This window comes from Sinohyriopsis cumingii, chromosome 12 (genome assembly GCF_028554795.1).
Source record: "Sinohyriopsis cumingii isolate HCF-2022 chromosome 12, ASM2855479v2, whole genome shotgun sequence".
NCBI classification, from domain to species: domain Eukaryota; kingdom Metazoa; phylum Mollusca; class Bivalvia; order Unionida; family Unionidae; genus Sinohyriopsis; species Sinohyriopsis cumingii.
Window position 1 is genome coordinate 39,443,659 of NC_142972.1, and position 576,716 is coordinate 40,020,374.

The 576,716-nt window shown below is 35.8% G+C and overlaps 8 protein-coding genes across 14 annotated transcripts; 6 read left to right on the plus strand and 2 right to left on the minus strand.

The window, feature by feature from the left end:
• Nucleotides 1–67,675: 67,675 nt before the first annotated feature.
• Nucleotides 67,676–71,036, plus strand: LOC149786295 (BTB/POZ domain-containing protein 6-B-like). The gene is made up of 3 exons (XM_089975921.1): nucleotides 67,676–67,825; nucleotides 69,179–69,417; nucleotides 69,911–71,036. Exons 1-3 carry the CDS (start codon nucleotides 67,676–67,678, stop codon nucleotides 71,034–71,036), a joined length of 1,515 nt encoding a protein of 504 aa, XP_089832047.1.
• Nucleotides 71,037–100,861: 29,825 nt separating this feature from the next.
• Nucleotides 100,862–116,083, plus strand: LOC149786296 (BTB/POZ domain-containing protein 6-B-like). The gene is made up of 4 exons (XM_089978174.1): nucleotides 100,862–100,993; nucleotides 110,070–110,536; nucleotides 111,000–111,241; nucleotides 113,455–116,083. Exons 2-4 carry the CDS (start codon nucleotides 110,099–110,101, stop codon nucleotides 114,542–114,544), a joined length of 1,770 nt encoding a protein of 589 aa, XP_089834300.1. The 5' UTR covers nucleotides 100,862–100,993; nucleotides 110,070–110,098; the 3' UTR covers nucleotides 114,545–116,083.
• Nucleotides 116,084–135,137: 19,054 nt separating this feature from the next.
• Nucleotides 135,138–262,798, plus strand: LOC149786297 (WD repeat and coiled-coil-containing protein-like). The gene is made up of 16 exons (XM_089976681.1): nucleotides 135,138–135,296; nucleotides 163,559–163,676; nucleotides 188,865–189,028; nucleotides 195,365–195,482; nucleotides 202,462–202,534; nucleotides 207,870–207,937; nucleotides 219,547–219,659; nucleotides 222,988–223,112; nucleotides 228,526–228,645; nucleotides 231,564–231,659; nucleotides 238,066–238,240; nucleotides 241,186–242,012; nucleotides 246,564–246,610; nucleotides 249,875–249,933; nucleotides 254,514–254,645; nucleotides 262,512–262,798. The coding sequence occupies exons 1-16, from the start codon at nucleotides 135,242–135,244 to the stop codon at nucleotides 262,619–262,621; spliced, it is 2,400 nt and encodes a 799-aa protein (XP_089832807.1). The 5' UTR covers nucleotides 135,138–135,241; the 3' UTR covers nucleotides 262,622–262,798.
• An 18,565-nt stretch (nucleotides 262,799–281,363) lies between these two features.
• On the minus strand, nucleotides 281,364–282,811 carry LOC149786298 (uncharacterized). The gene has a single exon (XM_089978175.1). It carries the CDS (start codon nucleotides 282,555–282,557, stop codon nucleotides 281,556–281,558), a length of 1,002 nt encoding a protein of 333 aa, XP_089834301.1. The 5' UTR covers nucleotides 282,558–282,811; the 3' UTR covers nucleotides 281,364–281,555.
• A 23,064-nt stretch (nucleotides 282,812–305,875) lies between these two features.
• LOC149786299 (uncharacterized) lies at nucleotides 305,876–356,866 on the plus strand. The gene is made up of 9 exons (XM_089975923.1): nucleotides 305,876–305,983; nucleotides 313,365–313,534; nucleotides 320,845–320,952; nucleotides 326,345–326,409; nucleotides 330,341–330,433; nucleotides 331,741–331,950; nucleotides 339,848–339,934; nucleotides 342,374–342,450; nucleotides 348,529–356,866. Exons 1-9 carry the CDS (start codon nucleotides 305,967–305,969, stop codon nucleotides 350,948–350,950), a joined length of 3,249 nt encoding a protein of 1,082 aa, XP_089832049.1. The 5' UTR covers nucleotides 305,876–305,966; the 3' UTR covers nucleotides 350,951–356,866.
• A 6,638-nt stretch (nucleotides 356,867–363,504) lies between these two features.
• LOC149786300 (DDB1- and CUL4-associated factor 6-like) lies at nucleotides 363,505–453,338 on the plus strand. 4 transcript variants are annotated; one of them, XM_089976684.1, is made up of 19 exons: nucleotides 363,505–363,784; nucleotides 368,318–368,379; nucleotides 369,321–369,413; nucleotides 376,281–376,358; nucleotides 379,945–380,049; nucleotides 384,915–385,028; nucleotides 387,049–387,184; nucleotides 391,711–391,871; nucleotides 398,977–399,033; nucleotides 401,061–401,235; nucleotides 405,125–405,601; nucleotides 412,491–413,690; nucleotides 414,502–414,691; nucleotides 425,745–425,898; nucleotides 427,028–427,184; nucleotides 432,355–432,443; nucleotides 434,471–434,576; nucleotides 437,961–438,023; nucleotides 441,886–453,338. In XM_089976684.1, exons 1-18 carry the CDS (start codon nucleotides 363,715–363,717, stop codon nucleotides 437,984–437,986), a joined length of 3,450 nt encoding a protein of 1,149 aa, XP_089832810.1. In that variant the 5' UTR covers nucleotides 363,505–363,714; the 3' UTR covers nucleotides 437,987–438,023; nucleotides 441,886–453,338. The 4 variants fall into 4 exon arrangements, with proteins under 4 accessions (XP_089832810.1, XP_089832809.1, XP_089832808.1 ...); XM_089976683.1 differs by lacking the exon at nucleotides 437,961–438,023 and having other exon boundaries at nucleotides 405,128–405,601; XM_089976682.1 differs by lacking the exon at nucleotides 437,961–438,023 and having other exon boundaries at nucleotides 363,506–363,784.
• Nucleotides 449,401–484,015, minus strand: LOC149786301 (PIH1 domain-containing protein 1-like). 3 transcript variants are annotated; one of them, XM_089976686.1, is made up of 11 exons: nucleotides 483,879–484,015; nucleotides 480,377–480,509; nucleotides 473,673–473,754; nucleotides 472,802–472,869; nucleotides 471,979–472,096; nucleotides 468,249–468,392; nucleotides 464,245–464,338; nucleotides 460,884–460,976; nucleotides 457,637–457,724; nucleotides 455,232–455,375; nucleotides 449,401–449,491 (listed from the first exon to the last, which is right to left on the minus strand). In XM_089976686.1, exons 2-11 carry the CDS (start codon nucleotides 480,443–480,445, stop codon nucleotides 449,453–449,455), a joined length of 939 nt encoding a protein of 312 aa, XP_089832812.1. In that variant the 5' UTR covers nucleotides 480,446–480,509; nucleotides 483,879–484,015; the 3' UTR covers nucleotides 449,401–449,452. The 3 variants fall into 3 exon arrangements, with proteins under 3 accessions (XP_089832812.1, XP_089832813.1, XP_089832814.1); XM_089976687.1 differs by having other exon boundaries at nucleotides 483,875–484,009; XM_089976688.1 differs by having other exon boundaries at nucleotides 483,863–484,009.
• A 17,194-nt stretch (nucleotides 484,016–501,209) lies between these two features.
• LOC149786302 (aldehyde dehydrogenase family 16 member A1-like) lies at nucleotides 501,210–555,774 on the plus strand. Of its 2 annotated transcripts, none has more exons than XM_089976691.1 (14): nucleotides 501,210–501,345; nucleotides 508,405–508,507; nucleotides 515,386–515,512; nucleotides 517,030–517,208; nucleotides 525,250–525,512; nucleotides 526,465–526,617; nucleotides 533,114–533,311; nucleotides 536,418–536,516; nucleotides 542,848–543,090; nucleotides 543,304–543,461; nucleotides 545,325–545,492; nucleotides 548,026–548,230; nucleotides 548,647–548,832; nucleotides 549,229–555,774. In XM_089976691.1, the coding sequence occupies exons 1-14, from the start codon at nucleotides 501,319–501,321 to the stop codon at nucleotides 549,526–549,528; spliced, it is 2,409 nt and encodes an 802-aa protein (XP_089832817.1). In that variant the 5' UTR covers nucleotides 501,210–501,318; the 3' UTR covers nucleotides 549,529–555,774. The 2 variants fall into 2 exon arrangements, with proteins under 2 accessions (XP_089832817.1, XP_089832815.1); XM_089976689.1 differs by having other exon boundaries at nucleotides 501,265–501,417.
• Nucleotides 555,775–576,716: the final 20,942 nt, after the last annotated feature.

Below are 576,716 nucleotides of genomic sequence, written 5' to 3' on the forward strand. Positions count from 1 at the left end.
TAAACTACTATCTGCGGCATCTAAATTGCCTATTGAAATTATGTTTGTTTAATACATCAGACGTGGCGCCAATAATACAAATTTATAAGAAACAGATGTCACTGTCTTCCATTCTTCTGATCAATGAACTTTCTTTTGGCCTTGCCAGAATACATAAATCAATACTTGAAATAATGTCATATTATGATGGCGACGATAGGTAGATGGATCACTCATGCGTAAAAGAAAATGAAAATGAAATAAAACCGGTCGCGATAAATTTGCAAATGTGAAAATGTACCATTTGCGTACATGGATAACTTACCATTTTTCATGTGGCCTGTTGAACATGTATGCAGAGTTTATGGACAAAAAGTGGTACAAGAATGAGATAATATGCAGAGTTTATGGACAAAAAGTGGTACGAGAATGAGATAATATGCAGAGTTTATGGACAAAAAGTGGTACAAGAATGAGATAATATGCAGAGTGTATGGACAAAAAGTGGTACAAGAATGAGATAATATGCAGAATTTATGGACAAAAAGTGGTACAAAAATGAGATAATATGCAGAGTTTATGGACAAAAAGTGGTACAAGAATGAGATAATATGCAGAGTTTATGGACAAAAAGTGGTACAAGAATGAGATAATATGCAAAGTTTATGGACAAAAAGTGGTACAAGAATGAGATAATATGCAGAGTTTATTGACAAAGTGGTACAAGAATGAGATAAATATACATTATTTAAAGCGAAAGTAGACCTTCGGTCGTCATAAAAAAAAGTGGACAACGTTATATCCGATGTGATGTTTTGAACATCCTAAGTCTTGAATTATATAAGAACATTCTCTAAATGTAGCGAGTGAGTAACATAAACCAATTATTAATTATATGATAAAAATGTTTTTCCAGTCAATTTAGAGAGTTAGAAACACGAATCTACTATTAATTATATGGTAACAGTGTCCGTCCATTCGATTTAGAGAGTTAGAAACACGAATCTACTATTAATTATATGGTAACAGTTTCCGTCCATTCGATTTAGAGAGTTAGTTTCATGAGCCAATAATTAATTATATGGTAAAAGTTTTCCTCCGGTCAAGGTATAAAGTGAGTAACATAAACTGATTAATTATTATGTTTAAAGTGGCCCTCCAGTCTATGTAGGGAGTTAGAAACACGAACCGATTATTAATAATGGTAACAACGTCCCTCCAGTCGACGTAGAGGGTCAGAAACACAAAGAAAATATCAATTATATGGTAAATATCTTCCTCCGGTCGTTAAAGAGAGTCAGTAACACAAATCAAGTATTAATTCTAAGATATATTTTATTTCATATGACAAGGTTTTTGTTTTCATTCAGCGAAAGTAATAGTAGCAATCAGGTGTTACTAGAATGAGTATATCCCAAAATCAATCTTTTCAAATTCATTTCACACATGCGCATTGCACCTATCCTAAAAATAGAATCTATAGCAGAGCACACCATTGCCGAAGAGCACGTTGGTTTCAGAGCAGGACGTAGCTATGTAGAAAAGATTTTCAACCTTAGAATCCGCTGTAAAAAATATATGCAGCACCAACAGGACGTCTATCATGACAAAATTGCCTTCAAGAAGGCTTTCGACAAGGTATTGCATGCAGCCTTGTGGACCACAATGCTGATATACAACATAAACGCAAAATGAATCAGCACCATAGAAAACCTGTATGACAAGGCGGCTAGTGCAGTTCTTGTAAATGGTAATATAGGAGAATGGTTCTGAACCATAGTCGGAGTCAGACAGGTCGCCTCCTATGTCAGCTATTGGGAATCTGCTTCTTGTTTTGGCAATGTTGTCAATAGACCGGAAGCGTTTCATCATACGTAGTTAATCTGGTTGTGGTGTTTTCTGTCTGGAGTGTGCAAAGTCCGCCTTTTTGACGGTTTGTCGTGGTCAGGTATGTTCGTTAGCACTATGTTATGGTAGGTGACCAAGTTCAGGAGCTTTAGTCCTCTGGTGAGTCTGTTCATTACAGTATGGATACAGACATTTAGTTATTCTGTCTGCGCGTCTTCTCCTACCTTGGCTTTCCAGTCTCCTTGAATAACTAAAATATCCTTCTTGGGTGTCTGGTCAATGAGAGTTTGAAGCTGATCGTACAACGCATCGACTTCTTCGTCACCATGGCTAGATGTTTGGGCATAAACTTATGTGATGATGATATTGAAAGGATATGCCATAAAGCGGATGGTATTCATCCTGTTAGACACTGGTCGACAATCCATGACTGCACTCACAATGTCCCTTTTTTACAATGAATCCGATTCCATCCTCATATTTATCCTCATGCCCACTGAGGACAAGCAATTATATATTAAATTTTTAATAGAGAACAATATTATTTCGTCTGCTTTATTTAATGTTTGGGGTCTTGTATGCATGTATGTATGTATGTATGTATGTATGTATGTATGTATGCATGCATGCATGCATGCATGCATGCATGCATGTATGTATGTATGTATGTATGGATGGATGGATGGATGGATGGATGGATGGATGGATGGGTGGATGGATGGATGGATGAATAGAAGGATGGATGGATGGATGGATGTAAGTATGGATGGATGGATGGATGTAAGTATGGATGGATGGATGGAAGGATGGATGGATGGATGGAAGCATGGATGGATGAATGGATGGATGGATGGATGTACAAGTGATCAGCTATATGGTGCAACGTAAGGGTAAGAGCAGACTAAGTGAATTTAATGTTTTTTCTTTTCCATTTTCCATTGTAAATTTAATGGTTTTTTTTCTTTTCCATTTTGTATCATTGTAAATTTAATGGTTTTTTTCTTTTCCATTTTGTATCATTGTAAATTTAATGTTTTTTTATTTTCCAGTTTGTATCATTACTCAAACACTCTTCAGTACACAATCGGGACACTGAATGTTAAAATTATCTCCATATTCTCGACCATCTTTTTTGAAAGATGACATGTGTCTAAACATCAGTTTGATTTAATACTGAATGTTTCAGCGTAAACCTAACTTCATAAAGTGAACAAAATTCAACTTTTTTCTCTTGTAAAGTATCAACAGTGCACCGTTTAGAATTCGGTCCTAATTTCGCGTCCCGAAATGCGATAGAAGACATCATTTAATGCGAGTCAGAGCTAAAATAGAAAATTGAACCCGAAATTCATAAATGTGCCTCAAAATTGAGGCTTATGGATAGGGATATTCCACCCTTGAGATAAGGATTTTGCGTCATATACTTGGCAAAACTTTGGTTAGAATTGTCTTTTCCTACATCAGTATAATTGAATGATTATATTAAAGATGTCCACATGAACACAAAAATCTAGAGATACCGAGAAAGGATATATGGTGCAAGCAATAATCGTTCCAAAATAATTGCCTTTGCGAACGCTTTCCCTTTATTAATTTCTATTGCAAAGTTTATTTTGTTTACGATGCTGTGAAACACGTCACCTCTTTATTTATCTGTGATGGAATAGAGCAATGGACATCACATATATTTCATATTAGTTTTTTAAATTATATTTATTTATTTTGTTGTGCAACCTAGATTGTGAGCTATTGAATTGGCATAACACATTTTGTTTAAAATGCTGAATGTATTTGAAAAATCATAAAATAAACAGCTTGTAGAGTAGCCAGAAATGGATTTGTTATATTGAGTCAATACTGTTAAATAACTAAAATGCGGCAATAAATATAATAAATTGGATATAACTCCACAGCATGGGCCATAATTCGTTTTATACATTGTTTGTTAACAATAGGCTCTCAAAGCAATCAGCCCATATGCAAATACTTTGGATCGATTTGTAACGACAAAGCGAAATAGTCACGCATTACAACAATGCGCAACATCACCAATCATTCGTGTGTATTGCTAGAGGATACATAAATAAAGCACGTGTAGGAAAATATATTTTCTGAAATATGAAACGAAGCTAATCATATCATTTTACATCTTAAGACAAGTGTATGCTGATGATAATCTAAACTGAAACTTTTAATGGAATAAGTTCACTCTCCTCAAGGTCAACCAGCTCTTTATGAATCTCTGCAGCTCAATTACATTAGAGGCACCCCTCTACTCTGCAAATATATAAACAACCATAGCAGATGATATTAATTATCAGAATCCCCTTTTCGCGTAGAACGGGGTGACCCTGAAAAGGGCCGATGTGTCGCTGTGAGAAGAGCTTTTGCTTAATGATAATGGTAGCTTCATCTCGTCCATCGCACTCCACAAGACTAGTAACATGTTTCAGTTGTCTGTATTTCGGAACGATTCGGCCACAGCTTCCTAATCCTCCTCCTCTGGTGCAACTTGATCGTGGTGGTGATGATTTTCCACTTCATGTTATTGTTGATGCTATTGCGTTTGGAGTTCTTCGTATTCTTTCCTCATCTTCTTTTCTTATTCATCGTTGTTTTTCAAACAATTCTCTACATCTTTGCGGCCATTCTCGAATGGTTGCTTCAGTCTCCTCTGATCATCGTCTATTTTCTTCTTCTCTCTAACCCCGCTCATTTACCTGCTTCCAGCATGTTTGTGATAATTTTATTGACAATACTAAAATGAACTCTCTTGTCTGAATCATACTCATTATTTCTGGTACCAAGTTCTCCACCTGATGCAGTGGAGGAGCGTTCTACCCTCTTCAAATGTATTAAAGGTGCGTAAAGTATGTCACTATCACTCGCGTCTGGTGGCTTGAGCTCCAACCCTCCAAAATGTGGACCCTCATTGAAGGTATCTTATCTGTACCTTGCTCTCTTAATTATCATGATCCGATGACAGAGTAGATTGACTGTTCACTTCAGAGGATTGATCCGAATATGGCATGTAGTCCCCGTCCTTTCCCACGTGCTGAATCTCCATGTAGGAGTCGGGTGATTTTAAGTTGATCGTACAAATCCTTGAAGCCTTAGACAGTTTCCTCCCCTGTCATCTACACGGGCTAGGCTCCAAGATGTTCACTATCCAGTGGATGGTGGCAGACTGTGTGAATGTGATCAAAACTTACTGATTGACTGATTTTGGATATTGGTTGTATTCGGATATTCCGATCTGTGAAACTCGTATTATCTTTGCTCTGTGTATCTTCGCCTGCTGTTATTATCGTATTGGTACTGTTTCTTACTGAATTGTATGTACATTATATTCAGTAAATTACCTCTAGCTGTTGATTATATGATTCTTTCATTCGGTGGGCACAGCTACTTGCATTTACTTCTATTTCTGTTTGTTGCCAAACGGTTTATCATTTGAATACAATCTGTTCTTTTGGAATACGCTACATGTTGCCAAGCGCGGATCATTCGGCTTCGGGCGGTATGGTTTCCACGTGTTTAACATTGCGCATAGTGAGTGTTCCTTCAGTTATGTCCTTGGTCGTCTATCCTTGAACGTCAAAATACCATAGAATCCGCCAAATGTGAATAGATTTACCAGTTGTCTTACTATCTACTTTGTACATTATGAGAGAGTCACAGAGCCAATATTAACGGTACGAACGTTTGCAAATTAGGGGAGGTAAACTCAGTGACATCTATGGTTACACTGAAGTTCTAGTGTTTTCCCTTTCAGATGGAGGTTTTAAATTGACCGAAATAATTATATTGACTTTTATAATAAAATGAGTCGCCATATTATTCCCTCTTTGTATTAGGTTTCAAGCACGATGCTATTAATGGTGTATTGCTTGTGCTACTGTCCAATGTGTTTCTATCGGACTATCCGTTTACCTATCTTTACAAATTACATTGTTATTTTAAGAACCTTGACAAGTGCAATCATGCATGAATTAACTTATTAGCTATTAACTAATTAATAAAGTTTTTATTTGTTACCTAGGCTCCAATTTAAAATTAATTATATATTCATCATTCTTTACCAGTCTGAGTTCACGTATAGTAACATTTGATACTCTACAGTCCACGGAGCGGCCCCGAGTGGCCTAGTGGTCTAAAGCGCTCACCGTTCCGGATCACTGCCATCTCACCTCTGTCTGCGTGGGTTCGAATCCAAGGCTCGGCTAGCGTGGGTACGTGGGAAAGCCTGCCAGTAGCTTCTTATGGATCGGATGTTCTTTCCTGGGTATTCCAGGGTTCTTCTTCAACCAGTTATACTGGCCGCCATGTATAGCCTATCTTGTGCTGAAAAATGGCGTTAAACCCTAGAACAACAACAACAATCCACGGACATTTGCACATTCTGCTTTTATCATTCTTATGCTTTTCCTTCATTTTACTCTCTCGGTCAAAACCTTGTCTACACTTAATACTATTCAAAAGTTGACATTGAAATTAGAATTGGAACTATCAGTTTAGATGTGGTGTTATTGTATCAACCTAAGCATCTCGATCATTCTTTCAATAAAGTAACTTAATAGGAAATAATTATACTTTAACCACGTTACAAACTTAGCGGCTACGGCGGAAAGTATAATTTTTTAATCAAGAACCCAATGCGAAGCAAACCAAGACCAAGCTGAAACAGCTGCTTTCCAAAGATATTCCAGTACTAGACAATTTAATGATGGCAAAGTCTAAGATAGAGTTTCCACACAGGACACAATTCCTAAACTTCTCCCAAAATATTATAGAAGGTTCTCTAAGTGGAGCGGATGTTCTAAGCATAAAGAACAAACGCAGAAAACCCCATAATGAAACACATGGAACTGCGGTAACACGGACTGTGCCGGTTTATTAATTATGTCTATGCAAATGAGAGAATTATGGCGGCAGGTGAACTGCTTACAGGATAAAGAACACAAGCTTTAGGAGGAAATCGAAGCAAAGGATCGACTCAAAACAATAGGGAGGGGATATCTCTAAGCAGGATAAATATGGGGTAGGGGCAACAATATGTACATGACCATCAGTGCATTTTAGAGATGGCGATACAGACTAGAAGCTGGTATTGAGATAGTCCGACTACTGAATCGGGATTTCATTGACAGTAGGATTCTGGCTTTACCAGGCGGAGCGTGACACATCAAAGAGAACGACATCCTACCAGACCATGGAAACAGCCCACAACATATGATGCTTTGAAAGATATGAATAACTGCTTGGCACATTTTGACGTGATATCCAAAATAAATCAATAGGATGAAAAGGTACAAGCCGTGGAATTAGCCACACACCCGTGATAGACATCATAGGGATACTGTGTAATTTGAGATTGAAACCGCGTCGGAGCTATCCTCATGTTGTATCATATCAACAGCTAGGTTTGAACGCAGAACTGTATAAAGCCCTGATGAAGAATTGAGTACGACAAAAGTATGATCCATTTTCTGAATTAACTCAAGATAGTAGAAAGCTGGTCGGCATGGCCTATATAACAGCGCATACAGATGATCTGGAACAAATATCTAACTAGTGTTGTGATTCCTCCAGTGCCTAGAGGACTAAAATTGCAAAATGGAGAAAAAGAAGTTTACTTAACCAGCAGAAGTGCCATGAATGTAAATTAAATGATATTATACTACGCCTGTTCAAGCTTGAAGATAATGAGTAAAACAAGAACGAATAAAAGTTGCCGAAAAGAAAGGAAGTTGATAAAGATATATATATATATATATATATATATATATATATATATATATATATATATATATATATATATATATATATATATATATATAACCATTAAATTCAGTACAAAAATCTGGACCAGAACTGAAAAATCTAAAGATGATATCAGACATTTTGGTCTATAGATAAAATGTTTTAGTTTAGTAGTGAGAAAGTAAATCAGTTCTAAATATTGCAGTAAAACTATCCTTCAACCAATGTTCCAGTTCAATCTATAAATAATTTAGGTTTTATATTTCAGTAACAAATTACAATTGATTATTTTTCAAAGTCACGAAATCTAAATTAATTATTTGTAGTTATATGAGGCGACTGAGGCCTGAATCGGAATCAACAATACGCGGTAAGTTTACCTATGGCTGCGGTATAAGCCTACACTTGAAATCCTATATACAAATTCACTATTGTAGGGGTCGGCAACCTACAGCACGCGTGCCACAAGATGGGACGTCAAGAGGTTTTGTGTGGCACGTGAAGGGCTGTCAAAAGTCTGGATTTTAACAGTATTACTCTCACAGGTGGTACGCGTTCGTTCGTTTTGTAATTAATCCGGAAAAAGTGGCACGCTATGTAAAATAGGTTGCTCTATAGCTTTAAGATAGTGGAGACACCATAAGCCTCTGCGTGAGTTAACATTTTGGGTACTTTATAACATTGTTAGAAGTAGTAGACCTTGAATGGTGATACAGTGTTACATTGATAAAGTTGACATCAAATTAACCACTATGAATATTTACGGGAAATCCTGTCGTACAATTTTTCATCGCTTTAACATCTGGGAGCCACTATGGGTACGTACGGAAAATGTAATGCTGTCTTAGGGATTGTTAAAGGCCATTTCCATGTTGAAGATTTGTTGTTTTAATCGCATTGCAATTGCAGTATTATTGGACCAGGACTTAAAGCTGTCTAGTAATTTCATTGTCAAAACCGCATCTCAGACATTGTAAAGCAGATTACAAGAAGATGACGCCTATACAATGAAATATCTCTGTTAAATAATTTGCAAAAAATTAGCTGATTCAGTCACTCACTGCAAATTACCCTCTGCAAACAGAATGCCTTATTTCAGTTAAAATTCGTTATAGGTGCTTCTTCAACCGATTCGTCAGACACATGCTGATGTTAACATATTTTCAATATTATTTTACACCATCAACCCTCAATTACCAGTTCCAAGTCGACTCTCATTCTGTTTAGGATTTGTATCATTTGCCATATTCAATGGACAGTTTTAAAAATGCAAAACTGTGTGGTGGCTTGCACCTAGGACATAAAGAATCAGATTCTTCAGACTAAATATCAGATTTCAAGAGTATGGCAAATCTAATAAGTACATACTGGTTTCTGCACATGTACATTCGTTCAAAAAAAAAAAGTCAAAGGTCGAAGTCATTGTACAGCGCCTGCATACATTTTTAAGCATAGAGAAAGCGAATGTTGTGCCGTTTTCGGAACTCTTGTTTAAATGTATGAAGTACTCTTCATACACATAAACTTGTACAATAGCAGTACTCTACTCACAGTCGTATCAAAGAAAACTCAGGTAAATGATTGACACAATAGTCGTCACGATTATCTAGTTTTCTCCAGTGGATATAAGACATTTACAGACCAAACTCATATAAGACATTTACAGACCAATCTCATATAAGACATTTACAGACCAAACTCATATAAGACAGTTACAGACCAAATTCATATAAGACATTTACAGACCAAACTCATATAAGACATTTACAGACCAAATTCATATAAGACATTTACAGACCAAACTCATATAAGACATTTACAGACCAAATTCATATAAGTCATTTACATACCAAACTGATATAAAACATTTACAGACCAAACTCGTATAAGACATTTACAGACCAAACTCATATAAGACATTCACAAACCAAACTCATAAGACATTTACAGCGAAACTGATATAAGATAATTACAGACCAAACTCATATAAGACATTTACAGACCAAATTCATATAAGACATTTACAGACCAAACTCATATAAGACATTTACAGACCAAATTCATATAAGTCATTTACATACCAAACTGATATAAAACATTTACAGACCAAACTCGTATAAGACATTTACAGACCAAACTCATATAAGACATTCACAAACCAAACTCATAAGACATTTACAGCGAAACTGATATAAGATAATTACAGACCAAACTCATATAAGACATTTACAGACCAAACTCATATAAAACATTTACAGACCAAACTCATATAAGACATTTACAAACCAAACTCATATAAGACATTTACAGACCAAACTCATATAAAACATTTACAGACCAAACTCATATAAAACATTTACAGACCGAACTCATATAAGACATTTACAGACCACACTCATATAAGACATTTACAGACCAAACTCATATAAGACATTTACAGACCAAACTCATATAAGACATTTACAGACCAAATTCATATAAGACATTTACAGACCAAACTCATATAAGACATTTACAGACCAAATTCATATAAGACATTTGCAGACCAAACTCATATAAAACATTTACAGACCAAACTCATATAAGACATTTACAAACCAAACTCATATAAGACATTTACAGACCAAACTCATATAAAACATTTACAGACCAAACTCATATAAAACATTTACAGACCAAACTCATATAAGACATTTACAGACCAAACTCATATAGGACATTTACAAACCAAACTCATATAAGACATTTACAGACCAAACTCATGTAAGACATTTACAGACCACACTCATATAAGACATTTACAGACCAAACTCATATAAATCATTTACAGACCAAACTCATATAAAACATTTACAGACCAAACTCATATAAGACATTTACATACCAAACTCATATAAGATATTTACAGACCAAACTGATATAAAACATTTACAGACCAAACTCGTATAAGACATTTACAGACCAAACTCATTTAAGACATTCACAAACCAAACTCATAAGACATTTACAGCGAAACTGATATAAGATAATTACAGACCAAACTCATATAAGACATTTACAGACCAAACTCATATAAGACATTTACAGACCACACTCATATAAGACATTTACAGACCAAACTCATATAAGTCATTTACAGACCAAACTCATATAAGACATTTACAGACCAAACTCATATAAGACATTTACATACCAAACTCATATAAGACATTTACAGACCAAACTGATAAAAAGCATTTACAGACCAAACTCGTATAAGACATTTACAGACCAAACTCATATAAGACATTCACAAACCAAACTCATAAGACATTTACAGCGAAACTGATATAAGATAATTACAGACCAAACTCATATAAGACATTTACAGACCAAACTCATATAAGACATTTACAGACCAAACTCATATAAAACATTTACAGACCAAATTCATATAAGACATTCACAAACCAAACTCATAAGACGTTTACAGACCAAACTCATATAAAACATTTACAAACCAAACTCATATAAGACATTTACAGACCAAACTCATATAAAACATTTACAGACCAAACTCATATAAAACATTTACAGACCAAACTCATATAAGACATTCACAAACCAAACTCATAAGACGTTTACAGACCAAACTCATATAAGACATTTACAAACCAAACTCATATAAGACATTTACAGACTGAACTCATATAAGACATTTACAGACCACACTCATATAAGACATTTACAGACCAAACTCATATAAATCATTTACAGACCAAACTCATATAAAACATTTACAGACCAAACTCATATAAGACATTTACACACCAAACTCATAAGACATTTACAGCCCAAACTGATATAAGATAATTACAGACCAAACTCATATAAGACATTTACAGACAAAACTCAAATTTCTCAAACTACTCTCCTGACAACAGCTGACTTAAATGCAAAACTTAATGCAAATTACTGAAACTTAAAATATATACCTTTGGTGCCCGATTCTGTGGAAAGGTATAGCTTTTCTCAAGATACATCTGTATTTCCAGCTAGATGATGTTGGTGACACTGCCAGAGGAACTAAGCCAAAACATACGTTCCGTAACGTGTTGACAACAGATAAATGCACGAACAAATACCATCGCTCAAGATAACACTCCGTAAGGAAACAAAAACAGCATTCATGTCATATCTGCTACAGGACCACTGTATGAGTACAATACTAGAACGTTCACACAACATGTGAAGTATTCATAGAAAGACAAGTTATAATTTAGTTAAATTCTTTTATTATATTTCCATATGAAATATCAACGTGATTTACATAATGATCCTAAATTATATAGAGCGCCAATACAATTTTGCGTTCTATTAACAGCCTTGAAAAATTGGTTATGTCATACTTCCAGGACATATTCGAAACGATTTGTGCATTGGAAACCACACTTCACGAAGTTGTCAACTCATGTATTAACTAGCATTGTTTCCGTTCCGGTCATTGCGCAAGATTTTATATTTTTCAACCCCTCCTAACACAAATTTACTCTGGAAAGACGATAATATTTAACATTTTGACCAGAATGACTCTATCTCTGTAAACTTATTTTGGCATTTTTAAACTGGATAATCTTTCTTTGATATGTTCGCACTTATTTTTCTCAGACTGACATTTCATTATGACCCTTTATTTTTCTGTTTTTATCTCCGATTCAGCTTGTGTTAGGTTTGTGTCTTGAATCAAAATCTGCATTTCGCAACAAACCGAGTCTTTAGTATATATTGGCATCATTACATGTTACGTAAACATTTGACTTGAGTAGATACCTTATTTCACACCTTTACTTTGATTTTAAGTATTGCATTCAGTACCCGAATCCAATTTGCCCTCAGTCACTATTTGTCGTCTGACGAACCCCACATCTCTCTCTCTCTCTCTCTCTCTCTCTCTCTCAATCAGAGAATTATACTAAATGTGGCACCACTTTCTACCACGGAATAATACCGATAGGACGACGATTACAATAATGGAACTTTCTCCGGCTGCGTCAAAAGTTTCGTAAAACTGAAACAAGTTAGCCATTTGGAACACGTGACAAAAATAATGAAGGACGACCAAAGTCATGTTAAATTGTTTGTGGGGAAACAAAATTGGCGCAATGACCATCTAACCCACGACGGAATACTTGCTAGATCCAAGTTGTTACTTGGACGACAAAAATTTTATGAAACACGTGTGGGAGTCATCCGTGAAATTTTGATCTTGGAGAATTTCGAACAAGTGACAGAGTTTGCAAACACACCCTCCAAGATGAGTTTGGAATTGTCGTCATTGCGCTGTCCGTGACAACCAATGCCTGTTTAAAGGAAAGTGTTGCTTTTAGGATATCAGGTCATTAACTTTGACACTAACAGTCGCATGTACATATATCGCCCTCTTAGCAATCACCCATACATTAAACATGGCCGTTTAGGTTGCGTGGACTGACGAACAACCAGAAGACATATTGTGAGTTTTTCCTGTGTTATCAAATATTACAGATACCAATACAGTGAGCTGTATAGACAACTGAATACCAAGTGCAAAATCACACAAATGACCCCGAGCTATATAGTTCGATTCAAGTAGGCGGTTTTGACGTCTTAAGAGAAACTTTATAGTGTGGAAAAGAGTAAAGACTTTTGCGTGAAAGCATTGCAACTGCACACAATTGTACGTTTGCAAAATCACCAAATTGACAGTCGACATTTATACAAATATGTTTATCAAATCGTCTACCAGAAAAGAATGCGGTTTCTAGACCACAACATTTTGCTTAGGGTCACGCTGATCTCCACTGTAAGAAAAGTGCAAAAGTTCCATAAAAAAACACTCCATCGAGAATACAGGCGCTTACCCAGAAAGATGGATAATTAAATACACCAACAAAGTGAAGGACACACTTTGAAATTAAATTCATTTTTGAGGTCAGCACACTTTCACTGATAATGACGAATTCCATATAGCAACCGAGTGAGTAATCTACTGTAAAGTCCAAGTTCATCGAACTCGAGTGCTATGCTGTACATTGCAAACAGAGTAATACCGTACCCTGCGAATCAAAGACGCACCTCGCCCTTTCCGTTCTCAATACCCCAACCACAGGTGTTGTTTTAGTAGTTCTTGGTGAGAGAAACTCTGAGAAGGAAAGTTAGCTGCTGTGTCTAATAATATAGTAGCGGCGTCTTTTTACAGTCGATGACCTATAAAGCGGCAGTCAAAGAATCAAAACTGGGTGAATATCCTTTCCAATGCAATCGGGCTTCTTGAAATCGACATCTTCCAACTTTACGTGTTCCTCGAGCAAGAATGTATTCGATATCGTACAAGTCTTCGGTTTGGGTCACACATTGTAATTCGTGCAAGCAGAAGTTTCCTTGTAACACTTCTTCGTTCATGTTTTCCAAATTAATGGCTTGAGCATCACGGCCAGGTACATGTACACTGGCACGAAACAACTCTGTCGTCCAGTTAGGTAAATAACCTTTATCAACAGAGAGCTTGGTTTTTCCAATGCGTACCTGATCTCCGATATTCAACACTTCTTTCTTTTCTGTGGTGGGTGACTTTCAGAACATTCGATCAAAAACCATCACTTTATTTTCAGGGGTCACTTCTTCGGCTCTACATCAGATGCTTCAATGGTATGGTATTTTTCACCATTGACTAACACGTAGATGTATTTGAGAGTGTTTGATGTGTAAAATGTCTCGACGTGTATTCTTTCGAATTTCTTAAAAAATGTTCCATGATATTCGCTTTCGTTGAAGGATTTTCAGAGGTGAAAAAAGGAATGCCTTGTTTCAATGTATTTTTAAACGTTTAATTCAGAAATTCGGTGTCTTTGCCTGTTTACCATCACCGCTTTGTTTCAGAATCAATTTTATAGCTCTCACTAATAAACAGAATAACTACCCAAGTTGATTTTGAAAACGCGTTGGTGACGCCAAACAAATATTTTTAACCAAGATTGTACAATGCCAAATGAGAGACGTCGATTTTTTGGGACATCATGGAAATTATCGTCGACTGGGTTTGTGTAACGTGTGCGTCGATTGTTTTTGTAACAATTGTCGTACATCTCGCAGACATAGACTGTTTTTAGTTTTATCAGCACGAAACAAATTTTAAACTAGTCCATAACCAGCATTATCAGTATGATTTTAGTAAATGCTTGCTAAAAGTGTCTGCATCAGGGGATTTGCTTTTTGTTGTTTCACTGCTACCGAATAAATCACCCACTTTTCGATACTGATACTACATTCATGTTCGTATACTGTTTTGGGACTGCGATAAAGCTTGACGTATCAGACGAGCAATAGATGTAAAAGTCGTCAGCAGTTGTTGGATGGTGACTTTTTCTTGATTTCGTTTTTCACTTCTCTCCTTTCCGGGCAAATGTGTCAATATTATCTTCTTGACCCAAGCTTTCATATTTTTACGACTGCGTGTAGGGATTGTTATCAACAAAGAGGCTGCTATCTCACTAGAGTATTCGGACTAGTAAATGTTCATCCACTAATTTTACAAAACTTTTCAAGAAAAAAGACGGGTGTGAACTAATGACTTCATTACCGATGAAACAAATTTATATCTGGGAACTGCACTACCTTCCGTCTCGAGGTTCTCACACAGCTTGCTGATATACAGAGATGTGTGCTAAAGATGAACTTGCACATTGTAAATCAAAGATGTTCTATCATATATCATCAACACCGACGAATATCATCGTCCATGAACCCACTGGGATATCGTCTACTTTCCTAACGATCGCATTATTGAATATTTTGTTTTCTATTCATTATCTCCTCTGGAAGACATCATTAACATTGACATTATGAGAAGAAAAGCAGTATCTACTCAATTCAGTAATATGAGATCACGATTCCTTGGTGTGTGAACAATATTGTTTGATTTCTTTTCATAAACATAGTCTAGGATTTCCCTTAAAACACTATGTAATATGGTTCGATCGTAAATACTCTAGAAATAATGATAACATAGATTGATGGTTTTGTCAACCTTATGGCTATCTCTTTTTATTCCAGAAATGAAATGCGCATTGATGAAAAAATTAAACTATCTTAGACAATTGTAAGTCAATTCTGACTTCACAACGTTGTTAAGTTTGTACATACGTAGATTTTTAAACATTTGTCAGTTTGTATTCCTGTTTGATTTAGAGAAGCTTATTCCTATTATTAAATATGTTGATTGGATTAATACAAATGCTTTCTCTTCTATATTAGTTGAAAGCAAACTGTATTGACATATCCTTTCATGTTCTGTCTATCGGTTTTGCTCGAGTTTTTTCATGTCCGTGTACCAAATCTGAGGAATCTTTTCCTTCATGTCAGTGCTTTTCTCATATAAAGCTCTGCGTTCATCAGTCTTGTCAGCCATCATTGAATGGTCAACTAATTTCATGTCATCGAAGATTGCAAGAATGAGTGATGCACATGCACAGGGTCAAACAACTTTTAATCGCAAATGAAATGAACAAGAAGACCCTATACATTTATCTCAAAATAACACAATATCTTATTAAAGCGATCATCAGGGAGAAAGACAAATGGGATGAGAAGAAGATATACAGAGAGACCTATCAACACCTTCTAAGATTGAAGCAGTACCAACAACAGTAGCAGCAACAACAACAGGGTGGAATGGATGTGGAAGAAAGAAAGATAGAGATCAAGGACCTCTCGTTCTCCTTCACAACTAGGCATCCCTGTGTCATAGTGAGGTCCTAGCAAGAGGGAGTAGTCCATTAAATCTAACACCATCAACAATATAAAAGGGCTCTTTCAGGGCTTCACAGATCTCTTGAAAACAGAATCTATTCAACCTTTGCCAATTTTGTATGACTGTATGTGTCTGTATTCCCGCAAATATTAAAAATTTACAAAAATTCCTTTACAGACTGCATTTTGTGGGTATAGAGTGTTTATGAGTATAGATGGAATGTATTAATACTCCCTTACCCTTATGTCATATTTAACCAAGGTGAAGAAAAAGAACAATGGTTTCTTTATTGATCCACGAGATTTATATTCCATAGGTATCCAGGGGGAAGGATATATTATGTGTACCGGACGTTTTCCTTCACGTCAATGAATAAAGAATATGAAGCGGTGCGTTCACCAGTTATGCCATTCATTGTTGATTCTGTGTAAAGAAGAAGTATAGCTAGCGAAAACTACAAGTGGGCAGGATGATGGATGCCATCAGCTTCACAGACGTCATTGATGAAGAAGTTATGATGATCAAAGCGGCGTGGTCGGAGGAGAAAAGGGTACATGAACCGAAGTGGAATGAAATGGAGAGCCGGACGAGGTGGAGGAAATTCCCGCTCCTCAATGACAACTGGATTAAGATCCAGGACAAATTCATAAGATTGGGTTATACAGACTAGATGCCGAAGAAGGACGAGAAGAAAGAACAATGAGCAAAGGAGGCCATCGAGCTTAGTTTTTGTCCCTTGGCTTCCATCACAACAGCATGGAGTAAATGGGGCCATAAATGTGTGAGGTGCCAGTTCCCGTTTGGCTCTAAAAACCTTGGCTCCCAGACTACCGTCGCCATGTAAAACCAATGGACAATCTAGTCATATAATTTCCCGTTTGGCTCTCAGCTGGCCCAAAACATAAACCACTGGGCTAATGTTAATTCCAATAAGGTTCTCAAGTAGATCATACAACCACTGGTATAATATAAAGGGTTATTAATAGTGACAATAGCATAAATATTCCTCCTCTAATCAACTAACAACCACATATTCATGGGACTTTAATTTCACTCTTTTATGGTATTTCTTGCTTTAAATTTGTATCATTTATAAGTAAGTACGCGTTTCTAAGTCGTATATAGGTATTTTATGCCATGTATTTAAAGATGTGACCCAAACCTCTTATACACATAATTATTGCTCTGTCAATTTCCTAAACACTTAAATACGCAAATATCCCGAGAAAACTAATGTTAAGTAATTAGGGATCGTCCATTTTACAAAACCGTTCCATGCTATTATAAAGTCTCATGAATCTTATATTATGTCAGTTACTAGTAAAGGGCTAATGATACATTTTTGGGAAATATCTTGCCAACACTGACTCCCTATGATCAAACAAATAATCACTAAAATACTTTTTCGGTTTGTTACTATATTGTTACCATTTTTCAAATACGTTGCATAGATGACAAGTACTCTCTAGAATCTATAAAAATATAGCTTAGAAAATCATATATTGAGGCCAAGGGCTATCGCATATCTATCAGAGACGAACCACTTTACAAGTTTGTCAAAATACTAGATTCGAAAAATAATGCAACTGAAGGTTTTGGTAGAAAACTAATAGCCTCAGAGCCAAAATGCCAAGAAAATGAAAACGTATTATTTTCGCTGGTTGAATGGGTGTCGCACAACAGCTGCTTGACAATTCCCCATCTCACTTTTTCATACAATGTTACGCTAGCGATTGAAACCACACACTGTATGATACAGATCATACCTGGGGTCTCTCCAACAGAGAGATGAAATTGACAGGGCATACGTATGTTTTCATTAGCTGGTAATAAGAATCATAATATACTTACATTTTTGCGCTTTGAATTTCCTAAAATGTAATTTTTAGTTCTACAAATCCGAATGGCATGTCCTGCAAACCTGATACACGCCGAAACGGAACAGGAATTACTAGTACATCCAGCTGAAATCCATTTTCCTTGCTGCACTGAATTAACCAAATATTCTAGTCCACCATAATTAGAAAAGCAGAATTGAGTTGGTTCAGCAGGAAAACAAAATCTATCTATTCCAGACCAAATAAAAACGGCTGCACTGCGGATTCATTCACAATATGACTCTAAATTTTAATTTTAAGTAGCCCAATCGAAATTCTTTTCGAAACTACTGTCGAGCGCGCGACGAAGTTCAAAGTTTGCTATGTGAGCATTAATATTGTTTTTGTGCATTGATGAATCTACGGTTGTGTGTTGATTTTGGGATACTACCTAAATTCAGGTACTTTGTTTCTTGTAGTGTATTTTTTTAATAATTAATCATTAGGTAGAATAAGAAAATGTTTATATAATTAAACGGTTACTGCATTTGTACGGGAAAATATGATGTCGTTTTCTCGTATGGATACCTCACTTCCACTCGTTCATTTTTCCCCAAACAACTGCAGCAACCTATAAATATTACGGTAACCGCTCCGGTGGCCTAGTGGTTGGAGCGTCCGCCTCGGATGCGGGAGGTCGTGGGTTCGATTCCAGGTCGAGTCAAAAGACTTACAAAAATGGTACTAACAGCTGCCTCGCTTGGCGCTCAGCATCAAGAGGTTAGTGTTAGGACTGGTAGGCCTGGTGTCAGGATAATGTGACTGGGTGGTACATCATGCTACATGTCTGCGGCATGATGCCTCAGTGCTAGACATCACTATAAACTGCCACACTGCAGACATCGTAGCGATATGACTGAAAAATTATTAAAGCTACGTTAAAAATCCAAATAACACACACATAATGAAAGCATTTTACCTTCTACTGATCATCTGACACCTACTGTGATGTCATAATTAGGTAGGAAGAACCTTATGGGTCCTGCGTGTGCGTAACAATATTCAGTGAGTGCTTTAGGGCGCCTAATAAACAGAAAATTGGCTGAGTCGTCGCAAGCAATAAATTTGCATTTCGTGTGATAAGATCTGTGATAAGAGCAAGGTATAGTAATTATCATTTATAGTATTTGTATTGCTGGATATTGTGGGTGAGATTGAACTACAAGGAGGCTAGACCACATTATTCAAAAGTACAAACGCTATAAATAATGTATTATTTGCCCCAATGAGTAAAATAATACAATACACTGAAATTAATGTTTCCACCATTAAAATCAATACCCATATTACTGAAAACATACTTTGCCTTAATTGTTTTTCAATAAATAAATGGCCCATAAATCCGTGGTATGACTTCACATGGCTTAGTTTGTAGACGAACAACTGAGCCGGCCCTTGGAGGAATAAATACATGAGAAACAAAAATAAAATAAATCATGATACAGTTTTAACTCTACTTCCCATTTATGAAATCAAGTCCTATTCGACTTTGTCTCTTCTTCCAGGCTTATAATTGGATATAAATTGCGTGGTCTGTGCAAAGAATGAACAAAACAACAAATTCTTCTTTTGAATGATATATCTAGCCTACTTATATCAATCCTACTTCGCATGCGCAGGTTATAATCCAAAACCTTGTTATAATTTTGCAATAAACGTAGGTCATCACAGCCGCAGTTTACTTTTTATGGTGTTAGCATGAGTGATAGATGCAAATGCACACATGAAATTACATAATCATTTGTGCAACAGTGACCCGGATGCTGGGCGATAAAGAATGTCTGACAAACTTAACCAAAACAGTAATAATCGTTTGACATATCCTACTACTATCTGTGTGTCTGTATGTCTGTCTGTGTGTGAGAGAGAGATAGAGAGAGAGAACATGTATCATAACCTTTCACTCCATAACACACTGAGATGACGCCAACGATTCCAATAAACAACAAATGATATGCTTTTATCAATTGCTCTAAAGCAGTGAATCAAAACTGCTTTACTTCTAGGAGAATGCATTATTGTATATTATAACCAGTTTATTCCACTGGCGACAGCACCAAAATAAATATTTTATTACCATTGAAATTAATGTAAAATCCCTGCTTGCTGTTTGCCTTCACTTGAATAAATTGTTTTGTTTAGCTTATTTTTAAACGAAAAATCCTACGTACATCTCAGTATAACCTTCTCTAAATGCGACTTTCGGGCTTTTTACAACGTACACAATCTTAATTTTTAGATTTATTGACATTTTAAATCAAACAGAAAAAGCCTAAGGCAAATTTATATTTAAGAAACTTTACAAAGCACGGCTCCTTGCAATGTTGCATTAATTTCTCCTGCTCGCATTAATTTCCACACATCATGGTATGGTATATTATTAAGAGCTGCAATAGATAGTCCAACATGAAAGTATTCTTCTTCTCCAATAAATAAAAGCGCGGTAAATGACTCTATGTACATAAATAATCGAATAAAGATGTCACTCTAACGTCCTCTACAAAAACACTAATATTTCTGGAATGGTCTCAGCGAGAACGATATATGTATATTTAAGACGTGAAGTGATTTTGCATAAAGGATTTTGCTTGAGTGCACGTGTCACATTGATAATTATGAAAAGAGTCAGATACAAAGCTATATTACAAATTTATATCTTTTGCGAAACTTGTTTCATAAATATTATTTTATTTGAGTAATAAGGTACGATGCTTTTTATCACATAAAGAAAACAACATTGGCCTAATTTTAAGGAATTCTTCGATTTTTGTGATTACTTGTTTGATTATTGGAACTCGGTCCAGTGGAAATATTCCATTGCCCGAAATACATGTAATTAGTCAATTACTAGGAGCAAATGTCACTGAGTGAAATGTTAGTGAGTTTTCATGATGACATGTTTTACTTTTGGTGAATTCAGGTCAGACCCTCATGAGTGACCCTGTCGTTTCATAGTCCCTATTAAAATCTAGTGGTATATATTGGTTGTGTGAATCCAGATGCAGTATTTATGATTGGAGACTAGTAAATTACTCACTGGAATAAACAAGAAGGGACTGTTCCGTCGTTGGCAGATACCGTTTATGTCGCCATAGTGGCAGATGTGATGTAATTTTACAGGCGAAATGCGGTTCGAAACCATGAATTGAGTGGCCTAAGGTGGCTTAGTAAAAACAGTTCCCTGTGTTTTACGGCGTGAATTGCTGCCGGTACGGAAAATTGATGAAGAGAAACCATGCAGATGTGCGGTTGATAGACAATTGGAACGTTGTGAGATCTATGGTCTTATATTGATTAGAGTAAAATTATTTATAGAATGGACACGTTGAGCTTTCTAATTTACAACAGAAATTGTATAGAAGTCTTCGGATTGGGTTAAACTTATGACTTCTAGCAGGAATCGCGCCTGGGTTAGACACCGCTCGGACAAAGCAAATACCCTTGATTTGTACCAATATGATACTGAAATAACTTTGCAATGCTTTCGAATGATTCGTTCGTTTATGTCTTTCCTTTGCATGACGCTGTGGAATTAGTTGTGACGTTATCGTGTTACTACACGTGTTACATATCCTTTTGTGATTAATTAATATTTAATTTTTAAAACGAATACTGTTCAGCTTTTGTTAGCCTTGGTGAGCAAAGCTGGACATCATTCAAGGAATCATTACCCATTTGACATTCTGAATTCTAATTCAAAGAACAACTGTCCTTCCAGATCAATAGAACAGTTAGACACAGACAGCATCATCAGATACCAAGGAAATTCCTCTGTAATGTCACATTGTTTGTTGACTCGGTTTAAAGCGCATGTCAATGTGGTACTCATCTTAAATTAAATATTAATTATTGCTCTAAATTTTAACAATATGTTTGTTTAGCCAAAGTCTATTAACTCCTGATTACTGAATTATCTACATCTTAACACTCATCCTGACAAAAATTATTAATTGCCACGTGCTTCTACAGTGGTGACCAGGTGCTAAATCAGGTCGAGAAAAGAGCACGTCGAGTCTAATTGTCACAATATGGGGTAATGAACATTTTATTTTCAGAATGCATATCTTTCATTTTGACATTCAATCCTTTGAGCAACATACAGTCCTTTTTGACGCATATGTTTCTCTGCGCGTGCAAATAATGAAATTCCAAAGAAATATGGATGTATGGGGATCCAAATAAACTTAATACCTGCCATTTAAAGGTATGTGAAATCAAATTTTAAAATACGACACCCATTTCTGAAAGAATAAGTACTGAACGCATATATAACCTGTATGACGTTTACTTTTGTCAACCAATAGACCTCGATTTCGATGAGGATGTTTACAATGTTTCCGCCTAAAATGTGTCAGTTCCACCACTAAGCATTCTACTTGTTGAACATTCATGCGAAGGCGTTATTACTGGATGCAGACATTCCAGATTTACTGCGATGCATTTGTGACCGGATATTTGCATTATTTACTTTGGAACAATACAGTGTTTCAGTGCTGTCCAACCGGCGGCCCACTGTCCGGTTTTAAATGGCCCGCCAGAGCTCGAGCAGCTATATAGTCGTTGCTTTTCAGTTTTCTGTTGCGGCCCTCGGCTTCAAGAAAAACATTTTTCAGTGGCCCATGATGTCAAAAAGGTTGGAATTGCATCACATAATAAGAAACATTAGCTCGTTGGAGCTATCTTAATGGTGTAGTTGGATAAGATTCTATCATTTGGGAGACTTGCATATGTCAACATTCTTTTCAAAACAGAAGTGAGTTTATTTACTCCTTTCAGGTATTATTAAAACCAGGCTTTTCGTAGATTGGGGTTCATGTGACAGGTCGCCCAAGTCCTCAATCTATTCACCGATACCCTTAGTTTAATTTTTAACGAATTCTGACATTTCTTGAAGCCATTTCAGAAGTAGACTCGAAAAGTGGTCGCCAAAATATTGATAGCAATAGCAACATATAAAGGTCTATAAGGCAGAGTTCAGTTGCATCCAATCAGTAAAGAGATTACCGCGCAGGAATTTCATTACCTTATTTGGACGATTGAAAATCACAGAAAGTGATATGTTGACATGTCGTCATATCAAAAATATTAGACTGCACATACTGTATATAAAGTGTACCTACTATGTGATAAACGATATGATTGTATTACCGTAAATACTACAGTAACCTTGTGATAAATAATGTTGCATCATGACAGACTTTCTTGTGAATTATATTCTACAGCAACAAACCTACTGGCCCCTGTGTGTGCTTCACAGTTCACAGCAAGTGCTTTATGGCACTCAGTAGGCAAATTCTCTACTGGCTTATCACTTTAGCGCTGTCACGATTATGATCCTCGCATATATATTTTAACCATTCGCAACAGCTATATTTGCCATATATGATGAATGTTATTTGACTTGTATTTTGCCATAATATTAAATACTAAATAATTAACATGCTGGGCTTTTGAAATGGCTGAATGCCTCTCACTCTATTAGAGTTTAAAGTATCGATTGTGATGGTAGTTTGATGGAGACCTGAGACCAATAGAAAGCTGACGATATAGACATGAAATGTTACAAGTAACAAAGGGTCATCCGTCCATAAAATATGCCCATGTATATAATCTTTTCCAAGGTTTTTTTTCTTCAATATATTCCGAATGTTTTGATTGTAAAGAAAATTACAGAAGCTTAAAGTAAGCACTATCAAAGATAGAAGCTGTGACAGGCACTATCAAAGATAGAGGTTGTGACAGGGTAGCCTTAGCCTGAAGATCGATGAGATTCTGTGGCTTTCTAGGATCTCACAAAGCTGAATCATCTCGTACCGGTTTGCATGCAATAAAACATCTCCAGTTTGCATGCAATAAAACATAGTGTATTAGTGATACAACGCTCCAAAGTAGTTATAAAATGGTATACCGTAGACATAAAACCACTGAGAGTAAACGACTCACACATGATCTAGGTAGCTGAACCTTTTCAATATTTTACAGTCATTGATTTAAATCAACGATATGATTGCTCTGTTTATTATTTTGCGTGTAGCTCTGTGTGTGTGTGTGTGTGTGTGTGTGTGTGTGTGTGTGTTATTTTCATTACGAATTCATTTTCTGGTGAGTGTGCTGTGTTTCAACTGATGCATAATCACTCACTTTCTAGCCATGAAGGTTAATCTATGTTTACTAAGAAAAACTTTGGCATGTAGATGTGTGTGTACGTTACAAGGTGGTATTTTGTGTACTAATCTCAAAGATAGTTAGAATAATTAGCTTATGACATCAACGGCATCCACTGATGGAGGATCATTGCGTAATGATAATATCAATAATAATGAGGACTTTGTATAGCGCCTAATCTTTAGAAGCTCTAAGCGCTTTACAACATTAGACAACACCTATAACATAAAAAACATGTATAATGATACGATTACAAAAAAACAAACACCATGAAATTAGAAAACATAAAAAATCATGCTGAAAATATTTAAGGTAGGAAACATTATTAGGTCTTTAAGTTTGTTCCTGCAGTCGAAATAAGTGAGTTTTAAGAGCACTCTTGAATGGATCACAGTGTCTTTGTGTCTGAGTTCAATAGGCAATTCATCCGACGTTGCTGGGCCTTGGCATGCAAAAGAACGTTGTCCATATGACTTCGTTTTCATAGTGGGAATAATGATGTGTGCTGAATTGTGTTTGATGACATTTATTTGCGCTGGAAGTTTTGCCATTTTACAAAAGATAAACGTTAGTAAACCGTCGCGCAGACATAACGTTTTGCTAAAGTATTTAGCAATGTTTAATTGATTTTGCATTTGGCTAGCTACAAGTCAATGTGTCATCATGCAGTCGACTGAGACCTGAATAAGTAAAAATGGAACGATTATCATTACACCAGCAGTCTCTTTTGTTCATGGTGGACCAATCATAATCTTCAGTACCTCTTATAAAAGCATGATGTATGTAACTGCCAGGGCAGATTTTAAGCGCAGGGTGGTAAATGGAATTAGTTGTTGTTTTCCTTGACATATTGTTAGTTATTACCTAAAGAAGTTAGTCAACACGAGCGCAGACTACATGTTCTGCTAGATAATTTCTGGTTTTGGCGTGTACGTAGACAAAGCCTTATCGCCCGCAGTGGAGAAGTTTCCACTAGTTTGATTTTTTTATTGTTAATTTCAACTTCTTTTATATTAAGATACTGAAAATTCTGTTCTGGAAACCTTTTTGCGTGATCACATGAACAAAACCCCTCCAGCAGTTAAACCACCACCTATCAATTTATATATTTTGCTTTTTATACTATGCTTTATTTCTTTCACTTAGTACAATTTCAACATCTTGTGATGTTCTTTGCACAGTCTTTAATACTCAAGTTGCCTCCTGTTTTTCTATAAACGATCGCACGTTAGTCAGATTGTCTGCGTACTATTTCAAGTTGTCTTCCAAGTTTTCCTCGACTTAGATTTTATTAGTTTAGTGAAGTTAACTTTTCAGGTTCTTTGGTAATCACGATTTCATCTTGTAATTGTCTCTTTGACTTTCCATGTAAGGCATGAAAAAAAATTCAGATACATGAACCTAATTGTAGTCTTTTTTATAGGTTTGATTCCAAACTTACTTTCAATATCACTTACGAGTATTACTAGCATTGGAAGATAACCTGAAATGTAATTTGGTATACAAAAGAATTATTCCTTGACACGTTAAAAATGATGAGAAAGGAAAGCCATGACTAAGTTTTACAGAAATAGCAGCATTGCGAGTTTTGTAATAAGGCGTACAAAAAGATGTAGTATAATGAAAATAAAAGATGGTTAAAAAATGGAGAGTCAAAAACAGACAGAACTATAAAGAACACATGAAATAACGATACCAAAATGGAACAGGAAATACAAGATATCGCAATTAGCTAGAGGTTCAATTTTGTCAGAGTTAAGCGATGACATGAAACCGGCCACTATATTAAAAATAATAGGTTTGTCATTAAATAATTATCTTAGTATTCTATGCAACACTAAAACTGAACGTGTTTTTCCATGTTCTTCTTTGAGTTGTCTGATCCAGAATATCAGAAAATAAACTAAACTGAACAAACACCAGATATACGGTAGACAAAAATAAACTCTAAATATTAGAAAATCTCGTCAAGAAAAGTGATATCAGGTCATAAGAAAAAGCTGAATCAATCAACATGTCTAACTTCATCCTGAAGAAATGTCGTTTGATACCATGAGGTCATCGTTCAGTTCAATTTGTAAACTGTGCAAGTTGTCTATCGGAAGTTAATTTGCACATTTTTTACATGACAGTATATATGACGACATATGAAAATATGGAAATCTTGCCTGCTCTAGCATCTAGAAAGATTTCTTGCGTTAAAGTGATTTGTTTCTTTTCCATTTTTTATTACAATATTACAGGTCATATTGTTGTATGCTCCATTTGCAACGGCTATGTTCAGTTCCTATTGTACTCTTCCAATCCTGGATAAATTCAGTTACTTTTGGTTTATATAATTCTAGTTGTTTTTTGCTTATTTTTGTCATTTTCTAAATGAAACGAAAAAGCAAGTGGTTTACAGTTTCAAATGAAAAAAACATGAAAACGATGCTTACGATGATGCTTACGATGATAACGATGAGGCAGATACATGTTAGTGGCTTTTGGAAGCAAAGTAGAGTCATTCAATAATGAACAAAGCCAATAACATGAACACAAATTAAATTAGAGGAACTATTCAAAAAGTGTGGTTACAAAGTATGCTTTGACTTTGTAATAAAGTATGCAAAAAATGTTATGCATACAGGTATGCCGTTCAAACCATACAAAGATACGATGATATGGTTTATTCCACAATCACCAAACAAGGATGTAAAAGAATGTATCACCGGAACAGTTAGAGAGATACCCGAGAGGATCGTATTTATTTCCAAGTATTAAATACTGAAGATTCACCAAACCAGCGGATCCTACGTCGACCTAACATTTTAGATTAATAAGCTTAAAAACACAGAAGAAACACAGCTTAAACTGCATAGCATCACTGAACATAAACATACATTTCGAATTTCTGGCGCACAAAGGCAACCATAACAATTATTTGATGAATTAGAGAATTCGTCCTACAAATCCACAGCATGCAGATGAAGTAGCATAACTGCAACTGCAAAATAATATTAATATTCGGCACGTTATTTTTCTATTTTTATGTCTTTAAATATGAATTTTATTATTAAAACTCAATAAACAATTGTAGAACTGACGTTTCTTGTGCCAATACATTGAACCTTGGTTGACTGTTTTTCAACATTTTCAATTTGCATTTGTCATATTTTACATCTAATGTTGCTCTTTTGTTAGATCTCTCCTGAGAGATGATCGGGCCATTTATTTCAGAATACCGGTAAAAATCTTGAATGTAAGCAAACATCAGTTGACCGGTATTTATAAACGTTTTAGCGCTTTAAAAGATGACGGTTCATCGCTTAAATTTACCAATTAACTGATATGTTGCAGTTTCCCCAAAATAAGAGACTTAGCACTTCTTAGGTATTATGTTTCTCTTCTGCAGAAGGTCCTACACATATAGATTCAGATTACTAGTCAGTGATATGAAATGACACAGAAATATTTAATGGTTACTGCGTTTGTACGGGAAAATATGAACCAGTTTTCGGATGGATATACTGCATGACCTTGGGTGTACAGCATATCCATCTGACAAAACGAGTTCATATTTTCCCATACAAATGCAGTAACTTTTTTATTATATGCTCGTTTTCTTAATCTACCTAAGGCTTAATTATATAAACAAAAATACACTACAAGAAACAAAGTAACTGAATTTATACTCTGTATTCCAAATTAAATACACAAGCGCAGATAAATCAATACACCACAACAACATTATAAATGCGCACATAACTCCGCCAAAATAAATTTGAGTTTATTCGCGCGCTAGACATCACTTTCGAAAGAAAATGGCGTTTTGGTCTACTTAAAATTGAAATTTAGTCATATTGTCAATCAATGCGCATTGCAACAACTTTTCCATTTTGTCTGGAACGAATAGATTTGGGTATTTTTGTCAATTCTGCTAAATTTCCTGATAATGACTGGATTTATCTGTGTCAGTTCTACACGAAGTACATCTGATTTCAGCAGAGGGACCAGCGTTTTGATATCGGCAAGCGTGTTTCTGTTTTGTCATTATTGCATGTTTGGGATCATAATGTGGGGAAAATATGAAGCCTTTCAATTGTAATTATCAAAAAGACGGTATGGAATATAATGATTTGTTTCATTTTGAGTGCAGTAGGGAGGATGTAATTGCACTTGGAATAGAATCGTAATTACAGTACAATTTCTAAATGTGTAATCATGCTTTAGAACCCATGACAAGGCTCATGTAATTCGAATTTGCAGAACTACGAAAGTACATTTTGAGGAAATTAAGGACGTAAAACTGTAAGGGTAATTTTTGCCATTCTTATTACCAGCTAAAGAAAACATGTCTATGCATTTTCACTTGTATGTTATTTGTAGGGAACCAGCAATTGTATGATCTGTCTGGCGTTCATCGCCCGCCTAAATTCGGAACATTGTATCAAAAAAGTTAACGCGGAATATTGCAAAGCAGCTGGTATGTGGAAGTCCACGAAACATCTGCTTTAGTTCATTCAGAAACAAATTTAATCAACCAAACCAAAAAGCGTCTACTACATCATAAGTGTACATAATCTGTTTACAAAGTAGTTCCTAATACACTATTGGGCACATGTGATGTGCACATGAGTGCAATATGAAGGTGTGCACTATTGTAAAATATTGCACGACTCTGACAATGTAAAGTTAACGTAAACAAGAGTGAGCATACAATAAACATTGATTCGGTTTACACTATTGAACTGCATCGATACATAGTGTCAAAATCGGTTTTTCTAGTAGCATATAAAAGAGGAATCTCAATCTATTTAAAGAGTTTTCAACAATCTACAATTCTGAAACGTTATTATGTGTACTTAATGTGTATGCATTATACCCGAACTAAAATGTCCTATGGTTCTGTCACCGCGTACAACATTATCCGAGAGTGGTTTATTTACGTCTTAGGTATTTCAAAATACTGAGGCCGAGTCACCCGATGTTACAGCAAGAAAATCTATTCTAGCTGTGGATTGCACCATAAACAGGGTACTTGTAGAGTCTATTCAGACTGATATGTTCCAACACAACAGAAGCTTTGTCAGGAAGCTGTCTACTTTACGGGAGCAATCTTCAGCTGTAGAGCTGTGTGATTTTCGGATGTGGAGATGCATTTGGATGTAGAAGTGATATATTGGATGTGAAATTGTAGGATGTTTTGGTGTTTCGAATAACATACGTGCTGCAGTCGATAATGACGTTGGCTCGAAGGAAGATAGTGGTTGGGTTTTCTTGTGGCGAGGGACCATAATTTCGGGACCAACGAGTCTACAGCGCATAAAGGGTCTCTTGAGGGGTCCTTCGGCTGACCTTGAGGGCCGAGTCATGCGTGGAGGATCTTTGACTATTTGATAACAGCGGTGGAGCCATATATATTTCGTGATCGTAAACTGGACGCCAATGGTTACATGTTCCGTATTTACATAATTATTCCGTATCACTGTATGAGTGAAAATCAAATCAATACATTCCCTATAACTATATGAATGAAAATCAAATTAATATATTCCGTATCAAAATAAGAGTAAAAATCAAATTATGGATGAAACTGTACCTAATTCATAATTATGTAAATCCATCTACTTTGATACCCTTGGTGATAGAGTAAACATTGTTCATGTTGGTGTTTAAATTCTAAACATTGATCATGCATGATGACAGATTCTTAAATCAATCTTATTTGTTTATTCGTTCCATACGTTGATTCTTGCTTGTGTTACATGTACTGACTGGTTCCAGGTAGGAACGATATCATTTCCTTATATCCGTTACTTAGCTCAGTACACATCATTTCGTTCAATCAGCAGTTATTAAAATATGGAAAATTAGTTTTGCCAGACTAGATAGTACCCGTTTCTGAAAGTGCAATGAATGATTTACAAAATATACAAAATGTAAAAAATAAAAAAATAAAAAACCTTATCGGCTCTTTTATACAGTTCACCTCTCAAGGCCAGGTAGTGAAAATGACCAAGGGGAAATGGCAGGTTTTTTGTAGATGCACATCTGAAGCAAGGCCGATCGGTATACTCTATAACCCAAAATACACCAATCAATCATGCACCAAAATAAACGGAATTAAAAGTTCGTATGACAATACTTAAGATATACAATGTCATTTTTAAATAGTATAACCAGCGAGTAAAACCTGGGAAATTCTTTTTCTTAAAAATTTAACCCTTTGCAAATGCAAAACTGAAAAGCGCCACCTAAGCAAGAACATTTTTCATTGGTGATGTCTTAATGTTCACCAAAAGTGATTGATATTTTAAAGGAATTAAATTAAATTACTATATTCAAATTCCTTTCTTACAAGATTAAAATGATACAAATTTACGTTATTTCCCATTTATGATTCCAAATGAAATATCTTGTTCTACTTTCACTGTGATAATTGCACGCAGATTTGAAGGTTTATGCTAAGAATGAATCAACCAGAGAAAGGTCTATTAAACCCGCGTCTGACTTCTGAAAGATGTTCGTGGAGCAAAAACCCAAAACAAAAAGTATTGATTTAACAGAAGCACAATATCTTAAGTTTCCTTTTTCAAACATGCATTTTGCGTTGCAACTGCGGCTATTTGACTTCCGACCATACCCTGTCCTGCCATTGTGCGCGCAGATAAGCCGATGATAAACACAATATCATTACTGGTTTGTGTCGTGTACACTAGGTTTGGGTTTTACATCACCAATCTATTTTCATCACAGTGCCGGGTACATCATTTTGCTATTGTCATAAACTTTCCCTGCTGAGTTAGGAAAGACAGTCCAGACAGTACTCTTTTACTTCGAGAAATAAAATAACCCCAAAACACCGGAATGTAAGAAAAGATATTACATAACGAAGCTTATGCGTAGCGTCCTCTAAGAAACAATATGGACGAAAAACCGTAAAAATCGTATTCCGTCTGCGAGAACGAGATTAACTGAATCTATGCAGGGGTTTGGACAGAGACAAGGAAATCTCAGTCAAAGGGTTATATTAGTTATCTCTTCACGAAGCATAGCCTCGTGAGCAGACAAATAATTATGTGATTCCGCGACTGGGATTTCCTCGTTTAGGTACAAACTCCGACATAGATTATTTTTCTCACGCAATTTTAAAAACAAATAAATTAAAATATCCCTGCACCCTTGCAATTTAGTTAGAGCTTCAAAACACAGTATTCATATGGTACTAGTATTACTTCTCACTCTATGTAAATGTCATCAGGTTGTGTACCAAATATTGAAATACTTTTCTAAGTGGAGTACAACTATATATGCCGCTCTTAGAAAAGGGGGAAAAATCACGAAAAACGTTCTAATTGTTATGTGTTTGAACTATTGCGCAATTAGCGACTCGTGCCACGTGCTTTTGTTTATACTGTGCATTAAGACGAATATGTTAATGAGGGAAATGGGGTGACCTGTTAACCCTAAGTGCGCAAGGTCTACGTACGAGAAAATAGAAACATAAAATCATTTGACATCACATTTAATCGATGGATGTAATATGAAATTGACAATAAATAATTAATATATTTTATACGGTTAAGTTTTAACTTTCATAAATTCTAATCTGGAAAACGTTCTATGGTAGGCAACGGTACGATACTGTGCAGTACAATATACCAACTGGATACAGTTCTAACGAAGTGTGTAGCGACATCATGGAATTTATAATTCTCGTCTTTCTTGGAAATTGATATTTTATGCCCAGGAAATATGGCAAGTGTTGCTCTAGCTGATGCAATGATACGCTTCATGGAATTTTTTTGTTGTGGAACAGCACATGGACTGATGAATGAACCACTCTGGTTCGTAAGTGCAGGAATTTCATTCTATATTATATTTGATTCAAGTGGGGAATTTGTTCAACAAAGTTAGAATAAACCAGCTTGACGTAACACATTTCTGTTTTTAGCCGGTTTTGCAGTAGCACTTGAGAGCAGGCCCTAGGATGTGGGGCCCAAGGCATCATGCAGGGTCCAAGGCAGCAAGCGATGAGCGCGGGGCCCCAAGCAAAATACTTACATTACGGAGTTGATTTCCAGAAAGCTCGGGGCCCAAGGCGGTTGCCTTATTCGCCTTGCCCTAGAGTTGGACCTGCTTGAAGAGTTTGGTTTTGTGTAGCAAGTTATGTATGGCCCTATGCGTCTGGAGCTCTATCAAATAGCTCGACGTGTGTGGGGGTTGTGGGTTGGTGGGTGGTGGGTTCGGGTGGGTGCGTATCAAAATGTTTTGTTTTATATCATCAAAACTGGGGAATCCTTATGTTGCTTTATGACTGAATTTCTTTTGTTATGCATATGTTGTTTTTTTTGTCGTTGTTTCTGGATTTTATAACTCCGTCAGGCACAGCAGAAGACATCAAGGGTTTCTTCTTAAAAGTGCTTCCTAGCGCGTGGACACCATGACGGAGACGACAGGTCTGCTATAACCAGACTGATATAGAAAAAGTTAGGTTAACAAAACAGGTAGATTTCTCTGTCGCATGGATTAGAAATGTATATTCTTGACGTGACGTAATTTTACAAAAAGGATCTTACACAAGCGTATATTTCAAATGAATCTTATGAAATGAGTAGAATAATTGTCATGTTCTGCAAGCCTTGGCGAGAAAAAGATTGAAATTACTCCACGAGTTTTCTAAATTTCATCTGAATTGAGCACAATAGTATTATTCTGTAAAGTGAATACTTCGTAAGAATTTCATGAGTTTACTTGGGTCAATCAAAATCACAAAGTGATTTGTTAACATGTTTAATATATTCTTAAAAAAATGTTAAACTGCACACGCTTTACGTAAAATGTACAGACTATGTGATAAATAAAACTTATGATGCGGTTATATTGACATAAATAAAACAGTAGTCATGCGATAAATACTGCTACTTCATGTTAGACTTGCTTTGACGTCTTGGTATACAGTAACATACTATACGGGTCATTTGTGTATCTATCGGCACTTAATAATTGCCTGATTAATCCCAGTATGTGGAAACTTTACTGAATCATCCGATGCGATGCATTGACATAGGGATGTAAGAATTGGGTATGTCATAATAGTAGCTTTCATGCGCAGTTCAACGCCAGAGTTGTTACGATTGCTCACGTATTGATTTTAATAATTCTCACCTTGTATTTTGAAAAATATCCTGATACTAAATAATTCCTCTACTATGTTTTTTGTACTGCCTGAATGCATATAATTCTGTTAGAGTTAGAAGAAAAAAACGATAATGTCATATCTTCTTCCAGTATCTATAAAAATTTAATTAGGATGGCTTTTGTTTGTGTGTTTATGTTGTCATATATCACTTGGTTATTTTCCCTTGGTACGAGTAAAAGTTGATACAGGAATGAAATGTTGCGATTGGTTACCTAGGGACAACCGTCATTCTGTCCATAGTATGTGCCCATGTGTGAAACCTCTTCCATAATTTCGATGTATTCATAGTACCGTGACTTTATAGGAAATTCTAAAAGCCTTATATACGCAAGGGTACAGGTTGTGATAGGGTAACCATTTGTTTGATAATGAGGCACGGGTACGGGTTGTGACAGGGTAACCTTTTGTTTGATAATGAGGCACTCTAGGTCTCATAGATATGGAGATCATACTGGTTTGCAAGACATAAAATATATCCGGTCTGCTTACCATAAAACATCATCAGTTTGCATGCCATAAAATATATCCGGTCTTGATGCCATAAAACATCCTCGGTTTTCCAAAAGATATATCCGGTTTGCACGCCATAAATTATATCCAGCTGAATGCCGAACAAATATCACCGTTTTGCATGCCATAAAAGCTAGTACTAAACAATTTTACGAAGTAGCATAAAACTATTCAAGAATAAACGATTCACACCCGATAAGATGCCAGTTTATCGCAGGTTCACCTCACTGTCGAAACTGCAACTAAATCGTAACAGTGTCGCCTAGAGTAATCGAGGTAAACTTCACAGCCCAAACGGCGATAACCGTTTCAAGCCCTTTCTATGCTGACCTTAGAAACTTTATTGCTTTATTGATGTTATAGTGGGGGAGTATTAAAAAAAAGTGGTAACTCTTCGTTTTTGTTTCCGACATTATTGTGTGGCTTTGCGGCATGAAACATTTCTCTCCAAAGGTGGCTGATTAGATATTACAATCGGGGAGAAATCCGCATATGTTAATCTTTGTAATATTTTACTTATTTTGTGAACACAATTTATACATTTTAAGTTAAGAATTGTGATATCGTCTGCGTTCCCTTGAATATGGATAATGGTTGTTATGATCCTGGTGTGTAAAACGTGTGAAAAAAAGGAATTATTACATAAGCCAACTATAGGAGATATAGAACGAAAATGCCAGCACAAGACACACACAAAAATAAATGACTAAAAAATATATGTTACAAAGTGATACTGCTATCAATAAGAATCTATTAGAGAAAGAGACTCGTTGATCGACTGGCCTGTTTTCAAAATGAAGACAAGTATTGAAGAACATCATGTGCATTTTATACCTCCTTTTGGTTTGTTCCATTATAGGTGTTTACAAGTCCAATTAAAAGTCCAGTCAATAATATCTTAACGCGGGGATGAGAGATAATGATATATTGCATTTGACCTTTACACAAAAGTTATGAAGAATTTGATAACACATGGCTACTATCTAGGGCATCCATTTGTAACCCAGAAGTCGCATCTAGAGTTTATGAGAGGCCTAAAAGTGACTGATATAAATCCACAACGATTGGCAGTGATAAACAAGTTGATATGTAGTTAATCATAAAGAGCGAGATGCGAGTTGCTGAAAAACCTGGCTTCAGGTAATGAAAATTTTCTCATACTCAAACTCATTCATCTCCAACATCTAACTGGTTGGCTAACATGCACGTGCACTGACCAATCAAACGTCAGCATTTTGCGTTGAATAAGAGCATGAGAATGAGGACGCTGTTATAACTTCATTGCCAAGCCTACGTTGTTACAAAACGTCCAAACTGCAATCCAGCATTAAGTATGTCAACAGACTGAACATTAAACTATAGATAATTATATTTTTGCACAAGAATATGTCAAAGTACACTTTGCTTTTGATAATGGGACTGGGACATTTTCACGAAATTAATGGAATCTAATATTGAATTAACATGTTTTGAACTATATGGGTGACTTTAATTCTTGTTCAAGACAAAGTTAAGACGTCACTGATCTGAGATATGAAAAATCTGAAGTTAAACTCAACCAATCATAAATGACTTTTTCAATGTAATGTTTTATTTTATTGGCTTTCACGTGATTTCAAAATCAAATTCTCGTTTCGTTAGCTCAGTGTCACATTTCGAGTAAGACCACTCGGGTTGTAAAAGAGGGCAACACTATGTTCATTTGTCAACACACTCGTGGTACCGACCACGACTAGAGTTTCATAATTACACTAAAATGCGTGTATGTGAATGCCTTCTGGACGATTTTTGTTTTGTACATACGGTAGCTAATGTCCTCTCCAGTTACGGATAAAGAGTCACTGGGGACACGAAATAAACACAGCATAAAGCAGTACTGCTGATTCATTTATTACTGTTCTCTCAAATTCAACGAATCTCATAGACCGCTAGACGGAAAGACAGTCAATAACAAACCTGTAGACGGAAAACAATCTGTTCATGCTGGAGAAAAGCTTTTGTCAAGTAAGATTTTTTCTTCAACAATTTCTTTGATGTCAACAGTTTTGTTTATTTATTTTAAACTCAACATCGTTGGTCAATCATTTGATAAATCTTAGAAATGCATTGTTTCAAATACGAACACGATATAAAATAGTGTGAGCCTATTTATAAAGCAGATCCTGACACGAGATGGGATTTGACCTTGTGTTTACAAAAAGGACACGAGATGGGAATGGACCTTTGTTTACAAATTCGTTTCTGCCTTGTGTCTACCAGAGCTGCTCGGTAAATAAATCGATGAGTTCAGTTATATAGAGTGACTATATACATAATGACTCATCTTTTTTATTTACAAGGTGTCTTAACCTGTTTCGTGTACATATTGTAATAAATTATGAGTATGTGCATTCGGTTATAGTGCTCCGTTTTAAGGAATTCTTAGATTTTTGTGATTACTTTTCTGATTATTGGAATTCGGTGCAATAGAAATATTCCTTTGCCCGAAATAATTAGCCAATTACTAGAAGCAAATGTCACGGAGTAAAGTGTTAGTGAGTTTCCGTGATGCCATGATTCACTGTTAGTGAATTCAGGTCAAAACCGAATGAATGTGCCTGACTAGCATAGTCCCTATTAAAACTTAGCGGTGTACATTGGTGGTGTGACTGCAGTGGCAGTATTTACGGAAGGAAACCGGTAAATTACACAATGGAATCAATAAGAAGGGACTCGGCAGATGCCGTTTGTGTCGCCATGATGGCAAATGTAGTGCAGCTATACTGGCGAAATGTGCCTGCAAACCGTGGATTGACTGGCCATGGATGGCATATTTAAAATAGTTCCCTATGTTAAGGGACAGTTGCATAGTTTCTACGGCGAAAATTGCTGGCGGTACGGAAACTTAACGAAGAGAAACCATGCAGATGCACAGTTGATAGATATTTGGCAGGTTGTGAGATCTGTGGTATTGCATTGATTAGAGTAAAATTGATGCATTAGAATGGACACGTCGGGTTTTTAGTTTACAACTGGAGTTGTATGGAAGTCTTTGGAAATTTGGGGTAAACTTAACGACATCTAGCGGGAATTGCGCCAGGGTTTGACACCGCTTGGTCAAGTAAAGACCCCTGGCTTGTAACAATAGTATCTAACTATATCGTATGTACAACATACCGTCTATTGTACATATTATCTCATCCTATTTTATCTACATAGTGTCTCATTTTGTCTAATGTTCATTGTGCCATATCCTGGCTGATGTATATTGTGTCTCATCATGTCTCATGTACATAGTATTCATCATATCTTATGTGAAAAGTGTCTCGTGTGCATATTGTCCCTGTCTTATGCGCATAATCTCATACCATTGCTACCACTCAATGGTTTTTAACAAAAAAGAGCGAAAACCAACACGTTTATAATAATTCAATAACTAATTTATTTCACTACATTACAAAGTGAAAAATTAATTTTTATAAAGAACTTACATTATTGTGAATTAAATCCCAATCAGTCCAAAATATTGTATCAAAAATCCAAAAATATAGTGTTTTGAATGAATTCGAGCGGTTTTCGGAATGAATTCCAGTCTTGAATGTGCTGATGTACAAATAGACATGAATAATTTGATGTGCTAATATTCTTGATCAATCACAGTGATATAATATAGAATATCCTTGAATGAATTCACAATAATCCCCAAATAGTGATTTAGTCAACAAGTATCAGTGAACACTTTGTTAATTCCAATAAATAATTTAAATAAATCAATAATCTCAAATTATAATTGAACACAACTAAAACACTGATTCAACTACAGATGTTAATACAGGATTGAAGAAGTCAGATGTAAACAGTTCTAATATGAAAACCTAAACCACAACAACAGGACTGCTATGAGGCTCAAAAGTTCACTTACAGAACATTTAAGTTGTAAATAAGGTCAAGTCTTTTATCATGTTAGCAAATACATGACAAACACAAGGTAGACCAGGAATTTCCAAGGGGACAATCAATATTCTGAACTCAGATCCAAATAAACATGATTACCTACAATTAATAAGTATCTTAAAATATAATATACAATCATTAGCTATGTAATGTTTACAAAATTGCCCCTACAATCTATGATCATGAACAAAAACCAAATACACAATATATATTTATGCATCACACCATCTTATTTACATTATTGATCATTATATCTTATGCTTGGTGTTTCAGGTTGATGGCGTCTTGTCTTATCTAATTTACGTAGTTTCTCATCCTATGTTAGATAAATAGTTTCGTGACCTTGCATGTATACATAGAATCTCGTGTATATTGTCTCATCCAATCGAATCCAAGATTCTGATTCTCGCCTAATTTCAACAGTTTCGCATACTGCCATCTGCCAATCCTACAATCTGGGCATAACTGTATTTTTCTACACTGACTTCATTTTCATACCAGCTTGGTTCAGTCAAGCATTAGAATCTTCCTTGAATGTCTAAACATGCCTTTCAAACAGCAATTTGTTTCATGTATTAAGATTTTAGGGTTTCACCTCGATTCTGAAAAGACATTTGACATACAGAAATCACCAAATATCCCCTGCAAAAGTTAGATTTCATGATAAGAGGATTGAGTGTGTTTGGAATCATTAACAGTTTTGTTTTGAGACTTAGATGTCAGAAATCATAATCAAGAAATTGCCTTTCACAAAATGAAGTCTTGAATCACACAAAAAAATTACTTTTTAAATTTGCAATCACGTGACAAGTGTTTCTGTAAGGGCTTGAAATCTATATGTCCTAATCTCAATTAAACCAATTGACTGACACAGGATATAAGCTGTTATATTTCGCAAGTAAAATGATTGAATAAAACTTATTTTAATTGATTAAATCTTGTATTTTCTTACTAATAGTAGCAGTATTTAACTACCTTCTTATTTATACATTATTGTCCTTCGTCATTGAAGAGGTCAGAACCCTCGACACCGTCATCTTCGTTAAAAGACCAGTTTTGTTTATAGAGGAATGTTGGCGTTATAATGATTGCAAAACTCCATATGTTTCATCCTGTCTGATGTACATGATGCCTCACCCGGTCTTATGAACAGAGTGATTCGTTCTGTCTCGTCCTGTCTTATATACAGGGTACCTCATCATGTCTCGTGGACATAGTGTTTCGTCCAGTCTTGTGCATATGGTGCCTCAAAATGGAACATAACTTGTGACATCCAGTTGACGACCACAAAGTATATTCAAGACACCCGCTCTGTAGAAAGGTCAAGGAGCCACCACGCATGACCCGCCCCTTGCAGCCTGGATCTCTCAAAAGCCCTTGTTCTCTGCAGACCCGTTAGTCCTGAAACTTTTGTTCCTAAACACGACATAACCACTATCTTCCTTCGAACCAGCATCATTATCGACAGCAGTACACAAGTTGTACAACAATTTACCGCGCACCATGACTATGCATCCAAGCTTTAGTTCTACAGCTAAAATCACATCTCCAAAGTCAACCTCTAAATGCCATACATATCGAAACGGTCAAACAGCTCTACACCTGCCAAAGAGACACCCAAACAGCTATACAACTGCAAAGATATATTCTCTCCAAATTGCCAAACAGCTGCCAAACAGCCAAACATAGCCAAAGAGACCGGATAGATACAGATATCGAAACAGCCCAACAGCTACTAAACAACCTGACATAGGCAAATAGACCGGATACATCCAGTCATCGAAACAGCTGCCAAAATATAATGCATAACGTCATTTAATACATGCGACACGGTCATGTACAAATGCAATAATGCATGTTACGCATGCACGCATGTGGAGTTGATCATGACATAATAAATCATTTCGGAGATATTATTACGATTAATATCATAATAACCAGATTCGTATGCGAATCTGTATCTGACTGGAAGAATCTCACGAAACTTTAAGAACTAAATCTTTACTCATTCTTTAAATACATGTAATATTTAAATGAGTTAACTTCGACCTTCCAGTTATAAAATGGCTAACTTAAAAACAAGTTATAGTGCATCTAATAATATCGCGTTAAATGACATACGTCTGACTATTAGTCAAATTAAGAATAAATACTGGAATATCAAATATATCTAACACATAGTACGGTTAGCGAAAAGAATATAATTTTATCTTTCACATACCTCTACAGCTGAAGATTTTACTCTCATAAAGTCGACAGCTTCCTGACAAAACCATTCTTATTGTGACGCTACTGTCTAGATCGAGTCAATTAGTACACTAGCTAAGGTACAGTCGACGGCAAGAGAGCAAACGTTTATTGGTTTTCTCATTGCAAATACTTTGCTCCTGCAACATGGGGTGAATCGAACTCAGTTTTTTGTTGTGTTTTTGTTTGTTTTTGTTTGTTTTTTTTTTTGGGGGGGGGTTGGTTGGTTTACTTAAGACATAAATAAACTACTCTCCGCAAACGATGTACGCGGAAACGAAACCCGAGTACATTATAGTTAAGACACAATGCATAAATATTAGGTGTACACGATTCCGTGACTTATATAGTCCCCTATCAAATTAAGAAATTGGGTCACAACAAATGTTTCAGTACAGCAACTACTAAAATACTTAAAATGCACACACCCCAAGCAGCACATGCGACCTCTATTACTATATGATGCGTATGTATGTATGTATGTATGTATGTATGTATGTATGTATGTGAGTGTGTATGTATTTATGTATGTATGTATGTATGCATGCATGCAAATATATATATATATATATATATATATATATATATATATATATATATATATATATATATATATATATATATATATATATATATATATATATATATAAAAGCATAATGAAGGATATCATGGAATACACAATAGACGGAGTACAACTCAGAAGAGTTTACTATAACCAATGATGTAGTCGTGTGCTATTAGTGCGATACAGAGCCGCTGTTACAATACGCATCATGATGCATATCTTGTAATCATTTTATTTCAACAACGTTTGATGTGTTTGTCATCGTCAAGCACTTTAATAAAAACTGCAAGATATTTCTTTGTCATTGCTAGCTAGTAAAATGCAAAATCACGACAAAAATTTATTATAATTCTGAAGAAGAAAAAATTCAGTTACCATTAAACAAGAATCAATCCGTCTGCAAATCCAATAGCTTGTCCACTTGCAAACACCAATAGTGTTGTTAAAAAAGCACACAGCTAAATACATAAATAACTTCTATATTGTATATCGTGCGTATCGTGAAAGGGAGATAAAGTGTATGTGTGTTTGTGTTTGTGTGTGCGTGCGTGCGCGCGCGTGTGTGTGTGTGTGTGTGTGTGTGTGTGTGTGTGTGTGTGTGTTATAAATAATATCACAAGACCATACCCATTTTAAATAGTGATCTACACTATATTGATCTGCATTGATTCCATGACGGAACTAAAACAAACACGGGTAACATATTGCCATTGATTTTTCGATACACCCATCCAATATAATTGACTGCTTATGAAGCGCAAACGATTAGTTAAAACATGAGCAGATTGTTTGCATTTTAAACCTAGAAAGAAAAAAAAATATTTCTTGACTATTAATACAATACAAAATTTATACGATATACAACAATATATAATGACTCAATTAGTCAACGTACCTTAATTTCTTTTATTAGTTTCTATTTTTATGTTTTTATTGCCTTTTCTGCTAATTCATTTTAGAATCTTTATAATGATGTACCTCAAGAGAACATCGTGCACTTTTGAAGAGAATATTGTTATTGATACCTTTTTACCTTTATTATTTGATGTACCTTATTCAGAATGTTATATATTCACATTGCATCTTTATTTGTAATATTTACGTTTATTTGGAAGGATTTATCGATTTATTTGTACAACTATTTATCTTTACATTGTATCTGTAATTGTAATGTGCACCTTTCTTTAGAAGGATTTATGGTTCTATTTGTATAATTCTTTATCTTTACATTGTTTAACTTAAATTTTGCATACATACATACATACACACTCACATACATACATACATACATACATACATACATACATATATACATACATACATACATACATGCAGGCATACATACATACATATGTACATAAATATTTACATACATACATACATACATACATACTCACATACATACATACATACATACATGCATGCATGCATGCATACATACATATGTACATAAATATTTACATACATACATACATACATACATATATACATACATATACATACATACATACATATGTACATACATATATATTTACATTCATAAATAATACATACATACACACACACTCATATACATACATACATACATACATACATACATACATACATACATACATGCACACATGCATGAATCCATCCATCCATCCATACATACATACATATATACATACATCTGTACATACATATAATATGTAGTTATATTAATACATACTGCATATATATATATATATATATATATATATATATATATATATATATATATATATATATATATATGTATGTATGTACTTACAGTCATGAATAATACAGTTATACATAATACTTGAATATGGACAACCTAAGCTTATTGTATTATACATATCTTGCATGTTCTTGTAGGTGAATTTTAGTTAAGGTTTTTGTCTCCCTTAGTGGATGCATTATTGAAAGAAAACAAAATGCATGAAAGTCTAAAATAGTTAGATCGGAAATATTTAATATTGTGCATTTGATTTCAAGACTTTGAGAGATGACTGATAACTTGTATTCGAGACGAACGGAGGTAGACGCCAGTGGAAAGAAAAGAGACCGGCGCAGAGAAAATAACGACAGAACAGACCGGCATCGCGATGATAAAATTTCGACGTACAAGCCGGAACGAAAAAAGACTGACATATGGTCTGAATCAAAACGCCGTTTTGAGGACACAAGAGAGATGCGAAATGGGGATATAAATACAGTCCGTAATGGAGATAACGGTGACGATGATAGAAAGGACAGATTCCGACCAAACACGTCAGAACTCAGAGATTTGCTGAAGGAAGTGGAACAGGCGTCAACAAAATCCGAGCTCGATCCAGAGGAACAGTATGACCAGACCAAAGCACACGATGGACAATTGGTAATACATTTCGTCAATCAGTATAAATTATCTTAAGTTATAAGAAATAAACTATTATTAGAGGGATGGAAAAACAATTAATGTGTTAAAATGATATTCCTCAGAAAAACTAAAAGAACAATATATACACTGAATGTAATAAATGCACGTTTATGAATGGTGATGGAACAAAAACATAAGTCACACGGCACAGACAAAATATTATTGGAAAAAATGGCATGAACAAACTGTTATGTTCACTTTTCACATCGCTAAAGCAACTTCCCATCACTGTCGTCTGTGTTTTGTAAACATATATTCCTTATGGACAAGCTTTCTTGTACCTTTTCATGAGAACACAAATCCACGGATTTTTATTTTTAAAATGAGGTTGCTCAATTGTTCCTTTATATGCTTTTACATGCAAATAGGATCATTAGATGTAGATGTTTCTACGTACAAACAACGTCATTAGATGTAGATGCTTCTACATACAAATAACGTCATTAGATGTAGATGCTTCTAAAAACAAACAACGTCAGTAGATGTAGATGCCTCTACATACAAACAACGTCAGTAGATGTAGATGCTTCTACATACAGACAACGTCATTATATATAGACGCTTCTGCATACAAAAAACTTCATTAGATGCATATGCTTCTATATACAAACAACGTCAGTAGATTTTGAGGCTTCTACATACAAACAACGTCATTAGACGTAGATGCTTCTACATACAAACAACGTCATTAGATGTAGATGCTTCTACATATAAACAACGTCAGCATATGTTGAGGCTTCTACATGCAAACAACGTCATTAGATGTAGATGCTTCTACATACAAACAACGTCATTAGATGTAGATGCTTCTACATACAAACAACGTCAGCATATGTTGAGGCTTCTACATACAAACAACGTCATTAGATGTAGATGCTTCTACATACAAACAACGTCATCAGATGTAGACGCTTCTACATACAAACAACGTCATCAGATGTAGATGCTTCTAAATACAAACAACGTTATTAGATGTAGATGCTTCTACATACAAACAGCGTCATTAGATGTAGATGCTTCTACATACAGACAACGTCATTAGATGTAGATGCTTCTACATACAAACAACGTCATTAGATGTAGATGCTTCTATATACAAACAACGTCATTAGATGTAGATGCTTCTACATACAAACAACGTCATTATATGTAGACGCTTCTACATACAAACAACTTCATTAGATGCATATGCTTCTACATACAAACAACGTCATTATATGTAGACGCTTCTACATACAAACAACTTCATTAGATGTATATGCTTCTACATGCAAACAACGTCAGTAGATGTTGATGCTTCTACATACAAACAACGTCGTTAGATGTAGACTAGTAGATAACTACTTTTATTACTATTAGAAACAATTCTAACAATGACAAGAAAGCAGTCCAAACAGAATAAATTCGTGATCAAGCCAAATATTCTAAAATTGATAAAAACAATATAGATGAACCCTATTCATGCTCAAGCCCGGTTATAAGTTAGTTATAAGTGAAAATAAAACAATTTAAATCAAACCAATTCCTGCAATAGCATATTGCTAAAGATCACGAAAGTCTAGATGAAAACCAATAGTACATGATGAAGAAATCTGATTTTTTCTTATTTATATATATATATATATATATATATATATATATATATATATATATATATATATATATATATATATATATATATATACGACAACATGATACAGAAAATAGCCATACGATTTTGACTATACTTGTTTCTCCACACCAATTCAACCGTACCTTATTGTCCTCTGCCATTTTGACCGGCCTCCGCATAAACATGAGTCCGAACACTACAATGAATGTAAAGTTTAAAGATGCCGGAAATCGAAATCGTTTGCATAAGTATATAAGTATGTATGTAGATTACTTATGTTATCAGTAACTGAGATCAAAATTTAAAGAAAGCAACGTTTTTGGCATTCTGTTTACAAGCACAAAAGATCTTATACTTGTATACCATTAATAGAAAAGTTACAGTGTGTGAATCTATAATACATTAAATACAAGTATAAAAATATGTACACTTGTCTAACAATTTGCACAAGTATTGTTGACTAGACCGTTTTAACTCTGAAATATAGCTGTTAATTTTAAAATACCCACACAATATAAATACCAGGCGATTTTTACATTTTGATTAATTGATAAAATGTTTCGTCTTAACAGTGAGAATCTATATACCAATTGGACGATCAGTTCCAAGTATTTGTTTAATCAAATTTCTTATTTACATAAAAATTATAATTCAATCTATGTTTGAACTCAAGGTAGACATGATTTACTTTATACGTTCCAATAACAAATGTACAATTGATTCCTTATCCAGTTCATAAAAACTGCATTTATAGCAATATGGCTTTGTATATAAATCAATTTGTATGGAAAATTTGGTGCAATATTTACAATTGAAAATGTATAAATTTTAAATCATCAATTTAAGCAAGTAAATAAATATAATGAAACATGTTATCTGAATTTATATTTCAACTCTTTATTCCATTTCTGGCGGTGACTCAAATTCATGCTGCTTAGCAATGGCACCTTATACAATTACGCACCATTTCTTATCCCTCCATATGTAGGATAAATAAAAATTATGACATACCACAAACATGTTTTATTTTAATTCTTGAATTGCCCCCTTTTTAATTTCAGTTCGATCTTTCACATTTTCAGGAATTTCTTTATTGCTGACATATAATCGAGACATGCTCACTTCAATCCAAAAATATCGATTTATTCATCAAACAAACAAAAGGAACTATTTCGTATAACTATTTTTAATATCATTATGGATGGGGTTTTTTTCCGGTGAATCTTTTTTCTTTATAAAAAAAAGATGTGACCTTAAAACATTTGAATCATACATCTTATAGAGAATATAAAATTTACATTTTTCTAAAACTTGTTTTAAAGATTTTTAGAAATAACTGACAATATGTAATCCAGAGGTTTACATTTATTTAACAGCCTCACTAACGCTTATCATTATGTACAATCTTCGGACCTCCATGTTAATAATCTTAAAAGATCGTATGTTGTTAACACGAATGACTATGAATATTAAGTTTGTAAAGAAAATTTTTTTTTAAAGTTTCAGTGAGAAAATATGTGTGAATATAAATCAAGCAAGGGATTTAATTATGATCAGTTCTCTTTGCAGAGTAATTTTCTCCTCGTTGAATTTATTTTCCATATTATTAATTGTACTACTTTTCTCAGCTTTGTTGTCTCATACTTTTTCTAATAACTCTAGCACACAAAATAAATATTTATGGTAAACTTGAAACTTCAAAACCTACCACCACATTAAATATTAATGCAATCTGGCCTATATCCATTTTCATTATGCACGAAGTAGCTCCCTCATAAAATAATTGATTTTTTTTATTTGGTATCGATTCATCTAGAAGTTTCATTGATAACGTTCCAGGATAATGTATCCAGGATATGGTATCCAGGATATGGTATTTAATTGATAACGTTCCAGGATATGGTATCCATGATATGGTATTTAATTGATAACGTTCTAGGATATGGTATCATATACCTTCTCAAAATCCATGGACAAATTTGAACCACACATGTCTTGCTTTCTAGTTTCGAAGAAACTCTCATGTATTATTCTAATATTTTTTAACCAAAATTAAACATCCACAAAGAAATCTTTCATCGTTCTCGTGTACTAAATCATCGCAAACACGTTTACATTTTTATTTAAGAACGCTATTAGTCCCAATTCTTCTTATAGGATCTATTTATATGTGGATTTTGGTTTGCAGATTATAGTACTTTGCTTTTAAGAACCTGATAATGATGATAATATATATTCATGAATTACTGAACTTAGGATAAATATTCCCAAATCCCCTCCCTCCAATCTTCTGACGTAAACCCATCTAAACCTGAACGTTTATCATTGTACATATATCTTTACGTTTATCATTGTACATAAATTCACGTTTATCATTGTAAATATTGTTGGCTACCTTGATAATTCTTCATATGTATTTTCACTGTCCAAACTAAATTACGTACTATTAGAAAGTCTAGATTCATTTTAACCTAATTAATCTTCAAGATCCTAACGCTAATTACATCCTGTAATATTTTATTATTGTTCTGAAATATGTTCTTTTAATGTATTCATTTCCAAAGCATCTATCACTTATAGCATATTTTATATTAGCATAAGTCCTATTTTTAAATAATAGAAATATCTGATTGTTTTTACACATGTATATTGCTTTAAATTTAAACATCAGACCTTGAATTGTGCTATTTCTTATTGATTGCAATTGTACTATTTTATTCTATATGTCTTGTATTTCTTTACTAGTAATCTTATTGTAATATTTTGATATTTCATTTTTCAAATGATCAGTATCTTGTTCAAACTGTCTTCGTTCAGAACATTCCTTTATTTTCTTATACGATCCATGTTTTATAGTGTTTCTTCTAATTATAAACAATAGACTCTCCAAACAGTATAAATCCAAAATATTAAAAGTAGATTTTTAGATTAACTTTTTATTACATCAATCTCGCCTGTTTAAATGACATATATTGTCTTTACTTCGTGTAATATTTTAATATACTTTTTTCCATTATTAATGAGTTATTCATCTTCCAACAGAAATTACTTCTAACATTAATTTTTGATTCGGTTTCTAAAATTATTCCTGAATGAGATGACCTATTGTTATTCCATCAATCCGCCCCCCACCCCCACCCCACCCCACCCCACCCACTGATATGGGAACCCAAATCCTCCAACCGTGAGTGAAACCAGATCCAATATAATCCTTGTACAGCGAGCTAAACGATGCGGTCCCTTACCCGCACCTCGAACATTGTATACAAGTATAAGAAAAAAATTCCTACGCCGAGTCCTTTCATTGGCTTCAGAGCGTGAGAACTAGTTAGTTTTAAGTGCAGTCGCCCGTTTGTTTGTTATTGTTTATGTGTCAAGCAAAGGGCGACAATGCATCCAGCCTTAACGATTGTTTGGTTGTAGTGGTTGTTGTGAGTGAGCGGAGGATACAAAAAATGTGAGCAATGGTCGGTAATTAAATAATTACTATATCAATAAGATTATGAGTGATTCTGCACTGACTATGGAATTTCGTACAGCAAAATTAGGTCGACAACGAATAGATGCCGTTAGTAAATATCTCCCTGTCCGTGATTCTGTTAAACAAAACCTACAACAGCGTCATGAATTTGCAGAAGATACACCAGAATTATTCAAATCAATTGTCGAACCTACTAAAATGATTGCTAAGGCGACAACGGCATCACAGCAGGTTATCGGAGCATTGCCAACACAACTTCAAGACATTAAAGACATTGTCAAGGATCTATCTAAACCAATACTAAAAACTAGATATTTTCCTCCACACGGGCTATACACATGTGATAAACCATCATCATGCAGTTGCTGCGGTGGAATATCATATCAGCTGCGGCTTCAGCTTCTAAAACCAGAATTTTATAACACTCCAGAAAGAGATTGGAATGATATTGTATTTCGTGAGCATAGCAAGAATATTGCAAAAATCAGTAACAAATAATATACGAAAGGATATAAGATTTTGTTGGAAAAGTTTATGAAATGCGAGGCATTGATGAAATGCCAATCTCACCCCCCTCCCATGCAACAGCAATCTGGATGAAGAAGACAACAATCACCACCATCACCACCACCCTCCACGCAGCAGAAATCTGGACGAAGGAGACAACAACCACCATCACCACCACGCAGCGGCGATCTGGACGAGGGAGACAAACAATTACCACCATCACCACCATCACCCACATGCAGTGGCGATCTGGACGAGGGAGACAACATTTACCACCATCACCACCACCACCATCGGCAGAATTCGGGTATGATACAGATATTGATTCTAGTGCCACGATGTTTTTCGTGATGAAGGTAGTTGTACTGGGGGTGTTGTTGATAAAAAGCATTTTCTGCGATCAAGGAATGACTCTCACGATTAATACGCAGATGAAAACCACAGCCAGTTACACTTCCAAGCACTGAAGTGATGCCCGCACACGTCAGTAAAATAATAAATCATGCTGCAAATGAACGTTGAAATAATTAGCTGCTGCACCCGTACCACTATCAGAATCGGATAGAGAGAAAAATATAGCTACAAGTCTAGTAGCAGGAAGTGGTCTTCGTGTTAGACGATAATGAATTAATGTGTTGTGATGTGATTTGGATTTCTAACGTAGCTTTAACAATTTTTCAGTCATATCGCTACGATGTCTGCAATGTGGCAGTTTATAGTGATGTCTAGCACTGGGGCATCATGCCGCAGACATGTAGTATGATGTCTAACCCAGTCACATTATCCTGACACCAGGACGACCAGTCCTAACACTAACCTCTTAATGCTGAGCGCCAAGCGAGGCAGCTGTTAGTACCGTTTTTGTAAGTCTTTGGTATGACTCGGCCGGGGATCGAACCCACGACCTTCCGCATCTGAGAGGGACGCTCTAACCACTGGGCCACAGGAGCGGTCAATGAATTAATCATACAATGTATCTGATCCCGCATTCGACATGGATGCCCCACTCCTTAAAGATGAATCAGTACGCGATTATCAATAGTATTCGTATGATGCACGTGTACCAAACAAACGTGGACGAATTGAGCTACAAGTTTATATTACAAGCAGATATTTTCTGCCCGCTGAAGCATTTATTGAAGTAGAAGGCAACATTCTGACAGCCGCTGATCCACCTGTGATGATGCTGTTAGGGTTGAGTTTTTTAATAATGGCATCATGGAGTTGTTTGACAGTGCCATATACAATATCGACGGAAGAAACATTGAATCGTGTATCGATAACGATATTGGGTCTAACAAGATATTCCAATTATTAATTATTTTCAAGGTCGGCCGGCCCATCCGTGATGTTCATCAAGGACACCAGTGATTATCCCGATAGTAGGCAGCATTTTTTCGTACAATTAACACAGGCTAGTTCGGCTGATGTACCACCTGCAGTTGCATTCTCGACGGTACAGAGCATCAACAACAATTTCATCTTATGATTTTATGTACGACTATCAATGTTAAAAGGTCCCCCAGAAGGTTCCTCAGGAGATTACAGCAGAAGATTTTAATGTGCAATCCCACTGTCACATATCTGTGGATTTTGCAGAAGTGTCAGAAAGGTTATTTTCGGAGCTAAGCATACAGTTGTGCTTGTAAGAAAAGGTGTCGGCAAACGTGCGATCTGGCACCCTGCTATTCTTGATGATGGTCAAATAATACTCACAAAACTTTCACTGTGGATGTAAACAATGACACCGTCGCTGACCGACGAGCAACGATTGTTGTTGTTTATGGACCAAGGTGGTAAGTCAACATTGTCGTGGTTGACAATGACCAAACATTTTTCTGAGTACAACTAATGGTTGATTTACATGGAAATAGCATCACAGCAAGGCGTCTTTGTCCCGCGACATATATTTATTGCTTTCCAAAATACTGCACGAGTAAATAATCAATTAAGTTGTACAATGATATTTGACCCACTTGGTGTTATCGAAGTTTCATTAAGGATAAACGGACATCAAAAACCATCCGAGGACATATTGAATTTTGCGGATAATCATGTTGCACGTGCCTATCATCGGTTGATGACATTCATGTGACATGATCAAAATGTGGCTTCTGGTCGACAAATATCACACCTGGAGTTTACAGGATTATATCCGATTTGTTATTTCTCACTGGTACATTTAGATTTATTTAGGCATCCTGTTGTTGATATACACTTTCGAGCTCTTGTAGCGCGAGACGCTGCTGTTATCCCTAATTAAAGAGCCATACTGTTATACTGTCAGACAAAACATTGCTGCTTGAAGTGGTGGGTGGACGAATGAGAGTGATTGATGCACCAATGGAAAATATGTAAGTGTTTTCCCATTCAGTAATTAAATCGTCGTTGATGATATCTATTATAATGTCATATCATCCCAAGAATGTTACTCTGACCCATGGTCAGATTAAAAAGCTACTATCGGTATCGAAAAAGAATTCCGGAATAATAATCACGTTCAAATCATCGGCCTTACACGGCCCAAATAAACTGTTACTGACCGAACGTCAACTCAGACACTTTAATGACGCCAAACGACCAGAGACTGGTTTACTACTCGATCTTTCTGCAGCTGCTATTAAGGACACCGCAAAGATGGGAGGTATATTTCCATTTCTTGCAGCTATACCAGGATTAATAGCCGATGAGGCCCCTGCTATTGCAAAAGCTGCTGCACTTGGTAGAATAGCATTAAAGAAAGCTACAAGACAGTTATTAAAAACTTCTTCCTCCAAAACGAGGCGATGTCTACGAACTTCTTGCAGCTATACTATGGTTAATGGCCGCTGAAGCTCCTGCTACTGACAAAGCCATTCTCGAAATGTTATTAAGGAGAGCTACAGGGCGCGGATTAAAGCTTCCTATGTCCAATTTTGATTTACTCGAAGCTGCTCGTCGATTAAACATTAAAAACTTTCAAGGCATTTCTATGCGCGATCAATTACCTGACAAACCAAATCGTGTGGAAACTGGAATCATTAATCTGGACTCGCAGTCCGGTCCGGGCACTCACTGCTGTTAACCCACGTGGTATTGTTTATTTTGATTCGTATGGACTCGCCCCGCCGTTAAAATATTTAAGCTATAGTAGTAGAATGCAGAGCGTCTCACCGGTCTGGTATTCCATGTTGCCAACACAAACAATAATAGATCCGCCTGTATGTGGTCTAGAAATACTTTCTGTACTTCACGCTGTATTAAAATCTCCCCATCTACCCGCCCCCCCCCCCATAAAGCTGTCCACAAGTATGCAAGCAGACGTTTTAAACAGGTTAAACGTTTATAACATGGTAAATATTTATAGGAGATCTTCTAGCGATAGAAGGGGGGGGGGTAAAAAAATCTAAGTCTCGGTGGCGCTCATTTTGTCAAAATATGCCACTAAAGATGAGCTCTCTGGTATTACGAGTCTTGCTGGGGTTGATCGAGATGAAATGGTTATTATTCAGGACCAGCACGGCAGGCTAATGACATCCAGTGTGAAACTCGCTGATATTATCCGACGACTTCTCGGGGCCACATCTGATAATATTCCAGTATTTACTGATGATGGAAAAATCCGAAACTCTAGTGTATCAATCGCAGCTATCAGAAATCAGATTATGAAAAATGTTGCCAAGTGTGTACCATCGGCCGTGACACGATGACGGCGAACTCAACATAAATAGAAATAAAATTGTTAATGTGAGAGAACCAGACTCTAGCGACGACGCTGCAACAAAAGTATACGTCGACAACAGCGACAAGGCGATATGAACTACGTTGATGGCCCTTAATGAAGGACTATCTGATTTTAGCTCAGATTATACTGGCCATGTGACCGCGTTTACAACTTTTCGCAGAAACATAAACAGAGCCGCCGTTGAGTTGTTTGGAAATCTAATGGTGGCCAACATTAAACTTGCATCAATCGAAGAAAAAGCAAAAGCGATTAGTGTTCTGAATACGACCCCGCCTATCAATATTGTATATACAGTAGCATCAGGACTCATAACATGGTGACAGGATAATAACTCCCTCAAACATACCGCTGAGGTTACTGGGGTGTACAGGCTGTCCGTGTTTAGTGCTGCAAAATTTAGGATATTTACCACATACCTATGGCGCCATTCAACCGATGAATATCTGGAACTGTGTCAGCCGTATTAAGTCAAGGCACCGAAGAAACATCTTTACTGGACCCAGCTGATAAAACATTGGGCACAATCACTTACTGGTGTCTGGAATTTGTAGCATCAGTGCTTCCGTTGGTCACTTAGTTGATTACTTAAAGTATTAATTACTTAGTGTGCATTCCATAAAATCCCTACCCCTCATCGCCCTATTCAATGAATTACGATTCCACTGACAGATTCGATCTAGCCCGTGATTGGTGATTTCATCAACACGTATACAGCAAAACAAAAACAAAAAATACCGTAGACGTTTCGTGGTTACCGAAGTTATTGTCTACGCTGCATCAGTCATAGTTGCTGGAACGATGACGTTAATCGGTACATTATACGCCACGTACGTGATAGCCCTAGTGGTGGGAAACGGAATGGCTGTTATAACAGGGATTGCTAGCATCGCTAATATCATAGCCAAGAAATTATCGACACGCGCGACTGATAAATTACCCGAGTATATAGAGTTGCTATCCACGGTAACACATGCGTACGCCAGATTATCATCGCTGATATCGTCGGCGTTGAATGACGGTATCATTACTGACTGAGAACTGTATACGATGACTAAAATTTACTATGACTAAATCTGAGGGACCCCCAGTGCCTCCACCATTACTAGCCGCGAGAAGACATCAATTAGAATCAAGGGTATCATAAAGTAATTAAATAACAGACAATGAAATTCGAGAACTACTCGAACAAATAGCTGCTAATACCGCACCATCAACCACTACAATGATATCCGCTGCTTCAATGCAACCAGATTTTGATATTAGTTTTCCAACACCGATTCGAGCAGCGAATGGTACGTCTCTTCAAATAGCACTGGCACATTTGCGAGTGTACAGAAGTTGGCCTAATATTATATCAAAATCGTTTGTAGATGACCAGCCAATAATTCACTAGTATTTGCGTATAAAAATAAATCGAATGGGACCCCTGACTGGCAAAACCGTCGGCATCCCAACAGACAGTTATCAAATCGAACAAATCAATGATGAAGTTCAAGGTTCTGCAGACAATTATTTCTTGGATTCGAATGAATATGATCCCGCACGAACCCATCGGCAATCACGCCATTATAACATTCATAAAAAAAACGATGACAGAGATGTTTTCTTGTCTGCACTGACCATGAGATAGCCAGTATTAATAGCAAACCCACTGTTTTTATTCGACAATTTAGAATCGCACCTTCGCGCTATGCTTCATAATTGCTGATTACAGGATGAGCGTGGAATCCTCGCATTCCTAACGGATAAGCTCCAACTTAATCATCGTTGTTTCTTTGCTCCATTTGTATAGTAAATATTACTTGTCTAAATTATAATCGGTTACATGAAGAAAAAATATTGTGGCACTGGATCACTTACTTTACTCAGGGTCGTTTGATACTAGTATCAACTATATCCACATCAACGAGTATCAGTGCTGGTCGTAGTCGATCAATCAGCCGGGGATGATCCAGAAAATCTAGCGCGATAGTCGCTAGAATGCTTGACGCCAGCATCCACGATTAGAGTGTTTTTGCTGGGGTCATCAGTTTTCTTATCATAACACCATTTTAGCACTCTATATTTTCTGCCTCCACACTCCGCGTACAACAGCCTCGCCCATCCCCCAACCCCCTTGTTACATTTCAAACACGGATTTGGTTCTAGACTCTCCCTTCGCATACTTTGCATGCGATAGGCACAATAGGTATCGTAACACACTTTTGAACACGGGGTGGTGGATCCAATAGGCAACCATCTGAAATTATTCTTTGCTCTAGACATTTGTATATGAATTAAATTGAAGTTTAATATATATATATATATATATATATATATATATATATATATATATATATATATATATATATATATATATATATATATATATATATATATTCCTTAATTTTATAATATATGAATTTACAAGATTATCTGCGATTGGGCCCGGGGCCTTTGGTCCTCAGAGCGGGCGATTCGATCTTGTCGGATTGACCAAAACACCCCATTAGCGGGTCCAAAAAACGTGGGCCGCCGCGTGCTAGCAGCTGGGGGCCGTTTCAAATTACTTGATTGTATCCGCAGGGCCAAGAGCAAGTTTAGACATGATGGGGCAAATTCACGTGTGGTCAACATTGAGAGCCAGACCCTTGTCACCAAGTTGATGCTACTATGAATTACTAACAAGCAAGGAAAATCGTGAATTATTTACAAGGCAAAAAAAAAGGCATTTTTACAGGATAAAATATATCGTTGCCGTGGTCGACGACAACGGCGATGTAATTTGGATTATCCGTGATAAACTTGATCCTGTTCGTGTTTCACTAAACCACGCTTGTGCTAACACCAGAGATGGGGAGTGACTGTTTAAGATAGAAATTCTAGACCAGGAATGTTGACTGGGATTGACAGACCCTATTACGAGAAGGCATATCCGATGACTACAGTGGTGTATGCGATTTATCCGTTAAATGAACCTGATGTTAACGCGCTTGCACAAATACGACGTGGGGACATTTTAAATTGTTTCGCAAGAGAATCACAGAGCACTTTAAGAACGCATTACGAAGGAACGGTCTGACAGCGTTACGACGTGATAAAATAGATCAGTGAGAGACTAGAGTACGATCGGGTTGGGCCAAACTTAACGATATTGCTGAGTCAGGAAAGACCTTAAGGTTTACCATAACGGTTCAAACATTAACCGGCATCGTTTTGTACAGCGTTAAGTACTTGCAAAATGGAGGTCTGATTACACAAATCGACCATAATGTGCACGCTTGGACATCAAGTATAACAATATTACCACGAGATAAACGAGTTATAAATGCTCCCCTTATCTCCGACAAGACTTGCAGCGACACTGGGGGTGTGGTATATTCGAATATATTCATGAGATCAGTAAACCCAATCCAGTGTATGTGAGGTTGTTTCACAGTGATGATGAGCAACGACGATTTGATCAGTTTGTGCGACCGTGCGGTGATCTCTATCGTGCTGGATCTCATCATACAAAGATTACTGAAGTTGCATGAAAATATACCGACGACAACGAAGAGATAGAATGAGTACTGAGTAATTGTTTTACTGTTCCGTCTGTGGTCGCTCATTTTTCCCAGATGAAAAAAATTTATGGAGACCAATGTCAAAAGAATTTCCCTAAGATATTCAGCGATCGCGTGTCGAATATGGCCATGGAGGGTTGTGGAATACCAAATATGATTTCAACGAAGTTATCTCCGTTGATATTGTTGCATGCTACCCTGGAAGTTTTCTTGAGATGGGTGAGTGTGCACCCTATTTTAAGTGATTTGGGCATCCTACACATGAGATTACTAGGGTATCAATAAACAGACCCCTACCCGACTTCGACTTGACAGGCTTTGCAGGCGTTGAGTCATTTGCATTTAGTAAGGGGATTCATCCCGTTATTGTGACTTGGTCTAGCCGACATTTTAATAAAGCTAATCAGGCGATAAATTTCAACGATTACTGTGCGAAAAATGAACGTGGCTGGGCTCAACTAGTATTATTGCGGTATGTGATTGATGCTGCGATATTGTTATCGCTGACAGTGAGGGAGCCAATAATTTCGTATCGACCACAAAAACAAGTTTGGATGCCAGAACCCGAAAGTGACAGCGGCGCCGAGATTTCATTTCACTTGCAAAGGATTTTAGCAGAAAAATCATTGGTAAATTTACACAAGGAGCCTCATCGCATCTTTGACGATGATGTACACGATTAATTATCGACGATGCTGAAATTAATTTTATAATTAAAGACACAAAATGTAAAGGCACGCTTGTGTACACAAAGAGTGTATTCTGAACGATGGAACTAAGATGGGTACTATTGTGTGTTAGTATGATGGGAATTCACCGCAGTATACTCATTTAAAATCTTCGATGTTAGCGTATGTTTCCATAAATCTGATATCAGTGATAAACAGGTTCCCTGATACAGCGGTCAGAGTCGCCACAGATTCATTTTATATAGATAAAACAAATATTCAGTTGTTAGATGAATATGATAAAGGGCATAAGATGCTCCTGAGAACGCTAACGTTCCGTGGAGCAGTTGGCGATTCAAGAATGAGATGATACTTGAATATTCGGAATCTCCAGATTATAAGCTGCTACCTGAATAATACAGGAGTTCAGAGTTGTCACAACTGTCCTCAGCGCCACCAGTACACGACCTGTTGCAAGGCATAAAACTGTTCATCTTAATAGACCAGACGGTTCCGGGAAAACGACACGCGCAATAAATCTGTTCCTGAACAATGATATGGTGGTGTTGACTGCGACTCACCGGCTTGCCAGAGAGATGAAACAACGAGGGGTTAAGTCACATACTTATCAGTTTCTTTCGATGGAAAACCAGAACGGATGGACGAGAAATATATCCCTAAGATTATTATCTGGGATGGACGTGTTAAAAATGTTTCGTCAATGGTTTTTGACCAAAAATACTGCCATGGTTATATGCGGAGATCAAGGTCAAACACCACCTTCCCTTTTTTCGGCGAATCTCCACACTGCTGGTTAACAGAATATATCGATTATTATAAGGAAATGCTCGAGAACAGCAGAGCAATCGATGAGTCGTTGAAAGAATTTGAAACGTTAATACAACTACAGCCGGATTGTGTCCAGTGCTCGAGAATGCGTAAAGTAATTCCAGAAACAACAAACGATGATTTCTGGAAGTTATGGCATCCTAATGACCTGATAGTTGCATAAAGGAAATGTGTTCGTGATTCACTGCAGCACCGATTATTTCTGCTTCATCGAGAGAAATATCCAGGTATACATGTCCCATTGTGTTCTCCTGTAACAAATGAGAAACAAAGACTTGTATTGAATGATATTAATGTCGTCGATGTGGATGTGGTTGAGGAAGCACTGGCGGCTGCAGCATCGTGCTGGTCCCTATGATATTATAGCTATTCATTCATCACAGGGATTAACTATTTCGAATACTGTGATTTGGATTATCGATGAACGTATCGAATGGTCAAATTTAGTTTATTTAGCCGTATCAACAGTGACGAAAAGGTCTCAACTACGGAGGATTATCCCTGAATTTATGGTTATGGATAACTGCACCATTGTGGACAAGGATAAAACTCAGGGCAATGGCGATAATATAAGGAAAAAATTAGCTGGGTATCAACATAGTAAAAAAAAAAGGAAACGCTAGTTTGATCTTGATGTGTCGATGATTATGGCGTTACGACAACAACAAAATAATCACTGTGCGAGCTGTAATGCATTAATGTTGTGGCAACAGGATTCGAATAAAAGTCCAAGACAACATACCGTGGATAGAATGAATAGTAGTCGTGGCCATACACGTGAAAATGTGATGCTGACCTGTCTGGAGTGTAATCAACGAAAGAGAGCTAGTTCCTTGGGGGGGGGGGGGGGGGGAGGGCTAATGAACCTTCATTTTAGGGAAGGCGGTGGTAACTTGAGGAATTACCCGTAACTGTTCACGCACAAATCCACGTTGAGGAGCAGTTGAATCTAATCTGTATATTGCAGGTCTACCCGTGGATCTTACCACGCCTGAAATTTTATGCGCGGTTACACTCCAGACTGGGTCAGCCGCTCTTTTTTGCCCCCTCCATCAAGCTTCCCAGGCTCATATAAATATCTGACAGTCACATTACCTAGTAACGCGGCTATCACACTTGGTAGACTTGTAACCCATTCACGAGATTTTGTAATTGTGGAAATTTCGTGAACGTATTGATATCCAAATAATCGCTCAGCAAGAGTTCGATTAAATCATTCAACGATTGCCTGATCACGATGTAATGCAGTGTGTCCTCGTCTGATTTTGACGTTATGTTGTTTCAGCATTGATGTTACTACACCAAGAAATTCTTTACCAGAATTATCATGTAGTAACTGTGGTCATTGCAAGGACCCTCGTCTATAAATTCGTTCAAACGCAGATGCAACGTCGGTGTCTGTTTTAGCGGGTAACGGTTCTGCTTCTTTGTATCTACTTGCAACGTCAACAACAGTTAATGCATATTTGTATGTGCGTGATGCGTTAGCTGATCGATGACGTCGACGTGTTTAAATAGTGTCATAGGATAAAAACAAAATATCGGCCTGGTGAACTTCGTTGGGAGTAATGACATCAAAATGACAATATTGAATTTGTTTGTGAGGGTAGATATATTTGCCATATTGCCTGTCGTTCTAACCAATCTGTAGCTGCAGTAAGTGTGACCTTTTCAGCGTCAGCAAGTTTACTAAGAACAGCCCAACGCCTCCATTACCCCTTTGGGCTATAGTAAATGGACTCCATTATTATAATAATAACTATCGGCCGATTAATTACTCAGCCCATAACACTACTTTACCTTTCACTGCAGATCTTACCAGCCAATTAGCTTGTGATTCCCGCAGAATTTTATTTTTTACTGACATTAGCGTGTGCATCAACTTCACGACTGCGAAATGTCGTTGTTGTAAATCTGGACTTTTATACGCGACATCATGAACATGACAGGCCTGATCAATCGCATTCACTGGAGACTCTCCTGGTTTGTACTGATAACGCCCATCAAGTCGAATATCAAGTCGGGTTCCAGTACCACAAATAATTATACCTAGGAAGATATTTTTCACAGGATACTTAGCCCAAGGAGGCCCTCGATATTTTCCAAGTGAAGCAGTGATATCACCGCTGAACGTCTCACGAGACAAAATGAACTTGTATTTTTTGGTGCCACATTTCACACACTTCCCTGCAAGTGGATACGTTTTATTCTTAATCGTTATTGTTGCTAATTCAATGGTACCACAGTATAAATTCATAGTATTCGTTATAGTTGCACTAATATGGATGTCAATCACTTCTCAGCGACATGAGAAATGGAACCCGTCAAGCACCATCCAGCATTGCCAAACTCTATTCGAGCAATTATTATAGGGCCATGTTGGTCTGGAAAGACTCAGTTATTACTCAACATGATAATGAGATGGCTTAAATGGGATATGTTATATTTAGTGGCACCATCTGTAGATGATCAACAATGCTACAGTGTGTTGAGTGATTTTAATAAGAATGCATAAGGAGGTTGCAAGCGATAAATTGGCCGGGGGTGATATTATTGACTTTATTACAGATATCGATGAGATTCATTCGGTAGATGATATTGATGGGGATATCAACAATCTCGTAGTATACAATGATGTGATATTAGACAAACAAACAAATCCAGCTTGAATATTTTCTCGAGGCAGACATAAAAACACCGATATTATATATGTTACTCAGTTATATACTCAAATACCTCAAGTCATCAGAGATAACTGCAACCTTTTGTCGGTATTTAACGTGGGTGATACACACACGCTGCAAAATATTCATCGAACCTGGTACATAGGTAACGTGGATATAAACAAATTTAAAAACTTTTTCTCAAACGCACAGGCGACCCCACACGGATTTGTCAAGATAAATTTACATGACCCCAGATCAAGGTTTCACACTGGACTCGATAAAATATTTGGTTGAGACAGCAACCCGCATTCTTTTTTATCCTCCGCTCACTCAATCGCTACAACAACCAAAACAACAATCAAAAAAGCTATTTGATGCCGGAGGAATTGTCGCGCCTTGCTTGATATACATAAACACTGCACTCATAACTCACTAGTTCTCACGCTTGGCAGTCAATGGACGTACTCGGCTTGGGAAAGTTATGCAACGTATGCAATATCGCAGTAATGCAAGGGACCTCCGCGTTTTTAGCTTGCTCGCTGTACACAGCATTTCAATGTTACGGACGGTTGGAGAATTTGGAATCCCATAACAGCGGGGGGGGGGGGGGGTACGTGTGTGTCATTTGGTTTTTTTTAACGTAGCTTTAACAATGTTTCAGTCACATCGCTACAATGTCTACATTGTGACAGTTTATAGTGACGTCTAGCACTGGGGCATCATGCCGCAGACATGTAGCATGATGTCCCACCCAGTCACATTATCCTGACACCAGGACGACAAGTCCTAACACTAACCTCTTAATGCTGAGCGCCAAGCGAGGCAGGTGTTAATACCATTTTTGTAAGTCTTTGGTATGACTCGACCGGGGATCGAACCCACGACCTTCCGCATCGGAGGCAGACGCTCTAACCACTAGACCACCGGAGTGGTTTGCAGCGGGGGTGGGGGGTGACGGAATAACTGTCTCGAGTTCCATAAACAAACAGTCTATAGAAATGCATATACCCAGTAGCGCAGAATAAAATAGCTGACAAATGCGCGTAGAAGCAGCGATTTACAAAACAAATACCAAAACTAGGCCATAAGGTACCCCCCCCCCCCCCGCCGCTGCTTCATTTCATAACTATTCAAAGCCAATGAAGCAAACACGATCTCCCTTTTTCTGTAATGGAATATACATGTTTCAATCTTTAATAAACTTAAGAATGAAAATTAGCTCCATTTTACATCTTCCTGCCTATCCGTATCATAATGTATAGGACTAGGTATATAATGCAGTCTACAAAAATACCGACTGTGTTTTATCTATGCATTCTGTCAACAAATTATTACTTAAAATATGTTCAGCAAAATAACGACATAAACAATATATGATAACAAACTCTTGACTTAAAGTGTTATCATTTTTAGGACAATTTTAAGGTGGTGAATATGTTTTCTTGTTTTCTTCATACACGGTGAAATAATGAAGCCTATACTTAAGGTTCTCAAGATGTCTGAAGGACTGAAGCTGACTCTTTTGTGCCTGGATAATGTTAAGACTCGAGTTGCTATTCTTATCTGATGCAATATTAATTTTGTATTGTAGAAAGGATTTGCAATGCAGTGTTTTTAATACATATAAACACGAGAAAAGTCGATATATTTCACTAAAGGTCTATTTGCCAGCTTTCCCTTATATGTGATTTATTCAAGTTCTTGTTACTGTCGTCAAATTATGATTTTTATTATTTCTTTAAATTGGGTAAACGTTTGAGGAGATTTCGTAAAAATATCGTTTCACTATTTATGTAAGTACATTCGTGCAGCTGTATATGTGAGAAAGCATGCCAGTAGCTTCTCGTGGGTCGGTGGTTCTTTCCGGGGTTTTCCCGGGTTCTTCCTCCACCATTAATACTGGCCGCCATATATGGCCTATCGTGTGCTGAAAAATGGCGTTAAACCCCACAACAACAACAACAACAACAATCGTGCAGCTGTAGTTTGAAGTTAACCATGAGCCTAAATATAGACAATCGGAAGTCTGCAAGTTTGTCCTGTATATGAATTCATTTTTAATGAGTGAGTGTGTTGAGTTTACGGGATATAACTCTAGACACATTATTTGGCTTCCGTTTGCGGGATTAATAGTTTGTTTGAGTTACTTACCCTTACAGGTAAATTGGAATGCTCCTAAAAAACATGCCCTATATGATATGGAACTAGCATCTTCAGGACATAGACCAGCAAGTTGTTCTCCACCTTTTTTTTTTGTTTGACTGGCGGCGGAGACTAACGTTGTTCTGCACAAGTCGTGCTGAGACGTCCGAGCTATGTCACCTCGGATGATCGAACAGCGCGCTATTAATTAATAAATTTATTTAGACTAACCTTTGTATCCAGACGGTAAGTATAATCCCTCTTCTAATGATCCACAGCGTTAAATCCTTTAGAACACACACCTTTTTTTAGTATAAATCCCTGTCAGAACAGAACACCTGTGTATTCATCGGCTGTTGACCTCAGATTTGAATTACCCACACATGCGTGTAAAGCAGCATCACCACAAGGTAAGAGTAACGCGTGAAAACCGTCTAGCGAGGCGTAGATCACTAGGAATTTACTGATGCTTGGGTGAGAACTGTGTCGTTAAGGCAGAAATTTAGGAGATAGACAGAGAGACTTCATGTCAGAAATGTGAGATAGAGTGAATGATAAATAAATTGTAAAACGACCACAAACTGTATTCAGATGTGAAAATATGCTACACAATAATAATAATAATAATAATAATAATAATAGTTTATTATTATTACTAGTGGTAGTATCTTCAATCACATTTAATAAAATTTACAATGGTATAAATGGATTTTATGACATACATACATATCTACATATTAATACTTTACATTGCTTATAAGAAGAACATGATTATTATGATAAATATTAATAATAACATTTGCAATGGTATTTATGAATACATACATACATACATACATACATTATTTAACATTACTTATAACATGATTAGCATGATGAACTTTATTAATAACATTTACAATGGTATTTATGAATACAAACATACATGCATACATACATATATATGTCTGTTATAATTTTACACCATAACTTATAACATATGGATAATGTTATATTTTAATCAAAAACAATAGTTTCTTCTTCCCTTCTGACCACTGGTCTTCAAAATTCCTTAATAATTCTGTCCTATGTCTCTTGATCCGTGGAGGAATGATACTTTTCAATCAAACGTGTCTTTGCTGATTTTTCGCCTCCGTATACTTGGTCTCCCATTTCTTCAACCAACCATGACCAAACATTAAATACAGCACTGTATGTTCTGAAATAAAATAATAATAATAATAATAATAACGATCCTTTTCATATGAAATATTCCCCCGCACTGCTGGTATCAGACCATGTACATCCGACTCACTTCCCCATTTCCTGTTTTGACTGCACATATAAACTTTCTCCTTCATACTTTAATCCCTCGTGCAACAAATCGTTACTTATAACATGATTAGTATGATGAACTTTATACATACATACATACATACATACATAGATACATACATTATAAATTGACATGTGAGTTAGCGATAATTTTGTTTCTTTTGTCAAATTTGCGTGATAATTTGTTTATGTGCGAGATGTATATGCCTGGGTTCTTTATTCTTGCTAATGAGCGGAAATTCTGATAAGCTCTGTGATATCTTCCAGGGATTTCTCTTAAGAGTTCCTCATCCTTCAGTACTCTGACAAAAGTCTCAATTTCCTTTCTTCGTGAAAACTTTGATTTTCCTGTCTGGAAACTTTCCAATTCGGAGACTGTTGTAGAGTATATTTTATCTAGAGCATGGCCAACCCCACCAGCCAACTTGCTATGCCTGTCCAAAGTGGCGTCACTCAACTGATGACTGGCCGATCGTAAGCTTTCTATAAAGATAATAAAAAGTCAGCATTAATATTTTAACCTCCAAAATAAATATTGTGTGGTAGTTTTCAAATTAATGAACACATAATATATTAGACACCAAGAAATCATGTTAAAGTCGTATTTCCACGAATTACAAAATACTGCATATACTAAGACTTCATATATTTATAAAACAAAATTCTTCCAATTTAAAACGATTAATTATAATTCCGTTATCAAATAATTTACCTTTTAACTCCTTGTTCAAATATTCATTGACTAGGTCAACCTCATCATTGTTTCTGGCACCTCCTCGAAGATTAACTGTTCTGTTCCTCATCATGTCTTGCTGCATTCTCTCTGATACGCACCCAGATAAGTCTGCAAGAATTTAAATTGCTTTGTTACTTAGGACTGTTTTCTCATTGTTTAACTGATTCTTATACAAATTTATTGTTACTGACCCACAAATGAAATAAAGATGTTATATACTACCGCAGAATGATCACACTAAATTAAAAATATTTTCTTCAGAATATTTGATATATGCATCTGATGATTCTGATATAGTCCTAATCAGGGCCGGCGCTACCATATAGGCAAACTAGGCAGCCGCCTAGGGCGCTGATTTCAGGGGGCGCATTTTTTTTTTTTTTTTATAATTGTTTATAAATGTTGAAATTGATATTTTCGGGGGGGAGGGCAGCGCCAGAATCTAACCTTGCCTAGGGCGCCAGATAGTCTGGTTGGGTTTGGCGCCCGCCCTGGTCCTAATGGGTATTCAGCTGTCACTTCCTTGATGTTCCAAAATTATATTAAATATAGGTGACTTGTTTTTAAATAAATGAACCGATAGAATCTTTACTGTGGAACTTTTGTAACATCCAATTAAACACTTGTCATAACTTTCATAATTTATTTTCACATGACATTTTAATATTTTTTGTACAGTAACCCTAAAGCAAACACTAAGTACGGCAAAAAAGGACCCCAAAAAAATATAAAGCAGGAATTTTTTAAAATTACTGTATGAACAAGTAAGCATTTAGTGGATTTTTCTTGTATGTGTTTTATCATGGATAACCATTTTGTTCTTTATAGTCGCTGGGATAATGAACTAATATAGAATAATTACAGTAATAAAAGTCTTCAATATAGGTTGTTCCTTCATAGATGTTAGATGGAGTTAGCTTGACCTAATTAACATATAAATACATTAATGTTCTGAAACAAATATGACATGGCTTACTTGTAATTAGATTGTGCCCCAGGATAAAGTATCTTCTGTGGTTATTGTTGTGAAATTTGACCATGTCTTGCTTCCAAAAGGACACCATCGATGGGCCATCATTTTCTCTGACAGCATCTCATCTTACTTTATCTTCCATCCCTCGGATGAGAATCGTCTTTGTATACTCGAATTTACGGTCAACAGCCTTTTCACTTACAGAGTCTTTCTTGCTCTACCTTTTCTTAGATTCCTTCTTGATATCTTTTTGCAATTTTCAGAGCAAAACCATTCTTCGTCTGGAAATGAAAACACATGTATGTTACATAAAAATGAGAATGTGAAAAAAAATTCTAAGTACCTCAATATGACCATTATTATAAAGTAACAGTTGGGGTATGATTTTAGATAATACCATATCCTTTCTTTTGATAAAGTTCCATGAGATGAACAATAATGAAGAGATACATTATGTTATTACCACTGTCTGGAAGCTCTTTAATCCCTTTGCATGAAACATAAAACCACTGATGGTCACATTGCTGATTGGAACATTCGACCATAGGTTCTTCTTTGACCGACTGGCACACACAATAAATCTTATCATCTACAGTTTTCCTGCATGTGTCACCGCACACCCACTCATCTGGCAGATTGTCTTCCTCTAGGCTAAAACAACATAGATGGAAAAAGGAGCCTCTAGGGCAGGATCTATTCAGGCATTGTATCATCTGTTCATCTTCTCCCAGATCTGGAAATAATTTGAGTTTGTCAGGAGATATCTTTGTATTCGATAAGACCAAAACTGTTATTAGTTTAACAATGATGTACATTGATACTGATTTTGACTAAGTGAAGCACATTGGTACTGATGTTTATCACTTGTGCAAAAAAAAATACGAATAATTTTGAAACAATAGAATTTCCATCATAAAGCTGTACAAAACAAGCTATAGATGTGTATTATTTTACCTCAAGCAGTAGTATTCTTTTGTGAAATTCTCCAGGTGATGGCACCAAGCCCTCCAATCTTTGTACAGGATTCCCAGCATTGGATCTTGCATTTTGAGCATCTATGTGTCTTTCACAAAACAGGCCATCCCCCCAGCACACTATGGGATACACATGATTATCATCTCTTCTTGGAACATAATCATGCAGCCGCTCCAGTATCCAAATAACACCTGCGGTTGTTGAAGGATTTTCTGGGATCACACCAATATTAAACTGTGAAATGGAACACAGTTTAATTACTGTACTTATACCAAGCCTTTATAACAGAGTATGCAGTTAAAGCATTTGACACAAAAAATAATTTTCTTCACTTGCTATTGTTGTATTTTTGTCACAAAATAAATTCTCTTACTTTCAACCTATTAGAGTAAGAAAAGAAAAACAATTGCAAATCTAAAACTAAGTGTACACATATCGCCTCAGATCGTAAATGTACATTTGTTTAAACTGCTTCATGTAAACTTTTAATCCAAAACACGGGCAAATCTTAGGCACTACCATAACAATGTTGAACATACATCAATACAAAAACGAACAGTACATCGTTTGAATGAGATTATTGTTATTATCGTGATAGTAGAATGGCATTTAGTATAAATATCAGGCAAGTACATACTACTTCACTTTTCCGCCTTGATTTGGACCAATGTTTGTGATCAATATGATGACAAACAAGGTCCGCCATTGGATGGAGGCATGGGAAATTTTCAGTCAGGATTCGAGACACCACAGCTTCCATTCTATCCCTGGTCGCTTGTATCTCCTCTCGAGAAGGAAAATAAGTGGACATTGGTAGATCTACAGCTCTTCTCACATCAGAGGCCTCCTTGTACATTATGTTGTTTATTCTGTTCTTTGCTATATATGCTAAGGCCCAAATCATGTACTTGTTGCCATGGTTCCTAGTATGATGCTTTGCCTTTAATTGTCGACCAACATTGTTCCAGCAAATAGTATAGCCTATTTATGGTGTGAAATTTAAGAAACTAATTAAATGCTGTGTTTAATATATGTCCGTGATTCACTGTACTATGATTTATAGTCAGTATTGAAATGTATCATTCTTCCACGGATAAGGAGACACGGGACAGAATTATCAAGGGATTTCGAAGACCCGAAAGCATAATTCGCTGTCTTGTTGCTACGGTAGCATTCGGAATGGGATCCAAATCAGCAATGTAGATATCGTTATTCTTTGGGGATGCCCAAAGAGCATTCTGAGCTATTGGCAAGAGATGGGAGATGTGCCACAGATGGGAGAAAAGGTTATGCTTGTCTCCTACCTTACATGACAAGCATGATGAAGACAACAACAGATGAAAACATGATAGAAGTTGCGAAAAATCGTCAAGTCTGTTTAAGAAGAAAAATTATTGAGGCATTGTGGATCCCCGAAATGGATAAACTTCCCGCTGGCCTAAAAGAATGTTCCGCGGGAAGTTGCAATATATGCTCTTGCGGCAAATGTAACTGTTGTGTAAATTGTTGCAACACTTGTCAATGCAGTGGTCAGAAGGGAAGAAGAAACTATTGTTTTTGATTAAAATATAACATTATCCATATGTTATAAGTTATGGTGTAAAATTATAACAGACGTATATATGTATGTATGCATGTATGTTTGTATTCATAAATACCATTGTAAATGTTATTAATAAAGTTCATCATACTAATCATGTTATAAGTAATGTATGTATGTATGTATGTATGTATGTATGTATGTATGTATGCATGTATGTATTCATTAATACCATTGTAAATGTTATTAATAAAGTTCATCATGCTAATCATGTTATAAGTAATGTTAAGTAATGTATGTATTCATAAATAACATTGCAAATGATATTAATAATATTCATCATAATAATCATGTTCTTCTTATAAGTAATGTAAAGTATTAATATGTAGATATGTATGTAGTATGTCATAAAATCCATTTATACCATTGTAAATGTTATTAAATATGATTGAAGATACTACCTCTAGTAATAATAATACATTATTATTATTATTATTATTGTGTAGCATATTTTCACATCTGAATACAGTCTGTGGTCGTTTTATAATTTATTTATCATTCACTCTATCTCACATTTCTGACATGAAGTCTCTCTGTCTATCGCCTAAATTTCTGCCGTAACGACACAGTTCCCACCCAAGCATCAGTAAATTCCTAGTGATCTACGCCTCGCTAGACGGTTTTCACGCGTTACTCTTACCTTGTGGTGATGCTGCTTTACACGCATGCGTGGGTAATTCAAATCTGAGGTCAACAGCCGATGAATACACAGGTGTTCTGTTCTGACAGGGATTTATACTAAAAAAGTGTGTGTTCTAAAGGATTTAACGCTGTGGATCATTAGAAGAGGGATTATACTTACCGTCTGGATACAAAGGTTAGTCTAAATAAATTTATTAATTAATAGCGCGCTGTTCGATCATCCGAGGTGACATAGCTCGGACGTCTCAGCACGACTGGTGCAGAACAACGTTAGTCTCCGCCGCCAGTCAAACAAAAAAAAAAAAGGTGGAGAACAACTTGCTGGTCTACTTCAGGACAGTGTGATATTAATACAAGCACTAAAATATTTTCATGATGAACAGCTTGGTAACCAAAACATTACTTTTTCGACCAACCACACCATTGGTACGGAACTTCTGCCTTTCGCAAATGGAAATACTAGTATATTTTTTTTCTCTGCAGCACACCTGGCAGGAGGGTCAATCTCTAGCGCATACTAATATGTACATGCTGACATACGAAATCGCATGTGACGTTGTCATTATAGTTGGAGAACCTAAAACTGCGATACGTGCGCATAAATACATGCTGATGAGCCGCAGTTCCGAATTTTACAAAATGCTGAGCAATCGTCTGAATGACCATCCCGCCGTCCTCTATTTTCCAGATGTTGATCCTAAAGACATGCGGGAAATTTTAAGGTAATATTGAATCCTAAATTATTCATCTGGAACGTATTTACTAAACATTTCCGTAAATGGTGGCTACATACTTTATTTATTAAATCCAGCTATTACATTCGTAACTTTGTACACTAAGTTAGCAAAACCCAACAATTGTTTGTAATCAAACATAGGAAAAGTGGCAATAATCCCTGCTACATTTCAGTGACTCACAGACATCTAGCTAGTCAGAAATATTTTTTCTTATTCTAAAGGATCTCAGCACAAGTTTCTAATTGATAAAGATGGGACTCTTTGACACTTGTATGTACCACATCATGATGATCTTCTGGATGTAGAAACAAACGTTTAAGCCTACTGTGTCCAATTCATTGTTATTGTATGTTGACGCAACTTCACTTTGCAATATAGCAATTTGATCTGTATCATTTGCATATCAAATTAGATTCTTTCAGGACATATAATTATCTTCTCAAAACGGTTCTTATGCTGTCCTTCACATCTATTCCAGTTACTTATACGGCGAAAGGATTAACATAGACACAAACAAAGCGTACTCTGTCCTGTATGCTGCCAAGAAGTTCAACCTTAGAAGCGTCTTACATGAGGCTTTGTCGTACTTGCAAGGCGAGATGTACTCAGAAAACGTCTGCCGCATACTCGAAACTGCTCATGAATATGAAGAAGACGCTGTTTATGATAGATGCTTGAAGTTCATACATGTAAATGCTGTAGATGTTTTGATAAGCAGAGGATTCACTAATCTTTGCAGCAAATGTGTAGAAAATGTGATGAAACCAGACAACCTGAGAGCCGACGAGATTTTAGTATTTGAGACATTGCTGAGATGGGCTGACGCTGAATGTGCTCGGCAGAAAATACAACCAGATGACAAAAACAGACGAATGGTTCTTGGAGACCTTATCTTTGTCATACGCTTTCCTGTAATGAATATTAAGTATGTTACCGAAAGGCTGTCCACCGGCAAACTTCTGACGGATGATGAAAAGATAGCCCTGTTTCAGTATTACCATGGAAAGTATAACCCCGTACCACTGAAGCATTTCAATACGAATTCTCGCATATCAGACCAACATATACCAGTATCAGAAGCGGCTCAAAAAGAAAAGACATTTATGAAACCAAATCGCATGGCTGTAGCCAATAATGCATTCTCTGGAGTCTTTTCCATTCAAAGAGTACACCGTTTTGACGATACCTCCGGTGAGTGGAGAAATATAGGTACAGACGCCATTTCTTTCAAATGCTCCACATCTATATATCTCCACGGTGCAATTATATTCGGTCCAGCACGAGCAGAGGATACGTACAAAGTAACTTTGTCTATCACTGATGACATGAAAAGAATACTTGGGAAGAATCAGTTGACGATTTCCACTAATGTCCACCAGAAGATTTACGACGTCACTTTGCTCTCTGCCATCAGGGTTCCAAGTAACACGGTAGTCACAGTCGAGATTCTCATAAGTGGTGGAGCCTCATACAGAGGTGTGAAAGGGAAGGATACTGTCGAAGTGAACGGAATAAAATTTGTCTTCATCAACAGCAATCGTAGCTCCAGTGGCACAGATATTACAATGGGGCAAATTCCAGGTCTTCTCTATAGTCTAGTGTAATGATTTCACTCGAAAGCCGCCAGACGTGCTCGATCCTTTATCTATTACTATTCAATCAAATAAGGACTGTAATCACACATTCTGCTTTAGTGACAGCTGCACGTATTTTAATCGCATTATATTCTCACTATATTTGGACCAGATTTAAAAGGTGTTCCTTAATTTCATCGGGTTGATTGGTTTTCAGTGTCACGGTGAATATGTCACAAATGCAAAGATTTTGAATATTATTCTACACCATGGTCCTTCAATTATCAGTTCTCAGTGAATCTGGATCATATGAACTGGCCCTTCTTCTCATTTCTGTGTTGCAGTTGTGTCATTTTTATGTCTTAGTACCATTTTTAACGGGCAACATTTAAAATTGCATGCAACAATTGTCCATGGCAGATTGATTGCAGATGACTTAAAGACAACCGCGGGATTGAGGAGTGAGAAGGTCCTGTTTTTAATGTCCAGGCTCGTTTAATTTTAGTCATATTTGGATGAATACAAGATGAATGTGTTTGTTTTTAATGGTTTGCAAATGTAAATTGCAAAGAAGCAGTTAACATTTTCCTTTATTATCTACCGCAAAGTCCTAGCAAATAAAATCAAGTTGTCCTCTTTGATAACAATTACCCCCTTTGTGAATAAGTCTCAGTTTCATTAACAGCAAAAAAGAAAATAGACACAACGATATTGTTAGAAGATTTATTATCACTTGTCAGTATTGTTCCGGAACTGTGGTAGAATGCTACGCATTATATGCAAATGAAATTGTAGAAAAGGTGGTCTATTTTCAGCCTTAGCTATTTAAAATAATGAGTTCTTTTTACCTATTGATGCATGCGCAAAGTTCGTACAGTAAGAAACCCGATTATCTTGAGTTCTCTGGTTGTGGATTTTCACCACAATCAAGGTACGTAGAAAATAAATTTTCCATGTATAATCACAATATAAAGAGTTTTGTCACGAAGCTGTCCACTTTACGGAATCAATCTTCAACTGTAAGTATATGTGAAATATAAAATAGTATTCTTTCTTGCTATCCTTTTTATTAGATAACAATGTTTTATATATTTTAAAATTTGAGAATCTATTCTAAACTTAACGGAGAGTCAAATTTATGTTGCATAATGCCATGTTATTATGTGCTCATTTTTTCTCTGTTAACTTTTCATTGTCAGAATCGTTCAATATTTTACGATACTGAACTCGCGCGCAACTTCATATTGCACTCATAAAGGAACTACTTTCTATTGTAAACAATAAACGCAGACGCTAGCACTTTTGATTTGTAAACAAATCATGTACACTCGTGTAGTAGGCGCATTACGTTTTGGTTGATTAAATTTGTTTCTGAATGAAGTAAAACAGATATTTCGTGGACTGTTACATACCTGCTGATTTGGTACATTCCGCGTTAACCTTTTTGATACAATGTTTCTGATTTAGACTAGCTATACAGTAGACGCCAGAAAGGGTCCTTCCAAATAATATGCAAGTGACAAGGCATACACTGTCTTCTTTAGCTGGTAATAAGAATGGCAATAAAATATATTTACAGTTTTACATCCTGAATGTTCTCAAAATGTACTTTCTTAGTTCTGCAAATCCGAATTACATGAGCCATGTCATAGGTTCTCAATCTTGACAACACATTTCGAAATTGTACTGTAATTTCGAATATAGGTGCAATTACATCCTCCTTACTGCACTCAAAATGAAATAAGCATTAAATTCCATAGCGTCTTTTTGATAACTGCAATTGAAAGACTTCATATTTTTCCCACATTATGATTTCAAACATTCAGTTACAGAAACAGAAACACATTTGCAGATGTCAACACTCTTCTCGCTCGCTTCTTCAATCCGATGTATTTCATGTGGAATTGTCACATATATATATATATATATATATATATATATATATATATATATATATATATATATATATATATATATATATATATATATATATATATATATTCATTCCAGATCAGATGGAAAAGTTGTTGCAATGCGCATTCATTCACAATATGACTCTAAATTTCAATTTTAACTAGACACGCCATTTTCTTTCGAAAGTCATGTCTAGCGCGCGACTATGTTCAAATTTATCTGGGCGGAGTTATGTGCGCATTTATAATGTTGTTGTTGTGTAATGATGAATCTGGAATTGTGTATTTAGTTTGGAATACAGCATACATTCAGTTACTTTGTTTCTTGTGGTGTATTTTGTTAATATAATTAAGCATTAGGTAGAATAAGAAAATGAGCATATACTCGTTTTGTTGGATGGATATACTGCACTCCCAAGGTCGTGCAGTATTCCATCCGAAAAACTCGTTCATATTTTCCCATAGTAACCTATAATTATCAGATAGACTATAGTCTACTTCAAGTTAGCCATTATTATAACTGAACAATCTGAATGCAGTTGTACGTTGCCTGCATGAAATGACGAGTAATGTCTAAGTTCTTATAGTCCAAACTATTCTTGTTGGATAGATTCATATACGAAAGTGGTTATTGTAGTTATAATAATCTCGTACAATAGTTCCGATCAAATACATGTGTGTAATGAAGCCAATTTATATGCGTGCGAAATAAATATTATGGTTTTCGCACTGATCAGTGTCCCGTGTACTACACGATTCAGTTATTGCATCATTTTAGCAGTTTGATAAGGAGTCGTGAAATTGTGTGGGGTTTCCTATAACCTGGATGTTGGGGTCGATGATGACGTTGACTCAGAGTGGGGTATTGAATTACTCACCGTGAGGGACGAAAGCTTTGGGAACAACGGTTCATTAGACTTGCAGTGGCGGACCTTGCATGATGGTTCTTCGACCATTTGACGAGAGATTTGAAACTGGAAATACATCTTGTTTGTCAAAGGCCACCACGAGATACACATGTTCCATTTTGAATCAATATTATTCAAAATCACGTAATTAAATTAATAATTCGATATCTCTATACTAATGAAAATTAATAATACATATATCTTACTTGTGAATAACACATGTATTATTTGTATTTTGTACAAATTCTATACATTGAGAGAGAATCATACAGAGGTTTTGGTTTATTACTCGTTGAAGTTACATGGTGAAATTAGTTCCATTTAGGAACAACACAATTTTCGTTTATAAGCGCGCATCATCCTGTTAAATTCATTTTTGGACTTTATGTGTAGGAGTAGGAGTCGTATTCTATCGACGGTCAATTACAGTGTAAAAAAAAAAGGTCTCCTTCACGGAATATTTTTCCAATCCCAGCCCTGCTTCATCCTTTTACAAGTTGTCGCTCTTCGGGGAAAATATATAATAAAATGTATTATTTGCTCTTCTAACAATAAACGGATACATTTACTTCGCAACAAGTTTATTTTCATACCGGACATTTCATACCTGTTTCATTCCTCTACCAAATATACCGACCGCTGCTATGCTTAATAACCATGACAGATAAAATCCATCAATATCTAAAGATGCTGTCAGACCACATTGCAGATGTTGTCGCAAATTATGTAGGGTACATTGATTAATTTTGTTTGCAAACAGTGACGCGACAACTATTTCTAGAACATTAACGAAATTAGGGACTGAGCGAATTTAGGACACTTGCATCGCAGATACACTGATGGCGGATCATCTCATCGAGGTGTCAGTATTCATATCAGTGTTCACGTAGATCAAATATAACGTTTCTCTCAAGACCAGCAATTACTATACCAACAAAATAGATTGGAAAAAGTTATATGTATTTCCTTGCGTGGGTTGACACTTTTCAACCAAGTCACATTAGGCTTACATCCATTGTGGAATAATTGCAATGCCAGTAGCGTGTAAAGGAAAGTAACTTTTCCATTGGTCAGGATGTTACCACGTGATCAAAATGAATTGCGTTTATTTCTGTATGAACTGTAAGGAGAACTACTTTTCTAAGAATACCCACTTCTATAAATAGAGTCACGTGTACAGCATAATACAAACACTGCCAGTGAAGGCAGACACGAAGTAAGCATTAAAGGATAAAAACATTCTAACATTTTTTTTTACAAATAATTGAATAAATTTGGTTTTCATTGGTTGAAGGACAGGTATCATGATGACTTTATTACGACAAAGCAGGACTATCCTAAGTGCTATAAATAGCTACGTAACAGAAAACCCCAAACATGTATTAATACGCTCAGTAAAGATTTCTGTTTTTTAACTAACATAATGAATAAATGAAATTTCAATTATAAGAGTTTAGCGTTGTTTTCTCGGGCGTTATTTGCTGTGTGAGTCGGCAACTGACAGCTTATACCACGATAAACTCAGAAAAAACAACGTTAAATTCTTAATTAATTACTTTGGCATTGCTTGCCATTTTTTTTCTTGCTGATATCCTATGGATAATTGTATTTGGGGCTTGACCTTGTCCACAATCAAATTCATTGTCTACCTGACCTGAATCATTGTTTATTTTTTATTCTGTAAACAACTAATATATAACAAATATTTTCTTTATTGGTATGTGTCGAATATTAAGATTATTATTAATAGGAGTAAACATATTCCTCTTGGTCTGAGTCAAAGACATTGTGTTTATCATGGTTTATTATCATTTTAGTAAGAGACTTTCTAATTATAACTAAGATTTTATCTTGTAAACATTTGGAACCTTCAAAAAAAACATTTGCTATTGGGTAATAGTATTTTTTTTAATGTTAATTGTGACCTTAGGTCAAGTACAGGACTATATAATCTTTTTTTTTTTCCTATAAATTATTTATTCGTGCTATAAGATCTTGATGCAGAATAATTGTTGTGTCCAATAATTCATTTTGGACTGGAATTTATTTATTTAAATTATTCATTCACTGCAACTACAAAGTGTTCCATAATTAAGCTCGTGGAAAGAGACATTAACTGAGATTTAGACTGAGATTTCAAATAAATAGGTATTCTTGGACTGATTATTGTGATTCAACGAAAGACTCATGGCATAACACCACATCACGGGCCACGACAGGCAAATCAACACTTCCAGCGTTGGATTATTTATTTTGGAATATCGCTAAAATTTATTCAGAATTTTAAATATTTTTTTTACTTAAGTTAGGAATTTTATGATTCTTTGGGATTTAATTCACAATACTGTAAGTTCCTTTCTGAAAATTTTTACCTTGTATTATTGACAAATAAATTATTTGTTGAATTTTACAAAGCTTGTTGCGTCTCACTCTTTTCTATTAATTATTTTAATAAGTGTATATATATATATATATATATATATATATATATATATATATATATATATATATATATATATATATATATATATATATATATATATCATGTATCAAGGTAAATAACTTAGCCTGATTTATGTTAAAACTCTGTCCAAATTAAGATTTTTCACATTCTGTGTGATAGCTTTTTTGCTTGTTATCTAATAGAAAAACTCCAATTGCAAAATTTGTTTACTCTAATAGTCTGTTGTCTTATATAGCCATTCTGCGTTACAAACTGAGAGACAGCTAATACTTAGTCCGTTATCTGGCCACTACAAATATACCATGACACCATTAACATAGGAAGACGCGAAAAAAGTTAATGCTAGTTATTTTATAGATATTGAATACTGTTAACTGTTAAAATAATTTGGCAAACGGCGACAATTCGATAAACAACCTATAAATTATCAATGTTTATTTCCTATTTTCAGAGATAATGATTTAAGCATACGAAAAGAACAACAAACTTAATGCATTGCTGATATACAAATAACAGAGAGGATTCTCGTATGCGAGCACTGAATTTATTTTATAAAGTAAGGCTCACTCCTGTGCAACCCTATGATTCTTAATTATTGTGCACGTCATTATTACTGTTGTACAATAAAATGATTTTCTGCCTTTAATACAACCCTGATCTACTTTTGTCAAACATTTGGTATTGGAGCTAACATGAATTCAAACATGTTTGGTTTCATTTAAAATAGGTATTGAACAATTGCCTATTTTTCAGTTAAACTGTTGTTTGTATATTCTGATTAGAAACTAATACACAGCTTTTACTAATATTGAAGGTTAAGTTTTATTTTGGAGAGTACCTGTTACATTTTGCAAATAGATTGGTGCGTTTGCTAGCATAGTCTTATCAATATGCTAGTGCTGGATTTGGACATCGAGTAGACCCAACATTCTAATTCGGACTCTTGTAATTCTTGTAAATATTATTAATGTAAACAAGATATCGTAATGTTGATAAAACACCATTCTGTTTTATTGGAAAAGATTCGGATTTTGATCCATTAATTAAAACATTGCTTTGAGTATGATTCCTTTATTACACGTAAAATCTTTCCTTGAATGGCGTCTTTTCTGAGTTTTAGGAAAGGTCCGGCGTAATTCACATTGTCAAAGGCCTTTCGAATACCTGACATTCTTGATCCTAGTTCTAAAGTGGAAAAAATAGCTTCGTGTAAATTGAAAGATGTTATGCTACTCAAAATCCTTATGAAACCACTGCTATAGCCCACCTGGAGGGGGGTGTAATTGAAGGCTTGTACCTTCCTACAAGATGTCCGCTTTATTCGGATATAGTTATCTAGTAGATGATCGCCCTCGGTGTTATAGCCCGGATCGAGTAAATGGTAATATAAAGTGTGAAACGTATAGATGGAATACATAGAGATCTGAGCAGATATATAGAACAGAATGACACGAGCCCCGGTATATGAAAACAACAATTTAATCAATTACATAAACAATTGTGATAACACATTACATTAGAAAGATACACTTCTTTTTTAAATAAATCTTTCACCGAATTTCAAACACAAATATATTTATATAAATAGCCGATCTGTTTTAAATGATAGAATTAGTTCATCATATAATCGAGTGAGCGATCGAAGTTATTGCCTTGTACAACTTCAAAACCTTTTCATTCCAGTTCACTCCAACGTCACGGTAGTTGTTCCTCTCGGTCCCTCCGCTCTTTTGTTTTTCTCCTCTAACCTCCCTACTGTTTCGACTCTTTCAGGCCCTCAAACTCTATGTGGGTAGGTGGATACTCAAGCATGTAGATACGTAGATTGTATCAGTAGGTACGTGGATATGTCAGTGGATACGTCACTGTATACGTCAGTGGAGCTATTTCCCTTACTAAAATAAACAGAGAAGCAACCTAAATTTTCTATCGGTTATTCTACTGGGAATCAATCATTACTCCCCTCTCGTTATGGTCAGATATCGTTCTATCGGAATTCAGACAGATACCAAGGCTATCTGGTCAGCTAAACATGGCAGACCATAAACAAATCTAGTTTCATAAGATTAATGTACTTCCTAATGGCTATTCGATCCTGACTCACATTAACAGCACACGAGACATAACAGTTCCATTCTCGTCTCAATCACACAAATGAATGAATACAATTCACCAGATGGCTTAACTACGCTATTTTCAAGTCTTTATCATACGTGAAATCATATAAGATCGGTGAATACAAACGGATTATCGTAACTCATATCAACTAAAGTAATGCATGAAATCTTAGAGGGGGCCCCGAGTGGCCGAGTGGTCTAAAGCGCTCTTCGTTACGGATCACTGCCATCTCACCTCTGTCTGCGGCGGTTCGAGTCTAGGATTCAGCCAATGTGGATATGTGAGAAAGCTTGCCAGTATCTTCTCGTGGGTCGGTGGTTCTTTCCGGTGTTTTCCCGGGTTCTTCCTCCACCATTAATACTGGCCGCCATGTATAGCCTATCGTGTGCTGAAAAATGGCGTTAAACCCCACAACAACAACAACAACAACAAAAGAAATCTTAGAATACCCAATTCCTATTTAAACAAGATGACAACGTCAACCTATTCGTCAAACTTACATAAAGAAGATTATTGTATGAATTCAGATGAACCCAAACACAGTTATACTCATATAAAGACAGTTGATCTACGAATTTAATCAAATAAATTCATGCAAATATAGGCAAATAAATTTATGCAAGTCATAATATTGGTATCAACAAATTGTATGAAATTGACGCAAATACTTCGTGCTTTAAGCTTTGTTCGCTTATACCGCCAGAATTGTGTCCGTTGACTTTCCGGATATCCAGCCCCTTTTGATAAATGTTTTGCGAGAGAATTTCTTCCAAATTTACTCTCGGAGTCTCTTATAGTTTCATTCTTGCAGGAAAAATGCAGACTGATTAGATTTTTCGATGGGGTGAATATTTAAAACCCAAGGCATTTCGTGTAGGAAACACGCCCCTTATTTAGCGTAACCAATCAGGGTGAAATACATTTACCGCCTTTTATAACTAGACGCCAAAATAGGGGTCAGCCTGACCTCTACTTTCCCTAATAACTGTTCTGGAGAATTTCAATTCTGACAGTTCCGATATGAAATCGAAGTTAAACGTCCCCATTCTAGTCGTCTAATGGCTAAGTAAATGAAGGCTTAATTATGAATCACTTCCTCTCCCGACACAGACATTAGAAATGATTGCAGTATAACGATTTAACAGGCGCCTGTCCCCATAAATTTAATTAATTAATTTAATTAATTGTTCTCTGGCCAAAAGTAATGTGCTCTTCAGAGATCGACATAAATTGGCATCCTCACAATATATATATATATATTGTGAGGATACCGATTTATGTCGATATATATATATATATATATATGATAATTACACCATCTAGGCCATCTATCGAATAAGCACTTTGCAATAAGTTTGTAAATGTTCATTTAAATACCGTCATTGCCCGGGGCTTGTCAGAGTTTTAGCTGTTTTATAACAGAAGCTATTTTTTGACTAGTTTAACCAACAATTTAGAAAAGTATTTAGCAAACAGTTGAATTATCTCGTCAGAGCAGACTCTAATTCGCCGTTATATATTGATTCAAAACATTTTGGAATAATTACCCTTGTTACTTTGAGTGTTGTACAGCTTCAAAAAAAGGTGTAACGTCTAATTCGGCTGCTTCATCAAAGTCTCTGAAGATTGTTTCTTCAAGGGCCTGCATCGCAGACTTTGGAGTATTCCTTTTAAGCTCCCTTTTTGCAGTTTTATATTGCTTGTAAAATTCTAAGTCAAGCCCTCGCGGTCTTTCATTTTCTATCCACTTTTTTCTGAAAGTATCGAGCTTTATTGTTAGATACACGTTCATGCGACCAATCTTTAAAGGCTAGCATCTCTCATTACAGAAATTACTTTACTACGAATGTTTTCTATTTGTTTGGGCTCTTTGGGAATTGATTCACAAATCTGATTTTAATAGTCGATCTACATCAAGTTGACTGCTAGTTTCCACATTCAGACAAACGTGCAGATGGAATTGTGGGAAAACGAAGATTACAATACTTTGCAGTCGCAAAGGTAAATGTGTTGCAGATAACGTGGTGATCTGAGCCTATGCACGTATCGTGATTTATAAATACTTCACAATCAAAGATTCAATCTAGCATTCTTCTGTTGTCAATTTTATAGTCAAGAGTTGATCTGCATGGCTCAAATGTGCAACTCTGCCCTTTATTTAAATATTTAATGTATGAGATTAGAACAGTAACAAAAATTGTATCACTCTTCTAGGTGTAGCAACTGACAACCTATTTACCGATTGGACACAAGATAACATTAAAGAGAAATATTTTAAACTTCAAATCAATAATTATTTGCACGATATTGAAAGATAACAACATATAAACGGTTTACAAAAAATATAAGTATGAACTGTTACAAAACATAGTTATAAAAATAAGAGACACGGTTGGAAATGATACCATTCTTTGCGACAACAAAATATTGTGCCAGTCAAACTAATTTTAAGAAAACATTATTTATAAGGAAATACATTACATTATTCGATTACAATTTCCCATAGTCGACAAATAGTATAAACGGACAGTATTAGCACGTACAACCATCTGGGAAACATACAAATATTCAGACATCCAGCAACAGAACGTATATTCCCTGCATTCATCTTGTGTTATATTTTTAGATTAAAATGGATACAAAGGCCCGTATACCAGTAGGGGATGATTTTATAGATCTGGCTTGCTTTAAACTACAGTATTCTGAAAACAATACATGCTATATACGTAAATTATTCGAAACAACAATTTTAGAATATAAAAAAGTAAAATCTAATAGTATTGTCGAAAGAGTTAATAATAATTTAGCACAAGATAAAACAAATTGTAAACTAGCTTGTCATAAATGTGATACTTTATTACAATGTACTAAGAGTTAACTGATGTATTACAATGTACTAAGTGTGAACTGATGTATTACAATGTACTAATGCACTGATGTATTACAATGTACTAATGCACTGATGTATTACAATGTACTAAGTGTTAACTGATGTATTACAATGTACTAATACACTGATGTATTACAATGTACTAAGTGTTAACTGATGCATTATAATGTACTAATGCACTGATGTATTGCAATGTACTAATGCACTGATGTATTGCAATGTAATAAGGCACTGATGTAATACAATGTACTAAGTGTTAGCTGATGTATTATAATGTACTAATGCACTGATGTATTACAGTGTACTAATGCACTGATGTATAAAAATGTACCAAGTGTTAACTGATGTATTATAATGTACTAATGCACTGATGTATTGCAATGTACTAAGTGTGAACTGATGTATTACAATGTACTAATGCACTGATGTATTACAATGTACTAATGCACTGATGTATTACAATGTATTAAGTATTAACTGATGTATTATAATGTACTAATGCACTGCTGTATTGCAATGTAATAAGGCACTGATGTAATACAATGTACTAAGTGTTAGCTGATATATTATAATGTACTAATGCACTGATGTATTACAGTGTACTAATGCACTGATGTATTACAATGTACCAAGTGTTAACCGATGTATTATAATGTACTAATGCACTGATGTATTACAGTGTACTAAGTGTTAACTGATGTATTACAATGTACTAATACACTGATGTATTGCAGTGTACTAAGTGTGAACTGATGTATTACAATGTACTAATGCACTGATGTATTACAATGTACTAATGCACTGATGTATTACAATGTACTAAGTGTTAACTGATGTATTACAATGTACTAATGCACTGATGTATTACAGTGTATTAATGCACTGATATATAACAATGTACCAAGTGTTAACTGATGTATTATAATGTACTAATGCGCTGATGTATTACAATGTACTAAGTGTTAACTGATGTATTGCAATGTACTAATGCACTGATGTATTCCAGTGTACTAATGCACTGATGTATTACAATGTACCAAGTGTTAGCTGATGTATTATAATGTACTAATGCACTGATGTAATACAATGTACTAAGTGTTAACTGATGTATTACAATGTACAAATGCACTGATGTATTACAATGTACTAATGTACTGATGTATCACAATGTACTAATGCACCGGTGTATTACAATGTACTAATGCACTGATGTATTACAATGTACTAATGCCCCAGTGCTTTTCATCACTATAAACTACCAAGTCGGTCTGATCAAACTCTGAAGTTCAATTAACTGAGGAGGTAGAAATTTCGAATTTTAAGAAAGGTATTATTTGGACGAACATTGCAAGTAAGTGATCAATATATGAACTCCAGCTGAAGTATTGATCAATGTAGATACTAAGAGGTGTTTGATATTTCAAACTAGACACGTTTAAGTCATTTTGAGTGAGCGGTAAAACCATGATACCTGTTGATAGGCGTTACGAGATTTTTGTAACAATCATTTTCAAATAACTGCCTTCCGTACCCCTTTTAATGCAATTTATCTTAATTTCAATATTATTTTTTAAAAGAAATGCTGCTCCTCTGATGTTACTTGGATAGGAACTGAAAATTACTTTTTGTCCTCACTGTGTCCGTTCATAGGATTCTGTAGGAACTGAAAATTACTTTTTGTCCTCACTGTGTCCGTTCATAGGATTCTGTAGGAACTGAAAATTACTTTTTGTCCTCACTGTGTCCGTTCATAAGGTTATGTAGGAACTGAAAATTACTTTTTGTCCTCACTGTGTCCGTTCATAGGATTCTGTAGGAACTGAAAATTACTTTTTGTCCTCACTGTGTCCGTTCATAGGATTCTGTAGGAACTGGAAATGACCGTTTATCCCCATTCTGCCGATGCATAAGATTCTGTAGGAACTGGAAAGGATCGTTTGTCACCATTCTGCCCTTACTTAAGATTCTAAATCTAAACTGACATGTATATCATGTAAACAAATAATATTACATTGTTTTTCTTTCCAAAAAAAGTAGAATACATCCTACCTCTTTTTGTATTTTGAGAATTTCATGTTAGGCGCTAAACATTCCGAATTACCGTTATTAATGATTTGCCAGCTTCCTTAAGCAACTGTGTTCTTTTGAAGTGATGTAGTGCCAATATTGTCAAATATAACATTATTTTATCTTAACATCATTTTATATTGTCACCTTCTTAGATAAAAGTATTTTAATGATTGACACCAACTGAGATTATTATGAAAATAGTTTTGAATGATTTCAAAGTCGAATTGAAATGTGTTTGGATAAATATTGTACTTTATGACAAAATAATGTATTTTAACATAATTTAATTATGTATGTTAACATCATTTCATTATGTATTTGACATTATTTCATTGTTTATTTTAACATCATTTCATTACATATTTTGACATTATTTCATCGTGTAAAATATACTTCAAAGTTCGATGCCATCAAAGAGTACTATGAAAGGCCGCTTTACGCAAGTTTAGTTCACAATTTAGTGTCAGTGTTACCTAATTAAATGGTCAAACATCTCGTCAATATTCATTTTATCTTTACAGTATCATAACTCCTATTTCCATCTAAATATACCCCCGAATGGTAAATGTAGATTTAGTTAAACCTCTAAAAATATTATAAACAGTGTGTTTTCTTGTACACAGGAGGCAAAAAGTAAAATTCAATTCCATTAACTCATTGTATTGCGAACTGAATACTTAGGCGATCAAATTTAAACTCAAATGAGTTGTCTCTCCTGTTATTGTTATCGATCTAACTGGTCCAACTTTCAGGTGCTCGTTTGTTTTCTTCTTTTTTTTTTTTCTTTTTTCTTTATTTAATGCGATTGGGTATGATTTATAGTGATGGGTTACACCTGTTATAAATCCGGCATCGTTCAGTTGAAACTGAACTGTTCATTTTTTTCAGAGCAGATAAATAAAGTATTTTTCAATTTCTTTTTGCAGTCATTTTTAAGTTTCACGACCACTTTGCAGTTTTTAAACAAGCATTCATTTTCAATAAGTCATAATGCAGCTTTTGAAACATTTTTCCTCATCAGTATACAGGCTCCTTTCAACAGTTTCCTTTTTTGTACAACTTTCATTTTTTACAACAAATTCAAGTTTTGTTTTCTTCAGTCATATCTTCCAGTACGGTGGGCAATGCCCATATCCCAAGCTTCTAAGTTGATTCACACTGATAACACTGTATCACTTCCTCCAAGCTCTCTCAAAAGGTTTCAACCTTCTTTGAAATATCAATACCATATATCTTTATATTGTCCGTACATCTGTATTCCTCCACTTCGTTAAGTCGCTATTTCCAAGTGGATAGTAGATGTAAAAAATAAATTAAGATTGCTTTTTAACCAACCGTTAAAAGCGGGATGGCGCCAACCCATCCTATCCCAACCCACTTGGAGGGGGGGGGGGCGGCTGAGAAAGCTAATATTATTAGGAAACAACTATTTTCCTAATTCCCGTTCAGACCACCAAACAGGAGCAATGAAAGTGTTACGTGGTGGGATTTTCAAAAACAGTTGATGAGTTTTATGACGTACATGTGGCAGAGTTTGGAATAGGCTTTAGAGTTTATCAATGTTCAGAGACCGCTCCGGTTTCCTTGTGGTTCGAGCGCGCGCCTCGGATGCGGGAGGTCGCGGGCTCGAACCCTGGCCAAGTCATACCAAAGACATAAAAATGGTACAAACAGCTACCTCACTAGACGCACATCATTAAGAGGTTAGTTTTAGTACTGGTCGTCCTGATGTCAGGATAATGTGACCGGGTGGGACATGGTGCTACATGTCTGCGGCATGGTGCTCCAGTGCTTGATATCACTATAAACTGTCACACTGCAGACATCGTAGCGATATAACTGAAAAAGTGTTAAAGCTACGTTAAAATTCCAAATCACACACACACACACACACACACACACACACACACACACACTCACACACACACATTATCCATTTTGAAAGAGTGTTGATTAACCATGGACTTGGTTACAGGCTGTGTGCAAGGTGTGGTGGTAACCATGCAACAAGAAACACAAGACGGAGAGAACAAGGGAAAGAGACATTTTATTAAAGTTATTTGTGAGCATCATTCTAGGCGAAATCTATATAAGTATTAGGGGATTATGTGTATAAAGCTGCATATAAACACATGGAAATAACATCTATTTAGATTGTGGGATTATATGTATAACGCTTAATGCGAGCACAACAAAATCAAGTCCATTTAGGTAATAGTGACTATACGTATAAAGTTTCACGCCATAGCAATAAAATAAAATGCATCAAATAATAGAGTGCATTGGTATAACGATTAACGTGAGCAACAAACTTGGGAGATTGAGGTCGATATGTATGACTCCTGTCATATCGTAGCAATATGTCTGATATCACATGTCTGAGCGATCTCTTCCGGAGAATGTAGATAATCCAGAGCGAATATGACACGTTGATTGCGAACCAGGCTCCAACCCTCAGACAGCTTGTCAGGCGGGTGTCAAAACCTGAGCCATAAATTGACACACAGCAGATCGAACAACAGATGACGCCTTAAACAGAATTCTAGATGAGCATGCATTTACACATTCGCAGGGACCTATTCTAGCACCAGTCGGCATCGGTAGGCAATGGCACGACGTTGTAGAGCGGGATTATAGAGTCAACGCGATAGTGAAAGACAACCGGGTCTCCGTTCATTAAAATCATAAGTTCGTGGCAGATGTCTTAACATTTCTTAAAGCTTTTGCGCATACGGCACATGATAACTAGCTCAGGTGGCGCTCACCAGATAATATGTACTTTTGAGAGAGTGACGTATGTAAGGTGAAGTAGTTCGCATTTAAAACATGCACAGTGGAGAGAATGTTGGCATATCTCTATGCTACATTAATGTAATGTGGATGATATTTCTTTTGGATATTGTACTTTTGGAAATTTTACATGATTTAAGCACACTGCTAACTAAAATGACTGCTCCCTTGTGTTAAAAAATCAGTCTGAATTAGTCTAAAGTGCACTATACATAGCAGCTATTAAAATAGGGAAAATGAATTTTGCCAGACTAGACAATACCAGCTTCTGAAAGTACAATGAATGAATTACCAAATATATAAAATGTAAAAAAAGTTATCGGCTCTTTTTTTATACAATTGACCTCTGAAGTTCAGGAAGTGAAAATGACCAAGTAGAGCTAGCACTTTTTTGAAAGGTGCACATTTCAAGTAAGGCCAAGCTGTATACTCTATAACCCATAGTACACCCATCAATCATACACCAAAATAAAGGGAATTAAAGGTTCTTTGCATTATACCTAAGATATACAAGGTCTTTTTTAAATAGCCAGTATAACCAGTGAGGAAAGCCGGGGAAATTCTTTTTCTTTAAAATCCTAACCCTGTGCAAAATGCGAAACTGTATAGCGCCACCTCAGTAACCTTGATGACCTCAAGTTTAGCCTTGTTCTTAACGGCACAGCTGGAGACAACTATGCCTTGTTTAGAAAACATTTATGATAGAGAAAATCAGATGGCAAACACTAAAATGACGGCCTGATTTCGTAACGACGCCGTACTAGTACAGCCCAGCGTCGGCCAAGCTGTCACTCTGAAGAACGTTGAAAATTACATGCACGATGAATCTGGATGGGCATTTGCCCGCTGTGAATTGCTTGACATTATCTGACATATGTTTGTCACAGTACTGCCTACTTCGATTCAGGAGTTACTTTTCAAAACGAAAATGTTGATCATAGCAATTTGTTATTAATGTGGAAAACAAAGGAGCTATACATGATTCACTATCAAAACTATCAGCTGTACACAGAGAATGGAAAACCATGTGCAACCATGGATCAAAAAGACACTGAACTTTGACCAAAGTCTGTGAATGGATCCATAATTACAACCACAGTACTGATCTTAGGTCCAAGGCGACAATGGAGTTTTAAAAAAGATTTCTTAGAGCTGATGAAAGCTCGGAAAGACCACAGAGATCATGTGGAAGTGGACTCGGGAGGATCTTGTGAAACCTTACGATGAAAAAGACACGCTGCGTCGCCTGAAATATTTTGCGGCAGGCCGTTGCGGTTCACAGTGCGAATGCCAACCAGAAGTTAAACCGCTCAGTCTATACTGGGCAGACAATCCTCGACATCCGCAATATCTATTGTAAGACTTTTACTACGGCCGTATTAAGGTGTCCTACGGTGGAAAGGCAGTCCTGCTACACACAAACAACGACTAACTGCTGCTGAAGATTTAGAATGCCGAAGCCTATAGCGACATGACTGAGGATGCTAGCCTCCATAACACGGGCAAATACCCCTGTGAGCATACACTCTCCTCTCTTTTTACAAGAATTACCTAAAGCGTGGCAAGCTTACACTGCGTGACAGCCTTCGATTACATGAGTGAGTCTTCTTCACACCATCACGAGAAATTGCTAAGAAAGACTGTATTTGCATGACATTATTAGTAAATACGAGGATGTTCAAACTATAAACTCGTTACAAAAGGATGGCCACTTTTCTCATGTATTGATGTCTCATCATGCGGGTCAGGTTGGAGTGGGTAACAGTTTCGAATTTAAGCGAAATTTAGCTCATATAGTGTAATGTCACCATCAGCGATTCTGCTGTGAATCCCCCTGCCTTAGTCATTAAACGTCAGATCAAAGGTGCTGCGGTATGAAAGGCCGGACTGGTAAAATGGCATATGGTCAATTAGTATCTCGAAGTCGTGCAGCACAAAGAACCTACATCCAAACGTGGCTGCAATAGACACGTAAAGATGGGTTCCTACAACTGTCGCCAGGTAAAGCGGCAGTGTTTGCGTTCTGAATGTCATCGTCGAATACATGGGCTTTCTCTTTTTGTCATTAGTCTGAGATTGTTGTTGATGTTGTTGTTGTAGGGTTTGACGCCATTTTTCAGCACGCGATAGGCTATACATGGCGGCCAGTATTAATGGTGGAGGAAGAACCCGGGAAATCCCCGGAAAGAACCACCGACCCACGAGAAGCTACTGGCAAGCTTTCTCACATACCCACATTGGCCGAATCCGAGACTCGAATCCACGCAGACAGAGGTGAGATGACAGTGATCCGTAACAGAAAGCGCTTTAGATCACTCGGCCACTCGGAGCCCCTCATTAGTCTGAGATCATTTTATACACACCATATTTCTGCATCGTCAAAGCTGACCAATTAATTTCCTTAAAGTTTCATACTGATCTTTGCTAACGACAGTGCGACGAAGAATTTTTAAGATTGTGAGTTTGATGTTATCTGAGCTCCTGTGTCGCCACTCCAAGAAATTATGAATGCCGTGCTGGCATAATGACTATGTTTTCGTTGAGATTTGTAAATCTGACAAACAGATGCTCGTTTTTAATCAATGGAATTTATGTTCTTGGTCGTATGAATGCTGCTGAAGACTCCCTGTACATCAAGCACTCGGCGCAGGGAACGAAAACGGGAGTTTGTCGTCGTAAAGACAATCTACCCAACGCTACAGAAAGAGCTGAAAGCACGTTTACCGATGAAAACATTTAACAGAAGAAATACCAACAGAGACTCTTTCTAGGGCAGGAGAAAGAGAGCAGTCCATATACTTGAAAAAACGGAATCTGCAGCGGAGGCCGTACACAGCCGGCTCCAGTCTAGACACCAAATCTGAATCGGTCCGCGTGAAATACTGGATAAAAGAGCATCCAGGGTAGATGTTTGGTATGCTGAAAACGATAACAGAAAAGTGGCGGCAGCCTTACATGGAATTACTGGTGGCGAGCATTGACATTCTTGCCGATAGCCTCTGGCAATGTTATCAACTGTCTAGTTGAAACCCCTTGGTACTCATCTTCCGACGACACTTGCGCAAGCACTCCGCGGACATAAATGGCTTTAAGTCCCACTACCATGCTGTTCATAACTGGTGCCATTTGATTGTCTTCTTTGTCTTCTGCTTCTTCGATGCCTGTGTTTTTTTTTTTCTTCTTCGTTTTTATTTTAATGTGTTCGTTTTTACCGTTTTGCGGATGCGATTATGCTAATCGAATACCGTTCGGCCTCAGTTTATCGATGTAAGCGTCTGAGTCTTCTATATACAGACTGCCCAAAGATAGACACAAATGCTAGCGTTCAGACATACAGTGGATGGTTACCCCTTGCGACTTGTTCAGCATAAAATAAACAAAGTAATGTTTCATAGCTCCTTTCTTGTCCTATGAAAAGTACACGATGTACAATTTCCGCCCGCCTGCTCTCCCCAAATGTAATATTCTGTTTCATATAAAGTGGATGTAAAGGTCTTCCCAGATTTCGTAGCAAGATTTATGGGTTGACCATCAGGGGATGTAACTGATATGCATCACCCTTATGTCGTTCTTCATGCCACGATTTACCATCCTGTCGTTCCCACTTTTCACGAAACATTATTACAGATGACCCAACATTCGTTCACGTCAGTGCCGTTTTCGAACGAGTCTCACCCCGTTTCACCAGCAATTAGACACTTCATCTCACTGAGAGTCTTTTCTCACCTGGAATTAAACGTGTCAGCAGTAAAGCTTCGCGATAACGTTGGTAGGCCTCCGTTTGCAATCAGTTTGACTTGCAACAGTGGTTGCGCACCATACAGCAAATTTTGCTTGGTTTTTCCGTAACTTCATTTTATAGTCTGCATTCCCTCAGCTCGAATGACTATACATATAATTTGTCTCGATTTGGAATATCGTGTTCTTTTCAAACACGTCGAAACATTTGTCGTTTCTGAATGAGGCATTATCTCCCACATACAGGTTACGGCCGAGCACCAGTTCGCGATCTGTGTTCTCTCTGCATCGCTAATAAAGATGCTGCCGACTCTATAATGAGGAATATGAATCACTGGTGCCAGCTTTAGCGAACGATGATGTAGTATGAGAGGAACTCGCAAAACAAGCGCCTGACATCGACAGGGAGGTGGAGGGATAGCTGTACACACATATCGTTGACACATGCTAGTTCATAGACCGAGGATGCACAGCAGACGCTGAGGACTGGAATAACCCAGATCATGGTGAGCCGACTCGTGGTCAACCTTTGGTAATTGTGCTGTCTCTGCAACAGAACCAAAAACCAAAGGTACGAAGCACGATCGTGGTGGGTCGCGATTGCAACTACAATGCCAGCATGGTGTTTGGACAAGCGTCTTTGGCAATAACCTTTCCTTCTGGGTATGTTACATACTCTATCAGTCTACTCATCAACCAAAATAAGCGTTTGACCTTTGATTAAATAAGTGCATTATCTCATAACAGTTGCCGGTCATTATAACAAGCAACAAAGCGTTTTAGTGATGACCATATTATTTCCACATCTAATGATATTATGGAAACTTACATTTTCTAGAACATTATTGCCATCTTGCCAGCACACCTCGGCAATTGATTAGTGGTGCGATTCCGCAGAGGTGATATGAAAGATAAAGAATCAAATTATATATCAAGCTGTTCAACGGGTGTTATAATGTCGCTATACCCAAAACTCAATGATCAATAAGATTTTATCATAAATAGGGTCTGCCAACCTGAAGACAAACTGCAAACCGAAATTGAGGAACGGCATAGTACCAACAAAAGTACCCGGAATAGTGCCCACTAAAAGTATCAAGAAGCTGTTGACATTTTTGATAGAATATACCAAACCTAGCAGTCATAAATGTGGGTGTCTTAGGAAGCTGGATGGCTACCATTTTGATTGGCCTAGGAATTTTAGTCGCTATTAAACTCATTATCATCTGGAGTAATCTTTGATGTGAATGGACTTAGAGACGGTATTGTCAACATACCATTGACAAAGAGGTTAGAAAAGCACCATGGCATCCGCATCTCTTCAGAAAGGAAAACAAACCATTATCGCTGTCCTTACATCAAAGACGCTTAAAGAGTTCACAATATCGGAAAACAAATTCAAGTATATACTTGATGAGTACGAAAAGTACAGAAATGAAAAAGAGAAGATTCAGTCAAAAACAAAGATAGCTGCTTCGAAAACTTATGAACAAAATGAATTTAATATCCAAATGTAAAGCCAAAGTTTGAGTGGAGTTTATAAAACGTCTTGCGGAAAAATCCACCAGTCCGTTCTCTATATGGTGTCAGAGGATACACTGAAACGATGGACAGTTTGCTGGGCCGGCTAGTAAGCGGCTACCCCATGCCGACACCAAATGGTGTCGGCGAATTCCAACTTTTCGATAGGAAATGGACTCTGACCCTACACTCCAACATAAATGTCCAAATATTTAAAATGGTGTGACAAGGGTCAGAGGAAACTCGGACTATTGGAAAGAGAGAACAGCTGGAAGTATAACTTCCTTGCTCTTTTGCTTCGCTCTGTGCTCAAAAGTGTATGAGGCCTATCCCCATCACCATATGGTGTATTATGCCCACCTTAACGTGCCCCTCCAAGGCGTCAAAAAGAAAAGAAATATTACTTTTGGTATACACTATGGGGTTACCAGAAAAGTTTCTGGCACGCAGCAGCATGGCATCAAGCACTGATAAAGCCCCCGTCTTCTACGACATCGCACGCATTGCTAATCGTTCACTCGTAACCATGCGATCACCTCGACATGGAATGCTTATCTTGTCTCTGCTAACGGATGTTGCGCTTTTACTTCTGCATGCATTCTTCAGTACATTATCATCTGTGATAAACACTGCAGCTTCTTCAACATGTTTTCTTAGCCCCTCACTAAGAACAACGGCATCCTCACGTGTGATAACCATTCTACGGTACGGTTGGATCTGCAGCAGTGCGTTAACAGTGTCAACATTCAGCAGTAAAATCGCGTCAATAATAATGTAATCCATACACATTTCGCTTTGCTGATGTTATATAGCTGGCGCTTCTAAACTGGTGATAAGTGTGTGCCGCCTTCCCTACCTCTCTAGGGATCCTACTTTTCAAGTCGCAGTTAAAGCCAGCTTCTTCGTTCAGACCAGTGGCGTCGCTAGGCGGGTGCGGGGGGTGCGGACCACACCGGGTGACACCATCTCAGAGGGGTGACACCAAAATGAAAAATTGCAAGTTTTACAGAGCACACACTGCTCGGTCTAGTCGGATTTCATAAGCGGATAACCGATCATAGTTAAATACATGACTAGCAGGCACAGCAGTGGCGTCGCTAGGGGAATGCGGGGGGTGCGGACTGCACCGTGTGACACCATCAGAGGGGGTGACACCAAAATGACATTACTAAGGATTCTGTGTGGTCTGTTACGGAAGGAGGACCATGGGGTGACACCATGAGCTACCGCACTGGGTGACACCAACCCGAGTGACGCCACTGGTTCAGACCTGTTATTTCTCCGTGGGCAATCTTCACAAGACCCATCCACTGTGAACACATTATCGTAAAAATGATAGCAGAAGCAGGTATATGCACAACAACAGCGGCATTTATTGGCTTGTCATTAAACGATTAACTGTTACATTGGCTGGCTATTACATCGATCGGCGCTGGCAGTGTCGCTGACCGCTTCACAATGTTGTTGACTGCTTAACAATCAAACCTTGTTCTGTATCAATAAAACTTAGGCTACACTTACTGCATGCATGATTCCATTATTCACTCATGAGTAACAAATATTTAATGTAGTCTTAAAACGCGTTGTCAATGGTTTTATTATGTCAAACGTTAGGTCGATTTGTCACATACATGACCAGAACGTCGACGCATGATAACGATGGTCGGTATCTGAAGATAATTACCCCAAGGTAATTTGCTTATTTTCTTTTCTCATCAACTAAACACAAGTTTTCACTGGAAAAAAACAATTCCCACATTGTTACCACTGCTCCAATAGTTACAGCATTTTGAAATCGATTGACTAGGATCGATGGACTGTACAAGTGAGCACCATGAAGATCAAAACTGTTTCCATTACTAAATGTACATCACACTCAGTACCGGTCTTAGCAAACGCTGGGCCCGATTTGGATCATTTGGTAGCTCCCCACCCCCACCCCATCCCCCTCGGATTTACGCGCGGGGCCCGCTGTGAGCATCGCATTTTTGGAAATAAATTTTTAAACCAGTTCTATACGATATTGAACTTAACATACATACATACATACATATATATATATATATATATATATATATATATATATATATATATATATATATATATATATATATATATATATATATATATATATATATATATATATATATATATATATATATATATATATTACTTACGCGCGCGGGGCCCGATTGGGTCAATAGGTCTAATTGGCCTACGTACGGCCCTGATCACACTGCAAAATATTGGTAACTCGTGAGAACCTAAGAAAAAGTTTAAACGTTTTTCATTATTGTTAAAGCTCGTATTCAATTCAGTCCCTTAATAGATACGCTGTTTCACAAAGGAACTGGTATTTAATTGGTAATATACAGTCTTTACCGCAAACAAATGTATTGATTCACTCTGATACTATTAAAAGCTTCGCATTCATTTATTACTGGGCCATTATCAAGCATTAGTCACCTTAAATCTGACTCCACATGTCGAGGTAAATGACTGCTTTAAAGTTCCCTACGGATCTAGGTCCTCCCTAGTTAGGAGGGGGTGGGGGGATTTTTTGTTTGGTGAGTGGGTTAAAAACTCTGAAACTCTAATTTAAATCTACTGGGAATTTAATGCGTGTCTTATGTTACGTGTTTAGGCTCGAATAAACAGTAGCTCAAGAAAGAGTGAAAACAACAAGCTTTGAAAAATATAATAATTTATTTCCCTGAAAAAATACTGTAAAATTAAGGGGGAAAAATATGAACTTACAATTTTAAGAATTAAATAAAAAAATAATCCAAGAATAATCAACGAATAAAATTTTAGAAGTCATAATAAAATGTTCTAATAATTTCAAGTTCGAGTCCTGACGAAGAATCTAAGATGGAAGACGATGACGTATGTTGCAACCTGTAGTGTATTGAAGTCTACAGTTCCCTGCAGAAACAGTAAGTATCACTCCGGTTTTGGAAATCCGAATAAATTTTTATAAAAGCTGTCTTAGTTCAACGATTTCGTATGAGCACACGTATATCTCCAGAAAAAAAAGGAATTAATCCTTTTGAATCCAAGTAATATGAAATAACTCCAAACGACACAACACTTTCTAGTGTAAAAGCCCAGCTGAGAATATTTCTCCAAAACAAAGGTTATATCGTATTCTTAAGCGTAGTTTCGAAAATCCCCCAAGTTGCGAAATCGAAAGGGGGGTCACGTGATCGTGTTTATATCACGTACGCCTAACATGACCCTGATGAAAACCAATCATATTACTCTAAGAAACAAAATTAAAACAATTATTTACATCTTAAACCACGTAGTCCCATCATGACCTCGACCAGAACCATTCATTTTAAAATAAAAATAGAACTTGTTTACGTGGCTACTACTAACTTTGAATCAAGGTCAGGATCCAGGTGAACACCTGATGTTTACTAAAACGAACAGTTAAGGTTACATTATTTTCTTTAAAAATAAGTATAAGCTCGTAGCAAACAGAACTACATTGATTTGATAGATAATGACATTTTGTAAAATAAAAAATCTTAAAACTTACAAACAATTAAATCGGATATAATTAAATCAAATATACATAACACGTGTAAACCCTATTTTCTTGTTTAATTTCTATATTTTCTTTCTTCGTTCTGTCTGTTCTCTTTGCTAAGGTTTCGTTTTCCACTTTAACCTCATGGATTCGCATCTCAACGTTTCACACCGGACTCTAATCTCTACCAATGAAGCTATGGAAAGCCGCTATGGAAAAGCGCATGTACCCGGCGGTGATTAAAACGTTTTCGTCTATTTTTTATAAGGCAACAGTTAGCGGCTCTTAAAATGGCGGTGATTACAATATTTCCCTATATTTTGATATGGACTACGGTTAGCGGCTCCTACTACATTTATATGATACTGTGCCACCCTTGACTTATTCATAAACTTATCGATTTGTTTCATAACATCCCCGTCTGTACACGGGTTCTTAAATCAATAATTAATTTTGGAAGGATTCGCCATTCTCCTGTCAATACTGAAGTGTGTGATATTCGTGTCCCACGCATGAAAAATCACTCATATATTCAATTTATCACCATCCAAACTCAGTAAATTTCATTTTGTATTCCCAAAACCGTCCACATGTGAATGATTAATCTCTGTTAATTATTCAAAACCATTCCATCTATTTGAAGACGGTCCAAATTATACGCTTTTTCTTGCTGACTAACCACTTTTTATTACGAAAGATATTAATTCTTTGCAACTGAACTTTTCACACAAGAAAGAAAAGCAAGAAAAACAACATTTTTCAAATTTGCTTCAATAACATCATTAGGGATCGTTATTTGTGTTAAGAGTACATTTTTGGAGTAATAATCACGGAACATCGATTACCCTGTCACCTAACGTAGAGTAACCTTTTGCAACCAATATCACTCGTCTCACGGCTATCTCAGAAAAATGCTATGCCTAAATACCCTCCATGTTGATAATGATCCACCTCACCTATCCCACATTATTGACCCATCATATTTTCTGGACTTGTTTACTTGTATCCCTTTGAGAAGTTTTGATGTCTGTTTAAGTTTTAAGTCGATGATTAAAAGGGTTGATGGTAGGCATGCATTGCATCCGTGTTACTTGGCAATTAGGGGGGCCCCGAGTGGCCGAGTGGTCTAAAGCGCTCACCGTTAGGGATCACTGCCATCTCACCTCTGTCTGCGTGGGTTCGAGTCTAGGATTCGGCCATTGTGGGTATGTGAGAAAACTTGTCAGTAGCTTCTCGTGGGTCGGTGGTTCTTTCCGGGGTTTTCCCGGATTCTTCCTCCACCATTAATACTGGCCGCCATGCATAGCCTATCGTGTGCTGAATTAAACCCCACAACAACAACAACAACAAAAACGACAAAAACAAATTATTGTTCCACAAGAACCTTTTTTTTTATATCTCTCGTTGTAAAGACCTTTTCTTGGATTTAGTGTTTGGTGTTTGTTTTATGTATGTAAGCTATTTATTCACCCTGACGAAGAGCTACAAACATTTTTGCAATCAAACATTTCTCATGCATACTAATACAAGTATTAAGGCCGATTTTCACATAAACGATCAGAAGTATCACAGTCAAGAGAGAGATAGTGTGCGGATAAAGCTTTTGCAGAAGTTGGTAAAATCGAGGCCATATAAGTTTGCTTGAGCTAGTACGACCCCTGTCTATGTCAGCTAGATATTTTGTCAAGGGAAGGAAAGTAATCTTGCACGCATTATAAACCATACATCGTTAATTGCCAGTAGCTTCTCGTCGGTCGGTGGTTCTTCCTGGGGGTTTTCCGGGTTCTTCCTCCACCATTAATACTGGCGGCTATGTATAGCCTCTCCTGTGCTGAAAAATGGCGTTAAACCCTACAACAACAACAACAACAACAACAACTTGGCAATTATGTCGTATAGACAGGCATTCATTATGCCGTCATGTGACTTCTATTATCTTTGATAATGTTATGATCTCTACCACCACTCCCATCGTACTTTTTATGCACTTGGTATGTCCCTCGTGAGACTTATCCTAAAAACATTAATATAGTCCAAGCCACCAATCTTTAAGCAAAGACTTTGTACCAACGTACCAATCACACGTTTTCATGGTGTCAAACAAATATTTATATTTCTTTAAATTTTCGGATAGTTTTGGGTGATAAATGGCACCAACATGCTCGGAATGTCAGAATATCACCCAAGAACCAAAATCTAGCAATTACCTTTATTCACAGAAATATAGCCACTAACAATTTTTTTTGAAAATGATTGATTTAAGTGATAATGATAAATGCACCCTTTTTTAGGAGGGAATGGAACATAATAATTATTTATTCCGTCGTAGTTCAGTTACTGAACACTTTGGGAAATATATTTGTGGATTGAATATGAATTTATGAATTTCATAATTACACGAAAATACGTTTTGTACAGAAAAACGTGTCTGATTATCATATTAACTTCCTAATTTTACTTGCAGCAATATGTTGTGTACAGATCACGTTGTGCATCCTAAATCCCCAATCTCACTTATTATACAAATTCTGTTTTATCGTTCATATAAAACGACGCAAAAATATGTAACTGAAGTGAATATCAAAAATGATGAGATGGAAAAATATATAGCTCAAGTTAATAACAAAAGTGATCAGTTGGAGAAAAAGTGGATGATACTGTCATCTATATGTATGTATGTATGTATGTATGTATGTACGTACGTATGTACGTACGTACGTACGTACGTATGTATGTATGTATGTATGTGTGTGTGTGTGTGCGTGTGTACAAAGAAATGTTATATTTTAACAAATATAGGCAATTGATTAATACATTGGGATCTGTGTGCGAGTGTTTATCTGTGTACAACACTTGTGAATGGATATATATGTGCGTACATGTAGTATGAATGTCTGTGTTTGTGTCAAACATGTTTAAATAAGCAAATATATGTAAATGTCTGGATGCTATACAAAACAATTTAACGTAATACCCCATACACCGGTGGTGATGTAGAAGAAAATGTAAAGTACGCTTATGCTTTAAAAAAAAAGTAGCTATCCTTGTTTTCGACCTAAATTGGAACAAATAATTTGGTCTAATGGTCACATCAGTTCTATAGTAATAGCATAAACAACAGTCGAAATTATGTTGAAAATAAATAGAAAACTAAGGCTATAAAACTATGATGTCTTCTTTTATTATCAATAGGCAAAGTTATTTGCGTCCTCCTTAAAAAAAAAAACTGTACACAGAAAACAAAATAAATGAGGCATGTTCCAAACCCTTAAGGTGTTTCTAAACAGATTTAACTCATTTGTCAGGTAGTACAGTTTAAACACTATTTAAGTTACTTTACATTGTATCCATCATAATTACTAAAGATTTCATGAACGTATGCCGACCTATGATAGGCCGAGTGAAACACTGGCTCTTTTGAAGAAAAACTGTTTGACATTTGAGTTGGAAATTATGTTCAAGGTTAAAGTTGTTATAATCAATGTATGGATAAATGAAACTCCGTATGGGTAGCTGCTTAGTGATAAACAAAGTAATTAAGTAGAATGAACTCTGTATGGGCTTCTGCTTAGTAATTATCGACATACTTAACTCTCCACTAGTAGCCGCTTGGTAATTATCAAAGTACTTAAAAGGAATGAACTCTGCATGCGCAGGTACTTGGTAAATAAAAGAAATAAGTAAAAGTGTTACGACTCTGTGGTCTTAAACTTAGAAACAGAAAAGAGCAAAACCACAAAGTTCAGTAAAATTCAATAAATTTATTTCTCTAAAATACAGAGTGAAAATTTAAAACGAACTTGCGGTATTGTGAATTAAATTACAAATATTCCAAAACTTTATATCTCAAGTCCAAAAGCATAAAGTGTTAAACTCCGAATGAATTTATATTTTAATGTGCTAAAGTGACAATGGCCTGTAATGTGTCGATGCGCTGATGTATCACAATGATAAAATCCAGAATGTCTTTAATTGCCTTCGCAATAGTCTTAACAGAGTGATTTAGTCCGAAAAGTAAATGAGCACTTTGTAATTCCACTGAATAATTTAAATGAATAAATCCTATCAAATAAAAACTGATCACACCTAAAAGATTGATTCCACTACAAGTAGTAAGATAGGAATAAATAATTCTGATGTAAACAAATTTCTATAAAAACATAATAGGACTAATATGAGGGTCAAAAGTGCATTTCCATAACATTCCAAGTTGCAAACAAATTCAGGTCTTTTAAAGTACAGAACATGGCAAATATCAGGCAGACCAAGAATGTTCAAGGGGAAAACCAATATCCTGAAGTCAGATCCAAGTAAACATGTTTTCAAAATATTATCTTAAAGATGAGTCTACATTCACTGACAAAAGTTAGCTATGTAATATGTTTATTACAAAAAGAACCTTACAATCGATAATCATTGACAAAAAATGAACACAATATAGATATACATAACATGAGGGAACTCTGTAATTGCCATCTGTTTGAATAGTGTCAAAGTACTTTTGTTGAAGCACGATAATTTCCACGATTTCGATTGATATTCCGATGTCATTGGGTTTAAAAATGTAGATGTTTAATGATTTTTACTCACTGCTTGAAGGTGGGTGGGTATGAAAATTAATGGGGGAGTTAACCCACGTAAATGTTTGTCATTTTAGTTCACTTTCTCAGTTCTCTTACAAACAAATAATATAAATAAATTAATGACTGCATTATGGTGTATCGTATTGGGTAGATTTTCGTTGGAAACGGTGCATACACCCACGTGGATCTTGTCCACTGCTGTTTAAACTACCTTTGCGTAGCGTTCTCTTACTCACACTCGAGTCTATCTGAACATAAATGCTAAAACGGTGCTCGTTTTCGTCCATATGTTTTTAATGATATGCAAACACAGCAGGATTTCACAAAAATGAATATATTCTTGTATACTTCCCGTCCAAGGTTTCAAAGGACCCTAACTGATCAAACTAACTACGTTAAGAATCATTTCGTTTAATGTTGTTAATCATCCAGTGACTCTGAAAACGCCAGAAAGCTGAGCCAGTATTACATAATAGGATCATTTAGGACGGAACCCACGAAGGACAAACACGCTTACCTTACTAGTGTTCCTTTCGTTTCAATTTAAAGTCTCTATTCATTTATATATTTTTACATTTATTTATGTATGTCCGTATGTGTGTTTGCTCAATGATATGATCGACTTTTCGTTTCTTTTCGCAAATATTAGATTTATTTACTAAAATTCTGTGTCCTGGTTGCAAAATGAAAGCAAATCCATAAAGTATTTTTATTTCAATTACTTCTTTTTTTTAAATGGACCAATACGACAGACCTCGATCTTTTTATTTACACTGATAAAAGATGCGAGCACCTTTGTAGCTATATTGAACTCTCGCATAAAGTAACTCTTTTGGATGATGTGCATTTAACTGGACACAAACATTTTCACGTGTATTATTATCTTTTACGAGCCTGGTCGAATCAAAATGGCGTCCAAACTTTGCCACATTCATGTCATTTCTTTCCCGGCAAGCTATATCAGATTAAATGTCAATCGTCTTTAAGTTTATACAACACGTCGTTTCATCGTATTGGCACACAGTCTTATCCATACTGCCACAGCTAGCTTTATTTAATTTCAAAATAAATTTATCTTGAAGTACATCCCAGCTTCAAAGTTGTAATACTCTATCGATTCGAAGTTAAATCTGAGTTGATTCAAAGAAATAGCTTCCGTTTAAAACTTGGCAAATTGATTTGAACGTGCAAATACCCGTTCTACCACTGCCGTCAATAGTTCCTATTTACCAGTATCGATTTCTTTATGCCACCAGTGGTTTTCAAACCGGAAATTCATCGATTCCGGATAATTCATTATTGCAGCCTGATATGAAAATATAGCCAAATATCGAGCATTGTATGGCTGGTTTTGCGTGAATAGGTCGATGTTAAAATTGTCAGCATTAGTTGTGATGCTAAAACTCGATCTCCATAGACGAGAATAGGGTACATGTCTAATTTCATGTGACTATACGGTAGGTTCGACAACGCATATCTATCTATTTATCTATTTATCTATCTATCTAACCGTATATCTATATATATGTCAAGGCTATTTCTGTGTTTCATATATATATATATATATATATATATATATATATATATATATATATATATATATATATATATATATATATATATATATATGTATATATATTTAATTGAACAATAATGACAAAGAAAAGTGCAAACTTTCCTTTTTCATTTTATAATTAGCCTGAGCGCTTCGACTCTCATTAAGTCTTTGTCAAAGGCAATTACAAAACAGAAACAAACAATATTTAAAAAAATGTTGAATATGCAAAACTTTACGTGATTATGGATCTAATGAAAAGGGGCTTTTTTCAAATTTGTGGACACTGCGCCTTATTGGATTGAATGCTGATAATAGAATGGCAACCTAGTCATACTTGTGAGCTTATTACCCGATCAAGCATGGGGGGGTGGAGGCTTGTGATGCATGATAATTTTCGTCATGGTTTTTGGTTTTCATGGCTTATGCTAAATCTCAGATATTTAAGTTTGTCACAAGATGGTCATGTTACATCACTTTTTCCACTGATCCACAATCCTGCTTGAATTATTTTAAAAATTCGCAAAATTTTCGTACAAGATACTAATGTATTAAGAATAATGTTTATATTTGCAACATCGTTAAGAACCCAAATTTCAGTACTGTACCCAAACACCCAACCAGAGGTTATCACACTATCCAAGAATATGATTTGCTCATATAGTTGTTGAAAGATAGTCGATACCATTACCACATACATACATACATACGCAAGCACGCACGCACGCATACATACATACATACATACATACATGCATACATACTCGAACACCTATGTGCATTGGTCTTAATTAAACGTTTTTGGCGAAAGTATTCCAAATGCCCCTGAAGTAGACATGCATTCGTATGTCTCAGCTGATTGAAATTCTAATGAACACCAGGGCAATTGGATTCATTTACATAATATTTGCATATAACGGTATTTACACTTTAACAACAGCTACCCATACGATAGGGACATATGGTTTGATGTCACACCAGAATCATAAACAGAAAAGAAAGTGTTTCATACACACCGAGAAGATATGCCTGTAATTAAATATTTTGTGTTCATGCGACCATTGACTGCAGGTGTGATATTTCAGGCTTTCTACTAGTGGCGAACTTAGCAGTAAAATTCAAAACCGATCACGGTAATCATATTTGTGGCATGTCTGATTAACATAATTACTAAATAAATTATGGATTTACAACGAGGGTGCTTTGAAATTGCCTTATATACCAATATACTTTGAAGAAATCGCATGCAGGTAAATTGAAATGTCGATTTGCCCCATTATAAATTGAAATTTTGATTCGTCCAAATACATTGTACGAGGGGAATTATGCTTCCAGGGTAGACTGGGATTCGAGTGTGCCCCAAAGTGATGTAGCATACCGTCTGTACTCGTTTATAAGACGAGGTCAATGCATATTGCACAGAATCAGATCTGCATTATGCTCAGGCAAATCTGGACCTGTGTAGTATTTTAAAAGTAATCAATACAATAAAAGACACAGGTATTGATGTGCAGGTGCATTATGCTACGGCTGATCTGAATCTGTGTTGTTTGCAGTTTAATTCGTCTTATAAACGTGTGCATACGGTAGTCTTGTTTTCTGTTACACACCGTGGTTTCATCTTGGTCTCAACGTTCTATGGCAAGTATAGGTCCGTCATTTTCAAACTGCTGCCTGAATTAACGATGTATGGTTTATAATGCGTGCAAGATTACTTTCCTTCCCTTGACAAAATATCTAGCTGACATAGACAGGGGTCGTACTAGCTCCAGCAAACTTATATGGCCACGATTTTACCAACTTCTGCAAAAGCTTTATCCGCACACTATCACTCTCTTGACTGTGATACTTCTGATCGTTTATGTGAAAATCGGCCTTAATACTTGTATTAGTATGCATGAGAAATGTTTGATTGCAAAAATGTTTGTAGCTAAAGAAGCTCTTCGTTAGGGTGAATAAACAGCTTACATACATAAAACAAACACCAAACACTAAATCCAAGAAAAGGTCTTTACAACGAGAGATATAAAAAAAAGGTTCTTGTGGAACAATAATTTGTTTTTGTCGTTTTTGTTGTTGTTGTTGTTGTGGGATTTAATTCAGCACACGATAGGCTATGCATGGCGACCAGTATTAATGGTGGAGGAAGAACCCGTGTAAACCCTGGAAAGAACCACCGACCCACGAGAAGCTGCTGGCAAGCTTTCTCACATACCCACATTAGCCGAATCCTAGACTCGAACCCACGCAGACAGAGGTGAGTTGGCAGTGATCTGTAACGGAGAGCGCTTTAGACCACTCGGCCACTCGGGGCCCCTGTTTTGCACGTACCTTGGGCCACATCTATCTGACTTGATGATGAAGATGAAGTATATTATGTTCATCACGTATGTAGAAAGATTTGTCCCACGCTACCAACACCTTCTGACGTAGATTCTCAATGTGGTATTTGCCTGTATATTTTGTTTTAAATTGAACATGGGAGAATAACTTGCGTCATCAAAGGAACGAATAAAATATTCAAGTATAAAGACGAGGGTAAAGTCCCTCACTTATATTCTATCGGCATTTATCTATATATCTACCAGTCACTGCCACACTCGTACATGGAGAATTACTGGCAGGTTGTTGTACACTCTGCGGCGCGGGAGACAGTTGGACGCCACTTTTCTAACAAATTTTGCCACTTATCTAACAAATTTGGAATTTTAGTATTTATCACAGAAAGTTTGACATGGTCGTCTGCCTGTGAAAGTTGGACTTTGCCACTTCGTTATCCAAGTCGGACCTAGCCATTTTTTCAAAGAAACTTGGACTTTGTCATATTTCAAAGAACATTTCACCAGATTCTGACATTGATAGATGAGGTTGAACATTTCACCAGTTTTTTGACATTTTAGACACCCCACCCCCACCCCAAGACCAAGGTGAAAATCATGGAGAAGAACACGGAGATCGAAGTTTAGTATGTGAAAATTGAACCGATATGTTTTTATGTGATAATTGCCATCCAGCACTAGCGCTGAACAATAGATGGATAATTGAAATGGCTGTTCAGTTAGCCAACCACACCTTGTCTTTACAAAATGTGGTTGTTACGCCTCTCAAGCTCTATGGCGGTCACAGGTAACAACTGTTTTTCCACCGTAGGAATCATTTATCTGTACAGAATGTAACTCTCCACACAAAACTGACCGTCAATTGACGTCCCAAAAGGCACACTGTGTTGCATTTCACCAGACCATGTAGCTACTAGAATTGTTTCAAATTACAGCTTTTTGCCATCGCCGACATTCCAACCTGGTACATCTGCCGCCACCCCGTCACCCACATTCTTTAATTATGTGGTACTAATATGACATTTTTAAGATGTGCATTCGTTTTATATCGAGCCAAAGTAAACTGCTTATCATTTTGAAACGACAGGAGACATTATGATAAACTTTAATTTTTAAATTGGAGAGATTACAAGTAGAGTAGGTTGAAGATCGAGGGCATAAGTTACTACCTATGTTAAATAATAATAATAATAATAATAATAATAATAATAATGAGGACTTTGTATATCGCATAATGTTTAGAAGCTCTAAGCGCTTTACAACATTAGACAACACCTATAAGATAAAAAACATATAATGATATGATTACAAACACAAACACCATGAAATTAGAAAACATAGAAAAAAACATGCTGAAAATATTTCAGATAGGAAACAGTATTAGGTCTTTAAGTTTGTTCTTGCAGTCGAAATAAGTGAGTTTTGAGAGCACTCTTGAATGTGATCACTGTGTTTTTGTGTCTAAGTTCAGTGGGCAATTCATTCCACGTTGCTGGGTCCTGGTATGCAAAAGAATGCTGTCCATATGACTTTGTTTTCATAGTGGGAATAAATAGTATACGATTGTCAGAAGAGGAGCGTAAGTATCTTGCTGGTGTGTACACATGGGTGAGGTCGGATAGGTATGTTGGACTAGAGTCCGTCAGTGAAACGTAGCACAGAGAACAAATTTTGTGTTTTGATTCTGGATCGAATGGAGAGCCATTGTAGGGTACTGAGCAGCGGGGAGGTGTGCTCTAATCGTGGTACTCTAAGTATGATCCATGCAGCTGTGTTTTGAACTTTTTGAAGTTTTGGAGCAGATATTGAGATGAACTAGACAGAATTGAGTGACAATAATTCAGTCCTGAAAGTACTAATGAACACACAAGTGTTTTAGTGGCATCACCTGAAAGATATTTGCGAATGGAGCTGATGCGTCTCAGCTCAAGATATGCAGCCTTGCATATGTTCATGACATGTTGGTGCAATGTGAGAGTACTGTCCAGAGTAACACCTAGGTTTCGCACTGATTGTATGAATTTAATGTTGGTGTTGCTGATATTTATTGTTTGAGGTAAAGGATGTGAATGAGAAAGTCTTTGTGTTGTGATCAGAATGGCCTCAGTTTTATCATCATTCATCTGTAGCTTGTTACATGTCATCCATGATTTCACATCAGAAATGCACCTCTCTACACTTTGGATGTTAGCATCAACTTCAGTTGGATGGCTAGATTTGTATATTTGGGTGTCATCAGCGTACAATTGGAGAGACAGTGGATGTTGGTCTATGACAATTGAGAGCGGCTGAGTGTATAGAACGAAGAGAACAGGTCCAAAAACTGACCCCTGTGGAACACCACAACATAGATCAACTGGGCTGGAGTGTATTCCATTTGCAGACACAATTTGTGTCCTGTTGAACAAGTAGGACTTGAACCACAGTAAGGCTGTATCATGAATGCCAAATGTTGGAATTGGATCAAGTTCACGTGACTTTGGTGCACTCTTCATCAGGATTGTACGTACGAAATCCATAGAGACAGGTTCAAATGCTGCTAATGGTTGCCGCTCAAATTATGTATACCAACTGTATGGTGACGACGAGTCAATTGAAATTGTGGCGTCAAGCTTATCTCTAATGGTTTGTACTTTGTCACGGAAGAAATTTGCAAACGTATCCGGAATGTCGACTGGACAGAAGGGAGTTGGAAGTGGTGTAGATTTGTTCCTTGACATTAGCTTGTTAGTGATCTCGAAGAGCTATTTGCAGCTGGAATTTTCTATGATCTGCTGAAAAGGGCCTGCTGATTCTGGGGAATGAAGAGAAATCTGTCTGGCAGGAAATGCAACAGTGTTACATGTTGAGTCTGTCTGGCCGGAAATGCAACAGTGTAACATGATGTGTCTGTCTTGCAGGAAATGTAACAGTGTAACATGTTGAGTCTGTCTTGCAGGAAATGTAACAGTGTAACATGTTGAGTCTGTCTGGCAGGAAATGTAACAGTGTAACATGATGTGTCTGTCTTGCAGGAAATGCAACAGTGTAACATGTTGAGTCTGTCTGGCCGGAAATGTAACAGTGTAACATGATGTGTCTGTCTTGCAGGAAATGTAACAGTGTAACATGTTGTGTCTGTCTGACCAGAATGTAGCAGGATATGTTTATATGAACTATAATGTAAATTGAGACTATATGAAATGTATTATATATGTTACAGACAGTAAGATTACAGAAGGAATTTGGCTCGTTAATCCTGTTGTGTTTTGGCAAAAAATGCTATTCAGTGTCAGGTCATGTTTCATTGGTCAGTTTCTGAAGGCTAGTGTTATTTTGCTAAAATTGTCAAAAGTTGACATATGTTAACATTTCGTAAGTGAAAGTGTGGTTGCTTGGTCAGCGATATTTTTCACTGGTCAAATTTTGTTACAAATCAAATCAAATTCAAAGTCCAGTGGCTTCCCAGATTGTTTCCTTGATAAATATATTTACTGAAATAATATTGCAATGTTAATTATTTTTGGGGAAAAATAATTTCATCGGTACTCAGTGCATGAAGATGTAACTCTATCCTAAATGTAATTGAACACGGAGACGGTACTCAAACCTCAGTGTAATTTAGCTTCCTATCAGTAGTATTAGCTTACTGATACAATCGAAATACAAGCATATCCAACACTGACATTACTGTGGGAGATAGTTACACAATGGACGGCCAGTCAATATGTATTTTATACCTATGGATATTTTTAACATTACGTTTTCCTTGTTGAAAGAGAGAACCATAATGATAAATATATGGATTAAAGCGTTTTGTTAAATTCACGTTAGAGGCAATATCGACCCTCAGTTGATAACACACAAAAATTATTTAATATCGATAAGCGTCCCAAAAACAAAAGAATCAGGAATATTGTATGGATTGCATCTTTCTTGAGTTAATGCGCTCGAGAGACTGGAATTCACATGTCTAACTTTTCCGTGGCTGTTCGTACTTGCGACACGTACATTAAAAAACCTCTATTCCACCACTGTCAAAAATTTAGTGTGGTGATGCGAGAAGGATGTGGAAAGATATTTAGTGCTTCTCATACTCTTTCTGACTTTGCCGAGCAGATTTTAGCCCCGAGCGACCCAGCAAAATTAGAGGCATAGGTGGGTTTCATCGTCTTGCTACGAAATAAAGCGCATATTTAAAAATTAAAGAATTTTAATAATGTCACCATGCAATATAAAATGTTTTTGATCGTCCTAGCCTTGGAAAATTAAAGGGTAGCGTTTTCTTAAATTTAGAAGATGCTATTAGAATAATGAATAACATAAAAATATCATTGGTAAGAGATAAATCCTGTACTCCTAAGTCTCGAGATATTTTAAATTTATGTACAGATAAAGAAAAACAAACTTTTACTGTCGGTATTGGTAGAATGACGAAAGGTTGACATCAAAAAAAATTTAACGTTATATTATTAACCGAAATGAGGCATTGCTCTCAACTTATCCATATGGGGTGTTACGACTTTACGGTTTTAAACTATGTAACAGAAATGAGTGAAAACCATTAATAATGATTGTCATATTTAACCCACAATCATGGAGAAATATTTTGTTATGTATTATGTTGTTTACAAAATAAATATTACTGATCAGGTACAACATGAACTTGTTTTTGGAAAAGGTCAGGTACAAACTGCAGATGTATATAACATATAATTATTAAGAAAGTCCAACAAAACCACAGATTTAAATATACATAACAATATACACTCGCTCATATATTTACACGTGTATTATTTTGTAGTCTCGACAGAGTTGTTTCTCTTTAGACCTAACGTCAGTATTGATGAGAGATGAGTCCTCCTAATATGCGATCTACAGTTACATAGGGAATTTGTCTAATAAATGAATTGTGCAAAATATTTGCTTTTGTATTAATACACACGGTTGCATAGATGGACAGAAAGACCCATCCCCTTTCTCTCTCTCTCTCTCTCTCTCTCTCTCTGAGTTGGTACCACCAAATTATATCCAAATTCTAGATGCACGATTTCGATGTATATGTATTTTTATTATGGCATTCCGTTTCAAGCAATAACAGAGACAACCCCCACCCCGAATTTTTACAAAGAAGCAGGGGAAAAAATGTTTTTTTTTCCAGCAAACTGAGTACTGGAAAAAGAAATCTTGTAATGGCAGTAAAATTACAACACAAGTTTGTGCAATTATATTTATCAGGGAAATAAACTGGGAAGCCACTTGGCTTTGAACATATTTGGTAATAAAATCTGTTGCAAGTGAACTGGTAAAAACTGAAAATAACCATTTCCAAACAGCCACAATTTTACTCCTTATGAAATGTAAACATATGTCTGAATGTGCTAGATTTGGCATATTTGTAACATGGCTTCAAGAACACGTAATATTTTTAAGTTTCGCAATGAGTAAATAAAGGTAACAATCGGTAGGACCGGCAAATCTATAACGATTTTAAGAACCAAATTGTACACTCGCCAAATCGTAAGCCAAAGTCGTTTGAGGCTGACAGAACTGTAAGAAATTTAAGAACCAGCTTTGACACACTTCAACAAGTATATGTTCATTCGAAAATTTAGCAAAATAGCATCGGTCTTCAGAGTGAAAACAAAAAGCTTTTTAAAATTTAACAAATAATTTATTTTCCTGGAAAATTCTGTAAAAAAATGAAAAAAGGAGAACTTACGGTTTCAAGAATCAAATCCAAAATTGATCTAAGAATAATCCACGAATTAAATTGCAAAAGTCCTAGTAATAAATGTTCTAATAATTTCAAATTCGAATCCTGATGTAAAATCCAAGATGGATGACGATGACGTATGCTGTAGTCAGTACTGTGCTTATCTACAGTTTCTTGTAGGAATACAGATAATGACACTCCGGTGTTTGAAATCAAAATTGAATTTGTAAGCAATGTCTTTCCCTGTGTGAGCACTCTTCAGAATATTTCCAGACAAATAACAGAATTAATCCTTTTTGAGTCCAAGTAATTTGAAATAACTCCAAACAAGTAATTTGAAATAACTCTAAACAGCACAATATAACACTTCTACTAAAAATTATTTCTCTCAAACATTGAATTATATGGGCTTTCCTAAACATCAACAAGGGTCATGTGATCATGTTTATATCACATACACAGAATATGGCCTTGATTAGACCAATGATTTTATTCCCAGAATAAATATTTTTTAAAAAGTGTTTACTTCTTAACCCACGTAGTTTCATCACGACATTGATAACAACCAATCATTTTAAAATAAAATACAACTTTGTTTACTAATTCTGGACACAGGTCAGAATTTAGATCAACACCTGTTGTTTATAAACTAACAGTCAAGGTCAAACCACTTCCTGAAAAAAAGTGTCATCTATAGTGAATAAATTTACATTACAATAGCATATAATAGAATAAAAATGTTAAAACTGACAAATTAAATAAAATAAATATATTAAATCAGATATACGTATATATATATATATATATATATATATATATATATATATATATATATATATATATATATATATATATATATATATATATTGTGACACTTGTCAACCATTTGTGAAAATGGCTATTATTATTTTTATAAATAATTTAGTCATTTTTCTTTTTATTAGATGGTATAAACGGTAGATGGTATAAAGATATGGCAAACCATAATGAGGAACAACAAATGCGAACCACCCATCAGAGTCATGGCAGACGCTCAGTTAGTTATGATCAACCTCCAATTTCCAGAACTCCGAGTGATGACCGACAATTGTTGAGATCCCTCGTCGAGACTCCCGACGATCAGGATCCATACCCTGACAATGCGTATGAACAATCCCCCTATCCACAATCCAAACGAAATACACTACAGAACCAGTCAAAGAATGCAAGAATGTCCCATCAAGAAACACCGAATAGAAATACTAAACCAGTTGTACAGAACAGAACTTCATCTGGAGAGAATGTCACACCGGAATCCCAGTATGGGGACCAAAATGGATCACAGTTGTCCAGAGCAGGAAGTCAAGCATTACAAAAAAGTAGTCAGTCCATTTTCTCCGAGTCAAGAGTCGGGAGTTCACAAAATAGTGAGGTAACAATAAATGAAAATTGTCTGTTTTCTGGCTGCCCTGATTGTATTTAAAATCCATATATAAAGAACTATTTTGCTGGTTCACCGATTAAAAAGGAAAATATATCCAAGAGTAAGTGAGATCGTATACCTTATATATGTATTACATGTTCAAGATTATCGCTTCCTGTGCGTCAGTTTATAAATCTCTTTTCATAAAGATTTTAGCAAAAAATACAAATAATTCAGTGTGTAGGAGACTTTGTTTAAACAAAATGCAATAGAATATTTATTGGCTTTTCTTTACCTAGGTGTAGCCAGTCATAGAATTTGGAGAAGAAGAAAAAATCTTTTTTTTTCAAAGACTAAAAGACATCAGACTATTTTGCACTGCATGTGTACGTGCTTTCAAATACTTCATGTCGATTTGCACATATTTGTTTAAAATAACATAAATGTTTACTTTCGGATTGTCTTCCAACAGGATACATGGTGGCAGTCGGGTAAGAGCGTAACTGAGTGTAACCTGTACATGATGACGTTTCAGATAGAGTGTGACGTTACTTTTCTTGTTGGGGATGCTCAAGAACATATTAAAGCTCATAAATACGTCCTCATTAGCCGAAGTCCAGAGTACTTTCGAAAATTCACCAAACAAGAGCAGTCGCAAAATGCCTCCTTGAAGATTCCAGACATCCAACCAAAGATCTTCAGAGAAGTTTTAAAGTAATTATTTTGGGACGTTTGCTAGATATTACACATTAATACACAATTGTTTTGAATCATTTATTCACATTCTCACGACTGCATCCTATCATGAACATAAAAAAATTTGTACTTGGAATAAAAGCTCTGATGCAAAGGGATACTTATTTATTTACCTTTCTACTTATATTTTTATAATTATTTTTAATTTTCTTACCCTATTCTACGCGTTCAAATTAGCATAATTTATGGATAAAGATCGTGGACAAATGACAATGCTTACACATCATAACTGTATTTGTCACATAGTTAATACACCTTTTACATATAATGTATGCAGCTTAACATTTTTATATTACAGCATGTTGTTGTTGTTGTTGTTGTAGGGTTTAACGCCACTTTTCAGCACAAGATAGGCCATACATGGCGGCCAGTATTAATGGTGGAGGAAGAACCCGGAAAACCCCCGGAAAGAACCACCGACCCACGAGGAGCTACTGGCAAGCTTTCTCACATAACCACATTAGCCGAATCCGAGACTCGAACCGACGCGGACAGAGGTGAGATGGCAGTGATCCGTAACGGTGAGCGCTTTAGACCACTCGGCCACTCGGGGCCCCTATTACAGCATGTAAACATATCACTTTATGTGATTTTGATCGGTCCAATAAACCCGTGAAAATCTTGAGCAGTATTCTCCTTAGTGGTTGGTTGCGACCGTAGGAACGTTCCTTAATCCGCCCTCTGGAACTTTTCTTTTTTTACAAGAACTATCAACATTTGGGTGGCCATTTTCTCGAATCGATTGACCAAAGGGCATTGGGAAAGAGGTTACGTCTGTCGGGATTGTCCAATTTACCCCTACAGAGACCCGTTACAATTAAAACTATGGGTCTCGGTTAGTGAATAGAGGGCGGGGTGGTAACATGGACACAGCTCCTAGTACTGTGCTGTTACAAATCAAATAACGCAAATATCCGGTCATAAATAAACCACAGTAAATCTGGAATTTCTGCATTCAGTATTCATCCTTCGTGTGAATATTCATAAAACTAAAATGTTTCGTAGTGAAATTTTCATACTTTAGGTGGAAACATTGTAAACAATCTCATAAATGTTCATGGCTTGACTACAATAAATCGAGAAACCAACTATGTTATACCACACCGTAATTTACATGCTGACTGATGATGCGTTCTGTATCAAACGTGCTTGTGATTCGGAAGGATAAATGTTTTTGAAGAAGAAGAAAAACGAAATCTACTTGTAAATTTTACTGCACATAGAACTTCTCATTATTAATACAACTGACGTCTGTGACTAATAAAGGTTCATCGTCTGAGCAAGAATGTTAAACGAAAATATTTCTTCTAATTTCTGTCTAAACTATTTCCATTAAAAACAAAATATGTGATAAACAGAATTTGAAGCCTCGCAAAAGCTGGATATTATTCGATATTAAATCATCACCCCTCTAAGATCATCTACATGCATGGATATATTGTTACGATCCAAGTGCTATTTCATCAAAATTTACGTATATATTTGCACAGTTATTGTCATCACTATTTTTAGTACTGGGTTGACCATTAACTGATAATATTTGCATGCTTCACACACTTTCCCACCTCTGTCTGCGTGGGTTCGAGTCTAGGATTCGGCCAATGTGGGTATGTGAGAAAGCTTGCCAGTAGCTTCTCGCGTGTCGGTTGTTCTTCCCGGGGTTTTACCGGGTTCTTCCTCCACCATTAATACTGGCCGCCATGTATAGCCTATCGTGTGCTGAAAAATGACGTTAAACCCTACAACAACAACAACAACATACACTTTCTAATGTCATTTGACCTTTTGTTTTTAATTTATGGCTGCATAGAACTCGAAAGTTTGAATTTGCCTGTAAAGAAAATGCGAGATTGAAGATCATAATGTGTCATTGACCTTTAAAGGTCACAATGTGATGTTGACCTTCCGTCTGGTGTAAGCCGCTAAAGAAGGAGAATCATCAACATAATCAATATGTACAAACAATGTTTAATTAATTTCAATCACTGATGTCGAATGGCAAGATAACAAAATCGATGGAATACTAGCCACAGTTAAGTCATAAAATAATATTAGTATGGTCTAAGGTGCCGCCCCGGAGGTAGACAAGAAAATTTCGTAGAACCCAGAAACAGACAAAGTACAATTTTTATTTTGGTTTAAAATTTTCAATTTGTTTTTGTCCTTTGCAGATATCTCTATACCGATGAGATTGAAGTTACTGATGATAATATTACACCTATGTTGTATGCGTCAAAGAAGTTGGCATTAAAAGGTGTCGCTGCCAAGTGCTTCAAGTTTTTGGATTCAAAGATGTATTCAGAAAATGTGTGTACAATCATGGAGCAAGCACACGTGTACGAGGAAAATAATCTGTATGAAAAATGTTTAAGATTCATTTATGTTAATGGCTCAGAGGTCTTAAAATCCTCCTCATTTCCTGAATTGTGCTCAACTTGTGTTGAAAAAGTCATCGATTCTGATGCCTTACGTGCAGACGAGATAGAGGTTTTCGAGGCCATGATGACATGGGCTAGTCGAGAATGCGCGCGCAAAAATCTTCAACTAAACGATAAGAATCGCAGGGAGGCATTAGGAAATCTGTTGTTCCTCATTAGATTCCCAGTCATTAATGTAAATTATTTTACTCAAAACATATCCCTAGGAAGTCTTATGACCAAAGATGAATCGCTTTCAATTTTCCAGTACCACCATGGCGAAGAACAAAGGCTTCCGAATCGTTTTAAAAAGAGGCCTAGAGACAAGACTCTAAAACCTATCGCTGAAAATCTGGTCCCAGATATTCCGTCCAGCAACCAGTCTGCACCCACATCCAAAGCTATACGGTTCAGAGCAGTAGATGGCACGTGGAAATTAAAGGGAATACCGGATGCTATCTGCTTCACCGTCTCAAAGCCGATCATTCTTCATGGTGCCGAAATATATGGATCCACCGAAGGGCCAGAATCTTTCTTGGTCAATGTCAAAATTTTCGATGACACGAAGCAAGAAGCGAGCACCTGCGATGTCAATATCTACACAACACCCGGACAGCAGACGTATGACATCTTACTGTCTCGACCAATGCGAATTCCTCCATTTAGGGCATTTACCATTCAGATCATCATAAGAGGCGCAACATCATGGAGAGGAGTAGATGGAATGGTTGACGTTGTGTCAAACGGGGTTTCTTTCCAGTTCACCAACAGCAACAGAAGTTCCAATGGAACTGATATTACTGTCGGGCAAATTCCTGGAATATTGTTCAGTAATACCCAATAATTTGCATGCATTCTTTCCCTTCCACATGCCATAACATCAACGACAAAATAACTGAGTTAGTATATTCATTCTGCAGTAGATTCCAAAGATTTTTTTTTTCTTCAGGTACATTCTCGATAAACTGAACAGCATGCTTGACATGCAGTATCTTGCTTGGTAGTTTAAGTAAATAAAAAATATAGTTAAACACTACATTAAAATAAATTTAAGCCTGTAATAATAAAACAACTAGAAATCCGCCAAAAAGCATTTAATTTGATCACCAAAATAATGAAAATCTCTTTAAAAATTAAAAATTAAACCGAAGAATTAAACACCATCAATCTTCTCTCAAATCACAAAACAACACCCAAAAATCTCGTTGTGATGTGTGTATGGAGGTATAACAGAACAAACAAGTCCCAGTAATTGCTCTTTGTATTCTGGTTGGTAGTTCGGTTGTTTTCTGTGTCCTAACAACAGTGTTGTTAAAAGCAAAACAAAGTGTCAGGATATGTATTGCTTTGGAGCTTATTAATAACATCTACATGTAATTATTGCAGACTGACTTTCAACGGTGACATACGAGTTTTATTTGATATTTTATGGAAACCGGTTGCATGCATTTGATGTGAATCGCACCTGTTTTACTGTATATATTGTTTAAACCAATTCGTTTCTCTGTGATAATCCAAAAAAGGGGGTGGGGGATAACATTATATAATTTATACTTTCTGTGTGTATTTTCATTAGTCTGTCAATGTGATGCTGCATAATTGATCATATTTTCTCATTGCTAGTGTCGGGACAAACTGCTCTAGCGTTCCCACTTGTACTGAAATTAAATAGTAATAAGATACGATAGCATTTTGCAAGAATTTAAATTATAACTGCCCTCCCCTCAGTGGATCAAGCACCTAAGAATGCCTTTGAAATTTGATTTTCACGATGAATAGCTGTGTTGTTACTGCTTTGTAGTTAAAGGTATTGACAGCATCCCAAGGCAATATTACTGTGATCACGGGAGGTAAATCAACAATACAAACAAAAATCGATCAAGACCATAATAGTGAATATGTTGTAATTAACCGAATTAAGGGTGCTCTCATATATACCGAACGTGCAAGTAGTACTGCTGCCAAATAATTATCTACTAACTGAGGTTCAAGTAAATACGTTAACAAGTATTTACTGACTGAGGTGCAAGGACATATTTTAACAAGTATTCACTGACTGAAATGCAAAGACATATTTTAACAAGTGTTTACTGATTGTGGTGCAGGGCCATATTTTAACAAGTATTTACTACTGGCTGAGGTGCAATGACATATTTTAAAAAGTATTTACTGACTGTGGTGCAAGGACATATTTTTAACAAGTATTTACTGACTGAGGTGCAAGGACATATTTTAACAAGTATTCACTGACTGAGGTGCAAGGCCATACTTTAATTGCAAGTTCTTACTGAATGTGATGTGAATCGCACCTGTTTAACTGAATATATTGTTTAAACCAATTCGTTTCTCTATATTGTTTACTCCCATTGTAAAAATATTATGATATTCGACTCTTTAAAGTTTATAACAACCTGCTTATATTTACAATGATATTTACATCCACACGTTGCAATTTATGACAATTTACCGCTTCATATGGTATTCTCCCTTGTCCTGTGCCAAGAATATATACCACAGATACAAAATACAATTACATATTTGTTCATATTTTATTGCTCAGAAGAAACAACAGGAACTAATACTTTATTGGAAGCGCCAACTGCGCGTACTGACGAACAAATAAACATAAGACGTACTCTAATGAAAGCAAGATTTTTGTTATACAATTAGCTTGTTATTTTTGGAACAGTGTAGTCGTTCGTATTAATAATTGGATGTTACAGGTCTCTGGCCAAATGGATCAACAGCTGCGACATAACAAGACCCGTGTAAATAGTAACATTTGGTGTTGTGACGGAAATATTTCCATTGTTTCTAATTCTTATAAGGAACTCAAATCTTAAAAGTCACTTTAAACTCACGCAATTAAAAGTCGAATCATTTCTGTACACCTTTGTACTTTTTTAGCATTTGTGTTGGAACATGAATCTGCAGTGTTAAAATGTCCAAATTATCATGAAATCTGAGTCGCTTTTACCTATCACTCCCATCTCGCCTGTCCTGGTGGGCCTATGCGAGAATGCTTGACAGTAGCTTTCCGTTGGTCCTTGCTTCTTACTGGTGTTTTTCCGGGTTCTTCCTCCACCATTTATACTTGTCACCATGTATGGCTTATCGAGCGCTGAACAAAATTTGCTTAAAAAAGGCAATAGTATTTTAATGTCAGCTGAATATACCACTATAAGAAATTCGTCTGCTAATCCAGAAATATCGTTTATGGGAGACTACACAAAGAGAAGAGGGATCTTTGATACCTAATCCCCGGTGAGGGCATCTGAATCTTCTACATCTAAACCATTTCCTATGCATAATTGTAATCATCTAACTGTACAAAAAACTTTTCTAGGAAACGTTACGGTTCTTTCGCGCTTTTGTTGTGGGTGAGGTGGCGAGGACACTTTGCCACACATACTGTTATGTATATTTGATTTAACTTATATTTGAAATAATTGTTTGTAAGTTTTAAAATATTTTTATTTGTTTTTAATTTCATCATATATCCAAAAAAATGTATGTCTGTTTATTAGGAACTCGATATTTTCCAGAAAATAGTTTGACCTTGACTGTTCATTTTAGTAAACACATAAGGCTGACCTGGTTCCCGACTTTTCATTCAAAATTAGTAACAGCCACGTGCACGAGTTCTTTTTAATTTATTCTTATCGTGTGAATAATAAGGTTGAGATCGAGGCTGTGTTGGATACCTGACCCTCGACTTGTAAATAGTTTTTAGTGAAGTAAGCAACTTGTATTCTCGGAGTAAAATGATTGGTTCTTATCAAGTTTTAAACCATCGTTTTAGAAGAATAATCGTAGTCGAGCTTCTAAACACTGGGACGTAGAAGCGTTTCTTTTGTTGTGTCATTTTGGGAATTACATTTTAATGTTTATTCAGATAATTTGGATTCAAAAGGATTAATTTTTTTCTCTGGAAATAATTTGAGTGCTCATACAGAATTCTTCAACAAAGACATTTCTTAAAAATTGTATTCGGATTTCCAAAACCTGAGTGATATTTCTTGTTTCTACAAGGAACTGTAGACGTCAACACAGTACAGGATACAGCGGAAGTCATCGCCTTCCATCTTGGATTCTTCGTCGGGACTCAATTCATTAGAACATTTTAATAAAAGGACTTCTTAAATTTTATTCGTGGATTATTATTGGATAATTTTTGGACTTGATTCTTAAAACCGTAAGTTCTTTTTTTACAGTATTTTTTCCAGGGAAATAGATTATTTGTTAAATTTTTCCAAGTTTGTTGTTTTCACTCTTTCTTGTGTTACTGTTTATTCGAGCCTAAACGCATAACATAATTCCTGTACTACAGATACAACAGCAGCAAAATGGTTTACATAAACAATATAAACCGTTGACTAAATAACGAAATTTTAAGTCAGCTCAATGGTTTCGCTGTCATTGCAGTTATTCCTTATTATAATAGGCAAACAGCGAATAAATCACATCAGTACATTATCGTATCTGCTGCATATGCATTTGCAAGGGGATGAAGCCGGGTTAGTATTGGATTTAGAGAAGACATTGAAAGCAAATTATAGAATGAGATTTTTATTTATAATGTAACTGAAAGCTGAATGAATTTCTCACCATCCAACAAATATATAAAACAATTTATACAGAAATGATATCGCTTCTAATTTAAACTTATCTGAACTTCAGAAGAGTAATAAAACAAGAATCGACGCATGAATCTCATAAACAAATATGCTTGATATATGGATCTATCACCATGGATGATCAATGTATATAATTTATACATAAATATTATCAATTTTGATTCATTCACCAAAGGTGATCAAGGTACAGAATTTGTGCAAAAATATATGAATTATGTACGAATCATCCACAAGTAAAATCCGTGTATTATTGATATCTACTCATATAGTAATATGGAATTACTGATTTTATTCGGTAATATTGAATAATATCGATTCAAAATATGTGCAAGGAACATGTGCATTTTATGGCGTCCAGTTGACGATCACGATGTATTTCCGATTCGATAGCTCTCGTCGAATAGTCCAGGAGTCCCTACACATTACAGACAACACTCTTTCCCTAGAAGTAAAGTGGTATACGACATATGTCTAACTTTGCAAAATTTAGAATAAATTCTAAAACATCCACTATATAAAACAATTCCATCAAATGAATCGGATAGCAAGAAAGAATTCAGTTTTATGTTAAGCATACCTCTACAGCTGAAAAATGCTTTCGATAGGTTATTGGTGTATGTCTTTTCCAACACAAAACCAATACATGGTTTGGGTGGCGCGTTACAGTTTCAGTTTCCTATTTTGCATAGGGTTAGAATGTTAAAGAAAAAGAATTTCCCCGAGTTTTCTCACGTATTGTTCAAATAACCTTTAATTCCCTTTATCTTGGTGTATGGTTGATGGGTGTAATATGGGTTATAGGGTATACAGCTTGGCATTACTCTAGATGTGCACCTTTAGAAAAACTGCTAGCTCCACTTGGTGACATTTTCACTTCCTGGAATTCAGAGGTAAATTGTATAAAAAAGAGCCGATACATTTTTACATTTTATATATTTGGTAATTCATTCATTGCACATTCAGAAGCTGGTATTGTCTAGTTTGGCAAAATTCAATTTCTCTAATTTAAAACATATTAGGCTATAAATGAGGGTCAGTATATTTGGTGTAGTAAAAACGGCAAAGCCCCAGAAAAAGCATCGTCCCACAGGAAGCTACAGGCAAAATTTCTCACATTCCCACAGTAACCAAGCCCGATACTTGAACCAACGCGAGCAGAGTTGAGATGGCAGTGATCAGTTATGGCAAACGCCTTTGACCACTCCACCACTTGGAGCCCACGTTAAACGTGTCATGGCTTTACTTGTTTTGGACAGTTGTTAGTTGGGTGCCATTTTACAGATACAATGGCTGTTAGTCTAGTGTAGTATCTACAGCCATTGTCGCACGCTAGCTTATTGTGAAAGGAGAGCAGAGTACGTTAACCTATCTTGCCAGTACATAGCCTCTTCATAGTCAAGACCGCCTCATCTTTGCTAGACAAAGTTCCCATATAATAAACCCATCTATACCTTGGTGTATCTAGCATATATTTCTGTACCTCGGGTCTGTGAATTTCATTGGATGCGGCGGCAGGGCACCGCATCCAATCAAAATTAAGCTGTTCAAATTTGAACACTGTACCTACATGATCTAGACAATGGGAGCACACAATTTTAATGGACTGATAAATAAGCAATTTTCTCCTGCCGATCCGTGTTTGTACAAGAAAAAGAATTAGCCCGGTTCGGTCTGCCTTTTTCATCGGGTGAATGAGGCTTAGATTCTCTTTTCGACAAGCAGACAGAAAACGTGTACCCACCAAAACCAAAACCCAACATTTCAGGCTTGGACGATGGAGCGTCCTTACTGTGTGTCCAGGAGTGACAGATGAATAGGCTAAATCGTTTTTTTTAATGATTTCTTCTGCGCACATTTAACTATAAAGATGAACAGAACCAGTTCTAGGTGAGTTTTAATTTGATAATATTACTATAACCGTGGATGATATTTATAATGTCTTAAAAAGTGTAAGTCCATCCAAGGAATGTGGACCTGACTTACCGCATCCGAAATTACATTTAAAATTAGCGCAACGAATTAAGTATCCTCCGTATAATATATTTAAAATACCTTAAAATGTTTTGCTTTTTCTAGATAATATTAAATTAGCAAATGCAGAGGTTACGGATAGATAGATCCCAAACTTCTATGTCAACATTTTTCCCTACATATTTACACTCTTCTTTATGCCAAGTCTTAATTTTCATGCAGGGATTCGACATCAGATATATTTTACCAATCGTTTTCATTATGTGACAATATTTGGGAATAATTTTACGACGTAGGAGAATAACTATATAAAAATAAAGATTGTTTGAAGGTGAAGAATAACAGGTACAACCAAAGTGCAACCCTGCAAAACTGTCACAAGCATACATTGATTTAATTATTTACAATTAAGTTTAATTAAAATTTATCATAGATTAACTCCCGTATATAATCAAGATGTCTTTTGATTTGTAGGCATAGAGCATTAAATCTACTCCACTCATTCAGCGAACGTCATTTGACCTCCAGTTTGTACAACCATTTGTTTAGTAACAGTTTTTACCCTTTACGATTCAATACTGGAACTTGGACTAGTATTGAAACTGTTGGCTTGACTTCGTTTGCGAAGATTTAGGAAGAGGGGTGTCCACGTCTATTGCACGTGCGCTTGTGGCTGACGAACCCAATAAGTGACAGCCACGTCCGTTCACAGAGTCTGCAGGAGAATGTCTGAGTTGTGGTGGGTGCTGCCGATGGTTCCCGGTTTTTCTTTTTTCTTCAAAGCTGGCAAGTCTGTTTTGTTCAAAAATGGCAGTGGCCCGGTGAACTGTACGTCGCCAGCATTCGCGGTCAGCAGCATGTGATGCACATTGGCAGTGATCGATGCCACAGTGGTGAGGGTCTTTTACAAGGAGTCTTTATATTTCTTTCGAGGTGCACCTCTATCACGGTGGCCAGTGACAGCTCACCATACAGTGCGATCTTTGGCAGGAGATGATCCTCCATTCTAGAGACGTGCCCTGCCCAGCGTAGCTGTATCTTTATGAGCGTGACCTCAACGCTGGTGATCCCTGCCTTTTTAAAGAATTTCAGTATTGGTGACGAAGTCAGCGCTGATGGAAGCGTTCAAGGAAGCGGAGGTGGTGGCTGTAGGCGACCCAGGATTCGGCGCCATATAGGAGGGTGGTCAGTAAAACAACTCTGTAGACGCTGATCTTTGTATCTCTCTTGAGACTGGCGTTGTACCACACTCGTTTATAAAGTCTACCGAAGGCGCTGTTTGCCTTGGTCAGTCTGTTATCTATTTCTTTGTCGATCTTGACATCAGCGGGGATCACACAGCCCAGGTAAGGCGGCTTCGGTGTGGTCAACAAGGGCGGTGCCGTCTGCTAAGAGAAGTTCTCTAATCAGTTTTCCCAAGGTATTGGTGTGGGCTTAAAGTCGCCTTAAGTTGAAGAGGTTACCAAAATCGGATATAGAGGCCATCTTCGTCATCAAGGTCTTGAAAACAATGTGGGAGCTAAAATGCAGCCGTTTCACGCCATTTGCGATGTGGAAGGTCTGTGACCGGTCGTTATTGTTTCTGATCTGACCAAGCTGGTCTTCATGTAGCTGGATGACCATAGTAATGAACTTTGGAGGACAGCCGAGCTTTTCAAGGATTTCCACAGTCCAGTTCTGCTCACCGTGTTAATTGCCTTCGTCAGGTCCACAAATGTGATGTACAGTCATTGTTTTGTTCTCGGTATTTCTCCTGGATCTGACTCAGGACGAACACCATCATGTCAGCTGTGCCTCTATTTACTCTGAAGCCGCATTGACTCTCTGGAGCATGTTCTTCTGCAATGGTGTGCACCAGTCTGTTCAGCAACACTGTAGCAAGGATTTTGCCTACAATGGAGAGCAGAGATATCCCAGTCAGACTCTTCCCCCTTTTTTGTACAAGGTAATGATGACTGCAACTCGGAGGTCTTATGGAAGTTTCGCTCTCTCACAGCAGCAAACGAAGAACTCGTAGAGTTTGGTGCGCAATGCTGGGTCTCCTCTCTTCCATATCTCTGGTGGGATATCATCTTTTCCTGCAGCCTTTACAGTCTTCACCTGTTCTATGGCTTTTACAGTCTCTTGCAGTGTAGGCGCCTCATTGAGTTCCATCTTTGGTGGCTGTTGTGGGATGCTGTCAACAGCTACCTCCTGGACTGTGTGGCTAGTTTTGAAGAGGGTGCAGAAGTGCTCTGACCTGCGGTTCAGAATAGATTTTCTGTCAGTGAGTAGCTCTTGACCATCTGCACTCCGTAGGAGGCTCTGTATTTGGAAGGAAGGACCATACACTGCTTTCAGCGCTTCATAGAATACATTGTAGTCACCAATGTCAGCGTACAGCTGGGTTCTTTCTGCAAGCTTTGTCTACCATTCATTTTCATGTCTCGGAGCCTGCATCGGAGGAAGCTGCAGATAATTCGAAAAGCTGTTTTCTTCTTTTGGGCACGATGGTGGATCTAGGTGGGCTTGGTACGCTGATCTCTTTTTTTGCAAGCAGTTCTTGGATTTCTTGGTTGTTTCATCAAACCAGTCTTTATTTTTCTTAATGGTGAATCCAAGAATTTCTTCTGAGGTTTGCAGAATGACAGCCTTGATGTGATTCCACATCTCATCTGGAGGTAGATCTGGCGAAAATTAGATTCTTCTTGTCTAGATTGCAGGCTTTCTTGAAAATCTGTATTGAAGTCTGCAGACAACAGGTTTACGACCGGGATCTTCCTTCTCGGGGTGCCTCCTTGTTGTCTAGGCCTGTGCTTGAAGTGGAAGTCGAGCTTGTATCGGACAAGACGATGATCTGTGTGGAACTCTGCACTGGTCATCACCCTGGTATTAAGGACATCATTTTTAAGTCCCTCTGGCGTACTATGATGTAACCGATTAGGTGCCAGTGTTTTGATCATGGATGGATCCAGGTCATTTTTGGGCTATCTTTCTGCTGAAATATGATGTTTGTGATGGTGACCTGTAATTCTGCACAAAATTCAAGGCGGCCCATAATTATCATTGCAGGCATCTACGCCATGTTTCCCAAGAACTTCTTTTCAGGCTACTGAGTCTCGGCCCACTCTGGCATTGAAATCTCCGAGGTTGATTATTTTGTCGCTCTCTTGGACAGTAGTATAGTTGGATACCCTGGCGACAATGGAAATCCCAGTCAAAAAGGTCTTGGGAACGTTTGGGGACAAGAGGAATTTAACATAGGGAGCACAGAACTGGCACTTTGGGGACAATGGGAATTTAACATATGGAATTATAACATGGGTGGGACTATAGAGGGACAAAAGGTATTGGAACTGTATAGGGACAATATGAATGGAACAGATGAGGTGTCGTCACGGTACTGGATATTGGTAACAATGTAGCACGGGGCTGACCTCAATCGGACAAAACAGCGGGGAAAATGTCTAGAACGCTTGGCGGGACATATACATATATAACACATACAACATACAATATACAATTACAAACAACTATACACCGACTACAAAGAATTTTAATCCAGAAAGCAAATTTTTTTGAGACATATGAGTGGCCCTGAAAAGGGCCTTTGGGTTCTTCTATTTTCTCCAGTTCTTCCACCATTTCCTCACTTTCTCAATATTTTCTTTCGTCTTCTTTTTCTTCTCTGTCATCTATTCAGGCTGTCCCATACATCTAAATTTCTCTTAGACCTTCATCCAGTTTTCATTCAGGCTTTCAATTTCCTCCTTTTTCTTTATGTTGTCTTTTTCCTTTCTCTCCTTTGCCCAGTTATCTGTAATCTTTTTCACCTCCTCTTTCATTATCTTTCTCATCTTTTCTTCAGCTTTCTTTAGTTGGTATAGGCCCCACTTCACAAATGACCACCTTGTCAAATTCAATGATTCTTCTAAAAACCACATGACTTTGATGACATAAAGTGCCTCCTTCAAGGTTACCACTCTCACATATTTTGCTTGAATGAAGCCTCTTAACTTTTCTACTTCCTCCTCTATCATGCCTTTTACCATATTCCTGGCTACTTTCAGGCTGGTCACTTGACTTGTCACAAAGTCTTTGGTAACTGGATACCTCCATTCAAGTTCTAGCCTTTCCACCACATAGGCGGCATCCACCATCCAGTACAACTGTCTTTTAATTTGTTGAACAAATACATTTTGACTATTCAATGTTGAATGGCGCGAATGACTGACTGACTGAATAAAATTAACGTCGATTTTGCCCGTCAAGGCATATTCGACGATTTATTCCAGCAAAGCTGGATGTTTAATTATTCTTTGGGCAAGGAATTAGTGCCTCATCCCCCAGGCATTTATGTGTTCAAAGAACACTGATTAATTTGGACATCAGGTCGTGGGACTAATTAGTCCCTAACGAAATGAATGTAGGGCCGTCATGATTGGGAATGAACCCAACACGCACTCGTGATAAACGTTAGTATTCAGCTGCGATTGAACGCACCAGGTGTCAACCCAATCAGTATGTAACGTCCGCTACGATTGGTCGTCAGCAATGACGTCACATTAGGACACCTGGCTTTTTGGCGGGTGGAACTGATTCTACATCTCCATCAATACACGATGTCCGAGAGAGGCAAGGAAAACAAGGAACTCGGCAAGCCAGCCATGGATGTCGTGTACTCCCAAATACGCCAGCCCGTACTTATTTCAAATCGAGTCCAGTTTTGTAAATGGACAATGATATACCAATAATGTGTAAGCCACTTGTGCAATTGTTCAAATTTATTGAGTCAGAAATTTTGAAAAATGATTCATTCTAGAGTTGGAATTTAGTGCACAAAGTGTATATTCGATATATAATTAGATACCAATCAGTAAAGTCGAAATGATTTAAAAATAGTTTGTATCAAGCATAAGCAAAAATAAGAGAATAAAATTTTTGATGGTGGTACCAAAACAGGTCAAATTCGGATTTAAAATAAAGATTTTATCAAAAACAGTTTTCAGCCAAATGAAAACCATGTACATTAAGGCAATGGCACAAATATTTTAATCCCTTGGTCTTCTCAATGACTGATATGATGGTGCATGCGTATACCGGAAAATTGGTTAGCTGCTCCGGTATAAGAGGGCTTCCACGTCTTGTTTCTCCGGTGGCATCTCTGTTGTTACGTTTCCCTTTTTCAGAAGTCGACCTAGTAGTACGCCATACCGTTTAACTCCTGTGGTGCCACATCTTTCTTCGGTACAGTTAATATTGGTCTGCACCGGCTAGCAGACATGGTTCTGGTGGTGCGTCTTTCACTGGCTGCCCTCCATTTCTGTGGGCTGCCACGTGTAGATGCTTCCTCCCGCCTCTCTGTCAGTTTCGGAGAATTCTATATTAGCAGCATTTGGTGAAAGGTCGTACTCGAGCACAATTATAGTACTCTTCTGCTAATTAATTAGTGCTATGGACACATTCTTTGTTCTGTGTTTCTACTGCACGTTTTTCCTGCTTTTCCCGCCCAGTCACCGCTCCTGGTATGCCGGTCCTGCTTCTTGCCTGTCCACTGTCCGAATGTGGAATGAATGGAATTGGATCGAACGATAATGATGATGATGAGGTTTGATTAGCGTCGCTTACGCACATAGTGCATGCGCGACGATTTAAATTCCGCAATAGCGGACTAATCAATTGTTCGAGGGGGACGGAAAAAGAGCCTCATCCCCCAACGCTTTAATGCGCACAAAGTGTGCTACATAGTTGCGTCCGATTTCGGGATAATGTAATCCCACGGGACAAATGACGAGCGGGAATATGAGCATCCAAGCTCATCGTTTTTTGTCTGCATCAGTTTCCTCGCTTATTGGGGAATTACACCCAATTATAACGCTACCCCCAGTACCATGATGGCACGTTCATCGGGATAGTAGGTTTAATACGTGCTAGCATAGTATGACTGAATGTCTGGTTGAGAGTAGGAAGGTAGGGGAAAATAGGACGGGAGCTGTTTCTGACATCCAGAATTAATTTTGATCCCAATTTCCAGAGTAAATATCGTCTGGCTGAATGTTTTAAAGATTGTATATGTGCTGTTGGATATAGTGAAAAAAGAAGGAAAGGAGTAATAATATATGTTGTTTTGTTTGTTATTAAGTTATACTTATTTTCATAGGGTTTTTATTTGTATCATTTGATAGTTTATGGCTCTAAGTGGAGTGGAGTGAGGGGATGATCATAAAGGGTTAATTTTTTTCTTTTTTGCCAATTTCTTTCAGGAAAAATAGAATATTATTATATGTAGAATTGATGTTACGATTACTGGACAAGAGGCGTTAACGACGAACGCTTTGACTGTATATTTGGCAAGCACGGACGTGAAGCAAAACATCCATTACACTCCCTTCACATATTATCTTCTATCTACACACCGGAAGGAGAAAAAACAAACCCTCAGTATACTATCCACAAAACCAAAATATGCTATCCACACATGGGATGGAGAAAAACAAACCTTTAATATACTATCCACGTACGGGAAGGAGAGAAAAAAAAACAAACCTAATATCCACTATCCACACGATAAGGAGAAAAATCCACAATATCTACTGTCGACACAAACATACTCGAATTCATACAAACACAATATCTACCATCCACACAAACGTGCGTGCATTCATACACACACACACACACACACACACACACACACACACACTATCACATCAGTAAATGAGTGAGTGTTTATAGTCACACTACTCCACATTCATACAAAATTGGCAACTTGAAAAGTGTCTCTTTTCTAGAGATTTTATTAGCTCCGAAAACTTCAGATGCACCTCTTAATATCGGCACCTTCCAGGTCTAGCCCCACACACGCATCGTCTGCTCCAGTCCTGCTCCAATTGATGTTTGTGGTTGGGAGAGGAGAGGGAGATTGATTCGCTTCATTATCTCACTCCTCCGTTTTGGGGATAGTGAACACTTGTTGCTCCTCCTCCCTCTGTCTTCTGTGCCACACTCGGAGATCAACTGGCCTCCTCGCCTCCTGTGGACGCTGTTCTGGTTGTTGTGGCTGTGGCTCTGGTGCTGAACCTGGTTGAGGTGCTGATAATGGTTGTGGAGGCGTCCTCACCTCAGGCTTAACATCACACAAAGGTCTCGGTATGAGGTGAGGCAGGATCTTTTCCTTCATTTCTTCTTTCTTTTTCCTCTCCTCCTCCTCTTCTATTCTGTCACTTTCCGCTATGGCCTTCATAGCCAGCTCATATAAAAGGCGCCTGGCATATTCCATGTGCATCTGAAGTTCCAGAAGCTTGGTTACTCTGCTGCTCATTTTTTTCAGTTGATGGATCAACAAAGGGTAGCCAGACTGACGAGCGCTCCCTTTATATTTGTCAAGCGCGAACGTAAAGGAAACTATATAAAAAAAAAAACCTGATACCAAAGCTTTCAAGACCAGGTAGGTAGGTAAGTTGAATTAACGTCTATTGCGCCCGTTTAGGGCATGTTCGACCTTTATTCCAGCACAGCTGGATGTTTAATTACTCCTGGGGGAAGGAATTAGTGCCTCATCCCTCAGGCTTTTATGTGTTCAAAGAATACTGATTAATTTGGCCATCAGATCCTGGGACTAATTAGTCCCTGACGACCTGAATGTAGGGCCGTCATGAGTGGGAATGAACCCAACACGCACTCATGATTGAAAAGTTTGAATTCAGTTGCGATTGAACGCACCAGGTGTCAAACCAAGCAATATGTAACGTCCGCTACGATTGGTCGGCAGCGATGACGTCACATTAGGACACCTGGTTTTCTGACGGGTGGAAATGGTCCCACATTCCGTCAATGGTACGATGTCCGAGTGAGGTCAGGAAGAAGGGTCTCGGAAAGCCAGCCATGGATGTCGTGTACTCCCAAAAACGCCAGCCCGTACTTATTTCAAATCTAGTCCAGTTTTGCTAATGGACAATAAAAGACTACCAATAATGTGTGAGCCACCTGTGCAATTAGATCAAATCCAGCAAGTCTAAACAATTTGAAAAATGATTCATTCTAAGGTTGAATTGAGTGTACAAAGTGTATATGCAATATGCTAATTAAATACCAATCAGTAAAGTCGAAATGACTAATAAATATAAGATTAAACTTTTGATGGTGGCAAGAAACAAATCAAATTAGGTTTGTTGTTAAAATAGATATTATCAATTAGGTTCTCTAGCCAAAATGAGAACCAAGATTATTCGACCAGGCAACTTGAAAGTAACTCGGCAATACATCTCGAGTTAAGGAGTGTCGTATCTTGTCTGGATATGGTCTACACTGGTAATCGACAGGCATGTTCGTCGCTTGTGGGTATCACTAAATGGCCTCTTCAAACTAGGTCTGACATCTTTTCTCAGTCATGATAATTTTTCAGACGCAGCGTTAATACTGCGCTAATAACACCGTCCACCACATCAAGTTCCAGCTCTATTTGTCTGTGTAGACCCGACGAGGTAAGTCGACAGGTTTCCGCGAGCGACTTGCACATTTATATCTGCCACGCTCCCTTTTTTGCTATTGTAATGGTTCGTCGTGGCCCATGTGCAGCACGCTTTATCGGTCCCATCTCTTCCCCTATCGTATGGCAGTCGGTGCTCTGGTTATTTCTTTAGATATCTCCTAGGGTGTTCCTGCACTATTTCTGGCTGTCCCGGGCATACAAGTAGTCTATGTAAGGTTTGGTGGCTCATCATTGTCCCCTATCTTCGTAGTAAATCTCATAGCCGCCACGCGGACGGCAGGTTAGACTGCTTAACGATGTTGTCTGGTCGACGTCCACTTGATGACTCTCTTTTAAGACTTACTTACTTACTTACTCCGTTGAATTATAGTGATTTTCGCTCCAATGGAGCATGTATCACTGATTTCTGCACGCACTGCGTGCTATTTAATTGCTCCTGGGGGAAGGAAGGGGAGCCACATCCCCATGGCGTTTATGTACTCATAAAGCACTTTTTAATTGAGCCTTCAGGTTGTAGGACTAATTAGTCCTAAACAACCTGACTGAATGGCTATCTGACAGGGGTGGGCAAACTTTCCAGTGCAAGGGCCGCATACACAAATTTACACCTTGTCGCGGGCCGCATAGTTCATTAAGTAAAATAATTAATATTTGAAATAACAAAAACAAAAGGTTTTTCTAAATAACATCTAATTAATTTTCAGTTGTTAATATGTTGTTAATATTTGAAAACTTAAACTTAAACTTCAAAAGAAGCACATTTATTTGATAAACAGAGTAACATAAACAGAGTCAGTGCGAATGATGACTTGTTCCTAGGCCGCATGAAAACCCTTGGCAGGCTGCATGAAAGCCCTTGGCGGGCCGCATGCGGCCCGCGGGCCGTAGTTTGCCCACCCCTGCTCCTATCACATGAGAGGGAATGGACCCACACACACTCATATCGTAAGTGACTTGATTGCGATTGTACGCCCCAGGTTTCAACCAAGCAGTATGTGACACCCGCTACGATTGGTCGGCAGCGATGACGTCACATTAGGACACCTGGTCTTGTGGCGGGTGGAAACCGTTCCACATTCCGCCACGTGTACGATGTTCGAGCGAGGTAAAGTAGGAAAAGGTACTCGGCAAGTCAGCCATGGACGTTGTGCACTCCCCAAAACGCCATCCTGTACTTATTTCAAATCTTGTCCTCACTGCCATCTCACCTCTGTCTGCGGCGGTTCGAGTCTAAGATTCAGCCAATGTGGGTATGTGAGAAAGCTTGCCAGTAGCTTCTCGAGGGTCGGTGGTTCTTTCCGGGGTTTTCCCGGGTTCTTCCTCCACCATTAATACTGGCCGCCATGTATAGCCTATCGTGTGCTGAAAAATGGCGTTAAACCCCACAACAACAACAACAACAAATCTTGTCCAGTTTTGCTAAAGGACAAAATAATACCAATAATGTGTTAGCCACCTCTGCAATTAATCAAATCAACTAAGTTGATAAATTTTGAGGAAAAAAAAATTGAAAAATAAACAAGTTAGAATTTAGTGTACAAAGTATATATTGCATATACTAAATAAAAAGCCAATCAGTTAAGTGAAAATGACTTACAAAAGGTTGAAATCACGCATAAGTAAAAAATGAGTATGAAAATTTTAACGGCGGTACCAAAACAGGTCAAATTAGGTAAATTATGTAAATAGGTATTATCAAATAAGTTCTCGAGCCAAAATGAGAACCAAGATTAATGGAACAGGCGACTGAAAGTAACTCGGCCTTACATCTCTCGAGCTGAGAAATGTCGCAGCTTGTCCGGATGTGGTCTACTCTGGTATTCAGTATGTCCTTCACTTGTGGGTTGCAGGAAGCTTCAAGCAAAGTCCGCCATCTTTTCCCAGCCATGATATTCTTTTCAGACGCAGCCATAATACTGTGCTAATAACGCCATCTGTCCATATAAAGTCCCAGCTCTTTCGTCTGTTTAGACCCGACGAGGTAAGTAGGTAGGTTTCAGCGAGCGGATATGCACATGTAAATTTGCCACGCTTCCTTGCGTTTCTATTTTGATGGCTAGTCGTGGCCCATGTGTAACACGCTTTATCGCTCCTATCTCTTCCATTGTTTCGCATGGCAGACAGCGGTCCGGAAAATCTCTTTAACATCTCTTGGGGTGTTCTTGCTGTCATTCCCGGGCATACCATTAGTCCTTGTATGGCTGGTGGCTCATCATTATCACCTATCTTTATGGTTAATCTCCTAGCCGCCACGCGGACTGCAGTGTAGAGTGCTCCACGATGCTGCCTGTTCGACGTCCTCTTGCTGGAATGGGATCTTTTAAGATTTTGTTGTTGTTGAATTGGATTATAGAGGTGTTCGTCTGCAATAGACATGTACCTCTTGTTTATGGTGCCAAAGGCACCTTTTTGATTACTCCTGGGGGAAGGAATGGTGCCACATCCCCCAGGCATTTATGTACTCACAGAGTACTTCTTGATTATAGCCGTTAGGTTGTAGAAACATTTTGTTCTTAACAACCTAAATGAAAGGCTCTTACATGAGTGGGAACAGTGACAGCACGCACTCGTGTTAGTATTCAGTTTGCACTAAGTTCGCCTCAGGTGTCAACCCAAGCAGTATGTAACGTCCGCTGCCATTGGTCAGCAGCGATGACGTCACATTAGGACACCTGGTCGTGTGGCATGTGGAAATCGTTCCACATCTTGCCACGTGTACGAGATCCGAGCGTGGTAAAGGAGGAAAGGTGCTCGACAAGACAGCCATGGATGTTGTGTACTTCCCGAAACGCCAAATCAAGTCCAGTTGTACTAATGGACATTAAAATATACCAATACTGTGTTAGCCAATTTGTTCAAATCATACAAGTCTGTTATTTTCCTATCCCTACCTGTTCTATCTAATCTAGTACAAGGTGTACATAAACGAATTCCTTATTTTCCCTAATTAAAGTAATATGTCTAAGCGACATTTAAAAGTTTTGTCACTGTTAGGTTTTTGGTAGTTGTGAATTTTGAGCGGTGATCCAATGGTTCAAATTTGTAGGTTTTTGGTAAATTCGAGGAGGGAAACCAAGCCAATTTAGGTTTCCCTATTAGATAAGAGGCAATATTTGAGCCCTAAGAAGGGCTGTTGTTAGGAAAACGTCCCCCGTCTGTTTTCCGCCTCCCAGCACCGCTGCGCCGTCCTTTGTTCTTCTTGGCGAATTTTTGGGAAGGCATAGCCATGGACTGAGGCAATGTGTTGAGCCGCTGTTGAGAGCAGGTGAAGTGAGAATTCTGAAAAAGCTTTGGGGTAGAATTGGCTCAGAATTCAGTTACCGTAGTGCCATTGGGTTGTCATTGGTCGATCAGTATGTAGGGAGCGCCAGTTGACGTACGAGACTGCATTTATGTAGTGTCCCTCCTTTTTTTAAATCGTCTAAAGCTGCGCCCAGTCCCATTTTCCGGCATTCGGCGGTTTTATTTGCTCTCGTCACAGTTTCTTTTGTTGGAATGGTCTCAGTTACCTTTGGTGTACTTGTTGTTTTAGCCTCAGTTTCCTTTGTTGAACTTGTTGTTTTAGTGGGTTGGGCTGCCTTTGTTTCATCTTCGCTAGAGGAAGAGACCTCTAAGTCCGCAGCAAGCATGGAAGTGTTGTCTTCTGCGGGGTCATCTCCTGCGAGGGCTGCCTCAAATTGTCTGAATATCGTTAAAGTGATTTCTTCTCTTGCTTTTTCGATTAATTCAGTTAGATGTTGATAAGTGACCAACGGTTCTTGGTCCTTAGGTGTTATTTGTTGTTGCAGTACAGCTAAATCAATTTCCTGGGCCCTGTGTTCTTTCTCCACTCTCACTGGGGTGGTTTCTTTGTTAGGAGTTGACTGCTGTTGGCTGCATATTTTTTGTTGATTCGCTGTAGTGGGACTGCTAACTGTCTGGGTCTGCACAAGCACATACATATTAGTTTTTGACAAGTTACGGAAACTAAGTGCTTATAGACGCACTTCTATTTATTTTTGACATAAAACAAAGAAATAAAATGCTTATAAACGCACTTCTATTTTTTGACTTACTAACATACAATTGGCAATTTAATTAGCATCTCTTTTCTAGAGTATTGGGGTAGCCCTGAAAAAGGGCTGGGTTTTATGTGGACAATGAGTTATGGCCAACTTTTATCGTCTAAGATTGTGTCCCCGTCTAGCGGCAGGCTTTCCAACATTTACTTACTTAGTTGGATTAAAGTGACTTTCGCTCCAATGGGGGCATGTATCACTGTTTTATGCACACACAGCGTACTATTTAATTACTCCTGGGGGAAGGAATGTGAGCCCATCCCCCAGGCTTTTATGTGTTCATGGAACACTTATTAATTAGACCGTCAGATCGAGGTACTATTTAGTTCCTAGCGTTCTGGATGTATGGCCGAGGTGAGTGGGATTGGACCCAGCACGCACTCATTGCTTAGGTTACATTACTTTGTTGACTGAGACGAGTGGGATTGGAACCAACGCGCACTCGTGTATATTGCTATTGGGGCGTGCACTGCACGCGTGATGTTTTGATGTCCGGTCGTGTAGAGGAGGAAGAGGCTTATGGATCGGGAGGCGGTTCATGGCACATTTTTGGCGTTTCTAAGTTCCAGGGTATAGTTTCTAAAAGTGTCGTCCTGCATAATTTGGAGGATAACTCTGTGCTGTTTTTAGAGTAGGTTAAGGATAGATACCCAGGTTGACAGCCATGGGTTTTGATGTTGCCACCTTGTGTAGCGGGCCCTGGTGGTCTTGGGTATTTGAGACCACCTTGACTGGCATTGGTTTTTAGGGTCTTAGTATTCTAATTAGTGCTGTTTTTCGTTGCAGCTTTGTGCTGCTGGATCTGATGGTCTTTGGGTTTTAGACCACCTTATACGTGTTAATTTGGGGTTATACTTCCTTAAGCAGAGAGTTTATTATTTTGCAGCCTTGTGCTGCGGGATCGGATAGTCTTTGGAGTTTAGACCACCTTATATATTGATAATTTGGGGTCGTATTGTTCCTAATCTGTTTTAGTGAGGACGATCCTGATGGTCTGTGTTCAAGACCACCTTATATGATCTGATTTTGGGTCCTGTCGGTAATTCTAGGTATTTGTTGATTGATGGCTGTTACCTGGGTTTGAATGTGGTCGTAGAGGTGTTAATTTTCATGCCAAGAGACTATGAAATGGTTAAAGAGTAAGGTAGGAAGGAGGCATAGATAATAAGAAAATGTAATTTTTGTTATTTTTTTCCAACAATCACTCAATCAATTAAAGGATTTAAGTCGCCTGCGCAACTAGTGCTTTCGCGACTGGTTAAGTCTCGGTTTTTTTTCCAATAGGATATGGTCTGCTTTATAATGTGAAAGCGCGGACGCGATAGAAAACATCCCTACACTGTTTAGAGTCGAACGCTAGGATAGTTTGATATGAGGGTGAGGGATAGAGAAAAGTCAAAGAGCATGTATCATGATAACAAATTGGAAACAAATAACAGACAAATTTTTCAAGCACACTTTTATTCAGATCACTAACAACCAACAGATAACAATTTGTTTTTAAAAACAAAAAACATTTTTTTCAAACAAACAAAAAAACTAACATTTTTTTCAAATAACAAACTATTTTTTACAAGTGATGGAAGTCATTGAACCGTTGATACATACATACGTACATACATACATACATACATACATACATACATACATACATACATACATACTTTGTAACCACGTGTACCAATATTCATATTTATGCTCTTATATCATTCGTTACTGGGAAGGGGGCCGTGCTGTAATAAACATATGCTTTCTAATGAATCACCAAAACCCTATGTTTTTACTTGCATTTGATGAAGTTTCTGAAGAAAAAAAAATGGTTTAAAATAAATAAAGAGGCAGTGTAGTTTAGTAGCTTCTCTGGTCCACTCAATAAATCCAGCGTTATGATCTTCTTGGAAACCTTCTTGCATAACAATAGGGAATGGGTGATATTTTGGTGGAATATGTGTGAAGTTTGCAAACCCCCTATATTCTAGTCTAAGAATAAATAAAGACAGAAAAATAATAATCTATCACAAATAAAATATTAAGTATTGAAATGGTACCTAAGTTAATTGTGATTTATGAATATTAACAGCGTATATAAATATGCTATGAGAGACATAGCTGCTTTGTATGAATTGCTATATCTGCATTTAAAATTTGAACGCTTTTCCAGTTGCATAAGATTCCCAAGTTTTGTATTGCATTGACGCATTTTCCGTTTTTATTGCTGTGCATACCATGATATACACATTTCCATTTGTAACAGGTCATTCGGAATGTCTCTCGTTGATTCATTCACTGCGGAATGTTTACTCACCTGTCCATTGGACCAGAAGCGAGATGAATGATAGGCGCGCATTTTGCGTTTGAGTTGTCAAAATGTACAGGTAGCCTAAATTTACAAATTGAGATTTAAGATGGAGCTTGGACCAGCGGAGATCAGATTACAAAATGTTAATCTTCTGCACGAAGGTAAATCTTTTTTTTCTTATTTTTTTTTCCCCGCACGGAACCACCTGTTTATAGACTACTTTAAGTTAATATTATATGATGATACAGTGGGTCCGTTTCGGCATAAACACACCACTGGTGGGGTATCGTTTTTGCACTTCAGCCAGTAGAACGTAAGAATGGACTGTCTTCGTATGCACTACACAAATATAGAAATGGTTTTCACAAATATAGAATTGTTCAGTTTAACAATATTTACATGAAAACATCGATCGTTGTTTATAACATGTCTTCCGTAAATATTCAAAAATATTGATACTGTCCGACTGTTTGATGTTTTGTTATTGGTTTTTAATTGACCAATTAATACTATTAGTGGGTACACCTTCTGAGGAGATATCTGTGAGGGGTATCCAGTGTTATTTTCTCCCTTTAACTTGACAGCAGCTGAATACATCAGAGGCTGCACATTTCATTGGCATTATCACTGTAGCTGAAACATTATTTTCATTTTAACACATTTGAGTATCAAGATGACATCTTTTTACCAGTGATATTAGATAGAAATTTAAATAAGCATTCTGGATTTAAATTTATCTGATTGAATTTTGTGAGTTTTAATTCATCCATACAGTTTATATAGTTTAAACAGTTTTGTTTCAGTTATATTATTTTTCTTGAGAACAGGATTGAGATGTTTACTGTGAGGTATTAATAAACATTTATTAGTAGTCCTAGAAGTTTCAGGGGCAATATATATACACTTTATTTTTTTAAGTTTGTTATATCCACACTTTGTAAATGCGTAGGGGATGTTGTGATCCTCTCCATCTGTCCACTCATTTATCAGAACATTATCACTTATAATCCACTGGGTTGAATTTCATGAAACCTTGTAGCTATGTTATCAATCAGTAAAGGAGGTGTCATCCAAATTAACCTCCATCTAGAGGCTCTGGAAGAGATAAAAGGGCAAAAACACAACATGACATTTTCAAATATTATCATTAAACTTTATGTATATAATTATTGCATGCGGACACATGGATTCAGGGATAATTCTGCTATTAATCAGGGTCACCTAGCAGCCCTGTATATCATTAGTGGCTCCAGATATTTTAGTTTTAAATGTATGAATTTAAAGTTTGTTAATCTTGATTGCCAGGACTTTCCACTCATGCCATTCTTATATGTTACACGTTACTAGATGGTAACTAATTTTTCCATATCCAAATTCATCTTATAATACAGATGTTGATAAGAGCATTTAATAATTACAAGACAGGGTCCATGCTTCATCCTAATATTTAGATGAAGTGGCTAGAATGTACAATTTAGTTGGCTAAAATGGAGATGGAGATGTGGGTATAGAATGCTCACTTTAGACTAATGTTAGCAATGCCTAGGCTCTCATTCAAAGAGAGATATTAATAACGACAAGCTGTATAGTATGTAAGTTGTGTATCCAATTAAGTTTTCTATCTTTCCAATTAACGTTGCTACTAGAGAGCTCTGGTCAGATTGGATGATTTCTGTTATCAGTTCTTTTGTGCTCAGTTTGGTTAATTGCCTCAGTTTGGTTAATTGCCTTTATGGCAACTCTGTTGAAAATACTCTGCCACTTTAAGACATTTTTGTATCTCTGTTTTAATTCAGTACTCTGCCACTTTTTTTAGTTTTACCAATTTTGATAGCAGTTTCCTAGCTTCTTTATATAAAGTGATTGAATGGTAGGTAGGAGAAAATGATTGGCTTGTTGGTGTTCTGAAACCAGATTGTCCTGTTTTCTTTTTTTGCTGATGTTTGTTTCAAAGTATATGAGCTGGATAGAAATGCTAATGCACTCTGTGGATTTGGGATCTATCAGATAGGTACTTGCAGAGGGTCATAGAAAGTTAAAAATAGTCACTTTATACTAATGTTTTGCATATTTTATGTCAGATGAGATATTATTAAAGCTTATAAAAATATTATAACTTTTCTTATCATGCATAATGACAGTTGTATAACATAAAAGAGCTACCTTGAAATAGGTTACAGTAAATTTTTTTGTATAAAATTGTCTAAATAAGTTCCTTTTCATCTGTGTATATGATGAATTATTGGATAAAATGTACAATTAATAAGGGACCTGGATTTGGTCTGTAAGTTGTGATTTGCTTCAGCTTGGGCAAAAAAACCCATTCAATTTAAAACTGACTAGAGAAGAAAAGACTGAACTTTTAAACTTTCTGCTTTACTCTTTGAAAGGAAAACTAACACCAAAGTCAGTGTTTTACTTTTATTAATGCATTGTATTGAAAAATGGGGTCACAGTAATGTGATGAAATCAATGCAGGAAAAATTAACTTCACCATTGGGCCAATTTGGGTGAAATGAAAGACTCTTTGGTAACTATTTCACTTGATAAATCCTTAGCATAGACCCTGTAAGTGTTCAGATGCTCCAACAAACATGCATTTTTAGAGAGCTGACAAAATGGATGAGGGCTGTTCATTTTCATCATGTATTCCCTTCCATAATTAGAAATTTTTTGTTGATTAGCTGTTTGCATAATTGACAGTACATATTGATAATACTGCTCCGCTGGCCTAGTGGTTAGAGCGTCCGCCTTTGATGCGGGAGGTCGTGGGTTCGATCCCCGGCCGAGTCATACCAAAGACTTACAAAAATGGTACTAACAGCTGCCTCGCTTGGCGTTCAGCATTAAGAGGTTAGTGTTAGGACTGGTTGGCCCGGTGTCAGGATAATGTGACTGGGTGGGACATCATGCTACATGTCTGCGGCATGATGCCCCAGTGCTAGATATCACTATAAACTGCCACATTGCAGACATCGTAGCGATATGACTGAAAAATTGTTAAAGCTACGTTAAAAATCAAAATCACATCACATCACATCAGTTATTGATAACTGGTGATACACACAATATGCAAGAGCAAAAAATCAACAAGTAAAATTCTGCAAGAGCAAAAAACCAACAAGTAAAATTCTACAAATAATTTTTTTCTGTAGAATACAGATTGAAAAATGTAAAAAAATGTAAAAAGAACTTAAGATATAGCGAATTAAGTCCCAGATGGTCCAAGAATTTCAAATACAAGTCCCAATGGTTAAAGTTTTAAATAAACTTTAGTGGTATTCCAAAATAAATCTGATGCTGGAAGTGTTGTTATGTCTGCAATGGCCTGTATCATGATGTGTCAACATTCTTTTGTTGTTGTTGATGATGTAGGGTTTAACGCTATTTTTCAGCACATGATAGGCTATACATGGCGCCCAGTATTAATGGTGGAAGAACCCAGAAAGAACCACCGACCCACGAGAAGCTACTGGCAATCTCTCTCACATACCCACATTAGCTGAATCCGAGACTCGAACCCATGTAGACAGAGGTGAGATGGCAGTGATCCATAATGGAGAGCGCTTTAGACCACTCAGCCACTTGGGTCCCCTTCTTTTGCTGACTCACAATAATAAAATCCAAGAATATATCCTTATTTGGATTTCACTATAAATCCAAGTCCCTATTTCCAATAATGTTATTCTTGAGCACTTTGTACTTTCAGAGAAGAATAACTCAATTGAAATAATTTGAATAAATCAATTCCAGCCTAAAAGAAATACTGGACACAACAATAATGCAACTGATTATGATCAGATCTTACATGAATGAATAATTTCTAGATACACAAGATTATATAGCCCTCTGTTTGACCTCATTTTATTGCATGTTTTTTCTTCATGCGAATCAAAGGTTGAAATTTATAGTAGTTAATAAAATCCTATAAATGTGACTAATTTTGGTGATAAAGACACACCTGAGTAAAGACCAGTCCAATAAGCCATTCTGAGCCATTGTTGAAGAGAAGGGAGGATATTGGCCTTATGGACTTGAACAGCCTCAAAGTAGGTTTAAGACTTGATGATCCCTTAATGACAGCTCAAGTTGAAATGCCCATTTGTATTTGGTTTAGCAATTAAAAGACTGACATAAACATTTTTATAGTGCCATCAGTTAAAAAAAGTTCGTAAAGTTAATTAAATTATATGTATTTGCTTTGTATTGAGGGTATCAATAACACTCCAGGTTGACACCAAATGTTATTTGTTATAACATAAACAATTTTATAAAAGTAGACAATTCATGATAGTGTGATTGATTAATTTTGTCAGGAGCATATCTTAAAGAGAGCACTCTGCAGATACTATGAACTTCTGAGAGATTGACAGGTGTGAGGTGAAGCTGTTTGCATTTGCAACATGCACAATGAAGAGAATGTTGGCATAACTCTCTGTTACTTTGATGTAATGTGGCTGAATTTTCTTTGGATATTGTACTAATGTCATTTGGATATTGTACTAATGTCATTTGGATATTGTACTAATGTCACTTGTACATGATTTTTGCACATTGTTAACCAAAATGGCTGTCCCCATGTGCTTAAAAAATAAGCCTGAATTAGTCTAAAGTACACTATCTTTAGCAGTTATTTAAATAGGGAAAATGAATTTTGCCAAATTAGACAATACCAGCTTTCGAAAATGCAGTGAATTATATAATATATTTACAATGTGAAAACGAAGTCCAGGAAAAAGACCAATTTTGGAGCTAGCAGTTTTTTAAAGGTGCACATCTGATGCTTTTGGTAACCAAGTCACTGTCTCCCTTTCATATTATGTATCGTCTACACCTGGTAGGTGATCAAGCCACTGACAAGAAGATAACTGCTATGCACACAGCGATGCAATAAAGAAAATATCTCTGTTTTGAATATATACATTATTCCTGTTTGCTATTTATAGACCTCAAAACCAACATCGCCACATTTAAACTCTGAAAGATTGACTTAGATTGTCTATGAAAGTCCTAATGTTTGACATGTACTTTATGGGTCCAAAAGTTGTATTTTTACAATAACAAGCATTCTTTTTTAGTTTTCTGGAATTAGTGTATTTTTTCATATGATGCAGTAGTTCTATTTTAAAATGAGTCCCAAAATATGGATTTTTTCATTTGCCTTTTATATAGATAGCTGTGGATTTTATTGATTGATGGCAGATTTACATAAAAAATTGGTTATCCACTGGCATTGGCCATTTGGTTTCTGAGCCTTAATTTTAAGTTGACTACCAGGCAATGGATTTTTGTATGCTATATGTGTGTGTGTTTACATTGCACAAGTGTGTAATTTAGTTATAACTTCAGGTCTAAAAACTTTACAGTAGTCAAACAAGTTTATTTATTACAGCAGTTTGCATCATTGATTAATTTGTTATACTTGCATTAACTCGAATAGGTTGCACGATTTACAATGTACATAGGTGTGCACCCAGCTACAATATGATAAAGCTTACTACAGATGTAATGCATTAATAGAAAATAGCATGGTATAAAGTATTTGATGGCATTCTTAAGTAGAAGCTGGCATCCATGCTTGGTTGAATAGTCCCATTAATTAACAGATATGGGTGTCATTCTTGGTGTTGCCTATTAGAGGAGGAATTTTGGAGTCAGCAGTCACTTTACTACTAGTTTACATTATTTCAAGCATTATTAGTACTGTATTTACTCACTAATAAGTCAAGTTAAACTGCATATAACAAAGATTCTGATCTGCTGTGGAATAATATGCTAGAAATCAGGGTTTATGTTACTTGTTCTACTGGTTACTCCTATCAAACTGCACAGGCCCAGATCTGCTGGTGCATTATGCACCAGCAGATCTGGGTCTGTGCAGTTTGCAGTTGGACTTGTCTTATAAGTGAGTACATATATAGTTTTTCATTCATTGCCCGTTTAATTCAGTATGGTCCAGGGAGACTTTTAACACGTTTCGAGGTCACGGTATGAAGCCCTTCTGTTACTGCTTGCAGGCAGTAGCCAGTGTTGGCAGCACCGATGCTGTTCAGACTCATGAATTTGAGGGATGATATTACATGTATTTGTGTTTTTAATACTTATTCAGGTTTTGATATCAGAATAGAGACTGTTTTGTTGGAAATTAAACTGCTTCTAAATTACTGAAAATTTGAAGCTTTAATGGCTGAGAAATGAACAAAAAGTACTAAGAATTTGTGGAGTTCATTTATTTGCATTTAAATTTGCATGCTTCATCACTGACAGGAAAATATGAAAATAAGTTGTCATTAAAGCAATAACAAGGTGGATAATGGAGTTTTTTAAGCTTGGTTTGAATATGTTTTGATTGTTTGAAAATAAAATATCTGGTACATAACAGCAATTAATAGATTTTTGGATTCATTTGCTTAAATGTTATTTGAAATGGCGTATTCTGTTTTAGAGGGCAGTGTCATTATAAACCTTTCATTGTATTGACTTGTCACCATATTGGCATGTTACATGAAATGGCATATTCTGTTTTAGAGAGCAGTGTCATTATAAACCTTTCATTGTATTGACTTGTCACCTTATTGGCATGTTGGGTAGGGGCAGTTTTGTTGCACAGTTAGTGATTGTATGGCAACTTCGCTGAAAGGTATTTGATAAGCCATACTGCATTTTGTTTCACAGCTATATTAATACATTTAAAAAACACAGTTTAGATGAAATTATGATGCTTTTTCCCACTAACCGAGGGGATCACTATGATAAATTTGTTACTGATCCTGCCGAAGAGTATGAGCAAAACTTTTGACCTTTTAGAAACAAATTTTGGAGGTTACATTTGCCTGAACCATAATCATGATGCGTTTAGCAGCAAAATAGATATATGAATACGCTTGTACTTAAAAGTAAAACTGAGTTGTCCAAACCAATGAGGATTTTTAACCACTGGCATGCTTACTAGATTATTGTGCTTTTTGTGACAAAGTAAGCCATTGTTTGTTCTTTTCCATACAAGAACAGCTTCATTTCATGCATTAGATGATTTTGTCTTTTCCACTAGGTAGACCACAGTATTAAAATAAATTCAAGCAGCTATACTTAAAATATGATTTTAACATTCATACATGTAATGAATTATAGGAGAAACCCATATAAACCAAATAATTATTGCATACAAACTTGAATCATTTACCTCATGGGGTAGGATACCATCGTGGCTTAGTGGTTAGTGTGCAGGACATGTGACCTAATGGGTGCAGGTTATAGTCCTACCACTGGACCAGCCAGCGTAAGCTAGTAAGCTACTGTGGTGTGTCCTTGGGCAAGGCACTTTACTCCAGTTTGCTTAGCACTAAATAACCTACTTGTGTTGATATCCTGTAACTTGTAAGCACCAAAACAATGAGAACACCGAATGAATTAATTAATCAGAAATTATATTATTATACAATTTTAGCAGGATATTACAGCTATCACTAAATGTTCCCATGGTTATTTCTGAGCTATTTAATTAAATGTGATCCATCCCAAGTTTTTTAAGGGGGGGGGAGGAGTGGCTGAGTGGTCCAAGGCACTCACTTTTATAGATCATTGTAGGTTTGAGTCTTGTCTTTGCCAATTTGGGTATACAAGAAAGATTGTAAATAGCTTCCTTTGGGTCGGAAATTCTTGGGTTGTCATGGGTTCTTCCTTCATTAGAAATACTTGCCACCATTGCCAAAACAATGGCATTAACCCAAAAAAAGAAAGAAATCAAACCCAAGTTTTTGATGTTTTTAATGATATCTGAAATTATCACTTGAGCACATAACCTGATTAGTACTGAAAACAAGAACCTACACTTGATAATTTCATGAGGAGTTTTGACCGAAACCAACTGAAAGTTCACCTCATAATCTGAGGAATTGGATATAAAACTGTCCTATTCATTGAATTGACCAGTCTTGTGTGCATACAGTGGCATTGTTTCTTGTCTGTTTCAACATGGAGTCCTTGTCTTGATGGCATCTATCACCATGTTGATGTCACATACATTCCTACTTTGACATCTGCCAGGACATCCACTGGACATGCTGTAAAACCCTTAAAAATCCCACCTTTTTCTCTTTGCATCATATTGAAGGACTTTTTCTCTTTGCATCATATTGAAGGACTTTTTCTCTTTGCATCATATTGAAAAATGTGTGAAAATATGATAGAGTATATATAGACTTTGCTGGCCATAATCGGTTGATTAAACAAAAAAGAAAATTATAGTAAAAGGAATATTTTGAGAGCATATCCTGTGTGTAACTGACACAACTAGAGACGGTGTTTTATTTATGAAATTTGAGTCCTTTTACAGATTGGACTTTTGAACACTCATTTAGCACCTGATTGTTTAGGTATGAAATTGAAGACAGGATCCTGTTAGAAATTTAAAGTTTGTAGAATTCTTAATATGATGGTGTTTCAATGGCTTTACTATGACACCAAATTAATTGTGCAAGTCCCGAAGGTTCCAGCATGAGATATGTCACATTACTGATGGTGTTGTTGTTGGCATGGAGACACAGTTATAATAAGTGCATGCTGCAGGTTGGTAAGTCCAAAAAGTGTTAAGTAAAAGGGGTCTGAAGATTTTATTGGCTTTGCTTTTTGTTTTAGAAGGTTTAATTTTCACAGGCAATGGCCCTATTCATTTTCAGAGATTATAGTTAAAATCTCTTCCTTGAAAATTGATTTTTTCATGGTGGAAATGAATTTTCAGCATCAGATCCAGTGGCCTAGTGGTTAGAGTGTCCACTTGGATGCAGCAGGTCATGGGTTCGAAACCCTGGCCGAGTCATACTAAAGACTTGGAAAAATGGTACTAACAGCTGCCTCACTGGGTGCTCAGCATTAAGAGGTTAGTGTTAGGACTGGTCGGCCTGGTGTCAGGATAATGTGACTGGGTGGGACATATGTCTGTGGCATGATGATGCCCTGTGCTAGACATCACTATAAACTGCCATACTGTAGACATCATGGCGGTATGACTGAAAAATTGTTCAAACTACATTAAAAATTCAAATCACACACAAACTGTCCTTGCCATATGTGTGGGAGGATTCTTTTGTAGAAGCGCTGTTCATTATTACCCTGTATGTTGCTGGTGCCTGAGTTCCAACAATTGTCTGGGTCACCAGTGTCCAGTCTAGGTAGCCCATTGGGATTTTAATGTAGATAGCCTATTGGGATTCTTATCTAGGTACCCGTTACAGTTCTTCATGATGTATTAAATAAAAATGTTTTTAATAGAAATAAGTGATTCTTAAGCAGGAAAAGGGGAAGTCGTAAAGAAACAGTTCACTTTCAGATTGCATGTATTCAGGATATAATCTAAGTGTTTAAATGTTTGAGCTACAGTTAAGTTTCATTATTCAAGATATAATTTAAGTGTTTGAATACTTGAGCCACGGAATGTGATCTGAGCTACTAGGGTCTTTGTCCTGGTAAACATGTCAGGCTATCTGATTTTTAAATTATGACACCTTAAGTACATGTAATTATCAGAAGTATTATTTATAATTTTTCAAAGAATAGTAAAAATAAATTGTATTACATAAAAGCATTGTAGCATATTTGTCATGTATAGGATTCCAGCTGACAATATGTACACCCAGATTCTCTGTCATATAATGTGCCATCATGTCAGAGTGTATGCTATTATGGTATTCCCTCACTATTTTATTGTTCAGAGCCTTAAAATGGGCCACATTATAGGTAAGGTTGCATTATATTGAGGTATTTTATGCATAAAAGGTTTGATTAGTTTTGTGGTTTAGCACCATTTTGCAGCACATCATGGGCTATGTATGGTGGCCAGTGTATTTGGTGGAGGAAGAACAAGGGAAAACCTCCCAGAAGAACCACTGACCCACAGAAGCTACAGGCAAGCTTTCTCTCATACCCACAGTGGCTGAATGGAGGTGTGAAACCAATTGGACAGAGGTGAGATGTGAGAGTAATCAGTAAAGATGAGTGCCTTAGACCACTCATTCGCCGGGGAGGTGGGCTTTGTACTTTATAAAATGTAATGGCATCCTCAACCATACCAACCTAAAGATACTGTCTAATAATGAGGAACCTTATATTGAGGGAGTACTGTAGCTTAAATACATTGGTAGAAGGAAGGCATTGCTAAGGCAGGTAATCATTTGACTTATACATGTAGTATGTATGATTGTTCAAATTGGTGGAAAATTTTACTTTTATTAGAAGGTGCATATATTTATTTTAAAACCAAATCTTTAAAAACAGCAAAACTGGTAATACTTTTATTATCTGCAACACTACAGTTAGTATTCATCATTTGACAGTTGATTGCATTATATTTTCCCAGCTTTTTAGTTGTTTACCTGACTTAAAGCTATATACATGTAAAATTCACCCCCCTCATTCTAAAATACCCTGGAGTATGATGTAATCACCTGTGCTACCTTCAAGGCAATATCTCACCTTGAAGCAGCTTAACATTGACTTGGAACATTGCTACGTCTGTCTGTGTGGGTTCGAGTCTCAGATTCGGCTGATGTGGGTATGTGAGAAAGCTTGCCGGTAGCTTCTCGTGGGTCGGTGGTTCTTTCCCAGGTTCTTACTCCACCATTAATACTGGCTGCCATGTATAGCCTATCATGTGCTGAAAAATGGCATTAAACCTACAACAACAACAATAACAACTTATAACATTGCATAACATTTGTTGAATTTATGACTGGATCCGACATATTAAAGTCAGATATTGACCAGGAAGATAATCTTGGTAGCCCAGTGTATAAATTCAGTGGCCCACTCAGGAAAGGCTCTTGAATATGAGATTGTTATCTATAATATTCATTTTAAGTCACTCATAATTATTCTCCTTTTTGAAATTCTTGTATAGTTAATGTACTGGATAATATTTGAGTGAAGCCATGATATCATGTAGTAACACATTGGGCTACCTGGATTTAGCCTAAAGTAACCCACGCCCAGCATTATGGCAGCCCTAAGGCTGAAGATACATGATTGGTTGAACATTTTATATACAACCCATTGCATGTCAGATCATAGCCCACACCCTTTGATGTTGTTGTTGTTGGGTTTAATGCCATTTATTCAGCACAAGACAGGCTATACACGGTGGCCAGTATCAATGGTGGAGGAAGAACTCGGGAAAGTACCACCGACCCATCAGAGCTACTGGCAGGCTTTCTCACGTACCCACATTGGCTGAGCCGGAGGCTCAAACCCACACAGACAGAGGTGAGATGGCAGTGATTCGCAATGGTGAATGCTTTAGACCACTCAGCCACTCAGGGCCCCCACACCCTTTGTTGTGGTGCCACGTTATATGTTATCTTAAGTACAGGGACAGCTTCATTGGATGCAGTGAAGATCATGTCATTTGCAATAGTCAGATCACAACATGAAAACATATTCAATTCACTATACTTAAAACATGGTTTTAACGATTATACATGTAACTAATTATATGAGAAACCCATATTAACTGTTGCATTTTTGCATATTAACTATGGTAGATTATTTACATATGGAAGTTTTAAAAAATCTGAATGTGGTACAAAATTTCAAGCAGGATATTACATTTGTTACTAATTGTTGCCATAGTTAATACTTCATTAATTAGATCTTATTGTTATCATCCCAGGTGTTTGATGTTTTTAATTGACCTCATCTCCACCTTATTGTTTTTATGTTCCTATCTACAGCTAGTTCATATATTTAACATAAAGTACCAAGTAATTATCATTATGAATTGTACCCACTTTGATGAAAAAAGGATTTTTATTATTATTATTATTATTATTATTATCATTATTATCAAATAACACTTCAATAATATCTGAAATTATTACTTAAGTCTATAGCCTGTTAGTACTCAAAACAAGATCTTAGACTTGACGATTTCATGACAGATAAAGAGGAGTTTTGACCAAAGCCAACTGAAAGTTCACCTCATAGTATGAGGAACTGGATGTAAAAATGTCCTATTCATTGAATATACAGTCTTGTGTGTATGCTGTTGCATTGTTTCTTGTCTGTTTGAACATTGTCTCCTAGTATTGATTGACATCTATCACCATGTTGATGTCACATACATTCCTACTTTGACACCCAGCCAGACCATCCACTGGACATGTAAACACACATAAAAGACTGTACCTCTCCTCTGTATATCCTGTTGAAGGTTCCACTACCATTTTAGGGATGAACATTCCAAGATTGGCCTTCTGCCTTTGCACTGAGGATGCCTGAAAAGCCATCTCAAAATTGGAATTATTGGGTGTGAGTGTCTTTAAAAATATGGACAAGTTAATGAAAGTTTATTGGTGCAGCAATGTTTCGTGTCTTGGCTGTGAAGTGGGAGACATATGTATTATTTTTCTGATGGTGGTGGTGTTGGCATAGACAGAATTATTATATTTGCAAATTATGGCTTTATTTCAATGGCAAGATTAGTTGGATTCAGTTTTATGACATCTCACGCTACAGTAATTTCCGAATGGTTGGTAAGTCCAAAGAATGTAAAATAAAAAGGTCTAAATATGTGATTGGCTTTGCTATTTTAGAAGCTTCATGAACATCCAGTGTCTGATATTACTAGTTATGTCCACCAAGTTCTAACATATATTTTCTGGGTTACATTTGTTGAATCAAAAGTTTCCCATTCTAATAGTAGGTAGCCTACTAGCATTCTAACATAGATAGTCGATTGAAGTTCTAATGTAGGTCCATTGGGATTCTGATGTAGATAGTCTATTGGAGTTGTCATGTAAGTAGTCCATTGGGATTCTGATGTAGATAGTCTATTGGAGTTGTCATGTAAGTAGTCCGGTGGGATTCTAATGTAGGTAGTCCAATTGACTGGGGGTGGGTGGGTGGGTGGGTGTTTTAATATAGGTAGTTCATTGGGACTCTACATGATATGCTAAATATAACAAGTATTTAATGTAACAGTAACTGGCTGTTAACCAGGAAAAAAGTCCTTAAGGTAAAAGATAAGTTTCATATTCAAGATATAATTTAAGTTTTTAAATATTCAGGAGTTCTAAATCTAATCTGAGGTACGGTGTGTCTTTATCCTGGCAACCTTGTCAGGCTATCTGATTTTTGAAATTATTATATCTAAATCTAATCTGAGGTACGGTGGGTCTTTATCCTGATAACCTTGTCACGCTATCTGATTTTTGAAATTATTATATCTTAAGTGTAGTTTATTATCAGAAATATTATTTCTAATGTTTTAAGATTAATGAAAACAAATTGTCAATTTTTTAAAATTAGATTTCAGTTACATGAATGTAGTGTACCATATTTCCCATATATATCATGCGAACAAAGTAGATATAAATCTAATATCACATAATTTGCCTTCAGAGTGTATGTTGTTATAGTACCCTTTCACTGTTATGTTCTTCATTAGAGCTATTATAATGGATCACTTTGTTGGTAAGGTTGCATTATATTGAGGTATTCTGTGTATTGTATAACTGAGAATGTATAATGGAATCCTTGACTAATGCAACTTTATTGAGGATACTGCCTTATAGTAGGGCACCATATAGTGAGAGAGTAGTGAAGCTTAAAATCATAGGTAGAAAAAGACATTGCTAAGGCAAGTAATCATTTGACTTGTATATAATGTGAAGGATTTCTTAATCAAATTATTGAAAATGTTTAATTTTGCATGAATAAAGATGGAGGTCGCCGGTTTTAACCCAGGCCTAGTCAGCTGCCTTGCTAATTGGCACTCAGCATTAAGAGGTTAGAGTTAGGACTGGTCACCCTGGTGTCAGGACAATTTGACTGGGTGGATCATCATGCAGCGTGATGCACCTTAGCTAGTCATCACTATAAATTGCCACACTGCATAGCGATGTGACTGAAAAAAATATAAAACTACATTAAAAATCCAAATCACACATGCGTACACACACAGTGATCCACATCCTGATATTGAGTGAACATTGCCTAACACTTGCTGTATATATGACTGGATCCAGAAGATATTAAAATTATTTGTTGACTGGGAAAATAAACTTAATAGCCCTAGTTTTCAGTTCAGTGACTCACTGGGGAGATTGTAATCTACAAGATTACTTATTGAGCATTCATAATTATTCTTCTTTTGAAATACTTGTATAGTTAATGCACTGAATGGTATTTGAATAGACTTTTAGTAACTCAGTGGGCTACTTAGATTTAGACAAAAGTAGCCCACACCCAGCATTATGGTGGCCATAAGGTCTAGATGCAAGATAGGTTGAACACCATATAATATGCATGACCTATTGTGTGTCAGATCATAGCCCTGTGTTGTGGTGGCCACATTATGTGTAATCTTCTGTACAGAGATAGCTCATTTGATGCAGTGGATGGTTATATCATTGGCACTAGTCACACCACAATATGGAAACAAATTCAAGTCACTATACTTAAAATATGGTTTTAACAATTGTTCATATAATGAATCATAAGAGAAACCCATATAAATATAAACCGCTCTGGTGGCCTAATTGGTTAGAGCATCCACCTCAGATGGGGAGGTCACAGGTTCGAACCCCAGCCAAGTCATACCAAAGACTTATAAAAATGATACTAACAGCTGCCTTGTTTTGGCATTCAGCATTAAGAAGTTAGTATAAGGACTGGTTGGTCAGGTGTCAGGATAATGTGACTGGGTGGGACATGATGCTACATGCGTGCGGCGTAATGCCCCAGTGCTAGACATCACTATAAACTGCTAAACTGCAGATATTGTAGTGACCTGACTGAAAAAATTGTTAAAGCTACAGTAAAACTTGATATCACACACACAAAGACAGAAACCCATAAAAACTATTGCATAATTGCATAATAACTGGATGCATTTACCTGTTAAAGTAAAATAAAATCTGACAGTCTTTATCTAGAGCACAATATTACAGCTATCAGTAAATATACTTCATTAATTAAAAGGGCAAGTGTTTTATATTTTTTATTGGCCAGAACTCCACCTTATTGTTTTTATGTTCCTGTCTACAACTAGTTATATATGTATCATCAAGTACCTAGTAATTAAAAGAGTTGTAACTGCTCCGGTGGTCTAGTGGTTAGAGCGTCCGCCTCGGATGCGGGAGGTCATGGGTTCAATTCCCAGCCTAGTCATACCAGAGACTTACAAAAATGGTACTAACATCTGCCTTGCTTGGCATTCAGCATTAAGAGTTTTTGCCCCAGTGCTACATAGACATCACTAAACTGGCACATTGCAGACATAGTAGCGACATGACTGAAACATTGTTAAAGCTACGTTAAAAATCAAAATCACATCACAGAGTTGTACCCACTTTGAATAAATGTTTGTTATTATTATTATTAATATTATTATTGTTGTTATTAATCCTTCAATAATATCTGAAATTATTAACATTAGCCTAATTAGAACTCAAAAGAAGATCCTAAACTTGACGATTTCATGACAGATAAAAAGGAGTTTTGACTATAGCCAACTGAAAGTTCACCTAATAATACAAGGAATTGGATAAATGTCCTAGTCATTGAATAGACCAGTCTTGTGTGTATGCAGTTGCATTGTTTCTTGTCTGTTAACTTGTCTCCTAGTATTGATTGACATCTATTGCCATGTTGATGTCACATACATCCATACTTTTACACCCAGCCAGACTATCCACTGGACATGTTGTAAACACCCTCAAAAAAACTACCTCCTTTGTGTATCCTGTTGAAGGTTCCACTACAGTTTTTGGGATGATAATTCCAAAATGTACCCACTACTCATGCACTGAGGATGCATGGAAAGCCATCTCAAAATAGGAATTATTGGGGGTGGGAGTCTGTAAAAAACGTGGGCAAGTTGCATGAAAGTTTATTGGCACATCAATGTTTTATGTCTTGGCTGTGAAGTGGGAGATCTATGTATCACTTTTCTGATATTGGTGTTGTTGGCATAGACAAAAATGTAGTGAGTACAAATTATTGCTTTATTTCAATGGCAAGATTAACCTCATTCTGTTTTATGACAAACTGCAGTACTTTATTTAATGGTTGGGAAGTCCAGATAATGTATGTAAGCAAGTCTGCAAGAGTTATAAGCTTTGCTTCTTTTAGAATCTTCTTGCCCAGGTAATTGGCTTGTTCAGTTTTGGAAACAGTGCATAACACTGTCCAGGGCACACACAGTTTTACATAGCTGAAGTAATTTTTCAAAAGCTTCTTGTCCTAGGCCTGTGTGTTTTATTATCACTCTTTTTTATGACACTGCATCCAGTACCTGATAGTTATGTCCAAGTCCCGCAATATATTTTCTAGGTTACTTTTGTTGAATCTAAAGTATTCCATTCTAATGTAGGTAGCCCACTGGGATTCTAACATAATTAATTAATTGGGATTATAATATAATAAGGTCATCTGTTAGAATTCTAATGCAGGTTGTTTCTTGAGATTCAATGTAGGTCGTCTGTTGGGATTCTAATGTAGGTAGTCCGTTGAGATTCTAATTAAGGTTGTTGATTGGGATTTTGATGTAGGTGGTCCATTTGGAGGTTCCAATGTATGTTTAAGTCCATTGGAATTCAATTGTAGATCATCTGTTAGGATTCTAATGTATGTAGTCCATTGGGACTTTACATGATATGCCAACAGTACAAATATTTAATGTAATAGTAACTGGCTCTTAACCAGGAAAAAAGTCCTTAAGGTAACAGGTAAGTTTCATATTCAAGATATAATTTAAGTTTTTGAATAATTGAGCTACTCAGTCTAATTTGAGCTACAGGGGTCTTTTTCCTGGTAACCTTGTCAGGCTATCAGATTTTTTAAAATTTTAAAATTGCTTCAGTTTAAGTAGTTTATTATCAGAAATATTATTTCTCATATTTTAATTAATGAAAACAAATTATATCAGTTTTTTGTATAACTCTGTAACATGAAAGTAGTGTGCCATATCTCACATATATAACATGTAAATGAAGTACATCCAGATCTAATATCACTTAATTTGCCTTCAGAAAGTATGCTGTTATCATACTCCCTCACTGTTATGTTTTTCATGGGAGCCATAATAATATATGTTAGACTGCATTATATTGAGTTATTTTGTGTAAAATGTAAATGGAATCCTTGACAATATCAACATTGTCAAAAAGACTGCCTTATACTGAGGTATCTATCAGTGATGGAGTACTGTAGCTTAAAATCATGGGTATAAGAAAGCATTGCTAAGGCGGTGACTGACCTGTATTTAGGATTTCTTTCTCAAATTATTGAAAATTTATAAAGGTACATATATTTAGTATGAAAGTGAAATCTTACATAAATACAGTTACTTTTTCCACAGCACTACAGTTAGTGTTCATCTTCTGACTATAATTAACTCATGTTTTTCCAGATGTAATTGTGTAAGTGACTTAGAGCTGTGTACATGTAAAATTCATACCTTCAAGGTCACATCTCACCTCGAATCACAGCCTAACATTGACTTGAAACATTGCACAACCTTGTTGAATTTTATAACTGGATGAGTGAAGCCATGATATAATATAATAACACACTGAGCTACCTGGATTTTAAATAAAGTAGCCCACAGCTGTTATTGTGATGGCCCCAGTGCTACAGATATAACTGTTTGAACACTATACTGTGTATGACACACTGAACATCAGATGATATGCATCATGTGTAGTGACACACTGGGCTACCTGGATTTTAAATAAAGTAGCCCACAGCTGTTATTGTGATGGCCCCAGTGCTACAGATATAACTGTTTGAACACTATACTGTGTATGATACACTGAACATCAGATGATATGCATCATGTGTAGTGACACACTGGGCTACCTGTATTTTAAATAAAGTAGCCCACAGCTGTTATTGTGATGGCCCCAGTGCTACAGATATAACTGTTTGAACACTATACTGTGTATGACACACTGAACATCAGATGATATGCATCATGTGTAGTGACACACTGGGCTACCTGTATTTTAAATAAAGTAGCCCACAGCTGTTATTGTGATGGCCCCAGTGCTACAGATATAACTGTTTGAACACTATACTGTGTATGACACACTGAACATCAGATGATATGCATCATGTGTAGTGACACACTGGGCTACCTGGATTTTAAATAAAGTAGCCCACAGATGTTACTGTGGTGGCCCCAAGTGCTACAGATATAACTGTTTGAACACTATACTGTGTATGACACACTGAACATCAGATGATATGCATCATGTGTAGTGACACACTGGGCTACCTGTATTTTAAATAAAGTAGCCCACAGCTGTTACTGTGGTGGCCCCAAGTGCTACAGATATAACTGTTTGAACACTATACTGTGTATGACACACTAAACATCAGATGATATGCATCATGTGTAGTGACACACTTGGCTACCTGTATTTTAAATAAAGTAGCCCACAGCTGTTACTGTGGTGGCCCCAAGTGCTACAGATATAACTGTTTGAACACTACACTATGTATGGCGCACTGAACATCAGATGATATGCATCATGTGTAGTGACACACTGGGCTACCTGAATTCAACACAAAGTTGCCCACACACAGTCAGATCATACACACACTGTATAGAGGGCCCCGGTAGCCAAGTGGTCTGAAGCACTCACCTTTACCAGTAACTACCATCTCATGTCTGTCCTCATGGGTTCGAGTCTCTATCTCAGTCATTCTGGATATATGAGAAAATTTGCCATTTGTTTCCTGTGAGTTAATGCTTCGTACCAGGTTTGGGGGTGTCTTCCTCCATCAGTTACACCGGCTGCCATGTATAGACTATGGTGTGCAGAAAAATGGCATTAAACCCACAACAACAGCTGCAACATATTGTATAATAACACGCTGTGCTGTATGAATTCAACATAAAGTAGTCCATACCCAGCATTATGATGTATCCAGGGCTACAGATACAAATTTGGCTAACACTTGTATAAAATGTAAGCCGCATTGCATGTCAGATCATGCACATACTGTATAGTAAAGCAATGGGCTATCTGGATTCAAGATAAAGTAGCCCACACCAGACATGATGTCCCTAGGGTTCCTGGAGATGCAAGACTGGTTGAACACTATCATATGCATGACGCATTGCATATCAGGTTATATACATAATGTGTAGTAAGACATTGGGCTACCTGCATTGCAGATAAAGTAGCTTTTACCCAGCATTGTGACAGCCCAAGGCTCCAGAACCTAGCATTGTGACAGCCCAAGACTCCAGACAAAAGACTGACTGCTTCAGTGGCCTAAGTGGTTAGAGCATCTGCCTCGGATGTGGGAGGTTGCAGTTTTGAGTCATACAAAAAACTTTTTAAAAAATAGTACCAGCTGCTGCCTCACTTGGCGCTCAGCATTAAGAGGTTAGTGTTAGGACTGGTTGGCTTGGTGTCAGGATAACGTGACTGGGTGGAACATGATGCCACATGTATGCGGCAGTATGCCTTAGTGCTAGACATAACTATAAACTGCTACACTGCAGACATCGTATCAATATGACTTAAATATTGTTAAAGCTACGTTAAAATTCCAAATCACAAACATACACCAAACAAAAGATTTGTTAAACACTAAAATATGTATGACTCATTGCAATCCGGCATAAATTAGTCCACACCCAGGATTGTGATGGCCCCATGGCTGCAGATATTTCATTGGTTGAACACCATAAGATGTATGACACAATGCCTATCAGGACATACACATACTGGTCACAGTATGTCTGATATGCCATTAATTTTGTGTAAGAGTCTTTTAATTGTAAAGACAATATTCGTAACTATTTGCAGTATGCATGTAGTGGATGTTTCATGGATGATTTATCTCCAGATTTAAAATAACTGCTGTTTGGTCATGCATCATAAAACTGAATGAGTAACATTTTAAGTCATTAAAGTGAGTGGTTTGAGTCATAGATCAGATAAGGCACAGAAAATAATGCATCATGTTTCACAGGCATGATTGTATCCTAAATCAACTAAAAGTCAGTACTGACCACCCTGAAATTAGTGTAGTATTGACTTCTACCCTGATGCAAACTCACTTGGTTATGTACCATGAGAGACATTCCTATTGTTTCTAGCTTAATGCAGTTTTTTATAATAATATTTGAACCTATACTTTAAGAATTTTATATTTTTCTTTTTTTGTATAGATCAATCTTGAGACTGAGCCAACAAACATGTCACTTTATTCATCTAACATAAAGGAGCCCCAGGTTGGCTCAGTGGTCTAAAGTGCTCACCGCTGCAGATCACTGTTATCTCACCTCTCTGTCTGCATGGTTTCAAATCTTGCGCTTGGTCAGTGTGTGTGGGTGAGAAAGCTAGCTAGTAGGTTCCTGTGGATCAGTTGTTCTTACAAGGGGTCTTTCTCCACTAGCTATACTGGTCACTATGTATAGTCTTTTATGCGCTGAGAACTGGCGTTAAACCCGCAAAACAACATCTAACATATTAATATAAATTCAGGCTGCATTATAATAATTCTGTATTAACCCTTACAGATATTATTAGAATAAAAGTGCTCAATGATTATATGGCATCTTGAGTTTTGTATCTTATTTAAAGTTTTGTTCTGTTTATAAAGGACAGTATTTTGAAGCATATTTAGCAAGCAGACAAAATAGAATATTGAACACGATTAAAACTACATTCCTGTGTCAATAAGCATGGAATAGAATATTGAACACTATTAAAACTACATTCCTTTGTCAATAAGCATGGAATAGTATATTGAAGACAATTAAAACTACATTCCTTGTCAACAATAAGCATGAAATAGAATATTGAACACAATTAAAACTACATTCCCTCGTCAGCAAGAAACATGAAATAGAATACTGGTAAAACCCGTTGTAACACATTGCTTCGGGTCTAAAGCATCTTCAATAGCCAATGTTCCGATAACCCTATCTACATCTTGGCAGATCAAACAGCTGTATTGGTGCATTGTCCAGTGACATCTATTGGATTTCATGTACTGCCTCCCATACTATGTAATGCCAACTAACCAATAGCGTGGTGTATTGTAGATCCACTGAAAAAGGGTCGTTGCAGTTGACCTGAAAAGGATACTTTGGGAGTTTAACATCGAAAGTATGGCTGTGTTCCAGAGGGAAGCCATTGCAGGTGTATTTGAGTGAAAGGTATTTGTGCAAACACAGACACTGGAAAATTGCTTATTTATCAGCCTATTCAAGTTGTGTGCTCCCATTGTCTTTATCACATAGGAACAGTGTTTAAATTTGAACAACTTAATTTTGATTGGATGATGTTGCTTGCTGCTGCGTCCAATGAAATTCACAGACTTGAAGCTCAGAAATATCTACTCCATATGCCAAGGTGTAGATAGGGTTATAGGAACCTTAGCTAGTGAAGATGGGTCCAAAGAAAAAAATCACAATATAAGTGTGATCGTGTTAAAAAACATCCCCATAGAAAATATACATTGAAATTTCAATGTCATCAGTTTTAACTAACCTCTTGATCATATATCATTTGTTTTGTTCACCAGGTTTCATCAGGCATAAAGGGATACGAATGATCGGCTTTTCCAAGAGCATTTATTTAGGATGTTAAAAAGAGAGGTCATCGTAAATTAAAATATAGGAGCCATACTGCCATCCCATTATAAGCAGAATCGTGTTATAATGTATCACATTATAAGCAGAATTATGTTATAACAAATCGCATTGTAAAGGGTTTTACCTGTATTGAACACTATTAAAACTACATTCCCTTGTCAATAAGCATGGAATAGAAATTAAATACTATTAATATTATGTTCCCTTGCAATAAGAAGCATGAAATGGAATATTGAACATTATTAAAACTACATTCCTTTGTCGAAAAAAAGCAGAAATACAGTCATAAAAATCGAGATTCAGTTCATCTGTAGAAAATATAATCTAGCATTTCCAGTTTGACCTTTTGACCCCAAGCATACATAGGAAGAAAGTTCTCAGACCTTTTATTCAAAGCGCAAATTGTGTTTATTGGTCATTACCAGTATGTATTCTCAAATCTCCAAACAGCTATTTCCCAGTTTAAAAAAAAACTGATGTAATTGAGAAAGGAATACATATCTGTCAAAATGAAAATGGATGAGCTGTCTGCTTGCGTGTCAGCTTTTCAATGATGCACATACTTTGGAACTTTGGAGAATCTGAATAGTTTTTATTCATAAATGCGTGCAAGCAGGAATGACCATGTTTTTATAAGGATATTTTTTTTTAATTTTATGGGGCTTCCTGTTAAAATTAGGTCCACAAGGTGGCCCTCATTAATATAGTCAAATCATTTAAATAATTTTGAAAAATGGCTTGGATAAGTCATCAGATATATGTGAAGATACAAAAATAGAGAAACCTGGAAATAAATGTTTTCATGACTTATGCAGTCAGCAGCACTGGAAAAAATTTGAACAGAAAACATTCTCCAGATCCAGATTTACTGGCCCAGTAGTCTTGAAATTGGCTGTTAGGTAGATATCAGCCAGGTGAGCAATCTCAGACCCACTTGGGCCTATTTTTTTTGGATATCACAAAACCTGCTGTGAATTGATTGGCTACTTGTGAGTATACTTCCACCTTAAGTTGTGTTCAGTCGGATGTATGTACCATTGTGCTCCGACCAACAGCATCGACCCTGATTAGAACAATGCTCCACCAGTAGAGGACTGACAGCATAGACTCTTCTTGGTCGTGTTCAACCCAAATCTCTACCATCAGCATGGACCTTGATTGATCTTGTTCAGCCAAACATCTATGAATAGTATAGACTGATTGGTCTTTTTCAGCCAAGCCTCTGCTAGCAGAAATCAACCCTGATTTTTCTTGTTCAACCAAAACCTCTACCAACAGCATAGACCCGTATTGATCTTATTCAAACCTCAGCTGTAGCTCTGAAATTGGAATTTACTTCTGCCTTGATACATGTTTGCAAGGTGATGCTACATGATATCCTTTTAAGAAAGAGGAGAATTATTGTGTAATGAGTGCAGAAAGCTTGTTTGGATACAATTTAAAATAGAGAGAAATGCATTGCTTCTTCAAAGTTTGATCTGCCTTCTCTCTGTAAAAGTGATCAAGCATTTTACCAGACCCTTATGTGGTGGATACATAAGAGTCTGGTTGAGTGAGACTAAGACTTGGATCTGCCATCACATAATTTTTACTCTCTATATTAGGCTTTTCACAGTCAGCCAGGATGACGTCACAGCAAAATATATGGAAAATGTTACAGGCAGTTTTAAATGAATCAAAATAATTACAAAACTGCATATCATTTTTGTATATTTATTATCATTATATAAAATCTGAAGTTTAATCATAATTTTATCCATTAATTTATCAATTTAATTGGTTTTGATAAAAAAATAAGCCAGTATCTCCCATTCAGCAATAAAGATATGGTATTCTGCAATGAGGGTGACCAGGCCAATGACCAGTAAGATGATCGTATTGCATAGTGAATGAAAATGAATCCCGTCTTTGATATCTTTGATATCAAGTGAAAAGTGTATAGCCTGATCTACTCATGCATCATGCTGCTGAAGATCTGGGTGTGTCTTGAGGGCAGTTGGATTCATATTTTACAAAAGTACTGTAGTAAGACCTGCCCATTCAGATCAGTATTTGGACTGGATATAAATCTTAATCAGGTTGGTTTGTTGGCTTTAATGCACTGTGTTGGCTGTATCATGAAGAGGAAGTTCATTGGCAGCTAACCTTGGCTGACCAGGGTGGGTAATCAAATCCTCGACTCTTGGGTGTCTGATGCTCAATCAAGTAAGCTACCATGGTTTCCATCCTAACTGGGAAATGGTCTTAGTTTGGGCAGGGTTCCTGTGCCCTCCTGATTTTTTAAAGAGGTTCTGGAATCCAACTGAATTTGAATGCAACGAAAATATCTTGGAAACCGCCTTGAAAAATGTCCAGGAATGATATTAAAAAGCTGAGATAAAAATTGGTTAGAGAAAATACATCATTTTTTCACTGTAACTTTGCAGTGATTGATTCTACAACAATCATCATATTACATTGGCTGCCATGGTCGAGTCTGGTAACTAAGACTTTTGCACATGTGCCTAATTTGTATGCATGCACAGTCATCAATTTCCATTGCACTGGAAGACTACGGAATATCACAGTTAAAAGTTTCATGCTCGTAGTATTTGCAAGTGCATGATTCAGATACAGGGCACATTTGGAGCAGATGATATCAAAAGAGATAAAGGAAAAATTGAAATGGAACAGAAATGATGAATTTGCTAACTGGAATGTTGGAAAGCAAAGAAGATAAAACTAAAGTTAATAGTTATACAGGTCCAGTAGGTGCATAAACATTGAAATTGTTGTTTAAAAATGTAATACTAATTTGTTTATCCAAAGTCTATTCAATCCTGATGACTGAATGACCTGCATCTTAACTGCCATCAAGAAACTTCCAGATGAAAATTGTGATCACTATGGACCTTTACAAAGGTGGCCAGGTACTATACTGGGTCAAGAAAGAGTACATCAAGTCTAATCACAATATAGGGCAATTTGAATTTGTTTATTACCATGGAAAGCTTTCATTGTGACATCACAGTGCACAACATTCAATCTAGATTGTACTAGATCCACTTTTAGGTTGGTTTTGTTTAAAAATGTCCATGTCTTTTGATGATCATTTTGTTGTATGCACTTCTTGAACATGTTAATAATGAACTTCCAAAAGAATATTGATATATGAGGATCCAGATAAAGTGAATAATTGCCATATAAAAATATGAACAATCAAATTCTGAAAAAATGACACTCATTACTGAAATAAGTGTTGAACACATATATGGCCTATATGACTTTTACTATGAAAAAGGATGTACAATTACTTTATGATACTGCAGATAAGCTTGCAGAGAAAGCAGAGAACACTCAGTCTTATTTAATTGAAACACACTGAGGCTTAATTAAGTGACAGAAATAGATGGACTGTAGTTACCTTTCGTGCTGTGTAAAACTAAATAATTCTTGTAGTTTTTAAATGTTTGTTTGATTTATGGAATAATTTTATCAGTTTATCCTGGAATATATATATATATATATATATATATATATATATATATATATATATATATATATATATATATATATATATATATGTGTGTGTGTGTGTGTGTTTAAAAGAAAAATTACCTTCAACTGCAGTATTCTGTCCTTGATCAAAATATAAGACTGTCATTTTCACCCACTCAACCTTCAGCAATTTCTCATAATGAGACAAACAGTGTTTCTTTGTTCATCTTTTTAATCTAAATAGAAGCTTTATGTATTATTTTATTTTGACAGAATATTGAGATTGGGTAGCTTTTTATATTGACAGAATATTGAGATTGGGTAACATTTTGTTTTGACTGAATATTGAGATTGGGTAGCATTTTATTTTGACAGAATATTGAGATTGTGTAACATTTTGTTTTGACAGAATATTGAGATTGGGTAACATTTTATTTTGACAGAATATTGAGATTTGGTAACATTTTATTTTGACAGAATATTGAGATTGGGTAACATTTTATTTTGACAGGTAATATTGAGATTGGGTAGCTTTTTATATTGACAGAATATTGAGATTGGGTAACATTTTATTTTTACAGAATATTGAGATTGGGTAACATTTTATTTTGGCAGGTAATATTGAGATTGGGTAGCTTTTTATATTGACAGAATATTGAAATTGGGTAACATTTTATTTTGACAGAATATTGAGATTGGGTAACATTTTAATTTGACAGAATATTGAGATTGGGTAACATTTTATTTTGACAGGTAATATTGAGATTGGGTAGCTTTTTATATTGACAGAATATTGAGATTGGGTAACATTTTATTTTGACAGAATATTAAGATTGGGTAACATTTTATTTTGACAGAATATTGAGATTGGGTAGCTTTTTATATTGACAGAATATTGAGATTGGGTAACATTTTGTTTTGATGGAATATTGAGATTGGGTAACATTTTATTTTGACAGAATATTGAGATTGGGTAACATTTTATTTTGACAGAATATTGAGATTGGGTAACATTTTATTTTGACAGGTAATATTGAGATCGGGTAACATTTTATTTTGACAGAATATTGAGATTGGGTAACATTTTATTTTGACAGAATATTGAGATTGGGTAACATTTCATTTTGACAGGTAATATTGAGATTGGGTAGCTTTTTATATTGACAGAATATTGAGATTGGCTAACATTTTATTTTGACAGAATATTGAGATTGGGTAACATTTTATTTTGACAGAATATTGAGATTGGGTAACATTTTATTTTGACAGGTAATATTGAGATTGGGTAGCTTTTTATATTGACAGAATATTGAGATTGTGTAACATTTTATTTTGACAGAATATTGAGATTGTGTAACATTTTGTTTTGACTGAATATTGAGATTGGGTAACATTTTATTTCGACAGAATATTGAGATTGGGTAACATTTTAATTTGACAGGTAATATTGAGATTGGGTAGCTTTTTATATTGACAGAATATTGAAATTGGGTAACATTTTATTTTGACAGAATATTGAGATTGGGTAACATTATATTTTGACAGAATATTGAGATTGGGTAACATTTTGTTTTGACAGAATATTGAGATTGGGTAACATTTTGTTTTGACAGAATATTGAGATTGGGTAACATTTTATTTTGACAGAATATTGAGATTGGGTAACATTTTATTTTGACAGGTAATATTGAGATTGGGTAGCTTTTTATATTGACAATATTGAGTTTGGGTAACATTTTATTTTGACAGAGAATATTGAGATTGTGTAACATTTTATTTTTGCAGCATTAGAGATAAGGAATAAATTTATGGTATGCCTAATGTTTGCTGTTCTACATTTGTGTAATGTTCTTGAACTACTTGAACAGGGCTATAAACCTGCCATATTTGTCCTTTTTATATTGTTACTGTACTTACATGTACATACTGATGAATATTTTATTGAAAATGAAAGAATCCAAATGGTGGATTTCTGGCTCAGGCCCTATTGCACCTAAGGTGTTTATTTTTTTTAAATTTGGTTAAAATCAGTGAAGAAATACAATAAAACTAACTCAAAATGCTAGATCACTGGAATCGGGAAATGTGAAAGTGTCAGAAGTCTCCATCACTACACCATCATGATTAATGTGATTAAGGACTTAATGGAGCTATTTTATTAGGTAATGTAAGCATAGGTACTGTCCTGTCTTGGTGGTGTTTATTTTGTTCTGTGGTTACATGATGACATGTGATAGTGGATCCTGTCTTGGTGGTGTTTATCTTCTTCATTGGTTATATGCTGACATGAGATAGTGGATCATGCCTTTGTGGTGTTTATCTTTAGTGGTTACATTATGACATATGATAGTGGATCATGCCTTTGTGGTGTTTGTCCAGTTCAGTGGTTACATGATATGTCATAGTGGAACATTTTCAAAGGAATGCCATAAGTACCCTTCATAAATTAGTGGCCCCGAGTGGCAGAGTGGTCTACAGTGCTCACCGTTCCGGATCACTGCCATCTCACCTCTGTCTGCATGGGTTCGAGTCCAAGGCTCGGCTAGCATGGGTATGTGGGAAAGTCTGCCAGTAGCTTCTCGTGGGTCAGTGGATTTTTCCCTGAGTTTTCCAGGGTTCTTCCTCCACCAGTAATACTGGCCGCCATCTATAGCCTATCTTGTGCTGAAAAATGGCGCTAAACCCTACAACAACAACAACAACAACCCTTCATATATTGTGTGACTTAATCAAGTGTCACACACTAGGGGAAGGTGCATGACCTTATACTTCAAGGAAAATCAAGAGCAGTGATTTTTCTTGAGTGGGGTCACCAAAGGCTATGCTTGCCCAGGGTGCTATTTCATCCCTTGCAAACTTGCAACAGGTCTGTCTACCTGTACATCTCTAACCAGGTACTACAACTTTTACTTGACTCTGCTTCCGGAGTATATTCTATCAGGCTAGTTTGTGCAGAACCTTTAGATTTTTAAAGGAGATCATGGGTCATATATCATGTGTCTATTACCCAACAGTACAGAGTAGTTAGGCCTGACACCACCTGTAAGTCCTGAAGGTCTCATTTTGTGGTGGGGTGTTCCTCAGTGGATACTACACCAGCATGGGTGGAAAATGATCAGTACAGTTTGTGAATACAGTAATCACACAGAAAAATAAACAGAAAATAAAATCAACTGCATGGCATATCATGGCAAATCACCACACAGTCTTTATCACCAAGGCTGACAAAAAGTAGAAATCATTTAACTTGACTATCTGATTTCATATGAAATAATAAACCAGTTAATACTGTATACAACTGTTACTATTGATGTTATCAATTTTGTCTTGCAGCCATACATCCTGAGCATGGGTTGGTTTGGGCAGATGGTAGAGCAATATATTTGGTACCTCTTGGTCTTAATCAAGGGCAAGTGGAAAATAAAAGAGCAGTCAAACTAGGAGAATTTGTGTAAGTACCTTATTTTTATGCCCCAACTGATCACAGCTCTGGTGTCTAAGATTTGGTCCTTTGCATGTGTAGATGGCCTGATTAGATGTATTTTCACCATTAGAACAATTTTTTGTTGTTTTATTTAGTTTTGTTCTTTACTTTCTAGACTATTTGTTAACCTAATTTCAGAAAACATGTGACGTAGTTAACTTGAATTCATAAGGAGTATTTCTGTGCATGTGTATATGTATGTAGATTGTTGGTTACATTTTCATACCATTAAAGCAGTTTCTGCACATTTCTTTTTTTTTAAAATCTATTTTTGGGACTTGTGGTTTATGCCAAGTCAGCACAAATACACAAACTGTTTGACTGGGGCTGATGCTATTGGCACACATGCTTATGTGTTCAGCACCTGTAGATGACCTGATTATGCAAGCTTTTTCTAGTTTTATGGATGTTTAGATGCAGATGTTCTGTTTACACACACATTCAGCTTAATATTTAGTTGGTCCTGCATGAAAGTTTTGTCACTCAGACATCCAATATGGCCACAACAGCAACCATTTTGTAAATCTTATCACTACTCCTCCTGAACAAATGGTGATATCAACATGGGGTTTTCATTTGAAGACTCTTTATTATGTCTATTGTATTGGTTCAAAATTAAAAAAAAATTGCTGATCTGCCATGTTGAAAATCTTGTTTTTGCTACCCCTACTAAATGATCAGTTGTATCGGTACAAAGTTTTTCATTCTGGGCAATGTAAACCAGATGAGCATTGTCAAGCTTTCATGGTCTTCATGTTTATTGATGGTCAGGTACAGATATCATTAGAACCATAATATCTAATGGTGGATGTGGTTATTACTGGCCATGTTTTGGATTGCTGTGAAATCATACAAAAATTGGAAAACTTTTCCTAGCAGTTGGAATAAAATTCTGAGTGAGTAACATTTTTATCTTTTAGACTAGCATCTTTACCATGACAGTAATAAAGATGAAACGTATTTTTCAAATGCTGGAGTGGATTTATAATCCAAATAATTTTCTTCCATTAATGAATATCATATACAATAATGAACATCAACACCAGTTAAGATGATCCTATTCAATTGTCTTAGTATCCCCTGTTGTTATTTTTCTTCAGTCTTTGTATTTCCTGTTGTTATGTTTCATCTGTCTTAGTATCCCTATTGTTATTTTTCAACAGTCTTAGTATCCCCTGTTGTTATTTTTCATCAGTCTTAGTATCCCTATTGTTATTTTCCATCAGTCGTAGTATCACCTGTTGTTATTTTTCTTCAGTCTTAGTATCCTCTGTTGTTATTTTCCATCATATAGTCTTAGTATCCCCTGTTGTTATTTTTCATCAGTCTTAGTATCCTCTGTTGTTATTTTACAACAGTCTTAGTATCCCCTGTTGTTAATTTCCATCAGTCTTAGTACCCCCTGTTGTTATTTTCCATCAGTCTTAGCATTCCCTGTTGTTATTTTTCATCAGTCTTAGTATCCCCTGTTATTTTCCATCAGTCTTAGCATCCCCTGTTGTTATTTTCCATCAGTCTTGGTATCCCCTGTTGTTATTTTTCATCAGAAATTAGTCCCTCAGGATCTCTACTCTATATTCAGTAAATGTTTCTCCACGACTGATGAAAGCAATACAGTTAGAGTAATTTGTTTGAATTGTACAGGTCTTTTGTTTATTAATGTATTTTATGGACATAATAGGTACAGTGGGATTGGGCACAAGTTCTGATAACTTAAATTAGCCCTCTTCCTACCTGATACCTGTATTACATCATATTCTACAAGACATCATAATAATATCATGTTCTACATGACATCATAATAATATCATTCAGATAATTTGCTGGTTAATTTGGCACATGGCTGGGGAAGTGATGTAGTGGTTTTAAAGTTGAAACAAATACCTGATACAATGTTAAAGCTGTATACTAAATAAATTCAATAAACATCAGCTAAATATCGAGCTCTGCTTTGAGGTGAAGTCATAAATACCTTAAGACTGGACATCACATTGCATTCAGTGACTACAGTGGTAATGTAACTGTAGAGAAACACGTGTTTATACACATGCCTATACAATTTGCATTCAGGCACATACACATATATGCATTTGCATTCATGTACATACACATAAACATACAGATCTACTTGTATGTACATACACATAAACATACAGATCTACTTGTATGTACATGCACATAAACATGCAGATCTACTTGTATGTACATATACACATAAACATGCAGATCTACTTGTATGTACATACACATAAACATACAGATCTACTTGTATGTACATATACACATAAACATACAGATCTACTTGTATGTACATATACATAAACATACAGATCTACTTGTATGCACATGCACATAAACATGCAGATCTACTTGTATGTACATACACATAAACATGCAGATCTACTTGTATACATATACACATAAACATACAGATCTACTTGTATGTACATACACATAAACATACAGATCTACTTGTATGTACATACACATAAACATACAGATCTACTTGTATGTACATATACACATAAACATACAGATCTACTTGTATGTACATATACACATAAACATGCAGATCTACTTGTATGTACATACACATAAACATACAGATCTACTTGTATGTACATATACACATAAACATACAGATCTACTTGTATGTACATACACATAAACATACAGATCTACTTGTATGTACATATACACATAAACATGCAGATCTACTTGTATGTACATACACATAAACATACAGATCTACTTGTATGTACATATACACATAAACATACAGATCTACTTGTATGTACATACACATAAACATACAGATCTACTTGTATGTACATACACATAAACATACAGATCTACTTGTATGTACATATACACATAAACATACAGATCTACTTGTATGTACATATACACATAAACATACAGATCTACTTGTATACATATGCACATAAACATGCAGATCTACTTGTATGTACATACACATAAACATACAGATCTACTTGTATGTACATGCACATAAACATGCAGATCTACTTGTATGTACATATACACAAACATACAGATCTACTTGTATGTACATACACATAAACATACAGATCTACTTGTATGTACATATACACATAAACATGCAGATCTACTTGTATGTACATACACATAAACATACAGATCTACTTGTATGTACATATACACATAAACATACAGATCTACTTGTATGTACATACACATAAACATACAGATCTACTTGTATGTACATATACACATAAACATGCAGATCTACTTGTATGTACATACACATAAACATACAGATCTACTTGTATGTACATATACACATAAACATACAGATCTACTTGTATGTACATACACATAAACATACAGATCTACTTGTATGTACATACACATAAACATACAGATCTACTTGTATGTACATATACACATAAACATACAGATCTACTTGTATGTACATATACACATAAACATACAGATCTACTTGTATGTACATACACATAAACATACAGATCTACTTGTATGTACATGCACATAAACATGCAGATCTACTTGTATGTACATACACATAAACATACAGATCTACTTGTATGTACATGCACATAAACATGCAGATCTACTTGTATGTACATACACATAAACATACAGATCTACTTGTATGTACATATACACATAAACATGCAGATCTACTTGTATGTACATACACATAAACATGCAGATCTACTTGTATGTACATATACACATAAACATACAGATCTACTTGTATGTACATATACACATAAACATACAGATCTACTTGTATGTACATATACACATAAACATGCAGATCTACTTGTATGTACATACACATAAACATACAGATCTACTTGTATGTACATATACACATAAACATGCAGATCTACTTGTATGGACATACACATAAACATGCAGATCTACTTGTATGTACATATACACATAAACGTACAGATCTACTTGTATGTACATATACACATAAACATACAGATCTACTTGTATGTACATATACACATAAACATGCAGATCTACTTGTATGTACATACACATAAACATACAGATCTACTTGTATGTACATATACACATAAACATGCAGATCTACTTGTATGTACATACACATAAACATGCAGATCTACTTGTATGTACATATACACATAAACATACAGATCTACTTGTATGTACATATACACATAAACATACAGATCTACTTGTATGTACATATACACATAAACATGCAGATCTACTTGTATGTACATACACATAAACATACAGATCTACTTGTATGTACATATACACATAAACATGCAGATCTACTTGTATGTACATACACATAAACATACAGATCTACTTGTATGTACATATACACATAAACATACAGATCTACTTGTATGTACATATACATAAACATACAGATCTACTTGTATGTACATACACATAAACATACAGATCTACTTGTATGTACATGCACATAAACATGCAGATCTACTTGTATGTACATACACATAAACATACAGATCTACTTGTATGTACATATACACATAAACATGCAGATCTACTTGTATGTACATACACATAAACATACAGATCTACTTGTATGTACATGCACATAAACATGCAGATCTACTTGTATGTACATACACATAAACATACAGATCTACTTGTATGTACATACACATAAACATGCAGATCTACTTGTATGTACATACACATAAACATACAGATCTACTTGTATGTACATACACATAAACATACAGATCTACTTGTATGTACATATACACATAAACATACAGATCTACTTGTATGTACATACACATAAACATACAGATCTACTTGTATGTACATACACATAAACATACAGATCTACTTGTATGTACATATACACATAAACATACAGATCTACTTGTATGTACATATACACATAAACATGCAGATCTACTTGTATGTACATATACACATGAACATGCAGATCTACTTGTATGTACATATACACATAAACATACAGATCTACTTGTATGTACATACACATAAACATACAGATCTACTTGTATGTACATACACATAAACATACAGATCTACTTGTATGTACATATACACATAAACATACAGATCTACTTGTATGTACATACACATAAACATGCAGATCTACTTGTATGTACATGCACATAAACATACATATCTACTTGTATGTACATATACACATAAACATGCAGATCTACTTGTATGTACATATACACATAAACATACAGATCTACTTGTATGTACATATACATAAACATACAGATCTACTTGTATGTACATATACACATAAACATACAGATCTACTTGTATGTACATGCACATAAACATACAGATCTACTTGTATGTACATATACACATAAACATACAGATCTACTTGTATGTACATATACACAAATATACAGATCTACTTGTATGTACATACACATAAACATGCAGATCTACTTGTATGTACATATACACATAAACATACAGATCTACTTGTATGTACATATACACATAAACATACAGATCTACTTGTATGTACATATACACATAAACATACAGATCTACTTGTATGTACATACACATAAACATACAGATCTACTTGTATGTACATGCACATAAACATACAGATCTACTTGTATGTACATATACACAAATATACAGATCTACTTGTATGTACATATACACATAAACATGCAGATCTACTTGTATGTACATATACACATAAACATACAGATCTACTTGTATGTACATATACACATAAACATACAGATCTACTTGTATGTACATATACACATAAACATGCAGATCTACTTGTATGTACATATACACAAATATACAGATCTACTTGTATGTACATACACATAAACATACAGATCTACTTGTATGTACATACACATAAACATGCAGATCTACTTGTATGTACATACACATAAACATGCAGATCTACTTGTATGTACATATACACATAAACATACAGATCTACTTGTATACATATGCACATAAACATGCAGATCTACTTGTATGTACATATACACAAATATACAGATCTACTTGTATGTACATACACATAAACATACAGATCTACTTGTATGTACATGCACATAAACATACAGATCTACTTGTATGTACATATGCACAAATATACAGATCTACTTGTATGTACATATACACATAAACATGCAGATCTACTTGTATGTACATACACATAAACATACAGATCTACTTGTATGTACATATACACATAAACATACAGATCTACTTGTATGTACATATACACATAAACATACAGATCTACTTGTATGTACATATACACATAAACATGCAGATCTACTTGTATGTACATATACACAAATATGCAGATCTACTTGTATGTACATACACATAAACATACAGATCTACTTGTATGTACATACACATAAACATGCAGATCTACTTGTATGTACATACACATAAACATACAGATCTACTTGTATGTACATACACATAAACATGCAGATCTACTTGTATGTACATACACATAAACATACAGATCTACTTGTATGTACATACACATAAACATACAGATCTACTTGTATGTACATATACACATAAACATACAGATCTACTTGTATGTACATACACATAAACATACAGATCTACTTGTATGTACATATACACATAAACATACAGATCTACTTGTATGTACATATACACATAAACATACAGATCTACTTGTATGTACATATACATAAACATACAGATCTACTTGTATGTACATATACACATAAACATACAGATCTACTTGTATGTACATGCACATAAACATACAGATCTACTTGTATGCACATACACATAAACATGCAGATATACTTGTATGTACATATACACATAAACATATACTTGTTGCTCTTAAATATACATGTACATATAACAGTTATTGAGTTGCATGACAGGTCATTACATCTTTTGGACTACAAAAGGATTTTTTTTTACATTAATGAAGAGTGAAAAACTCAGTTTGCATGCGCACTTCATTTAAAAATACACATGTACAAGTATTTTGTTGGTGGTGGGCATGTACATGTATATGTATCATGTTTACATACTATGATTTCATGAAGGGCCATACAAGAAGAGTCACAAACAATCCTGCATTAAAACTTAGTAGATTGTGGAATCAGTTTGCAGACAACAGATACAGTCTTAGCTCTATAGTGTATTGGTATGGTAGATAATGTTACTGTTTTGTGTACAATGTGGTTTTCTGAACGACTTAGAACTTACCATACCTTTACATTGATATTCAATTATCACTGCAGTAGTATGCAGTTATTGTTGCAATGATATTCACATACTGTTGGAAAGATATTCAGATATCAGTATGACAGTATTTTCTTTTGTTGCATCTGTAATTATTGTTGCAATAATAGAATATACCATTTCAATGATTGACTGATTTTTGTAGCATTATATTTATTTTAATTCTACTGATCATGGATCAGATATTTTTTACCTAAATCCTGTTGTTCATCATCAGTTTGTCAGCGTTCATCATCAACACAAGTTTGTCATTGCTGCTCATTTTAAACTAATTGGACAATTGCCATGGAACTTTACACATATATTCATCCCAAGGTCTAATTAGTCCTTATTGAAAATGGTACTTCTGGGACATGCAGTATGGCTGCTACTGTGATGGCTAGCTTGAAAATCTTTTAATTGGTACTGTTCCTTAATGCTGTCGTCAGAAAACCAACATAACACCTTAGTGGCCATAGAAAAATATTGTTATCATCACCACTCTTGCATGAGCGATGGCACTGACTTAGAGTTTTGAAACACTTTTGTTATTTGCAGTTGCTTTTGAATGAAAATGGTACAGATCTAACAACCATCATACCTGCACTTTTGTAAAAGTGTCATGAAAACCAGACCTAAGTGATAATAGAATCAAGTCAAAGAGGTCATTAATTTTTTCACAAAATTGAGTTTATGAACACAGTGACTTTTACATATATGTATATAAGTGATTTTGGCTAGTCTTTGTATTTACCATATATATATTCATAAGTCTAGTCCAACTACAGACTGCACAGACCCAGATCTGCCATTGCATAATACATTGGCAGATCTGGGTCAGTGCAGCTTGATAAGAGTAATCAGTAGAACAACCTACATAGATGTTAAATTCAAGAGTGAGTAATTTCTCAAGTAAACAAGATTATATATATATATATATATATATATATATATATATATATATATATATATATATATATATATATATATATATATATATAACTAAGACACAAAAATAGAATCCTGATGAGGGTCAAATATTCATTTCTAGAAAATTATAAGTTGTCAACAAGATAAAATCTGTTACTAAAATTATAATAAAGTACGTGGTAAACAGATAGACCAGGTTATTCTGTGGGGTGGTGGATTTCAATATCCAAGCCTCAGATTAAAATAAACATGTTGCCATTAATAATAGCCTGAATACTTAATTCACAATCATAGGAAAGATATATTAGCTGTGTATTGTGTTGTCAAAAAAACAGATGTTACTGGTCAGGTTCAACATGAACTTGACTTCGGACAAGGTCAAGTCAAAAATACAGTTATATATAACATATTGTATATAACATAATCAAGAAGAAAAAAATCAGTACAAATTAAATATTCATACCATTAAACATGCCAGAAATAATTTTTGTTACCAAAATTAGTATATTGGAATTTCTAAATAATATCAGAGATAGTTTCAATACACAGCGATTCCTGGAAATTCTGTTCAGTTATAAGAGCAGCAATCCTTTTGAGTGGCTCGTGTTATTGTTGCAGCGCAGTAAAATGAACTTGGCATTTGTAGGTAGGTAGGTACTGTTAGGTATGATAGCACAATAATGTAGAGTGAGTTTAGGTATTCCAATAAATGCATACAGAACAAAGAAAAGGACAAGAAATGAAAAATTCCTTCAAATACCAAGTAATTTTTTTATATCACTCGTTTAAAAGGTCCAAGACCTCAGCATGAACAGTACCGTGTATCCCAGCGCAAAATGCTTGCCTTTAGTAATCGTAACTTATGAGTTGTAGGTGGCACATCAAATCTATACTATATCTCTGAGCCTACAGGGAAGAATTAACAATGCAGTGATGAATTGTAAATATATCTTTGTAACAACAAGAAAGACTTCTGCATTGGTATTTGAAGATTATTGCAAAGGTCATGTCAGTATTGCTGCCATGGTATTCATGATGTGAATACCACTGCAGTGACAGTAGTGTTAAAAAATGACATTGCAGCAGTGAATTTTATTATTGAAACAACATACCTTACCATTGCATTAACAAATTTTAGTACTGAAATTATATTTAGATATTATTACCATGATATTTAGGTACCATTACCATGATATCTATGTACCATTGCATTTAGATACCATTACCACGTTATTTAGATACCATTACCATGATATTTAAGTACCATTACATTTAGGTACTATTACCTTGATATTTAGATACCATTACCATGATATTTAGGTACCATTACCATTATATTTAGATACCATTACCATTATATTTAGATTCCATTACTATGATATTTAGATACAATTTCCATGATATTTAGATACAGTTACCATGATATTTAGATACCATTACAGTGATTTTTAGATACCATGATGTTTAGATACCATTAAAATGATATTTAGATTCTATTAGTGATATTTAGATACCATTACTGTGTTATTTAGATTCTATTACAGTGATATTTAGATACCATTAAAATGATACTTGTATACCATTACCCAGCATTGGTAGTTCTGACCCTCTTCAGCGCACCATACAAAATGTAACACTGAATTACATCCAAAAGCCATTATATTTTGTTTCAAATGTAAACAGCCAGAATGAATACAATTTTAGTTGACTGAAATAAGTAATTTCTTGGATTTTACTAATGAAAGTCCTTTTCTGTGTCTGGGCCCCGGATTGCATAGTGGTCTAAGACACTCACCATTACCGATGATCTGGTCACTCATACATCTCACCTCTGTAGGTTCAAGTCTTGGCTTAGACAACATGGGCATGTGGAAAACAACTTGCTAGTAGTTTCCTGTAGATTGGTGGTTCTTTCAGAGCCCCCCGCCTTTGTATTTCCTCATCAAATGTACTGACTAGTATGCCTATTGTACTGAAAAATGACAATAAACCCACAAAAAAAACAAATTCAGTTTCCAAGTGTTATTTTTGTGTGCTTGTTTTTGAAACCAAGTGCATGTACCCAGCTTTCTTTTTAGCTTTTGACACTGCCAGCTGAAACTGAAAAATAAAAGGCTGGATTACGGTTCAGCTGTTCAACAATTTTCAAACCAACAGAAAACGTGGATGCCTCAGCTGGAAAACATGGGAATTTAGGTGGTGGTCAGTAGTTTAAGAGAAAGCCATGTATCGTAAACTGGCATATTTAAAACTTCTGAAGACTATTTGGCTTTGAAAGATAAAGGTTAAATGAAAAGGGATCAGTTATTGCAACATAATGACCTATTTTGACCTTTACATTTTTGAACTTATGATACAGTATATACATATGTAAATTTTAACAAAATTAATTCAGTATTGAGAACTCATACAAAACACTTTTTTGATTTCTGTCTATTGCTGAGAATTTATTCAAAAGATGAAAAGACCCATTAATACAAAAATCAGTTTCAGAATTTACAAAGAAGATCTGAACCAGAAGTTGTATAATGGAACAGTTGCATTTATGAATAACTGCAGTGTTTTATGTTAATTATATAATGGAACAGTTGCATTTATGAATAACTGCAGTGTTTTGTGTTAATTGTATAATGGAGCAGTTGCATTTATGAACAACTGCAGTGTTTTATGTTAATTGTATAATGGAGCAGTTGCATTTATGAACAACGGCAGTGTTTTATGTTAATTATATAATGGAACAGTTGCATTTATGAATAACTGCAGCATTTTATGTTAATTGTATAATGGAACAGTTGCATTTATGAACAACTGCAGTGTTTTATGTTAATTATATAATGTAACAGTTGCATTTATGAATAACTGCAGTGTTTTATGTTAATTTGCAGGTTAAGTAGATGCTGTCACTTTTTATTCATATTTTTTATGGCCATTTCTTCTAGGACAACCACATCCAAAGCTTGGTAAATTTCAGTCTATAATATTCACCTACCCTACCATTTGTTTGTAACCCCGACTGACTTTACAAGAAAAAGCATTAAGGATGTAAAAATGCACAAAACTTTTTTAGCTCATTCACGAATTTATTTTATTTAACCTGTCACCAGGGGGTCCCTAACACTGCCATCTTGTTTGTATTTCAAACCAGATGGAAGCCTGCAGGGACAACAATGAACCTGCTTGCTGTCTTTTTCTGGTTCCTGGGCAATTCCATTTGATACATGGAAAGTAAAACCTGCCATCTACATCCAATATTTGCTGTGGCCTGCTTTGATATTTCACAAAAGATTGGAAAAATAAAAATTGCAAATGGTGTAACTCGTCTATACATAGGTTCAAAAGGATGTAATGCCAGATTGGCACTTATCGTAAATGATGCACAAAGGTATTCCTATTGCCTGAAAAAATAGACTCACCCATGCAAATATGGCAGCTGTATTAGTAAAGAAAGCCATGTTTGGTTAGAATTATGAAGATGATTCTGTTCAAGACCCCTTGGCAACAGTCAGGTTAGATGCTGGATACTTGATGCTTTTCATTTATAAATTTGTTGGGGGGTATAAACAAGCAGAAGGGTAAGTGAATACTATGATGTTGTGCACATGAAACTAACATTTTGTATTTTGGATGTATTTAACACCAAGTTTATCATTTCTAATTCTCACATATAAATAATATACACTGGAATATTTGCATTGTTACTGTTTTGTTGTTATAAATTAAGAAATTGTTAGCAGTGTGGAATATTTCATGAATATATGAGTAACTTGTCCAAGTAAACATAGTATGGTATATTGAAGATTATATGCAACTTGTACAAATAAACATTGTGTGGAATATTTCAAGAATATATGTAACTTGTACAAGTTAACATTGTGTGGAATATTTCAAGAATATATGTAACTTGTACAAGTTAACATCAAGATTCAGGTTTTAAAAACATGTTAGCTAATTTTTTTCTTCAGTTTAAGTTCACCTGTTGATTTTTGTGTTTATGGCACAAGTAGGTTATTTAGTGCTGAGGCAGTTCCAGGGATACACCATGGTAGCTGAACCTGTGGTAGGAATCAAAACCATACTCTTTTGGTTCAAATCTGGAATGCTACCCACTGAGTCATCATGGATTCTGCCTCCATTAGTCACCTCTTGTGACACAAAGGAGAGTGCATCTGGTCTATTCTGCATCTCTGAGCTGACACTGGGTTTAATCTAAGAGTAGATTTGGTTTTATTAGCTCTACTGCAGGTCATAGACCAAAAGAGATTATGGTATTGTCCATTGACCGTCGTCCATCATACTTCTGTCCATTGGCAAAAGTTTGATATTGCTACTCCTCCTTAACTACTTGGAGGATTGCCCTGAAACTTTACACATGTACCTCATGGTCAGGTTGGTTCTACATGAAAATGGTGCTGCTTGGACACCCAATATGGCCAATCATCACTAATCCTGCATCTGATAATTGACCTATGTGAAGACTTCAACCTACAGTACATTGCACAATACACATCTTTCTTTCTTCAGAACCAGGATATCAGCGTAAATCTCTATGACAGAGACAAAATTCATTTAAGTAGAAAAGGAACCTCTCAACTACTGAGAAATATTAACATGTATGCCCCCATTTTCAGGCACTATAATGAAGAGCACTGACTACTCTCTCTACTGTGGAGAAACTGGGCACATGACACAGGTATGCCATCATGGCAAACATTGAGTGCTTCAGATGCCATTAATCTGGACACACAAGAAACAACAAAGACTGTCAATCAGTGTATTATACATACTAGGAAGCTGGCAAAGAGGAGAATGCCAATGCTTTATTTACAATAAATCTAAATGTCCCTAGTGAAACTCTTGTCTCTAACTATTCAGTGGACATTATTGTAAATGCAAAAGTTAACTCATTTTCAGGGTCTGTATGTGACTTTGAAGACACTAATATATATGAAAATTTAAATATAGAAATAGGATGTCAGAATAATAAAAGTAGTATGGAGACAATCTCAGTGAGTACTCCATTGCATGATGACTTGCATATAATTGATATGAAACTAAATACAAAAGGTTTTAACATAGGTCACTTAAATATACAAGGTATAGTGGGAAAAATAGATAGATTAAATTAATGTTGTCTTCCAAGGAAATTAATATACATGTTTTAGGACTCACTGAAACCAAATTAAATGTTAACCACAATGAAAATCTGTTTCACTGTCAAGGCTACAATAAACCATTATGCAGGGATAGAGAGATGACGGGGGCAGAGTCTTGTATATATTAGGAAAGATTTAAATGCAGAATGGCGACTTGACTCGGAGTCACATGAAATTGAGAGTATCTAGGTGGAAATTTCTCAAACTAATGCAAAATCATTCCTAGTTGGTTTCATTTATAGGCCACCTTCCTCCAAAGCAATTTGGAATTATAACTTTTTGAAACAAATAGAAAATGTTCTTGCACAGGAGAAAGAAACATATATTCTTAGCAGTATAAAAAAGGTCCTTCTCAATACTCAAATAAGAGGAACAACTGGATGGAGTTGTTTTAATCATTAGGCCTAGTCCAGCTGGTATTAAATGAGCCCACAAGGGTAACAGAAAAATCAAGCACTCTTATTGATCACATTTATACCAACCTACCAGACAGTTATGTGTCTTGTGTTAAGGTACCGAATGTTGGTCTTAGAGACCACTATCCTAGCTTTTTATTTACAAGAAATGTTAAATGCAACAGAAATAAGAAAAATACACACAAAACTATCACTTACTGATCGTTCAAAAACTTAATAATAGCTTCTCAATGACCCTTATAAAGTTCCATGAAATATGATCCATAATTTGGATGACACAGATGAAGCTCTGAGGGTGTGGACTGACTTATTTATGGATGTAGTCTCTAAGCATGCACCACTGAAAGTACATCGAGTAAAGAATGAAATCCAACCTAATTGGCTTACTACTGAAATCCTAGATGCTAATGAAAACACGAGACCAGTTCAAGGCTGTGGGAAACCATGCACAATATAAAGTATGAAAAAATAAAATAAGTATGATTAAAAAAGCTATAAAAAAAAATTATCAATCATTGCTTGAAAACAAAAAGAGCAGCACAAACTCCATTTTAAAAGTCTTCAATGAACTCACTGGAGGAACACACAAAGATCAGACAAATAAAATTCACTCACTTCTGGTCTTATGACACCATAGTCACTAATGACACTGACATTGCAAATGTTTTCAGTGATTTTTCACCAACATTATCACAAACAAGAACCAGTGATAGAAAACAACTTTAATGAACTGAAAAAGTTCAGCAGCAAAATCTCTACGGAGATATGATTCTCTATCCCACCAGTATCAGAAAACTTTGTTAAAAAATGTCTCAGTGAACTTGATACCAAGAAAGCTACAGGACTTGATCAGATTGGTCCATGACTCATTAAATCTTCTGTCTCTGCTATTGTAGATAGCATAACATTCATAATCAATTTAAGTATTGTAACCTCATCTGTCCCCAAAATACGGAAAACTGCAAAAGTAACTCCTATTCACAAATCTGGTTCTAAGGATGATGCTGATAACTACCGACCAAACTCAATGCTATTAAACTTGTCAAAATTGATTGAAAAACTTGTCCATGACTCATTCATGTCATATTTAACCAAACACTTGCTGTTACACACTAATCAATCAGGCTTTAGACAGAAACATTCATGTGAGAATGCCTTGATCTCCCTAACTGATAAATGGCTTCAAGCACTTGACCAAGGTAGAATAATAGGATCCGTATTATTTGTAGATTTCAGGAAAGCTTTAGACATGCTGGATCATGAAATCCTTTTGAAGAAACTGAAAATCTATCAATATGATGAAAGAATAGTTGGATAGTTTACTTCATACTTAAGTTAGAAAACACAACATTTAGATATGGAGTACAACAGGGCTCAATTCTGGGTCCATTACTATTTATTTTATTTATAATGACCTACTGCTTTTACTAAGAGACTCAATATCATCTACAGATCTTTATGCAGATGACACAACATTGTCAGACATCCAAAACACAAAGCATAAACTCTAAATTTCTTTACAGAATGCCCTGAACAAACTGGAAAACTAGTGCACATGCAATGGCATGGTGGTAAACACTGGTAAAACTAAATTATTACTTATCTCAACACGGCAAAAAAGGACAAATCTTGATAGTGATGTCCAACATGGAAGGAAAAAAATTTGCAAATGGTCTGTCATAATAGACTACTTGGTGTTCTGGTAGATAATAACCTATCATGGACTGAACATATCAAACATATCAGTAAAAAAAAGTCAATTCAAGTTTATGGCTTCTCAGTAGGATAAGACATTTTCTTACTGAAAGGTATAGAAAACTAGTTTATAATAGTTACATGCAACCCTATTTAGACTACTGTAATACAGTATGGGGTAATTCAAATGATAAAAACATAGCAAAGCTGGCACATCTTCAAAAAAGAGCATTTGGGCTAATATCAATCCAGAAAGAAAGCAAGGAAATGTTAGCTGATAAGTTAAAAACATTTCCTATTAAAGACAGAATCTGTTTGAGAAAAGCCAAATTAATGTACAGGATATCCAATAATAGTGCTCCTGAATATTTACAGTCACTATTTCAGTATTGGCTACCTGATAATACCGAATCCCACCTGTGATCCATGTCTACCAAACAGTATAAAATTCCCACACCAAATAAGGACCGCTCCGGTGGCCTAGTGGTTAGAGCATCCACCTCGGATGCGGGAGGTCGTGGATTTGATCCCCAGCCAAGTCATACCAAAGACGTACAAAAATGGTACTAACAGCTACCTCACTTGGCACTCAGCATTAAGAAGTAATAGGACTGTTCGACCCGGTGTCAGGATAATGTGACTGGGTGCAGCATCATGCTACATGTCTGCAGCATGATATCCCAGTGCTAGACACCACTATAAACTGCCACATTCAGACATTGTAGCGATATGACTGAAAAATTGTTAAAGCTACCTTAAAAATCCAAATCACACACATACACACAAACCAAATAAGGAAATTATTTTTAAAAAGGTTTCCGATACTCTGGACCTTTGCTCAGTGGAATAGTATTCCAGTTGAGATTAGAAATGCTCACTCTATTTCCTTCTTCCAAACCCAATATATCCAGTGGCTTCAGAGACGCAGCTTAAAAATAATTAAATTCCTTTGTATGGGGGTCTCAAGGTAGATTAGTTCTTAGCAAATTGTGTTACCCTCTTTAAATAAGGTCATTATTATTATTATTAGTAGAGATGCTCATATCAACATGGCATTTTCACTGAAAGACTTTTAATATAGTTGGGCTTAAAATGAAAATGTCACCGATCTGATGTGCAGTATGGCCACCATGGCAGCCATATTAAAAACCTTGTTTTTGCTACTCATCCTGAGTGGATGGTCATATCATCATGAGGTTTTCACCAAAAAAAGACTTCAAATGATGTCTAGCTGGTCCTTATTGAAAATGATACCAATATAACATCCAGTATGGCCACCAGGGCAGTCATCTTGAATATCTTATCTTGTCTACTTGAACACAAAGTCATATTGATGTGGGGTTTTCACCACAAGACTTATTATGCTGTCCAGTTAGTTTTAAATAAAGATGATTAATGTCTGATGTCCAGGATTTGCTACCACAGCAACTGTCTTTAAGATCTTGTTATTGCTGCTTCTGAATGGAAAGTCGTATCTTGAAAATAGTGTTATCTCTACTCCTCTCCAAATGGATGGTTATAACAACATGAGGTTTTCACAAATAGGCTTCATATGAGACCTGGTTAGTTCTAAATGGAAATGGTGTCAGGCATACATCTAGTATGGCTGCCATGATGGTCATCTTAAAAATCTTATTGCCACTACTCCCCCTTAACAGATGGTCATTATGACATTGGGTTTTCACCAAAGGACTTTAAATGGTAACAACTTTGTTTTCTCTGGAAATGATGCCAGTCTGACATCCAGTATGTGTACCATAATTAAGCAGCTGATTTGAAAATCTTGTTATTTCTGAAGAATATCAGAGATGGTTTCAACACTCAACAGTTTAAAGGAAGACCTAGGAAGTACTCTTGTTTGATGTGTGCTTTTATTTACTATGTAAGGAGGCATGAAGGTAGTTATTAAAATTTGCCAGACAGTTAGCTTTGTAGATTTACACAATGTCGTACATATTAGCTCATTTTTTTCCCTGGATGATGTTGTCAATTTTTGTAGTGAATATAACCATCCATGATTTGATTGTTGCAGTAATGTCATTGTATAGACATACAAACTGGCTGCATTATAACCTAAAATTTATAACATGAGAACAATTATTTTAGCCATATTTGCCTTCTGTCACACAAGAACAGTTATTGCAGTTGTGTTTGCCATGTACAACATGAGAACAGTTATTGCAGTTGTGTTTGCCGTGTACAACATGAGAACAGTTATTGCAATTGTTTGCCATGTACAACATGAGAACAGTTATTGCAGTTGTATTTGCCATGTACAACATGAAAATAGTTATTGCAGTTGTGTTTGCCATGTACAACATGAGGACAGTTATTGCAGTTGTATTTGCCATGTACAACATGAAAACAGTTATTGCAATTGTTTGCCATGTACAACATGAGAACAGTTATTGCAGTTGTATTTGCCATGTACAACATGAAAATAGTTATTGCAGTTGTGTTTGCCATGTACAACATGAGGACAGTTATTGCAGTTGTATTTGCCATGTACAACATGAAAACAGTTATTGCAGTTGTGTTTGCCATGTATAACATGAGAACAGTTATTGCAGTTGTGTTTGCCATGTATAACATGAGAACAGTTATTGCAGTTGTGTTTACCATGTATAACATGAGAACAGTTATTGCAGTTGTGTTTGCCATGTATAACATGAGAACAGCTATTGCAGTTGTGTTTGCCATGTATAACATGAGAACAGTTATTGCAGTTGTGTTTGCCATGTATAACATGAGAACAGTTATTGCAGTTGTGTTTGCCATGTATAACATGAGAACAGTTATTGCAGTTGTGTTTGCCATGTATAACATGAGAACAGCTATTGCAGTTGTGTTTGCCATGTATAACATGAGAACAGTTATTGCAATTGTGTTTGCCATGTATAACATGAGAACATTTATTGCAGTTGTGTTTGCCATGTATAACATGAGAACAGTTATTGCAGTTGTGTTTGCCATGTATAACATGAGAACAGTTATTACAGTTGTATTTGCCATGTGTAACAGACTCTTTTCACACTTATGATTGTCAAACTATCTGAACTTAAGATTCCTTTTACAATCTTTGTAACAGAAATCACTATTGGGAAGGTATTGCAGAATAATATGAGTGCAGTAAATTTCATATTTGCAGAATGATTGACTACCAGAGATTTATGCCATAGAATGGTGTAATGGAATATAGTCTCAATGACTAGATACCCCCACTTTGTATGAATGTTTGTTTTCTGGTCCATTTATCTAAATTTTTGTAGTAGTCATAGGGAATGGAAAAAAAAATATTAAGGTGCATGTGCACATTCTTATAGACTTACTGTATAATGCATAATTTTGTTTTGCCCTCAGAGATTATACCTAAGTTAGTGTGAGTAGGTTGTGAATTTGTCACAGGCTGACACCTGTTTGGGAATTATCCTCATTGTTAACAAACTGGTAGTATACCTTATATCTAGTATGTCTTGATAAAAGAGATATAATTACACTATTTATCTCTTTCACACATTATCACAGACTAGTCAATGTTTGGAATTTTTTCTCACCTGTTGTACAATATCTGAACTGAAGTGTGATGCATTCCTTACACCTTGTTATTCATTTGAACAACCTAGTGCGTGCACACACACAATGAGCATCTTACAAAGTGTATCATGTATATACCTATTTGTAGGTACGTTATATGTTTAATAATATCATATGTTCAGACTGTGGGATACGCCTTCAAACATAATGCCCTAGCAGATGAAGATATTAGTGCCTGGAATAGTTTTCATTATTGTTGTCAAGATTTTTCAGACAAGTACATTACTCTTTCATTATAAGGCATGAGAGCCATAGAGTATACCACCTCATAGCATTATTGCATTGTAATGAGGCATGAGATATATGTATATATTGAAGGCATATAGTTACATCCATAATAGTGAGGGAGTGTGGTATATTTGTATACAATGCAAATTCTACAAGACCAGTGGTGAAAAAGATAGTACAGAAGAACCTGCCTTGAAAGACCACCCCTTCTGACAAAAAATAATGGTTTCTCAAGACAGGTCATAACACTATATAAGCAATAAATGTGTGCATAGATAATAATGTGGTCTCTCAAGACAGGTGGTCATTCATAGCAGTGGTATCTCAATACAGGTTTTACTGTATTGTAATTGACTTGTGTTACAGTTCATGTAATTTTAAGGTATAATTTTGGACAGAAAGAAACAGATACACAGCCCAAATTAGAGTGAAAAATCTTAAGACAAAAAATTTGATCCATAATTCTAAAGCATACATTTGTGTGAGGAATAGCTTTGGCAGGCTTCTCATTATTAACTTGCCACTATCTATTACTGTGTACTGTTACAGTTAAGCCATCCATTATTAAGTGGCCACTGGCTATTACTGTGTACTATTCTAGTTGAGCTGTCCAGTCAGCTTTCCTCTGGCTATGACTGTGTGCTTTAAAGATTCTGATCCGTCTGCTTGTAATAGACTAATATGTTATATTTTTGTGATGCATTTAATTCTCCAGAGGGAGGGGGCCTGGGTTTTATTTTGTTTCCTTTAACTCTATATTTTTTCTTCAACTAATATAAGGTATTTAATTAGTAGTAAATGACAAAGGGAGAAACAGTTATACCAATTATTGAAACAGATATGGTGCTTTATCATGCATTAGTTCAGAATGTAATAATATTACTTGCAACTGCAGTATTTCAGCATCATTTGATTGGAATGATTGTACCTGTATAAGAGCCACTTATTTTATAAACATTGTACATGCTAACATGGGCATAATTACAAACCACATGGAAGGCATGGAATGACTGTACCAACACCAGGGCCATTTATTTTATAAACATTGTACATGCTAATATGGGCATAATTACAAACCACATGGAAGGCCTGCAATGAGAGTACCTACACCAGGGCTGCTTATTTTATAAACATTGTACATGCTAATATGGGCATAATTACAAACTACGTGGAAGGCCTGGAATGATCATACCTACACCAGGGCCGCTTATTTTATAAACATTGTACATGCTAATATGGGCATAATTACAAACCACATGGAAGGCCTGCAATGAGAGTACCTACACCAGGGCTGCTTATTTTATAAACATTGTACATGCTAATATGGGCATAATTACAAACTACGTGGAAGGCCTGGAATGATCATACCTACACCAGGGCTGCTTATTTTATAAACATTGTACATGCTAATATGGGCATAATTACAAACCACATGGAAGGCCTGGAATGACAGTACCTACACCAGGGCCATTTATTTTATAAACATTGTACATGCTAATATGGGCAGAATTACAAACCACATGGGGGGCCCTGAGTGGCCGAGTGGTCTAAAGCGCTCTCCGTTACGGATTACTGCTGTCTCACCTCTGTCTGCGTAGGTTTGAATCTCGGATTCAATGTGGGTATGTGAGAAAGCTTGCCGGTAGCTTCTCGAGGGTCGGTGGTTCTTTCCAGGGATTTCCCAGTTTCTTCCTCCACAATTAATACTGGCTACCATGTATAGCCTATCATTGGCTGAAAAATGGCATTAAACCCTACAACAACAACAACAACAACAAACCACATGGAAGGCCTGGAATGACAGTACCAACACCAGGGCCACTTATTTTATAAACATTGTACATGCTAATATGGGCATAATTACGAACTACATGGAAGGCCTGGAATGACAGTACCAACACCAGGGCCACTTATTTTATAAACATTGTACATGCTAATATGGGCATAATTACGAACTACATGGAAGGCCTGGAATGACAGTACCAACACCAGGGCCACTTATTTTATAAACATTGTACATGCTAATATGAGCATAACTACAAACCACATGGAAAGCCAATTGTTATACAAATATTGTATATACTTAGTTGGAAGTATTTGCAAACCACGGAGAAGGCCCCTCTGATACTGACTAATTGCAAAATAAGAAATGTGAATAATTCTCCTATGCATGTATTAATGTAGAAACTAGTCATACCATGGAAAATAGTATACATAAATTTGTACATATGTGTATGAATAAGATAAAACAAAGATTTAATTAATAATAACACAGCATACAAGAGACAAATTAAGAAAAGATGAAAAACTTAAATATGTTTCTAAGGACAAAATTTTTTGGTATTCTAGTTGTCAGTAATTTACTTTGGTCTGTCTGATCAAATAAGTCTCATTACAAAGCAAACAAACTCCTATCTTTGGCTACTAAGAAAAATAAAGTATTTCATTCCAAAACAGTACCATGTCATGTTTTACAAGAGTTACATTCACTCTCATTTGACTATGGTAATATCATATGGGGAAATACCACAATGTTAATATTAAGTAACAAATTTCAGCTGCAAAAATGAGCCTATACAATAATGCTAAACAGGCAACCTGTAAATATTATATTATTAAAAATTATAAGACAATTATTACTTTAAACATCCTACCTTTTCAAGAATGACTTTGTGTACGTAATGCCAAAATAAAGTTTCTCTTCAGTCAGTCCTGTTTATTTAAGAAATAATTTTACATGCAGAGAAACCAGCAGCACTTCAAACCTTAGATCAATTATGGTCAGAATTCGAAAACCAAAGAACCTAAGTGTAAAAACAGTTTCCATTTCTCTGGGGCCATTAAATTAAATATTATCTGAAAAGAAATCAAAGAAATTTCTATCATATTAGCTTTTCACCATAGGTATACTGAATGGATGAAATCTAAATTTAATAGCCCATCGCTTATCCACCTCCTCCAGCTACATATTGTTATAAAAAGTATTGGTCAGTTATAATGTGTTATGCAGGAGTTTAACTTTGACTAGTGAACACTGTTAGTAACTTAATGTGTTAGTGTGTGTACAATTTACATGCATAGTTAACTAGTCTGGGTTTGTAATTTCTATGTACATGACTTATGTATGCAACATCTATGTGTGAGATCAGTAGTGATTGATTGCACCTGTATATATCCGTACATATATCTTAGAGGGCCTCAAGGTAGATTAGTTCTGTTTTGTAACTAATTGAGTTGCCCTCATTAAATAGTCTTTATTATTATTATTATTATTATTACATGTATTATTAGTGTTATTATTATAGTTCATTTTTCTTCAGTTCAAACACTTCACCAGTTTAAAGGTCTGTGATTGCATCCGAGACTGTGATTACAAGATTTTGTTAAAATACACTCAGATCATTTTAATTTGAATTTCAAGAAAAATCAGACTTTTTCTTTTTTTAAAGACAAATTGACTATTTAGGTTTTAAAACTAGTAACTGAAGGCCCATAGTAAAACTAGTAACTGAAGTATTAAAACTAGTAATTGAAGGCCCATAGTAAAACTAGTAACTGAAGGCGCATAGTCCAACTGCTGTGAAGTGAACAAAATCACTGCATTATTGTCACTAACAAATTTTACCTCAATAGTCATGTTAGTTATAGTCAAAGAAGGCTGCCATCCCAACAATTATAAAAAGTATATTTCAGACATGTCACTCGATGTTTTGAAAGGACCATTCCCATCATAACAGTTCTGAAATTTAGATTTCAGACATGTTATTCAATGTTTTAAAATGCTCATTCAAAATTTTTAAACGATTTCTATACATATCAGTTATTCTGAGCACAAAGTTTAACCCTTTCAAGCATGTTTAACATTTTTCCAGTTTTTATTATTGATTGTATCAATACATAACAATTTATGCATTTGTAACCTTAGTAATTTGAGTTGTCAAAGTTACTTTCATGGTGTTTGCATTCATTACTATATTTATATGTTATTGAAGTGGAAATACATATATTTGAAAATGATATTTGAGGTAAGTGATATGTGTGTTTGTTTTTCTTTAGAATAATATCAGTTTTTATAGTGATACATGTTTATGTTTCATTAGAACGATATCTGTTTTTATAGTGATATATGTTCATTTTTCATTAGAATGATATCTGTTCTTATAGTGGTATGTGTTCATTTTTCATTAGAATGATATTCATTCTTATAGTGATATGTTTTATTTTTCATTCAAATGATGTTTTTATTGTGATATATTCATTCATTTTTCATTAGAGATATCTGTTTTGAAAGTTTATTGCTATATGCTTCTGTAACATTACCACAGTTAACGAACTGTCCAATATTTACATCACAGTGCAAGAGAAGTTGCATTCCTTTTTTTTATTTTCTGTGAATGACAAGACAAATCTGAAGAAAAAAATCAAATCTGTTTATAATAAATAGATCTGATGGACACTGGCATGATGTCATATTCTGTTGCCCTTTGGATTGACCAATCAGATTACAGCTTTCGTATTCCTGAAAGTGAAAATCCATTATTCAGAACATTTAACTACCTGATGGGGTTTGACATCATGGATGAGTTGATAAATTGCATTATTTCCTTTGGTGATAATGTATGCAAATTGTAATTAAAGGACAATAGTAGAATTAACCATGAGCTACAGGAAATAAACTTTAAAATAATGGACATTATTTTGTCTTTCCATCCCTCAAATGAAGTAAAACAGATAGGCTGCTTGAAGCATGTATGCAGACTGTTTATTTTTCTACATTTGCCTAGGTGACTGCAATGCACATTCATTTTAAATTCAGCTCTTTAAAAAAATCACAAGGTAGCAGTTATATTTTTTTTAGAGGAAATCTGAAAGTATTTTTCAAATATGAAACATCTCTGTTTTTATTCGTTTGAGAAAATAATTTCTTTCCAGTTGAATATTGTTTGTATTTAAATGCTTGCCACTAATCTGACCCTGGACCGCTCCAGTGGCCTAGTGGATAGAGCATCTGCCTCAGATGTAGGAGGTTGTGGGTTTGAACCCTGGCCGAGTCATACCAGAAACTTATAAAAATGGTACTAACAGCTGCCTCGCTTGGCACTCAGCATTAAGAGTTAAGTGTCAGGACTGGTTGGCCTGGTATCAGGATAATGTGACTGGGTGGGATATCATGCTACATATCTGCGGCATGATGCCCCAGTGCTAGACATCACTATCAACTGTCACACTGCAGACATCGTAGCAATATGACTGAAAAATTGTTGAAGCTACATTAAAAACTAAATCACACATGCACATTAATCAGACTCGGAAATTGCAATACAAAATCATTTGTATTTGAACATGTAAAAGAAAGCGGAAAAGGAAATAAAAAGACTCTTGGATTGTTGTAGTGGAGGTGTCTTTGATACTTAAAGAAACTTTCCACATTAATTATTTTTGTTATAGTACCATGGAAATGAAAGCATTACTTAATTTGTTTGCCACACCATATAATATGATTATTGTTATTACCGTATATACTTGCTTATAAGAGCAATCCAACTGCAAAGTACACAGACCCAGATCTACCATCTCATAATCTGACAGCATATCTGGGTCTCTGCAGATTGTTATGAGTAATCTGTATAACAAACAAGATATACCCTGATCTGCAGATACATTATGCTAAGGCAGATCAGGATCTTTTTGTTTGCAGTTTGACTAAATTTTTATATGGGAGTATATATATTAGTATAAAAATTGAGAGTGTTGGACCAGTGTACTTTTAGTAGGAGAGTTTACATAAGCAGAGACTAAGGGAATATGTCATTTGTGGATTATCCTTGTTTGTTTTCTTTTAAAAGCCATGGTGTTCAAAGTGTCCACTGGAGCAAAACTGTGCCAGAGGGTCACTGTTTCCTGTGTGCAATTCACGAGAAAAACATTTCTATATGGAAGGTGGATGGAAGCCTGCCCAAACTCAATTTCAAACAAGTCAGGAAGGTCAACATTAAACCAATACCTCAAGGTGAGAGATAGACAACAGTTAGTCCGTCTTTTGAAGCAAGGGAGATTAGAAATTGGAAGATATTTTTGTCATACATTCATTTTTAGTACACATAGTTGTGACACCTTTTTTGTCTTCTGCAAGATGTTGGGATCAAAGTAGATGAGAGCTGTTGTACTAATTCACACAGATGAAAACATATTATGTACATACAGCCTCACTGAATCCCAATCATTTTCCTTCCTAGGTCACAGTTTGGAGTGGGTTTCATGGCACCCTCCCAGTGGGGAGGGGGCTGAGGTGGCAAACTTGCATATATACATGTATGTTTGTTGTGAAGTTTTTTTAATTGAGCTCATGGCTTTTGCACACTATATAAATACTGTTATATGTGAAATCATGAAACTTTGTGAGAGTATACATCTTCATGAGTATTGAATCCTTCTCACAAAAGTAGGACACTGTGACCCATATTTCACACTTCCCTGATTTAATAATAATAATAATAATAATGAAGACTGTATTTAAAGAAGGTAACTCAATTAGTTACAAAACTAATCTACCTTGAGGCATTCTAGCTGTTATCTACAACATATACAGTATATGTAACATGATGTGAAGAATCTGGCTTGACATTAAATCAAAATATGAAGCCTGGAACATGTGAACACATAAACATATATAAAATATAAAATATCATCCTACATTGAAAAATTCAACTGAGAAAATAATGCTAAAGTACAAAAAGCAGGTGATACTTGTATTACTAGAACTGTTCAATTGTCTTAAGATTTCATCCATTTAAGACACTGATTATGAAAAGAAGAAATGGTAGGAGCCTGCCTTATGTTACTGGGTATGTTGTTCCATACCAGTGAACCAGTATTTTGAGAACTACTTTTGAACATTTTCTTCTTTGGCCTTGGTATAGTGTAATTTTTACTTCTTATGGACCTTAAATTTGGAGTACCATCAGCATCTCTTTGGTGAAAGATATTGCTTAGATAGACAGGAATGGCTTTTCTGGATACTTTATACATCAGTTTGGCCTTTCTAAGAAATATTCTTTCATGTATTGTTAAAATCTTTATATTATTCATTGCATCCTGAAAATTGTCTATACACTGATCTAGAATTATATGGCATGCCGTCTTTTCAAGTCTTAAAAGTTCTGTTATGTTTGAATTAGAGATAATACCCCAAATTACATTACAGTAGTCCAGATATGGCTGAATGTAACTTTTATTATTGATGATCTTATACTGAAGAGGAATGTATGTTTTGATTTTCTTTAGTAGCCACAGCTAATAATTAACCATTTTTTGAAACATGCTTAATTGGAACAGACCAAGTAAGATTGTTATTCATGAATACACCAAGAACTTTACCCTGAGAGGTCATATTAAGGCTCACATTGTCAAATAGAAGCTGGAGTTTGTCGCTATCCAGCCATGCTTGTTTTTGTTGTGTTGTAACTAGTAGGGCTTTCGTTTTTTTCTGTATATATGATCATACTGTTTTCCTTGCACCATGCTTGAAGTCTGTTGAGAGCATCTTGTAAGTTCTTTTCAAGTACAGTTTTGGTTTTACCCATCTCAGACAGTATAGTATCATCTGCATAGAGGTCAGTGGAAGAAATTGAAGTTCCTATCTTAAGAGGTAAGTCGTTGATAAATAGAATGAATAACAGAGGTCCAAGGATAGAGCCCTGTGGTACTCCACAATTAATATTATACTTGTAGAAAGTTTACCATTTAAAGATAATTTTTGTACTCTGTCTCTTGTCAGAAAAAAAAAAGTGTTGAGAGTTTTCATTGCATTGATAGATTTTTAGTTTTTCAAGCAGTATTTCATGGTCTACAAGATCAAAAGCTTTACAAAAACCAACCATGTTGCCTTCCATTTCTTCTTTTATCTAATGTTTTCAGCCATTTATCAGTCAAAGATACTTAGTGCAGTTTCACATGACTGATTCTGTCAAAAGCCAGTCTGATTATCATGAATAAGATCATAAGTGTTCAAATAGTTGAGAAAAGAATCATGTACATGTTTTTCTAGTAATTTGGAGAAACAAGGAAGGATAGAGATGGGTCTGTAGTTATTTACATCATCTTTTGTTCCTGCTTTATGCAATGGTATAACCTTGGCAGTTTTCCATGTTTGTGGAAATTTATTAGACCTAATACTTTCATTGCAAATGAAAAGCTATGCTCTCTACAATTTCAGATGCAGCTACCTTTTAGTAGCCTTGGTCCAATCATATCAAGTCCTGTAGCTTTACAATCATCCATTTTTTACATTTATTTGAACAGAAGTTCAGGACAAGTTTCAGGAATTTCAAACTTTATATTCTTTGGTATTTTTTAGCACTAAAATTCTTGAGTTCCAGATAGATCAAGTTCTGTGCTCTTGAAGTTTTTCAGCAATGTGAACGAAATGTTATGAAAAATATTTGAGATGTCAGTTAGATTGTTTGTATAAATGCCCTCATGACTGAGGGATAAAATTACAGTTTTACATTTCCCTGCTTCAAGCTCTTTATAAACTCTCAAGATAGTTTTTGGGTTGTTTCTATTTTCATCCAGTACTTTTTTGTAGTGCATTTGTTTGGCTTGATGAATGATTTTAGAAACTTTATTCCTCCAAATTCTATATTCAGCTTGATTTCCCAGATATTTTAGTTGGTCTCTTTGCAGTATTGCATCTAAAAAATTTGGGGAGATCCAGCCTGGCTGGCGGTCTTTCTTTATCCTGTGTGTTTTTAAAGGGGTGTGACTGTTTACTGTTTTTATGAAAAGATCTGACCAGGTATCCAAAACATCATCAATATCTTCAAAGATTTGGATTGTATTCCATGGAATCTGTTTCAGGTCTTCCAGGAATTTAACATTCTCAAAGTTTTGAAAAGATCTATAAGTAATGGATTTATGGATATTATTTTTGTTGTTGTTGATTTGCCATTGACTTTATGTGTTAGAAAGATTAAAAGTGGTCACTTATACCAATCTTTGAAACCATTGGTAGAAATATGGTCTATAAGCGTTTTAGAGGTAGATGTTACTCTGGTGGATTCATTTACTAGTTGCTCCATAGTAATGAAGCAATAAAATCCATCCAGTTCACTTTTATCTAATCATTGAGAAGGTCTCTATTTATATTGCCCAAGTATGTAAAATTCTTTCTCTTCGCTTGCAATTTTATCTATTTGAAGTTCAAAGTATTCACACCAGTCATCATGTGATGATGGGGTCTGTATACAAAACTAACTTAGTAGGGATTAGCTTTTTCTGGAGTGAACTGTAGCCATATGGATTATATTTCCTGTATTTCTAGGTCTTCCCGTCTTTTAGTAACAGTACCAGTTTTAACATGCACAAGGAGCCCACCTCCTCCTGCTTTCCTATCCCTTCAATAAGGTTTGTCATGGCCATTGATATACAAGAAATTTTTACCCTGGTTTTCTGTCAGCACTGTTTCCAAGAGTCCAGATGTATATTATTTTGGAGAGGTTAGCAGTAACTTTACTTGATCCATCATTTCACGAATACCTTGAATATTTAAATGACCTATGTGTAAACCCTTACTAGAAACTCCTAAAAATTCATGAGATTTACATCATTGCTACTAGAGGCACTCAAGGAGACATTAACAGTGTAAAAACTATCTTCACAATGATCATTGCTACAATTATTATTAACACATTGGTTTTTCTGCAACAGCATCTTCTAAGTTTATAATCATTGTATAAATCTGAACTGAATATGTACAAGTAGCTAGTATATCTCCACATTCTGAACAGCGATCAGCAAGGGGATCAAATCAGTTTTGGCAAGGGAAGCCTGGTGTATATGACAGTCATTGATTACTTGACTGGAGTTCAGTCTTGAGCACTCATCATTCCAGAATAATCAAACCAGATGATTGTATGCATCTCTCTTTGTATCACATGATTTTAACAAAGGAAAGTCACTGTGAATTGCATTTCAGTTTACTGGTTTATGTTTAGTATTTGTTCTTGACATCATAGGTGTGTTTTTCTCCTGTGTCAGACTGTTATAACTTGAATCATGAAATTTGGTGAAGGTATGCATCTTGGTGAATACTCCATCCTTACCTTAAAAATAAGTTACTGTGACCCATATTCATTTGAATTATGAAACTAGATGACTGTATATGTCTCCTAGAACTACAGACACATAAAAAGTAAGTGACCTAAATTTCACATTTGACTGACTTAAGTTACTGCATTTAGGTGATGACCACATACATTTTTGGCATACTGTATGTGTTGTATTCTACCTAGGATCATGAATTTTAGTGAGTGTCTTGATAAGCTCCACATCTGAGTGCAAAAATAGTTCTTTGCAATCTACATATACATTTCATGCTGGAGGCATGGTGGCTTAGTGGTCGGCATACTGGAATAGCAACCAAATGGGTGTGGGTTCAGATCCTACCATCAGATCAGCCAGTTGCCATGGCACTAAATAATGTTGTGCTGTTATGCTATAAAACACCATACCACCATTCCATGCATCAGTGACTTTGTTGAAATTTTGTGTTTAAAGTTCATTTATTGAGTTTGATACACCTTGATAATTGTTAGTACTACAATTTTACCACTGAAGGTTACTGACCTATATTTGCTAACACAGGTTAAGTATTTGTGTTTATGATCTAACAGATTTTTCCAGGCTGTATATTATTTTTCTATGTTATGTATGTCCTAGCCTACTCAAGGCCTATTCTGACTACAGCATTTGGAAGTTGGAATAATTACATTTATTGTTGATAAACATTCCATATTAATGACTATATATATGATGATATGAGTGAGTAAAGGAATTGGATGAGTTGACTGTATTCTCCATGCTTATGTGACACCTCATCTGTAGTGGCTAAACAGAAGGTTTCTTCAACTGTGAACTTTGCCTCAATTCATTATATTGATAATCTAGTTAGTTACTAGACCAGTCTGTACTTGTAAAGAAAATGGTGCCACAGGTTACAGTATGTGTTGTGGATGTTATATGATGGACAGTGCTAGAGCTGATGGCTCTTTCAAACTTTAAAACATGTTTTATCAGAAAAAAGGACAAATCAACACTATAAACTTTAGAAGCATATGAGAGTAATGTAATAAAGTATACTGTGACCATGAGCAAGCTTATTGCAGAATTCCAGTTTGCAATCATTCAGCAGAAGTTACACATGTGGACTAGTTAAAGTGACTGCTGAAAACATATAACTTTTCAGTATATTTTTTGTTTGTATTCTGGTTCTAATCAATATGGCTTTTGCCCTTTTTAACGAGAATTTTGAGGGGCCCCGAGTGGCCTAGTGGTCTAAAGTACTCTATGTTATGGATCACTGCCATCTCACCTCTGTCTGCATGAGTTCAAGTCTTGGATTCGGCCAATGTGGGTTTACGAGAAAGCTTGCCAGTAGCTTCTCACGGGTTGGTGGTTCTTTCTGGGGTTTTCCCAGGTCCGTCCTCCACCACTAATACTGGCTGCCATGTATAGCCTATCATGTGCTGAAAAATGGCTATAAATCGCACAACAACAAAAATTTTGATCAGCTGCAGAAGTCCACTTTAGTAAAAAGAAATGTATCTTTCTTGTATGTTCTGTAATTCTGGCGTGTAATATATTGATTACACTTTTTACACCAAAATTACACTTTTTTTGCCACTGACAATTGCAGTAATTACACTTATACCTCTCAGGGTGTTGGTAATGCAGAAATAGTGTTCCTTAAACTTTCAGCATCATGTATTGCTTATCTTTATGTGCATGCACATATAAATCATTATGTTAAATAAATCAGTCTACTGTTTTACATACAAGAGGGGTCAGATGGATGTTTGTGTTGTTCAAGCATAGAGTTTCAGCAAAATGACAAAGATGAATTTGGCTAATATCTGTCATGCAGTGTTAATATTTTTAGAGTGAAGATTTTATTGAACACTGGATGTCAGTGTAGAGCTGTTGAGTACAGTGGGTATCGGTGTAGAATTGTTGAGTATAGTATCATTATAAAACTTTTGAGCACTCTGTGTCATTGTAGAACTAAATTTTTTACAATTTCAGGGTGTGTATGGAACCTTGATGCTAGAGATGTTTTAAGTATTTTTAGTGCTCAGCAGTGTAGAACTGCTGAGTACTGTGGGCATCAGTGTAGAACTGTTGAGTACTGTGGGTGTCAGTGTAGAACTATTTTTTAATACAATTTCAGGGTGTGTATGGAACCCTGGTGCTAGGGATATCTTGTGTATTCTTAGTGCCCTGCAGTGTAGAACTGTTGAGTACTGTGGGTGTCAGTGTAGAACTGTTTTTTTTTTTTTTACAATTTCAGGATGTGTATGGAACCCTGGTGCTAGAGATGTCTTGTGTATTCTTAGTGCCCAGCAGTGTAGTTTCTACCATCAGCACCTAACAGAGAAAACCAGCCACGTTCTACCTCAGCTTGAAAGGTTTGTTTTCTTATTAATTTGATGGACTATACTGATAACTAATTTCACAGTGTTGTCTGTATTTATCATTACCTTGAGAAAGAAAAGAAAAGCAAACTAGAAAAGCAAATGGAGAACTCTACCAATCCTGCCATCTTGTACTAAAACTGCCTATATTCTGTACTGTATATCCAGCAGCTGCACTTTGCTTATTTTCTATGGGAAGGCAACTCTGTTTTCCTGCCAGTCACATATCACATATTAGTATAAGTTGTCCAGAGGATATATATATGGCTTTCCATACTAGTATTGGCTGTCCAGAAGATATATCTGTTTGGGTTTCCATACAAGTATTTGTTGTCCATATGATATATCTTGATTGGGTTTCCATACTAATATAGCTTGTCTAGAGGATATATCTGGCTTGGGTTTCCATTTAAGTATAGCTTGTCTAGAGGATATATTTGATTTGGGTTTCCATGCTAGTACAGGTTGTTCAGAGAAAATATTTGATTTGGGTTTCCATACTGGTATTGCTTGTCTAGAGGATATATCTGATTTGGGTTTCCATACTAGTATTGGTTGTCTAGAGGATATATCTGGCTTGGGTTTCCATATTAGTATAGGTTGTCCAGAGGATATATCTGATTTGGGTTTCCATTCAAGTATAGCTTGTCTAGAGGATATATCTGGCTTGGGTTTCCATATTAGTATAGCTTGTCTAGAGGATATATCTGGTTTGGGTTTCCATACTAGTATGGCTTGTCGTAAGAATATATATGGTTTGGTTTTCCATCCCAGTATAGGTTTTCCAGTTCCAGAGGATATATCAGGTTTGGGTTTCCATTGCGTAGTAATGAAAGCCATAGAAGGCTGGGTGAACAAAGTAAGAAACATGCATAGTGCATATTGGTCTGTAGGCATCTTGTATATAAGCACCCACATTTGTCTTCTCTAATTCTGTGTGTCCCTGCTGCTAAAGAAGAGGTTGCAAGTTTGAAACTCGCTGCAGCATCTCTTAAATTTTTTAATACTCATTTTCTAATTTATTTTCAAACTTTCTTTTAAACTTACACCTTCCAGTTTTTGTAATCATTTTTTGTTACTATTTTTTATTCCCATCGGGGGACAGACAATTAATCTAGTTTGAAAATAAAATCCAGGACCAGATTTTTCCAAAGAGAGTTTAGGATATGACATTTCGAAAACAGAGTGCTGGCTTAAGTTTCATTCTTGCTTCCCTGAGTTGCCCTCAATATTTTTCCAACTTTAATTTTCAAATGGTTCTCAGGTTTTGTTCACAGACTTACAAACACAATAAAAATAGGAACCCTTCCTCTTCATCTGTTAGAGCTTCACCTTGCCTTTGTTGGGGGATGCCCACCAATCTGTAGTTCACCCAGCATTTCTTATGTATTGTCTTGTCCTTTCCACAGAATCATTCTACTCTCTATATCTGGTGCCCCATCCTTTTTGTTCATACTGCTTTCCTTGAGGGCTTCCTACCTTTACGTGGTTCAGCCAGTGTCCTCTGGGGTCTGCCCAGTCTTTAATCTCCAGATGTTTAATACACTGAATACATTAACGTTCTATATATACATTTTGGACATCAGATTTGCATCATTTACCCCTATTTTCACTTGTAGTGCAAATATCTTAAATATACGGGTGACTTCACCACGTGTTAAACAACCAGTCAACAAGCAAACTGTACTCATTAGTGGTCTGGGTACAACACTGTCACCATCACTCCCAAAGTTCTGTTTAATTTTATGTTAATAATTGTGTAAATAAAAAAGATGGCTTGTAAAGAAAATGCTATTTAATGAATAATTGTGCCTAAATTTGGTTTTGATTCTTCAGTTGCTGGCTTAAGTCAATTTCATATTACTTTTCAAAACCTTTTTAAAGATGATGATGACAATCTTTGATTTTTGCATTGTGTTAGTACCCTGACTAAGAAAAATGCAGCAGCCAAAATTAAACTAATTATACTTCATACCTTGAAATTATTTTATTACTGTTATGAGTCTATGCTCTTAAAATAAGTAACAGAAAAGAGTGAACGGCAACAAGCTTTGTCAAATTCAACAAATAATTTATTTCACTAGAAAACAAAATGAACTTACCATATTGTGAATTAAATCCCAAAACAATCCAAGATTTACAGACACAAGTCCTAATAATTTAAAGTCCTGAATAAAATTCAGTAGAAGTTCAGAATAAATCCAAAACCTGAAGTAGATGATGTGTTTGTGGTAGCTTGTAGAATGTTGCTGTGTCAACAGTCTCTTGTTGAATCACAATAATATAATTCCAGGTTTGAATTCACAATAAAATTTCAGTGAATATCTCTAACCAAGAATTTTATCAGAGCACTTTTGTATTTCCAGAGAAAATAATCACTTAAATTCAATAATTTGAAGAAATAAATTTTCCAGCCCAAAAATGAAATAGTGGACACAACATATAATACAACTTAAAGGTGCTAGGTCTTAAAGCACTACTGAAAAAATCCTCAGTTACAAAATCATATAGTTCTCTCTTTGACCTCATGTCACAATTAGCATTTTCTACTAAAAAAATTACCCAGTAGAAAATAACCTTCTAGAATGATCCTGATGTTTACAAAATAAAAACCATAACCCGGACCATGTAAAATTCACTTAGGAAATTCCAAAACCTAGACCAAGACCGAAATAAACATATTTACTTCTATTAATAATAATTCTGATTTTTATTCACATGGAGAATAATTTAGCTATGTATTAGTTGTTTAAATAAAATAAAATAAAAAATAAAAATTTGGGTCAAACAGAAATGGACTCAGCTTTGGACAAGGTCAAGTCCAACATGCAATGTTTCATTAAATAGTGTTACGTGTTTAGGCTCTTACTAAACGTAATAAAAAAGAGTATAAGCAACAAGCTTTGTAAAATTTAGCAAATAATTTATTTCCCTAGAAAAACAAACTAAAAATGAGAAAAAGAACTCACGGTTTTATGAATCAAATCCAGATTGTATGTGTGTGTGATTTAGATTTTTAACATAGCTTTAACAGTTTTTCAGTAATGTCGCTATGATGTCTGCAGTGTGACAGTTTATAGTGATGTCTAGCACTGGGGCAACATGCTGCAGCGATGTAGCATGATGTCCCACCCATTCACATTATCCTGACACCAGGCCGACCAGTCCTAACACTAACCTCTTAATGCTGAGTGCCATGCGAGGCAGCTGTTAGTACCATTTTTGTAAGTCTTTGGTATGACTCGGCTGGGGATCGAACCCATGACCTCCTGCATCCAAGGCGGATGCTCTAACCACTAGGCCACCGGAGAGGTTAAATCCAGAATTAATCCAAGAATTAAAAAATAGAAGTCTTATTATTAAAAAGTCCTAAATAAAACTGAGTTCAAATCCTGATGAAATCCAAAATGGAAGACAATGATGCCTGTTGTAACCTGTGAAGTGCTGCAGTGTCAACAGTCTCTTGTTGAATCACAGAAATATCATTACAGTTTTTGAATTCTGTATAAATTTTGATAAATGTCCTTGTCCAAGAATTAATTTAGAGCACTAGTTTTTCCAGGGAAAACAATTACATGAAATCCAAATAATTTGAAGAAAATAAAATAGTTAGCCCAAAACTGGTCACAACATAAACCAACTGGACATCTCAAGTGTTAAGACAAGAATCATAATTCTTTCTCAAAACATTAGTAATAAGTCTAACTACAATGCAAAACTGATGCCCAGATGAGGACCACATGGTCATCTTTCTAGAACAAAATAGAAGCTTTTTACATGCCTACCATCACATACTCCCAGTATGGCCTTAACTGAAATCAGTGGTTTTTACTCTGGGAAAGAATTTTAAAAAAACATTTTTAAAAAAAGGTTTGTTTGCCAGAACTGCCACTGTTTCTGAATCAAGGTCAGGAACTAGGTCAGCATTAGATACAATGTCTCTATAAAGTTGTTTACATCAACAACAACAAAAAATCAGTCAGAACTGATGTCTTTTCTGGACAATATCAAATCCAGTAAACAAAGTTACTTTACAGTAGCTTGTAATAGGATTGTCTTTTAAAAATTTAAACTAACAAACAAACAATTAAGTTAAATCAAATATAAATTAAATCAAATATACATAACACTTCCCTCCATAAAAGAAAAAGAAAGATTTATATAATAAAGCTTTCTTTTTACCATAGGTCAATTATACATGTGGTTTATATTTTTAAAAATACATAAGAAGTAATCTTATGAATGATACAAAGTATACATGAAATAATACATTTCTATACACGGTGAAGCACATCTGCTATTAAATTAACTTTTCCCTTGATGTGCCTGATGTCAATATTATATTCCTGCAATAACAAACACTACCTTAGTAACCTTTGATTTTTGTTCTTCATCTTTCCGATGAAAGGGGGTTGTGATCACTAAACGCAATAATTAAAGAAGGAGCTGAACTAATGTAAACTTCAAACTGTTGCAATGCCAATATTAAAGCCAAACATTCCTTCTTGATTGTTGAATAATTGCATTGGTGCTTATTTAATTTCTTAGAAAAACAGCACACTGGATGATCAACACCATTTTTATCATCTTGAATCAATACTGTTCCAACCCCAACATCACTTGCATCAACAGACAGTTTAAATGATTGACTGAAATTTGGAGCTGTTAGAAATGGTGCACTCTTAAAAGTATGGACTTTAACTTATCAAAAGCCTCCTGACATTTTTCAGTCCAATGAAACTTGATTTTCTTGCTTAATAAATTTGTCAGGGGTTCAGCAGTTGTGGAAAAATTGGAACAAAATTTCTGACAGTATCCAGCCATACCTAAAAATCATATCAGTTGCTTTTTACTAGCAGGCACACAGAATTCAGAGATAGCCTTGACCTTAGCATCTATAGCTTTAACTTGTCCATGTCCCACGATATGTCCTAGAAATGTTACACAAGCACGGCAGAAGTCACTTTTGGATAAATTCATTGTCAAACTTGCATCAGTGAGTCTGTCAAAGAATTTCCGAATTGTTGCTAAAAGTTCTTTCCAGGTGTCATTATAGATGATGACATCATCGATGTAAGCATCACAATTATTTAGACCAGAAGTAATCATATTCATTAAACATTGAAAAGTACTTGACAAACCCTTCATCCCAAATGGCATCACTTTATATTGATGAAGTCCAGCTGGAGTCACAGATGACAAAATTTCCTTTGCTCTTTCCATCAGTGGAATTTGCCAAGATCCTTTTAGAAGGTCAAATTTGGTGACATGCTTTGCATTTCTGATCTTATCAGTGCAGTCATCAATTCTTGGTAATAGAAATTAATCTGTTTTAGTCACACTGTTTACCTTCTTATAATCAGTGCACATACGGAAAGTTTACCTATCTGGTTTCATAACAAGTATACATAGTGAACTCCAGTCACTTTTACTGGGCTCTGTGAAATCATTCTCCAGCAAATACTGAATTTCTTTTTTCAAGTATTCCTGTTTGAGAGGGTTCATCCTGTATAGGTGTTGTTTCACAGGTGTGGAATTTACAATTTCAACGTCATGGAAAATTTTGTTTGTTCTTGTAGGAACATCTGGAAATAAGTGCTTATGTTCAAATAAAAACTGTTTAAGTTCGTTCCTTTCTTGTTGTTGCAAATGTGAAAGTTTCTGATCCAGATTATTCATAATTTCTGAATTCCAAAGATTTGACACTCCAAAATCAGCAGAGTCCGATTGCATTCCTTCACTTAAATCCTCACTGAGTGGGACAGGTACATCTAAATTAATTGCATGATTAACCTGGCAATCTCTCTCAACATACTCCTTTAACATATTTATGTTGCAAAGTTATTTTTGTTTTCACCTCCCGGGAGTAGTTATGATATAATTTAAATCATTTACTTTCCTTTCAACTGTGTAGGGACCATAATACTTGGCCTGAAGAGGATTTTGTGGTATGGGCAAGAGAGCCAGAACTCTATCACCAGGCTGAAAACTCCTTTCCCTTGCATTTTTATCACACCTTAATTTCATTTTTGACTGAGTAGAGTGCAGATTAGTTCTTGCTACCTCACAAGCCTTTGAGAACCTATACTTAAAAATTGGAAACATAATCAAGAAAATTGATTTCAGTATCTTCATTAGAAAGAAGTTTCTCTTTTAACAACTTCAATGGTCCATGCACCGTATGTCCAAAAACTAGTTCAAAGGGACTGAATCCTAAAGATTCTTGAACTGATTCCCTAACAGCAAACAAAAGTAAATGAATGCCTTCATCCCAATCTTTACCTGTTTCAAAACAATATGACTGAATCATATATTCCAAAGTTTGGTGAAATCTTTCAAAAGCCCCTTGGCTCTCAGGGTCATAGGCAGAAGATATGAACTGTTGAATGCCTAATTCATACATAACATGCTTTTAAATTCCAGACATAAAATTTGAACCTTGTTCAGATTGGACATATTCTGAACTCTATTCTGGACAATATCAAATCCAGTAAACAAAGTTACATTACAATAGTTTGTTATGGAGTTTTAAAAAATTAAAACAAACAAACAAACAATTGAATTAAATGAGATATACATAACAGTAGCATGTCATGAAATGAATTTTTAAAAAATTACCATGAAAATTAAATATACATAACATATACATAAGAAGCAAGTCAAGATAAGCTATACATGTTTCATGTATCTTGTCATGACCACCTGTAATAATTTTGAACCCATCACTTTTTACCAGATTGTCTTTAATATTTCACTCATTTTGTTTTTGTTTTGTATTTTTTCACTCATAAATTAAAGGGTTTCAGACATAATTAATGTTTTTCAGCTGATTCTCACATTTACTGAAATTTGAGGTGGATAATTTTTGTGTGGTCAAAACCAGAGTTGTATGCATTATATACATTTCCCATACTTCATATTATGTCACTAATCTTCTATCACCTTTTTCATGTGTTTTAATTTTGTATTTTAGTGGAAGAATTACCTGTGGAGATTGGTTGTCAGATGGCAGTAAGCTGGTGGTGTGTTGTGGAACATCTGTCATGGTATGAAGAAGTAGTTTAGAAGTCCAAAAACATCAAATTTGGAACTCAGAATTGCTTGACTTCAATGAAATTTGATAAATTAAACAGTACTGATTCAAATCCCATAGTCTGCTATACAGATATAAAAAATATTGTATATATTTGCATGTAAATTGGAATCAGCTGCATAGACGTAGACCTGCTCCCACATAATGCACATGTATACTAGCTTATAAGACAATTGCAAACTGCACAGACCCAGATCTGCCTTCTCATAATGTGCTGGCAGATCTGGGTCTGTGAAATTTGTTAGGAGTAATTAGATGATTGAGAAACAGAGACCCTGATCTGCAAGTACATCATGCTGTGGCAGATCAGGGTCTTTGTCTGCAGTTTGACCTGGCTAATAAGTGAGTGTATATAGTATGCTTTATACCTCATATACGGGGATTTTGTTTAAGGATAACAGAAATAAGGCATAGTCATCATTTCGGGAAAATGATAGATTGGGGGCAGAATGTTTGGATCCTGGAATACGTTGCTAAAATTGGAAACTCTGCATGATTAAAAAGATTGGAGGGGGATACGGACCCATTATTGGCCCTCTTGGGACCATTAAAAGCCCTGGTTCAGCTTCTGTTTCTAGTGTAGCATCTGCTGAGATGAAATTAGTATGCTCCATATTTATGTTTTAAATCATGAATGATGTCTGTCCAGAAGGTGCTTTCATCAGACATAGAAAATAGAGAAGTAACAAATTTGAACCACTCTTCATATTTCTCTTACGTTTTAGAGCCGATTTATTTCTTACATCTTTTAGAGGATATTATGCCCTTATAAAACAGGAAGAAATAAAAAGATAATCTTTAATAGCCAAATACTCAAGGCCCATGTTTATATTTGGAGGCTTGTTAGCTTCTCCTTGGCATACAATTACTCAAGGCCCATGTTTCTACTTGGGGGCATGGTATCTTTACCTTGGCATACAATTACTCAAGGCACATGTTTTCATTTGGGGGCATGTTAGTTTCACCTTGGCATACAATTACTCAAGGCCCATGTTTTCATTTGGGGGCCTCTTAGCTTCACCTTGGCATACAATTACTCAAGGCCCATGTTTTCATTTGGGGGCCTGGTAGTTTCACCTTGGCATACAATTACTCAATGCCCATGTTTTCATTTGGGGGCTTGGTAGCTTCACCTTGGCATACAATTACTCAAGGCCCATGTTTTCATTTGGGGGCCTGGTAGTTTCACCTTGGCATACAATTACTCAATGCCCATGTTTTCATTTGGGGGCTTGGTAGCTTCACCTTGGCATACAATTACTCAAGGCCCATGTTTTCATTTGGGGGCTTGGTAGCTTCACCTTGGCATACAGTTACTCAAGGCCCATGTTTTCATTTGGGGGCTTGGTAGCTTCACCTTGGCATACAATTACTCAAGGCCCATGTTTTCATTTGGGGGCCTGGTAGCTTCACCTTGGCATACAATTACTCAAGGCCCATGTTTTCATTTGGGGGCCTGGTAGCTTCACCTTGGCATACAATTACTCAAGGCCCATGTTTTCATTTGGGGGCCTGGTAGTTTCACCTTGGCATACAATTACTCAAGGCCCATGTTTTCATTTGGGGGCCTCTTAGCTTCACCTTGGCATACAATTACTCAAGGCCCATGTTTTCATTTGGGGGCCTGGTAGTTTCACCTTGGCATACAATTACTCAATGCCCATGTTTTCATTTGGGGGCTTGGTAGCTTCACCTTGGCATACAATTACTCAAGGCCCATGTTTTCATTTGGGGGCTTGGTAGTTTCACCTTGGCATACAATTACTCAATGCCCATGTTTTCATTTGGGGGCCTGGTAGTTTCACCTTGGCATACAATTACTCAAGGCCCATGTTTTCATTTGGGGGCTTGGTAGCTTCACCTTGGCATACAATTACTCAAGGCCCATGTTTTCATTTGGGGGCTTGGTAGCTTCACCTTGGCATACAGTTACTCAAGGCCCATGTTTTCATTTGTGGGCTTGGTAGCTTCTCCTTGGCATATTACATGATAGGTAAAAAAAAGTTCGCAATTTTGTACTTTGTTCCAAAATGGCAGTTGATAGGGGTATTTGCAGTCTCATGGCCAAAGGAAGTGTGATACATTGGTCAGCAAAATATATTTAGTGTTTGATATGGCTTAGTCTAGTTATTGAAGCTTCTCTAGATGTAACATTCTAATAGGAACAGCTATTAAAAGTCAGAATTGAACCTGGTTAATGTACATTTGCGGCATACATTTATTTTTCACATTTGTTGTCATACATTGGTAGATATACTTTTTTCAGTTTAGTTTTATTGTCAACACATTAGCAGAGCTGGTTTAATGGTTAAATTTGCAACAAACTAATTACCAAAATAGATCAGCAAATCTAAAATCATGGTTCAGTTATCCAAATAATTCGGATTTTTTTGGTCAAAATAAAGTAATTATGAATGTCACAAGATCATTAAGTGATTCGTGATGGCACATTATCATAACCATTCCCGATTTTATGTTATGGTATTTAATGCCAGAAATTTGTAAATTCCAACAATCAGAAAGTGTCTTGCAATCCCTGTAAGAAATGGATATGTCTGACTGTTGTTAAGGCCATGTTTTGTCCCTTGTGCATTGTGTTGTCATTTGTCAATTGTCTATCAACAACTGCTGTTTTCATCACCTTCAAAAACACCATCAAACCAATTTCAACCAAACGTGGCACATACTGTCTTGGTTTTAAGACTTTTCATGTTTTTACAAATTATTTCTGATTTGCCATCAAATATAGCAAGTGTTACTAAAATAGAAAAACCTTTAAACAACTTCTTTTCTGAAATTGAATTTAATAACATTTGACAGAAAACATCCATCCTTAACGACCTTTCAGGTTTATACAAAAGATCCCATTGCATCAGCAAATATGGCCACAGTTGCTAAAAATAGAACACTCTGTCCATTGTCTATCTCAAAAACTGTCTGACAAATTTCATCCAAACTTGGCATAGACTGTCTAAGTATGTGAAACTGAATTTGATCCGATTTGACAGAAATCATCCCGGCATAAAAATGTTTCAGATTTGTGATAAAAGTGGCATTCTGTTATGAAATGTGAATGCAGTTACAAAAAGATAAAGAAAAACTGAATGACTTCTTGTTAAAAGCTGCTAAATAAAGACTAATCAAATTTATTAAACTCAAAGAAATCTGTTATTAAATCTGGCCACCATTATATGAATATAAATACCTTTAAAGGATTCTTTAACTGTTTAGTAATATTCATATTAGACCAAGCAATAGAGAAAGCTACAACCTGCCACATATCTGGGACAATCTATTAATATCACTTACCATTCTGTCAAGCAATGGTAACAGTTATTAGTGATTAAATCAGTCTGCTGATGAAGTCCTTAGTGTGAGGATGAAAACTTAAGGATTAGCTTTCTCTATTGTTTGTGTATGTAGTTCAAAAGTTAAAAACATTGTCAAATACCTTTCAATGAAGGCTTCTCCAAAACTGCTAAATAGAATTTGACTAAACATGACAGAAAGCATCAGGCTTGTAAACCTTTAAAGTTGTAGAAATGGCTCCATCCACCATCTGTTATGGCCGTTGTTGCCACAAATAGAAAACTTCTGTAAATAACTTCTTCATCAAAACCACTATAAAATTGGACCAAATTTGACAGAAAGCGTCTTGGCATGAATACATTTCTAGTTTATACAAATGTTAATAAGTTACCATCACATATCATAGCTGGTGCTGACAGTAGATTAACCTTCAGTGACTGCTTGCAAATAACTGCTTAACAAAATTTGTCAAATATTTTCAGAAAGCATCCTAGCTTAAATTCCTTTCAGATATTTACAAATATGATGCCATCACTAAAATCTGAAAAACATTTGCCAGGGCTTGGGTTTTGAAGAGCATGATCACTCTCACACTTCTTAAATTGCTTCCAGGAGAACTATCCATACTTTCCCCAGTCTTATTGTTCAAAACAATGATATTCAGATGTTTTCTGTGCGAACTTCTCAATTATTGTCCCAGATTTTATGACAGTTGCTTTCACAAATACTGGTATGTTTGCAGGTTTCTCTTTTTTGATATATGACGTCATGTACCATAAAGGATGATGTTCTGGCATAAAAGTCTTTAAAACAATATATTAATTTAGTGATGAAACATATTATTCCTAACAATTAAGCTTATTTGGGTGATGTCATCATATCAAGCCAGTGTTTATTTTTTTAACGTGCAGTTTTACTTCGCTGACATTTATGTTAAAAGCTATCACTGTTTCTTTGTGCTTATGCCTATGAAAATATTATTTTCAAAAATGAAAAAATTCCATTCAGTTCATGTGGTAACATTTCAGTGATGGAATATTTCTGTCTTTGGATAAATTACTGATAGAATTGGCGGCAAAGAAATGGTGACAAAAATGTGGTGTAAAGTTTGTGCCAGGCATTTGCCAAAAATATGCAATGACATTCATATTTGTATTTGAGTAGAGTGAATAACTCTCCTCAATGCTACATGGAGAGCAGTTCACAGCTCTTCTGCAGTGTACAAAACACAAGGCCTGATTTGCATAACTTTAGCACAAACCCACTGAACAGAATTTGACCAATTTTGAAACAAAGCATCACACATAGGTGCCTTTTATTATCTGACAACTGATGCTGATATGATTAAATATGTTTGAAGGTACCTTGAAACATTTGTTTTCATAACTAGAGAAATTTCAATATAAAGCATCCTGCTGACCCAGATTTCTTTGCCAACTGGTCTTGCATTCGGGTCTGGTTATTAGGCAGATGTCAACCAGGTAAACAATTTCAGGCCCTATTGGGCCTCTTGTTATAGTCACAGGGTCATTGGCTAGAATGCTTGGTTCAGTCATTGGGTTGGGATTTTAATTCTGCCCAGACCAACCTGGGTTGGCTGCGATAGTACCTGTCTTAGCAGGACTTTTCTTCCATTGCCTTAGCTCCTTCCTGAAGATTCTGGCATTTTTTAATCTTTATATTTTCTCATCATTTTTCTTTGCCATATTTCTTGATAAACTTTTTACTTTTATTTGAAACAGTTTATCTTCCTCAGGTTTTTCAACAATGTTCCCAATTATTTTCTTCAGAACTAAATCTTTAATTGGTATTTCATAGTCAGGATTGCATTGATACATGCATACATAGTTACCTTCATTCCTACCTACCTATATGCATGCATACATTCTGTCTTTCATGTGCTGATTGATTTATCTTTCCTTAGTTTTTTGAATAATTTTAATTAGTTCACTCATAAAGGCAGTCCACTCTCTTTCCAGGTGTACAGTTGGCATGATATAGATAATTCCATATCCGATATGACGGCTTTGATTTGGACAATACCTGAGTAAGTTGTCTCTGGAGTTGTGATGTTATTATACAAAAACCTCTAGAAACCAAATATTGCATTTTGCTTGGTAGCAGTTTTTGACGTCTCAGTGAATATGCATGAAAAGCTTAATTATTCTGAAAGTAATTCACTATCATAAACATGGGTCTCAGTAGGAATTTTTCTGTTGTGGGAAGGACAGCAAATCCAAAATGAAAGGTGTTTAATCAATGTAGGATGAATCTTTCTTATGCCCCAGGCACATACGGCTGGGGAATTTAGTATTACTCAAGTCTTTCATCATGCCTTATGCATATATGCCAACCATTTTGCCTTTGGTGTAATCATTACCCATTTTTTCACCCAATTATGTCTACGCTTGCCTCTGTATGGATTACACTTTTCCGGTACATACAAATTATTATAAAATTAAAGCAATACATTTTTGTGTTTGTCATTTATACTAATATCTTTTTAATTCCACTCATCTTAAAAATATAAGAATATTCTAAAATGAAAGACTGCTGCATGAGAATAGCATAAGAGCTAATTTGTCGAGTATAGACCTACATGTAATTTCCTCATTTTCTATTTATGGCAACTGTAAACGACCCATGTCCAAGAAAACAGACAATTTTCTTTAATTTGAAACTGTGCCTTGCTGATTCATTATATTGATGTTCAGATTAGGTACTGAACCAGTCTTTACTTTTAAAGAAAATGGTGCCAGCTATTTAAGTGGACTGGCTTTTATGGTTTGACTTGTGGATGAAACTTCTTAAAGCAGATGCATCATTTTAAATGTTAAAATATATCCAATCATAAAATGCACAAATCGGCACTGCTACACAAATTTGTAAAAAAAAAAGAATATGGAAGTGATGCAATTCAGCACTCTAGTTGAGCTCTACGTTATGCAGAATTTGTGGACCTCACGATGATTCTGCAAAAGTTAGGTGTGTAGACTAGTTAAAATGAGTGTTGAATATAAATAATTTTAAGTATGTTTTGTGATGTGATATTCAGATTCCAATTGACCAGGAATTTGCCTATTTTTTCCATGTATTTTGACTTACAGATCCAAGTTAGTAGTAAAATTAAAAATGTACATTTTTAGCTACGATATCATGGCCTCAACAAAGTGAACATGTACAAAGATGGGGTTCTAATATTGGTACTAGTAATATATAGATTACACTTTTTGTGCTCAGATTATGCTTTTTTGCCACTTATAATAGAAAAATTACACTCAGACCTCTCTTGGGGTTGGCATGTATGCATATGAAGTTTTGTCAAAAATCTCTTATATACTCAGTTCCTTCATTGATTAAAACCATTTTTGGTATGTTTACTTAAATAATCCAGGATTGAATTTCACCATTTTCCAATAACTGTGCCTTTTGTTTACATTATATTTGTATGAGTATGTGTAATGTGGACACATTTTAGTTTTTGTCTCCAAGTTGCTCAACCTTCTTCAGTGCGATGACTCCATTGTAAATGTTGAGACTGTCCTTAGTGGTGACTAGTGCAAAAAGGTCACTTTTTGGTTTAAGACATTACCTGAATAAGCAGGAAAGTGTTATTCATTTTGCACTATATCTGTCAGTTTAGGGAATTAGCTTACTGGCAGGGTTGTTCAAAGTTTTTAGATGGTCTAAATATAAATTAAAAGGTCTAAATTGTGTTTCTTCGTGTTTTTTTCCTTCTATTTGCATTTTTCCAGCAAGGGGTTCTCCCAAGGGAGGTACATCCAAACACACATAAGTTAGGAAAGGGAAACAACTAAGTATGGTTGAATAAAAACAATGAAATTTAGATATATCCCTTTACCTATAACTCTTCATGAGAGACAGACTCGACCATCATACAGAGCTTATTCAGACCTGTCCATTAGTAATTGTCTCATGGTCATATACTCATGTTACTGTACCGTAAAGCACCTAACCAAAATAACTGCTCCCATGTACTTGAAAATTCAGCCTGAATTAGTCTTCCGTGCACTGTCATTAGCAATTATTGTTATTGTTGTTGTTTTAGGGTTTAACACCATTTTTCAGCACAAGATAGGCTATACATGGCGGCCAGTATAATTGGTGGAGGAAGAACCCTGGAAAACCCCTGGAAGAACCACCGACCCATGAGAAGGTACTGGTAGGCTTTCTCACTTACCCACGTTAGTTGAGCCTGAGACTCGAACTCACGCAGACAGAGTTGAGATGGCAGTGATCCGTAACGGTGAGCACTTTAGACCACTCGGCCACTCGGAACCCCTATTAGCAATTATTAAAATAGGAAGAATTAATTTTACCAGACTTGACATTACAAGCTTCAGAAAATGCAGTGAATGAATTACCAAATATATAAAATGGTAACAAAGTTAGGGGCTTTTTTTCTCACAATTTACCTCTGCAGACCAGGAAGTGAAAATGAACAAATGGAGGTAGCGATTTTTTTTTATTGGTACACTTCGAAAGTAAAGCCAAGTTGTATGCTCATAACCCATACTACACCAATCAATCATGTAATAAAGGGAATTAAAAGTTATTTTAAGAATACCTAAGATATACAAGGTCTTTTTTAAATAGCCAGTAAAACCAGTGAGATAAACCAGTGAAATTCTTTTTCTTGAAAAAACTAACCTTGTGCAAAAATTAAACTATAGAGCATCACCTAGACTGGTTTCCTGTAACTGTTGTTAGATAGTGGGAACCAATCAAGCTTCCTTCTGTGCAAAAGCTGATTCAGGTTATATAAATGGTACAGTTCTAAAAAAAATAATATCCAGTAACAGTTTGTATTTTTAGTCATAAACCTTACAATAATAGAAAAAAAACTTCATTGTCTACTGTACTAAACAAACATTGTGACACAAGTTTTCACTACAGCAGTAGATGCTGCAACAGCTACAAGCACTACTACTGTTACTGAAACAAGGCACAAATTTAACACTTGCATTCTCACAACACACAAGTTTGCTTTACACAGTACAAATCGAGGTTTAGTAAACTGAACATGTTCAGTAGTCAGTGTTGAATGGATGCTTTTATAAAGCATTGCAAGGTAAGCACCAGTTGACTATTACATTTTAGTGGTACTTCCCAGGTCAAATACTCCAAAAGTCCGAGGATATTTTTAAAAAATTAAAAATGAAATTTTTTGTTTAAATATAAGTTCTTATTTTTAACACATTATGCAGAGATGCTGCAAGTGCACACAAATACATGAATCACACAAAATTTGTATGAAGTCATGCACGAAGAGAACAGTGATAAATGAGAACTCCCAATATTAAAGTCATGCACATGAAAATATGCTCTATGCAGAAAACAATTTTTATTTAACTGTTGACCCTTAAAGTGTTTTTCATAAGTCACACTAGTAGAAATGTCATAGTGATTGTTACAACGTCCATCTTTTTTCAGGTAGGCAACTGTTCACACGTCTGGGTTTTTCAGCTTGCCATAATGATTCTTCAACTAAATTTGCAGGCACATTGGGCTCTGGAACAAGCATTTTGTTGTAGTTTGGACTTTGCATCAAGAAAGTTTGACCTAGAAAACCCCAAATGTCTGATTCCTAGCATGATTCATCTTCAGATGTTTTGTTCTGCAAATATTGGCTGATGGAAGTGATAATGACATTGATTTTTCAAGTTATGAAGTATATCAGATTATTGGAGCTGGGAAAATGTTAATAGATACACCAGTGAGTGATTTTGAGCTATAAAAAAAATGGTGTCAAATTTGAGGACAATGTACATGCATGTAGATGGCATGCTGGTCAGCCCCTTGATCAGAGGAATTTTAAAATTTAGAAAAGGCATAGTACCAAGCCAAAATAAAATACAATTTAAAAGTAAAGTGCAATTTAATTTCTTTTATCAAACAATTTAGCCTTGCTGGATGTTGTGCTACAGAACCATATATCCCTGTCAGGGTTAAGATAAACTGAATAACTAAGAATCTAAAAATGAAATTAGGAAGGAAAGATATTTATTTGAATACCTCTGTCTGAACAAACAGACTATGGCATTGACTTAGAACCTAATGCAGCAATTTGGAACAGATAAATATCTGGCACAGTAGACTGTAAAGCACTGATGTAAGAAACTGAAACTTTGGCAATGACAAATCATATTTGGAGCAGAAGTATTCAAAAGACTACCTGTGAGCTGTGTAAACTTAAATAACAACCGTAAAGAATTGTTTTTCAGATTATTCAAGCTGTCTAAGCTAGCTATACAGTTGCCCATTCAAACAGTAGACTGAAATGGGTTTGCAGCATAGAACATTATTTATACACATTTAAGTGGACAGATAAAACTCAGAAATAATCAAAAGATTAATGCTTATTCAACTAGAGGTGACATTTTGTGAAGATTTTATGTTCAGTAGAACTCAAGCAGAAAGAAAGAGAGATGGATATTAAAGTGTTAGATAAATATTGAACTATGGCCATTTCTTCCTCCCCTTCCTTTTTTTAACACTCCCCCATAGTGACAAGGGGTGAATGTCCCCCCACCCTTTCAAATAAAGTTCTGGCATCATCTCTTAGTATGGAGTTCTGCACTGATTCGTTTCAATAAATAAAATGAAGTGAATATTAGTATCATTGTTCATAAGAGTTGAAAGTGTTGTTAATGCATTACTATGGCCTATTACATTTCCTATGTTGTAGTTTAATCATACATATCGGAAAGAGACCTTGTTTCTGCTAAATGGTTAAACATCCTATTGATTAAAACTAATATTTGAAATTGAAACAAAATGTAATTTTTGTTTTCTTGAAAATGTCTTTACATTATAAGGGTAATCAGTTAAAAAATTCCAAGTAAAAGTTAAGTTTTGTGAGTAGGTGTTTTCTCAACTTAGAAACGAATGCAAGTAAAAGTTAAACTTGGACCGTTCTTAAATTATTATTATTATTTATTATTATTATTATTATTATTATTATTATTATCAAAACAACAGTAAATCACTTTGGTATCCTTATCATGGTTTATCATTTCTCTCTGTTCTGTCTGGAGAGAAAAGTGACTTCTTCATGTTTTAAGGACCTAGGAGGGCCTTTGAAATGTAATTGTTGATTCCATACCCTTAGTGCTGTGTGACACATGTTAATTTAATTCTGGAAAACAACATTACAAACAGGACATGAGTGTCTGCATTAGTACTCAGTATGTAATTATTATTTATTACAAATTTGTGTGAATAAAAGCGTGGTTTTATTTTTAAATTTGTAACAAAACTGAATGTAAAGTTGTTATAAAACCGAGTATCAGCAAGTGATCCATTTAATGTTTTGTTTTGCAATGGAGGCTGCCATACTGGATTATCTATCACTTCTTTTCTTCTTGGAAGATGTTACCCAATCACATCACCTTCTTGGAAGATGTTACCCAATCATAATACCTTCTTGGAAGATGTTACCCAATCACAGTACCTTCTTGGAAGATGTTACCCAATCATAATACCTTCTTGGAAGATGTTACCCAATCACAATACCTTCTTGGAAGATGTTACCCAATCACAGTACCTTCTTGGAAGATGTTACCCAATCATAATACCTTCTTGGAAGATGTTACCCAATCACAGTACCTTCTTGGAAGATGTTACCCAATCATAATACCTTCTTGGAAGATGTTACCCTATCACAATACCTTCTTGGAAGATGTTACCCAATCATAATACCTTCTTGGAAGATGTTACCCAATCACAGTACCTTCTTGGAAGATGTTACCCAATCATAATACCTTCTTGGAAGATGTTACCCAATCATAATACCCTCTTGGAATATGTTACCCAATCATAATACCTTTGGAGAAATACTACCTTGCAAATCCAGCCCTCCCAGGTAACACTTTTAGCTAAAAGAAAAGTTAAAAGTTATCTGCCCAGTGGTGGTCAGGGGGTTATTTTCCATTGGTACAGGGATTGGTGCAGAATCCCATGAATATCTTGCTTACTACTTTCACTCATACAAAAAAGCACACTTTCACCACGAGAGACCTTGCAAAAGCCAGAATCAACTTTGGAAGATATATCATTACACGTTGGAGAAGTCTTATTACTTCTAAGGAAAGTATACTCCATCTATATCTCCAACTTTTCTGTCTTCCTATGCTGAGAAAGTTCTGTCTTTACCATTTTTTACGTATGTGAGAAAGCTTGCTAGAAGCTTCTCGTGAGTCAGTGGTTCTTTCCAGGGTTTTCCCTGGTTCTTTCTCCACCATTTATACTGGCCACCATGTATAGCCTATCTTGTGCTGAAAATGGCATTAAACCCTATAACAACAACAACCATTTTCTAACAGTTTGTTGTCTTCTCACATTTAATTGCACTTAGTTACTTGATCAGGTAGCCTATGCAACTTCTCCAGTAGTTGGGGTTTTAATTATATTTTACATGTGTACATATAAGTCTTTATGCCTGTAGAAAACTCTTTATAAATGTATAATTCCATTACAACCAAGTACATACAGGTGAGTTCTCTATACTAAGGCATTCTTAGTGTCTGAGTGCCAAGCTTCATTGATTTATTAGATCAACTGCTATCACTAATTTCCAGGCAAGTTATTATATGATGGAGCTCAGCACCTACCCTGTGTTCAAAAGACAGACACTGAATTTTGATGTACAGGCCTTAAGTGAGCCTTCCTAAAGGTAGTATTGTGTTTTGATATGGATTCTTCACTGCCTTCATTAGACCTTCAGATAGCAATTGGGTGATGAAAACAACTGATTGGACACAAGGGCAGCGAGCTGGAGAGCAGCAACAAATATCAGTTACAGTCTCTCATATCAGAATTATGGATATGTGGATCAATCATCCCGTAACCTGTCCCATTCTTAGTAACTGAACAGTGTCATGCCAGCCAAAATGGCCATGTTCCTTCATGACCAGACGTGACCATATAACTCTGATCATAATGGGCCACAACCACAATTCAATCATACATCATCAGCCAAAAATGAACTTTTACATTTCCAAGACTTGCATAGTGCTGCCAAGCTTATCATGAATAGACACTTCCTGCGGATGATGCCCAGTCTGTTTTAGACTCTCATGTATCTGTCAACTGTATAGTGTTGCTAGGCACTTCGTGTTTAAGACATACTGTTTATGTGGACAACCTCATGGATTTATCGTACTGCAAACTCTTTCGTTGTATGATGTTGATTTAAGGCCTCAGTATTCAAGCAATTTTAGAAGTAATGGGCTCTGACTCATAAGTTCTGCAGGTGTAATGGGTTGTTATTATTGACATTTTGTCCAACTAATTTGCAGATAGTGTAAAAGACGTCGACTTCACTACCTTACTCATTAAATAATACTAGCATTCAAGTTCCCTCATCGTTACTAGTTCTTGGATGAGCAAAACTCCATCTTGCGGGATTGAACTAAAGTTTCCTGCCCAATCCCATTGGACTTCTGTCCTCTTTTCTCTACATCACCTGCTGGGTCTTCATTTCTGACATCAGGTGAAAATTGTCTATGGAAGATTCTGCTTTTCAATTGCTTCCACGATTGGAATCTTTATAGGTCACCACCACAGGACACATCATTGTTGGTGATTTTATAGACCTTTCCACTTCAGAGCTCAACTCTTATTTCCACTGCTGTACAGTGAGGGAAAGATGTAAGCAAACAGCTGAAGTGCCCTCTTGCACAGCAGATGCATGGACTTTGTGAATCAGACATCTCATAAGCCATTCCAAAAGCTTTCCCATGATATTGAATCAGATGCTGTTCTCCCAACACTAATGACCTACTTCCGTTCGACTGGATGAGACCATATACAAGGGATCATTGGGTCTTTGACCACAATATATCCATGTTTAAGTCACAGTATCAGTTCAAGGCACCCTTTGAATTCAGTCAACAGAATAAGCAGGGCAAATGGCCTTCTTCATATCAGAGACACAACATTTTATAACTGTAATAGCAGGTATGAACTTAAAACTGGTGGGACAAAGATGTAATGCTCTCTAACTCCATCACACAGACCAGTCATTGCCCAAGATACGCTCACAACCTTCACATCATCTATTCCCTCTTTAATGAACAGTTAGATGGAATTCGCAGCATACCACCATCCCCCTTGGTCTCAGAGAAGAAATTTACAAAGCAGCCAACAAGGCCGTGGGGATGTCAGAGTGCATGCTACTGGGAAACAATCCTACAACTAAGTGGAAGATTCAGAGGGAGGTCAATCATTTTCACCATTGTACCATGAGACCATCCTTATCTTAATGACATAAATACAGGCCCCCTCTTCCCACCCTTATCACATATCCCAATGGTGAGAAGGCTCCAATCTTTCATGGCTCAATGGGGGAAGATTTACTATGATGTCATGGGAATCCAACAGCAGTTCCTGGGGACTCAGTATCACATTCAGCACAAATACTAGGCTTTTTGCTGCAGCTCTTTCAGCTACAGTGAAGCACTTATTGGTTGATCTTCAGTTTTAAAACACAGTTAAACTATGTTACACTCTTGAATTTGTGATTGAACACAACAATGGGTCCTAACGCTGTCCATTGTGAAGACTGTGCAGTCCTTGTGGATTTGCAAGGGACATGATTTTTACAACCTACTCAGAGTTTTGTGATATACATACAGCAGACTACAAACAACAGTCTAGTTACATTTTAGAGCAAGACATGTTTTTATGTGTTACTCTCTTGTCAACAAGGACTTCTTAGGCCTCCTCATACCCTGATTTCAAGATTCGGTTGACTAGGTCTGGACTCTTGTGTTTAAGATTTGATTGACTAGGTCTGGACTCTGTGTTTAAATTTTATTGACTAGGTCTGCACTCTGTCTTTAAGATTTGGTTGACTAGGTCTGCACTCTGTCTTTAAGATTCGGTTGTCTAGGTCTGGACTCTGTGATCAAGATTTGGTTGACTAGGTCTGCACTCTATGTTTAAGATTTGGTTGACTAGGTCTGGACTCTGTGTTCAAATATGAAGAAAGTGTTTCCCAGGATAAAGATTTGAATTCAGTCAGTGGTAAGTTCTTTGCCTCTTTGGAACAATACATCTGCTAGAGTATTGACCGAGTTTTGATCATTACGGCAGTGGACACCTTTGTCATTGGTTGCTTTTTGGGCTATCATAACAATGGTTAAGTGGTCCAAGTGGAGACCAAACCTTGAGAATTTGAACAATTCTCAATCAGCAACCATTTGAGGTTGCATCATGAAGTCATTTTTAACTTGCATTGATGATACCACTGCAAACAACCTCTAGCAATCTCGATCGCTATGGGTGAAAAAAGAGGGCTAAGTGGAGCAAAACTCCTAACTCTTCAGATTGACAAAAATATCTGTATCTTCATCCTGATTACTCTATACAGGACCAACTGGGTTAATATATGAAGGCAGTGGAATATAATCTCAGTAGTTCACAACAGAGTACTTTATCCGAATGGTAACATTCATATCATAATAATTAACTTTCTAGGCTCTTTGATGAGAAACAATTAGCACCCATCACAGTCAACTTAATAATTCCACGATCACTAGAACAATATACTATTACAGAAGAGAAGATATTGCATGAATCAAAGACATGTCTGATCGTCAATTCATTTTCCATTTCACTTGGCCAAAGGCACTGGACCCAAGTGGAATTTTCATGGGAATTAACCTGGCTGATCAAGACACCAATTGAACTGCTCTCAAGAGTACTTAGCTCACCTATCATACAAATTTTGCCTCCTGATTACTTTGGGAGTTTGCAGGCAAAATCAGTAATTGCATTTCTTGATGTACCATCTACTTGCAGTTCCAACATGATTGAACAATATCACTAATGAAACCCTCCACTTGCAAGGGCATCTTTGACATACCTTTCATACAAGACCTGCTTCCTCATTTGCAACAATGCCATCAGGCAGAATTAGCAAAATATGTGCCTTATCTGTAGTTCTCACAGGATGGGTCAGTTTCACTCAGCATCTTACCCTTTTTCTTTGCCAAGAACAGGCTTCTGTCCATGTGGGTAACAAGACTTTGGTAATGAAATCACTGTCTACTCTGGACACTTCAGATCAAGACCACCTAAAAGATCCAGTATGAGCTTTGAAGTGGTATCTTAAAATGACAGAACCATTGCATTGAGGAGATCATGTTTACCTCTCAAACAGGAACAGGGAGATATCTCCTTTCATCCTGGATTAAGTGGGTTATTCTGCATATTGAGAAGTAACTCCAGCTCCAATGAATGTGTTATGCATTCTGGCTCACGAGGCTAGAGCAGTTGCCACAATCATAGCATTGAACCAAAACTGTTCTCTGACATTATCCAGAACATGGGATGGAGATTGGAGTCTACATACTCTGGTTTTTATCTAAGAGATCTTTCATCACAGAGGGCTTAACTTGATCCGGTAGGACCTATAGCCATGGTGCAATAGGTCACCTTTCCAGGTCATTCATCAGCTTCATAAGAGCTTCATGACTTATGCTGGTTTTGCCCCTTTCGGAGCTGCTCCCTAACAGATGTAATCTTCTCCAGTTGGTTTATCTAGAAGCTCTCTCTCATACCTTTGGGGACTGGAGATGGCATCTCTAGGCCGGGGTAAGGGGATGTATCTCTCTCCACCTCTTACCTTTCTCCAAAGATATTACGATTGGGTAAAGTATTCACAGAAGAAAACAATTTGTTCTAGTAAAATGTTTTTTCACGAATGCTTAATAATACACATACACATTTGCAGCCTCCCTAGTTACATCCATAGAGAGAGAGAATGCCTTCTGCTCATATTTATGGGATTTGGCACCAGTCCCTGTACCAAGGGGAGATCACTCTGCCCAACCGCCACCTATGTGAGCAGATAATTTTTAGCTTCTTTTTAGCAAAGATTGTTATCTGAGAAAGTTGGATTTGCAAGGTAATAATAGTTGTCCTAAAGTATGATTGGGTAAATATTATCTATATATAAAAAAATTACTACAAAAAATTAGTTTCTTCCCTTATAATTAATTCAAGCCAATTGTACTTGCTGTATAAGTTAATGTTAGTTATAATTGTGTTTAATTTTCTTTACATGTGGAAATATATGTGGTTGCCACATGCTTCATAAGTTTGTATATTATTGGGAATGTAGGTCAGTTTTACCACCAGAAAATCTGTTCCAAAAAACCTCATTTTGTGCTTTCAGTTATGTTTTCCTCAGCCAAAACTTATTTTGCCACAAGTGCTAGAAATATGTTTGTATAAATGTATGTCACAAATATAGACAAGGTTTTTCTGTGTGAATCAATATGTATATCTTTCCTTTTTGAAATTTCAAAACAAGAGGTTAAAAACATTTGAATGGTGTATTCTCTTCAGTAAATAAATAAATTCATGTAAAAAAAAGATAAACAATTTTCTTGCTCTCTGTTGCACCTTGATAAGTAGGAACTTTTTATATTTTAATATCTATTATTAATTTTTATAGCAACAATGGGAATTTTACAGCCTTGAATCAAAATTAATCGTCATTATCATCATCATCATCATCTTCAGTATTAACTCTATGATAATCACCACAAAGTGTTAATTAGCATTTTCCATCATAATGAAATTATGAATACCTTAGAGTGAAAGTTTTTTTTGTTTATATTGCAGATTGTCCGGAGTAATAAAATCAGTGGTTCCTGTCTCACCATTTTCTGCCCTTTGTGCTGCAGAGTTGCCTCTTGAGACACTGTGCAAGAACCAGGATACCTTTGACCTACCAGGTATAAGATTCTGATGATGTAATGCATGATTTAAGTAAACATTTTGTAAATACTGATGATGGAATCCCTGCTTTAAGTAAATAATATGTAAATGCTGATGATGGATTCCCTGATTTAATTGTTATGTAAATACTGATGATGGATTCCCTGATTTAAGTGTTATGTAAATACTGATGATGGATTCCCTGATTTAAGTGTTTTGTAAATACTGATGATGGATTCTCTGATTTAAGTGTTATGTAAATACTGAAGATGGAATCCCTGATTTAAGTGTTATGTAAATACTGAAGATGGAATCGCTGATTTAAGTGTTATGTAAATATTGATGATGGATTCCCTGATTTAAGTGTTATATAAATACTGATGATGGATTCCCTTCTTTAAGTACGTATTATGAAAATACTGATGATGGATTCCCTGATTTAAGTGTTATGTAAATACTGATGATGGATTCCCTGATTTAAGTGTTAAGTAAATACTGAAGATGGAATCCCTGATTTAAGTAAGTATTATGTAAATACTGAAGATGGAATCCCTGATTTAAGTGTTATGTAAATACTGATGATGGATTCCCTAATTGAAGTGTTATGTAAATACTGAAGATGGAATCCCTGATTTAAGTGTGATGTAAATACTGATGATGGATTCCCTGATTTAAGTGTTATGTAAATACTGATGATGGATTCTCTGATTTAAGTGTTATGTAAATACTGATAATGGATTCCCTGATTTAAGTGTTATGTAAATACTGAAGATGGAATCCCTGATTTAAGTGTTATGTAAATACTGAAGATGGAATCCCTGATTTAAGTGTGATGTAAATACTGATGATGGATTCCCTGATTTAAGTAAGTATTATGTAAATACTGAAGATGGAATCCCTGATTTAAGTGTTATGTAAATACTGATGATGGATTCCCTGATTGAAGTGTTATGTAAATACTGATGATGGATTCCCTGCCTTAAGTAAGTATTATGTAAATTTATTATGTTCAGAAAGGTAATATTAATAATACTTTCTGGCTACATTGCAATTGCAATTTTTTTTTATGTCTGTCAGCCTGTCCATTATTGCTAGTTTTTTGGCCAGATTGCAAAGTAATTTAAAAGGAAATCACTACAGTAATTCCTCATATAAATTCTGTCATGACATATAAAGAAACGAACATTTAGAAAAATATTCTAAAGATTATTTAAAGCTGGCTGTATTTGATTGTAAAAAAGACTGAGTAGCAAAAATATAGCTGGGGTTAATGTTCTTCTATTGTATTTGAATTAGAATTATTTCTCAAATCCATCAATGTTTAAAAACTTTCTTTTATAAAATATTGTAACAAATGCATATCCAGCACATAAATTGTTGAATTATGATCTTGTACTGTTATTATCAGTGTTGTTCACATTTGTTGTATTGATAGGTAATAAAGATTTTCTAAATGCCCGGATACAAATTTAAATTTGATAAGAAAATTTTAATTAGATATGCCCCATATAGTAGTTAGGTTGACCATGTGCAAAGTTGTGCTCTAAGAGTTTTTCTGTACTACTGTTCTAAGAAATTTGGACTGGAACAGGTTACCTACATTTCCAAAAATAACATTTTGCTTGTATAGAAATCAAGTGTACAATAATAGATTTGAAATAAATAGTTATTTATGTATATGTTTTTGCACAGTCTGTATGTTTAAAAACATCCCAATCATGGTTTTTCTCTTCCTGATTGAGCATATCATTGCTGAAACTACATCTACATTTTTATGAAAATTTGCTGTTGAATCTCTGCATAGATTTGAAAAATGAATTGGAGGTGGGGGTAAGATCAGATTTTACATTGATTACACAAGTGACCATTGCTGACCAGTTTGAAGCACCGCTTCTCACTCCAGTGCTCAAAAAATCTGATAGCCCTTCAAATTTCAGATCAGGCCCCTGCGGTATTCTAAGTGAAGTGCCCACCAGTCTTGTTGAATAAAAAAAGAAAAAATTGCCAGAGAAACTGTGATCCCTTTGATGAAATGCATTATTTTTTTTCTCAAGATGTTTTAAGACTAATAAATTATTACTGTTTATCCCCATGTATACCCCTTACTCTTATGAAGATCTCTACTTATTATACTTCTATCGAAAGGTCTAAAATTTGTGTACAAAGCGAAACATGTAACCTATGAATCGGGAACAGATTGCCTGGGTTACTATAACTAGTGTTCTAAAATACCATTTGGATATGTATATACCAGAAACCAGCCACAAAGTCTAGTGGGTACTGAAACTGTCCAATCAGTTGTTACAACCAGTTCAGTAATGCATGGCCACATAATGATATTTCTGGCTAGTGTGTGTAAATGACAAGCTGTTAATTGGTTCCTTTATTGTTGTAATCTGGAGAGTTTAGGCCAAATGCAGGATGTTTTTTGAGGTATTATATGTATTAAATGGATCAGATGTAGTCGTGTTGGTTATTTTTATTTTGATTATAAAACTTGACCGATCTTTGACATTGTTGAGATCAGCAAAAATGCTTGCGCTTGAGTATTTTTATTTTTTAATGTACTTGTTTAATTGCAGTTGTGTTGTTCCAGGTGTTTGAAGCTAAATGGATAATAATTCACTGTTCTGTGTACGCACTTACTCTTGTGTAATGAAATACTGGTAAAACAAATTAAACAACACCCATGAACAGTGTTAAAAATGTAAACAGAAACTGTATAAATCAAGAAGCACTTCCGATGCTAATGAACATAAACACTGTTGATCTACTAAGTAAGAAGGACATTGGAGCAATTAGACAATGACTGATCTCGGGACCTGAAGAAAAATATTGCATGAAATTTTTTATCCAAATAATCACACAAGTCAGTTTTTTAATACGATTTTATTTCTAATTTTGGGCATATGGAAAATGGGAGTTGGGCTTGTGGAGTTCAATTCGGGGCTTGTAGTATGTTTTAAGTCACCATCCCTGGGTCTGTGTAAAAGTTTTGTTCTTTGAGCTTTGCACTCCAAATTAGTTTAACTGCTATCCACTTGGATTTCTAAACTTTTCTGACCACAGTCCTTCATCTCCTTACAGTTGAAGACTATGTTGTCTTTTAATTTTCATTTTACAATAATTCTACTTAGATCTTTTGAATTTTTAAATAAATTTGATTTAACCTTGCAGAAATCAAACAAAGTGATCAACGTGTATTTAATAACCAAATTTGGTATACAAAGAGTGGGCACTTTCAAAAAGTTCAGTGTCATCATACTTGTAAAGCTGTTCAGAACATCAGAAACAAAATCATAATGGCAGTCAAAATGTTGATTAATGCATTTTTTTTCATTTTAGACCTACTGAATCTGAAGTCAAGTGAATATCTTGAGAAGGTGACTGAGGGTGATATAGTTAGGCCTAGGACTCATCAAGACTTCTCTTCTTTGGACACACTTTTGTCACTACCTAGGAATCCAAAGGTAGGGATAGAGAGCCCTCTGTTGAGAGGATGATTTAACTTAGATATTACATGTCATTTATACAATGTTTAAAGGTCGAATATGGAGAAATCTTCAAATAAATATTTTTTTTGCTTCTTAAAGAATAGTGTTTGCAAATGAAATTCCTGAAATAGACCGCTAAAATCAATGAAGGGTTAGAGTGTATAAAATTACAGACTGTATTTCCTCCTTTGTTTTTTTTTTATTTTGCGTAGGGGGCCTGTTATGTGTGATGTAATTCCAGAACAAGTTGACCATCCATTACTGATACATTTCAAATACAAATAAAAAATTTTGCATCATACAATCATAAGATGCAATCAGAAGCCATGAAAGAGCAGTTGTTTTCTTTTTTTAATTTTTACAAGGAAGAAAGCAAAATGAGATCTGCTGATTATGATGTGTCTCACCAGAAAGTATTATAAAGAGCTATGCAAGTACTGTGTTTTTCCAAGCACATTACAAGACATAAAGTACTGTGTGTTTTTCCAAGCAGATTACAAGTTATAAAGTACTGTGTTTTTTTCCAAGCATATTACAAGGCATAAAGTACTGTGTGTTTTTCCAAGCATATTACAAGGCATAAAGTATTGTGTTTTTCCAAGCACATTGCAAGGCATAAAGTACTGTGTGTTTTTCCAAGTACATTACAAGGCATAAAGTACTGTGTGTTTTTCCAAGCATATTACAAGGCATAAAGTACTGTGTGTTTTTCCAAGCACATTGCAAGGCATAAAGTACTGTGTGTTTTTCCAAGCATATTCCAAGTTATAAAGTTACCACAAATCCTTTTTAATGTAGGAAAAGGATCTAGACATATTTAGGCAATCATCTTGGGGGGAGAGAAAGAGAAATATATTGATACATATATCATCCAGAAATTTAAATTGCAAACACATCTTAAATGTTTAATCTTTGCTTCATTGTTTAATGAAGGAGATATAAGAATTGAATATAAAAACACAACATAGTGAAAGATTATGTGAGGAGTTAAGGGGGACATTTTTTTCTTCTATTTGTGAGATATAATGTTATGTTTTAAAAATTCACTCCTCTAGTAAAAGCCAATATCACCCAACTGCATTGAACTTGACAGAACTTTGTACTTTTATTTTTATACTTGCCCAGTATAGCTGTAAGCTGCTTTCAGCCTTGAACAGGACAGGCTTGATTCGATTACTAATGTAGCTTTTCCAGATGACTTTGACTTCCAAGACTTCCAAGACAATACAAGGCGATTGTTGCTCTCTTTGTACCCCATCCAGCTTCTAGATACTGATATCACCCATAACCCAGAGATGGCATCATTATCCCCAGCCATGCTTATCAGTACTTGACACATGACACCTGTGTGAAATGGCATGGGTGAGTTCATCACTGGTCCTGGCTCCACCATGACCTAGTTCCAGCTGCATTGACAGTCCTGTCCTGTATGCCAGGTGCCAGATTGAGATAATAGAAGATGTTTGTTTGAATACCTGGAGATAACTTTATCTCACGAGACAATTCCTCAACTGGTTCTGGCTCCACTATAGTTTGGTACCAGCTTCGGCAGCACCACAGTCCTGGACATCCAGTACCAGTTATAGATCTTAGGTGATGCACACAGCAAACACCTGGAAATAGCTGACTCCCACTATGGATGGACTCTCAGTCTTCACTTATCAACACAGTTTGTTTTGCCTGCACAGTCACTGCACCCATCACAGAAGATTCTCCTATCATCCGACTGTTCTGTTTGTGAAGGTACATGCTCACAAGTGCTATCTTCATTTTTTAATTCAACAATGTCCAGAGGAGACTTGACCTTCCATGCAGTGATGAATGTGGTTTCTTTCTTCTGCCTCCAGAGTTCTGTCTACAACTGTTGTATAAACAGCCTGTGACCTTTAAACCATTCCTGCATCCATTGATCTCTTAATCAAGAAAGACCCGCTATCTTTCAGGCAACTATCACAGTCTGGTCAAGTTGCTTACGTGATTCACTATGTTGAAAGACCCTTTAAGACACAGGTGTCAACAGGCCACTCTTTGTGCACCTGTGACTTCCTTCTAATTTTAACCCAGCTTACCATAAGACACACCAACATTTCACCCCGAGGTTCCAGCTGACAACAGAGATAGTGCATGCCTTGGACTGTCAAATATTCCTCTGATCTTATGGAACAGAAGCCCTTTCTCGACTTGCAAAAACAATTGTTTTGAAATATCAAAACAATAGCATCCATGTTCATCTTGGTTTCCATTTTCATTTTTCAGCAATCTGAACATAGTCTAAACCATTCATTGAGAACACTGCCGCCAGTCACACTCAGGGTTAATCTCTTGTATGGCTCATATGGTAACAGAGTTCAGTCAACACTCATTTTCAATGCCATTACTTTCTTCATTAATCTTCATCTCGCAGAAGCAACTCTTCTCTCCACATTCACTATCCGAAAAAACCATCGCCAGGTAATTGTTTGTTCACAAACCTCACACAGGTACAGTGACTTGTACCCTTTCACACATTTCCTAGGAGAGATCAGAGAAAAAGAAGGCCCCCCCCCCCGCAAGGCATGCCATACTAAGTCCACCCCATATTTCCCTTATCTCAATAAAGACAGTTTCCACAGGAATCCAATGACAAAACATGGGAAGATAAAGACCAGTCACATCCCAGCATCTCTCCCTGTCAGTCTCAGGAAATGAAGCCATGCTTTTCCTGGAGAGAGGAAATTTTCAACACTTTGCACACAATGGAAGGGATGCTGATCAGCTGACCTTTGCATGTTACAAGTTTGTTCTGGAGGGTCACTAAATGATGTTTAGTCACCCTCCCCTTTATCAACGGCTTTCTTTGCTATAGACCTGTTCAAGTGGATGTTTGGACTAAGAATCAACACTCTAATTGCAAAAAATCTAGTCAAAATGTTCACATTGTAAAGTCACCTGGATTTACTAAGTACCTTTTCCTGGATTGCAAAGCCAACAGCAAGATCTGTCCACTCATGGATCTGACTCTCTCATCTGCTTCATTATTGGTCTGAAACAAATTTTAGGAGGCTGTTGCAGCTGTCAGCCTAGACCTCTGAGATGCATGCTTTCCTTGACATCTTCCTGGAGTTCATGAGGTACACATACAAGGACAGTTCAAAGCACTCCCTTTACCTATGAATATTACTTTCCAGAGGCCTCTTTAGAATCATGAACAGAGTTGTGTTGCACTTATAAATCTCCACCATGTCCATGGCATTGAACTACCTGGTCAGTATTCTACAAAAGCACCAAGTCATTTTTGTGTCAGGGCATGGAAATCTTGTTTCACTGCTGATTTGCCTCAGATTCTGTAATGTTTGAGTGGCCTCACTCTCCCACTGGAATAAGCTGATTTAACTAATTGTCCATTCACCCCTCTGGTGTGTGTGTGATATGGATTTTTAACAGCTTTTTAAAAAAAGTCAGTTATATCGCTACAATGTCTGCAGTGTGGCAGTTTATTGTGATGTTTAGTTCTGGGGCATCATGCCACAGACATGTAGCATGAAGTCCCACCCAGTCATATTATCCTGACACCAGGCTGTCCCATCCTAACACTAACCTCTAAATGCTGAGTGCCTGGCGAGGAAGTTGTTAGTACCATTTGTTTTATAAGTCTTTGGTATGACTCAGCCAGGGTTTGAACCTGTGACCTCCTGCGTCCGAGGCAAACGCTATGTTCTAACCACTAGGTCACCAGACCGGTCACCCCTCTGGCTTTTGCAGAATCTGCACCTGCTGGGGTTAACCTCTGGTAGACTTGTTGCAGTGAGGTGGAAATGTGAAGTTCCCAACCACTGTGTCTAACCTCTGTGTCTGGTAGTTGTAATTGCTCCACCAAGTGGAAATAAATCATGTATCATTGATCTTTTAAATCAAGAGTTTGGAATTCACAGCAAGATCATCTCCTTTCCTCACCATCTAAAACAATTCTGAATGCATGCTGTTCCCATCCAAATCCAGAAAAGATGAACCTGCATGCATGGCTCAAATCTGGCAAGCCACAGAATAGATCTTTTCTCAGAATAAGAAATGGACAGGTTCACTTGCTCAGGAAGGTCTGGGTATATGGAGGCTAGTAGAAAATTTTGCCCAATGTTGTGAGCCAAACCACATCACCCCCTTAAAGCTTCAGTACCACAAATAACTTCTGTACCACAAATAGCTAACTTCAAATAGAGAAACTTAAATCACCTCCTGCAGAAGACCTGCCATAGTCACTGTGGTTACTGCTTAGGTAATAATCCTCCAGGATACTTTGAGTTATCCCCTCAGGGCAGTTACATTTAAACATACATGGTACCCAGGAAAGACAGTTTAAAAATAAAATATATGCCAGGGTACTTTGACTTTACAGAATTCATATTAAAATGATAAAAGAATTCTAAACTGCATCTGTGGGTGAGTACCCCACTTTAAAAGTGCCTTCCCTGGGTCCCATATATGTTTTAATAGAACAGCCCTCAGTTAATATCCTGGATATGTTTTGTTATCCCCTCGGGTATTATCATCCTGGATATGTTGGAGTATCCCCTCAGGTATTATCATCCTGGATATGTTGGAGTAACCCCTCAGGTATTATCATCCTGGATATGTTGGAGTATTCCCTCAGGTAATATCATCCTGGATATGTTGGAGTATCCCCTCGATTAATATCATCCTGGATATGTTGGAGTATCCCCTCAGGTATTATCATCCTGGATATGTTGGAGTATCCCCTCAGGTATTATCATCCTGGATATGTTGGAGTATCCCCTCAGGTATTATCATCCTGGATAATCCCCTCAGGTATTATCATCCTGGATATGTTGGAGTATCCCCTCAGGTATTATCATCCTGGATATGTTGGAGTATCCCCTCAGGTAATATCATCCTGGATATGTTGGAGTATCCCCTCAGGTATTATCATTCTTGATATGTTTGAGTATCCCCTCAGGTATTATCATCCTTGATATGTTGGAGTTTCCCCTCAGGTATTATCATCCTTGATATGTTGGAGTATCCCCTCAGGTATTATCATCATGGATATGTTGGAGTATCCCCTCAGGTATTATCATCATGGATATGTTGGAGTATCTCCTCAGGTATTATCATCCTTGATATGTTTGAGTATCTCCTCAGGTAATATCATCATGGATATGTTGGAGTACATGTTGGGTTATCCCCTCAGCATATAGTAAACTAACCTAAAACTGAGTGGATTTCTTGCACGTTTCAGCTTATGAGGTTAGGGTGTCATCACCAGCATAATCAAATGAACCTGTCTGATTACCGTCATCATCAACAGTGAAGAGGTTTGGAAAGTTTTAGTACATACATTGTGCAATATATGAAGTTCTGTACAACCTTATATCAGACTGGTTTTATATTTCAGACATTGATTGAGGATGCTTCCAAGCTGATGTATTTCAATATTGAGGAAAAAATCAGTCCTCAAACAGTTTGTTCTGTTCAGGTCCGAGGAATTATTACACCTGACATTCTGCATTACCAGGTAATGATTATTATTTATCGTCATATTACTTAAGTTTTATCTTGTGTTCTTTTTGGAATGAAATAGCAGTAAAGGAGCTGAAATTGCCATGGACCCCTCTATAGTACCTGTATCCCAGTTCAGTGAGGCTTTAATGGCTTTTCCTCATTCCCTATTCATTCATTCAATATTTGCCCAGGAACAGCTTTGCATAAACATTTTTGAAGGATAACCCCAAGCTAAGTTTGATGGTAATACATTTTGTTGAAATTTTCTATTCAGAAATACCATATTTTACTTATTCAGATTTTAAGAAATAATATCAGAAATAATTAGTACAAATTAAGATCAGCTGACTGTAAGACCATCTAAGCACAGGGTATGGCCCTGCATCAGACATGAGTTGCCTGCCATGTATCGTCACTTAAGGAAAAACCGGTTGATTTTTGGAGTCGAAAAGTCAATGGTGAAGGTCACTGGCTGAAAGAATTTTTTTCAAAATGGTTTCTGTTTAGTACATTAGTTCTTAATGACATTCCTCAGAAGACATTTGTGGATGGCTTGCACTTGGGGTAAGGAAGAAAGCTTTTGATTTTAGGTCAAGGATCAAGGTCACTTACTGAAAGAAGAAAAATGGTTTCAGTACAGTAATATTTTGTTCTACATCAAACATTATTGACTACTTGCACATAGAGTAGCAATATAGCCTGTCATCAGATATCAGGCCCAAACTTTATTGATTACTTGTACATAGGGTAGCAATAAAGCCTGTCATCACATATCAGGCCCAAACTTTGTTGATTACTTGTACATAGGGTAGCAGTAAAGCCTGTCATCACATATCAGGTCCAAACTTTGTTGATTACTTGCACATAGGGCAGCAATAAAGCCTGTCAATTTCAGCATCTAAAGGGTAGCAGTCAGGGTCACTAGCAGAAAAAGACAGTTTATGTGCAGATAATTGTTTTCTGCATATAGGACTGCTGAACATCAGGTATAATATAATATACCATTCATTGTACTGTTGTTATTTTATGTATACATTTTTATGTTTACATTGCAAAGTTTAATAGACTCATGGTTTCTCATTTATTGTATTCCTATATGTTTTCTATGAAAGAATGAGCAAAGAATTTTACCTTCAAATCAGAAAAGTAGGAAAATGATACTGTTGTTTTCTGATTCTGTACCACCATACTCTCAAATGAGGCTGGAACTACTTTTTCCTCTAGGTTACTTGGTTACAACTGGACAAGCATGAATATATATATGCCATAGTCTCAGTTGAAATACAAATGGAAATGACTACTGCATATACTCACGTATAAGCCCATTCATGTATAAGCTGACCCCAAACTGAACAGGTATAAACACTAAAAAGTGCATGACCCGCGCATAAGCCAGCCTACAACTCCAAGACATCTCAAGATGCCTGAGGTAAGTTTTAAATGCATTTATTTAGGCAAACTTATATTTTTAAAAATTACATGTATACTTATCTTGAGGTTGGCATGCATGATTATTAAAAAGAAATGGTATAAACTTGTTTGATAAGAAATTTATTTAATTTTCTTTTTCCCTATTGTTTCTGCCTAATTTAGATTTGTGTATAATTTGATTGAACGATGACAAGAATTTAGCAATCACGAGTTGCTGTAACACTACCTCTCCTTTTAACTTGATTATTGTTTGTTTATACATTATTGCATTGAACAGTTTATATTAGTGCAACAATACAGTTTGATGCTAATACCATAAAAGCTAATTTGATCCTGATTGCTAGATCATGCCTTGTTGTCAGCATCAGAACATCCGGAGCATGACTTGATGCTTCACATCTCATAAGGATCTGGATTTTCTTATGCTGACAACCACATGTGATCAAGCAATCAAGATCACGTTATTTTGATATATATATTTACACAATAGAGAGAGTCCATGACCATCAGTAATTGGATATAAAGTGCTTGGGACTCTCCATTTTGTCAGTAATGCTACATAAATAGTACAAGAACTCTTGCTTGGACTCAAGGCAGAAATTGTAATAACAAAACAACTGGAAATGGCCATATCATAATACTGTGGATAAAAGATGACCTGCTTTATTTAATTAATATTAATTTGTTAGATTTATTTCTGTTTCAGGCAGCCTTCAAGACAGTCATTAGATTTATTTCCATTTCAGGCAGCCTCCAAGGCAGTCATTAGATTTATTTCTGTTTCAGGCAGCCTCCAAGACAGTCATTAGATTTATTTCCATTTCAGACAGCCTCCAAGAAGGTCATTAGATTTATTTCTGTTTCAGGCAGCCTCCAAGAAGGTCATGAGATTTATTTCCATTTCTGGCAGCCTCCAAGACAGTCATTAGATTTATTTCCATTTCAGGCAGCCTCCAAGACGGTCATTAGATTTATTTCTGTTTCAGGCAGCCTCCAAGAAGGTCATTAGGTTTATTTCCATTTCAGGCAGCCTCCAAGACAGTCATTAGATTTATTTCTGTTTCAGGCAGCCTCCAAGAAGGTCATTAGGTTTATTTCCATTTCAGGCAGCCTCCAAGAAGGTCATTAGGTTTATTTCCATTTCAGGCAGCCTCCAAGACGGTCATTAGATTTATTTCTGTTTCAGGCAGCCTCCAAGAAGGTCATTAGGTTTATTTCCATTTCAGGCAGCCTCCAAGAAGGTCATTAGATTTATTTCCATTTCAGGCAGCCTCCAAGACGGTCATTAGATTTATTTCCATTTCTGGCAGCCTCCAAGACGGTCATTAGATTTATTTCAGGCAGCCTCCAAGACGGTCATTAGGTTTATTTCCATTTCAGGCAGCCTCCAAGACAGTCATTAGATTTATTTCTGTTTCAGGCAGCCTCCAAGACAGTCATTAGATTTATTTCTGTTTCAGGCAGCCTCCAAGACAGTCATTAGATTTATTTCCATTTCAGGCATCCTCCAAAATGGTCATTGTAGGCAGCAATAGTCAGAGTTTACTTCAAGTTTTTTACCTGGCAGACAAGAAACTTATAAAAGTTGCAGAAATTGTAAGTATCTCAGAATTTTGTTTCAAAATGCAACTTGACTAAAAAATTTATGTAAGATACATAAGTTTCACTTCACACTCGAATATACCAATTATTTTAGGTGTTACCCAAAAGAATTAAAAATATTGTACAAGATCCCTACTCAGAACTCTGCAATTGTTTTGATTACCAGTTTGTTGTTTAGTAACTTAACCCTGTTTTTGTCACATTTTCATTGGCAGATTGAAATGGGTACCACATTTATGTTGATGACTGTGCAGTATTTATTCTGGAACAGAAAATCTAGAGGGAAATTTACCCATCCAGTAAAAAAGATTTGGTGGAAAATAATTTGAACATGCGAGCAGTTAATTAAAAATTTAGGGTATGGCTTGAAAATATGGTGTGCACTGTTTTTGTGCATTTAGTTAGTTTCTGGTTCAGCTGTTGAGAAATTAGCAAGATTCCTGCATTCACATGTTCTGGAAGAGGTCCAGACCATGTTGTTGTCCATACTAAGATATTTTGTCCAAATTGTGTTAAGGATTTTGAAAGTCATATACTGTGACACAGACCATGCTGTACACAAAATATTGGTAAAAGTGCCTTCTCCCTCCTGTATAAATAAGGTGAGATGATGGGAAGATAGGGAGAAGTGAGCTTGTTGTCAAAAATTTTAATATAGGAGTTCATCAACGATGTTTTGCTAGCTCAGCAACTTAATTAAATATTAAATTCCTATAATAGTCATCATACTTTAGACTAATGTTTAAAACTTTATGATAATGTTAAAAATGATAATGTTAAAACATTTATCTTGATTCTGAAAATCTACTGTCAGAACTTTGTTGATAACATTATACAGTAACTTAAGAAATAGGTAAATTTTCAAAAAAAAATAGGAGGCTAATATTCACTGAAGGCAAATCAGGGCTGTTCAGTAAAACATACCTGGGACCCAGGGAAGGCACTTTTGATGTGGGGTATTCATCCATAGATGAAGTTTAGACTTTTCTTATCATTTGAATATGAACTCTTTGAAATCAAAGTACCCTGGTATATAGTTTTTTAAAAACTGCCTTCCCTGGTTACCATGTATGTTTAAATGTAACAGCCGTCTGCTCATCCCACCATGATGTCAGGTGAAATGTTGGACCAATTCATTAATCTCTTAAAAGGTTTTAGTCTCAACACTTCTTTGGCTTTTTTTTTTTTTTTTGTTTTTGTGGGTGTAGAAACAAAGATTGGGATTTCATTCAATTTTACTCACTTCTTAGTTTTACATTTGAATGGTAGATGGTAAGGTAATTTTGCACATTTTAGGTCACCGAAAAGTGCTAATTTAACCGCAAAATTTATTTTAAGACATGTTTTTGCAACCACACAAATTTCAGTATTTGACAGAATATCAGTGGGTTTACTTGGACAAGTGGTAGAAGGTAGGCACCAGTTTGTGGAAAGGCAAAGTAAGCTTAGCTTTCCTGGTACATTGAAGAGTGATTTTGCAGATGATGAAAACCATTTTGTCTGATCTCCAAGTGTGACCCCTGCCCATTACAATATGCTTTTCAGGCAAGGCATGGATTCCTTACTTTTTAACTTGTCAGTACAGCTGTTGTTTTCTGTCAAATTTATGTATCTTGTATGTGAAAATAAGTGCAGAGGATGAATCCATTTAAGACCACGACAATAAAATTATCCTTTTCATTCTGAGTTTACTTTAAGTCTTTATTGCCCTATTGGTCGGTGTGGACCAATGAAGACAGAAATAGAAACATCCCTCGGACAAAGCACGTGCTGACGTCATGGTGGTAGGTTCCAAGAAAGTCCTAATGTTCCAAACAGAATTTACCAGCTTCTTCTCGCAAACTAGCCATACTTGGATCATGACATATGCTCTCAGAAATTAAAAAATTTTTGTAAGTTTTGACAAAAGAGAGATGCATTTTTTATGTGAATTAATGCTCCACAATACTCCCTTGTGTCATAGTTCTGTACTATCTTGTATCATATGTCTATTCTATCTTGTATCATTGGTCTGTACTATTTTGTATCATGGGTCTGTACTACCTTGTGTCATAGGTCTATACTGTTTTGTATCATAGGTCTGTACTACCTTGTGTCATAGGTCTATAGTGTTTTGTATCATAGGTCTGGACTACCTTGTATCATAGGTCTATTCCATCTTGTATCATAGGTCTATACTATTTTGTATCATATGTCTATTCTGTCTTGTATCATAGGTCTATACTATTTTGTATCATAGGTCTGACTACCTTTTGTCATAGGTCTATACTGTTTTGTGTCATAGGTCTGTACTACCTTGTGTCATAGGTCTATTCTATCTTGTATCATAGGTCTATACTATTTTGTATCATATGTCTATTCTATCTTGTATCATAGGTCTATACTATTTTGTATCATAGGTCTGACTACCTTGTGTCATAGGTCTATACTGTTTTGTATCATAGGTCTGTACTACCTTGTGTCATAGGTCTATAGTTTTTTGTATCATAGGTCTGTACTACCTTGTATCATAGGTCTATTCTATCTTGTATCATAGGTCTATACTATTTTGTATCATATGTCTATTCTATCTTGTATAATAGGTCTATACTATTTTGTATCATAGGTCTGACTACCTTGTGTCATAGGTCTATACTGTTCTGTATCATAGGTCTGTACTACCTTGTGTCATAGGTCTATAGTGTTTTGTATCATAGGTCTGTACTACCTTGTATCATAGGTCTATACTATTTTGTATCATAGGTCTGTACTACCTTGTGTCATAGATCTATACTATTTTGTATCATGGGTCTGTACTACCTTGTGTCATAGGTCTATACTGTTTTGTATCATAGTTCTGTACTACCTTGTGTCATAGGTCTATAGTGTTTTGTATCATAGGTCTGTACTACCTTGTATCATAGGTCTATTCTATCTTGTATCATAGGTCTATACTATTTTGTATCATATGTCTGTTCTGTCTTGTATCATAGGTCTATACTGTTTTGTATCATAGGTCTGTACTACCTTGTGTCATAGATCTATACTGTTTTGTATCATAGGTCTGTACTACCTTGTGTCATAGGTCTATACTGTTTTGTATCATAGGTCTGTACTACCTTGTGTCATAGGTCTATACTGTTTTGTATCATAGGTCTGTAGACTGCTCCGGTAGACTAGTTTTTAGAGCATCCACCTCAGATGCAGGAGGTCATGGGTTCAAACCCCAGCTGAGTCATACCAAAGACAAAAATGATACTTACAGCTGCCTCAATAGGCACACAGCATTAAGAAGTTAGTGTTATGACTGGTTGGACTGGTGTCAGGGTAATGTGACTGAGTGGGACATCATGCTACATGTCTGCGTCATGATACCCCAGTGCTAGATACCACTATAAACTGCCACACTTCAAACTTGATAACGATATGACTGCAAAATTGTTAAAGCTACGTTAAAAATCCAAAACACACACACACACACATCATAGATCTGTACTATCTTTTGTCATAGGTCTATACTATGTTGTTTCAAATGTCTATACTACTTTGTATCATAGGTCTATACTATCTTTTATCATAGGTCTGTACTATCTTGTATTATAGGTCTGTACTATCTTGTATTATAGGTCTGTACTATCTTGTATCATAGATCTATTCTATCTTGTATCATAGGTCTATACTATCTTGTATCATAGGTCTATACTATCTTGTATCATAGATCTATACTATCTTGTATCATAGGTCTATACTATCTTGTATCATAGATCTATACTATCTTGTATCATAGGTCTATACTATCTTGTATCATAGGTTTATGCTACTGTAACTAGTGTCATAGTCTCTACTCCAAATTTAACGTTGCACTGTGCTGGCATATTTTGTATCATAGCCTGTACTGTAAATTAATGTACTATATTAGTGTATCTTATATCAAAGTCAATAATGTGAATTATGACATAGTCAGTACACTTTGCCTACAGTGTGTGCAGTTTCATATTTTAGATATTATACATGTGAACATATCACTTTATGTGATGTGATTCTGACTGGTCCAGATAAGCCCATGAAATTATTGTGCACTATTCTCTTTACTGATTGGCTGCGATTGTGGGAAAACTTTTTTAACCCTGACTTCTGGAATTTGTTGTTTTCATTAAACAATTTTGGCAGCCATTTTTTTATTTGACTCACGAAAGAGAATTGGAAAAAATGGTCTTGTCTGTTTCAATATTGCCAGTTTACCCCTACTGGGGTTTGTTATGTCATGACATATAACATAAAAAATGACAAAAACCCCAAGACAAGAACAATAACAACAAGTTAAACTATCAGTATTGCTTAGATGATAATGAGGGTGGGGATGGATGGGGGTTATGTTTGTAGCATAGAATCTACCATATATACACGCTTGGTTTAAATGTGAACTTACTGTTCGCAGAAGAATGTAGACATAAACCAGTCTTCCCAACTGACAGAACTTTATCCAACCACAGCATATTTACGTGGTAAATATGTGATGCAAATCTGACTCAGAAAGAGATTTGTTTATGACTTCTCTACAGTCTAATGATCCAAATCAAATACTGCAAATATCTGGTCACAAATACATTACAGTAAATATCTGTATTTCTGCATCCAGTAATCTTCTTTTCACAAAAATGTCACAGCAATGCAATGTTTAGTTGTGTTGTAGAATTTCAATGTAAACACTGTCACTGTTTTGTGTAGGCTAACTCAAACCGGTACTGTGCACCATATCAAACAATCTGACATCACACACATTGGACAATTTGTGTTGACAAATGTTTTGTCTTTTGTAAAATGTTCTTTTTATTTGGATGGATGCTTATTCTTTGATTTATAGTGATCAAAAATGTATAATATACATTTACTATTTCAACTTTGTTTGGGACTATTTTTTACGCACAACAAATGAAAGGTACAGTGTCTGTCAGAATGAATGAAATTATTAGTTCTTTTTATCTAAATAATTTCTACTGAAATAAAACTATGTGATGAAAAGAATCTCAAATGCATAATGATTTAATATTAAATTTATGAAACTCGTTAAATAATGTCCAGCCTTTGATTGCAAAGGCTTGCAAAAGCTGGACATTATTCAGCTTGTTTCATAACTTCAATATTAAATTGTTACCCATTTGAGATCCTCCATTTATGTTCCACCATAGTCTCGACTGGGAATTAATGTTCCATTATGCTGCAGTATCTTGTATCATAGATTCTACCCTAAATGAATATTTCACTATACTGCTACAGACCTGTGCACTCTCTTTATTCTTCTGTATTTTGTATGGAAAATAATGGAAATACAACATTCAAGAGCCAAAATCTGATTTTGTATAAGACAAAAATACAAAATGTTTGTGTTAGCAAGTTAGTACAAAACTAATGCAAAAGCAGCTCACCTTAGTTAGCTCTGTATTAAATAGAACAGTCATGTTTAAAACACTGTGTAGGATTTCTTTGCCTTCCATCTCTAGTGTAAACTTCATCATGGCTGAGCCAGTTTAGGAAAATGAATTAATACATTTGTACATTCATCATGTGGAAGAGAGTGGCTGAAGAAGAATCGACCTAAACCAGACATGAAGAGATGAGTGCGGCAGTTTATGACATCATGCAGCAAGACTTGGCGGTTCATGTCTGCTAGCAGAAACAGTGATAGTTATGCCTTCTGCAAAATGTGTGAAACTTATATTTCAGTTGGGAATGAAGATGGGAAAGACATCTCTAACCACATAAAATTGTAGAAGCATAAAGAGATTGACATGGCTAGAAAACTCAAACTTCATTGTTCTTTTTTAGTACAAAACGTTTGACCAACTGTGGCAAACACTTCCTGGTTGTGACTGTGCTGAAGTGACAAACTGATGATGTGTGAACTTGACATAATTTTTCTGTAACCTAAGTTCAACGCTGATGAGCATTAATACATTTTCAACTGTTGTTTCAAATTTTCTAAATATGAAATATTTTTTGCATCATTTTTGAAATATGCATCATTACTTAACTTTGATAATTTGTTTAGAAGATGGATAAAAGATGCATTGGTAACCTTTTATGTTACAGATGGTGTGCACTTGTCAAGAATACTGAAAGATGATACAAAATATTGAAAATGTACCTGAAAATACTGAAAAGCATTTTGAGGGGTGCACAGGTTTGCAGTGCTGTATCTTTTATCATTGTTCTCTACTGTAAATTAATGTTTCACTGTACTGTCTTGTACCATAGTTTCCTCTTCTGAAAATATTTTGATGAATCCAGTTTACTTGCTCAGTTTGTAAAACTGTTTGTGATCTTTACATTTTTAGGTACCTTACATCCTGCAAGAAATCCAAAGTTTTATATATTACTTCATTCTTTCACTAGCTATAAATTACACATAAATAATTTTTAGCAACTAGACAGGCAGGAAAGACCTAAAGGTATTGGAAGTCTGAGCAGTGGACTTAGCCAAGACATGCTGGGAGTTTTATTGGTCCTTGGGAAGACAAATGTAGACCCTGCGCTCCCATCATCCTCCAGTTCCAGTAACATGAGTCTTCTGCTTAAGTTTTGCTCCTTTTCTTTTGGTGAGTTGATTGGATTGTTATATGATCATCTGTATTGCAAACACTTGACTTCTATTATCAAATTACGAAAATATCCTTAAGTGTCTTTTGACATTAATGAAATAATGCAAATTTGTTGAGCAAATGAAAATCAGGCTAATTGTAAGATTTGTGAGCCAGAATTTGTCAAAGTCATGTTTCTACCAATAAATATGACCTCTAGCTGGGATTTTATAATAATTAATTATATTATTACTTTTATACAGATGAAAGGAAGAAGATTGATCATTAGATTTTTCATAGAAAGGAGCTAATTGGATGAATTTACTGGAATAGGGAATCACAAGCAACTTGGTACAGTTAAACTAGAAAGTTATTTGCCAAAGTATGTTGAATCTGAACATTAGCAATGTGGGTTATGTTTCATTTCTTTCTTTGGACTGATTTGATCAAAGTACCCATGTGGCTTTTCCTTAAGTTGAAATTATAAAATCAGAAACTTAAGTAAATTGCAGATTGCTAAAGTTTGTTGGTGATTCCTTTTTCCATTGAAATGGGAAATTCATCCAATTAGCTTTTTTGTACACATAATTGTTCCTTCAAATCTTCATTTGATTTGTATAAATGTAAGTGACAATTTAGATAATAATAGAATATTAAATGTTAGTTTCCTGGGTGTACAGCATGTATGACTGTCTTGAACCCCATACACCTGGAGTCAAAGATGAAGGGTGTATTAGGTTCAGGATGGTCATAATACCATACAAACTGGTAAACTAATATTTAATGAATTTATTATTTAATAAATCTTAGATAAATTTTTTTTGACCATAAGAATTTCTTAGCTGCTTTTGTTGGTTATGCAATTGTTTACAAACTAGAGCATTAGTTGCAGCAGTTACCTCCCTTGGGCCCCAAAATAAATCCTGCCTGACAGCTGCTTCAACAGTATTGTTTTAATTAAAGTCTTGCTATTTTGGGGGGAATAATTTCCACTGATCTGTTAACTAGACAGTAATTCAGTTCTGTATATAATAAATCATTTCATATATTTTGCATCATAAATTACCTATGTGCATTTTAACTTTCAAGCAGATATTGTCTGCCATTTTGTTTTACTAGATTGTGTCTTGCCAATGATAATGCAACTTACACCTCATTTATAATTCACATAATCTAGTTATGATCTTGCTGGAGTTTTTCACCCCACTAGAATAATTTTTAACAGGAATTTTGGATTTTATTTCTTTATAATTGATGAATCATCTTCCAAGAATGTTGTTTATTAGGTAATGGTCGATTATATGCACTCGTGTAGTTAAGGAAACACCAATTTATTGGTCAGAGTTGTAGATTTGAATGAGCCTTTGATAATCTCCTGCTAACAAATTCCAATCCCAGTGTGAGATTAAAAGAATGTTATATGTATTGATGTGGGTGAGGGAACTCCATCTGAGAGTTCATAATTTGTAAGCAGGAATTAGGCTTTGCCAAGTTCCTGTCCACAGTTTATAAGAAAAGGGTGTGATTTTCATATTCCACATCAATACAGAGGGTTGATTATTTTTAATTAAACATCCATTTGAAATAGTGTGTTAAATAAAATGATGCCTATTTGGTACAGGCAAACCTCTATCCATTTAAAATATTTGGGTCTTTAGATAAATTATGTCAGATATGGTTTACAATGAAGCATAAGATAGAACTTAATATATTATTAGATAGCTGAACTTCTTATATTAAACTGATAAAATGACAATGAACAACATTACATATGTTTGTCATGTATATGATGACATCATATAGTGGGCAGGAATTTGACTATACCTCCTTTCTACCCACAAGTTAAAATCCTTCAGCTTGTCAGTGATGTGCCAATCAAAACAATATTGTTACATTATGTGAGGTAGGATAATACTTGTTAGGATAACACTCACATACAAGGTAAAATAACACTGACATATGAGGTAGGATAATACTAACATGTGAGATGGAATAACACTGACATGTAAGGTATGATAACTCTCACATGTGAGGTAGAATAACACTAACATGTCAGGTAGGATAACACTTGTTAGGATAACACACATACAAGGCAGAATAACACTGACATGTAAGGTATGATAACTCTCACATGTGAGGTAGAATAACACTTAACATGTCAGGTAGGATAATACTTGTTAGGATAACACACATACAAGGCAGAATAACACTGACATATAAGGTAGGATAATACTCATATGTGAGATGGAATAACACTGACATGTAAGGTATGATAACTCAAACATGTGAGGTAGAATAACACTAACATGTAAGGTAGGATATCACATATAAGGTAGAATAACATTGACATGTAAGGTATGATAACTCTCACATGTGAGGTAGAATAACACTGACATGTAAGGTATGATAACTCTCACATGTGAAGTAGAATAACACTAAAAAGTAAGGTAGGATATCACATATAAGGTAGAATAACACTGACATGTCAGGTAGGATAACACTGACATGTATGGTAGTATCACAATTTTCTGCATGGTTATTCCAACTGAAAATATTTCTGTTGATACTAATGTGGGATGTGAGAATTCCCCATCCAATGCCAGTTCTCTGATGGATTATTTTTCTCATTTTTAAATAGAAATAAGAATTGAACATAGGATGTTGATGGATTTAGCCATGCAGATACAGTGCATTGGTCAAAATTTGTTTTTATTACAAGGATCATTTTAAATTAAAAAGAATTAATTGTAATCTAGAATTTGCTGCTTACATATCATAAAATCTTTCCTCATCAGTATTAAAATTGCCAGCAATATTGTGGAGTTTAGTGATGCCATAAGCGTGACCTCATATAGTATCATTTAGTTCACATGTAGGATAGATTTATTCCACATGGCTTTCTCACATGGACAAAGTATGTCACATGTACATAAATGCAAGGAAACTCTTTACATCTCTTTCAGATTCCAACACAGTTAGTATGAATAATCAGCACTCTTTAAAAACAGAGAATAGGACCTCAAGTAAAGACATAATGGAGGCTGAACTTCCAAAAATTCCTCTGAGAAAAAAGAAGTCAGAGAGACCTTTAAGCACAGAAATTCCAAGAACTTCATCGGGACATTTTTTAATGGACTACAGCTCTGATTCCCCAGAACTCTCTCCTAGGAATAGTGGAGCTGAGATTAGAACACGGGCTGTGATTGGTCAGTTTGAAAGTGATAGTTCAGATTCAAGGGAAAATACTCCAGAAGTATCAGATACCAAACTTGATCAAAATTCTGCCAATATTACCTCAGAAAAAGACTTAATTTTTCCCAAAAGAAATTCAAGACTTACTGGACAAGGGAATCTAGGTATAGATCCAGCAATACAGGGTTTACAACCATCACATTTGAATAGTGAAGCTAGAAGACCATTGTCCTCTGAAGTGTTTGGTCAATCCTCTCCCATGACACTTGATAGAAAGAAGATTGTAGAAATAGGGCCATCCAGCAGAAATGCAGAGCTTGAAACTGAAGTGGTTGAATTCTCTTCTCAAAAGCCATTGTTCAGTAATTCAGACTCGGGGTTCTTTATGAGTGAAGAAGAGGTTTCAGGGAATAAAAATGTTCAGGCTTATATTCGAAGAAGGTTTGAGGAGAGAATGAACAAGGATTTAGCAATGGAAGAGATTTTGACTGATGATAGGTCATCAGAGGCCAAGGGTGGATCTAGAAACCTAATGGACATGAAGGAAAGCAGAACAAAAGAGGAATTGGATGATATCGAATCAGAATTGAAAAAGCAGGTACTGGTACTCGTTCAGTAAAACGTTTATTTTGGAAACAGCCTGTGCTGCAGGCAGTGTTTATCCTTTTAGGTGACTGCTGTTCTATTTTTAAAGATTTAGCATTTTCTCTCTAAGAATTCAGTAACTTGGATTAATTTTGGTCCACTTTGATAGTCAATGATACAATTTTCTAGTGTTTTTTTACTTGTACATGTATGTGTAAAATTGTAAAATAAGGGTATCACTTTCTCATAGCAGCAGTTGCTAGCATCATGGTCAGTGTTAAAATTATATTAATTTTGCTCTTTATTAAAGTTTTTACACATTAGATACATAGGAGATACATTGTTGCATAGATTCACAGGTGAGATACATGATCTGTTGATAGTTTTGTTAACTTCAGATTAAAAGCTTGGGCCCATTGTACCAGTACTTACCAAGTTCTATCACACCTACTTTACCATCGATGAGACTTGGGTATCACTCTTTTGATGACAGTGACATCATTATTGGTTATTGGATTCGTTAAGGTTTTTTTTTGTATGGTCACAATTCCAGCACCCAGGGAAGGATAGCTGGCATAATTGGAATGTAGGATTTGGAAGTTTTGCCCTTTCATATCCATGCACAGCTCCCCTCTTCTGTTACCCTCAGACGAGGTCAGAGTTGAAAATCTATGCACCTTTATTCTCCCTATAATTCATGGAAAAGGTCAAGGTCATTTAAAAACCTCAGTTAAGTGTTTGAAGTTTTTAATATGGTTATAACTATCAAACCCTGGAAGCTATCATATTTGGACTGTAGAATTATGGAGTTTTGCCCCAATATTCACGCATCCTTTCTCTGCCCCCACCCCACCCCCAACAAGGTAAAAGTCATTTGGAAAATCTTGGATGGGTTTTTAGTGGTAGTTTTTCTGTCCCACACCCTTGATGTGATAGTTGTCATACTTGAACTGTAGAGTTAGAGAGCTTTACCAATTCATGCCAGTACACTTTAACCCTTGCCAAGACACTCAGGCAAGGTCAAGGTAATTTGAAATTCTTGGTTAGGTCTTTGACTAAAACAAAATGTAGATCCACCATATTATGTTATGATGTTCTCTATCCATCAGTCTGTTACCAGTTTTGTTTTTATACAGTGAGACAAATTCCTAACCATCTACATAAAATGGTGACTTGCACTTGGTAAGGAAGAATCCTTTTGATTTCAGGATAAAATGGTTAAAGTTTAAGGTCACAATGACTAAGAAGAACAATTGGTTTCCACAGAATAACATTTGTTGATAATTAAGTACTTTGACCAAACCATTGTGTATAGCTTGTTACTATGGGGAATGAAGAACCCTTTTGATTTTGGGGTCAAAGGTTAAGGTCACACAAGGTTTCCACAACATAACAGTTAATAATAACATGCTTTGACCAAATCTTTGTGTATAGCTTGCACTTAAGTTAAAGATGAATAACATAGATTTCAGAGTCAAACAGTCAATGAGTGGCCCCAAGTGGCCGAGTGGTCTAAAGTGCTCTCCGTTACAGATCACTGCCATCTCACCTCTGTCTGCGTGGGTTCGAGTCTCGGATTCAGCCAATATGTGTATGTGAGAAAGCTTGCCAGTAGCTCCTCAAGGGTTGATGGTTCTTTCCGGGGATTTCCTGGATTCTTCCTCCACCATTAATACTGGCCGCCATGTATAGCCTATCATGTGCTGAAAAATGGTGTTAAACCCTACAACAACAACAACAAACAGTCAGTGATCAAAGTCACAGTAGAATCTTGGTTCATGCACAGTAAAATCAGTTATACATTTCATACCTGAACTGAACCTTTTTGATGACATAAATTTGTTATAAAAGAAGAGGCCATTTGAATTTCGAGTCAAAAGGTCAGAGATCAAGAACATTTTTACTGAAAGAAGAAATTGGTTTCCACAAAATAATATTAGTTTTGCATCACATTCCTGGACCATTCTTTGTGGATTGTTAGCAAGTAAGGAAAGATCTTGGGGACAATCACACCAAGGGTGGGCATATTATGTGCCATTTACTGTACTTGTATGGTCACAAGTCTGGAACCTTTTGAGGGATGACAATTATTCTTGGAATACAGAATCATCGTGCTCTTCCATTGTATATTCATGCACTCCTATCCATCCTCTGACCCACACACATGGTCAGATTCATTTGGAAGTGAAAACACACAGTATCTGCATCAAGCAGAGGTGCAGACAAGATATATCATGCCTAAAAATGTCTTGTTTACTTTTCATCATTGCAGAAAAATTTTCAGAAATGGACACAGCATTTCTTCCTAATATTTGATGACGAACTGTTAACAAATACAGTGTGCTAATATTTGCCCTTATCAGTTCAGTAAATTTGTAAATTCTTATACATGGTAGAGCTACAGTATTATGATAACTATTCCGCTCATTTGTGTCTTTTATGATTTCACTGCATTAGCAGAGGTTTAAACATTGCTTCAAATAAAACCTGTCTTATTAGACACCTGACTATATAGGACTGCTGATCTTAAAGGACATTTATAGCCCTTGGTTAAAATTAGTCATGTTAACCTCTGCATAGTGGACACCTGTCCATGAATTACAGCATTGTATGGTATGTTAATTGCTCTTTATAGACAAGTTGAAATGGATCACATTTTGACAGCAATGGTACTGGTAGTTGTATTAGCCTAAAGATTTTGTGTGCAAGGCTTGTGTTATACATTTTTGACAATCATACAGTATGCATATGTATGTTTTTCACAGTCAAATTATAATGTGCCTGAAATAATAAAGCCTTGAGTTGTCAGTAAATGGCAATACATGAGTAACACTTTACCAACAATAACAGCTATGTACATGTATTTTCAGAGGCACAATTTAGTGTGCCTGGAATAATAAACCTTGTTGTCCCACCTGTAAATGGTGAAATTTAAGTATCACTTTACCAACAGTGACACCTGTATATATGACTCACAAGCAAGTTATAGTTTGCCTGAAATGATAAACCCTTGTTGTTACACCTGTAAATTTTGACATATAGGTGTCACATTTCCAGCAGTAACAGCTGTAGCAGTGGCAACATTAAGATTTTGTGTTACAGTTCCTTGAAAGTATTATATCCAGAAATGCTTCCAGGCTGGGGGATCATGGTTTTCTCACATAAAAATCAAGTCATGTAACTTTAAAACCCAGTGGGGGAAAGGTCACACAAATTACCTCAGATTGCCATGATTTTTTATTTTAATTCAAGCTAAGGTTGATCAGGTCATCATCTTTTGTCTTTTGTCCATGATCTCAATCGATCACATACTTATGGAGATAATTGTTTGAATACAAGCACCTTTATGATTGAAATCCCCTTTCATATAGCAGAAACTCTCATGTGTTTCCCATAGAAATGTTATATAGATGGGTATAGCAAATTGATCCATTGATCAGCTATTAGGGAAATGTGTAACACACACCATTAGTGAGTTATTTCGAAAGAAAGAAATCTGCTATTTTTAGAAAGTCATGTGGAGAGGGAATAATCATCTGCTATAGACAAAGCTAGTTAGATAGAATGGTCTGATGGTTTGATACCCACCAAATGTAGTGAACAAGGTGATGGTCACAAAAATAGCCGTCACTTCATCTTTTAGAATTTGCAAAAATGTGTGATCCTTGGATAGAAATGTCTTAGGAACAGCATTTGTGAATTGTGTAAAATTAGGTTTCCATATCCTGAAAACCATTTTCTGAATCTATTCACAATAGCAAAAATTGAATCGGTTCTGCCTATATGAAAGAGCTTCTTTTTGAGAAGACATTCAGTTACTGAAGCAGAATTTACACTACTCTGTGGAAAACACTAAAACCCACCTCAGCAAATAAATTGATGACTGTACTTAGGGGATACAATAAATGATTTTAAGTTGTCAAAGGCTTTGATGAAATCGTGTGATAAGAAATAGAGAACAATGTTTACCAGCTGAGATGCAATACAAAGTCATTAAATGTTTGTTGTAAATTAGGCATGCATATCCCTAGTAATATCTCTTGCTTATCAGCTGTCATTCACTATTGTCTCCCCTCCCCATACCCCTCCACTACCCGTTATTCCATCCATCTAGTGGTAGGTGTGGGGAACATCCCCCTCAATAGAACATTTCTTCCAGCATCTTGGTATATCTTCTACAATAGAAACTGTTAATAATATTTCTATATGACCAGTGCTAGAGTTTCTTGTCTCACCTGTGATGGCAACAATAGTGGAGTCAACATTAAGATTCTTTAATGAAATTTTTGACAGCCATTTACCTCTACATTTATTTATATGCCTAAAGTTTGTACCATAGTATACTTAGATTTTCTGTCTTGCTTGCTCACGACGCTATTCATAGGTGGAATGTCACATTCTTTTGAAGCCTTGTATTTTAGTTCTTAGTATTTATTCCATTAGCATTCCATTAGTGTCCAGCAAATAGAAGAGACTTGCAAATAACTATAACAAAAATGCTACCAGTTCTATGAATGTTTCTTTCTAGACTTCTGTATTTCAGTTTATTTGATTCTGATTTTAGGAGACAAATATCACACAGCTGAAAGTCAAAATGGAAATGATCAGTAGGTAAGTCAAGTACATGGGAGTTGATAGCATAATGGTAATGTTCATAGTTTGATCAGATCATTGTTACCATCATATGCTTAAGTCATCAGTCAACTTTCTTCAGTTGGTGTTTCTTTTATGCACCTACATCCAGTGATATCACTGGATAGAAATAAGAGTGAAAGTTGAATACATGAATTAATAGGCAGTACTGGTAACCTAAAATCTTGCAGAATGTTGTATAGTTAGGTGCACAGCAATGGTAAGCTTTCACAGGAAAAAAGCATAGCTTTTAACAATTCTTCAGTCATATCACTACGATGTCTGCAGTGTGGCAGTTTACAGTGATGTCTAGCACTGGGGCATCATGCTGCAGACATGTAGCATGATATCCCACCCAGTCACATTATCCTGATACCAGACCAACCAGTCCTAACACTAACCTCTTAATGCTGAGTGACAAGCGAGGCAGCTGTTAGTACCATTTTTGTAAGTTTTTGGTATGACTCGGCCAGGGTTTGAACCCGCTACCTCCTGCATCCGAGGCAGATGCTCTAACCACTAGGCCATCGGAGCGGTCACCACTGATGATATATATGTGTGTGTGTGTGTATATATATATATATATATATATATATATATATATATATATATATATATATATAATCTATCAAGGAGTTTCTTTGGATATTTCCTGCTGGTATTCAATTACAAGAAGATGTCCATTTCATGACAGTGGCCAATTTAACAGTAAAGTGCACTATTTTAAACCCAAAAGGGAAGGGAGTTGATGTGATCCACCAATTGATCCAATAATTGTTTCCATCCATCGTAATGTGAATCAACATATTTTGAAGGTACTAATTTGTTTGATCCTGAAAAAAATGACATTTTTGTTGGTGCTCAAATTTTGGACTGCAAAAGTGCTCCAGACGTTTCCACAGAGAAGATCATAGGTCTTTATTTGTAAGGTTAAAAGCACCAACAGAATCCATGGAAATTGATACCCAATGAAGAATAGTGAATTTGCAGTAGTTGTTTATTGTTCCCTACCTCACCACACTTACAACAAACAGCACAAGAGATTGCAGCATCTTTGTCAACTCGGTCATGATGCACTATGTTAAGCTTTTATGACCCAAGTTTTTCTGATGCTGCCAGAATTTGCTTTTACTTAAAGGCACCATCAAACATTTTGTTATCTGCTCTCACTAGTGTGTTTAAAACACAAAACACAAGACTTTCGCAATGACATCATCATTTGTCCAGCATCTATTTTAGGTTAAAGCTTCTAGCTTACTTTGTTATAAGACTACATTAGTTTATGTTATGTTCCATTGTTCTCCATGCGTCAACCCTTGTACTTAAGTATTCACAGTTGATATTCACAACTTCTCAAAACCTCATGCATGATTTTTCAGTGGACATTCTGGCAGCTTAGACTTTAAGAGTTGTTTTAAAGGATACCAATCCATTATCAGAAAACAGTATTGTGACAGAATAGCATGAAGGTTTTGAGGTTTTCACAAATTATTATGTTCCACTGTCATCACTGCAAATAAAATTTGTAAAGAAGTATTTGTGACAAATATTAAACAGAATTATACCACACTGGACAGAAAGACCTTTTAATATTGTGCAGATGATGTTAATCTGCCAATAAATATGGCTGAAGATAACAAATGAGGAGAAACCTTCAGACATTTTTATTTCATAACCTATTAACAGAATTTTAAGAATTTTTTACAGGAAGCATTTTGCTAACCTAGATTTCTTGGTCAACAGCTGTTGAATTTTGATTTTAAGTAGATGTCTTCTAATGATGATCTGGGGTCTACTTAGGCTTTTATTTTAATGGTAATATTTACTGATTACACCAGTGGAACATCATCAAACTATGCTTAAAACTGCATTGGTTTTTTGGCCTTTTATCTCAGATGAAAATGATGCTGCTTGGACATCAATATGGCTGCCACAGTGGCCATCTTGAAAATATTGTTATTGCTGCTACACCTGAATGGTTGGTTATATCAGCATGAGATTTTCCCGAAAAGACTTGTTATAATGTCTGGTTGGTCTGGAAAGAAAATGGGGTTGATCTGATGTCCAGTATGGCTGCCATAGTGGTCCCATTGAAAATCTTGTTATCACTACTCTTGAATGGAATGTCATATTTGAATGGGGCTTTCACCAGAATACTTCTTAATGATGTCTGATTGGACTTGAATAATGGTACCAATCTGATGTTCATTATGGCTGCCATTGCAGCCATCTTGGAAATCCTGTAATAGCATGGTCCTATCAATGTTGGGTTTTCACTTAAAAACTTCTTATGTGTCTGGTTGGAACTAAATGAAAATGATACTTGGATATCTAACATGGCTACCACAGTGGCCATCTTGAAAATGTTATCACAATTACTCATGAATGGAAGCTCATATCAACATCGGGTTTTCACTAAAAGACTTCTTATGATGTCTTGTTGTTTCTGAATCAAAATATTTCTAATCCCTTGGCCAAAATAGTTGCCACAGAGGCCAGCTTGAAAATCTTGTTATCCCCACTCCTGAACAAAAGTAATTGCCATTGGGTTTTCACTTCTTCTGATGGCTTATTGTTCATAAATGGAAATGGTGTCTGATGTCCATATCTTATTATTGCTAATCTTCTTGAATGAAAAGTAATATTATTGCCATGGGATTTTTACTTGAAGACCTTTTATGTTGTTTACTTAACCGAAATTAAAATGGTGCCAATCTAATGTCCAGTAATGCTGTCACCGTGGCTACCTTGAATGTCTTGTTATTGCTACTTCTCTTGAACGGATGGTTGTCATATTAACATGAGGTTTTTTCTTAAAGACTTCTTATGTAGTCTAGTTGGTCCTAATAGAAGATCGTACCAATATGATATCAAATATGACCACAAGAGTGGCCATCTTGAATTTCTTGTTATTGCTCAACATGGGGTTCCACGAGCTGATGTCTTAAGTTGCCTTGTTGGTCTTAAATGAAAATTATGCCAAGTTGACATCCATTATGTCTACCACAGCAGCTAATTTGAAAATCATGATATTGCTGAATAATATCAAAGTTGGTTTCAACACTCTGCAGTTAAAAGGAAGAAATGGTGTTATCAAGAATTTCTGGACATTCTTTATACCCTGTAGAGCATCAGTTTTCTGTCTGCAGATGAATGAAAAATTATCCTTTATTTTAACAAACCTTGTGTGAGTTATTTTAAATTTGCAAATTTTATTAATCTTTCATCATATTTGTTCTGCAGGAGTTTGGACAAATTATCGTGTGTTGACATGTCACGCTACCAGACTATGAATAAACCAGGTAAATTCAGTTAAAACATTATAATGCTTTATTGATTGAATAATAATTATGGAAGAAAAACAATATTATGACTTTTAAAATACAAATGATTCAAGATGAACAAAGTGCTTATAATTGCATGCCCTATGGCTAAGTGCTTGTCATTAAATAAAGTCAAATTTAAAATAATAAAGAAACATGATACAGCTATCCAGCATTTACCAGTGAATAAAATAAAAATTAAGCCCCCTTCCTACTGCCTGGCTATTTTAAGATCACAAAATATTAATGTCAAGTACTAAACCCCCTCCAGCTGCCTGACCACTCTGAAATCACAATAAACCCACTCCTACAGCCTACTTTTAAAATTGTAAATTGAAATGACAAGTAATAAACCCACTCCTACAGTCTACTTTTAAAATTGTAAAAAAAGAAACAACAAGTAATAACCCACTCTTACAGCCTAAAATCACTAAAGATTTTTAAAAAATACTAAACCACTACCTACTTTAAAAATCACACTGTGTACTAAACCCCCTCCCAATACCTATTTTAAAACCACAAAATCTAAACAACCGGTACTGTACCCCTCCCCCACATACACAGTATCTAACTACATTAAATCGCACTATATAAATGATAGGTACTAAACCCCCCTCCTAAATGATAGGTACTAAACCCCTCCCAGGGCCTAACTACTTTAAAGTCACACTATGTACTTAACCCCTTCCCACTGCCTAACTATTTTAAAATCACAAAACATAAATAGTTTAGTTTTAGTGAGGAAACAAGTCCTTGTTTTTGTGTTAAGATTATATCCTTTTTAATATTGTATTCATGTTAAGGCTATATCCTTGTTAATATTGTATTCATGTTATGGTTATATCCTTGTTATTATTGTTTTCATGTTAAGGTTATATCCTTGTTATTATTGTATTCATGTTAAGGTCATATCCTTGTTAATATTGTATTCATGTTATGGTTATATCCTTGTTAATATTGTATTCATGTTAAGGTTATATCCTTTTTAATATTGTATTCATGTTAAGGTCATATCCTTGTTAGGGGGCCCGAGTGGCCAAGTGGTCTAAAATGCTCACCGTTACGGATCACTGCCATCTCACCTCTGTCTGCATGGGTTCAAGTGTCGTGTTCGGCCATTGTGGGTATGTGAGAAAGCTTGCCAGTAGCTTCTCGTGTGTCAGTGGTTCTTTCCAGGGTTTTCCCGGGTTCTCCCTCCACCATTTATACTGGCTGCCATGTATAGCCTATCTTGTGCTGGAAAATGGCATTAAACCCTACAACAACAACATATCCTTGTTAATATTGTATACAGGTTAAGGTTATATCCTTGTTAATATTGTATTCATGTTAAGGCTATATCCTTGTTAATATTGTATTCATGTTATGGTTATATCCTTGTTAGTATTGTATTCATGTTACAGCTATATCCTTGGTAATATTGTATTCATGTTACAGTTATATCCGTGTTGATATTATATTCATGTTAAGATTATAGCCTTATTATTAATGTTTTCATGTTAAGGTTATATCCTTGTTAATATTGTATACATGTTAAGATTATGTGAAGAAAACATTACATTGCATATGAACAGCATTAACTGTACAAACATTTCTGGAACCTGGTTTACGTCATATTGGTCACCACTATATACATGCCATGTTATGGTAACGAGCCTGTAGATCAGTGGTTCCCACAACCAAGTCACTACCCAAATCAGGGTCACAAGGAGGGTCAACAAGAAAAAAAATTTGTGGGTGGCAAAATACTTATCAAGAAATGGAAATGGGGTCGTACGGCTAAGAAAAATATTTGTGGGGTCGCAGCCACAAAAGTTTGTAATCAAAACTGGATGGTTTAGATCTGTATTGTCAGCACTAAATAAGTGTCTTGTAACACTAACAGGTCTATAGATGTAAATAAATTTAAGATTCTTTTTATTGATATGACACTTGGTCATAAAATATGTAACATAAAGAAGTGAAAAGTAAAACTAATTAGCAGTTTATTTCTCACTGCAAAGTGAAATTTAAGAGACCTTACAGTTTTTGTGAATACAATTCCGAATGATCCTTATTGTCCCCTAACAAGTTAAAAATAAAGAATGCTCCAAATGAATTCCGGTACTCTTGAATGTCCTGATATAACAGTGATACAATCCAGAATGTCTTGAATGAATTTACAGTAATCCCAAAGTGAATAAGCATTTGAGTAATTCCAAAGAATATTTTTCATAAATAATTCCTCTCAAATAATATCTGAACACAACTGTAAATTATGATCAATGGATTCCCACCAATTGGTCTAAAAAGTGGAATGAATTGTTTATCAAATCCCTATTTATAAACATTTTCATTTGACTGGGATGTGAATCATTCCAGTGGAAAATACCAATCCAATTGTAAACAAGACTGGGCCTAGAATGTTCAAATTCAAATGCTAGATGAACATTCTATTTACAACTTACAGTCATGGACAAAAGTCAGCTATATACTAAATCTGTTTATATTATCTAAGCTACATTTTAAAATCATGGACAAAAGTTAAATGTACAATTAAATATATACAACATTATCATGACAAACAAATTATGATTTTATTCTGTACAACTGCAGTGTTTAATGATGCCAACCATTCAGAGTTTGGCAGAACCCCTATTTTAATATCAAATCGCATCCTTAACCCTTTACCTCATAGAGCATAGTGACAAAGAGCAACGCGCTATAAATAGAACACCTGTTACCTAGCCGACCACATACACATAGGCCTGCCCGTGAACTGTTAAGCAGTGTAGTGTATGTTACGTTTAACAGCAATTTTAACCATTTTACATTTTTGGTACACATCTATTATATGTGGAAAAATTTAAGAGTAAAGTCCAATTGTTATAGCTGTGTAATTATTTTTCACGGAAGAATTTTTTATGTGCTTTAAAATCTTAGAGAACTCGTTCACCGTCATGTCAGTGAGGCCGCGTGACCAACCATAGCTACCATTTCCCATACTCGAAATTTACATGTTTTTCATCTGCGTCTACATCACTAAGTCATCTGAATTTGATAATTTATAAAAACTAATTGCTGCCTACATCAGTATCAGAGCCTTTACCTAAGTTATTGAATCTTTCATAGTTGTGATTCTAATCGTGAAAACTTCATAAGTACTGAATGAAATCTGCGACCGCCATTTTGGAGAGTGGAGATTATGACCCAGTTACTTTAAATAGCAGATATCGACCAGTGCATAAACAGTGACCACGTGATCTGATGTAATTGTCATTCGCAGAAATGAATGAAGTATGTAATAGGGGGGTTTTCCCTGAAGGTGGCACTATGAAAACCAGCTCAAAATGGCTGATGTTTACAGCAGGCGTCAAAAGGTGCTTCCATGCGAATGGATTAGAGGCGTCAAAAGGCGCTTCCATGTGAATGGAGTAGAGGCGTCCAAAGACGCTTGCATGAGGTAAAGGGTTAAAATCACCTCTGGTCAGGTAAACTTTTTTCTAGGCAAGCAGCAACTTGAAGCACTTTTAATTTTTTTATTGCAATTATTATGTAGAAGCAGATCTAAGTACTTGTATGACAAATTCAATATAGTGGGAGCAATCTCTGCCTTTTCTGTAGATGCTGCTACAATTTAAAAGCAATTTTTGACCATTCAGAAATTATGTCGGCTTAGCACTCTGATTCACCTTAGAAATGAATGATGGATTGTACCTTTGCAAATAACAAAACATGCCTCAGAAATTCCAAACAGGATGAGTATCATGCCCTTATGATCTTTTCTCAACCAACGTAAGCATGTCACATGGTGAAAAAGACTGTAGGAAGTGTGTTTAAGCCACAAAGCACTTTGAATCAGTGAGCTCTAGTGCTTGAAGTACAGTATTACATTAAAATTTAACATAATCCTTTTTCATGTTAAGATTCTCTGAATGTAGTGTAATGAAATAATTGATGCATTTTCAGATGGCTTGAACATTGCACCTTTGCTTTAGATGACATCATTACATCATTTTTGACATGATTAAATATCAGACTAGAAATCTGTTCATGGGTCATGGATGCAACACCACAGTACCAAAAATGACCTAAATGCAAACCTTAGCAAGGTGTGATACACAGATGGACAGACAGACAGACAGCCAAGATTAAAACCATATGCTCTACTATGACATAAAAAGTATGATAGTACTTTATTAATCCAGATACTATTGTAATTATTTGATAAATTATTTTATTTTGGGGTAGCATGTATGTGCACATGTGTGTGAATGTACATGTGTGCATGAATGTTTGTGCCCACATGGTGAAAGCCATTTCTAATGAAGCCCAGACTTTGTTAACAGAAGAGTTAAGGGATTCATTCAAACAGGAAAATTGACCATGTCATGACGTGAATCAATTTCTTGCTGTATACTGTATATTGCCGAAACTAGTTCATTGTAAATGGGTTACAATGCATTTCTAAATTCATATGATCAAGATTCTTTGCAAATTTGATTATCTCTTAAATTTGTGATGATTTGTATGTTTGTGAAAAGTGTGTGGTTTACAGTACTCTGTTTTATTTCGTGTAGAGTTCATTTACCTCAACTGTGTGTACAAAGATGGTCAAAAGAAGAGCAAAGCCTTTCTTCTGGACAATGGAAGGCTACAGCTTGAACCAATCAAGAGAGCTTTCAAGTTACAAAATCTGGAGATCTTCATAGGTTTGTCTAAACTTTATCTAACCTAGATTTAGCAAGGTTATAGATGATCAGCCAATATTAAGTACAATTGTCTTTTGCTGTAATGCTGTTAAACGGGAGCCTTAAAAGTGTAACATGTTATATATAAGGTTGCCTTATACTGAGGTATTCATATAGTGTAATGGGATCCATGATCATACTCGTGTTATATTGGGGTCTGTGTTATAATGAGGTGCTTTATAATGAGTGACTACTGTATGCATACAGAATAATAAGATCCATGATTTTACTCATTTTATCAGGTCACTCTTTTATACAGAGTGGCTTTATAATGAGTTGCTCCTGAATACATATAATGGGATCCATGATGATACCCATGTTATATTGAGAGCAGTGTTAAACTGAGATGCCTTATAGTGAGGGACAACTGTATACATATAATATAATGGGATCCACGATCATACTCATGTTATATTGGGGTCTGTGTTATAATGAGGTGCTTTATAATGAGTGACTACTGTATGCATACAGAATAATAAGATCCATGACTATACTCATTTTATCAGGTCACTCTATTATACTGAGTGGCTTTATAATTAGTTGCTACTGAATACATATAATGGGATCCATGACATTACCCGTTTTATCAGAAATTGTATTGAACTGAGATGCTTATAAAGAATGACCACTGTAAACTTATAGTATAATGGGATCCATGACAATACACATTTTATCAGGTCACTGTGTTATACTGAGTTTCTTTATAAAGAGGGGCTACTGTATGCATATAATGGAATCCATGACCATACCTATGTTTTATCAGAGACTTTTATACTGAGATGCTTACAGTGAAGGACTACTGTATACATATAGTATAAGGGATCTATGACAATAACAATTTTATCAGGTCACTATTATACTGAGTTGCTTTATAATGAGTTGCTACGGTATACATATAATGGGATCTATGACCACACCCATGTTGTCTCAGGGACAGTGTTATACTTAGATGCTTATAAGGAATGACCCTGTATATGTATAATATAATGGGGTCCATGACAATACCCATTTTATCATGTCACTGTATTATACAGAGTTGCTTTATAATGAGTTGCCATGGTATACATATATACCGCTCCCTCGATAACTCGCGCCCGGATAACTCGCGATCCCGCTTATAACGCGGTGTCCATCTTGGCTTCCGATTTTTTCCAGAGAAAATGTATTTAAAATGTCTTTAAAATATGCTGAACTTGAAAAAATTACGATAAGAATTGATAAATTAAACCTTGATACATTGCTCGTTTTATCATCGAAAATGGTGATTAATGCCCGTAAATCCATATTTTGAAATTTGCAAGTTCTAAAGAAGAATTAATTTCAGAGATCTCGAAAACGCTTAATTACGCGTATTTGGACGCCAATTTTTGATCTGGGACGCAGAAAATCACTGAGGCGGGAGTCCTCCATACGCATGTAATAGGTGCGCAGGAAAATTCAAAGATTTGCCGGTCCTGTTTCAGCCACCTGCTTTGTGGGAAAATGTGTTGATCAGTTAACTGTGCTGATATTTACAATGACAGAATTCAGTGACTGAAAGACTCTTTGATGTACTGTTGCCATTTTATAAGAGTACATTAAAAAAAAAAAAGAACATGATGCAAGAGCTAGGCAGCTAGTTCAAAGGCTTTGACTAGCGGCCGAGTGAGAAAATGTACCGATATTTAGTGATTGACTTCAGAGGCAGAAAGACCCAGTTTTAATATCCTAGCGAGACCTCTGTTTAATGATATCATATATTATGTAAGTTTTTATGATAAATAGTTGTCAGTATACTGTAAATAAACAGTCTGGTGAAATAGCTATCAATGAAAACTTCTGGTAAATGCTAACAGGTGGCAACAGAGAATGAAATAAACACCAGTTAAACGTCTTCCTGTGTGAAAGTCACGTTCTAATCCTTTAATTCCGTTTCAGTGTAAACATTATAATCACAACATATTATGTTCATTGAAAACATGAAAAGAGTCAATCGACCGTCACATCGAAACCCGTGAGTACTTCTGTGAGAACCTAATTACATGTACATGCCGGCTTTGTTTTGATCAACAACTTGGGGAAGTGTTTGTTGCATTAAAAAAAAATCGATTACAAGAGACCTCGGGTGCTGGATTAAGGGTCTTGGAGCTGCCTTTGACGTAAAGCAAAACAGTAACAGAGACAACGACGATGATAGTGACTTCGAATGTTTCAGTGAAACTGATGTCATTAATGCCGAGGCTGTTTGGGAGAAATTCGTACAGACTTATGGTCCTGAGACGGGCATTTCTCTTGATATGGAGGAGTGGATTTGTGCTGACAATGATTGCCCCACAGCCGAATATATGTCAGATGAAACTATAATTATTTTTATAGCGAACAAATTTGCAGCAGAAGACGATTCTAACTGGAGTAACACAAGTGTTGAAAGTGATGCAGATGCAGATGTTGCACCCGTGGGGGTGGGCCCTCTGCACAGGAAGCAATCAAATATTTTGATATTGCCATAAGGTGGCTGGAGAGCCAAAATGTTGACTACGTAAAGCTCATGCGGTTGAGAAATCTGAGGGATTTTGCTCGGCGGCAGAGAAACCAAGGAGCAACACACACACACAAAAATAACTGATTTTTTCAAAAAGTGAATTGATATTTGTCAAGCATGGCACTAACGGCAAGTATTAACTTGTTCTAATTTACATTGTTTTAAATTTGTAGACCAATTAAATATGTCTGTACTGATAACCCTTGTTTGTTTTTGTTTTCCATTTTACTTCTATCACATTTAAAAATATTTATCTATCGTTCGATCGACACTGTTTCTCGAAAAGAGTCGATCTTTTGTATATAAAAGAACGTCTAATTTGGATCAAACAATGAAACTAGAATGTATCCAATTCAACATAAAAATTAGTGACGAAGTACACAATGTGTGAAGTGGTACACATGTTAAGCGAACGGAAACCACGTGGAATAATGTTTTCGATGATCGCCTCAATATACTGTAATTTATCCTGAAATTAATGTTGTCCTATGAGGAAATAATAAAGTACACCGTTATGAAGAGATATTTATTAACATTTAATCTCAGAACGATTATAAAGTGAGTATTCAACAGTATAATCTGCCAAACCCCACCCCCCTTATTTCTCCGTTATGTCGTCAATCACTTTATTGGTTTTGGGCTTATTTTATAGGTCCCTCGATAACTCGCGCCTCACTTATAGTGCGGTCGATGTTTCTGGACCCCGATGTGCGCGAGTTATCGAGGGAGTGGTGTAGTATAATTGGATCCATAACCACACCCATGTTATATCAGGGACTGTGTTGTACTGAGATGCATATAATGAGGGATCATTGTACTTTCAACAGCATTGGATTCTTTTGGGGTTGGTGGAAACTGGAGAATCTGCAGAATTATATTGACCTTAAATAATTGACCACTTACCCTTACACATGTCAGTAAAAGGAATGAACCCAGGCACCTAGAGGTGCACAGCAAGTCACTCTCCTCACAGCTCAGATTCAAATTATCCCATTGTCAGAACAGTTTTGATCCATAAGTCATATTAACTTTACTCCATTGTCTGCTTGGGTAAATACCTAAAAACCTTGACTGAACCCTATTTCTTTGCATCTGCAAACATATTAACCTGATTGAGAAGAACTGAAAAGGAACCTAAACTATGTATAACATCTCATCTGTACCAAATTATGACATCATTGGTATATTATGAAATCTGATTCTGCCCGAATTGACACCATTGGCCTGGTATTCCGTTAGGACAGTAAAGAGTCTCTGTTTTCCTTCTTACATATTATTAAAGCATTCACATTCTGCCCTAACTGACACCATTGGCCTGGTATTCCATTAGGCCAGTAAAGAGTCTCTGTTTTCCTTCTTACATATTATTAAAGCATTCACATTCTGCCCTAACTGACACCATTGGCCTGGTATTCCATTAGGCCAGTAAAGAGTCTCTGTTTTCCTTCTTGCATATTGTTAAAGCATTCACATTCTGCCCTAACTGACACCATTGGCCTGGTATTCCAATAGGCCAGTAAAGAGTCTCTGTTTTCCTTCTTACATATTATTAAAGCATTCACGTTCTGCCCTAACTGACACCATTGGCCTGGTATTCCATTAGGCCAGTAAAGAGTCTCTGTTTTCCTTCTTACATATTACACATATTATTAAATCATTCACATTCTGCACTGAACTTCTTTAAATGAAAGATCAAATAAAACACACTCTTTATTGTATGAACTTTTATCCTGATGGCATTTTGCCATTGTACTAGTGGTGTTATCCTATTAAGGGGAAATAACCCATTGTGATGAGTAAGTGTTGACCACAGCAACATACAGGTCCTTTAAAGCTGCATTCCTTTGCACACAAAAAATAATTAAAACTTGAGATAATGGCATGACATGATTTTGTAGCTCTCCCAGTGACTTGTGGCAAAATTATTTTGAACAAAGGTACACCAAAGTCCAGAAAATAACGTGAAATTTGGGCACAGGTCAAAAATATTGGGCAGCTGATTTAGCATTGAAAAGGTGAGGTGTTTTCCAATACATACAGGGACGGAAAATAGTGATGGGAAGACAGGAAAACAGTTATGTTCAACCTGTTTGAATTTTCCTGAGTTAGGTGATAGATTAAAAAACATTAACAATGGTACATACAATTCAAAGGTTGACCTCATGCATGCTTTTGCAATAAGCAAAGCTCATTTGTTACTGTGCTTCTGTATTGAATCTGCAAACCTTCCAACTCTTATGATTTTGCCATTGTCTTACAAAAATTACCCTTAAAATATGGACTTAAAGTATATTAGCAAACACTTCAGAAAAATGATCGTTGCCAAAAAATCTGGATACTTTGTTCATCTGTGTTTTATTTCAATTGGGTATCATCATAGAATTATTGAAATTAGTCAGGGAACCAGACTAACTTTACAGCAACACCCCAGACACTTGAAACTGCACCTATTCGTTCATGTGAAGCATCTGCATGATTAAACTGTTGATTATAGAATTTCTAAAAATGGCATCCAGAAAGCAATGCATTGTTAAGATGAAAGGGAAAATAAGCTTCTAGGAAGTGTTAACAATAAACACAGAAGAATAAAAAGGAGTATTTAGATTCTTGTGAATAAAAGCTGGAAAGGACACAATTACGCTTATTGGACATCACATGCCAATTTGAGTATGTCTCGTGGCTGGATATATGACTGCCGTCATCATGTGAAATGGAAAAGAATTTCCAAGAATTATGTAAAGTTGTGAGATAGCAACAAGCCATTGAGCTGCATAGGGTTTGTAACTAGAGTTTGTGGAACTGTATTAGTGGTAAATAAAGTATGCATACTTTACAACCATTTCAGTTGAACATAATGTTTATCATTGATATGTCGAACTTTTAATTACATTTTCCAGCGTTACAATAGCAGTTATTGATATTTTGTTACACCTTACTGAAAACTGGTCAATCTTACAGACAAAAATCAACTGCCTTACTGAGATGGACTCATCAGGGTTGGCAGGTCTTAATCTGATGTTCCTGAGCCCCTACACAGACCTGGTAATATGTATGTCTTACCTGACTCCCTCAGAAGGTGACAGTTTCTGGAGCAAACTGGACATTTTGGTTGGACTTGTCTGTTAAGATGATCATTATCCATTGTTGAAAAAGACACTGATCATATTATTATTTTTTTAAAATCACTTTTGAAAAGAAATGCAGCTTTATGTTGAGTTTAATACATAATACAGTACAAACTTTATGACAAATCCCATCCATAATACACTATAGACTTTGTGACAAATTCAGTACATTATACATTATGAACTTTGTGACGAGTTCAGTACGTAATACAGTAAGAACTTTGTGACAAGTTCAGTATATTACACAGTAAGAACTTTCTGACAAGTTCAGTATATTATACAGTAAGAACTTTCTGACAAGTTCAGTACATAATACAGTATAAACTTTGTGACAAGCTTAGTGCATAAAACAGTATAAATTTTGTGACAAGCTCAGTATATAATACAGTATGAACTTTGTGCACATTATACAGGTTCATAAATACAATATTACCTTTATTAATAAGACAGGATATTTACAGGTCAGATAGTCTGTGTAAAAGCTAAATGATGTTTAAATTTTTATTTTTGAATCTTTCATATCTGCAAAATTCATATTTGTTATTATAAATCTCATTTTCACCATTAATGAAAAAGTGTGTTTAAAAGTATGACCCTCACAATTGTTTTCACAGATATTCCCTGCCCCATGCATACATTTGGAAGTGATGTTTCACTTGAACAAAGAACTCAGTGATACTTAAGTTATAATGTATTGATTTGCAGTAGATTATGGAATGAATAATGATACACACAGATTGTAGTGTATGGATTTGCAGTAAATAATTAAATGAATACACAGGTTATATGTATTGATTTGCAGTAGATTATGAAATGAATAATGATACACAGGTTATAGTGTTTGGATTTGCAGTAGATTATGCAATGAATAATGATACACAGGTTATACGTATTTCTGATTTTTATTACAATTTGTGACATATACTGCACAAAATCCCTCCTTTTCGCTTACGATGACCACATTCAATATCCTTCCGCATTAGTCAATAGCTGACTCATTCTAGATTCACGTCAAACATAACAGTTAACTGGGCCTATGTCAAGAAGGTGATGCAGTTGGTAATTTTGGAGAGTCTAGCTTATCATTAATTTTAGCCGTAAATTTTAGCAATTTGTTGGAATAAATTTTACTAACACAGTTTTCTACAAAAAGCATGAACGTTTTAAATTTGAAAGATTTTGTCCATGTCTGACCTATTAAAAATTGTTCATATCTTTTTATACGCCTACCATGAGGCAGAGTGTATTACACTGTGACATCCATCTGTCTCTCTGTTACCTGTTTCATTGCTGCTGAAGCACACAAATTGTTCCTCTCAAGGCCACTGTGACTGAAAGAAGAATAATGGTTTCTGCTCAGTAATGTTAGTTATATAGACCTGGACCATATTTTGTGCTTGGCTTCATTTTGGTGTTAAAATTCAAAAAAGATCAAGATCGCCATAACTAAAAGAAGAAAAAATGGTTTCTAGTGACACGAAAGCTAAGTTATTGAATGTGTACCTTCAGCAGAGTTTCTAGATGACATATATTGGTTAAGAAAGAGGTCTGTATATGTTGGGGTCAAAAGAGGTTACTGTGACTGAAAGAAACATGGTTAATGCATGATAATTTTAATTCTGGGTCACATACCTTGAGCAGAGTTTGTAGAGGGCCTGTACATAAAGCATTGAAGAGGCTTGTTGATTTTGGGGTCAGAAAGTCAAAGGTCAAGTCTTGGACATATATGATTCTGCAGTATAAATTTTATTCTAAAATAGTGTTGAGGTCAAAGAGACCTGTTGATCAGTAGTCTTCAGAGGCAACAATACCACAGAGAGGACTATTAAAAACTGAATGGGCATATAATGTGTCATTCACTATATTCTTGTTTTTCCATGCTGTTACTTGAAGTCTGAATTTGTTGTCTCCCCTTCTTTTTTGTTACTATTACATTGCATTCCACCCCTGTTTAGCCTTGTATCTTATTTAATTAAAACAAACCCCATTATGTTTTTCTGATACACACTGACCATAATTTTATACTTTACGGGATAGGTAAAATTATCCGGATACATGTATGTGGCCAGGATGTTGAATATTATGTGATAATATGTATACTTTCTGTACTGTTCTCAAAGACGCTTTTGAAATATAGGGAACCAAATACAATCATATTGAATTCTCTTATTCTTCTTTTAGATGGAGAGCCCTTTGTGACTGGCTGTAACATTGACGGCTATATCCCCATGAGGTTTACATCAGGAACCACTCTAGTTGTCACAGGAGAGATAACACCAGACAGTATATAATCATCTGCTTAGAAGACAATAATGGAAGTTTAGCTGAAAGTTTAAACTGAACTTGTATTACATCTGTTAGCATTCATTCCACATATATTAGCCCTTGGCCATTTTATATATTAGCCTTCAGCCAAGGTGGCATCTATCAGCTATCACATACCAAGATACAAAGGACTGCTAACCAATTTGATCACCAGCTAGATTTTATCAGTACATAATCAAATGGCTACTTAAACAACCAATTAGGAAATAGAAATAGAAATAATTTTCTATGTAGCCTGTACAAATTCAGTCATTTTAACTTTTAGATATTTTTTTCATCCAGTTTTCCTGAATTTTTACAAGAATGAATCTCATGTCACTCACTGGGAATTATTTCAAAATAAATAATTGGATGGTGCATTCTGTTTTTCCAAGGGGTTAGATTAATAACAATGCTTACAGTTTACATGAAGGTGAGATTAGCTTCAATCTGATTAAAATCAGATCTCCACTGTCTTACATGAAGATCTGACAGTGACTGCTTAGGGGTCATGTTCTGATAACCTTTGAATTAGCCAATGGAAATGCATCTTTCAGAAATCTTAAAGAGAATCAATCATTGAGCACACATTGATTCTGTTCATCTGTACTGCTCATTCTCCCAATGCAAAGATATAAGACTTCATCTGATTGGCTGATACAATGAGTGATTATACTAATAACAGGTCACCAGTACATGACTCCTAAGTAGTCATTGTCAGATCTTCACGTAGAACAGTGGAGATGTGATTTTAATCACTTTGGATTAGCTTGGTCATTGTGATGGAATAAACTAATAAACTGAAAGGAAACCATAAAAATGAACTAAACCACCATTTATCCAATATATGTACCAAAGCCAGGGTTTGAACCTATGACAACAGAGGTAAGAAATAAGCATGATACCACTGCACTATCCATGACAGCTCACTTTGTCATATAGTTCTTCTTAAATGACCATACTGGTATGATACTGTACCTGTGATCATACCATGGAAACCAGTCCTACCCCCACCCACCCAAAAAAATGTATGATTTTTTTTTATTGACCTGTTGTTTTGGGTGAATATATTTGGCTAAAATTTAAATTATGACCTGGTATACAATTGTTTGTGTTTATGCATATGTGTTTGTGCTCAAACTCTGATAATTTCTTCAAACATACAGTGTATAGCCACAAGTATGACTTTAAAAATTCTTCAAGGCCTTACATGTATTCGGGTTTTGAAAGGTTGCAAAAACAAAAATTGTTTTAGATTTGGCTGAAGCATATGACAGAACACTGATTTCAGCATAATCAGACACTGAAAAACTTAGATACCATTTTACAGTGTACTGTCCCAATATCATTATAATAGTGCCAATATTATCTGAGGTACAAATAAAAAAATTGCTTCCAGCTGGTAATTGGCAAATATTCAGTTGTATACAGCCAGTAATTGGCAAATATTCTATTGCATAAAGCTGGTAATTGGCAAATATTCTATTGCATACAGCCAGTAAATATCAAATAATCTATTGCATACTGACAGTAATTAGCAAATATTCTATTGCATACAGCTGGTAATTGGCAAATATTATGCTGCATACAAAGACTTACCATATATACATAATAATAATAATAATAATAATGAGGACTTTGTATAGTACCTAATCTTTAGCTCTGAGTGCTTTACAACATTAGACAACACCTATAACATAAAAAAAACATAATGATATTATTACACAAAACAAACACCATGAAATTAAAAACAAACAACATGCTGAAAATATTTAAGGTAGGGAACATTATTAGGTCTTTAAGTTTGTTCTTGCAGTCGAAATAAGTGAGTTTTAAGAACACTCTTAAATGGGATCGCTGTGTCTTTATGTCTAAATTCTGTGGGCGATATAAATTGCATATAAATTTAATCTAACTACCAACTGTGTAGACCCACTGATGCACATGCTGTTTGTTGGGATTAGTAAGCAGAACAAACAACATACACCCTGATCTGATGGCAGAATATTCAAGAGCAGATCAGGGTTGGTGCTAATTTCAGTTGGACCTTGACTTGTATGCAATATATACAGTAATATTTATGAACAATGCAAACACTTGAATGCTGATAATCAAAGACATAGTCATCCCATTTAAGACTTTAGTTTGTCATTTTCATGTGCTTGTTCATACACAAACTGAAGTGAGAGGTAAATCAAACACAGCCCCCTATGTGTTGTTTGCATTGTCTGGTTTGAAATAGTTTTTTAAATTGTGTTTCTTTGATGTTTGAAGAAATTTACACCATCATTGTGTTGAGAAGAATACTAATTTAGTCATGGTAACATTGTATTATTGTAAACAATTTCGCATTCAGTAGAATTGGGTTATATAGTCAGTGTAATTTCATAGCAGTTCAAAGTTATTTTTCTTGCACTCATATTTCATGCATTGAACAATGGGAAGAATATAAATTTACACAGCAATCTTGTCTTAAAAATGTTGCTTTGTGTAAACATTTCTTGTTTGATTTTAAGCCAATAAAAAGTAAATATTTCCATGACAAAATGACATTGATTTCTCTGAGGGCTGTTTCTTTTAAACATACATGGTAACCAGGGAAGGCTTTTTTTAAAAATTGCCAGGGCACATTGATGTTAGAGAGTTCATATTAACCCTTTACCTCATGCAAGCGTCTTTGGACGCCACTACTCCATTCACATGGAAGCGCCTTTTGATACCTCTACAAGATTCGCATGGAAGCGCCTTTTGACGCCTGCTGTAAACATCAGCCATTTTGAGCTGGTTTTCGTAGCGCCACCTTAGGGGAAAACCCCCCATTAGATACTACATTCATTTCTGCAAATGACAATTACGTCAGATCACATGGTCACTATTTATGCACTGGTCGATATCTGCTATTTAAAGTAACTGGGTCATAATCTCCACTCTCCAAAATGGCGATCGTGGATTTCATTCAGTGCGTACGAAGTTTTCACGATTAGAATCACAACCATGAGCCTTCAATAACTTAGGTAAAGGCTCTGATATTGATGTAGGCAGCAATTAGTTTTTTTATAAATTATCAAATTCAGATGACTTAGTGATGTAGACGCACACGAAAACCTTGTAAATTTCAAGTATTGGAAATGGCAGCTATGGTTGGTCACGCAGCCTCACTGACATGATGGTATACGAGTTCTCTCAAGATTTTAAAGCACATAAAAAATTCTTCCGTTAAAAATAATTACACAGCTTTAACAATTGGACTTTACTCTTAAATTTTTCCACATATAATAGATGTGTACCAAAAATGTAAAATGGTTAAAATTGCTGTTAAACGTAACATGCACTACATTGCTTAACATTTCACAGGTAGTATTTCATTCAATACTTACAAAGTTTTCATGATTAGAATCTCAACTATGAAAGATTCAATAACTTAGGTAAAGGCTCTGATATTTATGTAGGCAGCAATTAGTTTTTATTGATTATCAAATTCAGATGACTTAGTGATGTAGACGTAGATGAAAAACATGTAAATTTCGAGTATGGGAAATGGCAGCTACGGTTGGTCACGCGGCCTCACTGACGTGATGGTGAACGAGTTTTCTCTCGATTTTAAAGCACATAAAAAATTATTCCGTGAAAAATAATTACACCGGTATTACAATCGGACTTTACTCTTAAATTTTTCCACCTATAATATTTGATGTACCAAAAATGTAAAATGGTTAAACGTAACATACACTACATTGCTTAACAGTTCACAGGCAGGCCTATGCGTATGCTACTAGGTAACAGGTGTTCTATTTATAGTGTGCTGCACTTTGTCACTATGCTGTATGAGGTAAAGGGTTAAAATGATAAGAAAATTCTAAATTGCATCTATGAGTGAGTAGCCCACATTAAAAGTGCCTTCCCTGGGTCCCAGGTATGTTTTACTGGAACAGCCCTGACAGTCTCTATTTACCTGTATCAGAGCACTCTGAAAACATGTTCCCTTAATTCCTTTTATTATGGCATATGTTGGGTAACTTTTAAATGTACAAATCAGAAATATTTTTCAAGTACAGTTTTAACTTCTGCACATAAATGTTTTTAAAAACATTTTTTGCATTTAGATTTATTTTGCATCTTTTTTACTTTTCATATTTTTCTACTAGATCTAAGGAGAGAAAATGTTGCTGATAGTATATTTTTAGGCAAATTGATTGTTGTTTTAGCTGATTTTAAATAAATGTTTGTTGTGTGTTTATACTTTGTATATACTGCTTGCAAAGCCCATGTTTTATGGTAAAGTTACACAGTTGAAGGTCTGCAGATTATGTCACAATCCCTATCCAGATCATAAAAATGCACTGTGTAGCATGTAAAAAATATGAAAGGTGCCATCATTCACATCCTGTTTGGGGCACATCTCACTAATTTGTTTGATTATGTTAATGTCATTCTGCTAATCTCTTTATCTGATTAAATACCTCATAATCTCTTTATCTTTCTGTTGATCAAAAGAAAGATCCATGTACCAAAAAAAACGTACCATATATTCCCTAATTAATACAACAAGGGGCATTACATTTTCCAAATAGGGTGTATTTATTAGAGCACAGTAATGAAAGCTAAAGTTCTTTTATTGTACTCGTATAATGACCAAATGTACATATGGGTACCTTTCTGCCCCTGAATTCAGTCACTGGAAATATCAGCAGTTAAAATGATGAATCGATCAACACATTTTCCCACTCAGCAGCTGATTGAAGTAGGACATGCAAATCTTTGATTTTGCCGCCAAGCTATTGCATCATATTTAACACTACATGTGTGCCTGTCACTTTAGAAATATGTACATTGTAACAGTGTGATTAACTGAAACTTATGCAGAATTTTGTTGTAATCATTGATCTGAAACACACAGAATTGAAAAGTTCAGATCTTACATTGCATCCGTAAAAAATACTCTGTTCTTAAAAAAGGGGAGAGAGCATTAATTAGGGAATATATATTCAGTCTTTAATCAGAATACAAGTTTGACTGCTGTTTTTCATCTAAATCCATTTTGAGATAAAATGCATTGCTAACCTATTCAGTTTGAATGAAAACTAGATGTAATTTGTACATGGTTTTTGTGATGCCTTGTTTGATTCAGTGTCAGCTTTTTGTGCAACCACTGCAACATTGTATGCAGTTATGCTTCAGTCTGTCTTGGTACAAACACAGAAATCACTCAACATTGACAAAAATTTAGTAAGCTTGTTTATATGCAAAAGAAGATGAACTGATTATATTTTTTTCACCACTAAAGTATCTGTTGTACCCTTATCGCATCTGTGGGATAGGATATACAGATTACCCATGTCCATTTATCTCATCACATCACAAGTCGCAAATGTCATTTCTACTAGTTCACCTTTGAAAGACTTCATGGTTCAAATTCAACTTTTATGAGTTTTTTTAAGTAAAAAGACATAGATCAAATTTGATTTTCATCGTTTTCAACAAAACTTTATTAAGTCTTTGCCCCTGTTTGGCATGAAACTTTATTAAGTCTTTGCCCCTGTTTGGCATAAAACTTTGCCTTTTAGTTGCATTGCATTGGTCTGTCACATAGAGACATTTCTGTATTGGTTTTTGTTTGTTTGTTTATTTTTACTTTGCCTTGTTAACAGAATTAATCAGAAACTGCTAGTTCTGGGTAAATTAAATTTGTTGAAATTGTATAAATGCACAAGTGACCTTGCTTGTAGATGACCTGAGGAAACTTTTATCCTTTATATTCTTTAGACTACACTAGTCCCCTGACTGTATAGAACCTTAATGTGACATGGTCCCTTGAGACTACACTAGTCCCCTGACTGTATAGAACCTTAATGTGACACGGTCCCTTGAGACTACACTAGTCCCCTGACTGTATAGAACCTTAATGTGACACGGTCCCTTGAGACTACACTAGTCCCTGACTGTATAGAACCTTAATGTGACATGGTCCCTTGAGACTACACTAGTCCCCTGACTGTATAGAACCTTAATGTGACATGGTCCCTTGAGACTACACTAGTCCCCTGACTGTATAGAACCTTAATGTGACATGGTCCCTTGAGACTACACTAGTCCCCTGACTGTATAGAACCTTAATGTGACATGGTCCCTTGAGACTACACTAGTCCCCTGACTGTATAGAACCTTAATGTGACACGGTCCCTTGAGACTACACTAGTCCCTGACTGTATAGAACCTTAATGTGACACGGTCCCTTGAGACTACACTAGTCCCTGACTGTATAGAACCTTAATGTGACACGGTCCCTTGAGACTACACTAGTCCCCTGACTGTATAGAACCTTAATGTGACATGGTCCCTTGAGACTACACTAGTCCCCTGACTGTATAGAACCTTAATGTGACATGGTCCCTTGAGACTACACTAGTCCCCTGACTGTATAGAACCTTAATGTGACACGGTCCCTTGAGACTACACTAGTCCCTGACTGTATAGAACCTTAATGTGACATGGTCCCTTGAGACTACACTAGTCCCTCACTGTATAGAACCTTAATGTGACACGGTCCCTTGAGACTACACTAGTCCCCTGACTGTATAGAACCTTAATGTGACATGGTTCCTTGAGACTACACTAGTCCCTGACTGTAAAGCAACTTAATGCAACACAGTCCCTTAAATAACACAAGTTTGATAAAAATTTACATTGGAGGAATCTTTAGTTTATAAATTTAACTTTTGATTGATCAGGACTTATTTTTTGATTTCATATAAAACTTCATGTAATGTGGTTTTGCATGCAACATTCATATAGTAACATACCATATATACTGGCTTTTAAGTCCGGTCAAACTGAAGACAACATAGACCCTGATCTGCCATTGCATAATGTGCCAGCAGATCAGGGTTTATGTTTGTTTTTCTATTGATTCTTCCTAACAAACCACATAGACATAGATCTGCCACCACATGATATAATGGCAGATGGGGGCCTATGCAGTTTTGCAGTTAGATCTAACTATAAGTGAGTTTATACTGTAAGCCTTGGATATAAGATACACATGTATAAAAGTAGCTTTACCCATAATGCAGCACATGACTGTCAACAGCAGTATTGAGGAATCACTATAAATATATTATACTTTGTATTAATCCAAGTATTCATTTGACTTTAAAATGAACTACGTTGTGAATTTTATTATTCTGCAAATATACATTTTATCTAGCTAAAATGAATTTGTACAAGATATGTTCTGCTTTTAGCTTTGATATTCTAGTTCACAGGACAAGCAGAATAATTCTAAAAGCTTGATCTCCTGTAATAATAATCCAGTAAGTAATGTTTACCTAATATTGAAGATTATAAATGTGTATTAATAATACCAGTAATCTTTATCAATATTTAAAAAGTAGACTGTAGTAAACCAATTAGGTTACACTGGAAAAATTTTATATATGCATATTTACTGTAACCTAATTGATTTACTAGTCTGATAAAGTTTACTGGTATTACTAATACATGTTTATAATCTTCATTATTAAGTAAACATTACTTACTGGATTATTATTAGAATGTATATATATTTGGAGGCAAACCAGGTTAAGTGTATAAACTTGTGGAACTTTAATGAACACAGCAAACTTGGGAAGCATTGCTGACAAGTTCAACAAAACTTGTTTTTATTGTACACTGAGGTGTGCTTACATTTTAACAGGTACTAAGTTTTACATTCATTTTCATCTTCATTCTGTTTAGTGACATAGCTGAGAAAGATAATGTATGTACCATGCAGTTAACTTTTCAGAAATTTTGTATGTAAACATGCCAGTGGTCATTGTATGTCAAAGGGCTAAACTTTTAGCTCACCAAGACTGTTGAATATGGAGGGTCTGAACCAGTTTCTGCAGTTATTTTTTTCTTGATTCTGTGCAGTGTTTCAGATATAAAGCAGGCTTCACAAAAAGTGTAATGTTTTATGGGTACTAGGTCAGTGAATAGTCCCAAGAAAAGATACTGTATTCCATGCAGCAAGATAATGTATTCATCGCAGCAACTGGTATGGTCCATCATGCCATGAGAAATTATTTGTACAGCAAACATAATAAGTTTAAACTTTAAAATGTAAAAAATGTAAACATGCACTTAATTCATCAATTAAAAAATCAAAACAATGATTCTGTGCACACCTTCAGACAAATACCAGATTTATCCAATTTTCCTTCAATCTTGCCATCATTTTTGTTCAGATGTTATCGTCTTCATGTAGTGACTCTTTTAAACAATCAGAGAATGTCAGTCAAAAGAATGTCACAGAAAGTAAATGAGGAAACATTGAACTAGTTTCAGTAAATTTTCAATATTTGTATACTGTACCACGTGTGATCATAGTTTTCTTGGGTCTTTTTTTTTTTTAAGTCACAGCTGGAATACATGTTGTGGACACCAGAAGACTCTATTGTTTACTTTTAGCTATTGTTTAGAATTTCCCACAGATTTTTCTTACTGAAAAGATAGAGTTTGCAACCACATCTTTAGCATCAGTTGTTAATTTTTGTAGAGTACATGCTAGTGGGAAGTGAGATATTGCAGTGACTTTTTGGGTGTCATAAGTGTCAGCATTTAAGGTTTTGGCTTAAGCTTTCTTGCACTACTTTGACTGTGGTCTCAACATGCAGACCCATACTGTTTTGTTGCTAGGTAACCAGGTAGGTCATAAAGCCAGATGAGCTTACGGCATGACCATATCTTGTGTGTGTCATTCACTTATCAATAGTTTTTATTTTCAGCTTCTTAAAAACCACTAAACCAGTTTCAACCTGAATTGATAGACATAATCCTGGCATGAAGGCCTTTCAGTGGTCTACAAATGATGTTATCTGTTGAATGGTCTACAAATGATGTTATCTGTTCAGTGGTCTACAAATGATGTTATCTGTTCAGTGGTCTACAAATGATGTCAATATGACCACCATTACAAAAATAAAAGAACTTTTCACCATAGTTTGGCCACTGAAAGCATTGTCATGAAAGGCATTCATTTCTGTGCAGATGATGATGTTGTTCCACTGTCAGATATGGCTGTCTTAAATTAAGCGTAAAAAACATAAAATGATTTCTCAGAAACCACAGGGCTGAATTTTAGCATACTGGCATGAAGGGCTTTAAAATTTGTGAACGATGTCCGTCCTTCGTCAAATAAGGCCACAATTACTAAAAATACAGATTTAAATTCTTCTCAAGAACTGATTAATGGAATTTGTGACTTTTTACAAATTATCTGCCATCAGCTATGGCTGGCATTGCAAAAACTAGAAAAACCTGAAAAGAAGCCTTGAAAGGAATTTAATCAAATTTGACAGAAAGCATCATGTCATGACTGGCTTTCATATTTTTATTGATGATGATGAATTCACATTGCCACTGTTACTAAAACTAAAGCATTTAAACAACTTGATGTATAAAAAAAATGCTTGACAGAATGTAATCAACTTTGAAACAAAGAATCTTGAATATCTGAAAACTGATTTTGATGTGGCATCATGTATAGATGAAACTATCCACTATAGAGAAAACTTAAAACCCTTTTCATTGTATTTGCCAACTCAGATTTCTTGGACAAGTACTCTTTCATTTGACTACCAGGCAGATGTTGTCCAGGTGAGTGACCTCAAGCCCACTTGGACCTCGTGATTAATGTTCCATTTTTGTATTGTTCAGCATGGTGATGGATTTATACTCTAATAAATTTTAAATACTAACCCCATTGCATTTTATCGTATTTAGTTTTTTTTTCTTCTCATATTTTTATCTTTAGCTGAAAGTTATTATGCATGTATGTTCTGTGGTTCTTTTTCATCCTACAAGTTATGAAAATAAATCCTAAAAGATTAAATCAATGGCTTGTGGATTACTATTTTTAGAAATGTTCCTAAACAAGCATCAGAATATTCTGCTAGACTTGTTTACACCATGTGTCAAGAAATAAAGCAATTGGAAATATTTTGTTTGTTTGTATTGTTTGATTTAAGTAATGATAATATTGTATATGATAATGTTAATATTTACATGCCCAGGTAGGAAAAAATTAATACATGTTTTATGTCTTGCATGAGATCACTTCTGGCTTTGATAGTAAACAGAAGATACTGGTATGTGACTTTCAATAAAGAATATTTCTGTTGAATATAAAGATTCTTTTTTGAAAGTCACATACCAGTATCTTCTGTATAGTTAACAGTGGTCAGCTGTAGTTTTGGTATGACTACCTAATTTGTCTCACCTGCTTAAGCAGAATACTGCTTTATTATATCAGTTGTGTACACCTAAGGTGAAAAATTAGAAGCTTTGAAATCCAATGCCATTTCCAGAAATACAGAATTATGGTAGTTTTTCCTTTGGCATACCCACATTGAAAAAAGGTAATGTTATCAGGAAGGTTATAAACTCATAACTTTGTTGATTTCCAATTATCAGAAGATGTTTAAGCTATTGAGAATGGTGAATCTAAAAACTGGATAACAATATATTTCTCACAATAAATAGACCAGAAATCCAAATGTATGAATTATCATAGTTCTCTTGTGTAATGTTAAATGAGTAAATCAAACTCGTTATTGTCGGTAATTTTCAAGAAATGTCCCAGGTAATAATTCTTTAGAAGACTTAACATTATTCCTCTTATGACATTGTGTGAAGAAATCACCATGGCCCCATCAAACTGGAAGAACCAAACTATCTGAACATCTTGTTCACCTTGGAGCAGTACCCCAAGTATGAAGAAATCACCCTAGTCCCATCAGATTGGCAGAATCAAGCAACCTGTATATGTCATATTCACACTTTGCCAGTACCAGGCTGGTACAGAAAATACAGTATAGTAACACTGATACAATCAAACTGTGTTTGCACACAAAGTTTCAACTAAATTTTAAACTCTTCAGCTATGTGACAACTGAAATCATATAAAACGTGCATCAAACCTCCACCCCCAAACAAACAAATAACCACAGACAAACAATCTCTTGCAAACGTATTAAATGCTTGATCGTTAATAAGACTATAGGGATCATCAGGGAATCCCCATATGACATCACAATTAAGCTTGTTTTAAAGCTCTATATGGCAGAACTAATACAGACTGGCCACTAAGCACAGGAAATCCTATTAATTACAGACAGCTCTTCGGCATGGATAATAACAAATTAGTACAGCCAGGAAATATTACAAGGATGGAGATGTCATTTTGAGTGCCTAACCCCCACACACAATATAGTGAACTACAACAGATTTCACAATTAACAGTTATCCAGTGATCATCTGCTTGAAAATCCAATCTGTACCCAGTCTGAACCCCTCCCTATCCTGGAAGAATCAGAGGTGGAGCATGTTATCAGGAAGCTGTCGCATAACAATGCTCCAACTCACCTTGGCATGATCATAGAACTTCTAAAATATGGCGGCCTGCCCAGGCTATATACCTTATCAGACGTCTGACAGCACCATCCAGAATGCAAATATCCATTAAGTGTTAAGTGACCAAAAAAAAGGGGAAGACCCTACCTTACTCAATAAATACATAGACATCATGGTGACAATCATTATTAGCAAACTAATAGAAACAGTGTTTCAACCTCACCTAAACAGTAAGCGGACCGCTACCCAAATAAACTTCAAGGGTTTCACAAAAAAACACCTCCCCTATCCATGCAGCACTAATGGTAACCAAAAAATGAGGCATGAGATACAAACAAGATCACAAGATAGGTGTTACGATTCCGTGGTCGCAAACTGAGTAATAGAAAGAAGCAAACCCAACAAGTTTTGTGATACTTAACAAATAATTGAATTATCAAAGTTATCAATTAACATGTGAGAGGAACTCACAGTATTATGAAGAGAATCCAAAATAAACCTGATAAAAAGTTCTACGAAAGTCGTAAAGAATGAAAATATAAATTTCAAAACCGGAAATGCAATGGTCCGCCAAGACTCGTAAGATGCCATCGTCCAGAACTCTTGAATAAGTCACACCAGCCCTGGAATAATATTATAGTCCCAATAACGAGCACTTTTATTTCCACTTAACAGTCCAAACAAATGTTTTTCCTCTCAAATAATATGCAAGTACAACATAAAACATTCTGCAGACTTAAACAGGAACACAAGAAATGAGGATGACTCCAAAATCGGAATGAATCTAATTGCTCAGTTCCCTCGTTATTTACACCTGTTGCGACTATACTTTAAAATATACCCCACATGACGGATCTTATTACTCACTTTACCTCGAAAACGCCTATTCATGTGACCTAGCCCAACCAATGGAAAGTTACTGAATTCTTCTAGAACAGTTAAAAAATCAGCCAATTAGAAATTAATCCAAATGCGCCATTAAGTTTTATAGTAAATATTATTATTAATAGATGTTAACACATACGTCAGCATCTATTTATAGATCCAATGTAATTTTACGCTCTTTAATGGACTCGGGTTATGTAGGCAAAATCTAACTAAAAATATTCTATACAGTCTACAACCATGAATAAAAATTACAAAAACTAAATCAAATCATGTACCAGGAGTTTAAAAATAAATCTCGATATACATAACATTGCAGCCAGTATAACTGATGGAGTAATAACCCTAGAAAACCCCGGAAAAATCCACCGACCCACGGAAAACTACTGGCAAGTTTTCTCACGTACCCACACCGACCGATCTCGAGATTCCAATCCACGCAGACAGAGGTGAGATGGCAGTAATCCGTAACGGAGAGCACTTTAAACCGTTCGGCCAATCGGGGCTCCTCAACGTCCAGACAGCATTAATTAGCAAAGTAAAATGGCTAGATCAACCCAGCAACCACTTCCAGGTTTGACAGGGAATTAATCAAGACTCCAAACTATCTCGTACCCTCTAGAAGTGGTTCAACAACGACCTGTTACACACAATACAACATATTAATATTGGTCATCAAGTGGGACCACCTTCATAGGATCATCCACGATAGTCGATGATGAGGCAACCCTTGCTGACAACCAGTGCCGTCAAAAAGCAGGTGATACGGGCGACCGACTGTGGATCAAAGCTTGTGGGGGAGGGGGGCTATTTTGTAGCGATTGCAGTATTTTTTCCGAGAGTAGAGGGGCCCCGATGATGACGCTCTCCCCAACGCACATTTGCGACGGTCTTGCTAACAACCCAGTAGACCCGCAAACCTAACTACAAACAATATACAAGTTTTGCAGCGCTGACCGCGTTTCAATCAACTCAAAAGTGACATCGTGATTTTCATCGGCTCTAAGAAGAGCAGCATAATGCTATAACATGGGAAAAACTATCATTAAGAAAACCGATTCAATAAGCCCTCTTGGTATTTACAAGCGAGCAGACATGAAGAGAGATATAAAGGATAGGAAATAAAATGGGAGTAGAGCGCTGTATTCCATCACAGGAGCAGGCCTACATGGAAAAATTACTATTTTGCTAGCTTCTACTCACGCCTACAAGCTTTCTACGGCCTAAAGTGACACTGATCTCCACAGCTGACCTGGTAACAATGGAAAAGTTAGAACTAGAGATTCTTCGTCAGATGCAGTATCTCCCAAAGAGATGTGCTACTGCCGCAGTTTATATATGTATAGGCTATAGGCGCAAGGCCCTTAGACCCCCATATCGAAATGAACGCCCTGGTGCTCTTTACTGGGCAGCCCGAATCGGTGGAGTTTGAGATTGCAGGCAGCATTGAAAAATGAGGGTAGAAACAGCTGATTTACCTACATCAGTAAAACCCTACAGAAATAATCCCTCCCGTCAGTCTTCGGCTTGATTCATAACCTCTCCACGCAAACAAAGAAGGAAATGTATGGTTAAGGAGGAAATTGACTAATATTGGCTCAAGACACCGGAAGAGGTTAAACTAAACAAACCGTAACATAGATCATCCATGTCCGAGACAACCCTTTGCTCCAGGCACAACCCCAATGGACATGTCACACCATTAATTTTCCATCACCTACACACACACACACACACATATATATATATATATATATATATATATATATATATATATATATATATATATATATACTAATGGAAAGAAACTTTGCTTAAAGGAAATGGCTGCCAAACAGCAGGATCCTTTCAGCATCTTACCAGATATCAAAAGCTTTGGGTGAAAACCAATGCTATGGTTGGTAGGATACAAATAGGCTTATCGGCCGTAACATTTGAATGTATTGAATTAAAATGTTTTTGTACGCCCATCACATTTTCTACTGGATAACCCTTTACCAAAAGAAAACGGCTAAGTCATGGGCGCCTGCATATAGGGGCAAGGGGAAGGGGAAGGCAAGTGCCCCACCCCGATTCCATCTCTAAACCTATTTTGGCCTACATCCGTAAAACTTAATATCTGACCACACCAAGTTCCCCATACCCATCCCCCAAAATATAATTCTGCGAAAGCCTCTGGGCTAAGTAAGTGGATGCCAAAGAGCAAGAATCTTTTCATTTTCTATTACAAATATAAAGCTCGGAATTAATGTGTAGGTTGATTGGATGAGTATATTTAAACGCAATTAAGCTAGTTTTATTCGCCGATCATATTCGCATATGAAGAACAACTTGCCGAAATTTAAAATTCCAATCAAATGCATGCCAAACAAACAACATGCTTTTAACCACCTATTAGAAATAGGTGCAATATCTTGTTTGGTTTGATGAAAACAGGCATCTAGGCACTTATGTTTGAATTAAGTTGAACTGCTTCTATGCGCCAGTCACGTTCAAGAATAGAAAAACCTTTGCCGAAAGCAGATTATTTGGACATCCATACTACAGAGCAAGAAACCTTTAGCCTTCTACCAGAAACCGAGGTGTGGATGAAAAATGCTTTGGTTGGATGAAAACGGAGTTATCCGCCCTCTAATTCATCTGTATGCGCCCATCAAATTTCCAGACGCAAAAGTTTTTGCTGAAAGGAAACATCCAAGCAAATGCACACAAATGATCATAAAGCTATTAGCTTGCTATGAGAAAATCGAAAGCTTTGAATGAAAAATGCATCGGTTGACTGAATAACAATGGTGTTGACGGCCCTTGAATTGAACTAGCCGTACGCACCCATCTGATTCTTCAATAATAATAAAAAAAACTATTACAAAAAGGTAAAGGATAACTAAGTGCACATCCAAGATCATGAAGCTATTTGCTTCCCATTTGAAATCAAAAGCTTATAATGAAAAGAAGCAGAAACTGAGTGGATGAAAATAGAGTTATCCGCTCTTACATTTGAATGGAGTTCAACTAGTTAACTAGCTGGATGCACCCGTCAGATTCAAGGATGGAAAACATCTTGTCGAAAGGAAAAAGCTATCCAAATGCACGCAAAAGTGCAGGAAGCTTTTAACTTCCTACCAAAATCAACAGCATTGAATGAAAAAAAATGTGTCTTTGTTAGATTCTTTTCTGCCTAAAAATGTTGTGTAATTGTACGTTCTTTCCCGACACGCCACTTCAATAGATACAAAGTTGTTTAATATTGAATTTAATTATATTATTTTATTTCTTTATTCATATGATCTGTTTTTCATGCATAATATTTTATTATACCTCAAATCATGATTAAGTAACTTTGGTTATTATCACTTTTTCATTTCGAATATCAGTTGACCATTCGGATTAGTTTGTGTATATAATTTTCTTCGAATTCGTTTTTTTTTTTTCTTTCCCACGCTAAATAAGTGTAATATTGCAACATATGCCGTTATAATAGCTTTTCTGTTGAATTAGAATTCTTCATTCTGTTTTGTTTCTTCAAATCGTTTCGCTTAAAACTATGTCACATGGAATCTAAATTCGTCATACCATTTGTTGGATTAAATCATGTTTGCTTCATACAACATCATTAGATTTGCAATTTGGTGACTACAGCTGATAGCTGAGTTTTGATGCTTCCCGTTCCTCGACTTACTTGACAAGTTGGGCCAGCTCAAGAGCTTTTGGCGCCTTGGGTTAAGACTTTGCCTCCTCCACAAATAAACCGCCTAGTTCGTTTAGATGGTAGAACCGGCCCTGTTGGAAGGCATTTATAAAAGTAAAGTGTGAAATCATTACCCTTGAAGAAAAAAGAAAATGATCAATACCTATAAACTTAATCAACTCCTGCCCCACAGTTTGTACTCATCTTCCGTGAATTCGGTGGTGTATGCTAAAAATGAACTTCATCAAAATCCAAAAACTTCTCGAGCTTATGTCATCAACACGGCGTAAAGTTATTGACCTGGAATCCAATAGTGGCAGTCTACTTTCTCAAAGACCACAGCGCGGAATATTTTGATTTTTATGGATTATCTTTAAATCGATAATGTGACAACAAAAGATCAGATTCAAAGATGTGAGGACAATATTGTGGCAATTTCTTCGTCAATGACGTGAATGATTCCCATTAGAACATTTGCTGACTAGTTTTGGGTGCTATTTCCCTGGACACGTTGAACATTAAAAATACTGGTAAATTATCACCATGTTTATGTTTTCTTTAGTTCAAAAACGTAATGTATATCAATGGCTGGATGGTACTGTCCTCGATCACTGGAAGTAAAGTTTTACTACCCAACTTTGTCGACCCTGTAAATACGTTAATGTTATAACGTTTAGCATTTGTATTTGCCATTCTGCACACATGCTGTAAATGAACAGGAGTGCTTTAATCATTTCTCTTCATTTCTTTGTTCGACGAATACTGTTGCACGATTTGTGATTTTTAATAAAAAAAATCTTTGACATGCTCTTGCGACTTCTTTTATCTTCCTCTTAATTTTGGGATAAAAGATGGGCGTTTTCTTCCACGTCCGCGTAGCAAACCCGTGGGAAGTTCTTTATTCACGTTCACACATACATCATATAAGCGGTGCATCCGCCATTCTTGCCATTCATCGTCGATTCTGTGCATAAGAAAAATCGGCCAGAATGTGAACATAGGATAATTAATTTTGGCATTGTCACTTTTGAAGAGAGTAGATCACCTCCTGGGTCTTGTGTTGGGATGGAATACTATTCAAACATACGTCACCTGAACAGGGAGTATCATTCAACTAGCTAAGGGATTCATCAAAGCGGCGACGCATTCGGAAACCACAAAGATAAAGCACGTATGTATATCAGAGAAGGTTGAGCGGGAGTGACATATGGTGCAGGTGGGACAATGACATTGTACTATCCATGTGTTCGGTAAATATATTTGAGTCTATCTATCTACACACATGTGAACCGCAATAATCATCTGATACTGTGCACGAATCGTAATCCAGTGGTAGTGGGTTCAATACCCGCCAAGGTTAGTCCAGATTGGCTGCCTATATCTGTCTTTTGTTAAAGTACGGAACTCCTAACAACACCTCTCCGAAAATTGGGACAGAGTCCAGCATAGACTTCTTCAGAAGCAAGGCAGAGCCGAAGGAGCAGTGCTAGAAACAGCAAAAATATCAGCAATATGAGCAAATATAAATAGTAACGATTCCTCATTATGCAGGAAGAAAACGGTGAAATGGGAGCCGATGCACTTATTTTTAGTCTCTCAGTCTCCGTTAGCAGATGTAACACCAACTATATTCGGATATGTTGTTGCTGTAGAGCCTGGAACGAGGAATTTAGTTGTCCTGGATATGGATAACATCTAAAATATTTCACACATTTGGTTCTGTTTACACGACATTCTTCTTTTGCTTCGTCTTCAATACCGCACTTAAAAACCCCGATACCCTTCTGTCCCTTTCATGGGTGATAGTATACAAGTATGATAGTGTGTGTGTATGTGTGTGCGTGTGTTTGTTTCTCTCCTCTTCCCCTGATACCCACTTTGGGTCTATAGCATCATAGTTCTTTTGTGGCTTTGTTTGTAGTGACTTGGTTTTTATTCAACCCCCTTTACATCCTACTTTACACCTTTGATACGATGTGCGGGTGTTGGTCAGTACGTATGGGTGTTGGTCAGTCAATACATGTATTGATCAATCAAGTCAGAATTTTCATATCATCCTTCTCAAATGCCTCTCACCGCCCCCCCCCCCCCATGTTAAACCAATTTACTACTGTTCAAAACAGGCCGTAATATTAAATTTCCTTTACACCATAATGCTAGTTATTTCGTCAGTGAGACATTTTTAAAACTGGCAACTATAAAGTTAATTCGCCCTATAGCTAGGCAGCAAGGTCAGTCGCAAGAGCAAAACTTTGCTTGTTTTCATGCTACATGTCTGAAGTATGATGCCCCAGTGCTAGACATCACTATAAACTGCCACACTGCAGATATCGTAGCGATATGACTGAAATTTTTTTAAAGCTATGTTAAAAATCCAAATCACATCACATCACATCACTTTACTTTTTGTATTGGTTCATTCAATATGGTCTGTTAACTTAAAGTGATTTACGCTAGAGTCTTTAAGACTTTACTGATCTTGCACGTAGGTTGGTTCATATTTAACGTCATTTTGAGAACACTATTCTTTATATCATGCAAAGAAAATGGGAGCAAACTGCTTTACCAAAGGACAGGTTTTAGGCATCTGATCTGGGCTGGTATTGAACAGCTACCATTGGATTACGAGTCCCTCGCACAATCAAATGGTTTACCGCGGTTCCCATGTATGTAGATAGACACAGACAGGCATATTGATCAAACACGTCGATAGTACAGCGTCATTGACGCCTAGTCGTCGATAAACGAGTGTCGGCTAAGCCCAAACATAATAAGCCATTTATTTTTACATTGTAATAATAATACAAGCAAAATAATACAATCTTACTAAATGACTGTATATAATACGTGAATGGGAAAAAAGTAAGAGGTTTATAACAGTTGGTTTAAAATTTTTATGAAGTACTTTTCACTACTGATATACATACAGGGTATATGATGCATACAGTACTTATTGTTTATTTAGACAAATCTGCAAGCGAGTCTAAAATGTATGTCGGCTGTAAATTTGGCATAGCTTTCAACGTCTCCAGGGTGGTGCTTCCAGTCAAAACTAAGGCACTATCAATCCCTACGTTCTTAGCGAAAGCTATGTCTGCCTTCAGACTGTCACCTATAAATACTGTACGGTTCTTTACCAAGCTGGGGTATTGCTCTATGATACAATCAAACAACAATCTATTAGGTTTGCCCAGTACTACTGGTTCTCTCTTTGACGCTGCTGTCACTGCCGTTACTAAGCAACCAGTCAAGGGTTGACGACGATTTGGCGCTATCAAAACACCAGATTCTATGTTATTTGTAGCAACATACAGACAAGAGTTGTCTGTTAAGTAGCTTGCCGCTTTAAATATCTTGTTGTAATTTAAAAACTCATCGAAACCTATCAACACAGCACCAACGTCATCTGTAAATTCCATTTTTAACAGTTCCTCCGGATCCCACGATGGTTTATCTGGATCGGGCCCATAGCCAAAGTGGTCGATATTAAGAAGGTCCATTTCTTCAACCATACCTTTACTTCCCAGCACATAAACTTTCTTCGTTACTTTAGACACTTTCTTTAAATAAACTGCGGCAGCGTATGCAACACCAAAGATATTTTCAATCGCGGCCTCGAAACCGTATTTCTTAAATTTCGCAACATACATGCTTCTTCCGTGCATACTGTTGTTGGTCACGTAAACGAGTCTTTTATTCAGAGAATGTAACAGTTCAATCGTCTGCGAAATACCGCCAAGAGGGGTCACGTGATCGGTCTGCCACAGAACGCCATCGCAGTCCAGAAGAAAGTTGTCGTACGATGTTAAAAAACGTTCTATGTCGTGACGATGTTTCAGTCTTTGTGGTATCTCTGCCTTGTATTGTACTCCGTCAGTACACAATAGTCTTTTATTAAATGTACGAAACACACATCGAGCTCTGCTCAACTTACAGAGATGAGTTGCTATACTCGTCATTGTCAAAAAGCGGTGGTACTATTTAGAAACACAACCCTAGATTCGTTTTAGGTCAAGCTCCAAATGCCAGTGATAAGTTATGACGTACCCAATGAAGCAACTTTATCTCGCATATTAAAGTATCCTTTTCTCAAACAGGGATAAATTCTCCTTTCGTAAGGATTTCGTTGGTTGCACAATGTGTACAAGTCTACAACAGACAACGACTATATTGCAAAAATGAACACGTATTTCAGTGCGTGTAGCTCTTGGGCGACAACTTGAGATAACGTCAAAATTTGGAATCCAGAAATTTTGCACACTAACTTGAGAAATCGTAAGTTCAAGCAAAGCGATATAAATACATCAGTACGCCAGGGTTAGTTCAGTGAATACGTAGACGAGAGACAACGTTTGAAAGAGGATTTTTCTATATATAGTAGACTGCTAATTATTCGTACGCCTATCATCCGAATAATCAGCATTATCTAAACTATTCGTCCAGTCCAGGCTAAATTGTATCATCTGCGTTTCCATACATTGATTACTGAAGCACACATCTCTTAATCGAAATTTTTGCGGTCCGAAATCCTACACCATGCTACATGAAGGTGCAGTTAAATCAGATAACTGCACTGATGTTCATAAAATAGCATAAGGTGCACATATTACAACCTCCGAAGCTGCAAGTACTATAATACAAATCACACGGGTCATGTAAGCGCATTTACTAATTTAAGTTTAAAAAATAATTTACTTTTTAAAAATGTAATCGTAATATAGTTATAACAAAGTTTATTTATTATTTGCTTTACACATTATTACGACTCTACAGTCTTCAATTTTTTTATTTTTATAGAGCGTTTTATATTTCCAGAGAAGAATCACTTGAAATAAATAATTTGAAGAAGTAAATTCCAGCCCAAATAAATCACTGAACGCAACATAATACAACTGATTCTGCTAAGATCTTACAGCACGAATGACTAATTTTCTAATAAACAAGATTTATATTTTAAACTAAGACGTAGAAAAAGACCGCGGATAAGAGTCAAAATTGCATTGCTCCAGAACGATCTTTGTGACCACAACAACTATTATAGTTGGTTGGTTGGTTAGATATTGTGTTTTCTTTAAGATATATATATATATATATATATATATATATATATATATATATATATATATATATATATATATATATATATATATATATATATATATTGTGTGATAATGAAAATGTTACTAATGCTTATGCGTGTTTCAGTTTTTAAACTTTGCTTGGTTTTCAGAATTATTGGGTGTGGGTGTCCCATTGTTTAAAAAAAAAAAATATATGCTTACTCATGTTAATTAGCATATGCACGTGCATCACTAGATGCGTAAGCTGGATTTACTTATGCTGGTTAAACGGCTGACTTTGCCCTGATTTACAGCCTGCGGCGAGAATACATACCAAATGAATCTGCCAAGAAGCATTTACTAGATTAAACTGGATTCAAGTCTGGTTTCGTGCGTGTATTTAATTGGCTGCTGAATACGATGTTTTGTTTAAAGATTATTTGTCCTTATTTTGGTATCAACATATTTTAATGTCATATTTACAGCAGACGGGATCAGGCTACAAGTTCTCACATCTTAGAAATAACCAACCATCAAATTCACAAGTAGGTACATGAAAAGTGGCGGAGACAATTAATAGTTCGTGTATATATATGTGCTTGGATCAGAAATGCATTGCATTAATACACTGTCCTTATACCTATTGTAACCTTAAATTATACAGCATATATATTAAACATTTAAAACACTCTGAGGATGTAATTAAGAAGGCATTTTTTGTTACTTTTAAAAGAACAGATGATCGCCATGGACTCGCCCATCATCGATTGCAAAAATATCACTTTTTGCTGAATTTAATGCCGTAAATTGTATGTGTTATGCATGCATTATTATTGTACACCGATGTAGATATCAAAAGATGTTTTCTGGTAAATTTTCACTTGAAAACATACCGCTCTTGTGGCCTAAGTGGTCAGAGCGTCCGCCTCTGATGCCGGGGATCGTGGGTTCGAACCTCAGCCGAATCATATCAAAGACTTATAAAAGCTGTATTAGCAGCTGCCTCGCTTGGCGCTCAGCATTAAGAGGTTAATGTTAGGACTGATCGGTCTGGTGTCAGGATAATATGAATGTGGGATACGATGCTACATGTCTGCGGCATGATGCCCCAGTGCCGTACATCATTATAAACTGCCACACTACACACACACACACACACACACACACACTTGGTAACAAGCCGAAAACTTCAACATGCAATTTCTTATGAAAAAGCACAGGAAGGTGTAATTCCAACTTGTTATACGAAGTTTCTCGAGAAGAGACTTTCTCCAAATTGTAACGTTACGTTCTTTTCCCCAGTCTAGTTCTCTGATTCGTATGTTCCCTGCGTTGCACTCTTTATACAAATAGCGGAGTGCAACGAAGGGTTCATACGAAGCAGGGAACTAGACTGTATCTTCCTTCCTAAATAAAAGGATAAGGGCAGCATTTGCGGCTCCATCACGGACAAATATGCAATTCACGTAAACTTTGGGAATTTTCCACACAAAAAAAATTTCTTTCGTTTATTTAAATACACCAGTGTAGGCGATTCTTATACTAATACATGAACCAACTTTGAATATATACTTGACAATTATGCATAAGATATATTGCAATATAAATGAGAATAAAAGCTTCTTTAGAAGTTTATGTATATCAAAAAATTATTACAACACTCGCTTATTGTTTGAACTTTTTCTAGACGGCTCCGGTGGCCTAGTGGTTAAAGCGTCCGCGACGGATGCGGGAGGACGTGGGTTCGATCCCCGGCTGAGTCACACCAAAGACTTATAAAGATGGTACAAACAGCTGCCTCGCTTGGCGCTCAGTATTAAGAGGTTAGTGTTAGGACTGGTCAGCCTGGTGTCAGGATAATGTGAATGGGTGGGACATTATGCTACATGTCTGCGGCATTATGCCCCAGTACTAGATATCACTGTAAACTGACACACTGCAGACATCCTAGCGATATGACCTAATTTTTTTTTAAAGCTACGTTAAAAATCCAAATCACACACACACACACACACACACACACACACAGATCTTTCTATTTATAGACCAAAGTATGTAAACGTGTTCTTATATATCACGTGATATCTAGTTTGTATCTTTTATTACCACAAATTTCCTTGAGTGGATATTTCGGACTCGTACGGACGATCATATAATTTAATTGCGAGAAATGTCAGCGTTCATGGATGTTGTTGTTATTATTATAATTATTATTGTTATTAAATACTGCTTTAATTTCATTGTTTTAGCACACAGTTCTCACAGCTAGCAAAATCGTTGGTCAACAACATTTCAACGCTCGCTGCAGATGGCCAACGCTAGCTTATGAGTATAAAAAAAACAAAAAAACACGCGTAGTTCACTCGTTCACTGCGATGAACAATTACATAATCCAAAAATTTAGCATAGCCAGTTTAGTAAGAAACGTCTGTCATGTACTTCTTTAACGTAAGTGATAAATGTGAATGCATACACGAAATTGTGTGACCTTACATGTTACATGTCTAGGAAACTGCGTTACAAACGAAAGGGTGTGTGTGTGTGTGTGATGTCTAGCACTGGGGCATCATGCCGTAGACATGTATCATGATGTCCCACCCAGTTACATTATCCTGACACCAGATCGACCAGTCCTAACACTAACCTCTTAATGCTGAGCGCCAAGCGAAGTAGCTGTTTGTACCATTTTTATAAGTCTTTGGTATATGACTCGGTTGGGTATCGAACACACGACCTCCCGCATCTGAGGCGGACGCTCTAACCACTAGGCCACCTGAGCGGTCTAAACGAAAGGGAATGAATGACATACTTTTTTGCCAAATAAATGATGATCGTTGTGTATATCTATGAGATCTATGGGGGGGGGGGGGAGAAGGCAACGCTGACCTGTTAGCTATAGTGATTTGCATAGGATCGGAAGAAATCCGGTTATGCTGACATGCCGGCAATGTGAGTTCGACGAGTCACTCGGTTCTATCATGAAATTTATAATAGAGCGGCTAATTTAATTTCGCATAAATTTTGCAATTCTATTTGTGAGAGAAAGTGTATCATTCAAAGGTCATTTTCAATTTAATTTTGACTATGTATTGGAATAAATTGTTATATTTTATATACGTGGACTCGTGTTGTTTTATTCTGTATCTTTGCTTTCTGTTATTCCATAGAATATTTTCATATTGTATGTTATTAATTACTCGATCTGGGCAATAACACCGTGATCGATCGTATCCTAAATAAAGACAACCAAAGCACCATAACATGTTGTGTGTGTGTGTGTGGGTGTGTGTAGGGGGGTATCGTACAAAAATCAGTGCCGTATTGGGTGGGGGAGGGTTTCCAGTGTGTCTGCCCCCCCCCCCCCGCCGCTTAAAAAACAAACTGCACACACACACGCGCACACACACACACACACACACACACACACACACACACACACACACACACACACACACACACTTGTCATTTGAAATTTGACCATCGTTATATTCTTGTGCACGTTTATTGGGTATTATGCACACTTTGAGTAAATATACATTTAGAGTTTTGCTTTGGTGTCCTTTCGAAGAAACTCAGGGCCCTTTTGAAATTTTTTAAACCTGTCCCCACCCCCAACACTTTACCTGATTCGGACCTACATATTCTATTTAACTTAGTGCGCGCCTGGTGCATCAATTTACTAGCATAGTTTACCTTGAGTGTGAGAAGGATAATCCAGTAAGGATGTATTCTGTTACAAACCTAAAATACTCGTATGTAAAAAGGAAACAATCTAATAAATATGATACTCTAACGACCTCTAATAATAATAATAATAATAATAATAATAATAATAATAATAATAATGATGATGATAATAATGATGATGGTGATGATGATAGTAGTGAATGGGGCCACCCTAGGGACAATGGGACTTAGCATTAAAAACACCCCTGGGCCACTCTAGGGACAATGGAAATTTAACATGGAGAAAAACGCTGGGCCACTCTAGGGACAATGGGAATTTAACATAGAGTTTGGGCTTGTCTAGGGACAAGGGGAATTGAACATGGGAATAGAGTTTGGGTTTGTCTAGGGACAAGGGGAATTGAATATGGGATTTTTTTTAAAAAAAAGTTTTTTTTTAAATTTAAATTTAAATTTAAATTTAAAAAAGGGTAGGCAATGGAAAGGCTATCTCTTTTCGAGAAATATGGCTGGCCCTGAAAAGGGCCTTTGGGTTTTCTTCTTCTTCTGCTTCTAATTTCTTCTTTTTCTCCACCAACTTCTTATTTTATCTCCAACACTCTTTCTCTTCTTTTCTTTCTTTTTTTTCTCCTCCTCTTCTTTCTTCTTCTCTTCCTCCTCTTCTTTCTTCCTCTTTTCATTTTCTTCTTCTTTTTCAATTTTTTCATTCCATGCTCTCATCCTTATCCTTTCCTCTTCATCCTCCTTTTCCTCCTTTATCTCTTTCATTACACCACTTATCTTGTCCTTTACCTTTCTCAAGTTATTAATTTCCATCTTTACACGATGGGGACTATAGGAATAGTGGTCTTCAACGAGTCTTATTAACATCTGCTCCACCATTCCTAAATTGTCTAAAACGTCTTGCAATGTTTGCATCTTGTCCATTTGGTTCGAAGCCATCTTCTTTGTAGAATGGTTTGAACGACGAATACTGTGGGTTCTTATAGTGAAAGCGCGGACGTGATGGAAAACATCCCCCTTAAAACATAAAATTGATCTTACCTAGATCATGACCAAAGAAACAGCAACGCGCGGACGTGAAGGAAAACATCCCCCTACTTTTCTCATTTCATATAATAAAACCCAAACTATACTCTCCACATACGCTAAGAAACAATAAACAAAATCCATAATCTACTATCCACACAATCGTACGTGATCGGTTACAAAACCCAAACTATACTCTCCACATACGCTAAGAAACAATAAACAAAAATCCATAATCTACTATCCACACAATCGTACGTGAGCGGTTACAAAATCCAAACTATACTCTCCACATACGCTAAGAAACAATAAACAAAATCCATAATCTACTATCCACACAATCGTACGTGAGCGGTTACAAAACCCAAACTATACTCTCCACATACGCTAAGAAACAATAAACAAAAATCTAATCTACTATCCACACAATCGTACGTGAGCGGTTACAAAATCCAAACTATACTCTCCACATACGCTAAGAAACAATAAACAAAATCCATAATCTACTATCCACACAATCGTACGTGAGCGGTTACAAAACCCAAACTATACTCTCCACATACACTAAGAAACAATAAACAAAATCCATAATCTACTATCCACACAATCGTACGTGAGCAGTTACAAACACAAACACACAAACACATACCCTCGCACTATGAAAAAAGAGTTAGTGTTTATAATCACACTACTCTACCTACCTACACACACACACACACACACACACACACACACACACACACACACACACACACACACACACACACACACACATTGGCAAATCGATAGTTATTTCTTTTCTAGAGTATTGGGTAGCCCTTAAAAGGGCTGGTTTTTTTTTGAACTCCAGATGCACCTATCTAATGGTTGCACCTTCCTGGCCTGGCGCCACACACGCATCTTCTTCCCCAGTCTCCTTTCACCTTTCTTCTGGGGAGCGCAGAGGGAGGATGATTCGCTTCAACACCCCAATCCTCTGTCTCGGGAATATTGTACGACATCCTCTCTTCTAGTTTCTTTTCCTCCTCTTCCCTCTGTCTTCTCTCCTCCTCTTCGTTCTTCATTCTTTCCTCTTCTACTATAGCCTCCGCGGCCAGTTCATTTAACAGGCGCCTGACATATTCCAGATGTATCTGGAGTTCAAGAAGTTTGCTTATTCTGCTATTCATTCTTGTGTTGATCAATCAACAAGGGTAGCTAGACTGCCCAGCGAGTTTCAATTTATAGTGAAAGCGCGGACGTGATGGAAAACATCCCCCTAAAACATAAAATTGATCTTACCTAGATCATAACCAAAAAACAACAACGCGCGGACCTAAAAGAAACACTCACTCACTTTTTTATGCTACCCATCACTATTTTAAATTTTTTTTATAAATCACTTCAATAGACTATCCACATACGCAAAGCAATCCAATCTAACCCCAAATTTACACCTCAAACACCAAAAAAAAGACATTTTAATCTACTATCCATACCAACTTACTTAACCACTTACAAACACAAACACATACCCTCACATTTTTTTAAAAAAGAGTTAGTGTTTATTTTCACACTACTCTACCTACACACATTGGCAAATGGATTGTTATTTCTTTTCTAGAGTATTGGGTAGCCCTGAAAAGGGCTGTTTTTTTGTTTGCTATGGCATTCTTTTTTAGTTTCTAAGAATGCGATGTCCTCTGAGGATAGACTTTCTGGCGATAGGTCTGCTTCTTCGAAAAGAGAAGAAGAACTCTTTGGTGTCGATACGACAATCGACAAAGCCTCTGTCAGCTTCAGGTTGCTGCTGCTGTTGTTGTTGTTGATGCTGTTGCTGCTGTCTCTGAAGTCTGTACTTCTCTGTCCATTCTTCTTTTTCCCTGTTCATTTCTTCTCTGAAGAGCTCTTCTATCAGGTCTTCAGTGATTTTTAACATTCTCACATTCTCTATTTCTTCTGGCTTCGGTATCAGACTGTGTCTGACACTATGCAAATTCACGTAGGCTTCGTTGAGCTTAGCTAGTTTGGAGCACATCTTCGTAGGAGGATGAGTCGACAATGGATGGTTAGACTGGAAACAACCCCGGTTCTTAAAGTCAAAGCGCGGACGTGAAGGAAAACATCCCCCACACGGTTTTTGAGTCGCAACGTTTAGTGAGTGTCATGAGAGGGATAGTAAGAAATGAAAGAGCATCAATCCAACATTCTTATAGCTAAACAAACCACAAAGGCATTTTTTTCAAAACACAACATTTTTTATTCAAAAATCACTTAACACTAAACAACAACTCTAACATTTTTAACAATAATCCAACAATATAACATCAAACAATTTTTTCATAACACAACATTTTTTATTCAAAAATCACTTAACACTAAACAACAACAACTCTAACATTTTTTAACAATAATCCAACACTAAAAGTTTCTCCACTAGGTAAAGAGGGATAACAGTCTTCCATGGTTTCTAGGATGACTTCTCTCAAACTGGTGATTTCTATGGTATTATCGAATTCTGCATACAGGATGACGTTCACCGTTTCATCAGGGTCTCGGTCTTTAAACTGAATTTCCACACGAATCTGGCCGGATTTTATAGGGTGGAAATGTCCCTCGTCGCTGCCTTGGTCTGGAGTGAAATCGAAAGCCCACAAAGCGTAGCCTCCTGCATAATCCTCGTACGTAATACCGTGACTGGTATTGGTTCCTTACTGTCCGGTGGCTTCGTACAGGGACAAGTACAATCTCAAGTAATTCTTCTTGGCAAAGTCAGGTTCAAACGGTCGGGTGCACAAGGTTTTGCCATCGCGACTGACTTCGATTTTGGACACGCCAAAGTGTTGAAAGTAGAAAGGATTTTTTTTCGGCAGCTCCGTTGAAGGCTGTATTCTCGACGATACCAACGATCAAACGTTTGGTTAACTGTCCTTGGAACAGATGATTTTCGATCATGGATCGCTGTCCCTTGGGAATGGTGAAGGTTTTCACTTCCACGCGTCGTATGGGATACTTGGCGGTCGTTCTGCTCAACGTCTGACTGATGTCGTTTCCCACTTTAGGTAACACTTCCACACGGCGTACGTAGAGTCTGGCTTCTTGGATTTTGGTTTTGTAACCGTCACTATCAGCCATCAAATGGAAAGCGGCACTGCTACGATTCAGTCTCAGGCGGACATCCACCCCGTTCAGCAAATACTTTTCTTGCAACCACATGTCCAAATGCAAACGATCCATCAGTTCTAAACTTGTGTCGACTCCCGTGATTCTCTTTCTTCGTTCTACAAATCCATCATTGTTGTCTTTCTTTTCATCAGTTTCCAATATTTCAAACTTGGTAGGTTCGTCAGCTTCCCATACCACACAGGCATTGAGATGAGTGTTCTTGGCATCTATTCCGTACGTCAAGAGATTTTCCAGGTAGGCACGATAAGGGTAAGTATCCATGCTGCTACTGACCAGTTTGTTATTCAAGTACAAGTCCACTACACTGAACATGGAATGCATGAAATTGTTGACGGGAGCGACTGCTTCATCGTCTATAGGACCTCCAGTCTTATCTAGAATTTTGACTTTCAGGTACAAGTAACTGCTATTCAGATCGATGTAATCTTCGGGCTGTCCTTTGATTTCAAACTCGATGGGAGCGGAATCGGTCAGTGAGGAGACGGGGTGAAATTCCACCCATTGGGATTCTTGCAAACAGGTCTAGTTCCGTCTTGGAACAAGCGCAAGATTCTCGGTGCATCATTTTTTTGTCTCTTTTCTCAATAATCGAAAACGTCTAAGTCTCGAACGGTTCTTCTTTTCTTGGTCTTTCTCGCTTGAAGTCTGGTGAAAGGGTGTTTTCTTCGTCGTCTCTTTCTGCCTTGTCCTTGCTGAATGCCTGACTCGGTAGCGTGCAGGGCATTTATAGGTGTTTCTCGTTGGCCTAAAATGTCTTTGCCCGTTTGCAGCAAGACATTTTTGCCTGCCCTCATGAAGGCTTCTTTAGGGTTTTGTTTGTCGATGATGACATTTTGGAGAAATTCTTTGCCTTGCGTCAGTGCCGCATCTTTCAAGGCGTGCAATCCGCGTGTCACCATCGGTTTCAACACCGGGGTCACCGAACGAAAGGCCGATTTTAAGATATCTCCTAAGCCGTATCCTCGCTGTCGAGCAACCCCTCGGTACACTGGATACATGACTTAAGAGTCGTGAGAGAACCGTTTTCGAAAATGGAGTTTCACCGTGACTTTTCCTTTGGTGAATGGAATATTTTGTCCCAGATCTCCTTTTATAGCAATGTTGACCGTGTCCAAATACGACTTCCTGACCGGCAGATAGTGAGGATGGACAAATTCGCGGTGGACGTGGTAAGTGTTTCCACCTTCCTCGTCAGCGCCCGTGGCAGAATCTACTTTGAAAGGAATGACACGCAGTAACGGTACGGAGGTGTGTCCCACCACGTTGTACTCCACCACATCGGAATACACGAACATCAAATTCAGTCCTTGGTTCAGTTCTACCGGGGCACGAAATAACTTGCTAAAAGACTCGTTGTCGTAAACGATGGGTAATTCGTTTTTCTTGATCATGGCCTTTCTCATGTCCATGTCTCCGCCCAACATGTCAAACAATTCAGGACAAAATAAAATGGACATGATTTTACTCCGTTCAAATTTCATCAAGAAGCGACGAGCTGCTTTGTGGTACTCCATGGTGACATTTTTGTTGACATGCTCCAGAGCTTTCAGAAACACGACATTAAACCTGGAGGTTATGGTGCTGACCAAATGTTGACCACTAAAATAATAGCCTGTGGGAATGAACAAGTGATAGGTGGTGTACTTTTGTGTACGGGTTTTCTTGTCATATTTGACATTGCTATCCATCCACTGTTGCATTTGCTCGTCATGAACTTCCACATCAAAAAAAATTTTGATTGGGAAGGACATTGAGGACTTGGGTCGGGTGAATCATTTCTACTAAAGCCACTTCCCAATGGGCTTCGTGATCTAAGGGGATGGCTTGAGGTAATTTGGCTGTGTAACAGCACAACGTGTTCTTGGGAAACACCTCCATGGAACTGTCACTGGGTAAGGTTAAGTAAAATTGGTTTTGGTGACTCATAATTCCAGAGTTCTGTGGCTGTCCGAGGGGATATTACTGGACGTCAGAGGCGTGTCTCCGTCTAAAATGGGGTTCTGGTTGTGGTTGAAGTGGTGACTGGCACTGGCACTGGACACAAGGTTCCCGGGGTTCCCGTTCGAGGTGAATTTCAGGGAGGGATTAGGAAACTGCTCAATAAAATGGTCCACAATTGTTTGTCTCCTTGTTGCAAACTCAAATTGGCGATGGCTGCCCCGATGACACAATACACCACGAAGATTTGGCAGAAAAAGACGATTTGCGTTTTAGGCACACGTTCTCCACACCACACCCACAAGGGTTGTTTTTGTAAATCTTGCACAGAAGAACTAGGTGAAGGAGGAGTGGTCGACGTAGCTGCGTCTGCTGTGTGAAAGGGCATGATGGTCACTTCTTTTTATAGTCGATGACTTGCGAAGCGCCGATCCAAGAATCAAAACTGGGTGGATATCCTTTCCAACGTACTTTGACTTCTTTGACACGTCGTTTGCCCACTTTACGGGTTCTGCGTTCGAGAATGCTTTCGATGTCGTACACGTCGTCTTCTTTTTTGGTGACACGTTGTAACTCGGGCAAATAAAACGTTCCTTTGAGCACTTCTCCGTTCATGTCTTCCAATTTATAGACGGCAGGATGACGGCCATGCACTCGTCCAGTGACGCGAAACAATTCGGTCGTCCAGTTAGGTAAGTAACCTTTGTCGAAAGTGCGTTTGGTTTTGCCAATGCGCACCCAATCTCCTACGGCCAACTCTCCACTTTTCTTGGGGACAGCCCTCGTCGGGGACGTACCAAACAGGCGTTCAAACACCAACACTTCGTTCTCGGGAGTCACGTCTTGCGGGGCACGTCCAATGCTTCGATGGTAAGATTGGTTGTACGCTTGCACCAGGTGCGGTAAGATGTCGATGTACTTCAGAGTGTGGTGATGCGTAAAATATTTCCACATGCGTTCTTTCAAAGTGCGTTGAAAACGTTCCACGATGCTGGCTTTGGTTTCGGGATTCTCGGTGGTAAAAAAATGAATGTCACGTTTCTTTAATTCTTTTTGGAAAGCTTGGTTCAGAAATTCGGTACCTTTGTCCGTTTGCCATCGAAGAGGGTGACGACCGCTTTGTTTCAACACTCGTTGCCGGGCTCGCACTAACTCGCTGCTCGATTTGGAAGTCAAGGGTACGACCCAGGCAAATTTGGAAAAGACGTCGATGACACAAAACAAATATTTGTAGCCACGATTGTACCTGGCCAAATGAGAGACATCGGCTAAATCGGCTTGCCATTGATGATCGATGCCTTCCACTCGGGTGCGACTTCTGGCAAACTTGCGTCGAATGGGTTTGTGTAAAGTGTAGGTAGCTTGTTCTTGTAACCATCGTTGCACTTGAGGTAAACGGAGACTTTTCAGTCGCGTTTTGGCAGCACGATACAATTTTTGAACTCCTGCGTAACCTGCAGGATGGGAGGGATCGTGGTAAATGCTGGCTAAGACTTTTTCCATTTTTATTTTTGTGTTAATAAGACACCCACTCTTGGAGGATGCTACTCTTTTTCTCTTGGGGTACTTTCTTTGATTGCAATGCTTTGCGTGTGCGGCCGGCAATAGGTGTTGAAGAGGAGGAGGATGTCTGAGCGGGGGATATCGGTTCTTGTTTCACTTCTGTCTTCACTTCTGTCTTCACTTTCTTTTTCTCTTGTGATGAAGAAGGGGTGGCCATCATCTTTTTAATCCATCCAATTCTGGAGGTAGGTGGTGTTGTTAACTTGCGTACTTTTTCTGGTGGAGTTTGAAACCCTTCTTCTTCTTCTTCTTCTTTTCCTTTTTCTGTCTTGGTCACTGGTACTGGTGGTACTGGTACTGGTACTGGTGATGGTGCTGGACTTTTCATCAAGGTCTTAAAATCTTTCAGAGTGGGTAGAGCTGTTTCGTCTAAAGCTTTCTGGTGAAAGAGTTGCAGTCGTTGCAAGAGTTGACCGTACTTTTGCGATTTTTCTGTTTCGGACAAATCTTGGCGATCCATCAAGGACTGCAATTCGTGTTGTAACTGGGACATCTCGCTCAAATTGGGATTGGGAGGTAAATGCGGGGTGCGTTGTTCTTGCCACCGATGGTATTCCATCCATCGTTTGTAAGGCACTAAAGCTAGTTTTCGTCCTTCCATGGGGTTGTCAGGGGTCAATTCTGAGATCTTGGGACTTCCGAGGGCCTTTTTATCTTGCTCCCACCAGTCCTCCCAACATGGTTCCCAAGACTCCTTTCAGTATGGGACCCAAAATGCCTCCACGTTGGAACAACATCTTCTTTTTTTGACGAATGGGAATTTTCTTTCGAACCATTTGGCGAAGAACGTGACGATGCTTGCTTAAGCATTGTTTCTGGTGTTTGGACAAAGGGATCGTGCCTTTCAAAACGTTCAAACAACATTCGCACACGGTATCGATGACCTCTTTGGAGGCTGTTTGAATGAGTTTTTTTCGTAGGGGTGGAGAAGCTTTGGACAGGACAGATAACAGGTCCCCATGTTTGGCTAAACGTGGTGGCAGTCCTTTCCTTTTCTTTCCTTGGGGTTTTCTGGAGGGTGACATCTTTGAGTCTTCAGGAGCACCAAAAAAAAACACTGATACCCGACTTGGTCACAGGCCTTTTTTATACTGGAACGGGTCGCCACTGATTGTCTTTACGGCGTATCAGTTTGAGGACAGGCATGACACGTTGTGCAGGGGTACGCAACGGACTAAATCGAGCCAGTTCTTGCTTGGACAAATCCAGTAAACTTTGTAACATGCCCGATCTTTCATGGACTTTGATTTTGGGAGAAGGTACTTTGTGAGCAGCAGCCACTGCCACTAAATTGGAAGGTCCTGCCACTGGGGAAGTTCTTTTGGGGGTCATCAACGGAGAAGTTCTTGGTGTAATCAATGTCTCCAAGTACTCTTCAGTTCCTGGTGTCATCAACGGAGAAGTGGACAAACGTGAGGATGCCGGAGACGCAGTCACTGCCGTGGCAGATCGTGGTTTGCGAGTGTAAGGTTGTGTCCTGGCCGAAGTGCCTCTCTTGCGACTAATTTTCTTCTGTGGACTTTTCTTTTTCTGGGGACTTTTTTCTGTTTCTTTTTCTGGGGGCTTCTTTTCTTTTTCCGGGGTGGTGTCTGGTAAGAGGAGGGTCCCGCCACTGGAGAAGTTCTCCTTGGGGACCTGGTCTTTTTCTTTTTCTTCTTGGGACTTCGTTGGACTTTTGTCTTGGGTATAACTTTGGGGGCATTAGGATCCCATCTTAAGAGTGAGCGAATGATGACCCCTCCTAGAGTACCGCTCCCTCCAGGTTTCAAAATGATTTGTTTTTTGGTTTGAGTGTCGATGCGGGGATCGGCCAGTTGGACCAAAGCGACTTTGTTTCGATCAAAAAAGCGTTTGGTTTGATGAGGAATCTGAATGATTCCTTGGAGTAATTGACGTGCCGTCACCGTGAACCATCGTAAGACTTCTTTGAGACTAGCTTCTAAGACACGAGCTCGTGTTTATGGATCTTTTTCTCGACTGATGCCATACAAGGCACGAATCAATTTGACGGGAAGATGCGACTGAAGGGACGTCATGTTCACACTGTGTGAGACAGACGAAAAAGGGTCTGAGGTTTCTATAGATTTTTTTATGGGGAGTGAAATGAAGTCGAGGACGGAGACGTGTACAGGACAGGTCCTCCGTCTTGGCACCAGTGGTGAAACAAGTGGGTACGAAATCGCAAATCCTCGGGAGTCGTAGGTTTCAAATCGACGAGTAAATAGGCGTGTGGCGTTTGAGTGGCATCGTCGTACGCCTGAGTCAGCCAAGGCGTTCCTAACTGTTTGGCTAAGACTTGCACTTGCGATTTATCTCGAGGGCTTTTAAACAAGACCACGTAATGCGCATTGAGACTGATGGTGCGATGGGCTTTACTTTGTTGAAACAAATTTTGGATGATGTAAATGACACTGGCATTACGGTGATGCCCTTTGCGCGTGAACCACAATTTAATTTCTTCTTCGTCTTCTCCTAACATGTCGTCGAAAATGACCAAATGGGTTTGACGGGAGTCAGAGACGATGCCGCCGTCTTCTTTAGGAATGCCTTCCACAAACACGATGGAATCGCCTTGACTTTCTCGCAAGAGGCTGTACGCCGATTGCCACTCTTTGTAACACCACACGATCCGTTGAGGGGGCCGATCGATCAAATGATGTTTATGTTCGATCAAACGTTTGACGAATTCTGTTTTGCCAGAACCGCTAGGTCCAGCAATGAGCATGTTAAAGGGATGGCGAAGATACAAAGCCTCCCAACTGGCACGATCTAAGTGTTCGTCGATGACTTTGACAGTAGAGGAAGAGGGAGCAGAGACAGTAGAGGTAGCCATGGTGTGAGAAATGTCACTTGTGACACGAAAACAAACAAGACAAGAGTTTATATACTTTTTCAGAACACGTTTATTGAATGTTTTTTATCAAACATGAATACGAAAGACAAAAATACATAAAAGCCAAAGGCTTAAGTACAAGGATAAAAGGTACATGATAACGATGAACGTGGAATAAACACAAGTGTCTGTACAACATGTTTTGGGTAATGTTCTAACCAGTTCTATAGTAGGGGGTAAGGTCACACAAGTGTCCTCCCGAAAGGGTCTTTCAGGCCTGTCCACGATAGTCCTGTCCTGGGTGACGGGTTCTTCTGGCACCGTCACTAACACGGGTTGAAAAGTAACTTTTTTCCTTGAATAACTCTCGTGCATACTGGGCCACCTCTTGTGTCCAAGCCTCAAAACCCTGGTCTCGGTGATGTCCAACATTTGACTCCTAACCAATCTGGTTTCTTCTTCGTCAACGACATGGTAAGTTACTTCAATGAACAATGAACTATCGATCTTGCCTAGGGTTCCTTTTTATATACAGACCAATACCGACGTGACCGTACGGCAACGTAAAGTGATTGGGAAGTCGCACGCGCTTCTGGTATACAATTTGATAGACTTTTTCCAAGGGTCGACTGACGATGTGGTGAGTGGGTAAACGTACAATCTTGTTCGGTTGATAGGTGGTCACTTTAAAGTTTCCATCCTCTCCCGATTGCAAGGCTTCTTTCAATACCCCAAAGTTGACCACTCGACTGGTACGATAATTCAGAGTCAGTCCTTTCACTTTGCACGTCGTGTGCACTTCTCCTTGTTTGTCCCGGTATTCGTAACCGTAATTTTTGGGACCGCCACTGACGAAACTTAGAATCTTATCGTCGGGATGCTCGTCTGTCCAGGCTCCTAAACGGTCTCCTTCGATGTCAGGGTGCTGTTGACTCGGGTGATGGATGTAAATGCAACTGTCCGTGTCAAAGTACAGGACGCGTTCTTCTAACAGTTCTGAAGCTTCGTACAATTTTAAGCGAGCATGAGCTGTCACGTAAGCCGCAATGATGACATTTCCAAAAGGGTCGTCTTGTACAAAGTCCAGATCTTCTTCGTAATTGACCAAGATCAAATCCTCTCGAACGACGTCCACGTGTTTCATGTATTTGGTTTTGTCGTGAATCATCTGGAAGTAGCGGGAAGGTTCTGTCAAATATTCCGTCTTGGGTAAACACGGTCGTTGTGCCATTTTACCCCACAAGCAATTTAACATCACTTTGGCAAACGATCGCCTGCCTTCGGTTTTTTCAATGTGGTCTAAAGAGATGCCTTCTTGTTCGTAGTATTTCTCTTTGAATTTTATTTGGTCTTCGGGAGTGTGACACCAGGAAGGATAGCCGCTGGCTTCTTGTTTCAGTTTCAAAAAGGCATCCACGTAGTCGGCGAAAATGCCTTTCTGAGTAGGGTCACCCTTGTGGTACTGTTGTGTCTTGGGAAAGTGGCAAATTTCGTACACTTCTAACAGTTGGTATCCCATGTCCAGAGCTTTGAACAATTCCACGCTGACCCAGGTTCCCGTCAAGGCCCGTTCTTCCTGGGTGTGATGGCAAGGCTGATCTTGGTTGCACGTTTCGGCACAAGTACGGCACAAGGGAAACATCAGTTTGCCTTGACAATGGTGAGGTAAGACGGGATGGTATAGGTTCGTGGGAGGCAAAACTTTACACTTGATCAAGCCTTCGTATTGTCGAATGTTTTTCAGGTCGATCTGTTCCGTTAACAATTGCGGGTGCCCTACAGGAAAGCGACAATATTTGCACACGTAGGGATACAGCGAACACACGTCCAAGTATTTGATTTCTTCTCCTTTCTCTTCGTCGGCTTAGTACAGCAAACAGGTGGCATTGGTCCTTCCTCCGTACAAACTATCCCTCGGGTTCAGCGGGTCCATGAACTGGTAACCTTCCACGAGGCGTTTAAACTCGGGATCGGTTTTCATACGGTGATCGTACTCGTGTTCCCACATTTCCACCACTTGGTATCCTTCCTGTTCTAACTTTAGGCGCTGCTGACAAGTGTCCTGGTACAAGTCTTCCATGGTTCGTTGCAAAAACTGATTTTTAGTGCCACGGTCAGGGTAACAGACGGGACATCCGTGAAATAAGCAACCGTTAAACTCGTACACGATCTTGGGGTTTTCTAAGTCCCAACCATCGACCGAATACGTTCCGACGGTCTTTTCGCCCCCTCCGTTGCGGGCATGCTGAATCCACTTGTCTTCCTTGTCGCACAAGTAATGTAACCAACGTAGGGCTTTGACCGAGTATTGACGTTTGACAAAGTGGGTCGTTTGAGGACTGATGACAGCCACAGTGTTTTCAGGCATGAATCGTTGTCGATACACTAAGGAACACGCTTTGGCAATGGTGCAAGCTTCTTTCAAAGGATCGACCCCTCCGTGTTCCATGAACAGTTCTCGAAATTTTCCACAGCAACGCCGTAAAATGTCCACGTCGGAACGACAATACTTTAGCATTTCTTCCTGAAAGTCGAAAGGGTCCGAGGCGTGAGCCTGGTACCAAGCGTAGAAAGCTTCTCGTTGTTCGGTACGCATGTTGTCGGGGTCGTAATAGTGAGCCTCAGGCAAATGGGGTAGAAGGGCATGTTGATTGGCTTCCGTATTGAAAAAGTGTGGAAAGTACCCTTTAGCCATTTCTGTCATTCCAAACGTTTTAGGCATTCGACTCAAAGGCATGGCCAAATAGCTCATCGAATCTTTAAACTGTACTTGTCCCACTTGCATGAAAATGATTTTAGCTCCGTTCAAAGTGACTTTAGGACGCTCGGTGCCTTGTTCCGTATAGTACCTCAAAAGAAACTGTCCATCTTATCCGGAGAAATTGTGAGCCATCACTGTGGCATGACGATGACAATCTCCGTAACGTTCGATGTCCTCTTGGCTCCACGTCTTGTCGATGGGATCTAAGACCCATTGGGCAAAATCGGCTAACGTGTTCGGTCCTCGAAAGATTTTTTCACGCCCTCCAGGAATCTTGCTGCAGTGAGGGCAATGACTGAAGATAGGTTCTTGAATGCACTTCTCGCACGCTCGATGAGCCACGCAGAAATTAGGAATGTGAATGCCGGTCTCTTGGATGCATTCGAAATCGAAAAAGATGAAATTGCTTTTCTTCTTGTGACCGTCCTCTTTCTCTGGTGGGGGTTGGTATTTTTGCACGTAGCATTGGTGTTCCAAGTCGACGATGTGGTGACAAATGTGACATTTTTTCTTTCCTCGACATACGTGTGCCTTGGTACTGTTGGTACGTCTGCCTTGTCTACACGTAGGGCACAATCTCAGGAGTTGACAAGCACATTTCTTCTGTGAACCTTGTGTTTTCAAATGTTGTTGGTAACAGGTAGGGCTGACAAACGTGCGCAGACAAGTCGAACAAGGCACTGGTTCTTCGCTCAGACAGGGTGAAGAGGCCAAACATCCTGGGCATTTCCATCCACAATGCTTGTGTTGCTCTCGATTATTATAACCATAGTCACATTTCTCACAGTAATATCTGTATCCCATGAATCCGGTGATAGTGGTAATGGTATCGAAATGGTCATCGTGATGATAAACATGAATGTATTTTCCGTCCTTAAAGTCTTGGCCTCGAAACAACAGAGGTCCGCGCATTTCTTGAGGGTGCACTTTCAAGGTGTAGCGTGGAGCTAGGGCATCTTGCAATTTTTGCATCTCAGGAATGCCACAGGGTGTGTCTTTGGACAGGCCAGCTTGTTGCAACAGGAGTTCTGCTTCGTTTCGTTGTTTGGTTCGGTTCGATTTTCGAATGTTCTCCCAGGTTCTTTTCCATTCTACCGTGTCGTTCTTGTTGGCATAGCTTCGTCCCACCACGATGGCACGGACTAAGCACATCTGGTTTTGAGGGTTGTTAATTCGGACGAGACTTGTTTTGGTGTTGCGAAGGTCGTCCACCAATAACATCTTTTTGCGTCCAGTCCCTTGAGGAAGAGAGACGTGAGCCATTTTCAGTGTGGCTTTACCATCGGTGATGTCAAACTGGTCATTAGATTATTGTACGTGTTGAATCTTGTCCATGACTTTGGAAGGGGTTAGTTCTGCGGGTCTGCTAAACTCGATCCAAACAGGGGATTTCAAACCGTCGTGATCTATGGATAGTGTCAAGCGATCGTCTTCTTTGGCTTGACATTGTCGCTTGAGTGAGGTGAGCAAAGAATCCCACATCTCGGTGATAAACCCTTCTGCTTTCTCGAAGGGTACGTCGGCCTTGAAATCTTTAAACTTCACCGTGTAGGTGTAAGCGGTGGTTCTAAATTTTCTAGAGGAGCGCTTTTCCGTCTCTCGAATGGAATAGTACTTTTCAGGGTTGACTAAGGGTGGTGAAATTGGTTTAGAGGGTTCGGATTCTGGTTCACTCATGTCCTCTTCAAAATCACTGGCATGAATTTGTGCCAAGATTTCAGCCCTGGTTCGAGGCGATAGATCACGTTTCTGCCTCTTACTTTCTTCTCCTTCTTCTTCTTTCTTCTCGATTGAATAGGATCGTTTCATCTTGAGTGCAAAACGTCAAATGACTCAAGTTTAAACACCATAGACTAATTTATAGTCATGACAAACCAACGTATATAAAAGGGTGTGTGTCTTGTCCATTCACTGTTCATTTCACTCTCAAACCGAGCACAACGATGGAAGAGACTACCCAGATGGAACGTTTCGTCAGAGCTTTGCGAGGGGTCATTAGAAAATTCTCTTCAGACCAGCCTACGGACTACTCTCCTTCCTTTCGAGATAAAAGTCAGGATACTTGCTATATCTGTCAGAAGAAAGGGCATTGGTCTTCAGAGTGTCCAGACCGTCAAAAAAGAAAAAAACAGGGGCTAAAAAAGACAAAAGTCAAGATACCTGTTATTATTGTCAAGAAAAAGGACATTGGTCTCCAGATTGCCCAAAAAAGAAACAAGAGGAGTCAGAAGAAAAGAAGGATTCTTCAGAAGAAGAGAGGGATTCTTCGGAAGAAGAGAGGGATTCTTCGAAAGAAGAGAGGGATTCTTCAGAGGAAGAAGAGGAAGAAAGAAGACAATTCTATTTGAAAGAGGCAAAGAAACAGGAGAAGAAAAGAAGAAGGGAAGAAAATGAGGAAAAAACGGTGAAGAAATTCAAAAAACATAGAGACTAAATAATGAGAAAGAAGAAGTGTACGAACTTTTTAAAGTGTTCTGTGGTGAATTGTGAATTGGATTGTAAAAAATGGATAAAAGAATACATGAATGATATAAGGTAAGTGTCTTTGAGTTTTGATTTTAAAATAAGAAGCTACACTCACGCACTCATACACAGACACGTACTATAAGGGTAAAATGGGTGGGGTTTATTTTTGAGTTATTGGCAAATTGAAATTGTATTTCTTTTCGAGAAATGTGGGTGGCCCTGAAAAGGGCCTTTTTTCTTTATGGTGTAGGAGTGAGTTTAACCAATCAACTTTAACTGCCTTAAGCCTTTGCCACGGCCAAGGCCTACTTCTGATGATTGGGTTGAAATCACTAAGGGTGGTACGACAGGCTTAGTCACAGGGTTGGCGTGTTTAGCTCGGGAAGGTCGTATTCTCTTCGGTCGTGATAAAGAAGTCTGATACATTTGTTTCAGACTTCTTAACTCCGCTAAAATGTCCAACAGTACCGTAGCCGTTTGATTTTCACCCTCTTGTTTCTTTGCTGCTACTTCTTCTTGCTGTTGTTGCTGTTGTTTTTTTTTCTTACCTCTTCTTGTTGCTGTTGCTGTTGCTGTAGGAGAAAAGCTTGTTCCGCTTCCTTTTGTCGTTGCATAAATTTCTCCAATTCTTCTTTCTGTCTCTGTCTAAGATTCTCCACTTGCGGTAATGACGAAGGTTCCGGAACAAATTCTTGCGAGGTAAGAAAATCCACAAAATCCCAATGTACCTCTTCTGAAAGTAAGTCCGGGTTCCCTTGGGCGGTCTCCCCTACTGGTGCACCCCAATGGATCGTTTTCTGAATTTCCGTCATGTTGAATCACTGTCGCATAGATTGACTGCACACAAGCGCTAGCGAATCTATATAGACCAACTGACGTCACAGACTAATCTCTTCGGATTGGATGCGGGCTGACTGAATTTTGTAACGCGTGTTTGGATTGGTGAATGAACTCAATCCGTTTCAATCCTACCTCTACCTATAAATAAGCGCAGTTCAGTGCATTGATTCACTTGTTCTCGTCGCTTCAAGATGTGGACCGATGTGCAATCTTCTACGCTTGTGTCTTCCATGATGTTCCGGACGGACATACCCATGTATGTCCGATCCAAGTGGACCGTTGTCCACAGGACAAACACCAGTCTGTGGATACGTAGGATCTACGTAGAAAGACAAGGATGCCTCAAAAGAGTCCTGATTTACGGTCCTACAGTGAAACGCAGCCTAAGGACAAGAAGAAGACCAATGCGGTGCCCTTTATGTTAATGGATACATTAACATAAACCCAAAGGCCCTTTTCAGGGCCAGCCATATTTCTCGAAAAGAGATAGCCTTTCCATTGCCTACCCTTTTTTAAATTTAAATTTAAATTTAAAAAAACTTTTTAAAAAAAAAAAAATCCCATATTCAATTCCCCTTGTCCCTAGACAAACCCAAACTCTATTCCCATGTTCATTTCCCCTTGTCCCTAGACAAGCCCAAACTCTATGTTAAATTCCCATTGTCCCTAGAGTGGCCCAGCGTTTTTCTCCATGTTAAATTTCCATTGTCCCTAGAGTGGCCCAGGGGTGTTTTTAATGCTAAGTCCCATTGTCCCTAGGGTGGCCCCATTCACTACTGATGATGATGATGATGATGATGATGATGATGATACCTCTGGTTCAGATTCAATGAATCTTACACTTAGTCCTCAGATTAAAACTTTACATGCAATGTGTATGTACAAATAATACAAATTACTGACACAAAAGTAATCGTGAAATATACATACATATGCATACGCACGTTAGAGTCAGTGATAAAAAAATACAACATGTTCATGTATGTTTGGGAGATAAGAAAGTGGTGGGGGTTGTCCATGTTAGGTATCTCCGGTTGTATGAGCATTTTTTGGTGATGTGTGCTTAGTCACGAGGAAATATGGGCTGCTGTGTGCAGGCAAGGCGATGGGTGCCGTTTATCCGCGGACCTGGGTTCGAATCTCTGTAGAGTAATAATTAAAAATTCTCTAATCTGTTTGATGATATTATTTATATTAAATATTAATTCTGACTTCTATTATCAAGCATTCTCCTATAGAATCCAGGGATAACACGTTCCGTTAGTCTTGTGTAAATATATAATTCTCATTAATTAATCCTATATACCTTAATTTCATTCATAGGAATCCGGAATAACTTTAGATAGATGAAAATAAATTGCTAGGTCGTCATGCGAGTGTGTCTGCTACACGTGAGTGCATATCACACCGATTAAATGCATCATTTTTTGGTGATGTGTGCTTAGTCGTGATGGAATATGGGCTGGTGTGTACAGGCAATGCAATGAGTGTCGTTTACCCGCGAACCTGTGTTGGAATCTCCAAAGAGTACGAATTAAAAATTCTCTAACCTATATGATATTATTATTTGTATTAAATATTATTTATGCCTACCATTTTTAAGCATTCTCCTACAGAATCCAGGTTAGCACTTTCCGTTCTATATATAGTCTAGATATCTTAAGAAATGGTCTCAAAGTTTTCAAGTACTGTACTACATAATTAAAAGGTAATACTTGTTAATTTACACAAGAGGATGGATGTTCTTTCATTGAAATAATTATACAGACTCTTTTTGGAAGTTGAATTATCTGATTAAGGTTAGTAGCACTGTATCCCCATTATTAAATAGATGCCTACATATTTGAAACGGCTCAGTCATCATGGTATACTTTCGGCGGTTCGGGTTGTGACTTTTGGACCTAATATTTCCGAATGTATTCATTTCCGTTGTGACGTCAATAAAGCGCCATTTTTGAAAATACGGGCAAAGCTCTGAGTAACAAAAGTGTAATGATTAGCACTTAGCTTAAATTAAAGTGGAGCAATGGACATCTTTAACAGGTTACTTAACTCTTTGAAAATGCTGATAATCCATAATTTGACTAATGATTAATTTAAACACCTCTAAAGTTTATACATTTTTCTCCCACTCAGTGCTCATATTAAATACATTAAGGTTTGTTTCAAATGGTATCGCGAATGGTCTTCGGGTATGCATACAAAAATATATTCACATTAACTGCTTCGCTGACAGCAGTTCCTTTTACACGAGTTTTACTTATTTCATGCCTCCCCCCCCCCCCCATGGCATTGGCTATTGGCATTCAATTCTTTATCGAAGGGTCACGACCCTCGTAATGCTGAACCCGCCACCAAGTTGTCAAATCGGATTTACCTTGCATGGGTGCACAGTCCGCAACCTCTCTGACTGATTTTCGACCAACACCTGGTTTTGGTAATTTTATCTTGAACTTAATCATTTTTGTTAAGAAGTTCTATTTAGAAGAATTCTTTTACTAATTACAGACAAAATATATAGCAACGTCGCTTGATTTGTGTGGGTGGGTCACTCATGCATTGTTGTAACAACTTCTGGCCGTTCTTTGGTGCTGAAATTTGAATTCACATAACGAAAGCCTCGTACTTTCGACTATGAATGGAAAACTTAGGACCCAAAAGGAACAGTTAGAAATTATTGAAGCATGTGAAAAAAAGCTATCTTTACTTGTTTTTGTCTTTTTAGTAATACATTTTTTTCAGATGCAGCATTAGTTACCATAGATGATGAAATTTGCTAGTCTTGAATAATATGTGGAGTTCTTTTCTTTGTCTGATTTTACATGTGGCTATCATTATTCCTTTGCATATAGATGGCTTATCGTAACATAATTAGCCACTGTTGTCCCCCTTATTAGGACCGCTTCATTAGAATTTGTAAATACTTTGCACTTGAAAGTTCAGTATGCAATTTTACGCACCATTTTAAGTCAAGTATATTCTGTTTTAGTGTTGTCTGACCATCTCTTAACATTGGTTTGTCCTGCCAATACATTTGTAGGAAACTTTCATGAAAGTTTGCCCAATATGCATCTATCATCAAGAGTTATAAAATATGGATATTTTAATGAAATTTTTCCCATTCTCATGCCTTGCCCAGATAGTGTGATGTGTCACATGACAGTCACATGCCCAGCTTCAAGGCCATGACAAGGGAAAAGGTGATTTATATGCCATTAGAAAAATCTTTTTATTTGTGATTATTTCAAATGCATTTATAAAACATGTATCCAGCTATTAAACAGCGCTATTACCACACACAAACCCTTCTGCTTTTCTTGATGGTCTACAGTGATGGTATCCCCTTCTTATTTTGTTTTTAGGTCTGTTTTTACTTGTATGCTCGCTTATACAGGGGTAAGAATTCTCAGTGGATTTCTGCATCCCCAGGGTCAATTTTGAGATCAGCAAAAGCTGGGGTTGGAGTTAGGTCATCGATCTACAAAGACAAATTCAACATTATTCATCAGTAATTTAGACAGCTTATTATCAGGCTTAAAAGACCAAAATATCCATTTGCAATTATTAATCAATCATTAGTAAATTCCTCTAATCAAACAACATTTTGCATTTGTCTTTGTGAGAGAACAAAAAGAAACAAAAAAGATAGCGACTGAAGAAATTTTGATAATTTAAAACACATTGACATAGATTGACTGTAAATACAATTTTGTATTCATGTTATATCTAAGATGTTTGTGCCAAATTATACCTGTAATTTAACTGTGATAATGTGTATTTTTTCATCCTTTTTACTTTAAGAAAATCAAGATTTTGACAGCTTTTTAAACTGCTTTAGGTTGTGTTACATGTTTAGTTTTTCATTTCTGTAAAATAGTGAAGTTTGATCTCAGATTCTACATTGTTTACTGTTTAGAACTTGGATGATAAAATAACAAAAATGATTTTGAATAACCAGTCACTTTCATGTAACTAGGCTAAATTAGATGTTTTAAGCTGGGTAATTCTGGGTCAGTTTTAGGGTTTTAAGTAAATAAATTGCAGGAACTTTGGGGGGCATTGCACTCCGGAAATAAAAGGGGGCTTATGCATTCCCCTCATCCCCATGTCTACATTTTTTCTCTCTTTTCATAAATGTTGTTCAAAGCCATGCTTATAGTTCAGTTTATGTCTTTTTACCCTGTTTTGCCTTAGTAAGGGAGAAGTCTACCTTATGCATGCCCCTCCCCCCAGCCTTAAGGTTAAGGTCATGGCAGGAAAATTTTGAATCAGTGACTTCATTCTAAGTATGGTTATAATTGTTTAACTGATGAAGATATTTTAATGACACTTTAGCCTGTTATAAATCTTGATATAGCATGGTCAACTTTAGACTGAATTCTTCAAAGACCTGATGATAATATTCTACAATCCTCCCTGGTATCCCATGAACTTGCATCAGATCACCTATGCAATATATGCCATCTTGACTTATCAGTCCCTGACCCTCCATCTTTATTTGCTATTAAGAGAAACCTCCGTATGATTCAATAGAACCAAACTAATGCATGGCATCCAAGCAAACCTAACAACTTGCTTACCTGCTACAGCAGAACAACTCGATAACTGCCTGAGCTACAACATTCTAACAGACTGCCAGCATGGTTTCTATGCCAGACGAAGCTGTGAAACACAGCTCATAACCTTAGTGGATGAGCTCGCCAAATCCTTAGACAGAGGGAAGCAGTTTGACCTTGCAATCCTTGACTTCAGTAAGGCTTTCGATCATGATCCCCATGAAAGACTCCTCAGTAAGTTGGACCACTATGGCATCAGGGGTAACACATAGAAATGGATCAGAGATTTCCTATCAGACAGATCGCAGAGAGTTATAGTAGATGGAGCAACATCAGACCCAGCACCAGTTGTTAGTGGGGTACCTCAGGGGAGTGTTTTGGGTCCCATACTCTTCCTGGTATTCATCAATGATCTACCTGCAAGCGTCAAATCCAACACAAGACTTTTTGCAGATGACTGTATAGTCTTCCGGGAAATAAATGTCTCCAAGGACTGTGAGATCCTTCAAGACCTGAACCAACTGGCCCTCTGGGAAAGAACTTGGGGTATATCGTTCCATCCAGAAAAATGTAGCATCCTAAAAGTTTACAGGAAAAAATCACCTATCTTGTCCGAATATACAAGTTAGCCAATGAGTAGGCAACAAAATATCTCGGGGTGGAATTGTCTAGAGACCTCTCTCCAAATCAACAATGAAGAATATTTCACTCTGGTTTGACCAGGTCTTGAGTATTGCTCGACTGTGTGGAACCCACATAGTAAAGATCTAACAAATAAGATAGAGATGGTTCAGAGGAGAGCGGCTAGGTTTACCACAAATAAATATCGTAACACTAACAGTGTCAGTGCAGTGCTCAACCATCTCCAGTGGGAATCACTTGAATCCAGGCGAACCAAGGCCCAGCTAACCATGATGTACAAGATGGCGAACAACATAGTGAACATACCAGCGGACAAATACCTGACCCTGGCATATAGCCAAACTAGGGCAAACCACAGGAAAAAGTTCCAATTAAAGTCAGCATCGACAAATTGTTTCAAGTTCAGCTTCTTCCCATGTACAATAGGGACTTGGAACAAATTACCATCAATAATTGCAGAAGCTCCTGACTTGGTATCTCACAAGCAGGAGCTTTCCAAAATCACATTCTAATGAACTAGCCAGCTACAAGTAAGACCTAGTGATTCTCAGAGCTATGCCGGTTGAGGTTCCATATCTCATTGCCGCTACGATAGCCGGATTGGTCTGAGTATGAAGGGATGAAAACGTACACTGACACACTTTTACTTATTTCTGCCTTTCCTATCATTACTCTTCTGACTGTCCTATCACTTCCATCTTTACTTTATCTTTGACCACGTACCACCCGTTGCTTAATAGTCAAGTTTGACTGCATCATCGTATTTATAGATAGATTATAGATAGACAGATTGTCAAAAATGCCATAGCAAGCAAGTACAGAGTATCAATTCAAAAGTGTTCTCCGTGGTATAGCAGTGTTAGGGACCAGCATCGCACTGCTAAAAGACACCACCATAAAGCTGAGAGGCTTTGGCTTTCCACCAGACTCATTATTCATAAGCAAATCTATGAAGCTGCTAAGAACATCTCATTGTCCCTGCAGTGAAATCAGCCCACTACAGTACTAAGATCATGGAAAGTTCCAGCTGCAAAGAGCTCTTTGTGATTAGTAACAAGCTAATGTCAAGGAACAAATGTACACCACTTCCAACTACTTTCACTCCAGTCGACCTTCCAAACCTGTTTGCAAATGTCTTCCGTGACAATGTACAAACCATTAGAGATAAGCTTGACAGCACAGTTTCAGTTGACTCTCCAGACAGTTGCAATACAGAAATTCAGCAGCAACTGTTAGCAGCATTTAAACCTGTCTCTATGGATTTAGTATGTACAATCATGATGAAGAGTGTACCAACGTCATGTAAACTTGAACCAATTCCATCATCACTGCTGCTTGAGTGCTTAGATCTAGTATTGCCTTCACTAACTTATATTATTAATACCTCTCTTTCATCCGTGGAATTCCTATAATTTTTCAAAACTGCCATTGTAAAGTTTCTGCTGAAGAAACTAACATTTGACCTTAACAATTTAAACAACTACCACCCAGTTTCTAATCTCCCATTCATATAAAAAATCTTCTAAAAGTAGTTAATGACCTTCTGTCTGGTTTGGATAGTGGAAAGATTACAGTCCTCACCCTCTTTGATACTTCTGCAGCATTTGACACAATAGACCATGATATATTACTTCACTGTCTCCAGCATGTATTTGGCATTCATGATACAGCCTTACCGTGGCTCAAGTCCTACTTGGTTAACAGGACACAAATGTGATTTGGATCATTTCAGACACCATAATGGGATATTTATGCTTTGTGAACAGATTTCTAGTGGTACATTGACAAATCCCCTAGCACCATCTTCCTACCAATAGCTGTCAATTAAGTGTTTTTTGTTTTGCATTCAAATGTTCCATTGTCTACTGTTATACGAGGCTGTTTGATTTTTTAAAATGCAATAATGTATGGGTGCTAAACATGTCTCATAGAGTTTGCTTGACACTTTGTATACATGATGGTGCTGATTTACTGTTAAACATAGATGCAAATACCACACACAAATGTACATACATGCATACATACATACATACATACATACACACCTACATACATATATTTACATACACAAACACACACATACATACATACACAAACATACACACATGCATAGTTGGGGGGATGCAAGTGGTCTGAAGTACTCACTTTTACAGATCACTGTCATCTTGCCTCAGTCCGCATGGGTTAAAGTTTTGAACTTGGCCTGTACTGATATATGAGAAAGCTTTCTAGTAGAACCCCATTTGTTGGTGATTTTTACCTGGATTTTCCTAGGTTCCTTCTCTACCATTTATAGTAACTGCCATATATAGCCTATTGTATGCTGAAAAAATGTATTCTAAATCGCATCTATGGGTGAGTACTACACTTTAAAAGTGCCTTCCCTGGGTCCCATGCATGTTTTAATGGAATATCCCTTAGTTAAGATAATTTTAATGGAATATCCCTTAGTTAAGATAATTTGAGATAATTTTTACAGCTGAGAAAACAATAGGTTGCCAGTCTTGGATGAGTACCACATGTCTGGGCTGGAACTGGTGATGAGAGATCTCTCTAGGATTTTAAAACAAGGAGTACAGGACTCCCAGTTTGGTGAAAATAGGAGTCCCACTATCAAAAGTTGCAATCCCTTCTTTCCTACAGAATCAACACAGACGTGAGTGCATCTATTTTTAGATGGAGAGGTTTCCATAATGTAATCACTCACTTTAATATAGCTTCATTACAAATGTCCATTGACAGGATTGCAAATTTATGGTTTATTTATTTGTCTATGCCCTTGTTGTAATTTTAGGCAATGGTTAAATAGTATCTGATTTGCTGTTTTTTTTCCCCATATTTTTGCAAATACGTGTCAGGTTGGAAAACAGCTCTGACCTTAAAGAGCATCTCACGAATTCCACAATATAGCATTGTCCACTACGTTTTTGACCTACATAATTTGCAGTTTAAAGTTAAATCTTTAATAAAATAATACCTTAAGATTTGCCTGCTGATGTACGAAAACAGACAATCTAATAAACTGGTACATCCCAGACTTAGCGAAGTCCACCATTATTTCCTGTTAGGCCTACTGGTTCACTTACATTTTCAAACTGATTTATGACGAAATAGTGTACAAGAGGCAGTTAATATATATCCAGATCACCGATTCTGATCTTAAAAACCATGTTTGTATGTTTTATCATCAAAGGATATCATGCAGGAAATTGATAGTTGCTACCTTACTCGAAAAAGGGTTAATGGTCAATCAACTATCAAAACATATGCTTGTGAATGGGCAGGAGTTTGTTTGTCAACGAAATTGATATCAAAACTTGGCCTAGCTACTGATCTACTGATGAATACATTTTGCTACAAACTCTAGAACTAACCGGGCTAAAACAAAGGGCATTATTTTAAAAAAGTATGGTCAGTCAATGTACCTCTTAAATAGCTCTTTTTCGTCCATCAGAGTGATACTAAATTTTGTCAATCCAAGTAAGGATTTATTCCAAACACTAAGCTAGGCATCACACACTTTCTTGCACTTACTTCGCTATGCTTGCCGTTTAACCCCAAAATACTTATCCAAATTTACGAATGGATTTTTGTCTAAGTCATAACTTGTCTTGATTCTCGTGCACTACTTATTCCGATACATTCAGAAATGAACACAATAACGATAGCTAAAGTTCTTTATTTGATGTACTTTTTATAAATGACCACATGTACGTCTCTGGGTTTTTCTGACTTTGAATTCAATCACTGTAAATATCAGTACATTTTCCCACCTGGCCGCCAGTCAAAGCCTTTGAACTGGCCGACTAGCTATTGCATCATATTCTTTTTGATGTACTCTTATAATGGCAACATGTATGTACATCAAGGGGTCTTTCAGTTACTTAATTCTGTCATTGTAAATATCAGCACAGCTAATTGATCAACACATTTTCCCACAAAGCAGGTGGCTGAAGCAGGACTGGCAAGTCTTTGAATTTTGCCGCACACCTGTTACATGTGTACAGAGGACTCCCGCCTCAGTGATTTTCTGCGTCCAAGATCAAAAATTGGCATCCAAATACGTGTAATTAAGCGTTTCCGAGATGTCTGGTGATCAAATAGATAAGCTAGCTGGCAAGGCAGATGCATTTACCATTGTCCTATCCAAGTCCTTCAGATTTAATACCCCATTTGAACAACTTAGGTGATGTCCTATGTTTTAATGCTAATTTTTTTTATTGCAGGCTTAAGAAGAGTGGTCCAAATTTTGGTTCTCTTGAGAACATCCCAGTAGCTCTAAACAAAAGAAAGAAGATTGTGTCTTCCTCTATGGATGATATTCTTAAGTATGTGGAAAATGAAAGTGATGGAAATGATACTGCCACAAACAATGATACTGCCTCCTCTGACTCAGGTAAGTGCATAGTGACAAATGTTAGAGAAAAAAAATTCCTTTTATCTCCAGAAATGAAATGAATTCACATTTAAAGAAAAACAATATGACATTAGTTAGAATTAACATAAAAATTGAGGTGTATATAATTTTTGTATTGTTTTTCTATCATTCTTCTTTCAATTTGCAAAATATCTTCAAATACTAGGATAATTGTGATCATAGTGTGACTTGGTGGGAAATGATGTTACGTATCTTTGGCATGATGTCTAGTGCTAGACAACTGCAAGCACTGTAGCAATATACCTGAAAAATTGTTAAAGCTACATTAAAAATCCAAATCACACACACACACACAAACATAATTGCTAGGCAGATTCTCCCTGCCCCTGTTGAAAAAAGTCACCAGATGATTGAATCCAAAAGAAATATTAATTGTGACAATTGATTTTGTTTAAGACAAACCCAGTCACTTTTGGATCATTCTTGGGTTTATCACAGCTTCCATTAAACAGATGTCCTGGCTTATTATACACCTGACTTTTACAGGATGTCTATAATTATACCACAGGATGTCATAGGAATTTCCCTTTATTCTACTGATATGCCAAAAATAATAAACCATGCAGCCCCAACCATTTAGCAATGCATTTTATTTCTGCCACTAGGGTCTGTTAATTGTACCTTTTAATTACTTGACAACAGTACCAAGTCACATGCTATTTCCTGCCAATTAACTATTACCATGATAATCTAGCCTGGATATTGCTAAAGATTTCACTGAGTCTAATGTGTTAGTCATTGGTTTAGGCATATCTTACCAAATTGTCAATTAAAAATAATCACTGAGCATTTTACTTAAAGAACGTACAGAACTTTTGGCTCTAAGTAGCAGTATGACTGACTATGCTGACAACTAAGGATACAACTTTAATGGGTAACTGATTTTAACTAGTACACTCGTCACTTTTAACTCTGCTGAGACTGGCACTACTTAGCATTACTGAATAATTTGCATACACTTGCAAGACAACATCACCAATTTAACAAGGAGTGGATCTCTGTTTGAAATTGTAAGGAAATACCACAACAGTAAGTAAATTAAACAGACCTTGGATAGTTGTCTTGAAAGAAGAGGATATGTTCAAGACAGCAGAGTCATAAAGTGGGGTCACCTAGAAAATAATGGCTTGCAAATTCCCTAAATTGTATCTAGTTTGTTCAAGATAATTAAAAAATGTATCATTATCACAGACACTCACATTTTGGATTTGTTGATTTCTTCAATATATAATAATTTCCAGCATTATAGGCTTTGAATCGGTCATTTTTAGAGTCCAACATCAGCATGATTTTCTACAATTTCCTTGTCTACCAAAATAACTGTGCCCACTGTTCAGAATATGGAAATTGTTGTAAGCCATGCTATTGTCTGCCTTAATAATGACTGATTCAAAGTGCATAGTTCCAGAAGAGTGGACATCAATTGCAGAAATTAATAAATCCACAGCACAAGTGACTGTGATCAAGCCTCTCCTTTTGCGAGCTTTATGTTCTGGGATTGGAGTTCTTCATGATCAGGTAAGCATTTCCATCTAGAACTTATTTTGGACATGAGTGTTTGCATTGTTTCCATCCTGTACACTACTTTGAAAGTGAATGCAGCAGTGTCTTCACTGAAGATGTCTACTCGTTTTCTGTCATTGATCGTTGATCATGTATTCTATATTGGTATCTTAGCTATAAAAAAATCTGTTGATATATCTGTCAGTTAATGATATTGATCATATGCCTAGTTGGTGATGAGTGCACGCTACACAGAAAGCTTGTGATGCACTTGATTCGGTCTAAAATCAACCATAACAATTAATTGTCATTATTTTCTTGGGTCTTTTTAATGCTGTCTGTGGGTGCCATGGAGGCAACTTTTTTGTGCTGAAGATGAAACATAAGGGTCATTGGTGCAGGGTTGCAGCTGAAAATGTACCCTTTAACACTAAAAGATATATATGCAGCGTTTCCCTTTACGCACATTTGTGCATCAGGGACGCATGCTGAAGAAAATTGACGCACACATTTGTTTGACACAAAGGATTTGCATAATGCAGTCAGAATTTATTTAATATCCAGTGCTTTGGACGAGGGATGGCATCGTTTTTACTTAGTACATAGGCATTGACTGGTTCCCTGCTTTGTTTGCTCCCTCCGTTACACTCCTATTCATATAGCGGAGTGCAACGCAGGGAGGATAAGAAACAAGGAACCAGACTAGCATAGGCAATGTTATGACTGAGTAGCTTCCCCTAATCTTGCGAGCTGTCACGCGATTTCCATTGAGCTCAGTGCTTTTTGCACTAGAAAGTGATCTCCAACTTAAAACGGCGTGCACTAAGAATCATTAGCGAAGAAAGTGAAAGAAGCAGAACACAAAAGAGTAACTGTAGACCTAACTTTAATGAAAAATGGAGACAATAATTCCCTTGACTGGAATACAGCACATCCATTAGGATTACCAGTGTGACTTCTAATTGCATGATTGCGAAGACTGCAAAAGTGAATAATCCTTTTGTGACAGGGTTTAAAAATTTAAAAAAAATCTGCCCTCATTTGCCACAAGATAGCTGGATAATACATTATAACCCAAGACATTTTTTCACAACAAAGAAATCAGTAGACTGGTTGAGACAAATGCATTATTTGGATTACAAAGTCAGAGGGTAATTGCAAATTTTGATGGTTTTTAGCTTTGCTGCATTATAAGAAAGACCTTAAAGTTCAGGTGTAACTTATTAGAAAGAAGATGAATCATTATCCTCCTTGATTTTTGGTTAAATGTGTTCTAGGATGAAGTACAATGAAACCGATGATAGTACACATTTTATGACAGGCATTAAATTAACTGCCATTTGGTTAACACATTAACCCCTAGCGACGACTTTACGGGGCAGGAGGTAGTAGCCTACTGTCGAGCTCTGTAGCGTCATGGTCATGCATGATACACTAAAGTGGGTGGTATTATAGAAAGATGTAGCTCTACAATGATACCAAATAATGTGGAATATCTAGTTGCAATACAAAATACAGATATAAAAACCTCATTTTTTGGACCTGACTTTTTTAACGCAAAAGTCGCCCGTGGTCGGAATCCCATTTTGTGTCCGGATTTTAGACTTTTTGGTCTCACATTTAAGGCAAACCGGTATGAACTGCAAACAGACAGATGAGTCTTTGCAAAAAGTAGGATAAGATGGGCATTTGGAATAAAGAGTGGTCTCCATACAAAAATAATGGCTCCGTTTAGCCAAAAAAACCACAAAAAACAAGTCCAACTTTTACCCTTCTGCTCATGCACGAGTCAAATAGCCAATGAAAAATGATGTTTCTAACACAACTAGGCAGTATGTTATTGAAAGATGACCAAGGATTTGGTGTTTTCGAGTCTATTCAGAAATAGCTTTCAAAATGTGTTTCCTACTTGATTTTCAGGCAAAAATGGCAAAAACCTCCAGGGGTTAATGTGATAAAAAGATTTATTTGGCTGTTTGTATTGGCTTATATGTAATGTGTTGGTCTATAATATTGCTTCAAAAAAAATTATAAGGAAACTGTTAAAAGTATGACTTTAAAAGAAAAACTAATACAATTAACCTTTGAATGGACAATGCATTTGCTTGCTAATGGTGCATGTTGTGTTATTTGTATGTTTAGAGAGAGAGAAAGAGAGAGTATGTTGTTCAAGTTGCAGTATCCTATCTCAAGCTGAAAACGTACGGGTCAGATGAAAATTTTTCAGTACATTTTTGACCCCCACTATTTTTATTTGACCCCCAATTCTGACACCAAGGGTTTTTTTTACCCTCAATTTTACACCCCTGGGGGCTACACTGTATATGGTTACATTATTGATGGCCTCGAATAATGTTAGGAGCTGGGTTAGGTATCTTGTTCATGGTCTTGCAGATTTATCAAGTTTATGCCTCTTCCAGGGCTTGACACTAATGACTTTCAAGTTGCCTTTGACAAATGAAACTAAGGTCAGAGCAAATGAACTAAAAAATTTGTTTGTTCAAGAGGACAAATGATTTTTGAGTGTTACCAATACAGCTGATAACACTTACTGTTGGAAGAAATTGTAACTCAGATTATGTGATAAAATATATTTTATTCCACATTTTCCTCTTGTACTCTTCATAATAATAACAATACTTTTGCTGGGATATTATTCTTTACTTGAAATTAGGGCCTATTCTAAATATATTGCACACTACCATAAGTCAGCTATTTTGGTCAGTTTCAGTCTGATTGACACTTGCATATTAGAGGCATAGTATAATAAGCATCTGTAATCTTCTCAAAATGAAACTGTTAGGTTCATCTATCTATCCATCCATACATCCATCTTTTGTTCTGGAATATAAAATCCAAATCCATTCAAGGTATCTGTCAAATTTGGGCACATATTAGACTTGTGGTTTGCTACTTACAAACTCTTCAGTTCAATGTTTTTGAAATGTTTTTATCTGTTTGTTCTTCTGTCCATTATCCACACTTTAGAGTTTTGGATAAAACTCTACAATCATTTAAGCTATCTCTAGTTTGGTACACTTTTGGGGTTAGTATTTAGATGTGCTTGCTGCACAATTCTTCCTTTCTGCTTTTTATATTATTTTGATCTTTTTGTGTATTCATTAATCCATCCATCATTCACACTTTAATTTCCCAAGTATAACTCCTAGACTGTTCAAAGTATCTCAATTAATCATTCAACTGAGTCATTCAATCAATATTTATAGCAAGACTGTACAGCTTCATTTTTTTATGATGAAACACTGTCACATTCACATTTTCTGGTTTGAGCTGAGCCCACTTTTTATTTATAAGATTGCCTGGAAAGACCATAAAATCGAACCAAAAAATGCATTCATTCAAGATTACATGTATTTTACTAACCATTGAACACATATTCTTTTTTGCACAACTTGCAAATAATTTTTCAACATGTTGAATATTCTGGAATTTCTAATTATAAAAGACTACTGTTAAATGTTAACTAAGTTCATCATCTAATTATAATAATGATTAAATGGTTCTAATCATGTATCCACTATCTAGTCCATACCTCATTTACATGACAAGTGATTTTACCTATTCACCTGTTCTTAAGTTCTTGTTTTAGACAAATAAACACAATTTTGATAATTTGCTTTCAACTAACCTGCTCTTGTTATAAACAAATGAACACAGTTTTGATTATTTATTTTTATTTAAAGAAATATAACAAACATCATTCCTCTATAATTATGCACTATTACACAACTTGATTACTCATCCATTAGACCCTAGTTGAAATTGATGTATATGGGGCCATCCATTCAGTATGTACGCATGGGGGGGGGGGGATAATCCAAATGCATACGTTTGTGTATGGGGGGGTCTACTGATAATGTATGTACACCTAGGTAACAGGGGTGGGTGAAACCTCGATAATAATTTGTTTAATACGTAACCTGTTCAACTGGGTTCAGTCTGCATTTGAATTCCAGCAGACATTATACAAACTTTTTACAGTTATGCAGCTTATTTCTTTGCAACCAGACATTCAACATCGGTGGACTATCTTTTTTATTAAACATGTTAATATTATTAATCCTTGATCGTTTCTGCATGGATTAAATATATACCGTTCATTAGAATGGGCAGGGTGCATCAAGCTTATGTATGCAGGTGGGTGGGCTTGAAAAAAGTACATATGTGTACAGGGAGGGGGAGGGGTCAAGCTTTGCCAGATTTTTGCATATGTACTAAATGGATGGCCGGTTACTTTTATCATTTCTATCACACAGCAGTGATATTTAATCAATTAATAATCTTTCATTGATCAGTTGGTGTAACCTATGATCGATCTTGAAATTTCAGCTGATTCTCAACACTTGATTACATATATCAACATAAAAGAAGACATTCCAAACTTATTTTCCATATACGATTTAAGTACTTGACAAATCATTTAATAGTCACTTTGCGTGAAGCATATAAGTTGCATTGTATCTATTTTAATTGAGTTTTGATGCAATGCTTCTGGTATGTAACATAATGAATGAGCTACATTTAGTTGTGATTGGTGGTTATTGTTTTACTCTGGACTTAAACAAAAAATAACCACCAATCAGGATTGAATATAACATATTACACTACATGACAAACCAGAATCATAGCCTTCAAGTTCAGCCCAAGTATGCAAGATCAGAAGCATCAGAGATAGATGTTTATTAAATGGTCAGTAAAGTATTTGGATCATACATGAAGAACAAGTCTGGAATGTGTCCTTTGCACTGATATATGTACTCACTGGCTGAACAAGCTGAAGGGACAAAATAATTGGCATGGCATTGGGGGGGGGGGCAGATTTCAAACCATGCAAGTTAGTCACCTTGTATTGATTTGTAAAAGGCAAGTGCAAATTGTCAATAGTTTGGGCATTTTATTGTTTTTTAAACTGACGTTAATGAGGGTGGATTCCTAATACAGCTGTCTCAGATTATTTCTCAATTCAAAGAATATAGTGGCAAACAGCAAATTATTATTCACAATTGCTGAAGATTAAAGTAACTTGTACAGGGTAAATATCGTTTTGTATCGATTGTTTGCCTCTTGTATCAATATGGGTACTAATATGACTAAAGTATTGATCTATCGATTAGCCATTACACCCCTAGATTTCACAGTCTGAATTGTATTGATGACAATCAAAGATATATATGGTATACAATTACTAAAATGAGTTTTCTGTGAGGACAAAGGTAGGGAGAAATGAATGAATGGGCAGTATCATAAGTTTGTATAAATATATAGTTTTTAATGTAAAAGATAGGATATATGTAACAAAATCCCTCATGATTAGACTGGGAAAATGTGAAAGTTAAAGAGAAAAGAAAGATACAGATAATTGGAGGGAAAAGACTTTTTTATGGTTATTGTTTTATTGACAGATGTTTAAGTAATTTAAGGGTCTGCAATTGGAGGAATTGATAAACTATTTATTGTAATTGAAACTTAATTGCTACTGACTGAGTACAGGCATGTATAGTTTCATAGGGAGATGCTATATGATTGTATAGATGTTTGTTACTTTTTAACAAAAGTCTTTTGTTAATTTATAAAATGTGTTATCCATTGTGCTTGTTCCAAACAACTGATGCAGGGATTCCTGATAAACTTATCCTTTGGATTCTCTTTTACCTATGGAACAACTAAAGTAGGAAACATTTGCATGTTGTGATTATTAATCTCAGTTTTAAAAATCAATTTATGCTGCTGAAATATATTTCCAGAAACTGAGGAGCTAAACAGAGCAAGCAAAAGACAAAAGTTGTTTGCCAGGAAGACTATCAAGCGAGAAAAGAAAAGGGAGAAGGAACTTAGGAAAAGGGTTGAAAAGAGTAAATTTTTCTTGAGCTCTTTGTTTGAGACAGTACATCATCACTATATTTGTATAGAGCTGAGCGCTGCAATACGATTCAATTTCAGTTTATTATTTTTATTAATGTAAATTACAATGCAAAGAGGGAATTTTTCAGTATGAAATTTTGCAATGAAATCTCCCAACTTTTTGTTAGTTACTATTTTTGTCCATTTCCAGCTATTCATAGCTGCCAACCCTTTCCATTTTGGCATGAATTTCATGACTTTTTCAGCGATTCACAGATTCACACCGCAAACAAAAAATTCACGGATTCTCCAATTCTCACTTATTTTAAATCTTTAATAAAATAACCAATTTCCTGTTAAGCGCTAGTCATGATATTGGCAGTTGCCGAAACGGTCCGGTACTGCTGGTCGCAATATTAGTAGAGCTGATCGGTACAGTTGGCCTGGTAGCAAGCATTTTAGCCTATTTTAATCTAGATGTATAGGAGTAGTTTTACAAATGATTTTGAGAGAAACTGGGGCCTAACCTGAATTTTGCTCTGTGCATGCCTCACCAACACTGATTTGAATTATCGTTCGGCATCGCATGCAAGATCTTGAAAATGGCTTCACCACCAAGGAGATAGAAATGTATTGCTCAAAAAGTGAAGTTTTTTTGGAATATACCAAAAATTGGCCATGCATTTAGCCATTAAACATTGATATACATCATGCTTGTTGCACAGTGTGCCACACATTTTAGTATTGGACATGGTGGCAGAGACGATGTGAGGAAGCACATCGGGTGCTACAACTTTTGAGACTATCTATATATATCGCCCATCTGCGTGCCTCTATCCCACAACTGGTCGACTTTCTCTGGCTCTGTTCTTTGAGGAGAAACAGCTGGACCCCAATCATTACTAAAGGCTACCACCCTATGATATTGGACAAATTCCGGCATTATGGCAACATGTTTGGGCGCGATAGAGACATATCAGATCTTTTAGACAAATTGGTCTCCTTGACCAATATCCCTTATTTGTCTCTAAAGGGATCCAGTTGGTTTTATTTACATGGCTAGATTCGAACCCCTTCAACCTTCTAGCCTACACATTGCTTAAGTCACTATTATATAGACAATGTTTACTTATAGCTTTAGCTTCAGCATGCAGGGTGGGGGGGGGGGCTGCATCCCCCTTTATGTTCACCAGAATCCTCTTCAGATTAAATCAAAGAGTTTGATGGTTCTCAAGATCCATCAGGATTCGTAGCCCAGAACAGATTACCATTTGTTGGTAGTCAACCAGTGTCCTGCTCGCTTTCTTCCATAACCAGGTCAAGAACAGCAACCATGCAAGAGATTATGTTTTTGCCCTCAGAGATCAATGATCTCAGACACATTCCGACATCATGGCAGATGTGCCATTGGGCATGAGAAAGGTGTCTCAGATCTGTTGGACAATTTGATCTCCATCAACCAAAATCCATAACTTTGTTTCCAAAATGGAATTTGTCTTTGGCTCAACTCAAGCAAGTTTGAACCTCTTGCTCTTGCTTCGCTAAAGTTCCTATCATAGAAGACATGTTTCCTGATAGCTTTAGCTTTCACATGCAGGATCAGTGAGCTACATGCCCTTTCAGTCAACCTGAACTTTCTTCTGTTCAGTTTGGATCATTTGGTAGTCCTCCTTTCACAACCAGGCCTAGTTGCCAAGAATCAGTTGCCATCCATAGGTAACTGATGAGTCATTCGTCCTCTCTTTTCCATAGACAAGTCTTGAGAGGCAGCCATGCAAGATTCTGTCTGTACCCTCAAGCACTACTTGAGATGCACAGAGATAATTTGTGTAATGAGGAACACCTCTCCTCATGTGGTTTACTTCTATGAACACATGATATAACACTTCACACCCTTTATTGCTGGCTGAAGGGGGTCATTTGCTTGGTGTACTATGACTCTCAAGCACTACTTGAGGCACATAGAGACAAGTTGTGGTATGTGCAAATGTCAATTCCTCCCAGTCAAGGTTGGAAAACAAGGCACCACCTCTTAAGCTTTTCAGAGTAAAATCTGCAAGGATTACTAGTGTGTTAGAGTGAAAACAGTTCAGTAAAAAAAAAAAGTCGCACATAATTCCGATCATATTTGAAAGATGGTACAATAGAATTGATAATGATGGAAAAGAACAAGGTGTGGAAAAGGCTTCTATAACCAACGTGTGTCTGAACGGCCCCTGAATGAAACAGGATGCCTGTTCAGAAGGTACAACAGTGCAACAGTTGAATCTTTGACATTAAATAATTAAGTTGTTTTCCTACTTTACTGATGGTTGCAGAAGTTTTGAATAGATACATCTACATTAAAGTTTTACAAATCAGTATTTGTTCCTAAAAAATCAGTATTTTTGTCATAATCAAATTTATGCAAATAAAAAAATGGATCTATTCTTAACTCTCCTGCTCATAGACCAGAACTTATTGAATGACTTGTACATCAGTCATCATTAGTCCATCCATTAGCTCATGTTTGTTATTGCTGCTTCTCTAAACCATGTCATGAAACTTTACATACCCATACATCCCAAAGTATAGTTGGTTATAAATAAAAATGGTGTTGTTCAGACATCCAATATTGCCGTCAGTTTTGTTATCACTACCGTGCCTGAATGAATGGTCGGATCAACATGAGGTTGTCACCTAGAGAGTTCTTAAGATGTTCACTTGGTCCTAAATGAAAATGGTACCAGTCTGACATACAGTGTGGCAGCCATCTTTAAATGTGTTTATCTCTACTCTTGAATGGAAAGTCATATAGGAATGAGTTTTGGCCAGATTGCTTCTGATTTCTAGCTGGTCCTGAGTGAAAATGGTGCCATCCAGACATCCCTTGTGGATAGTGACCATCTTATTCTTGCTATTGTTGCTCCTGAATGGATAGTCATATCTTGTTTTCACTACCAGACTTCTTATGTCTAGTTAGTTCTTTATGAAAATGGTGCTGATCTCATGTCCAATATGGCTACCATGATATCCATCTTGAATATCTTGTAAGTGTTACTCCTCCTAAATTATGTCATATCATCTTGGTTTTTTTTTTTTCCAAAAGACTTTATGATTAGTTTTTCCTATCTGACATATAATATAGCCACCATGGCAGCCATGTTGAAAATTTAGTTATCACCAAAATACTTGTACTAGTTGGTTCCAAATTAAAATGGTGCCAATGTGACCTCTAATATGGCTGCCATTATGTCCATTTTGAAAATCTTGTTATTGCTTCTCTTTGGTGGCGCTCACCAGATAATATGTACTTTTGAGAGAGTGACGTATGTAAGGTGAAGTAGTTCGCATTTAAAACATGCACAGTGGAGAGAACGTTTGCATACCTCTACGCTACATTAATGTAATGTGGATGATATTTCTTTTGGATATTGTACTTTTGGAAATTTTACATGATTTAAGCACACTACTAACTAAAATGACTGCTCCCTTGTGTTAAAAAATCAGTCTGAATTAGTCTAAAGTACACTATACATAGCAGCTATTAAAATAGGGAAAATGAATTTTGCCAGACTAGACAATACCAGCTTCTGAAAGTGCAATGAATGAATTACCAAATATATAAAATGTAAAAAAAGTTATCGGCTCTTTTTTATACAATTGACCTCTGAAGTTCAGGAAGTGAAAATGACCAAGTAGAGCTAGCACTTTTTTGAAAGGTGCACATTTGAAGTAAGGCCAAGCTGTATACTCTATAACCCATAGTACACCCATCAATCATACACCAAAATAAAGGGAATTAAAGGTTCTTTGCATTATACCTAAGATATACAAGGTCTTTTTTAAATAGCCAGTATAACCAGTGAAGAAAGCCGGGGACATTCTTTTTCTTTAAATTCCTAACCCTATGCAAAATGCGAAACTGTATAGCGCCACCTTTCTGGATGGATGATCATTCTGACAATGGTTTTTCATCAAAGGACTTCTTATGATGTTCATTAGGTCATAGGTCAAAATAATTATGTGACATTCCATATGGACACCACAACAGCCATCTTAAAATTTTGTTATTGCTACTCGTCCTGAGTAAATTTCATAGTAACACTGGGTTTCACAAGAGGACTTCTAATAAAAATGACTATCACAATAGCTAATTTGATAATTTTGTTATTGCTGAAAAATATCAGACAGGGTTTCAGCATACATTAAAGAGAAGCAATGTTCTTATCTAGAATTCCTGGAAATACCTTTCAGCCAACAGCATCAGTCCATTTGAGGGAGGTTGATTTTAATCATTAGAAAAGATTAATTCACTTATAAATGAAACTAGAAACATTTCAACTCTATCCAATGAAATGCTTAGTAAACCCCATTTTCATAAATGTCATTCGTTTATATAAATTACAAAAAATTTGCAGAAAAATGACAAAATTCTGTCACATTGGTTACTCAAGTTTTGTTTCTCTTTAATAATGTAAATTGTACTACAACTAATTGACTTAGCTGACTTTCTGTGAGTGACTAGTTAACTAGCAAAAACAGCACAATTATAAAACATAAGTGTTTTATATTTTAAAGGGTAAGAATAATGTAAAAGGAAGTAACTTCACGTTGAAGTAGTTTGGATTTAAATATAATCTTGATACTCAATAATAATTACCATTGCTAATCAATAGTACCATTTTTTAATTAAAAATATTGTAAATAACTGTAAGAGAAAAATATACATCTTGAAAACATCACATTTGTAAAGTGTATTGTTTCACTAAAAAGATTCATATTGTGTTGTCTGGGATTCTGGATTTTGGTCTTGAACTTCTAGATTTTATTAGTCCTCAACCCACATTTTGAAACTCAAGTAGAAACCTTGTCCAAGCTTTTAGTTATGAGTTTTCCCCATGGACTTGCAAACATCATTCCTTCTTGCATGCTTATGTTCACACATACACATGACACATAATCACCACTACTGCTACTCGACCCTTACAGAATTTTCAAGACTTCAACATATTAAATTGTTTCGAGGAATACACGTTAAATACAAGAAATTTTTATATAAACATGTCACATGAAACAACCAGAAAAAAATGGACCCAAAGATGCCATCACATTAATGTTAAGGCAAGAGATAACAACTGTATATCACCATCAGAACTCTAACTAGAATTTTTAATGTAGAAAGGAAGAGAAAATAGCAATAATTTTTTTATGTTATTTTCAACAATATAAAGATGTTTTTTTCAAAGATGTCACATATATTAAATCTTTTCATTTTCTTTTTTTTTTAAAGATAAAACTCTCTAAGATAAAAACAACTCAAAAGTAAAACGTATAAGAAAATTTGGAAATCTTTTATATATATATATATATATATATATATATATATATATATATATATAATTTATTGTTGTTTTTTAACAGATAAAATATCCATGGATGACTTCTGGAGCAAGCAGTCAGAATTTAAGATGTGGTTGCTTGAAGAGGTAGGTTCACAGTTATAGCTTTTTCTTGCTGGCATTAAGTCAATATAATATATGATGAAAATATGACAATTAAGTAATGCTTGCTTCTGGCAATGCATTAAGGAATTAATACCAGTTAGAAAGGTCATGTCATGTGAATTTTGTTTCATTTTTATCTTTTACTTCATTGTCTGTGTAATCATCATAAATGCAATATGCCCTCTTGTACTGAAACATGAACAGTGTCAAGCTGCCATCACAGTGATGCCTGTGAACATTCAACGAGAACCTAATTAAGTACTAATCTTTCGTTCTGATCCCAACTTGTTGAAGTGTTGGTTGCATATTTACGATGAATGAAAAGTTGACCTGCATTGTATTATCATGTTAGTCTTTTGTATGATAAGGGTAAAATAAAAAGAAGTTGAAAGGCAGTTTAGAAACAAATGAAGTTTAAATGTAGTTTTCCAGTATTTTTGTGAATTTTTCTTTCGTTAACTATTTTGGCCACATATTACAACACGCTATCATTGATGCATGTTCTGATTCATGGTTTCAAACACTATTGTTTGCTCACCTAGTTTGTAATAGTTTGTTTCAGCAACTTATTAGCATACTATTTTGTTTGATATATACCATGTTTGGTTGTGATTTATCTTGTTCTTTTGGTGAAATATGTCAAAGAAGTGTATTAATGCAACAAGTTCAAGGTCAGGGAAGACACACATGAGTCATGCCTTGCATGTTCAAAATGTATTTCATCAGGACCATGCAGTGTGTGTGTGTGCCATATTTTCCAGAAGTGTATGGACTATGGATTTTTGCAGAAGACATCCCAGACAAAATAAGAAGGTGATGACAACATTTTTTATTCCTACAGGTAATTTTGATTGAATGGGGGGAGTATACCCCCCACCCCTGCCATTTTATGGCAACCCAGGTAGCAACAGCCCTACTCTGATGCAACCATTTAAAGATGGAGTTAAGTTTCATGGCTGCCATTGAGTAGATATTCTGGATGTTGCTGGTTTTGGAATGCCCTCCACCATGCATGATTAAAACGCCATGGTGTCAATCAACATTGATGATGAGGAAGAGTCTCCATCTTTTTGGCTGCTTCCCCAGCCAACAAATATAATTGTCTTCGCTGCCATATCTTCTATGTAGATTTGGCAATTTCCAACTGGCAAAATTAACCTTCCAACTAACACATCTGGGAATTAATAGCCCGAATTGCATTATCATTAACAAAGCTGCTCACCATTCCTTGGTGAATGCATTGGCTGCCTCCACCAATCTTGACCTGATGCATCATGACACATGTATCTGTTCTGTGTTGCTAAAGCAGAATCATGCTGTGGCTTTAAGGCTTACTCTGTTGGCTTTCCATTACTGTTTGGGGCCAAGATTGAAGATGTTCAGAGGCATGTAGCTCAAGAACTATCCTACCAATGTGCCACTCCACAGCATCCTTGTTTCAAACCCAGTTCCTGCTACAATAGAGGGATGATAGGTGAGCCAAGCAAAATGATCTTTTACAACGAAAGTGCCTTTCAGATTTCAATCTTATGCCAGCAGACAAGAGCACACCAGTCTAGAAGGCACCCTGACAGCGAAGGTAAGAAACTAAGTTTCTCCACACACAAATCTCCTGTCTCCAACTATTATCTTAGCACCTCATGCTTGCAGAGTGTGTCAGTTGGTGTCAGACTCCTGCAATTCCAGTCATGCTGTATAAAGCTATTTCTGCAAAATGAATGGGTGATTCAAGTAATGTTGGAGTATCTTTGGTTGTGGTTCGTACAACAGCCTCCTTGTTCTTCCTCTTTCCTTCTAACAGATGTGCCATCAGAACAGCTGAAGGATGACATTCTTCAGCAAGTGATACTGTAACTCATTGACAAAGGGGGCAGTGGAGATTGCGAAACAACCACAATCATTGGGATCTGTTCATGGATGTTTGTTATCATAAATGTTAACGACAAGTTTATGCTGATCATAGTCATGAGTTGCAGCTTCATCGATTTCTTTCTCCTGCTGAGGTTCTGGATGGAGATGGTGGGTTCTATATAACTCTTCCAAAGGGCTGAGAATGCATGCAGTCTCAGTCTCACCAATGCCTACTTTCCTGTTTCTATTCACCAGGTCTGTTTTGTCAAAAGTAGCAGCTGAAAATATGACTAAATTAAATAAATGAATACTGAGTTATAATTGCAGTTAGGTGTATCAAATTAACTTTTGTCTAAGTTCATACTGAATTCAACTTTACATTATATTTTCATGTGACTGTTCAACCTGAATTTCCATGCCTGTCTAGAAAAACTGCCAGTTTAATCACAAATATCTCTGATCTCGGGCAGTATGTTCTTCCTATTTTCCCCCAGCATAAATCTATCAATAAATCGTTTGCTCATTCATTCCACATAAAATCCATATGTATAGATAATATAAAGGCCTAGGGCAGGAGCTGACACTTCCTGCACAATTAAATACTGATGGCTGATTTGAAGATCCCCTGCCAACTGACCTGAAGGTAGCATTTGTTAATCACCTATTGCATAAGATATTCAAAAGAGTGCTAACCATGTCTTTGTCTCCTTGGTGTGAATTATTGTATAATGGGATGACTTGAAAATAGCTAGTCCACCACATAATAGGGTGGCTGGAGAATATTTTGTCCAACACATAATAGGTTGGCTGGAGAATAGCTTGTCCAACAGAGTAGTGAAATAGAGGGGATTTAATATATATTGTGTGAATAACTTCCACCTCTTTCATACAGTCTTCATTAATATTTTCACAATATACTCACTTGTTTCTGTCACTGAAAAAGTTTCTAAACCAAAAGCTCCAGTTTTGAAATAATAGATATGTAGGTGGTGCATTCTTGTTTTTTCTGAGGTGTCAATTGTCATTTCATTAAATGCCATCTAGTTTCTGTTGTAAATGTACTCTTTTCAGTCCAACAATTTCTGAATGTTAAATTCTGGAAGATGAATCCTTTGAGTTGATAACATTTCAGTATTTGCACTGTTTCCTCATTGGATTTGTATAATTTCCCTTTTTAACATCTAAACGACAGAACATCATTGTTGTTTATGTGGTCATAAAAGTTATTGATTTGACAATTAATACTTCTTGATCATGACCAGGGTACAAAACACTTAATTGATAGTAAGAAAATATTGTTTAATACTTAGTTGGCACCTTTACACCTAAAATTCTGTCTGTTAACTCAAATGTCTTTATTTTGTTCCCGTTTCCTCACCTGGCCAAAGGATCTTTGTCTGTCATGTGATATCCATTGTGTCCATCAACATTTCTTTGCAAACACTCTAGAGGCTTCATTTCTAATCAGGCTGATCAGATGATGGGGAATTTAACCCACAACCTTCTGGTCATAAATCCAATGCCTTAACCACTGAGCAACCAGACCTTCTTTGGGTCGGATGTTTTATGGTTTCCAAGGTCTGATTCCAGGGATGAGGCCAAAGGGGAATAGAAGCAAACCCAGGTATTCATGCTGACTGAAAAGATCAATCCTTGGTAATGCCAAGTAAGTGTTTATACTTTAAGGCTTGGGCAACGAACTGTTTCTAAGTTGTAACTAAGGGCATATTTATATCTGTGCAACAGTTTCAAAATGCACGTGAATTTGCATTCAGAAACTGAAGGATGTACTCCACTGAACCCAGGCAGTCCTCTTGTTCTGTTGAAAATTTGATGTGAGATGCAAGATTCATAGCCCAGAAAAGATGGTTGCGAGGTGAAATCCCCGCTCCGCATCCCATTCGGATAGTCCTGATGATGGAAGCATTGTACTGGAAACTGTTATTCACATATTTTACTTTTTCTAAAATATTTTATTTTGACAAGTTGTACAAGTTTAACAGTAAATAAGAGTTCTTTAGCAGTCTTTTTTTAACTGAGATATAACTTTCTTTAATTTCAGAAATGTAAGAGTGCATGCATCATGACCTCTCCCAAGCTGAAAGCTCACTTCAAATCATTTGTTAGGGCATGGAATAAGAAGAAGTTACCAGAGGTAAGTGAAGAATAACCAAGTCTCAATGTATATGTAATGGTTTTAGTTGACTCTTTAAAATGCTGTTGTTGCTAATTATGACTTGGTTCAACTTGTCAGATATATTTGCCCTGAATTAAAAATTCCATCATGTAAAGTAAAATTAAGCTAAAACGGTTTTTCCAGTGTAAAGTTATTTTTAGCTCACCAGCTCATAAAGCCAATAGAGCATTTGGTATTGGTCTGGGTACAGTGTTCCCATGCTCTGATTTTTAAGGAGGTCCTGGAATCTAAAAGAAATTTGAATTCAATGAAATTATCCTGGAAACCTTGAAAATTACTTTCTATCATAATAATTATAAAGAAGCGAAACAAAAAAATTTGTTACAGAAAATGTGTTATTTTTCCACTACAACTTTTTCCAGTGAATGATTTTACAATAATCATCATATTAAGTCAGTAGCCATGGTTGAGTCTGGTACCTAAGATTTTTGCACACATGCCTAATAAGTTGTATGCAAGTTTTATAAGTTTCTTTATTGTTTCATCTTGAATTTTTTATATATAAGGATTTAATATACTTGACTATAAAACTTATTCAGCGATATATGGTTAGAAGATAGACGTTTTCATGGATGGCTTCAGTGAGTAGCTTTTTTGAACTTCAAAAGCATTCTTTGGAATGTGTTTAAAGAATATTTCCAACATGGGAGACTCCACCTTGACATCACATATGAAATCGGAGTTAGATACACAAGAGAAACACGTATAGAGCGGCAAACTGTGTCAATTGCAGTATTGTGTCTTTAATCAAAGTATCAAACTTTAAAAATTTCTCCTGAAATCATTCATTTTCTCCTTAAAATCTCTAGGGGGAAAAAAAATCATTTTGGTGCAGGAACTCTGTAGAATTGTGTTTTAGTATATCTGTCAACATTTACTCTATTAAACTTTTTTTAAGAACTGCTTGACCAATCTGAACTGAGCTTTATTGCAAGAATCCTGGTATCCCAACCATTCAGATTTCCGGCTATCTATAAATGCTGCCAGTCTGCCTTCAAAATATGGTCACTAAACAACAACAAGAAAAGAAAACTTTTTTTTAACAACTAAGTTGCAGAATTTAACCAAATTTTATAGAAAGCATCGTACTGATCCAGATTATTTTGCCAACTACAGTTTCACTGTAGCATGAGGCTGGTATCATCCAGGAGATTTTGTCATGCCAGCTTAGGCCTCTTGTTATATTTGTTATAAAACAATATCACAGTAGAATAACTTAAAGGTGAATTTTTTTTGGTTCAGGTTCTGTCTTTGTTTCTTTATAGAAATATTACAGAGGTTCCAGTACATTTTGCAACTCTCCTAGTACTAACAAGAAATATAAGATTCTTGAAGACGAAGAGAACCAGCCATTGTCCATACTGAGCAAGATGGACCCTGTTAAGGAGTCACCTTTTGTAACTTTTGGGAAAACTCCATCTAAAGTATTGAAGTCCAAGAAGGGAATCTTTGGCTCTACATCTGACGTAGCTTTAGTAAGTTTGCACATGTTTCTGGTGTTTAAATAATTTATTTTTATACCCTTCAAATTCAGATGCAGGGGGTACTTGGGATTTGTTATGTCTGTCCATCCATCCATTCATCCATCGCCCTTCTCTTTCCCATTCAGGCTGAAGCTCAGATTTAATACAGATATTGAGACCGATCTTGCTGTTTAATTGCATCATTACTTGAGATGTGTTACACACCAAGATGAGTTGCTGTGACTTTATTTCTTAGGGCTGTTCCAGTAAAACATATATCCCCACGGGGTTGGCACTTCAAAAAAACTTCTCTAAGAGGTTGTGTTTCAAACTATTTTGATTCTGACAGTGGAAAGTTGGTTAGGAAAATCACATCTGTTGTGGATTGTGTTAACAAAATGAGAAATTGCTGGTGGGTGGTTGTCAGAAAAAAACCGAATATATATTTAAAATTGCATCTAATCCCTCCTAGTGGTCTAATGTGAATAAAACATTGGGTCAGAAAATGATGCCAGTACACGTGAGTGCATGTAATTTATATGAAGTCGCATACTTTTAAAGCAGTGATACATGTTCCACAGATTATATCAACGTCGTGGATATAAAACATCTGCTTTTTGCAGTATGCAATTTTATTAAACTTTTAACTTTAAAAGTGAATTTTGCAACGTAATTCGCACTGCCAGTAGCAGTCTCACAGTGCTTGATGTGACATGCAGATAGCTGGATACTTTGGTTCGACATGAATAGTTGTTAAACTAAATTTTTGATTGGTTCGTTGGGCCCTGGAACAAGCATTTTATAGTAATTTTAATTTTTTTTCCATCATGGCAGTTTTACAAATGCATGTTTTGAAGAAGGGCCACACAGGAAATAAAAACGATTGAATCACAACAGGGTTTGTCTTCATACATCGTTTTAAGTTGGCAAATGCTGACTGATGATAGTTATGATGACAATAAATTTCATGTATATCGGTCTGTTGGACATTGGGAAAATGTCACTGGAAATACCAGTGTGTGATTTTTAGCCCAAAATTCATGTTGAATGCAAGTCCAATGTACGTGTTGGATTGACAATATGCTGGTTATATTTATTCAAGATACCCATGTCTGAACAAGCAGACTATGGGAATGTTGGACTTAAAACCCTAATACAGCATTATGGAAGAGAACAAATCTGGCATAAGAGGCAGCAAAGCACTGATTCAAGGAAGTGAATCTTTGGCAGAGTTTATGTTATCACATGTATCTGGATGCCAATTTTTTTGTTGGGGATGCAGAAAATCACTTAGGCAAGAGTCAGAGACTTGCCAGTCCTGCTTCAGACACCTGTTTAGTGGGAAAATGTGTTGATCAATTAGCTGTGCTGATATTTGCAATGACAGAATTTAATGGCTGAAAGCCCCCCCCCCCCACTACATGTCACCATTATAAGAGTACATTAAAAGAACATGCTACAATAGCTGGGCAGCAAGATCAAAGACTTTGACTGGCAGCTGGGTGGGAAATCTACTGATATTTACAGTGTTTGAATTCAGAGGCAGAAAGACCCAGAGATGTACATGTGGTCATTTATAACAGTACATCAAATAAACAACTTTAGCTTTCATGATTGTGTTCAGCTCCAAGTGTAGCAGAATAAGCAGTGCATGTGACCTCAGAATCATGACATGTTGAGACATAGACTTGAATGAGTATTTTGGGGTTCAACGGCAAACTGACGAAGATTGTAATGAGATTCACGAGAGTGCTAAAGTTGCTAGAACTGATAGTTTGGATGGGACAGTAGCCAAGTGTAAGAAAGTGTGTGATTCCTAGCTTAGTGCATTTAATAAAACTTTCCTTGGATTGACAAAATTCAGACTCACTCTGATGGACAAACAAGAGATATGTCAGTATTATAAAGAATGTAGAAATTTAACTCAATGGCAACCAATAGTTCTTATAATTTGCATAGTTTTCTGGGATGAGACTGGAACTTTTGCTGGTGGGACTCCTATTTTTACCAAAATATGAGTCTTGGACTCCTAGTTTTAAAATCCTAGTGAGACCTCTGGAAAACTTTTCTTTTTGGAACAGATATCCAAGAGAGAATACCCATTGGGCCGTGCTTGTGAGATGTTGAAAATGGCACAACCATAAAGAACAGTGACTTGTTCAAGCTAGTTATCATATGTGTTTCGGACAGCAGGCAATGAAAGGAATTCTCAGCACAGAATAATATTTGTACACGGAGGAGGAGGATCATATTAAATGCAGAAACAATTAACAGATTAATGCTCATAGGGACCATCAGAGAATCCCCATCAACATAATTATGTGTGTGTAGCAGGGATGGTCCTGGCTTTTAAAAAGCTGTCGCCAAAAAAATCGCCAACCTCAATATTTTGTCGCCAATTTTCAAAAAGTGTCGCCAAAAAAATTAGTGTACATTTTTTCAAGTGTTAATTTAGTCTATTAATGTAACAGGCAATGAAAATTACAAAAGATGGGTAGTTAATACTCTAATTACAACAAGCATTAACAAAATGTTACACAGTGTTACATGAAGATCCGTCGCGATTTTAGGGCTGCCCACTTGTTGAATGCAGTTTCAAAGTCTAATTTTTCACATCTGTACATGCTGATTCTCATTAAATTCTCAAGAGATGAGATGCAGAGCTTATTTCTGATGTCAGTTTTTATGAGGTTCATCTAACTGAATCCACGTTCACAGTCCTCAGTGCTGACAGGTGACACCAGTAGTCTCTCAGCAGCCCCTCCCCCCCCCATGGCTAGCTTCATAAAGCTTGTAGCGAATTGCTTCCTAAATCCCAAGAATGATCACTGAATGCTGTATAAATTTTCTCGACAAGAAAAATAGGATCTCCATTCCCACGAATGAAACTTACACGAGTCTACACCTGGCAATATTGGACCGTATATATAAGCATAAATTCACACCCAATTTAGGGATTCTTTCACTCCTGTATTTTGAGAAATAAATAATTATTATTAATTATGCAAAACTGTTCTTTTTTGCTATTTCTTGTTGCGGAGTTTAAGTCTCTGCAGCCGTAAATCAGGACTGATGGCAAAAGGAAAAGATCAATGAGCAAAATGCCGCACTGGCGACAGATGTAATTGTGATTTAGATTTTTTCCATTTGCTTTGTATTTATACACAGTAGTCGGTACTTCAAAGCTTATCAGTTTTCTATGAAGGTTCAGCAAAACTATTGTATTGGTATATGTATAAAAAAAAAAACCAGAAGGATTAGCCACACAATTAATTGTATCTGTTCTATTCGCGTCTTCAGAAGTGGGTCAGTTGTAGGTATAGTGCGGTAGCATTAACAATGCACTGTAAAGATGGGGTTGTCAATAAGAACAAAGGATCGTTTGTGTAACAGATTGATTCCAATGCATTACTTAGTCAAGTTTGTGGCTTCCTTTCGTTCTGCCTTTTAATTTATCCAGTCCAAATCATTGATTGTATGTACAAATTAAATAACCAAAAAGTATGTCGCCAAAAAAATCGCCAGATGGGATATTTTTGTCGCCAATAAGGAAAAAAAATCGCAATTTGCGACATTGGCGAAGCCCAGGACAATCCCTGGTGTAGATCTCTAGTTGGCAGAAACCCTATGGCAACAAAAGAATAACGAGACAAACTTTCATATCATGCAGATGTATTACCAAATGAAGTACATGCTCTCTATGTGCAAAACTTAAATGACATTAAACATAAGAGACTGACTCATCTGTGTAAACTCAAAGTAAGATGGATAAAATTTGTCCTGTTTGTGTTCGGTTCTATCTTCTTCCTATGTATATTTTGATCATGGTGATATTTTCTGCAGACCTTTTGGCACTTAGTTCCAAGCCAACATTTGGTATTTGTATTACAAATTGGATTACTATTATCTAGCATACAACATTTTGAAGCAGTGTCATTAACTAATGATGAAGTTGATGCAAAAATACTTGATGTCATTCTGATATATGGATTCTTTCCTATACTATTAATCTGTTCATCTTGATTCTTTTTACCATCTCCTTTAGTTTTACAGGTGCCAGTACTTATAATAAAATTGTAACTTCTGTTTTCTTGCAATCTAAATATTTTTAATAGTGTATTATTGTCAAAAGGTAAAATGTGCTTAGTTTTGTTGTAAAATCTAAAACTGTTAATTAGCAAGGGACTACAGTAAAAAGTGGGTCAACTTCATGTGTGCAGAAATTATTGCCATATTACAGTGTCGTTAGAACAACAGAATAGTTGTACAAGAAGTATTTTGCAAAGTTGTAGAACCAGCACTCGTATTGTCACCACATATTCCATTTAAATATTAATATTATTTCTGCATATTCCTATCAGTATTTTCCCAGTGGTATTAATTTTCTGATCTGATGTTGTTCATTTCTTGTGCAATTTTACACATCAAGAATTCTCACAGTATCATTAAAATACAATGTAATCTACACCAAACTGAGTTGTTTGAGAAGAAATTAATTTTTTTAACCCAAAAATCACTGAAGCTATGAGTTCTGGCATTAAAGTCTCACATTAAATAACATTTGAAGTAGCCATGATAGTAATTTAGGATGCAACTGTACTAATTTCACCTTTTGTATATTCAAATCTTGAATGTGATGGAGGAACATGGCTCCAAAATAAACACATCACTTTTAGAACCTGTTCATTGACTATGAATCAAGTATATAATCCGAGTCCAACTGAACTGTTAGAATTTTTAAAATTCTTTTAACAAGATCATAATTAGCTGTCAAATATGGAGTAAGCTTATGGTCTTTCTGCCATCCCAACCAAGACCCCACCACAACCACGTGACCATGCCCAGTGACATCACAGTAATAATCGCTATACAACTTAAGATGACATCAGTCCAAAATCGCCTCAACATTTATAGGTTGGCATGCATTGTTTTGTTCATGTCTTAATTGAATATTCAAACCTAAAAAGATATAGGAAGAACTACCCAGTCACCAGTAGTACGTAAAACAACTGAATGATTATTGAAAGACTCATAACACTTGCACAGGCTGAGATCATACATTCCTCTTATCAAATAAACAAAGAAAGGTTTTAGTGAAATTTTTCACTTTAACACAATTGTTGAGATCATACGTTTTATATAAGGGCTGTTCAGTAAAATATACTTGATACCCAAGAAAGCAATTTTAATGGGAGCCCCGAGTGGTCTAAATTGCTCTCCGTTATGGATCACTGCCATCTTACCTCTGTCTGCGTGGGTTCGAGTCTCAGATTCAGCCAATGTGGCTACATGAGAAAGCTTGCCAGTAGCTTCTCATGGGTCGGTGATTCTTTCTGGGGTTTTCCTGGGTTCTTCCTCCACCATTAATACTGGCCGCCATGTATAGCCTATCGTGTGCTGAAAAATGGCATTAAATTTTACAACAACTACAACAACAATTTTAATGTGGGGTAATCAAGCATGGGTGCAGTTTAGAACTTTGTATCATTTTATGTGAACTCTGAGTAACCAGAGTACAGTGGCATATATTTTTTAAAAATGTGCCTACCCTGGGTACCTTGTATATTTAAGTGGAACAGACCTAACAGAAATTCTGTATAGTCAATTTATTTCAGGTGAAAAAAATGTTAACGATTCGCAATTATAGCAATTTCTCAAAACATTTTACACCATTTTGAAGAAAAACGTAGCACAATTTAGGAAACAATCTGGTGAGGTAGATGAATTACATTTGGTATGCATGTTCACTTGCATAAATAGATGACCAGATTATATTTTCATGGTATTATAGCAAGTTTTCACATTTTTTCAAATTTTTGTTTTAAAAAAATATTGGACTTCACAAATATCTTCTCTTTTTTTTGCCTGGGCATGAAGACCTTAAACATAAACATATCACCATCAGATATGACTGCCATTACTATAGGAAAACCTTAAAACTATTACTTCTCCAACAACATTGAATATAATCTAACTAAACTAGACAGCATCCTGACATCAAGGACTTTTAATTTTTTCCAAATAATGTCAATACACCATCAGTAATGGCCACTATTGGTTAAAATAGATAGCAACATTTAAATGACATCTTTTGGAAAAGAAATTTGAATGGAATTTGACCTAACTTGACCTCCCCGGCCGAGTCATGCCAAAGACGTACAAAAATGGTACTAACAGCTACCTGCCACACTGCAGATATCGTAGCGATATGACTGAAAAATTGTTAAAGCTACGTTAAAAATCCAAATCACACACACACACACGCACACCAAACTTTACAGAAAGCATCCTAACATAAAGTACATTCCAAGTTTTACAAATGTTGCCCATCCACCAACAAATATGTCTGCCAATACTAAAAATAGAAAGTAAACTTTAAACTTTGCAGAAACTACTCAGCAAAAACTGAACAAATTTGACAAATCATTCTAATAATACAGGCTTTCAGATTTATACAAATCATACCACATCACTGTCAAATAAGGCTGCCTTTACTTAAACTGGAAAATCCATTAAATTACTTATTCTTCAAACACCACTTGAACAAAATTTGATGACTGCTTTGATGGCCTAATTAGTCAGAGTGTCCGACTTTGGATGTGGGAGGTCGCGGGGTTCAAACCCCTGTCAAATTATACCAAGGACTTATACAAATTGTACTAGTAGCTGCCTCGCTAGGCGCTTAGCATGAGGTTAGTGTTAGGACTGGTCGGCCTGGTGTCAGGATAATGTGATTGGGTGGGACATGATGCTACATGTCTGCAGAATTATGTTCCAGTGCTAGACATCACTATAAACTGCCACACTGCAAATATGCAAATATTTTAGCGATATGACTGAAAAATTGTTGAAACTATGTTAAAATCCAAATCACACACACATACACAGAATTTGACAAACTTGTATACAAACCATTTTGGCTTAAAGGGCTTGTAATTCATTCAAATGTTATTAATATACCATCAAAAATGCCTGCTGAAAATCAAAATAGAATTTAAGACAACCTTAACTAATTGCTTGTGATAAACTGCTTGCACATTTATACAAATGATGCTGTTTTGACATTAAATATGATTCATTAGTACAAGTAGAAAACATTTATACAACTTTAAAAAAAAATAACAGGTCCACTTGGGCCTATTGTCAATTCCTAATAAAATGCAAGCAAATCATACATTTTTTGTACAATCATGAAAAGTGCTTGAAATTTTGTTGTTATCTTGAAATATACTTTGAAGTCACTCTAAAATGTACTGGAAAAGTGGTTGCAAATACTTAGTTATCCTTGCAAAGTGTTTGAATTTTTTAAACAAATATTACTTTGGATTTATGGTTTAACTTGATCTCAGTGGGAAGCATATTTTTTATTTTAATTGGCATGTGCACAATACATCACAGAAGCGATTAAACTTAGCCATTTGGAGTGTTTGCATGAATTTTGTTATTGCATTGGATAGCAGTGCTTTGAAGTATTAAAAATATATTTAGGTCAAACATAAAATCTCAAGACAGAGTTAAAGACTTATGCAAATGAAACTGCTGATGTAGAGTTTATTATGTACTCAGCCACTCCATCTCCTTTAAAAGGTCACGTCTTCATCTAGATCTCACTTGAAAGATTAAGAGTTTTTTTTTTCAAGAATGATGTACTAGAATCTAAACTTTGTGGACTCGTAATCTAACATTCTTCCTAAGCTGATACTTTGTTAATGGTGCTTCATAATTCAAGTTTTTGTCCAGAAAGAGTACTTGCGTTTTGTGATGAAATGTCAGTATGAACCATGCCACGTGAAAACATTGTTAGGAGAATTCATTTCTGCGATAAGATTCAGCAAATAATTTTTTGTTTTATTGATTTTCAGCATTATATGTTTGATAGAACTTGCAATGTTCTTTTTTTTCTCTGCAGATTTCTATTGCTCCCATTGAGTCACCTATACAGTACAAGAGATCTGTTTCCAGTAAAGAGGACAACCAGTATATCAGGCCAGACAAAGTAAGCTATGGATTATTGCATTAAAGTTTTTTATGAAGTCATCCCGACAGATTAGTAGAATATACATTAATCCTTATTGCATACTTTGATGCTTTTCTTTTCCATGTACAGATAATCGACTGCTAGGTATCTGCATTTTGTAAATGGAAGCTTAGATTAATTTAATTTCAAATTAATTTCATTAGTGTAGTTCAACTTTGTTGATGCAGGAATGTAGCATCTGACTACATAAATGTTCAGTTCCATAGTAAATCATTATCTTCGCTGAGCCTGGAAAACTCAAAGTAACTGAAACTAATTAAACTAATTATAAAACAGTCCAGCATTTAAATTTTAAAAATTTCTATTGTCTTTAAGTGCCCCCCACTTAAAGACAATAGAAATTTTAAAAAATTTAAATGCTGGACTGTTTTATAATGGGACTAATAATCATACAGATAAACTCGTTAAGGGAGAGTGGGAAAAATAGACTCCAGTTTTAATATAAACTGGACCCAGTAGAGTTTAATGTGCAGTATTGAATAGAATACTCAGTTTGAGCAATTTTTCTAATCTTAAGTGACCTAATTTATTCCATAAGTTATGGGATAAGAAAGCATTTTCATTTGTTCCAGTCTTTAATGACAAATACAAGTAGATTCTGTGAGATCTCTGGCCGAGATGCACGTTGGGGCACAATAATTATCATATTTTAAAGTTTCATAGTAAGGGTTGTATAGTGCTTTCCATATCTCTATTCCCATTCCTTTATTTAGACTGGCCCATCACAAATTTCCATTCAGTTCAGGAACTTCTGAAGGGTTTCATGAATTGAAACTGAAGTGGGTTTAAAAGTTTAAATTTTATTCATTGTTATTTATATAAAATTTCTGCCAACTTGTACAAGTAGCTTTAGATGGTGCAGATGTTGTTTTGGAGGAACCAGAGAACCCAGACAAAACTGCCAACTTTGTATGGGAAACTAAATATGCTTGCACAGACTGAACTTTAGAACTCAGTGCTGCAAAGCATATGCACTACCACTTTCCTATCTATTTGGTATGAGATAAGTACATTGAGAAGACCTAGATCAAGTTGATTTTCAAAATTTTTATATCACCACTTGTGTGGTGGTAAAGAATGATCCTTGGGATGGTCTTTGTCTAATGTTGTCTGTCATGGTTTTCATCTTGAAAATATTATTTCTACTCCACCTAACTTTATCACTTTATCAGCATGGTGTTTTCACCCTTAGATTTCTTATAATACCTAGTTGGTTCAAATTGAAAATGGTGCCAATTGTATATACAAGATGGCTGCCACATATGCAGTCTTAAAAGTCGTGTTACTATGCATACACCACCCACTACACCTACCACCTGAGTTGATGGTCATATTTACTTTTGGGTCTTAAGTTACAAACCCTGGGAGGGATACGTGTCATACTGGGACAGTAGAAATAAGAAAGATGGGACCTTTCATGTTCATGCACCACTAATCGCCATGTAAATCCCAGGCTAAGTTATGGTCATTGGAAATTGTTGGTTTGTTTTTAGCTACAGTTTATCTGTATGATTATTAGTCCCAATTCTTGGAAGGGATAACTATCATACTTAGACTGTTGAATCAGTAAATGCTTTGCTCTTATATTGATGCACTCCTTTGACCCTCAGGCAGTGTGAAGGTCATTTGAGCATGATAACATGCATCTGTGTCAGGCAAGGAATTATGTGAGACACATTATAGTTGCTTAGAATTTCTTGTTTGAATATTTTAATGCCTGGTTGTCATTAATTATTCATTTTATGTCATTAATATGGAGATTGCTTATATCAGAACTAGGATTTTACATAGGTTGCTATTCAAACACTTGCTGGGTAATTTGTACAAGAAATTAAACCCTCTGGCTTTACATTTAGGTTCAAAATCTTCGTGCTCTGGCAAATGATATAACCTAGAAAATTTAGCATGATGCCTTCTTGGTTATATCTTGTTAACTTGTCTGTGAATGGTAAGTCTACGGTATCATTTTTCCAGGGTGACAGCAAAGTGTTTGTCAACAGTATGAAAGTTATTTAACTTTTGTATCATTTGCTGTATTCAGCTAAGGGCTGTTCCATTTAAACATACATGGTACCCAAGGAAGGCAGTTTTTAAAAAAATATATGCCAGGGCACATTGATTTCACAGAGTTCATATTAAAATGACATGAAATTTCTAAATTGCATCTATAGGTGCGTACCTCACTTTAAAAGTGCATTCCCTGGGTCCAATATATGTTTTAATGGAACAGCCTTAAAACCTTCTTACAATAATACCATTAAATATGTTTACTGATATGGTAGGATACCTGTCTTGCTGGCATAAACAAAAGCTAAATTATCAGTATGTTTTGGTTTGTGAAATGCTGTTCTGCAGATCCTTTGAGAACCCAAGTGTATTCAGCTCTGTCTTTTTCAGAAGAATGATTGTCAAGCCTCTAACTCTGATGATCATGGAGCCAGAGTTGAGACCTCAGCTTATCAAATTTATAATAGGTCAGTATATTTCATTGATTCAGTTTATGTAGTTTTACATAGTGTATCCATTACTTGACCTGTGGTTTTACAACGTCATTGGCATATGTTGTATGATTTAATTGCAAAGCATCAAACCTGGTCAACATACAGAGATATGTTGAACTGTATTCCAAACAAACGACCAAAAGGATAAACGTTTCCTAGACCTGTGAATCAAATTCTGTATGTTAAACCTTTATAATTTGATTGCATTAATATCTTTATGTCTTATCAAAATGTTTCTTATAAAAGTACAAAGTCATTGCTCTGTCAATATGGCCTGTGGGTTTCACAGTTTTGAGGGATAATTCATGACGGTGCTTAAGCTAGAAATAGTCCAGTAGAGGGGATAGGAATGAACAGGGACATAAATTATTATAGGGTCATTCACTTCAAAGAAAGAGGCATGCTTACCAAATGTATTGTTTTGAATCTTTCTTATCTAGAAAACTGATGAAAAATTAAAACTAAAATAACTGTGATGGCTCACCATTGCAAATTCCTACATTTTATCAAAGATTTCAACATACACACCCCTCCATACCACAACTAAAGGTGTCAACGGGTACTCAGATACAGGTCATAGCTGGGGGCCCTCCAAAAGCAAGCATGGCAGTGATAGGGCATAAACATATATCTTCTTTAGCTGGTAATTAGAATGGTAATAAATATACTTAGATTTATGCATCTTGAATTGCCTCAGAATGTACATTCTTAGTTAGCTATGCAAATCTGAATGGCATGACACATGTAATGGAAAACCTGATACACCAAAACTGTACTGTGATTTCAACTATATTTCCAACTGAAATCACATTCTCCTTGCTGTGTTGAATTTACCTATAAATCCAGTGTATCGTAAGCAGAAATGCAGAATTGAGTTGGATAAACAGGAAAAATAAATCCATCCATTCCACATCAACTGGAAAAGTTTTTTCAATGCGCATTCATTCAAAATGTGACTCTAAATTTCAAGTTTAGATAGACCAAAACAAGATTTTTTTAAACTAATGTCGAGCGCACGACAAAGTTCAAAGGTTGCTGGGCAGTGTTATGTGCACATTAATATTGTTATTGTGTATTGATGAATCCATGGTTTTGTAATTATTTTGAAATACGGAATAAATTTCAATTACTTTGTTTCTTGTAGTGTATTTTTCTTATCACTTAGTCTTAGGTCAGAAAATGAAGTTAGTATATAATAAAAAGGTTACTGCATTTGTATGGGAAAATATGAACTAATTTTTTTTCGCTAATACTGCTCTCCCAAAGTCGCGAATTATTACTCAGAAAAAGCTCACTCATATTTTCCCATACAAATGCAGTAACCCATAATTCCCAGTGATGTTCATCTTAAAAGACAATTTAATTTGGCAAATACTGGCTTATGCTAGTGTTGAAGGCAATTTATTTTTAAAGTTATGAAACACATCACATTATTGGAACTGGGAAAGCGGTAATGGAGATAACAGTGAGTAATTTTGAAACTGAAAAAGGTATTAAATTCCAATCCAACATACATGCTTTATGGTAATAAACAAATAAGTCAGTCAACCCCTCATTTCAGTGGTATTTTGAAATATTAAATGTAGAAAAGGCAGATAAACAAGCTGAAGTAAAATACAATTAAAAAGTAGAGTGCAATTTTTGTTTCTTGTCACAATTTAGCCCTGCAACAATACCATATAGCCCAAGCATAAGGTTATGATATATCTAACAAATAAGAATCTAAAACTGAAATTAAGGAGTAAAGATATTTATTTGATCAAAACACCTCTTTTTGAACGAGTAGAATAGGGCATTAATGGACTAATCCTAACACAGCATTATGGAACAGTAAATCTGGTATAGTCACTTGAGTGCTAATTCAAGCACGTTAAACTGTAGCAGAGCTTTTGTTAGTGAAAAACCTTATTTTGAAACAGAAGTATCCAAAAGACAATACCTTAGGGCTGTGAAATGTTGTACATAACCATAAGGAACAGTCTTCGAACTTGTTCACAGCTGACTAAGCTAACCATGTATATCCCCCTTCTGACAGCAGAGTGAGGAAGGGGTTCTCAGAACAAAACAATGTTCATACACAGAAGATAAGGAATAGATTAAGCTCAGAAACAAACAACAGATTAATGCTTATGCAACTAGAGACATCATCTTTTAATGATTCTAATTTCAATAGTGGTCATGCAGAGTGGAATAGGAAGAAAGAGAGATGGATATTGAAGCGTTTTGTAAATATTTAACTATGGCAATTTCCTCTCCCCCCACCCATTTTTGTTCTACTCTCCCTTGTTTTACGAAAAGGGGAAATATCCCTCTTATGATAAAATCCTGGCATCCAGTATTCTCAGTACAAAATCCATCATATATATGACATGTCTTCTTGCAATTAATGTTTTTATAAAGTTACTCATAAAATATTTGAAAATTATATTTTTGTACATCTGACCTTTGATACTTCGACCATGGACCCTAGGGGTGGGAGCTAAAGATTACCGCATTCCCACAGATGGTTACCCAAAGGGTTACATGATTACAAGATTTCATGAATTTCTATCCAGCTGTTTAGGATGCTGTTTGTGTACAGATGAATGAAAGGTGGGTTTAAGAATATCCTACAGTAAAACATTGAGACTTTTAAAGAATTCAGGTGTTGCAATGAAATACTATAGTGACCTGCAAAAAGAAACAGCAAAATGATTATTTTTGTTTAATTGCACATTTTCTATCAATAAATAGATGGGCATAAGTAAAACTTTACATGAGTTTGCACTGGATTCAAACTAGTGGTGTAAGCACAATAGTTAACTCAGTTTATATTGTGTTGGGTACAGTACATGGCAACCATTACACGTTTAGTATAGTCATTATGCTTTATGTTACCAAACTGCATCATACAATTATTTCATGAATTTGAGAATATTCTTAAGAAAAGTAGAATGCTGCGTATAATAAGGTACAAGTACATTTGTTATCATAAACATACATCTGCTTTCTGTATTTTCTATTTATACCAACTGACACGTTTGATGTCAAATGGATGGGTTTCTTCAATATAAAACTTGTCTCACTGATTCATTATATTTTGCTAAGGTATGTAGGTAGCAGACCATTTACTTAAAAAAGATTGCAGCAGATGTTAAGTGAAATAGATGTTACTGATGTGGCTCATGGATGTTGTATAACTGAAAATGTGGAGGGATCTTTTTAAAGGTCAAAACATGTCAGATCATAAAAAGGACAAGTCAACAGCACATGACAAATTTAAAAAGAAGAACATTAGGATGATTTAATACAGCACTCAAACTTGGCACATCGCCGTGCTCATTGCCAAATTTTTGGACTTTATGATCATTCAGTGAAAGTTAAACATGTAGACTAGTTAAAGTGAGTGTGGTGTATAGATAATTTGTCAGTATATTTTGTGTTTGTATTCTGGTACAAATTCACATGGATTTTGTCCATTTCTGACAGTAATTTAATAAACTGAAGATCCAGGTTACTAGCAAAAATAAATGTACATTTTTCATATAGTTTCTCTAATTATGCTATACAATACATAGATTAAACTTTTTATGCTCAGATTATCTCTTCTGTCATTTATATTAGTAATATGTACTCTTATGCTTCTACAGGGGTTGGCATGTGAGTGTTGTTTGCATTCCTAGTTTGTATATGGCATACTAGAATTGTGCATTTTATAAGATGTTATATATGTACAACGGTAAGTTTTAGCTTGTCTACACTTATACTATATCCATGATGTTATAGTTGGCATTGGTGTACACCTTTCTGTTTTCTGGAACTATGGGTGGCAGATTGGTCTAAGGTGCTCACATTTATAGATCACAGACATCTCATCTCTCTCTGCATGGATTTTAGTCTCAGGCTTAGCAAAAGTAGATACACAAGACAGCTTGCCGGTAGCTTCCCATGCATTGGTGGTTCTTCACAGGTTTTTTCTGGATTCTTCCTCCACCAGATATATTATATAGGTCACCATGTATAGCCTATCATGCATGGAAAAATAACATCAACTTACCTACCTTCCATGCTCTAGCGGTCATGTACACTTTTTACATTTAGGTCATTTTCTGATATACCATTGCTTATATATATAAGGCCTATATTAGGTAATGTAAGATTATATTGTATTAGGGTACAATACAATCCTTCATTACCTAATATAGGCCTTATAATTAATAAATATTGGAATCTCCTAAATTTATCAAATAAAAACAGCAAAAACCACTTTACAAAAATAAACCAATTCTTGCTTACAGAAGACCCAAGAATTTGCAAGATTGTTTAATAAGAACTAAACTGACAGAAAATAAAAAAAGATATTTTTTTGTCATCTTTCAATGTCCAAATATAAGATAAATTAGTTATTTTAGTAGCTCCAGTACAAAAGAAGTATTTTCTCTATGTTATAACACTAACTGTGTATTAAATGATGTGATTTGTTTGATAATCTGTAAAAAAATTGAACATACAGTATGTTGGACAAACACTTCACCAAGTTTCTAAGAGAATGAAAAATCAACGTTTTCATATAAAAAATTATAGAGATCCTCAATTCTCCTCAAATGTTTCAATACAAATAATCACTGTTTGCTTGATTTTTCTTTCATGTCAATAGATATAGTGCATGGAGACATGAATAGACTGATAAAGGAAAGTTATTGGATTCATAAATTAGATACTTAGTATAGTAATGGCCTTAATGCCAAGGTACTGTATAAACTTGTATAAAATGTTAATTAAAATATTAGTATGTATTCTATCCATTATAAGAATATGATTGTGTGTATGACTGTTTGTCTGTTTTTTTTTATTTTACTGATAAATTTCTCTGATATTATTGCTTGTACACCATGATACATTGTATGTACCGGTGCAACGATACACCCAAAAATGTATTGTGATATATTGCAATACTCCAAAATCCATATTGCAATACAGCAACACTTAATGAAAACAATAAAATAATCACTATAACATTTACTACTTGAAAAATACATCTTCAAGTGATGTTACATTGTAATACTTCAAATGGTTTTCAAATAAACAAATAAAATTAACATAAAAATGAAAGAAGTGTTCAAACACTTGGGAGCAGTCAGATTATCAGCAAATAAAAATCTCAATGCCATTTCCAGTCTGTGTTTTAGAATCCCCATACTGCGCTTTTGCTTTTCTATTGGGGATAATTTCAAAATCTATTTTGAAAAAAAATATTCTGATAATTAAAATTCAGGTGTACATGCTTGTCGAAAAATGAGTCTATTTTAATCAATATTTAGAGACAGTAAAAGGAAGGTAATGTGACATAAGCACTGATTTGACTATGTATTTCACACGGAACACACCAGATGCAGCCACTCTTTGTTTAAATGTTTTGCTCACTTTTTGCTATTTGAAGCTAAAATATCAATCATAACAGCAAACGTTGCATGCTTTGTTGTATATAAATTCTGGATATTGGATTCAAAAATAAATTATTTTAGAGAAATTGATATATTTATAAACACAGACTCTTTAGTGCTGTTCTTTTAGTGTCATTATGAACAGGGCATAAAATTTTATCTGAGGCAAAGTGAAATTGATAAGTTATTGTTTATATTAAACTTGAAAAATATCCCTTGGTCTTGACTCGTAAAACCGGAACAGCAAGTCACACTATACTGGTATATCGTATATTGTTGCACCCCTGATTATAAGTATCTGCATTCTGAGAAGTGCTATACCACAGCATCATACATTTTACACTAAAGTGATGATGTATACCTCTGATGTAGAAGCAATGATTTTGGATTTAAGTGCTCGTACAGTCAGTAAACTGGATATTAGCATACATGATAGTATCACTATACCAAAAGCATGTAACTGATGTACATCAACCACTTTGTTTTCGACATCACAAAACCCATGAGTACTGACAATTCAAAATTCTTTTTCTGAATAAATATATGTAGGCAAGCTCTGCTTTCTTCTGATAGCTTCATAAATTTTTTTGTGTGTGTCTCTTCTCATTTTTTTTCTTTTCTATTTCAGACCTGCTATACCAACACCCTACAAAGTGTCTGTTTACCCCTGGGCAGTTGATCCAACCAATTCTGCAGATCAGAATTTGGAGCTATGCTCCACTTCAACTCCCCCTGGTGGTATATTTACTAAAATTCCAAACCTGGGCATAGAAAAGAAAAGTGAGAGAGTCGAAAAGAGCCTACCTGAACGCAACAAGACAAAAAGTGGCACAGTTATTATGGACTCTCCGCCACTTCCACCTCCACCCCCACCCTTAAGATCTGATCTTTTGATTATTAATGACACTGACTATTTGCCACCACCTCCAGAACTTGGCCTGTCTACTAACTATGCTGATCCATATGACTCTGTACCAATCAATTGGAAAGGGAGATCACTCATTCAGAAACCAGACTCAGAGTATCATGAGCCTATGGACACATTAAATAAACATGGTACTCAAGGATTTGAAATGGAGACATTTTCTAGTCAGTGGAACAGCAGTAATACAGGACATAACCTACCCAGTAAGCCATATGAATTATCTACATTTGGGAAAAAACCTGCTGGTTATAAAACTGTAGCTTCACATGAAACATTACAGAGACATCAACTCTTTGAATTTGACAAGAATAATTATATGCTTGGAAAGAGGATTGGTAAGGAAATAATGGCCGAAGAAAATGTTGACAATTTTCCAAGAAAAAAAACAGGAGGAATCATGGCAGCTTCTACAAATAAAATTTATGAAACTTATTTAAATCTTAAACGAAATCAGTATCCATTTGTTACAAAACCTGAGAAACTATCCCAAATAAATGAGGAAAAGACTTACAAAAGAGCTCTGAAACGAAGATCATTGTCTCAGCCTGATTTGTCAACTATTTGCATTGATTCAGAACTAAGTGATAATGCCAAGAATGAAGAATTGCGATGGGGAACATCCAAACAAAGCTTACCAGGGATAAAATTAGAGACAGCAAGAGAAGAGAAAATTGAGTTATTACCTATAAAACAAGCCTTTGAAAGTAGCCTTTCACATGGAAACACAGCAGTCACAGGAGATTTCATTAGACCATGCAAAGAAAAGTACAAGGGTGGACCAAATTATATACATATATCTGTGCAGAAATCTTCTGAGCTGAGGCCATTTTTGTCATCTGATGAAAATGTTGCTATGAATGAATCAGACCTGTCAGCATTAACTGAGGCTGAAAACAGTAGTGGTCTGAAATCACTGAATCATGCATCTGACAGACGAGGAGCAGGATCAGAATGGGATTCATCAGGGTTGTCTCAAACTTTGTTTTCTAATGATAGCAAGAAGGTATGTGCAGCTGGAGGAACTGGATTGTCCACTGAAATAGAAAAGGTCATTTCTCAAGGAGCAGGCATAAAATGGGATTCATTAGGATCATCAGAGAGTTTGTTTTCTAATGATAGCAAAAAGGCTAATACAGATAAAGGATCTAGATCATCAGGTGAAATTACAAATGTCTGCACCTCTCAGAGCCTGACAAGTATCCAAAGCAAATTCAAATATTCTGATACATTGGGAACTGAGAGCATGTGTACCTTTAGTCAAGGTTTATCCTTTCCTGGCAATGATTTGGAAAAAGAAATCTTATCTTCAGAGTCTGATGAAAGGAAATGTATTTTCATTTATGACAAAACTGATTCTCTGGTCCCAGTTTCATCTCATAAGCAAACCCTGCCATCCATTATTGTTGACCACAACGGACAAAAGACAACTGAGTTTTCAGAGGATGACTTTAATACAAATATCCATGAACTAGAAGAGCAAAGTTCATCAACCCCTGATATTGTTAGCTCTGGATTCACAACATTTAAACCAGCTGCCACACCTGGACGGAGACTGTCGGCTATTCATGGTGTGGACTTTTCGGCATATTTGCTAAAGCAACCACTTAATCAAATTGAAGGCCAGAACCATGACAGCAAACTCAGTGTTGATCAGGATCATAGATGTCAAACTGGATGTCAAGATGAGGGAGACACAGATGGTCAGTCCAGTTCAGAAAACAGTCAGCATCATACAGGTCAAAAGCATCCTCAGGAGATTGTGATTGAAATGTCTGCAAAGAGTGACATTCCTAAGGATTCCTCTTTATGCAAAAATACAAAACAAATCACACATCTAAATAAAAGCAATTCTGACCAGGCAGCAATTAAAAAGCCTGCACTTGGAGTACAAACTGCTACAGCAAAAGTGTTAAAACAGAATCCAAAACTCATGATTAATGCACAGAAGAAAAGACAGCAAACAGCAAGGCGAGACAAGGGTAAAAGTCTAGCAGGAAAGGTCCTTGAGACAGACATTGATGAGGCATTTAGAGAAACGAAAAAGAAGATGCAAAAAAGCAAAAGTGAGAGTCGTATCGGAGATGGGACACTTAGTACGAGTTCTGTTGTTACAGAGATATGGTAGATTTGTTTCCATGTTGAAGATAGTGGCATACAATTACGGGTAGCTTCATTGTGATAATGTTCAAAATTTTGTACCTGCATTAAATACAGATATTGATGAAAATGTACCCCCAAAGTCACAGAAGTTTCCCTTACATTATTTTTACAAATTTTGGTCAAGTATGTGAAATATTTTCCTGCTCATCAAACTTTTGAGCTTGGTTTGGTCTGCTATATAAGGGACTTTTTACAGGCTTTATGAGAATCTCTTTGATGAAGCTGGGAAAAGAATAGGCTACAGTAAAGCAAAAAGATGGACAAATCATAGAATTGATATAGAAAAAGTACATGTTAAACCAGCTAACACCATATTGCGCTATGTGCTAAACATCTAACTTGACCAAGTCATTGACTGAAAATCTATGAATTTCAAATCTTAACAAAATGTGAACATGGAATTCTGTTTTCTTTTGGTTACTTTTATTCTCTTTTATACATTAACATTTTGCAAATTTAATGGAGTTTACTTTGTTCCTTTCTTTTTGATTTTGAGTCTTTCATTTCAAAGCTAAATATTAACAATACTATACTTGCTTTTGTGTTCCACTCTGTAAAGCTGAAAAAATAGATTGGCATTTTATTAATTATATATAGTTGTCCCTCACTGTAGAGCACCACAGTAACAACATGGTCCCTGGTATAGCATGGATGTAATAATGGATCCCATTAAACTGGTTGAATTATACTTTTCAATATAGTGTACCCCATTATAAGGCGATCATGCCTATATCAATGTGTACTTTTTTATAAACTCCCCTGAACAGTGTTATAGTAAGGGTCCATTGTACTAAGGTTTTGTCACTCACCTACTGACTCAGTTGTACATTTCCATATAATGTACTCCAGTATAAAGCAACCTCACCATTATCATCATATTCTTTAATGGCTCTTCTGAACTGTGTTATAATGAGAGATTGATGAGCTCTATTATTTTATTCTCATTTCTATAAACAAGTACTCATTATTTCTGTTCCTCATTACCTCAGTGAGAATAATATTACAAAGATAGAATGCACATGGATGTTTTGTTCATTTCTTTTGTAATTTTATTTGATAATTAGTTATTTTCATTTTAAGAAAGAGTATATAAAACATGATAAAGTATAACCTGTCTTGAAAGATGTCCCATTCCGCAAAAATTTCATGGTCTTCCATGTCAGGTCATATATATAACATGTTCATATACCAAAATCTGGTTTTGCAGGACAGCTGGTCTTATAGCAGTGATCTTTCAAGACAGGTTTTCTGTTGTTACAACTCTATGGTCTTAAACTATGTAACAGAAAAGAAGTGAAATCAACAATTTGAGTAAAATTCAACAAAGAATTTATTTCAGAATTTCAAACAGTTGTGTGAAAATTTGTGATAATTACAGTACTGTGTTTAATCCCAAATAATCCCAATGTCCTATCACAAGTTCAAAAGTATAAAATGTTCCAAACGAATTCCAAGTCTTAAATGTCCTGATGTATTAAGAATCTTGAGTGTAATGATGTACCGCAATAATACAATCCAGAATGTCTTTAAATGAGGCCTAAGTAATTCCAATAGTGTTTTAGTCTAAAAGGTCAATTCCAATGAATAATTTAAATAAATTATATTTTAAGACAACTATAAATAACTCCAAAGTTTGGTCTTAAAACAGGAAAATGGATAATTGTTTACCATATCCTATATACATGTATATCCTAATTTCACTTGACCCGAAGACACACTAGAGTGCTCTGGAAATCCCTTGAAATTTAGTAAGCATCTCGTTTAATTTGTTTAGAACCATGACATTCATTAGGTAAGCATTAATTGTACAATTGCAGACGAAAATTAAGCTCACAGTATAGATATGCATGCCACTGTATAATGTAAATTTCATTACTATGGCATATTTATCAAACAGTGCATAAAAGGATGTTATTGAATGTATATTAGCTGATATATATGATGTGGAATTCTTCCAACAAAGGATTTTCAAGCTTTCCTCCTCAGTCATATTACTTGTCAGTAATATCTGCATATATGTGTCCATTATATCATAGTGTTCATTGGCATTCAGAAATGTGTCATGCATTTACTACTTTTCAGTGTTCAAATTAAAAGTAAGTTGCTTCTGTTTCAGGGAGAGAAAGAGTTGATCCTTTGTATTCATACATTTCCATTTAGAAAAGAGAAAATTCAGGGTATTTGTTTGCCTTACATTTGTATCAGTCAGAACTCTAAATAAGCAGCATATTGGCGTATTTTATGCAAATAAGTCAACCAGATATACATGAATAATGACTTAAATGCAGTCAGAGAATGTAAGGCTGGTGGGTTTTTTTTACATTTCTTTTCAGATTGTCAGCATATAATTCTTGCTGTCAACACTCTAAATCATTTACCAGGTCGCATTCAGTCAGTAAAATGTTTTAAGTGGGGCAAGTTTCAGCTATTTGATGCACATTTGAATGATAGAACTATATCACAGCAAGAACGTATAAGCTATAGCTGTAGAATCATGTGCATTTCACTAAACTGTTCAGTGCATTCATTAATACATGCTAAGCATCTTGATGATTAAGACTCAGTTTAGTATTAGAACCTGAATTACATAAACTATGCCGCTGAATGTAATATAAAATGCAGTTAGTTCCAGATGGGGAGTGGAATACTCAATTCGTTGAAACCATACATGGAGTCCTGTAGTATTGGAGAATGATATTCCTATGTGTCTGTTCATGTAAATGTGAATTGCATAATATTTTCATCAATATTTTGTATTCATTTATGTTCCAAGTGGCTTGCTGGGCATGCATTTTTGGTGTTTTTGCTGGGCATATTTTTGTGGTTTTACTGGGTATAATTTGTGAGTGGTTTTACTAGACTTACCATTTTTGGTGGTTTTTCTGAACAAAATATTTTGGATGGTTTTGCTGGGCATAATTTTTGGGTGTTTTTGCAAACAAGGACATTTTCACAGTACCTGAAATTGTGGATGTGCCACTGCGGGAAGAGAGGCCAAATATTCTTCATAGCTTGAACCTTATTGTGCCTTGAAATCTATTGATTGTAACAAGCAAGAATCCATAAAGAATGCTACCCTGTGAATTGAAAGTAATTAATAAAAATGTATTTTTTATTGTTTTGAAATAAAATTCATAATATGTCTGCTGGCTGTTATATTGTTAGAAATGTATATTGTAATGATGTACCACTATGTAAATGTCCTTTGAAATTCCCATTCCATCTAGATATTGAATGCATTTCTGAAGCAATATATTTTAGATGATCATCTTTAGAATGTTCATTTCAGCCAATAAATTATTAAGTTTATTATCTCCATATTTTCCAATGAGATTAAAAAAAAATTATTCATTTGTCCAGCTGCCCATTCTTCTGTCCATTACATTTTCTCTTGCACCATCATTATGTGAAGATTTACTCAAGTGATGTAGGTGAAGAGAATATCAGACAGATAAAGGGATGAACAGACAGATTTATATCAGACTATCCCAAATGCTTTTTGCACAGAATTAATTGCCAATGATTAGTCAAAGGTATTGAAGTGGACCAAAAATAAATTTATATATATTTGTGTATTATGAAATTTAATTTTCAACATGGTGAGTTAGAAGTCAGAAGTGTCCATACTGTGCACAGCACTGATCGATCAATAATAAAGACAGCTTTTTGTATGCCTGTGCATGATTGTCAGCTTTCTGTCTAATTATATAGGCAGATTTTAATTTGAAAAATAGACTTGTTAATTGTAGATGAACGGAGTTGTAGAGAACCATCTTATTACCATCCATCAGCTGTCTAAATTACTGTCTTCCTTTCCAGTTGAGTCATCTGCTTTTGCAACACTTTGACATTTTTTTGCTGTTGTTGCATTGACTAAGCTGTGTAATTTTAATTTGAAGCTGGCTACTTTAAAAGATAATACTATGGCTGAATATTAGACTATGTAGTATTATCTAAATTCCTATTGCCAGCTATTAAGGGACTCCTAGTGCGTAAGCTGAGTAAAACCTGTACAAATTTTATTAATTTCTCGTAATGTTAAAATTTTTATCCCACCACCATTGAAGTTGGGAGGAGATAGTCTTTTGTCAAATCATCTTGTACTCATTAGTTTATTTACTTGTTATGCCCGAAATATTTTAGATCCTATTTCAATTAGTTTTGAAATTTGGTATGTGGATGCATTTCAGTAAGAGTAACTCACGTTTATGAAAAATAGGTCCATGTAAGCTAATTTGCATTCTTGAGCAACGCATATTTTTAGCTGCTTAATGCATTACACTATTAATATCATGGTCCCTATTTCAGCTACACATGAAAATTGGTACTTGGTATTTGAATACATTTCAGTGAAAACAATCATACATAAACTAGGTCATCATGACATAATTCATATGCTTGAGTGACTAGTGCATACTAAACACTCATAAAATATAGTATGTGAACCCACATCAAAAAGGTAACTCACACCAGAACTAGGCCACTGACCCATTTTTATGCTTGAGCGACTTTTCTTATTGTCAGCTATTTGTTATGTCCTCTATGTATCCTATTTCATCTGCTGTTTTTGAAATTTTTTAATGTTGATGTATGTTATGGCGAATGTCCAAATTGTTATTGTGACCTTATTTTCATGCTTGAGCAAACTTTGTGCTTTAGCTATTCATTTGCCAAACCCAAAATATCTAGAAAAATATTTTTTACTTACACTCATGACACTTGACATTTAGATGCATTTCAAGGAGGGTATCTCAGTTATACTATTATTAGGTCACTGACCTAATCTTCACACGTGGGTGACATTTGTATTTCAGCTTTCCATTTTCTGCAGCCTCAAAATCTTGGATTCTTATTTCACCTACACTGATGAAATTTGTCATGTGATTGCTTTTCAAAAGAGATACTGTTTGTTACACCAGGTGTCATGGGGATTCTGTGGTTACGAGTAAACAACTTATAGACACTTTCATAATGAAGGGTTATTTTTCAATTATTTGGTTCACTCAAAGAGTTTTTTTTATTGATAAAACTGGCCAAAAAAGCTATGAAGTTTTTCTTTCACAAATGTCACAACATTCAAATAAGTGTATTCTACTACTGTGTTAAATTTTTCTTTGAAATTGATTTGAAAGTAGTTCATGAAAGTAATTGTTTAAATGTTTATAGGATTTAAACTATTTACAGGTCAGTTCTAACTCCAATAGCAAATTTATCCAGACAAGAACTCCCATCCTTGCTGTTGTAATGTATAGTAGTGGACACTCGTTTGTAGGTTACTTATATACATTGTTTAAAAACCTTACACGTTTGTTAGAGAAACCCTCATTTTACATTTATTATGAATAATATTTAGTTAAAATTATGTTGGTTGCCTACATGCAAATAGAAAATTACTGTCTTGATGGAAATATTTAATGCTTTCCTGTTTAAAATATTTCTTAAAAATGTATCTTTTTGCAACCTTTTGTTCCATTAAACTATAAACTGGTTCATTGTTGATAGAATATCCAGGATTATTTTAGAATTATGTTATCCTTTTGTTACTATCATCCATTAGCATATGTGTACAAATATTTGGTTCAATTCAACATTTTGAAATTGTTTCACAATGATAGAATTTGTGAAATTTTGGGTGTTAGCTCAACACAGTGATCACTTTGATATCCACATTTATGTCCATCCATATTAACGTCTATCAATATGCATCTCCATCTTCATAAATCAGGATAATTCTTAAGGATTGTTAGCATCAGCTCAGTTTTGAACTTTATGACTAACAAAATTAAAAGGTGGGCTTGACAAAAGGGGAATCTTTTTTTTCTTCAAATTTGTGTTATTCTATCACATTATTTTTTTACTTGCTTAAATATTAAAATTTTCTCTCTAAATGCTTTGCTTTTGGTCTAATTTATTGAATTTCAACTGCCATGCTTCCTTATTTTATATGTTGTTTTTATTCTAGCTTACCCAATCACAAGATCATGTAGGCATGTGAAATGACTTTAGCACACATCATGCTTTAACTTTTGTGTGGCCTTAGTATTGGCAATTTTTATCATGCCGGAAGAAAGCTAAATTTCTCACCTAAATTTGACAAAGTGTGTCTTATTACAAGGACATAATTAGTAATCGTTGTAACAGTATGATAATTAAGAAACGCAACATAGCAAAACAAAACTGGTTGGATCTGACAAATTTATAAAAACAGCAGCAAATTGCTGTCCCCATTGGTCAGTGTAACATTGATAAAACAGATACCAAGACTAGTAGCAAATAAATGCAGCCAACAAAAAGACCAGCAAAGTGCTGGCACCATTGGTCAAGAGGTAACGCATACTTCAAACTGAAAAAAGAGCAAATTAAAGAATTGGCAAGACTTCCAGATGATCTGATGATCCTAAGATTCCTATGAAGATCTTCAATATATTTGGAAGTCTAGAGCATTGGGAAACTGTAAATAAACACACACATGAATATCACCTCAGGGATACATCCCAGAAGTTCCATACTTCAGCAACTTCCTTAAATATGTCTGATACTGTAGTACATTGGAATTACCAAGGTATAAAAGCAATCACTGATGAAGTAACTCGTGTAATTAAACAAGATGGCCCAGTAGATGTATTCATTTAGAAGACCCTTTAATAGAGTCCACTGAAAAGATGTAATCACCTGCAACATCTTTTCAAGAATATCATAATAAATAACAAAATGCCTACTGCATTATAAAACACAAAACTTTTACATTTTTCCCAATCATTCCAATCATTTAATTGGATCTTAATCATCCTATTGAACGATTTTCCAGCAATTTTATCTTTTAATGTCGGTAGTGTATTACAGGTCACATGCCTTTGAGGATGCACACATGTCAAAGTTCATACATTCAACCTCCCATACTATGGAACATTCCAGAAATCTAAAACAGAGAACCAGGCTGACTACCATATCACTGGCTATGGATACTCCTTGACTTTTCTTTGGATGATTGTAATGCTAAGACATGTCAAATTGACTTCACTTGCGTTTATAGATTTTTTTTGGTGCAAATTATTCTAATTTTCCATTGTAAGTAATTATCCACTCACTCCATGTGAAGTTTGTGATATTAGGTCTCTTGTTAGTTTAGAAGACTTCATTGCATTGTGTTAAATTAGTGGTGCTCTTCTCTGTTCTTCCACATTTCCTTACCCGGTTAGGGTAAGTAATTCCTCCTGTGTTTTATTTATGGAACGTTATTTCAGTACTCGTGTGCAGTACTCTATTATATTTTCTGCCTTGGGTTAGTATCACTATCCAGTCATGGTGCTGGAATCTTAATGCCATTGTTTATCAATTGTGGAATTGAAAAATTAATAAGTTATTGCTAAGCACTACACTTATTGTCTTATGTGAATAATTTGATTGCACTTTTTCATCAGAACATTTATCACTTATCCATTTAATCTTGCGTGGCTGATGTGTTGTTTGATAAAGATGTTCAATCTGTGATTCTTTATTGCACACCTAAAATTTTTATATCGCACACCCAGCTTGGAACTACTATAGTCCACTTATAAAATGTTTGGAATGATTTATTGTTATAAATTTTAAATTATTCAAATATGCCAATGTTTGTAGTTTAAGAAATGCAATCATATTTGGCGAAAATGGTCAAATTTGCTACTGGTGATAATGGGAGAGTACTGTAAGTAGCGACAAGCAGTTTATGTGCAATTCACTGTATCTAGGCTGAGAAATTTAAGTCACTTGTGGTGGACAACAGTATCTTGGACGGAATGTTTGTCAATGAGTTTTCAGATGAAGATCGTGTACAAAGTTTGAGAGAGAGAGAGAGCAAGTACATTGCCACTAAAATATTGTATTAAAAGTTGTACAAATCCAAATTGGTAAGAAAGACTCGAGTCATGTCAAGATTCAAGGCATGGTTAGAAATGACCCACAGTTGAGCAAAAGAACTGCACTGATTATGTTAAGGTGAAAGTGAAATACTCTGATGATTTTAGCTGCAAGAAAAAAATTCCCAACAGTGTCACCTGTGCCATGCATCCAGGGGCAATTTCTTTTCTCCCAGCCTCCATCTCACACTGCATCTGATGACAATGGTGTATTCATTTTAAGTCAAAATTGTTGATTGAATTTCAAAATAATAAAAACCTTTGTCAAGGTATTTTTTTAATTTCATTCCAATTTTTTTTCAGCTCTTCTATCTTTGCTATATTGTCAGTAAGTGGATTAAGAATGAAAGTATGTTTTTGAGGAGGTCAAGGCTGATTAAACTTACAAACATGTCTTTACTTACTTGTTCTGGGCATGTTTGTGAATGCACATGAAATTGTTATATTAGCTGTTCTTTCATTCCCTTTGCTTTAGTTTAAGATGTGTAAATGTCTATGAATTCAATGAAATTTTCTACAGATTGAGTTTCTAAATTTGGAGCAGTTTCTATCCAAAGAATCATGTGTGTATGTTTTGATCTTGTTAATTGAAACTTGATATTTTAAAGGAAATATAATTTGTTTTTTAACTGGTGCCATGGCATGCTTCCTAATGCCATTTTACCTTGTACAAGTTGTAAGTCAAAATGTCTTGGATCTTTCCTGATGAGTTCTTGTTTTTTTAACCAAGACTGAACTTCTTCAGAGTATGTATTTTTTGTCAACACACTAGCTAAAAATTATAAATAAATGTTCACAGTGTTTCAGCAGAAGACAAAGTTACAAGCCACATGGTCATACTTGACTGCCTTAATTACGTAATTAAATCTTTCTTTATTTGCTTCCAATATAAGAGCTGAACCATAACAAGCTTTTAATATTCTGAAGCCTTCATTGGAACTTTGAGTGAGTGCATACTTTTTGGGTCTGCAGTCATGACATTGAACCATGCTTGCAAAAGATCATGGTTTAGACAATTGGACAATGTTAAATTACAGCTTGACTTAAGCATCAGACTTGTGAAGTGACCCATTCAAACAGGAGAGCAAGTTAAGGCTAATATTTTTCCTCATAATATATAGAAACAGAGACAAAAACAGATAATGTCATTGAAAGTTTTTTTGACATTTTTCATACGAAATTTTGGATAGAAAATGTTTACTCATTTAAGGATTTTAAGCATATAACATCACGATTACTGGTATGTACATGACGTGATGTCACATGTCTGACTTCCAGATTAGTTGAAATTCACGACAGTTCAGTGGGTAGAGAACGATAGCGACGCACTATGATTCTTTATAGCTTCGGAATGAACTATTATATGCCGTTACTTTTTTAAGATCGGCAAATGATGAACAAATTATATGGAAAGAAGAGCACTCATTTAAAGTACCTGACATTAATGAGGCCGGTTGCATATTGTAATTCGATTTGAAGATTCCATTGCACCTTTATGACCATTTTATGGATCACTCATTATTTCCAGTGGAATTAGTACAAAATAAAATGATTTATCAGCTTTGCTTAAAAAAAAAAACATGATTGATGACTACAAAGGTACGAAACCAACTGTAGCAAAACTATTGTGTGCATTGAAAATTAAAACAAATTATCTGATACATTACACAACTTAAAAGATTCATGTGCAATTAGGACTAACGCTAGCAAAAATACGAGTTATCTCGTTTGGCGAGCAGTCATGGACGTAAATCATACATTAAACTGAATACTAGCCTGAGACAAAAGGCTTGTAATGATTTAAAGAAAGACATTTTCGTATCATTGAAAAACGCAATAGATTACTTATGGACCTTATCAAAATGAAATTAAATAGTAAATACATGGCATTATAGGTCTCCATCGATTAATAAACGTTCTTCTTGGGGGGAAAAAACTGTTAAACGCTGTAGAAAAATATACTACAATAAAACATACATATTTACTTTGTAAACCATTACTTTAGAGAACTATGGAAAGCTATATATGCTAATAATATACTGTGTTTACAAAATACACTCGGTACAGATCTTTTATAACCTGAGAAAACTTTAGAAAGCAGAGAATTTGGTTTTTTAAAAATTAAAGAATAAATTTAAGTTTTTAGAAAGATGCTCTGGGGACATTATTCTTTGAAGTTCTGGTCATTTATTAACTTCTAATAAATGTTCTGATAGATGAGATCGTTGTTGTTGAAGGTACAAAAACTAAACAACACCATGAAAATATGTGAAAAGCTTCAATAAATGTTATGTAAATGCTGTTTATCTATGTATTAAGATAATAAAATACATTTTCATTAATCAACATTTAAAGAATGTAATTTGTGCCTTAAATTACATTTTTTCACAGGTTTGAATGGTAAAGCTGTAAATAGGTTGGGTTAATGGTTAAGAGATTTTACTCTAAGATAAAATTTCAGCGATAAAGGTGAAGTACGATATACTATTGTGCTGCTCATCAATAATTCTTTACACAGCATTGTTCGGGGTAAATACAATGCTAAGAAAGGATTTTTGTATGAGAAATCAATGGAAACCATGGGCAAATTTTTATACATTACTGTTTGATAGTATTTATATCAGCCATAATGTTTTTTTCTTCAGATACACTCATTAAAATAAGAACTTTATATTTGCTTATTGCAAACATTTAAAAGTTATTTTGTTTTTAAAAAAATCTAAATGCGATACCTCATTATCGTTTTGTTCTGATTTTGGCTTGAGATTTGTTAATAACTATCTGATGTAAATTTAAGAGCTGAAAATCAGCATTTTACATTCTCTTACTGTGGTTGCGAAGAGAGGAATAACTACTAAAATAAACCAGGTATATGCGTTCCATTGTTTTACTTACATGCAGTTCACATGGTCCGAATTAGCTTGACATTTGGTCCGTATAAGCAGAGGACCAAATCAACCATGGGCCGTATTAGCCATGGACCGAATATGCCAACATTTCAATCTTTTATCGAGATAATTATGCGTCCTTGATCTGGTTCTATTTAATTTTCAACTTTTACTCTCATACTTATTTTTTTTATCTTTTTTATTTTTTATTTTCGCTTTTAATCCTTTCGTCATCGGATCCATCTGGATCAGAACATTACGCCTCTAATCCTAATTGTTGTATCAATTCAATTTATGAATAAAAAATGTTGATCATGATGCCAGTTCTAATTTTACACGCTGATGACCTAGAACGTCTTTGTTTCTGTTTCAGTCCAATTGTTCACGAATCACTCATTATGACTAGTCCTATTAATTTTGTTTTATATCGAGACTTTAAATAAGATGTACAAAGCCTCGACTGTAATTACTGAAACAATGTACTTTAAACAGTTATACGATTACTGTTGACATGTCGCCATGATTCATCTTCATTTGGAATGAACACAATAATAATAACAAGGCATTACTACATAAAAAGTAATGTGCAAAGTTGTTGAAGTATAGTTCAATTATGTCAAGCAAGTAACAATTGCGTGCCTGACAGAGGTAACTAAATGAACACATTCTTCCTGATGTTAAGTGCAGATATTTCCTCAATCAATTAAAACGTTGTAGTTGGTTTTTGACATTAACCGAAGCTCTCTTGAGCTTTTATGCTTTTAGAAAAACTCATACACAAGATATACAGGAAATTAAAATCCCAGTCATACATACAAAATAAAAATATTTTTATCGTCTTATAAAACTCGTGCATGCTAAGAATTGACAAATTACATACATGAAATACTAAAACACAAGGAAGATTCAGAATAGAAAAATCGCATATGTGGCACATTAAGCAACAATTATACAGTCAGAAATAATTAGTACACTAAGTACATGCAAAGATTTAACGTTTGTCTGATATTAAATAGCATACTTATTTACATTGAGAATGCATAACTTATAATAAAAGACCAAACGTCGTAGTTGCTTGCAAAAAGTCGTATTTGCCAAATCATCTGAATAAATCTGAGTCGTGAAAGATGTTGATCCTAAACCTCGTTGGGTTTCTTTAAAACTAGAAAATATCGACGTTCATCACTTTACGAGTTTAGGAATATTATATTATCAAAGAGTTTTAAATGATGAAGCTGATTAATATACATGTTTTTTTTTTTTTTTGTTGGGTTAAGCATTTACAACAAGCAGAGAGTATGATTTAGCATACATAAATCGTGAAACATTCTATAAATTAATCTAGAAAAATTATTAATTGTTAATAGGATACAATTCAACATAATAATCTTTTCGCATTTTAAAATATATTCTCAGCTGTATCGTGACTGCGCCTCCAGTAAAAACTCATAAGTCATTGCTTGGGAGTAGCAATCATAATCACAATCCGGATAATATCATTCCAACCATTTAGTAAGCTGTGGAATTAACTTAGAAGCATTTGTTTCCTCAAACAATTAACGAGTTCCACACTTTTGAATCTCACACACACACACACACACACACACACACACACAGAGTAACAAATCCAATAAACCATAAGTTAATTTCTTCCTTCATTTTTCATCTAAAATTTCAGAAAAGGGAGTATAGATCTCGACCTCTCTCGCGTGCTCCCATGCCCGTGATTTATGAACAAGCACAGATAAGTTGCCATATGGAACGCGTTCTAATGGGCAGAAAACGAGTTATTTCCCCTTGCCAAGGAAAAAAAAAAAAAAAAAAAAAAAAAACAAACAAAACAAATGGAGACTGTGTAATCGACTGGATGCAGAGATTTATATCAAACAGTATATCCGCATATCATTTTGATTTTGCATTGACTACGCAGCTGAATTGAAGATATGTTCCATGCTGTTCAGTCTCGACCGTTTGGTTTATTGGAGAAGGCAAAACTTTACAACGCAGCACGAGGTGTATAATCAGACTGTCAAATCATTGGGGTGGGGGTAAAGGTTGAATTCGACATTTGTTACGTTGAAATAGTAACAGTGAACAGTGCATTCTATTTTCAGCAAGTGTCAATAAGAAATTTAATCTTTAAGTTATTGGTTAATAACTTTTTATACAATATAATAGAAAACCATTTCACGGCTTTTTAGCGGACATGATGTTTAAATTGCGAAAATGTGTGTACTAGAACAATGATAGTTTGAAACGCAGACTATACCACTGTAACTTTAGATCATACAAGACTTTGTACAGCAGCGACAAGCAATTAATACACTTATTAAATTTTAATCCTTGGAAAATGATTATTAAGGATAATTCATTGAAGGATTCCAACTTGAGAAAATATGCTGGTTTTTATTTTTATTGTTCACCCTTGTTTAAATCTCACATAAGGATCTAAGATGGAAAATTATTTATGTTCGAAAATTTTGCATGCTTGACCCAAATAGCATTTTACCTGATTTCATCATCTGTATAAAAGTGTGCATCACACAACCAAAAGATATTCTAACAAATACTTTAAATTTTCAGATTGGTTTTAATTTATTAGGAGCAAAATACAAATTAAAACAGCACACTTGTGATAATCAGCTAGAACAGTAGACCAACTAGTTCTCTGCCTTTCGTTTTTTTTGGGACATGACTGATGGCGGAAAAGAACTGTGTGATGATATTATTCATCCTGGAGCATCTACCTTGCAATTCAGTTATCAGTCCACTTGTTACTAATTAGTACATTTATTTCATCTAAGATTTGTATCCAGATGGTGAGTATAATCACGCATCTTTTGATCCATTGTGTTAAAATCCTTTTTATTAGTGATCTAAGTTGGAACAGAACACCTGCCTATTTAGTGGCTGTTCACCTTCGCTTTGTTGTTGTTGTGGTGGTGTTTAACACCATTTTTCAGCACACGATAGGCTATGCATGGCAGCCAGTATTAATGGTGGAGGAAGAACCTTGGAAAACACTGGGAAGAACCACTGACCCACGAAAAGCTACTGGCAAGCTTTCTCACATGCCCACATTGTCTGAATCCTAGACTCAAACCCATGCAGACAGAGGTGAGATGGCAGTGATCCATAACTGAGAGCGCTTTAGATCACTCGGGGCCCCAACCTCGGATCTGAATTGATAATATATGCCTGGAAACCGGCATCACCCCGAGGCAGGAGCAGTGTGTTATAATGTTATAGCAGAGCCTATATCACCAGGAACTAACTAATGTGGGACCATTATTTTGCATTGCTAATAAACATTAGTGAAAATAAATTGATGAATTATTAGCAAGTTGCCCAATAATCTGATTGAATTACAAAGTTGACATTCCAACATGAATCATATCTTCACAAGGTTGTTTGGTCATGTTTAAACAAAATAGGCTGAGAACTATTTGTTAGTTTACCTGATCACTTGACATTAAACACAGACATGACTGGAATTTAGCTACTCAGAAACTAAGCACAACATTGACAATAAAAAAGGGTTTGTAAGAAAAATATCTCATAAAAATGATTTTCAGTTTTCTGATGCCGACTTTTATACTAGAGTTGAAATTAGCTCCAGTGTAAACTAGGTCAAGCACACACACATTTTCTGTAGAGGGATTTTGACAAGAGTGAACAGTAAAAATTCAGTAATAAAAATGCTATGCCAAAATCCCACAAGAAATTAGTAGTAAGAATACAGCTTCAGATTGCCACTCTATTTAGAATGCATGAGATTTAATTATCTACTTTATGCTTACTTTGTACAAGCAACATAGTTTTTGATCCTCAGAAATATGTTACTCGGGATCAAAAGATGAAGAAGCTTTTTGAGAGTGGGAAACTGATGACACAATATAATATAGGAATACAGGAAGATTTAGCATTATTATTATTACAATGATTACCGCGACCACCAGTAATGACACTGCCCATATTCCTAGTCATTTGTGACTGCCACATTTCACAATGGGAAGTTGTTGGTTTTTTTTTATTAAAAAAGTAGAACAATGCCATTTTCATGACCAAGACCAGTCTTGGGCTGTCCAGACTGTATCTGTTTATAGAATGTACAGATATCATTTGGTGGGAAAAGAGAAAAGCCTATGCCCCCTTTTGATTTTGATTTATTTCATTCCTTGAGAAAGTGCTGATGTCATATATAATATATCGTAATGTACTTGATGTCAAAAGGGCACTTGGATTTTGCAGGGTCCTCATTGGCAGACAGGATTGTTTTTAACTTTCTGTTTCATCAGTCTGAAAGTCAGAAAGATCATCATTAGCAGGTCGTTTCTGTGACTCTGGCAAAAAAGGAAGAATGCTTCTTTGAGTCATTACAATTTAACAGTTCACAAGTACATCTAACGTAACAAAATTATTTGATCTTGTTATTTAATCTGGAGTAATTCCATCAGCTTGAAAAAAATCTCTAATTGTAATGTCTGTTAATGATACATTAATTAAAATACCCAATTTTTTTAATGTTTCACCAATTGAGACAAATTAATCACCTGTAAAACACAATTAAAGTTTGTCCACTTACCTGGGACAACTGACTTTATGAGTTGTTGTATTTTCCAATTTTGTCAAATTGGTTATAATTTGATAGGAAAGCAAACGAACGCCAATATTTGATCAAATGTTAATCCAGTCAAGTCATAATTGATTCCCTCTTCCTGTGACTTTCATAAATGTTAAAGATCGTTGCAAAACAATCTAAACTTCATTCATTTGTGCACAGCTAAGCATGACACCATTGACCTGTTAGCTCCTGCCAAGTTCATCTTGATAATTATTATTGGCCATTAAGATGTTAACAGTAGTCTAACAAATGTCAATACATTACATTACAGTGCATGCTCAGTAGGAAATTATGTTGTTGGTGAATAAAGGGTAATTAAGACAGATGCTATGGCCTGATCAATGTGCATCATTATGACACACATGTTGGAATTTACTTGCCACAATCGGTCATATTTAAATTTAAAGTGTCTAAACCCAAGTGTGAACATTTATTGAAAATCATGTTATATACAATTAAATTGTTCATACAACAGTTTTCATGTCATTTTTACTTGCCTTAAAGATGGGAAATGGCATTTTCTTCAGTCGCTGTACCTATGACACCACAAAATTTGTGAGTAATATATAATTTAACTTAGTGATTTCCTTGGACTATGGTTTCATTTTCCATTGCATAGCGACAAAAGCTAAACCAGGCCAGTTGAGCCAGCTATATTAAGGCTCCACTGGGAAAATTACATACAGTAGTTATTACCTAATTATATCTCTAGAAAGTACAAATGTCATTTTAAACTTATTAACTGTCATATTATTTTTATTTAAATTGTAACATTTGTAAAAAAAAAAATTCAGATTTTAATAATATGCAAATCATTGTTCTGTCAGCTTAAACCACCTGTCCTGTATCAGCAGAATTGTTCTTCCCACCTTTGTTTGAAAAAGCTTTGATTGCATTGCAAGAATTTCTAGTGTTGGAGAAATGTTAGTGATTTAGTGATTACAATGAGAGATTGAAAATTAAACACCATTAAACTTTATCACCTTGAATATCGTAGCCTCTCTTAATCGGCAGTCACAAAGGTATAACGTGGCACAAAATTAAATCCTATTTTTGAACAAAATCATATTTTACATCTCCTAAAATGTAACCACTATATGGTATTGTGATTTCCATCTGTCTACTCTAAACATTGCTCATAGGAGGGAGAATTCAATTTCGGTACTTTCTGTGCAGTATGCAAGAGTGGTCAGTTTATGGCTTACTTGTGATCCCTCCCTTGGAGGGGATCCACTGTAGTACAGTTTTAATTGCAGTTATATTTTCATTTCTTATGCCCCACCATGACGGTGGTAGAGCATTTTATGGCCCACCATAACAGTGGTAGAGCATGTTATCCTGTTCCATTAGCCCTTCTGTCCATCCATCTATGTATCCATTCTGATTTAAGTTTCGCATTGAGGCACATTCTTGGGGTATCTTGGTTTAGCAAACACACTTTTAGATTTGTAAAGAACTTTATAAATGTCCTAGCAGGAAAAGATATTTTATCAGGTTATGGTTATGACAGTTGAGGTAGATTTGGGTGAGAGACAGGGGCTCTTGGTGATATAATTTTGTAATGTAATACTGTTTCAAATTAAGCAGTATGTGACATGATAGGAAGTATGATGGCTAGCCATTAAGTTTTATTTTTCTAAAGCTTGTTGCCAAATCTGTGTACAATTATATCATGTATGAACATGTAAAATTTATAGGAGATGAAGGTACTGCAGAAAGGTTATTTACTTAATTTTGGTATGGTCTTTTTTGGAAATTTAGGCTGAATTTGTATCAAATGAGAGAATGAAAACTGATAGTCCTTTATGATTAATTAAATGTCTGATTATTTCATTATAAAATTAGAAAGGTAAAGTTTTAAATACTGTGTATTATGCTGATACAAAAATGCACATGTACTTTATGATACCGTTTCTTTTCAGGAAATGTTGATTTTATTCAGAAGCTGAAGCTTGAAAAGAAATTGGAGGTTCATAATGGATGTGTGAGTATAACTGATAAATGAATATATCTCTTGATGAGGCATAATTTATAGTAATAATCCATCATTTGTTTATTATAATACAGTCCTTACATTCACTTACGTATAAAATATAAAGATTCTTGGATATTTAAGGATATTTTATCAATGGAGGATGCATTGTTGCATTTTTCTCATTATTTTCCTGTAGTGTCTATCTATCTATCTATGTCTTTTATTCTTATTGTTTCACTGGTGGTCTAATTACACAAATACCAGTGTCATCCCCTGTAACTCTGGTGACTATGATGCAGTCTTTGAAAAAAGGGCTGACCTGAAGACTAAGGCTAGTGAAAAATTAATCAGTTTAGTACATCTTGATAAATTTAACTTGGTGTTTACAGGTCCATCATCATGTCACTGTGAAAATTGCCTTGTTTATGTTTGTCCGTGTTGAGCAAGATACTGTTTATCTATTTTATTGTGGTATGGAATGATGACAATAACATACCTCAATGTTGATTGTTAGCGAATGTGATAATAATGAATTAATTGTATCCTTGATCACCGATTGTCAGTCATTGAGTATGCTTAGTTCATATGCTAGTGTACATAACAAAAATAAACAGGAAGGATCTAATGCAAGCTATTTTATAACGTAGAGGTGTGCCATCATTTCTTGTATTCTATTTGCTGATACTGTTGTACTCATGACCTTAAAATTAATGGACATGCAGAATGAAATATTTTTTTTTGTGTGTTGCATGAGAATGAAATTTGAGGGTGAGGGATGATGGCAGCCCTATATGTCAATATCCTTGATGAAATAATAATAAAAAACGTCCTTGGTTGATATAATTTCTTTTGCATTTATTTTCACCAATATAGTACACAACTCAGTCAGTTTAACATAGATGAATTTCTGCTATGTTTTGGGAAGTGACTTGTTTTGGCCTATATTTCAGGTCAACACTATTTGTTGGAATGATCAAGGACAGTATATTCTCTCAGGTTCAGATGATCAACATTTGGTTGTAACTAATCCATTCAGTGGAAAGGTAAACCCCTTCTCTAGTTGCATGCACCTTTTCTTTGTCAAATTTTTACTGGCATGCATTTATGTTTGTACAGACTTTCACAAGCATCCTACTCTTTCCTGACAAAACATATGAACACATCCTAGACAAAATTTATCATGCCATTATACTTTGGCAGACTTTCCCAAGCATGCTACTATTTTGTGACATACTTATACATGCATCCTACTGTCACTTGACAAGATTTTATAAACTTGCCATTTATCCTTGGCAGAATTTCACAAGCATGCTATCTGTGACACACTTATACATTCGTCCTACAAATTTTATAAACTTGCCATTTATCCTTGACAGACTTTCACAAGCATGCTATTATTCATTTACAAATTTTCATTAGAATGATACTTTGCTTTATGACAAACGTTCACAGGCATGATTCTAGTTTATGCCATTGTTTTACAGGCATCCTGCTATTCTTTTACTAACATTGATAAAATGCTTCTGTTCCTAAACAAACTTACACAAGCATGCTACTGAACCAGGATAAGGATTATCCATGCAGCCAATTGTGAGACACTTATTAAGTCCTTTTACATGAATTTTGTTGCCCAGCAATTGTTTATAACATGTCCATTTTCCAGTTTAATTGGATGCATGTTTTTCCATCAAATAGATTACCTTATCACATTAATATTAGGAATTACTCTCTGCTGTCTATGAATTTAACCCTTCCTGAAAAATGAAAAACATCTTTCCCTCTATATATCATGTAGATGAAGGGAAGTAACTCTTACAAGTAACTCTTTTCCAGCTATAGGATAAGTGGTATTCCACATGTAACAAGTTTAAATGTTTACTTGCAGCTGTGAAAATTGCTACAAAGATTCCATTGAAGTTGTATTTAATTCTGACTATCCAAAAAAATTATTTTCAGTGGTATAGTTTGTCAGAAGGTTGTTAAACCTGGTGTATACATACATTTGTGTTTTTCCCAGCAAGCTTATTGGTATTTATGCATTTTTTTAATGTTCCTTATTGTTCATGTGATGTTGCTGTTTTTTCTTCTCTCTTCCATTACAAAGATGTCAGCTAAGTGCAAGAAGTGCAGATGTTTTAAAGTCCTGGAGGACAACCATGAGGTGTGCTTTGCCTTACAAAATGTTGTTCCTCATACCCATGTACCATGTGTGCAGTTTGAGCTGAGGTTTTGTTCAGTACCTTGAAAATCCAATCTTCTGAACATAAAATTGCTACATAGTCATACAAATTTGGAATCATTGAACAACTTTATGGTGTTATGATTCTAAGCTTGAAACAAAGTAACAGAAAAGAGCAAAAACCAAAAAGTTTTGTTAAATTCAACAAACTTATTTCCCTGGAAAACAAAGTGAAAGTGTAAACAAATAAGGTATTGTGAATTAAATCCCAAATAATCCTAGAATTTCTAACACAAGTCCTAATTTCTAAAGTTCTGCATAAACTTTTGTGGTATTCCAAAATAAATCCAGTGCTGAGAGTGTTGATATGTCTGTGATGGCCTGTATTGTGACAACAATCTTTTGTTGAATCACAGTTATACAATCCAAGAATATATCCTTTTTTGAATTTCACTCTAAATCCAATTCTTTATGTCCAAGAATAATATTTTGAGCACTTTGTATTTCCAGAGACGAATTTGAATTAAATAATTGCACCCAAATCAAAATACTGTACATAAAAATGATTTTCCCCAGATGTTATCATAGGAATGATTTATTATTTTCCAGTAAACAAGATTTATATAGAAAACTAAGACAAAAATGAATAAGCAGCATGTCACTCGAACGTTCCTGTAGTGACAGCATCTTAAACCCAGCAATCCACCCTGAACTACTGGCCAACCTGCTGATTAGTCAACTTAACATGTCCATGATACCAGAACCTAGCAAATCAGCATCAAAATTGAAACCATATGACCCAGCCCAACCTACCTCACCTGATCATGCTTCATGCTGGACATGACTGGCCAGCTCTAGTAGCACATCCAACCTTTTTTATGCATGATGAAGTGGACGACAGACTTGTCCGAACATTCTGATCCAATCATGGAAAGGACAGAATTCACTTTTAAGGTGGCAATTGAAGAGGTGTACAGGACTTTGACTCACTTGGAATGCCCTTCTTTGTAGTCAGTGTGATGTACAAGCTCAAGGCCTATGTGGAGAGTGGAGATTATGAGGAATATCCAACCTTTGGAATTTTGCAGAAATTACTGGGTGTCTCTCTGACAAAATGCACAAACCTGGGTAACTTAAGGCCTTCTATTCATTGTATCATTGCCTGCATATTTCTTGATCACACTGGGAATATATGCTTATACTATCAAGATGTCAAAATAGAGTGTGAACCATAGATATTTGTGAGGTGATCTTGCAGCTTATTTGGCTGAGCTTATTACCACTCATGTAATATATAATTCTGATCCAATTTTTGACCAGAGTTGGAATATGAGCTTATATATTCAATTTGAAAGTAAGTGGAATCCACACATTTTGATGAAGTGATCATGCATCAGATTGCCTGACCCTTTCACCACTCTAGACGCCATATTTTTGACCTGTTGGGTTTGTTATCATCCACATCTGGATGAGTTTGATTATGAGCAGGAGACAGTGCTTATTGACTTTGCCTTTATCTTTAGAAGGAATTTTTTTCCAGTAAAATATGTATATTGAACATGATGGAAAGTTTGGGATATACTTTGCATAGCATGTGTAATTACAATACTAGATAATCCTGCTGAATGAAATGGTAGGTTGTTATATTATGTTAGCCAAGTGAGCAGTTTAGGCTTTTAAGAATTGTTGCTCATTATTTACTTATATTAGATTGCAAAGCAAATCCAGTTTATGTATTGACAATGCATACCTATCCCTCAATAACACATTCACAGTGGAGTCCAAAAACATAAATACAGCAGGGTCCAAAACATAGACTGCTCTTAAAATGAGAGTGCAAGTTACTGAGGTTCCTCCAAATATGTAAGAACTGATGCCATCCCCATTGGACATTGAGCAAACCACTCCGGGGTGGGGGGTGGGGGCAACTTGGTTGTCAAATGGCTGACTACTTATTTTATAATCATGTTGGGAATAAATGTCAATAAAGTGCTTTTTCTAGTGATGTTGTTAACTTTTCTGTATGAATTGCCTTATATTTTCAACATGCCCATCCCATGAAAGAACATTAATATTATTCCAACTGTATCCAACAACTTTCATGTGTACTTGAAAACATTGTGCATTGTGTCACCTTTTTTGTTGTTGTTGTTGTTGATTTTTCTGGTTCCCTGTTTTGTATGTATCAGCTTTGCACTCTGCTGTAGCATGAGAAGATGCAAACAACCAAACAAGATTCCTTTCTTAAAAAACTTGCGACATTTATTTTGTGAAACACCTGTCAACGTTTAAATTCAGTTTTCAGTTTTTTTAAAAATTGTTCTTTTAGCAAAATACTGATGCCATGATTTTATTGCAACTAACTTCTTCCCATGCTCAAGGAAATCTCAAAGTGCCAATTCAGGAATTTTATGTTTACTTGAAATCTGAAACTCTTCTCCGCAGTGATGTGCATCTGTGAAACAAAGCTTTCTATTTCACCAGGTATTCGTTTTGCTTGGTTGCCTTGCTATCTTTGACCATATTTGCGAATGAGTAAGCTAATTTAAGGTAGTTTAATTACATACACAATAATATTTATAATGGTGTTTCATTAATCATTTAAAATGAGTTGACCTGGCAGACTTCCATGGCCACTAGCTCTTATGCAGGCAGGATTTGTATGCCTTTTAACTTTTCTTTTCTTCCACCCCCTTTTTTGATACAAAAGACATAATTAACGTGATAATACAAAGGAGGTCTGCTTTTAATTCATTGCTGCAATACAATAAATACTTCTGCAATTCAGATATCAAAACAAGTTGGCACTTAATTAGGTTCTCAAAGAAATGCTTGCAGACATTACTGTTATGGTGGATTGACATATTTAACATATGAATACATAAGGACACATTGCATTTATGATGATTATATTTAAACCGAATTAAAAGATAGAACTAAAACAAGAATTTCATTGGATAAAAAAGTTATTGTCATTTATTTATTAAAATGTTGCCTTCATTGGGGTGTGTGACATTTTCATTGATTAGAATTTCACTGAATAATGCCTTTTGTTGTGTACCAAGAATTTATTTGGGAAAGAAAATATTTAAAAAATATACTTATTAAAATTTATTCAAATTTCCAGGTCTTATCTACCATTTTAGATGATAAAAGAGTGATATATCAAGGTTTCAGTTACCAATATTGATTATGGTATTCTTTGCGTTCAACAAATAGGAGTCAATTTGTTTTGTATTTTCTAGTGAAAAAATGGGATCCACACCTGAACCTGCATTATAAGTGGGTTCATGAGTTATCAGATGTGAGTTATTGAGGACATGATATACGTCTGTCCATTAGAGTCAACATTTTTGTTACCTTTGGTCAGTGTTATCAAAACTATTGCCTTTAGAGTCTTGCAGCTTGATTATATAGCTGAGTGATGAGGAATTCTATACCCCTCACCCAGAATTGTTGGTCACTGTGACCTGTATTTAGTTTTGTATATAGGTCAATTTTTCAAACACTTTCCTTTAAAGTGATATGACATGATATGTAGTTGTGTCATGCAGAGTTCTACATCCAAGTGACTATATTAGCTACTGTGACCTATTTTTTTATACTTAATTGAAAATAAATTTGTTAATAAGCACACAGCGTTAAATGCCTTACAAAGAAAATAAGGTGAGATATAATGTGGGCTTAATAGAAAAATCATTGCCACATGTATGGTATCTAAGTACATGTTGATTGAGACTGCAGATTTTAACTCTTGTCAAGATGTATTCACACACAGAATTCACCAATCAAATGGATATGGTTATAATTGTCACTTTCTTAATATTTCCTAAACTTCTTGAATTTTTCTTCATGCTTGGGATAAAATATATGAAGCTGATACACCAACTCATTCCTTTGACCTTGAAGTCAAGGTAAAGTTTAACAGCAGTGCTTTGATATTCAAACCCTGGCCTACCTGATTTTTGATTTTAACCTTTTCATCATAACTAGTCTTTGTAATCAGCTGTGCTGCTGCTGGGGGATTTTTATTTTTTTAATTTGTAGATATAATTCGATCAAATTTTGTATATAATCCTTATTTAGGAAGAATTTTGACAAGTTTGGTTATAAGTGTTATCTGTGCAGATTAACAAACATTCTGGCAGCTCATTGACTGAGCTTATTTGTAGCTGATTAATATCATATAATCAGGTTAGTGATATCAGTCTTAATTAAGCCAATTCTTTATGTAGACACTGCCACAACTTGACCAATTTCTGTGGTCAGGCTGTTGGGCAGTTTAATGTATTCTTTCTTTGGCTTTTGTGAGGAAAACTGAAAGTTGGTCATTTATCTAGATGCTTTTGGACCTATCACATTGAAGAATACTTGTACTGCGTGGAGAATGGGCATTTATTATTCAAGTTCAGTTCAATTCAGTCATCAGATTTAGAAAACAAGTTGCATAGAATACTACAAGTGAACTGAAGACAAATTCTGGGAAAGGACAGGAAAGCTTGAATTATTTTTCTTGAATGGGGCTTGAACAACAAAAGATACTGATGGCAATCTCTCACTGGGGGAGGCTATGACTACTTCTGGTGATGGACATATTGTGACTGCTAGTCTGCAGAACATACATCCCCAAATTTAACATGAATACAGAAAATCTGGAAATGAACACACTTATTTTTCAAGAAATAAAGATTTATTGTATCCATACATTTCTGGTAAAACCATGCTAAAAAGCCTGTATTGCCACCTTCGTCAATTTTTGGCCAATGTTCACAAGCATGTTTCTACCATTATTCCTAGCGGCCCAGAGTGGTCGAGTGGTCTAAAGTGCTCTCCGTTATGGATCACTGCCAACTCACCTCTGTCTGTGTGGGTTCGAGTCTCAGATTCGGCCAATGTGGGTATGTGAGAAAGCTTGCCAGTAACATCTCAAGGGTTGGTGGTTCTTTCCGGGGATTTCCCAGGTTCTTCTCCACCATTAATACGGGCCGCCATGTATAGCCTATCATGTGCTGAAAAATGGCATTAAACCCTACAACAACAACAGCCATTATTCCTTGATAAATTCTAACAAATATGCTTCATGTTCTATTGTAACTTGTCTCATTTTTCTTGATAAGTTTTCTGCAGTGGTGGTGGCATTAGCATCAACATTGTGAAGTTCTTTGTTAAAGTTTTGTGTTGTATATTTCCAAAGTGGTTAATATTGGGGATATATCATAGCAAGGGTAACAGGTAAGACACTGTATTCTGTTAAATTCTTGTATAACTACCATCTATACTAGCTTATAAGTCAACTCAAACTGCAAACAACAAAGGTGCTGATCTACCATAGCAGAGTGAACCTGCAGATTAGGGTCTGTTTTATTTGTTCTGCTGATAACGCCAAATAAACTGCACAGAAATAGCTCTATCAGCACATTATGTGCAAGCAGATCTGGGTCTGGCAATTTGAAGTTGGACTCAACTTATAAGTGAGTATATATGGTAAGTTCCCTCTACTTTTTATCCCTCCAGTTCTTCAGTTCATCCTTTAGTTGCACCAGCATAAGCTAATAGTCACCATTACATAGGCTGTGATTTTCCGGTGGTATTAAACTGTAGGGTTGGAGTTTGTTTGGCAGCCTTGATGAAACTCAGTGTAATAAATGCACTCAAAGTTGCATCATCATATGTTTTAATAAATTACTACGAGTCCAGTCTTGCATCCACATGTTTTCTTTGTTTCTTTCAGAACCTTTTTTCAATCCGTTCAGGCCACAGGGCTAACATTTTCAGTGCCAAGTTCCTGCCAAGCTCACAGGACAGAAAGGTATTTAGTGCTTTGATATGTAATTGTATATTTTCATGCCTGACCAGGAATGTGATACAGTAATAACCCTTATCCATATTAAGTTACTCTATCTGGTTAAATTTTCCATTTTAGAGCACTTTTTAGTTTAAATATTTAGCTATATTTTTATTTATTAATAATTTAACAGGTTCCACCTCCCATATATGGAACATAAGATCATCACATATTTCCCTTCTCTTAATACCACTCCTGCTCCTGGATACTGCTCAAAGGATCAATAATTTTGCTGGGGGCACATTTTGGATTTAAAAAAATTCCATCACATATTTTCATAACCCCTTGCTTGATTCACTTCATATTTTGAAGATATTATCACATACTCCTCTTCTCTCGGTACTACTTTTGCCCCTGGGTGGGGCCATGGAATCAAGAAGTGTAAGAGGAACACATTTTGGTTCATGTTTTTGGTTAAAGTATTCACAGATAATTCCAGAACCAATTCACAACGTGTTTGGAATAAAATGTTGACACACAATGACCTTTTGGATTTTACTGCACCTATCCTTCGGCCAAGTTCCTAAGTGGGGTCATGGGTGAGTATTTTGGATGCCTTTTGGGTATTGTTTTGATGCCATCTCGCATGTTTTAATGTTCTTTGCTTTGTTCAATTAATTATTCATTATAAATTTGCAACATTATATATTCCCAAATCCTGCCTTTAACTTATGGTGCTGTTTTTTCATGTGTTATGTCTCTGGATGGGACCAAGGGGTCAGAAAGTTGGATACCTCTTAGCTATTATCCTCATGATTTAGCAGGGCAGATATTGTAATTATCTGTGTCTGTCCATCTGTCTGTTTATCTAACTAACCACATCTCCTAAACTGTAGTATGGAAATTCACTAAACTTGTTATATATGTTGCCCACATGGTGACCATCTGTGAGAGGGTATACATTTGATGGACTGACTTTTGGGGTACCTGTCAGTTGATCAGAAGTTACAACAATTGCAAATAACTGACATTTTTTAATAATTTCTTTAACAAACATTGTATATGCATTTGGAGGAATACACATTTTATATGTAGACTTTGGGTTTTGGCCAGTTCACTTGTAGTTCAGTTTGGAAGAATATATAAAACATATTTTCCTTTCTCCCAATACCACTGTTGTCCCAGAGCTTTGTCCCTAGGCCATAGTGTTAAGAACTAGGACAGTGATTATTATTATTATTATTATTATTATTTCATGAACTTTGGAATAAAACATTTCATTCTTACCTATCACCTTGTACACTCGCTCTAGGTTTATGTTCTTGGATGGGACCATTGGGTCAGAAAGTATGATAATTTCTTTGGTTATGGGGTTTTGCACTCTATATGGACTATACAGCAACATCGTATACTTCATGTAGCATTCCTGCCCATGGGTCATGCTTGTGGTCATTGGATCCTGAGGGTATGATCATTGGTTTATTGACAGCTTGTCTTAGTACAGTGGAACCCCGCTATAATGCGCCCCGCCATAACGCGAATTCGGATATAACGCGGTTGTAGCATGGCTCCCGAAATTTCGTATATTCATTCACACATGGAGAAAAAAAATTTGGAGAAAAGTAAAAAAAACAAAACAAGAAATTAACTTCATTTTGGGCATGAGATTAGTTGTGGCTTTTAAAATAATATGATCGTGGCATGGTTCCTGAAATTTGAAATTCATTTACGTGTATTTTTATCGGACTGTGAAAATATTTGTTTAACGTACGAGAAATAGTGTGTAAAACGCTTATTATAATTTGGTGGAAGAATTCACATATGACTTTTAATAATAAACGATCGGAACTTAACAATTTATCCAGGTTCTTTAAGTGATTTTGGAGAAGTGATCGTGTATGGATTCTAAAATAATACGATATATATAATGTACGAGAAATAGTGTGTACAACGCTTGGCTTCTGAAATTTATCAATTTGAACAGGTTGTGGTGAAGCTCCGTATTCTACTCTAGAAGAGAAAACTGGTTTCATTTAGCAGAAGAAGCACTCAAAAAATACGAGCACAGTCATGATATCCTTAACTGGTATTCAGTAGATGACATCTGCCCTATATACGAACACATATCAGATGACGAAATTGTTACAAATGTCAGCAGGAAGAATGAAGCTGCACAATCAGAACCTGAAACCAGTGACGATGATAACGATGACGATGGCACCCCAACTCCCCCACCAAAAGTGTCTGAAGCAGTAGTACATTTAGAAGCAAGTTTAAGGTGGCTGGAAACACAAGATGTTGACAGCGTCAAAGTCCTTCAATTAAGAAACATTCTTGACTTTGCTAGAACCCAACAGTTCACGGCAAAGAAGCAAACGTCATTGGATATATTTTTCAAGAAATGATGAAATTTAAATTTGGAACCACACTGACTTTGCACTTTGCGCAGTTTTCACATGTTTCTTTTGATGTTCACAAAATCTGAAATAAAAGTTATTTGCACGCTGAAATCATGCGTTGATTGTTAATTATTCTTGCAGTTGTCGCATATGATAAAATTTTAGCGGTATGAAATTTGTACAGACACCGTATGTAGACCCAGGAATAGCTGCATGCAATGACCGTACGATATCAGACGGCAAGTAAATGGTTTCAATATTTTGTTCATCCTATATTTTACACGACGAATTCAGACTATTACAAAATTATTGAATATTTTAAATCTGTACAATTTTCGATGAAATTACATCCATTATGGATGAACTGCATGCCACGACGGCACGGTAGCATACGGTGTTGATACAATTTTCATGATATAGCGATAGTCTGGTATTATCGGTCAATCTGTATTATCGTTCAAACAAATAAAAATTAGTAAATGTTTTTAATGCATAGTAATAACCTATAAATATATTAGCCATCGATTATTTTGAATATATCTTAATTAATGCATTCCAGTTAATATTCATCTGATGATAAGCCGACTTTTGATCATTGTACATGTATACATGTATATGTTCTCGGAAAAAAGTTAAATATTGTAAAACCCCGCATTAACGCGACCCCGCTTTTAACGCGATCCGATTTTATGGACCCCGATCATCGCGTTATAGCGGGGTTCCACTGTACCTCTTATGTGTTTCTTGAAACACAGATCATGTTTTATAAAACACTAGGGATATTGCATTACTTTAAGTCTGTCAGTCCATTCATCTGTCTGTCCTTTACCACATGTTCTCCTCAACTACTGGGTGGAATTTTATGAACCTTAGTAGTTTTGTTGTCCTTATGATGACCATCTGCAAGAGGGGTGTCATTTTCAGCTCCTGCACTGTGGTTCTTGGGGTTGTTCAGAGGTAAAATGAACCAAAATTATAATACAGTGACATTTTAGGGTATTTTATAACCAAACTTTATTTATGAAATCACATCAGTAAGGCATATTACACATTGGACAGAGCTTACATTATGACTGCTGAGTCACTGTCAGGAGTTGGGTTTAGTACCAAAAGGGAAACAGATGAGAGGGTTGGAGGTTTGGGATGTGCAGTGGGATGCATGGTGTTATGCATTGGTAAGCCCTTGCAGTTGTTGTAATTTTTGTTTTCAGATTGTAAGTTGTTCTGGAGATGGGAAAATTGTCTACACAGATGTGGATAGAGATGATACCTATGGACTGTTCCGCTTTGACTGCCATTTTGGAACTACATATGAGGTAATACATGAAGGGAGCAATGACGAACGCTTTTATTCCTCCACTGCTATTGCAGCATGGGATTGGTATACTTTTTGAATTGATATATCAATATTTTGTATGTGAAAGTCCTGGTCTTTCCTGTCTCACCTGTATATAGTAGGTATCATATTTCACCATTGTATAAATAGTAGTAAAGATTTGTGTTAACATTTTTTAAATCACAACAACATCAGTTGCTGTATACATGTGAAAATTCAGATAAATATACTGATTAAAATTGAAATACATCTAGTCATTATGTTAACGCTAATAACATTGGCAGAACCTCCGATGAAAAAAAGAAAAATTCTAACACTGGAAGAAAGAATTAATATATTTGAAAGAAATGAAAAAGGGGAGACCACTCGCAAAAAAGCAGCCAGCTTAAACATCGGTAAAATGCAAATTCAGACTGTTATCAAAGACAATGAGTCCGTTAGAAACGAATGGCAGACAGGTGCACAAACACAGAGGAAATATGCCACGGCAAGACGGACAGTATATGGAGATCTAAATAAGTGAGTATGGGAGTGGTTTGGTTTTGCAAGGAGTAAAAACATACCAGTAAGTGGAAAGTTGATTCAGGAAAAGGCAATTATTGTCTCAGCAGAAATGAATTATGATGACTTTGCTGCATCAAACGGATGGCTGGATAGCATCAAAAATAGATACAATATCACAGCAAGTTAGGCCGATATATCAGTGCCTCTACTGTGATGATATTGATTTTCAGGTTAGGGGCTGATATCACCTATTTATTAAAAGCTGCAATTACCTGCATCCAATTCTGGATGCACATTTTGGTGTACATTTTATACACTTACCAGTATTTCTCATGGCCGTGGAGCCACTGTCGGTTGAATGGTCCTTTTGGTGACATGTACATTATATTTTCAGAGCAAATCCTATGTTTGGTGACTTGTAAATCCATGTGGAATAGCACAACCATCTGTCCTGTGGTCATTTTTAATTTTTCCCTAGATATGGCTGTTACCAATTATTGGTATGTGCCTAAAGTGAACGCAGGTTTGTTTGCATTCTGCAAAATTGCACATTGTAATGAACAGGTGACATCAGACCAACATATCATCCATCAGTATCAAAACAGATTTAGGGGGGTTGATTTATTGGACTAACAGCAAGTGTGCTCAGTGTGGAATCAGCTGATGTGAATTTACAGATAGTTGATGACTGGAAAAAAAAGACTACCATCCATCACTGAAGGGTATAATGTATGTGGTATTTTAAATGCTGATGAAACATGACTCTTTTACAGAGGACTACCTGACAGGTCCCTAGTGCAGAAAGATGATGCTTGCAAAGGATGGAGGTTAACACTAATGTTAGCATGTAGTGCAACTGGAAAAAAACTGGACGCCATAGTTATAGGCAGATCACGTAATCCAATATGTCTTAGGTCCTTTAATTTAAGATCTTTGGGTGTTGCCTATGAATCCAACAGAAAGGCTTGGATGACATCAGACATCTTTTGTAACTGGCTTGTAACTGTCAACCATACAAAGATAAGGAAAAATTGGAACATTTTAATTATCACAGACAACTGCAATGCACACCCAGATTTTCAGTTTAGCAATGTAAAACTGGTCTTTCTCCCCCAAATGCAACATCTAAACTACAGCCATGTGATGCAGGGATAATTCAGGCTGTAAAAATTAATTATCGGAAGAAACTGCTGCGACACATTCTTTCCAAAATGGATGAGTGCTCTACAGCAACTGATATATCTCAGACTGTCACTGTTCTGGATGCCATTTTATAGATTAAATCAGTGTGGGATGCTCTGTCTGCATACACCATTGAAAGGTGTTTTGCCAGGTGTGGCTTTTCTGTCAGTGTTGAAGCCATAAAGCTAGAGAGCTAAGAGAGTGAACAAGACTCGCATCCATCAGTGGAACCTCTTCTCAATGGCATGACATTGGAAGAATATACCAATATGGATCACAGTCCAGAAACTTCTAATGTATTCTCAGGGCCAAATTGGGAGAAATATATTCTTCAGAGAGGTGAATCAGGTACTTCTCCAACTGTGGACAGTGATAGTGGCAATGAGTCATCTGTTGGTGAAATTCTACCTCAGGTTATTTCACATTCTACAGTCATAGAACATTTAAAAGAGATTAAAGAATATGCTTTACAACATGGTGATCCCAAAATTTTGCTTCTTTGCTCAGAAATGGAGGTACATGTTCAGAACAAACAGCTCATTAAAAAATGTCAACAAAGAAGTATAATGGATTTCTTAAAGAAAAGTGATTAAGTGCATAGAATAAGATATATACGTCATAGCTAACTGTGCAGTTTTTGTTACCTTTGAAACAACTTTAAAATTTATGGCCATATGAAGTTACCTTGTGGATATGATAAATATTACCTTTGTTCATTTCAGAAATATACATGTACTAATATATGTACATATTCATGTGATGTTCAAATATAAATTTGATAGATGTATATCTTTATTATATAAAGTTATTTTGAGAGGAATGCTTGCAATATTTAACAAGGTTTATGAATAAAAGATATTATACATGTACAGTGAGCATAGGTATTTTTTTCTTCTTCATCAAGACTAACTATTGACCCAGGAAACCAGTCCATTTTCATACACCACTTATGGGAGACCACCTGTCATGAGAGACCGCTTTTGGTTGGCAGGCAAGCATGGAAGAAAGCGTCCTGGCATAAATGCCTTGGAATCTTATACAAATGATGCTGAACTGCCTTTATGTAATTTTCTTTTAAAAACTGTTTAATATAATTTTACTAAATTTTACATCATTCTGGAAGGAAGACTTTTTAAATATTTACAAATGATGCCATCTGTCATCAGGTATGGCTTTAGTTACTAAATATAGAAATCTTTAAACTGCTTTTTCTATTTTAAAAAAAAATCTTCAGAAGAAAAAGCATAAAAATAATCAAATGTTTTTCAAAAGCATCGGACCATACTGAACAAAGTATCATGGTTTGAAGGCCTTTTAACTTTGCACAAGCTGATCTGATCCCCTTTTCAATATGGCCAATGTTACTAAAATGGTTGAACCTTTAAATAATAACTTCACATAGACCACTTAGCAGAATTTGATAGAAATCATCCTGACATAGTGCTTTAAAGTATGCACAAATGTTGATGATCTGCAATCCAATATGCCTGCCATCATTAATAATGAAAAGATGTTTAAATCTCAGAAAACATCATGCTAATTTAGATTTCTTGTTCAGCTGCCCACATACATTGATCAACTGATCGTAGTAATGTAATTGAGTCACATATGGTCTATCATAATACATTGGTCAACTGATTGCTGTAATGTAATTATATCGCACCTGGTCTATCATGATACAATGGTTGACTGATTGCTGTATGTAATTAAGTTGCATCTGGTATATCATGATACATTGGTTTACTGTATTGCTGTAATGTAATTAAGTTGCATCTGGTATATCATGATACATTGGTTTACTGTATTGCTATAATGTAATTAAGTTGCATCCGGTATATCATGATACATTGGTTTACTGTATTGCTATAATGTAATTAAGTTGCATCTGGTCTATCATTGATACATTGGTTTACTGATTGCTATAATGTAATTAAGCTACATCTGGTCTATCGTAATACGTTGGTCTACTGATTGCTGTACTGTAATTAAGTTACATCTGATCTATCATGATACATTGTTCTACTGATTTGCTGTATGTAATAAACTTACATCTGGTCTGTCATCAATACATTGGTCTACTGATTGCTGTAATGTAATTAAGTCACTTCTGGTCTATCATAATACACTGTTCTACTGATTGCTGTACTGTAATTAAGTTACATCTGATCTATCATGATGCATTGGTCAACTGATTTGCTATAATGTAATTAAGTCACTTCTGGTCTATCATCGATACATTAGTCTACTGATTGCTGTAATGTAATTAATCACTTCTGGTATATCATGATACATTGGTCTACTGATTTGCTGTAATTAACTTACATCTGGTCTATCATCGATACATTTGTCTACTGATTGCTGTAATTTAATTAAATCACTTCTGGTCTATCATGATACAATGATTTTCTTCAGGACAATATTTGCTTTTGTCTAATATTCATGTTGATAGACTGGGCAACAAAAGTTGCCCTTGATGGATATAGTTTTGACATCTTTATTAAGGTTGCATCTGGATTTTTACTGATACATTGGAATAGGGCCCCGAGTGGCCGAGTGGTCTAAAGCACTCTCCATTACGGATCACTGCCATCTCACCTCTGTCTGTGTAGGTTCGAGTCTCGGATTCGGCCAATGTGGGTATGTGAGAAAGCTTGCCAGTAGCTTTTTGAGGGTTGGTGGTTCTTTCCGGGGTTTTCCCGGGTTCTTCCTCTGCCATTAATACTGGCCGCCATGTATAGCCTATCGTGTGCTAAAAAATGGCATTAAACCCTACAACAACAACAACAACAACAACTAATACATTGGTCTATCAATTCACTATTGGGACATTTTGTAAATTGTGAAAGTTATTAATTGCAGATTCTTTTTATATACAAAAGGGCTAATGAGCAAAACTTTGGAAAATACTTAAGTTTCTACACATTTTAAATGTAATAAAATCAGTTTCACATATGCAGTTCATTTTTCTTAAACATTTTAATAAATTTGTACCCCAGATGAAGTTCCATAACTTGTCACCTGTTATTGTAGATGCAGTTGTATCTGTTCTGATGTAATATCCTTGATTTTGCATATGCCAACCTAAGTTATGAAAATTTTAAAATAATCAACTGCTATGATGTTTTTGTACCAGAATTATAAACACTGTCACTATTGCAGGTAGTGGTTGTTCCCAATGAGGCAAATACATTCCTTTCTTGTGGAGAGGATGGTACAGTTCGCTGGTTTGACCTTAGAGCCAAGACCACCTGTGCAAAAGATCGCTGTAAAGAGGTTACTATAATTATTTCTTACTATTTACCCTACTAATACTATTTAAACATTATACTATTGCCACTAATCCACCAATACCATTGCTGCTACTGTTGTAAGTACTACTATGATTACTACTACTACTGATTCTACTGCTGTCACTACATCTGCTGTCATTGTTATTACATCTGCTGTCATTGTTACTACATCTGCTGTCACTGTTACTACAGCTACTGTCATTGTTACTATAGCTGCTGTCACTGTTACTACAGCTACTGTTACTGCTACTATAGCTACTGTTGCAGTTGCTACAGCTACTGTCACTGTCACTACTTTCTTGAAAATCTTGTTATTGCTATTTCTATTGAATTATTATACTATGGTGAGCTGGTGTTTTCACTAAAATGCCTCTTAGGAATTGGTCCTCAATGGAAATGGTTCTGATTGGGCTACAAAAATTCTTGTTATAGCTGATTGGTGGCCATCATAATAGCCTTATCACAACTTGTCTTGAAGAATGGTTATATTGACATGGGGTTTTCAGTACAACTCTAATTCCTAAAACTAGTTAGTCCTAAATGAACATGATGTTAGGTCTCCTAAATGAAAGCCCATACAGACATTTTAAAAATAAACCCTGCTTCCTTCTTGCAATATATGGTTGTTTCTGGATTGAAATGATGATGATCTAATCTTCAAAATGGTTTTCTTATGAACTATTCTGAAAATCTTTATATGGCTATTCCAACTAAAACAATGTTATTATCCTCATGTGATTTGAAAAACAAACAGAAAAATTATAGCAGTGTTTATGTGTCCAAATTAAAATGGTGGTCATTTACTCTTGGGTTTTAGCTTGTAAGCATGATAACACAAACAAGTTTTCATGGGTTTTAATCAGATGCAGTTTGTGGAATATTTGAAGAATATCTTGAATGATACCATTTAAATAGCTGTTTTTTTTTCTCTTCAAAGCACATATATGTTTGTATTTAATCAAACCATTGCATGTGTGTATGACTTGACATTGCAGGTGTGTATAAATTAACATTGTCTGAAACAGTTATTATCAATGATATTAGAGTCATGATCAAAGGTCATGATGAAGCACTTACAGGTATCTTATGTACATGTTAACGTAGATATGCAAGAAAATATTTGTTACTAAATTTAGTATGCTTGAGTTTCTCAAGAATATTAGTTTCCACAGTTGAAAAGGTTAACAAACAGTTGAAACCGACTTAAATTGGATTCCAGTTATTCTTTTCAGCCAGTAAAACATCAGCCCCTTTGTGAGACTCATGTTCAGTGAATATCAGCCCCTTTAAGAGACTCTTGTTCATAAAAAATCATTCCCTTTGTTAGACCCTTGTTCATAAAATATCAGCCCCTTGAGAGACTCTTGTTCATAGAAAATCATCCCCTTTGAGAGACTCTTGTTTATAATACATCAGCCCTTTTGAGAGACTCTTGTTCATAGAACATCAGCCCTTTGGGGAGACTCTTGTTCTTGAAACAATTTTACCCCTAGAATTTCAGTATAGTCTGTTTAGATTATTTGGTCATCTGGTACCCCAACTATAAAGGCAAGTGAGAATTCTGTTTCTGGCTAAATTATGCCTTTTGGTCATGACATTATTATGGTATGAAAGACATTTCTTGTTTGAATCATTTATGTCAACATCAAAGAAAGAAACCAGATGATAGTAATATTAAGGACCTGTAACTTATTATTTCAGAAATGAGTTGCCTTCTGTAAAATACATATTTCATTTCATCCAGGTATTTTCATTTATGTAAATATAGGTCATGCATTTTCATCAGGTGTTCATTATTGTTGAGACTTTAAGAGAGTACATCTGCGCTGTATATGTTTGTATTGGTACAACTTCTAAAAAACCATTTGATAAGTTGTTATACATATATCCAATGGATAGACATCTTTCTACCTGTTGCTTTTGAAACTTCAGTTCTTATACATTTATTAATTAGGCAGAGAGTCTCTAAGATTTTACATTTTCTTTTCATATTTCATTCACAGGATGTACTGATTGATTGCAAGAGAGCAGTTACCTCCCTTGCAGTGAATCCCATGTTACCATGGCAGCTGGCAATAGGATGCTCAGATAGCAGTGTTAGGATATATGACAGAAGAATGCTTGGAACTCATGCCACAGGTAATGAACTTAAATTTTCTTGTCTGAGGACAAAGAGGCACAGGTATAATGTTTCTGCTTGCCATGGTAATGGCAAAAACATCTAGAATTTGTGTGAATTTGTCAGAATCTTTCAGAAAGTCATAGTGTAGTGCATGCATCAGAATATAGTGTTCCACTGAACCCATGTTGGATTGATTTGCACTCACCGTTTAACATTATGCAATTGTAAATGCCTATTGCCTTGTTTTCGGTCAGTCTTAACCTAAGACTTCTTGAACTTTGAACTTTGACCTAACACTCTCAATGGTCCTAGTAATTTAGTACAAGTTTATGGTACATCTAATTGAGAAAAAGATGTATTTATTTAGCAAAGAAACAGAATACATGAAAACCTCTGATCTTTGTTTGCATTGGACATATGCATGTAATTTAGGTCATTGTGACTGCTATTTCAACTTTGTACTGTTAGTGTAAGACAGTAATTATGGGCTTTAGTTACATATCAGATAAGTACTTTCCATTTAGATACCATAGATTTACAAGACTTAATGGTCACCATTCATTTTTATGTGTGCCATAAAGTGGAGTGTATTAGGATAATGACCCAGAAATGGGTAATTTTGCTAGTGAAATGAAAACTGATTGCAGAATGATTGCAACCAAATGTAGAATGAATGCAAAATTGAATTATGAATTTAGTGTGAAAGGAATTGTGAGTGCAGATGAAGAAGGAAAACTTGGAATGATAAACAAAAACAAATGCCTTTCATGCTCTACAGACCACTCCGGTGGACTAGTGGTTATAGTGTCTGCCTCAGATGCAGGAGGTCGCGGGTTCGATCTCTGGCTGAGTCATACCAAAGACTTATAAAAATGGTACTAACAGCTTATTCGCTTGGCGCTCAGCATTAAGAGTTTAATGTTATGACTGGTCGGCCTGGTGTCAGGATAATGTGACTGGGTGGGACATGATGCTACATGTCTGCAGTATGATGCCCCAGTACTAGACATCTCTATAAACTGCCACACTGCAGACATCGTAGCAATATGACTGAAAAATTGTTAAAGCTATGTTAAAAATCCAAATCACATACACTCATACTCTACAAATATGTTCCTAGTGGCCGAATGGTCTAAAGCGCTCACCATTTCGGATCACTGCCATCTCACCATTGTCTGCGTGGGTTCGAGTCCAAGGCTCGGCTAGCATGGGTTTTCCAGGGTTTTTCCTCCACCAGTTATACTTGCAGCCATGTATAGCCTATCTTATGCTGAAAAATGGCATTAAACCCTAGAACAATAACAACAACAACAAATATGTTCACATTTGCAATAATTGCAGTTGATTTATATTTACCACCAATTCAATGCTGTCCTTTGAATTCTATGCGTTTTCTATTTTCTTATGGAAATTTGTATTAAGATAAGAATTGAAATGATAAAAGTAAAATCAGAATACATTTCTAAAGCTGTAAATGAAAATGATGAGATGATAGCTGAAATGTAAACAATGAATGGAATGTAACATAATGCAGATTAAATACAGACTGAGTGCAAATGAAATGCAAACAATGTGCAGATTTTTGGTAAAATTACACTTTTCAAGGTCTTCATAATTTTGTTCATCAATTGATCCATCTGTCTATGAACTATATAGTTTCTGCACAATGACCTGAGTTCCCACAATTACCATTTCTAAACCTTGTCATTAGCAGGCATTTGGAGCAATGAATAAACTTGAGTAAAGGACAGAGGTAAGGGTCACTTGGAGTGAAAGAAGTAAAAGTTTCCACATAATTTGATTTGTATATCAGATATTTTGACTAGACTTTGTAAATGGCATGCAGATGAGATAAGAAAGACATGAGAAAAAAATTGGGGTTAAAAGGTCAAAGGTTAAGGTCATATTGACTCAAAAAATAAATATGGTTTCTGCATGATATGTGATCTTTATCAAATGGTTAGGTTGAATTTGAGGTGCTGACAACACATATTCGTTTTTTTATCCAAAGGTCAAAGGTCACATGATTAAAAAATGAAAGGATTTCCACAAATCTGTGTCAGTTCCTTACCATGTCTGTCTAAAGTACAATTCATGTAGACATTAAGTACCGACTATTTCAGTAGTACATGTCATTTTTTAGAATTTTTAAAGTAGAATTAGAAAGTACATGTTCAATTTTTGGATGAGGTCAAGCTAAAAGTATGATCAGGTATAAACCAGATTGAATGCTGTGCACTGTGATGTCACAATGAATGCTACACATGTTGAAACATATTTGTACTACCTTATAGTGTTATGTTTGGACCCAGTGTCCTCATTTTTTGACCCAGATTAGAACCAGGCCACCATGGTAAAACTCCATATTGATCAATAATTTTTGTCTGGAAGATTTTTGATGAAAGGATTGAATAGACTTTGCTTAAACTATATTAGTATGAAATTTTAATAAAACAGTTCTTTTTTTATTTAAGATAAGAAATTTGCCTACATGACTACATTGACATACACTTTTAAGCTTTGTAAATGGCCTGCATTCAAGATATAGGAGAAATAGATCAATTTTGGTTTTAAAAGATCAAAGGATATGGGAACCAAGGATTAATGGTTTCCACAAAATAATTCATACGCCATCAGGGCTGAGCAAATCCCATAGCCCGACGTCCCAGACTAGTCATTTTTGAAGTCGGACAAGTAAAATTTTCCAAGTCGCTAGTCCAGGACAGGTGCTTTTTAAAAAAGTTGGGCTAGTCCTTATTTTCGTGCTTTAATTACTATATCTACCTTTATTTGGCCAATCATGCCCTCCGGGCATACTGAATACTTGATTTTACCCCTCTTCGTGTATACATTTACATCCTGTTACCGCTTGATTGCATATCGGGCCAAGCGACCAAATTATCGGCAAATCAAAACACGTCAAACAAAAGAAAGCCAGTATGATCAATTAGTAGTGTTGTAAGCAGTTTTGTTGCAGTGAGTTTACTCAATCTAGATCATAACGAGCGGCTCACTATGATTTTAATCCAACGAGTCAGTGTAATTAAATTAATGAAAGGTACTTTACCGACATCAGTGTTGGTTTCCTTTATGAACTGATTAAATGACAGTAATGATTCTTTAATTTATAATTGATTATACAGATGATTAACTTCCATGTGCGATATTGTGTTTGAAGAGAAACAATGACGCTAATTAATGAGCTGTTTCAGTTTGTATTTAAAAGAGAAAATTGATGTTGTGATCACTTTAGAAGTAGTTGTCAAGCAAGCTGATAGTTACTCTGTGGATAAAATGAGCTTGCTAAATTATTTTCACAAGGAAGATAATGACGGCGATTCGGAGAAGGTAAATTTGTTTGAAAATGGAGGGATAAAACGTAAGACAGATACTGAGTGTGTGATAGCTATTTCTGAGTGTGAACGAGGATTTAGTTCAATGAACTTAATCAAGACTTCTTTAAGGAATCCCTTAAACCAAAAGAGTTTGCAAATGCTAATGAACATTTCTGAAAATGGACCAGAGCTTGAGAACTTTAATCCAGACACAGCTATCAACTGCTGGCTTAGTACTGGTGCAGGTGGCAGACATATACATGGACATATTTTAAAATCCATCAGCTAAAACATATATACATGAATCTGAAGAAGCCAAATATATAACAATCAATAGTTTTGAAAAATTAAATTCTTTTAAGAAATAATTATGTTGTATATTATTTTGTTTGTTTTTTATATGGATTAAGAACATATGTCTCATCAAATCTCGGCAAGTGATTACCATTTTGGGACGAGTGAAAAGTAAGGTGGGACTAGTGAAGAGTAAGGTGGGACTAGTGAATTTTCTGAAACCACTTGTCATGGACTAGTGGTTTAAAAAAAAATTTGCTCAGCCCTGGCCATAAACAATGACCAGACATTGTGGATGTCTTGCATTTGAGACAAGAAGGCAACTTTTAATTTCGGGGTCGATAGGACAAATGTGGAGGTCACCAAACTGAAAAATGACTTAAGCATAATAACTTGACTTGGCAGGTGTATGATGTACTCTTATTAGTGTTGGTTTTCATTTTAAGTCAAATCCATCTAAATAAACATATTAGTATTACAGTATATTTGAATTCAAATTCTCCAGTTTAAGTGTTAGTCAACTTGTAGTTTCAATAAGTCATGATGAAACTATGGGATAACTGTCTCATAACTATTTATGTTTTGAGCATATTGACAGAAGTTTTTTTTTGATCCTTAATATATTATACCAGCAATGTGTCAACAGAAATAATAAAGCCTATATTTTCTTCAGTAAGACCAGCATATAGCTCATTCTAGCACACTGCAAATTTGTCCAAAAATATGACCACTTACAATGTAGTTTTTGGTGGCACAGTGTTATTTAGAGTATCATGGCATCCCATTAGTTCCAGGATTTTTGTATTCTTTGCATCATCTACATACAAAAGAATGAAGGTTTACTTGGAAAATTGTTAATTTAGAGTCGCATTATATTAATAAGGCACTTTTATGTAATTTTTTTACAATTGCAGGAAATTACTCAGGCAAGGGAACTACAGGGTTAATTTGTAGGTTTGTTCCTCCAAATTTAGAAGACAGATCCTACAGGATTACCTCCCTGAATTATAATCCCAATGGTGAAGAAATACTGGTCAGCTATTCCACTGAGTATATCTATTTGTTTGGAACCAAGGTGAGAACTTCCTTATATGTTTCTCATCTACTTAAGCAGATAACAAGACATATATGTAGATTTTAACTCTGCCTGTAATATAACAAAAGAGTGTACGGAATGGTCTGTCATCCTATAGTCTAGTTGATCCTGAATGAAAATGGTGTTGCTTGGACATCCGGTATGGTACCACATCAGCCATCTTGAAAATCTTATTATCCCTACTCCTCAGTGGGTGTTCATATCAACATGGGCTTTTCACTAGTTGATCCTGCATACAAATGGTACCAGTCTGATATCCATTAGGGCCTCCATGACAGCCAGCTTGAAAACTACTCCTCAATGGAAAGTCTTATGATGTTTTCACCAGAAGACTTCTTAAAATGTCTAGTTGGTTCTAATTAAAAATAGTCCTGATCCGATGTCTAATATGATCACCACATAGATCCACCTGAAAACCTTAAAAATACTCATTTTGAATGGATGGTCATATCAACATGGTGCTTTCACTAAAAGACTTCTTGTGACGTCTAGTTGGTCCTAAATGACAATGGTTCTGATCTGATATCTAATATGGGCACCACCGCAGCCATCTTGAAGAGCTTGTTATTACTACTTATCCCGAACAAATATCATCATATTTAATTGAAATTGGGTTTTCACCAGAAGACTTCTTATGATGTGAAGTTGAGCCAACTTGAAAATGGTGCTGCTGGCACATCCAGTATAGCTACCACAGAGGCCATTTTGAGAATCCAGTTATTGCTACTCCTGAATGGATGATCATACCAGCATATGTTTTTTTACTAAAAGACTTCTTATATCTAGTTGATCCTACATAACAATGTTGCTACTCAGAAGTCCAATATGGTTGTTACATTGGCCAGCTTGAAAATCGTGTTGTCATTACTTGTCATGAATGAATGGTCATTTCAGTATGGAGTTTTTACTAAAAGGTTTCTCATGATGTCTTATAGTTATAACTGAAAATGGTGCCAATTTGACTTCCAATATGACTGCTGCAGTCGCCTTCTTGAAGCTCTTGTTATGGCATCTTCTCCTAGATGGCTGGTCATATCAGCATTGTGCTTTCACCAAAAGACTTCCCATGATGTATTGTTGAACCTAAAGGAAACGATGCAAGTCTGGTATCCAGTATGGTTACCATGGCAGCATTCTTGAAAATCCTGTTACTGTTACTTTTCCAAAATGGAAAGTCATTTTAACATGGGGTTTTCACCAGAAGACTTCTTATAAAGTCTTGTTCATCCTTATTAAAATGGTGCTGATTTTGACATCCAAAATGGACACCATGGTGGCAGTCTTGAAAATCTTAATGCCACTTTTAAATGGAAAGTCATTTTGATGGGTTTTCATTAGAAGAGTTCTTATGTAAAGTTGGTCTGAAATGAAAATGATTCAAACTGACCCTCAGCATGGCCACCATGGTGGCCATCTTGGAAGTATTGTTATCTCAACTTCTAAATGGATGGCTATATCAGTATGGGGTTTTCACCAATAAACTTATTGCATAGTTGGCCCTAAATGAAATTAGTGCCAACCGTACATCAATATTGGCTGCCACAATAGCTGTCTTGAAAATTTTGCTGTTGCTACTCATTCTGAATGGATGGTCTTATTGACATGGGGTTTTCACCAAAAAGACATCTGATTATGTATGCTTGGTCCTGAATGAAAATGGTACCAGTCTGACATTGTCTCCACCACAAGAGCTAGTTTGAAAGTTGTGTTATCGCTGCAGAATATAAGAGATGGTTTCAACAATCAGCAGTTAAAGTTAAGAAATGGTCTTATCTTGAATTCCTATGAAAACTTTTTGATCAGTCGAATATTAGTCCCTTCAAGGGACTCTTGTTTCTAACAACAATGATAGTAGTACCAGTGTAAAGATTTGTTTTGTTTAAGTCTTCGAAAGAAGTATACATGAAAACTTAACATCACAAAGTATTAGCAAGCATAAATGTAGAGAATTTAGCTAGTAAATAAATTTTTTACGTCTTTATTTACTTAGTAGTTTGTGATTAAAAGATCATGATGCATGTACTATAAAAGTGAAGAGTTCTTGAAAAGACCATTCAGGAACATGGTTTGAATATTATTAGCCATTATTTTAAGCATCATTTTATGCAAGTGACTGAGTAGCTGAACATGTATGTGTTGCTTAGTGATTGCCATTTTGTCTATCATTTTTTTGAACATCTCATAGTCAGTAGCAATTTCATATTATTTGTATTTTGATAATTCCTGGAATCTACACTTTTTTGTTGTTTGTGTTCACATAGTGTGTATGTGATAACACATCACTGATATATCATAAAACCATTCAGGATCTATTCTAGAACTAAACAAATTGAAGATAGTGGGGGGTATTTCCCCCCATCATTTTAAGAAATGGGGAGATTTTCTAAATGAAGGTTAGTTCATTGAAAAAATGAAAGTTGTGCATACAAATATTAGGCATGATTTTTAAACATTTGGTCAGTTATTTGGGTGTGATTTTTCAGCAGTTAATGTGAATCACAGAATCACACATCATAGAATAGACCCTGACCATTACCACCTAAAAGGTTTATTTTTTGCAAATAATTTGTTTAGTGGGGGGTATTTCCCTCATCATTTTAAGAAATGGGGAGATTTTCTAAATGAAGGTTAGTTCATTGAAAAAATGAGTTGTGCATACAAATATTAGGCATGATTTTTAAACATTTGGTCAGTTATTTGGGTGTGATTTTTCAGCAGTTAATGTGAATCACAGAATCACACATCATAGAATAGACCCTGACCATTACCACCTAAAAGGTTTATTTTTTGCAAATAATTTGTTTACAAACATTTACATGGCTAACATGCAGAAATGAATGATTTGCTAGAACTTACATGGTGTTAATATAATTTGATTTACAGTATCATACATTGTCTCAAAGCATAGTTTGCAGGAGAGACATAGTATTCAATGAAACCTTTTTACATTATGATGTTATATCTCAAAGCATAATTTGCAGGAGAGACAGTATTCAATGAAACCTTTTTACATTATGATGTTATATCAAAGCATAGTTTGCAGGAGAGACATAGTATTCAATGAAACCTTTTTGCATTATGATGTTATATCTCAAAGCATAGTTTGCAGGAGAGACATAGTATTCAATGAAACCTTTTCACATTATGATGTTATATCTCAAAGCGAAGTTTATAGGAGATGAATGTTTTTAGTTAAACCTTCTACATTATGATGCCCTACCTCAAAGCATTTTTTGCAGGAGAGACAAATTTCTAGTTAAACTTTTTATGGTATGATGCTGTGTCTCAAAGCATAGTTTTCAGGGGAGACATGATTTTAGTTAAACCTTTTGTAGTACGATGCTATGCCTCAAAGCATAGTTTTCAGGGGAGACATGATTTTAGTTAAACCTTTTGCAGTACGATGCTATGCCTTAAAGCATAGTCTGCAGGGGAGACATGTTTTTAGTTAAATCTTTTTCAGTATGATGCTGTTCTCAAAGCATGGTTTGTATTCAGTCAAACCTTTTTTATTATGGATAAATGCCTGTTAAATATTGGATTATTTAACTTTTTGTAAAATTAATAGTTTCACATGACTAGGGTACAAAATCACTTAAAATATGTACAAGTCGTTGTATCCCTATGTAAAAATCATTGAAGAGTGTGGGACAATGTACCAAGTCATCATGTCCCCATAGTAAAGGTCATTATGTTTATGAGTGGGGGAAAATGTACCCTGTCATCTCTTATAATGAAAATATTAGCTGACTGAGTATTTAAAAATTAATTAAATTTACACAGGTTGAAGATTATTGACTCCTTATCAAATACACAAAGAAAAGGGTATGTATGTGTGTACATGTGTTTTCGGTTTGGAACAATTATTGAGATCACATCTGTTTTCCACAACAGAAAGTCTGCACAGCAGGTTTATGGCAGGTTGTAAGTCGCTAATGATTTCCCAAGTCTCATATACTTGTCATTGAATTTATCAATTTCTTCAACTAGACTGTTATTGTGATTAATAAATATTTTATGAAACATGTGTAGGTCTTTTCTTTTTCATTATTTAATCAGAGACAGACATTGCAACATTTACATTTACCTCCAGTCTCTTCCAGAGTTCATAGCTCCATGATACACCTTGGTAAAAAGTGACATCGTGTTAATGATGTCATAATGTAATGATCATAGCATTTTGAGCCATGCAATAACTGGTGATTTTACAAAAATGAAATATCCTTGAATATGGTTAGATTCCTGTCAAAATAATGATGACTTTGTCAAAGATCACTTAGGTCCCATCATGTAAGGGCTGTGTTCAAGAAGGTGAATGTTAGATGGGAGATTTAAGAGGACTGATCGTTGCCTCTCATAGACAGGTTTTAAACTGCATTCTGTAGAGTTTGTGATGGGAGGTAATTTGAGAAGGGCCTGGAGAGCAATATTGGACTTTGGCTCATTGTTTGTGTATTTATACTGGATTTGCCAATAATCACTTAATCAATACTTGTTAAATTGGAGAAAAGGTAGTGCCTATTTATCACTTATTGGTTTATATAGTTCAAAGTCAGAAAAATTTGTTTTCAACTTTTATGTCAAATTGAAAATTTCTAAACAGAGCAGTTTGATAAATTACTTTGGCTTCACCTTATATAGTAGAAATCCCCAAATTTGGTTGGTCTTTTATGGTACAAGAGATTTGTAGGGGACAGATACCTGACGTTACATTGTATTACTGGCAGGTTACATCTTTTATAACATATTATTCGAGTTAAGTCTCCAATGTTATTTCATATCACTTCAAAATGTACTACCGTATATAATCACTTATAAGTCAGATCTAAATTCAGTTAGCATAGACCCAGATGTTTCATTACATAATGCATTGGGCCAAATCAGATCTATGCAGTTTGCTAAGACTAATTAGTAGAGCAACATAGACCCTGATCTACCAACACATTATGCAAAGGCAGATTGTGGTCTTTGTTTACAGTTGAACTTGACTTATAAGCAAGTACCGATTGTATTTAGAATTGTTTTAATACACCATGTTTGTCACTCTTAGCAAGACTTGTTCAAAATTATTTCAGACATTGACTTTCTTCCATAATTCAGTTTTATGATTACTGATCCGTCTAGTTGTAGATTTCTTATCTCCTGAGAAAGTACCAGTTTTATTGCATGGTTCTCAGTCTTACATTTTGGACAATCATGTGAATAAATTGGTTGCAAATATGCATGAAAAAGCTGTGTATTTTCAATTGTTTGCATGTAATTGCAGCTTAAATGTTTTTCTAGAATAGAGAAATTCATAATAAATGAATATTTGTGATTTAAACTTTATTGGGCACAAAAAGTAAATAAAAAATGAGACTGAGTACAAATTTTGAATGAACTTTGTTGATCCAGTCTCATCAGGGAACATTTAAAAAAGTTTCGACACAAGGCAGTTCAGATCCACAAATTTTGGTTACACCAGACTGGCACATTCAGATGGACGCAAAATCTAGACATTCATTGCAAACAAAATTGTCACATTCACAGCAGATCTGCCTACCCATACAATTTGACTGTAAGACTTATTTAAATAACTCTTAAATTATGGACTACTGAAATAATAGTTTCAAAAAATATGAAAATGTGTTCATTGCTATCAAATCTGGATATTGCCTTGTCATATTTGGTCCAGATCTGGATTTTTATATTACATTCTGTTTAGTTGGTCAGTGAACTAGATAGACAAACTTCACAGGAGGACCTCAGACACTTTAATCTGCCTATGTTATTCATGCTTTACATGTGCATGATCAAGCTTTTGTTTTCATGTTGTAACATTATCTAGAAATGTTGTCCAACAAAGGAAGATGTCCTTGAAAGGGACAATCATCGTCTTAAAAAGTTCACACGGCACATATGCAAAAAATGGATAAATCAGATTCTTGGTTGTGCTGGAAAATCATAAGAAAAGACAACAATTACATTTTCTTGGGCATCATCATGTGTCAATTTGAGCATTGCTTATAATTGAAGAGATGATTGCTGCCATCATATTGAAAAAAACTCATGTGACACTAGGTTTAGAGATGTAGCAAAATATTATTGACTACCTTGGGGTTAGGACCTGCAGTTTCTGAAAGTGATCTGCAGATCATGAAGGTTTAAGTATACATTAAAAACATTTTAGCTGAACACAATTTTACCTTCATTGCATCACATCACTTTGAACTTTTCAAATGCATGTTTCCAAGTCGACAATAACAGTAAATATTGCATCATATTAAAAACTGGTTTTATTTACAAATATTGACAACCTTACTGAGAAAGAATTGTTAGGTTAGCAGGTATGTTATGGAGAGGCACATGATATTGGTAATCTGAATGAACTAGGTATGGAAAAATCAGGATAAATGAAGATAAGACCGTATATTTATAGGTTGGTGGATGTGCACTGTATGACACCTCAGGTGGACAAGTTGTTTTGGCATGCAGCCAGTGAGCTGACAAGTCACATGTGCAAAAAGAACTTGTCCATCTGAGTTGTCTTACATTACATATACAATAATGTATTTTATATTCTGTGTTATAATTAGCATCATTTACTAGATATTCAAACATTACAATTTGGAAACAAATACAAATATGTAAATGAATATGCCTTTGTTTCCTCTACTCTACATTATTAATTTTATAATTTTGTACATGACACATGAATATATTTGGCACTTTGGATGACATCATAATTTCAGATGTCAGACCCTTATTGATGACATGATGACCTCATATGCTCAGAGAAATTCAGAGTATATAATAACCGACTTTATTGTTTTACATTTTAACATTTAGATCATCAAGGGCTATTTTATACCCCAATTTGTGTATGTCCTGGTTCGGCTTTTATAAAACATCAACTTTGTTTAAAATCTCAGCTCAAACTTTGCATGCAACAGTATGATAAAAAACCATTGAGATTCTGACCTGACCTATTTTACAGAGGGTCAAAATTTTGAGTTGAGTACACAAGTTGAGAAAGTTTTATGAAAGCCAAGCCTAGTCTCTAATATTAAGTCCAAAGTTGTAAGTGAAACTTTTCACATTTTAGGATAACAGAAAAAAGGAGTTGAAAAGAACAGCTTTAGATACACAGGAAGCATCAGAGGTAATTCAGTATTGTAAAACTGACACAGACTTGAATTTCATGGTTTTTGTAAGATATAGGGAGATTAAGCAAACATTACTATTTATAGATTTTTCTTGTTTGCTTATTATTTAAAGTATTCACCACATTGATGTATAATGAAAATCAGTTAGAATCATCAGATAATTTGTTCCATACTTGTATACCATAATTCTAATTTTGTCACCATTTTTTCTCATTTCAAATTTCAGAGTGCCTGTATTAAGTCAGTTCTATGTTTTATTTTCGTGGTGCCAGCTTTAAAGGATTTCAGCTTTTAGATATGACTATATGTAATTTTTTAAGGAAAAATAAAAATGGACTGCACAAATCACTTTGTTTCTAAAAGCATGAAGAATGAACTACAGACATTGGTTTCCATTTTATCCACATGTTTTGCGTTTATGTTCATGTACTCCAAACAGTTCCATAAGTATTGCTGTCAACAATGACAATATCTATTTCACTACAGCAGTGACTGTTAAATAATACAGGCAACACATTATATTTGAGTTATTTTGAAAGAAAATTATGATATTTTCATTCTTGACTGGAATTTTAGCAGGATCTATGCTAGGAGACAATTTATGCAAAATGGTTGCCTCTTTTTCCCAGAAACAGAGAAAGCAAAGTTGACATTTTCTTGAGTCTTCATCTTCACACACACATCTCTTTTGACCATTGATTGCTTTTGTATTCTAAGTACAGTATCAACTTCTGTGTCTTTTGTTCATTAGACCCATGTAAAACATTTTATAACAGTATTTTCATGCTTTATGACAGACACTTATTTAATGGATATTCATGCCTGCAATCATATTTATATTGGTGTGATTTTTGCTGAAAATTCATAATGAAGCTTGAAGAAGTGTGTGAAATTCCATTTACATCAAATGCAGATAAATGTTTACTCGATAGACATTTACAGGATGATTGCTAGTATAGGTACAAAAGTTTATTTCATATTTCATCCTGCACAGGTAGGCAGGGTGATATATGTCAACCATTTTCATTAGTAATATATTATTGAGGTACCACTTTTTCAAAACCAAATTTATACAACAATTTGCTGAATCAGCTTAAGAAAATGTTAATATTTTCATTAAGTTCAGCTAGTATTTCTCATATTTTCTACTTATTTGGCTTGAGGTTTAGTTTAACTGCTATTTTAAGTGACTGTTTTGAACATTCTTAATTTTGACCTTCTCTCACTTCTCTCAGTCCTCTCACTTTTTTGCCTTATTCTGGCAGGGGGAGAGAAGTCACCTTGCCCTTGAATATTACCCTAGCATGGATCCTGTTGCAATGTTGTTTGTTTTAATTGTTCAAGTGTATTTACTTTCAATATATCAAGCACTGTGACAAATGGCACATAAAGCATACAGTTTCCTGTCAGTCTAAATATTGGTCTGGACAAGGGAGCTGATCCGATGTTAAGTTACTCAATATCTAATATGATATCAGACCAGTCATTTTAATGATCAGATTTCAGAACTTTTAAATTTTAGATGCTATACAATTAACAGTAAATTAGCCTCAGTTTCATGTTTATGAATTATTCAAGTTTTACTCTCAATTATAGTTTCATTTGTTCATAGCTGGTTTTAACAAATCACCATGTATATTATTTTCTCTGCTTGATGAGAAACTTGGACTGACATAAACAATCATTGAGACTGAGACTGAGTTTCTTCACATCAAAATGTTATTCATTGACTGATCTGTTGATGACTTTGTCTTTTACAGGTGGATAATGTTGTTTAAATAACTTTTCATCAGTTTTATCACACAGCCAGATGCATTGTGTTAAATTGTTAATTACAATGTTAACTACAGTTCTTCCCTAGCAAGGCCATATTCCACATAACAATCCTTCAAACTTAAATGATTCTCTCATACTTATTAGAGACTTTGAAGTACATCTTTAATTAAATTTTTTGTATCTTCACCACAACAAAACAACTTAGGTAATGGTCATTAATAGTATTCACTTGTTGAACTTAAATCAGGGAGAACCAAAGGCCGATAAGCCCAGCAGTGAATCAGAGCAGCCTTCCACCAGTGGTGAAACAAGCAGGCTACCACTGCCAATAAAACGCCTGCGTTTGCGAGGTGATTGGTCAGACACGGGTCCAAATGCCAGGCCAGAGCGAGAGAGGCAGGGTGAAGCAACTCAGGAAGAGGGTATGCAGACATACTGTTTGACACTTTGTTCTGTACTGTTATGCGTTTTACTATCTCACCTATGCCCAGGCACTGGTACTCTCTGGGGAACATGAACATGTGGGACTGGTATCCTCGAGGAAACACCAGCATTCAGGCACTATTACACTAATGGGTGATGGTAGCACCTTTTCAAGAAGCAACAGTGACCTACTTTTGGTTTCATCTGCATTAGCTTAATCAGACATAGGTGTCACTTCTTTGGCCGAATGTCATCATCACTGTCAACAATGTTAAAGTTTTGTGTAGAAGTTTTGACAAGTGTAATCAAATACAGTGGGGAGGGGAGTACATCAGTATAATGACAGAGATGAGACTGCTTTTCCACAGAATAAATTTTTTGATTACCATAGAAGGAATTCATTACCTGTGCATGGTACAGCCAATTAACATGGTAAATTCTTACAGGTGATACATTGTTTATAATATTTTCCTTTGATGATGTTCATATGAATGTCATTCAACTAAATATTTTGCCCCACCATGTTTATAAACTGACTTTTTTTTATACAGAGCCCAGTGTCTTAATCACTAGACCCAGACATCTTCGAACATCTATCTGGTTGGGAAAATTTGAGATGCACATATTTGGCTTAATCTGTCTTAAGGTCACCTGCATTAAAGAATTACCTGTCATAAACAGCCTGAGGCAGCATTTCAGAGTTCCATCTGTATAAGTTCTCCTGTCATAAACAGCCTGAGCCAGTGTTTTGAAATTCCATCTGTATAAGTTCTCCTGTCATAAACAGCCTGAGCCAGTGTTTTGAAATTCCATCTGTATAAGTTCTCCTGTCATAAACAGCCTGAGCCAGTGTTTTGAAATTCCATCTGTATAAGTTCTCCTGTCATAAACAGCCTGAGCCAGTGTTTTGAAATTCCATCTGTATAAGTTCTCCTGTCATAAACAGCCTGAGCCAGTGTTTTGAAATTCCATCTGTATAAGTTCTCCTGTCATAAACAGCCTGAGCCAGTGTTTTGAAATTCCATCTATATAAGTTCTCCTGTCATAAACAGCCTGAGCCAGTGTTTTGAAATTCCATCTGTATAAGTTCTCCTGTCATAAACAGCCTGAGCCAGTGTTTTGAAATTCCATCTGTATAAGTTCTCCTGTCATAAACAGCCTGAGCCAGTGTTTTGAAATTCCATCTGTATAAGTTCTCCTGTCATAAACAGCCTGAGCCAGTGTTTTGAAATTCCATCTGTATAAGTTCTCCTGTCATAAACAGCCTGAGCCAGTGTTTTGAAATTCCATCTGTATAAGTTCTCCTGTCATAAACAGCCTGAGCCAGTGTTTTGAAATTCCATCTGTATAAGTTCTCCTGTCATAAACAGCCTGAGCCAGTGTTTTGAAATTCCATCTGTATAAGTTCTCCTGTCATAAACAGCCTGAGCCAGTGTTTTGAAATTCCATCTATATAAGTTCTCCTGTCATAAACAGCCTGAGCCAGTGTTTTGAAATTCCATCTGTATAAGTTCTCCTGTCATAAACAGCCTGAGCCAGTGTTTTGAAATTCCATCTGTATAAGTTCTCCTGTCATAAACAGCCTGAGCCAGTGTTTTGAAATTCCATCTGTATAAGTTCTCCTGTCATAAACAGCCTGAGCCAGTGTTTTGAAATTCCATCTGTATAAGTTCTCCTGTCATAAACAGCCTGAGCCAGTGTTTTGAAATTCCATCTGTATAAGTTCTCCTGTCATAAACAGCCTGAGCCAGTGTTTTGAAATTCCATCTGTATAAGTTCTCCTGTCATAAACAGCCTGAGCCAGTGTTTTGAAATTCCATCTATATAAGTTCTCCTGTCATAAACAACCTGAGCCAGTGTTTTGAAATTCCATCTGTATAAGTTCTCCTGTCATAAACAGCCTGAGCCAGTGTTTTGAAATTCCATCTGTATAAGTTCTCCTGTCATAAACAGCCTGAGCCAGTGTTTTGAAATTCCATCTGTATAAGTTCTTGAAGAACTGAACCTGTATTAAGTAACCATTTGTCTCCAGAGGTCACTTTCCTTCAATCTGTGAAATGGTCACTTTTGACAGATTGTTGTGCATGTTATAATTTTTCTTACCATAACTTTTATTATCAGTGTTTCCACCTGTATTTACATAATGTATGCAATGTTCTTGAACTCTTCCTTCGCCAAACAAGTTAGACGAATGAAATTTGGGTCAATTATTGACCTACAGGAGTAGATGGTGCGAATACGTTTGGAATTGTAATGTTACATCTGGGAGTTTGCTGTAGGGGTATGAGGTGGATAATGAGTTATTTTATATAAATATCAAGCCCAAAGTCCAGAGTTGTTTGTGTCACATGTCAAAAGATTGGCTTGTGTGATTAATTACTGAAGTGAGATTGTGACTTCTGGTTCATGCCCCCATGGCCTTTCAATAACTCTAAGGAGTTTAGCTCTATAATCGTACGATGCATACTACTGAGCTCTCCGCCCTATAATCATATATCAAAAGGTCCGTTGGTCTTAGACCAGAAGAACTTATGGGATAATCTGTTGTCTGTGATCTGATGTCTGTCCATCCATTATCATGAGTTTGTTACCACTACTTCACCTAAACAAATTGCCTGAAAATTTACACACACATTCATCCTGTAGTCTAGATGTCCTAAATGACATAGTTCTGCATGGTCGTCAAGTTTTGCCACCACAGTGACCATCTTGAAAATCTTGTTATCACTACTCCTGTATAGTTGGTCATATCACCATGGAGTTTTCACTAACCTATTTCTTATGATGTCTGTTTGGTCCTAAATGAAAATGGTGCTGAATCTTTTTCATTATTCAGAGACTTAATGTTGCTTTCTGTGTCATTCTCCTTAGTTGGACTTGTGTCGATGTCTAGTGAGGTTGTGGATCAGCTGGCATTTCTGTTTCATATCTGTTCAGCAATACATTGCAGCTGGTATATTTCATGGAGGAAGAAGCTAGCATAAACAACTAACCCATGGGAAGCTACTGGCAAGTTTTCCCACATACCCATGTTGGTTGAGCTGAGACTTGAACCCATGTGGACTGAGATGTGAGTGATTGGTAAAGATGAGTGCCTTAGACTACTTGGCCACCTGGAGCCCCACCAGAATATCAGAGATGGCTCCAACAATCATTAGTTAAAATGAATAAAAAGGCAATCAAAAACTTTTTATCTTGGATTTTGGGAAATTGAACCAGTAGAGTGTTAGTCCCTGAGAGGGTTTCATGTTGTGTGACTGTCTTCCTCTGCTAGATTCTAACATACAGCACAGTGTAAATGACATTAATGCAGTAATGAGTTACATGCTGCAAATGTTGCAGTTCCATGTATGGTGGCTTGCAAAGTGTTTCTTTGAATAAAATGTTTTTCATCAAATAATAATGATAAAATGTTTTTAAGGTAAATGCAGTTCAAAAGCAAATGTCATTAGTTTTATTATGTAATCCAACTCATGCATTGATGAAGTTAGATCCTTATTGTTATCAGTTTCAACTATGTTTTAAACATTTTTAATTTTGACCCCTCTGTTCTCTTTTCTCTCAACGTTTCTGCCACTTTTCCTTATTCTGGTAGTGGAGAGAAGTCATTTGGCCCACAAATTTGAGTTTAGCTTAGATCCTTCTGTATACAGGAAAACAAAATTAGTCAAACCTTCCCTGAAGGTCTCCTAATAAAGCAACCAAATAACCTAAACAGACACCTATTCAAAGTCTGTCACTACAAATCATATTAGGAATAGAACTTAAGCACCTGTATTGGGAGGCGGAGTTAAGAGGTTAAGATAATTCAGACTGTTGCAGCGTTATGAAACTAATTGACACAATGACAACTTAAGCTGTTTTGACAGTATTTATATATTCCATTAGCAGGAGGAAGGAGAAGTCCACGGGATGCCATTATGCAGAGAATGTCAGACATGTTGACAAGATGGCTAGATGGTAATCTCCATCAAGGTGAGAATCCAGAAAATCCAGAACAATCTGTAGAAAATGCTAATCCTTTAGGATCTGAACCACAAGATGCAGGAAGGACAGCATCAGGATCCACTTCAGGTACAGTGACCAGAGATGAAGAATCTGCCTCAACCGCTAGGTTAGAGATCAGCAACGAATGTGTCCCAGGATTGGTGGTCACCACGGACTGTGAACCAGTTGTTGAGTCAGATTCAGGATCTTCAGAAAACCAGTCTGGAATGGTGGATGTAACTGAGAGTGATACAGCCTTAAAGGAATCAGCATCTGGTAATTTTATGACTCCAGATACTTCCTTGATATTCCAGTCAGCTGATACACCCTCATCATCAATAGCAGTCTCTCAGCCGTCAGTAGAAAATCTATGTGATGGTGAGTATATATCATGGTGTAATCTAGGACTCAGTAGAAAATCTGATTGTGAGTATATATCAAGGTCTAGTCTAGGACTCAGTAGAAAATCTATGTGATGGTGAGTATATGTCAAGGTCTAGTCTAGGACTCAGTAGAAAATCTATGTGATGGTGAGTATATATCAAGGTCTAGTCTAGGACTTAGTAGAAATCTATCTGATGGTGATTATATATCAGGGTCTAGTCTAGGACTCAGTAGAAATCTATCTGATGGTGAGTATATATCAGGGTCTAATCTAAGACTCAATAGAAACCTATCTGATGGTGAGTATATATCAGGGTCTAGTCTAGGACTCAGTAGAAAATCTATCTGATGGTGAGTATTTATCAGGGTCTAGTCTAGGACTCATTAGAAATCTATCTGATTGTGAGTATATATCAAGGTCTAGTCTAGGACTCAGTAGGAAATCTATCTGATGGTGAGTATATATCATGGTCTAGGCTAGGATGCCCTAGAAAATCTATTTTGATGTATCTAGTCGAGGACTCAGTAGAAAATCTATCTGATGGTGAGTACATATCATGGTCTAGGCTAGGATGCAGTAGAAAATCTAATTGATATGAGTATATATCATGGTCTAGTCGAGGATTTAGTAGAAAATCTATCTGATGGTGAGTATATATTAGGGTCTAGTCTAGGACACCATATTTTTGAATCTACATAGGTTTCTAAGAAATTGTTCCAGGAAGTAAAAACAAAATGGTTGAACCATATGTATATTCAGATTTATTAACCTAGGTCATAACAAAATGTCATTTTAAAGAGACATTCAGCTGCAAATGTTTGCATCTCAAAAATGTATTCATTGTTTTATTCAGTGAATAATAACATTTGTGAGCTTTTACAGATCTTAGAAAAATTTAAGTTAAAGTTATAAAAAAATTACAAAAGTCAGGTAGGCCAGAATTCTTCCCTCAATAATGGACAAAGGTCAGATACACAATATAAATTAAATATTGATAACAATGTGCAGAATTGTCTAATAAGTAATTTAAGTTTGTTTTATTAACTTAAAATACAAGACCTTGTGGAGAGGTTGGTGGTAGCCATCCTAAATGATCTTTGTCACTGGCATCTTCTACTAGATTACAAACAAAAAAAGGTTACTGATGAAAAACGTGAGCAGAAACCTGTTTGGACATAGTTTATTTTGGAATATTTATTTCTTTCACACTCTTTAAGACTAAACATCTCAGAGAGTAGAAAAATTATTATTGTGAAAACTTGTGTAAAATTAAAAAATAACAGTTGATGCCTCTTAAAGGTCACTGAGCCCTGCATGGGAGAGATGGCAGGTATGATGAGTGAGGCCAGGGGTATAACATATGTAACAAGTTTTGGGATTACACCCTCAGTTCTTGTCCCAGGGCTAGCAGAATATTGCCAGGAATGTGTGATCATTGAGGCCAGGAGTATAACATATATAACAAGTTTTGGGATTACACCCTCAATTCTTGTCCCAGGGCTAGCAGAATATTGCTAGGAATGTGTGATCATTGAGGCCAGGGGTATAACATATATAACAAGTTTTGGGATTACACCCTCAGTTCTTGTCCCAGGGCTAGCAGAATGTTGCCAGGATTGTGTGATCATTGAGGCCAGGGGTATGACATATATAACAAGTTTTGGGATTACACCCTCAGTTCTTGTCCCAGGGCTAGCAGAATGTTGCCAGGATTGTGTGATCATTGAGGCCAGGGGTATAACATATATAACAAGTTTTGGGATTACACCCTCAGTTCTTGTCCCAGGGCTAGCAGAATGTTGCCAGGATTGTGTGATCATTGAGGCCAGGGGTATGACATATATAACAAGTTTTGGGATTACACCCTCAGTTCTTGTCCCAGGGCTAGCAGAATGTTGCCAGGATTGTGTGATCATTGAGGCCAGGGGTATAACATATATAACAAGTTTTGGGATTACACCCTCAGTTCTTGTCCCAGGGCTAGCAGAATGTTGCCAGGATTGTGTGATCATTGAGGCCAGGGGTATGACATATATAACAAGTTTTGGGATTACACCCTCAGTTCTTGTCCCAGGGCTAGCAGAATGTTGCCAGGAATGTGTGATCATTGAGGCCAGGGGTATAACATATATAACAAGTTTTGGGATTACACCCTCAGTTCTTGTCCCAGGCCTAGCAGAATGTTGCCAGGAATGTGTGATCATTGAGGCCAGGGGGTATAACATATATAACAAGTTTTGGGATTACACCCTCAGTTAGTGTCCAAAGGCTAGCAGAATGTTGCCAGGAATGTGTGATCATTGAGGCCAGGGGGTATAACATATATAACAAGTTTTGGGATTACACCCTCAGTTCTTGTCCCAGGGCTAGCAGAATATTGCCAGGAATGTGTGATCATTGAGGCCAGGGGGTATAACATATATAACAAGTTTTGGGATTACACCCTCAGTTCTTGTCCCAGGGCTAGCAGAATGTTGCCAGGAATGTGTGATCTTTGAGGCCAGGGGTATAACATATATAACAAGTTTTGGGATTACACCCTCAGTTCTTGTCCCAGGGCTAGCAGAATGTTGCCAGGAATGTGTGATCATTGAGGCCAGGGGGTATAACATATATAACAAGTTTTGGGATTACACCCTCAGTTCTTGTCCCAGGGCTAGCAGAATGTTGCCAGGAATGTGTGATCATTGAGGCCAGGGGGGTATAACATATATAACAAGTTTTGGGATTTCACCCTCAGTTAGTGTCCAAAGGCTAGCAGAATGTTGCCAGGAATGTGTGATCATTGAGGCCAGGGGGTATAACATATATAACAAGTTTTGGGATTACACCCTCAGTTCTTGTCCCAGGCCTAGCAGAATGTTGCCAGGAATGTGTGATCATTGAGGCCAGGGGGTGCAACATATATAACAAGTTTTGGGATCACACCCTCAGTTCTTGTCCCAGGGCTAGCAGAATGTTGCCAGGATTGTGTGATCATTGAGGCCAGGGGTATAACATATATAACAAGTTTTGGGATTTCACCCTCAGTTCTTGTCCAAAGGCTAGCAGAATGTTGCCAGGAATGTGTGATCATTGAGGCCAGGGGGTATAACATATATAACAAGTTTTGGGATTACACCCTCGGTTCCTGTCCAAGGGCTAGCAGAGTGTTGCCAGGAATGTGTGGAGATTGTCAGCCTATAACCATTTACAGGTTTCAAGGATATTAGGAAATGAAATCAGAGATACATTCAGTACAGATCTTTTGTCATGTCCCTCAAGGAACAGGTTTGCCTCTGGGTCATAAAGCTCTTGAGTTCCCCACCCAATAATAATAAATAGGTTAGAGGGAGAAGGTCAGACATGTATCTAATAGATAAGTAACGACTCATAGATAATAGAGTTTTTCAATTGACTTTGGAATTTATCCTTCCCCAAAGCAGGCACATTGAAATGCCTGGACTGGAATAAACTGATGTGTATTTTATGCGAATCAAAATCAGTACCTGATGGAATTTGAACTAGCCCTACCCAGAAGAAACTTATCAGCCTCCACTAGTAGCTAAGTTGTGTGCATAGCAGCAGAACACTTCTTATTTATACACATAAGAAAATAATTAACATAGCTTTAGCCCAAAAATATATTAGATTCAGAGGGAGACTGAGAGTTAGAGTGAAATTTCACAAACATTTGTCTTTTATTAACTTGTTCATATCACAGTTTATTGGTTAGCCAGCAGCTTTCTTTTGCCATGTTACCTAGAACATAGACTTTAGTGAGTACAATATTTACCATATACTAGCTTATAAGATGAGTCCAACTGCAAACTGCACAGACCCAGATCTGCTGTCACATAATGTGCCATCAGATCTGGGTCTGTGACGTTTTTTAGCAGTATTCAATGGAACAAATAGCATAGAACATGATCTGCAGATGCATTATGTTATGGCAGATCAAGATCTTTTGTCATTTGCAGTTTGACATGACTTATAAGCAAGTACATATGGTACTAACTTTGTGATTTTGTTTCATTGATAACATATATTAGCGTCAATCATATTAATTCATGCTTGCTGATCTGTATGAAGTAGCTATACCCATCTACTTGTAACAGTAATTTCAATGAAAACCAAACTTAGATTGATGTAAAAGTGATTATATAAATTACTGAACTGAAGAAACTAGTGTAAAAGTGCATTATTTGAAACAGTCGTTACACTGGTCACATTTTCTATCAAACTGCATTTATGTGATTCTCATTGTATCTTGGTTTCATATATATCGCAGTTCTTTATATAATGCAGTCCATACATAATGTGGTTGCCATTATTGGATAGCAGATTAATTTACATATGGGCTATTTATTTAAACCATTATCATTGAGAGTAAACTTGTTGTTACTCTTTTGTTCTTGCTGAATGGAAAAGTTAAATGTAGATAACAGGGAACAAATTTGAGTTATTTAATCCTATAAATGTACTTTTGTTTCGATGTTATGTCCCAGAGACACAACATGTCTTCTGATAACTAGGGGATTCATTCTGAGAACTAATATCTAGCTGATGGATAATAATACACAAAAGAAGGGACAGCCCGAAATTTGTAACACTTTTATTGAATATACCTAAATCTCTTCAATTTTCTTTCTAGTCTCAACTTTACTATTTTATATATATTGGGATACATCACTTTCCAGTGCTGTTACATTGATGTATTCTCACATGATACAAAATATATTGGGATTTTCTGGCAGTAGTTCATCACAGAAAATATCATTATGCTGATATTGGAAGCTTCAGTTGGGCATAAATTTATAAGATCAGAGATCTTCGATTTGTGCAAATATGATGAACCTTTTAACCCTCATTCCACTATTATTTTATGGGCACTTAGTGACAGGTTACTTTTCCCCAAAAAATTCTGTGTAATTACCCTTACATGGGCTAAGAATAATGCAAGGAAATGCACACTAACCTACATATTTTTTGTTTGGACCCATAGTTACATAAATGCATCAGTTTTAAAAATGTTTAATTAAATATTCCAACATTTTGCAGGTGATCATCCTTGAAAAAGGTGTTAAATTGCCTGCCCCATGCTTGCCTTAGTAGCCCATGCTTGCCTTAGTAGCATCCATTATAGCAAAGAACCACCCAGTATGACGAATACCATTAGGTGAAGAGGTTTATTACTACAGCATAAATGAGCTGATATGTTATGTTCCACTTAAAATGTGTTAGGGGCATAAAGTATTTCCATTCTGTTGCACCATCAATATTTACATATTCCATACATGGTTTGTCTGTCTCCCCATCCATATTTATGTACTTCTGTATATTGCTTGACTGTCTCCCCATCCATATTTACATACTTTCATGCATTGCTTGTATGTCTCCCAATCCAAATTGATGTACTTCCATACATTGCTTGTCTGTCTCCCCATCCATATTTATGTACTTCCATACATTGCTTGTCTGTCTCCCCATCCATATTTATGTGCTTCCATACATAGCTTGTCTGTCTCCCCATCCATATTTATGTGCTTCCATACATAGCTTGTCTGTCTCCCCATCCATATTTATGTGCTTCCATACATTGCTTGTCTGTCTCCCCATCCATATTTATGTGCTTCCATACATAGCTTGTCTATGTCCCCATCCATATTTATGTGCTTCCATACATTGCTTGTCTGTTTCCCCATCCATATTTATGTGCTTCCATACATAGCTTGTCTGTCTCCCCATCCATATTTATGTGCTTCCATACATAGCTTGTCTGTCTCCCCATCCATATTTATGTGCTTCCATACATAGCTTGTCTGTCTCCCCATCCATATTTATGTGCTTCCATACATAGCTTGTCTATGTCCCCATCCATATTTATGTGCTTCCATACATAGCTTGTCTGTCTCCCCATCCATATTTATGTGCTTCCATACATAGCTTGTCTGTCTCCCCATCCATATTTATGTGCTTCCATACATAGCTTGTCTGTCTCCCCATCCATATTTATGTGCTTCCATACATTGCTTGTCTTTTTTCCCATCCATATTTATGTGCTTCCATACATTGCTTGTCTGTTTCCCCATTGATATTAATGTGCTTCCATACATTGCTTGTCTGTTTCCCCATCGATATTAATGTGCTTCCATACATTGCTTGTCTGTTTCCCCATCGATATTAATGTGCTTCCATACATTGCTTGTCTGTTTCCCCATCCTTGTTTATGTGCTTCCATACATTGATTATCTGTGTCCCGAGCCTTATTTATGTACTTTCACACTCCGCTTGTTGGGGCCTTGAGTGGCTGAGTGGTCTAAAGCGCTTTCCGTTACAGATCACTGCCACCTCACCTCTCTCTGCGTGGGTTCAAGTCTAGGATTCGGACAATGTGGGTATGTGAGAAAGCTTGCCAGTAGCTTCTCGTGGGTCAGTGGTTCTTCCTGGGGTTTTCCCAGGTTCTTCCGCCACCATTAGTACTGGCCGCCATGCATTGCCTATCATGTGGTGAAAAATGGCGTTAAACCCCATAACAACAACAACTTCACTTGTCTCTCTCACCATTCCTATTTATGTACTTCCATTGCTTGTCTGTCCCTGCATCCATATTTATGTGCTTCCATACATTGATTGTCTGTCTCCCCGTCCATATTTATGCACTTCTTTACATTTCATGTCCATCCAGTTTAGTTTTACATTAGGTCAGTTTTAAGGAGGGCAGTCTTGTTCCATGAACATGTGTTTGGTTTTTAATTTCATCACATTGACAGTTTTCTTTCTCTGTCAGATATTGACACACTCAGTGAGCAGTCCAAGTCTTCAAAAGAAGTTTCATCTGGTTAGTATTACTCTCGTATGGATATAAGTGAAAGATTAAAATACTTTTTTTTTGCATTTCAGAGCCATCTCACGATGAAATACAAACTTTTGATGAGGTGATGGAATGCTCCACAGTTCAGACTGAAAACCAGTCTGATGACATAAAATCTTTTGCTGAAATACGTTTGACAAACCAGGAGAATGATGTTAAGGAAAGGTCTGTGACTGATAGTGGTTTTGATTCGTGTGATACTTCTTCAAGTTCACACAACTGTGATAGTCCAAAAATTGTGACACATTTATCAGCAGAAACTACAGTCATTGCCGTTGAAGAGTCATGTAACAAACCAATCTTGTCTGAAGATGGAGTGAAAGAGAAAAAAAAGAAAACAGATGAACATGTTGAGTCAAGCAGTACTATGAATACATCCACTACAGGTAGTAGTTCGTCAGAAGCGTCCAGTGCATTCAGTGTGGAGAGGGATTCTATTCTACGACAGTCAGTTCAGGCAGCTGTTCAGTCTTGGGATTCTGATAGGGTTGAGCCAATTATAAGTTTACATTATTCCTCAGAGGGTACAACCAATAGTACAATCACATTAGGTTTTGCAAAATTTGAAAATTTGGAAGCAGGGATTCTTGAAAGGAGTGCTGAAAATGCTTCTATGAACATGGATCCATCACAGATACAGGAATCTCCTGGCACCAGTGCTGACTTATCAAGGCCTTCAGTGAGAAAACTCACTAAGAATACTTCTTCAACTGAGTTCACGCAAGAAGGTAGTGTCCAGATGGGAGATACCTCCGATGCTTGTGCCATGCTGGATGAAACACAAAAGGTGCCGAGTTCTAGCAGATTGTTGAAGAATGTCTCTCAAGTTGACAATATGGAAACTGTTCAGAGTGAATCTACAATGGAACCTGTAGGATTCCTCCATGAAATTGAAACAAAAGAGAAAGAACTTGAAGATCCAAGGTCCACACATGAGCAAATGGAAACAAATGATGATTCTACAGTGTGTACTAATGGATTGTCTATAAAGCATTCAGAGGCAAGTCTGTCCTCCTGTATTCCATCAGATGACATTTCATCTTGTTCACACAGTGCAAATTCTCATGCAAGCAATTATATGCATTACACCAATAGACATGGCTCAGGTGCATCTAGCACAGGGATGGCAAAACAGACCACTGTTCATGAGAAGATGGTGGTTGAGGGTAGAGACAAGAATGAGGAGGTTTTAAGTGGAAGACCAGATCAGAAAACTCATGCACTGAAAGGTAAGACAGCTTTTATGGAAAAAGAATTTGTTGTTGATTTGGTGTTTTATGGCACAGCAACACAAGTAGGTTATTTGATGCCAAGGCAATTGGAGTAAGCTGATTGAATGGTAGGATTCAAACCCCTACATGTTTGCTCATGAGTTGGGCATGCTAACTATTGAGCCACCCATGCCCTTATGGAAAATGTGTTGTTACTTAATAGGAGTGAAATAAAATTGGATTTAAAAATTAAGGAGAAAGGGTAATTTTTAAATCCTGTTTTATTTCACTCCAATCCATTAACAAGCTGTACTTCTATCTACTCTGGACTTCAGAAGTTTTGTTTGGTGGATTTGATTGGTCTTTTGGATGAAGAAGGAGGAAACCAGAGTACTTGTCCCCCACAAAAATCCATTGAGTAATGAGAGAGAATCTTTCTCTGTTGTGTATTTTTTTCCCCATCATTTTACTCTTGTTTTTCTTCAACACACAGTATTATATTTAGTAAACATTATGTGCATATCTTAGGCATGTGTGAATTGAAGAAGTGTCATTTTTTGGCATAAGGTGAAATTCATTTTTGTTAGGTAAATAACTTTACAGGGTGCACATTATCTCATGTACACATAGGAGAAATAGATTTATCTAACCCAGGTAAATTTTGCACTATTTTAGTCATTAGGAAACAAATATAAAATAATGTTGGGGGATGTGTTGATACTCAGATTCACCTGCAGAGTAACCAGGATCATTGTGTCGAAAAATTAATGGTACTAACTTACTTTGGCTTATTGTTTTAAATGCCACTAAATATGTGTACTATTTCCAGCCCCTTCTCAAGATACTCGGGATGTTCCATTGCCATCTGGAAGTGGCAGACAACGTAGAATTGGACACAGTGGCCCACCCACTGGAGATTTTCAGCTTCCCTCTCTTGAAAATGACAGCAGCAGCACAAGTAGTGAAGAGGAGGAGGAGGTGGAGACGGAGGTATCAGGCCGTAGTGCTACAAGACCAAGGTTAGTGTTGAAGCCTTAACTTTATTTTCTTTCCATTCACAATTTTTTGATGGGTACCTTACTTTGTGGATTTGATGGTTACTACAAGCCACAAATTGAAGTGACCCAATGTACAATAATTCAGTTTTGGAAACAGAAGTAGTCCATTCCCACTCCACATATTGAAGTGACCCAATGTACAGTAATTCAGTTTTGGAAACAGAAGTAGTCCATTCCCACTCCACATATTGAAGTGACCCAATGTACAGTAATTCAGTTTTGGAAACAGAAGTAGTCCATTCCCACTCCACATATTGAAGTGACCCAATGTACAATAATTCAGTTTTGGAAACAGAAGTAGTCCATTCCCACTCCACATATTGAAGTGACCCAATGTACAATAATTCAGTTTTGGAAACAGAATTAGTCCATTCCCACTCCACATATTGAAGTGACCCAATGTACAATAATTCAATTTTGGAAACAGAAGTAGTCCATTCCCACTCCACATATTAAAGTACCTGCCTATGTAAACAATGTTATTTTGGAAGACAAATAAATTTGCAGCATTTTATGTCAGTTGATAAATTGTGAAATGTTCATGTTCTGTTTGACAGAATGCTGCAGAGATTTACTTGTTCAACAGTTTCTTGGCCAAATTGTGTACAGTGTGCTAGAATTGGGTCTTCATTATTAGCTCTTCTGGTCATAGACTAGAAGAGCTTATGGGATGGTATGTTGTCCATTGCATGTCTTTCCAATAGCACAAGTTTATTATTGCTAGTTCTTGTAAATACCTTGGAGGATTGCCATGAAACTTGAGATATTCATTGCATGGTCCTAAATGAAAATGGTGCCACCTTGAAAATCTTGTTGCTATGTCTTCAGAATGGCTGGCCATATCGACATGAGGTTTTCCTAAAAAGACTTCTTATAATGTCCAGTTGGTTCTAAATGAAAAAATGGTGCCAGTCTGATGTCCATTGTGGCCACCATAATGACCATCTTGAAAACCGTTTCTCCTTCAAGATGGAAAGCCATATAAACATTTGGTTTACAACAAAAGACTTATTATGATGTCTAGTTTGTACTAAATAAAAATGGTTCCAAAATCGGACATCCAGTTTGGTGACCATGGTGGCCTCTTGAAAATCTTGTTATTGCTACTCTTACATGGAAAGTCATGTTGGCATGGGGTTTTCAACAGAAGACTAAATATAATATCTGGTTGTCCTGAATGAAAAAATGCTGATATGATCTCAGATATGGATGCCACAATGAATGTATTGAAAATGTCATCAATTCTCCTGAAATTCTTCCAATGTTGAGTTTATCTTAAATGAAAATGAGCTGATCTTACATCCAGTATGGCTGCCTAACTTTAAAATCTTTTCTTTCAGGAATATTAGGAATAATTTCAGTACTCAGCAGTTAGATAATAAGAAATGGTCTTATCTTGAATTCCTGGACATTCTTTTTGGACAAGAGAGCATCAGTCCTTTCTTGTTATTCTTGTTCTGTAATTATAACAATTCTCTTCATTGCAAGATTAATGCTTGATTAACTTCACTTGTGCACGTCATTGTTCTGCTCTCAATATTTTCGGGTTTTTGTAAAATAGGCAGGATTAGCTGTGTAGGATGTACATGTATCTAGCTCGAACTGATGTCAGTCAACCCCACAATTTGGGTTATACATAACAGATATGCTCACACTGGCCTGAAAAGGTATGGGCGACCATCATTCCTATTTGTTGTGAGCATTGAGAGAGTGGCAAATGATTCAGACAACATTATCTTCCTGTTAATGCTTTGTTGACACCTCACTCCTCGTCACAAGTGCTTCAGATTTTTATGACTGTACATCACTGATATAATGTGGCCACCCATCAACATAGATGTACTCCGGTACAGGCTACAGTTATATATTTTTTACTGCTACAATGGCACGGGGACTTCTTTTCCTGGTATACCCATTCCCATCTCCATGACTCAGGCACCCATCCAGTACAGTTCCAGTAATGGTTCTGACCTGAGTGCCAATCATATGAAGTATCTGGAACCAGAATCAGTTATCATCAGGGTCAAATATGTATCAGAAAATTTGGGGGGAATGTCTCCCTTCTATCAGAATAAATGGGGAATTTAAGCAGGGATTTAATGAAGAAATAAATGTTGGGCTTGAAAATATATTGGAAATATTTCATGCATTTGGTCGAATTTTGGCACATTTTTTTAAGTAAATGGCTTGAATCACACAAATTGTGTGTTTTAGAATAGACCCATTTTGGTGATAGAATTTCCTGGTTTAGCCATTCCTGGCATCAAGACAGATAACTCTGAGCTTGCAGTCATGGCAGCACTAGTTCTGACTGGGATGCCATTATTTAAAGTATTGGGTACAGTAATTAATTTTCCTGGTATACACATTCCTGATTTAATACACAGATAGCATATGGGCATTCAGCCATTACAGGTCTGGCGCTGGCTCTGATCCGAATGCCAATCAGTATTCAGCACTGGAATCAGTCTCAGTGTATACATTCCTGGCTTCAAGACACTGATTGTGACCAGCACCTGGCCATGATAGTTTCAGCACCTGCTCAGACTAGGACATCAAACATATTAAGCATATCCAGCAAGACAATTGGTTAACTATCTCACACTATCCAGTACCACACCATGACAGTATCTCACACTACCCAGTACCACACCATGACAGTATAGCAGACTGGCACTGGACAGTTCCATCACCAATATCGGTTCTCTCTTGACCTGGTACCAGGAATATCTTTGCCTCTTGGATCTCCTCAGTGCAGATCTTATCTTATGCAGTTTGTTTGTGAAATGATTGCAAATTAATCTACTATTCCAGTGGCAACTGTAGATTTGCCTACTGGATCAAGTGAAGTCTTTTTAGGGTATGTGAGGCCCCATCTCAGCAAATGAGAGAATCTCACATGCTTTATGGTGGGTATTCCCTTCAGATTCATCATCATGGAAGACTGATTGGCACAGATGCCAGCAGGGCTGCACTTGTTTCAGGAAGTCTGCAGTGGGTGACCCGGTCAGGAGCATTCATTCTAATAACAACATTGTGGTGTATTACATAAGGTAAGGAGGATCCAAATCACTAGATCATGCTTTCTGGATTAGGATTTTTTCAGGTGGTGTCCTCATCAACAATTCCACTTCCTAGTCTGTCACATCCTCGGAAGACTCAGTGTTCATTGCTCACACTGTCCTGACAGAATCAGTTCATTTAATCCAAATGGTCTGTTCACTCCTCATTATTTATCTGGTTGACAACTCATGGATCTATTTGTGACAAGGTGGAACAGAAAGCTACTCACCTTTTTCTCTCCAATCTCAGATCCAAAAGCAGGATGCTGTTTCCATGAACTGGAACAGTTTAGATGCATATGTCTTTCCACTGACCCCTCTGATCCCCAGAGTCTAGCAGTAAGTGAGGGAATCAGTTAATTCTTGTGTTGACTGCTCCCCACAAGTCGGAAAAATTGTTGATAAATGATCAGTTCAACTTAGCAGTGGGAATTCCCAGTTAAATCTCGGCTTTCCTTGCCTGCTGAAGGAACTGTTCATCAAAACCTCGAATTGTTGAACCAGCATGCCTGGTTTATATCAAGCAAGCCCTCAGGGAAAACAATTCTAAGAACAAATAGTGAATGGAACCACTTGAGTAAGAAGGCTCACCACTTTGAAAGCATATGAAGGGAAGTGGAAAGTGCTCTTCAAGTGGTGTGAACAGAAACACATCATTTAATTAAAAAATCCCCAAGTTAGGTCCCATCATCGTTATACAGTGTTAGATTTTATCATCATGGAATGGGAGATGCAATCAAAACAAGACCTCTGATCTTTTGATGAACATTTGTCTGAGCTTTTACATTTGTGTCTGAAATAGAATCTACTATGGGGTCGGGTTTGGCTGAATGAAGCACCTTTAGAACTTATGTAATGAACCTCTTTGACTCACCTCTCTCATTCATAACATGCTTCCTAGCCATTCTAGCTAGAGATATCTTGATGAGCAATCCAAACTATCTGCAGGTGAACCATGATAGTTTGATTTTGTTCAAGTCTCCTATTTTCATATCTTAAAACAGTCTTCCACTCACTTAGAATTTTGCCTTTGTTGTGAAACCTGTTTCTTTGTTATAACCTTCATTTGAATGATGCCTACAAGACCCCCTAAGGGCTTTGAAGTATTACCTGAAGCAAACCAAGCAGGTAAGAGTGGGAAGACCTTATTTATTTGTACCATTGAGCCAAGGGAAGGACAGTATATCAGCTCAGCTCTATCGTTCTAGATATAATGAATTATTATACTCTGTATATAAAGAACCAACCCAATTCCAAATGAGTTTCTTGTACATATTAGCTCACTAGGTTAGGGCAGTAGCCACTAGCATACCACTGTTCCCTAAGTGATATTATCCTAGCTGTGGGATAGAGGTATGACATCATTTTTTCATTTTCCTAAGAGGACCTTCATTTTAAAGAGCACAGCTTGACCAGTGGAACCTATAGCAGAAGCACAATGGACTAACTTCCTTAGCTGTTCAGCAGCTTTACAAGAACATGACTTTTTGATTTCTGTTGTATTTGGAGAAGGAACTTTTCCCTAAAAGCCACATCCCAGGCATGGCTATATGCTGACTCTAGCCCATATCTTACAACAGATTTGATGCAACTAATGCACATTAGGGAATCGGAGACTGGGCTTTCTCTCACATAAGTGGATGTAGCTCCCTCCAACTATTCTCCTAATGTTTTATGATCAGACAACATATTTGAAGAAGAAAATCAGGCAACATATCTGAAGAAGAAACCAGTTTTGAAAAGAAAATAAGTTTCTCCACCAAATACATTACCTGGTCCAATTACATATGGATCCTTTTCTTTTCTACCTCTGAATCCAGTCCTCCCAGAAAGATGGAACATAACTTTCTATGTATTATATAGACAAAAGGAAACAACCCATACAGGTTAACTCTTCATTCTACCTGCAAGGTGGCTACAACAATACAGGATTTAAACCAGTTTTTTTTTGTTTGTTTGCTAGCCATGCTGTAAGTTGTCCTTCAGACAATCCAGTTAAACTTGATTACTTCTATAAATTAACTTAATTTATCCACATTTCTGTTTCATTAGTACAGTAAGTCAAATGTTTTACATAGGCATACAACATTCTTGTGAGTTCTGGTGAATTTATTCCTATTTTTGCAATTGTACTGTGTGTTATTGTCACCTGAATTCATTAAGTAACACTCACTTTCACTGGAGAATTTTCATGTGCTTATCAAATATTACACTTCTAAGTCATTTCAGAAATGCAGTTCATATTGTATTAATTTTGTTCCTCTTCTTCATTATAGAGATGACAACCAAGTGCAAGAATTAAATGATTTAAGGTCATAAAGGATGGACACGAGAAGTGTCCATGCATACAGTTTCATTTTGGTTTGAAAATACTTGATCTAACATTTTGAAAAGCAGCTCAGAGCTGCCAAAACAAGCACATTTCAGTAAATCATAACATATGCCTTATGTAATCATTGGGGGACATCAAGATACCCTCTCCACCCCTCATGCGGATACAGAAACAGCTGCAGAACTTATTGTAACCATAAACAGAGTAGAATTTTAGAATAGTATCATGGTTGATATCAAGATGCTCTCTCCACCCCACCCCAACCATGATGATGTAGAATAGTTCACAACTTCTGGATCCATGAATACATTAAAATCATTGATTATTCTCATGTGTGATGTTGAGATACCTTCTCACCCCACTCCCATGATGATGCAATAGCACCATAATATAATGTATCTATGAATGCAGTAGAATCATTGATTAGATCCCTTGGGTGATGTCCAGATGCTACCCCACATGCACGGCCAATGTGGGTATGTGAGAAAGCTTGCCAGTAGCTTCTCGTGGGTTGGTGGTTCTTTCCGGGGTTTTCCCTGGTTCTTCCTCCACCATTAATACTGGCTGCCATGCATAGCCTATCGTGTGCTGAGAAATGGCGTTAAACCCCACAACAACAACAACAACAACAACCCCACATGCAGATGCTGAGACAGCATAAGAACCTACTGTAGCTGTGTATACAGTAGAAAGCACAGGTGACTCCAATCTGGCCATGGCATCGCATTTGATTGATATGACTCAAAAGGCCTTTTTATAGATATGATGAGTAGAAATGGCATTTATATAATGTAATCTATTGGGGATAAGCCTAGGACCCTGCCAATGAGTGGTGAGGGCTTGTGATCATTTATTCTTTTCATGCATGACAATATTAAGAAACAAAAACATGATGTGATGATGTGCATTAGTATGTACCAGTATGTTATAGAAGGACAGTCTGTATTGACCATACTTGACCATCCTTTCGAACTGCATAGCATATATTGTCATTGGTATGTCTTTCTGACTTTTGACCAAATGGTCCAGTCATATGAATGAGCTGTATATGGTTACATTGGTCAGGAGTCTGTTATCTCCAACCATAGAGATCACAGTCCACATGTACTGCTTAGCTGGCCAGCCATTCCGATCATATCACAACAGTTGGTTGGACTGCAAGACATATACCATCTTTGGTATGGTGCTCCAACTATTGACCAACCAGCACAGTTGTACAAATGAGAAATGTACATTTTGCAGTGGCCATGAATCAGTTACTCCAACTGGCAAGCTGGCTGATCAATCAAAATTCATAGTGAAACAAAATTAATTATGAAGCCATCCAACTGAGCCAAACTGGCTTTGCCAGACCAGCATTCCATAATGCAATCAATAGTGACAGAATATCCAATGGGCAAAATGCTGATGCATGCTGATGATACTTCATCATTTCCCATCGATGAAGGTGATGAAATGGAAATGTAGCAACATACTGATCTGACAGTGGAATGGATGGAATTTAGTTCACAGTACTGATGAAGAAAATCTGTAAGATTTTGTCACCATCTAAATGCCATCCTCAACTTTAAATCAATTCTACCTACAAGGTTAATGCCTTGGTAGACGTAAATGATTTAATTGTTAAAGGTTACAAAAATTACTGGGCATCTTGTTGAGCCTTCTTGACCCTGGTAATGCAAGAACTTCTTTGCGGTTGGATGCAAATTTCTCACCCACCCCCACTAGTAAAAAGTCACATACAGATATAATTTTCCCACATGTACCTTGTCTAGGTGTTAATACAATACACTTAATAATTCCATGTCAAAGTTTGTGAGAGACATTTTGTTGACTTCCTCCCTACTTGACATCACACATTTGATGATATTTTTTCATCTGACTGGAAAAGTCATTTACTACAGTCATTTATATTTTTGTATGTACTTCCTCACTTTCAGTTGTTTCACTTCTGTTAGGGTTTCAAATTGGGAAGGTGAGAAAACAAGAGGCACAAAAGATGCGCTTTGATTTTCAGTGCAGTCTCTGATCTCTGCATGACCCTGTTAAGGAACATAAGAGATGGGATAATTGTCACAATAGAATTAACAGTGGTGGTGTTCAACAAAGGTTTGTTTTTTTCTTCTTCTCCTAACCAAGTGAATTGTACATGGTCATAAGCCCCTATTTTCACAGGTAGGCAGGGACAGGAGAGGGAAGAACACAGTTTATCCTTCCTCTTGGCCTACTTTTAATTGTTAGTGATACATAATCACACTTGCCCTCTGGTGACCCGCCTGAGGTGCTTAACTTCTCTCTTTCAGTCAGATTTGGATCAACCATTCATGTGAACCAAACCATTGTCAGAGGTCTTTGGATTTTGTTATCCAAACTCCCCCACTTTTGTCATTGTAACTTCATGAAAGAACTACCAAGCAATCCTATGATGAGTTATGTTTTCACGCATGTTTTGTGGCTTGTAAAGGGTGTTGCAGATAATACGATAACTCACACAAACAGGTCTTCTGTTCCAGAACATTTCTAGTTATCAAGACTGATAGCAGTTGTGACCCGCAGTAGAAACATGACAAGTATCAGTGATCGGTTTTGACATGTCCAATGCGTATTTCCATATACTAATTTACATGACCCTAATCTTGGGCTTTCACTAAGAAGTCAGTGTGTCCACTGCAGAGACAGTGAAGTTACAGCACAATAAACCACATAAACATTCAGTAAGTTTTGTTTTTGAGATCACAACATATAACCTTACTTCACATATTGTGTGGTGGTTACTCAGTGTTGAGAAGTCAGACCTTGTCCCTACTCAACATTTTGATCCAAATTGGTATGGAACCCTTAACACATATCAACTTGATGTCTTTCTCTCACATGCATTGATAGAATTGTTCAGGCATCAACCAAGATGTTGATGCTGGACATTCAGCCCAAGTCATATCCCAGTTCAGGACATTCTCTATAGAGAAAGTGGTGTTTCTGTATGACATACTACAAAACCATTCATTAAGTGTGTTTTTTGGTTCCCTTATTCACAGTACAGGGGGTATAATCATTGTAGAGAAGTTGGACCTCATAACTTCTTGACATTATGCCATCCAACTCTTGACATGTATTAACTTGGCCTCTTTCTCCCAAACATATAAAAGGTTTAGCTCATGTTTGTAGAAAGCATCAAACAGGGCATTGTTTAGATGAAGTTTCTTACTGCTCCTTGGCCTTCTCAGTGAAGGGGTTGGACCTGTTATAGTTTTCTACTGGACTTGTGATGGTCAATAGCATATGGATTTATGGAAATGAAAGCCATTCTCAATGCCTTCCACATGTGGGTGGAACATATCCATGAATCACGGTCCTGATAATGTCTGACAGTTTGCTTGTGGTGACATACTTCTGCATGGTGAGGAGGACAATCACCAGACCTTTGCCTCACAGTAGGGGAATATGTTCATGAGTATTCCCTAAATCAGGTAATAGTCAAGTCCAACACAATCTTGGCTGGCTCAGTGTCATGGCTGGCTCATTATCAAGGAAGGACAACTGCTTTATGTAGAGTTGTCCCTCTAGGAACCTTCCATCCATGCCCTTCTGGGCCATCCAGTGACTGAGATTTTTTTTAAGTTGTTCCACAACCCGAGAAGCATGGGCTGTACATGCAGGAAGGTAATGTGGGCATACACCTGCCCTCCATTTGCTTTGATTGTGGAAAGTTACAAAATGAGGAGCACAGAATGCAATAGCTCTGATTGCCCCACTAAGATGAAACACTCATGATCAGTGATCTGCTTGATTTAGTGACAGATGTACATGGGCAGTCATAGCGAATCAGCTCCGATCAAGCAGTCAAGATTGTCAGTAATCTGTGTCCAAATAAACTCCTCCTTCACTCAAGACTGTTTCAGTGTTCTGATTCAGCTAGCTACATGCAATATCCATAGATCCAAACTTCATGCAGTTCTGTTGTGATGGCTCAGTCTTTATAATGACAAAACCTGGTTCCTTCCTAAGAATAGCTTACTGTCGGTTGTTAACCAACAGTAATTTTATTCCCTCTCCATGATCAATCTGTTCACAGCAGCAGAGATGCAGTACCCTGTATGTACCCTCAGATGTTACCCAAGATGCAAGGACGATATCTGCATCCACTGCAGAAAACTGGAGGCAGGAATGCAAGATATAATCCCACAAGTGCTGTCCGCTTGGCTAAAGGGAGTTATTAAATGGGTGTACTCTCACAGAATCCGGTACACTAATGAAGATTTCAGTTCATAAAATATGAGTGAATTTGATGAGCCTGACCTTGAATGTAATGTAAAAATTCAGGTCATAGCAGAGTCAGCTGACTGGCATGCCCAGACTGCCTTCTCTAGTTTCCATTTGCATGACATGACCTTGCTAATTAGAGAACTGAATCTTGTTGGGTTAGTGGTGACTGCACAGTAACCACTCCACATTAATGAAAGCACAACCTTTGACCCAGAGATGAATTTGCCACTTTTGCTGGATTCACCTGGGAAACTTTTGATTGGGAAACAATAAGCAGGTGTGGAACCCCATAGGGATCTCCTGTGCATGTGTATAAACAAATTGTTTCTTGCTGTGCCAAACTAACATCAATAAAAGTTCTTCCTTTAGTAGAGTAATCATGCTTCTACTGGATGACACAGGTGGAAATAGAATGCTCATCATTTCCTCTTTCCAATTCTCCTAATGTAATATGATTAGGTAATGTATTTGAAGTAGAAAGCAAATTTTGTTGCAAATTATGTTTTTCTGATAATAATTACCTGATCACATAACATATAATCGTCTCACCCTTCCCTGAAAGGCAAACATCCTTTAATGTGTCACTCAAGTAAAAAACTGTGTTAAACCAGGTATAATGGTACCCAACTAGCAGATAGAATGGGCAGTTAACCTGTGAGAGTTGCTTGTCTTTGTAAATCTATCATATATAGACAGAAAGACATTTTTCTGTCTTTCCTGGAGGGCTGGATTTGGCAGTAGTAGGGAAAGTTATCTTAATGTAATGTGATCAGGTAAGTATTATCGGAGAAACATAATTTACGGAAAAAATGTGCATTCTATGAAATTCTTACTGAATCATACTATAGGCAGTTGTAGAATGTTTTACATACAAAAGAGGATTAAAAAATCTAGACTCCCAAGACATTTTTAGGGTTCAGACTATGGTTTTGACTATGTTTAATGAACGCTGCAGCATTGAGTATTTTTCATGCTGTGTACAGTGTATATGTACTATACCTTTTATCTGTACAAGAGTCTACATGATACCACTGCACCTCATCATGTACATTCTGTCTCCAAGTAATATTGTACTCTGCATTCATGTTGATGCTTTTGCAAAAGTCTGCATGAACAAAGTATGGCAGGATTCCAAATTTGATAGGTAAAAATTTATTAAATAATATGAACTAGAGTGTAACTGTGCCTGGTAATTACTTTCAGAGATTGAGGGTGGGATATGATTGAGAATGGGTCAGATCCTGACTATAGTTTGAATTTCATCTAAATGGTTATAAACCTTTCAAAAGTCACTTGTTCCTGTAAAACTGTATGGCTGCCAAATTGTCATTTGCAATTGTGGTTCATCTCTTTTCAGGGGTCAAATAGACCGGCACACGGCAGCACTGAGGCTACAGGCCTTTACAAGGAAAAGGCAGGAGGAGAGGGAGAAGGAGGAGATGGAGATGATGGATATCTTCAGGCCCACAGTTAACAAAATATTTAGGGGACACAGAAATGCAAGGACGATGGTAGGTACAGAATGACACACCTACTTCTTCTTCTTCTTATTACTGTGGAGTTGTTTTTATACTTCATGAAAGAATGTTATAGAGCGTTATAGTTTACCATCATCCATGCAGGCAGGTTTGCAAGCATTTCTTCTGGTTTCGAGATGATACCTCGAGTTAAAAGAAGCATTTTTCATTCAGCTTGTTAGATATATTTCCCTTAGACTAGGGAAGCCCTTTTGATTCGGGTCAATAGGCCCATGGTGAAGACTGTTGCTAAAAATATATCTTGCCTATGTATTTCATTTCCAGATGATAACTTGAGTTCTAAACAACAGAATTCCATGAAAGTTAGTACATTTGTTCCCCAGTGTGCCAGCAAAGCTGAGTTAATTTAGTCTTTAGCTGCAAGGTCAAGGTCAGTACCTAAAACAGATTTTGCCTATGCATTTAATTCTGGGCCAGCACATAAGTGCTCATCAGCTGATTTCAGCAAACATGGTACATGTATTATAATGGTTTTACTTCAGAAATCATTCTATTGATTTGGAAATTGGTAGTTTGAAGATCAGATCCCAAATGGGTAACTTAGAAACACTGACGGAACCATGAATGTAAATATCTTTGCATGTGTAGTTAAAGTGTTGTACAAAGAATATATTCAAACAACTTGCCTTATGTTGATGGCGATATCATATGCTGTTTGCATTACTCAGTAATACATGAGATACCAATTTTGGGTTGATTTCATGTTGTTTGCTATTGTGAAGGAAACAGGACCTTCCCCTACCAGAAGCATATATGGTTAAATTTAAGAGTAGGCCGTGTTGTTCTTGAGTCCATCACAGTGGGAAACATGAGATTTTTATCTAATAGTCATGGTCACATTCAGTGAAAATGTGCATTTAGGTTTTTCATTGCCTCTACTTCCAAAACACCACTGATGGATTTTCTTCATACATCGGATGAATTGTTATAAAGTTGTGACAATCCATTATGTACATTCTTATTCAACATTTTTCCTCTGGGGTCAAGGTCACAAATATTTACAGCAGTACTTTGATCATGCACATGTTATGAATGCTCTGGATTTCTTGTGATTATTATTATTTTTTATTATTATTATTATTATTATTATTATTATTGGCAGATAAAGGAGGCAAACTTTTTTGGAAACCAGTTTGTGGTGAGTGGATCTGACTGTGGACACATCTTTGTGTGGGACCGAGACTCTGCCAGGGTTGTGATGCTCCTGGAAGCTGACAGACATGTAGTCAACTGTCTCCAACCTCATCCTTTTGATCCAAGTAAGAATACTGTGAATCACAAAGTTTACACAAGAAGAAGAATAAGCAAGATGAGCGTAGTCTTGAACATTCTATTCATGTAATTTTCCGATCCTAAAATTCCACCTACCTATCACTAGTTGTCAGTCGAGCATTATTTGTTCAGCAGTCCAATGGGCCACTGCCCACAAACAAAGCAGGCTACTGGCTACATTAGATATGTTTTGTCTGGAAAGATAAGCTTATTTTACTGTTGCAACCTGGTTAAATCATGGCCTGTAACCATGGTTAGTTTTACTAACATGTAAAAATTCAAACTGTTGCAAGTTTAGTATCCTTCTGCCAATTTGGTTCTGCTGTACAGTTTTGCACAATGCATAGGGTATGATTTTTAAAGAAAAAGAATTTCTCAGGTTTTCTTCACTGGTTATCCTGATTATTTGAAAAAGGTCTTGTGTATCTTAATCGATGTTAAAATTAATTTTAATTCCATTTTTTGGTGCAAGATTAATGGGCTTAACTTGGGTTATAGAGTATACAGCAGGACCTTACTTCAGATGTACTCTTTTAAAAAGACTACTATCTCTGCAAGGTCATTTTCACATCATATACGTCAAAAGTAAATTGCCAAAACCATGAGCTGATAACATTTTTTTTAACTTTTGATATATTTTATAATTAATTTATTAATTTTTAAAATATGGTATTGTCTACTGTGGCAGAATTCATTTAACATATTTTAATAACTGCTCAAGTTTGTGTGATTTGGACTAGTTCAGATTCAATTTTCAAGCATTTGGGAGTAGACAAGTTGACATCTGTCTGCTTTAGATAATGCTTGGTTTCCATAAATACCGTGTGCAAAGAAATTTTCAATCATAGTACATGAATACAGCATAGAGGTATATCAACATTCTCTTTATTGTGCATGTAGCCAATGCAAACAAATTCTCCTTATAGTCCCTCTCTGATAATAACTGAGTGTAACCTTTTCATGAAATTTTGACAATGAACCAATAATTAACCTCATAAAGTGTTGCAAAATTTGGCAAAATAAAATCTTTGATTTTATACCAAATTTTATAGTAATTAGTAGGCATGTTTATCTCTGTTTCTCTGTAAACATTTAAATTTCCAGACCATGATTCTCCAACCATTCAAACTATTTCAGCCATACTTGGTTCAAAGGTCAAGCAAATTGTATATATGTACATGTCAAGCAAAAAAAAGTTGCATATTGGTTTATGTCAGGCAAGTTGCAGATAAGTTCCTGTTGAGCAAGTTGCATATAGGTATATGTCAAGCAAGTTGCATATAGGTACACGTCAAGCAAGTTGCATATAAGTACATATCAAGCAAGTTGCATATAGGTACATGTCAAGCAAGTTGCATATAGGTATATATCAAGCATGTTGCATATAGATACATGTCAAGCAAGTTGCATATAGGTACATGTCAAGCAAGTTGCATATAGGTACATGTCAAGCAAGTTGCATATAGGTACATGTCAAGCAAGTTGCATATAGGTACATGTCAAGCAAGTGGCCAAGCAAGTTGCATATAGGTACATGTCAAGCAAGTGGCCAAGCAAGTTGCATGTAGGTACACATCAAGCAAGTTGCATATAGGTACATGTCAAGCAAGTTGCATATAGGTACATGTCAAGCAAGTTGCATATAGGTACATGTCGAGCAAGTTGCATATAGGTACATGTCAAGCAAGTTGCATATAGGTACATGTCGAGCAAGTTGCATATAGGTACATGTCAAGCAAGTGGCCAGACATGTTGCATATAGGTACATGTCAAGCAAGTTGCATATAGGTACATGTCAAGCAAGTGGCCAAGCAAGTTGCATATAGGTACACATCAAGCAAGTTGCATATAGATACATGTCAAGCAAGTTGCATATAGGTACATGTCAAGCAAGTTGCATATAGGTACATGTCAAGCAAGTTGCATATAGGTACATGTCAAGCAAGTTGCATATAGGTACATGTCGAGCAAGTTGCATATAGGTACATGTCAAGCAAGTGGCCAAGCAAGTTGCATATAGGTACATGTCAAGCAAGTTGCATATAGGTACATGTCAAGCAAGTGGCCAAGCAAGTTGCATATAGGTACACATCAAGCAAGTTGCATATAGGTACATGTCAAGCAAGTTGCATATAGGTACATGTCAAGCAAGTTGCATATAGGTACATGTCAAGCAAGTTGCATATGGGTACATGTCAAGCAAGTTGCATATAGGTACATGTCAAGCAAGTGGCCAAGCAAGTTGCATATAGGTACACATCAAGCAAGTTGCAGATAAGTTCCTGTCAAGCAAGTTGCATATAGGTACACATCAAGCATGTTGCATATAGATACATGTCAAGCAAGTTGCATATATGTATACATCAAGCAGTTGTCCTGAATAAAATGATTCATATCTGACACCCAATATAACCACTGTATCAGTCCTTTGAAAATCTTTTTACTGCTATTCCTCAGTCTATGATCACATCAATTTAGGGTTTCCAACAGAAGACTTCTTAAATCTAGCTAGTTCTAAATGAAAATGGTGCCCCTTAGACATCCAATATAACTGCCATAATCAATATATTGAATATCTCATCACTAAATTCTATTGAACTCATATTTATCAGGTTTTTACCAAAGATTTTCTATTGTACGATATTTTTTATGAATGTATTATATTATATTGCCTCCAGTCATTGATAATATTTACTGTATGTAATTCGTGTGTTTTATTGTACATGATATGAATAATATAATAATTTTATGCATGTTGACTATATCTGTTATGAGCTTTTAGTTCAACGGTCCATCAAGAGCACATCAAGTCAATTATTATTATTATTATTGTTATTATTATTATTATTATTATCATTATTATTATTATTAAATTTTTATTATTAAATTATTATTATTAATATTATTATTATTATTATTATTACTATTATTATTATTATTATTATTATTATTATTATTATTATTATTATTATTATGATTATTATATTATTATTATTATTATTATTATTATTATTATTATTATTATTATGCAAATGATGTAATTCCACCATCAAATATGGCAGTTGTTATTAATGATTAAAAGATCTGGATCTACTTCAAAACAGCTTCTCAACAGAATTTAAACAATTTTGATAGATAGTGGCCTAGCTCAGAGGCATTTAAATTTTATATAGATGATGCTAGTCCACCATTTGATAAGGCTTCCATTTCTAAAACTTTAAATAAAAAATATTTTAACAATCGCACAAAGTCCCTTGAAAGGACTGACACTGTGTTGCCAAAAGGAATTTCCTAAAGTACAAGATATGATTCCAACAGTACAAGATCAGACTCTTTCTTATTTTTAGCTGCTCTGTTTTGAAACCATCTCTGGTATTCTTGAGCTGTAGCATGTCATCCATATTGAATGTCATATTGGTACCATTTTGATTTAGGACCAACTAGATATCATAGGAAGTCTTTTTGTCAAAACCTTTTGATGATATGACCCCCCCATTCAGGAGGAATAACAAGTATAGCAGAAGTTTCAAGGTGACCACCATGGCAGCAGTATTGGATGTCAGAATGTTACCATCATTATCAAAGACAAACTAGATAACATAAGAAGTGTTTTGGTGAAAACCCCATTTTGATGTGAATTTCCTATTAGGAGGATTGGCAAGAATGTTTCCAAGATGGCTGCCATGGTTTCCAGTTTGGATGTCAAATCGAGTACATTTCAATTTGAAAACCAAGTAGACATCATATGAAGTCTTTTCATTGAGAACCATTTGATGATGTGACCATCTATTCAGGAGGAATAACAGTGACAAGATTTTCAAGATGGCCAATGTGCATTGTGGACCACTGAGCAGCACCATTTTCATTTGGGACTTTGGGATGAATGTGTGAAAATAGTTTCATGGTAATCCTCCAGATTTGTTTGGGAGGAGTAGCTATAGCAAACTTGTTCTAATCGATTGATGACACAAGATGGACAACAGGCTCCTCTGGTCTGTATCCAGTTGAACAAACTTAAATGGATGACTCAGGTGGCCTAAGTGGTTAGAACATTAACCTTGGATCTGGGAGATCTTGGGTTCGAACCCTGGCCAAGTCATACAAAAGACTTATAAAAATGGTACTAGCTGCTGCCTCATTTGGCGCTCATCACTAAAAGGTTAGTACTAGGACTGGTTGGCCTAGTGTCAGGATAATGTGGATAGGTGGGACATGATGCCCCAGTGCTACACATCACTATAAACTACTGCACTGCAGACATTGTAGTGATATGACTGAAAAATTGTTAAAGCTATGTTAAAAATTCAAAGTCACACACACACACAAAATTAAATTTCCCACTAATTTTTTCAGTTTGACCAACTTGATAGGAACCATCTTGTAATGAAGGCTTTTCAGGATAGGACAAAAGATGCAGATGTGCCATCAATTTGGATAAACAAATAGGGAAACCTGGAAATAATTTTGTAAAGTATGAGGTCAACAGCATTGGAAGAGATGTCTACAGAAAGCGTCATGATAGCCAAGAATTAGTATTCATGCAACTATGGAAACAAAGTGTAGCATAGATAGTACATAGATTGAATGTGCAGCACCACAACTGTTATGTAGATTGAGAGTGGTAGATTTTAAAATTACTTTCACTAGGAGTCTTTCGATAAGCAGAAGTGGGGAATATGTCTTGGATGGATCATGTTTTGTTTGAAGAGGAGTGCACACAGACACTTGAGACAAGTTTTCTACAGAATAATTCTTTTGTGATGTACATCATTACTAAAGATTACCAGTATGGTATGTACAAAATTGCTGTACCAAATATAGGTTACTGTGACCTAAATTTCATGCTTCAGTGACTTTAGTTAAGTTTTGCCATTAGGTGAGTTTCTCGGGCATTGCTAGCATAAGAGTAATGCAGCTTGATATAAAGGTGTGTCTTGGTGAGTACAGCAACATCATGTAAAAGGTCACAGTGACATACAGTTCACACTTATGTGACTTAAGTTTTGAATTTGGCATAATTTTCTAATACACATTGTAATGTGTGGGTATACAAAAAGGTGTGGCAGAGTGTTTATTCTTCTTCATAGTATTATTTCTTCTGATTTATCATCATCATTATTATTGTTACTATTATTATTATTATTATTATTATTTCAGTCCTTGCCTCCAGTGGAATAGACTATGATATAAAGATTTGGACTCCATTAATGGAAGAACCAACATTTGACAGTGTAAGAGCTGAAGAGGTATGAAATATTTCATTTAAACAAACTTTTTCAGTACTTACTGGATATCTATAAACTTTGTCAGTACTTACTGGATATCTATAAACTTTGTAAGTACTTACTGGACATCTATAAACTTTGTCAGTACTTATTGGATATCTAAAGACTTTGTTAGTACTTACTGGATATCTATAAATTTTGTCAAAACATACTAGATATTTATACATCTATCTTTCTGAAGTTCTATGTATGTTTCAGTGTGAGTATGATTCAAAGCATTTTTCATCACGATAAAACTTGTCTGCTTTTTTAATAAATGCTTTTAAGCAGGGCAAAGCAACTAATGTAGTACATGTACTTTGATGGATAATGTGGGCATAATCCAGACAAGCAATTGAACATTGACGCATATCTACTTAAAGTTCCTTGTCAGATGCCTTTTTGTAATGCATAGAGTATTATGTATATATGGTTAAAGAGGTAATAAATACAAGGAGTACATTTCTGTTAAACCAATAGAAATGAAGTAATTAATTTTGCTTTCAAGATTTAGCATTTTGACAATTTGGCACAATATAATTGTCATAAATAGCACCCAATAATTGCATGGCTATGTGTTTTGAATTTACATAAAGTTTGTTCATTCATAAATATCAAGCTTGAAAGAAAGAAAAGATCTAAAAGATATGTGAAAATGAAAATAAAGCAACTCACAACATAGTCCCCTAATATAATTTTATCACAAGTATTTACGATAAAATCTCTTCTTTTCCCATTATGTTAATGTGCACATGGCAGTGATTATGTTTGGTGTTAATGACTGTCCAGCAGAAATGTGCATATAATCTTGGTAAATTGGTCATAAAATTAAACCCCTTTAATTGCTGGGTGCAGAAAAGGGTCAATACATTTGTGATTGATGTTTATTACCAATGTAGCAGCTGTGCATGATTGACTTCATCTGCATCTTATGAAAACTGGACCCAGCATGTGTCTCACATTGGAAGGCAGTTGTGGTCCCATAGACTAAATAATTATATATTATGTTGCCAGAGAAAATAAATAAAAAAATTTGAAATAAAACAATGTGCTAAGTATATCAGGGTCCAGAGCATAGAGATGTGCCTGCATGCCAGATGCATAATATTTGAAATCTTGTAAAAAGAAATAGTGTTATTTTGAAAAATTGCATTTTATTTAGAACCTAGTAATCACTTCACTGACTAATAAGAAACTTGGCTAAAATTTTGTTGGCTAACGTACTAGTTTTATATATATGAAAAAAGCTCACAAAAAATATTTAACATATCTGAAGTGCATTGCATGTACATGTTACATCAGTTGTATGCAAGAATTTATGTGGATAATATTTGAGACACCAGCGATTCCAGGAGTCCCACCTAAAAAGTAAGTCCTCTCACCCATGTAATCTGCTATTTAGTCAGAGCAGTAAAAGTGAAAGTAAGGTGTAAATGAATTACAAGTCTGTGGTGTCTGTCACTGTTCAGTTACCAAGAGATATCTGTTTTTGTATTTTACTTGTGTTTTTTAATTGAATGTGACATCAATTATATGCAGATGAACATCTGAAAGGAACTGTCATTGTAGCATTATAATTGTCTTTACAGTTGTGTGTATCTGTATTATGAGAAAGTATATTTGGGATCAATAAGTTTTCTTGAGTTTATCTAAAATCTTTTGAAATTATTGAATTTCAAAGTTTAAACATTATGTCGCGACATAGGAAAGCTGCCACAAAATAAAGCTATATTTTATTGTCTACAAAAATTAACCATCATAAATCTTGATATCTGGTTTATCAAAGCCCATAATTTGACCACCAAAATAATCTGCTATACAGAGTATATGGAGGCATATCTTGTTTATATCAACAAATTCTTCTTAGACTGCATATCACCAGATTATAGAAATTCTTGGGGGATAGAAGTGACAAAATGTCAACATCAGGGTAAAGGAGGTTATAGATAAAATGTGAGACTTCACATTTCAGTTTGTTGATGGTTATTGTCAAATTTAATTTGTTCAAGGTGGTGAGGCGTAATGAGATTATGTTGGATGAGACGAGGGACACCATTACTGTCCCAGCTGCCTTCATGCTAAGGGTTCTAGCCTCCCTCAACCATATACGTTCAGGTAAGTTGAAATGCTCCTTTTTCATACAAGTGATATTTTCATGGCCTAGTTTCACTTAATATCATAAATTTTGTTCTCAAAAACAGATTTGTTTCCTTATTGCTTCATGGTAACAATGAATGTTTACTGACCATTTGGCAGTCATTAACAATTAAAATAAAGTAATAATGTCTTGAATTCTTCTGTAAAATGAAAACTTTAGGATTTCCTCAAGTTTCTGCACAATAGCTTAAATTTTCAGTCAACAGTTAGCAAACTTTGTTGATAGTGTGAAATTGGGATAAGGAAGAAGCCCTTCAGTTTTGGATCCAAAATTCATGATCACCGTGACTGAAAAAAGAAAAATGGTTTTTGCACAATAATATTACATATCTGAACCAGACTGGTTCATTTGCACTTGAAGTTAGATAGAAGCCTATCCTTTTTGGGTCAAAAGGTCAAGGGTCAGGGTCACTGTCTGAAAGAAGAGAAATGGTTTCTGAACAATATATAGAGTTCTTTATCATCTACAGTTAACAAAACTTTAAGATTACTTGCACTTGGGTATGGAAGAATCTAACAAATTTTGGGATCTGAAATCAAGGTCGTGGTGACTTGAAGAAGAAAAATGATTTATGCACAGAAACATTAGTTCTGCATCACATACTGGGACAAAAAATTTTTGTTAGCTTGCACATGGGGTAAGGAAGAAACCTACTTATTTTGGGGCCAAAATGTAAAGAGCTAAGGTGACTGTGACTTAGGGAAGAAGAACGGTTTCTGCACTGTAACACGACTTGTGCATCACAGACCTGGACCAGGCATTGTAGATGGCATAGATGGCTTGCACTCCAGGTAAAGAAGAAGTTTATTTACTATGTGGTCAAAAGGTCAAAGGTCAAGGTCACTGACAGAAAGAAGAAAAATAGTTTTGTGGGTGTTTTTGCATAACTTTACTTCTTCATTATGTGCCTTGACCCAAGTTTGTGGATGGCTTGTGCTTAGGGTATGAAAGGTAAATATTGATTTTTGGGTCAAGGTTCAGGATTATTGTAGCAACAAAAAAAAAGGTGTTTGTTGAATAATAAAATTCCTTGAGCATAATTTGAGAATGGCTTGCATTTAGAGTAATAAAAAAAAACTTTAAATTCTGTGGTGGAAAAGTCACATGTCACAGCCACGGTAAGTCTGATAAAAATGATATTGGTTTCTGCTTATTAAATTGAATGTGTTTAGTGTCTGCATAGGGGAGCTTTGGAATGTGTTGTTTACAGTACTCTTTTTTTCAAGAATATAGTTATTTATTTGCCATTCTACTGTCTGCCAGTGGTGGGGTTTTCCTGGGTTCTTCCTCCACCAGGTATTCTGGCTACTAAGTATGGTCTATCATTTGCCAAAAGTGGCGTTAAATCCAAAACAACAACAACTTTACTACTATCTCTACTGCAGGCAAATATGCCAAGATTGTCAGAGGTATAATAAACAAGATAATTGAAAATCTTAATTTGAAAAACTTTGTGAAACTGGATCCAGGCACTAGTTTGTTTGGTTTAGCAATAAATATTGTGCCATTAGAATAATGGTTTTGTTTTCCTCGCTTGTACATTATTATTATTTTTTTACTGTGAAACTTATGCAAATCAATGCTTTTGTAACTGAGTTACTTCCAAGGATTGGCCAAATATTTTTCCTCCCAAGATCATTCCAATGCAAATCAGATTTTTGTATACCGAGCACTGTTATAAAATACCAAAGCATTTGGTCTCAACAGATTATGCTGTATTGGTGTTAACCTTTTTTTGAATGTCTAATGCCAGTAACATCTGCACAAGATACCACATTTATATACAACTGCAGTCTTGAAAGTGCTTGTAAGGCATGGTCATTAGTATTTGACATAGATTCACATACAGTATTGTACATATTTAGAAATATCATTAAGGAAAATTTTAGCGTAAGAAATATGACTAGTTTTTGGGGTGTGCACTATTTTGTTCTTTGAGAGAAAAGTATCATGTGCTAGATACATTGAATAAGGTATTGTGCCATTTCTCTGTGCCCTTCAAATACAATCAACTAAGCTGTCACTTTCTTATTTTAAATTGTTTTTCTGCAAATAGTTGATCTAGAGCTACAGATAATTCTAAATATTTTGTATTACATATCCCACCTCCATCATTACTGGATTGTGACTTAGGGGTCATAATCCAAATTCCATTACTTATAATATTTTTATATTTGGAACAGAAATATTAAAATAAAAGTTTCAGTTTTTGGTGTGCTTGACCCATAACCCTTTCTCAATGACCCCAGGGGAAGGGACCAAAACATTTACCCTTCTCGCAGATGGTTACTGTATGGGCAACTTATCTTTCACTCTTTGCTGAGCAGATGCTTTCTTGATCCACTTGTCCCAGACAATTGACATTGAAAAAATCACTTGTCCAGCAGAATTTATCACTTACTTGCAAATGTAAGTAGTACAGAAAACACATTCACAGTTATGGCACAAGTTAAATTTTTAAAAAATTTATTGTTCAGGCACTTTTATTTCACAGAATAAACTCTGAATTTACAGAAATATTTGATCCCCATTCTTATTTCAAAAGCAAGTTATAACAAAAACATGATGTGTTAAAAGTTTAATAACAAAAATATACCAATATATCATATCATTCTTTACTTAATTATTAAGTATGAAAAGCAAGATACTCAGCTGCTTCTTTAGAGCTTTATGAAAGAATGAGGCAGTCTTGATTAACAAGAAGCTTGTTCTATTGCTTGATTGATATAATCACTTGTCTTGATGACTTTGGTGACCTTGCCTAATAGTTGGGACACAGAGCACAAGCTAAATGTTGATATAGGTGACTAATATTGCCAGTGCTTACATGCACCATTTTGAATTTGACTGAGCTCAATGGTTCAAGGGTGCAGCCAAGGGAAAACACTTGCCTGACCAAGAATTTCATTTGTTCCAGATGTCTTGATAAGGAATTTGCTCAGCCCTGTTTGGTAAATTTACATTTAGCACTTTAGGAGGAAATGTGAACTCTGGCAGACTGAATGAAAGTTTCAGGCAATCTCAGTGTCCTCAACACTATAACATGTAGATAATAATTTACAATATAAGAACAGAAAAAATATTTTGTTGTCGCTGACATGCAATTGAAGTGTGAACATTTTCATTTGTCATACAGTTGAAGTGTGAACATTTTCATTTGTCATGCAGTTAAAGTGTGAACATTTTCATTTGTCAGTTGGACTTGTCAGACCCTTATTAACAATACAACTTCCATGTATTCACTCATAAGAAATTAATATGTACAGAAAAGGGTTTATTAAAAATAGAAAAGGTGACTGATTCACTTATTATCTCATTTAAATTTCTTTTATATTTATCAGATGATTTTTCACAAATTGTCCTGTGAACAAAATAAAAATTTTGAAGAAACAAGTAGATGTTAGGTAAGTATTGCAGAAGAGAAATTTCTGCACTTTCATTGTAAAATTCAGAAGAAGTTTAATACAGTCACTGTTCACAATTAAAAGTTATTAGAAATATATTATAAAACTTCAAAAACTAAAATTAATTTTTTTTAGAAATATCTGATAAACCTTTCATAGCAAAGATTGTATTTATTTTATACAAATATATGATAAAACTTCAAAAACTAAAATTAAGTTTTTTTTAGAAATATCTGACAAACCTTTCATAGCAAAAATTGTATTTTATAAAAATATACTTTAATAGCTAACATTTTATTTTATAGAAATTTTTTATTAAACTTTCATAACTAGAATTGTATGTATATACATGTATATGATAAAAATATAACTAATTATATATTAAAACTAAAGTAACTAAAATTGTATTTTGTAGAATTATATGGTAAAACTTTAACAATTAAAAGTGTTTTGTAGAAATATATGATAAAACTATAAGAACTAAAATTGTATTTGATAGAAATATATAATAAACTTTAATAACTAAAATTTTAATTTTATGGAAACATGTGATAAAACTTGAATAACTCTCAGCTGTATTTTATAGAAGAATATTGTCCAATTTGTAGAACATTTTAGCTGTGTTTCTTCGTCATGTTGAACATATCCGTGATTACGTTAAGTAGTCAGCAGCCTGTTGAAAGTACATCATTTTTTTGTTTGATGTGCGATATTTCTGCTATTTGAGGAAAAATGTATTTTTAATAGATGCTTAAAACACACACACACACTTTTCTCCCTCATAATAATGCTCTACATGACGTTGTCCGTGGGAGCCATAGAGAATGTTACCTGTAGTGAGACCGCCTTATAATAAAGTACATAATGCACATAATTTACCTACCAATTAATGAAATTGGCTCCATGACCATACCCACCTTTTAAAAGAAAATGTGTTATAATGAATGGCCTTATAGTAAGGGAGTGCTATTGCGATATCCAGAATTTATTGTGCTTAATTGCATTGTCATTGAAGAGATAGACGAGAAGTTTTTTTAGGTCATCCTTTGGGTGCCATTCCACCATTCAATATCACATAAAGGATGCAACTCTAAAATAAAATCATTAGACTTCCATTGGACCAGATAAGCATGATTTTGAAAACTGAGCCTTTCATTAACTTTTCAAAAACAGAAGTAGCAGAGGGTTACTCGTTATCATTTCCATGCTACATCTTTGACATTGCTTATTCTTTTCATACCAGATTTGCAGTTATACAGCATCTGTTCATTCTTTTCATACCAGATTTGCAGTTTTACAGCATCGGGGGATTACCTTGTGTTTGTTTTATGGTACACTTTACTGCCATCCAGAAAGTAGTTACTGATTTTTGCTGACCATCTTTTTCATTCTTATTTCAGATATGTTTTTCTCACTGTATCATTTAATTACCATATTTGCAACCTCATTTAATTATCAATATATAATTATTGTATAAGAGTATGCATGCATATGGGGGTGTTCCTTGCTGACTTGCAAAATTTGCAACTTAACAGTTGACCATTTCAAAAAGCACACTTATATAATATTGTAAGAACACATACCAATGTAACTATCTTTGAAATTTCATTTAAAGTCAGTTTTACTTACTATAGTCTGATATTAATGATTTTCCAAAACAACTTAGGTGTAATTATTATAATTTTCTCTAGCTTATAATTGAACCGTTTTAGATCTTGATGATAAAAACCATTTTATGAAGTTTATGAAAATTAAATATAATCTTTAGAGCTAGAGATGTAACAAACTCAGCCAACCAGGTACAAAATTTCCTTTTAAATATCCGTATATTTTACCCATAACCAAACTTGCCACATACAAGACTACCTTTTAAGTTTGCAGATATTTTACTCATAACCAAACTCCTAAGATACAAGATTACCTTTTAAATATGCATATATTTTACTCATAACCAAACTTGCCACATACAAGACTACCTTTTAAGTATGCAGATATTTTACTCATAACCAAACTCCTAAGATACAAGATTACCTTTTAAATATGCATATATTTTACACATAACCAACTTGTCCGATACAAGATTGCCTTTTAAATTTGCTTATATTTACTCATAACCAAACTTGTCACTTACAAGATTACATTTTAAATATGCATATATTTTATTCATAACCAAACTTGTCAACTACAAGATTACCTTTTAAATATGCACATATTTTACTCAAAACCAAACTCATCTAACTGCTGGATAAGAGTATATAACAAGTTTGATCAGAATCTGATAAGAAATACAGTAGCTGGTTTTGACAAGTTCACCTAATCAGATACAGAGATCAAATTATTAATATTATTGGATCATGTTCATAATCATCAGCAGCATCGATCTTGATTATATAGTAATCCCTCATTGTAATGCTGTCCATGGGGGTCACACAGTGTGCTGCCTAATAGATGAGACTACCTTATAATGAAGTACATTATATGTATAATTTGAATTGCTAACATGTTGACAAACTCAGCCGGTCACAGTCATGATTACCTGAACTCTTCTGATATCTTAATGATAAAACCTATATTCCAAGTTTGATCAGATTTTTGGATCAGAAACATTTCTTCCATAATGCTTTCAAGCAAATGTTGATGAACAGATGACAGCTGAAGGAACATACCTTAAGATTACTCAAAGTAGTATGTCTATGGGCTCAAAGTAGTATGTCCAGAGGTATATAAAAGAAAGGAGCAATGGTAGCTTAGTTGTTAGCATGCTGGGTATGGGTTGAAACTCTATCAGTGGATTAGACTGGGTCAGCTACTGTATTGTGGTCTTAGGCAAGGCACGTTACTCTGATTCCTCAGCACTGGTGTTGCTGTGTCATAAAACACATAACCAAAACCAATCATATAACAAAGCTCTGACAAGAAAAAGCCAAGTAAATTTTGTTTTAGTTCCCGGATGCATAATAAATGGAATTTTCTTCATCAAATGTTTTTATACAAGACATAATGCAGTGAGGACTTTTTTTTAGATCAGCATAATTATCAAATTTTCATTGTTCTTCTAGCTCCAGACTAAATTTATGTGCAACAATTATTAGGAATGTACAAGTCTAATTACAGTTCATTCCCATGGCATCCTCCAATCCATTCATATGAAATTTGTAATCTTTTACTCAATATAATCTGCATATTACAAGTATAGTTTTAGACACTGGAAATTGGTTAAGCTCTGGAAATTCCTTTTTGATCTGCATGCAGTCAGGCATGCATTAACAATCACCTGCATGTAAGGACCATGAATGAGAGTATTGAGGCTAAGTATGCTTGGTCCCATTAAATCAGTGCATATTAACACATATAGAGACCACATGGTCATATAAACCATTTCTGGATGGTTCCCAGAGTTGTTATTACATAACATGTTGTTTTGTATTTTGTGTACGTTGAGCTACCATTCTTGACTGAAAACTTTTATTACAGTTATAACAACTAACAGCGCAACAAATGCACTATAAAATTTGACACTTCAAATAGCCATAAAATGTTTCCCCTTTTGGAGCATAGCCCATGTACATATGAAAACATTATATTGACCAACCAAGGTGGCCAAACACTCCTCGTTAGTGTATTTACATCTATCATTTAATCATGTACAATTTGTACCGAACTACAAACATTGTAGATTTGTATCTACCATGTCATAATGCACTGTCACATCAGTGTCTCGGTTGTTCAAAATGTAAATCTAAGTAGAACAAACACCATAGACCCAAATCTGCATCTTCACCTAATGCAACTGCAGATACAGGTCAAAGATACTCACAGTTGTTTCCAGTATGCATGAGCAACATGTTTCTATACATTTTAGGTCGGGTAGTTCCTCCAAGTCGGCAGAATGAGGCGGAGAATGGGAGTTCCAATGATACCTCAGAGCAATAGCTGTGATTGACAAGCCTGTCTTGGTGGAAACTCAGTTTAGACAGTGATCATGTTGCTGTCTTTATTCATGCACACATATCCATAGGTCCATCAGTCCTTCCCCACCCTAGATTATCAGTAGTCAATGTTACAATTTTTTAGATTAATAGTTAAATCTTTACATTCTGGGTGCATATAAATGAACCATTATGCTTTTGACGTAATCACTACACTTCTTTTTACCTAATTATGTCATACACTCACTTGTATATGGATTGTGCCTTTTTGGTATTTAAAAACTTAATAAAGCAATAAAAAGTTGTGTTTGTCATTTTCATTATCATCTTTTTAATCCCACATTGTATAAATTTGACAGTATTCTTGAAAAGAAGATTGCTGCATAAGAATAACTTTAAAATACACTTGTCTATCATAGACCTGCATGTATTTCCTTATTTTCTGTTTGAAGCAGCCGTAAATGACACATTTCTAACAAAAAAGGATTTCTTCAATTTGAGAACTTGTCAAATAACTTCATTCTATTCTGGTATTATATTTAGCTAGCGTACCAGTCTGTACTTGAACAACCAATGTGCCATATGTTAAGTGAAACGGACTTTATCGATGTCACTCATGGATGATAAATTTCAAAACATTTTCAGATCATTAAATGGACAGGTCTGTAGTTCTTTACAAATTAAGAAAAGAAGAATATGACAGTAATATAGCACTCTGGTTTTGAGCACAGTGTCATACTCTTTGCACAATTTGTGTACTTCACTTTATCTTTATTCAGCGAAAGCTAGACATGTAGACTAGGTAAAGTGAGTGTTGCATATCAATAATTTGTCAGTGTGTTTTGCTTTTGTATTTGGTTCAAATCAAGTTGGATTTTGCCAGTTTGTGGCACGATTTTTAACCATCTGCAGATCCAGGTTAGTAGCAAAATTGAATGTACATTTTTCATACAGTTTATTGTAATTAGGGCTCAGATTACACTTTTTTGCAAGTTGGGTTACACTTCTACCTCTCTAGGGGTTGGCATGTGTGTAGATGAATGGTGGGCTGAACAAAAAAAAGGTTTCTCTTTTTGTATCGTAACAATGATGTACAGTTTTACACAACAGAATAAATATGAAAGAAATTTTTGAGTTGGTAAAGTAACAAGTGAAGCATTTACCTGTCAAGCTGTTGAACTCGACTGAGTTAAAGTATGCTACTACACAAAGAAGTAATTCATTGCAGTTTGCGATATTATAACTTAAACAGATTATTTTGCACTTCTATGTATTGCTTTCAAATGATAGTAAAGTATGCAGCAAGACAAAAATCAAGTAAAATTAATACAAGAAATTCTATTGTCACAAGTCCAAGCACCAAATATACTCGGCAGCAATAGAAACACCAAGTAATAGTGATATAAAACAAGAATGAAATGGATGAGAGATATTTAATGAAAAATTGAAACTTGAAGGATTGTGAAATTGTACGCTTAATAAAAAATTGAAACTTGGAGGAAGGATTGTGAAATTGTACCGTTTTTTTAAATATCTCTGGCTGTTTGTTGTGTATATATTCCATGAACATTGTTATAGTGAGGGATTGTTTATAGTTCCCCAGAATGGTGTTATAATGATAATAATGAGGAATTATTTATACATCCCACCCCAAACACCATGATAGAAAGGGATTATTTATAGGTCCTTTGAACGGTGTTGAAGTGAGGATTTATTTATATACCCTCCCAGCAGTGTTATTGTAAGGAATTATTTATAGGTCTGTGTTACAGTGAGGATTATTTATACATCTCCTAGTGTTATAGTGAGGAGTTAGTTTTAGGTCTCCAGAACTGTTATAGTGAGGAATTAAGTATAGGTCCACTGAAAAGGTGTTGTAGTGAGGAATTAGTTATAGGTCCCCTGAATGGTGTACTAGTGAGGAATTAGGTATAGGACCCCTGAACAGTGTTATAGTGAGTAATTAGTTATAGGTCCCCCAAACAGTGGTATAAATTAGGGATTTTATATTGCTCTCATAAACAGTCTTAGAGTGAGTGATTACAGTTTATGTTGTTGTAGCCCACCAGTTACTTAAATATGGTAAAGTGATAAAATACATCAGTTCTGGTTGAACAATTGTGCGATGTACCTTACTGTTTGATTAAGAGCAATGTTAAACATTTCTTTAATTCAGCTTAATCTGTCTTTCATCATATCTGCCTGGAGGGAGTAATATGTGTGTGTGTGTGATTAGGATTTTTAACGTAGCTTTAACAATGTTTCAGTCATATCGCTACGATGTCTACAGTGTGGCAGTTTATAGTGATGTCCAGCACTGGGACATCATGCCGCAGACATGTAGCATGATGTCCCACCCAGTCACATTATCCTGACACCAGGCCGACCAATCCTAATACTAACCTCTTAATGCTGAGTGCTAAATGACGCAGCTGTTTGTACCATTTTTGTAAGTCTTTGATATGACTTGACCAGGGATTGAACCCACAACCTCCCGCTACAGAGACAGACACTCTAACCACTAGGCCACTGGAGCAGTAGGGAGTAATATGAAAGCCTTGGCTCTGTTTTTGATGATAAAACTGTATTTAATGTCACAGTGAGGGCTTGGAAGAGATATTGCTCAATTATAGAAGACTAACTAATACTGACAATTTTGCAGAGGCCAGTAGTATTGTTAAAGAAATAATAATAATAATAAAAAGAATTTGCAACCTTATGCATGGCCCAGATATGCATTGTCTGAAATGATCGCAGGATTTTAAGTAAAATGTTAACTTAAAGTCTTGGCTTTGTTTTAAAAATTAGGTTTATATATTGCATAGAAAAATGCATATTAATTTTTGTATTTATCATGTGAAGCCTAAATGGCATTATGTACAGATATTGGTTATTAATTATGATAAAGAGTTATTTCCAGAGGAAATATTGGAGGAGTAGCTCAGTAATACACAGTTGTCCCTTGCTATTGACACCTTTTTATAATGCAATCCAGAATATAATGAGGGTATGTTCATGGGTTCCATTATACTGGGTGAAATTTATATTTTTTAAAATTTGTATGCTCAGATTTATTTTCCCTAATAATAGCTCTTCATTTATTATAGCTCATTAGAATGTTTTTTAAAACAAAATATACCCAGTCATGACTTGGTTATAGTGTACCCCATTGTAAGGCAGTATTGCATGTTACATTTTTTGTATAGTGAGGGACCCTTGTACTTAAAACAAGCAGGGACTCTTGCATGACTCTTGTGAGATCATTCTCATACAATGTTATGGTAAACTGTTTTTTTTCCTAATACCAGCACTAGGCTTTCTCAAAAATTGGAAAAGCAAGTTGAGGGATGAGCTAGAGTCTTACATCATTGTGATGACAATATGATATCTCATTTCATCTACACATGGAAATTTAATTGTCTTTCTCAGATGTACCTCCTACATTGGTAGTGATGTTAAATTCTTTCATTTTCAGCTTCCATTATTAATTTGGTCCGAGTAAATGCAAAAAAATCTCGAAAAATTGAGATTTTAGGCAAGAAATGTGATTGTCGTTTCACTTAAAGTTTTAGCAAAGTATTCTATTGATAAGTGATTAGTGAAGCATTTTATATGAGTTTCTTGTAAAGCAAAGCTCTTGTGGATCCATGCAAGTGTACATTGAACAAGATTAGAGGATTCAAGAATGTGCAATATGTTGAAAATACTTTAGGCTTTTGAAAATACTTTTGGTCTTTAAAAATAAATGTGTGTGGCCTTTTGCCGATCATCTCTTTCTAAAGAGACCACCAGAATCATGCATATATATATATTTACTTGTGTTATTTTAGCACTGCATTAGATGAAATTTGTGAATGTATGAAATAAATAACATACATATGTTGAGATTCATTCCTTTAACATGTACTGTACCAACTTCCACTTTGAGAAAGATATTGTTTCCACTGTAAGGTAGATATTGTTTCCACTTTGAGAAAGATATTGTTTCCACTGTAAGGTAGATATTGCTTTTCCACTGTGAGGTAGATATTGTGTTCTCTGTCTGCTGTATACTGTATACTCTATGGATTGTTTACATTTTGTTCAACTGTTGACCTCATTTGACACCTGTTTAATGTGTGTGTGTGTGTATATCTGTAGTCTTTTATATGTTTCTGTTTACATGTATGCTATTTATTAAATACTGGTAAATTTATTATTGTTTTATGAAAAAAGTTTCAAAATATGAAAATTTTTTGCTGGATTTAATATGGATGACGTGAAGTACACCTTGCTTGATAAGTAATTGTTAAATTGACCAGTTCAGGATTTAAATAAAATTGCTTGCTGTCTTAACTTTTACTTTTGGTTTTTGGTGAAAGACAAATGTAGATTATACACACCTGTTTCTTACAGATAAAACAAGATTATTATAACTTTTTGTCCATATTTTTTTATAACGATGCATGAGGCTGAGATTATATTGTTATGATGTTGTCTGGCCATCTGTTACCAATTTTGGTTCAGCACAATAACTAAATGACTAGAATTGTCCACCATGTACAGTTAGCTAAACTTTGTGGATAGCTTGCATTAAGGGTAAAAATGAACCCTTTTGATTTTGGGATCAAACGCTCAAAGTCACTGTAAATGAAGAAGCAAATTGGTTCCCATGCAATAACTCCATTTCTACAGCATGTACCTTCACCATTGTGTATAGTATGCACTTGGTGTAAGGAAAAACTCTTTCAATTTCAGGGTTAGAAAGATCAAATGTCAAAGTTTACTGAGATTAAAAAAAATATAAAAAGATTCTGCACAATAACTAGAGTTCTCCATCACATATGGATACCAAACTTTGTGGACAACTTGCATTTGGGATAAGGAAAAACAACTGACTTATGGGTCAAAAGGTCTAAGGTCAAGTTCATATTGACTGAAAAATATTAAGTTTCTTTTCAATAGCTTGAGTTCTCCATCAAATACAGCTACCACACTTTGTGGATGGCTTGCACTTTGGGTGATGTAGAGCTCTTGATTTTAAGGTCAGAGGCCAATTTAACTGTGATTAAAGAAGAAATAAGGGTTTCTGTGCAACAATGATTCCTCCATCATCTACTGTTACCAAATTTTGGGTGGCTTGCACTTGTGATAAGGAAAACCCCCATGTTTCCAGGTCAAGGTCAGTGGCACTGTGACTATATAAATCAAAATGATTTATGCATAGTACCATTGATTCACAAAGCCTGTCCATACTTATGGACGGCTTGCACTTGGTTTACAGAAGAAGCCTATTGATTTGGGGTCCAAAGGCCAAGGTCACAGTGACTGAAACGAAGAAATCTGGTTCCCGGATAAAAATAGTTATAGATCACAGACCAGAACCACACTGTGAATGATATACACTTGGAATAATGAAGAACACTGCTAATTTGGTGATCCAAAGCTAAAAGGTCAAAGTCACTGATTGAAAGAAGAAAAGTTGTTTTTCTCACAAAAAGTTAATTTGTCTACATAAAGGACTATTAAACATGGAATGGGCATATACTGTGCTGTTCGTGAAACTTTTGCATTATAAACAATGCCTTATAAACCAATTTTAGCAAGATTATTCCACTTGTGTAATAAAGAGAAATAACTTTCTTTTTTAAAAACAGATTTCTGTCAAAAGTTTGTTTTATTGCTTGATATAATTTCTTTATCAATTTACTTAGCTTGGAATATTATATTTATTTAGTTTATTTCCTTTCAAATTAGTTTAACATTGACCACTGTTGCTATGTTGTCTGCTGATAGACTTTTTACTGTCTATTCAAGGCTCAGTGTATAACATGGGTAAACATTATCATATTTTTGTATGCATCCAGTCACAGCAGTTGTCATAAAGATACAAAATAGAAGGTACTGGGTGTGCCCAGTTACCTGTATACAGACCGAAACAAATGACAACTCAGTGACCACAGAAAAAATTCTTTTTTCTCTCAGTTAGCAATGGCACATATATAAATGCACAGGTCCTTCAAGTATAAATTTTTTTACTGAATAATTTTCTTTCTGCCCTACCATAAGGAGTGACTAATGGAGGCAGGAACTGCACTGCCAGACTCTCACATGAAATGGTGCTGATTCAAACTGAGCTTGAGTCTTCTACCATTGTGCATCATTGGGCTAAATACTTTACACTGTCTCAGCACTAAATAACCTATTTGTAATGGTGTGCCATAAAATGTCAAAGCAAACCAAAGTAATCTGGTTATTCTACTGTTCTCTTTCATTTGATCACCAATACAGTCCTACCCGTTTATGTCGACATACGTGGATGTCGAGATAAGTGTTGGGGGGGGGGGGGGGGGCTGAAAAAAGATACAAGTTAAATTCATCAGTAAGGGGTGACCTGTCGCCAGTGAGTAGCATTTGGACTTTGAGAAAACAAACAATGGAAATTTTGAGTACATGAAGACAAAACCAGTGTGATATACACTTGTATATTCACAAATTACATTTTGGTTACCTTTGTGTAATAAAATCCACAATAAAATATTGCATCGGTCACATCCTGATATGAAAAACATTCACTACGATATTAATTGTCGGCATTAGCACATGGTTGCATAGTTTTTATTTACATGCTTCAAGTACATGTACTTAAATTGGCCTAGATTTTGGTCAGTCTGTTCCCGTCTTATTGAAACTACCAAGGGGATGGGGCTATTCACAGGGAAATGAAAACCTGTCAACAAGTTGGTTTAAACAGTACATGTATTTAGTTACAGAAGTCATCATGAAAAGTACATAAAAGCGAAGAAGAGATATGTGGCTGATATGATTACTGAAGGCATAATATTGTATACATTGACAAGTGCTAAATAAAGTTAAAAAGGAAACTGTCACAGCATAATAAACTTGTTTTAATCAATGATCACTTTGGAAAATGCAAGAATCAATCAGATTTCATTGCTTTTATTTAAGTCGCAGTGAGAGGCCAACTTTATAGGACCAAACAAAAGCCTGCTTTTTTTTGTCCAACCGTGACATTAAAGCCTGGTGGCAAGATCAACTAATTGTTGAATAAAGTACAGGTTGGAACTGGCCACTTGCCAACATAAATAATTAGGCGGTAAAGTTAAAGCCTGTCGGCAAGATCAACTAATTGTTGAACAAAGGATGGGTCGAAACTGGCAGCTTGTCGACATAAATGATTAGAAAACAAAGGATTTGTTCAAGCTGGGACCAAGGGCTTCTGTCGACATGTACCGGTACTTTTATTTTTTTTCTTGACATCGACATAAGCATTACAATTTTGGTAGTAATAGTAGACCAAGGGACCAGAACTTTGCTTTCTTGTCAAAATAGTTGGCTTGTTGACATAAGTGGGTAGGACTGTATTAAAATTTAGTCCAGTTTAATTTTTTCTGCTGTTAATTGCTGATAGTTGATAATTTGTAAATGACAAGAAGGAAAGGTGAAAATAATGCAAAAAATGTTTTTATTTTCAAAATTTTTTTAATTCAAAAGTGTATGTCAGCTGTCTGGTTGGACTGGCATTGTGACTGTTAGCACCTGAAAAAAATTTTGGTTAAAATACATAAGACAAATCTACAAATGGACGAGGATGAACGAAAGTTAAAATTGCATTGATTAGGTAGGTTGATCAATAATATCCTCTATAATGTTGAAACATTGTTTGACAGTATTTGTATATAATTTTAAATTATTCATTCAAAACTGAGCCCCATTAAAAAAATATAAAAAGAACTCAAGTGTAGCTTTAAGATCACTGCGAGGTATTAAGTCTATCTGTAAATTTAAAAACAAAATAGAACTGATGCAATAAGCACAGGTTCATGAATGCTACCTTGTGTGTAAAATTTTGATGATCTGAACTTATAAAAAATTATTCTCAAGTACAACACAGTGTTGCCACTAACATGACCATTGTCCTCTGTCACATCCCACTTAAAAGCTGAAAATGAAACCAAGTGTAGTACTGAGTCAATCAGAAATAAATCCAATAGTTCTGAAAAAATTACAAGTCACTCAAGGGCAAAAACTCTGTAAGAAACTGGCTAGATCTGCTGATCATTAAACTTGTACAACATCTTGAGAGCAATCATTGCAGGAAATTTGGCTGATGTCAAAGATGATGCTATAATATTAAAAATTCCCTGGGATGCATAACTATTCTAAGTTGGTCGACAGCCACAAATCCTTAATTAACCATCTATAGCTGCAATCTGGTCATGATTAAATTTCTCTGAGGCATTGCTGAGGAGAATAATTGTAGAATACATAGTTAAATTGGACAATAACTACTACGGTGTTCAGAAGTCTGTGAGATACCTATGTCATTTAGGGCTATTATTATGTAATGTCAAAATCTTGCCATTGTAGATGTGATCAAAGACCTTGCAATGAAGAAGATACACAGTGTTTTGAGTTTACATCAAACACAAAATGTGAATGCTTGTGTGGTCACATGCCAGTAAAACCTACTCTAAGTCTTTTAAGGACCATAAGGTCACAATCTGGTTATCTAAAATTCCTCCAAGATCTTGTTAAGCAGAAGATTAACTGCAAATTTGATTGGAATAAACAAAAAGTGAATTCTAGAATGTTCACAAACCCTTGGGATGCTCAGTCCGAGTTTGTCTCAGACCATAACTCTCCAAGAAAAAGAAAAAATGAACTTGTTATCAAATTGACACCTAGCTGAGGAGCATTTATTCAAACAATAAATGTGAATGCTTAAGTCAGACAAGGGTATGCATGATTGCTAATCATAATCATTTGCAATTACTAATTTCTAAGTAATCAAATGTAATTACAATCTGACTTTTTAATTACATTTAAGCAAAATTTACTCACAGTTAATTATATCTCTTAATCAACTTTTGATTACATAATTAAAGTGTTCATCAATATATGCTATTAAATTGAACTGATTTTAAAGTTTTACAAACTATGAAAAATAGCAAGCAACTGTTACATGCATGCAAATTACAATTTTGTTTAAAAGAACAGTATGTGATTTTTGATGTATAAATATTTCTTATCTTGCTTGCAGTTCCCTTACTCCAATCACATTGTTGATGTAACTTAAAACTGTCCATGTCAAATTCAAAAGCAGGTGGTTTCTATTATTAGAGAGAGGGGGTAGAAGCAATGCATTAAATAAATAGTGTGAAAAGGGGTTGTATACCTGCATCAGAAACTGGAGTTGCCTTTCATTATTCTGTGACTGGTATAGTTTGAAATCTGTATACATTTTATTTGCCTGCTAATTAAAGCTATGACTGATGCAAGAAAGATATGAATTAATATCCCATTTCATTTTGTATCAGGGGTCATTTAATATTTACAAAACTGGTAGGTGAAGTTTTGGTTCATGTGTTAATAACAACATCCACATTAAGCTTCTGTTCATTCTGTATTCAGCACATGCTTCTCACATAAACTGTCTTTTCATGTCAGTGAGTTGAGCAACTGGTTAATCCAGATATTGTTGAAATGTGAAGCCTAATCATGCAATAAAAATGTAAACTTCTGTGTATAATCATGATTAGTAGGAAAAGTAGTTTTCAATGGTGCACAACTAGAAATGACATTTAGTTGATGGATAAAAGGGAGCAATTTACAGTAAGAGAACAATATGTACATTTTATGATTTTCTAGTACACTAAACAAAATCTGTTAATAATAATAACGAGCATAATAAAACAATAAGATTAAAAAATGTAGTAAAATAATTAGTAACATGTTTGGAACATGATATTTATTTAGACAATTTTTTAAAGGTGAACCTGCATAGTTAAGTCACTTGTTTACATAGGCCATTTTTTTCCCCCATCGGTGGCCACTATTGAAGGTGTGACTTTATGTAGGTAAATTAGGGAAGAGTTTGAAAATTTATAGATAAATTTAGTGACTACAATTTTACAAATGGCCTCATTTGCCTTATTTTTATTTTAACATATATCGTGACTGTAAACAACATGCTCATGATGGTGAAGTTCCACTTTACACATTTTTTGCAGTTGTATAATAGAATATCAATTGTGTTTTTGATAAAGATAATACAATTTGGTATGCTCAAAGTTTAGAATTAATAATAGGAAAGTGAAATTCAGAGAGTATTCAGCACCAGTTGACCTCTGCTGCCAAGTCTTATATGATTAACAAATTTTCAAAAGAGTCTGAAGGTAACAAGCACCGCCTAGCAGTTCCATTGGTATTAGAAAACAGAATTTTTCACTGGAGTACATATACATATTTTCTTCAAATTCTGAAATACTTTTAGCTATGAAGATGCACTTATAGGTATCACTGTATCTCTCTTAAAATACACAATACCAAGAAATATGTTATTTTATATGAAATGTAATGAAAAGGAACCAAGTATATCTGATTATATTCCAAACAGTAATGTAATTAAACTTCCCAGAAGTGAGTAACTGTAATCAAGTTATTGCAGTTTTAAAAGTAACCGTACCCATGTCTGGCTAGAGTTTTATCAGCCAGCAGCATGCTGTGTGTAAGTTGATTGAGGACAGATAGTCTATAGTGCATGGTCAAAATCTAATCACTGAACTTGTTTGAGCTGTTGTTGATACATTAGTTTTTGAGTGAATCTGAAATCAAGGAAATATATAAGTCACTGGGATGCTTAAGTCATGTGAGGGCAATAAGCTGTGGAACTACAAACCAAATCTGATCATCATTGAACTTTTCCAGGCTTATGTATATTTGATTTAATTTATATCTGATTTGTTTGTTTTAATTTTTTAAAAATTCCATTACATGCTATTGTAATGGAATTTTATTTACTGGATTTTATATTTTCCAGAAATTCAGGTCAGTTTTACAAAAACCTAATTAGAACTTTGTATCTAAAAGCTGACCTAGTTCCTTACCTTATTTCATGATTTGAAGTAAACAACTTTTTATTATTTTTTATATTCTTTCTTAGTGTGGGATTCATAGAGTGAAATCGAGGCTGTACTGGGAGTACATGACTTTAGACATGTAAATAGCCTCTATGTTGTTATTTTGAAATTCTGGTTTTACCAGAATTGTGCAGTAGCCAGATTTAATAGTGATGTTTTGAGAAAATATTTCAGCTGGGCTTTTAAACACTTAGATGTCAAGGTGTTTTTTTCTTCTGTTGTGACCAGTTGGAGTTAAATTTTTATTTTTCTTCAAATTATTTGGATTCAAGGGATTATTTTTCCTGGAAATATTTGTGCTCAGAAATAATTCTTGGACAAAGATAGTTATTGAAATTTACAAAATTCTAACACAGGAATATTATTTTCTGTGGTTTTTGGATTTGATTCTTAAAACCGTAAGTTCTTTTTCTCATTTTTACCTTGTTTTTCTGGGGAAATAAATTGTTTGTAAATTTTACAAAGCTTGTTGTCTTTACTTTTTTCTTGTTACTGTTTATGAGGGCCTAAACATGTAACAACAGCAAAGTTTATTTAAATTTAAATAATGCAGATGGTTGTCCACGAGTTTGTGCATAAGCAATGCCAGTGCTGATATAGTCATAACTCTTAAGAAATGTGCAGTGTTCTAAATATCCAACTTATCCAAGCTCTTATAGAGATGAAGCTTCACACAAAATTTGGTTTAAATTTAATGAAAAATATGGAAGCCAGTGTTCACAAGGTTTTGCAGTGGAAATACTTAGGTGAAGACATTCAAGGGTCACAAGTCTGCAGTATGTGCAGCACAATTCATCAAATTATTCCGAGCACTTGCTGAGGCAAAGCTTCACAGCCAAATTGGTTAAAATCTGGTGATAAATATGGAGACAATAGAATTCATATGGTGAACTTCTGGAAGTACAGGCAGTCATCTTGCTTTAGTCGCAAGGGGGCAAAAACAAATCTTTGAGGCCTAGAGAAGCTGGATGCACTAATTGTTTACATACTTGCTTTGCATCCCAGAAATTTTAAGTTCAGATATTTCAACTAATTATTTTAATGTTCCTGGTTTCTCTTGCATGCTGATAAGTTTTCTGTAAGCACTGCAATTTTGTTCTTATGATCTTTCAGGGCTTGTACATAGCCTTCTGGAGTTGGTCTCACCTACATAAATGTGTGTGTGTGTGATTTGGATTTTTAATGTAGCTTTAACAATTTTCAAGTCATATTGCTATAATGTCTGCATTGTGGCAGTTTATAGTGATGTCTAGCACTGGAGTATCATGTCAGACATGTAGCATAATGTCTCACCCAGTCACATTATCTCGACACCAGGATGATCAGTCCTAACACTAACCTCTTAATGCTGAGCGCCAAGTAAGGCTGCTGCTAGTACCGTTTTTTTTTTGTCTTTGGTATGACTTAACCGGGGCTCAAAACCATGACATCCTGCATGCGAGGCAGATGCTGTAACTACTAAGGCAGCTGGAGTGGTCCTCCACCTACATAAATAAAAAGTGATACCTATCTATCACTTTTTATAAAGGGGACAGCAGCAACAACATTGTCCAGATTCTATCTTAAAATCTTATACTCAGTTTTTGTAAGTATGACATATTGGAAATGTGGGGTATACATCACTGCACTGATTCAGGCAGAACTGCATTTCATTGAGCCTTTAGTAATGTAAGTTGTTTGAGCCTTTATAATCAGAGGGCTGAACATTTAAAATAGGCAATGTACCTACAGAAGGCGGTTCTGATGGATAATATAACCTCTCTTGACCACTCTTAAAATTAGACAACTCGCCAGTAGCAACCATTTTCCCCCCATCTTAATTGGGTACTTTATATATGCAAAGAGACCTTGTAACACAAAATGCCCCATGAGATGTTATCTTGACCAACTCCAGACACCTTCTAATCTGGAGTACTCCATGTGACCATGTGATCTATAGTTGCAGTACCTTATGATACCTTGTAATTTAGAGTACTTCACGAGACGTAATATACGAGTACCCAAAGAGTCCTTATAATTCTGAGTACCCCATGAGACCTTGTAATTTAGAATACACCAAGAGAACTTGTAACCTAGAGTACCCCAAGAGGCCTTGTAATTTACAAGAGTACCCCAAGAGGCCTTGCAACCAAGAGTACCCCAAGAAACTTTCTAACCTACAGTACCCCAAGAGGCCTTGTAATCTAAAGTACCTGCAAAAGACCTTGTAATCTAAAGTACCCCAAGAGGCCTTGCAACCAAGAGGACCACAAGAGATCTATTAAACAAAGAGTACCCCAAGATGCAAAATTCTACATGAAATCATTTGTTTTGCTGGAACTGTTATTAAATTTGAGTAAATTTCTATGAGATCTTACTCTTGTCTTCCTGTTAAACTGAGCTCCACAATCCTCCTGTATGACATTGTAAGGTATATAGATGTCCAGGTAGTATGCATTAGATCTTGTCTGCAATAAAATTCTATCCTCGCCAATATCAACAGTTAAACTGCTAGCCACTTTCTGCAAAATGGACAAGATGTTATTTAACATCTATTTTTTGTGCAAGCTACATGTCAAAACATATGTATTTGGGAGAAAATACTCATAAGAATTGTTACTTGCCTGATTTTTATAATTTATATAAAAAAAATAGGCGTAATAAAGTTTATATTTTTATATATATCTATCCTTTTAACAAAAGTCACTTGAAGGGACTGAACCTCTAGGGGATGAAAAGAATTTCCAGGAATCCAAGATAAGATTTCATTTTAATTCCCATGTATTGAATCTATCTTTAATATTGTTGAGAAAGTCCAATATACCAAATTTTCCAAATTAAAACATTCACAAGATACCAGTAAGTACTACAAAAAATTCTTTGTCATGGTCGTTTCTTGAACAGAAAATCACTGATATTGTCTTGGACAATGTCAAGATATACCTACATGTTAAAGTTTGGTTAAATCGATAAACAATTATTTTGGAGGGAAAAACAGTTATTTAAACATTAGACCTAAAGGTATTCATCAGATATATATCTACCAAATGGGTTTATTAAACATTAACTCATATCTGTTTGTGTTATCATGCTCATAAGCCAATACAAACATGTTAAATCATTGTCAGAGTACAGACTATTAACATCTCCCTGTAATGCAACTACATATAGTCTGGTTAAAATTTGTATATATGCACAAGTCACATAAGCACAATGAAAAACAAAAATGCAAAAAAAAAAACTTTGATGACCCAAGGTCATTTTGGTGTAGTATTCAACTCCATAAAAGGGCAGATATGCTGGTGGTCATCTGTATCATTTTCCTTCAGAGCCAATTAAACATTGCAAGAATATTTTTTTGGGTGGAAACTGGGTGCCACCATTCATGTAAGAGGAATAATAATAAGATTTTTTTGATGGCCATGAATGTGTTTTGTAGGTCTGATATGCACCATTATTATTCAAAACTAGTTATGGGGTAAAGGTGGCAACCCCATGTTAATAAGTTCTGTTCAGAATAAGTACCCATATATAGATTTTAAGATGGCCATCAAGGCAGCCATTTTGGAGGCTGGATCAACATCATTTTAATATATTAATAACTATATATTTCAGGAAAGAAGCAGAGGGATGGGTAATTTTTAAAATTTTAGGATGTCACCTTAGCATCATTTTCATTTAGGTAACTAGTGTTTTACAAAACAACAACATATGTGGGATATTTAGTGCTGAAGCAATTTGAATAAAGTGCTTTGCCCAAGAGGACACCATGACAGCCAACCCAGGCTAGTCCAATGGAAGGGTTTGAACCTACACTCTTTCAGTCATAAGTCTGATATATTAACCACTGAACTACTGCGGCTCATGCCTCCATTTTTCATCTCTTATCACAGAGAGACTGGGTGCATCATGCCTATTCTACATTCCTGAACAGGCATGGGGTTTTCATTTAGAAACTATTACCAGTGTCTGATAGGTAACATTTTCACTAAGGTCCAACTTGATATCATAAGAAATCTAACAGCAAAAATCCCATGTTGATATTGGTTCATGATTCAGTATGATTAGTGTTACCAAGATTTGCTGCTATGGTGCTGTGAGATTGGCACCGTATTCATTTAGGACCAACAAGACATCAGACAAAGAATTTAAGTGAAAACCTTGACTTCATTCAGTCAGATACTTAGGATTCAGTAGTGGTAGCATTTTTAAGGTGGCTTGTGTATTGGCCATACTGGATGTCAGATCAGCATCATTTTCAATTAGGACTAACCATAAATCAATGAAGTCTTTGGATGAAAACTTCATGTTGATATGACCATCAGAAGGTGCAGCACTAGGAAGATTTTCAAGATGGCCACTGAGGCAGCCATACATCATGTCCAGTTGGCATAGTTATCATATAGGAAAAACTAGACCTTGAGATGAATAATTGTTAAAATATTCATGGCAGTTTTTAAGTAGTGATAACAATTTTATGCTAATTGTTTACAGACAGATGGAAGGACAACAGGCCATCACATAGACATTTTGGTCTGTGACCATCAGAGCTAAAAGTCACTTTAATTAGACATATATGCTATATCATGAAATACAAAATGTGCAATCCACTTCTCCATATTACACTCCTGTTACATCATCAATACCTGACAAGGTCATATTTTCAAGAATATTTCATATTATGTGTGCATGAGCCACACAATTCTGTTTTGCAAAATAGGAAATGAAAAGAGAGGTTTTAAATATTAAATTCCCATGAGTTTAGAAGTCAATGGGCACTTACAAGTAGAGGGAGATTTATTTCAGCAACCAAAAATTCTGGATGCCCTCCAGGAGGTTCCTGTAAGATTCTGAAGTCTGGCTGTCTACCTCTGAAATAGATAAACTATTTCATTATTTGATAATAAAGTAATGAAACATTATATCCATTTATTAATGAGTCAGTCATTTGATCAAGCAAACAAATAACTGATTATTCTTTATCTCCAAACAAGCAACATAATTTTCAAAGGAAAATGACAATTACTGATTACAGTGTTTGTACTTTTCAATACAGCTGGTGAAATTGATGAACAATTGCACGAGTTTGTGAGCCGCAGGTACTTCGGGCAAGACCACAATACTGAAAAGTGCAATAATTATTTAATACTAACTTTGTTAAATGATGATTGGATTATAGCTGCTTTTTAATAAAATTTAAATTAAACATACCTGTGAAAATAAATCTTGTTGAATTATTTTCAACAATGAAACCTGCATATATACATGTTTGGTAGACAATCATATATACAGACAAGATCAGTGTGTGGGTGTGTGTGTTTTCGAGTTTAAACAAAGCTTTAAAAAAATTTCAGTCATATCGCTACAATGTCTGCAGTGTGGTAGTTTATAGCGATGCCTAGCACTGGGGCATCATGTCGCAGACATGTAGCATGATGTCCCACCCAGTCATATTATTCTGACACCAGGCCAACCAGTCCTAACACTAACCTCTTAATGCTGAGTGCCAAATGAGACAGCTGTTAGTACCATTTTTGTAAGTCTCTGGTATGACTCGACAGGGGATCAAACCTATGACCTCCCGCATCCGAGGCAGACCTCTAACCAATAAGCCACCAGAGCAATCAACATTCACTACGTATTCAATCTTAATTTGTATAATGGTTACTCTAATGTGAAAGTACAATAATTTTAAGAGAGTGGCTTTTGTTTCAAAGATAAATTAAAGAAATTAATTGGTATGTTGGCTTCTGTACTCTGAAATAGTACAAGTAAGCTGTTGAATGAGTTAAACATTACAAACCCCCAAGAATCACTATAAATCAAATGCATGGGTCAGCTTGCAAAAGTAGTGCATGCCAATGCTAACAGCCATAAATTAATTATAATCTGTATTTATAATAAATTAATAATTTTTTTTATATTAAACTCTTTAGACATTATTCTTTGGAAAATTACTAAAGAGATAATGAATTCGGCATATGAAGCAAACTTAAGACAAGAGCTCTGTAATTTATTTTGCCCATTACTGTAATTCAGGAATTCTTCCTGACAGAATAATTTGATTCATGAGGTCTTCCATTTCTTTGCTATTTCTACAACCATGTTAATAAGGGCTGTTCCAGTCATCTATACATGGTACCCAGAGAAGGCAGTTTTTACAAAATATATACCAGGATACTTTGATTTCACAGAGTGCATGTTAAGATGATAAGAAAATTCTAAATTGCATCTATGGATGAGTACCCCACATTAAAAATGTCTTCCCTGGGTCGCATGGAGGTTTTACTGGAACAGCCCAAACGCATATCTATTTAATATGAAATATATTACTGCGTCTTTTTTTTTTTCCATTTTTAACCAGACTACCACACAAATGCCATGCATTTATAGGTAAATGAATAATGGCATTTAATATATTGAAAAGGTAAAAGCTTAAACAAAATGGTAAAAATAACTCTTCTGGCTTTAGTGTTAACTTAAAAATATTGAAGGTCAGTGTGGACAGTATAGATCAGGGATTCTGAAATTGTAATGTCCCTTGCTGAATTTCTTCCTGAAAATTAAGTGGCAGCCATACATTTGTGAATTTAATATAGAAGCATTCAATGTTGATATAACAAGTTGTAGCAAAAACTAAAAAGTTGATATATTTATTAAATGTACTGGTAATTGCATCATTTTCAATCTTCGATCAGCTTTTGCTTTAGTGTTAGTACTACCCTTCCATGATTAAATGGTTTAATCTCAAACTAATTATTTTTTTTTTAAATTTCACACAACAACAGTATTTTTTCATTCCAGTCTACTGTTTTTAAAATTAATTATAAATAGATAACAACCTTGAAAACACCTAACACCTAATTCATGGGTATTTCCAGTGAAGTTGAATTGTGACTTTTACTAGACTAGAAGCCCAAATAAATTTTGAAGAATGATAATGAATATTATCTGTTATTGCTAGAATCTATTTGTTTTAATATTTATTTTGTTCTAACAATAGATGGCAATACAATATAGTAATAACAAAATAAATGATGCAAGGGACTGATGTAATCTCCATTGTACAGACCCTACAGAGATATTATTCGATTATAGTTATTTTATTAGTCCAAGAGATAAGCTTTCACACCATTTGTGTCTCATGTTATAAGGTTATAAAGTGTTTATGTAATTGGGGAAAAATAATGACCAAACAAACGTAGTCATTTATACCTCTACTGATTGTCCGAGAAAGAAAGTTTTGGCAGTATAATTGATAATAAAATCAAAGAGAATTTGATATAATGAAATTTGAATAACCCTATGACTAATGTCCAGTTAAGCAGATTATTTTGCTGGTCAAAATCTCTGATCTTCCAGGAATATTTAGCATATAGTGATTTAAGGACCTCTTGATATGCATGTGATGTAACATTATTGTATACAGTGTTGTATCGTAACTAACTTGATGTTAGATGGTGTCACAAAGCAAAAAACTTATTGTGTCCTATGCGTGCTTGACAGTAGCCAATACATGCTTGACAGTAGCCAATACATGCTTGACAGTAGCCAATACATGCTTGACGGTAGCCAATACATGCTTGACAGTAGCCAATACATACTTGACAGTAGCCAGTACATGCTTGACAGTAGCCAATACATGCTTGACGATGCTCAGTAAGTGGAAAATTACTGCATTATTACACCTAATGCATCTGCATAGGAATTTGGACAAGAGGTATATAATAAAATCAATAACACAGAAGGTCTGCTTTTAGCTGAAATGACTTTTAAAAAATAAGTTGATACAATAAAGTTTCATAAAAAATTCATTATTAAATTCATTTGCTGAGTTCATAAGCTCACTCATTCAAAGATGATATTATCAAACTGATAATGTAAAACGTTTGCTGAAAATTTAAACAATTCACATAAGCTGATCCAAACAACTGAGGCTTATTAATCTAGATTACAAAGAAAGATTCAGATTCAAGTCATGCAAACATTTTCATCTTCAAAAATAAGTCACAATAATTAAGCTGTCTTACTTTGATTTCATATCTTCTTTGAAATCCATTTCTTGTATCAGAGGGGGACGTCTTTGCATTTCTAATGAAGGAGGTGAGATGTCCTTATTGCCCCTTTGTAAAGAAAAATAAAGACATCTGAATACATTTTCAAACAGGCAATTCAATAGGTCAAGCAGAACTCTTCAGCACTGCAGGATTATCTACCATATTTTATCCAGTTATCACTAAACTCATCAAAAGCAATACATGCATGTATATAAGTGTCCCCAACACTGGAAGTTTTCCAACTTGTAGATGGATTGCAATTCCAAAACTGCTGTGTGACATAACATGTACAGTGAAGATTAACCAAACTTTTTGGATTTAAGAACTGTCTCATGGATACCAACACACCTAACAAGATGGTTTAATTGAAGAAACATAAGTTCTAGAGGCAGTGGCAAATTTCTTATTCTTACTGGGACCCTAAATGTATCTGAGAAAATGTGACAATCAAATTAGATATGGTATTTTTAATTTATTTTCTCTTATATGAGATCCAATGAAATCTTTCATAGATTTTTCTGCTGAAGAAAGATTCATGATTGTAAGGGCTAATTTCTTATTCAAACAAGGGCTTTAAGTCAAATCTTTATTTCAACTGATGGAAAATGATACTTGACCCTGGTCTTTTTCATATTAAACATCATAAAGAATTTTGTTTTAATCTACAGAGTCCTTCAAATTTTCTTTTAATGAATGATATGAATGACAGAAGGAAAAGCGGCAATGAACTATATGCGGCAACTGCATTATACCTGTCCAGAATGTAACCACAAGGAAAATATAAAAAGGTTGTGGTGTGATTGAGCCATGTGCTTGAGATAAAGGTCCTGACTGCCCTTAGGGAAAAATCACCTCCACCATCCCTCTCATTAACTGTTCAAATATTAGCAACTAAATTTTAACAATTCAGGAACAAACAAAAAAAACTCTTATGTTCCAAAATTGTTGGGATAATTGACCTGGGGATAAGTGAACTGCAAACTAGTCCCAAACTATTATCATCCTCCATAAAATAAGTGGATATAAAAATTAAATTGTGCATACTGTATATACTCGCATGTAAGTCAAATCCAACTGCAAACTGTAGAGAATCAGATCAGCCAAAGTTTAATGTGCTGGCATATCTTGGTCACTGCAGTTAGGATTAATCAAAAGAACAAACAACACAGACATCAATCAGTGAACAGATTAGTGCATATGTTGTTTGCAGCTGGACCCCACCTTGTGAGTATATAAGGTATTCATTGATATGTCATCCTATTCATAGCAATTCTGATAAAGCAACAGATGAATGAACTAGACTGTCCCTGCACTGAATGATACTTTATGCGGTCAGAAACTTTTAGAACATATATCGTGGACATTGAAGAATATGTCAACTTTCTTAGTATACTGATGCAATATTAGCTACTTGGATCAGAACCATCCCCATCTGCAAAGAATAAACGTTGGATGTGATTATTATAATCAAGAATATATTTTTTTAAATTCATGTGTATTAAAAAGTCAGTATTAAAAAAGTTTTAAGACTATATAAAGGATAACAGGATAGAGAATCTGATCCCAGAATATACTGGAGTCAGCATATGTTAAACAAAAGAGAGTACTTTTAACTTCATATTTTATCTTGCAAAATATTATAAAGTTTAGCCTCAAAATGAAGTTCTACTGACTTATCACTTTTCCCTGATACAATAATGGAGAAGGATGGCATGACAAAACGTTAAATAAGGGACCATAACTTTAACCTAAATGAAGCAGAGGAGACATGCCTGAATAAGAACATTATTTGTCTCTGAGATAATGAACATAATATATAACATCATAACATTTCCAAACATTCTAAAACTATGATGTTGGTCTGACAAGTAATTTACAATGTTAAGCTCCAAAATGATTTAAAAGGCCCATAATTCTGTTAAAACTTGAACATTAGAGGTGAAACCCTGAAAGGAATAGCTAGGTCTATTGCACAGTTTTCATATGAATTTGCATCAGGATATACTGAGTTGTCCATACGCCATGCTGGATACAAGCAAATTCCAAACCCAAATTATGGAATTATTAAGAAGGCCTGTTAAAAATAAGTAGAAGAGACAAAATCCCCTAAAATAAGGCACATTTACAATTATTAGACAATGTTCATGCCAGTTGTATAAGGATATATTAGATGGTTTCTGAGTAATGCTGGTACCAAGGAACTGCTTTTATGACAAACAAAAACGAATCAGAAATGACACTAACTCTGTAAAATATGATGTTACCAAATGGCACTGAATTATGTGTTGTTGTTGTTTTGGGTTTAGTGTCATTTTTCTGTGCAAGATAGGTTATACATGGTGGCCAGTATAATTGGTAGAGGAAGAACCCAGGAAAACACCATAAAAACTGACCCATGAGAAGCTAATGGAAGCTTTCTCACATACCCACTGGCTGTGCCTGAGACTCAAATCCTTCTAGTTGTTGTTGTTGTTGTAGTGTTTAACACCATTTTTCAGCACAAGATAAGCTATACATGGCAGCCAGTATAACTACTGGTGGAGGAAGAACCCTGGAAAACCCTGGGAAGAACCACCAACCCATGAGATGATACTGGCAGGCTTTCTTGTGTACCCATGTAAGCTGAGCCTGAGATTCGACCCCACACAGACAGAGATGAGATGGCAGTGATCAGTAAAGGCAAGTGCTTTAGACCAATCTGCCAGCGGGGCCCTCACTGAATTATATCAAAGAGTTGCTGAACTATGCTAGTTACAATTAGTGTGGATGGTAAGATGGACAGGTAGACAGAAAGGTAATCAATACAGGGCTCCAACAAAGCTTTCACAGAATGTGTAATTAAGATTTGTATTCAATATAATACTCATAATCAGCCAAACACAAACTCTATCATGACCATATAATATTACACACAATAAAAATGAGCTTTTGGAGCATGGATACCTACAACAGTGAATTAAGAAACTGACTTGCATGTAAAACTTGACATGGTGTTATTGACAATGAGATGGTGGCTGGATTGACAAATAAGAATAACACAGTATGCTCCTAATGAACCAAAGCTGTTAGACATTATGTAGATTAAATAACATAATGACATGATAGATTTAAAAATAGTATGATAATCAGAGGCAAGACTGAGTCTGATTAGATAGACAACAGGCCCTCATAAAACAATTGTATAGAGATATCATTGGGAGTGTTTTTGTATGCTATTGATCCCCCTGTCCAAATGTGCAGCACAAACTAAAAGCAACCCTACCCTTTTAACAAATATATTAAAATCTAATACCATAAAGTAGAATGTAAATATATATCTGTAACTCCGACTCACTCATCACTTTCCATTATTAATGGCTTAGACTGAGTCCTCACATTTTGTTCAGCTAAATGTCCAACAAATTTTCTGTTCTTCAGTATGACCCACTCTGAAAAAAGATAAAATGAATTAACAAAAGGCATGAATCTAAACATCGGGACATTCCAATTTTCAAGACACCATACTTTCAAACTTTATAATTTTCAACTGTACATAAATATTCCAGACACAAAGTATGTTTTGTATGCAGATGGAAATAGTTAAGTTCAAACAAAAATTTTCCAGTATTTAACAGCAGATGACTTATTCATCTATTTGATGACACTTGAAGCTGCTTTGAATATCCATAATATAGTACAAGTGCCTTTGGCCTTCCCAGTATTTAAAAAAAATCTTTCTAACAGTTGAAAGGTCTAGAAACTGGGGAATGGCCGTATCTAAACAACTTCTAACCATGAACTAGGATGTGGAAGGAAAACAATAATTTTTACTTTCCATATATAAGACATTAGGAATGAAACTAAACTGACTTTCCAATGTAAAGGCCATGAAATCTTCAAGACTGACGTACACTGATTATGTTCAGTTATTCATTTGACTCAAACAGGATCTATGCTCATATTTACTTCTGTACATCTACATAAGCTAAAAGAAAAGAAAGAAAATGGAACTGCAACTAGTATTTTTTATTTGTATAAGAACACATTATCACAGAAACGTTCTTTATTGGCAAGCAAGGATATAATGCAACCTAGTCAATCTAGCCCATTTCTGAGCAGCATTGAAAGTAACAGGTACAAACAATTGACAAAGTCAATGACTTATACTTATGGAACACAGTAGCACTCAGATGTACATCCCATTATCAAGTTTCAGGTCTTACCATAAGAAATGCCTATAGTAATGCAAACCAATATTTACAATTAAAATGAAGGACAACCTTTATAAGTCTGCCTTTGGAGTGCCTATGGTACTGGAAAATGTCAAGAGGGATGAGTCTCAATCAAGTACTTAAAGTTCAGACCACAAAAATGCCTCACCTGGACATGCTTTTATATGACAACATTCAACTCTGAGGCAAAACAATAGAGATGTGGACAAAATTTCAATCATCAGGACAACAAAAAAAGACAAGTACCATGAAATGGCACATTATACACATGACTTTGTTTAAAGTGTAGTGCAAGTAAAGCAAGGTTGATGCGGGAGATTACTGATCAATGGGTCACAATGAACCAGACTTTTGGTCAATCTAAGAAGTCTTAAACTAAATTTACTGTGCAGAAACCTTCTTAGATTTACAATGACAATAACTTCTGACCTTCAGACTGCAGAATCTATAAGCTTCTTTTATCACCATAAGTGCAAGCCATCCACAAAGTTTGACCAAAGAACTCATTCTAGAACAAGCAGTTGCAACTTTCTCCAGGGTAAGGCCTGATAAGCAATTTTTAAAACCATACCATACGATGTAAATAAGCAGTTAATGTCAGGCTGCAGTATGAAGGTTGCACATGCCTATGCTAGAACACGTTATTCCGCAAAAACCCATTTTTCCTTCATTTACAATATTCTTACACTTGGAGTACAGTGGAACCCCACTATAATGCGATAGGGGTTAAAAAAATTGGCTTGTGTTAATATCAGGGTCACATTAATGTGGGGTTTTACAGTATTTTACTTTTTTTCAGAGAACAACTCATGTAAATGATGAAGAGGGTATCAACACTGTTTACTATCGTGCCGTCGTGGCATGCAGTTCATCCATAATGCACGTAATTCCAATGAAAAATTGCACACAGATTTACAACATTACATTTTTTTGTCCCATACCATTATGTCTGAATTCAAGGTCTAATATACAGTGCGAACTGAGTATTAACACCGTTTACTTGCCGTCTGATATCGTACCATCAGGGCTTGCAATTAATCTATAATACATGTAATTCCATTGCAAAAATTGTATAAATATTTAAACTATTCAATAATTTGTCACAGATCATTATGTGTCTGAATTCAATGGGAAAAATTTACGGCAAACTTAGGCTATGAAAGATGAAACATGTGTACGGTTCATTACACTCCAGGGTCTATGAATGGTGTCTGTACAAATTTCATACTGCTAAAATTTTCTCATATGTGTTTCCGTGATATATTTATCCATTGCAAATATCCAATAATTAACGCTTGTACGCCTATTCGTTTGAATGACTACAGCAAGAATAATTAACAATCGACACATGCTTTCAGCATGCATATAACGTTTACTTCAGATTTTGTGAATGTCGAAAGAAACATGTGAAAACTACTCTACTAATCACTGAGCAAAGTGCAGAGAACAACTTGCATTTGTGAACTTGCTTTTACATAAAGGTAAAATATTTTTATAAAAAATAGGAAATTAAAAACGAGTTCATTAACAAGCCATACACATGAAAAACCAGAGAACTAAGTGCAGTAGGCCTGCAATGATCATGAGTCACTTTTATAATTTTTTTTAGCTGAACGTATATACATATTCATACATTTTTAATTTCCAGCTAATAAAGCGGACATTATTTACTGGTAAACTAATTGCGTCTAATAACACCACCAGGCCCAGCAAACATGTTGGCGGCTTTCGTTTTCGGATGTTTATCAAATTGTGACAATCTTTTTTCAACCACCACATTGTGTGCTGCTTGGTTGTACTTGCAGTTAAAGAAGAAACACATCATGACTATTGTTTGAACAACAATGGTACACAGAATTAATTGAAGACAATTGCAAAGACGACTTACTGGTTTTACTCATGGATCAGTAATAAGTGACATTTCCGATAATGTTTATTTTGGCATAACACTTCAAGAATCTGGTGAAATTGTTAAATTTCAGAAGCTACACCACGATCGTATTATGTTAAAACTCAAACGCGAACTCTTCCTCAAAATTATAAATGTTTTACACACCATTTCTCGTACTTACAAAAAATATTTTCCCCCGGTACAAGAAAAATATACGTACATGTATTTAAAATTTCAGAAACCATGCCACGATTGTATTATATTCGAATTCATGCATGATCTCTTCCCTAAAATGATAATAAATCTTTTATATGCTATTTCATGTATTTTAATCATATGCAAATGAATAATCAAACTTATGGGAGCCACCCCACAACTGCATTATATCCAAATTCACATTATCACGGGGCATATTATGGGGGGGTTGCACTGTATTTGACCCCCAAATATTTAGGCTTATTCCTTATCCTAAGTACAAGCCATTCACATAGTTTGGTCTAGTTCTGTGATGTAGATCAAATGCTATTGTGCAAAAACCATTTTACTTCATTCAGTCATAGTGACCATTACCCAACTCTTTGTCCTTACCTCAAGTGCAGCCATCCACACAAGTTTGGTCCCTGTCTGTCATGTAAATTACTGTCATTGTACAAAAACCATATTTATGATTTCAGTCACAATCACTAAAGACTTATTCTTTATTCCAAAAGGCATCTCAGCCACAATGTTTGATCTAGGTGTGTGACTTGGCATAAAACTTAATGTTCAGAAAACATTTTTCTTCTTTTAGTCACAGTGGCAGTGACCATGACGTTTGACCAAACAGGCTTACAAGCCATCTACAAGATTTGTTTCAGTTCATTAATGTGGAATTAATGTTACTGTACAGAAAGCATTTTTCTTCTTTCTGTCACAATGACCCTGATCTTGAACCTTTTGACCACAAAATCTAATGTGTACAAGCCATCCATTAAGTTTGCTCCAGATATGTGATGTAGAACTGATGTTATTGTGCAGAAACCAGCTTTCTTCTTTCAGTCACTGGGACTTTAACCTTTTACCTTTTGACCCCAAAACCGATAGGATTCTTCTTTACCACAAAAGCAAGCCATCCACAAAGCTCAGTAAATGTAGATTATGGATGGATGGACAATATTATCAATTTGGAACAGTCTGAATGAACACCATTATGCCTTAAGGCTGATAGGCAAATTCCTTATCATCTTTTTAACTTACCTCTGCTCAATTCCACGTTGTATTTGCTCTCTATCCCTTCCATTGTCAGAGTCAGAAAAAAAGTTTTAAAGAGTTCATTCTTCTGAATTTTGCTAAAGAAATTTGGGTTGATGACAACATCATATGCAGTGCACCCACTTCCACCTGTAAATTGACTAAATATTAACACAGTCTTTTGAACATGTAACAAGTTTTGTTTGAAATTTAACCTGATAAATTCATATGTAAAGATTCTACTGTAGAGAGCCTCATATCTGCAATGTACATGAATGTAGTTTCTACAAAGGACATATTAGAAGGGATTCATTTTTGGTGCAACCATCATTGAAAGTTAATTCATCTAAGTTCTATATTCATGTAAAAATGCACTGCTGGTGATGTTAAATTTTATTACTACTAGTATATTCTGCTAACACTGCCTTTCCTGCAACCTAATGTGAAAAAGCATGAATAAAGTACTACTTTTAAAAAAAAATATTAGACAAAAAGTTGGGGAAAATATAAATATTTTATTTTAAAAAAAACAGAAAACAAAATGGGCACTTGCCACACTAAGTCTCTTAGTATGCCCAAGTCAAAAAGGGCACCTTGCACAGCGAGTCTTTCAGTATGCCTAAGTCAAATGGGCCAAACCTTTATTTAAATTTAAATCGCACTCAGAATATGCTGCAATAACACCGCAAAATTAATCTGAAGATTATTCCACTAAAAGAAACTGAAGAACAGATACCAGTGTCAAAATGCAAGTTCAAAAGTGCAAAACTCATTAAAATATGCAAGAGACATTATCTCGTCTTTTTCTTTAGTCATCATGTGGAACTGTAGTGGAAATGCTCTATTGCTCTGACTGAGAATTATCCACTCAGAAAAGAGGGTGAACCAAATACTCTCTATAACCCACTCAAATTTAAAAAACAAGAATTTCCTCCTTTTCTCTCTTCTTAAATGTATTTATATTTGTCTAAAACCATCAATAGTTCATAGTTTTTAACAGTACCTAAACGAGCCAATGAAAAAATTTCCTTTTCTGCAGTGTTAAATTGTGCACATTCATAAATCAAACTGTAAATATGTATTTTCAATGATAAACATATCATTTTAAAACTCAGTTCAATCAGTTATCTGCACTCTCTACAATAAATGGTAGTCACATTAAAAGTAGAGGATACCTACGTTGCTTGAGTAGATATACAGAAATATTTCACGAGTGAAGTGGAAACATTGTATTAACATGAGTGGTAAAGTCATGAGTGAAAAAACAAAATGTTTTCACTGCATAAATAAAATATTTTTTATATCTACTCACTACAAAATGTAGATTTTCTTCATATATTTTGAAGTCAAAAACCTTTTATTTGTTTTTCCATTCTGTGTCAATGCTATTCATAACCACAATACAACATCAATAAAAAGAAGTTACAAACTTTTACAATAATTTTAGGGCAGCGATGTTTTACAAATTTAGATGCTTCAAATTTTGTATGTTATCAAATTAATGACTGTTTTCATACCAAAATGAAGAGATTTTTCTTTTTGTTAAAATATTTCTTGTGCAGATTGATACAGTGGACATTGCTGTGGTAGGAGTAGAATACCACAAACAAACAACAGAACACAGACCTGCCACCTTGAGTTGAATGCAAATCCAGATGCCAAATAAAAAATAATCAGGACTTGGAGAGAAAAAAAACAAAATCAGTGTTTGCAACCATTTATTTACAAAAGCTTTATAAAGTAATTGACGTCTCTGCAGTCTTATACTATTTACTTAACATGAAAACATATGCTACAGTCTCACCATCAAAATCCATTTCCATCCTTAATGCTGATATTAAGTGTTAATTCAATTAACACATTCAATATCAGCCTCAATGATGAAAATGGACAAATGATTGATATTCAAGGTATGACAGTGTAGTGTATTCCTTGCATAATTTCTGCATCACTTTTGCTCTCTTTGGAGTTGGAACAGCCATCATTAATCAAAATGTCTTTTTGGGGGAGGGTCTTTTAAAAAAATTGGGAATCTGGGTAAAGAAAACAGAAAATTGGAATTTTTGGATTTTCAAACAAAAATTCTGGATGAACCTGAGGAAACTGGGATAAGTGGCAGGTCTGACAATGGTCCAACAGACTTCACAGCATAACATCATTGAAACAAGATTTTAAAAATTGTGTGTTTACTAGTAAAGATTTTGATTTCTAGTATTGTTTATTTTTGTATTCAAACTTGTGTTGGCACGCTTGCAATCTATTTAGTAACAGACCTTATACCCAAATTATGATTGACATTTAATTTTGGGTGCAATCAACACTCAACAATGACTAATTACTCCCTCATTTTTCAACAAGATTATGATTGTGATGAGAGTTAAAACTACCATTTGTCATAGAGTGTACATGATACTATATGAGTGACAAAGATTATCTAAGAGTAATATGTTTAGTAGGGTCAGTGTCAATCTGCATGATTTATGTTTAAAACTAATTATAACAAGTTAATATCTGAAGTTAACTTTTTGTTGTTTGGGGTTCATTTTTAGGCATTCTTTGTGGCACCTTACCATTACACAAATGCATACTAGAGGGTCACCTGTCTTGACACATTTTAATATTTGTTTATTGTGTGTGAGTGTGTGTGTGTGTGTGTGAGAGAGAGAAAGAGAGAGGGGGGAGTAAAAAGAAGAAAAAATTAAATATGCTGAAATATGGAAATTCAGCTCTGAATAACATTACATATTAGCAGATATCCTTCCTAAATGGAAAAAGAAAGTAGTTCCAAAAAGTTATAATTTATATTTTACTGATATATTTCAATATCTCATTAATATATAATAAAATAGGTTGGCATAAATGGCAAAAGTTCAATCAGAAAACAAGCAAACTTAGTCAATTATGTCCCACATCATAAGAAGAGCCATGATAAAATGCTTTCAGCAATGAAAATGTGGCCTTATAAAAAGGATGATCTCTCATGTGAAGGGGACAAAATGGTTAAAAGTTGGCTTTGAGGGGCTTCTCAAGAATAGGAACAAATGTGTGTGTGTGTGATTTGGATTTTTAACGCAGCTTTTAACAATTTTTCAGTCATATCGCTACGATGTCTGCAGTGTGGCAGTTTATAATGATGTCTAGCACTGGGGCATCATGCCGCAGACATGTGGGCATGATGTCCCATCCAGTCACATTATCCTGATGCTGGGCCGACCAGTCCTAACACTAACCTATTAGTGCTGAGCGCCAAGCGAAGCAGCTGTTAGTACCATTTTTATAAGTCTTTGGTATGACCCGGCCGGGGATCAAACCCACAACCTCCCGCATCAGGAACAAATGTATCTGTGACCTTGATATTTTAATATACTACTCCAACTGTGATACCTTACATAAGATAAATAAATGTACAAATTTTCATCCCTCTAAAAAAGTAGTAGAGCTGATGGACAGAAAACAGAAACTGAAAACACAAACCTTTGACCATGAACCAAAAGACAGGAAACTGAATGTAGTATGCCACACATCCTTTAGTGATAATACAAAAGTGTATAAGGTTTTATCAACTGATATAAAACAGCATGAAATAGGTGTGATGGATGGATGGTGGAATAAATTAATAAAAAAGGGACTGATGCATGGATTCGATGGAGGAAAAAAACTGAGAATACTAATTCCCTGGATTTTGTGAAAAGGTAGATACAATAAAATCACACGCTTCATATGTTTAAAATATTACTTTTATCAATCTCAACATGTGGCTCGCCAATTGCCATGGGTATTCTGAATGAATAGGGATCTTCTGAATCCAGAACTTTGAGTAATTCATCATCTGTCAGGTCTCTGGCATTTGGAACCTGAAATAAGAAGAAATATGGACTTCACATGTGCATTCTAACACACCTGTGAATGTAACACTTTCTGACTTGTAAAATGTCATCTAGAAATTCTGAGTCAACACTCGCTCTCTCTCTCTCTCTCTGATGTAGTGTCATGGAGATTTGTATTTTCTCCTATTTTTGGACATAATTTTCCAAAGCGTTTTAAAACAGGAATAACATTCTTGTGTTTAAGGATCTTATGACATTAATAATGGTTATATTGTCACAAATTATGTTTTATAAAGTCTGCTGATATATCACCAGGAAAACTCTATTTACAACAGTAAAATCACCACTAATGTCCTCAAAGATATAACCATATTCCATTAATTCATACTGTGTCCAAATCTTTCTGCCAACTGTTCTGAAAATTGAGTTTTCTTTGTTTTTCTGGAACTGTGGCTGAAATGGGTTTCCTGCAGATATATTTTATGTTTTAAAATGATCTAATTGCCATCATGGGGCCCACAGTGGAATCACATTATAATGGAGTCCTTTTAAATGGGGGAGGGGACATTATTTTACTCTGAAAATTTAAATTTGTAAATTTTTCTTGAAAACAAGTACTAATAGACATAAACATACCCAAATTCTTTCTTTTAATAACTGGATTAAAAAGAAGAAAAAAGTAAAGAATTTATAATGGTAAAATTGATATATGGATTTATATCTAATACTTACATTTTCACTTTGACAAACATTGACAAATACTTTCTCCTTTTTACTGTTCTTAGTCTTCACACAGAAACCTGTAACATACATGTTTTTTTCTGTAACTATACATCATTCAAACTGTCACTATCAACAGTTCATTAGATCTATGAACAGTATGCCATGACAGGCACCATTTCTAGATCTTCAATGACTATACTGGTAAAAAAAGAAGTTCAATGAAAGGTAAAATGTGCAATGAATAAGCTGAAGTGTGGCAATAAACAAGCTTAACATAATTTAATCAACCTCTAACTTCAATGAAAAGAGAAATGAAATGTTTGTAATGGACTGTCTTGTCTAAATGAATGATGTATGAAATTAGAAATAAAGCCAGGATAATAAAATAAATACTTTTTAAAACAAAACTCATACCTTCATTCATTAGAGCTAAACTTACAGGTTATTTATTTCTTATAGCAAGAACAATAACGCTTTATAATCATTTTTAATTTCATAAATGATTTGCCGTTTCACCTTAGTAATACCAACATGTATATAAATAAATATCACAGAATAACAAAACAGGGTAGAGAACAATGATTTATTTCATTTTGTATGCAACCTTTTAATGTTATCAATAATGCTGCACAAATAAAATTCAATTTCTAGATATGTTCTCCTATGAAATAGGATCTTTTACTAGGTATTAAATGGTCCTTTGGTAATTAGTTGATGTGACTAATTGATACCATGCTATAATTATTTCAATATATGGAGAAATACCCATATTACCTTGACAAATGACCGTATTACCTGGACAAATATCTATATTACCTGAACAAAAGAACTGTGTCACCTGGACTTATGACTGTATTACCTGGACAAATGACTGTATTACCTGGTTTAGGAAGAACCTGTACAGTGGGTACTGCTCCCGTGGGTGGTACCATGCTAGAGAGTAAACTTGGATCTTGAGATGCCTTTTAAAATCAGAAAAATAAAACAATCACATAAATAAAAGATATAAATATATCAGCTTTCCCATTTCAAAACTTATTATAACTTTACTAAATCACCATCAAAGTTTAATTTTAATCTAAGTGAGAACAAAATTTATCTTGTTTCTCTGATTAGTTATATAAGTGCAAATATTCAATTAGAAAATACAAGAAACATTTCAAAATGCAAATGGAGAGCGAGAGAGAACAAATGCACACACATGTACCAGTGCACTATTCTTTGAATAAGTGAACTAGCATTTTCAAGATCAGACTCCTCATTTATCTAACTGGGCTCATCAGAATTTAATTTCTATACTCCCTAGAAAGCTGCAAAATGTGTATCATTTTTGGACTCAATGGGTGTCTGGACTGACCAAGGAAAATCTATGGAATGGGAGATGGGAAGTGAAGCACATGACTAATTTTTGATGAATTTCCAATCAAATTAACTCAGATAGCAGTTTGTATACATATTGATGTTACTGCTGTTGTTGTCTTTGTAATATCATACATCCAGATGAGATAAATGATGCTGGTACAAAGGAAAGTGGAAACGATGACCAAGTCCATTTTATCTCCCGAGATCTGGATCTGCCTCTGAATGACTAATCGAAAATTAATAAAAGAAACCAATCTTTGCCAGTAAAATAGGTTTCTTTGATAATACTTGCTCAATCAAAATACCTTACAAGAACTACCTTGTTGCCCTCCCAAGCTAAAAACTGCTAGCTAAGAAAAGCTAAACGTTATTTGCACACCTGGGTGGCAGTAAGAGTGATCTACCCTTGATACTCTGATTGGTGCCAAATCCCATAAAATAATAAGTTGTCAATGGAGTGGAATGCATGCTCTCTATATCACTGTAACTTTCAGGAGGCCGTAAGGGTGAATGTGTATTATGATTGGGTAAGTATTATCAAAGAATTATATTTTACTAGAACAAATTGGGTTCTTCTTCAAAATAAGTTAACTAACCATAACACCTTAGGAGAATACAACATCTGGTCCTCTAAGGTTTGTGAGACAGCTTCTAGATACCCCAATTGGTAAAGACTGCATCTGTCATGGAGCAGCTTTGAAAGGAAACATTTTCCACCAACAAATCCAGGGTAAGTCATAAAGCATGAAGTCACATCTATATGAAGCTGTTCAATGATCTGCCAGGGTAGCCTTTTGTAAAGTATAAAGGGTAAAGTTTAAAGGGTAAAGTTTCCTCCAAATCAACTTGAGCTTCTTAGGATAAAAAATCTGATAAAAGCTAGAGAAGCATTCTTGGATCTACATCCCACGGCATGGATAACTTCAAATAGAGAAGTCTCACTCATTCTCATTCAAAGTTTGTGGTGACTCTGAATGCCAATATGAAAAGCAAATTCATTGGTGTGTGTTTTGTCCAATGTGTGGAACAGATGGCCCACCTTGTTCAAGATGAAAATGTCTATGCTGATATATCATCCTTCCTCTCTTTTTGAAGGTACAATTAGACATGCTTTCCCATGATGCAACAGCTTGATATTCCTGAAATATCACTTCAGAGCTTGCACTGGATCCTGTCAATGACCTTGAAAATGAAGTTTCCAGAATAGACAGTAATTATTACCAATATCTGATTTCCTGTTCTTGGCATTGAAAACAGAGGGCTTCATGAGCGATATTTATTCGTCTTGTTGGAACTGCATGTAGATGGGTCCACCAATAAAAAATATATTGCTGATTTTGCCTGCTGATCACCAAAGCATTGAGAAGGCAGGACTTATATGATTAAGCTCTTGAGAGCAGTTCAGTTGGTGTCTTGTTCTGCCTGGTTGAAACCCATGATAACTTCCACCTGGGCAAGGATCCAGTGTCATTGGCCAGGTGAAATCCAAATCAATACAAGATCAGATAATCTTTGGTTCATCCAATGTTTTCTCTTCCATGATATGACAGTATGCCAGTAATTGTGGAATGATAACTTTAACTGTGATTGGTGCTAACTGTTTCTCATCTAAGAGTCATAGAAAGATAGCTAATGAAGAATGGTTCCCTACGTTTGTATAAAGTGCTTTTGTACTCTCTTCTGAGATTCTCTTCTCTTGCCTTGGTATGACTCTAAGTAGGTTGTCATCTAACTTGAGGATTTTTCCACCACTCATTATGACAACTGTTCATTCTGAAGGGTGTATTTAAAAAGCATCCCAAGTTGCATTCATTAACTCTGGGTTGGGGTGAAACACCTGCTATCATGTTTTCTTAACTCAGATGAGGGAACATCTCAACTCTGGAGATTCTGTTGTGAGATTGATGAGGTTGGTCCAATGTTTCCCATCTGAGTGGAGTAATCTAAATGAGCAGACACTCAGAATTGTTGATTCCTGTACCACCTTCAGGATCTGATGTGCTGGAGAAGTGTATACATTCAACCATTCCAATCAAAAGAAAGAGCATAGATTATTCTGGTCTTTTGTGTCCAGGACTGGTAAGACGAGGGTTGACGTTTTTGGCATTCCACCTTGTCATCAATAGGTCCATCATAGGTCAATCCAATCTAGCATCTATTGAGTGAAAACTGAGGGATGAAGAGACCATTACATCTGCATTAGTTCCTTCTTGCAGAACAATAGTCTGCCAATACATTAGCCTGCCAAGGAAATGTTGAACTTAAATGTACACTGTTGTTGAGGTCATCACTTTAGAAAATCCTAAAGAAGAATACAAAGGTCTGAGTATTTGTTCCACTTTGCTGTTTGAGATAAGTTACCACAGTGAAGTTATCAGACAAAAAAGAACTCCATCCTTGCATAGGTTCTCAAGACACCAATGAAAAGATTTTTAAAAGGTTTCCATTTTGATGATGTTGACAGGTAAATGATCCTCAGGAGGTCAGACTCCTATGGAAGTATAAAATATTAGGAGACTTCTTCCCCAGCCCTCTGTGTTTGCATCCATAGTGATTGTGATTACCAGAGGATGTGCTTGCAGAGGTACTGCCAATGCAAGTCCAAAGTGGTTTCCCTCATATTGTTGCAGATTGTGAGAGGTGGCCAAATGGTCAAAGGTTCAGTCTCCACTTGGACCACATAGTCACTGTTATCGAAGCCCAATAATGCAACCAAGGACTAAGACGTCCACTGCCACAAGAGCAAAACTTAACCAGAGAAGAAATTCTCAAACAGACTGATTGTTCCAAATAGGCATGGAACCTACCATTGCATGAATTAAATTCTTGTTCCTGAAGGACATATTCTTTTCACTTGAACATTGATTCAAGACCTAATTTACCAAATCATGAAAGGTTACGAGGTCAAATATGTCCTTGTTCACAAAGATATTTAGAATGAAAGAAGGTAACATGTGAAATCATGTCTTGCCCCAAAATATAACTAGTCTGCTGCTTGTAGCCTGTTGTAGGCAAATCACAGCACTTCTGGAAGCCATTTGAGTGGTGGCGTGAAATGAAGCCTCTTGCAAGTCCACACTGACTGCATAGTCTCCACAACGGATGACGTTAGAACCAATGTTCCATTCTATCGTGAACCCCAGAGTGTAACACAGCTGAATGAATGCACTTTGGTTGACAACCAACTAATAAGTACATGTACTATGCTGTTGCTGAAAGAACTTAGTAGGTGCACAGAATGTGATAATGAGTCCCATAGAAACTATTTTTCGGTCCCCATGTTGTCATGGTAAATTTTCCCATTCAGCAATGATAGATTGGAGTCTTCTCCCTACCAAGATCTGTAATAAGGGTTGATTGGGGGCCTGTATGTTGTATGTATGTCACTGAGAAAGGGATGGTTTTATGGAATGCTGGTGAAAATGATCAACCTCCATTTGAATCTTCCACTTAAATCAGGAGTTGCAGGACTGTATCCCAGTGGCATGAGCTCTGGGGACATCCCTGTGACCTTTATTGGTTGTCTTGCAAATGCCTCCGCTGTAGCTGACACTGAGAGGGCTGGAGGCTTGTTTCAAATTCCGTCAACCTAACCATTAAAGAAGAGAATAGATGATGAAGGTGGCAAGTGTATCTTGGGTCATGTTTGATCTGTAGGGTAGAGGTAGACAGCACTGTATCTCTGTCCACCTGTTGTAAGTTCATAGCTGCTATTACAGCTATGGTATGTTGTGCCTCTATATTATGAAGTGGACCAACCTATGAATATGCTCCCACCTATTCTGGTGAGATAAGAGGTGGGAGAATGTAAGCTGTGTTCTGCCTGTTGAGGATCGTGATAGTTGTTAGATGCAAGGTTGATCCCTTGGTCACAACTTTACAAATCAACTCGTGGGTCTCCTAATGGAAAACTGAGAAGGCATCTGTAACAAAATACACCTGCAGATGATCTGAACTTGTAACTGATGATGTAATTAGTCCTAAAGTGTTAGTAACTTTTCAGATTGTGGAAGCAATTGAAAGTAGAATCTTCCACAGATAATTTTCACCTGATGTCAGAACTACAGACCCAGCAGGTGATGTAGAAAAATGAGGAATGAACTCTGATGGGATTGGGCAGAAAGCTTCACTCCAATCCAGAAGGCAATGTTTCATTCATCCAAGTAAGATCTTATGAGGACAAGGGAACTTGAATGCCAGTTTTCATCGTTTACAGATTAAGTTAGTGAAGTCAATGTCTCCTGCACTACCTGTGAAGTAGTTGAAGATGAATGTTGTTGATGATGGACAACTACACTTGCAGTACTTATGAGTCAGAACCCTTATTTCTCATGTGTCTCTATAGTAGAGTCTCTTGGGTGGCAGAGGGCTTGATGGCAAAATGAAGAGACAGCACTTGAAAACTGTAGCCCCAAGATGGACATCATATGCTGGAAGTATTTTGAGATACTGTTTGGATAAGATTGATCCAAGAGGGTGCTTATATACACTGTATATCTTCCACAGGAAGAGCCTAACAGCACTATGTGGTTATACCGATCTATGAGAGTGCCTGTAAGGACTGGGCATCGTCCGCAGGAAGTGCCTAGCAGCACTATCTGAGTTAGACTGATCCATGTAAGTCATGAAACTAGACAAATTCATTTTTGGTGACTGATACTGTATGATCAACTGTTGTACTGGCCTATTGCAAACAGAGTTATAAAGCCAAGTCGGGTCATGAAGGAACGTGACCACCTTGGCTGGCATGATGTCCATTTCTTGAGTTTGAGATCGGGTATTGGATATTAATCTACATATCCAGTCCATAATTCTGATACAAAAGACGGTAACTGATGCATGTTGCTGCACTCCATTTTGCTACCCATAAATGATATGACTCATCCCTCAAACTATTGACTTCTGTCCATAATATGCAAGTCCAGGACATATTCAAAGAATGACAACAAGAGAAAATCACACATGTTGAGTGGTTGTAAGAATGGTCTTGCCCATGGTCTGAATCTGCAAGATAAAATGGAGCAGAACCTATATACATGAAGTGTAGAGAGTGTCCTGCTTTATGAACTTGAGTATACATGCATTTACCCAATATGATAAATACCTGTAAAGGGATGCATGTGATCTGTAGAGATACTGAATTAAAGCATCACTAATAATATTTAGAAAGTAGACACTAAATAATCAATTCCAGACACAAATAACCTGTAGAAAGGTGAACTGACTGCCTATACAGGTAGAATCACTGCAGCATCATTTATAGTAAATACATGTACAAACTGGAAGGCATGTAATTAATTCTAGTAACAACTTACCCATAGGAAGACCAATTACTGTTTGGTTATACAGACAAAATCACAGAAGCGTTACTTGTACTAACATATTTAAGCTGGACGTTACTGAGTATACCATTTATAGAAAACTTACCCGTAACTATCCAACTACAGTAGAAGCTATACAGTAAAATTTTTAAAAAATTCTATATTATACACAAAATCCTGCAAACAAAAAAGGAAATGAAGCATCATTATTAATACTAACAAAGTAGGCACAACAATAACCATTATAAGCAATACTGAGTTTTCAATGTCATGCACCAGACATGGACTTATAGGAATGTGAGTGGAAACCATTGCAACCCATGCAGCTATGTACCAAAGGTGCCTAATTGTGTTAATATGGCCAAGTGAACATAGAAAGTTACAAAACTTTGTTGTCTGTGAAAGGAAGAACAGAAAAGTTGGAAATTAATAGATGGAGTACACTTCCCTTTGAAGATGAAACTCCTTCCAACTTGTTTCAGACAGAAAATTTTTCAAACTGCTTGTATGGATTTTGCGAGGCCTCTCTGTCTGTAGAGAGCATGCTGCTCAGCACAGGTGCAAGTAGTAACTGACGATTTCATAGGATTTGGTGCCAATCACAGTATCAAGGGGAGATCACTCTAACTATCACCTAGGTGGGCGGATAACGTTTAGCTAAAAGATTTTAACCTGGGAGAGCTAGATTTGCAAGGTAGTTGTAGTTCTTCCAAGGTATTATGATTGGGTAACATATTTTGAAGAAGAAAAGAGGTTGGCAATCAAACTTTGAATCAAATTCTATTTCCAATGAAATTCAAGGTAAAAAAAATGAACAAGTCAAGGTAATTTATGCACTTAATTTATTTAGCAACTGTAGTCAGCTGATGAACTTTGACAACTGTTTGGATCTTTTACCAACCTGAAGCAGTAGTTTGTTGAAGAATTCTTCATTAATGTCTTGCTCTGGTTCTAAGAATGTAGATGCCATACTTATCCCTTTGTATGCGGTATCACTGCTTCAAAGTGAAAATAATCTATGCTGACAAGTGGTTCTGCAACAAATGGAAAAAGTGCCTATTACAACTGAATTTGTGTTACTGAAGCAAGTATGCTAATGCTGATGGAAAAAGACAATAATTGTACTCATTATAATCCTGACATCCTGTATTTCGTCTATGAAAGTTTCCTTCTGGGGCCAAAGTATGGAAATGTCAAACCCAAACATTTAAAGACAAGTACCATAAAATAGCAAATATAACACACAGGTTATCCAAGGTTTTTCCTACCATGCACCCCTCTGGTGGGTATATATGTCTGCATGTTATACAATTTAGTTTTTACTCATATTACCAAGTTGTAGTAATATTTTAACAGACTTATTTCCTATTTCAAACAACACACCAAGTTTGAAATAGTAAATGAGTCCAATATTGATTATATAGTTTCACATTTCCAAAACTGATTGAGAATAGTAGCTGGTGTTATTATTGTTCGTTGTAAAATTAAAAGTTCATACCATCTGGCAATTATTTATGGGTAGGTGACTATTTTATTGATTTTGAATTACCAGTAACAGATAGGTCCTGCATTTAACAAAGAGAGCACTTGGTGTCATCATGGAATGTTTGAGATGGCTCAAGGTGAGCAAACTAAATATGAATTAACCAAGTCTGTTTGAAATGGCTCTGCTGCAGTTCAATGATAAACAGAAAGGATGATTCACAATACACTAGTATTTCATACGATGTTTATTATGACAAGGAGTCAACACAGATTTTGGTTGCTTATTATTCTTTATGAAAACCTGTGGCCTATATACATGTGCAGGAAATATATTCTTTACACAAAACAGAAAAACTGCAGGTAATACCTGAGTGCATCTTTTAATTGTATGTGTTATATTAATTAATTTATAGTAAACCTTTCAAGACATGTTTCTTTGGCCTCAAAACTGACAAAAAAACCATGATTAGGGCAAATGAAATTCCACAAGGAAATCTTATACATGGAACAAGTGCACGCAGCTTAAATAATGTAAAATGAAATGCTGTAGGTTGCAAGCCATGGCAAAAATCTATCCTATTACCGGCAACAGTTTATTATCCTGTTAAATAAGCTGGACCTATTCATATCAACTTCCCTGGTTTTCATACAGAAATGTGGTGATTCTCCAAAATTTTCATCACTAGAAGACCTACATGTTTTCTTTTCTTTGTTTTTTTTTCATTTATATTTTGTTTCAATTTATTTTCAATGAAAGAACAAATATATACAAAGAGAAAGTAAAATGATGATGATGGTTGTAATGAAGATATTGGAAAGCAGTATAATGAAAGAAAGTTAAAAATTTATACCCAGCAAAAAAGACAGTCTTCCTAAGATGGATATTTTTCAATGATATAGGATTCCATATGAAAATAATATTTCTTAAATGTAATAGTAAAATTTTATTTGAATATATTTATTCTCTCAGAAACTGTATTAATTTCTTTTTCTAAAATGTTATCTGAGTGCATGATTGAAAATATACATTGATGTCTTAGTAATTAATATATCATTTTCTATTTGTGTTGAAATATAATTATACACATATGGAACATCATAATGGAATGCATCTTAGGGTAAAATCGTTGCCTCTATTGATCACCTTTTATGACATGTTGAAGGGTACACTGGGCCTATTCTACATCATAGTGCCTGCAATGAGATTTTTGTTCAAGACTTTTACTGTGCAAATGACTGAAAACATGATATTGGTATGCATCCACTTTCAGACTAACTGACCCTAAGGTACAGGAGATAATGGAGTATAGCAGATTGTTGCCCATGGGTTGCAGTGACGCATAAAACTATACTTAAGGCTATACAGACTCAAGCAGGTAATGTGGCTGATGAGGCACTGTAATTCTCATTGGTGTTGCACAATGGATGTTGTTTTTGTTATTGATTTAATGCCATTTTTCAGCACATGAAAGGCTATATAAAGCAGCCAGTATAACTGGTAGAAGAAAAACAGAGCAAAACCCTGGTAAGAAACACTGACCCACAAGAAGCCATTAGCAAGCTTTCTCACATACCCTCACTGGCCAAGCCCAAGACTCAAACCCAGTCTGAAGTCAGATGGCAGTGATCAGTAAAGATGAGTGCTTTAGACCACTATGCCATCCTGGGTTCTATTAAAGCTGAATTAGACATTAGGAAACTAGAACTATTTTGAAAGAACTCTATAAACTACAGAAATGCTTCCAGACAACAAGCTCTAACAATAACAAAAGTAAAGGCTGGTTTAATGAAGTCAAATTAGAAAAATTGGGAATAAAAACAAACTCAGAAAACTGTTTTAAAGAAATGATGTTGTTGTTGTTGTGGGGTTAACGCCATTTTTCAGCACACGATAGGCTATGCATGGCGGCCAGTATTAATGGTGGAGGAAGAACCCGGAAAAACCCCGGGAAGAACCACTGACCCACGAGAAGCTACTGGCAAGCTTTCTCACATACCCACATTGGCCCCGAAATGATATTGGAAAACTCATGTACACAGCAGGAGCTTAATACTTGGGTGGGGGGGGGAAATATCAATGGCTAAAATAAATTGTGTGATCCAGTATAAACTGCACTGAATGTTATGCACTGTGTTTTCATAACGAAAGCAGTGCACATTGAAAACAAATTCATACTTATCTGCTATCTGTTATGGAAGACCTACTTCTTGACCCTATTTAGTAAGTACAGGGCTACAACTGCCAAAGTCTATAGCTATCAATAATTTTTGTTTATAATTATTTTTAATGACGTTTATGGTACAGAGCACAGAATTTAATAGGCTATGGCTAAACTATTTTAGTATTAAATTTTAGACAAAATAAAATTTGAGTAAATGGGTATAGATGACCTGTATGACTTTTACTATTGTCAGAAATCATCAATGAAGTGTATTGTATCCATGTAAACAATAGTTCAAATGATGGCAAGAAATCTGTAGCTGAAACAATACTTGAAAATGGAATATACAGACTTAAGGCATCAAGAGGAACTTCAGCCTATAAGAAGTGCAACCAATGTGTCCGTTGTACAATTAAATTAAAACTACTCCTAAAATGAAAATCACACTTCAAACCTAGTCATACAATATAAGACGTATCCTCTTATATTTGTTTTTGGGTCGTAGCATGCCGAAAAATAAAAATACGTGGGGAGATGTTTTACATTGTAAGACTAGCTTCAAACCATATATAATTTATAGAAGACTTCTACACATAAAAATAGAACAGCTGCCAAACAGTATATCCTTCTGGTCAAACCAATCAATATTTTTGTCGTGATTATAATGAATGATTTGATTCAAACGGAAAATAATAAATAAACAGAGGTGTCTCGCTATTTAAAACAGATACGAAATTTACCAAAAAATGTACCAACACTCTTTGGCAAACCAGGCAAATATAAAGTCTGGTATCCTGAATCTCTCCACTTCGCACGAAGGAGACGAAGATTGGTATCCAGTGGATCAGCGGTACCAGACTATAAGATCTATGGACGCCGACATTAACTTCCGGTCGTGCCTTTATCGAGCGCACTTAACAGCGAATCGGAAATTATGTTAACTCGCTATAGCAAAAATAAAAAAAGCAAACAAAAACACAACAAACAAACAAACACACATACACAATTCTCCATCATCTTCTCTTTCACCTTCTTTTTCTTCAGTATTCGATATAATTAAGATGTCACAGTGGTATTTAAATAATAATAATAATAATAATAATAATAATAATAATAACAATAATAATAAATAAAATATATCAGTAATATGGGAAACAGGCCCAAATTACATACATACATACATACATACATACATACATTTTAAATATAGTTTTATTTTTAGCCTGCTAGAGGATACAAAGTAACTAATCAATGCAATAATTTCACTTTTATATCTTCTCAAGGCATCAAAAGCAAAATTCTCTTTATATGGGTTAATCTTCAGAAGCAGGTGTAAGTATTTCACATAAATATTTGACAACAGCAAGAACACTCCCCCACCCCCAACCCCTGGAAACCCCCCCCCAAAAAAAAAAAACATGATAATCTGTCTCCAATTCGTTACTATCATAGTAGACAGAAGGCCAATGAATCAATCCCGCACTCGTGATGATATTGACTGGCGGATAAGCATTTGAGATTCAGAAGGTCTCTGGATTATAGTCTCCAACGGGAAATGTTATGTTAAAAATGTTCATAGGTTTAGCGTTCTGCGGCTCTTGGGCATCAAGATGGAAAATCCTACTTTAAAAATGTTCACAGATTTAATAGTATGGATCCCTAACTGACATTTATGTCATTGAGAGTATATTGTATAGAAATGTATACATTGTTTAAAATGGTTCACTTTAGATAGGTCCCTGTGGTCTTTAACGAGAATTAGTTTTACGCACTAAGTTTAACAAATGTTGGTATCAATGGCCTCTAACAAGATGTAATGTTACGACTACAGTTACCAGAGATTATGATGTAAAATAGGAGGTATACAAATTGGAATTTAAATCCCTCATAAACAGTGTAAACACCTTTTATCAATGTAACTTCACTATCATCCCCTGTTAAACAGAACTACGCTCCTTCCCATCTTCATAGTCCCTACAATCTTAGCAATATTATCATCATGGAGTGAAAGAAGAGAAAATGCAAGATGCAAAGGGAAACAAGACAAAAGCATTCTCGTATTGACTTGCAATTTTACGTCCCACATAATAACATATATCATCTATAGTCCAATAATACATTTACAATTTTTTCTTTCTTAAATTTAAGATTCTCACTAAAATCCAATACCATTGTTAGCCGCAGAAAATTGTGTTTCAAACTTATTTAGTGACAAGTGAGGTAAATTTCCATTCATCAGTGTGTGTGTGTGTGGGTTAGGAGCTATTGAGATCAGAGCTACATTATTTGTCACATTGCTAAAACGCAATTTGCAATGCTGAATTTAATATTTCTTGTAAATATTTCAACATCTTCTTCATGTGTGTTGCCTTTTTTCAGCATGAGTGATAAATGTTACAAATTTACCAACCTAGGTTTAGAACACCGAGAGTCTCTTGTAACCATAAATTAATTCATCTTTTGTACAAAAACATCAAAGAAAAAACATCATGGTACTTTATAAGGTCACTGAGTATACTTTATTAGGGATGTGTTTTTTTTTTGCAGTGGTAGATTTTAATTATATAACTAAAACGGTTGCCTGTTTGATAAATATATAGACAGAAATCAGGTCGCAATGCTAATTCTTTTAAGCGTCAGATTTTCTTCAGTAATCAGTTTTGTTACAAATTGACGGTTTCCTAGATTTAGGACACATACAGATTATTCTATCCCCAAATGGCAGAGACAAAGTACACTATATGTGGAAAGTTTTGCTGACAAAAAAAAAGAAAGAAAAGATTTGTCACCTGCAAGCTCTTACTCATGGCGTGCAGCGCCTGTAAGATCTCTCTAAAGGAGGAACTATTACCATTGCTACATGATATGATAAAAAGTATGCGGCAGTTACACCTTACTTTATATAGTCCATAAAAAAATTTTTTTGCCAAACCCAATAACCGTTAAGTCTAAATCTCTTGGAAACGAGATGCTATTTAAACGACTTCCAAAAGAAACAAAACAAAATACCTCCATCAGTTTTGTGTATTTTCCAACGACCTTCTGTAGATTCCTCATGACAAGATGGATAGCAGAACACACACAAACAAGTTCTTAAAAAGTCCTTTTTGGATCCCGTCTACACCTTGGTAAAGGGGATACTACTCAAATCATTGACCAAGTTACCCCACCCACCCCCGAAAATATCCCCAACAAAACAACCAAACAAAAGCAACAGAAAACAACCAGCCTTTCAGAAGAATTGTTGTAAAGACTCTCTGTAAACATATGATGACAGGATTGAGAGAAAACACATACACACACACACACACAAGAAGCTCTTTTCAGAGACGGTCTTGATCCCTTAAGAGGACTGCTCAAATAATTATTTCATTTAAAACAAAAAAGCAAACATACATATATATATATATATATATATATATATATATATATATATATATATATATATATATATATATATATATATATATATATATATATATATATATAGTCACGAGTCTATGCTCTTAAATTAAGTAACAGAAAAGAGTGAAGACAACAAACTTTGTAAAATTTAACAAATAATTTATTCCCCTAGACTACAATGTAAAAAAAAGAAAAAGAACTTACGGTATTGCGAATTAAATCCAAATTGTAATCCAATAATTAAAACACAAGTCCTATCAATGAAAAATTTTAAGTGAATCACAGTTCAAATCCCGACGAAACTCCAAGACGGAAGGCGATGACGTATGCAATAGTCAGCGCTGTACTGATGTGTCGTCTCTTGTTGAATCACAGAAAATATTATTCCAGTTTTTAATTCAGTATACATTTAGATAAATGTCTTCGTCCAAGAATTAATTTAAAGCACTAGTACTTCCAGGGAAAACAATCACTCGAAATTCAATGATTTGAAGAAAATAAAAACGCAGTCGATTTTCTTTCTTCTTCGCAAGAATTTGTTCCTGTATCAGCGCGTTCGCCGCCTTCTCCTTCTGTACCACACGTCGAGGATTTTAAACAGAGACAGAAAGAAAAATTCGAGAATTTTTACATCAGAATAAAGAAGCAGAACAAGCTTTTCTCCTTCAACAGTAACAACGAAAAGAAGAAGAGGCAAGAAGGAAACGACAGGAGGAAGAAACAGCAACAGAGAAGAAACAAAGTCTAAAAGAGAAGGAGGACAGTGAAAGTCAAACGGTATATTTTAGCAGAGTTAAGGAGTCTGAAACAAATGTATCGGACTTCTTTAATGCGACCGAAGAGAAAAACACCTTCCCGAGCCAAACAGACCAATCCTGTTGCAACATCTAATATACCACCCTTAAGAGATAGCATTCATTTTGACAAAATCAATATAAAAAAAAAGAAGCCCTTTCTTGCCATTGATGTACGTGGGTGAATGCATAAGTGTAGGTCCTTATTCTAACAAATCAAAACCAGGAGACACTTACTTTTTCTGTCTGGTCTATTCTGGTACAAAATTACCAATCCTATTCACAACACAACATTTTATATAAAAAAAGTTCATAGACTTCTTCCGTGTCTTTTTTCAGTCTCTGTTTTTTTAATTTCTTCACTTTCACAGGTTTTTCCTCCTCCTCACTTTCTCCTCCTCTTTATTTCTTCTATTGTTTCTCTTTCTAGACGTGTCTAGGTTCTTCCTTTTGGGAGGGTACCTCTTCTTCTTGTTCTGATCCCCTCTCTTCCTCTTGCATCTGTTGTTTTTTAGAGCATTCCGAAGACCAATGTCCTTTCTCTTGACAATGATAACAGGTATCTTGACTTTTGTCTCTTCTGACACCTGTCTTGCTTTTTTGACGGTCTGGACACTCTGTAGCCCAATGCCTTTTCTTCTTATAGATATAGCAAGTATCTTGACTTTTATCTCGAAAGGAGGGGGAAGCGTAGTTAGTCCGTCGGCTTGTCTGACGAAAACTTTCGTATGACACCTCGCAAAGCTCTAATCAGAAGTTCGATCTGGGTTGATTCTTCCATCTTCCATCGTTCTGGTCGGTTTGAGAGTGAAATGAATATTGGGAGGGACGACACTGACCCGTTATCTAGGGAAGACACTGGTCTGACATTTATATAGGGAACAATGGTGCTTAAAATGTAGTCATTTTATTTTTTGCAGTCAAGATGAAACAATCACAACATTTCATGAAGATGACACGAGTGAACCAGAATCCAGACCCAGAGAGTCTACATCCAACCAAATTCCACCAGTATCACCCGAAAAGCACTACCACATTCGAGAGATGGCAAAGCGTTCCTGTAGAAAATTTAGAACTACGGCTTACACGTACACGGTGAAGTTTAAAGATGTCAAATCCGACGTACCGCTGGAGAAAACAGAAGGGTTCATCACCGAGGTGTGGGATTCTTTGTCAACCACACTGAAACGACAATGTGAAGCCAAAGAAGACGATCGCTTGAGACTTTCCTTTCATCACGACAGTCTGAAGTCCCCCGTTTGGATCGAGTTTAGCAGCCCAGCAGAATTAAAACCTTTCAAAGTCATCGACAAGATAAAACACGTGCAAGAATCCAACGACAAGTTTCTCATCACCGATGTAAAAGCAACACTGTTCATGACCCACGTGTCTCTACCCCAAGGGAAAGGACGCAAAAACGTGTTTTTGCTTGACGACCTTCGCAGCACCAAAAACGAGTCTCGTCCGAAATAAAAACCATCAAGACAAGATGTGTTTAGCCCGTACTATAGTGGTGGGACGAACGTATGCCGACAATAACAACACGGTAAAATGGAAAAGAGCTTGACAAACTATTAAAATATCAGACCGAGCCAAACAACGAAATGAAGCGGAACTCCTGTTACAGCAACGGGGATATAACACGACACACTCTGTGACATTCCTGAAATGCAAAAATTGCAAGACGTCTTGGCTCCACGCTACACCTTGAAAGTGCACCTTCAAGAAGTGCGTAGACCTCTGTTGTTTCGAGGCAAAGATTTCAAAGACGGAAAACACATTCACGACTATCATCACGATGATCATTTCTATGCCATCACCAGTATCACCGCATTTCTCGGTTACGGTTATTATTGTGAGAAATGTGACTATGGTTATAACAATCGAGAGCAACACAAATATTGCGGATCGAAATGTGAGGGATGTTTGGCCTCCCAAGCCTGTCTTGACGAAAGAAAAGAACGAGTGCTTTGCCCTGCTTGTCAGCGCACCATTGTCAGTCCAACCTGTTACCAACAACATCTGAAGATGCAAGGTTCACAGCGGAAAAGTGCTTGTCAGCTCCTGAGGTTGTGCCCTACTTGTGGACAGGGCATAGGTACCAACAGTGTCGCGTTACACGTTTGTCGAGGAAATAAACGATGTCACATTTATCGCCAAATCGTGGACTTGTAACACGAATGCTACATTCATAAATAACATTCGAAACATCAAGAGGAAGACGATGACCACCAGAAGAAAGGCAATTTCATCTTTTTTGGTTTCGAATGCATGAAAGAGACCGGTATTCGCATTCCTAATTTCTGCGTGGCTCATCGAGCGTGCGAGAAGTGCATCCAAGGGACTATCTTTAGTCATTGCCCTCACTGCAGCAAGATTCCCGGAGGACGTGACAAAATCTTTCGGGTGACCGAACGAACTAGCCGATTTCGCCCGATGGTTCTTAGACCCCATCGATGAGACATGCATCTAAGAGGACGTCGAACGTTACGAAGATTGTCATCGCCATGCCAAGGTGATGACTCAAAATTTCTCGGGATACGATGGACAGTTTCTTTGAGATACTATACGGAACAAAGTACTGAACGTCCTAAAGTGAGTTTGAACGGGACAAGTGCAGTTTATTAAAGATTTACAAGGCCACGCCTTTGAATCGAATGCATAAAACTTTTGGAATGACAGAAATGACACAAGGCTATTTTCCGCATTGTTTCACTACCGAAGCCAATCAACAAGTTGTTCTACGCCATTTTGATCAGGCTCACGACTAAAACCCCAACAACATGCATACCGAACAACGAGAAGCTTTCTACGCTAGGTACCAGAATCACTCCTCGGACCCCTTCGACTTTCAGGAAGAAATGTTAAAGTATTGTTGTCCCGACGTGGACATTTTACGGCGGTGCTGTGGAAAATTTTGAGAATTGTTCATGGAAAACGGAGGGATCGATTCTTTGAAAGAAGCCTGCACCATTCCCAAAGCGTGTTCCTTGGTGTACCGCAAACGATTCATGCCCGAAAACACCATGGACGTCATCCGTCCTCAAACGACGAACTTTGTCAAACGTCAATACTCGATCAAAGCCCTAAGCTAGCTACATTACTTGTGCGACAAGGAAGACCCATTTATCCAACATGCCCACAACTGGGGAGGCGAAAAGAGCATCGGAACATATTCGGTGGATGGCCGAGACTTAGAAAACCCCAAGATCCTGCACGAGTTTAACGGATGCTTATTTCAATGATGTCACCTCTGCTACCCTCAACGTGACACCAAAAATCGTTTTTACAACGAACCATGGAAGACTTGTACGTGGCCACTTGTCAACGGCTCTTGAAGTTAGAACAGCATGAACACAAACTGGTGGAAATGTGGGAACACGAGTACGATCACCGTTTGAAAACCGATCCCGAGTTTAAACGCATGGTGGAAAGTTATACGCTGATGGACCCACTGAACCCGAGGGACAGTTTGTATGTTGGACGGACAAATGCCACCTGATTGCTGTACCAAGCCAACGAGGAGAAAGAAGAAAAAATCATATAATTGGATGTGTTCGTTGTATCCTTACGTGTGCAAATATTGTCACTTTTCTGCAGGGCATCCGCAATTGCTGACCGAACACATCGACCTGGACAACATTCGACAATACGAAGGACTGAGTAAATATAAGGTCTTGACCCCATCCTATTTTACCTCACCATTGTCAAGGAAAACTGATGTTTCCCTTGTGCCGTACTTGAACCGAAACGTGCAACCAAGACCTCCTTGTCAGCACACCCAGGAAGAACGCGCCTTGACGGGAACGTGGGTCAACGTGGAATTGTTTAAAGCTCTGGACCTGGTTTACCAATTGTTAGAAGTGTATCAAATTTATCACTTTCCCAAGACAATTTTTATCATGATACATATTCTTTGACTTCACCCTAAAATCAAACTATCACAGCGTTCCAATCCAAAAAAAATCGTAGGGATGTTTTCCATCGCGTCCGTGCTTAAACAATATAAAGCCAATCAGTCTCCAGCGTGACCATACATTGTTTACTCCTCCTCTAATGAAGATGGATGCTTTCTAATTTAGCTAAACTAAGCAAAGCCTACGTGCATTTGCACCGTGTCATGCAAAAGCCTGATACCGATGCCTGAAGAGATAGAGAATGTCAGAATGCTGAAAGTGGTCGAAGACCTGATAGGAGAGGTCTTCAGAGAGGAAATCAAGAAAGATCAAGAAGAGTGGACTGATTAGTACAGACTGCAGAAGCAGAGAGAGCAGAGAGAACATAAGCAGCAACAAAAGCAGGGACCAGACAGAGGATTTGTTGACTGTAGTGTAGACAAGGAAGAGTTCTCCTTCTCTTTCAGAAGAAGCAAGCCCTATCCTGTGGGAAAGCCTGCCGCCAGAAGGGGACGCAATCTTAGACGATAAAAGATTGACATAACTCCCCGTCCACAAAAACAGTCAGTTGGTACAATGACTGGAGCCGCCGTTATGTCTGTGGTGCCAGGCCTGGGAGATGTAACCATAATAAGCCAGATGCATCTGAAGTTCAAAACAACAGCCCTTCTCATGGCAACCCCAATAATCTAGAACATAGACTATTCAAGTTGCTAATTCGCGTGAGTGTGGAGTAGTGTGATTATAAACACTCACTCCTTTCCTAATATATATATATATATATATATATATATATATATATATATATATATATATATATATATATATATATATATATATATATATATATATATATATATATATATATATATATATATATATATATATATATATATCTGTGTGTGTGTATTTGCGTGTGTGTGTGTGTGTGTGTTTGTATGAGTGCGCGTACATTTGTGTGGATAGTATATTTGGGGTTTGTATGAATTCACGTACGTTTGTGTGGGTGGTAGTGTGTGTGTTTATTGTGTATGTGTGTGTGTGTGTGTGTGTTTATACGTGTATGTGTTCGCGTACGTTTGTTTGGATAGTAGATATTGTGGGGTTTTTTTTCCTTCTTCCCGTGTGTCGATAGTAGATTTTGGGGTTTGTATGCGTTCGTGTACATTTGTGTGGATAGTAGATAGTATGGTTTTTTCTTCTTCCTGTGTGTGGATAGTATATTTGGGGTTTGTGGATAACATATACTAGCATTGTATTCTTTCCATTTGTGGATAGTAGATTTGGGGATTTGTATGGGTTAGAGTAGGTTGTGTGGGTAGTAAATAATATGTGAAATAAGTGTAAGGGATGTTTTTCTTCACGTCCGTGCTTGACATATATAAGGTCAAGCGTCGTCATTCGTGCCAATGAACATTGAATAAACCAAGATGGCTTCAAACCGCCTTGACAAGATGAAGTTGCAAGACGTCCTCGACAATTTGGGGATGATAGAGGAGATGCTGGTTAAAATGGATGACGAGTTTTAGTCGTATAGCCCCATCGAGTGAAGATGAAAATAAACAACTTAAGAAAGTCAAAGAAAATCATAAGAGATCTCCTCAGAGAAGAAAAGTAGGAGAAGGAGGATGAAGAGAACAGAAAACAAACGAGAGAATGGAATGAAAACATAGAAAAGGAAGAAGATTTTCTTTCTTGCCTAAAAATTTGTTTTAGTCAATTTTATAGTCAATGTATGATAGATTGATGTTCATCAATGTATGTATGTATGTGTGTATGTATGTATGTATGTATGTATGTATGTATGTATGTATGTATGTATGTATGTATGTATGTGTAATATATGACTACATCCCACCAGTTCCGTCCTCGCCAAGCGTTCTATGTTATTTTCCCGCTGTTTTGTCTGATTGAAGTCAGGCTCTTGCCACATTGTTACCAATCTCCAGTACCGTGACATCACCTCACATGTTATATTCCTATTCACCCTATACAACAACCCCACTTTCCCTTGTCCGCATACAGTCACAATAATCCCCATGTTTAATTCCCATTGTCCGTCAACAGTCCCATTGTCCGTAGTCATTCCCACGACCTTTTTGACTGAAATTTCCATTGTCTGTAGGTTATCCCCTATTATTACTGACCAGTACCATTGTTCTTTCTTGGCAAGGTTACAAATTGAGCTTTTCCGCGATGTGATATGCGCAGCGATACAATTTGTGGTGCTGGTTGTGCACCCGTTCCTTCCCGTGTAGCACACGACAGATGAGGCAGATCTTGGCTTGATCAAAGACCCTGGTGGTGACCTTTGCCGGGATGAGCATGCCTAGGTGGGTAAACACCTTGTGGATATCTGCCGTCTTTTTTGAGGTGCTGTATCAGGGTGATGACAGTCTCCATTCCTCAGTACATCACAGGGTCCTTGGTGGTCTCGCCGTAGAGATCGATGTTGTAGCAGAAGCCACACAGTACGTGGTCGGCGATGTTTTATGTGTCGCCTTGGTACAATTCGTGTAATGTTTCTTCTACAGGCACGTTCGGCGCCTAGAAGTACTTGATGACATGGGGTCATGCATCTGGCTACAATAGTTCTTGAATAAACAGGATGTTTAGCTTGTTCTGTGGTTTAGTTAATACCAATGTAATCGTTCTCTTGGGCTTCCAGAAGGTCGACCAGGCGGAAGACGTACAGCTAGCGGTGTCATACCTGTTTATCGTGTCCATAACTTCTGTTTTTGTACACCATCCAGCCTAGTCCTTCATCCAGGCATAGTGGTTTTTTGGTACTCTCGTCTTCCATTCGGCCAGAAGAAGCACGCCCATGGCATGCAGACTTACTTTATCGCTAACTCGTACCGTGTATAGGCCGTTCCCCTAGCCAAAGACATTAAAAGCGATGTTCGTGTTGAGGTTCTTGAACTTGCCGACGTCAGAAACTTTCACCGACAAGTCGATCACAACTTAAGCTCGCCATGGTGCTGACTTTATCTGCCAGGACAGTCGCCGTTTTCATCATTCGAAGCTTGTGGAGTTGGGCGGTCAGTACGAGAGCAATATTTGCACTGTCATAGCTGCTGACTTATCTATCCTGGTTTTCCATCCGTTTAGGACCATGACATCCATTAAGACAATCGCGTCCGCTTAGAAGCCGAACCTGGGGGTGGTAGGGTGTAAAAGCGTGCATTGATCTTTCACGACCGCAGCGTTTACTCCCATCCACTTCACCAGTGGTGGTGTCTCTTATTTCAGGCCTTCAGCTTGTCGTCCCTGAGGGTCGGCACTGGCCTCTCTACACTGGGGGCAGAGTGGGCTTGTCGCACCTAGCGGCCGGTATTGGTACATACCGATTTGGGACTCGCAGCGGCCCAGATAGCCTGGGGTCTTGATGATATGTCTCCAACAACGCTGCCACCCCATTTGTATATCTTTGGAAGTATATCACCTCGGCTTGTAGCAACTCGCTCTGACCGCGCACTACATCGTCCATCGTGTATATTATCCTTCCTATATTTTGAAGTGGGAGAAAAGTGAGTCGTGCGAGTATATGTATATATTATGCCTTCTATAATTAACAAATGAGAGAAATTGGCAGGCGTGTGTATAGTTTATCCTACACCTTTGGTGGTCTGTAAATGAAATGTTTGGTGTGCACCATCCCACCCATGGCCGTTGTGCTATAGGTTTCGTCTTGCCTTGTGATGTGTCTAGAGTACATCCTCCGAGCCTTCAGTTCTTTCTTGCTGAAAATCCTATGATTTGCTCAAATGGGCGCGCCACATCTCTAACAAGTTTGAAACTCAACTGCACTCTTGTACTTGGCGTTGTACTGTTGACAGTATTTAGCAACAACTTGTTTGCCGCAAACCCTGTGTGGTGGTCAATACTGGAGATGCCAGTCGTACTTAGCCCCGCCTTCACATGGCACCTGCCAGTGATGTGTCATGCAGGATATAGATTTTTATTTATGGTTAGATGAAGAGTAGAGATGGAATAAGGTGAGGGTAAAACTTCTTCAACTGTGATTCGTTATTTACAATCCCTTCAGGGTTCATTATTATGGTAGAACAATACACTCCTTGTCTGACGAGATTCCATCCCTCTCAGTTTCCATTTCCTGTCTAGTTTCGTGCTGTGTATGCTACGCAAAACAATTGTTTAAATGCTTATACTTAGTTGGTGGTGGCGTTTTTATGGTTACCGTGCAAGTCAATGCGCGTTGGTAGTCACAGGTTTTCTTCGACCAGTTTCGGGCGATGGTCGCCATTACCCTCTCCAACAGTTTCGTGTTTTACTCACAGCGGGCTTCCTACGCCCCGCCGAAAGCAATTTGATTAAAATCAGATCGCCACTGTTGTACGTGAAGAACAATAGAGAGCGGATTTTAATCAGATTGTGTCAAAAGTGACCCCTGCGCGGAAGGGTCCTTTTCTCCATTAATAGTCGCCGCGAGCCTTACATTATTGATATTTACAAACGATATGCAGAGAACTCGCCCTTGGAGACCTAGCTCTGGCAAAACTCGCCCCATGGAGAACTCGCCCTGGGAGAAGTCGCCCCAACGTATCTGGAGAAGTCTCCCCAATTGGTTGGAGAAGTCATCCCAAAACTTGTCACCCAAATAACCTTTTAATAGCAGAATTAAATCATCTTTTACGTGATTCATATTTAGATTTTCATATTGACGCGATCACAAAATAGATATTAAGTGGTAATCATTAAAAAACAATATCATAGTAATATTTCTAAGGACGAAATTAAGTCTTTATATAATCTAATGAATGACGACAGTATAGTGATTAAAAAGGATGATAAGTAAAAAACTATTATTATTATGAATCAAGATGATTATGTTAAAGAAGTTGAACGTCAATTAAATGATGAAAAATACTACAAAGACCCGTCAATAGAAATTATAATATAAAAAAATTCAACATGCATTAATGAGATCGCTAAAAATAATAATTCCGTATATGAGTAATTTGATACTTTCCCTCTTAACACCTCAGTTCTACATATTACCCAAAACTCATAAAAATCCCGACCATAATTTACCTTTAAATTTTCCAGGACGACCCATTATATCAGGTTGTAATTCGAATACTGAAGACCTATTCAAATTTATTGATAGTGCTTTACAACCTTTAATGAAATCACTTACTTTATACATTAAAGATACAACTACTTTCATTAAAAAGTTTAAGTCATTCAACAGCTATCTGATAATTTCAATCCTGGTATCATTAGATGTAATATCATATCAATATCATAGTAATATCGTCTCGGCTTGTAGCAACTCGCTCTGACCGCGCACTACATCGTCCATCGTGTATATTATATACCAACATTCCGCATGCAGATGGTATTGAAGCGTGTACATATTTTCTTGATAACAATCCTAATAATAGCACACTATCTAGTGAAGATATTTGTAAAATAATAAAACTTATCTTGGAAAATAATTATTTTAAATTTAATAATACGAATTACATACAAATAATGGGTACGTCAATGGGTATTAATATGGCTCCTTCATACTCTTTACTTTCATTGGTAAATTAAAAAAGGATTTTCTTCAAAACGAAAAGTTTAATCCATCTCTTTGGTTCAGATTTTTAGATGACATATTTATGATCTGGAAGCTAATATCAACCAATATGTGGAATATTCTTCATGTCATCCCATGTCATGTAAAAGCTGGATGCCATGTAGCCAGTCCAAAAGATACCGACACATTCTTTCAGATGAATGTAAATTACAAAATTCGTTGAATAAATTACAAACATATTTACAAAATAGAAATTCTCCAACACATATAATTCATTCTGCGCTGAACAAAGTCCGTAATCTTACTCAACATGAGGCTTTAAACATAGCAGAATGTGTGTGTGTGTGTGAGAGAGAGAGAGAGAGAGAGAGAGAGAGATGTAATTCCTTTCACAATACAATCTATTCCTTCATTATCTAATACAGGTCGTATAATTAATAAATATTATAGTCTCCTAAATTTATCAAATAAAACCAGCGTAAAATCACCTTACAAAAATAACCCATGGGGCGAGTTCTCCCAAGGCCAGTTCTCCATGGGGCGAGTTTTCCGCTATTCGCCACAAAGGTATGGGTGGGGCCAAATCAATATTTCACATATGCTACTGCCATTAAAATTATTTGGCTTATTCACTGTTTGGAGTAGAGATTGGCAAGTTTCCTTAATCCTGTCGGGTAGTAAGGTGTTTATTCTGTTTATATGTAGCATATATTTAATTTACATTCTTAAAATCGTTGAAAACGATGTTAAGTCATGTTATTAATCACGCAAAATTTAATATGTGCTATTTAGTAACACACAAAAAGTCACCTGCAATTTTCTGTTTAAGCGTGATTGGTCGGAACCAATGCAGTCCTACAGTTTAAGACATAGCACATGTTTTTGTTTTAGTGTATCCATCACGAATAGCAGAGAACTCGCCCCATGGAGAACTCGCCTTGGAAGAACTCGCTCGATGGAGAACTCGCCCTAGGAGAACTCATCTAGGTGTCTAGAGAAGTTGCCCCACTTCGCCTGGAAAAGTCGCCCCAAGGATAGTATATAGTAATTCTGAGATGTCGCCACATGATTGTTAAGGCTTTATTTATTGTTGTTTTTCTTCAACTTAATAACTTATTAAATCTATAGAATGTGATATTTTTTTCTCAAGTTTTCCATTTGATCAACTCCACTTCTGTACTTAACGAAAAACAAGTGTTATCTGACACTTTCGCTCTGCTCTTCAAATCATTAGATGCATTTTATTTGGAAAAATAAGAGAGGATGTAAGCATGATGCGATGTCTGCAGTTTTATATATAAAATGGTTCCAACCTAATAACCTATGTCATCCTGAGATGACTTTATATCATTAACTTCTATAACCCGAAATCGACTGAATTGGCGCTGACCGTCAATAAGCCAAAGAGTTATGTAATTATCTCTCTAACTGAACGATTTAATCTGATTTTTTATTGAGATTTGCTAACCATTGACAAATGATACTTGAACTCAATAAAAAGCATCATTGATGCCTACTCAAGAAATGCAGTTGCTACTGACTTCATCATCATGGCTAATGCGCATAATTCGGACGGTTTCTGAAAGATCACTTGTACTACATCATTTAATTTATTTCTTCTTTTTGTCAGTGTTCGTAATTATATTATTTCTCAATAATAACAAACTATTTCAAGTTAAACGTGAAGTTTAAAAAATATTTCACTACTAAATTACCGATGCAAAATAAACAAGATTACGTTACTTTGTAATATATAATAACACCATGATTACGCGTACTAGACCCAAATTCACTAATGAGGCACAAATCAATATCGGTGACACGTTAACTCATTATATATGTTTATTTCCTTAATGCATACATTTTTGCTATATCGATATACGTCTATCATTCCAAAAAATTCAATGTAAACAATAAATAAAACTTGGATTTGAAAATATTGCAACCTAAATGGTGTATATCAATACCTACATTACTGTCGCCAGTGTAATTACGAGCTAAATCTGTCAGATAAAGATGACAAATAAAACTAAAGATTGAATTAAAAAGTCTCTAAATTAATCGTGTATAATCTTTGAGAAATCTAAAAGCAAATTTTGAATAATTATACCCTGAACATTCATTGACGAGGCTTCAGAATGTAGGTCGCTATGGTCATGATACATACGTAACACTTTTTATGTGCGCCGATATAATTTAAATATTACTAAATTAAGAGGCCAAGATTAAATTCCATTGAAAATATTTAAATCAACTGTTACAATGAACGGTCTGCTCTTTGATGGATGGAGATAAAACCTATGAGGGAAAATAGAGAACGACGTGTGTGGGGTGGAAAATTTTGTGCAAATAATTTCGCATTTAATTTGTACTTCTTCAGGCACGAAATGTTTTAAAAGAAACGGATAACGTCTTTTATTTTAAAACAACAATTACGTCATTACGTAACAGTAAAATAATAAAACAAAAGACACAAACAGTCATACATATAATTATATTGTTATAAAGGATATACAATTTATAAATTAAAAAAGAAAATTATACAATTTCATATAGTGCATTGTTATTACGGCCATTAGGATGCAAAATATCTAACTTATGAATCCATAAAGTTTCTTTTTTGAGTCTATTCATGTCACCATGCACAATATCTATTGGCATGAAAGACAATTCGCTTAGCGAGTGATTATTGGTGTTAAACTGTGTTGAAATATTAGATGAAAACTGCGAATCTCTATAATTTTATATATGAAAGCGATGATTATTCATATTAGTAGTTTCTCTTATGTTTGCACATCGAGAGCACCGGTGTATGTTACATTTAGATGACGAAAATGTTTTTTCTTTCTTTTCTGTCTGTTTAGTACGAATAACAAAAATCTTGCAAATTATTGGGTCTTCTTTAAGCGATAATTGATTTATTTTTGTAAAGTGCTTTTACGCTGGTTTTATTTGATAAATTTAGGAGACTATAAAATTTATTAATTATACGACGTAGATTAGATAATGAAGGATTCGATTGTATTGTGAAAGGAATTACATCTCTCTCTCTATTTTACATTCTGCTGTGTTTAAAGCCTCATGCTGAGTAATATTACGGGCTTTGTTCAGCGCAGAATCAATTATATGTGTAGCATAATTTATATTTTGTAATATGCTTGTAATTTATTCAACGAATTTTGTAACTGACAATCATCTGAAATAATGCGTCGGTATCTTTTGGACTGGCTATATGGTATACCGTTTTTACACGACATGGAATGACATGAAGAGTATTCCACATATTTGTGGATATTAGTTTCCTTGATATGAATATTTGTAGGGATAGTGTTATCAATATTTTATATCACATTTACATCTACAAATAAAACATGCGTACTAGATACAGTATACGTAAATTTAATTGTCAGATGAAAATGATTTAGGCGATCAATCCATTTTTTCAGTTTTTCGGTTGACTGCTTCAAGATATAAATATGTCATCGAAAAATCTGAACCAAAGAGATGGATTAAACTTTTCGTTTTGAAGAAAATCCTTTTCAAATTTACCCATGAAAGGGAAGAGTATGAAGGAGCCATATTAATACCCATTGACGTACCCATTATTTGTATGTAATTCGTATCATTAAAATAAAAATAATTATTTTCCAAGATAAGTTTTATTATTATACGAATATCTTCACAAGATAGTGTGCTATTATTAGAATTGTTATCAGAAAATATTTACACGCTTCAATATCAACTGCATGCGGAAAGTTGGTATATAGTGATGTTACATCTAATAATACCAGGATTGAAATTAACAGATAGCTGTTGAATATACTTCAGTTTTTTTATGAAAGTTGTTGTATCTTTAATGTATGATTTCATTATGAGTTTTGGGTAATATGTATAATTGAGGTGTACGCATGTTAAGAGGGAAAGTATCAAATTCCTCATATACGGATTTTTAAATTTTGTTTTAGCCATCTCATTAATGCATGTTGAACTATTTTATTTAATTTCTCTTGACGGATCTTCGACAAAATGTTTGTAGTAGTTTTCATCATTTAATTGACGTTCAACTTCTTTAACATAATTTTCTTGATTCAAGATAATAATAGTGTTTGACTAATCATCCTTTTTAATCACTATACTGTTGTCATTCATTAGATTATATAAAGACTTAATTTCGTCCTTAGAAATATTACTATGATATTGCTTTTTATGATTACCCGTTAATATCTCTTTTGTGATCGCGTATGTATAAAAATCTAAATATGAATCACGTAAAAGATGACTTAATTCTGTTATAAAAAGGTTATCTGGGTTTTGGGGCGACTCTCCAGACGAAGTGGGGCGACTTCTCCAATCACTCTGGAGCGACTTCTCCAGATACGATGGGGCGAGTTCTCCATGGGGCGAGTTCTCTGCATACTATCCATCACCCCCAGAAAATAAAATAGCGGGTGATGTGTCTTACGTGGTAGGACTAGGGGACCGATGTTGAAACTGGTACGAATTATCTTCAGTGACGACCTTGACCTTAGCTGGCAATTGGTTCCGCTTTCACGATGTCGGCATCGACGCAATCTCGACAGGTAAATTCAGTTGCTGAAATCTTCAAAACGCTGGATTATGGACCAGCTCCTGAGGCTGACAATGTTGCAAAGGTGATCTTTTCATTTAACTGAATAATAAGCATATCATGGCAGGTGCTGCTGTTTGTTATTGTGATGCAGGACAATCACGTTATTTCTCCATGGAGGTGGCTGTTTGTACGGCGGCCGTTTTCTATCATATCTGCTATCCGATTAATAAGCATGTCATGGCAGGTTCTCCTGTTTATTATATTGTTGCAGGACAGTCATGTACGGTACTTACTTCATTGGAAGTGGTGACTATTCGTACAGTGGCCGTGCACCGACTTTTACAGATTATTCGCACAGCAGCCATGTACCTACAGGGTCAAAACTTACGACTTGCAAGGCGAACGAAATATAGAAAACTGTTCTTCCAGTCATGTAGGTAAACGACATCATGGCCTGCACAAAACTTTAGTCCTGCATTATAAGACATCGACCTGATAGGCATGCTGTGGGTGTTACTGTGTCTGTCTTTACCTGCAGGTATTTGGCCAGGCCTTCATTGCAAGATATTGACCCATACATGCAGTGGGTGGGGTTGATGTATTACTGCTAGTCAGTGCTGTGTAGCTTGTTCTGAGGTCATTTAACCTCAGAAGTAGAGGTCAAATTTTCAAGAATATATTGCATAGTAGGCAGCCAATATTGACACTGTTGCATAGAAAGGCGTCTAATTGCTTTAGTCATACATGCACTTGGGCCTTTTTCCTGACTTAAGTATATCCACGTACAATCACATGGATGAAAGTATATCCACGTACAATCACATGGATGAAAGTATATCCACATACAATCACATGGATGAAAGTATATCCACGTACAATCACATGGATGAAAGTTCTCTATCATATGACAGAATTTCCATCTCCAGAATGTCCCCATGGATTGATCTTCCAAATCATGCAAATCTGGTGTGTGTGTGTGTGATTGTGAAAGTGCTTGGAAAGCATTTAGTAGGGGAAAAAAAATCTTAGGGATACTAAATTTAAACTTAGGATCAACTGTTGAGCAAGCAAACATTAAGTTTTCATGTGGTTTACTGGAGGCTCATCTGATGTATTCTGCTGAATCATGAAGTTCATAATTCACTCCATAATTCAGTGCCTTGTACAGAAACCAGAAAAACTCTATTTGTTATATTCCACTGCTGTTTGATTCTTACATTTGCCTCATAGGAACGATAATGGATAGAGACTGCTGAATTATTTGAGTGAGACACCTTAGCTGATTCTATACCTCCATGTATATAATTCTTCTATAATTTATTTAAATTTCCCCCTTTGCTTCAGAGAAAGAGTTTGTAAAAAAATAATTTTTGCATTATCTTGGCTTGGTTGTCGTTGATCAGTATGACTGGAAATGGCCCATGCTAAATCTGCAGACAGTAACTGCATGTATATTTTTCTTCTCTTGAAGTCAGTATGGCTACAAATGTATAAATGGCTAAAAGAACATACACTCCATTTTTCCTTAATTGAAACTTTGAAGTGTAATTTCTACTTCTCCTGACTGCTGGTCCTGTATCATTATACAATGTATATATCGTGGCTTGTGGTTATATGTACAAGCATTTCCATTTGAATTTTATGTTCAGCTTCTGAATTTTCACATTTACAGAATAATAATGGAAAAATTTTACTGAGATAAAGGAAGCACTTTTTTCCTTCAAAATTTACAGTGAGAAATTTATGTATTAATGATTTAGTGTATGTATGCATCATATTAAAGAATCAAAATTTTGGATTGTTCATTTACAATTTTCATGCAAAAATATAGTGTCAACATTACTTCTTTTTTTTGCTGCCCCCTGCAACCCCGTACGAGGGCTTTGCCCTGGACCTACAAGGGGGCCTACGCAGTCCCCTGACCTGAGGCCAACTTTTCCATATTTATGTTTTTCCCAACTTTCACTGATATAATCAGCTGGTTGGGTTTTTCAGAATACATTGACTGACATTTCAGTTAGCTGAATAGCATTGGTAGCCAAGGTATGCCAAATTCATTTGAATTAAAGATTCATTCTATTTAAAACTGAAAAAGTAGATTACAAAATTACCATTTAGTCTATCTGTTTCTATGATGTGACAAATATTCATGTCGAGTTTAAAGTAATTTTAATGGGATTATGTGAAGCTGCTTTGGTTAAATCTTAGATGACACGGAGATCAATACAAGATTGTAATTTACTAATAATTCATTTTGATCAAAAGAATTAATTACTATGTTTTATTTGATGGCACAACTCTACCTTCTATCACCATTTCATGGTTACTTCTACTAAAGTGATCATAGCATACATTTTGTCATTTAAATGTAAACAGAGATCCCTCTGTTAGCATATTTGTTTTGCTTCAGAGCAATAACTGCACTTTGAAGTTGATGATTTGTATAAACAGTTGAAGAAAATTAAAGACTTATTTCTGGACATTTACAGTGTTGGTGAAGTGCCTTTCATTAATTTCATAGCATTGACTCAGTGGATTGAATTCAAAGGGTGATCCACTCAAGAGTATCTGTTAAATAATCACAAATTCATTTAAAACTTCTAGTTAATCATGCCAGATTCACGTGTTTTAAGTGTTTTGATTGGCTGATAATTTGGTTGCTGAGCTCAATATGCAGTGAAGCAGTAATAGAACTCATATATGACAGTTATCATTCACCACTTACTGTAGTATCACAAGATGTCAATGATTACGTGGAGGTAGATTTAATTGTTCAGTATTCCAAAGGTCATAAATGTCCATATAATTAGCACTTAACCATTTTTTTTTCAATAGGAGAAAGCACTTGTCCTGCATGATCTTCCAGGAAAATTGTACTTGTCCAACTGCAGAAATGTATTGTCCTTAAGTTGGGCTATGGGATTTGATCAGCCCTATATAATGTATAACCAGTGGTCTTTCATCCCCCCACCCAAGCGCTTTAGCCCTAGGGTCACTACCAACAATGCTCATGCTCTTATAATCATCATGTACTTAACTGAAAATGCAAAGACAATTTATATGCAGCTTAAATTAGTTCCATTTATAATGTATAATTTATATGTAATGATTCTCTTGTTAATATCATGAAGATGTACATTATACAGTTTTTAAATGAATTATTGGGAAAAGTTAATTTGAACTTCAGTCATAGAGTCCTTTTAAACTGTGTGAAGTTTTCAGTCCATTGCATTAAAAACATATGCAAACTCATTGGTTGCAGGAATAATGGAGATGTGCATGATGCATTATGCAACTGCTGTATGCATGTTTTTAATTTTTTATTCCAGTGCTTCCAAAGTGAGGGAATTTTGTAATATAGTCTATACATCTGCATGAATGTGTATGTGAACATATGTACATATGGGCATAATTGTACATGTACATAATGGCATAATGTGTACATGTACATATGGGCATAATGTGTATGTGTATATATGGACTTAGTGTGTATTTGTAGATATGTACAAGTCCTCCAAGTTAATGCTGTAACTGAGCAGTGACATTTATTTTGTAAACAATATAATATATGACTAGCATTTGTTATTGTGGGTTAAACATTCATATCATTATTAGTAGTAAACATGTTTACTTTAATTTTGATTTAAAGATTAGATAAAGTCTTGATTCTGACATTACAAACTTCCAGAATGAAAATTTCAGGTTGACAGAATATTTTCAGAAAATGGTAATTGCAACCTCGGTCAAGTAGAGGGGCATACAATCTTGTTTACCTAAGGATTATTCATCCTTGCTATAACATCTGAAGCAGAATCAGTCTTATTTTTATTTTCAGTTTTTAATTTGGTTGGATTTATTTATTTATTCAAAATTTTGTTCACTGGATATGCTAAGTGGTTAGTAATATTCTTGGATTAAAACATTAATTTGGAATTATATTGAATTGACTCAATGACATTTTGGATTATATTATTATGATACTTTAAAAGACTTTAGCACATTGCTACAATCAATGCCCATGGTACATGAGCTTGTTCAAGACTACAGGCACATCAGCAGATTCAATATTAGAACTATTTTGAAGACCATTGGAATTCTGTTGCAACTTCATACTTTTTTATTCATATTTCATACATTTGGAACTTCATACATTTGGACTTAGAAGATTTAGGACTATTTGGGGTTTAATTCACAATACCTTATGTTCTTTTTAATTTCAGTTTGTATTCTTGGGGAAAAAAATTATTTGTTGAATTTGACAGAACTTGTTGGTTTTCACTCTTTTCTGTTACTCAGTTTAAGACCATAGAGGTGTAACAATACAGTAACCATCAGCCAAGCAGTAATGCAATTAATTGTTTCACTGTCCTTAATACAGATGTACACTGTGTTCAGAGTATACTTTTGTGATAATTTTCCAAGCATTTATCTCTCTACACCTTGTCACTCTCTGCATGTCTTATCAAACTGACTTGAATTGAATAATGCTGCTTAACCCAGGCTGAATGTGTTTAAAAGTGGAACTCAACCTGCATAATCAGCTAATTGACATGCAGGAACAACGACATGGACTGATATTTGGCTAGAAAGTATTAAAAAAATAAGTTGAGTTTGACCTAAATAACAATGATAACTTTTATCATTTGACCTCGATAACAATGTTCATTTTTAGAAGGCTTCAGACAAAAATTGTATATTTACTTTTTGATAAGAACAAAGTTGAATAACTGAAGTGCAAAGTACAATCAGCCAGGTTTTGCTAAGAGTTAGAACAGTGGGCCAAATGTTTGGAATAGGTGGTGATATGAATGATTTTTTGGGCTTGAAAATATAGGATATTTTGAAAAATTGGCAGTAGAAAAAAAATCAGAACAGACAGATTTTCTTCCTCCGACAATTAATGATTATATTGGTTATAATGATTTCATATTCAGCATTTGGTAATTTCAACCCACTGAGAAACAGACCTAATAATTTACATTAGTTTTGATAATTTCAGTGCTTGTTATTATCAGAGGATCTTTAAACTGCTGAAGATTTTTACCCTATCTCTTTCTTTTCCTCAGGATTTGTCGGAACGTTGCCATATATACTTGCTTTTAAGTTGATTTTTTTAAAATGAAAATTTGATTCATTCAGATTAGAGGTTATCTTTAGAGCCTGGGATAAAAAATTGTTTGATAAAAATGGGTGATATTGGAAACTCCATATATTTGCAGTATGAACAAATATTGTCAATTCAGATATTTTTTGTTTTCATTCCACTATTCCCTTCATAAATGCATATATAGTATGCATTGTGTTTATCGGTTTCAGGATAGTATTCATTACACAATACATTTATCTACAGTGATTTGGATTGCAATAATTGAAAATATTGCCAGAAAATGAAATATCATCCGCTGGAAAGTGAAGTGTCTGTTAGTATTGTTTTACCATGGGTGTTTGCTACCAAGTATATTGCTTTCATTTTTGTGCAAACCCGAACAGCATGCATTTGTATTAAATTTCGTTTTAATGTTTAAAAACTGTTTGTATTTGATGCAATAAAAGTTTTGATTTCATTGATATTTTCTTTTGCAATAAGAGAGATCTACAGTTGGTCCCAAATGAGATTTCCCAAGTTATCTGCCAGTGCACATGGGATGATAAGCCCTTGGCTTGTCAGGAAGCACTGATTTTGTTTTCAAGTTGACAGTCCTTTTGATTGAGCTGCAAATCTGATACCTGTTCAGCACCAGGTAGAATCCTTCAACCCCCAGTTCATATTTTACCTTATTGCCTTAGCACCCCTTTGTTTCCCATTTAATGATGCTTAGATCTAGTCATGCATTTGATGCTTGTTCATTACCAAGTGGCAGAAATTGGTGATTTGAACTCCCTGTGATCTTGGCACATAATTGACACTTGTTTAATTGCATCCTTTTATAGATTTCATAGACTGTATGATCTAAGTGTCACTTACAGAGCCCATATAAGCACCAGCTGGAACGTAAAGCATATAATTGAAGCTGGATGATATTTATGATGACTAGATGATGATGGAGGATTTCAAAACTTTATTTGGGTTAAAAACTTTATACCGTTATGTGACCTATAATAGAATTCATTGATTTATCATCTAAATGGATTTTTGATGTCAAGCATTATGGATTTATATGGATTTTTTTACATGAAGATGGACAAAATGTAAGTTGTCGATTTATTTGTGACCTACTCCATTCAATAAAATAGTTGTTTTTTTACACTGGTTTTGTCTTTATTTTTCCTATCTATCTCTCCAGTTTTTCCAGATTACTTTTCTCCAAGTGCAGCTCTTGACTCGTTGAGGACAAGTCACCAATTCGGAGGGATCTGACTTGAAAAATACACCCCGATTTATAGGAGTGTCAAAGAGAAATGAGCTTTTTGCAGCCATAAAAAGGGGGGAATAATTTATTGTCAACTATAATTGGTATATTGTCAATACAGTCGAACATTGATTCCCCAGACATATTGACATATGTGAATCTTTGATCTAAATAATTGACAATGATATGAAATTATAGTGAAGGTTTTGGGAAGGTTTCATTAATGTGTAAGAAGAAAAGACAACCTACCCATCCTGTTATCTCACTTTCTTTTATTTCTTTGTCTTATCTTTCCTTTAATGAGTATGCACCTCAGCTGTTATTTCCCTCAGATACCTACTGTATGAAGGTTATTGCCCTTTTAAAGGTAGATAACTCACTTTTTAATGTGGCTATTAACTGGTCTTGTGCAGTTTGTTCAGATGCATGATATGTACTCTTGCTGAAAATTGCTTACAACTTTTATGCTAATATATAGGGATTCACAGGGTCTTTATGCCTCTGTTTTCATGATGAAATGAGCAGCGAATTATTTTTATAAAAAAGTATATGTTATTGAAATTTAATTTTTCAAACATATTAATTAATTTAATGTTTTCATAAAATTTTGTCATACAGAGGACGTTTAAACAAAGAACAATTTATAATTTATACTAATTTAGTAAAAAAAATCTGCTTGTTTTAAACAATAGTATAATATGATTTTATTCTCTTTCCAGGCTTGGTTGGATGACCATGATAAAAGTTTTGGACATTTCATTGATGGGAAGTGGGTAAAGCCAGAGGGTAGGAAAACCTATGAAACAAAAAACCCAGCCACAGGTTAGCATTTACACACTTGTCCTTTCATAAAAAGCTAAAAAAATGGGGCTTTTTTGTTTGTACTCTAAGTTAGAAAGAAAATTGAATAAATTTCACTATAAAGCTCTCATTGAAACCATACATTTATAAAGTGTAATAGGTAAGGTGGCCTTTTTACTGAGGTGTGCTATAGGCAGGGCTATGTGATAAAGGGTAGAGTTCACTGTTTGGTGAACAAAAGGCAGTCCAGAGCTAGATTTCTCCACAATCTAAAATGCCAATATAGTGGCAAAAATGGCATACAATTATAGACCAAAGTTTGAAAACTGAAGACCACAAAATGGAAATCTGGAAGTCATGGTTCTCTCAACTGGGAGCTTTCAGTTGGTTCACTTTGTGTACAACTACATTATCATGAGTTTGTATGTAGCATCACATGATAATGGACTATATTAAGATGATACTTTTAACTGAAACTACCGGTAGGTGAAATAAAACATTCTTCCTTACCTGCTCTCCAAGATTTACTTCCTTCACCCAGTACTGAAGTATCTTATAGTCGGGGACAGCTATAAAATATTTTCTAAATATACACATGTGGCAGCATGCATCAGTAGCATTCACTGCAGTATTGCATTAACTGAGATTCTTCTGGACTCGACATTGTTTGGCATATCTCTTACACTTAAGGACTGGACCCAGACATTGTTTGGTGTATCTGTTACACTTAAGGACTGGACCAGACATTGTTTGGCATATCTCTTACACTTAAGGACTGGACCCAGACATTGTTTGGTGTATCTCCTACACTTAAGGACTGGACCCAGACATTGTTTGGTGTATCTCCTACACTTAAGGACTGGACCCAGACATTGTTTGGCATATCTGTTACACCTAAAGACTGGACCCAGACATTGTTTGGCATATCTCGTACACTTAAAGACTGGACCCAGACATTGTTTGGTGTATCTCCTACACTTAAAGACTGGACCCAGACATTGTTTGGTGTATCTCCTACACTTAAGGACTCTACCCAGACATTGTTTGGCATATCTGTTACACTTAAAGACTGGACCCAGACATTGTTTGGTGTATCTCTTACACTTAAGGGCTGGACCCAGACATTGTTTGGCATATCTCTTACACTTAAGCACTTGTTTGGTGTATCTCTTAGACTTAAGGACTCTACCCAGACATTGTTTGGCATATCAGTTACACTTAAAGACTGGACCCAGACATTGTTTGGCATATCTCGTACACTTAAAGACTGGACCCAGACATTGTTTGGTTTATCTCTTACACTTAAGGGCTGGACCCAGACATTGTTTGGCATATCTCTTACACTTAAGCACTTGTTTGGTGTATCTCTTACACTTAAGGACTCTACCCAGACATTGTTTGGCATATCAGTTACACTTAAAGACTGGACCCATACATTGTTTGGCATATATCATACACTTAAAGACTGGACCCAGACATTGTTTGGCATATATCATACACTTAAAGACTGGACCCAGACATTGTTTGGCATATCTGATTTATGTTGGAAATATTTTGACAGGACATAGAAGAAATCAAGTGTTTTCTTGGCAAAATAAAATAAGTACTCAAAATGATGGAATATATACTGCTGTTTAAATAATTTGACTGTTAACGCATGTATAAAGAACATCAGAGGGAACACCAGAAGATGGTTGATGTGAGAAATGACTGTTCCTGTGAGAGATGACTGTTCCTGTGAGAGATGACTGTTCCTAGGAGCATTTTGAACACAAAGCTCAAGCTCTAAACCCCAAGTTTGGGTATGATACCTAGTGTACATCTGCATTACTGAAGCTGAGCTTTGTTAAATTTAGTACTTGGAAGTTCACAGAATGTGAATTAATTTTTGAAAATGCAAATTAAGATTTTATTTTCTAGTGATATGCAGCAGATCTTGTAACTCCTTAACACACCTAAATATTATGCCTCCTTCCCCAGAATAAAGAATTTATTCACAAAAGTATGGAAATATCTATCCCACATCGTCTTAGATCCAACCTTTTACCATGTTTCTTCTGAAGACTTGCTGTGCTTATACATTTTTGTAGGATAGGCACTCACAGATATTTGTGTTACATATTACCACAACTTGTCCCCCAAAAGCAATGTAGTCATATCTAATACATTCTAGGAATGTTGCTAAAGCTGCAAGTCAGTGAAAAACTTTTCCTGCAGTTACGGAAAGTTTGTAAATTGCAGAAAAGCAATTCAAGAGCTTTGAAAACATTTAAAATTTTCATAAGTCATTAAAAGTTTTGAAAGAGTCGTGGAATTTGGTTATTTTGCATTATCAGGTTGCATTTTTGTTTGCCGACACAAAAGTTTTAACAACCTGCCAGACTTTGACAATGGATTTGTTAGAATATTTTCCCCTAAAACTTCAGTCAGACTACATTCAAAATCATTATACTCATGTCACTCAAAAGAGAACAACCTATCCAATAGGATGATCTATGCCCAAAGTCAGCCGTAAAATATGTTTTTGTGTTAAATTTTCATGTTAGATAAGTACTAGAGGTCGTAAATTTACATAGTAGATGCTCTTGAAACTGGTAAAAAGTTCTTGGACAAGTTTTGGAAAAGTCATGGAATTACATTCGTTAAAGATTGCAGGAACCCTGTATTGTACCAATTGTACTAACTGATCAATGATACAGATGTTTGATGCCTGCTACATCATTAAATTATGTCATCTCTGTATACCAATAGGCGATGTTCAGTTCCAGGTTGAAAGTGGATAACCAATTACATTGATGTCATAGGATTAATCATTTCTGTTTCTAAACAATTTATGACAAAAATATGACAGAATGGTACATTTGGTGACTGATTGCTTGTAAGCACCTAGGTATGGAGTCATAAAGTCATCTGGTTAAGATTGATTGAGAGTATAATAAGAGTAACATGAATGGGATCATACCTTGATTGGATTTAATGTTTCCTTTTTTTTCAAGGGTGGATTTAATTGTTTGGGGTCTGTGACGGCCAGGGTGAGGATTTATTGCTTTGTAATTTTCTGCTGCCTTTTCCTTCTAGAAAAATATGGTCCAAATAATTGTCCACCAAGAAGGTTCTTGTTCCATTCATAAAAGTTTTGCAATACTTGTCCAAAATGTTTTCTTAAGATTCTGATGAATTTATAAGGGTGAGATTTTTTGTCCACTGCAGTGAGATTTCCAAAACTGTTGCAGGCAATGCACTCACAGAAGACATTGCCAAAATATTCTTGAATGGCAAGTGTTTGCTGTACAGAACCTAACACTCAGGTTACCATTCTTGGTTTGGTTTTCTCCAAATTTAATTATTGGATCTTTACCCAACCCAACTGTAGTTGTATTGCTAAAAATTACATTTGACAGTTTTGAGTTGTCCAGTTATGTCTCTTTAAACCACAGAATACATGAAGTTTGATTCTGCTGAGAAATCGTAATTTTGTTTTCTTACAGCACATATCCAAAACCTTAAACTCTGTAATTCGCTGTTAACATTGCTTTCATAACACAGACAGAATCATTAAAAGCAGTGTTCAGGTCCGTCAAAGATTGTCAGTGATTGACAAAATCTGTGATGAAAAAGAATCTTTTTTATGGTCTCTGACTTGGCTTGGGAAGTCAAAGATTTCCATCATGAACAGATCTTAATTCATATTCAGATGAAGAGATTTGTACACTAAAATGCATTTTTAGTAATCAATCCTTCAAGATAAATCCTTTCATTTCAGTTTCATGCTGATCATTTTTGTACTGTACACAATAATCAAAAAGTGGTAAAATATAAGTATTATGGTAGAGAATCCTCCATTGTAGAAATCTGTCCACATTAGCTTGATCCATCCATTGTATAAATCTGTCCACATTAGCTTGATCCATCCATTATAGAAATCTGTCTTCATTAGATTGATTCATCCATTGTAGAAATCTGTCCACATTAGCACCTGAAGTTTAATATTTGCTACTGTTATTATTAATCTGTGGTCTTAAACAATGTAACAAAGGAAGTGGAGCCAACAATTCAAGTAAAATTCAAGAAATAATTTATTTCTCTTGAATACAAAATGAAAATTCAGAGACATGTACATTACTGTGAACTAAATTTCAAATGATCCTAAATGTCCTATCACATGTCCAAAGGTATTGAATGTTCTGACTGAATTTCAAGTCTTCAATGTTCCTATCCACTAATAGTCTTGAATGTCCTGATTTACCGGTAGTCTTGAATGTCTTGATGTACTGTTAGTGCAGTCCAAATGACTTTTTATGAATTCACAAAAATCCCAAAATAATATGTTAATCCAGTCATTGAACTCTTAATAATTCCAATGAATAATTTAAATAAATCTTCTAGAATTATATCTGAACACAACTATAAACTCTGATAACAAACAGATTCTACAGACTGATCATGAGATAGAAATGAATTATTTGTTTACCAAGTCCCTATACACTTCTCCTTTGATAACTCGCACACATCAGGGTCCAAAAACATAGACCGCACTATAAGCAAGGGCGCGAGTTACCTAAAACAAAATCTGCTAGCCATCCAGAGAACCACGGTATTGGGGGAGGGGACTGGGCTGTTTAATGACTGGATCTTCGTTTTATAATTGCGTCGAGAATTGTTGACAGTAAAGTGATTTTTCTGATAAAGTTGTTCGTTATTCTTTATAAATTACATTTTTTTCCAAAATTTACAACATCTGAATGATCGATAACATAATTTCAACAACCAACACGGGTAACCAAAAACATTCATGCATTACATCATGGCATTTTGTGTTGTTGATTAGTCTGGTTCCCGGAGTGGTGTTTAGAGTATTTTGTGAAACAAGGAGTATATGAAAGCATGGAAGCAGACTAACTGTTGATACACTACCAAATAAGATTCCTTTTTATCAACAAAAAAAACCAAACCCACTACATTTCGTGAGACAGTCGTGTATGTCGAAACAATTTTTTATTTGTTTAATTAGTAAAATTTTAAAGCTGTGATTTCATTCCAAGTAACTTTGAAACTTCTTATTATCCTTCTTATCATCTTAATGTACGAATTCAGGAATTCTTTGAAACTCGTTTCCCCACAATGGGCCGTATCTGTGAAACAAAAGCTCTTTATTTTATGAAGTACTTATTTCGCTTGGTTGCCTTGCTATATTTAATCAGTTATGATTGAGTAGGTTAATTTAAGTTAGTTTAATTAGATTAGGTACACAATAACATTTGTAAGTGTTTGATTGATGAACTGAAATGAGTTACCTGACTTACGACCAGGGCCGTTGGTTCTTAAGCATGTAGGATTTGTATGCCTTTTAAATTTGTTATTTATTCCACCTCCTTTGTTTCATTCAAAAGATGTAATTAACCTGATAATAAAAAAGGAGGACCACTTTTTATTTAGTGCAGCAATACAACTAATGCTTCTGCTAGTCCAGTATCAAAACACAGTTGGCACTTAATTAGGTTTTCAGAGAAACGCTAACGGACATAGCTGATATGGTAGATTGACACATTTTACATTTAATTACAAGAGGACACAATGCATTTATGATGATTATACTTAAAAGGAACTTAAAAAAACTAAACTAGAACAAAAATTTCAATTGATAAATTCTTTTATTTAATTGGTATTTATTTATTAAGGTGTTAGTGACATTTTCATTGAACAAAATTTCCTTGAATATCATTAATTATGGTGTACTGAGAATGTTGTTTGGAATGAAAATGTAAAAGTAATTTTGACTTCTTTTTAAAGCTGATATTTCCTGATGTTGATTACAATTTCCAGGTCCTGTCTACCATTTTTGATGATAAAATGAGCAATATATCAAAGTTTCTGTTACCAATTTTGATCACAATTTTCTTCAAGATCAACAATTAGGGATCACATGTTTGGTACATGTATTTTCTGGTTTAAAAAATGGGATCCACGCCTGACCCTGCATTATAAGCTGGATCGCGAGATATCAGGGGTGCGAGTTATTGAGAGTGTGGTATATATGCATATTTCACTTGACCTAGATGTGAGCCATTTCTAATATAAAATTTCATCAAATTGTAAACAAGTTCTCTTCCAGAACATTTGTAAAGAAGCTAAGGCCTTGTAATCGAATTTTAATAAACATTTTGTTTACTACTTACACCCATGACAGATGTCAGGTATGCAAAACCTCCATCCACAACCCTTAGTCATGAACAAAAATGAAACACACAACATAACACTATGGTCTCAATTTAATGTCCTTTTATAGTTAAAATCTCAATGCGTTTGCTTAATTCTGCTCTTTTTGTTACCCAAATCTTTGATTTTGTTAAGGTAATTGCACAAGTTTGATTTATTTATGGAGAATCCAGATGAAGGAAGCATTGAATCATCAGCAAAATGTTTAACACTTCTTACTTGTAATGAAGTGTAGATCTTTTGTGAAGACAAGAAATAAAAAATGCCCAAGGACTTGTTCCTTAAGGAATACAGGCTCTGTTACTTTCTAGTTGTACTTCCTATACACAGTTGCAGTGTTGTCCCTTGTAGATATGAAACTATAACTACTGGATAGTGATGTCATTAAACTTGAAGTGTTTCAATTTTGAAAATAAAATGGAATGGTAAACATAATCAAATGCTTTTTATAAATCTTAGTAAAAGCTTCCAGTTATGTTTCTTTGTCCATTTTGCTCAACATCGGTAACTTTTGTTAGAGCTTTTGTGGATGTAGAATTCTGACTACCGGTATTCCTTATGTTTAAGTATATTTTGATTTAAATAAAAGGGGCCTCAGGTGACCAAGTGACCACACTTTTATTCCAGATTTATTGATTACAGTAACTGTAACTTGTACATGATTTTCCACTCCTTTTATTCAGGTGAGGTTCTGGCTACCACTATACAGGGAGTAAAAGAGGATGTAGATATGGCAGTGAAGTCAGCCCGAAGAGCGTATGAGGCATGGAACAAAACCCCACCTCATGTTCGAGCTAGACATTTGTATAGGTAGTTTATCCAAAAAAGGTTAAACTTTTCTTCATTCTTTATGCAGAAAACGCACACAAGTATAGCAAGTGCAGTGTAATTGAATAAAGTTGCTGTGAACTACCGATGATGCCATACTTTGGTCAGTTAGTAATGGTGAAACTGCATTGGACTTGATCATCTGATTTTGCATCAATCATTTCATAAGTCAGTCAGTGAAATAATTAACAGTTTTTAGGAGTATCCTGTTATAACCTGCTTGGTTGTAAGTTAAATTTGAACATTACATGGTCACGTCATGGCTTCCATTTTATTATTGAATTAGGTTTTGATTATATCACAACTCAAAATGTAAGTAATGCTGACAGATAGCAGTAATATATTGAGATATGAGAAACCCATTATTTGTAGATTATGACTAACAGTCTTCATTATTGATATTTTACACAGTGGCAAATTTTCATTTTTCTTCAGGCTTTCTTAATCTTCAGCCTGGTTTTGCTGAATAATTGTTTCATACATTGTGAGAGCAATTAAAAGTACATGGATCAGTCTACTGTAGGTAACATTTTGATCTTAATAACCATTCTTCAATAAATCATCTTTACTAAGGCAGTACAGTTGTTTGAGATAGGTTTAGATTGGTTTCCTGTGTAGGCTTAGACTGGTTTCTTGTGCATCTTAGCTTGGCTGATGTGGCATGTGGTTCCAATATGAAAGGAGACCAGTCAAGAGTGCTAGGCTCATTATTACTTGATAATATGTCTCCTCAGCGAATCAGTCCATTCTTATTGTTATGTACTGCTCGACAGAAAGTACGATTTGGGTTTCAGAAAGTATCATGACGCTGACTTGTGTTCAGCTTGCTCTGCTTCTTAACCCTTTTACATTGTCTATTGGAAAATAGAATGGATAATAAGTTATTTTATGCCCTTGACTACTAATTCAAGAAACACAAGATTTCATCCTCAATCTTCATTTCACATGTCTGGATTGGATATTAATTTAGATCTGTTGAGGTTCTTGCTTGGCAGTCAGTTTGTATTGGTTTGGATCTTTTACAAAGGCAGTGTTTATTTTTAAAATGTAATTGGTATCTGTTGATTAGATTTGTTTCCTGAAAGTCGTGGTCTAAATTATTTTTGTATGCCAGAAATGCAATATTATTTTAATTAAGCTAGTATATATGCCCCTACCCCATTCTGTCAAAGATGACTTTTCATTTTCTGTCAGGACAATCACATTGTAAAATTAATCCTGCATATATCACGTCTTTTATGGACTATGACCATTGTGTTACAGTGAGGTTTACCCAGATGAAGATGCGCTTTTTTAATATATTCTTAAGACCTACAGAATGCTAGAATGATTTGTATCATGATGGAATTTTCTTGCATTTTGTTAAGGAAATAATTACATGTATACTCTTGAATGTCTATGCGAAATTAATCTGCAGGCATGAGAATGTCATAAAAATGTATGTATATGAAGTCAAATTAAAACTCCTTAGATTTAACTATTTATTATCATACTTTCAGTGTTTCTCGCCATATTCAAAAGCACATGAGGTTGGTGAGTGTAGTGGAATCCATGGACAATGGAAAGCCAATTCGTGAGACCCGTGATGCTGATATTCCAATTGTTGTACGTCATTTTTACCATCATGCTGGCTGGGCTCAGTTGATGGACACAGAGATGAAAGAATGGAAATCATTAGGTATCAACATTTTCCTTTGAATACATTCCCTGATCACATTAACTTTGAGATATAAGCCTGCTATCTCCTGAATCGAGCCCTACTAAAGACAACAATTCTTCTTTTTTGTCAGTACAGTATGACCCCGCTATAGCGCGCTCCATTAGAACACGAATTCGCATATAACGTGGTCATGGTGTGGCTCCCAAAATTTCATATACATGTATATTTCTTGGCACAAAAAAATATTTCTTAAAAGTATGCAAAAAAACGTAAAAACTTTATTATCATTTTGGGGAAGAGATCGCGTATGAATAATACAAGACTATCGTGGCATGGCTCCTGAAATTTTGTATCTATTTTTCTCATGCACGAAAAAGTATTTTTTTTCTTCTTAAAAGTACGAAAGATAATGCATAAAAAGTTTATTCTGGGATCGCGTATATCTTCACCAATGTCACACATTTGGATTATTTTTTCCTTATTGGCAGCAAAACATATCATATAGTGATTTTTTTTTTTTATTGGCGATGTTGTTGGCTGTTTAACTTTTATATACAACCATTGGTTTGGAGTGCAGAAATTCAGAGGCCCCATGAAAGGAAGCCGCAAACTGGATATAAAATGCACTGAAATTTATCTATTGTTACGTAAACAAATTCTTTGTCCATATTGACAAACCATCCAAACAGTGCATTGTTATATTATAATCCACTTATCATGACATCTAGCATGAGTACTGTATATTTTGAAATATCCGCTTTTTTGTTGTTGACATTTCTGGTAACAGAGATCAACTGGACGAGGTATTATCTCGTAATCTATCATTCGTCCGATTTTCAGCCGCTCACTAGTAATTAATATATTTACAAAGACTGACATTTGTATGTGGATGGTAAGTACAATTCCTCTTCTTTTCGCTCAGAATTAAATCCCTCAGAGCACTCACACTTTCTGTAATAATCCCTGTCATCAAACCAGAACACCTGTGTCTGTATCATCCGTTGACCTTTTGTTAATTTTCAGATGCATGCGTGGAAGGCAGCATCATGCTGCTACCACAGATGTAAAAAAAAAATACATCTTACTTATTGGTTTATTTAATAGGCATGGAGGGTCAGTAAATAGAATAGTCTAAATGACAGCCAATTCCTTTTCACAAATGTACCCAGATAAAATAGTTTGCTGAAATTTCAAAGGAAACCGATTACCTTTGAAGCACCGACTGTTATGAAAACTTACTCAGCAAATGGAAAAAATACCAGTCTCAATCATGCAATACATTTACTTGATGTTGCCACCACAGTAAGAAATGGGCATTCGTTTGGTTCTCCAAAGCTGTCCTTTAGTGGTGACTTCAATAGCGCATGCACCCTTCATCAAAGAAAGTCATCTACAATCTTTCAATAACAGCAAAGAACTTTTTTTCAAAGGAAGTCGGTACCAAACTTAAATAAAAGTGATGGAATCTGATGGATTTTTGCATTTTCCAATGTGACTGGAACACGTTAACTGTGCTGTGAAAGTTTTCTTTATGTAGGGAAAAAGTTTATGCTTACGAACGTTACCAATGGCGGCTTAAAACGCAAACTAAACATTGCATTGTTATATCATAATCCACTTATCCTGACATCTAGCATGAGTTCTGTATGTTGTGAAGTATCCGCTTTTTTGTTGTTGACATGTCTGCTAATGGAGATCAACCGGACGAGGCATTGTCTCATAGTCTATCTTTCATCGGACTTTCAGCCATTCGCTAGTAATTAATATATTTACAAAGTTTGACATCTGTATGTGGATGGTAAGTAAAATTCCTCTTCTTTTCACAGAATTAATTCCTCCAGAACACTCAAGTTTTCTGTAATAATCTCTGTCATCAGAACACCTGTGTCTCTATCATCCATTGACCCTTTGTTAATTTTTAGATGCTTGCGTGGAAGGTGGCATCACGCCGCTACCACAAATGTAAAATAAAAATACATCTTACTTATTGGTTTATTCAGTAGGCATGGAGGGACAGTACCTAGAATAGTCCAAACGATGGCCAATTCCTTTTTAAAAATTTACCCAGATAAAATAGTTTGCTGAAATTTCAAAGGAAACAGATTACATTTGAGGCACCGATTGTTATGAAAACGTACTCAGCAAATGGAAAGAAAAAAATATCGGTATCAATCATGCAATACAATTATTTGATGTTGCCACCACAGTAAGAAATGGGCATTTGTTTGGTTCTTCAAATCTGTCCTTTAGCGGTGACTTCAGTAACACATGCACCCTTCATCAAAGAAAGCTGACTACAATCTTTCAAAAAAAACAAAGAACTTTTCATCAAAGGAAGTCAGTACCAAACTTAAATGAAAGTGATGGAATCTCATGGATTTTTGCATTTTCCAATGTGACTGGAACACGTTAACTGTGCCGTGAAAACTTTCTTTTTGTTAGGAAAAAGTTTATGCTTACGAACGTTACCAATGGCGGCTTAAAACACAAACTAGGCCTAATTTTTACCGACTTGGGACGTACTGAAAAGTAAATGTGCTTCGTCATTCATTACGTGATTGTGCTATATTTTTCCACTGAATTCAGACCAGTATGACCCGTAACAAAATTATTGAATATTTTAAAGCTGTGTGTGTGCATATTTTCGATGGAATCACTTGTATTGTGGATTCAATGTATATGATGAGGTTCGCGGGTGAGTACACGGTGTTGATACTACTTATGCTATACATTAGACATGTATATATAAACAGTATTCACGTATATGTACCAATTCGTGGTTCTCTAAATAAAGTAAACTATTATATATGTCTTCTCTGTTTTCACTACAGGTGTATTTTTCATTTAATATGCATCGATTTAAGATGATAACTATGTTGATGAAGTGCTTATTTTACTGCCTGCATTTATTACCTACACACCCTCCCCGCAATTTTTTTTGGGTACATGCATAATTTTCTTCAGCTAACTACCTGGATGCTTATAACACGGTTCGGTCTATAACGTGGCAGGGTTATATGGCTCCCAACTACTGTGTTATAGCGGGCTCACGCTGTATCATTGTAACAAAGGGCAGTAACTTTTTCAATTTGCTCCCCTTGCTACCATTTTTGTGACCATTTTTTAAACTTCACTTCCCTTCACAACATAATACTGAATAAGCTTCTTGTTCCAATTTTTTTATTAATTTGGATTAATATTCAGTCATATATATATATACATACATGTATATCGTGATGGGAATCTTAGTAAGGATCTGGCCATAACTGGTACCAAAGCTGCCTCTGCATGTCTAATATCCAGGTCGACCATTCTTCTGGCTGACCAGCCATCTGCCTGTATGTGACAAAATCACCCAGCAGAACAGGTTTTCCCTATTTTCTCAGCTTACCTGTGTTTTTTGCAGTGGACTACTTAGTGATGATGGCATTGTGTTGTTACCTCAGGGCATGGTTTATCCTGACATGGAAGCAGATGAGGACCAAAAGGATTTAAACAGTGAGTGTGAAGATACTTCTGAGAAACGATCCTACTCTAGTTTGACCATGGAGAGGATGGAGTTTAGTTTTAAGACTGTTAATGAGATATATCAGGTGTTGCCAGCTTTAGAATACTTACCATCTCTTACTATTGGCATGACATTAAAGTCAAAGCATCAGTCAGCATGAAAGATGAGGAATAGTCTGTATCTTTCTGACTGCTTCCTCAGTCAGCAAAACTCGAGATTAATGATCAGCTCTCCAAACATATCTGTGAGCTGGGGAATGCTAAAGCTTTCGTTTTGGAAACCCAGGTACCAGCCATGTTTTTGTCCCTCTGGTACAGGACACATTCCACCACCTATCATATCAACACTCACAGCACTGGATAATAACATAACAGCTGTTAACATGTTGGCCCCACCATTTTATAAGGTGGATAAGAAACTATTTCTCACCACATCTAAGCTGGCTTGAAAAATTGTTTGATGCTGGATCTGGCCTCATTGGCAGTTTTCTGACTGGTGGAAAAATCAGCCAACCAGCATGCCTAGGTGTTGATGGCTTGAATTGCTCAGGTCATTAACAGAGCAGCTTACCATGCAATGGCTAATGGGTTGAATGCCTCTGCCAGTCTTGATATCTTGTGATGAGTATTTATATGCCACATTGCTAGTACTGCATCACACCCTGGCTTTAAGAATGATTCCATTTGGCTCACCATTGCTGTTTGGTGGCAAAATTGAAGAAGTTGGGGGCTGGCAACTCACGAATTACCTCTCTAACTGGGCAATCAACCTGTATCTTTGTTTAGAAACCTGCTGTCCCTATCACAACAGAAGGATGACAGGCATGCCAGGCAAAAGGGAATTGTTTATTCACAATCATTCAAGTCTCAACCTTGAGCCAGCAGACAACTGCCAAACCAGTCTAGGAGGCAATCTTACAGCTGGTGATACAGTCGCTTACTGACAAACAGGAAGTGGAGATTTGTATGAAAACATTGAGGTTCTGTTAAGAACTGTTCCCTATCAAAAATGTCAACTGCAAGTTGAGGTAAATCATAGACATAAGTTGCCTCAATGAATTCATTTACTGATGGAGACGATGAAGTCTATCTGACTTCTGCTTTTGAAGGGATAAGTATGCAACCAATCTCAATCCAACAGATGTCTACTCTTATATCCATATTCATCCAGCATCATTAAAGTTTCTTCTGTGTGCTTGCCATGACAAAGTTTACTAATTCAGGTCCTTCCCTTCAGTCTAAATATCATCCATTGGGTCTTCACTAAAATTATCGATTACATCTCATCACCCTGTTCTGGTCAACATCCTCAAAAATAATGATGGTGTATCCGGATGATCTCCACCAAAATCATATGGTAAGTGCTATTGACCTCAAAGGCAGTAAAGATCTTCTACTCTTTTGTATCATCTTGGTTTTCTATAGAACAGGGCAAAATCCAATCTGCATCCATTAGTGTTTTGTCCACCTGGTTTTGGATTTGTAACCAATCTCATTCCTATATATCTTGTGTTTGCTTCATGCAGTTCGTCAAACTCAACAGTGTGTGGATTTCAGTGAGAGAGTTTCTGCAACCCTAGAGGTTACTCAATGCAGCAGCGGCTCTGATCCTGCAGGGCTGCCTTTATGTGTGCCCATTACAAATGACTTTGCTGGATCCCTTTTCCAGTCCATTCAACCAGAAGGTTAATATCATGAACTATGTACGATCATTCCAATGTAAATGGCACAGCTGCGGTTGGGTCAACGCAGGAATCCCAACAGGTAATGACATTATGTACAGGTAATGACATTATGTACAGATACCTGTATATATGGTTATGGATCCCACTTTTTTGCTGAGTTTTGATGTGGTCAGTGGCAAATGGGGACTAGCAGAATGGCCTCTGAGCATCAACTTTCTAGAAATGAAAGCTATTATAAATGCCTTTCAGTTCTGGAATAATGGACTCTAGGGGAAGTGGCTGTAGTTGCGCTGTCAATCAGTTGGGAGTGATTATAGTACTAATGTTAGTACCCTTACTCGTACCTCGTGGACAGGGTACTAACATGAGCATATACGTGTTAATGGAGCAAGCCGGGTGTGAATCACACCCGGCGCTCTCTTAGCCTAATAATAACACTTTAAACATATTCCTTGCATATAATCCAATAAATTGAATAGTCCTCTTATTTAACACCGGAAATATCGAAAATCATTGTAGAAATAGTTGAAAAATCTCGTTTACCTTTTTTAGCCGATATTTTCATTTAGATCGTCCGCCATATTATTTCAAATAATGATTACTTCGTTCTCAGCCTAGTTTGTTTGTGTGCCATATAAGGACACTGACGCCTTATTTGGAAATGTAAACAAATCGTAGTAAAAATTTGGCGCCGTTTGGGTCAGAAATTCTGTGCATTAAAAGTAAATACGGTTTATCTGCAACTTTGAAATTCACCAAGAAGCAATTATTCGCATTTGATTGATACTAATATAGCGTAGAATATCCAAAATATGGTCTGGCAAGCCTTACGTAGAAAAGGGGTCACGGTGAGAGTCTCGCGTTATCTGTCATGGCAGACAGTATAAGGTTAGAGTAACCATGCCAATTTATTTTATCGTATAAGGGCTTAACAAATTCAAAATAAGCCAAACTTCTTTCACAACATGATTATACTTATGTTAGTTGATTTCTACACTGTTTGTTTTTCTGACTTTAGCGATGATATTTTTTGCTCCATTACATGATATGGAATCAGTTCGTAGCCTCAACCACAACAAAATCAAGTTGAGGCTACGACATCGTAGCTAGGAGTGATTAATGATCTTTGCTTACCTTCTCACGGTCTTAGTACGAAAATAATACAGAAAAAGTCAGAATTGCAGGATAATTCTGATAGCCTCTCTTAGATGGGACATGTCCTGGGTAAACAATCTACTCAAGTGAGCAATTGCCTACCTGGAAAGATTATGGTGAAACTGAATCTTCTCAGCCAACCAAGTTCACAGGTGTTGCACCCCCAGCCTGGACCATCTTCTCCTTTTATGTTTGGCTCTTGTCAGAACAGCCTTGCAAGAGAAAAAATTTGGATCTTAAACTGTGGAGAGAATCTTGAGAGCAACTTTGAAGGCTTATGAGTCGCAGTGTTTTCAAGGAATTGTGTAGAGTCAGTACCATCGTCCCTTTGAGTGCCTCGATCCTTCAGCTGGACAACTTTTTTCTTTGGCTCTATGATGCTAACACACCATGATATCTGACACTTTCAGGTACCATTGCAGAGGGTATATTGGTCATGATACAGATCTGTCAGACCTGCTAGCAAATTTCAGTGTTAATAGACCCAAATCTCTCACCCTATTCCAAAATGGAATCTGTCCTGGGTTCTAAAATGACTCAATGCAGAGAAAATAAAGTCATTTGCCTAGACCATGCTGAAGCTGTTATAATGCAAACCGGTTTCCAGATAAGTTTAGTTTTGGTTTGCCGTGTGAGTTACATGCTTAGCATTCCCTCCAGCTATTGTATTTTCTCCTTATGTTAATTTGATCAGGGAATGTATTCGAAGGAGAAAGCAAATTTTATAGTAAATTGTGTTTCACTGAGGATGCTTGTTTGATCACATTACATGAAAACCTATGCAACAAGCATCCTTGTTGGTAGTTTGCTCAGCTTAAAAATGGGTGACACCTAGTGGTGGCTAAGGGAGGAAAGGGGCAAGAGCCTTTGCCCTTTGTCTGTATGATATAGACGGAGAAGATGAATTTTCATCTTTTATTAGGGCTGGATTTGGGAGGTAGCAGACTTATATCCTAATTTTAATGGGATTGGGAAAGTATTGTTGAAAAATCATAATTTACTGTAAACTTTGCTTTGCTTTGAAGATGGATTATGTGTTGTTGAAAATATTTGGAACTACATTCTTAAATTCATACCTAAGAGAATAAATTTATTCAGATTTTAAAGACTTTTTGATAAAAAGTTTTTTTGCAAAAGAATTTTGCCCAAATCACATTTAGTCTTATTTGAGATCAAGCTTGCATTAATCCACATATCTTCATTAAATTTGTTAAATATTTTGAGAGATTTGGTATAAATAGCTTATATTACCCGAGTTTTTTGTAACTTTTAGAAGCAACTTTAATTAAAAGTTGGGTAGGGGGCAAATCCAAGACATGAACGTTTAAATGATCCATCTATAGACTTTGTAAAATGAAACTAAAAGTAAATATATCATTCAAGTTTTGATAAAAGTTTTGATTTGTCTTTTAGGAATGGTATAACCCAAAATTCTTGTTCATGTTGTTTAACTTGGAATGCTTAGAGAAGATCACTTGTTTTATAGCAATGGTAGTGGCAACGTCATAATTACGGTTTTGTGTTTATGGTTTTTAAACATTTATACAGTGGTAGGAGGAGGAGGGAAGATACTTATTTGAGTGGAATGTAGTGTATGGAAATAATATGTATGGAAGTCAAGTGGTTTATGGATGAAATGTAGTATATGGAAGAATCTTTATAGAAATAATACTTGAACTGTCCTCTTTTAAGTCTGTTATCATTTCTTTAAGGTGTGATTGGTGCCATTGTCCCATGGAACTTCCCCCTGATGTTGTTGACATGGAAGATTTGCCCAGCCTTGGCCATGGGAAATACAGTCGTTCTTAAGCCAGCCACATACACAAGGCTGTCTGCCTTTCTTCTTGCTGAGATTTGTGCTGAAGCAGGTCTGCCACCTGGTGTCTTTAATGTTGTAACAGGCAGTGGAGAGATGGGGAGTTGTCTTGCCTCACACCCAGATGTGGACAAGGTGGCCTTCACTGGCTCAACACAGGTAAAAGTTGAGATGGATTTGATTTTATGTTTTGTGATGCCAGTGGGCCATACTGTGCTTTAGATGGCACTTCTTCATATTTAATGCATACTTTGCACAGGCATGGCTGTTAGGTCTTAACAGAGACACGCGTGTTGCAACCCAAAAAAACCAGTCAAGAATACACTTTCCGTTTTCATGCAAACAGACAAGAATGTGACTTGGAACGTTGCGTAGAATAGTATGTAATGACTACCATTTACATTTCCTCACCTAGTCAGTTTTTAAACTGATTAAAAGGATGTTTTCTTTTTAGTTTCTAACTGCTGAAAGTGGTTGTCTTCCCACTTGAAATCCATCAAGATCATTCAGTTTATCCTGTGTTGTACCTGGAAACCCACTAAGTTGAGGACAACAAATAATGACATTAATTTACACAGTGACATTTTTGCCAACTGTTGTTGGTAGGTCCCAGACTAAGTATGCACTGTTTTCCTATTTGATTTTAGGTTGGGTCAATTGCTTTTAGGTAGAACCAGTTTTCTTTTCTTTTTTATCTGATAGTGACATGTATGGTATCAAAAATCCTGCATACTTATTTACTTTCTAACTTCTGAGCCCAGCAGAATCACCACAGGTAGTGTTTTGCTTGTTTCACCCAAACAAGCACAAGGTGAAGGCCGTGAAAGATATGCAGAAATTTAAAATAATGTTAGGTTTTAGAAGCAATTAGTTAATTTTAATAATTTCCTTGTTTCATTTTGTTTTTTGAAATAATTTCTTTCCAGTTGTTATCATGGATATGTATTGAGACAAATTCAGTATATATTATGTATATCGATTTTGCTTACATTACATGCTTAATTTAACAGATCAACTTAAATATGTAATTAAAATTGTGGTTTGTTGTAATCAGAAAACATGGAACTTGTTCTGTAAACTAATGTTTTAGCATATTCATTCATATTATCAGGTTGGGCAAACCTTGAGACAGCTTACTGCAGGGACTGGTAAGAAGTTGTCGCTGGAGCTGGGTGGGAAGTCCCCTGTTGTTGTGTTTGAAACTGCAGACCTAGACAGTACGGTGGAGGGACTGGTTGATGCTATCTGGTTCAACCAGGGACAGGTCAGTATTAGGTTAAATGTTCTATATCCATTGGTGAGTCAGTTGTTTTTTGCATCAAGTTCCAAATGGAATGTGAAGCTTGTCTTAAGATGGGGTATCATGTTTCACTTTCTTTATCTAATTATTTTGAGAGAGTCAGGATTAAACAACAGGCTATGCTTTCTTCATATAGGGTCTGTAGTTGTCCTTGAAAACCCTTGAATTCTAAGGCATCCTGGAAGCCTTGAAAAAGGCTTAAATTTTAATATATTCTTGGAATTCTGTCAGGAAACACCTCCAGATGAAAACTAATGCCAAACAGATACCGTGATCTCAAATGAGACTTTTGTGATTTTCAGTAACCGTCGTTTGTGCATATATGGGGAGGCAAAGATGGAAAGCAAGACAAAATTCCAAGCATCGTGGTTCGAAAATAAAGAATATAAAGAATGGTACAGAAAAATGCAGACACTTATTTGGCTTATTGTAAATTATGTCTTAGGACATTTAATGTGATGTCTGTGGGTGAATGTGCTTTGAAATCTCACACAAAAGGTGCCAAACATCAAGCGGCAGTCAAAGGCATGCAGTTGGAAGCAGTGGAAGTTGTATCATTTTTCCAGTCCCATGTCCCAAATCCAGCTTGGATTCTCAAAAGCCTATTGAATTAACAATCACTGTGAACTTGACAACTGCTAAACATTCTTCCTGTCAGTGAAACAGGTTTATTAATCAAATTTTACCTGTGTACCATAGTCATAATCATGTTATAATCAGAATCTGCAAGGGAGAGATCTTGAGTTAAAAATACTGTGAGTGTGTGTGTGATTTGGATTTTTAACGTAGCTTTAAAAAATTTTCATTCATATCGCTTCGATGTCTGCAATGTGACAGTTTATAGTGATGTCTAGCACTGGGGCATCATGCCACAAACATGTAGTATGATGTCCCACCCAGTCACATTATAATGACACCAGGCTGACCAGTTCTAACACTAGCCTCTTAATGCTGAGTGCTAAGCGAAACAGCTGTTATTACCATTTTTGTAAGTCTTTGGTATGACTTGGGGAGGGTCGAAACCAATGCCTTCCGCATCCGAGGCGGATGCTCTAACCACTAGGCCACCAGAGCAGTTAGAGTTAAATATAGATAATTCTTGTTGGTCATCATCAGAAACAGTTTTAAAATTTATAATGCACATATTAAAAGGAAAAGAAATTGTTGAAATTGTAGGAGAGCCATCATATGTAAAATCAAGCACTGCTGCTAAATATTAAGTAATCAGTGGCATGGTGTAGGTGTGTTTCTCCTTGAAATATGTTCCCTGATCATTTTAATGGCAGGGATATAAGTCTGCTTCCTCCCGATTCCAGCCCTAGTAAAAAACAGATAATTGGTCTTTTCTGATGTACACAAAGGGCAATCACTCTTACACATTACTGCCCCTTCTTACACCAGGTGTCACTAGTTTTTAAGCTTTGCTTCCATACTGTTAGCTTCATATGTGATACTTCCTATAGATTCATGCCAACATCAGCGTCAAAATTATCCATACATCCATTCATTTTGACTTATACAATAATCTGGTGGTATTCATTAGTTTTGTATTTTTTCAATTTTTTTGTGTGAATTTGCACTCAGTTGTTATGATTGTATGATCTTAACCCTATACCTCATAGAGTGTATGGCTTTTTAGCCCTTCGATACACATGTAGCTAAGTTACCCATTGCAGTGCGCTATAAATAGAACACCTGTTACCTATTAAACTCCATATGCATTAAGCCTGCCTGTTAACTGTTAAGCAGTGTAGTGTATGTTACATTTAACAGCAGTTTTAACCATTTTACATTTTTGGTACACATCTATTATGTATGGAAAAATTTAAGAGTAAAGTCCAGTAGTTATAGCTTTGTAATTATTTTTCTTGGAAGAATTTTTTATGTGCTTTAAAATTTTGAGAGAGTCACTGTAGTCAGTGAAGCCATGTTACCAATCGTAGCTGCCATTTATCATACTCAAAATTTACAAGTTCTTTTTCTGCGTCTACGTCACTAAGTCATCTGAATTTGATAATTTATAAAAACTAATTGCTGCCTACATCAATATCAGAGCCTTTACCTAAGTTATTGAAGCTTTCATAGTTGTGATTCTAATCGTGAAAAGTACTCAACAAAATACGCGACCTCCATTTTGGAGAGTGGAGAATATGACCCAGTTACTTTAAATAGAAGATTTTGACTAGAGCATAAACATTGACCACATGATCTGACATAATGGTCATTCACAACAATGAATGCGGTATCTAATAGGGGGTTTTCCACGAAGGTGGCTCTACAAAAACCCGCTCAAATGGCAGATGTTTACAGCAGGCGTCAAAAGGCGCTTCCATGCGAATGGAGTACAGGCGTCTAAAGGCACTTCCATGCAAATAGAGTAGAGGCGTTCAGAGGCACTTGCGTGAGGTAAAGGGTTAAACTAAGTAACAGAAAAGAGTGAAAACCAACAAGTTCTGTAAAATTCAACAAGCAATTTTTTTCCCTTGAATACAAAGTGAAATTCAGATGAACTTAGAGCATTGTGAATTAAATCCCAAATAGTCCAAAACGTTCCATTAAGAATCCAAAGGCTAGAGTATTTCAGATGAATTCCAATTTTCAATGTGCTGATGTGCCAGGACTCTTGAATGTGCTGATGTGCCAAGTCTTGATGTATCACAATGATCTAACCCTAAATGTCCTTGAATGAATTCACAGTAATCTCAAAATTGTGATTTAGTTCAAAAATTAAAGAGCACATTGTAATTCCAATTAATAATTTAAATAAATCCTCTCAAGATAAAAACTGAGCACAACAGTAAGACTTGATTCCACTTTGGGTGTAATGGTATTAATGAGCATTCCAATATAATCAACCTTAATATAAATACCTGAGACACAATTTGTGAACTAGGATGAGGGTCAAAATTTCATTTTCACAAAATTCCAGAATTCAAACTTGACAAAGATGTTTATCCTGCGTGACATTAGAAATGTAGATTCAACTCCTACCCACAGTTCTGGATAAAAGTCAGTCTCACAGTACAAAGTAAAAGATACATAACTTATAATCATAAAACAAATGCCAACACACAATACAAATTAAATATACATAGCGCTATTTAGACTGCTTATACAACACGCTATTGTTGAATGCTTGTCATTCATATTTTAGTGTTTCGTGCATATTGTTCACTTAATGTGTTAGTAACAGATGTTGTATTAGCGACATAACACGCAGAATTGTTAATTGAAGCTTTTTTTCTCTTCTTGTGTCCTTGTAAAAACATGTTGTCCAAATGCATTAGGTATATGAAGTTTAAGGCAAGGGAAGATACACAAAAGTTCTGTTAAGTGTGTACCAAATATACCTAAATCTCATCCCTGCAGTGTGTGTGCTGTTTGGTCCAAAGAAGTCTGGACTTCAATATGACAGAAAGCAGCCAAAGAGAAAGACAAGATAAGCAGATCTTGGCAAGAAAACACCAACATCTTAAGTACACATCCAAATTCAGCATCTGTTGCGTGCCTTGTGGGGGGGACATTGCTTTGTCCCCTTCCATCCTCCTGACCCCAAAGTGTGACATTTACAGCTGTCAGCTACTCTTAACTTTCGGAATCTACAACCTTTAACAGATGAATCATCTAGTTCAGGGTACAATGATGCAATTGTAAAATTCAGGCCAGATTTTACCCTCATTTCCCTCTCTTTCTTCTATGTGGTTTTCTGACTGGGGATGGGGTGGGGGCAGCCAGTGAGTGTAAGTCTCCTCACGTGACCAAGCATGGCCTACAGGCCAGTGTATCCAAGTGCATGGTTTTTTTGCCATATCCGATGAATCACTCTTTCAATATGATCTCGCTAACCAGAGTCATCCAAGTTTGGGGATTTATTGATAGATCCATCTATCCAGAGTCATCCAACTAGCCCAGCCATCCAAATTTGGGGATTTATTGATAGATCGTCCATCCAGAGTCATCCAAGTTTGGGGATTTATTGATAGATCCATCCATCCAGAGTAATCCAACCAGCCCAGCCATCCAAGTTTGGAGATTTATTGATAGATCCATCCAACCAGCCCAGCCATCAAAGTTTGGGGATTTATTGATAGATCCATCCCTGCAAAATCATCCAACCAGCCCAGCCTACCAGGTTTGGGGATTTATTGATAGATCTTTCCATCCAGAGTCATCCAACCAGCCCAGCCATCAAAGTTTGGGGATTTATTGATAGATCTGCCCATGCAGAGTCATCCAACCAGCCCAGCCATCCAAGTTTGGGGATTTATTGATAGATCTGTCCATCCAGATGTGATTATGGCTCCATCTCCCTACAACTATGGGAACCTTAGTAACAGATAATATGTCTTGCCATGCCTTTGTTGACATACTCAAATTATGATTTTAGTGAAAAATCTATCCTCAGCAGTGTTGACCAGTCAGCTCTTCCAGTATCACATTCATCTGGCGTACCTGGCATACCATATGTTCATGGCTTCTCCTACATGACATTAGAGATGATGTCATTGCCACCAGGTATGGTTTATCTGGATGTGCAAGTCAAACCCGAACAGGACTCTACCCACAGTGATGATATTCCTTCACACCAGCTTTACTGATCCATGGAGTAGACTGCCATCAAAGAAATATGCAGGATGTTGTCATTTTCAGAGGAAGAGACTTGAAGTACCAATGGTATTCTAATTTTGCTGATACAAAAGCCACTCCAACATCTTCCCAACTGATTTTCTTGCTCTGGATAAAAGTCTAGCAGTGCTTCACATAACTTCCCCACTGTCTTATAAAGTGAACAAGAATGTATTCCATGCCACTTTGAAGCTGGTTACAAACATTGTCTCCGTGTCTTCGATGTTAGACTTCCCTTCATAGGTGATTTTCTCACTTGTGGACAAAATGGGAGGAAGCATGCCTAGAGTTGATGAATCAAATTGCTCAGGTCATTAAAAGGGCAGCTTAACATTCCATCATAAAAGTGGTTACTGCGTCTGAATCTTGACATTTTATGATGTGAGACATGTTTGTGCTCCCCATTGATGAAGCCACATCATACCCTGGCATTATGGATGATTGTATTTGGGTTGCCATTACCCATTAGGGGCGAAATTGAAGATGTTTGGATGCAGGCAGCTCACAAACCAGCTTTCCAACTTGCCACCCAACCTGCGCAGCCTTTCAGAACAAATCCACCCCTGCCACATCTGAGGGACAATAGACGGGTCAGGGACAAGGGATCTATTACATCAGATGTTCAGGGTTTGGGTCCTGTGTGGATGTGTGGCCTAAAGTGCTGGCTTTTACTGATCACTGCCATCTCACCTCTCTCTGCATTCGAGTCTTGGCCTCGGCCAGTGTGGGTATGTGAGAAAGCTGCCAGTAGCTTCCCATGGGCTGGTAGTTCATACCAGGGTTTACCCCATTTCTTCCCTCATTAGTTATACTGGCAACCATATATAGCCTATCTTTCTCTGAGAAATGCTGTTAAACTCCAAAACAACGACAGCAATTTCAGATCCCAGCAAAATTCTTGGAGGCAAGCTTACAGCTAAGACAAGAAACCAAATTTCTTCACCTCCAAGCCTTCTACCGTCCACACTGCTTGCAGACAGCCTACTGGTGGGTCCCCAACTCCTGCAGTTCCAGTCCTAGTCCGATAAATCAACCCCACAAATCTGTGTCGATACTGATGGACGATATTGTGGGTCTGATGTCACAACCTGTTCATTAAAATATGTAATTTTGCTGCATGCAGATCATTCTGGAACAAACTCTTGTACACTTTAGACACATACTGGTAATTGGTAACAGCCATATCAAGCACAAAATTCAAAATGGCCACAGGACAGATGCTTGTGCTATTCCAGGTGGATTTACAAGTCACCAAACATGATTTGCTCAGCAAAATATTATCTACATGTCACCAAAAGAACCTTTCAGCCAATGGTAGCTGCACAGCCACGAGAAATACTTGTAAGTGTATAACATGTACACTGATATGTGCAGTCAAATTTGAATGCAGATAAATGCACCTTTTAACGAATAGGTGATATCAGCCCCTCACAAAAATCAATATCCTCATGGGTGAAGGGCTGATTAATACCCTATTCCAGTCACACTTGATAACCCTATTTCCTCAGAACAAATGGGTTATCCAGGTGATTCAGAAGGGCTTTGTATTTCATTTATTCTACCTCTTCCTTTTTCCTTCTCCTCCCTTTCCATGGATGTACTGTTAGATTGGGAAGACACTTTTCTAGAACTGGAAATGCAGTCACTCATCAATAATTGGGCCATGGAGATTGCGCAAAAGAACACAGTCTCTGAATTTTTGGGGTGTTATAATGAGAACTCCATTTTCAAATTATGGTATAATTCAGCTCATTTTTTTGTTGCATTGAGAAACTGTTTTTATTTCAGTTGGATGATGATATACTAATAAAATCTTCCATATAATGTATTACAGGTGTGCAGTGCAGGCTCCAGGCTTATAGTACAGGAATCTGTTCATGATAAACTTGTGGCTAAACTAAAAGAGAGGCTAACCCATTTTCGACTTGGTGACAGCTTGGACAAAACCATTGACATGGGTGCCTTAGTAGATGAATCACAGAGGAAGACTATAGAGGAGTATGTGGAGGGAGCCAGAAGAGAAGGTGCACAGGTAAAGACTATTTTTTCTTCTTCAGGCCTGCATTTAGCAGATGCAGAGACATACATATTACCTTTCCATCAGTGATGATAACAGCAGTGTCATTGTGCAGGAAGTTTGCTAATTATGACATATTATTGGCCTAGAAAGAAAATGGTGCTGATCTGACCTGAAATCTGACTGCCACAATGAGCATATGGAAAATCTCTTCACTAATTCTCCTGAATGGATGGTCATATCAGCATGGTGTTTACTCCAAGATCTAATGGTATCTAGTTGTGCTTGTGATTAAATCATTATCTTCCTACAAGAGTGTCCTTGACATCTGGCCTACAGACCCCCAAATCTAACATGTTTATTTCTAGTACTCAGCACATTTCAGCCATAGAATTGGTTATTTTGAATGTACCACTTTTTTCTTTCAGTTAGTGCCTTTGACCTTTAACATATTTATCCTACATCAGTAATCTTATTTCTGTAAATTTAAGCCATCTGCAGATTTTTGGTGAAGGTACATGGTTTTGTTTGGGACTACGTAAACTGACCAAATATCAAGGTCATTGAGACCCATGGGTCAGGAATCCCTGTGAGTTTGTCATGCTGCAAAGGAGGACTAAGCATAGAACAGTATGTTATTACCATTCATAATGATCTTGTTGGTATTTTACAATACCCTTGAATGACTTCTTATAAAATGGTGAACAGAATTTGAACCAAATTGAAAGAGAGCATCCTTGCATAAAGGGTTTTCAAGTTTGTACTGATAGTCCTCACAGCTGCATAATTTTACTGAGCTTTGTTAAATTTCAACCAGATCTGGCCTGCAGCTTTAGATCAGTGTAACTTTGACTGTTTATTTTCAAGGGTTCCACAAGATTTTATTTAGAGTTGTGGCCCCTGATTGACATCCTCCTGACTTGAGAATGATTGCACAATCTTGAAAAGCACTTGCAGGTTGGTGATTACCTTGGAAAACGTTTGAATTTGAGGTTGTCTCCAAAAGAATTGAAAAAATGCTTGAAAATATTTAGAAATCCTTAAAAAGTGCTAGCATTTGAAAGAAAACTAGTTTCTTTGGAAAACAATAAATGACTGCTATCAGTAACAAAACATAATCAACATCTGTGAAAAATTTCAAAATTTATGTCTTCCTGGAATTGTACTACTGTAATTTGTGTAACACTTGGTCGGCATGTTCAACTGTTTATTAGTAGTACTTTTGCCTTATTTGAGATTGTCACCATCCTATGATGTTTCACAGAATGGATGCTTTGTTGTCATTGTGGCAGATGAAAAAGTTAGTAAGTTCATTGCTGTGGGAAGAGGCTTTTTATTGGCAAATGCTCTCACGCTATTAAAACAGTTCATTGATGAACCTGAAATACTTCAAGCAACCCAGTACCCACAGTTCTGAAACTGCCACAACCCCACAGATAGTTCCTTTGAGCTTCAGCTTCCAAATTTCCAGCCAATGTGGGTATGTGAGAAAGCTTGCCAGTAGCTTCTCATGGGTCAGTGGTTCTTTACAGGGATTTCCCGGGTTCTTCCTCCACCATTAATACTGGCCGCCATGTATAGCCTATCGTGTACTGAAAAATGGTGTTAAACCTGACAATAACAGCAACAACAATTTCCAAATTCTGTTTATTAAGTATGCCAGTCTTGCATATTAATTTGAGTTTAAATGGGTTAAAGTGAACTTAAAACAGAATGCAGCTAAATTGATACTTTTGTAAATAGTGTCATAGCTAACATACATGTACACTGACAGAGAAAGAAAATTATTAATTTTATGTGTTATATTGCTAGTAGCTCTTTCCACCTTGTTTTTTTAGCATCTTTTTCATAACTATGCATAATTTTTTGGAAGGGTTATGGCCCTTGAATGTCTGTCTTCTCCAAGAAAATTGTAGACAATGTGGCCCATTGCAATGCACCCCTTTTTACTACCTATTGTTTTTAATTTCTTTACCAGCGATGAGTTGAGGTTCCATTTCCTGTTACAGTCTATTTAATACTAGTGCCATAGTTTTGAATACATGTTCACAGTAATGAAAATTTTAAAACATTCTATTAATAAAAGTAAATTTAGCACACAGTTGTACAATATTTCCATCTGCATTGTTTATTTTAGGCTGTGCCTTTGAGCCTGTGCTCTTTTTCATCTTCGGTGCAAAAAAGTTGACTTTTGACCACCTATAGCGTGCATAGTAAAGACCTCAGATAATGCAGATAAAGGATCATCACAGTTGAATTTTGGCTGACTGAATTTAGTGCACCTCAAGCTGGCTTACTCAACAGAGTGAACTTGTTGCCCAATGAGCAAAACAACAATCAATTTCATTGGCTAACATAAATGTCTTTCTGATTTTGATTAACTTGGGCACCAGTTGAAAATATATGGTCGATGATCATGGATAGAAAGTGTAATAAAGAGAAAAGGCTGAAATCTTTCCAAAAACTCTTCAGTTTTACTTCCAAAGTAGCACATAGTGAGGAAAAATGTACACTCAGATGCCCTAAATAAATCGTAAAGATAATTTTAACTGAAGCAGAAGGAATTAAAATCCTACTACAAAAGGTTCACAAAAGGAGAGGCTGTTAATGACCAGAAGAGCTAATGGGAATAGTCTGTTATCTGATTATCCTTGTCTGATTTATTAATGCTGCTCCTCAAGATTTATTTTTCATCCAAAATGAGGATGGTACCAGTCATACATTCAGTATGGCAGCCATGACTAACGTCTTTAACATCATATTATCATTACTCCCACTGATTAGGTTATCATTGTGATGTGTATTATCAAAAGACTTCTAATAATGCCTACTTTATTATTAATGAAAATGGTGCCAAGCTGACATCTAATATGTGTGCCACAGCAGCTAATTTGAAAATGTTGTTATTGCTGAAGAATATAAGAGATAGTTTCAATGCTCAGCAGTTCAATAGGAAGAAATGGTGTTAACTTGAATTCCTGGAAATTCTCTTCTGAATACCCCCTCTTTTTGACCTGGTGGAGACACTTGGCCCTACTTTTTCAATTTATGGAATAAACACTGCCTAAACATTGAGCCTTTGCAAGAAGATTAAGAGTTTGCTTTTTTATATTTCATTTAGGTGTACCAAGCTGAAGCTTGCATTCCAAGCAGAGGTTGTTATTACCCACCCACCATCATCACCAATGTTCAGACTGTGTCCAAAGTAGTGGTAGAGGAGGTAAGGGCTATTCAAACATGTAAATACTGATTAAAAATTAAAATTTTGCCTCAGTCCTTTTTGTAATTTAAGCTGTTTGCTCTTTCTTCCTTTGATTTTGTTAAGCCATTGTTAATGGGAAAGCAGTCACTTTCTGGAATCTTTGCTGTCATCAGTATTTTATGAATTGGTTAATGTTTTTCATTTGTGTGTTTTTCATAAACCCTTTGATAGATTTTTTTTCCATACTTGGCCTGAATCATTATGAAGCTAAGAAAGTTTATTTTTGGACATATTTGATTTAACCTTTCACCATTAGTCAAGCTCACTGTCACAGAAAAATTCTTTAATTGGCTTATATTTTTCCTAAACTCCTTCGTGGATTTTGGTCATACTTGGGATGAATCCTTATGATGCAGAGTTGATTCATTATGGGAGACTCACTAGCAGCTTTGACTTCAGTATCAAGGTCATAGTCATAACAAATTTGTTTTGTGGTTTTGGTTCAAGGTTTATGATTTGTTTCCTAAATTTGTTGAAGGATTTTCTTCATACTTGGGATCAGTCATTGTGAAACAAAGACACTCATTCTACAACATACTTGCTCACCATTTGACCTTGAGGTCAAGGTTGTGGTTATGGAAAAATAGTATTTGGGTTTTTGTTAAGGTTTTTTGATTTACTTATATATTGTTTACCTATTGCTGGATTTTGCATCATACTATGGATGAAATATTACGAAGCTATGAGAATTTATTACATACTTCATTATGAGATATTGAAATGTATCAATGGGAGAAGATAGATATTGCCACAGCAGGAATACCATTTTTAGCTGCATAGTGGTGATATCACTTTTGGAACTACTCTGTTTTTCAATTTAAGAAATACATCTTTCCTTATGAATGTTATTCAGACTTATATTTCAATATTTAGGTCTATTTATAAAAAAGATCTTCTGCTTCTCTCTCTCACACTCACTGGCTTTTTCTGTCTCTGTCTCTCCATTTCGATGGACAAATCTTAAAGCATGTCAGTATTGTAATATACAGGAGGTGCCATCAGAAATGCCTAAAACCAAACTCCCAACAAACAAAAAGTTGGCTTGAGATGTCAACTTTGTCAGAAACATAGTTTTCAATAAGAATTGGGCAAATTATATACATGTTGAAATCAACAACAAAGAGTACAAGTTTTTAGAAAAATCTCTTACTTGAATATAGTAAAAACATTGTTTAAATAGTAACTTTAATTCATCACAATGATAATCATGATTGAAAATGATAGAGAAATCAGGAAAAAAAGAAGAGTGTTGATTGCAATCTAAATTTAAATGTCAATTATAATTTGGGTGCAGGTCTGTTATCAACCTGCAAGAGTGCCAAGGCCAAATAATTCACATTTGAATGTAGAGATAAAGAAAATAATGAAACCAAATCCTTACAGGTGAAATTGCAACCACTAAAAGCTTTTGGTTAAAGATGTTTCACACTGGAGTCAGTCAGATTAGATTATCATGTGATGTTTCTACAGTAACCCCCACCCCAGCAATGTTCACTTTCTCAATCTTTGCAGGGGATCTGTTAACAAAAAAGAATCTCTTCATTAAAAAAACAAAAAACAATTGCTATAATTTTGACAAATTTTGCAGTTTCAAGCATATAGGAGCTACATTTGTAAAATGTCACTGTTTTAAAATTAATATATAATATTAGATTATTTTATTGATGTAGTAATGCAGCCATAAACATTGACATTGGGTGGGAGAAAACTTCATGCAGATTGAATATTTTTTTTGCCTTAAAAATGTATTAAATAGAAAATCTGTTTTTTTTTGTATATATAAGGAAATATTTCAATCATGATGGCAAAACAATTTTCCACTTGTGAAATATTTCCTCAAATCAACTAAAAAAAAACATAGATATCCATTATTTATTATCCAATAGCCTTGGAAAACCTTAAATTTGACAACCTATTAAAATATCACAAACCTACATAAACATGATTTACTTTAAAATTTAGAAAAATGTGTTAGTACTGTTGGCTGCCCAGTCACATTGATACTAAAGGGTAATGAAGCGGTTGATAAAGCAGCCAAAGCTGCCATGTACTCACCTGTTTCTGAGTAGAAGATCCCATCTAGTAACTTCAAACATTTTATAAATTGGCTTGTTCTATATACATGGCAGTATATGTGGATTGAAAACTCAGCAAACAAACTTGGAAACTTCATACTCTGTGGAGAGTGACATTGAATTTTTTATTTTAACTCTGCTAATAACCTTTCTAATGACGTGCCACAAAAAATAATTATGGACATTTTTAAAAGAAGGACCTTTACAATAAGATTGAAGCTATGCTCTAAGCATTTCATAGTGTTATATTTGAAGTTTATATTTTATTTTATATACCTTTCAAAGAATTTAAATGTCAGTAGGTTTTATCTTAAAACTTGTAGGATTGCACATTTACTTTTATTTGAAAATGTTTATCTTCCTACAGTGTTAAATTTTTTTACCTTTACATTTTTTGAAATACATGTTGGTAATAGGTAATACATACATACATACATACATACATACAGACAGACAGACGGACAGACACACACTTGCCAGGGTCATGAATAAGTTTGCCTCTTTCACTGTTCATGAGCTGATAATTAAATGTCAACTGAATGGCAGCATTGTCTTTACCACAAAAAATATATGTCCAGATTCTAAAATCTCCATTTATATTTTACAAACATAAACTTGTGTCGATCATTATGGATAGTAAATTCTTGTTTAAAGTTATGCAGTAATCAATACTTCTGGTTTTTATATGCCTGCCATATTTTATGATGTCTTTCCATCAGTCCCATTGGTCTGTTACCAGTTTTGATTCTGCAATAACTCCAGTTGTCCACTATTTACATTTATCAAAACTTGTGGATGACTTACACCTGGGGTAAGGAAGAACTTAATTTCAACTTCAGGTGATTGACATTCAAGGTCACTGTGACTGGAAGAAGAAAACAATAGTTTCTGCATCATAACTTGAATTCTCCACTATCTGCAGATAGCAAACTTTATGGATAGTTTGTTCTTTGGGTAAGGAAGAACACAATTTATTTCAAGGGGAAATGTAAGGGACATTGTAATTGAAAGAAGAAAAAATGGTTTGTACACAATAAATTCACTTCCCCACTTTCAATAATTGCCCAAATTTGTTGATGGATCGCACTTGGAATAAGGTAGAATCCTCTGGATTTGGGGATCAAAAGGTCAAAGGTTAGGGTTTCTGGACAAACCAGTCAGTTCTACATCATATAGCTTGACCAAGCTTGGCTATGGATGGCTTGTACTTGAGGTAAAGAAGCCTTTGAGTTTTTGTTGTTAGAAATTAAAAGGTCAAGGTCACTCTGACTGGAAGACGATAATTGGTTTATTCACATGATTTCTATGTCACAGAGCTGAACCAAACTTTTAGATGGCTTGCACTTGGCGCAAGAAGACTTATGTCAGTTACAGGGTGAAAGGTCAAGATTAGTGACTTGAAAATGAACAGTGGTTTGTGCACACAAGTTTAAGTCACATGTACCTTCTCCAATAGTTTATAAATGACTGACACATTTTGGGTAAGAAAGAAGCCATTAAATGTTGAAATCAAAGGTCAAGGTCATTGTAGCTGAAGAAATTTATTTTATGCATGATAACTTTAGTTTTAGACCACCTACTCTGACCAAATATTTTGGAGGCCTTGCACTAGCTTTGGAAGAGGCCTATTGATTTGGGGGTCAGATGGTCAAAGGTCAAGAGGTCATTATAGCTTATAGAATAATGGCTTTTATAGATTAAGTTTTGTTTAAGAGAACTTAAACAAATCTTTTGGATTGCTTGCACTTAGGGTAATAAAGAAACATTCTGGTTTTGAAAGTTCAGAGGTCACAATGATTGTAAGTCTAATAGGAAAATTGCAGTTTCTGAATATAAGATATAGCTAAAGGCTGAATACTCTGACCAGTGATCTAGGTCTTTGAGGACCTTTGCTAAATGTCAAAAGTCAACCATGTTCAACTAGTGCATGTATAGAGGACTGTTAAACATAGGGTGGTCATATGATTTGCCATTCACGTTAATCATGTTTTCAGATAGAAGTCAGGTACTTGATATCACAAGATCAGTAATGTGCTTGCATGGCAGTATTCATTTTTATTATGTGCTCATTGTTTTCTCCATTAACTTTACATTGTCAGAGTCATGCAGTATTTCTCCGTACTACACTGCTTCATACTGCATGGCATGTGTCTAAAACTAGTATCATGTTTTAGGAACTACTTTGGAATGTAAACAAAGGATTTGCACTCATGTAGCAGATGCCAGAGCTTTTGATTTACCTGTGAAGGAACTAAACAAGATGTTTTGTCCAGTTGGAAATAGAGCTGATAAAGTTGATGTGGATAAATTCACAGAATCACAAAAGAAACTTTCAACCAAGCTAATGAATGAAAGTCATACCAGCAGTCTCCTCAACAAACCTGAGACATGCAGTACTGAAAGTACCTTTCTGATCATTTAAACACTTATTTAGGAGAAATGTTGATAACTATTCGCAAATTGAATGGTTCAGATTATAAGCCATGCTCCCTAGGGTCTATAAAAATAGCATGGAAAGACATTAATACTAAAGGCTATCCTATCTCCCTCAGAGACATCCCATTTTACAGGTCAGTCCAAACATTAAATTAAAACAAAATGCAACTGAAGAAGGTGGGTTTTGGAAATAAAAGCCAGAGCCTCAGAGTCAATAAATCACTGACAGCGAAGAAGCTTTGTTTCTGCATGTGAAATGGGCTTTCATGTTCTAGCTGTTTTGCAGTTTTTCCCATTTGGCTTTTTTTGGGAGAAAATGTTCATGTTTATAGTAGCAATACATGTCATGTAAATAGTTGCCCCACTAGACCAGCAAGTTGTTCTTTGTCTTTTTTCCCCAGACATTATTGGTGCCACCAGTAATGTCATAAAAAACAGGCAGAGAACAACTTCCTGGTGTAGGGTCCCTCCAACAAAAAGCATGCAATTGACAAGGCATAAACTTGTATCATCTCTAACTATTATTAACAATGGCAATAAATATACTTACCTTTTTGCATCTTGAATTTCCTCACAACATGAAATTGTGCTGCAATTTACTATATTTCCAACACAAAATCACGTTCCAAAGAAGAATTTACTGTGTTCCAAAACAAAATGAATTTGATATTCCCTAAGAAACAATATTTACTCATGCATATTCTTGAGAGTTTTAAATAAAAGAATTTAATATTTTCCCACCATATGATTTCAAAATGTCAATGACAAAATAAAACCATGTGCAGCTGCATCAAGGCCAGTCCTTCAAGCCACATGTACATCATACAGAATTGACCCAGCTAATAAATCCAGTCGATCACAACTGGAAAAGCAGAATCAAGTTGGATTGACAGGAAAACAAAATCCCTCCATTCCAGACCAACTGGAAAAGTTGTTTCAGGTGCACTGATTCACAATGTGACTCTAAATTTCAATTTTAAGTGGACCAAAATGAGATTTCATTTTTTAAACAAATGGCTATGTGCGTGATGTACTAAAAAGTCCAAAGGTTACTGGGCATTGCTATGTGTGTTTAAATAGAGTTACTGTGTATTTGTTGAATTATGTATGTATTTACTTTGGTATCAAGCAGAAATTCATTTACTTCATTTCTTTTAGTGTAATCTTTTTATTATTCAGCCTTAGGTAGAAAAGCAAAATGAGTATATAATTAAAAGGTTAACACATTTACATGGGAAAATATAAATTCTTTTTTCTGAGCTATACTGCACTTCTAACATTGTGCAGTTTAGCTCAGAAAATATTTTCTCATACCAATGCATTAACCTATAATGATACAATATTGCTTATAATAGAAGTTAATAATTTTAATAAAATGTATTAAACTGTAAACCAAAAAAGAAATGAATTTAGTATACTTTGTAATGGTAGATTTGTGTTTATTGCTAAAAATGTTCATGAAATAACAGCAAAATGGATGATTTGATTAATTGTATGTTTACATTTTAATGGGCTAAAGGATAAGTTTGTAATGGAATCAGATGCATGTAAATGTTTACATGTATATATTTGTATGGAAATACTATATGTGTATGTGTGTGTGCATATAACAATGTTCAGTTGCTAAAATTTCTCATTATACCATATTTATGAAAACATTTTATCAGACTATCATAATTGTACCAAATTATGGAAATGCATTAAGACAAATCCTAATTGTAACAAATTATCTATATTTATAGATATGCATGAAAACATAAATCCTTTAAACGTTTCAGATATTTGGCCCAGTTTTAGTTGTTCTTCCATTCCGTACAGCCAAGGAGGCCATAACTCTTGCCAACAATACAATTTATGGTCTGGCATCCAGCGTTTGGACAGAGAATGTTAGCCTTGCCATGGAGGTTGGACTGAGCATTAAGGCAGGAACAGTGTGGATTAACTGCCACAACATATTTGATGCTGCATCTGGATTTGGTGGATACAAACAGAGTGGATATGGAAGAGATGGAGGAAAAGAGGTATTGTTAAATGGAATTTTTTCTTTGTGTCGTATGAGGCGTAAAATAGCTCCAAGTCTTAAATTAATTATTTAAAAATCATCCAGAAATTTAACCTATGGAAATTATAATTTAGTTTGATTACATTTGTTCCAAAAGTGATGAGATGGGTTCCTATTCCCAATGACATTAGAAAAATCCCAGATTTCAAAGTTTTTTCATTTTTGCTGCCAGGGTCTGTATGAGTATGTACGACCAAAGTGGGAAGAAAGGCATCGACCCAATGTTGTTGACTTTGATGTGAAAAAATTTGGTGCCACACTCCCTCAGAGACCAACTGTTGATAGTGTAGATGCAGTGGAAATCCCTCATGATGGAATCAAGATGCCACGGTAACATCTATTTTCTATATATAAAAGACAACCATTGTTGACACTGGATATTGTTGTTGATCTTCTGGAATATAAAATCTTGTTTGCAGAATCTGGAATAGTAAAGTTTGAAACAGTTTATATGAAATGATAAGCAAATAGAATCATGCCAGTCCTTATAATTTTACTGTAAGGCTTTCTGAAACAATCCATAAATTATGAACTTACAGAAAAATAGCAGTTAAATTACAGTCGGATTGGTTCCTGATCTGGATAATAGATATATTATATCTATTTTATGTTCAATTTATACTCTCATAATGGAACCAGCCTGACTTTACAGAGGGCATTGCATCAATTTAATTTACCCCATTTCATGAAAACTTCTGCACATTCAAGCTTTAGCTTTTACATTACGGTGTAAACATCCAGTAAATAAAACCATGTTGGCAGAATACAGAGCCTCATAAATAGTCCAGACAGCCAGTACAAAAGTATAAAAATCCATACACAAGTACTTGGCCTTGCTTTCAACAAAAGTACGAAAGATGATAATATACATTTATTGCTTCTGTTAAATGAGATATAGAGATAGGTTCACTCACGGAAAGTCATGTTCCACAAGGGTAAACCCCAATTGACACATGACTTGTCACAGACGAACAAATCTTTACATCACCCACAAATGAGGCTCATAAATTGTTTAATATACCAAATCAAACAAGAAGCAGGATCCTTTGAGGGAGATATGGTTATTTGAGGCACAACAACATGAGGGGACAAGATCGTGTAAGAGAGATAAGATGGTTTTGTTCCCTGACATGTAATATTATGTGCTTCAATCATTGACACTTACTTTCATAAGGTATCATAAATACATTTGTTGTACATCATTTCATCTTACTCTGAGTATTGCTTGTGATGGTAGGGATGATTGCCACTCCTGCATAAATTAGAAAACATAAAGATTATGTTAAGTTCATAGTTTTTGGTAAGAAGACATTGACTTCCACAGGATATGGAACTGAAGTGTCTGAAACTGAATTGGATAACACAGTGCCAAAGTGTACTTTACAGACATTTTACTTGAACATAATATTTCTTTTGTTGCATCAGGTTACACTTTTAAACTTTTCAGACACATACATTTGAGGTGGATAGTAGCAGTACATTGTTTTGTTATACCTTACTGCAAGTTGGTCTGACTTATGGAAAAATATTGACTGTTCTTCTCAGATCTTTTTAGGGTTGACCAGTGTATATTTATAATGCAGTTTTACCTTTTAATCACATTACAATGACAAGGTTAAAGGTTAATTTTGTCAGTCTGCTGTGTGCAGTTAAGTGTTGACATGTTTCTTTCATCCTCGGGATCATACAAGAAAAGTGTGATCACATTCCAAAATGTACATTTTAGTGAGTCTGTTTATTTCCTTATTTAGTGGGACTTGTTGATTCAAATCTAAGAGCTTAAAATTGGTACAGTCTATTAACTGCAAAGCTTACAAAATAGTTTTTAACAGTTATTTTATCTGAATAATTGGGAATTTTGCCTTGACTCATATTTGGCGGGGGGGGGGGAATGGTCAATTTAGGAGCAAACTTTCCATGAGTAAATTGTTGAATTTGGGAATGCTGCACATTTTTGAAATCTATTTAATCAGACAGGAACCCTTTACTGGTCCTCAGGACTGTATAGAATTCTGTGCTTCCCTTATAGAATTCTGTGCTTCCCTATGCTTCCCTTATAGAATTCTGTGCTTCCCTATGTCCCTTAAATTCACCATTGCTGTGGTCAAGTCGTAGATGGATGTTTACATTCTTAGATTGAAAACTTCATCCTCCTCAATTAATTAATACCAGTTGCACAATTGCTTTCCACAGGATAGACAGAACATACAAGATTTATTATGGAGGAGCTCAGAAACGACCAGATGCTCCCTATGCTCGACCAGTTATCAATCCAGATGGGAAAGTGGTTGGCCATGTTGGTGAGGGAAACAGGAAGGATATACGTAATGCTGTAGAGGAAGCCCACAAGGCAGCTCCGGGGTAATACTGACATTCCTGACGATTATAGGGATATTTTTAATTATACAAGGCTGATCCGGGGTAATACTGACATTCCTGACGATTATAGGGATATTTTTTAATTATACAAGGCAGCTCCGGGGTAATACTGACATTCCTGACGATTATAGGGATATTTTTTAATTATACAAGGCAGCTCCGGGGTAATACTGACATTCCTGACGATTATAGGGATATTTTTTAATTATACAAGGCAGCTCCGGGGTAATACTGACATTCCTGACGATTATAGGGATATTTTTTAATTATACAAGGCTGCTCCGGGGTAATACTGACATTCCTGACGATTATAGGGATATTTTTTAATTATACAAGGCAGCTCCGGGGTAATACTGACATTCCTGACGATTATAGGGATATTTTTTAATTATACAAGGCAGCTCCAGGGTAATACTGACATTCCTGACGATTATAGGGATATTTTTTAATTATACAAGGCAGCTCCGGGGTAATACTGACATTCCTGACGATTATAGGGGTATTTTTTAATTATACAAGGCTGCTCCGGGGTAATACTGACATTCCTGACGATTATAGGGATACTTTTTAATTATACAAGGCAGCTCCGGGGTAATACTGACATTCCTGACGATTATAGGGATACTTTTTAATTATACAAGGCTGCTCCGGGGTAATACTGACATTCCTGACGATTATAGGGATACTTTTTAATTATACAAGGCAGCTCCGGGGTAATGCTGACATTCCTGACGATTATAGGGATACTTTTTAATTATACAAGGCTGCTCCGGGGTAATGCTGACATTCCTGACGATTATAGGGATATTTTTTAATTATACAAGGCTGCTCCGGGGTAATACTGACATTCCTGACGATTATAGGGATACTTTTTAATTATACAAGGCTGCTCCGGGGTAATACTGACATTCCTGACGATTATAGGGATACTTTTTAATTATACAAGGCTGCTCCGGGGTAATACAGACATTCCTGACGATTATAGGGATACTTTTTAATTATACAAGGCAGCTCCGGGGTAATACTGACATTCCTGACGATTATAGGGATATTTTTTAATTATACAAGGCAGCTCCGGGGTAATACTGACATTCCTGACGATTATAGGGATATTTTTTAATTATACAAGGCAGCTCCGGGGTAATACTGACATTCCTGACGATTATAGGGATATTTTTTAATTATACAAGGCAGCTCCGGGGTAATACTGACATTCATGATGATTATAGGGATATTTTTTAATTATGTCATAGCAAAGTTTGCAAGTGTGATTGAGTGTTCTATATAATCTTTGATATTTTAATGATTAATCTACTTTCCAATGGGGGGCCCCAAGTGGCCGAGTGGTCTAAAGCGCTCTTCGTTACGGATCACTGCCATCTCACCTCTGTCTGTGGCTGTTCAAGTCTAAGATTCAGCCATTGTGGGTATGTGAGAAAGCTTGCCAGTAGCTTCTCGAGGGTCGGTGGTTCTTTCCGGGGTTTTCCCAGGTTCTTCCTCCACCATTAATATTGGCTGCCATGTATAGCCTATTGTGTGCTGAAAAATGGCGTTAAACCCCACAACAGCAACAACAACAACAACTTTCCAATGGCGAAATGCATTTATTGTATGCTTAATATAACAAAATGTTCACAAGCAACTATATTGGATACCATTATTAGCTGTAAATGTCACCACGGTAAATGTCACCTAAATGTCACCATGGCAAATGGGATTCAGAACAGATTTTGCATGAATAGATAAAAAGATTTCCTGTTGATTCTACTGAAAATTGCAGTATTTTGATAAGCCGAAAGTTTAATGGAATTGGAAAGACAACTGACTTCATTAAAAGAAAACTATGTTGCAAAACATTCCTTATATATTGTATTTTTATTTCTGTTTTAAGGTTTATTTGAATTGAAAAATCTGATAACAATCAGCCAATTCTATTCAAGCCATTTAAAAAAGTATTAACAAATTTTATGATGTACAGATTGACAAGCATGTGACTTAAGTATATTTTTATTGCATGCATGAGAAAAATACTGTTCTTTGTAGACTCTAAAAATAGCAATATTTGTTTTTCACAGCATTACAATTTAAATATTAAAACCTGTTTTAAAAGGAAAGTTAGGGGGTCACAACATTTTCATCTGCTGTGGAGAGGTATTCTATATACAGAGGTGAACTGTGTGAGTAAATATAATGAAATTCATCCATAAATGTTGTCCATTATAAGCATATGTCCTTTTACATGGAAATTTCTAGTAAGAAAGGTTTCACTGTATTTCACACAAGTTTTGTTATTTAGAAGTGTTCTTATTTAATAATATTTTTGTAAATTGCGTTTTTTCTTTCTGGATAATGAAAATATACAACACGCAATATTGATAGCAGTATATACAACACGCATATTGTAAATGATCAAATGGTGAAAAAATGTATGTTCATTTTATGCTGAACTGGTTGAACTTACCAAAATGTAGTAGTGCTAAGATTTGATTCACATCCTGTTGCATGTCTTTCACAGATGGGGAAAACGAGCAGCACACAACAGAGCTCAGATTGTGTACTACTTGGCAGAGAACCTGGAGATTCGAAGAGAAGAAATTGCTGATAGGATCTGCAAGATGTCTGGTAAAAGCCGTGAGGATGGATTGAGGGAGGTTGATATTTCTATCCAGAGACTTTTCCACTGGGGAGCTTACTGTGACAAATATGGAGGTACAGTGCAGGTGAGGAATAAAAACTATGTTGTGGTAGGAAGTCCTTGTTTGGGATTTAAAATAATATCACAGGTTGAGAGTTGGATGTCCAGTTATTGTCTTGCCTGTGAAACATATGCAAGACACAGGTTTTTGTTGACTACTACACATGAATCTTTTCCCCTCAAATCCTTGTCTCTTTCTCATGCATTTTAGTTGATATCAGCCCTCATCTGAAACTGTGAGAAACAAATTTGTCAATAAATGTTAGATATTCCTTCTTGAAAAATAGGAAAACTATGAGTTTGAAATGTTTATCTTTAGGATTTTGGAATATGCTTGTTTTATTTCTTTATAGATAATAAACAAAAAGAAAAAGAAATGTAAAAATAATAAAATGACATGAAAGTGATATGCAGTATGTATCATATCTCTTCATTTTTCAGGAAACCACCCTATACGGGGCCACAGTAAAAATCCATGAGCCTGTTGGGGTTATCGGTATTGCCTGCTCAGACAGCTATCCTCTCCTAGGTTTTGTCTCCCTATTTGCCCCCGCTGTTGTGAGGGGAAATACAGTAGTGATTATTCCAAGTGAGAAGTATCCACTTGTTGCCTTAGATCTCTATCAGGTTGGTATTTTATTCATCATATCTATGACATAGATTTTTTATTTTTTAAGCTAGTCTATTGATGTCTCTTATGATGTCAGACCAAAAAGACAGCATTACATGTGTCTTAATATGTTTCAAGGTCAAACCAAGGAACCAAATTAGTGTTATACAACCTTGCAACTGTCAATTTTTATATGAAGTGTATGAATTTAGAATAGTACTTGTCTTCTCCGCAGCAAGGTTCACAAAAGATGGTCTTTTTTTGCAGTTCATTTGTTAAATATCATTGGGTACAAGCTCTCCTGTAAAAACAGTATGTTTTTGTTGAACTTTTTATTACTGTCTTGATGTTTGAATTTCTAGAATAACTCTCTTCTGGTTGGCACATGAACTATTGGTTAAAAAACTTTCCAGGTATTTGACACATCAGACTTACCTGGAGGTGTAGTCAACATTATTACTGGTGACCGAGACCACTTGACCAAATACTTGGCGGAACATCAAGATGTACAATCAGTGTGGTACTTTGGCTCTGCAGAGGGATCAAAATTTGTAGAGTACATCTCAGCAGAAAATGTGAAGAGAACATGGGTAAATTACGGCATGGATCGCAAGTGGGAGAACCCAGAACAGGGCCAAGGGGAAGAATTCTTGTATCATTCTGTGCAGGTCAAGAATGTCTGGATTCCGATGGGAGATATCTTTGCAAATTAGAGACAGTCATGTAGTTGTCTCATGTTCTACAGTTAGATCAAATTATATATTTCTGAGACATGTTTTCCAGTTATCTGATTTCAGAAATTTGATCCAAAAATGTTCTGAATTCAAATATGAGGTTTCTACCCATAGTTTCATGATTCCTGTAGACAACACCTTTTCCTTGGTGTATCTCAAAGATCTATTGTTTTCATTTAAAAATGTTTTTGCTACCAATGGGCATTGGTAAAGAATGATTGTTAGAAGAAACTTTTCACTTGTAATAAAATCTAAAATCCAGAAAATAGTTGTGCATTTCTGCTGTAAATGAAATCTCAAACAATTATTTTCCCCTGTCATTAGGTAGATATCATGAACTCACCTTCATTGATTGTGCCAAAGTATGCCTTTAATTGAATCATTTCTGGTTTTTTGAACAGTTTTTGTTACAAATATTTGAGAAAGTAGAATTCCCAGTACAAAATATCATGATTAAAATCGAGATCTGTTTATGACTTTGTAGATCTGACAGGTATCTATAAAATTTATATTCGGGTGATTTATTCCTTGTACTCTTAATTTTATTAGTCATTCATTTTGGGTTTGGGAAAGTTAATCATTAGCAACAATATGTTTTCCACTCTCAGCAGTGCATCACTGTTGTCCATTTGTAAATTAGTGGATATTTCTCAGTTTGTGAATCAAAGAATGGCATAACCTGACTTTATATTGCATAAATGTGGTGTGACACAGTTCACCAATGCCATATAGCATGGTGTTTGATGTGACATGACACTGACATTTGAGGAATATTATAAGCAAGGTGTTTGATAACTTCAAAGTTTGTACTTTTGTACAATAAATAAAAATCTCAAATTTCAGTTGATTGTTCATGAAAGTTTAAAAACGGAACGTAGTTAAATTACAGAATATGTACCTAGTATTACGCTTGTTTCCTCAGTCTGGAAGGTCTGTCTTTCTTCAACTTTATAACACCTTTGAGTCACTTATACAAAATCAAGACATAAGGTTATATTTTGCAGGGGTTGTAGTACAGTTTTAATTTTTTTCCAGAGGGTATCTCTTATAATACTGTAAATTTATTTAAATAGTTCACTGTGCATAATTAATTCTCTTTGAAAAATGTACTTGATTGTGATTGAGTTCATACCTTACACCTTTTCAGTATGGTGCCTGAGTGGTCTAAAGGGTTCACCTTTACTGATCACTGCCATCAAACCTTAGTCTCTATGGGTTCGATTCTTGGACTCCACAATTGTGGGTATGTTAGAAAGCTTGTCATTAGCTTCCCATGGGTTGGTGGTTCCTACCAGGGTTTTCCCTGATTTTTCCTTCACCAGTTATACTGGCCACCGTTTATAGCCTATCATGTGCTGAAGAGTGGCATTAAACCCCCAACAATAATTAGTGGTGAAGGTCATTGAATCCACTTTCATTTGTATCATATCAAAGACTTATCTTTAGTTTTCTTAAGGAAAGTAAAATTATATAAAACCAGCTTTATGGCAAGTAAATAACAAATCTTCTTTTTAAAAAATTCAAGCTTTGTGTCAATATTTCTCTTTTTGCTGAAAGAAGTTGTAATATTTTCCATAGTATTCTATACTTCATTAAATAAAAGATAGGAGGAATAGCAGTTAGCTTCAGTTTCTAATTTTTCTTTACAAATGTCTTTGAAAATTTTGGATTTTACACATGCAGTTTTATTTTTATATTAGAATTCTTGCTGTCGGTAGGGGACTGGAAAAAGAACCTTAAAAAATAATTAATTTTGTTTCTTACAGAATGAATGGAAAATGTCCTCAAATAAGAATAGGTTAGCTACTTTTACTCGGAAAAGAAAGAAATTTGTTGGAATAGGAAATTATCAAGATACAAGGCTTTTCATTTAATTCTTGATCTCTGCTGAAGTTTTACTGAAGCTGACAACTTCATTTTCAAAGAAATTATTTTAAAGTCGCATATTGAAGATGCAGATTTGAGCTGTTTGGTGTAGATAAGGAATTTCTTTTTATTACTTGTAATCTGAATTCAGATTGTTGGCCAGGTTGAAGGTTAAGAGAAGTCAATACATTGAGGTGTGGATTAGCAGGGATTTTGTTGTGGTTCATCAGGGCCAAAAATAGACCCTAATAACTGGTCTGCTGTCGTTATGTAAACTATTTCCAAATCATGGAGAATTCTTAATTTCAGCAATTTTCTCAGGAATATTGTCTTCCCAATTAATCCATTTTTTTCCGGAAAATGACAGGGCCAAGCCCTATTTCCAATCATTAAAATAATGATTGAGTTTGTTTATCTTCGATTGGATGTTCAATATTCATGATCTAGTTATCTAGTTTAACTTGTTCATGTCCATGATCCAAGCACTTAGATATGAAACATTGTGAAGAAAACCTTAATTCAAATGATAAAATACTGTTAAATCTGAATACATCTTTAACTGCAAAATTAACTTTTCCCCTATAAGCTTTTGACTAACCATCATTTCTCAGTTGAAGAGTAGTACTATCTATAATACAAAAAGGCAAAAGACAAGTCTGGATTTTTAACATGATTACACTATACATATCATTTTCTTTTGGTTGGTTTTACCTGTACTTTTAAGACATTAATGGCTGTATCATTCCAAAGAAACGGGACCTAAGTGTCTTTTCCAAGATGCACAGAGGTGGCGGACTTTAGCTGGTTAGGATGGGTATCAAACCCACAACCCTTGGATTATGAGTCCAACTTCTACAACAATGCTACCATGGCTTCCAGTGTACATGATCTGAAAATAAACTATTTCTTCTTCTCTATATTTTGTTAAGGCCAAATAAAATTATGTATGGTACTGGTTACCAGATTCACCCTATTTTCTAACTGCTGACCCTACATTTTGGTTTTGAAAAACAAAATTGGGGAGAAAAAAAATACAGCAGTAAAAAAATTAATAGGATGTAAACTATGATTGAAGTTAAGTTTAGGATGCAAATGAGGCTTTCTTTCTTCTAGTTTATGCTTTATTTAAATCCTTGTGGACAAAAAACAACTCAGCATTTTTTAAGTCTTTATCAATAAACCTACCATAAATGATAAATATTTTTTTCAGTGCATCCAGGCCCATACATTTTTTATTTGGCCCAAGGAAATTAATGTCTAATTGCAAAATAAAGTTGGGTGAATGTAGGCAGTACATATGGCCTTGTTACTGTCTTATTTCAAGTTATTTATCTTACAGACAGATACCAATAGATTTTTATTACAGTCCTAATTGAGATGTGGGAGTCCTGTTGGAATCACTTTTCTGTCTGTCCATCCATCTATCCATCTGCTCACACTTCTTTCAACCACCAAAAGCTCTGTAATGCTTACATCTAATTAGATGTTATTTTGGTAGTTGAATTGCATATTGTACATAAATGTACTTTTTAATGGATTCATCTTTCAGGTCGAATTTTGACTGAATTATTGAACTTTTTCCATCGATTTTAAATTATTACAACATATTCTTGTAACTAGCATAGCTCAGGAAGTATTTAACATATTCTGATGTACATTGTCTATGGGCTAGCTGTGCCGTTTGTGGGTTTTGTCTCATAAACTCCATTTTAAATGGAGTTATGGCTTTGAAAATTAATGTCATATCTTCACATTGGATGTTGCTTGTAACTGGAATAGGTTAACAATGATTTAAAATATTCTGATGCAGTTTGGCATGAACATTGACATAAATGTGCCGTTTATGGGGTTTGTCTCATCATTGCCCTCTTGGATAAAGTTATGTCCCTTGAGAAGCAGATTCTTGTCTTCACATGTCACCTTTGAATCTTGTTTGTTGTCAGCATAGCTTATGCAGATGGAATTCTATCTTGTTCACTTTGACATTCCTTTTATTGGTTTTGTCTCTACACCATTTTTGAACCATTATTGTCCTTGTCAGTCAACTTAATATCTTTTCACAAGAAAATACCTGCCATAGGCCTGTATCCTTTATGAGTGATGTCTCAACTACTCCAATTTTAAAAGAGATATGGCCATTGTCTATCAATTTAATATCTTTACAAAGGGCATTTCTTTCATTTGATGAAGCACTGAAAGTTCAATTTCAAGAATTCCATGTCATCATTTACATGAGTCATGGGTGCTAATCTTCTCCTATGGTTTCACAACACAAGTTCCATTGACCATGGTCCTAAGGAGTAGACTGTAGTGAGTGGTGTCCATTGCTAATAGTTATGGTTGTTAGTTGATGATAAACTGTTACTGATTATAAATGTTTTTTCCAGTTATATCCAGAATTTATATATAAATATATTTGTGTGCATTTCACATAATTGTTTGCACAGACATCGATCAAAGATGATACTGCAAAATTATTTTCTTGAATATAAAATTTCATGATTTTGCACCAGTGCACCACTGTTGTCCATTTGTAAATTAGTGGATATTTCTCAGATGTGGAAGTGGAAAATTGTTAATTAATTGTTGATAATAGCTTTTGAATTTATGGTTTGTTGCAACCATAAAATCGACAAAAATTGGTACAAGTATGGAAGTAAATTCACTATTTATTGATAAGATAAATCTTATATTGTTTCATTCTTTGTGTTGGTTAGTGTTTTTCTGTTTTCTTTATTTTTTTTATTTTACTGTGTACATGTATTTTTATTTAAAGAATAATGTCCAGATGATTGAAAGTTTTTTTCTCCAAGCATTTCGTTAAGTTCTAAGTTTAGTCGGTCGCTTGATCCAGTTTCTTGTTTGTTATAATTTATCCAGTTTGTTAACATCATAGTATAATTTTATTTTATATAATTTTAATTCAGTTATTAATCCCAGTAATTTTGGTCACAATATAATTATCATAAAATTGTATGTTTAGTCATTGTAGTCCAGTTAATCAACCAGTGATTTGTATACATCACAGGTTTGGTTTAATAATACCTTCTTTCACATTGATGTGAAGTCCATTATAATTTTGTGTTTCTTGCTTCCATTTATCATTCCTTTATTCTTTCATTCATTTGGAAAAAAAACAATGGAAATGTTCTTTTAGGAGTCACATTCTATTTGCAAGAGTATTAAATGGAGATAATATTGACTTGATATCTTGTCTGATTATAAGTGAGCTTAAATAAAATAAATGACTAAATGCAAAAGAAAGCATAAATTAACAATCAATAATATATTTTTGTTAGAAGCTACAAATACAAGAGATATAAAAAATATTTTATTTCTTCTTTTCAGTCAAAAAAAGTGTACAAATACAACGATTTGGAAATGATATTGCATATAAGCAATGGTTGTATCAGTTTTCTGTTGCTAAAGAATTGGATACAGGAATATCGTGTGAGAAAGCTTTTGACTAGGGAAATTTAGAGGCAGCCAGAAAATTATTGATTTTCAAATCCATTCATGAAAAACATTAGCATTTCATTCCATTTTCATTTATCATTCATTGTTCTGCTATGGTTTTGCATTTGCACTCTCGATTTTCTTAAAAATACAGTCATCATTTTCTTTTCATTATCCTGCATGTCATTTGCAGTTAGTCTGAATTTCATCTGCATTCTATTTTCGTTTCTCTGGTAAAATTACAATTTCATGGTATGTGTTAACAGGTGACTAAATTACCAACAGTAACTTCAGTAAATGTTTTGGATAATATTAAATAAGAAAACATATCTTGAATTTTTTTTGCTAGATAATCATACAATTTTGAACAAAAATGTTTCCTTGATTATCATTTGTTTTATTTCAGTAAACTTGGTGTTAATAAATTCAAACAATGACTGTGGTTCACTCTTTGGATGATAGTGATCTATTTTAATGTACCTGTTAAGAAATTAAATTTAATAATTGTTATATATTCTGAAAGAGTGTCACATAATTGATAAAGTAAGTATAATTTTTTTTAACCTTCAATCATCTTTTTGAGACCAGAATTTATCTATGTATTGATTTACTGGAATATACATGTAAATTATGAAAAAATGTCTTAAATACATTTCTAAGAAACCACTAGGAGAAAATAGATTAAATCTCCATGTTTATTTCTTTGTCAGGAATATTCTGGTAAATTTGTTATTTGTTTTAAATTTATGCATACGTATTCTGGCACATTTTAAAGATCTACAGTTCCTCCAGATGTGTATCTTGTGTTCTCATATTTAAGCAGTGTTTTAAAAGAAAAGAGAATATAATTAATTCTTTGAAATGGAGCATATAGTTCTAGTCAGTAAAACTGATTACAAGAGATGTATTCCTCGTTTGTTTTGTATGTTCAAGAATATGACTGTAGTTACCTATAAAAAAGTTAACGACGGACAATGATATCACATCATATTGGCTTTCCCTTTAGCTTTATTCTACCACTTTTGCTCTTGTATTAATGTGCAGCTAAAATACAAACAGCATAAAATCAGGCCTGGAAAAAATGAACAGCATAACATCAGGCCTGGAAAAAATGAACAGCATAAAATCAGTCCTGGAAAAAATGAACAGCATAAAATCAGGCCTGGAAAAAATTAACAGCATAAAATCAAGCCTGGGAAAAACGAACAGCATAAAATCAGGCCTGGAAAAAACGAACAGCATAAAATCAGGCCTGGAAAAAATAATCGGCATAAAATCAGGCCTGGAAAAAATGAACAGTATAAAATCAGGCCTGGAAATCATGAACTTCCTACCTTGAGATTCTGTATCAGCCAGCCAAATAAGGCTTCTTATAACACCACTTATAATTGGTTTGAGAGCAAAAGCTCAAACTTATTCCAGGTTAGGCTTCTCTGTCAGAAACCTTTAATTAACTCCAAATCTTACTCAGACACACAAAAGCATGCATTTGTCGATTCTGAATAAGATTTCCAAGTCGGGAGTAACATTTTGTTACTCAAAATGTTGAGTAAAGTTATGTTGGATGGCCTTCTGTACCGTTATGGAATACGCTGGCAGATAAGGTATGTGTTGTTTGGTCTACTTGTGACGTGGACATGAACGGCGTTTGGGGGTAGCAAGTGGGGCGACTGCCCCAGGCCCCGCTCTTGATGGGGTCCCGCGCTTCAGGCCTAAGGCCGTCCTTATGAGTTTGTCGAGCTATATTCTCCGGTAAATTGAAATAATAATGAAAAAACTAAATTCGTGCGCCAAATCGCGAAAGTTGATCTAGTCTAGACATAATCAGTGTTAGCAGTAGCATACCAATCGAGATACCGATACTCTGGCCCCGCGCGGTCATGGTCGGCCCTAGGCCTCGCGTACTCCTAATGCTGCCCCTGGACGTGGATTCGAGTAGGCAGTCTGTGTTACACGTGCACTATGAGGAGAAGACGTAGTCGCTTACCAGCTCAACAACTGATCACAAGTGAATGATTCATAAAATTGGCTTTATGGACAGTATCATAACCGCACCCCCGTCATCTAAAGTATTTTCTTTGGTACGATTTTGTTAATGTCCTTAATTGGGATAAATAGCTTTCCCACCGTATTATAAAGAAAATAGACGTACAAGTTTATAGTTGGGGAGTGGCCATTTATTATGTAGAGGGGAATAAACAGAGCTTAAAAGATCGTTTATAACACAATTTACCTTACCTGTCTGTTTTGCTGAGATGCTGCATGGGTTGTTTTGAATATTGTACACAAGTCACTTCAGTTCCGTAGTGGAACATTACACGAAATCAGTTACAAAAAACGTTATTAAACTCGTGTTTTCCAAGTGAACTTTTTATAGTACCTCAGTCAGCAGTAATGACCCTAATTTCTTCATGAACTTATCTGATAGAAAAACACTTTTTCCCCATAGAATATAAATATATAGGATCTTACACGAGTGCGCATTTCAAAATGAAATTAATTATAAAATAAAAATTTAGTTAGATAATTTCTAACTTTTGCGAAACTTGTCGTGCAAATTTTAAATTCATACGCTATGAAATGTATGCCGGTTCCCTGTCACAGTATCTTATTATCTCCCTTACCTGTTTCGCCCAGATAAGTTGTAGCTAAGTGAGTTACAACTGTCTTGACTTGTGAAGTCTCCATTCAACACTACCCATTCTCGTACACCAGAATCTAATGTCATCCGGCTGAGGTTAGCGATGCCATAAACTATAGTGTGCGAGAATGACCACATAAGAGTCGATAAGACTGACCAGTAAGAATTCGGTGATTGTGATGTAAAAAATACTTTCCCCACTGTTACGTGTGTTGAGATTTAATCGGCGAAACCACAATCGCTGTACATTTTGGGTAAGCTTGACGAATGCACGAACCGATGAATAGTGCATTCATAAACCAAAGCTTGCACAAATCTGAATTAAATTTCATTAAAATTCCGATTATAGTGCTTTTAAACTGACTTTGGAGTAGTTTCCTTAGACCATTGACATGTGCGTATATAAGTTCCTTCTAAGACCAAACAGGGTCTTATTTATTTAATTGTTGCTCTTTAGATATCCCTTTCGGCAGTCTAATAAAGATAAAGCTTCTGTGATTTTTTCTGTACTGTGTTTGATTTTATTGTCAATCACACTGGATGTTAGAGCATTAGAATTCAATCCAGCTTCACGGGTAATCCAGCTTCACCAATTGGTAGACAAAACTCAGCTGTATTGTCAGAGAATTTTGGGCTGTAAATACCCCAGTCAAAGTCAAATCGAGGGCCAGAGAACTTCATTTATCTCCATAAATTCAGTTATTTCTGAGAAGGAAGAAATTAGTTACAACCCGAACACTTCTTAATCATTGAGTTGCTGAGTTCTGTCTTCTTCTATAGGAAACGTTCTGAAATGATTGATATTATTTAATAAAAAAATCGGTAATTTCTACTGATTTTTAATTCGTATATATTTTTTGGTCCTTGTTCAATAAGAGAACATTACCATAATAAACTCGACATAAACTGTTATGTCGCGTGACTTTTTATATCGAAAATGTTTTATGATGCATGAAGGCTGCAGGCACATCAGCATTTTCTAATGAAGATTTAAAATATTTTTTAAGTTTCACGTAACTTGCTGGCTTTGCTTCTTTGCGTTACTTAGTATATGACCATAGAGTCTTAGCAGAACCCATCTTGTATTCTAAAATGCACGTTTCAGCAAACCTGGTGATTGGGCCTAGGGATTTTTATATGCTCTTACATCCCCATCCGTCCGTTAAAAATTGCTAATTAAAACTTATAACAAGCCACTGAACCAATTTTGGCCAAATTTGGCACTGAGTATCCTCGCATGAAGGCGTTTAAACTTATGCAGATGATAGGGATATGCCATCAAATATGGCCGCCGTTACAAAAATCACTATCAAATTTTGACAGAAAGCAACCTGTCAGGAAGACGGATCGGTTTTTGTACAAATGATTCCGATCTGCCCTCAAACAAAGCCGATATTACTAAAAATAGAAAGGAGACAGTTACTAAAATATAAAAATATTTAAATGCCGCCTTCTCTAATACCGCTGAACCGATTTTGACCAAATTTTAACAGACAGCATAATGGCATGAAAACCGTCAGAGTTGAACATTTGGTACAGATATGCCTTCAAATTTGATCTCCATTACTAAAAAATAAATTTTCAAAGACTTATCGAAACCAGTTGAATGGAATATATGACAAAAATTGACAGAATGTACCATGCAAGAGACCATTAAAATTTCTCCAAATGATGGCAATCAGCCTTCACGTAAGCTGCCGTTAAAAAAAACAAAAAAAAAAAAAAAAAAAAAAAGGAAAAAAAAACAAACTTTAAGCGACGTCTTGTCTAAAACCGAGGAATATCATATTCTGAAACTTGATAGTAAATAATATATTTGTTTTTGTTGGTTTAAACAGCACTTGTAACACATTATTGGCCATACCATGCCAAGGAAATGGGAGCAAACTGACTTTCCCAAGAACACACTGAGGCAGCCAACCCAGGACTGGCTTGGACGGGTATTGAATCCACTACTCGTAGATTACGAGTCCAGCACTCCTCCATCTGAGACACCGAGGCTCACTAGAATATATATAATGAGACAAAGAAAAATAGTTTTTATGTCCCTTTAAATATGCAGAGTTGATTTAATACTATGAATTTATCAATCAATGAAGCTTCCATATAATATTAGAATTTAAACCTTTTTGTATAGACAGTAACCAAACACTGAATCAAATGTTAGTCTTTCCATTTCAGAATAAATACAATTAGTTGTCACAAGTGAAAAATCTTGTAACTTACGGAAACAGTCATTCAAATGTGTGGAACATGAGATGAAAATAACCACCACGTTGAAACTTCTAAACAATTGTTGAACGGAATCGGAATCGGAGTCAATTTGACAAAGTCCTTGCTGATTGTGTAATTACATGCTAACTGAACCTTTTTCAGATAATCAAGGCATATGACATTCCAACAAACCATTGGCTGTATAAATCAGTTAAAAACTGAATATAATGTGAAGATCTCTCCAACAATTTCATGAACATTTTGCTACAAATTGTAATTTTATTTATTATACTATTTTATACGGCAGGGGTCGGCAACCTATTTTATATAGCGTGCAACTTTTTTTCTAGAGTAATTACAAAATGAACGAGCGCGTGCCTCCAGTTAGAGAGTAACCCTTTTAAAATTGAGACTTTTGACTATCCTTCGCGTGCCACATAAAACCTGTTGACGTGCCACCTTTGTGGCGTGCGTGCTGTAGGTTGTCGGCCCCTGTTATACGGCGTTAGTGTAAACGACACCCCAACATAATTACAGTTGCAATGCAAATGACCGACGTGGCTGTCTGGGCTCTGGTGAAGTTCAGCGAAGTACCAGATAAAACACTAACGCTCTTTTGATCCAGTGACAGGTTTACACTTTCTCCTCACCCCATCACCCAACTAATGACATGACATTCAGGTCAAAATACACAACTCTTTAAAGATTCTTCTTCATTATATATATATATATATATATATATATATATATATATATATATATATATATATATATATATATATATATATATATATACATACACATATAATGCATCTATATAATTTATGAAACTTTTATACATAGTATGTATGTATATATGTCCTGGCAAGCTTTTTCATATTGACATACCCACTTTGGCCGAGCCCGAGGTTCGAACCACGCGGACTTAGGTTAGACGGCAGTTATCAGCAAAAATAAATAAAAGAACACTTTGGACAGATTGGAAAGGCCGAAAAGTGTTAAAACTTTATCAAAGCTGTTACTGTGGTTTCAGTTTTAACATTCCTCAAATGAATTTGCAAACATCACATTAAAGTTTTGGCAAATAAATTGAATCAAGATCTTTTGCTAAGTCTTATCGACCCCGAAATGATCAGCCAAAAGAGTTTCATGGATTAAATTAAGACTTCTGAGATAAAGGCAAAGTATATGTTAATAGAAGACTATGAGAAGCTCCCGTGTCCCTTACCATTTTAACAGGAATAGACGCGGCAGAATCACCAGCAAGTGATTTATAAATATATTCGACATGAATGGTTCATTATTCTCCATAATAAAAGCAGACTTCGGTTGGTTTGACCCAACAAATGTACTGCTTTCATTAAATGACCATGACCTTGAATCTTCTAAGTAAGAGCATTTGGAATAGCTCTATGTTGATTTTGTTGGTTATTTTTCAGTCTGTAGCTATATAAAATAACACGCCTTTGTTATCGCAAAGGGGTTCACGTAGGAAGAGATATGGATTTCGGATCATTCTTATCAGAAGTTTGATTCATATAGATCCTGGTTGTGACCGATTTAGATTTTGAAGTACTCGTTTGTGACTGAGATGGGATTGATTTTTTTTACCAAAGGGCTGCTGAAAGGAAGACATGTTGACAAAAGAATCTTTGCAAGTCAATGAATAATCGTCAGCTGTGCGAGCAGCATTGTCTAGAGTTACGATCTTTTGCTCATCAAGGTATTTCTTAACGTCAATATGAATGCAACTAATATGACCTATCTTAGTATATCATAATCTTGATCAGCCTTGATGGCTGAGCACCAACTATCAAATAAATGTTCTTCTTCCCTAACAAATTCGACATGCGTCTGTCTCATTGACTTTTCTTTGTCGATATGCCTCAGGTACCTACTGATATCCCCTTTTGATACATTTCTTAACCATGTCGTAATGAGTACTTTGTAGCTACAGTGAAGTGTAGGTTTCACGAGCTTTGTCGATAAGGACATTTTATAATAATAAGATTCAGTGGTCTCTTTGCCATTTAAAATGTTCAGCAATCTTCTCAAAATGAAGAATACATTGATCTACTTTGTATTCTTTAAAAGGAGGTACTAACCTAATTATGGCAACATCACAACCTGTGTTTGTATGTAAAGGGAAGGGGGAATGGGGAGGGGGGCATAGGAACACTTTCCGCCTAAGAATTCTAACTCTTTATGTTTAAATTGCATTTCTCTTTCTTCTTTTTCTCTTTGCATTTGCATTTGTCTCTCGTCTCTTTCTCGTTCCACTTACTCTCTTTGAATATGCATTTTCAATTCTTTCTCTTCCCCTTTTCTTCTTTCTGCAATTGTATTTTTGTTTTCTCTTTCTCAATTTGGATTTCCAATATTTCTTTCTAAAGCTGAATCTTTCTTCACTCAGTTTCCATCTGGCGTTTAATTTCAATTCTTTTAATTTCATTTCAGGGCCAGACAGAGAATTACTATTCAAACCCCAAACACTTTCTTCCGAAACAAATTCTTTTCCACCAAACATTTGATAAAAATCTTTGTTATTTCTTGCATCCTTAAAATACATTCGCTTCAGACGGATGATATTATGTTGCTAGCTGGAGTAATTCGTCCTTTCTGAAGGACTCTAGCCATTCCTGGGTAGGATTTAAAATAAAGATCACCACTTTAGATAACATTATCAAAGCTTCTTGGTTTCGCTAAAGATTTCTTAAGATCTGGAATCAAAATATTTACCAGGGACTAAAAATAATCTGAGACAAAGGGAATTTATATTTCGTAAGCAAATTAAAGTTTTCTGAAATATTGTAAAGAAAATCATATCGCGGACTAAAACCCTCAATTTTCAATAATAATATATGGTATTAAACTAAATAACAGAAAAGAGCGAAAACCATGTTTTGTGAAATTTAACAAAATATTTATTTCCCTAGGCTACAAAAGTGAACATTTGAAGAAGAAAAAACTTACAATATTGTGAATTAGATCCCAAATTGTCCTAAACGTCTTATCACAAATCCAAATCTAGAGAGTTCCGAATGAATGATTGTAGTGTTCCGAATGAATTCTAATAGCGAATGTGATGATATGCCAATAGCATCGAATATGCTAATGTGCCAACAATATTGATGAATCACAATGATATAATCCAAAATGTCCTTGAATAAATTCACAATAATTCCAAAATAGTGATTTAGTCCGCAAATAACATAAGAACACTTGTAATTCCAGTGAATGCTTTAAATAAATAAATCCTCTCAGATATTAGCTGAAATACAACTTAAATTAATTCATCTAAGACTGATGCTAATATATAGAATGAATAATTTTGAAGTAAGTAGCATTCATATACAAACTAAGACACAATAAAAGAGCCATGGTCAATTTCCCATCACATTAGTAAACAACTTGCTTCTGGAATATTCTCAGTTTCTAATTAAAAAAAACTAGACCTTGAACTCAACATCTGTGGACATGTTTACCCACATTTAATAGTGATCTTAGAATATAATCTACACTCATAGAGTAATATTAGCTATGAATATGTTGTTTACAAAATAAATGCCACTAGTCAGGTTGGCCCTTACAATCAGAAATCATGGATAAAAACAATGAAACACACAATACAAATTCCATTTATCTATCTTACAATACAAATTCTATCTATCTATCTATCTATCTATGTATGTATCTATCTATGTATCTATCTATGTATCTATCTATATATCTATCTATCAATCTATGTATCTATCTATCTATGTATCTATCTATCTATATATGTATCTATCTATCTATGTATCTATCTATCTATCTATCTATCTATCTGTCTGTCTGTCTGTCTGTCTGAGATAATCCAAAGCCAATACACAATACAAATTAAATAATCATAACAAATTGTAAACAAGACTTGACCATTTGAGTATGTTTCGAAATGAAATTAGACTTAAACATACTATTTACAATTTACAATAATAAGCAAAAGTTAAATATTTAAACATTCCGCTTACATTATCTAAAATACAACAGCCATGGATACACGTTAAGCACACAGGTTTAAGTATACATAACGCCTCCCCTTACTAAGGAAATGGAAGATTCATACAATAAAGCTTTCCTTTACATATTTGTAAAATAAGCACATGATACAAAAATAATATTAAATGTATAAAATGTCTTATGAATGACACTCAGCATAATTACACAAAACATACACACAAAAAGCGATATAGTACTTCTATACACATGAGAATGCATCAGCAATCACATTATAATTTTCTTGATGTGTCTAATGTCAATGGTATATTCATGCAGCATTACACTCCACATCAACAATATCTGAAGGTAGCAAAGTGGATGATACACACCATTTTTATCTTCTTGATTCAAAACTCCACCAATCCCTACATTACCTGCAACAACTATCATTTAAAAATGTTGTCTGAAATTTGGTGCTGAAAGAACGGATGCCTCGTTTCCTTTTAATAAAAAATACATACATCTCGTGATATATCATTGATACAGCGTACATACTGTACACACACACACACACACACACATATAAATATATATATATATATATATATATATATATATATATATATATATATATATATATATATATATATATATATATATACTCACTTTCTTCCAATCTCTCCTCCTCTGAATTGCTATATTAACAAGTCAAACCCTGCAGCTTCATGACACTGAATGCATCTTGTTCAGAAATGTGAAACACTGCAGATTAGTGGCACCGAATGCAGTCTGCATGTAAATGTCAACCCTTGCTGCTTCGTGACACTTAATTCAGCCTGTATGGACACGTTATGCGTAAGTAAAATAGAGAACCTAGGTCCAGTGCTACTTATTCTGTTTTATCCAATTTAAACTGGTTCACCAATTTTCATCCACGATAAACAATTCACACTCTGGCAACCCCTTCTTATCCTCTACATTTTTATGGAAAACCCCTAACCACTGATACTCAAAATAAATATGACAGCAAAATCAAGACTACCCACGCCAATCATTCCAAAAACTTAATAATGAGAAATAGGAAATATCTTGGGCAATGGTCTTCAATATTTTATACAAAAGCTAGGTCACTGGACTCTGATTCATATATGAAAAAAATTAGATTATTTGCTTGATCAAAATATTTTTCTAGCCTGCTTGTGTAATGTGTATGTATATTATTCAGTTATCTATTTTGAAAGTTCAAAATCTGTTATCTTCTTCCCTATTTTCACATGTTATAATTTTTACCCAGTTTCAGTGAGTCCTTCTTTACAAATAACTATATTTCTATGATTTAGTTCTTTATGGGCCTTGATTTATATTTGTATATACAACGGGACTTTTAGGGTGGTAATAGAGATTATTTAAATACTTTTATCTCTCAGTGTAAATAGGCTTTTTCATTATTTGTTATAATTTAAGGAATTATTTAGGTGTCTATTTTATAAATTGTTTCTGTAAACGTCAATCCGCCCACTTTTGGTTTGTCAATTCCATAAGACAACAAACCAATGCATTAGAGTCCACCTGACTATCCTTAGGAAAAAGTATTCATTCTAAGACTTTACAAGTTTTTTTTTTTGTTCCAGCATCATCACTGGACGAATCTCACGGCGACCAAGCCTCTATTAGTCACCACTTAAGACATATAAGAAGTTCCATCGGGCCTTGTTCTATACCCCCAAGCCAGTATAATTGTAGTTTTCAAATTAGAAGCTATGATTCTCGAGTTCAATTTGTTTACTCAATTTTATTATTGCTAGGTCTATTTGTATAACAAGCAAAACGAATTTATCCGAGAAATTAACCAAATTATGAGTCTCTAAAAGAACACGAATATTGATAGTTATTTGTCACGTGGTAGTTGTTGAAACTGAATATAACTTAGTTGCAAATAGTGTTTAACGTGCGTGGTGGGCACATTTTAATATTTTATGGAAACGCTCCAAAGTAAAACTAACACCTATTGATCAACTTTAGAACTTCACAGCAGTTTAAACAGGGTTTTGTAATTTTCATGACACTATTAGTGAAATAATCAATGCCATATATCACACTATATCAGACTTTGAATACTTTTGGAGCACCTGATTTCCGTTTGTTTCTGCAAAACAACTATGTATAATTCTTTATGATCTATTCATGTTTTTCTAGTGAACTGAGGTATGGGATGAAGCTTAAAACTTAGATGCTGTGTTTCCCAGGGGGAAGGGACTTGTCATATCTATCGGTCAAGACTGATACTCCTTTCTGTTTATCAGCACTCTAAAGACTTTTCCTATTCACTTGAAATTACCATATGGCTGACAACGTGAATGGTATCCAGATGTACTCCTCAGGAAGCACATATAGCATTATTCCAGAAAATATCCATCATTTTCAAGATTATCATATTTTCTTTAACTTCAAAAATAAACTGATTTTTGTTTTAAAGTTACTTTGGTTGAAAATGACGTGCTCGACTTGTTATGACTTATTGTATTGATCCGCTCTCATAAGTGACACGTGCCTTTTAAGCGATATTCAAAGTATATGAAAATACATGTTTAGCTAAACAAAATTTCTTTTTGTGTGAAATACAGCAACATGTCAATATTACATATGCACAGTTAAATGATGGTTGTTCATTACTATGCTTCAGTTATCAATAAAAGCGTTCGAAAAATATCTTATCTGTCATACGTTTCCTGGTGGCTACTTTACTTGTTGTGGACTTGTATTTTAACGTTTTATGGAAAATGCATCCATCCACCCATACATGTATGCATCCATTCACCTCTACCTGTTTGTCTATTCACCCAAATATGTCTGTTTACGTACGTCAATCCATCGAGCCATCCTCATTTTCCTTTCCATCCATTCATTCATTTGACTGCGTCTTTGTCTGTCATTCAATCGATCAATAAGTCTTATTTTAAGTATATTAAAGCTTTGATCTCTTGACAATTAAAATGGACATGGATGAAACCATATAACTTGATTGATGTTACATACCCTCAGATAAATCCATAAGCTCATATGAACGGGTATACGGGAATCTGTTTAAGGTACATGTAACTTAATTTTATTTAATATGCAAACACTCGATGAGAACTTTTCTTGATAACGATGTGGTAATACTGTGATCTGGGTAATGATTTAACGGTTGAATGAATTCGTTTATGGTTATGCACCACATTTCTGAAAATCGAGAAACAAAAGGATATTTCTAATACCAAAATTCTGATTAAGTCCTGATTACTGGTCAATCTAATCAGCAAATATTTCGGGTGTCGCGGTTTATGTTTGTGCCATGACAGTTTTGACTTGTGCTTACGATATCATCAAGTGACCTTTATGAAAATACTCCAATATTTGACGAGCTTCTATAACCCTCCCATTTCTGGTAAACTCTCTGGATTCTGATCATGGTGATTATTAATGAATGATTACTATCAGATACGCTTTGCCGTTGACGGAAACGACTTCAAATGATTAACAATAATTCATTAAATTGCACCTTCGTGTTGTTGAAATAGCATTTTCACTTAAATGAGTGCAATTAAATTAAACATTAAGATTACTTCAGCTGTTACAATACTTGTAAGTTTTTGTTTTGGTGACTATAAAGTTTTATAAACCAGTAATATTATGATATTGACCTCCGCCTCGCGTTGGTCATTATGAGGTTTACTGGTTTATTAAACTTCATATTAATCTTAACCAAGGTTAATAATTCTATGGTACATATATGCGGTATGGATTAAATGTCATTTTCTTCAAGTGGTTGAGGGCGATATAACCAGGTATAGAAACGGCGTTCCGTCACTTTCCACCAAGATAAAGCACAATTCATGCTTCGATGAATCAACAAAATCATGGTTGGTGTAGGAGTAAAGACAGAATCACACGAGTCATTGATTTGATGAGAGAGAGGGAGAGAGAGAGGGGATTATTGAAAACTCCACAAAATCAAAAACACGTCATTGTTTATATTGTATTACTGATGTTGTTTCTTTCCAATTTAAAATGGTGGGTAACAGTTACATTGATCTGGCTCCTTTGTATCCACAAGTTTCTTTATTTTGACCTCTCTTCATTCGCATTCATATTTTAACCAAGTTTGACTTCTTTGTAACTCGTGTGACCTAGTATACAATAATTTCTTTTTGTGTGTCCTTAATGCTTTCCATTACATTTTGTCACCATACATCTTACAAAAAGTGTACTAACACCGGAAGAGTGAATTAATTTATCATTTATTCGTTTGTTCCTGTCTTACTAGCTTAGTGCCATCCTACTATGCTGACAATACATTAACAGCCAATTAAGTAAAGCCTACAAGATTGGATTTTAAATTTAAAAAAAATGAATTTTGAGACATTTTACGCCTCTCGACGTCATGAACTTAAACTTAGGGCTAAAAGATTGTGTAATTATGCTGCATTTGTAATTTGTACAGTTTAAACTTTCATAAAATGTTTGACCTTAACGCTTTATTAGAGTCCACTAAAACTAAGTTTTGTAAACCTCGATCAGAAAACAAAGTCTGCATCCTTTAATAAAACACTTGTATTTCACAAGTATCCAGTGCAAACATTAATTATAGGTCTTCAATATTTAATTGTAAATGGTACATTATGGAGTAGTTGTCAAAATTATCTTGACAAGTAAACCCTGTAACTAGATGTATCCTGCATAGAGTCTTTGTAACTCTAAACATGGATCAAATGTGTCTACAATTAGTCTGTTTCTTGAGATAGACTGATGAAAATTGAAGATCGGCTTAGCACTTAATATGAAATATTGTTCTCCATCAACGCAAGACACAGGACGAATATATTATCAAGCGTATGTTTTGCTTAATGAACAGCACGATAGCGATTGACACACGCGTTCGTTTTAGTTTCTAGCTTATTCCAATATGAGAGGTCAGAGGTCGAATATCAAAACTGAATAGTTTTCTCCAGTTTCTCAGGTATCCCTCACATTCATGACCACCTTACAGCTGAGCCGTCTGGAGTACGTTGCATAACATGTCAGATTTGTTCGCTTGATATTGAATAAACAAACTACACAGTTGAAACTTTATTTTTAAAATGAAAAGGAATCAGCTCCTGTCGCACCCAAACAAAGGGGCTGGCGTTTTCTGATCAAGCAGAATAAGATACGTAATGCACATACTTTGGTTTGAGGTTGATATCAAATTCAAAAAGTACTCATAGAACAATACAACACAACAGGGTTGATGCTGATTTTGATTCTCGAGACGCTCACATAACGTATAAGCAATCCATAAACTCCAACGAGGGAATCTATTGCTACCTGTTTAGGACGCATGCATCCTTTTTTGCTCTGATTGGCATACTCTCTATACCTAACCGTGCTAACTTTGTGGTAAAATACAGTAAATTGTGAAAATTATGCATGACTAATTCGATTTTCTAGCATTTGCTAAAACCTTACAATTAATTTCAGGGATTAGTGAATTTATAAGATGAATGAATTAAGCTTGCTTCTTCAACTTTGTTTTGCTTAAAAAAAATTTCTTAATTTACGATTCTGCAAAAACAGTTCCATGCAACCACCTTGATATTTCTCCATGGCTTTTTGGAGTAGAGGAAGTCGAACTATTAGGGTTTCAAGGTCTCCAACCTGCCCATCAATACCTGAAAATGATCTGCTATTTTATATTCATGTATCTAATTCTGATGTGTTAGTATACCAGCGCATGTTTTAATATCCTATATAACAAACTTAAAAGATCTGATTCAGCAAATAGACCAAACTTTCGGTCATTGCAATCCTGTATCACTCAGGACAAGTTTTGATCCGATTCACGATACCGTAATATAACCTACCGGCACGTGCTGGTACATCTCTAACAGGTCCTGGATAATCTTTATGTACTAAACGGTACATCTGTTGATTTTCATCACATTAATTAGCAAATATCTGAGCTGTGTACATATCAACCGGCTAAAGAGCATTTTGATGAGGTTCAAAGAGATATAACCACAAACGTAGATGACGTTCCAAAAAACTTCCACCATCCAATGAAGTTCGTTCATCTACAAATTGTACTAACTGAATAAAGTCTGGTTATCAAAAACTTGATCCATTCGCCCTGAAGACGGGGATAGTAGACTTGGTCAGGATGGAATGCATAGTGTACCGGTAGTTGAGGGAATAATGGGCACCATCCTATTTGGTTGCTTTGCTAAGAAATCGTGAGGACTGCCATTCTGCAAGTGTGCGTGTGTGTGCATGTGTGTGTGATTTGGATTTTTAACGTAGCTTTAACAATTTTCCAGCCATATCGCTACGATGTCTGCAGTGTGGTAGTTTATAGTGATGTCTGGCACTGGGACATCATCCCACAGAGATGTATTATCATGTCTCAACCAGTCACATTATCCTGACACCAGGTCGACTAGCTCTAACACTAACTTCTTAATGCTGAGCGCCAATCGAGGCAGCTGTTAGTACCATTTTTTGTAAGTCTTTAGTATGACTCGATCGGGGTTCGAACCCCTGACCTCCCGCATCCGAGGCAGACTCTCTAACCACTTAGGCCACGGGAGTGGTCTTCTGCTAGTGTTTCAGATAGGGACTGAGGATGTTGCATCACTTTCAAAGGGGAAAGGAATGACAGTTAAGCCTGGTCGGGATTGGCATTGAAGGGAAAGGCCAAGTCGCAACAGAGTCCTGTTTCTCTCTGTCTGTTTATTTATTTATTGATTCACTCATGTTTCTTTGTCTGCCTGTATGTATGCATGTATCATTCCACACTCCAATTTACCATCTACCAGTTCATACAACCATTATCAATTTATTATCTATCAATTTATTCTTTCATCCGTGTCTGTCCGTCTGTCAATTTTTTTATCAATCTTTATTTTAGTTTATTAGAGCTTTGCCAATTAGAACGGATATATTATTGGCACACCAGATTCATTTAACAATATATGCCAGCTTACTTTGCAAATTTTCAGTAATTGATCAAGCTAATGTAGAAAAATACCGTAAATTGGGAGATAAATGTCTGTTTTAATTAGATTATCTAACTTATTTTAAACCGTGAGAATAACTTTAGGTTTAGCTAACTTTACACGTGACAAGTACTTAAATTATTTCATAATTCCTAATAAATCTACAAAAGTTGTTTAATGGAACTCCCTCGACATTGATATGTGGATATATGGACTAGAGGAAGTCGCATGTTAGAGTTCAAAGAACTCCAACCTGTCCCCAAGATTTCTTCAAATATACATTTTTATATATATATATATATATTCGTTTAATTAGTTTTGATGAGAAATGACACCAGCGCTTGTTTTAAAACCCTAAATCATTGTATGAACAACTGAATGATAATTGATTAAGCTAATAAGGCAGCATTTCGGTTGTTGCAATCATGCATCATTTAGAACAACGCTGACCTTTATTCACGATACCACCAAATGACCTCACACCACATACTGTTACACCTCACCCGATCCTGACTACACCTGTCTGTATTTAACCAGTAAATTCTATTTACTTTGATAGCATTAATCACTAAATATTATTCCGTACAACATATCTAGGTTATGAATATCCAAGGCGGCTACAGATTATTTTCAAGATGCTCCAAGTGATAGCCAGTAATTAGATTAGGTATCAGTTACACCCACCGTGAGCAACGGCTTCTATAGTTTGTTCCGCATACCATCGCTAAATATATCAGCGGCTGTAGCTCAAAAAAACTTTCAGGTCAGCGTCATTAAATGTAACTAAAAGTAACTTCCTTTCGCGCACGAAATAGATCTAGAGCGTAACACATCTCATTAAATAGAAGCTAAAACAGACTGGTTTGTTTAGATTAAATATGTTGATGCCGATATTAACCTTTGAAAAAGTCGATTTGCCTATTAAGGAGTCGTCAGCTTTTCTTTTTGGCTATAATTGACCATAATGTAATTGCCTCCCTTTGATTTCTTTGCAGTATAAAATTTGGACTCTTCCAGAACAATATTTCGGTTGCTCTTTGACTTATCTAATGCTGTGATAACGTGTATTACGAAACCATTTGCTCATAATGAAGAAGTAGTAGCTGGAGATTTATCGTCACGTCAGTACAATACTTATCACATCTCTAAATACGTAAAAAGAAAAAAAGAAAAAAAATGTCAAAAAAACATAACGGAAGATAAAGCAACCGCTCTCCCAGTAAATAACAACATCACCCTCCTTAAGAAAGTATATATATATATATATATATATATATATATATATATATATATATATATATATATATATATATATATATATATATATATATATATATATAAGATAAAGTAATACATATACAATACTTAAAACCTATGGTCAAATTTTAACATTCTGTATGTAACCACATTTCCTCAAATTATGTTATGGATTTTGCATGAACCAGAGGATAGAAACGACCAAAATTAAATGAAACGTCAAGATGTGTGTGGGGTGTTGTGGATGGGCAGTGGGCTAAATAGTGCTTGGCAGACGTGTCATCCTAGGTTCGATCATAGTTTCTAATTTTACAAGGATGATAGTTCGCCTATAGGTTTTCTTTAGTTTCCTCTACCTTAACGAACATCTCATGCTCGCGGATGAGCAGTCTAGATAGAGCATGCTGTACAAATATCATATATGTACACTCGACAAACACTAAATACACTATAGAGTTCGAAATTTTATTTTAAAACAAAATGAGTTTTGCTGCTCCCTTAGAAACAAAATGTACTTGTGAAATTGGGGTTGGGGTGGTAGGTGGGTAAGGGGTGGTGAACGATCTAATAACTCTGAGTGCAATATATAGCTCTCAGAGTTTGATCTAAGTTCATGTGCTAATTTTGTGACAGACTATCGTACGTTGGAAAATATAATTGCACGGTTTAATTTGATGGTATTGTTAAAACTATATGAATAACTTTAATGATTTCTAATTTTATAGGAGAATTTTGTTAAGATCTTTTTTAAATTTTCTGCGGCTTTTAATTCCATAATTCTCGATAAATCTGCAAAAGCAGTTTAATGGAAGCACCTTGATATTTCTCGATGACTATCTCGGTTGGAGGAAATACAGGTTGGGTATTAAGAATTCCAACCTTTACCTTGATGCGTTCAATATTTGACCTAAGATGTTTTTTAAAAAATTACATTTATGTACATAATCATGACGAGCAAGTACACTGGTTCGTATTTTAAAACCCTATAAGTAGTGTGTGGGGCCCCATACACTACTCCTATATTACGATCAAAAGCCTAATGAGGACTGATTATGCAAATAAGCCAATATTACAATCCTGCATGAATGAGGAAGACATTCACCGATATTCACGATACCTTCACGTGCTGGTACATTCAACCCGATCCTGGATACCACTGTCCCTGTTAAACTATCTTGACTTTGATCATATTAGTCAGTAAATATTTAGGGTATCAGCCTCCTATCCGTCTGTAGATAATTCTGAATTGGTTCTACGCGATATAACTTGTAACCTTAAACACCTTTTACCAAGTTAGAGTAGAATCGTCATCTCATTCTGTCTGCACATCGTACTAGGTGCAAAAGGCAACGATCAGGTCATGTGATTCATAGACTGATACCAAGGAGTTAGAGGAGGGGAAGGGAGCGGATAATTAAAAGTCCCTATGCTTCAGTAACACACACACATACACACACATATATATATAATATATATATATATATATATATATATATATATATATATATATATATATATATATATATATATATATATATATATATATATATATATATATATATATATATATATTCCATCCATTCATCCGTAAATGTTTTGGTTCTTTCCTTTTTCCCAAATATTTAAATGCGCTATAAATTAAGTAATACGGAATTTACAGGTTTTTTAAATTTGGAATCTGAGTAGTTGTATGAATGATGAACCGCTCCGGTGGCCTAGTGGTTAGAGCGTCCGCCTCGGATGCGGGAGGTCGTGGGTTCGATCCCCGACCGAGTCATACCAAAGCTTTACACAAATGGTACTAACAGCTGCCTCGCTTGGCGCTCAACATAAAGAGGTTAGTGTTATGATTGGTCGGCCCGGTGTCAGGATACTGTGAGTGGTGGGACATCATGCCACATGTCTGCGGCATGATGCCCCAGTGCTAGACATCACTATAAACTGCCACACTGCAGACATCGTAGCGATATGACTGAAAAATTGTTAAAACTACGTTAAAAATCCAAATCCAAATCACACATGAATGATGAATGGAACGTCAGACCCTCTGGTTATCAAAGTACCGAGAGTACTCAAAGAGACGGTTAATTTCCATCACAGAGAGTCTTTCTTCTGCTTTCTGCCTTTTGTGCTTTCCTTTTTTTCTTCTTGTATTAATGTAAGCACATCACTACTATCAATAGGCTAGTTGTGCCTTATCTGAAAACCGAGCTGAGAACATTATAAAAATCTCTCCCCCTCCAAAACCCCCCCCCCAAAAAAAAAACAAAGGAAAACAAAGAAACAAAAAAGAAACAGATATACCAGTTGGTTCATTCTCAACGAAACATGTGTTTTGAAACATTCTTGGTCTGGGAACTACAACAATAGGAGATCAGCTCATGTCCCTGTGTGTGATTAAAAATGATACATGTAATCTGCTTATTGACAAATCTAGTAGTTATGCCTAAATCACGCAAAATTGTAATCTGGTCGAAAGGGTCATGCAGATATGATGCAATAATATAAATTTGAGAATAGTTTACACCAGATGCTTGTGGAGCCTTGTCAAAGCAAAGTATCTACCCCTTTTCCGAATGTGATTGATAAAGTCTAAAGACTCAAACCAAAGTGTTGAGCTCCATTTTAACAATAAGTAATATACTAGTAGTTTACAGAGTAGTTCTATGATATAAATAGCAGGGACCTACACAGCGTCGCAACTTCTTCAAATCATGTATTATTGCACTCGACCAGACCAGTGTGCTTTCTTTTGAGTGAGAGGGCAATCGGATAATAGACATCACGTTATCTTCAAAAAGGAAACAAGAAAACACGAATAAAATGAGGGAGGGGGAATAAACGTGTACTATACAAATTATGATTCCCACTCTTAGAAAGTAACACGATTCACTAAGCACACTTGGCACACCATTTCATGCGCAGTCATGTTTGTAAAAGTCGGCAATATAGAATTTCAGTGTCAACATATTACAACACAAGACGCATAAAGACACACAGTGCTAAAGGCGTTTATTATATCTTTAAACAATCGCACGTAATGCAGATTTTTGTTTAGAGTATACAGGAAATATTGGGTGTCTTCCACGTAGTATGTGAGATAGGAAAAAATGAAAAAATATTAGCAAAGTATGATATTTTGATGGCATCTGCTAGTAATTTTCATAGTTAGCCCCTGCAAATAATGTGTACCGGAATATTACAGTTATGTCTTATACGTAAGACAATGATTCTTTGGTAGTACATGTATACTGGAAATTGATTTTAACAGTGACGAAAATGATCCCGGCAAAACTGTTATATTGTTTTCAATTGAGATATTATTACCTACTAAAGCAAAAGTGTGTTTTTTTAAAAGAAAAAAATGGTATTATTCTCCAACCCCGCCAAAACAAACAACGATAAGAACTAAAGCAAACAAAAAATATAAACCAACAAAACGAAATAAAACAAAACAAAAATGGTGAAGTAAACTCTTTCAGATATAAAATGGTAGAAGTACCTTAGATATTTTTCCACCTCCGGGTAACCAGATGTTTATGCAAACTTTATTAATTGCACAACAAGTTCTAACAAATTGCTGAAAGAAGGATGGATACCATCATATTTTGTTGCTTTGTTACGAAAACGTGAGGACTACTATACTGCTTGTGCATGCATGAATGAAAAACATTGCGCAATCATTCCGCCATAGTTTGTGATACGCCAAAATGTTCCGGATTTAGTGTGTGGAGGGGTGGGGTGGAAGTGGAATACCCTCCAATCTCAGAACGTGCCTCACCTATTAGGAGTTAAGCCACAGCAAAGGAAATTTGACCTCGGCTGAAGGGATGGGGACAATTTGGGATGTATGAATTGGAATTAGGTATAAATATAGATCGCTACATGTGTTTTGCACATATTTCTACTTGTTCCCACAGCTTTAGAAGAATACGTTCACAAGATTGTAAACTATGCCCTTCTATTCGTGTATATCCAATTTTGCTTATTTCCTGTGTCATTGTTTGTGATGTTGAGCTCAAACAATGACACATGAAGAGGGTTGATCTGCACAACAGTCGTCAAAATTCTAATTGTGGGACGGGAAGGTAATAAGTGGTCCTGTCAGAATTATATTGCCTTGCAGTCATATGTACTGTATAAAGTAAGTTTCATTTGCAGTTCAAACAAAGACAAAAACAAAACAAAACAAAAAAAAACTACTAGTCATTGTCGAAAACCGTATATTTCCTGCTCAAACGCTTACAGATATTATTGGAATTTCTTGCCTAGACAGAGACCTCGTGAATATCAACGGAACCTGAAGTTGCCCTAGATCAAGCGATCCGAGTGTCTCGTGTTAGTATGGAGCTCGAGAGTGCATATATCGTTCAGTCCAAAGATTAAAGCCCAGAAACGTGTAGCCTGTAATCATATGATGTCCTATATCGGTTAGATTTAGTTACGCCCTTAAGTAACTTCCTCCATGGCCAGATAAACGATGTAGTTTAGATTGGATCTATTTATTTATACCAATTACAGGGAACGTAATTACAGCAAATCTAGCATGTGATGTGTAGTTTATTACAGAATGGTATCGTCCAGCAACACCCACTCTCTCCAACACCCATCCAAACTATTATATATAACTTTGCAAAGAATTACATACGAATAAATCAGCATTGGTTTCACTTATATCTCGCGTACATTTTTTGTTTGCCAACAATATAATAAATTTTGTTGAATTATAAAAATGATCACTA

Bases quoted from the DNA above. Each gene is read 5' to 3' on its own strand.
- LOC149786295 (XM_089975921.1), top strand. From the start codon at position 67,676: ATGCCCAAAGAGCATTCTGAGCTATTGGCAAGAGATGGGAGATGTGCC. The intron at 67,826-69,178 runs GTCTGTTTAAGA...TTTTCTCTGCAG, and splicing joins AAGTTGCGAAAAATCGTCAA to CACACCTGGCAGGAGGGTCA. The intron at 69,418-69,910 runs GTAATATTGAAT...CATCTATTCCAG, and splicing joins GACATGCGGGAAATTTTAAG to TTACTTATACGGCGAAAGGA.
- LOC149786296 (XM_089978174.1), top strand. From the start codon at position 110,099: ATGGCAAACCATAATGAGGAACAACAAATGCGAACCACCCATCAGAGT. The intron at 110,537-110,999 runs GTAACAATAAAT...GTCTTCCAACAG, and splicing joins GGAGTTCACAAAATAGTGAG to GATACATGGTGGCAGTCGGG. The intron at 111,242-113,454 runs GTAATTATTTTG...TGTCCTTTGCAG, and splicing joins ATCTTCAGAGAAGTTTTAAA to ATATCTCTATACCGATGAGA.
- LOC149786297 (XM_089976681.1), top strand. From the start codon at position 135,242: ATGGAGCTTGGACCAGCGGAGATCAGATTACAAAATGTTAATCTTCTG. The intron at 231,660-238,065 runs GTAAGTATCTCA...AATAATTTTTAG, and splicing joins TTATAAAAGTTGCAGAAATT to CAACTAGACAGGCAGGAAAG. The intron at 254,646-262,511 runs GTTTGTCTAAAC...TTCTTCTTTTAG, and splicing joins AAATCTGGAGATCTTCATAG to ATGGAGAGCCCTTTGTGACT.
- LOC149786298 (XM_089978175.1), bottom strand. From the start codon at position 282,557: ATGACGAGTATAGCAACTCATCTCTGTAAGTTGAGCAGAGCTCGATGT.
- LOC149786299 (XM_089975923.1), top strand. The intron at 313,535-320,844 runs GTAAGTGCATAG...ATATATTTCCAG, and splicing joins TACTGCCTCCTCTGACTCAG to AAACTGAGGAGCTAAACAGA. The intron at 331,951-339,847 runs GTAAGTTTGCAC...TTTTCTCTGCAG, and splicing joins CTACATCTGACGTAGCTTTA to ATTTCTATTGCTCCCATTGA.
- LOC149786300 (XM_089976682.1), top strand. From the start codon at position 363,715: ATGTTCCATGCTGTTCAGTCTCGACCGTTTGGTTTATTGGAGAAGGCA. The intron at 376,359-379,944 runs GTATTTAGTGCT...TTTTGTTTTCAG, and splicing joins CAAGCTCACAGGACAGAAAG to ATTGTAAGTTGTTCTGGAGA. The intron at 425,899-427,027 runs GTAGGTACAGAA...TATTATTGGCAG, and splicing joins ACAGAAATGCAAGGACGATG to ATAAAGGAGGCAAACTTTTT.
- LOC149786301 (XM_089976686.1), bottom strand. From the start codon at position 480,445: ATGGCATCTACATTCTTAGAACCAGAGCAAGACATTAATGAAGAATTC. The intron at 472,870-473,672 runs GTAATACAGTCA...TGTATGTTACAG, and splicing joins ACAGGTTCTTCCTAAACCAG to GTTTCTGTGTGAAGACTAAG. The intron at 464,339-468,248 runs GTAAGTTAAAAA...ATCTTTTTTCAG, and splicing joins CAACGTGGAATTGAGCAGAG to AGTGGGTCATACTGAAGAAC.
- LOC149786302 (XM_089976689.1), top strand. From the start codon at position 501,319: ATGTCGGCATCGACGCAATCTCGACAGGTAAATTCAGTTGCTGAAATC. The intron at 501,418-508,404 runs GTGATCTTTTCA...TTCTCTTTCCAG, and splicing joins AGGCTGACAATGTTGCAAAG to GCTTGGTTGGATGACCATGA. The intron at 533,312-536,417 runs GTAAAGACTATT...TATTTCATTTAG, and splicing joins CCAGAAGAGAAGGTGCACAG to GTGTACCAAGCTGAAGCTTG.